This window comes from Centruroides vittatus, unplaced genomic scaffold (genome assembly GCF_030686945.1).
Source record: "Centruroides vittatus isolate TY-2023 unplaced genomic scaffold, ASM3068694v2 contig_883, whole genome shotgun sequence".
Taxonomy (NCBI): Eukaryota; Metazoa; Arthropoda; class Arachnida; order Scorpiones; family Buthidae; genus Centruroides; species Centruroides vittatus.
The window spans coordinates 867,778-1,427,655 of NW_027122575.1; the positions used below are offsets into that span (position 1 = coordinate 867,778).

The 559,878-nt window shown below is 31.3% G+C and overlaps 12 protein-coding genes, 1 non-coding gene and 2 pseudogenes across 24 annotated transcripts; 8 read left to right on the plus strand and 7 right to left on the minus strand.

Moving 5' to 3' along the window:
* Positions 1 to 12,724: 12,724 nt before the first annotated feature.
* LOC136983567 (tRNA wybutosine-synthesizing protein 5-like) lies at positions 12,725 to 45,794 on the minus strand. Its single transcript, XM_067280361.1, has 7 exons — positions 45,661 to 45,794; positions 42,723 to 42,877; positions 35,356 to 35,425; positions 31,783 to 31,965; positions 19,395 to 19,482; positions 18,972 to 19,088; positions 12,725 to 13,018 (listed from the first exon to the last, which is right to left on the minus strand). Exons 1-7 carry the CDS (start codon positions 45,751 to 45,753, stop codon positions 12,762 to 12,764), a joined length of 963 nt encoding a protein of 320 aa, XP_067136462.1. The 5' UTR covers positions 45,754 to 45,794; the 3' UTR covers positions 12,725 to 12,761.
* Positions 45,795 to 46,067: 273 nt separating this feature from the next.
* On the plus strand, positions 46,068 to 125,003 carry LOC136983558 (tectonin beta-propeller repeat-containing protein 2). Of its 2 annotated transcripts, XM_067280336.1 has the most exons (17): positions 46,068 to 46,204; positions 52,988 to 53,358; positions 58,196 to 58,318; positions 60,678 to 60,803; positions 67,013 to 67,176; positions 70,251 to 70,678; positions 76,397 to 76,693; positions 78,936 to 80,007; positions 82,433 to 82,645; positions 82,735 to 82,876; positions 91,334 to 91,550; positions 93,124 to 93,213; positions 102,320 to 102,550; positions 120,237 to 120,412; positions 121,916 to 121,978; positions 122,060 to 122,327; positions 124,496 to 125,003. In XM_067280336.1, the coding sequence occupies exons 2-17, from the start codon at positions 53,044 to 53,046 to the stop codon at positions 124,645 to 124,647; spliced, it is 4,077 nt and encodes a 1,358-aa protein (XP_067136437.1). In that variant the 5' UTR covers positions 46,068 to 46,204; positions 52,988 to 53,043; the 3' UTR covers positions 124,648 to 125,003. The 2 variants fall into 2 exon arrangements, with proteins under 2 accessions (XP_067136437.1, XP_067136438.1); XM_067280337.1 differs by lacking the exons at positions 46,068 to 46,204; positions 52,988 to 53,358 and having other exon boundaries at positions 60,724 to 60,803.
* A 4,056-nt stretch (positions 125,004 to 129,059) lies between these two features.
* On the minus strand, positions 129,060 to 138,105 carry LOC136983570 (maleylacetoacetate isomerase-like). The gene is made up of 6 exons (XM_067280363.1): positions 137,912 to 138,105; positions 137,733 to 137,784; positions 133,940 to 134,007; positions 132,035 to 132,115; positions 131,429 to 131,633; positions 129,060 to 129,429 (listed from the first exon to the last, which is right to left on the minus strand). Exons 1-6 carry the CDS (start codon positions 137,921 to 137,923, stop codon positions 129,209 to 129,211), a joined length of 639 nt encoding a protein of 212 aa, XP_067136464.1. The 5' UTR covers positions 137,924 to 138,105; the 3' UTR covers positions 129,060 to 129,208.
* A 180-nt stretch (positions 138,106 to 138,285) lies between these two features.
* On the plus strand, positions 138,286 to 173,848 carry tw (Protein O-mannosyl-transferase 2). Of its 2 annotated transcripts, XM_067280343.1 has the most exons (20): positions 138,289 to 138,596; positions 142,507 to 142,591; positions 142,677 to 142,781; positions 149,404 to 149,512; positions 150,214 to 150,322; positions 151,579 to 151,644; positions 154,511 to 154,604; positions 154,686 to 154,792; positions 155,152 to 155,234; positions 155,303 to 155,412; positions 163,461 to 163,597; positions 163,683 to 163,761; positions 163,869 to 164,020; positions 171,025 to 171,113; positions 171,195 to 171,271; positions 171,375 to 171,446; positions 171,518 to 171,674; positions 171,746 to 171,886; positions 173,459 to 173,570; positions 173,642 to 173,848. In XM_067280343.1, exons 1-20 carry the CDS (start codon positions 138,418 to 138,420, stop codon positions 173,745 to 173,747), a joined length of 2,169 nt encoding a protein of 722 aa, XP_067136444.1. In that variant the 5' UTR covers positions 138,289 to 138,417; the 3' UTR covers positions 173,748 to 173,848. The 2 variants fall into 2 exon arrangements, with proteins under 2 accessions (XP_067136445.1, XP_067136444.1); XM_067280344.1 differs by lacking the exon at positions 173,642 to 173,848 and having other exon boundaries at positions 138,286 to 138,596; positions 171,751 to 171,886.
* LOC136983553 (E3 SUMO-protein ligase ZBED1-like) lies at positions 164,946 to 170,360 on the minus strand. Of its 3 annotated transcripts, none has more exons than XM_067280323.1 (2): positions 170,071 to 170,360; positions 164,946 to 166,786 (listed from the first exon to the last, which is right to left on the minus strand). In XM_067280323.1, exons 1-2 carry the CDS (start codon positions 170,177 to 170,179, stop codon positions 165,093 to 165,095), a joined length of 1,803 nt encoding a protein of 600 aa, XP_067136424.1. In that variant the 5' UTR covers positions 170,180 to 170,360; the 3' UTR covers positions 164,946 to 165,092. The 3 variants fall into 3 exon arrangements, with proteins under 3 accessions (XP_067136424.1, XP_067136425.1, XP_067136423.1); XM_067280324.1 differs by lacking the exon at positions 170,071 to 170,360 and adding an exon at positions 168,111 to 168,250; XM_067280322.1 differs by having other exon boundaries at positions 164,948 to 166,786; positions 169,933 to 170,360.
* On the minus strand, positions 173,801 to 339,908 carry Ufd4 (ubiquitin fusion-degradation 4-like). Of its 8 annotated transcripts, none has more exons than XM_067280328.1 (46): positions 339,710 to 339,908; positions 316,490 to 316,724; positions 316,187 to 316,414; positions 309,932 to 310,201; positions 301,429 to 301,487; positions 300,310 to 300,527; positions 293,325 to 293,500; positions 291,057 to 291,180; positions 289,404 to 289,575; positions 286,040 to 286,181; positions 279,457 to 279,627; positions 276,668 to 276,896; positions 274,437 to 274,612; positions 274,322 to 274,345; positions 262,960 to 263,127; positions 259,228 to 259,368; positions 258,903 to 259,049; positions 255,732 to 255,835; positions 248,551 to 248,659; positions 247,150 to 247,284; positions 239,397 to 239,539; positions 239,184 to 239,327; positions 235,937 to 236,017; positions 230,622 to 230,884; positions 230,358 to 230,532; positions 219,912 to 220,178; positions 211,186 to 211,306; positions 202,306 to 202,822; positions 202,031 to 202,117; positions 201,276 to 201,583; positions 196,081 to 196,237; positions 195,906 to 195,994; positions 195,685 to 195,815; positions 193,650 to 193,695; positions 192,590 to 192,809; positions 186,059 to 186,141; positions 185,616 to 185,743; positions 185,336 to 185,534; positions 185,028 to 185,156; positions 184,708 to 184,958; positions 183,666 to 183,840; positions 181,730 to 181,911; positions 181,583 to 181,661; positions 181,402 to 181,495; positions 174,580 to 174,730; positions 173,801 to 174,512 (listed from the first exon to the last, which is right to left on the minus strand). In XM_067280328.1, exons 1-46 carry the CDS (start codon positions 339,847 to 339,849, stop codon positions 174,230 to 174,232), a joined length of 7,671 nt encoding a protein of 2,556 aa, XP_067136429.1. In that variant the 5' UTR covers positions 339,850 to 339,908; the 3' UTR covers positions 173,801 to 174,229. The 8 variants fall into 8 exon arrangements, with proteins under 8 accessions (XP_067136429.1, XP_067136428.1, XP_067136427.1 ...); XM_067280327.1 differs by having other exon boundaries at positions 184,708 to 184,946; positions 293,325 to 293,518; XM_067280326.1 differs by having other exon boundaries at positions 293,325 to 293,518.
* Positions 339,909 to 346,822: 6,914 nt separating this feature from the next.
* LOC136983546 (uncharacterized) lies at positions 346,823 to 347,950 on the plus strand. Its single transcript, XM_067280307.1, has one exon. The coding sequence runs from the start codon at positions 346,823 to 346,825 to the stop codon at positions 347,948 to 347,950; it is 1,128 nt and encodes a 375-aa protein (XP_067136408.1).
* A 15,784-nt stretch (positions 347,951 to 363,734) lies between these two features.
* LOC136983566 (cyclin-dependent kinase-like 4) lies at positions 363,735 to 402,676 on the minus strand. The gene is made up of 10 exons (XM_067280360.1): positions 402,512 to 402,676; positions 402,231 to 402,426; positions 400,230 to 400,351; positions 395,413 to 395,485; positions 377,642 to 377,732; positions 371,347 to 371,544; positions 371,028 to 371,110; positions 367,105 to 367,164; positions 364,061 to 364,183; positions 363,735 to 363,978 (listed from the first exon to the last, which is right to left on the minus strand). Exons 2-10 carry the CDS (start codon positions 402,396 to 402,398, stop codon positions 363,862 to 363,864), a joined length of 1,035 nt encoding a protein of 344 aa, XP_067136461.1. The 5' UTR covers positions 402,399 to 402,426; positions 402,512 to 402,676; the 3' UTR covers positions 363,735 to 363,861.
* Positions 402,677 to 423,860: 21,184 nt separating this feature from the next.
* LOC136983547 (uncharacterized) lies at positions 423,861 to 425,627 on the plus strand. The gene has a single exon (XM_067280308.1). It carries the CDS (start codon positions 423,861 to 423,863, stop codon positions 425,625 to 425,627), a length of 1,767 nt encoding a protein of 588 aa, XP_067136409.1.
* An 11,260-nt stretch (positions 425,628 to 436,887) lies between these two features.
* Positions 436,888 to 437,535, plus strand: LOC136983579 (cytochrome c oxidase subunit 2-like; annotated as a pseudogene).
* Positions 437,536 to 437,553: 18 nt separating this feature from the next.
* Positions 437,554 to 438,314, plus strand: LOC136983578 (ATP synthase subunit a-like; annotated as a pseudogene).
* A 755-nt stretch (positions 438,315 to 439,069) lies between these two features.
* Positions 439,070 to 440,503, plus strand: LOC136983576 (methylglutaconyl-CoA hydratase, mitochondrial). Its single transcript, XM_067280371.1, has 2 exons — positions 439,070 to 440,256; positions 440,371 to 440,503. Exon 1 carries the CDS (start codon positions 439,203 to 439,205, stop codon positions 440,085 to 440,087), a length of 885 nt encoding a protein of 294 aa, XP_067136472.1. The 5' UTR covers positions 439,070 to 439,202; the 3' UTR covers positions 440,088 to 440,256; positions 440,371 to 440,503.
* Positions 440,504 to 448,817: 8,314 nt separating this feature from the next.
* On the minus strand, positions 448,818 to 514,069 carry LOC136983582 (mitogen-activated protein kinase kinase kinase kinase 5-like). The gene is given in 29 exon segments (XM_067280376.1): positions 448,818 to 449,875; positions 451,457 to 451,583; positions 451,660 to 451,752; positions 457,646 to 457,812; positions 457,885 to 457,982; positions 458,053 to 458,215; positions 458,292 to 458,397; positions 458,470 to 458,530; positions 461,235 to 461,314; positions 461,801 to 461,885; positions 461,980 to 462,021; positions 464,275 to 464,396; positions 464,507 to 464,597; positions 464,764 to 464,797; positions 467,867 to 467,923; positions 474,878 to 474,917; positions 474,920 to 474,956; positions 477,089 to 477,147; positions 477,224 to 477,302; positions 478,622 to 478,729; positions 478,809 to 478,890; positions 480,142 to 480,336; positions 480,572 to 480,644; positions 485,282 to 485,428; positions 487,067 to 487,131; positions 489,999 to 490,089; positions 490,168 to 490,225; positions 513,771 to 513,886; positions 513,973 to 514,069. Coding segments are annotated over 29 exon segments (2,655 nt in total). The 5' UTR covers positions 514,064 to 514,069; the 3' UTR covers positions 448,818 to 449,787.
* Positions 514,070 to 524,401: 10,332 nt separating this feature from the next.
* On the minus strand, positions 524,402 to 524,473 carry TRNAE-UUC (transfer RNA glutamic acid (anticodon UUC)). Its single transcript has one exon. It is a non-coding gene; the product is annotated as a tRNA-Glu (tRNA).
* Positions 524,474 to 528,265: 3,792 nt separating this feature from the next.
* On the plus strand, positions 528,266 to 554,312 carry LOC136983581 (uncharacterized). Its single transcript, XM_067280375.1, has 9 exons — positions 528,266 to 528,563; positions 530,458 to 530,566; positions 541,004 to 541,071; positions 542,179 to 542,218; positions 542,300 to 542,403; positions 542,589 to 542,737; positions 548,486 to 548,607; positions 553,912 to 554,050; positions 554,228 to 554,312. The coding sequence occupies exons 2-9, from the start codon at positions 530,474 to 530,476 to the stop codon at positions 554,233 to 554,235; spliced, it is 723 nt and encodes a 240-aa protein (XP_067136476.1). The 5' UTR covers positions 528,266 to 528,563; positions 530,458 to 530,473; the 3' UTR covers positions 554,236 to 554,312.
* Positions 554,313 to 559,878: the final 5,566 nt, after the last annotated feature.

Sequence of the window (559,878 nt, forward strand, 5' to 3'; positions counted from 1 at the left end):
AATGTAAGACAGTAAATATCTCATATTTTAATTTTATCTTTTAAAAAATAAATTTTGAAATATTAAATTAATAACGATTTGTAAAAGTAGGTTAAAAATAAATTAAATTTTAATGAGATAGTAAAAAAAAGCTAAAAGTAAAAAAAGAAAAAAAAACAACGAACTTCTATTGATTATATTTTTATTTTATTCAAGCGAATAAAATTAATTTTAAAATATTACTTGGTATTCTTTGTTTTTCTATTAGTTAAAAAATAAAATCTTATACGGAAAGATCTTCCTAATGGATTATATTATTAAAAAAAAAAGGTGGTTTTAAAATTACATTTTAATTTTAATCTATTTTCTTCAAATACACAGAAATTTTATTAAATTTTGCATTTTTTAATGATATTTATTTTTATATCTGAAATTAAAAAATATCAAACTACAGTATTGAAAACACAGTTTTGTACTTTCACTGTTCATTTTATGTATAATTATTTGATCAATTTATTATATAATTTGATATATAAATCTTTTATTTTTCTTATATTATTAGTATTAGATACTTTATAAAGTTCATTCGATTTTGTTATATTACTAAAAGTTTTCCTTTTAGTAAAAACAGATTTATAAGTCTAATTTTAACAAAATATACACGACTTTATTGTTTTAAATTAATACAGTATTTCTGGCCGTATAATTAATTGACGTTCGATTTTTAGCATTTATTTTTAATTTGCGACTTCGGTATTTATGATTAAATTATTTATCATTATTATTGTTATTATTACATAAAATTTTGAATTTAAAATATGTAAAGATAGAGAATTATTTCTTCTTTTCGAGTTATATAATATTAATCAATAAAAATTTCAACTAATTAAAATTCTTTAAAGAAAATTTTACAGGATATAACATTAATTCATTAAATATTCTTTATCTTACTAATACGAATAAAAATAAACATTTATCATACACTATTTATTATACAATACTCACGATTATGTATTCTTTATTCGATATCACTGGCAATTTTTTCTACTTTTCTGCATTTTTGATTAAAAAAAATTTAATTTCCATCCAAGTGGAGGGGGGCCTTTCTCCAGTTGTGTGGAAATTAGAAATGCAATGAATAAAACACGGATCATTATATCGTTAATATGCGTAAATGACCATTCATAAATCATTAATGTTATTTGCTAATGTTAAATTATTAATGTTTGTGTTAATGGTTTGTTTTATATTGTTTCACTGTAATTAATTCTTTAAATACATCTATTAGTTTATCTATAATCATAAATTCATTATATTTAATAATAATGATTTTTTAAAAAATTATAAAAATGTTGAAATATTTTATTATCGTACAATTAAGCTGTCGTATACTTTATAAATTATTAATTAAATATTTTCCTTTAACAGATAAAGCAAGTTTACATTATAAATACAGTATAAGTAACTAACTTATGTATGATCGAGGCATTATATATTTTATGTTATATTATATTGCACACAATGGACCTTTCGGGTCGAAGTGCTTGTGGCTTTGCCCTCGCTTGTACAATCTATATTACATTAGCATCAGCTATAACCATAGAATATACATATATTATGCTTGTTACTGATCTATTAAAATTATTATACAGTAGACCTATATATATATATATATATATATATGTCTACTGTATAGGTCTATACTATATAGGTCTACTGTATAGGTCTAATGTATAGGTCTATATATATATATATATATATATATACTGTATAATAATTCCTAATAGACCAGTAACCAATATATCAAGTAAGAATCATATATACATATATATATAAATAATTCTTAAGTCCTTGACAGGTAATGGGTTTAATATTTGGTGAAAACTAAATATAGCACTTTTACCTTCAACAAAGGAAGCATTTAATTAAATGATTATTTTTTTAACAGTTTCTATTGCTTAATTTACTATTTTTACATTAGAAATTATTATTCATTTCAAAAATAAATTAATAATTTACTAAGAAAAAAATTATTTTAAAATAAGGTGTATTATAATTTCAGATAAACGATACTTTTTATTACTAAATCGTAAATATAATAAAAGTGATAAATTAATAAAATATTTAAGATTTATATTATTAATGATAATATTTTAAAATTACATTTCAAATGTCAATTTAAAAAAAAAATAAAATAAAGTTTTCCTGTCTTTAATCAATCATTAGAAAGCTCTCACAGTTCCGACGACAGATTCTTATCAATAAATGACTAAAATATCTTAAAAGTTTGAAAAAAAATACAAAGGTAATCAATTTTATATTATATTAAGATGATTAAAAATTATTCATTTAATAATATAGTCTGCATATTAATAAAAATTTCATATAAAGATTTCTATTATAGATTTTTTTTCAGTAAAGTTGAAATATTCGTTATTAACGTCATTCATTTTTTCATTCTTTTAAATAATTAACGTATTTGTAAATATGAAAAAAATTGATATACTGTATTTTCCATTTCTTACATATTAATAAATGTTAATATTATGTATAATGTGAATTTTATCATTTTGTATTAGAAAATTATCCATATCGATTCAGCTTTCTATATGTATATATATCAGATTTATTATGGATTTAGATTATATGTATATTATTTTAGATTTTAAGAATTTTCAAAAATAAATTATACCAGAGTTTAAATGATAGAATCTAAAATAATTTTTGGCAGAAATTAAAAATAATATAGAAGATTAAATCAATATGGATAATTTTATAATACATAACGATGAAATTTATATTAATAAGGCCGTTTATTAACACGTATAGAATAGAAAATATATAAAATTTTTCCATATTTACAAATACATAGTAAAATTCTAAAATATATAGACTATAATATTCTATAATATCTAGGATTTTACATGTTTAATTCAATTGTAGCATTAAACAAACCGTAAATATCTAGTTTTAGCTAGATCTATAACAAGTAATCCTGCACAATATAATATATAGTCAGTTTATCCTAGATCTGTGTGTCAAAAAGCGAATCACGCGGAATATGAATCAGTTAAAATAGGTCATATACGTGTGTTTACATATAAGTTTATGTAGCATCCTATCCGTCTGTTAATACGAGTAATATTGGGACAACCAGATCATCGAACTAATAATCTTCATTTGAAAGCTTCATTTAATGTTAACTAAACTAGACTTAAGCTTTATTTTCAGATTTATTTTGTTCCAAAAGATTCTAAAATGCTAAAAAGAAAAAAAAAATGTAAACAATATAGTTGTAAAAATTTTTATAAAGCATTAAATTTTAAAATTATCCTTATATACTTCGTGTTTTCATTATGTACTTTTTAAATACATAGTCTACGTGTTTAATAATTTAATTAAAATTAAGAGTATAAGTTTAATTAAAATAAATTTTATTTGAAAAATATATTCTAAAAAAAACATCATAAAAAGAAAATCAATTTCTTCTTTGAGGAAAATACATGTTATAGAATTGTATTTTCCTTACACTTTTTGTTGATCGCAGGATATAAAGCATTATTCAACTTGCTGAATATCAGGTATACGAATTTACACGACTAAACAATTAAATTTATTAATCTTACTTTTAATTTATTTAATTTAAAATATATGCTCTCCACCTCAAATTAGTAGTGGCTTGTCCCTGTACATCACACTTTTCCTATTAGCAATAAAGTTATGCCAGTCATCTATCTAACACCTTTTAGGGGAAAATTTTTGAATTGAAATAACATTACTTCCAGTTTGCGTCGAAAGTTCTTATATAGTTAATCGGGGTCTTCTGCCCATAAGGTTTTCATATCTGGTCTCAAATTTTATCTATCTAACTCTATTATTGAAATTAAGGAAAGACAGACGGGTGACAGTGGAAATTTATAGGTCTACAATTTTTTTCAAATTGCAGCTCAATTAAGTCCTATTGATTTCCACGAATATTTCATAATGATTTATCAATAATCACTGTTTCTTAAATTCTCTAAGAGATAAAATTTACTTTGCATATAAAGAAAACAAATGTAGTCATTTATGAAGTATACTTTAATGTTTTTTCAATTGTACATTTTTCTTGCATTATAACTTAATCGATTTGCATACAATTTTACTGAACAGTTTCGAAATTGTTTTTCCCTAAATATTGAATTAGGATCAAAAGAAAAGATTATCGCTGTTATAATATCATAATAACCTATGAACAGAAAATCACTTACAATTGATTTCAATTAACCTAAATTTTATATTATGGTAAATAAACATGCTTAAAATATTCATACTATTTCGACTAAAGCTACGTAAATAATGGCGTGAGCCAACAAGTTCGATTAAATATTACAGTTTATTATAAATCCATTCACAAAAGTCCGGATTCAGTTAGAGATAAAATAAATTATTTATATTATAAGAAATTTATATTAACATTTTAAGTATAAATTAGTCAATTTTAATTATTTACAATATATATACATTAAATGTTTATACATAATACAACTGTAGCCTATTATTTATGTATGATTAATGTTTTGAAATATTAAAAATTTTCATAATGGAATTATCATTAAAAATTGATTTTTACACATATTAAAAATAACAGTAATTAAACCAAGTTATCCTATTTATTGGTGCAATTATACTTTATGATTTTATATTGTGTTAATGAAGTTCTGTAAGATAGATCAGGGATGCCCATAAAAGCAAATACTCATCCTAAATCGAAAATTTTCTTCGAGTTTCTTCTACAGAATTTCATTTATAAACTTTTGAAAGATAATCAATTCGAAATAGAAATAAAATTTAGAATTAAACTTACTTATTTTTAAACTAAATATTGAGAATGATTTTTATAACTTTCAAATATTATTACTTTTTAAAACTTTCAACTTTTTACATTAATTAAAAATGGTCGCGAGTTTGTGCCTGACAAACGGACTGACCGCGTGGAGTTTTACGAGTTTTCTTCGCGTATCTAACACAGGGGCCAATTTCCCGTAGAAAGTCCTCTCGCAAGGTCATTTGGCAGATCTCTTTCGTATTGCATTACTTTTATCCCATAAAAAAAAAACACATTAAAATTGTTTATGTGACGTAACTAACTATCAATTTTGATAAACTCGAAAATTTTCTTCTAAAATATGCGATAAATTGAGTATAAATGATCAAAATACTTATCAATTAGAGAGCTGAATAAATTAATATATTTAATAAAAATGAAATATCTGTATTTAACTATTAATTTTTTCTATTGTTTCAACACCAGTAGTCAATTTTCAAAGTGATTCTGTGTAATTTCGAACCAAATTAAATTTCTACTTTCAATTTTTCATTTGTAAAAGTCATTAAAATATATTAATAATTTTTAATTAAGTGGAAATGATAAACCTATATATATATTTAATTAGACTGAGCTTGTGTAATTTAATGCTAATTATATACACTAGATCTATAATCATTCTGATAGAAACAAATCTCATATTTAAAACTGCTTTATATATATGTAAATTTAAATATATGTAACTCGTTAAATATATACTGTATTTTAAATCTGCTACGTAATATATGTATTACGTAACAGATTTAAAATTATAACAGTGCAACTCCATTTATAAATTTCATATTAAGGAGAGATAGGATTTACTCAAATTTTAGAAATGAGCATTTGATTTTCGATTAGATTAAAATACTTGGCAGTTTTCTTTCCAGCTTTAAATAAACTCTTCATGAAATTTTTGCTAATTTTTGAAGTTATATATTACTAAGAGAATAAAACTATGAAACGTGGTGGCGGGTTTGCATCCCTCCACGTGAATTTTTTTGAGTTTTCTTCACGTGTCTAACACCTAATTAGGAGTCAATTTCTAATAGAAAGTCCTCTTGGGAAGGACTCCTCCCTTGGCAGATCGAAAACGTGTTGCGTTGATTGGATAAAATCACCCCTACAATCCTATAGTTTTAAATATGATTGAAAATAAGGAAAAATGTGTTATATTTTCTTATTTTCAGTAAAATATATTATTTTCATAAACAGTTTTCAAAAAAATAATTTAAAAATTAATTTTCATTTTATCTTCAGAGAAATTTCACTTGAATTCAAACGAAAATTAGCTAAAAAATTGTTATTTACTACAGTAATTTAATTAATTTAAGAGCTACAGTGCTCTAATCATATTGAATGTGTTATATTTGACCACGTGTCCTCTTTTTCCCGGACACGTCTACATTTTAGTCTTGCATCTGGTATTTAAGAAGAATTTTCAAATTATCACCAATGCCTTACATTTTAAGAATTTCTGAGTTATCTTTTTCTTTTTTATAGATAATTAAAATTTACAATAAATGCGTTCATTTGCGGCGTAAACTATACAAGTATTTGCTAAAAACTTTGTTTTATTTACTGAAAGAAACACGCGTCCTACATTTTCTCTTCCTGTCCTATATTTTGGAGTAAAATGTCGCCTTTTTCATTGATGGCCTTCTGGTCATTTTTGTTATATGCAATAGTAAAACTTAATTTTATCGAAATAAAACCAAAAGAAACTTTTTCTCCGTCACTACAAACTAAACAGGTCAATCCGATCATTCGCGCATGAATACAGTAGAGTTTTTTTTTTGTATTTAATACTTATATTTTGTAATATATAAAAGGTATTATATATATTTACAAATTAATTAATTTTCGAAAATTTTTATTAATTATATATTACAGGCAGAAGCATGTTTGCTTTGCCTGTAATATATGTTTTTTTTCCAACCATGTTTTTTTTCCGACATTAATAACACAAATGGTACCAAATTTGGCTTCCCCAAAGCAAACATGCTTCTGCCTGCAAACATATTCCCATAAAATCACAACATATTCCCATAAAATCACAAGAAAAATGTAAATATGAATGTATTTTTATTCAAAAAAATTAAGTTTCATTAAAATAAAAATATTTTCCTTAATATTTGTGCAGATAAAAAATTGAATTTCATACGGTTCGAGGAGTTAATAGTTACGCAAGCAGTGACGCTACCGTGAACACTATTGTTATATAATTGACAGTCGTGACAGAATAACAACCTTTTAATAAATGCTTTTATATCTGAGACAATATAAATATTTTAACTGGAGTGTTCTTATAAACAAAAATTATAATAATTAAATAAAAACAACAAGAACAAATCAAACGAGACTTTAAAATGTTTGTAAGTACTGTACTGTACTGTATATATTTTCTTTTTTTAACACTAATAATCAACAGATGGCGCCACATATTGAAGAATATGTATTAAAAAAATATATTATTTTAAATCTTTACATTTCATTAGTAATAATTTTTTATTTAATCATTTCATTAATTTCGTATAGAAATTACAGAGGAAATTTTACCATCAAATAAAATTGGGATTAATTTAAGAGGAGCCCATGAAATCCATGTTATGCTATGTCTTCTTTTATTAATTTAAATTATTCTCTGTAAATGTTATCAGCGTACTGCACGAAATTTTATTTAAAAAAGTAAATAAAATAGCAATAAATAAATAAGATTTTAAAAAAAACTTGTTTTGTGGCAGCATAATTGGAGAATTGTGGTTCCATCGCTAAAATCCTGAAATCAAGGTAATCGTTAAATTAACATAAATCTTTAACACAGTCTTGAAATGACCTCGAGTATTATGTACACGCTTACACACTACTAAAAAATAAATAAATGTAAACATGTCATTCCACCGAATTTAAAAACATTAAAAATAAGATTGATAAAAATTAAACCTAGAAAATAAATTAGGTAAATTATACCGGTCTCTTATCGTAGACCGGTATAATTCCAAATGATAAGAGAAATTATGGGTTTTTTTTCCGACATTAATAACACAAATGGTACATCAAGAGGTGCCGTTTTGTTATTAATTAAGCCGACTTCCTATGCGGATGAACGCCATATAAAACGAGATTTTTTTTAAGTTCTTGCGTGTAGAGTCGAGCGTGCAGTACCACGACGTCGATTTGACGTCATTTTTCTGCACGCTAGATGCTACACGAATTTGAATCCAACTGAAATCTCGAGATTAAATCTAGGTTGCGACTTTCTCGTTTTATAATTAACGGCGATCGCCGGGACCTCGAGGAGGAAAGCTACGAGTATCGTCGTAAACTTCCGCGTTGGTAGGATGCCAGATGAATTGGTTCTCACCACTCATTTCCAGTTGACTCGATGGACGACCATTTCGGGCCGATCTACCACTTATTACTATACCCAGCAAATGACTCGCTTTTGACCGGAAAATCGATGTTTCATAAGTTGGAAAAATATGATTATTTCTCGTCATTAATAGATGTTCCGGATTTTTTAAAACCCTTTCCACTCTGCAGATACTAAGAGGACCTTTTTCATACCGTTCGACCAGATACACAATGAGGCGGCCCGACGGTGAGGGATGGGGCCCGACACATCCGGAACGAGCCTATGAAAAATTCCTGGGGTTTTTTGATCCCGGATCTCCCAGTGCTGGCTGATTACTTAACTGTCTCGGCTATCCGGCTGTCGAGCGAAGCAGAATATCCAAAATCACTTATAGAGTGATGACATCCATTGAACGAGATGAGTAATGAAAGGAATAGTCAGACGAATAGCAAAATGAAACATCTGGAGTTGTTGAAAAAATCCCAAATTACTTACAGGATACTTCCAAATAAAGCAGGGAATGACCTGTATGTCACAAAAATCGGAAATAATTTGTTCGGTTGTACCTATCATCTTTACATTTAGTATTACTTAAAAGTCAAGAATATGTTACAGTATTTTGGATACCGCGAGTACCAATAATGCGGTACCATTCTAATTAGGTGGAAAACACTTACAGAATCCAACAATGTACAGTATATGACGAAGAAACGATAATTTTCCAACCAGTTTTTATTAAGATAAATGTTTTAGATGATAATAACTGTTTTTAAACAATATATCAAGTGATTTTAATTCGCTACTTAACCGATTCCTTTGCAAGAATTTGCATTAACTTTAGATTGGAAAAAAATTGTTTTTCCTTGCAAAGGAATTAGTTAAGTAGCGAATTAAAATCACTTGATATATTGTATAAAAACCGTTATCATCGTCTGAAACATGTATCAAAATAAAAACTGGTTATTTGAATTTCGCAATATAATATCGCAGAACGGCATTCTAGATGAATGAATTTCATTTTATTGGTCGAAGATAGTTTGAACAGAGCTGAAATTTCTTAGGGTAATAATAGAATCATTTTTTGTATAGTCTCAGAACACATAGACTAATACGTATAGGTAATGTAGTAAGGAAAATTTCCAATTTTAAAACGTTGTCAATATCTCTTTTAAACCGAAAATCTCAAATCATATGTAGAATATCAATTAAATAACGAATTTGAATATATCATAAATGCCAATAATTTGGGTTCCAGAGCTCCTCCGTAAGGCTTCTACAAATAATATAGATGGCAGAATTTTTTCTAATCGGAAACGGTTGGCATCCTCTGCTTCAAGTAGATCAAATAGAGAATTTATATACATGGGATAAAGAATGCCAATTACGTGATCTCAAAACATTCTTAATAGAGGCAGTAAAATCTGTCGATATCTTTAGATCAACAAACTTTACTCATCTTATCGAACAGATCGAATTAACTTTTCTCCCAATTATACAGTAAATGTTTTTGAAAATAATATCTCAAATACAATAGTAGAGATAACAGATTTGTCACACTGCTACTTGTAACATCAAAATGACACTTCTATCATCAGAATGCTACTTTATTATTGGTATGCATTTCGGTACATAAGACCCTCATATACATACATAGGTATCTGTCGTAGAACAAATTCGCAGAGAAACTGACATTAATTACAATCTATAATTTAAAACATACCTGTTCAAGATTTATTTCCACCCACATTGTAGAGTAGCGTACCATGAGGATTACATTATGAACAGGCCTACAATATCTAGTGGAATCGCGACCGCTATTATCAAGAGTTTTTCTTTTTAGATATTGACCTTTTGACAAAAACATTATGCTAAATTTAAGGTATTTAGTTATACACAGAATCTTCATAGTACAAGTCGACTAATTATGATAACATTATTATTATTATTAAGCCAACGGATATTTTTTGACAGTTTCTTCAGCAATGTGAACAAATTTTCCAAGTGGAGTTTTAAAAGAACATGCACAAAACAGCAATTGTTGCAAATATAGTAAAATGAATTACTGAAACGATTTTGATTTCTACTACACGCGAAGAATTTAAAAGATTATTGATTCCTTTCTTTGTAAGAACACGTGTTTACTATACAATCAAGTTTTTAAACCGTGATTTAAGGGTTGGAAAAAATAACCAAAATTAAGCATCTGTCACCATTTGTCTGTAACTGAATTCTATTCTGAATGCATGAATTTACCTAATGCGGCAAAGCAGAACTTTTCCTTAAATCCGAGTTTATTTTTCTCTGGAATACGGTGAAATTTAAAAATGTAGTTACAATCCTCCAAAGGTGTTAAAAACGAACGAGGATACCGGGGATTCTCCCTAAAAATGTCTGAAGTCAACACTGTACATGGGGCCCTCTAATTCAAATTTGACTTGGTCCCATGAAACTATAGCCTAACGCGCCACTGATAATTTATATTAAATTTTTAATAAACTGCCTTCTAATTTTGTCAACAAATTTTCAAAGGTAAAGGAAATTATAGATACAGTACTTACATACAGTAAAACAGCAAAGGCCGGAACTCGACCGCACTATTTCGTTTTTCCGTGTCTTGTAGGCTTTCTGTCGTTGACAGGATATAGTCTTCCTACTTTTCTACTGCTATGTATTGCCCGTACAAATCTCCCGAAAATGTTTATCTCTTTCTTTTTATGAGATTGAGTGAAAAAATGTAATTTTTTACGATTCACATATGTTTATAGCCCACTGGTGGCCGAATGGATAAAACCACTAAACATAGATTGGTCGCGGGTTCGCGCCCCGCCACGTGGAGTTTTGCATGTTTTCTTCGTCTGTAATATCTAAATATGGACCACTTTCCCATAAAAGACCTCTTAGGAGACATTCCTCTCGGCAGATTGCTCATGTATCGCGATACCGTAGACAAATAAAGAATAAACCTAAACCTATATGTTTATTCAAACTGTGTTTTTTACAGATGTTTGCATATATTGGAAAGATTTTACGTATAAATAATTGGGCAAAGTTCACTTAATAAAACAATCCAACGTCATACTTTCGGGTTTTAATGAAATTATTCAAAAACGAATTTCTAAGTCCGTAGCCTTATAAAAAATCCTTGGGCTTCTTTAGCTTTTCCAAATTCCCCCGAAGCCTTTACGTAACTGAAGGCTTTATGTTTGATTTAAAGGCTCATGCTCTTCTATTAGCTGATCTTCCTCTTTAGTTTGCGAGTCCACAATTTCGTGAAGGTTTTTATCATCAATTTCTGTAGAAAAAATACACAAGCACAAACATAAAATCTCAAAATAACGATGCAAATAAAATGTAATACAGCCCCCTTTAGAGTGCATTAAAGCTCCAACGAAAAATAATTTATTTCCTGATAGATGACATTGACTGATGCGAATATACTGAACACACGAATTTCCTGTTTTTGCGTATATACTTCCCCATATTAGAGTTGCATTAGGACGATTTCTACTCATGGATTCCGGCTTTCAGAGAACATTTGTTAGATTAAATATTTTTAAGTAAAACGATTACATTAAACTTTCCACCTCTGAAAGGTTTCAGCTTTACTTCAGCTTCCGGCTTTCGCAGGTTTTACTGTACACGCTTATATCCTAATTGAAGAAAATGATTATATGATACAATCTACAAACCTGGCCCTGTCGAAAGCTTAATATGGGGCCCAGTGGATAGAGTAGGGTTCTTTTTATCCTTTTTTTTAGGAACAAAAGAAATACGTAGAATGTTTCTTTACTAATAAATAGCATTCTCAAAGATTTTATTTTTTGCTAGTAAAAATAACATTAATTCATAGGTGTAGGAACCAACCATTACGGGCCCTTAAATTTTCTCCTTGCTCTTTACAACTAATATCATTTGTAGATTAAACAGATGGGGCAAGAGCCCAAAACAACCTAAAAAGTCCATTTCATACATTTTGATTGAATTACTTATATAATTGATGTAAGCTAAAATTTATATCTTCAATGCTAAGATTTCTAATTTGCTAAAAAATGTTATACTGAAAACATTTTAAAAATAAATATAAGTATGAACACAATTTAACACAATAAATGAATTTTAAAATTATATTGAGACTTTATTTACATAGTGATTAATAGAGATAATATTTTAATTCTAACTTTATCCTTGATTGTATTTTAAGGGCATATTTACAATCTACAAGATCATTATATAAAATGTAGAAAACTGGAGAATAATTTATGCAGAAAAATATATGCCCAAGTACAAAATAAAAAACATATCAAAAAGCAATAAATATCTTTGTGATATTTTTTAATTCAAACAAAAATTTAAAGAATCATATATTTTCTTCTGAAATTTTCACATATAAAATCACCTGTAACAGTCTTTTATAAAAAAAAATTTTCAATAATTTTGATGATATATTTTAAATCTCTTTTCAATACTGAATTATTTATGATTTGATTTTCAGTGACAGACAACAGGTATTTTATATTGATATAAAAACAGAAAAGTAAAAACAATCATTTTTGAACAGAAAACTTTTATTTTCCTAGATTACTATGAATCGCCAGTTTCTTTAAGTGTTTCTTGAATCTTTGATATTAAGCGACATGCATAAAATTTTCTATAATCACTTGGCAAATCTTTAATGGATCTTAATGCTTTTTCTAAATGATCGAATGCATTGTTGGCTAATATTAAATCCTTATTTCCATATATGTCTTTCTTGTCATAATAAGTATCTTCTAGATTTTTCCAAAAAACATTAACAGCAATACTAAAGCTCAATGCTGTTACATTATGAAACCATAATGCTGAAAATATAAAATGTTATTTTATTATTATTCACTATATATATATATATATATTTTTATAGATTTTAAAGAACTAAATTTTTTATATATTAATAACTATTATTACAAAATAATTATATTTTTAATATTATTTTCAGATAATACAAACAGGCAGCATCATATTTAACCATATAAAAGTAAATAATTTCTGAAAATATATTTTGAAATATTTTATATAAGTTATAATACAATGAAACCTATTAATTGGCTAAAAGAAATGGCAGTTCAAAAAATTTAAAATAATCATAAATTGAAAACAACACTAGCAATGCTGCTGTGCAATTAAATTTAAAATAATTTCCATTATGATAGCATTTATGTTAGGTCGCTATCAAAGTTTTCCTTGTCAGAGTGTTTCATATTTCACTTTGTCTAGTAAAGTGAGCTAACTTTGTGTGTTCTCTGCTTATTTTTAAGTTCTTTTATGTGGATTTTTAATTTTTAGGTGAGATTCATTTCCTTCTTTCTTTTTCCAATAACTCACTGACCCCAATTAAAATTTGGTATGTCAAAAAAAGGGTACAAAGAGCAAAATCTTTGACAGAAGTGCAAACTTATCCACTTTTTGGAGAACCATAATGAGAGGCAAACAGCTGAGGAATTTTGAGTTAGTAAGATGACAGTAAATAACATCAAAAAGAGGAAACACAAGTATTTGGATAGGCTTCAAATTGAGTTTGAAGATATGAGCAGGAAGAGGGCAACTGAATTTGATGACATAAATTCCTTAACTTTGAAGTGGTTTACTAAAATGAGGGGATTAAATTTAAGATTGTCTGGTCCCATGCTTCAAGAAGCAGCTATAAATTTACCAGAAAATTGAATCAACCTAACTTCAAAGCTTTATCTGAATGGTTAGAAAGTTTTAAAATACAGAATAACATTTCATCAAAAGTTTTGATAGGTGATTCAAATGAAGTTGACCTCGAGTTGATTGGCAGATTCCAAGCAAACTTTTCTGATTTTGTGTGTGAGTGTTACTGGCAAAAAACTCCAACCTTTTGTAATTGGGAAATACATAAACCTGAGATGTTTTAAAAACATTAAGCCATACCAACTTCCAGTAATGTCGAGATCTCAGAGAAAAGCATGGATGAATACAGAGCTGTTCACTGAGTGACTAAATCATGTTAACACCTTAATGAGGAAACAAAAATGACACATTCTTATGATTGTGAATAATTGTCCTATGGAAAAATTGTCTAATATGATGCTGAAATTTATGCCTCCAAACTCAATGTCGATTCCATAGCCATGGGATCAAGGAGTCGTCAAAACTTCCAAGGCCTTTTACTAAAAGCTCTTGCTAAAAGAAGTTGTGAGGAGGTGTGACTAAAGCTTTCATGACTCTGCATCGAAAGCTTCCAAAATTAACGTTCTCAATGTGATCCTCTGAATATCAGATGTGTGGAATTCCGTAAAGACAATCACAGTTCAGAAGTGCTTTCAAAAGGTTGGTTTTCTCTTGGACAATGGAAATGATGGTAAAAACCCTACTGCAAAAGTTACTGTCTTGATTCCTAAATTGGAAAACACACAAATTTATTGACTGTGGATATTGTAAATTCATTGAGTCAAATGTTTATGGAAGTGTCCTAAAAGAATTTAATATGGGAAAGGATGAAAGTATTGAAGATGAAGGAGGCCTGTGTAATAATGAAGAGAAGCCCTTGCCTTTATTCCACAAGGAAGTTTGATATGCTGAAGAAAATAGCCTCTTGCTATATGACTACTAGCTGTCCTGTGGTTCTTATGCCAATATATCAAGCACAGAAGATTGTAGCTGATAAAAATGATAAAAAAACAAAGTTATAAAGCAATTCAGAATTGATGAATTTCTCACAAAAAGTTGAATTTGTTACATTGTTTTTTCTTCTCTGAGTTTTTGTTTAGAATACTGTATATTCAATTGCTTTGTACTTTTTTTTGTATTTTATATTAAATTTCCTACGTTTAGACTTTTTGCTTATTTCTACTTAAGTGATTTCATTCAAGAACACCTACATCTCTCATTTTGCATAAGGTGACCAAGCTGGTCTAAGGTTTAAGCTAGTCTCTTTGATGGTCATATTAGCAGATTTTACTGTATGTTTATTAATGATTTTTATTTATTATATTATAATAAAACCAAATTATTATTATTATTAGTATAATACTTTGATACAGCACAATTCTCAAGCACCAATGAATTCTTGTGAAGGGATCTTCCCCATAAATATTAAATAGCCTACTCTTCAATAGCTATAAATTACTAAATTTATGCTTTTGCATTGCCGACAACATTGTTATCATCAAATCAAGTGACTTTCAAACTCTTAAATTCAAAGTTGTGTATAAAACTCATTATTAGATATAATACTATGCTTATTGTAATCATGGAAATTATAACCAGTCATTCAATATTATAAAAATTAAATCAAAAAGATCCCAAGCATATAAATTAAAATACAGTTATAAAACTTCTTACTGTAAATCAAAATTTAGTTATTGTTATCATCATGGGAGTCCATAGAAAATTTTCCAGAGAGGGGCAAAGCTTGGAGAAAAATAATTACATCAATAAATTTTTATCTAATTATGTAATTTTTTGGGATTTTTTTTCACAAATAGGTTATAAAATACAGTATTGCATCAAAGCATCCTATGATTGAGGGTGTAAGGCTAATATCTCAGTCACTTATATTGTTATATATATTCTATTGTTAAAAGGTGGTAGCAGGCAAACAATACTGGACAAATTATAATTATGTATTAATTAACAATGGTAATTAATAAAACTTCAAGTTAAACAATTTTTTAAATTGTTTATCATGTCTTTATAATGTTAGAATCAATAAACCAGTGAATTTCCATTAATTATAGTGTTATTCACTTATTCTGCTTAATGTTATTAATCAGCTATTGTTAGATGGCTAAGCAGTCAAGGTGGTAGCCTACCACTCTGGGGGACCCAGGATTGAATACGGACTGGTATGTCAACCCCATCCCTCACCATCTGGCCACCTCATTGTGGGCTTGCCAAAAGAGGCCCTATTAGTGCCCACAGGACAGAGTTAAAAAAAAAGTCAGCTATTGACACTTGTCTATGCCAATAACAAAGTGATTACATTAAGCAGATTCTAATGTAATTCTTATCATTTAGAATTCTTCAGTTTAATGCCAAATTTCAGATGCAAACAAATGACAACACTAAATTAAGGTTTGACTTTACATCATAACTAATATATTATGTTAGTATCTTAACATATTTTTACGAAGAAATTAAATAAAATTTTCTAGAAAATATGAATATCTTTTTATCAGACAAGGATTTTAGCATTTACAAGTTATAATGAATAATTTTTGTGATAAAAGTGTTAAATTATTATTTTTATAAATCAGCTAGGTACAGTATAATGTTTTCCTAAAAAAATGATAAAAATTTTACAAAGCAATTACTTTTTAAAATTGAAGCATTTGGTATATTTATGAATTTATAATTTTTCATTGTTATATTGATAGTTATAATAAATACATCTACATTTTGACAAAATTAATTAATTTATATCTAAAATTTATTTAAAAGTATTTTTATTTATTGTAAGTACTGTACATAACATTTTCTACAGCAAATTTTATATACAGTGGTGCCTCATACTTCAAATTTAATTCAGGTTGATTGTCCAAATCAATTTTTCACATTAGAAATAATGAAAATGAATTAATCCATTCCCAGAACCTGAAAAATACCCATTTCAATAAACTTAATTCAAGCAATTACACATAATTCAAGGTAAAAATAACACAATTAAATGTCTTAATAATAAATTAAAACACAAAAGCAAGAAATAAAACATGTAAATACTGTATAATAAAATAAAAATTACATTTATTTGTGCACACTGTGACCTTTTGCATCTTCAAAGATGTGTGATTTAATTATAACAGTTGTGAAATTTAACATATTACAGGTAATGTGAGATTTTATTCTTTGTTTAGAATCTTACTTTAAACTCTTTACAACTTAATTTTATTCAAACAAGATGTGAAATGATGTCTTCAGATAAAAAGCATAATCTGGCATATTGTGCTTCATGAGTTTCAAAAAGAAAATAACACCATACAAATAGTAAAAAAAATTTGTAATGCATGTGGGAAAGAGACTCCTAAACTTTATAAAGCACATTTGAACATGTCAAATGTGCTTTATAAAGTTCCAGTCATAAAATTTTAAACTAAAGAATACAAAACATACAGGATGCCCAACAGCTGTCAACAAAGAAAAATTGCAGGAACAAATTGTTAAAAATCTATGAATAATATTGATGAATCTTCAAATATGTAATCACAATGTAATATATAACCAAAAAAAAAAAAATAAGGGGGAAAAAAACATTGAAAACATACAAGTGTAATGCATGAGCAAGAGTAAATTGGACACAACAGATTGTGTTTATTCTTGAGCACATTTTTTGACTGTGCGTGCAAATCAAACTTTGAAGATCATTTGAATTCTGAGGCAAACTTTTAATGAATTTTGCATTCAGAGTTTGAATGTAAAAAGTACAAGATACCACTGTAATTTGGCATAAAGTTAGAAACAGTAAGTCTACTAGTATTTAATGCAAAATTTGCAATTACAAAAAAAAAATTAATTTCAGATGGATTAATTTCACACTAAGTTTATAAATATTTTATATTTCAATTTAAATAACACCCTTTCTCATTATTATATCATCCATAAATGAAATTGTAAATCTGCAATTAATGATATTCTATGATCTACTAGTAGTGTCAAAAAGTTCCTGGAAATGCTCAAAATCATGCAGCATACCAATGAAATAAATAAAAATGAAAATGAAGCATGCAACAGCCTTCTTTACGAGATATTACTGCACAATCTCGTTACTGAATATGACCCATTGACAGATGGTAGAATGATCCACAGAGGGATTCATTGCTGCTTGTTGCAGATGGAGTTTAGCAGCAAAATGTCACTTCAAAAACAGTGCACTAACATCAAATTTTGTGTTTTACTGAACAATATATGAATGGAAATATTAAACATATTGAATGAAGCTTACAGTGAGTCAGCTATAGAAAAATCTGGAGTGAATGAATGGCATAAGCATTTTCTGTGAAGGTGAAAACATTCGGCCACAACAACTGCACTGTGCCGATTGGAAAATGATGGAGGCACTTCGAGATGTTGCAGGACACTGACAAAACTGTGTTGCTGCTCAAGGGCAATATTTTGATGAATATATTGTTTACATTTCCTTACATATAACCATTCCAGAAATAAAAATATTTTCAGAAACATTTTACATAATTGGTGTTAAAATAACTAAAAAGATGTTTAACTTTTCAGTAAAAGGATATTTGTTGTCTTGATAATAGAAAAATAATATACAGTCAAACCTGTTTTTATGTGGTCTTTTTTTGTGCGATTTTTTATTTGTGCGGTTTTTTTTGTGCGATTTTTTTATTTGTGCGGTATAGTTGGCGACTAGTCTCGTGCGATTTGTCATGTCTCACGTTGACTTATTATAGCTAAATAAACTTATTATAGCATAAATGAACTTATTATAGTAATATTATTGCACGAATATGCGAAAAATGAAATAATTTATTTTTTAAGTCAAAAAAACACCACCTGGACAAAAATATGTAAAACAGATGATAGACGAGACGATGCAGTCAAGTGCTGACATCTGTTGTCAATAAATTCTATTTCGTACGGTTTTGAATTATTTTCTACGTGAGACTTTTTTTATGTGGTCCCTATTGACCGCATAAAAAAATATTTTTTTAATTGTGTTGCGAAAACTATTTTTTATAGCCACTCGTAAAGTTTCGTGCGATTTCTTTTATGCGTTTTTTTTATGCAGTCCCTATCCACCGCATAAAAACAGGTTTGACTGTATATAAATACCTGGTATAAAAAGTATATCTCCTGGTTGAAGAATACATTCATGCCATATAACATTTTTAAAATTCGGATACTTTTTAATATCTGGATTATCTATATCTAACACTTCAGATTTATCACCTAAAAATAAAATTATGTTTTACATAAAATATACTTAAATTTTATTTACTTTGCATAAAAATTTAAATATTTATCCAAATATTTTAACATATGCTGAAGAAATATTAGAACTTTAGTATTATTTATCAGGTGGATTAAGATAATATGTATACTTCAAATTAATTACTAACATTATATTATCATGGATTATACTTGAATATTAAGAATTTTTTGTTCCTCCTTAAAAAGCATTTTTAAAACATATTTATAATTAAAATAAAAATAATAAATTTATTTCTCTAGTTATAACATAAAATTCAAGCATACCTTTTAAATATAAATTTAAAACATCAGATGGAGGGAACAAAACACAACGTTTGTGACCAGTAACTTGAATTAAAAAGTTATCCATAATCTAATAAAAATATAAATATATAGATTATTTCACAATACTTGGAACAAAAGGAAGGTAATTTTATGAGCGACTACAGTATAAAATAACATTTTTCAGATTTTTGCTCTGTTTTCAGAAAAATAGATGTAAAATTTTTTGTCAATTTTTTCAGAAAAAAGTGACAAGAAATTTTTACACTCTCAATACTAACTATTGACAGATCAATAGTCAGTAACTTCAAAAACAATTTTGCTAGCTGACAGAATAGAAAAAACTGAACAGTACAAAAATATAGTACACAACAGAATCATACTCAAAATAATAACATCTTCAAATTAAAAAATTTGACACAATACAGTAAGTGTAAATAATAATAATAAATGCAAAAGAACAAATCCACAATAAATACAATAATTGTAATAATTTGCTTTTCTTTTTTTTTATAAAACTTGTTTTGTGAGAATTAAACAAATAAAAAGAAAACAATTCAAGGATAACGGCTAGCAGCCCAGAACCAGTCCTGGATAGAAACATTGGAAGCATATACGTGTGTAGCTTCCACCAGCTAAACCATGTGAGGTTGGTGCTCTGTAAAGTGCATGCGCCAATGCATATAATCTGGCTGCTTGGAAGCTGACCTGGTTTCAACAATATAGCAGTGAAGATCCTTATTAATCCGTCACGATCTTTACGATGAATCATCTCGAGTTGGGTTTTGTGACTCGAGAATGTCCGTAAGATGGTTTGAGGAAAGCTACACCTCCACACTCAACAAGTAAATATATACAGTTTATTTACACAACAAATATTTACAAGATGTACAATGTTCGACACATTACATACGCTATGCTACAAAGATGTAGTACCTCACGTCAGCTTGTCTATTGGGGACTGTTAAACTTCGGGAAATTCTGGTCGCCTTTCCGGAGTTGGCTCAACTATATGGCCTGCCCAGTCTCCGCACTCACCCGTCCCTGAGATCGTTGTCAGAGGAGAACACTCTCTCTACGCTCAGCGAGCTGTCCAAGTGCCTGAGACTACCGTATTATCAGTCTCTTGCCCTTCTCCCCGTTTCTCCGCCACACTTAGCTTTTAAGGGATTCTACGGCGACAACTTGCGGCCAATCAGATTCTTCTTCTCCCCTGGGAGCTTCCAAAGACGTCCGCCCTATTTCCCGACGACGTAGCTTACGTTCGCGTCCGTCCCTTTGTTTACATTTTTCCCCAAGTGGGCCGGCACGTGGCAAACACATTGACCCTTAAACGGAGACGCTACTCCTTTGATCTTTCCGGCCGTTTATGGTCCCAACGCCAGGTGGGTCCAATTATCTCTGTCGCGTGGCTTTTCGACGTAGGACGCTAAAAGCAACCTTTACACCTCCCACCGACAAGGTTCAAACTGCGCTTCACAAAAGCCGGTTTGACCTAAATAATACCACCACGACATACAACAATCTCTACCGTACAAATTGTTTTGTTATGCTACATTTCCTCCTTTTCTATTACAAGGATCAAGTTACTACAGATAGTAAACTATACTAACAATACACAATATCTAATATTTTACAGAACAAGTATTTAGAAAGTCAATACAATTTTCGGCAAATTGTCCCGTCACATTGTATTCAGAATCGCCTGATAGATACTGATTACATCTATCCGAAGGACTTAATACCGAAATTAAACTGCCTTGTCTGTACGATCTGGAGGTTCCGGATTGCTCTTGACCTCCAGCCTGGATAACACGTCGATATCATTGCGATTTTTCCCTCTTCTGTGCGCGACCTTTACCTTATCATCCCGCGATACCAACGCCCTAGGGACCAATTGCTCTCTATGAGGCGTGCGGTCAACTAGCCGAAGGGGAACGCATGCCTGCCGACTATGACCCGCCTTGCAATATTTTCTAACATTGCCCTTTTTATTTATCGTAGGGCTTGTCCTATTTTCCCCGTTTACTTCCGCAACTGTAACATTCATGACTGGCCTCCGTTGCCTATTCGTTTTCGTCCGCCCGGCTCTCCTCAAAACGCAATAATCGGCTGCCGAAAGTAATGCATCTGTACCGCAGCTAAGCTCGTCAGTTAATGCGCAAGTTATCAAAGCTGGAGTGTAATCATTTTTCTTTTTACTCAACCTCCCTTCTAGCCTTACAGGTATTGTCGCTAACGCTGCTGATACCTGCTGCCCAAATGTGCTGATTAACTTAACCTTTCTCGCTGCCTGCGACACGTAACCGGGTACTACAGATTTTCTAATTACCGTCATATCTACCCCCGTGTCCACTATTGCAGAAAATTTATTACCTTTACAAGTGAGCAGGAGATTTTTGTTTATACTAATGGGTACGTTTTCACTGATTGTTTCCCTGTTCACCTTTACCCTGGCTATTAGCTGCTCGTCCGATTCTCCCGTTTCGTCTATTTTAACCGCTCGCGTTGCCTTAGACTTCGGTCCTTCCTCTTTGATATGTCTCCGAGGACAATCCCTTCTGAGATGTCCCGTTTGATCACAGATATAACATCTCATTCTTGATCCTCCGTTGTTCGCGCTCACACCCCAGTTCCAGTGACTGTTCTACCTCTTTCGGATTCAGATATACACCTAAGGTCTCCCCTTCCTACAGCCTCCGCATGCTTATCTGCGTATCTGGCTATCTCTTCCGGTGGGAACCAGCCCTTGCCTTCTTGCAACAAAACGTAACACTTAGTGTCTGCATCTAGCTTAGTCTTAAGATGATCCGAGACCACTAATTTTGTTAGTTGCCCAAAGGAATCTACGCCTCTACTATTCAGATAGTACCGATATAGGTCCTCCATCCTAGCTGCGAATTGGGGCCACGTTTCCTTACTTCTCTTTTCAGCGGAAGTGAACTCTTTCAGGTATTCAGCAGCAGACAGTCTTAGTTCGTCTAATATGAACTGTTTTAAAGTCTGGTAATCCCTAATCTCGACTGCCATAAGTCTATTCAACGCCGTTTTACATTTCTCAGATAGCACCGTTAAAACTAGCTGCCCCTGGAGTTCTTCCAGTACGTTGTACGTCTGTAGAACTACCTCTACGGCACGAAACCACGATGGCACTTCCGCCTCCTTGTCTGGCATTTTAGGTAAAGCCCATCTGAGTTTTCTAGCTAAGCTATCCAAGTTTATATAATCTCTCTATTCACCGGAACTTGTAATAATAAAAGTTACCCCCAGCTCAGAGTTATTACTAGTCCTAGATTCACTTCGTAGACGATCTCTTTCCAACTCTATTTCGGCTAGTCTAATTTGCATTTCCATTTCTTTTTCGCTCTTTCTAGAGTCTATTTCGGCTAGTCTGACCTGTAAGCGTAATTTCTCTAACTCGTCAGACTCATGCCCCTCTACTTTGTTCCGGTTATCCATAACCTCGACCTCGGAATCTAAAATTTCCCTTTCCGGCTCCGTATCCATTTCCTGGGATTGACTAAGATCAGCCCGACCTCCCTGATCCTCAGAACATGGCATCCCCCTTTTCGACCCTTGAGTCCTTTCGCGTCCCGGCATTCTGAATACAAATAATCAAGAACAACTTACCAATGTTGAGTTCTGTTCCGCCTTGATTTCCGGCTACTCTTCCTTCCGTAAGTATCCAAAGTTCTCAATTATCTCGAATGTGGGCTCAGTACTTTCCTGTCGTCTTGCGAGAATCTCCTGAAGATTTGCAAGAATATCCTGTCGTCGACTGCGCCAGTGAAGATCCTTATTAATCCGTCACGATCTTTACGATGAATCGTCTCGAGTTGGGTTTTGTGACTCGAGAATGTCCGTAAGATGGTTCGAGGAAAGCTACACCTCCACACTCAACAAGTAAATATATACAGTTTATTTACACAACAAATATTTACAAGATGTACAATGTTCGACACATTACATACGCTATGCTACAAAGATGTAGTATCTCACGTCAGCTTGTCTATTGGGGACTGTTAAACTTCGGGAAATTCTGGTCGCCTTTCCGGAGTTGGCTCAACTATACGGCCTGCCCAGTCTCCGCACTCACCCGTCCCTGAGATCGTTGTCAGAGGAGAACACTCTCTCTACGCTCAGCGAGCTGTCCAAGTGCCTGAGACTACCGTATTATCAGTCTCTTGCCCTTCTCCCCGTTTCTCCGCCACACTTAGCTTTTAAGGGATTCTACGGCGACAACTTGCGGCCAATCAGATTCTTCTTCTCCCCTGGGAGCTTCCAAAGACGTCCGCCCTATTTCTCGACGACGTAGCTTACGTTCGCGTCCGTCCCTTTGTTTACATTTTTCCCCAAGCCGGCCGGCACGTGGCAAACACATTGACCCTTAAACAGAGACGCTACTCCTTTGATCTTTCCGGCCGTTTATGGTCCCAACGCCAGGTGGGTCCAATTATCTCTGTCGCGTGGCTTTTCGACGTAGGACGCTAAAAGCGACCTTTACAATAGCGCTTCCATTCCGCCACTGATATTCAAATATACAATAGCAATCTTATCATTTATTTCACATGTAATATAGAAATTTGTAATAAGATACATAATGCAGTTATAATAAAATATTAATTTTACTTAACTCAAAGTATGTTAAAATATGAAAATTTATATTTTAGAAAATACAAGGGAAGCGGCACTTCCACCACTTCCAAGGATGACACGCCACTGATATATGCTGTATTCTACATGTTTAAATGACTGAACAACAGAATAAATAAAAGGATATGTGAAACTTTTTAAATTTTCATTCAATTCTCACATGGTGTCTTTCAACCTGTATTTAAGTGTGTGGGAAACGCTGGGAGGTAGGACGGAGTTGTACCTCCTTTTTGTCCGGCGTTCAGGTCAGTAAGACCCACCCCACTGTCAAGGATGGCTAATTTTGTACGATATCCCGACTTGTCGGGATCGGGTAATTAATTGTCAGGTCGAGTGGAGGAAGTGTGTGGGTTCGACGATAAGGTTAAGGCGATATTCGAATAAACGGACCCAGGATGAATACACATGACAATTTATTTAGACGGACAAACAAAATACAAAAATCTACTGCGTCCTGTCCCTAATCGTGGGAGAGAGAGAGAGAGTTCACAATGGTTAGGGGGTTCATACCTCTCGGATATCAACAATCGCAGAATGTTCTTCGGCTCTGGCGGTGGGCGGCAGGATCGGGCTCGTAGATGGAGGCTCCGGCGTCTTCAAATAGGCCTTCATATGGGACTCGTATGGGACTCGGTTTCGCTGGGACGTTCGTCTTCTTCGGACGTTCAGCCACCCACCGTTCTCAGATATCTCCCCCTATTTATACTCCCGATCGCGTCCACTAAGATCACCAATCGCGACGGAGGGCGATGATTCGGGCTCCGTGACGCAGAAGGCGATTCCGGAGAGGAGGGAAGCGAGTTTAACGGCGGAAGACTGTACATCCTTTGACTTGTGATTGTTATCTCTGATTTTGATTGTTATCTCCTGAGGGGATTTGAAACAAAGAAATTTTAAAATCGGACCGGCTTAATTCGGTCCTCACAAGTGCTTTATGTATTCAATAATATTTAATTAATCTTTCTTTAATATGAACATTTTAGAACATATGTTATCCTAAAGATGAATGCTCAAAGTAGTAGAAAACAATAGTTTTCATTAAATTTGGTGTTTGAGTATGTTATATTTACTTTTATATATTGTTATGTAAAATATACGAATAATTTACTATTACAGAAACACTTTTTAGTATTGATTCAGTAGCACAGCGAGGGGGGAGCAAGGGAGCAATATCATGCACTGGGCGCCACTCGCAGAGGGGCATCCAAATGGTCTCCAAGACAAACTATATCAGCCAATTGCAGAGACAGAGTTTACATTAAACAACGTTTAACAACAGAAGAGCCTATAGACGTTGGCTGGATGAACCGTGGTTTAAAATGCGTTGCAAAGACGACAAGCGTCTATTTCTGAATGCTGTCTAAAGGAACTTCGGCAAAACATTGGCTCTTAATTTCTACGCCATTACTCCCCTGTTTTAGGAGTCGTTCGGCCAATCAGGTTATTCGTTTGTGACGTCAGAATAGGTCACCAGCTATATTCCGAGAGCTTCTGGAAATAAAATCTTTAGACCGTCAACAACCATTGTTCGTCAATTAATGACAATCCTTTTCCATTTCGATATTTAATTTCATCGCCAATACAGTTTAAAATAAGAACAAATCCATATTTAGAAAATTTATACTGAATTCGAAATTCGTCTTCGGAATAGATTTTTAAGGAATTATTTCGACATCGTCTCCCTTCGTAACTGTCAAAATGTAATAGTAATAATAAAATATTCAAAATTATTCATTTTTTATTTCTATAAAAAGATTTCGGTAATTACTAAAACTGTCTCATTTGTATAACAGAATGTTCTGACTAGGTGATTAACTACAATGACTCCAAAATGCATTAACGTTTTATAACCAACACGACACTCGAATTGTAAATAAATGGATCTGATTTAAATTAATTGTAGTTTTAAGTCTTCACCCATTTGAATTGACAAAATTGGTACATTTAAAACAAATCTAAAATATTTAATTTTATTATTTTTGCTCCAAGCAATTAATTAATGAATAATTTTGTTGATTCATACCGTTTACAACATTTATCGAAGGAATGATATCCATTTTTATCTAAACTTTTCCACCAATAAAACTACCACTCGAATTAAAAAGCCCTCTAAACCTTATGTCGAGTGAGTCTAGAAAGCAGGTCAAATAACTTGTTTCTAATCGCTGTCTACATTGTGGCAAGCTCGAAACGCTGTCTTTGCAATGAAATTTTTCTGAACCACAATCTACCCGATCTGTAAACCGCCGACGGCCTCTAAATGTTGTCTCTGCAATCAGCTGTATGTGTTTCTGGAGGGGGGAGGGGGCGCCAATAAAGTGTCGTGCCCCATGCGCCAGTTATGTTCGCTAAGCCACTGTATTGATTGTTGAATTTCAATAACAATTCTTGGCAATAATGATAGAAACTTCAAATATGTTTTTCAAAAACAAGAATAAAAATTTGAAAATTTTCAAATTTTTATTTGATTTCTGAATTTTTCTCTTATTTTCTTTCATAAAATCATGTAACTTCAGTTTGTACTAAATATTTCCAATTATCCTTACATTGTATGAATAAATTTATTTTCAAATATAAAATAAAAATACAGTAGAGCGTCGTTTATCTGAAAGCCGATCAACTGAAACGTCGGTTAACCGAAAGCGTTCCAGTCGGACTGTGTCATGCTGAATCAAATGTTTTTGATACTAGATTAACTTCCAAAATATAATTTTTTTGTTTTTATATTTTTCAATATACAGCTGACCCTTGATAATCTGACACTTTTGTAATCCGACATGCTCAGTAGTCTGATGCACCTCTTGTCAAGGTCACTGTAGTCTCCGTCTTCAAAGTGTGAGCACAGTATGTACATACAGTAGAGCAGGGGTGGCCAACTTTTGTGTACATAAGATCTACTTTTTATGTTAAAAATGTGTCGCGATCGACTTGTTGTCGTAGGCATAGTCTAAGTGGCGAGGGGGGTGTGAAATACATACTATGTTTATACACTGTGCTTCAGTACGAGGTGCACTCCCGCGAGCTATGGGTAGATAAGGAAAATATATGTTCAAAACTATTTTTTATTTTTTAAATCACTTATTAAGTTTTCAAGATATAAGCTCATAAAAAAAATAAATTTCCAGACCCAACTTTTGATATTTGCAGTTACGAGTTCATTCCGTACAGGCGGCACCTAAAAAAATTGATTTTTCCACACTTTTAAGATAGATTTTTATTAACTTAAAATATAATTTAATTTTTTTTAATCAATTACAATGTATAAATTGTGGTACTATTTGTTCGTAAACTTGAAAAAGTTGTTATAAAACTGCACAGTACGGCTGATAATTTGATTATAAGATTTTACTTCCGCGATTTGTTTTTGGGCGAGGTAAATTTATCATGGAAGAATGATATAAGATTTTTAGACTTATTTTTTGATAATCTATCAATAGCTCGCGGGAGTGCTCTTTGTACTGAAACACCCTGTATATCTACCTACGTAAAAAACAACGTAATTATTTAACGGGCCAAAAAACTCGCGTCCAGGGGAATTAAAACAACACGAGTAATTATTAACAATATTTATTAATTCAAATTAGCTACTGATAAAGACAGATTTAAAATTTAGTTTATTACGTTACATTAATGAGAGGACTGAGTTTTCACGTCTCTTACCAAGGAAACATAATTAGGTGTATACCCTGACAAAGATAATAATAATGATTCTTCAGCATGGGAATCAGTCAGGACAGAATGTTTAGTCTTCGTTAACTTTAAGTATGAAAATGCCAATTCACACAGGTATGTAGTTCTGAAACAGGAATAAATATATTTGCTACATTTGGTGATACTGGGATATTTTTCTCAATTGACGTATTTCCAAAAATCCAAAAATATAGAGGTCTGTTGCCGAAAACGCTCACTTATCAAGTAAATAGATAGGTAAGAAAAGCCATAATTTAATTTAAAACATAAAGAACAGGTACTTACATTTTAAACAAATGAAAAATTGAAACTCAACGTTGTCACCCTGGATAAATAATATTGATTAATAATAATAATATTGTTAATACTAAAAAAAAGAGGCTACCGCATGACAGTATCAAATATTCAAGCTAAATAGCTGTGTTTTCTATGAGTCCAGTGATAACTGCATGCATATTGTTGCTTTTGCGCATTACGTTTATGAGTTGCGTTCAGTTACAAGTGTAACACATTAAGTCAAGACATCGCGAGCGATCGACCAAAATTGGCATCGTGATCGACCGGTCGATCGCGATCGACTTGTTGGCCACCCCTGCAGTAGAGCATCGATTATCCGACTGCGTTCTAGTCGGCAAATTCAAATGTCAAATGGCTACTTTAATATTATTTTTGTTAAATTTTTGCATGTTTTAGCTGGCAGCACTGGCTCGACCATGAAAGGGAGGCTAGTATTTGAACCAGGCCTAATACACTATACTAATAATGTATTTTTTCATACTTTTCGGTTATCTGACTTTTCAGTTATCCAACCAACCCCAGTCCCCAATTAAGTCAAATAATCGATGCTCTACTGTATTTACATATGTACATAATTAATCTACCTACGTTGTGGCATTCAGTTATAATGTTTATAAATTACTGTACGTACTGTATTATTTATGCCTATACATACTGTATGTACATTTACTGGCTTCCATATTTCTTTTAATAAACAGGTTTTAGTTAACTGAAATGGGTGTTTCATTTCCATTATCTTAGGCAGCATTTTACTCATAAAATGTAGGAATATTGTAGGCTACTGCTAGCAAAACAATGCCAAATATGTAATCACTTTCGGTAATCTGGATACTTTTGGTAATCCAACACCCCTTTGGTCCTATACCTGTCGGATTATCAAGGGTCAACTGTATTTATTTTGTTTGTACAAAATAAAGAAATAATTTTTAACGATACAATAGCCACAATTATTATTTTAAAAAATTTACATTAGGCTTAACATCAATGAAAATTCAATGCATAGCGACACGCAACAGAGAAAAATTTCAACATGGGATAGGTTAATATATTTTTTCATACATAATCAGTTATCCGAACAACCCCAGTCCCCAAATGATTCGGATAAACGATGCTCTACTGTAATACAATTATTGCCTGGGTGAAGCCAAGGCTTCCTGGGGGTAACTTCTGCACTTTCCTGTCTGACCTTTTTAAAAAAATTCCCACGTTAGATTTTGATGATTTTGGTGTCAAAATGCTCAGTGGAATCCTGGCATGTGCATAAATTACTTTTTGGAAATATAATTAACTCTGAGAAAAGATATATTCAAAAAACAAAAGTGTTGACTTTTGCCTCTTTGATGCTTAATAACAAAAAAGTATTTTGACATTTTTGGGTGCTTTTTTTTCAGAATATACAGCCACACAGTTGCTTTATATCTTTGCAGAGTTTGATGAATTTCAGTTGAACTATGGAAAAGTTATCCAAGTTCAAAGAAAAAGGAACCAGATTTAAATTCCTCATCCCCATTAGATGGCGCCACATTACCTAGCTCTTCGATTGCCTCTGCTGTAACTGACATGCCCAGGCCAGTATTGATTTAAGAGAAATGTCATTTCCTTTCGTCAATGTGCCAGCAGCTACACTCAACTCCTTCCTCTTATCCCATCGGAAATTTTCAACTTTTACATATTCTAATGTCTTCAACTTTTATGTAACTATTTCAAATATATGTTTTTCAGCCATGTCAAGCAACTCACTGACATTCTGTTTGAGAGACAGTTCCCTCAGGTCAGACTGAACAAAATCTCAAATGCAGATGGTTTTAATGTGCAACTCCAATTTATCCGAGATGTTTCCCACTTAAATGCTACCTCATTTTATTTTATTTTTACTTTAGTTTAGTTTATTTATTTACATTACTTTTAATTTAATTTCTTTATTACACTTTTCTTTTTTATCTGTATTTTTCATTATAATTTTTTCTTTTCTCAACTATAAATCACTTATAATCTTTGATTTGTAACATATTACTGCTCAAACTGCTTGCCTAGGCTAACTATGTTGATGTTTTGTGTTTCTCAATGTAACTTACTTTACTAGAAAATTAATTAATATTACATTTACTGTTTATTAATAAGAATAAAGGGTTATTTTATATCTTCATAACTGATGAAAATTTTTAAATACAAATTTTATGTCGAAATTAAATTACTATGAAAAATATTTTTAGTATATTTAATTGAAATATTAAGTTATTGCTGAAAATTATATAGCAAAGTAAGAAGAATGAATTTCCATTCATATATATGCTAAATATATATTAATTATTAAAATATTAAAGTTGAAACATTATTCCAAAACTATGCAAAATAAGATTATATAAATCACAATTGCATTGTATTTCTACTGTGTATTGTACTTATAAAAATTTATATTTTATCTCAGTTTACTTTTTATTTTGATGAAACAAATTTTGGTTAAAAATTTGTTTTATCAAAATCTGTTTCCTGCAAAATAAGTATTAACAATGAAAATTTAATTAAATTAAAAAAAAACCTATTTAACTTAATAAATTTTCATAAATTCACAAAACATTAATAACATTTCCAGTTTTAGAATCATCATGTTAACTGGCTTATTTTCAATTGAAAATTTGATAGATAATTACATCGATATTAAGTTCAAAATACTAATAACGCTATTTTGTTTTAATAATGAGTTTGCAGATTGCAATTTTTACTTTTCTTCATTATAACAATAATTATGATTCAATTTTTTAATTTATTCATCTACAAAAAAAATTAAAAGATCCAGTTTCTGTGTCATGTAGAAAATAATTATAGTAATATCTCCTGAAAATTAATGTTAAATGTAGAAAAAACTGTCTAAAGTAGGCATGTCAAAGACACGGCCCGCGAGACAATTAAATAATGCTATTTGTTTATATTTTATCATCTTAATACCATAAAAAATGTGATATTTTGTATTTAAACAAATTATACTTAATAAACAAAATTGCTGAACTCAATAATAATAATAATTATTATCATCGTTTTTATTTTTATTTATTCATATTACTTACAGTTATTTATTTTATTTGATTTATTTTTATGTTTAATTTTTTGTTTACATTATGTTTTCTCTATTTCATCTTTTGAATTTCAAATTAAAGTCCATCTTTGCAAGATCATTTATTACATAATTCTCACTATTTTGCATATAAAATGAGTGTTTTCAAAATATTAGTAAATTACAGTTTATGCTTGTACTTTGAGTATTGCAATCCTTGTTTTTGGATCAGTTTACAGACCTGCTTCAGGCCTGTAAATTGGCTGAAAATGTTTGTTCTGTGATTAAAGTTATTGCTGGAAAACTACAAATGGTGTTTTTTTTTATTTTATTGTGAAATCTCGGGTTATTAAAAAGGAATTTTTTGAGTCGGCTACTTTTGGGCTCCATTTTTTAGAAAATTTTTGGCTACAAAAGCTGAAAACATCTGGCCCGCTGTCATACTCGAGACAAAAAATTGGCACTTAAGCAGTTTGAGTTTGACACCCCTGGTCTAAAGCAAAATAGACTTTTAATATCATTTAAATGAAATATAGCATTTGCTTTTATAATATATTAATTTATTTAGATCTATTTGTATTAAATTTCTTCTCTAGTTGATGATTGTGGATATAGTTAATTATAAAATATTAATGATTTAAAAATGGTATTCCTAAATGTTTATAAACAGTAAATGGATAATTTGAATCAAATACTTACATCGTAATGTGTCCAAAGGCATAATTTAGGTGATGATATACGGAACACACTAGAAAAAAACTGCTGTTCTTGAAAAAAAGGTGGAAATTCAATATCATTTGCTATTTTAGGAAATTGCTTTTGAATATTTGCAGGATCTTTGCGAGGATTTTCACCAAGTGATCTTAAATAATACATTTCTGTCTACAGTAAAATAAAAATAAAATATATGATGTTAACAATTATTGTATATTTAAAATTTTTCAGAAGTAAATTCTTAATATGACAAAAATTAAGAATACACATTATGTTAGAAATAAATATGATTTCAAATTTCAGATCCTTTTATATTTATAAAAACTATAAATTGTTACTAGTTATAATTGGAAATATAGCTGTATAAAAAAAGAGTATAGATTGGGAATAAATTGTTCTGATAGCCATAACAATATACATGATTTGGCAATTAAGTTCTAGGATGCTCAAACTGTCTTCCTTTCAGGATTAATTTCACTTTGGAGAATTAGAATTGATTTGTGGGGAAAAAAGTGTATGTGAAGGGTTCAAATCTTCAAATCTATTTTTTTTTTGCCAAAAATTTGTTAATCCTCAATGCAGAATCAGACTAAATACTGTATTATCATCCAGTTGAAGCCAACTCTTTTTGTCTGAAATGAATACTTCAGACTCTTTACTACTCAGGCAATCCAAAAATTGTGTATAATGCAGTTTATTCACTATCTGGTGGAACAAATTTCTTGTAAATGTCTTTCAATCAAAGAATATTATCAACATTATTCAGGTTTTTGACTTTTGAAATAACAATTTCTTATATCTTAGAGATAGCCTGTTAATTGCCATTCTAATCTTTATTTTATAAATTAGACTGAAATCATTAATTTTCATTATGTTTTAAAATCAAATTTATCAGCAAAAATTACTACTAATTGAACTGAATAAGCTTTTGACATTTAAATCTGAAATGATTTTGTTTACACATCCAAATAACATGAAACAAACCTAAAACAAATCTTTCATTTTCCCAAATCTTAAATCAAAAATTTACTAACTATTTGATTATTATTGATATTACATCTGTTCTATCATCATCCAATTCATCATTTATAAATTTCAAAAATGAAAAAATTCAAACTGTTATTGATCAGTTTCCACTAATGTGATATGCAAAAATGATCAATAGTAATTTGAATGAGTTTGTAGAAGAAAAATTGATTGATCAGCTGTCACAAATGCAACAAATTTTCTAATATGCTTTTACCTGCTTCTTTAAATTCAGTTTCTGATAAACCCTGTATGCCATTTATGATCACTGAATATTAAAAATTTATGAAATTTAATATTGAATTTACAGCAGAATTTTTAAATTGATTTTAATGAACTTTATTGTGAATTATATTAATGGCATAATTGCCAGAGGATGTTTTTATCCATTTTGAATTTTATTGTGGAGTCATAGCCTCAAATAAAAGGCCACCTCCATAACTAAAAATTGTTTTTGAAAGTCACTGGTATTTGTAATGATGGAACAAGAAGACAATTTTGTAGCTTCATGTTAATTTTATTTATATATTTTAATGTAAATACCATTGGCCAAGATTTTATTGTTAATTATAGTTTCTTATTCACTGGATCACACATTCATACTGATATACTGTTTCATAAAAACTGTGTTTGTTAATGATATAAAATTTTCAAACTTTTATTTTTCTCGAGTAAAATTAGTTTCATCTATATCAAAACCCTCTCTTCTTTTGTTTATTTAAGATAACAAGATATTTAAAATTTACAGACTGATTGATCAATAACTTCATAAAAATTTAAAAAAAATAGATCTCATATATTTATATTTATAATTTATATCTCATATACAGTGGGTGATCAGTTAATGAACAAATCAGATAACAAACACTTTTGTGAAAGATTTTTATGTTTGGACAACAAACACCTCACAGAACAAACACAACACAAGAAGAAGTGATGTAAAATAATGAATACCGACTGGTCTTCCCTTGTCTTCAGGCAACAATTCGAAACTTTTCAGGGCGCGGGAGACGTCGACATCGACGCTCAACCCGGTATATACTGATCGGATAGTATTCCTCCAAACTTTGAAACTCTCCCTTGTAATTCCAGCCTTTTATTTTTCTGACAGAAACAATTCTTTTATAGTATTCATGAGACTATCAGATGGGCACTCATTAAGTTTTGCATTGGTTTTTATTTTCAAAAGGTGAGAGTATAATAGCAAAGGTAGAGAGTGGGCAGAAGATGTTTGATGTTCCTAGGCAGTATGGCTTGAATAGGTCTACAGTAGGCTGAAGTTCAGTCTTATTTAAGAAAGATACAGTATAATCAAGAAGATTCAATCGGCTAAATGAGTAACAAAAGTCACATCTAAGAAATAAAGAACATTGAAGAGCTCATAATAGACCTAAAACAGATCTGATGACAGAAGAGCACCAAAAAACTCGGCAAGATATGTTTTCTTCTGAAAAAGAGGATTAATGCTGATATCTACTTTTAAACATCTTTTGAAGAAGTGGGAGGATGTCAGAACGATGGACTTAGAATGGCATCCAAACTAGGTTGAGGTTAATAGGCTTAGGGATCTCTACAATTACAATGCTATTAATTACTTCTGAAAAATCCTGAAGAAGAAAGAAAAGCAATCGACATTAGACAGATTCTTTAACCCCTACAAATGGAAAAAACATGATTAATAAAAATGCAAGACTGTGTATATATGTATTTTTAAATTTTACATATAAATAAATGTAGTAAGAAAGTATATATTTTTTTTTATTTCTTGAGGTTTCCGGAACGAATTAATCAAATTCTCATGAAAACCTATGGTAAATTGATAATCGGTTAACGAATAATTTGGATAGCGAACAAAGTCTTGGAACGGATTATGTTCGTTAACCAATCACCCACTGTATTTATATCTCTCATTTATATCACTTAAATTTATGTAAAATATAAATGTAAAAAGAATACATTTGTAAAGATTATAATTCTTTAAATGTTATCACAATTCTAGACTATAATATATTTCTTTTGAAATTAAATCTATTTAAATATCATTTAAGATTAAATCTATTAGTAAATTAAATTAACTAAATAAATAATAAATTCTTATAGCCTAGAATTGTCTGTCTTTGCTATGTAGATATTAATTTGAAATAGATGAAAATAGAAAAATTGATTTTAAATTAAATATAATAAGAAGAATTATATTTGGTTAAAGTACAGCTTTTTTATTTGAAATTATTCTAATTTTAAATTTTATCATAACATTAAAATATTATTATTAGGATTATCATTGATTTTTCTATTTAATATTTGATTTTTTTCACTTGTATTTAATATTTGATAATTTTATGATGTTACTGATAATAAATTTTAGTTAATAATGGGTTAATACAAATATGAATACTAATAATCAGCATTCTTAGTATTTACTTTTAATAAATAAGATTATATTTTAATATAAAATATTTGAAACTGAATTTTAAGATATGAAATCATTTTTACATATAAAAACACATAATATAATATTTTGAAACAGCTCACCTCTGAGAGGAAAAAATCATTTTGATGTGATGATATAACTCGTTTAATTAATTCAGAAAATGACATTGTTCTAAAATTTAATTTAAAAAATAATATCACAATCTTGTTAAATTATTACAGAACAGAATAAAAAATAAATAAATAATGCTAAAAAGAGAGAAAAAATATACTAATAAACAAGTTTAATATTGTAGACTCTGGACACTCATTTGCAACATCACAAATCTCAAATTTATACAAATAACCCAGCAATATGCTAAAGCTATAAAATAATTAACTTTGCCTTATATGTTACACACACACACACACATACACACTATATATTTATATATTTTTTACTTTTCCTGCTGTTATATACCAGTATAACAGAGGGAAAGTATGGCAATCAGTCAAAAAATGACCCCCCCCAAGATTTTTATATTTTTGGACCCAGGGGACCTTGAAATGTCAAGAAATACAAAAAATATTGGGTGTTTTTCTGTATATACAGATGTGTATGGGGGCACAATTTTGTACTCTCTTTGAAGCTTAATAACTCCTGTGCTTTTTGTCAAAAATTTCTGAAATTTCACAGGAAGGTTTGTTTATTAGGGGGATTGATGCTATTAAAGTTTGGTAATTAAAGGTTGAGAAGTTGGGAAATAAAGGGGGCTTTTGCTGTCATTTTTGTCTCCTGCCCAGTCTGCATCTGAGAATGCAATCAGCTTTTCATCTGTGCAAACTAAATAGTTTAAAAAAAGTGTAAAAAAATAAAGGTGGAAAAAGCCATGCGATTGTTATTAACACAATTTTGTGTTCAACACTTCTAAGACAATACAACACGGTTTCATAACAAATCAATTAAATAGTTTAAGGTTAGGTCTTTTGTTTGTTTGCAATATCTCAGTATTCTCTTTCCTGCCATCCGAAGTGCTCCAGTGGGTTTATCAAGATGTCAACTCAAGTAGGAAAACAGCAAACACAATATCCGGACGAATAGTGTGTGCTATGTACAATAAGCTTCCTGCTAGTTCTCTAAATGGAACTCCCAAAGTTTCTTCTGAAAGATTAGCCTGAAATCCATGTTCCATTAGAGTTAAAGCACCTTTGCATTCCTTCATTTTGAATTTTATTAAGCATTTTTCAATAATACTTTCTTGTGATGATGATAATGTGTTTTTGTGCATAGTGATGTCTATTCCTAGAAACTTCTTTGGCTCTCCCATTAATTTTGCACTAAATTCTGTTCTTAAGTTGCTTATTAGCTTCTCCAAATAACAAAATATCATCTACAAAAAGAATCAAATGTATACTATCTCCAATATATAAACAAAAATCATAGTTCGAACGAGTTAATCCATTTTTGACAGCAAAGTTATTAAAACACTCATTCCAACATCGAGATGCTTCTCTCAATCCATATAATGCTCTTTTTAATTTTTAAAGTTTTACTGTTTGTTATTAGACCTTGTGGAGGTTTACTGTATACATCAACTTTCAGTTTACTGTTTAAGAATGCAGTTGCACATCAAGTTGGATTATCTTCCAGTTTTCATTAATTGCATTTGATAGGAGTAATCTAACTGTTGATATTCTTACTACTGGTGCATATGAGTTGTTAAATTCTTCTTCCTGATATCCTTTTGCAATGAGACGTGCTTTCTTTGTTCAATCTGATTTTGTTTGAAACACCCGTTTGGTTTCTATTGGATCTTTATCTTTTGGAAGTGTTGTTTCAGTCCAGGTGCCAAATTTTAGATGAGCTTCTAGTTCGTTTTCTATGGCATCTTTTCATTCTTTTCCCGACTCAACTGCCTCTTCATAGGTTTCTGGATCTTCAGAATATAAGCAGTATGCAATATGCATTTTGTAATCATTATATTTCTGTGTAATTTTATAGTTCTTTTCCTTATTTCTTTTTCTAGTGTTTCTTGTTCACTTTGATTTATCTTTCCATGATCACTATTAGTTTTGTTGTCCTCTTCTTTGTCCCTTGCACAGAAGTCATCATCACTTTGAGTTTTGTAGTATATTGGCATAGGAGTTTCGTTGAATTTTACATCTCTACCTATTAGGATCTCGTTTTCTTTTGGATCCCTGAGTCTGTATCCTGACCCATTGTATCCTACCACGTGATTCTAACTTTGTAGATTGTGGTAACTTATATAACCAGGCTTGACAATCGAATACTGTTAGTTTTGATAAATCAACCTTTCCATACCATATTCTTGAAGGAATATTTCCATTGAGTGCTGATGTAGGAGATCAATTTATCTGATAGGCTACTGTGCAAATTGCCTCTCCCCACAGATGTTTAGGTAGAACACTCTTCAAACATAGTTCTTGCTTTATCCAAGAGTGTCCTATTCATTTTTTCTGTCAACCCTCCTTGCTGAGGTGTGTAGGCTGTTGTGTATTCCATTCTTATTCCTTTGTTTTTACAGAAGTCTTTCAACATCCTTGAGGACAATTCACCTCCATTGTTCCATCTAATATGACTTATTCTTTTTTTAAAATTGAGCATGTATTTCTCTGATGTAATTCATTATATTGAGTGCTGCTTTAAGAGATATATTACAGTGAAATGTGAGAAATCATCTACTATTGTTTTGAAATATCTTTCACCATTTATAGTTTTTGGATTTATGGATCCACATATGTCTGTGTGCAATAGTTCTCCTATTCTGTGTGATCTGTGTTCAGTCCTTTTGAATGGTAATCTAGTAGCTTTGCCCTTCATGCATGGTCCACAGGGTTGGTTGGGACATGGCAGATTCATTAATTTCATATCACGGTAGTTTAGGTGGCCTAGTCTTCTATGCCATAAGTCATCTGCTTCCATTTTGAGGCATTGTATATTATTTCTTATGGTAAACTCTGCAATAAACAAGCTTCCTGTAAGCGGACAATACATGTGAAAATCTCTGTGCATTATAACAGCTCTTTTTCCTTCAAAAATAACCCTTTTTCCAGTGTCATTGATTTTCCTTACAGATAACAAGTTATGGGAAATCTTTAGTACAATGAGAGCAATCAGAACAATAATTTTATCTTGCCTCTTTTTTGTGCTAGAAGTTTTTCTCAGTTTGCTACATTTATGCTTATTGCTTTGGTTAGACTTTCTACATGGTACGATCCAAAAGTTCGGGGAATGCAGTAATCTATGACAACAAAAGCATGTATTTGAGGTTACAGCATATAAAATGGATTCTACCAAACCTTATCTATGTGTTCAGGATAATTTCGCCCATGTCACGTGATTAAACCGCGAGCGCTGCCGTTTTTTTCCGGGGATAGTTACCTTTGTTCGGCGACGTAATAAAAGTGGAGTTTCAAGAACAACCCCCAACATTAAATTTTGTCAGCGTTTAGGTAAAACACCTATGGAGACTTTAAAATTGCTAAGAAAGGTGTACGGTGATTCTACCATGGCAAAGTCAAAAATGTACGAATGGCATCGGCGTTTTAAAGAGGGCCGAGAATCCATTGCAGACGATCAACGCTCTGGCCGACCTTTGATTTAACAGAACGAGGAAAATGCTGAGTTGTCTCTCAATGCTCAAAGTGTTCGCAGGATAAACAAACCTGTGTACCATTAAATCGAAGGTCGGCCAGAGCGTTGATCGTCTGCAATGGATTCTCGGCCCTCTTTAAAACGCCGATGCCATTCATACATTTTCGACTTCGCCATGGTAGAATCACCGTACACCTTTCTTAGCAATTTTAAAATCTCCGTAGGTGTTTTACCTAAACGCTGACAAAATTTAATGTTGGGGGTTGTTCTTAAAACTCCACTTTTATTACGTTGCCGAACAAAGGTAACTATCCCCGGAAAAAAACGGCAGCGCTCGCGGTTTAATCACATGACATGGGCGAAATTATCCTGAACACGTAGATAAGGTTTGGTAGAATCCATTTTATATGCTGTAACCTCAAATACATGCTTTTGTTGTCATAGATTACTGCATTCCCTGAACTTTTGGATCGTACCACGTATATCCATCATATAAGTAGCAGTATTCTCTTGAGCTAGGTGTTCTGTTGCTCCTGAATCCAATACAAAACATATGATGCTTTCTTGTCCAATATTTGCATCATGTTCTATGTTGTTATATGCCATAAAGGATATTTCCTTTTCATGTGATGTAATATTTGCTTTCACTTCATAATTTTTCTAGTTATTTCCATTATTCTGATAATTGTTTCTGCAGTTCCTTCTACTTTTATTTCCACCACTTTTCCCTTTCTCTGGGACCATAACCTGAGTGAGTATTCTCTCCTCTTTTAGAACAATTATATTTCAAATGTTGACGATCTCCACAAATAAAACAACCTTTATTTCATACTCCTATAAAACAAGGGAGACTTTCAGTCTTCTCTCCATGTTCTGAATTTTTAAATTTAAGCTCGGTGTCTAATAGCCTACTTTTTACGAATTCCAAGGTTACACTAGTCGTCATTGTCTCAAGAGTCATAATTACAGTATCATATTTCTGAGGCATCATTAAAAGAAAATGGCTTACCTTGTCGCTATCTTCAATTATTGTGCTGGTTGACTTCAATTCCCTTATGAGTCCGTCAAATGTTATGAAGTGATTCTGCAAGTCATCATCTCCGCACTTAAGTGACAATAATTTTTCTTCTTACATATAGTTTAGAAAATGTACTTTTTTGTTCAAAGACGTTCATAAGAGATTAAAGATTTGAAAACAGCCCGAGAAATGATAATGTATTCTAACTGTCTGTCTGTTAGACACTATATGATTATGCTTCTGGCCTTGGAGTCTCTTTTGATGAATCTTTTCTTTTCTGCCTCAGTTATTCCATCAGTCTCTATTACTTGTTCACCAACAAGGTCCTTTACTCCTTTTTCTTCTAAAATAGTTTCTACTTGAAATCTCCAGTTAGAAAAGTTTCCATCCCGTAATTGTTGTAAGGTGGTCGCCATATTTTCCATTGTCTTAATGTATATTATTCGTATTTTTTTTTATTTATACTTTTTTCTTTAACTCATTTGATGACTAATTTGAAGCTATTAGTGCTTTTCTGGGCCCATAACCTGATAAAATCCAATTGGGGAGACGACTCATTCTCTAACATTAATGACTATTTTATTCACGAAACACACACATACCGAGTAAAAAGAAAGAAGAAAGAGCTTTGGAAAGCTCACCAATTGTATATATAGAGCTCATGTGCCCTCTGGTGGCTCAAACTTTCCAATCCTTAACATTGCCTCCACTCTTGGATTCAATGGCATCTCTATTTCCAATGAAGTGTAGTCTCCTTTCTTCAAGATTCTTTTTTCTGTATGGAGGTGTTTCATGTTTATTTAGGCCATATGTCATTTGTTTGTCTATGGAGAGAGAGAGTATAATTTTTAATTGTGTAAATGAATAGTTTTATGTCGTCCATATGAATGAGGTGGGATAATATGTATGCAAGGTCCAAAATGTCAAAGAAAATAAACCTTACAAAGTTTGTAAAATATCAAAAAACTTTATTAAACTGTAAATACCAGTATTGGATTTACTTTGACTACAAAACAAAAAAGTAATAATTTCAATAACAAATATTTTGTATAAAACTGAAATATTACAAATTTCAACTTCAATATTTACAACAATAAAATATTTTTTGTACTATTTACAAAATTATAATTATTCAAAATCTCAAACAATTAACCTGATCAGGGAAAAGACTAGCAGAAGAAAAACCTTTAATCAGCATCAAATCAATCAATCACTTGCAATTCCACAGCTACAAAGTGACCAGCAGAAGTGAAATCTAGCTTGCTATATCATTTTGAAAATGGTCTTTTATACAATGTTAATTTGCATATTAAATATGCTTACAGACAAATAAAATGTTTTCTAACTTGTGTTTCTACTACTGTTTAGTTACAAAATATAGTACAATATTATTTAACATTTTAATCATTTTTAAACCTTAAATCCGGAATACAGTTCCATTCATTATGAAAATATTAGTATGTGATTATGCAAATGAATTACTATTTGGGAAGTATTGAGTTAACAGTTGAGGTTTAACATAATAGAGAGGTTGCGGCCAAAGTTTTCAATGTGAAAACGTGTACGTCGGATGTTCAGCGCCGCCTTCCTGTAAGCCTAGAAGTTTGACAGTGGTGTTTGGATTGTCAGTGGAATCATGCTCAATGTTGCAAATGCCATTGTCGAACTTCTAGGCTTACAGGAAGGTGGCACCGAACATCCGATGTACACGTTTTTGCATTGAAAACGGTTGCAACCTCTCTAATGCAACTCCCAAAACAACTGAAACAAAATGGGAAATAAATAATGTAAATAAATGTAACTATAAATAAAAATCTTGCTTGCTACCTCATGTGTATTATGTTATTTTGTTTTGTTTGGTGTATCCATGTTTTGTATTGTTTAATTTATTAGTTAGTGTGTTTAAGACCAGATGGAACTAGAATGGACTTAAGGAACTTTCCTGGAAAATGCTTTAGCTTACGTGTGTTTTGTTTGTTTTAATGCATTATGAAGTCTGAGGTGTAATGCTATTCTCCAGTGTTGTTTTATGTTTTCTAAAATTGCATTAAGTGTTGGATGTATTTTGTATATGTATAGTATTATGTATAGTATGTGTAATAACCAAGAATGCAGGATGCTATTGAATGCTATCATGTAATCTACATATGCCACATATAGGCTTCTGTGTTTTTATGTGTCTATTACAGAAAAACTGAATCTAAAAATAGCTGTTCTTTGCCTATTGCTATTTTTATTTATAATGAAGTATGTACTGTATTTAATATCAGAAGCAGATTGATTTAGAAGTCTAAATAACATGTTTATTCAACTGTCATAACTACATTTTTGAACAGATATTCTTAAAGGTTAATTATTTTCATAATAACAGAATATAAATTAAAATAAGGTTTCCATATCTGGTCTCATCTTTCATCTATCTTACTCCATTCTCAAGATTAAGAAAAGATGGACGGACAACAGTGGAAATTTATAGGTCTACAGTTTTTTCAAGTTGCAGCCCATTATTCAAAAATATTTTAGCCATAAACCCACTGTCTAATAAATTAAACATTACTAAGCATGGATACACCAAACACAACAAAATCAGATTTTTATTTATAGTTATATTTACCTCTTACATTATTTATTTCCCATTTTGTTTCAGTTATTTTGGGAGTTGAGTTATGTTAAAACTCAACTGTCTAATTTATAAGTTTAAACTAAATGGAAATCTAATTTAGACTTATAAATTTATTTTTAACATTGTAATTTATTTAAAACAATGAAAATGACAAAATACAAATAGAAATTCTTTACAGAAGACATTTAATAGTTACAATATAATAAAATAACTTGCAATTGAAATATACTAACCTGTATATGAAATTTTTTTGAATAAAATCCATTTTTTCTTGTGTTGAAACATGAACTTTCACAATATGTTCTCCCAACTGCTTTGATAAATAATCTGGTGTCCATTTATTGATACATGAACCAATAGAAAACTTTCGAAGAATTACAGGAATTCGCTGAAATATACTCTTTCGTGTAAAAAATGTATAGAAATTTTAAAAAATTAATTAATTTTAAGTAAGAAATTTTAAATTTCATTAATTTATTACACACTGATAAATTTTATTGTTTTACTAATAGGTAATTTATTACAAATACTGTATACAGTGCTCCAGCCTTACCAGCACTCTGTATAAGAATTTTTGGTATGCCTTTCAAATTCTAATTTTATATAAATTTTAATAAGTAAAACTTATATGTATATTTGCCTACTTGTTAAAAATTATTGCAGAAAAAAAATTAAAGATTATAATCTAAATATATTTTAATTTGCAGATGATCTTGGGCTTCTTACTTTGGTGCTCTATACAGTCTTATGGCTTGATTGTTCCTAAAGCTCATCCTGCATATACAGTATATTCCAGGGGTGGGCAAGCAAGAGTTCAGTGGGAGCTGAAATGTAGGTTTTGCAAAATGCATGGGAGCCGCAGTTCTGTACTGTCGTGGCGGATAGTATGGTAAGATGCGCGATTTTATTATATAATATAAATATAATAGAAAACAGAAATTAACACTTTCAGCAAGAGCTGCATGTAACTCAAAAAGAGCCGCATTTACCCATGCCCGGTATATACTTTTGGTATTTGCATACACACATTATAATCAATGAAAAAAAATAATTTCAAAAGTACTGGAAAATAATTATTTAATCTTCTTCATTTACTATAAAATAAAAGTTTAATAATATAAAATTTTACACAAAATAAAATATTTTATATATAAAATCAATTTTGGCTGAAATGAAATCTTATGATTTTTTAAAAGTTAATTTAAATGTTGTTTGCTTTCCTAGTTATATACAATGGTTGACGGTTGCAAAAATTTGTCAATAACAGAATTGAAATATGATGATAAATAAAAACTTTCAAATTTATTTGTTTCCTTGATTCTTTGGCTGGATCAAACAGATATTTTTTGTATATTTTTCCAAACAAAAAATAAATTTGGCATTGAAAACTTTACAGTAATCTGTTACCAAATACAATATAAAGAAAGCAAAAACTGTTATAAAAATTAATTCTAAGTGTTTATAATTTTGAATATATATAAGATTATTTTGATTTGCTTTATTCTAATTAATTATTAAATTTGAGTTTGTTAGTCTAACTACAAAATACTGTATGACAATTCATTTATAATTAGCAATTATGGCATTCATTCATGGAAATTGGTCCACTTGCTCTGTTCATGTGCCAAACTTCCATTCATGCCATAGTTGCCTATATTATAAACTAATTGCATGATATACTTTTCAAAGCAGAAATATGTAATAAAGTGACATCAAATTTGATGTTAAAATGATATTAACAGAAAATTATTGACAATCTTATAATTAATATTTTCATATTTACAGAGTTCCTACTCAAATTTTTGTGTTAAATTCCATAACTTCCCCTGACCAACTTTGTACAAATTCCACGACCCTCACGTCCTAACAGTATAGCACATTAACAAAATAAAACATTACTTGACTTACTATGCACATAAGCTATTGCTTCTTCAAGTTTCTAACTGGTTATTTTTTCTAATTAACACTTATATATTTTTTATAATTGTTGAATTAGTAAAATTAAAAATAAAATAAGAAAGACAGAATTATGGCGTGTCTTCTCTACATAAAACTAAAATATTTTATTAAATAATAATTTATCCCGATATTAACTCGCAACTGTAAAACTTCACGGCTTTGAAAAAAAGCCATTAATTATTAAAAAATTAAGTATAATCCACGTACAAAAGTATTAATTTATTAAATTTGTCTTTTAATAAATTTTCCAAACTATAAAATATTAATAAATTGAGAAAAGGTTTCAGAAATCAGAAATTATTTTGTTATGCAATCAAAATTATTAAAATGAAAAATGATAAATAATACCATTTGCTGCTATCTGGAACCTATAACCAGTGCATAACACGTATACACCATATAAATACAGTGCGGTTGACAAACATTTTTGAGCTATCACTTCGCTCTTCCTCAGATCAACTGGAAGAGCTGAGGAAGAGCGAAGTGATAGCTCAAAAACATTTGTTAACCGCACTGTATTTATATGGTGTATATGTGTTACGCACCGGTTATAGGTTCCAGATAGCAGTAATTTCACCCTGGTGCTGCAATCAAAAGAATTTTTTGTTTAATTTTGTAATACCATTTGAATTAATATTAAGATATTTATCATTTTTGGTTCTTTGTTATCATTTTTTTCCATCAGTTCCTTAACATCTCGTAAAGGGTCGCCCGTACAGGCATGGTTCCTTTGACTTTTTTGTTCCTATCAGTAAGCTCTACAGCTCTGTTAAAGTCCCAACCACATCATTCAGTCCTAGAATTGTACCTTTATAATACTGCATAATTAATACAGCAATTTTAAAATTTAAAAATAACAATTGATATTGTTGTATGCTCGTATATTTTGTGTGCTATAATTTTGGGGGAAATTTTGAATCCTGAAAAGATTCTGCACTCCCTTTTCATAAGTTGCATTGTACCACAATACTTCGTGCTGCATGCAGACAGCTACACTTGGTCAGTCATGCTGTCAGCAAACAAAATCAACAAGGCAACCGAGGAAACAAATTCCCTGACTTTTTCAGAACACTAATGTAAATCCCTGACTGTCCAGGTGCGTAGGAACCCTGTATTTATTTATAAGTATGTTACAGATGATGCCATACAGAAACAAAAATAAAAGTTAGGCCTATTTCAAAAACTTTAACATATATAATAATATTTACGCACTCTTGGGTAAATTTCATTCGTAAAGTATTCAAATGCAGAATCTGTCGTTTCATTATTTATTATTAGAATTTCTCTTTTATTATTGTTTTCCATTGCAATATTCAGAATTTGATGAACACTGCATAAACATTACGTTTGACAACAATCACAGTAAACCACGTGTTTCTACATAAGAAATTGGCGCTGCTGTTATTTTTAAAATGTAACAATGTTACCATAATTTATGAAAATTATGATAATTATTAATATTTAATTCTCAAATAAATGAATAAAATTTATTTAAATTGTAAAATTGAAAAAAAATACAGTACTTAATTTTTAATGTCATTTGAACATATGTCGCCATCTGTTATCAATTTTATAAGAAAAGTTTATTTATTATGAAACGTTTCAGTAATAATAATATAATATTAATATCGGTGCGATTAAGATTTATTTTTAAATTATGATTTAAGATTTTTTTTAAAACATTTTAAAACCTTTATAAAAATTCAAATTAAACTTATCGACATTTAACAGGAATTGATAAGATAGAAATTCTGTGGTAAGAAAAATAAATATTTAATACTTTCGTATGTATTAACTAATTTAACATCAATAGTAATAATAACAAATAGTTTTTAATGTAATGTGAATTTAATGAATATCAACTTGGAAGAGTATGGTTATAAATAAGTAGGAGTTACTTTTAAATAAATGATGCGTATAACACGTATGAACAAATTAACTAAAAGTAACTTCTACCGAGAAGGGTAAATTTTTGTTTTAAATTTTGACTGTTTCTAAAGGAAATTGAAATAATAAATAAAATGTAACATTAAAATTGAATCATTATGAATAACAGTCGAAATATATAACATTTATTAGGATATTTTGAAATATTGGATTATAATAATAAAATACAAAGTAATCGATTACAAAATTATGTGAAATTTCATATATATATATATATATATATATTTTTTTTTACTATTATTTTTTGTTCTAAGCCGAAATGTGAGAAAATTATCTGTTTTTAATACTTCTTACTGACAAATTCTTGTGTTGTCATTTCTCGCTTCTCTTTCTTTTGTTATAATTAATTCTCAAGTTAATAAATAATTTATTACGTTGGTCCGAATTTAGTTTTAAATGAAAAGATGTTTTTGAAACAATTTCTTTCAATGTAAGAATTTAGGATTGGATTGATGGTGTAAGGTGGTTCCTAAAGTGGGTGCTACCATTCCAGGGGAGGTAAGTAAATCTAGGGTGGCAAAAAGAAGCAATGGGGAGTAGTGGATGCAGGACCGAATGGTGACCTTAGGCGAGGGTTTGGCTCACTGATAACCTTTCCCTTTTCTCTGTTAAAATGAATAAGAAGAAACGTTGCATTTAATGGTTTTTGGACGTTGATGATGATGTGCAGGAAGGATGCAAAGTGTGAGGTTTGTATAAGAGTTTTGCTAAGAATATTTCCAAGCCTTTCTCACACAAGGAAAATTGGGTCGGAGGTATTGGAGTATGGTCGGGGGTGTTGCGTATTGTCGCGACCTGTTGGTCGGAGTCGATTGTGGGATCGGTACGGCCAGTCCCCCCAGATTGGTTAGCTTTTGTGATGTCGATGTGAGCGACTCTTGAACTCCCTCTTCTCTTTCCTCGCCGTGAGATGAGCAAGGTTTACATGTTTTTACTCCTGTGTAGTTGTTCTCATGTCGAACAATAAAGCTTCATTATTGTTGATATCTTGTGTGATTTCCTTGGATGACATCAGTAGCAGTCTCGGATACGGTGTCGCTACAAGTATAAGTTTATGGAACCGAGGGGGCAGTGGCTCAAAAAAGTTTGGGAATCACAAGCAACACAACACATGAGCAATCTGCTGAGGAGGCATGCCTCCTGGGAGGAATTTTATGGGAAACTGGTCCCTGGAAACTACATCTTATATACATGAAGAAATGTGTATACATGTGACTACATGTGATCAGGCATAAGGCACAAACACACAGTCAACTACTAGTGTTCAGTGGTTATGAAAGTTAAGGTTATATTAATTAATTTTCATCCCTGGTGTCGGAGTGAAGTGTATTTAGTATTTCATCCCTGGTGTCGGAGTGAAGTGTAATTTTACTTAATTAATTTTCATTTGTGATTAAAAAAAAATGAAATAATAAAAAGCAAACTTTAAAAAAATATGAGACAAAGCTATATTACAGTCATATATTTGTGGTGGCTTTATATCTGCATCTCATTAGTTTTACCTTCTTCCTTGTCAAACTCAGAATGTTTCATGCACTCAGAAGAGAAATGCTTCTAACTCCTTATTTCAGATCTAAAACTTGGAATAATTGGTTAGATACTGTCTCAGCTGCTTTGCAAAATGCACAAGCTCACTGCTAATAAAATTAATGATTGCTTCTTGTGGCTACAAAGACCTTTGCATGCCCAACAAATCCTCCCTGTCAACACTGAAGGACTTTCTAACTTGGTCACTGTGGCAGACAAAAATCTGCAAGATAACAGATCTCTCAACATGTCCATCTGTACCATACAAGCCATTCCTGCAGATCACTTCTCAAACAAACTGTCACAGCTATCAACAGTCCTATGGCATCTCCAAGATCAGATTGCAGAGCTTTAATTGATGCTTAATGGGCACTCTTTCCCTGTGATCAGCCTGACCCAGAAACTGTCAACAGTTTGCCGCTTGCCTCTGCTCTTCACTGTTGTCAAGCTCTATACAGGGGTTTTGTTGGTATCATTGAGATGACTACAACATATTTTATTCTTTTAGATTTACTACTTTTGAGATATTGGGTTCTCAAGCATGGTCTCTAGAGATTTTTGACTTATCCTCTTCAGATAATTTTAAGCTTTTACAAAAGCATTCTTCAAACTATCATTTAATATTTGGTTGAGAGGACTCATCTTTATTATTTCAAAGGATCTCCCCACATATGAAGCAGATCCTATGGAAATAATGATGAGTCATCTCAACTAGAAATTGAATGATAGTTTAAAGAATGTTTTTGTAAAGACTCAGAATTATGAAGAGGATGAGCCAAAAATATTTTGTTCTTATTTCAGATAATTTAAATATTTTTAAAACAGTAACAGCAAAGAAAAGCAATATAAGAAAAATAGTTATTTGACCTTTAAATATTTGCATAGTGTTTTCTGAGGTGTCATCTATTATACTGCATAGGTAATATTAAAAGACAATAAATATTTATTTATTTTCAATGTATATATACATACTGTAAATAAATATGAAGTTAATGTAAAAAATATTTGTACAAGCATGTTTTTGAAAAAAATCAAGTATACATGTTAAATAAAGAAATGTGAATAAGAAAGTTAGTAATATACTATTCTCTCAAGCTCTTATGAAAACATTTTATTGGATATGACAAAAATAATGAGAATACTACAAGAATGACAGAAAATCCTAGAACAAATGAACATTTTATCTCACAAAAAGTACTGTGGCTACACGCCATATTTCCAATGTATATTTTGTATAAATTTATATTACTTTAAAATTGTATATTCCCTGTTTCCCTTCTTTCCTTCCTATTTGTCTATTCTTCCTGGAATATTCTTGTTTAACCCTCTTTCTTTGGTATGTGGACAACCACAATCCTTAGAACAAAAGAGTGGAATGCAACCCTGAGGGCGAGAAGGCGAACACATGGCTCATTCTGGAAGGGGAGGGAACCCGAGGAGGTTAGACAATGAAATTTGGTCTCTCCAGTGCGTTTTAGCCTCACTTGGTAGAGATGAGAACTTTGAAAAGAGAGAAAAGAATTGATTGTGAGGAATAGAAAATGTTATCAGCCTTTTGAACTGATTTTAAGAGAGTGATAGAAGTGAAAGCATTTGTCAGCCCAGTAAGAAATCTCATTCTGCGAGTGTATCATTGCAACTAGAATGTTGCACCAGGTTGTGGGTACCCTTTTTTCTGTCCCCTGTTCTTATTCTTCAATTTTTCTAATTAATCATCTTAGTTTACTAGTTATAATTAGTTGTAAGCACCTAGCTGTAAGTTATGTATAATTTTAGACGATTAGACGATTGATTCGGGTAGAGGTTGCCACACAGAATTTTTGTCGGGAATTGATCTTGTACCATTTTTCGTGTGATTACTTGTGCGTATTATTTGGTGGGAGAGGTGTTAGTTGGCATCCTCAAAGAATCTTATATTGCATTGAGTGAAATAATAAATTTCATTTTATTTTTATTCCTTTGTCTACATATCTCGCACATTCACTTCACATACTTGTACACATAATTGTAAGAGAAAACAGCAATTGAGTTCACAGCAAATTTGGTCAATTCCATGCAATGACATTTGAGTGCAATTATAGACTCAAATGTCATTGCATGGAATTGACCAAATTTGATGTGAACTCAATGGGGATATTATTCCATTCCACTTTTAAAGTGCTGATTTTGAATCATCTCTGCTTGAAATCTAGTGACTTCATATTTCCTTCTTAAGATAATTTCATGCATGCTTAATGAGGTTGATGTCAGGATTTTGCAGCGGTATTTTGAAATAATGGTGGGTGTTGTACAATAACTATGTTTGCATGTTTCAAGCCATATGCTTTGGATTATTGTCCTGCATGAAGACGTCCCATGTTCTGAATACTAATGGGCAAATTTTCTTTCAACACATTGATGTAAGTGTACTGAACCATTGTGCCATAGATGAAATGTAGAAAAATCACTCCTGCACTCATACACCTCCAAACATACACTGCTTCTCCATTATGTTTCACTTTGGAAAAAATGCTTTCTTTGTTCACTTCTGAATTTGATTTATGCCACACCAGACACCTTCCATCTGACTAAAACATGTTGAACTTACTTTCATTCATGAATGTCTTTATTCCAGACAATACAATAATTATATATATAGTTATTGACAATGCATGGAAGCTTCCACCCTCGGAGTGATATGTGTAGCATTTGCACCTGCAACTCCCCAGATCACCACACCCAGTTACTTACCAGTCCGGGAACAATGGTCAATATGAAGAAAAGACCACATGACGTGAGTGTCAATGTATGTTGAGGAGAAGAAAGGATATTTGTTATCAGCTCATGAAGAGTCTTGTACATACGGTCCTAGCAGTATACAACATTCTTTGTTAAATAAAACTTTCATTCAGTTACCTCTGCGTTGTTTGTCTTATCTGTGCCAACGGACACAAAATTCCAAGACAACCACAACATGTGGTTAAGCTATACCTCTCCAGGAGGATTGATGGAAAGTGTTTGCTACAATAAAACAAACTGTTGAGAAAGAAGAATGTAGTTTGTACGATTACATCAGCAGAAGCAAAGAAAAATTGCTGCAAGAATTAAAAAAAGAGAAACTACTCACAATATTATGTAGCAAGCAAGAGTACAAAAAACAAGTCATACAAGATAGAATTGAAAATTGGAGAAAGAAACCCTTCCATAGGCAGGGGAAGATCTACATAGGGACTAATAGGGCTTAAGCCCTGGGCCCCCAAGTGTCAAGGGCCCACAAAAATTGAATTATTATCATAAATTTTTAATACTCTTTTATTAACAATGAGCACTTATCATATAGTAAAAAGTAGTTAATATTAATAATATAATAATAATGATAATTTATAGTATTATTTGTATTAACAAAAAATGGGGCCCCATTGGACTTCAATAAGCCCTAGGCTTCGAAAAACGTACATCTGCCCCTGTCTATGGGTAACCCTTTTATCAAAGAAACTGAAGAAAAAGTTGGCAAAGTAAAAAACTGGCAATGGGTACAAATAGGAAGTGTGAAAAAAGAGCTAGAGGCAAAAATTTTTGCAGCTCAAGATCAGGCTGTAACAAAATATGTCATTAAAACAAAAAATACAGAAAGTAACAGATAATGCAAGATGCAGACTTTGTAAAGACAAGGATGAAACAATTGATCATCTGATCAGTGTATTTAGCAAAAATCACACAAACTGAATACAAAAAAAGAGGCACAATAAGATTTTCCAAATGATACATGATCACTGTGCAAAAAAGTACATTAAAATAGCGAGTTACTGGTAAGAACACAATGTAGAGAAAGTGATTGAAAATGAATAAGTCAAGATACTTTGGGATTTTAGACTACAAACTGACAAACATGGATCATACATCTGATCTCACAGTATCTGAAAAAGAAAAGGTTTATTTAATTGATATTGCAATCCCAAGAGATCCAAGGATTGTTGAAAAACCAAGAAAAACTGAACACATACTGAGATTTAATAATTGAGATAACACAACTGGAACAAAAGCACCAAAATTGTACCAATTGTGATAGGGGCCTTGGGCTGACAAAATATCTAGAGCAGCGGTTCCCAACCAGTGGTCCGCAAGAGCTAAAATAGGGTCCTCGAAAGATTTAAGACTTTTATTCATTTTAAATTACTATTCCCACATTGATACAAACTGAATTTAATTTTTACTAAAAATGTTATGTTTTCTATTATAATAGTACTGTTAAAGCATGTTACTCTTGAGTTTAATGATTACTTATGTTAAAAGTTTTGATTAAAGTTTATTTTTAGATTGACAGTTTATTTTTCTTAAACCTTGTAGTCCCCGGTCAAAAAAAGGTTGGGAACTGCTGATCTAGAGGAACTTCATATAATGGACTTTTTGATGTTTGATTTACAAAAACTGATATTTTTGGAACTTCTACATACTACTAAAATATCTGAGAGATGACTAGGGACTAATAGGGGACTAATTAGGCCCTGACATGGGATTCAGGTTACTTCAGTCAGTACGTCTATGGCAGGTGATAACCCTACCAGTCACACTATAGACTGAGGCTTACAGCTTAGAATTTATTGTTATAATTATTGTATTATAGGCCTATATACATTTAGTTTTAAATTAACTGTTAATGATTTTTAATTTAATTTTTATCAGGTAAATTAAAAATTTTAATTTATTAATAACAAATACTGTAGTTTCATAAAATAATGTAAAAACATGGTATGGAAGTCATACCAACAGACTTGCTTGAGAGAAAAAAGAGTGAATCAACAGAAAATGGCATTAAGTTGCCTGATGATGATATTTATATGAATATCGAAAGCACTAGCAAAGGAATTAAAAAACCCCTTTAATGCCGTTTTCTGTTGATTTACTCTTTTTCTCTCAAACAAATAGTTTATAGTGATTCATAAAATATTTATAACAAATGTTTTATGAATCATTTTTACTGGAATATTTATTCCAGTAAGAATGAATAAAAATTGAGTTATGCTTATAATATGTTAAGGCTTAATATTAATAATAATGTTACAATAAAGTTTTGTTTCTCATTTAGGAATATACATCATTAGTATTTATGGAAATTCATTTTCATTTATCACTATTTAAAAAATGTCTGAACTCACTGCATTAGAAGAATCTGTTGAGAAAGAGTCATCTTCAAATAAAGATTCTGGTAAAGAATGTATGTTAGATAATAATTCAGCAAAGTCATTCCACAATATGGAATTAAATCTTAAAGAATATTCATCTATGAACTATTTGCTAAAACTTATTCCACAGAAAGGACAAAAAGGATTAAACATTTTTGATATAGAACTAACATGTGTTACATCTTGCTTGGAGTTTATTGTTTTAGGATCAAATGTTGGAATTGTATATCTTTTTACCAGAAAAAATCATAACTTAATTCGTTTAAGATGTGAGGTATGTATTTAATTTAATTTTATGAAATCTAAAGTATTTGTAAAATAAAATTCAGAAATAATTATTCTTTTCAAAACTTCTTGCAGTTAACAGAAAAATCTGAAAATCTTAAATATGTATACTATAAAATGGATGTTCACTATAAAATTTATCCAGGTGCAAAAGTGATCTTTCTATCATTGCATGAGTTAGGCATAAGGTGCATTAGTATCACTCAGGAATCTACTGATCTATCAGGAATTCAGGAATATTTTGAGAGGCCTCCTTCTATTGACCTTTGTCTATTACAGTGATATATCCCTTCTAAGTTCCAGCACTTTTAAGCAACAATGATAAAACTTTAAAAAACCATTTGAAGTTTTAATTTATAATTACCACTAGTGACCAAGCTGTTGATGCAGAAGGACTCAGAATGGCAGCACATTATCTGTCAAAAACCAGAACAATTGCTGCAATAACATGGAAGTTTTACATGCAGCAAACTTAACATCTCCAAGTCATCAACAGTAATGTAAACCATATTTTTTAAGAGTTAAACAAAACTTTTATGTGATATTTATAGCTTGATTGTTTTACAAATCCTTTCTGTTTGATATTTAAATTTATTCTAAGTAAAATTTTGTTTTGATGTAACAAAACCAATCAGTACACGATAAATGAAAGGCAAGTTTAATTACTTCAGTGAGCAAGAGGAGATATGGTGTATCTGCAGTCTGGACATACAGTACCTTTAAATGCAGATAATGTGGGATGGGGAGGGGGTTAAAATATAGAAGTTATGGACATCCTTGTTCTTAAGAATATCAAAACTACTAATTTTGAAAATACATAACCTACAAGGCTACATCCCTCCTAGGGGTTTCATCATGATTGCAAGAGGGCCATGGCATTAAGATGTCAATCAATAGGGGACCCAGGATCAAATCTGGGCAAGCAACCTCAGGAATTTTTCATGGGCAATCTGTCAAGTCTCATCTCTCACCACTTAGTCACCCTATTGAGGCCATGGCTGAATCCATGATGAATACTGGAAAAACCCTCTTAGTTCCCACAGAGTGAAAAAAAAACATACAGACACTTTTACATGCTACTTTCAACACCAATGTTTAATAAACATTAGATAAATGGAAGAAAACAGATGTTTCTGGCTCCTCTTGGATTACAAGAACTTTTTTATACTCTTTAAAATGAGCTTGTACATATGTTTTGTATAGATCTACATTATAACGATGGTTGGACTTCACGCTGATCATTGGATAAGCAAGAAACAAGAAAATTATCATACAGGCATTAAACAATGTACAAATATTGCTATAATTACTAGCGCTTTCAACGAAACTATTTCTGTCTTTGTCAGGCAGATAAAAACGGTTAAAATTTTTTTCGAACAAAATTTTTTTGAATTATTCTAATGGCATTAGAGCTTTGGAACAAAACCAATGATGGAACTGAACGTAAAGAATTTAAACATACGTGCATGGTGACAAAGTGCATGCACTATAATATAGTGAGAAGTGGAGCTAGAGGCATTGCCTTAATCTGTTATATAAGTTGACCCACATAGCAGACAAATCAAGTGTGGGAGTGTTGCACGGATTTAGTGCATCGGTAAGGAGGGCCTCCCAAATATACATAATGCTCCTGTTATCACAATGCCTGAGCATCACCACCTGGTCCCACAGCGGGGTGTGTTGGTGCTGCAACACCATTCTTGCTAGCTCGGTATCACACTTGCCTGCCCTGATAGAATGCTGGTGTTCAGAAATGTGACAAGCCAACATTCTGGTTGTTGCTCCAATGTATTGGGTGTGAATACCAGATATTGTATTTTCTAATGGGATAGAGTAAACCCCAGACCTCTCTAGTAAGGAAGCAGCATCCCTGTCATTGCACAGTAGCCTCCTAAGATTTGGCCACGGAAAGACTGGTAGAAAAAGCACGTGTTGCCTAAAAATTCAGCAAACACAGATAGTGACTCAGCCACAGAATGGTAATGCAGGATGGACTATCGTGCATTCCGCAGACTTACATAGACAAACAAAGCATACTGTATCTTAGAGGCTGTCCATAAATTACATTCACATTTTTCTTGAAATTTTTACTCCCCCTCCTCCATTATCCCAGTTTGTTCAAGTTTCCATAACCCCCTCCCCTCTTCAGACGTCCAACAAAACTCAACCTCCCTCAAAATCTCTATCATTTTATGAATAATTAAATGTATAAACTGTGTAAAATTTAATGAAATAAAATGGATGTCATTGAAGTTTAAAAGAAAAAATAAATAAAAATAAAAAATAAAAAGAATGAGATGTGCATTGGGAAAGTTTTATGGCCACCCAATAAGAATTGTACTTGGTACTTGATTGGGATTTGAATCTACATTCTAGTAACTGTGAGTAGTCAGTCCATATTCATCCTAGTGACTCAAGATGAGTCACTAGGATGAATATGGGCTGACTGCATTAAGGCAGATGAATGGTTCAATAACTTGCTGTTAGAGTAACTACAGCAGATTTGATATCAACATGATGACATGCCACTTATTTCCAAGCAGATGTGCCTCAGTGATTCACAAAGCAGTTTGATAATTGATGGACAGGACAATATGGTCCTGTTCTACGGCCATCCTGTTCCTAGATTTGACCTTGCTTAATTTCTTCTGTGGAATCACCTAAAATTATCAATATATGATGCATGTCCAGCAGCATTGCATGATTTTGGAGAGCTGCAGAAACAAATGTGAGAGCATTTTAGGATGATATTGTTGTGACTAATATATACTAAGGTATATTATGTCTATATGAGGGGTAGAAAAATTAGGACTTCACAAGATAATCATTAGGAAATTGGCAACACATTTATTTATATACACCACAGGAATCAGTTACTCAACACTATGAAGTACAAGGATTAGAAACCACGCTTAATTGATTAACAAATTTTAAGGTCCCTCTGACAATCAAACTGATATAAGACATGAAAGTGAATATAGAAATCTACACTATTTACAGGATCAAACGACATGTGTATCTCAGTCCTCCTGGCTCAGAACAGGAGACCTTTCTAGTTATCAATCTTCTCTTTCTTAGAATGTCGTATATAGCCACTACGTGCTCTTAAACAAAACCCAATTATATTAAAATAACAGTTTTTGTAATTCCCATTCATGTATATTTTTTAACTATCTCGGCTTTACCGTTGATACTCCATGATTAGTATTCAATGGATTTGGATTACCTTTACGAAGAGCAAACCGACTAGTTTGATTATTCAACTGATGATAACTCGAATTCACTTAAAGTCTGTCCGAACATGCTAAAGCGCAAGAGAAAAAGATGTCTTTTCAGGTCGTACATTCACCTTTTATAATTCCCCCATCCGGGGAGTTTTTTAGTCACGATATAAAGTTAGCCAATCGGCAATGTGTAGCCACATGACCCGATATATGATGAAATGTGACAAAACAAAACACACGCGTGATACAAACAAAAACCCAACATGGATAATGGAACACAAATACATATAAAATCACAAAACAGGATAAAAATTATTTACAAATAGTCACATAGCACTACAATATGCTACATATCACCTATAATGCCACTGAAGACAGTTGTTTTGAATATGTACTATAACAAAATAAAGCTACAGAGTAACTGTTTTTGTATTCACATAAGGAATGTTGGTTTTTATACTTTACAGTCAGATAATCTTTGTAGGTTATGCTAAATCTTAAAAAATGATTCCTTTCTATTATCCTTGCACTTGTGAGAGATGGGAAAATTTATGTATTGCTTTGGAACTACCATGCAATTTACACACATTTATTTTTTGAATGAGTTGGCTTTTTTCATGTAAACATTTCAGTGGAACTAATGCACCATGATTATACTTATGAAATACTGGAAAGATCTCTTTTGTGCCTAGATAAGTGTTAAACTGTATAGGGTTAAAGTTTACCCTGTATAGTTTAACATGTACAGTTAACTCTGTATAATTATTAACAAAATATTTAAATTTTACAAACTGATAAAATATTAATATTTCATTATTTAGTTTTATTAGTCATTGATCATTTACTTCCATTAAATTTGTTAAATGATGTTTCTTATTAACTTTCAAATTCATACATCAACATTACATAAATTTGGAATTTATTTGCTAATTTTTTCTTAATAATTTATAAATAATATACAAGCTTACATATTATATTGCAATATTAAAAACCATGATAAATCTGTTTATACTGGAATAAAATATAAACATTCAACAGATATGATACATATATTAACTTAATCAAATTTATTAAATTATGTACAAATATAACTGTGAAAATTATCAAAATAATTTACTGAGTTAGAAAATGATTCTGAATAGTTAGAATAAGATGTCCTAATCATTATTACATAAAATAATTGGAATTGAAATGTATCACTTCATTCTACTACATTTCAATCAGCATTTTATAGGAGGAATTATATATAATTAAAATAAAAATACTAAGAATATGAAATTTTGTTAAACTATGTGACTGATTGAAAGACTAAGAAATAATTCAGGCAATAAATAAAATTTGAAATTTTCATTTCATAAGAATGATTGAAGAGGAAAACAATTCTTAATTTTCTGATTCTTTAACAGATTATGCATAACATGTTTAAGAATAATGATAACAGAAATTTATAAATATTGAAATTTCACAAATTTAAGAATTATTTAATTATTTTTAAATAATAATAAATTAAAGTTATAATTTATAAAGTTTAAATATAAATAACTTTACAGTTATAATAAATATACAATAATTTAAAGTTTTAAACAATTATTTTTTATATAGGGATATTTAGGACCTATAACATGTGTTGAAATAGCTAAATTAGAAGATTTTATTGTTGCATCAGGAACAAAGGATGGTCGTATCTTTTGTCATAAAATAGGAACAGATCATTCAATACAAAAGGTATTAAAATTTTTTTATGTAGTATTTTATTTATCAAAAAAGAAACAAAACAGATTATTATACAGTGATAATATATTTATTTTAAATATAAGACTACATAAAAATTGACAACTTTTCAATTCTTCTTATGTTTCTTAAATTACTTTAGTTTAAATAGTTATTATTTTCAGGAAAATTTTGCCAATTACATTTACTTTCTGCTAGATTAATATAATTGTTTAAAAAGTGTTAATCAAAATTAATATTGTTTTTCTTTTCTTAAAACTACTTGAAATTGAGTGTAGACACTTTGAATGTCTGAACAATTTAAAGACAAGAAAATTGGAAAACTTAAGACTTTAATATAAATTATTTCAGAAAATAGAAAAGAGATTTTTAATAATACTTATCTGTGAATTAGTATTATTAGATATGTTTTATTGTACATATACCCTAATACAATAAAGTTTATTTGATTGATTGATTGATTATTGTACATGTATATTCATTTCAGATTTGCTCAATTGTAATTTAGAAAACTATACATTTAAATAAAATATTACAAATAAAGATAATCACAAAATAATTGTAATTTTTTTATTGTCCTTTATAATATATATCTGTAGCTGCAAATTACATAAAGAAGGCTGTTTGTTTTGTGATTATTTTCATTTGTAATATTTTGAAAAATATTTAATCCTGGATTATTAAAAATTTTGAATTTTTAAAGTATGTTTAAATAATGCAGTTTTAAAGCAGTATGGAATTATCACAACTGTCATTCAGTTTCAAATATAACATTTAATAAAAAAAATATAAGCAGAAGTGTTTCAGTCTTCAACTATCACATTAATTTATATTACTTCATTTTAAAGTAGTGAAGGAAAAATATTTGGATGCATTAGAAATACTAATATCTACATAACCAATAATTTAATTTAGAAAATATTGGCATCATTTATATTTATATAAGAATAGTGAATATCTTTATAACTAATATGCAAGAAATTTTGATGAAAGTAAAATAACCATCATGCAAAGTAAATAAGAGACTAGTTACATTTATTGAAAGAATGCAAATATCAATTCAAGATTATTGGTATGTTTCTAGTTAACTGTGTTCAGTGTAAATGTAATGGTGATGACAAATAATCATCCAATGAAATTGAAGAATACAAAAATATCAACATGACAATATAGATATCTTAGACAAATCTGTAAAAGAATGAGAATGCAAACAAATTGTATTCTTTTTCTTTTTGTATAACCATATGATTACAAAGTATAATGAACAGTGAATATGTATCAAATTTTGTTTTTTTATTAAACAAAACAGTTTCTAACCTATGAAATGTTTAAGGAAACATTCAACAATGAAGCTATGGATAGATTTAAATATTTCATTTCTCTGTTCAAAAAACCAGATAAACTTAAGTTGAAGATAATTGTGGTGATTTCCTATAACCGTGAACGAGTCAAAAACAGGGCGAGGCAAAGGCAACAAGAACATTTATTAACTCACATACATCCGACTTGGATCTTACACAAAAAGGACGCCTCCTATCGTGAACAATTGACAAACGGAAGTGTACATTGACCAGACAATAAACAAAGACTTAGCTTGTATATACATAACTCGATCCCGAGCGGTTCTTTGACGGTCGGACACACAAAATAAGCGGATAGCGACTGACTAAGGCGTGGTTTACAATGACTAATATGATTAACCTTAACAATAATGTTATCTATTATCAAACATTTGAATAGAAGAAACTGTTGAAAAAATAGTTATTTTTTCAGGCCATTTACAAAAATTAATCTTTTTTACAGAATTTCTAGATATAGTTTAGTTAAAATACATCAATAGGAATTAAAGATTTGATCATGCAATGAAGTGTAACAAAGTTTTTATTCTGATTGCATAATAATAATCAAACATTCAAGTAGATTAGTATGTCAGGATTATGTTATTGATGGTTTTAATAAGGATAAAAACTGGATTTATGGTTTTCAATAATCTTGCATTTAAAAAGCATTTAAACAATTTGAAAAATTAAGTTTGAAACTTAGATTATCCAGATTTCCAAATTATGAAACTTATCTTAGTGCTATATCTTAATCTAGTCATAATACATTTAGAAATTTAGTATATTTAGTAAAGTCATAATCATAATTTTTTTTTTTCATAATTTTAGTAAAGTTTATAATCTTAGACTAAATTTCCAAAAAGTTAAGCAATTTCATAGTCATAATGAAATTAACAATACTGGTAATTTAAGATACAACTTTTCTATTATAAAATTTTACTAAACCTTTATTTTATTGTATATCTAATGAATTTTTTCCTGTTTTTTATATTAAAAAATAGTAATTTTTTTAGACTTTTGTTGTTAGAGGTATTCATAAAGAATCCATTAATACTCTAGTGTGGAGTCAAAATGCAGAGAAATTGTTTAGTGGTGATAATGGTGGATGTGTTGTTTGCACTTTAATGAACTATGATGAGGTAAGAGCTTTTAATAGAATATCAATGAAATTTTCATTTCATAATTTAATATTAATTCATAAAATATAGGTGGTGATTAATTTTCAAAATGTTTTTCCATTGTATAGATTATCTATAATTAAAGTATACCACTTTAGACCATTCTAGAGACAAAACTATTAGAGATGAATCAGTAAAATTTTTTATGCATATTTATCTTGACATTAGAAAACTATGAACAGAGTTTAAAAAATAGTTACAATTTTTGCCACTACAGGTCTCTCTAACAGTGTCACTGTTGCAGCTGTTTTAAAGAAACTGTTCAACATGCTTTGAATCATTCTCAGTCACTTATTGCAATTGAATTATCATATTAACAACAGCTAAGTGCATCATGTCAGGACTAATGAGACTCATTTCCCTTTCAACCTGTTTTTTTTCTTTGATAAATCTACAATTCCATGTTTATAAACCACGCTTTTCAAATATTTTCATAACCAGAAATCACAAGATGTGATGTCTGGTGAATGAGTAGGACATTGTATTGGAAAAGACTGACTGATCACTCTTTCATTGCCAAATGCATCAGATAGTATGTCTTTCACAGTGATTGTGATTTGGGATCTTGCATCATCTTGCATAAACATGATGTTAGTTGAACATCCTCTCTGTTGTAGTTTAGGGATGAAAAAAGTTTGGCTGACTGTGAGTGGATAGATCAATGTTGTTATGTGATGCTGCTGGTTGATAGTGGTACCATTACAGGTCCCTTCCTAGCAGCAAAAATTGTAACTGTGTTTTGAAACTCTGTTCATAATTTTTTCATGTTGAGATAAATATGCATAAAAAATTTTTTTGATCTGTCTCTAATGTGGTATCCACAAGTTTCCAGAACATGTTTTTGACTTCTGCCACATAAGGCATATGTCTTGACTGCCATTAAGTTACTGCTAGTTGTTAGTGTAGGCCTGCAACTTTTAGTTTTTCATTGGCGACATGCCTTATAAAACCAGTTCAGGTAGATATTGTGGCAATGATTGGCTGCCATTATAGCCAGAGAGTTCTTTATAAATGGCTTGAAGCTGTATGCGATGTACTGTACATGAAAACATGATTCATCAAGATTGTTCGTGTATTTAACTGTTCCTATTACATTCATTTCCACATGATGAAAATTTAAGAACAGAATGGGTAATGAAACTGCATGGACAATCCAGATAGATAAATAAATTTGCCATCATTAGATGCACAAGTCCATACAGAATGATTATTTACAGATAGGGTTTGTTAAGGTTCTACATTTGTATTAAGGACACAAATGTTTTATGATAATTTATTAATTAAAATCTCACCTACTTTATCACTTGAAAAATAATTACAGTATAACCTCCAAATAGCAGACACTCTTGGGACCAAGAAGTTTGTCTGCTATTTAGAGGTGTCCACTTTTAGAAGGTACAATACATGCTGGTGGCTATATTGTATTTTAACACAATCATCATATAGTGAAGAACACAGTGGATTACAAAAACATCAAATTTGCAGTAGAAATGTGAATATACCAAAAAGTATAAATAGGATGTATAATTAAAATGTATATACTGTATATTATTTATCTTTTCAGATGTAAAAATCTCATTTTAATTGAATTCTAGATAGCGAACAGATTGGACAGGACACTTTAAATGGAATGTAAAAATTATGACAAAACATAAATTATTAATTCATCAAAAATGATGTGGTCGAAGTAACAAAAAAGAAAAATGAAACTTGTTTTGAACAGAAAGGTGGACAAAGGTCAGTTTAGCTGGTGAGAGTTTGAATGTCAAGTGATAAAGGCGATTTGCTAGCCATTTCAAGGGGTGGTAAAAGTATTTGGTATTCTTACACTTATAATGTTATTGTGATCTGAGTAAATTGATATAGTGATTTGTGTACTTTGTAGTTATCAAGTAGTATTTTTTTGAACATTTTTGCTTTTTGCAATAAATGATTTATTAAAAATTACATCTTAGCCACCACAAAGTTGTTAAGATCATAAATGATGTCATAAATGCAAGAATATCTAATATCTTCCCATACTTTAAAGTGGCCGGTAAATTGTCTTTGTAATACAACCTTTAAACTTTCATCACATAAATCCTTTTGTCATAATCATTTTAAGTTTCTTTTCATTCTTTTGGTTCTTGTTGAATGAATGAATAATTTAGGAAAAGTTTTTGGTTTCTTGGTATCGTAAGCTTAATTCCAACAATAACACCAAGTTTAATAAGATTAATATGTATGACAATAAGCGATGATTGACAACTTAACCAGATTAGCCTTCTCTAACAGATAAAGAATATTGTTTAGTTTTTTACAACCTGCTCTTTTTCCCTATTACTATTTTCAGTCAATCTTTATTCAACATCTACAGTCAAAATTTGTCGTTTGAAAGAGTATTTGAACCGATTCTTTGTTTTCATTTTAAAATATTTTGTATGTGATTAATTGTTTCAGAATATTGAAGGCAGTACATTACATTTTTGTAAGGTTGGTTGTGGATGCAGCATCTGTTATTTAGAAGTAAATATGTGAGGCCCTGGGCTGGGATGAAAAACATTCTTTTAACCAAAAATTGAAACAAAAAATGAATCTTAATTAATTTAATTAATTAATTAGATTAATTAATTAAAATTAAGGGATTTAAATTATAAAGGAAAAGGGAAAAAATAAAATTATTTTAATATTAAAACCATGTGAAAAAAGGAGAAAAATTAGTAAATTAAATTATTTATAAGACAAGATGAACAAAAAGGGGAATGTTAGTTAAGGTACAAGGTTCGTTCAACACCAAATGAAAGACAGTGTCGAATTGTATTAATAAACAATCGTCTTCTTTGGGAACTGATCTGGTCCAATTTCACCTGATAACAGAGAAAGACCAATCCGGGACCAAGAAACGGGATTAATAACCAATAAAGTGATGATTTGCAAGACGAAAAGATATTTAAGCCCAGGCTACAAGGACGCTTCATTCTTTACTGTGGCATCCCTTGTTGGGGTGCTTCCCACAAGGTTCTATCTTCGTCCTTTAATGATGTATCCTCCAAAAGTTATAGACCTTTGTCGAGAGAAACTTTGGACATTCCAATCTGCATTCATTGGACATTGTTTCCTGTTTGACAACTAGAATTAGAATGCAACATCTGGTCAGCAAATGGAAACCAGATTTTCCTTTTCTTTGAAAACTATGTGCCAAAGTATACAAGGACTTAAACCTGTTGTGACTATGAACTTTTTGTACATTAAATTGTCTAATAAACAGGTTGTGTTGTTTGTAAATGAGGCATTGATCTCTGACTCAACCGCTCCCACATGATGTTGACTGTTACTGCTCGGCAGTCCAGACGGCATGGAGACAATAATGATATATCTCATATGTCATTAGTTTGTTGTTTTGAAATCTTCTCCCTCTTGGTCCTCTCACAAATATGATAGATGTTTTATTTGAAGGGTCTGGGGATTGTAAAAGTGTCTATTAAATAGAGGTGTCTGCTATTTGGGAGTGTCTATTAATGGAGGTTTCACTGTATAATAGTCAAGACCCCTGTAATTAAGCATTTCTTGGTAATCATAGGTTTTATTTTTAAGTATTAAATTAAGTATTCAATATTTAAAATTTATTTTGTATACTAGTACATTCTATATATTAACAGGACTTATTATACTGGAAAATTATGGATGCAGATATTTAGTCTTACAGATCAGAAATAATGTTCTTTATTTAGTTCACCTGAACACATACACTTTACACTACACACATACACAGGTGAACTAAATAAAGAACATTATTTCTGATCTGTAAGACTAAATATCTGCATCCATAATTTTCCAGTATAATAAGTCCTGTTAATATATAGAATGTACTAGTATACAAAATAAATTTTAAATAGAGTTAGAAAGGACAAAAAGGCATAATAATTAAGTATTCAATAGTATAAAGCTGCATATTCCAAAAGTGACCATTCTCTTATGTCATTATTCCACAGTTTTATAGTAGTAATTGGTGAAAATGACTGTCCATATTAAAATAAATTAGAAAATACAAGTTTGTAGAAACTATGCAAAAATCTGAAAATTTTGCAAAGAATTGCATTTGCAATTCTATGATATTCCGTGAATATTTTGGACTACTTTATAAATTAAATGGCAATATAAATATTTCCTGATAGACAATAACAGTGAATTTAGAAATAAAATTTTAGAAGTGAATTTTGCCAATTATTAGAGAGGTTGCAGCCAATGTTTTCAATGGCTGTCTGAATGTCTGACATTCAGCGCTGCCTTCCTGTAAGTCTAGAAGTTTGACAATGCTGCTTGGAAAGTCAGTGGAATCATGCTTGACATTCCAAATGCCATTATCAAACTTCTAGACTTACAGGAAGGCGGCGCTGAACATCTGAGGTACATTTTTTGCATTGAAAATGTTGGCCACAACCTTTCTATTATCTAGGAAAAAATAGGATTTAAGTTTTCATAATTTTTCTTTAAATTTTAATTAATTTTAAAAGATATTTTCTCACTATGTATTTAGCACATTTTTTCTTTACATTAGAGAAAATTTAAACTTGTGTAAAAACATTTCAAAATCAGTACTTTCTTTATGATTTTAAAATATAATAACCCTTACATTTTACTAATAAAGTGGGTGTTATAAATGAATTTGTATTAGTCATTTCAAAATCAATTATATTGTCAATTCTATAGTTTTGCAGTACCTTAATTAATGGCAGCATGATAGTGGGTCTGCAGTATGGAAAAATACATGAACCTTCTCTGGAAACTTGTGGATACTTTAATTACAGAACCCTATATTTAGTTAAAATGTTCACTAATGAATGAATCTTAATATATTTTGGAATGAAATATACTGAATTCAAGAATGATGTTATATTTATTCTTGCATTCTTGCATAGTTTTTTGATTTAAATTATTACCATATTTTTGCAGAATGATTGGCATGCTGAAAACCTGGGGTTACTGGCATGCTGCAACTAAAATATAAAATTAATCAGATCAAACAAAACTAGTTGTTAATTAAATGTTAAAGAAAACATTCTTCCGAATACAATAAAATAATAACATTGTAAGTTGACTGACTTAAAATCAGGAAGAAGAGTTTTCATTTACAAGACAATAAAACAATTAATGACTTGTTGACATTATTATTAGTAGTAGTAGTTAGTCAGTGTGGGCTACACTGACTAGTTACCCTAACCTTAAAAATAAACCTTCCTTTCAAATTTCACAGAAAGCTGATGTTAATTGATGTAAGCTGAGATAATTTAAAACAAATTTCTTAAATTTAATGTTTATTTTTGCATTTTTGAACCAAATAACAATAAAATACACATAAAAAAGCACTTTTGGAATTACAAGAGTATTTTACATCATTAAAAATTAGACAAAATGAAAAAATTAAACATATAATTGTAGTTTTTGATGTAATACTGACAGTTTTGCTAAAATGAATAAAAACACTTTTGTTTTTATGTGACATAACTCAGTCGATTTTTTAATTAATGCACTCTTTAGAGAGGAATCTATAACCTCACTTAAACTGGCATGTTGGCATTCCCCCAGGATAAACCATACAAGCATGCTAGCTTTTACCATATGTAAATATTTGATTTCTTGGTTCCCAGATAGACTGGCATGCCAGTCATTCTGCAAAAATACAGTACAAGTTGAAACTTACTATGTATTCTATTTTTAAATTTGATTTCAATAGAACACTTTAAATTTAAAAATATAATTAAAACAATGGTTTGTGTTAGCTAATTAATTTTAACATATTTTATTAATCTGTATAATAAAGTAAAGTAAAAACTATTTCAAAATATGATGCATAATTGATTTTCTTCTCTGTCAGAATCTTTTTTATGAAATGACATTAAAACTGTATCAGTAACTGGGATAAATATAATGATGAAGTAAGGCATAACTATTGTGTAAAATAGAGTATCTTTCTTGTTTCTGGAATAAACAGTTTTGAACAAGTTATATTTAAATTTATTTTATATGTTGTGCATCATTATATTTTTTATTCATAAGACACTAGTTTTTAATTATTAAATTATTGATTTCTTTGATTAGATTATTAGTGGGAAAATTTCAGATTTATACTGTAATATTGTAATACTACAATATTATAAATATCATTTTATAAGAAATAAAATATTTTATAGGTTGATATATCATCATCATATTTGCTAATTGAAGAGAATTATTCAGTAATTCAACTTGCATATTCCTACTGCAGGCTTTTAATAGGAACCACTGAACGATGCTTATTTTTTAATCCAGCTTCAAATAATGAAATTCAACAAATTGGAAAGCAAAATCGTAAAAGGTATAAAGTATCTATTATTATTATTATTAGGAACTTTGCATAGGATGATTTTCAAGTAGAGAGTTTTGATTTCTAAAAGCTGGCAACTGTGAATAATTCACAGAAAAATTAAAAGATTAGTGCTGCAATTTCTGAAAACTTTAGACAATATTTAAACTGTTATTTGTTTTTAAGGATTGTGAAGGTGACTGCTGTTTCTGCATAGGTGCCTCTCTAGTGAATTTGTTCATTCTCATAGACGATGATTGTGTTCTGAACTGCCTTTCTAATTTTCTTTTCATTACTTCTAATTGTTAAGAGATTTGATTTATTTTAGCATTGAGTGCAGATTCCTTAGAAGAATGGGTATGTTCTGATCTTGTCAAGTAATCCTCAGACACTTCCTCTGTACTGGTGACAGAATTTTGCATTTTACCAACTAACTGTTCAATTATTTCTTCTTCTTCTGATACCTATTTTGAATGCCTGTGAAAATGTTTTTGGGTCAGGTTACATCACATTTTGTTTTATTCACTCATTTAGACCATGTAAAAACTGAACACAAAGCTTCTCATCTAGCTGTTTCTGCTGACACCAGTTTATATGCATGTGTTTTTGTTCAGATTTTTCTGTATGCTCAGTTGTCATTGTGCTAGCTAGAGTCTGTAGTCTGACTGCAAACTCTTGAACCTGTTCTTCCTGTTTCTGCACATATGTGAAATTTTTGAATGTAGATTTCTATCAGACATCTGATAGTTTTGATAAAAATATTCAATTCAATTCAATTCTTTATTGTATGAACCTTAGTTCATTACAATGGGGTTATAGTATTACATAAAAACTGAAGTTAGTACAATTTAACAAATCAATATAATAGCTTAGTTCTACATAATAAAACACAATAATAATCTTTTTTTTTCATATTATGTAAATCTGAAATTAATGAAATTTAACAAATTAATTAAATAGCTTAGTACAGGATAATGCAAAATAAAATACACTAAAATAATCATTTTTAGAAAAACACGATAAATTAATTATATCTTTTCCAGGATTTAAATCTTGTCAAATTCTTTTTCCTATTTGTTTCAAATTTGATGCAGTGAAGGAACACGTTTCCAAGTTTCATACATTTGCAAACTACAGTTACTGTAAATTCTCTCAGGGCCTATTATTAATATAGTGTTATACATCATAATATAATTTTGACTACATCTCAGCTGTAGAATTAATTGCTTTACATGATAATTTATGTCCATAGACAAATAATCCTCACACATATAAGTTGTTTTAAAAATACAATATAATTAAAATGCTTGTTCTTTTCCAACAAAGACCAATCTTCTTGTATGTTCTGTTTGCAATACACTTATAATTGTTTGATAACTTTTGATCAAATGAGGATCTTGGTACAACCATAGAAATGAGAAACCATGTCGATCTAACAGATTTTTCAGTACCAATGTCCAGTTATATATATATAATTATTCATCATTAAAAATAATTTATACAGTTTGTTATATGCTACTTTAACATAACTGTTATCATGTAGTTTCGATAGTCTAATCCAAAAAGAAACTATTGCTTTTAATGTTAATACCAATATTCTATATTTAATATTAATACCAATTTTTGGGGTCATACACATTGCCTTTTTTATTTATTGGAATAATTGAAGATTTAATCCATTTTGCCATGAAAGTAGAATTGCTTTTAATAGAGTTAAAAACTTTCAATGTTGTAAGAAGAAAATTTTCTAAAAAACACTTTAAATATTCTGTTCTAATAAAATCAATTCCAGGTGAGGTGATAGAAATATAAAGAACTATTACTAATATAAAAGCCGTTCTCTGTTTGAATTCCTTATAACTCTGGCAATTTTTGTCCAATCCAGATGAAATTTTGGTTATATTCTTTTTATGTTCTCATGGAAAGTATATGCTACTTTTTTTGCAAAAATATTAGCTACAGAATAAATGTTTTATTGATTTTGGATCAGTAATTGCACTTACAATGCAGTGACATCTGTGACAACGTGCTGTGATGTTCATGCTTGACGAGGGAATTTCCCTTAAATTGCATTTTAAAATATTTTGGCAAATGGTATTTTAAACATACTTCATTAAATTTAAAATTTAAAAAAAGATAGCCTCATCATGTCACTTCACAACAAACTTTTAAAAATCTTTTCATAGTGACTACGTGACATTGTTACTTTCAATTGGATAATAGAATCTAATAAGCAATAACATTTAGAAAGTGTTATTGCTCATCTAACTAACATATATACAATTTATCTTTGTTTTATCAACATGGAATTAAGAAATAGCTTTATCAAGGGCTGCAGAAACAGCATCACAATGTCAATTATCAAACAATATTAAGGTGTCTGTTACTAAAGGAAGACAGCAAGGAAATATTTTAAAAAACAACAGTGTGTTTACTCAATGTAGTGTATAAAGTAATTTTATTAAGAAAGATTTTAATATTATTTTAAAGGCCTAAATCTGTGTGTGTGTGTGTAAGTGAATTTTCTATAACTCCTATTTTTTTTATCCACTTTAGTTGAAATTTTGTTTTGTTGCTTTTTATGATACAACAGATAGTATAAACTACTAAATTTGCAGAAATATTAACAACCCTTGAATTTCTTGAAATCTTTACTCTTCTCAATTCTTCAATCTCTACTTTCTCATAAAAAGTATTCTGTCATTCTTGACTGGGGAATTTCTAATAAAATTTGAAAATATTCCAGTTAAGTAAATAAATATGTACTGTACATACATTGACTTCAAATAATGTTTCAAAAAAATATTGTGATAATGATAATGATCTTAATAGTTTTGTGGTATTATTTGATATATGAAAAATAGAATGAAAAATTTTTAGTGTTTGGGAATAATATATGAATTATTCCTAATTTATTTCTTTTTGTCTTTTATAATTTTTATATTAGTTTGTTTTTAATTAATTAGTTTTCTATGTTTTTCAAAAATATATTTCATGTCATCTGTTAAATTCATATTAAAGAGGTAATTTATTAATAAAAATGATTATATAAAAATTATTAAAATTTATTTTATTTATTTTTCTAGCTTGGGAAAATATGGAATCACATTTTTTCCAACATGTTTAAGTTATGATTATGTTATATATTCTGCTCGACCTAATCTTCATTTGTGGAAATGTGGCTTTGATGGAAACGTGATTGAAACAGTTATTCTTAAGGAACTAATGAAGAAAAATGTACCTTTTATACAAGTACAGAAATCTCAACCTACTTTACCACCAAACAATGTGCAACTAGGTCTACTAAAATTATATTGCGATCGATATTTGATTTCTTGGAATGAAACATCATTGATTATTATCGATCCTATTGAAAAAAAAATTATTGGTTGCTGTTGGAATTTTGACAATATTATAGATTTAACTACTTGTAAAGATGAAATATTTCTTCTTCTAAGGGACAGAAATTTAATTAGAATAGCAAACTATCCAGAAAATGTTGAAGTTAATATAGGTATTAAAAATTATCTTTTTAAAACTACTTTTTAATAGTAACAAACTATTAATAATTGTTGCTAATTATAATCTTTACTAGAATGTTCATTGAACTGTTAATTTTTACTGTTAATTTATTCTAAGAATTAATTTTGTAAGATTTAATTTAATTTTCAGAATTATTGCATCACACTTCAGAATTTGGAATTTTGCTTCTTCATATAGGATTTATAAAACTATTGTATTTTTTATCTATATAACCAATACCAATATTCAATTCAGGAGAAGGTATATAGCAGGTATATAAGTTCGCCGACTTCTAGGGGGAATCGTTAATCTCACAACAGGATGGTCTAGAGTCGTTCGCGTGTGGGTGTGGGGGAGGAGACAAGGATGACAAGTGTCTCACAAAAAACTCGTTTATTTAAACACAAAACAACTCACACTATGCACAGTTCTTTACACAGTTTGAATGTTCGGATGTTTTAGTGTTGATAGTGTTTCCTATCGTTGCTTGAAATTAGGCCCCGGGGCAGTGGCAGGTGAAGCGGCTCGTCGGTTGGCGTTGGTGGACTTTACGATGGACACCTTGGCGTACACCTCTTGTCTCTCTTGAAGCCTCTTGAAAAGTTCTCTGTGGTGTCCTTCAAAATTGGCCTCCTCAATCTCCGTTTTCTCCCCTTTTTCTATCTGATTGGTTCTATGTCCTTCTTTCTCACTCCCTGATTGGTCCCTCATCTGTTCCTAAGTGAAAAACAACCCCTGTTTGAGTCACAAGAAAGATCCGCTTTGAAGAATCTACTTGACACCATCCGTTAACTCTGGATGGAAAGTGTTGATGGAACTTTGGACCTCACGCTCATATTTTCCCCATTGTTGTCTAGTCCATGACGTTTTATAAATTTTAATGACCCGACGCGATGTTCCTTTTTGTCATCAACCTTTCCTCTTTTCAACATTTCTATGTTTTCATTATTTGTATATGAGCACCTTGTCTAAGATCCATCACTACTGGAGGACGCTTGTTTACAATTATTAATCATTTACAATTATTGTGTTCTGTTTTACATCAATAGCATTTTTTTTCTCGTTGTGGTTTCATATGACTAGCACAACTAATCCAATCGTTGGTTGGTTTTTAATAATGGAAGTTTGTTTTTTTCTAGTTTTGTTTTAACAATTTTCTAATATAAATGTTTAATGTCAATCTGTTTTTGGGACCTCACAGGTATATAGCAGAAGCCAGAATTATTGCATTGCCTTTGAGAATCTGCAGTATTTCCTCTTCACACTGATAAATTGGTTTATAGTAAACAAATATTATGTATTAAAAAGGAAAGAAAATTCAAAAAAATACAAATAATAATCACATAGATAACCTTTGCTTTATTCTAGCAGTACATTACAAACGACAAATGTTTTTGAACAGCTTGACTGTCCCTGCTTCAGGTCAGTTATACATGTATATATATTCAGGTCAGTTATACTATAAAATGAGAATTCTAAATGGAACACATATATAACTGACCTAAAGCAGGGCAGTCCAGCTGTTCAAAAACATTTGTCGTTTGTAATGTACTGCTAGAATAAAGCAAAGGTTATTTATGTGATTATTTTTTCAAATATTATGTGATATAATTTGGTTATGGCATTAGACTGTTATGTAGCAAAATAACTGTTAATAAGCAAAATATAAATTTTAGCCAATTCTGAATAAAGTTTGTTTATGGTAGATGAAGGGACAAGCCCAAAAATAGGTAAGGCGTAGTCTATTATAGACTGTATATTGGTGAAAAATAATATTCTGAGTATGTGTTTACTAGAAGTTATTGTAAAATTTTGCCGTACCATTCTCCTATGAATTGAGACTTGTTTGATTAAATTTCCTATATGTTGTTTGAATGAGAGTTTTGAATCAAATTTAACACTTAGGTTCTGGACTCTATTAATGATTTCCAGTCTTTGATTACTAGTAAAAATGGTATTACAAGTTGGTGCTCTCACCAGGCTATACATCATTATTTTAGTCTTGCTAGAGTTTATTTGTAAATTTAACTTCTTAAGTAAGATATTAAGTTTATTAATATCACTTTGTAACATATGATGACATTGGCAAATTGACAAATTTGGTATTGGCAAATTTAATATCATCAGCATATGCATTTATGAATGAAGAAATAATACTAGTGTCTTTTTATATAGACTATGAACAGTAAGTTGCTAAGAATAGAACCCTGAAGTATACCTATCAATGGTGAAAAATGTGAAAAGAAAAAATTGCAAATTTTAATCTGACATGAATGTAATAGGAAGAAATTGTTAAGCCAGGTCAAAATAATGTCATTGATTTCAAAGAAGAATAGAAAAAGAGAAGAAATAGCTAGAAATAAAATCTAATTGATTAACATTTGTATTTCTTACACTTAGTGGTTTATACTGTGTTTCAAGGAGTAAATTGAAGATGACTGTCTCAAAAGCATTTTGTTTTTTGAATAATATAGTTTCTAGAAAGTGTGTTAAAGGCTTGAAAGCTTTCTGGCTTTCCTACATGTAGGGGAAGTAAGATATTTGTTATTGACAGAATTTATTTCTTCCTCATTTTCATCACTTGTTTTTTGAACTTGGTTCTTTACTTCAGAATGTCATCTTCAAATAAGTGTCTGCAGATAGCTAGATTATTGTCAATATTAACAAAATTATTGAATGACACTTTCACTGTTATGAGAGTCTTCTTTGATACAGTTGATGGATTCTGACAGAAAATTTAATTTATTCAAAGTATTAACAAATTTTTGAATGAAACTTGCTTTTGTAAAGCAATTTGCAATGGTACTTTGCAGAACTTAATTCCAAGCTTTGTTGTTGCATCTAGCAGATTCACTCCAAACTTGTGATTCATCTTCAATAACATACAAAGTCTTTGATAAGCATTTGTATCATAATTTAAACTTTTGAATGATTTCCTGATTTTCTAAAGATTGCAATCTAAAATTGTCTTTGGTAGTAAAAATTGAACTGTTATATTAATAGCTTTCAGAGTGGGAATCATTGAATGTGCATATTTCTCTCTCTCTCTCTGCATGCCATATCAGAAATCCTGATGTCGGAAAGCACCTGGCACAGGTTAATAAGTGGTTAGTAAGGTGCCAAGGTGTATCCTGGGGGAAGTTACAACCAGAGTGGTTTCCCGTTGCCTTCTCTGGTGTGCGATGTTATGTCAGGGGAAATACTTTCTGGGAGGTCTTGTAAGGGAAAAACTGGTCCCTATTCAGGTGTTACAAATGTAGAGAAAACCCGGAAAACTCCACATGGCCAGCCTGTCTGAGCGTGGTGCGAACCTGCGACTGAACTCCCAGTGTTTAGCAACAGAACCGCTTGGCCACTGGTAGGGGCTATGTGCATATCAGTTGTTGATAAAAAGAATAATTTTTCTGTTTTTGGCAATCATGTGAGTCTCTTAACCTCAACAGCCAGTTAGAAAAAGTTCTGACTTCTTTCATTACTTCTTATTTGCTGCATACAGTATAGATATCTTGGCATTTTAGCATCTTGGCAGATATAGTATATCTTGGCATTTTGAAAACATTGACACTTGAACAATTTTTCAATTAATAACAATGGCAGTTTTTCATTATCTGTCATGTTTGCTCCCAAAGGAAGTTACTTGTTCTTTACTTTTTTATCTTTCTGACATGAATCACTTTTGATCATCATTGTTTTTTCTGGCAGACATTTTAAAAGTAAGCCCATTTTGTCTGCATTGAAAATGTTATCCAGGCAATAGTTTTGTATAGTTTCTGGTAAAATTTTCAACTGTTTTGCACATTCCTCCTCTTGTACTTCTGCACTTTTACCATAGATTTTACTGAAAACTATTCCATGCTTCTTACATTTATTCATTCACTGCTTTTTGCATTGAATTTGATGTCTCAATTGTTGTTTGAATTATTAATCTTTTTCTGTAAGATTTCCATCAACAGGAATATTTTTAATTATTATGCCTTTGTGTCCTGTTTTAACTTAATTTAAAATTTATTTTGTATACTAGTACTTTCTATATATTAACAGGACTTATTATGCTGGAAAATATGGATGCAGATATTTAGTCTTACAGATCAAAAATAATGTTCTTTATTTAGTTCACCTGAAACTAAATAAAGAACTAAATACAGGTGAACTAAACAGGTGAACTAAATAAAGAACATTATTTTTGATCTGTAAGACTAAATATCTGCATCCATAATTTCCAGTATAATAAGTCCTGTTAATATATAGAAAGTACTAGTATACAAAATAAATTTTAAATTAAGGAATATTTTTGTCTGTACACTCAGCATGCACTTTTCAGCATCTAGATCCAACAATGGCCAAACCTTGTCACAATGGTAGCAATATATCACCTATCAAAAATATGAGAGCTGCATTCTCTATTTTATATAAGTTACATATATATTAAATTATGTGGGAGATGCAGTAATGGTCTAAAAGAGCCATGCTTGGCCATGATGGATCTAGATACATACATTTACACTTTATTTTCTGTTCTGTCTGATTCTGTTGTTCATTGATGCTTTCCAAAATCCTCTTACTGTTTCTGAAGTATGTAGAAAGAATACACAATGGAATGCCAAATTCTTTTGATATTTCTGATTTTTCTTTTAGCTTTCTTCCAATCTTTATGACAGATATCTTTTCTGCTATCAACAAATTCTGTAGCTTTCTCTTTTTGCCATTGCTGTCTACTGTACTTTGGAGTGAAAATAGTTAATACACTGATTTACTGATCATTTATCAGTAATGAAAATGTCATTGTGAAAGTCAAACTGTAAAGTTTGACTTTCACAATATCCATAGCAACTCAATACCTTGCTCTTCTACATCTCCTAGTCCTGCTGTATCGATTAGGTTGACAGTTTGGTCAACCTAATGATACAGCCATAACTTCTTCCACGCTCCGTTCATGCATTTATTAATTAATTCTTACCAAGCAAAGTTGATATTTCCTATTGGATCCATGATGTTCTAAAATTGCACAAAACAAACATAGATTTAAGGGAAGTACAGTGCTACGAGGAATTCCACCTTTTGCTGATTGGTTCATGTTCATAAATAATTGTATTATATACAAATAAATGAAATGCCACAATCATATGAATCAGCGTAAATTTTGAGCTTTTTTTAGGCTTTGAATATACTGCGTTATATCAAATCAGCATTAATCGAGGCAGCATTAAGCAGAGTCTTACTGTAATTCCAATCTTCAACTTGTGATGATATCATCTATCTTTTTAAAAACAAAAAAAAAGTGCACAAAATTAGATATGAAATAGTCTCTGGATTTTAAAGTTTGAGTAGCAAAATATGATTTTAAAACTAATTTGACTCATAGAAGCATAGAATACATTGAATGTTTGGGAGTTAAGTTGGAACATAAATAAAACTCATTTTAAGGAAGTTTGACTTATCAAGAGTCTACTGTATATAGTTTTTATAATTAATTTTGTAGTATGGTATTATTACTTTCTTAATATAAACTTTATTATTTATCTATATTTATTGTTCATGACTTTATATTTATATTATTTTTTGAAGAAAAAGGATTATGCTGAAAGAATTCTGATTTTAATATAATTTTCTCAAATAAAATTTTTAATAATATACAATATATATGCAATTTTATTTAATTATTTATAATAAAAAGCTCTTTATTCACTTTAATAGATTTTGTTGTTATTAGATACACAAGAAGAATCATTAATAGCATCCATAAAAAATCCATTTAAGCAGTTTGAAGATTCTTGGAAGAAATTATCAGTGTTTCCTATTAGAAAAGAAAAATTTTTTCTTCAGTCAAATCAATTGTTTCAATGGTATCCAAAAAGTAAAAATTTCCCAAGAAATGTTGCCGAAAATATAAAAAGTATTGAATCAACTGAAGCAATAAATGAAAAATATGACAGAAAGTTTAACATGGAAGAGAATGATAAGCTGCAAAATGAAATGATTAGTTCTGCAGAAAATATATATGAAACAGGTAATAAATTTTATTTTTTTAATAGCATTTTTGAAGTTTACTTGATACAGTAAATGTTGCATGAGTCTGGATTTTGCAGTCAAGAAAATCTGAATGTGAGATGGCATATTCTCTAATGGTTAGCACAAAATATTAAATGACAAAAAAAATTTTCTATTCTTATTACAGACATAATTATAAAACTATGAGGAATATTTTCGGCAGAGAAGCCTTTTGCTTCCTTTTTATATTTTAATGCCCATGCAAGTTAATTTTTTTATTTTCATGATTATTTTAGAAAGATGATCTGAATCTTGTCTTTTCAAATTATCACATAAGTTCTTGAATGTTTTAGTGATGATCAAATATTTTCAAAAATATTTTCTGACAGTTTTAAAGAAAAATTATCAATACATTCATAGTAAAAAGTTGTATTTCTTGATCACGAACACAATAAATCCAGTTATCTCAGTTTTCATAAGACCACAGATCGTAATAAAATATCTCCTTCTGGAGTAAAATGGCATAATTTATATTAAGTTAATAGTGGTGGGATATTTTAAATCGTTAAATGTAAATATTATTTCTAAATTTTTTATATCATTTTTAATATATTTTATTAGGATATAAAATTTTTCATATATTATAAATATATGAAAAATTTTAAATATATTTTAACATAAATCATTGTGAAATTTATAAAATATTCTATTAAAATTAAAAGTAATAACATTAGCTAAATTTTTATGAAAAAAAAATTATATTTGAGTCTGTAGTCAGTCAAAACATAAATATTCAGAAAAAAAATTTGGAAACTGATGACAGATATTTTAAAAAATAACCATTGAAATAAATATGCATCTTGTGTACTTGAAAAAAATGAACAAAATGCAAATATTTCTTTTTACACAATCAGAAACTATATAATTACTGTTTATAAGTAAATTTTTTCTTTTTATCAAATTGTAAAAAAATTAAAAATTGACTTTGTCAGCTTTAATTCTAAGATTCTATAAATTTGTAAAGTATAAAGCACAAGTTACACTTCTGACAAAATAATTCTGGGTCTTACACCTAATGTGTCCCCCTGGTTATGATGGAATATCTGGCATGGATGTTAAGCCCCTGGGGAAAAAAGGAAGTGAAGGGGTTGATGGAAAGGGGGTTCTTTGTGGAGTTGATGCATGGAAGTATGGTTGGTGGTTTTTGTGTGTGGAAGCCATCACTGAGTAGCTGAACAAGAGGAAGTGGAAAAATGATCATAGTGAATTATAAACAAAGGTGCAAGAGAGTACTTTAAATAGTGAAACAAAGGTCTCTAATGAAATTTCAAGTCTGTGAGGAAAAGTGGTGAGGTTTCAAATTCGAACTCTTTGTCTCTACTGTGTAAATCTCTAATGAAAAGGCTCTTAAGATTATTGTTGGGATTCTAATGTACCACGCGAGAAACCTTTGACACACTGTATGTCCTTCCAGATAAAAATTGTTGGCAAATTAAATTATTGTTCTGTTACATTTTGGGTTTGTGTTCATTGCCTTTGTCTTGTTTCACCCGAGAGCAGTGGATCAACTTCCACAAGTGTCTGATTTATTCTGTTCACTTGTTCCTTTTATTGGCCCATTGTAGAAAATAACAAGTTTTTTATTTCTTTTTTTTTTTTTGTCGATTTGTTCTATTCCTAATCTCACAATTCCTTAATGATGAAAGTATACTAAGTTGCAGCAGACTTTTTCTTGTAACTTAGGTAACAAATAGAACCCATAATTTCAGAAATAATTTGAAGTCTTAATCGATTATACACTTAACCTTCTTGTAACAATTTGCGTAATCATTATTAAATTCATTATCAAACTTTTTGTCAAATTATATTTTAATCTGAAATGTTTAACAATTAAATTAATTAATCTCTTTATATATATATATATATATATATATATAGTAGATTTCACTTTGATACTCACCTATTGTAAATTGATAACATTAGTCAGAGTAAGTAAACGAGACCACAAATGAAAATTTGCCTATGGAAGCAGATTATGATTTGTCATGATAGTTTATGGCTGAGTTATTGCGGGTGGCCTTGTAAATAGATGATGCTCATTTAACACGGGTGAAAATATTCTCACTTTGTTTATAATTTTCTTGCTGGTTTGTTAGGTTTTTGCAGTGTTTATTATGAAGTTTTTAAGTAATAAGAAAATACAAATAATTTAAAAATAATAACTTTATTAATAAATTTTAATGTTCTCTTGTTTTTAATAGGCAATGAAAATTCTTCCTTAAAAACTGATAAGATAAATGAAGAAAGTGATTTGAAATCTCTTCCGGACTCATCAAGTGGTGTGAAAACTCCAGATGTAAATGTTAAAGACAAATTTTTGGAAAACATACAAAATAATCAAATTACTTCAACAGAAAAAACAGATGAAAATTTAAATAATAACAATAAGCTTTCTGATGAAAGCAATAATTCAGATCAATCAAAATCTCAGGTTAAAAAAAATTTAGATTTGGTAAACGATCGTGAACCTCTATCCTTAGAAGAAATACTTTTTCGATATAAAAATTATCACAAAGAAAACAGACACACATCAGATCTTTGTGAAACATCAGTCATTTCTAATTCAAATATTACAGATAATATTTCTACAGAAAAAGAAAATGAAATAAAAGACAAGAGTTTAAATATAAACAAAGCAAATAATTGTTTAAGTTTTACAGAAACTGGAGAAATAATAACTCAGGAAGAAAATGAAAACAAAAAGCAAGAACAATTAACATCTATGAATGAAGAAATTTCAATAAATACTGATTTCAAAAGTAACTTGGAATTAAAAATTGAAAATTGTGAATTTAATCGTAAAATTCAAAATTTCGAAAATGATTCTTGTATTAAAAAATCTGATGAAGAATCAAAGCACTGTAACAATTCTGATTCTGTTGAGATGTTACATTTGAGTGACAATGAAAAAGATTTAAAATCAAATGTAGTTACTAACAGAATCTTACTGGATTACAAAGATATTTGGATTCAAGATAAAACTCCAGAACTATTAGTAAGCTTAGCTGCTTGCAATCAATATTTATATTGTATTGATATTAACAGAAAAGTATGGTATTCTTCACTTTCTCAATTTAGTTTTTCATGGATAAAAACAACAAAAGAAGCAAACCAAATAGCTGTTCCTTTAAATGGAAATGTTGTTTCAATATTAAACAAAGGAACTGCTTACATAGCTTTATTTTCTCCAAAAGAAAGAAACTTGTCCTCTGCTAATTGGAGAATTGTTGCTGAAAACATCAGTTATATTGCTATTGATGACAATTCTATTTGGTAAGTAAACAATAAAAAATTAATTTTAAAAATTCAGAAATTATACATTAATATCCCAAGTTACGTAAGTAATGCGGACTGTAAACCTTTACATAAGTTGAATTTTATGTAAGTTGAATTTGTAAATTGCTTAAGTGTAACTATGTAATTAATAACTCAATACCGTATTTATTATTATATGTGTACTGTACATATATTATTTATTACTTTATGTATAAAAGAACAATAGAAATACAAAGTACATATATAAATGAAACAAAGAAAGAAACAAAAATAATCTGAAATATATTAAATCAATTCATTTCCCCATCTATTATTGTTATTGTATTCCTGTCTTCATATATAGGAATTATTTTTAATTTTTTTTCTCAGGTAATTGCAGATCTTTGTTTTTTTGGTTTATTACCAACAAATTTGGTTTGCAAATTCTTATTAACTTAAAAACTATTTTAGAAACCATTTTAAATATATTCATTCTTCATTTATTGAAATGACAGTTTAATTAATGTCATTTAGGTATTGTGTCAGATAATTTTAGCATTTTCTTTGTATGATATATTAGCAGTTATAAGTGCATCAGTTTTGTTTTCTTAAAGTAGTTAATTTGTTGCAGTCCAATTTTCCTTTTAATAGTCACTATACAATAACAGTTTTTTAAGACTTTCTTCTTGCATTACTTAAAATTCATAATTTTTGTATTTTTCTTAAGCTAATGCAACTATGAAATAAACTTTTATTTTTCTTGTTATTCATGAAAAGTAGTTTAAAAAAGGCAAAAATTGATAATACAATCAACTTTTTATCTCTCTTTTTTCAGTTTTTTATATAATAATTAACAAATTCAAATTCTGTGATATATTTGAAACAAGATACAGAAAGAATTTTCTTTATTTTTTTTAAATTAATTACTAGAGATGTAATGAAAGATTGAAATTATAAAACAACATAATATGTGTAAAAATACGAAGGTTATTTTTTTTTAAGGTCCGTTTTTTCATAAGAAGAAAATTACTGTAAATATCATTAAAATATATTTTTTCCCATATTCTACATACTTTTATCTACTTTTCTACATAATTTCCATTTTTGTTCAAACTTTTGTCATACCGTTCAAAAATTTTTTAAGTTCCGACTTCAAAGAAATCTGCCGCCTGCTGCCAGAAGACATTAGGCTACGCCGCTTGTCTTGTATGGCACATCAGAGTTTTCTCATGGTCACACAATAAGCATCAGAATTGATTGTTGTGCCTCTTGGCATAAAATCCACTAACAAAGTCCCTTTCCTGTCCCAAAAGACAGTTACCATGATCTTTCGTGCTGAAATCGAATAACAGATCGTATCTTACAGTCGGCAGGCAACTCAATTTTCTTAAACATTATAAACTTTTACAGCTCAGCACACAGACAGACAATACAGCTGAAAATGGCATCTAAACATGTGCAAAGCATGCTGAAAGCAGATGCTCATGCACACTGCTGCAATTGAGCGTCATTCTCATTCTCCTTCACAAACGGACCTTATTTAAAAAATAGCCCTCGATATATAATAGAAAAAGAAACAAACATATAAGATCAGTGAAGTAAAAAATTTGTAAGATGATATAACTCAAAAAAAAAAAAAAAAAAATACAATTGATACAATCAATATAAGAGGATATAAAATTGATATAAATATAGGATAATATTCAGATGTTGGATCTAATTTAAATCCTAAAAAACAAGGTTTCATCATCTGCTTGAGGGGAGAATTTTTTTCCTAAGGGAGCCATCTTAGTCAAATGACATCTTTTAATGATGCCTAGAATTTTGATAAGATGAAATGTAAAAGAAAACATTGCTGTCTTAATTCAATTGGACATTGCATTATAGGAAATGTTGTATTTCCTGTAAATAGGATTCTATGAAAGAGAAAAGGATAATTTATAGAAAGACATGTCAGAAATCCTTCTAGGAATCTATATTGTTTGTCAAAATTAATGTCAAAGATAGGACATGTGATAGTGTAGGAATAACGGTCAATTTGGTATCTAAATTTTGTTGCAATTGGAGTTTTGGATACTCAGAAAGCTAAATCATGGATTGACAGAATATTTATGATGAAAGATGTGCAATTTCACTGTTTATTATTAATTATAAGTAGTTATAGTAATATATTATAAATGAAATTGTTTGGATAGAACTATGTACTAATTTAGATTACATTGAAGAGATGCATCTCTGATGAAATATATTTTTGAAGGAAGTGAAAAAGGCTTTCACTCAGACAAATATTTAGAAATTTTATTGGAAAAGTTCACAATACTACTAGACAAAACTATTTTGTTTTTGATTTATCTACAGTCAGTGAGCATACCATAAATTAAAAACTCATTAAATTAAATACTAAATATTTTTTATTTCACTCTATTGTTTTCTAATTTCATAGGTATATTAATAATAATGGTGAATTATATGTTCAGCAATATGCACTACTTTATCAATCAAATTTTAAATCAACACACATATCATGTGAATATTGTCTTGCTCAAGTTACATCTCAATCTGGTAATGTTTGTGTTCTGACAGCTACAGGAAAAATTTTGTATAGAACTGGAATAACTGTATATAAAACTGAAGGATCTGGATGGAAAGAAATAAGGTAAAAAAATGATTACAATTAAAAATAATATTTTAAATCTTATGCTTTATTGTTAAACATAATTTTATTATTATGATATATTTTAATAGGTTAATGGAAAATATGATAGTTAAAACTTGTGTTCTTGGTAGTAAGGATTTATTATGGATTACTGATAATCATTGTAAAGTTTGGTTTCACCCTAATATTTCAAAAGTTGTCACATCTGAAACAAATTGTAAATGGTGGCAAGTAAGTGTGTTTTATTAAATTACAGGCTGCCCTCATTTTACACCAGTGATGCATTTCTGGAAGAGGTAACATAAACAGAATTGACACAAAATGAATCCATTTTATTATGGAATAAATATGGATGATTCCAGGCATCCACAAATGAATATACTGTATATTTTTCAATAGAAGCATGTTTAATTTTTGCAAAATTTTTACTAATATAAAATAATACAGAAAATATAACATTTATTTAGAGTTGAAATTGACAGTGCAATTTTTATACCACTGCTGTGTTGGTTTCCTTTGGCAGTGCTACTAGATGCAACATCATCTCTGTAATGATGGCCCTGGTTGAGAGTCATCCATCAATGACCCTCAACCAGGACAGACTAGCTGAAGATTATGTACTTTCATAAAATATTAATCCAAAGTTGCTTGCTGACCTTTTCTTTATCTCTCTGAGAATTTCATAATAAGGCTTCATTTAAACTCCTTACAAAATCATTTCACTCTCAGTCAGGATCTATCTCAAAATACTCTTCAATCAATGAGTTGGTATAGCAAAAATTACATAAGGATGTCAGTATATCTTTAAAACACATTCTTGTTCATCATCATTTATCTCTCCTTTATTTGTGTGCCTAAATGTTCTACCAAATTTGTTAATTCTTCTATATAATATTTGCATTTAGCATTTGAGAAATATATTCTATCCACTGTGGGAAAAATTTTTAAGAACTTTTTGTGAAAAAAATTGAAACCAATGTTGTTATTGTGGCTTTATTAAACCTTATTTATTTTCTTTTCTTTACTTTCCTTATACTATCTTCCTGTAGTAACAATTTTACTTCCGTTTTCTATTTACTTAACCACGCGGTAGTTAGTCGACACATGTGGCCTGGACGGTAATAAAAACAAAAAGGGTGTGACACCGAGGGGTCGAGGGGTTACGTCAGAGGAGATAGGAGGACAGGAGCGAGAGGAAGGAAGATTTTTCGGAGAGAGAGAAAAACGGGACGAACAGAAACAAAGAAAGTTATTAAGGAACGGATCCGAGGTTTTTTTTTTCTTATTTATTACCGCCAGTCACCCCTTCGAACCAATTTTCAGTCTTATCATCTCTGTTTAATTCTCTTCCACCTTATCTTTCTCTAGGGCCCTGTACTTAGTTAAGCTAGATATAAGTTAGAATAAGTTCTTTGTCTTGTCGGCACGCGGGGACTAATTGATGACATTGTTACGCGCAGTCCCAAATGTATTTGTATTAGTAATTAGTAAGTGTGTGTAATCGTTTCTTTGTAAATTATTTATGTTCGCTGAAATTAATAAACCTCTTTTTTTTAATTCTATCAAAGCCGAGCGACTCTCAGGGTCTTGTTATTTCATATACTCGGCTAACAATGGCGTCCGCGACAGGATTCTGTTAGTAACGGGATACGGTTTTTATTGTATAGAACGTAGCATTGTATTATCGTGCCTGTAGATTTAAGGCCCTACAATTTGTAATCAATTGTATTATTTTTATATCATTAATTATGGATGATTGTAACCAGAACAATCTTGCTACATCCTCAGGAGGCGAGGGTGAGGGGATCCCTCCGGTAGTCACAGGGTTTCTAGGAATGGTTCCCATTTTTTCTAATAGTGGCAGTGATTTGGTTAATGTCCGCCAATTCTTCAAGACCATAGATAATATATCTCGCCTGGCTGGGTGGAACAGTGAAGTGAAATTGGCTGTCTTACAAGCTCGGTTAAAAGGGGGGCCATTATCGACGTTCTTCAGCTTGGCTGACCAAGATCCTTGTACTTTTGAGGGAATTAGGCAAAAATTAATTCAATGTTACGAAAAGCGAGAACTTAAGGAAAAGAATGCACTCGACCAACTCTTAAGTATTAAGCAGAACCATGATGAGACGGTATGTGACTATGTCATCCGCATGAATACACTGTTGTCGAAGGCCGCTTCCAATAACGAAAAAATTGGTGCCTTGAGGGATGACATTATTAGAGAGAGATTTATAAAGGGCCTAAGGCCCCAGCTAAAGGGATACGTATTAAGGAGAGAACCCCAGACCTTAGATCAGGCAATTAAGGAAGCGGAGAGGGAAGAACGGGTCGAACTCGAGTGTAACGTTAGTAGAGAAAATAAATTTGTACACACCATTGAAATAAAGAACCCAACCGCTAATGAGGATCCGAATGGTGTGATGAATATTGTGAAAACAAAGGAAGACGATAGACTTGAAAGGTTGGAAAAAATGGTGGGGTCGTTATGTAGTACTGTTAATGGTTTGGTCGAAAGACTGGGTGGAAATCTAGATAAAAATAAGGATAGCCCGAACCGATCTGTCCTAAAAAGGTGTTACATTTGTGGGAATCCTCGCCACCTGGCCCGCCAGTGCCCTCAACGGAATATAAATGATTTAAACTAATTACGGGGCGTGATGATAGCCAGTATCACGTCCCATGCATCGAGCTAACCCTGGCCCCTAATGTGTTCTTCTCTAAAAAGGGCCTTCCCCTCATTCTTGGTGATGCTTATGGTACCAGTATCAAGTTTCTGGTCGATACGGGTGCGGAAAGGTCCGTGCTAAGCCTGAAGATCGCTCAGAGCGAGATATGGAGTAGGGGACCGAACGGTGCACTTCACAGGAGTTGGAAACGACTACGAGGAATCGGTGGGGAGGTTATCGAATGCGAATGGGAGTCTAATATCAAGATCGAAAGAGGAGGGAGAACTCAAAATGTTCAAATGACTTGCATGCACTTGCCATCCGAAGTCGAATACGAAGGAGTATTGGGTATGGATGTGTTAAACAGGTTCCCGGAAGTATTAATTGAAACAGGTGAGAATGTAACATCTTGGAATAGAACCGAAATTGATGACTTTTATCAGTGTTGTGGATTCAGAAGGGAGGAATCCGATAATACGATGGAGGTTAATTTATCCCATTTGAAAGACTACGAAAAAAAGGAAGTGGAGCGTATCTTTAATGAACACCCCGGATGTTTCGCACGGAAAATAGAAGATTTGACCGGTACTAAGGAATTTCTTCATACACCTATCATTAAAAGTAACCAAATAATTAATACAAAACAATATAGAATACCGCAATGTTATTTGAGTGAACTAAAGAAAATGATAGTTTCATATCTGAAGGCGGGGATTTGCGAGGAGAGTACTTCTGAATGGAATTCCCCCCTTCACATTGTCCCGAAGGAGTCCGGCGAGTTAAGGGTTACTCTCGATCTACGAAGAATTAACGAAGTAACCCAGTCCCAGGAGTTCCCTCTAGCCCGTGTGGATGAGATCTTAACGAAGTTTCAGGGAAGCAAATTCTTCTCGGTAATCGACCTAAAGTCTGGATATTTCCAGATACCCATACATGAATCAACACGTCATTTCTTTGCTTTCTCTACTCCTTGGGGAAAATTCCAGATGTGCCGCCTCCCGCAAGGTGGAAAGAATAGCGGGAGGTATTTTCAATACGCCATGTCTAGGCTGTTGGGGAGATTCATAGATATCAATTGTTTCGTCTTTCAAGACGATATTGTGTTGTTCTCCCAATCCTTTGAAGATCACGTGAAACTCCTAAGGGAGGTAATCTCTATATTAGACAAAGCCAACTTGAAATTGCACCCAAAAAAATCGAAATTCATGGTGAAAGAAGTGCGGTATCTGGGACACATCATCGATAGTAAGGGGATACGACCTGATCCCTGCAACGTGGATGCGATTAAAGAAGTCCAACCCCCGCGTAATGTGAAAGACGTCAGGAGTTTCCTCGGAATGGTGGGATTCTTCCGCAACTTTATCCCAAACTTTGCCGAGATTGCTCTTCCTCTTACATATCTGACTAAAAAATATGTAAAGTTCTTATGGGACGACCAGTGCCAATCAAGCTTCGAAAAATTTAAAGAACTATTATCTAAACCCCCTGTGCTATCTCATCCCGACTTTAAAATACCTTTTTTCATGCACTCGGACGCTTCAGATACCTGGGCTGGTGCGGTCTTAGAACAGGAAAGCGAAGGGAAACTCATTCCCATTGGCTACTTTAGTAGGAAGTTCCGTGGGCCCGAACTAAAATATTCCACTATCGAGAAGGAATGCTACTCAATAATCTTAGCCCTCCGCCACTTTAAACATCTTATTCTTGGTCAGAAGGTCACTGTGCTTTCCGACCACAAACCTTTAACCTTTGTGAAAAATATGAAAAATCACAATAACCGCCTCATGAGATGGGCCGTAGAATTATCTAATTTTGATTTGGTCATTACGCATGTTCAAGGGAAGAGTAACCCAGTGGCTGATTTATTGTCTCGACCACATGGTAGTAGAGAAGAAGCCCCCTCAAACAGCGATGTCATTAATTGCATCAGTGAAGAGTTGTGGAAAAAGGTAAAGAAGTCCCAGATTGGGGACAGAATTTTTGGTCCAATGAGAAATCATTTAATTAAATTCCCACCCTCTTACAATGATTACCCGAGTAGTGGCATACTTCCTGAGTATCAAGTAGATGGTGATGTATTAGTCCACGTACGACCGGGACGGTTTGGAATACGTCAATGGAGGCGTGTTTGTGTAGGGGAAACAGCAATTAATGACGTAATTAAAGCATTCCATGAATCACCATTAGCCGGACACTACGGCAAAGAAAAAACGTGTGACCTGATCAACCGTTACTACTACTTCAAGAAGATGAAAAAACTCGTCGATAGATTCGTGAAGTTCTGCAAAGTTTGCCAACAACATAACTTACATCAAGGAAGAGCCCCCTTTCAAGAAACGGAAGTCGCTAATTATCCGTTTCAAAAGGTGTCAATCGACATAATTGGCCCTTTAAATCAAACACATAAGGGTAATCGTTATATTCTCACCATAATTGACATGTTTACTCGATACACAGAAGCCGTCCCTTTAAGGGACCAATCTGCGGCCTCTGTAGCCAATGTGTTTTTCGAAAGGATAGTCTGCAGATATGGCAGTCCCGAGATCATCATCTCTGACCGGGGCACGAATTTTACGTCCTCCATCTTTAATGAAATGTGCAACATCCTTACCGTCAAGCACAATGTTACGACATCATATCGCCCTTGTTCGAACTCAGTTTGTGAACGTGTGAACAAATCCATCAGTAACCTTTTGGCCAGAATATCAGGCGGCAGCAACAACAATTGGGATACCTTCTTACAGACTGCTGTGTTCGCTTATAATAATGCTACACACTCCTCTACTAGTGAGTCACCTTCATTTCTTCTTTACGGATTTGATCCTAAATTCCCTCATGCGTTCCCTGTTGAACAGACAAATGACTACCCGGGTATTCGGGAGTATCGTGATTTCCTTATGGATAAGCTACGATGCATCCGTGAATCGGCATACGAATTAAGTCGCAACCGTAACAAACTTAACCGTAACCGCATCAACACAGGGAGGAAGGTGAGGAGCTTTGAGGTAGGGCAGAAAGTTTGGATGTTAAGGAAAGGGAAGAAGCAAGGCAAGTTTTCTCCAAAATATTTAGGTCCTTTCCGTGTCTCTCGCCTCCTGGGGCCTGTTAACGCGGAAATCGAAAATTGTAATAAAAAGGAAAAACTTGTTGTACACATAGACAGACTAAAACCGTGCTTCTCAAACTTCCGTGAGCCTAGACGGAAGCGTAACATCCCAATTGGACACGAAGGATCACAATCCGGAGAGATCGAGGAGATTGAAGAGGAAGAAGACATCCCTCACCTACCCACTGCGCAACGGGCGAGCTACAATAGGTATAATCAACATAACCAGCAGCATCAAGGAGACCGCAAGGATTCGGGTAATGAGACCATGCTGGAACAGAGGGGTAATATCTCCCACCCGTATAACTTACGGGGGCAGAAAGTGGACTATCGCCGGCTTCACTTTGGAAGATGAACTGTAGTTCATCATCCATTAATGGTTGTGTATCTCCATATTAATGTTTCTGTTAATTGTTAATATGTCTTTTGGTGGGGACGTATGTGGCTTTATTAAACCTTATTTATTTTCTTTTCTTTACTTTCCTTATACTATCTTCCTGTAGTAACAATTTTACTTCCGTTTTCTATTTACTTAACCACGCGGTAGTTAGTCGACACATGTGGCCTGGACGGTAATAAAAACAAAAAGGGTGTGACACCGAGGGGTCGAGGGGTTACGTCAGAGGAGATAGGAGGACAGGAGCGAGAGGAAGGAAGATTTTTCGGAGAGAAAGAAAAACGGGACGAACAGAAACAAAGAAAGTTATTAAGGAACGGATCCGAGGTTTTTTTTTTTCTTATTTATTACCGCCAGTCACCCCTTCGAACCAATTTTCAGTCTTATCATCTCTGTTTAATTCTCTTCCACCTTATCTTTCTCTAGGGCCCTGTACTTAGTTAAGCTAGATATAAGTTAGAATAAGTTCTTTGTCTTGTCGGCACGCGGGGACTAATTGATGACATTGTTACGCGCAGTCCCAAATGTATTTGTATTAGTAATTAGTAAGTGTGTGTAATCGTTTCTTTGTAAATTATTTATGTTCGCTGAAATTAATAAACCTCTTTTTTTTAATTCTATCAAAGCCAAGCGACTCTCAGGGTCTTGTTATTTCATATACTCGGCCAACATTATGAATCAGCATAAATCAAACCAGTGTAAAATGAAGACAGCCTGTGTTATAAATTAAAATATCAATAAATTTTTTAATAAATAAACATTCATATAGAATTTTAAACATTAATTTATAAATAATTAATCATTATTTTAAAAAATTGATACTAAATTAGATTTATTATAAAAATATGTATTAATTTTGATTTTTTTTAATTGTAACTTTATCAAGAGGTTACATGAATACATATGATACAAAATTTTCTTAATCATTAATGAATTTATTATCTTTATTCTTTCTAAATTATTTATTACCTATAAATTCTGGCAATATATATTAATACATTTGATTGTAATTTTACACATACAACGTGCATAGCTGAACTATTTTAATTTAAAGTGATAATTATATATTGTTATTAACCTTTTACTTTAGCAAGTTGAATTTTTTAGTGTACAGTCAAACCTTGGTTTACGAATTTAATTCATTCTTAAAAGTTGTTCGAAAACTGATTTGTTCTCAAACCAAAACAAATTTTCCCGTAAGAAACAATGTAAAATGGATTAATCTGTTCCCAACCCCCAAAACAAAACCCCCCTTTTTTTTTTTTACTTTTTTAACAGCATTTCATGCATAAAAATGCCTACAAGTGCAATATAATATTATCTATATTTATATCCATCTTATATATATATTAAAAGCAAAATGTTTCATCACTGCCAATTGAAACCGAAACTAACACTTTACAAAAAGTGCTATAGAGACTTGACTCTGCCTGGATGAAATATGACCAAATCAATCAAGATAGATAATAAGTACTTTATCCACACTTTCTGAAATATTACGTTTCAATTGTTTTGATTTGAATTTTAATTAATTAATTAATTGATTTTGATTTGAATTTTAGTTTCGGTGTAAAAACCAAAGTTTTAATTATTATTTTGTTATTTTTAATTTTAATTAACTGGCTATCTAGTATTAATAAATGTTACATTAAACATTAATACAATCACTATAATATTACTGTTATACAATTAAATAAATAAGCAATTACCTATAAATGGATGAAAATATTTGTTTAAAAGACAATTAATTGCTGGTTTATAGGTAATTGCTTATTTATTTAAACATTAATATTATAATATATAATATATTAATAAATTTTTGTTGTTTAATTTGAGTTAAACATCTTTAAATACAAATTATTGGTTGTAATTTATATTATGTGTATGTCAATTAACACAGTTTTTATTAATTAGATTTAAATTGAATTGTGATGCATATTGAAAACTGGAAGTAGTATCTTACCTGCATATTCATTAAAATCTAATTTGAATAACATTATCATCGATGATTCGTGTCGTGACATCTAAAGACACGAAGCTAATCTCTACTGAATTGGTGGTGCTGTTGTCGATTGGCCGGGCCATTGACTTTCTTTAACATAGAAAGTATAGGAAGTTGATCATTGGTGGCCAACTTTGCTGAGTAGCTTGTTCAGAAGTCAAGTTATTTTACGTAAACTAGAGCAAATATGGCATTCAAAATTTTGTTTGTAAACCAAACTTACGAACACCCCGTAAACAGGGGTGTTCATAACCTAAGGTTTGTCTGTACTATTGATTTTTATAACTTTTTGACAATTCTACTGAACAAAATTAGATTTCTCATTTAGAGGTAATTTTTGGAATAGAATTTTTTAATGTTGTTTTTCTCCCTTCAAATATATTTTTATAAAATTGTTAATTTTTTAAGCATTTTGAAAACTAGCTTCTTTATAGAAATGTCAAAATATAAAATTTTAATTTAAAATATCTTACATTTAAAAGCATTATATTATATTTAAAATTATTTTAATTTTTAGATTGATATGAGTGATTTATTGTTTCAAGATGATAATCAAATGAGGATGATAAAAGATTTAGCATCATCAAGCATGTTATGCATGTTATCGAGTTCAAACATACCATGGAATGGTAAAACTTCAAATTTACATTCCTATATTACCACCAATGAAAAAGGTGTTTGGTATTGTGAATTACCTAGTAAAACTATTTTTTCAAATAGGAAGGAGATAATTGGTAAGAATATTTATAAAATATTTCCATTTATAAATTTTAAATTTTTATTATAGGAGAACATTTTTTAAATCTATCTAATCAAAGTTTACAGATATTTCCAATACTAAGTAAAAATTAGAAGTCTATATTCCTTAAGTAAGATATGTAGATTTTATAGTATGTATAGTACATTATAAAATTTCAAATATTTTTTAAATATAAAATTTATTAATCTTATTTCATAATAATATCATTCTGTGACAATAAGCAAATAGTTTTTAATGCTATAAAATGATAGTGTAAGGTTTTCCATGCTGTGTTTATAAGTTAGTCATTTCATGATGACGTCAAGTGAGCTTTGGCTTGATCAGTGGCCAGTTGGTGAATTTTGTGTTAATTTTCCCAATGTACCTTTTTGAAAGTCATGAAGCTGAAACATGGGTACAGATGGAGTGGATACACTTGGCAAATAATTTGACAATAAAATGAAAACTTTTATTGATCATCCATGGAAGAATTAATAATACACCTTATGAATTTCATGCAAATTGTAATTTTGGCCAACTCATAGGGAGGGAGAGAGAGAGAGAGAGAGAGGAGGGTAGGCCCTATTACAACTGCTTATTACCATAAGTATTGGATCAGTTTAAGCATGTTTGGCAGCATTGATATAGCTCTTCTTTTTCACTAGAAGTCCAGGTTGCCTTCGTCCATCCCAGTCTGTTCCTATTGGTTTTTCCCCCATTCTTTGTCCAAGATTCTTTGGGTGATTCAGCTGTTGCATCAGTATCCAAAATTTTCCACTAAGTATTACTCCTTCATCAGAGTCCAGCAAGAACTCTTGGTTAATCCACTAGGAACATTTGGTTTCCTACTTCAGTCTTTTGTAGACTCTGGGATTATCAATTTTAGCCAATCTGGTTTTTCTTCAATGAATTATCTGGGTTATTTAGACAATCTACCTTCTCACAGGAATTCTGTGTTTTTATTTGATTCATTAGGCTGTTGATAGTTTTGATGTGCCCATTTTTGGCAGAATTATAGCTCTCTGATAGGGTTAAAATCAGGACTTAATAATGATAAAACAATATTTGTTTTAATTTGTCCAGTAATAATAATAAAATTAACTCAGAAAAAAATTTATTATTGATATTATTTTCTGTGTAATTTTGTTTAAAATATTTATGACCTTTTAAACATGATTTTTGTCAGTAGTTTCACTTACTTTAATATTTTAATTTTGTAATGCATCCTCAACTTTTTTAGAACTTTGACATGAGCCAATGATTTTAATATTTATTTGAACCATTAATGTCCCTTTCTTTTAATTTTTGATTGGAATTTAAAATTAGCTTATAATCTACCCCATCACATATTCAACATTCCTTTTCAAATTATCTTTCAAACACATAACCTGCAGGTTATCCATATGAAATTACAATATTATATGATAAACTGTGCTTTTAAATTTGTGTTGCTCAGGAATTGACTATTATATTTTAAATATGTATTTTAATATAATATTGTCATATAAAACATTTTTATAACATTTCTGATTAATTGAATTGATAAATTAATTTTTTGAAACAAATAGGACATCATTGGAAAAAAATTCATTTAGGAACAACAGAGATTTCATATAATTTGAAATATATTTCTGCAGAAAGTTCAACTTCCGAAAAAGGTATTTTTTTAATCAATTTATAAACTTTGACTTTATTTTTAATTTTTTATTAAATATTTTAATTTTTTAAAGTAAACTTTTCTATGTTAAAACCATTCAGATTTATTTGAAAATGTGCCACATGTTTAACAAATTAATTTGTATGTGTCATTCTAAATATAATCAATAATATCAGCCAAATTAACTAGATAACTAGATTATACAATCAATCAATCAATCAATCAATCAATCAATCAATTTTATTTGCTGCACAAAAAAGTACAACACCGGTACCGCAAAAAGCACAACTGGTAAGCTAGATTATACAGTAAGACCCCACTTAACGCTGCCTCGATTAATGCTGATTCGATATAACGCAGTCTGCTCAAAGCCTAAAAAACGCTCAAACTTTACGCTGATTCAAATTATCATGACATTTCATTGATTTGTATATAATACAATTATTTATGAACACGAACTGATCAGCAAAAGGTGGTAATTCCTCGTAGTGCTGTACTTCCCGTAAATCTATGTTTGTTTTGTGCAATTTTAGAACATCATGGAACATAGAAAATATCAACTTTGATTGGTAAGAATTAATTGATAAATGCATGAACAAAGTGTGGAAGAAGTTATGGCTTAAGGTATCCAAGAATTTTCAATGAGAAGATCCTATCGCTATATCATTAGGTTGACCAAATTGTCAACCTAATCAATACAGCAGGACTAGGAGATGTAGACAAGTAGGATATTGAGTTGCTACTGCAGATTTCTGATGAGAGCCTTACCAACGACAACCTTCAAGAACTGGCAGAACAAGGAATTCATGTAGAACTGGAAAATAGTGATTCTAAAAACAAAGAACCCAAAGAATTTCTCTACAGATTTCCTTAGTAAAAGTTTGATAACGTTAACTGAAATCATTGATCAAATTGTAGAGAATGATCCAGATTTTGAAAAGAGTGCAAAAGCAAGACAAGTTGTTTTGGATGTGATCTTCTGCTACTGACATTTGCTTAAGGAAAGAAAAAATAGTGACAAATGAAACTATATGATTTTATTGTAAAAAACAAAAATTTCAGAAAAGCCAGGACTTTCATCACAAAAAATGAACTTTACATTTCTGTGTGCATATGTTTGTGTTATTTAACATATATTATTATGCAAATTAATATAAAAATAACTTTAATTTTAAGTTAAATCTGTTTATTTTTGGTCACATGTTTCCCTTTCCCTATTTACTCTGTTATGTTAAAATGACCTGTTTCGTTTAGCACTTTGTTGTCTTGGAACACATCCCCACATTAAGCAGGGTCTTACTGTATTCGTAATCTTGTTATTCAGATGTCATTTATTATGTAAGGTAATTGTTTTAAAACAAAATGACAGCATATTTAATTCTGCTAATGTACAATTGAAAAAATGAAGAATTATGATGATAGTTGAAATCCAAATTATTGTAGCTAAACATAATTGAAGTGTATAGTTTCAAAAAAAAAAAAAGCCAGCTCCACTTTTTCTGGATCTGGAACATAAAGGCTGTGAATATGGCTGATCAAGTGCTAAGATCAAGTGCTTAGCTAAGTTTTTTAAAAGATGGACTTAGCTGTTTTTGAAACTATATTCCTCAATTTTCCTTTCAAATGTAGTCTCCGCAAGCACGTGGTTTGCGGGTATGAAAGGAAGTGGAAATGAATAGTCGGTAGAAGCGTATAGATAAACAAACAAAGGTTTATTAATTACACACACAAAAAGGGGGAAATGATCGCCTGATTTAAACAGGCAAACAGCGTTCTTAACAAAATTAAGGATGACAATAACACTAGGATTACAACAGTAATTAATCGCGAGACTAAAACTAATACGCGATTAAACCTTAAAAAAACTATACAAACATTTACAAGATGGTAGATACCGTCGCCGTATTTCGTGGGACACGTAGTTACGAAATGAGATTCTTCTCGCTGGTTCTTGTCCTTTTTTTTTTCTTCCTGATCGGCTGCTCTGCTTCGAATCCTTTCTCTCGTATCTTCACCGCTCCAGATCCCCGATCCACGAAACAGAAGAATGAAAAATGCCTCGACACGTGGAAGTCATCCCTTTATATCTCCCACCATCCGGGAGCTTTTTCTTTTCCTCCCACGTGACCCTCCAAATAGCCAATCAAAAACCACGGCACAGCAATGACGACAACAGACGGTACGGTACACAACAAAATGGCCGTGCGTTACATCTAAAACCCGATACAACAACATATACGCGACGCGACATAAACGAAAAAACAAACATATAAATAGAACAATCGAACAAAAAAAAAATACATAAATATATACATATAATTAATAGCGGCGAAGCGCTACATATCTCCCCTCGGAGACGATTAACTACCGTAGTGTAGCCTACGGAAGTCAATCTCACGATGCCTTAGGTTGTACGGTCGCTTGCTTATGCCTTCGTCAGCGCTATTCCCCTGCGGAACGTCGTTACCAACACCCTTTACCCTAACATCACTGCTCCTCAATCTCCTGTTCCATCTCCCATCTTGACCCTCCTCTTCATCCTCTATTTCATGATCGCTAGGTTGCCTTTTTCCTCCCCTTTTTCTCTCCCCACGCCTAGTTTTTTCTACCGGTTCTCCGTAGCACATCTTTATACGGTCAACATGGACAGTCTCCCTGTCTTTGAAGTTACACCCTTCTACGCAATACGTAGTCGGGTTCACGACTCTAATGATGCGGAAGGGTCCTTTGTATTTATCCGCGAATTTATTTTTCTTCCCCCCCTTCTTTCTCACCCAGACCTTTTGTCCTACTAAAAACTTCTCCAATTTTCGCCCCTTACTCCCGTATTCTCTTCTTTTCTCGTTAAATTTGGTAGCGCGTTTCCCTGCCGACTCCCTTAGAGCACGAAGTTTTGTGATGAGAAACGTCCTACGCTCGTCAGTCGTGCTTTCATCGACGTGTTGTTCGAAATTTGGAATGCGGGGATCTATTCCATATAACAGGAATGCAGGCGACTCGCCAATTGCCAAGTGGTGCGAATTATTATAAGCGAAGCAGGCCGGATAAATCATCTCATCCCATTCCGCCCCTCCTCTCTCCGAGGACTTTGATATCATCTCTATTAGCGACTTGTTAACTCTTTCACATAACCCGTTTGAACACGGTCTGTAGGCTGTAGTAATGTTTCTCTTGATCCCAAGCCACTTACAACAATCGGAGAACAGGGACGAAAGAAAATTCGTCCCCCTATCCGAGATAATAGTTTCGGGTGCACCATAACGACAGATTATTGAGTTAAAGATAGCATTGCTAACCGACCACGCAGTTTGATCTCTTAAGGGGTGAATCTCTACAAATCTCGTGAAAATATCGATCATCACAAGGATAAAGCTATTCCCTTGACTCGTCGTATTAAGGGGACCTATGATGTCGACGGCGATCTTCTGAAAAGGGGCATTAGCCACCTCATTCTCCTGAAATGGGGCCTTTCCCTTATGAATATTGTGCCTCTGACACTTTTCACAGGTCCTAACCACTTCCTCTACTTTATCCTTTAGGTTTCTGACATAATAATGCTTTTCGATGCTCATCATCGTCTTCCGTACTCCCCAATGCCCCGACAGATTATTATTATGAATAGCCTTGATTAACTCCTTGGAAATGTCTTCCCCCACGCAGACCTGGTTGTGATACTGATCGCGCGCCCTGAAATAACTTTGCCTATATAGGCATTCGTCCACTACTATATACTGTGGCATCTTACTCCTTATGCCGTTACCATCAGGAGTTCTCATTAAATCCCGTTTAATAGGTCCAAAAAATTCGTCTCTGTCTTGCGACAAACGTATATCGTACCTATCAGGGATAACAAATTTCGTGGCCCCTACCTCAACGTGATATACCCCATTAACGTTCCTTGACAAAAAGTCCGCCACATTATTATTCACGCCCTTAACGTGCTGCACCTCGATGTCATAATCCATGAGCTCCATCACCCATCTGATTAAGCGATTGCTTCCGTTTTTGATGTTACTAAGAAAGACCAACGGCTTGTGATCGGAGAGAATTATTGTCCTTTGCCCCAAGATTAAAAACTTAAAATGCCTCAGGGCCATGATTATGGCCAAACACTCCTTTTCTATGGTCGAGTAATTAAGTTCAGCCCCCTGAAACCTCTTACTGAAGTAGCCGATCGGTACTAAGCCCCCTTCTCTGCGTTGCTCTAGCACTGCAGCAGCCGCTATCTTAGAAGCATCGGTGTGTAAGAAAAAGGGTTCATTAAAATTAGGGTGTGCTAATAATGGCGGTGTGGCGATGGCTTCCTTCAACTTTTCGAACCCTTGCTGGCACTCCAGACCCCACACAAATTTTTTTCCCTTCTTTGTTAACTCGGTAAGCGGTGCGGCCAGGTCAGCAAAGGACGGTATAAAATTTCGAAAAAACCCTACCGCGCCAAGGAAACTGCGGACACCTTTCACGCTCTGGGGCGCCCTCACCATTCTTATGGATTCGATGTTACTCGGGTCCGGACGTACTCCCTCCCTACTAATTATGTGCCCTAGATAACTAACTTCTTCCGCTAATATCTGGCATTTTTTTGGGTTAAGTTTAAGGCCTTCGCTATTCAGGGTGCTGATGACGCGATCGAACAAATCAAGGTGGTCCTCTAATGTTTGGGAAAACAAAACGATGTCGTCTTGAAAGACGAAGCAAGAGTTCCCTACGAACTTAGCCAAGATTTTCGTCATGACATATTGAAAAAATCTCCCACTGTTCTTACCCCCTTGAGGCATCCGGCAAAGTTGGTATTTGCCCCAAGGTGTGGAGAACGCGAAAACATGCCTTACCCTGGGATCCAAGGGGATCTGAAAATAACCCGCCTTAAGGTCTAGAACCGAAAAATATTTATTCCCATTAAGCTGAGACAATATGTCATCGATCCTAGCCATCGGAAAAACCTGCGTTTTCGTTATTTCGTTTACCTTCCTCAGATCCAGAGTGACGCGGAGCTCGCCAGAGTCCTTCGGAACGACGTGTATCGGGGAGTTCCACTCTGACGTGCTCTCCTCGCAAATTCCCGCCTTCAGGAGATCATTAATTTGTCTTTTGAGGGCAGGCAAGTAGCTGTATGGGATACGGTATTGCTTAACTTTTATCGGACACTCAGACGTCAATTCAAGGGAGTGCACGTGATCTTTGGTCCCCGATAACTCTGAAACTTCGTTAGCCACAGCGTTTGGATACCTTTTTAACACATCAATCACCCTTTCCTTAACCTTCTCCTCAAGGTGATCCAACTTCCATAACTCCGTCTTATCACCTAGCTCAGTGTTTATATTAATGGAGAAATCCCCACTTCCCCTCAGGTTCGTACTATTCACAACTACTCTGATGCCAGTCAGCAGCTCTGGGTGTTGGCAAATAACATCCATGCCGAAAATTAAGTCATAGTCCGTCCCCTTTGGAAAACTCAAACTAGGAGCCTTAACACATACCCTACACCCGTTCTCGAATCTACAATCGATAATTACAGCCTCATCACTTCTCAGGAGAGCACCTGACATTCCGCTTATACAGGAATCATTAAACACAACCCAGTTTCTATTCTGTTTTCTTATATTTTCAGCTAGCTCGTCTCTAATAACGGTCCTTTCCGCGCCCGTGTCGACTAGGCAAGTAACCATGGTACCTAATATTAGACCTTCGATTGTCGGTAACCCGCGTCTGGATAATTGGATCCTCGTGGTCAGTTCCAATCTCACGCTCTGGCCATCTGTCTGACCTCCCAAATGGCCCTCCATTAGTTTAAATGCCTACGCTTATTGCACTGTCTAGCCAGGTGCCCCTTCTCCCCGCAAGCATAGCATCTTCTCTCATTGCTCCACTTTCTATCGGGATTCCCATTTCCCTTCATACATTCTGTTAACGATGCGACCGACTCCGTCAATGCCCGTATTTGACCCTCGAGCTCTGCAATACGGCTGTTCACGCCATCCTCTTTCTCAGAGGACGAAACCTTATGTTCTGAATTCGTGCACACCTCGCTCATTATTTTCCCTTTTCCGCAAGCCGCCTCAATCTCTTCCTCTTCCTCTGCCCTACATATCGCTTGGTCCAAGGTGTCCGGATGTTTTTGCATTACCTGCCTCCGGATGTCAGTGGCCAAACCTCTCAAAAAACACTCTTTCACAGCGTTATCCCGGAGCGTGGCCAAGTTGCTGTTATGAGCCACGGCGCGCGAGAACAAAGACCTTATGCGGATTCCGTACTCACAGACTTTCTCTCCTCTCTTTTGGGCTATTTTTAGGACTTGACTGAAAGGATCTTGTTCTTTGTCCCTCCGATCGAAGCATTTAATGAGACCCCTCTTTATTTCGTCGTAACTCGTGATGCCTTGGTCCCTTAGGTCAAAAAACACCGACAGCGGTTCACCCTTAAGCCTGGCCTGAACCACGGTTACTTTGACTTGCTCCTCCCAACCTGCGAGAGACGCCACGTTTTCCACCGTTTGAAAGAAGCGACATATATCCAAAACATCGCCTGGCGAATTCGTAAAGCATGGGATCATCCCCATGAACCCGGTAACAATAGGGACATTACTGATCCCCTCCATTGCCAATCCGGATGATACTACAGTATGGCTTTCCATAAGGAAAAGAAAAAATTTTCAAACCCGAAGATGTGCAGCGCAGCGACGAATACGTTACACAAATAGTAGGGCCTGGAATGTGCGACGGACTGAACGAAAATGAAATGAGGGGATGTACGCTAAACCGACTATTCACTATCCTGTCGCGGACGCCAATGTAGTCTCCGCAAGCACGTGGTTTGCGGGTATGAAAGGAAGTGGAAATGAATAGTCGGTAGAAGCGTATAGATAAACAAACAAAGGTTTATTAATTACACACACAAAAAGGGGGAAATGATCGCCTGATTTAAACAGGCAAACAGCGTTCTTAACAAAATTAAGGATGACAATAACACTAGGATTACAACAGTAATTAATCGCGAGACTAAAACTAATACGCGATTAAACCTTAAAAAAACTATACAAACATTTACAAGATGGTAGATACCGTCGCCGTATTTCGTGGGACACGTAGTTACGAAATGAGATTCTTCTCGCTGGTTCTTGTCCTTTTTTTTTTCTTCCTGATCGGCTGCTCTGCTTCGAATCCTTTCTCTCGTATCTTCACCGCTCCAGATCCCCGATCCACGAAACAGAAGAATGAAATATGCCTCGACACGTGGAAGTCATCCCTTTATATCTCCCACCATCCGGGAGCTTTTTCTTTTCCTCCCACGTGACCCTCCAAATAGCCAATCAAAAACCACGGCACAGCAATGACGACAACAGACGGTACGGTACACAACAAAATGGCCGTGCGTTACATCTAAAACCCGATACAACAACATATACGCGACGCGACATAAACGAAAAAACAAACATATAAATAGAACAATCGAACAAAAAAAAATACATAAATATATACATATAATTAATAGCGGCGAAGCGCTACACAAATTAAATAAGAGTTAAAACTTCCTTAATTTGTATGATTGTAAAATTGTCATTTACTATATTTGAGAAATGGATCACCAAATAATTGTTTTAAGTGAATAAAATGTGTTAAAGGTGTATAAATTACAGATGCATAATTAGAAATTTTTTCAGTTATTATTATTTCAAATTATGATGGACTTAAAATATTACAAATCAAGCAAATAAAATTTTGAAAATTTTTTCGTAAACTGTTAAACTTTCATTGGATTAAAAGTGTGCTATTTGTTTTCTGGTTTTATACAGTTTTCTTTATTATTAATTAAAGCATTTCCTGTTAAAAAAATTTTCATATAAAACCAGCATGTCTATTGCATGGTTAGAGTATTGAGCCAGGTTATAACATAGACATCATCCATCAAAATAATGTTTTCAATAATAAAAAATTGATTGAAATATCTGTAGAGAAAATTATTTTTGAAGTTATTTTTAATACAGTATGTATACATGTTTGTGTAGTGAATTAATTTATAAATATATGAAAACATATCCAATTGTGTACATTAATGAAAATATTTATTAGTTACCAAAGATTATTTGCATTTATTTTATTATATACTGTTTAAAATTTTTTAATATCAGCTATTTTCTCACTTTTCCTCTTATATTAATATGTCTTCTTTCATAACATTACTGCATGCCATTCCTTGTTCTTCATAACTTTTTGAAGTAGAAAATATCTAGCTGAAATTTCAAATATATGTGAGAGATTCTAAATTAAATTTCTGAAATTATTAAAATTTTGTATTATTTGTATAAAATATTTTAAAAAATAATTTATGATAATAGGTGATGATTAACTGTTAAGTGATTTTTTATGATATTCCAGTTTTAAAGAATGTTCTTATCAGCAATCTTTCATAACTAACTGATTATTAGCATTTTATCTAAAGCATTACAAATAAAACTTAAACTGGTTAAACAAAATTTTTATTTTAATTTCCAATTGGGAAGAACCACACTGTTAGTGATTCTTTATTTATTCTTCTGAGATAGAAGGCAGAACCAATGCATGAGCATGACCTGATGCAATGACTTGCAAAATTACTGTAAAATCTTAATAAAGTCATTACATCAGTTCATGTTGGTTCTGTCTTCTAATTCAAAGTATAAATAATAAAATGGTTAAACATATTCATTTGGCTGAATTATTAATAAACAAATAACATTCTAAATAAAAATTATTCATTAAAAAGATAAACAGTAAAAATTGTTTTACATTGAATGCACTTATCATATTCATCAGATTCATGTTCTACTTAACAAATAAAATAACTTGTGAGGCTTTGCAATAGTATTCTTTGAAATCAGTTTAGTTGGATTTAATATTTAATAATTTTAAAATATATCTAGGTTAATCTTCATTTATTATTATGACTCCAATTATTATGGTAGTGCATACCATCTTCTTGATACATGAAGGAATAGTTTTCATAGTCCTGATTCTAAGATCAGTGGCTGATACTTTCAAGAGATATTCTTCATCCGCATTACCAACATCCCCAAATTATAGTTATCATTCCTTAAATTAACTATATTTTAAATATTTATTTTTATCTTTCAGGTGGTATTTGGGGACTCTTAAAAAATAATGATATATTACATTTTTCTAATAAAACTGAAAAACCATTGATACTTCAGCCACCTGATTTGCATGATAAAATTAATTGTTTAACATCAGCTCCAGAAGTATTATGGACATTAACATCACTAGGAAAAATTTTTATAATAAATGAAATTTCTTGTACCAATCTGGAAGAAATTAATTGGAAAAAATTAGATTTATCACAGTTGGGTAAGTATATTTTATATTAAGTAAAGTTAATAGTTTTACAGTGTAATTTTTTGATTTTTTTTTAATCAACCATTTTAATGATGTATTCACAGTAAATGTTTTATTTATAGATTTAAATTTTGAATTGTCATAATCATTTCTTTTTTAAGGAAGAACTATTCTTAGTTTGAAAGTTTGGTTAACAATTTGTTTAATTAATTATTAATTATACCAGTAGAAAATACAGAATAGCCTTTTTTAAACTTTATTATACTTTGGGAATACATACTATAAATCTAGAATGCAATATTAAATTGCATACAAGATTTGTATTTGCAAAAATTAATTATAAAAATTTTACTATAGAAATAGTAGTAAATAGAAAGAATTAAATTAAATAGAAAGTAAATAAAGTAATTATTTAAATAGAAGAAATTATTTAGAAATAGAAGTAATTATTTTAAATAATTATATATAGAAGTAATTAAATAGAAGTAATAATAGAAGAATAGAAGTTTAAATAGAAGTAATTATTTTATATATTACTAGAAATAAATCATATACAATGACATTTACAAAAGACATTATGCAAGAAAACAAAGTAAAATAGAAATACAACATACTAGGCTTTCATATCACACTAAATAAATGATGAAAATGCATAAAATAAATTTGATAAGATGTATAAATTTTTTAATTACTTACTTGCTAGAGTTAATATTTCTGTAGTGATTCATGATTATCATCCACAGAAAATTTGACCATAATTCACTGTACTTTGATATTGACCACTGATCAATTATCTAAGTGTTTTTTGTTACTCATATTGAAAAATTCTAAAGTAATATTCTAAATTAAAAAAACAAATTATAAATTCAAATTAAAACAAATATAATAATTTGATGAAACATTCATAAACAAATATATTTATTTATATTTAATATCAAACGTTATTATTTGAAATTTAAAACATCAAATATTTTAAGTGATTATTTTGCAAGAAATTAAATAAGATTATTTTTCAGTTAATAATAAGTTTATCTTAAAATGCCTATGGCTGATTGCAACTTATTAAGTTATGCATACAATCTTCAGCAGATGGCAATAAAAGTGTAATGGCAGTAAAAAGTGAAAAGGATTTTCCCATAGAAAAATTTATGGGAAATCCTTTTCCAAAACTTCTTGAAAATGAAAGCAGATAGAACAAAACAGTTTTCTGCATTAGAATTCTATTTAATTCTTCTATTAATATAGAGTTTTGAAAATCAAATTTGTTAATTTTCTATGATTTTAAAAATTCATAGAAAATTAATGAATTCAACTTTCAAAATTCTGAACTGTACATTAGTAGAAGAATTAAATAGAATTCTAATACAGAAAACTGTTTTGTTCTATCTGCTTCTATTTTCAAGAATTTTGCATTTTCTCATTGAAAAGCAGTACACTTTTACTGCCATCTGCTGGAGATCACATGTGTAATCAAAGAGGTTACAATTAGCTTTAAAATAGCATCAGTTTGCTTTAGGGAATGAAATTGATTTTTGGATTATTTATCCATTGTCAACACAACATATTATATAGAAGAAACTTTATTAGATTATTATAGTATCATTTTCAAATTTAAATAATACCTAATTTTTAGCTATAATTTTACGATAGATTTTTGTGAAATATAAAAAAGAATCTGAAGACTATTTTAAGATTTTCATCTTAATTATCTAACACATTGTTACTTTAAAAATATTACACTGGATATAAGAGATTAAAAGTATTTTGTACATATGTTTCTATCCAAAGTCTATTTATCTATTAGTTTTGCCCAATAATATTTTGTACATTAGCTTTTCTGTTCACTACATGCTTGTATCTAGCATAATAATTTATTCAATGATTAATAATTTCAAAGAACAAATCACATCGAGACTATTTCTATAGACATATGATCGACGACTGGTGAAAACAAAATTTTTACTTCTGGAAAATCGCTTTTGGTATTATGTTTTTGATGAGTATAAAAATCCATTTTCAAAAAAAAAAATCATTTATTTAATAAAATGAAACTTAAACCAGAGGACTGTATTGCTTATTATTGTTCACAAACAGGTGGAATTATTAATCCTGATCCTTTATTTGGACAGAGATTTTTACCATCGGATCCTATATATTAACAACTCCATTTTTTCCAATCGGGGAGAGGTCAATATTTTAAAAGTCGCCTGATCCAAAGAGGATATGGGTTTTTTGGAGACGTGTTTAGACAAGCAATATCAATCTTAAAAGATGCTGGAAAATATATTGGAAAGAAAGCATTAAATATGGCAAAAGACATTGGAACGGATTACTCAGTGGGAAATTGTTAAAAGACGTTGCACTATCATGGATTAAATCAATGGGAAAAGACATAAAAGATGACGTCATTCAAAAAGTTCAAAGCAGATTGGGTAAAAAACGAAGACATTGAAGAAAACGTGTAAAATGAAAGAATATTAAGAGGAGGAAAGAAGTCGATATTTTCTCGTAATGGATGAATTTTCATGTCCTTGTCTGAAATCCGAATTGGATTTCTTTAAAAACTATTCCAACACAGTTAGCCATAGAGAATACCACACCTAGTATTCTTTACCCTATCACCACTATCACCGATCAAAACTCTCCTATAGAATTTCTAATCCCTGGTTCGGGTGAAAGCTTAATAGATTTGAGCAGTATTTTGATTAATGCTCAATTATCTATTACTAAACAAAATGGAACATCTACATTGGATATAGATCTCATTACTCTGGTAAATAATTTATTGCATAGTATGTTTTCACAGTGCACTGTATGGTTTAACGAAAAACAAGTATCATCACATGTAAACTATGAATATAAAGCAATAATTGAAACTCTGTTATTTTCATCTGAAGAAGTGCAAAAAACTTTTTTAACAAGTTCTTTTTTCTACAAAGATACTGCTGGATTTTTAAATGAAACCGATCCGATTAAAGATGCCAAGAATGAAGGATTAAACACTAGGTTTATGAAAGGTAGTAAAAGCCAAGTATTGGATTTAAATGGAAGATTTCATTTCAATTTTATTAATCAACCTAAATTATTGATAAATGGAATTGATGTTAGAATCAAATTGGAACGGTCAAAAGACGCTTTTGCTCTAATGGCAGCCAGCAATAATTATCAGATTCGATTAAAGAATATTACATTAAAAGTAAACAAAGTAGAAGTTAGTCCTAGCATTTTAATTGGAATGGAAAAAGCCTTAGAAAATTCTGTAATTTAAAATGCCTTATCAACGAGTTAATATTAAGGTATTTACTTTAAGTAAAGGTATTTTAAGTTCAAATATTTCAAATGCAATAATTGATCAAATCCCAAAAAGAATTATAATCGGATTAGTTCGTAATAATGCATTTAATGGAAAGCTCGATTTAAATCTTTCCAATTTTGAAAATTTTGATTTAAATTATATTTCTGTTATAAAGGATTCAATTTTAATTCCTTCTACGCCATATACTCCTGATTTTGATAAAAAAAGTTATGCTCAAAGTTATGCAACATTATTCGAAGAGATGGGTGGAATTCCCTATGGAAAATATGCTAATATATCGTATTCCAATTACGCCCAAGGATATATGTTTCACATGTTTGATTTAACCCCTGATAAAGTGGCGTCAGAAAATCACGCAAGTGTTTTAACACAGGGAAACGTTAGTATTGATTTAAAATTCAAAAGATCTTTACCTGAGACAGTTAACGTTGTGTGCTTTTTAGAATATCGTAATACAATAGAAATCGATCGATCTCGGAATATTTACGTTAACTACTAAGAAAATGGATACAATTACTTTATGGAAACTAGCATTAGGAGATCCGGAAATTAGCAAAACATTTGGAGGAGTCTATCCATCGGATTTATTACCTCAAAAAATCGGAAAGAAGCGTGGATTTATAGTTAACACCGAGAACAGTCGAAAGCCGGGACAACATTGGATTGCAATTTATTTTAAGAATTTTACCTGTTGTTACTTTGATTTCTAAAGACTATCTTCGAGCATTCCTTCAATTATAAGATTTATTTGTCAAAATAGCGATCGTTTATACTGGAATCACAGAGGTTTACAGGGACCGTATAGTCCTGTCTGCGGCTACTTTTGTCTATTTTTTCTCTATAAAATATCAAGAAATCAAGATTTAAGAGAATTACATCCTTTCACAAAATTGTTCAACCATGTTACGTTAGATCTTTTGTGGTGATTTCCTATAACCGCGAACGAATCAAAAACAGGGCGAGGCAAAGGCAACAAGAACATTTATTAACTCACATACATCCGACTTGGATCTTACACGAAAAGGACGCCTCCTATCGTGAACAATTGACAAACGGAAGTGTACATTGACCAGACAATAAACAAAAACTTAGCTTGTATATACGTAACTTGATCCCGAATGGTTCTTTGACGGTCGGACACACAAAATAAGCGGATAGCGACTGACTAAAGCACGGTTTACAATGACTAATATGATTAACCTTAACACTCCTCCTTAATCATATTACAGCGTAACTTTTCGAATATTACACGATTCAAAGGTTTTGTTAATATGTCAGCAAGCTGATCGACGCTTTTAATATGTTGCAGTTCAACAGTTGTGCCAATATGCTGCTGAATAAATTTTCTCTGAATCTCAATATGCTTTTTACCCTTAGTTATCTTTCCTTGGTGAGCATTTTTAAGCATGTGAATTGCCGACTGATTGTCGACAAATAACGGGGTGGGTTTATCATTCTTTAATAATCTCAGTTCAATTCCTATTCTTCGTACCCAGCAGATATCGTCGATAGATGAAACTGCTGCACGGTACTCGGCCTCAGCTGTTGAGTTCGCCACGAGACGCTGCTTTCTTGAATACCATACAATTGGACCTCCTCTCATGATAAGAACTCCACTTGTGGAATGTAGACTACTGGCGTCTCCTCCGTAATCCGCATCTGTATATGCTATCAATTTCGGATCTCAGTTAAAAAATATTCCAAAATGTGTAGTTCCTCTTAAATACTGAAAAATTCTTTTAATCATCTTCCAGTGACTTTTCATGGGTCGATTACTGAATCTGCTCAGATAATTGACGGCGTAGCTTATATCTGGGCGGGAAATTGTTGCTAAATAAAGTAAGCTTCCGACGGCTTCGAGGTAACGATTTTGTTTTTCTAGTGTCTGGTCATTGACAAGATTTTCAGAATTCGTTTTCATTCCTGGCTCTATCGGTGTATTCACGGTGTTCACTTGATCATACCCAAATCGTTTTAATATTTGTTCTGTGTAATCAGGTTGACTCACAAAAATTCCCTCAGACGACACTTTGATCTTCATACCTAAGTATGTCATGTGTGATTGTAAAGTCCTTTTATAAGTAATTTCAAACTTGTCATTCAGTAACTTCAGAATCTTGAAAATGTCCTTCTCATTTTGGGCGGCAATGAACCCATCGTCTACAACTAATATTATTATCACACTTCTGTCGTTGTTATAATAAACGCACGGATCGTCGTCGGTATTAGCGAATCCTATCGTGAGAAAAAAGTCGGAAATTTCGTCGTTCCAGTCTTTGGCGGCTTGCTTTAAACCGTACAGACTCTTTTCAAGCTTGCAAACTTTTTCTGTCCCATCAGAGAATCCTTCCGGCTGGTTCATATATATCTCTTCTTTGAGATTGGCATGTAGGTAAGCTGTCTTGACATCAAAAACTGTTACTTTCATTTTACTGGATGCTGCGTGACTGAGCAAGAGTCTGATAGATGCATGTCTGGCTACGGGACTGAAGGTGTCTGAGTAATCGATGCCTTGTCTTTGCTCGAATCCCCTCACAACAAGTCTGGCTTTCATCCTGCCGTCCTGCTTACGACGTAACACCCATCTGCATGTAAGAGGTTTTGCATATTTTGGAGGTTCCACCAAGCTCCAAGTCTTCAGTTTGATCAGGCTGTCGTACTCGTTCTGCATAGCCTTATACCATTCTCTGTCCTTCAAAGCCTCCTTAACTGAAATATCCTCGGTTTCTCCTATCATGGCATAGTTGTGAATGAGTCCCATCTCATAATCGTTGAATCTGGTTGGAGCCTTTAGTTTTCGGCGATCTCGTAAACTTCGTTGAGTTTCCTCTGGCGGTTCTGGTCTTTCATCGGTTTCTTCTAGAGTGATGTATCGTGAATGATTCTGTGAACATCTATCATCCGAATCCTCCACGGTTTCGTCCTCAGTTTCAGGCTCTTCTATCTTCTCTCCTGTTCCTTTTTCTTTCATGCAGGTCTCGACTTCGGCAGTGCTTCCTTTAGTTTCAGACTTTTCATTGAAAATCACATTGTCAGAGCAGACGATCTCCTTTTCATCTGGTAAGTAGATTCTATAACAGGGTGAATCGAGATCATATCCGACGAAGATTCCTTTCATAGACTTTCTCTCCATCTTTCTCCTTTTATGATCTTCAATCAACACATAACATTCACAGCCAAAGCTTTTTAATTTTGAGATGTTTACCATACGTCCAAACCAAAGTTCGGCAGGACTTTTGTCATCTACAGAGCTCTTTCCTGTTTGATTAATGGTGAATACAGCGTAGTTAATAGCTTCAGCCCAAAGATTCTCGCTTAAATTTCTGGCATGTAAAACAGATCGAGCTGACTCTACTATGGTGCGCATCTCCCTTTCTATTCGTCCATTCTGCTGCGGTGTATATGTGTTTGTTCTGGTATGTAAAACTCCAAGCTCCTCCAATAACTCTCTGGTAGTCGAATTTTTGATTTCTGTCCCGTTGTCAGACCTTAGGCTTTTCACTTTTCTTCCAAATTGATTTTCAACTAGTTTCATGTATTTATCCAATGCTGCAGGGGCTTCGTCCTTGGTTCGTAAAAAATAAACAGTTCTAAAATGAGAAAAGTCGTCCTTGAATAAGAGAAAATATCTTGCCTTTCCCAGAGATAAGGTATCCATTTCACCTAAGTCAACATGTATCAGATCCAATACTTCCTTCGCTACCTTGTTATTTCTTGGGTGAGAGATATGATGTTGTTTGCCGTAGACACAGCCAATACAAACGTTGTTGTCCCAGTCATCAATATATCTTATATTGTTTCTGTCCAAAATACTCTTGCAATACTTCACATTCTGATGTGCCAGTCTTTCGTGCCATACTTTGATTTAGTTGGCCATCATGCACATTCCTGTGACCTCTCTGCGGAACATCATTTGATATAATCCTTCGACTCGTTGTGCTACTGCTATTTGCTCCTTTCCATCGGCCGTTTCGATAACTGATGTGTTGGCATTGGCAGTCTGAATAAACCCTTTATCCAACATTTGGGTAACCGAAAATAGATTGAATGAGATATTAGGAACATATAAAACGTCTTTCACAGTTGCTGGATACCATTCCCTTCCATTAAAGGCCTTGAGTTCGACGTCACCTACTCCGATTCCATTGATTTCTGTGTTGTTCCTGAGTATCACTTTCGTATGCTCCTCCAGTGCTTTGTAATTTGTCAGCCATTCCTTCCTGAAGGTCATGTGCTGTGTGGCAGCACTATCTTGATACCAAATATCCTGTCAGTTTCGTCTTGAGTTCTTGTCATTTATTTTCGTAGACGTCAATCCTACAGTGACAAGAGCTCGTCGTTGTCCTTTGGTCTTATCTCCTTTGTCTGATTCGTCTGACTTCTCATTTTTACATTCCCTTGCAAAATGGCCCTTTTGATTGCAGTTGTTACAATTGTAGGTTTTCCTGCAGTATTCAAAATATTTCTGACACGGCTTATTCTTGCAATATTTCTTTATATGTCCCTTTTGTCCACATCTAAAACATTCGACTCCTGAATTTTTCTGCTGGCTTCTGTCCTTGTTACCTTGCGTTTTCTGTTTTGAAATGAGGGCATTCTGTGCGATTGGTTCCTTCTTGTCGTCTTCCTTCAGTCTGTCTTCTTCCAGTCGAAGTCGCTCAATTAAAGTGTCGATGTTCTTGTCCGTAGGATTAGCATTATCCCATGACGTCCTGAAGTGATGTAGTTTCGGCGGCAGTTTTCCGAGCATTCTTGTTATAATCCAGCTTTCCTTAATTGTTTCTCCTTCAGCTTTTAAGTCTTCTGCATATTGTTGAACTGATAAGCAATTCTCCACTACAGACTTACTTGAATCATACTTATAATTAAAAAAATTTCTCTGTAGTCCTTCAATTGTGAGATCGGACCTTTTACCATACAAAGTTTCTAATTTGTGTATCATACTATACGCAGAGGTGCAATTTGCAATTTTCTTTGTGATATTACTGCTCACATTTAAACCTATACAAGTTTGAGCGTCTAAATCCTTTTTAATCCACGCTGCGACATCTACCGCATTATTCGCATCTTCAGGTTTAAGAATGATTCCGTTCGCAACGTCGTACAAGTCCTTCGATCTCAACGTAAGATTTAGCTTAAACTTCCATGAGATATAATTAATATTTCCCTGCGAGTCTTCTGACAAAGTTTCCATTTGAGATTTCACGATATCCATATTGACAGAGAGCACTGACGAGGTTGACCGACGAATGAAGCTCGTCAAAGATGGCGATTGCGGACGATGAACGAAGATGTGGCTGACACATGTCTCGACGCAACTTGCGGTTCTCAATTTATGAAATTTCCTTTCTTTCAGACAAATTCGACTGTTGAGATTCGTTCACGGGACCTGGGCCCATAACCTGTGGTGATTTCCTATAACCGCGAACGAATCAAAAACAGGGCGAGGCAAAGGCAACAAGAACATTTATTAACTCGCATACATCCGACTTGGATCTTACACGAAAAGGACACCTCCTATCGTGAACAATTGACAAACGGAAGTGTACATTGACCAGACAATAAACAAAAACTTAGCTTGTATATACGTAACTCGATCCCAAATGGTTCTTTGACGGTCGGACACACAAAATAAGCGGATAGCGACTGACTAAAGCGCGGTTTACAATGACTAATATGATTAACCTTAACATCTTTTGTAATGAATAATTTCCGTTTTGGTCAATTACCGTCTAATATAAAAATTAAATGTAATCAATGTAATATTGGATTTAAAAAAATTAAATGTAATGAATGTAGCTCTAGTTTAATAAAAGATTATTTTTAAAATTTAAAAAAGATGTTTTATTGAAACTAAAAAACAATTACATTTTTAAAATTTAAAAACAGATGTTTTATTAACTCTGAAAAAAAACTAGTATTAAATTTATTGGTCTATGTATGAAAAAAAAGAAATATTTTTCTTACTCTTTTTATACCTCAGATTCTGGAAGAAAAAAATGTTATTAAGTCTTTTTAAGAAAACTAAAAAAATATTTAAAAAATATTATTCAAAATTTGAAAAAGATACTCACCTTCACTAAATAGTATGATAAAATCACCAAAGTTATTAACTATTATATAATTTTCTTTTTGACGTAAAATTGTTGCTGGTGCATCACAATAATAACACTGATTGATGAATTTTTGAAATACTTTGTCATTAATTATTATCTGATATTTAGTTAAATCCCAAATTTTTAAGTCAACATAAATATAACAATTAAATGGTCCATATTTATCTACTTTATTATTATTATATATCCAATCTGGATCAGGATGTTCTGGAAATTATTAACTAAATCAATTTACTAAAATAGAAAAAAGATAGTTACCTTGTTTTCTTAACGTTATCCATTTCTCATTTTCAGTTTTAAAAATTACTTTGTTTTCATCATCATCTATTATTGGGATTTTAACCAGAATCCATTTTTCTTCTATCATTTCCAATCTATTATAAATTTTGTTGTTAATTTATATTTAATATAATCATTTTTTTCCATTATTCCGTTTATCATGCTTAAACTTTTATTAAAAAACTTAGAAGTTGAATAGCATCATATGTAGAAATGAATGCTTTTATATTACATGTTTTCAAGTATTCGGATGATTTTCCTGAAGGTCAAATTTTTTTTCTAATGGCTATTAAAATTTACAATACTGCTTTATAATTGACATGAACTTCATTGAAGGTCAATTTTTTTTCTGATCGCTATTAAAAATTACAATAGCGCTTTATAATTGACATCAGAAAAAGATATGCTAAAGCGAACAATCCTTACTTATCGCAAACTTACAATAATTTGAAACCCCATAGTTATATAGTGATAATTAATAGCAATAATCTATATGGATTAAGTATGGTTCAATATCTCCCATATTCAGAGTTTCGTTGGTTACGACAATCCGAAATTGACGAATTTAATATTAAAAATGTTTCTTCAGAATCCGAAATAGGATACATACTTGAACTAGATTTAGAGTATCCAGTTTTGCTTCATAATCTTCATAATGATTTTCCTTTAGCTGTAAACCATGAAAAAGTAGAATTCGAAGATTTATCTACCTATCAAAAATCGCTTTTATCTTCTTTAAATCTAAATTTTAACAATAATATCAAAAAATTAGTTCCCACTTTAAAAGATAAATCGCACTATATTACATATTATGAAAACTTAAAATTTTATCTAGAGAAAGGTTTAATTTTAAAAACAATCCATAGAATTCATTCTTTTAAACAAGCACCATACTTAAGTCCATATATTTTTTTTAATAATGAAAAAAGAAAAGCTAGCAAAAGTGAATTTGACAAAAATTTTTTTAAATTAATGAATAATAGTTTCTATGGAAAATGTATGCAAAATGTCTGTAAACAAATTAATTTAAAGGCTGGATTGAATAAAGGTCAATGCAAAAAATATCTGGACGATCCAGCACTAGAAAATTTTCAAATAATCAACAAAGATTGTGCCATTTTCAGATTAAAAAGATCAAGTTTACTGCTTGATAAACTGCTATATATAGGTTTTTGTGTGTTAGAATCAAGTAAGCTACACATGTATAAAACATATTACAATGTTTTTAAAAATTACTATAAAAATAATTTTAATCTGTTGTACACAGATACTGATTCGTTAATTTTAGAGATTTATACCAATGATATTTATCTCGATTTTAAAAACAATCATCCTGACATATTTGATTTTAGCAACTATCCTCTAGACCAGGGATGGCGAACCTGTGGCACGTAAGAGAAATCATCTGGCACGTAATGTATCATATGATTTCTGTCTTTTTCAACCATCCTTTCTGTTTATCACCTGATCATCTTTTTTTTTCAATCAGATTTTTTACATTTATTCGAATTAAAGCGTATTTGTTTAATTTCTTTAAATATCATTATTCAAAGTCTAAGATATTGGCACGCATTAACATCTTTAAAGCTAAGTATGCTTACAATATGGCACGCAGACTCAAAAAGGTTCGCCATCCCTGCTTTAGACCATCCATTATACAGTGAAAAAAATAAAAACAAATTAGGATTTTTCAAAGATGAAGCTAAATCAAAAGTAATATCAGAATTTGTAGGTTTAAAAGCTAAAATGTATTTGATTTCTGGAGAATGCTATGAGAAAAAAACAGCAAAAGGTATAAATAAATCAGTTATTAAATCAACTTTTTATCATGACCTATATAAGTCAACTTTATTAAAAAAACAGCAACATCATCAGAGTCAAACATAAATAATTAGTAAAAATCACATGATCACGACCCAATTTCAAAATAAAATCTCACTTTCTGCTTTTTATAATAATAAATATATTTTAAGTAATGGAATAGATACTTTATCTTACGGTCATTATTCTATTTCTTCATAGACATTTTTAATACTTTTTTCATTGATATTTTTAATATTATTTGTGTAAATGTAGAAATGTAATCGTTTCATTATTATTTGTAACGCTTATTTTTTAAATGAAGAAATGTAATCATTTTATTGTAATGCTTATTTTTAAATCTTAAGTGAAAATGTAACCATTTTTATTATCATTATTGTAGTCCCTATTTTACATGTTCTATATTCCAATAAAAAAAGAGTGAGAAAGTTGTTGTGATTATTTAATTATTTACACTTGCAATGTTATCGAAAAAAGTATTTAAAACTTCTTTAGAAAAATAGATACTAACTCAATCTTAGTCATAAATAACGCTGATTTTTCCAAGAGAAAGAGTAATATCTTACCTTTGTCGAACAATCTGTAGCTTGCTCAATTATAAATTTATCTGTTGCATCATATCGTTTATTTAATCATCATTGCGACATTCCAATAAAAGAGAGCCTTGTTCTTTATTCCAATTTAAAAAAAAACCATCACCATATAAAAACGGTACAATTCTAGGTCCGAATGACGCGGTTAGGACTTTAACAGAGCTGTAGAGCATACTGATAGGAACAAAAAAAGTCTAATGAACCATGGGTCTTAATTATTGATGTGAATATAATTTTCAGAAAAAATGCAATTATTAAAACATTAATAAAATATTAGTTCTCTTTTATATGTAATTAAAACTGTAATGATCGCTTTATTTATTTATTTATTTAATATTTTGGAATCTAAGAATTGTTTTTCGAAGATTGCATCTGTATCTTAAACCATTTACAATACCTTTAGTCTTTCATATTACTTTCACCAAAGTATATTTCATTTAAAGTGTTTCTGATTTTAAATATTATTCATGTAAATGTCATTTTAATTCTTAAATGATTAGATCCTTATATTAAAAGTTATATAAAAAATATTATTGGTTTATGAAAGGTTTCTATATTTTCTAATTAATATAGGTTTCTAATTAATAGTTTTCTTATATATAGAACAGTTAGAAAATGTTAAAATATTTCAAAAACTCTGCGTTTAAATCATGCGGAAAAGTATAACCGAAGGGGCATCAAAAATGGGTGTGGTTTTGATGGGTAGGAGAATTTTTGGGATACTAATTATTTCAAAAACGCTCGAGTGATTATACGATTTTGGCCGATTTTTGCCCCTGGTCGCCGTCTTTCCCTCGAAATGATGAGAGATACTGCGATAAAAGTTATAAAGTGTGAAACTTTTACAAAATTATCCCAGAGTCTATCATATATATATACTACTAATAGTTAATCAGAAAGCAAAATAAAAATCAAATGTAATGTGAAAATCTACAAAAAAAAAGATTAAAAAATGAATTTTATATTTAACCAAACAATTACCGTAATTAATCGGGCTATAAATTTTCTATTATTAATGATTAAAAATTAAGTAATTTGGTATTAGAGGTAGACGTTAGGTGCCATCTCTTATCTAAATTAAAAATAATCATTTTTTAAATAATTTATTAAATAATTTAGAACTGTTTGGAAGAAAAGAACTAGTCTTGCTCTGAGTTAGTTCTTTTCTTTCAAATGGTTCTAAATTATTTAATAAATTATTGAATAACCAGTTTTTATAAATGATGAAAGAAATGCAATCATGGTATGGTTTTTCTTTTGACCAGCAGCACCATCACTGGAAAGATACAAAGTTTTGACATTTTATCTATTTTTTCATTAATATACTTGATCAGGAACATATTACTTCATTGACTCCTTTCTTTGCCTCTGTTTCAGTCCACTAAAACATAGTTAACTTTGTTGATTTACCACTGTAAATACAAAAAACATACAAATAAAGTTGTCTTAAGTAAAACATTTTCGCTACAGTTTGTTTGTTCACATCGATTGTATTATCACACAGTGTTAGTTTTTATAAAATTTCTTGTTGGACTCCAATATTGACCAAGTCTGATGGGTTGGGTCTGTCTTCTAGTCCATGGAATATCTGGATCTTTATTTTACATGTAAAGGTGTGGAGCTGAGCCACTATTTTCTTTCCACAGATGCATGCATAGCAGTGGCGTGCCGTCATTGGAAGCGATGGAAGCGCCGATTCCACCTTCCAATGACCTTCCCTTGTATTTTATAAAATATAAATTTTCATATTTTAACGTACTTTGAATTAATTAAAATTAATATTTTATTATAACTGCATTATGTATCTTTTACAAATTTCTATACTACATGTGAAAAAAAACGATAAGATTGCTATTGTATATTCGAATAATTCGGTGGCGGAAGGAATGTCGAAACCGGGTCAGTTTCTAATCAGCCAGATTATATAGGCATTAGCACATGCAGTTTTCAGAGCACCAACCTCACCCGGTTTAGCTGGTAGAAGCGACACGCGTACGGAGTCCAACTTTATAACCCGGACCGGTTCTGAGCTGTTAGCCGCCTGCCTGTCAGTTTCCAAGCAGCCAGATTATAGGCATTGGCGCATGCGCTTTACAGAGCACCAACGTCACGGTTTAGCTGGTAGAAGCGACACACGCGTAAAGAGTACGCGACTTTATATCCCGGAGCGGTTGTGGGCTGTTAGCCGCCTGCTAGATATTCGGCCACCCTCGCCCGATTATGTGAATCATGAGCAGACTAGATCAACGGCGGGCAACCCGTGGGCCAGCTACGGCTGGCGAAAAGTTTCTATCCGGCTTGCGAGATCTTTAATAGATTATTAAATTGGAAAAATAACTAATTAATAGTTATTTTTCCAATTCTTTGTAATTTTCGAAAACGATAAGAGAAATAAATGTAGTAATTAACTTTTTTATTTATTTCATATTTGCAGACTAAAAAAATTACGAGTCACAAGAAGGCGTCAATTAACTACTACGGCGCGGAAAAAAACGTAAAATTTATTCTGGCCCATGTTATAAAAACGGTTGCCCACCCTAGACTAGATTTATAACAACCCAACCGATAGGAGTTTACTGGCACGTTTTTATGATAGTTCTGTATAGTTGACAGGAGTTTTAAAAAACTCCATTAAAATATTTGATATATTTATTCCGCGTTTATTCTGCTCTCCCATCTTATATTACCGGTTTCAATGTTAAACCGGTGATACTACGATTTAGTATGTCCCATCTGTAAGGGGATGCAGAAAAAACGTATACAATTCTAGTACAGTGTTAAAAATTAACTGTTACTTTGGCAGCATCATTTACAACCAAATTTAATGAATGAGACGCACAAGGTACAAAAAAGCTCTAGAATTTATTTTCCTTAAATTTACGATCTAAGTATCCATTGTCATAAAAATTTATCTTTCCAATGTTTTCCCAAGACCACAGATATTCAAGTACAAAGTAACTGGTTTCGACTTATTTCTACTTAAGAAGTAATTAAATAATTAAGAGATCAGGGAATGGGGACATAAATAAAACCCTGTTGAAAGAGCCAGAATTTTACTTAAACAAAAGCTTGACCGAACCAATCACTCGCTCAGTACAGTGGGGAACTGATTTCCATGCACACCTGGTATTAAAACGAATTAGTTAGAAAACGAATGACTATTAAGTTTAACATAGTTAGATTTTTACAGCTACGGTGAGAAACGTTTAAAATTTACAACAGCCCTGTGGCGTCCTTTGAGATATACTAGTGATGCGACAAAAGAGGCAATTGACATTGACCGGTATCGGCACCCTCGGGATTTGGCACGCACACACTCACTACACACCTACCTGGACCGTCACTAGTTCCATCCATTAGCTACTCGTATCAAGATATTTGACTAAGTAGATTGTTTTAAGATTTAAAAAGTAAAGACTATTTTATGTTATTTTTATGTACGTTTCTTTACAAAGCTATATTTTAATTATAATTTACATTGTACCAGGTATGTATATCCACCGCACATTTTATTTCACCGAGTAAGTTTTTATAATTTATTTTTAATTTTAGCCCTTATATCGTGGCTAGCGATTCAGAATGTAATTGTGATATTAAAAATACATTTAGAGAAGTCTACAGTTTTTACTGGCTTATCGAACAAATGAATGCGAATGGACCCTAGACCAGTGATTCTTAATAGGGGGACCGCGGCCCCTGGGGGTCCATAAGAAGTTTGCCGGGGGCCGCAAAATTATGCAAAATTTCCTTCAGAATATAATAAAAAGAAAATTGATGTATAATCCGAATATCGTATTGAAAAGTGAAATAAGAAAGATAAAGTTTTCCTATTTAGTTTTTATTTATTTATTTTGTATTTCTTCCTACATACAACTTTGTTAGTACAGAAGAAATAAATGTAAATATGCTACTTACACCGCAGTATTTACTTCTTTTATTCCAAAGCAATTTTAAGAAACTATTAATGCTTGGAATTTTAAAAATAATTAGGAAAAATAGTAGGCTTTGAAAATTTAAATATTTTTGCAAAAGTTATGCAAAATCCTTACGACAAGTGGGCGTTTTAGTTTTAGTTTAGTTTTAGCATCGACATTGGATCGATTTATCGACATGTTTCTTATTTTATTTTCTGTTAAAAATTAATGAGTTTTCATGTTTAATTGTGAAGTTTGAATATAACATTAATAATGATAATAAATAGATAATGAAATAATAAAGTTATGATTTACATTTATTATATAAAAAATAAAGCAATAATAAAAAAATCAATTTATTATAGATGAATTATCAAATATAAATTATTATTAAAAAATGGGGGTCACAAAAAAATTATGAAATATTTGGTGGGCGGCGAGTATAAAAAGGTTAAGAACCACTGCCCTAGACCATCACTGACGCGCAATTAACTGATTACCCCTGGAAGTCGGCTTCTTACAGAAACACAGCTTCCCTGTCATCAAATGTCACGGCACGCCACTGATGCATAGAATAGTGTTTTTGAACATGAAAATGTAAAATGCTACAATATGGGAGTTGGGCCCCTCATGGAATACATGATTCAATTATAACATCACAAAATAGTAAGCAATTGCTATTTTGTTACAAAACCTTAAAAACTAAAGCAAATAACAATCAAGTGGACGAGAAGATGGAAATTTTTAAAACTGGAGGTCTGGTGGTGATATAATTGTTTATAAATTTATGGTTTTCAGATCTGAGTTTGCATTTTGTGACTCTTTTTACTCCCAAAATAAGCTAGAAAATGTACGTAAAGGGACAGTAGTGACAAATTTCACCTAGAGACTGAATTTTAAAGTAAAATTTTTTTCCTCAAAATTCAAAACTGCACACTCAGGACAACATGTATACTAAATTTGGTTGAGATTCATTCAATAATTGTTTCCACAGAGAACTCTGAACACCTACTCTTTAAACATGGTCATTATATTTTGAGTCACATACATAGAATGAAATACTTTAGAGGAAATATAAATAGACCTAAATAACATAGATTAAATGGATTAAATAAACAGTAGAAAAGGCAAAGTCATCTTTTGAGTTTGATGGAAGAAATATAACTGAATGAAATGTTTGTTTCCTATCTCAATATGTTTAAAATATAAAATATCTAAATACAAAAATATTGTTGCTTATTATATTTCATTATTTATATTTTTATACTTTTGCTATGCTTGTAGTCATCAGTTTTATATAAATTGTATTTCTTTTTTGCTTTCTGTCAAAAGATGTCCGCCATTTTTGTAGTCTGTTTTTATCATTAATGAATTTTGTTATCTTTGAATACATTTCAGTTTATTAATAAATATAAACACTAAATAGAAAACTTTATAGTTGTTTAACAAGACAGAAAATATATAAATTTATTGGATAATTAATATTAAATTTGTAATATTGTATAATTAAACAAATAGAATTTAGATAAAATAGTGGCAATTTTTTAAATTCTTTATTTCATTATAAATTTCAAAAATTATAGGAATAATAATTGTTTTTATTATTGTGTTTTATCTTGATAAAATTAATTTATAAATATAATTTTTGTTTGTAAATAGCAAATATTCACTTAGTTCACATAACTTGTGGGAAAAATGCAGTTTGGGCTTGTGATAATGAAGGAATTTGTTATTTTCGTGCTGGACCTCTTACTTTATCTTCTGTTCGGACACTTAATCAGGCATGGATTCCTGTTGATTTAAATGCTGAACATGAAATGAAAGCTTTTGTACAGGTATAACTGAATATGTTATGTTTATATATATTTCATAGATATAAATTGTTTGCATTTGTTTATATTGTATAATTAAGTCAAAATATTTGCCTTATTAATTTGTTGTAGGTATAGATAAATATTAAAATATTTATTATTCTATTATCTGACAAGATAGATTAATGAAAGTAAATCTATTTCTATGTGACTGGAAGCAGAATCATGCAAAGAAAATATATAACTAATTTTGAAACTTAAATTAAATAAAATAATGATAAATATTTTTGAAACAGAAAAATAGTATATAAATAATGAAACAACTGACTGTTTGCAGAATATTGTTGTTCTGCAACTAGCCAGTTGGCTCAAAACATTGTGGTTTTGAAATTTTATCTTCAGGCTTAAGAAGTAATTTAAAATAGCAGTATTAAAAATTCAAATGAAATTTATCTATCCTTGGAGAATGACACTAAAATATGATCCAGTCCTGTTATTTTTTTATTATGTGAACTTAGTAAAATAAAAGTTTATTGATCACAAGGTTTTATTCCTTTCTCATTTTAAATAGAAAAATGAGTAAAATATTTCAGTCATAACAATGATAATAAGTGTGGTTGATCTTTCATTTGATGATAAATTTTAAAAAATTTGATAAGATTACTTGAATATTTTTCATAATGTAGATTTTAAACTTAGAGAAAAATTTTTACTGGATATATTGAATCTTGAATATTCTATGATTTACATTTTGAATTTTATTATTTTAATTGAAAATCAAGTAGACATATTTTAAAGTCTTTTTCTTTAATCCTTTTTGCCATCCAACACAGAAGTAACAGTAAGTTGGCTTGAAGATATAATAAATTTTTCATAAAACAACATAAATAGATTATTGAAAAAATTAACACAAAGTTAAAATTGATGAAACGCTGACCTTTTATTTTAGGATCCGGCATTTTTTTACAATAAAACAATGATAAAAATTCTTCTTACAATAACTATCGTGTCCTGTAGCCATATCTAACTACTGCTTCGAGTTCTCTGGTGGTGCTTTCAGGTATTCACAATTTTTGCATAAATTGTTTGTGAATACCCAAAAGCACCAAAAACTCTGAAAAACTTAGTTTGGTGGGTGTACTACTTTGTTTTCTCTGTGGAAACAAAAGCCTCAAGTCAACCCAGAACATTCCTAGTATAATAATAGTTATTCTCAGTTAAATGTTCTTTTTATTGTTTCATATATAAACATGCTTATCATGTTTTCTAATTTATTCTGTCTAATGTAAGATTATTTAGTTTTTTAAAATATAGTTATTAAACTTAAGTAGTTTGGACATGAATCAATTTTTGGGTTATATTTCCAAACAATTTGCCAAACCTTAATGTAGACATATAAGTATATCATGATATAGACAAGATAAATTCTATAGTTATAAGAACAAAATAGTTACTAATGTATCTTGATTACACAATCTTGATTATAAATCTATAGGATAACATTATTCAATAATTTTTAAATGATAGGGCAACAGTTATCATCAAACAAGGACCACTTCCCATTCAGTTAAACAAATTTGTATTACAAAGGTGAGCAAATTTTTCTAAAATAATTTATAATTATTTTCTTTTTTAAGTTTTAATTATTATTATTTTTTATTCTTTAAATAGATATATGCTGGCCAAAATTATTTTATGATTTGGGCAATTGATAAAAAACATAATATATATGTTCGTGAAGGAATATTTCCAGACTTACCCATTGGAACTGGATGGGTTTATGTTAAAGGAATTCAAGCAAAACAGTTATGCATTACAAATAATTTTGTTTATGCTCTAACATTAAATAACAGTATTTACTGTAGAATTGGAATTACAGATAAAAACTACATAGGAGATTGTTGGAAAAAAATTCCAGGAAGTGCTGTTTCTTTATCAGGTATCTGCATATAATAACAGCTTAAAATAATGTAAATTAGTACATTAGAATATAAATTAGTGTTATATTACTATATAAATATAATACTATGTGAATGGATTGCAAATTTTTGGAGATTTCCCTACATTTGTCAAAACATTTACAATTATGCAATTAATAAATACCACTATTAAGCTTGTATCATAGCTTCAGATGTCATCCTGGTCACTACAAAAGACTCAGTGAAGGATTTCAAGTACTGTAAAACAATTATGAAAACCTCTATTTATCCATAACTGATTCTTTTAATTTTGATTTACAAGATTCTTTAAAGTTTATAAAAGTGATGAGAGTTACAGTGATGAGGAATAATCAAAAGAGTATCCATAAAGTATGATAGTCATTTGTAAAAACTGTTGTTTGACACAAATTATTTCAATTAAAAAATTTAGTGACTATATCTATCTACTATTATTTGTAAATATTTATTTGCAGTACCAATGATATGAATAGCAAATTTTAAAAAAATTATATGTGCAAAGAATCACAACTGATTCTTGTTTAGAGATTGTAAATCAATACACACAGTATTGTGTTGCAATCTCTTACTTATGTTTAGTATCTAGCTAGAAGCTTAACTATGGCAATGTTATTGATAAAGTGATAGCACAGAATAATTTGCACAGTAAATTATTATTTAATAACAATTTACTGTGCAATTATCCAAAGTAATAGTAATGTGGATTGAAAGTACTGTACTTTGAATAATCAAAAACTTGTACAACATGGAATGGATTGGTAAATTATTAAACAGACTGTATTCAGGTGCATTAACATATTCAATATACTCTATTTCTAGATTAAGACTCATGATTATAATTAAAACTTCTTTTTTTTAAATTTGTATTTTTATGAAATTTACCAGAGTAGGGTCTTAGTTACCAGGGTAGGGTTTATCACAGGTCCTCATTGTTTAGATACATCATTACTTTGGAAGGAAAAAATTGCTCTCTCTACACATTTTTATAAATTTTCCATTTGTTAGCATTTCCAGTGAGTGGACATTTTTTCTTCACTCTGGTAGTATCCTATGTAAAAAATGGGAGATTTTTATCTATTGGTAACAATGTAGCATTAAATTTAGATTTCAGAAGTTGGCTACCTAATCAATTATGTTAGCAATTGAGTAGCATTTCCATTTCCAATATTACATTTTTAGAATTAATTTTTGCTTTGTGTTTCTGATTTCAGTTCCAATCTTTATTAGTAGCATTAGCTTTTATTGTGTGTTTAATTATTTTTAATTGTCTATAGTTTTTCTGTCTATATCAGTGTTTTTTTATCTTTTTTATTTCACAGCACACTTGAATCTATAATTAAATTTCTATGGAAAAAAATCATGCGACTTAAAGTTGTGTTTGTAAACATTCCATTGCCATATTACTTGCCAATTTAATCTAATTTATCTTGTCTATATTTTTTTTGTGAATTAAATGAAACAGTATTGTTGTTCCTTAAAATAGGACAATAGTTATTCATATTAATAAATTTTATTCACATAAGAAAAACAATTAACATTAAGTCTTAATTTGCATTTAAAAGTGACACAATAATTGTCTTTAGAAACCTGCCCAATGTCCCACTATTTCTATGTCCCTTTTGCCTTGCTAAGATAAATGAAAAGAACTATACTGTACTACATGTTAGAACTGTTGATGTAACAAATGCAAAATGCTGTTTTTGATTTTTGTTGTAATATGCACTTTCAATGTCATTATGGTGTTTTAGTTTTTGATGCATCTTCTCTCTGTGTCTTTGTTCTTTGCCTTTGCTTTTTGTATGACATACATACACTTGAAGGAATAAAAGAATATTTGCTATTTATCCTCAGTGGAGTGAGTGTCAATTTTGGGCTAGTGCAATTCCAGATTTTGTTAAATTGTAACACTAAAAAAATTATAAGCAATGAAGCCAGCTATTAATAGTTTTCCATATTAGTCCAATACCAGTTCACTCTTAGCTAAACATTCTAAATAGCTAAAAATACATCTATTAATAAAACCTTTAGCTTTGAAAATCTTTAAAGAGAATATATCAGATTCCAGTTAAGCTATGTTTGTAATCAATCTAGATAATGTTCTAACATTATAAATACACTAAATAATTAAAATAATTATCTTTTGTTATAGCTAATTTTGATGAAAGATTATATGCTATTGGTTTGGATGGGGCACTCTATCAACATGAAATGCATGTAATAAAACAATCCTCTTCTGCCAAGTTCAAGTCTGTATCAACAGTTGTAGAGAAAGTTCAAGAAGAAGATTGGGAATTCATCTAAAAGTTATATAAATTTGTCTAATTTCAATTAATTTTCAACATGAATTATTTAAATAAATACCATTTATGTATAAGTTTCTTAAGAGAACAAATTATGTATAATATAGGTTGTATAAGAATTGTATTATTTTATTATTTTGATAATTTAACTGTTTACATAAATTTATAAGTAAATTAATGAATAATTACTGTTGAAATATATTTATTAAAATTATTAAAGAAATGTTATTTAACAGTATTATGATGCAATAATTGTTATATAAATATAAAAATATATTTAAATATTGAAATACAAGTGAAATAAATATCTAAGATGTAGAAATTTTAATATTTAGTATATTTTTTAACATAAATATACTTCATTCATAAGAATGAAATTTTAGGTAAAATTTCATTTGTGTGTGTGTGTTATGAAACTAAATGATGTGACTGATGCGACTATTGAGTTTTCATAGACATACTTCTAATATTTTTAGTTATTAAAAAATAAATATTAACAAATATGACTTCAAAAAAAAATACAAGAGCAATTTATTTTCATTAAATCAAGAAAATTATATAGGCCTAATATAAAAGAGAATTTAACACACTACATCTCATTCTATTCTTTCACTTGTATTGCTTATAAATTAGTATAATATAAAATGCATAAATAAATTTCTTTTTAATTTAAATGTAAATTTTATTACCAGTATTCAAATATATTTTTCCAAAAACATATTAGAAAAATATTTTTATAAAATGCATTTCTGATGTATATTTCAATGTAATATTTTGAGATTTTAAAACTCACCTCATTGATACACTTGATTTTATATCAAGAATGTAAATTTTAATACTAGTCTATTTCTAAACCAAATGAATGATTTTAAATTGAAATTAAATTTATAAATTTTTTAATAATTCTTAAAATTATCTGCAATTTCATGAATTCTGAGATAATATTTTTAGAACTGTGATATACAAGTATATTGTGAATGTATTGATAATATATATTTCTATTAATTGGCAATAAAATGTTATTTTTACTAATGAAAAAATGTTTTGCTTGCATCAATTTAGTTGAAAGACAGAAGATAATTCATTAAACGTGAGAAAACAGCTGCTTACTGATTTTTAAAAATATCTTTATATTAACTGTAAACATGTGAATTGAGCTGTTCACAGGTGAAATCAATTAACTCCATTTGTAAATCCTTAATATAATCGTTATTTTTTTTACATTTTTCGCATAACTAATTTTATATATCATTACATTAAAGCTATGCTTTAATATAACGGTATATGAAAATACATTCGACAATGTTTATTTAAATTTAAAGTTTAAAAGGAATTTTAAAAACTAATTTATATTATCAATTTTTATACTTTTTGTTTTGTGGAATTAATCGATTTGGCAAGTGAGTGGCTCAATTGATGAACACTTAAAAAGTGTTAAAACAACATGAATTTATTTACTGAACAGAGAATTCTCATAATGTAAAGTTACACAAAGAAAAAATTATCAAAAATTAAGGTGACAATATACACTCCTTAAAAGTGAAATTGCAACACAAAGGAATGCATGTAGTCACCTGCAAATTGCTGGACCAGTAGAGGTGATAGCGATATGCAAATGATTAAGTTTGCAAACACATTAGGTCATGTGGTACCCAGTTTTGTGCTCTAAAGACCAGCAGCTGGCTCAAGCTGCAAATGCTATCGGCAACAGTTTGCAGCAGCCAGACTTTATAGAAAATGCCTCAGAGATGACAGCAAGCCGAATACCACCAGTTAACAGCTGGGGAATGAGACTGTATCTTGTAGTGGATGTCCATTAAATAGCCAATTTCTGACTGTTTTTATAAGATGAGGAGTATCTGAAAGTATTTAAATTCTTCTGTAGTAATGTTTAGCATCTACAATACATCACCACAAAACTATGAAAAACAGCTTTGATAAACAAATTTTCATCAAATTTTTAAGCTTCTATATTTACTCCCAGAAATTTCCACATATTTCTGTTAGTAATATTCCATTCTTTAATAATAAAGTGGGATGCAAAATGTCTTTTGTAAACAAAATCTGTTGATTTCTAAAGTCTGTCTTCTCTAGGAATCCTTCACCACCACTTCAGTTATAATTCAGTATCTTTAGGTCCTTTAATTAAACTTACTTTCTCTGAATATGTGGCATATATACCATTGCATCCAGTCAAAAATACATTTCACCCATCTTTAAAAAGCACATAAAATAATTCACTGAGAAAGGCACTTTACCAGTAACAAATGAAACAAATATTGGTACCCAAATACTTTTTGTAAGTAGTCATAAATCAACTATTATTAATAAACAAAACAACTATTTTTTTCATGCATATAAATGTAATAGAACACATGGTTACATGTGAAAATTCTCACTATGATTATTGCACCCTCTGGTAGATAATATGTGAATAAATAAATAAGCAGTTTTGAAACAAAGCTCCCTCGCCTTTCCTTCTTACACCTTGATAATAGCATCAATTCCACATGTTAACAAAGAATATAACCATTTTCCCAAAGTGTCACTTCAAAATGCCACCATGTGAATATCGCTAATTAGAAAGTATCCACTTAATAGCCAATATCTTTCTAATTAAAATTTAACTACAAATAGAAATATTAACTATGTACTAATTGTGACTATTTCTATGTAAATGAATTTTCACTTACAATATCTTGCAATACATGTGTAATAATAAGACATTGTCTTAGGTAAATTTTTATATCTTTTGTCTCTTATGTCCTCACAGACTAGCAATGAGAAAGATATTTCAAAACCTGTGGAGATTTCGTTGTTATGTGTGATTAGGATCCATTCTTGGGCCCATTGTCATAGTTTGATGCTGAATCAAAGAGGAAATCAATGGAATAGCAGACACCTTCTTTGCGCTAGCCCCAAAAAAATCACCTGCAAAAATCAAAGGTCAAGACAAGTTGATTGCATTTTTAGACAAAGATGGAATCATTCATATGGAATTTGTACCTGCCAGTCAAAACATGACTGCTGCTTCTACCTGGAAGTTTGTTGCAGTAGATCTGGCATATACAGCCAGATGTACTACAGTCCCACATGACTGGAAAGTGTTTTTTTTCCTGCATTACATGCCAGTGCACTGATCCTTGTTTATCAGTTCTTGGTTCAGCATGGTGTAACTGTTTTGGATCACCCTGTGTATATTCCCCTGATCTTGCTCCTGCAGACTTTTCTTGATTCCTTACCTCAAAGAGGTCATTAAGGGACCATATTTTGCAGATGTTTGATTGCTGGCCAGTCAATTACACTGATGTTTGATGCAAAACACTGTTTGCATTGAATATCAATTATCATGTTGGAATTTTCATTTTCCTCTTCTGATGTTCTGCTAGCACTTTTTGATATGCTGTTGCATTTCATCTGCTGATTTAGAAAGACAGTTTCAGATTTTACTTTCCACCTAAAAGCTGCCCAAATCATTACCCACCCATGTTAGAATAAACTTGCTCTTTTTTTCTGTCGTGCCAATAATGTTGATATTCACTTGGCCATTCAAGTTGAACTTTTTTTAAATCACTGAAAATGATTTAATGTCACTCGTCCAAATTATCTTCATCTTTGCCCATTCAACTCTTGCTATCTTATAAAGATCTTTCAGGCAGGGTTGGGCATCTTTTTTTGAATATTTTACATGAGATGATGAGCAAAGCATTCTTCCAATGGTCCATTTTGAAGCAGGATTTGGTTTGCAGTAATGTTTCTATTGCTAACAGCTCAACAAATTGTTATTTTGTCAAGGCTAATTGTGACTATTTCTATGTAAATGAATTTTCACTTACAATATCTTGCAATACATGTGTAATAATAAGACATTGTCATTGTCAGAGTGAAGAAGGCCTTCCACTTTGTTTCTTACAATAATTCTCATGGCTGTCACAGTATTTTCTGATCACATCTCTAGGGCATTGAATGGTAGCAGATATTTCATTTATTGACTTGCCATTTGATTGTAAATCAAGATTTTGATCTTTTTCAAAGTCAGTCAGCACTTTTCCTCAAAGCATAGTTAAAAATGTGCTCGAAGTTTAAGTTGCAACTTACCCTTTGTTTTTAAGTAATGAAAAATGCAGCATCCACTTACCTACAGCATTATGCATCACAAATTTGTATACTACTGTATAGTAATCTATTTGTACACATATGGTGTGAAATTTTGCACCACTGTGAAATGACTGATTAATCCAAACATAAACTATGCAAAAACAATCAGGATGGTATTTGGTACGTGTCACTAGAAGATAATGTTAAAAAATTATAAAATTTTGACCATCTACTTACTCTAAATAACTCAGTGTAATTTAAAAAAAAATTCTTTTGATATATATGTATATACAGGGAAGGAACTGTAAAAAAATATTGTTAACTTCAGTCCTAAAGTTTATTTTCTTTTTAATACTATTTTCTTTGGGATATAATTACATAAAAATATTACATTTTTCATGAAAAATACAGTATAACAAATTCATTCATTTTTAAATGAAAAATTACAAAATCTGAAATAAAACTTAAATCTTGGGTGTATCAGGTTGACGAGATGGATGAGAAGTGATAAATGCCTCATGAGAAAGAAGTTTCCCATTGATACGAGATATAATAGGAAACTCTGACATCTCTACGCCATATCTTTCGGCATTATAAACTTGTGGAACAAGGCACAAATCTGCTAATGTCATTTGATCTCCATAGCAATAATCACCTGCAGTTTTAGCCAATATATTTTCTAAACCTATTAAAATAAAATACGTAATTAGCATATACTCCATATAAACACTTTATATAAATATTAGTTTTAGAAGAACAGCACCAAAACACATTCTAAAAACTACAGCCAGTCCCTGACTTAAGTCAGCTAAAACTAGTACAGGCATCCCTTGTACAACATGGTTTGATAATTGGGGATATCCCCCATACAACACAACTTCAGGTTTCACTCTAACAGTTTTGGAAATCCTCTGTACAAAGTTTCACAATTTTTAAGTGTAAACTTCATTATTCGATATTTTTTTTTTATTTAAGTAAGCAAGCATGTTGTCTCAAATTTACCCATGGATTTTAGAATATTGAAATTTTCAAATTATTTCGTGCTTTTCATCAGGTTTACTTTAATGAAGACCGACAGGACAAGGAAGAAAAAAAAATTGCTCTAACTTTCCTATCATCCAAGTGTCATCGTCATTGCTTTCAGACTTTAGCCCTTAAGACTGTCACTGTGTTTTCTTTTTATAGATTAATCTTTGTATTTACTAAAGTTTATTTAAACATTTTTAGATAAGTGTTATTAAACTTTTTTTTAAACTGTAGGCAAGCAATCGTTCATAAAATGACAAACAAAATATGGTAGTATCTCAGTATTCAAATAAATTCTGGAAAAAAGCTTCTTGGTACTTGAGTGAACAAATGAGACCCCCTACAACAAATTTTTGATTAATAACATTTTTATTTTGCCATCATAAGAATGCTTTATGATAAAAATAAAAAATATGAAAATGTTGCTGATACTTCCGATCAAGATCAACAAAAAAGTTGAGATGATGACGATAATTGTAAAAACTTTGTAAAAAGAAAATGCCCTCATTTAACTAAAATTAATATTAACATGTAATACAGTACTTTTAATTGTGCTTGTCAGTTAATTATTGATTGGAAATAAAGTATTAGTTGTTTTTAATAAATATATTTCTTTTAGCAAAAGTATACTATTCTTTTTCATTACTAACTTCTGGAACATAACCCCATATTTTGCATTAGTCCTTTGTTTCGTATAGCATGGATTTGCATAACATGGCATTTTTTTAGAACATAACTACCATATTATACAAGAGATACCTGTATATTAAAAATATATTTGAGTCCTAACTATGCTAATGGTACAATACTACAATTAAATGCTAAATGCTAAGTGTAACACTGTAATGGACAATAACTCTTATGTTTATTCAACTCGAGTTTATGCCATTAATGGTCAAAAGCAAAACTAACTTCCCAAGAAATTGCTCAGTCTAAGATTATTATTCTAATTTCAATTTTATTACTATTTCACTTTAACCTTATTACAAATTAAATAAGTAAAAATATTGTAATCTTCATGTGAAGTTGATTATATTTCAGTATGATTTTTGGAGCCTTTGCATGTGTCTTCCTGTGTGTTCCGGGTGTCTTAGTGTTAATAACTCAATATGGCTAGTAAATGTAAAAATGAGATTTATTTACAGCCTGGGGAAGTGCAACCATTGTTGTTATCTTTTTTTATGTTTGACTTATAACAGTGGTCCGAGAACTAAGCTTGGGGACTGTCTGTACTTGCAGGCTGAAGAAATTATAGTGATTTATTAACTGTAATAATAATAAAAAAGCATATAAAAACTATACAAATGAGATATTTGTTGTTTATCAAACATGGATATTCTGAGCTTTACACAGATTGTTAATACTATAGTTTTGTCACTTAGACTGTAAAAATTTGATCAACAGAAGCTAAGGTTGACAATTTTTTCATTGAAAGATTAAAGCTAATAAATATAGCAGTATTGAATGTATAGTTTTCATAGCGCACACAAAAAATAAAGTAACATAAACAATCATTAAATTTATAAATTTAAAATTAATTAAATTTCTTTTTGTTATTCAATAAAAATAAAGACTATGAAGTGGAAATCACCGTTTAACTAATTATAATTAAAAGTTCAGCATTTATAGTATACAATCATATGTTTCTGATAATTTACCTTTGAAACCTTCAGTTATCCAATATTTGGGCCAAGATGATTTTTTATCTTCATCTAAATATTGTAATACTGCTAAATTTTGTATCGGTTGAATTCCTGAGGCAATGCAATTTACAATTGTTCTAACTTTTGATCTTGCTGCAGCATCTGTTGGTAGTAATGGTGGTAATGGTCTTTTTTCTTCAAGATATTCTAAAATTGAGATCTATAAAATTTTCATTAAAGAAAAATTTAATTTAAATTATATAAAAATAGTTTGTTATATTTATTTCTGTTGAAATAAAAATGTTTATTTAAATTATTTATCAACTTTAGTAATAAATTAGATATTTTTGTTAAAAAATTGCAACCTAATTTTCTTGTGAATCATACTTTTTTACTATAAAAACTTCATTGTTTCAACAAGATACCCTTATTGATTTTAGAACAAAGTAATGAAAGTTATTGACAGTTTTGATAATCAATTTACAGACATTATATACCCTCTATACAGTCCAACTGAACATGAATCCAATGCTTATTAATTATAAAATGTCTAAAAATAACAATTTAATATAAGGAAAGTTTTTGACAATAGTATTAAGTTTTTTTTATAAAATAACTTACAGAATCAGTTAAGACATTTCCATCAATAACTAATGTAGGAACTTTCTGCTGAGGATTTAATTTCTTATATTCATCAGAATGCTGAAAAATAAAATTAATTAATTAAAAAAAAATAATAATTCTTTTATTTCAGATGTTTGAAAATTTTCAAATTAAGCTTACTGTAACAGAATGTAATTATAAATCATTATTTAACAAAAAATAAAACAAGCAGCTTGTTGCTGGATTTTTAAACTGTATAACTTTCCCATCAACATTTGATGGTGCCGTCTGTTATATTTTATTAAAAACTTTTTATTTTTTTAACTATTATAAAATGGCAAAAAGCTTAATTTTGAGGGTAGGGATTAGTTTTCGTAAAAAATTGTAAATGCTAATAACAAGTAAAATCGTCATTAAGTCCGACCCTACTCAAGATACACACAACCTGCTTTATCTCTCCACCCCTCAACCTTTTATCACCCAAATTTAATAGTACCAATCCCCTAATACACAAACTTCCCTGCAAAATTTCAGAAATTTTTCATGAAAAGTACAGGAGTTATTAAGCTTGAAAGAGGGTGAACAAAATTGTGCCCTGCATACACACACACTAACATCCATACATACAGAAAAACTCCCATTTTTTGCATTTTTCGACGTTTCGTGGTCCCAAGTCCAAAAAATGTAAAAAATCTTGGAGGGTCGTTTTTTGACCAATCACCACACTTTCCCTCTGTAATATAAAACAGCCAAAAAAGTAAAAATAAAAAGGAGGAAATACTTTCAGAACAGAATACAGATATAGGTTATAATTCATTTTGAGATTATATGATGGGAAGCAGTCTGATAATCTTAATAAATACCATCTATTCTTATGCTCAGAATGGTTCACCCATTCTGAAATACTGCATTAAGAAACTATAAATCAAATTTTCAAAAATTAATTATAAAATTCTTAAAGTGGATCAACCCTAATTTAGAAGACAGCTTATTAATATGAACATATAACAACAAAAAATAATAAATTTTTTCATAAAAGAGTTTTTAATTGTCACATATTAAATCTATCTTAAAATGATGCCATTTTCTGATAGAGAGTCATTCAAAACTATTTGGAATCAAAATTAACAATGATAGCAAATTATAAGGTTAGAAATATGCAGCAAACATTTGCCATCAGCTGAAGAAAATTGAAATGATAAACTGTGTTCATTGTTGGATTTTGCTGCATAATTTAAAATCTTTAATATTGTTTCTGTAGTTGCATCCATTTCTTAAAATAATTATCATTTTCATTATAACAGTTATTTTATTTTAAAAATTCTGTCATCATCTTAATAAATTTTTGATTTTTACATTTGGATGTGTACTTATAATACACATCCAATGTAAAACTTTAATAAATTTTAATATATATATCAAATGAAAAGTTTATTGATAATGAGACAAAGATTTTTATTATTAAATACTGCCTTTTATAGAAAGACACTGGAAGTTTTGTTTCCTTTTTTTCAATTTATTTTATTTTAGCTTTGTTAGTTTTAATAAAATTTTGAATATTAATATTGAGGCACCTACTATGTGCCTCTTTTTGGGATCAATCTAGTATTCTGATCAATCTGATTGCATCCATGCATAGTATCGTCATCGTGCTGGATAAACAATTCAGACAGGATGATATGTTTTCCGGACAGTTGCCGAATATTTATTTCCATGTCTATATTCCATCAAATTTACAATTGTATGTCGACCTCAAGACAATGTTTGAGGCGCAAGGTGAAAACACGACCAAGCAAAAGCAAGTTGACCAGAAGATTGAGGTTAGCCTTGGTCTGATGTCACATAGGTTGGAAACGGTGGTCAAGTGCCACATTGCCAACTGCCGCAATATCTATCTGAAAATTGAATTTATTATAAACCTACCTGTTCACCACCATCTTTGATGATATTCACGGCTTTATATTCATAATCGATTCCTTTTAATGCCAAGGCTAGAAAACATTAAATTTGATAACTTGTTATTTGATGATAATGTTATTTTTATATTTTTTTTCAATTACAAGTCATTTATTGTTAATAATATCAATAAAAATCAAGTTTTACATCTTACCAATATTGCATATATTATGTCTATATATAAAATGATAATTAATATCTGTATATATATAAAATTGATGTTGATTACAATACATACAGTGTTGTTTGCATTATATTATACTAATTTAGTTAAGATAAAAAAAATGAATTTGGACTTCTTTTATCTGAAAAAAATTAATTTTATAACAGACTTAGAAACAAAAATTTAAACAATTAAATTTTTACTTTCTAAGCCTGGATCCTTTCAGAAAGAAATATTAAAAATAAGTTTGTAGAATGAAAGTTAACCACACTGTTTGCAAATTCAATTTAAAACTAGCTGCATATACCCAGCATTGCTTGGGCTTTTGAGGGGGTGGGGATTGGTGAAGTTGAGTTGGGAGAGGGTGATAAAAACAATGTCTTAGTAACTAAAATATACATTTATTGACCTCAATATTTACAGTAACGAAGTAATAAACAGAGTCGGTTCTGATAGGTATGCAGTGTGTGCATGCACGCAGGCAGGCAAAATCCTAGGGTTGCCGATAGTGCACTTTAAAAAATAAAATTCAAATATAATTTGATATTTAATTAATAAAAATATAAATATGACTTTAACAAAGATAAAACTTTGCATCTTGTCCTTCTTTCTGCCGGTTTTATGTTTATGCTTAATTTTCATTGTGAATGGGCTTTTATTCCGGTACCATTTATCTTAAAGCGATACTTATACCGTTGTTTTAATTGCTGATGAAACTAAAAGGAAAAATTTAAATAAAAAAGAGATGCGATAAACATTATCAACTTAAATATTTAAATTTAAATTAATTTTTATACACACATACATATATATTGTATTTATATACTAAATAAGAAAAATTTCTTTAAATTAATTTCATTTTAATTTAGAAATTCTATTTTATGGTGGTGTTAAAACATAACTTTGAACAAAGGTGCCTGTTATCAATTGATTTGAATAAAATTAAAATAAATATACAGTGGTTGATTGGTTAATGAACAAATTGGATAACAAACACTTTCGTGAAAGATTTTTATGTTCGGACAACGAACACATGATCGAATAACAAACACTTCACAGAACAAACAGAAAAAGAAGGGACATAAAATAGTGAATACTGATTAGTCTTTCCTTCTCTTCAGGTGACAATTCGAAACTTTTTGGAGCTCTGGAGACGTCGACATCGACGCTCAACCCAATACTGATCGGATATTATTCCTCCGAATTTTGAAACTCTCTCTTATAATTCCAGCTTTTCTGACAAATAATTTTTTATAGTCTTCACGAGACTGTCAGGCAGGTACTTGTTAATTAAGTTTTGCATTGGCTTTCATTTATGAAAGGCGAGAGTTTAACTATCCCATCGGGTATTCATTAACATTTTAACACCAAACTTCGAATTTCATCCGGGCCTTGCATTTAAATAATTTTTTGTGCGCTAGTTGATTTCTTTTCTCTGAATTTTTGTAAGTGCTTTTCTGAACTTATTATTTTAAAAAGAAACTGATAATATTATGGAGCATAAAAAGAGTGGAGTGTCAAGAACTGTGCTCACCATAGAAACCAAGCAAGAGATATTAGCCAAAGGAGAGAGTGTGCAGAAGATGTCTGATGTTGCTAGGCAGTATGGCTTGAACAGGTCTACTGTAAACACAATTTCAGCTATGAAAGATATATCAAGAAGTTTCAAGCAATTAAATATCTTTTGAGGAAGTGGGAGGATGTCAGAACAATGGGCATCCAAACCAGAATAAGGTTAATAGGCTTGGAGATCTCTACAATTACAATGCTATTATTTACTTCCGAAAAATCCCAAAGAAGAGAGAAAAGCAATCGACATTGGACAGATACTTTAACTTCCACAAATGGAAAAAACATAATAAAAATGCAAAACTGTGTATATATGTATTTTTATTATTACATATATACTTTCTTACTACGTTTATTTATATTTTTTATTTTTTGGAGTCTCCAGAACAAATTAATCAAATTCCCATAAAACCCTGTGGTAAATTGATAATTGGTTAACGAACAATTAGGATAGCGAACAAAGTCTTGGAAAGGATTATGTTTGTTAACCGATCACCCACTGTATATCAAATATTTTTATGGATTTTTCAAAATCCTATATAAAGCTATCATAAAACATACCAGTAGACTCTCACGGGTTGGGGTAGGTTACGAATTTACCAGTGATCAGTATTGATAAGGGCGGCCAAATATCTGTAGCAAGCGGGCAGCTAACAATCCAAAACCAGCCCTGGTTTCATTACCAGGCTGGTTTTGAAACTGAAAAACACAAAAAATTGCTCAAGCTAAAGTTAATGGGGTAGGACCTCAACATACTTGTCCTATAGACTTAACATTGTACAGTACTTTGCCATTTCACCATGCCTGAACCATTGCACCTTTCTCAAATCTCACTTCAGCTGCATCATAGAGCTTTAATTTGATATCTGAACCATATTTTTAGTCCCAGCTATTTATTCAAACTAAGTTGGACTCTTTCAATCAATATATAGATTCCAGAATAATTTTAAAAAATGAGAGATAGATAAATATATATAATAATTTTAAAATAGTCAAGAGTCCACAATAACAGATTAGATAAAATCATTGAACATTGGTAACTTGTTATGAGTTTGAACAGACTAGACACGAGGAGTTTTTCTACAGCCTCTTATTTAGGAGTTAGACACTTTGAAGTCTTCCCAAGAGACTCCTCTTGGCAGATTGCTCAAGTGTTGAATTATCTTATTCCATCAATCCTATAACAAATGTTCAAAAGACCACAATAATACAAACAATTTGGTTTTTTTTTAATTGATTTCTGTTAGAATGATTAAACCAATAGATATAAACATAAATGTAAAAGTGATCATAAAGTGAAATTAATTTCTATCATTAGTGATAGATTTAATGAATTTTATAAGACTTGAATTCAATATTTTAACAAACTCAAATTTGAAATTAAATTCAAAAGATGGCTAAACTTTCATTCAATATTTTATTGGAAAACTAATTGGATTTCAATACTGTACAATAAATGACTTTTTAATTACCATAACCTCACATATCACTACTATGATAGCTTACGATATTTAAAAAGTTTTATTTTATAACTTATAAACTCTATAAACATACATAAACAGAGTAGATGTACCTAATTAAAATATTAATATTATATTTTAACTATATTCTGTGCATTTGCATCTGTTCACATGTTATAAGCTCAAGGACACATCTTTGACACCTGGAATTATAATGATTTTTGATAAACCTGTTAATAGTTTTATTTTATTTAATGACAGTGAAATTTAACCTTTTCATTGTTAAAAGATTAAATTTAATTTGGCAAAATTTAGATTATGTAACTTTAAATTTCCTTTTTTTTGCATGAAACGTTAACCAATAAAACTTTGTAAAATTAAAAAAATATATACGACATTTAACTTGAAAATATCTGAATTTTATAAAATAGTGGAATAAAATGTATCCATATTTAATTAATCATTCATAAATTAACATATTTATTTATAAGTAAGCTTAAATTATTAGTAAAACTATATTTTTATTATTTTAAAATATTTTATGCATTAATTGAAAGCATGAAACAACCTATTCTCACTCTCCAAGAACACGAACTTCTGTAGTACGAGTACAAGATTGGCTGAAAATAATAAAATAAATAATAAAGATTGAATAATCTATATTAACACTATATATATGTAATGTTTCTATATTATATGACGTGCTTTATTATAATATATATAATAAAACACGAATGCTACACTTACTTTAGTCGACATTTTCCCTTAAACTGCCCAGAGGTCAAAGGTAAAACGACTAAGGCAACCGAATAATCTTGGTCTACATCTTACAGCATGGCGTAACCATCGATGATAAGTGGATTTTTAACAAAATATTAACATTATTCACGCGTAAACATTTTATTTTCCTTATTTATCCCGAAAACTTCAACACGACACGTGTATCAGCTGTTTGAAATTGATTTTAAAAAATTCATACGTAATAAAATGTTTATTACGTTTAATTAAAAACTTTAAAGCGACGTATAATTATTTTATTTCAATGTAATTAATTTGAAATGAGATATTTTGTAGAAATAATGTGACAATTAATTGCATACGGGAGAAAATTAAGATGGCGGCCGACGCTACGAAGTAGTCGTGGGTTAAATTTTAAATGGGTCAAGAAACGAGTTTTTCGCGTAATACAATTATTCATTTCCGTCCGTGTATATTCGTTAAAATCTGATTACATTCCTCGCCGTTTTGTCTCGATGCCTTCGAAAGATATAACGCGATCGAAACAGAATGCCAAAAAGAAGGAAGCTAATGGAAAATTGGAAGAATGTACCAAAGGAAATACTAATTATATTTGGATTTTAACCTTTTCTTCTGTCGTACTGTTGACAACAGCTACAAGGTTATACAAGATTCACGAACCCGATCATGTTTGGTTAGTGTTTTACTCGTTTTTCTTTTAAAAATCACTCGATTACAATAGAGACGCGGCAATTGAAATGTTCGCGGTGTTTTTAATTGTTCTTTTTCATTTTCAAGAAGAGAAGTACGTCATGAGTTTTTATCAAAATTTTATCGTCGTATCAGTTGATTAATATCGTATACGAGCTGACAGATTTAGTCGATTTATTGATGATCATACACGTCACATTAAATAAAAGCTTTTAATAAAGGTCGCTCGTTTAATTGATATATTTAGATTGTTTATAGTTTGCACAATTGGCTCGATTCGAGCTCCGAATGAGATGGATGAGACCTTAACGGAGCCGTAGAGCGTACCCGTACGAGCAAAAAATCGAAGGAACCGTACCTCTACGTGTGATCCTTTCCAAGATATTGCCCCCCAAAATTTGTTTTTATTTTTAGAATATGGCTTTATTCTTATATAATTATACATTTGTACATATATATAAATGTTGAAATGTTGATTAGGTAATCTTATTGTAAATGAATTCACTAATAATTTCAAAGCTGTTGAAGGAAGGAATATGATGATATATTATACTAAAAATAATATATATATAAAAGGAAAGTTTAAATTTGAAAATCATATGCACATTTTCATCTGTCTGCTATACTATGCTAGGACAGAACAACATCTGTTATAAAACCGTTGTTTTTAAAATTCAAATAATTATGGAAATGCGTCTCGCAAGAAAAGGTTGCCAAATTAAACCCATTTTGTCCAAAGAATCTTAAAATATGTTGATGCAGGAAAATTCGGGTGCCTTGGCCAATGCGTTAAAGAGGTATTTCTCCGAGAAAATGCTGACGAACGTCGACTTTTGGCATCGTGATTACTGTTTACGACTGTCGTCTACTTTTGGTTCTGTGCACCGAGATTCAAATGTGGATATTTGTCAGAAAGGGCCAGATCATTCGAAACACCCTTAACATTTTGTTTCGATCGTGATCTTGCTGAAAAATATGAAGGAAACGAATTTGCTACTTTTGCATTTGTGAAGTGTTCTCACTGCAAAAGGTGTTTCTGTTTTGATCATTGCTTGTCCAAACACTTTCTATACATCAATAAAATCTTTTACATTTGAAATTTTTACAATATATTATTTTTACACATTAAGAACTTTTTGCCCATTCAGCAAAAGCATCTGAATTTATGTGCATCAACATATCTTTTTAAAGTCTTTGGATAAACTAGGTTTGGTTTTGTCCCCTTTGTCCCCAAACATTGTCCTTTTCTTGTTAGAAATTTAACTTTATACAATATTAAGGAGTAGGCTTGGTCTATGTTTTATGTATGTAATTAATTAAGAGAGCTTAAAAATATCAATATGATTTTACCTTTGCCATATACCATTTGCACACTGGATTGTAGGTCCCCATGTGAGCAAAAAAAAATGAAAACATCATGGGTTCAGGAGAAACTCTTCATGAGATGTATCTTTAAAACATGATTCCTTTGTTAATGAATAGAAAAACTTGAAAAAAATTTAAAATAAAATTTGGAACATTATCTTAAAACAATATTTAAAATTAATATTTTCCACTTTACAAAAATGAATTAAAAGTGCTTATGTGAATCATATTGCCAGCATGAGGTTATCAGTTGACATATACTTTGTATTTGACATATACTTTGTATTTATGCATGATACACCATAGCAAAATTAAACTAATTAAATATGTACAGTATACAAGGGTTATAAGATTCCTCCTAGCAAATAATGGAAGGGAATCTTTAAAATGAAGGACCTGTTTTAGTGGTGTATCGCTAAAGCAGAATGAATTAAATAGAACTTTTTGGAACAGAATATTTTGTTAAGGATTACTCCTGGACTTTCATAGTTTTTTTTCGTTTGCTTGTTGTTTGTATTCTTTGTTCTATTCTATTCTTGCTATTCTTTTGTTTTTTGCTTGTATATGTTCTAAAACTGTTTGGTCAGTCTCAGTGAGGCACATTGGACGCATTGTTTTTATGAGAAATGTACTGTATCCCATGCTGGTCAACTGGATAAATTGTGTCTTGAACATAGTGGAACAGTGTAATATCTGGCCTAAAAGTGTAATTCCCATTCAGATTGTGCTTGTTCAAGAATGGAACTAGGCTTTTCTTGATGTACTCTGTACTATATATTGTCATGTTAATATAAAGTTTAGATGATGCAGTGAAGGTCTGAGATTTCCTGCAAATTCTTATGTCTACTCAAATCAAAATCTTCTTCACAAACTTTGCATGCTATTTAAACTTTACTTCTGGCATAATGCCCTTTCCTTTCTTTTTACATTAAAAACTTTTATTTCCTATACATTCAGAACCATTCAGTGTGAAATAAGACTTGTCAATAACATCCTGGTTGTTTTTGGGCTACAGATATCCTTTGTTTAGTCATCAGAGTAGCCTTGTTTGATTTTCTAACTGCTTCACAGTGTACTTAGGTGAAGAAATTCTTTTCCTGATAACAATATTACTTTCTTTTAATATTTTATGCACATGTGTGAGGTATTTTGAACTTTTGACCTAGTTTATGGAGACACTGGTTGACTTTACCAACAGCAGAAATTAGCTGCTTACACTTTGCTTCAGTCATTTTAATCCTCTTTCTTCTACTTCCTGCAGTGCTAGATAGTGGTTTTTTTTTCCTCTTCCACTCTCTTAATTACAGTATGTCATATATTATGTTTTTTGGAATGCCCATATATTTTAAAATGTTCCACAGTTTGATGAAGGATAAATGTCCAACATTTATTCTTCATTAATATCCAAATTTCTAGTATAGAAATTTCCAATAATTTTTCTATGTTCATCTTTTAGTCCTTCCATTTCTAAAAGTTGAATGGTTTTTAAAAAAAAAGAACATTCAAAAGTGATGGAGCTATTATTTATGGTTACATAATCATAATGCTAGGCTGCAATTTTTCATTACAATGTTCTCAATTTTAGTAGTGTCTTGTCCCTGTACATCATACTTTCCCTGTTAACAAGTCATGCTGGTCCTCTGTCTAACTCTGTTCCAAAGAAAATTTTTGAATTGAGTGACTTCTAGTCAAAACCAGAAATTCATATGCAGTTAATCAAGACCTCCTACTACTAAGCTTTCCATATCTGATCTCAACTTTCACCTAACTAACTCTGTTCTTGAGATTAAGAAAGGACAGACAGACAGACAGACAGCAGATGGATGCCGGTGGGAATTTATAGGTCTACAATTTTTGAAAATTGCAGCCCAATAAGCAACTGTGCAACAGAAAATCTGCATATTCAATTTCTCTTTGCACTTGTATGTGCAGAAAAAAATAGAGGAAGTTATCCCATATTTTCAGTTTATGTGCCCATATATTTAAAACTATAAATAGTATAAATATTTTTTTAATATGAACTAAAGAATATATATGAATATAAATTAATATAAAACAAAATAACTGAAACAAAATTATAAACTGGCTGAGACAAGACTTAAAATGAACTTGTTTTACAAAATATATGGTAAATCTATATAGGCTATATCATCCAAACATCCGAAAATAATTTAAATTTTGAAATAAATATATAGTAATTAAAGCAATTATCATTAGATTGATATTATGAATATGGTGATACATTTAATATTCACTTAACAAATTTATGTTTAATTTTCATTTCATATTTTAATCTTTGATAATTTAAAAGATAGGTTTCAGTCATTTTAAATAAAAAGATATCTTAAATTGGTAACTACTCTACATTAAATTAATGAGAATAGTTACCAGTGCTGCAAACAAAATACTTTGTGTAATAAAATATGGACAACTATATAATGGTAGATAATATACTAAATAAAAGTATATTTAAGTTATTTGGATCAGTTGAAAAGCTCTTAAATAATGCATTTTGTATCAATTTTTAGTTGGGATGAAACTCATTTTGGTAAAATGGGAAGCTGGTATATAAATCATACGTTTTTCTTTGATGTTCATCCGCCATTGGGAAAGGTATTATTTCAAGTATTTCTTTTATTAATATTAAATAAGATTTTTATTTTATAATAAATTTGTATGTGAATATTTTTTAAAATAGATGTTGATTGGATTATCTGGTGTTTTAACTGGATATAATGGAACATTCCCTTTTAATAAACCTGGTGATAAATATGGTGATCATAATTATATTGGCATGCGTATTGTAAGTATTGACTAATTTCTTTTATACTGTTTATTTTTATATTCTTAAAATAAAACTTTTAAATAAGTAGTTTTATGAAACAGCTATTAATAATGAATTCCACTTAACAATTAAATTTTAAACATATGCTGAATTTATCCCAGTCTGTAATGACAAACACCAAAAACCTTTAAAATCCAGTAACACAAATAAAATGTTTAATAAAAATTAAACAAACACTTTCAACCTTAACTAAGGTCTGCTTCAAGTTTGTAAACCTACAGAATTTCAAAATTGGAATGCATAGAACCCAATGTTTTGAAAAATATTTTTAAACAATTTGGAACACATAATGCTTACAAAAATTATAAGTGCATGAATTCAAAATATAATACAACATATATGCACAATTTAATAAAAAGTAAAAATATATTACAGATGCACAAATTATGCACAATATTTTGCACAATATATGCACAAATTATTTTAGGAACAAGCCTAATAACAAGTAATAAAAGTCAGTTTGTATCAGTGCCTCCAGTTTTTCATACAAGTATTGCCAGACATACGATACAGTACTACTATCCTTAAAATTGATGCACTTACCTGTCAGCCCAGCCTTGTATATTTCTAAGACTTCCAGGACTCTAATTTGATCAGTTTGGGCTGACCACCTTATTAACCTGATGTTAGGGTGGTCAGCTTGCACTTCAGAGTCAGTGGCGTAGGTGGAAGGGGCAATGGTATGCCTTTTGTTCACAATGTTGTATTTGTGTTCCTGCACTCTTTTTTTTTGTACTGAGCATTTGGTGGAACCAATGTACACCAAATCACTTTGGACCTGTTGTCCCTTACTGGAACACTGTAAACACCTGGGACTTTAAGATCATCGGTTTTGTCATTTGCATTTCACAATAACTTATATATCATATGGAACCTTTTATATGCAAGCTTGGTACTGTACCTGTTAGGGCAGCTATTTCTTTATATAAGGCATGTAAATGTCATTTATATTCAACTGTAGTGTGCCTGGAGTTAGGGTTACTATTCTGACTTCTGTTGGAAGTTGGTTGAGTGTTAGAGGTGTTGCACAAGTTCTATTGGTTGGAGTAGACACATGCTAAACAATGTACAGTAGAGAGTCGTTAATCAGAACCCCGGTAATTGGAATCGCCGGTAATCGGAACAATTTTCAGTCGGACTGTGTCGTGCTGAATCGAATGCTTTTGATACTAGATTTACTTCTAAAGTATAATTTTCATGTTTTTATATTCTTCAATATATTTATTTTGTTTGTACAAAATGAAGAAATAATTTTTAACGATACGATAGCCTCGATTATTATTATAAAAATTTTCGTTAGGCTTAAAATTGACGAAAATTCAACATAATTGGTAATCAGAACAAATCACCAATCTGAACAACCCCAGTCCCCAATTGATTCCGATTAACGACTCTCTACTCTATTAAGTCCCTTTTGTATCCGTGCTTTACTGTAATGTTCTTGAGATGTTTTAGCTCCATTAGTGTGTCCTCCCAATAAGAATGGTGTGTAAACACCCATTTAGTCAGTGCATGGAATGCTGCAATTTTGTTTGAATACAAGTCAGCAGAATTTGCAGGAATGAACAATGGTAAGTAGCACAGTTTGTAGTAAATGCATGTTTCAACCCGGCCTTCATTTAGACGAATGTTGATATCTAAGAAGTGAGTGCTAATTCTACTTAACTGATCTAATTTAAGAGTTAGACCATACTGGTCTAACTCTTCATCATTCATGCAGTTTAAAAAATCATTAATATTCAGCTCAGTTTTCCAGAGGATGAACGAGTCATCAACTTATCAATCATTGTTATATAATATATAGGAAATATGAACTGGGTATGATCTTTCCCTTCAACTGATGCACAACCAATTCACACAGGTCACCCAAGAGGGGCCTGCCCATGGGTACTCCCCTCCTCTTTGTTTTTATTTATTTATTTATTTTGATTTTAGGATTTGAATATTGGAAGAATATTGGGTAAAATTTATCAGGTTAATTTTCTAGTTTGGGAATAGCAGTTTATTTATTATTGTATTCTTTAAAAATTTCCACTACATGTGTGGTGATTCCCACTTTTATAATCTGTTTGGTTCATGGAAAACTGTCATTAAAATGAGTTGTCATGTCATAAATTGAGAATATATTTGTGGAAATACAATTATAACTATATACAGTAAAACTCATGTAAATCATAATTGCACAGTATCAAATTATTTTTCTGTTTTGAACAGTTTTTAGTATTTTTTTCTTTTATTTTAATCTTTAAACTATACCAGATAAATGTCACACAGTCATGTTCATTTTTTGTAGTAAAATCACTTTAAAATATATAAAAAAAATATATTTTATTATTAGGCTTAATTCAAAATGATTCCATCTAAAGATAGAAATAATTATATATGCAAAAATTGAGAACTATTTGATTGCGAAAATTCTCATTGTTCTCAAAAACTTGTGCTATATATTTGAATACCTCACAAATGCAATCTTTAGGAGCTCAAATGTCAGTAAATAAAAGATGGCCAGGTGGCCAAGTGGTTAAAGAAGCAAGAACTAGTGTCTCACTCTGTCATAAGAAATTCTCATAATTGCAGTACAAATAATATAGAGACTGTTATTCTGTGATTTTGTGTCTTGAGGAATTTTAATTAATACTCTAATTAATTGCTTACTTCAATCCCTGTAATTAGCAAAGTGTTAATAAACTTGATTTTGAATACTTGGTACTAATTAAATACTAACTACAGTAGTGCATCGATTATCCGACTTAATTGGGGACTGGGGTTGGTTGGATAACTGAAAAGTCGGATAACCGAAAAGTATGAAAAAATACATTATTAGTATAGTGTATTAGACCTGTTTTAAATACTAGCCTCCCTTTTATGGTCGAGCCAGTGCTGCCAGCTAAAACATGCAAAAATTTAACAAAAATAATATTAAAGTAGCCAAGACATAACCAAATATTGTAGCGCCACATCACTAGCGGACATTTGAATTTGCCGACTAGAACGCGGTCGGTTAACCGATAAGTCGGTTAATCGGGGGTCGAATAATCGATGCTCTACTGTACTTCATACAAGGCAGCACTGTTGTTTTATGAATTATATTCATTTTGTTCTGGTGAACTTGATTCTCAGAAACTTGTTCCAATTCTTAAAAGTATTTGATTCTTTTCCTGGTTAATTCTAACAAAGACTAATATTAACAAAGGTGTGTCCCCTTGTCAGGTGACCTTCATTTCTGTGACAAGGTTCAAATTATTCTTGGATTAGTTTGTTCTATAGCAGTGTCTCAATTTTTTGGAATTATTGCTTCCTAAGTATTGGAACATAACATCACCCCTTCTCTGTAAAATTTATCAGTTATTACTTTGTTTTACATTTTATAAAAAATATCATACACATTTATTTATTTTAAAATATTTTCCAAAAATAGCATACAACTGAAATTGACATCTAAAGATAAATAATTCTTATTAAGATAATCCACCTATACACACCGGGGTGAAACCACTGTATCTTCTTGAAAACCTTTTAACCAGTGCTATATGCTCAAAGTTTATATGCAAACGTTTTCAGCTCCCTCACTGGGTCCTTTCTCAAGCTATACTCTCTTTTTTCGACCGTTATATCAAAGATTATATCGAAAGGTTTCGATAGATTCGGAATTCGATAATTTGAATTTTTATCCGGAAAGTGGATAATCTTCGATATAACGGTCGAAAAAAGAGAGTATAGCGTGAGAAAGGACCCAGTGAGGGAGCCGAAAACGTTCGCATACGAACTTTGAGCATATAGCACCAGTTAAAAAGTTTTCAAGAAGATACAACAATTCTTATTAATGTGATTGTTGAGGCTGATGAAGTTGAGCCAACTTATTTAAATTTTTAGTATTATAATTTTGTTCTAAACTAGCTAAAATAGTCTCAAGCCACTTTTCTGAGTTATTTGCATTCCTTTGTTTGGACAACAACTGAAGAAAGGCACTAAATCTTCTTTCTTGATATATGGAGTTGGAAATTGCATAATTAGTAGTTTGGTTTCGTTCAAAAGTATTTTAAACTCAATTCTATTTTTTACCCAAAATATTTCAATATCTTACATATACTGTATTTACTCATGTATAAGATGATCTCGCATATAGCACAAGGTGTGACTTTAAAGATCAAAATAAAGAAAATTAGATTTATTAGTACAATTCTAATTTTAGTTTGTTTAATCACAAATAAAATATCAAATGCACGTAAAGGCACACATTGCCCAGCAAAAATTACTGGCATTTTAAACTTTAAGGAAAAATCTTATAAAATCAACAACATACAGTTGAGTCTGCATAAGTTGTCACCCAGATAACTTGACACCGTAGGTTAATTAGTCAGTTTTCTGTGGTCCTAGCCGACTTACATAAGCATTAATGTTATTAATGTTAAAAAACTCGGTTTACTCGACATTGTTTAACTCGTCACCACTGGATAAATCAACATACTTTTTCTGTTTCACACTTTTTAGAATTCTGATAAGTCGACTCTCCCCCCCCCAAAAAATGAGTTCACAACACAGCTTATTGTACGGTGTAAACTCATTTTTTCAGGAGGGGAGTCGACTTATCAGACGTCTAAAAAGTGTGAAACAGAAAAAGTATGTTGATTTATCCAGTGGTGATGAGTTAAATGATGTCGAGTAAACCGAGTTTTTTAACATTAATAACATTAATGCCTATGTAAGTCGGCCGGGACCACAGAAAATGACTACGTAACCAACGAGTGTTGAGTTATCTGGGTGATGACTTATGCAGATTTGACTGTAATTTGTTTGTGTAAAGCTGGACAATTGGGAACTTTTTTTGCCATTCTTAACAGTCGAATCCACTCTCCGTTGATTACTCTTATGAGTTTCTCTGAATTTTGATTTCTGACTAACATCTGTTTTCACGTGGGAATGGATTAAAACTTGTATCGGGCTCCCATGTGATTTTGGAATTTCAATTTGGAATTCAATTCAAAAGCTCTGCTTTTCCTATTGCTATTCATCTTTACTCCTGAAAATACACAAGAATGATTCAAACAAACCAGATAAAATACTTTTGTTTTTAAACACCAGAAGGTGAGTATCCGGTAAAAAATGTAAATACACGGTTTCCAAAAATTATTGCAAAAATGCAAAAAATCCTTTGCTTGTGCATATAGGACAGCCTGGGTTTTTGAAGCAGTGAAAAATGAATAAAACCTCGTCTTATATGTGAGTAAATACGGTATATGAAATTTTAGCTTCAACATCGTTTTGAAGTCGATCAAATTTTCTTGCAAATGTATGGGCATCATATTTATATTTACATTAAAAATGTTAAAGAACATAGAATTCAATATAACTATAAAATGTTAAGAAAAATATGACTACACTCGCGAAGACTCAAATGAATCAATGGAGGTTTTCTTTGCCAAAATGAAAACCACTAAAGGAATGCAGCACCCTGAAGGACCTTCTACGATAATCATAATTACATTTTGCATATGATGTTGCATTGAGCTAGTGACAACTTATTTACTTTATTAGCCTAGTGAGTTATCACTAACAATTCACTGCATTAAATTCAGTACAAACTTGGTTAGCATTAGATATACGTAATTACAATTATATAGTGCAGTTTTTAGTCATTAGAGGCCTCCTTATAGCCAAGCCAGATTTCAAAAATAAAAAATATATTCATTCATTACTAAATTGTCTAACAAATTTTTAATTCACTCCCTAAAATGTAAATTAGAGCTTATTGCCCCTTAAAACACAATAAATGCCCACAGGGGATGATATCACCCAGGTTGAGAAATGCTGCTCTATAGTTATTGTTATATCTGGAGGCAATTTTACTTATTTATCTTCTAGTGGAATCTTCACTTTCCATCTTATTCAGGTTAAGTTATATTTTTTGGCACTCAAAAATCTCTTCTACTTCTATGTTGGAAGGTCTCTAGCTTATAGTAAAATTTAACATAGAAAATTGCTCTGTACCAAAGAATTTTTTCCATTTATACAGGTTTCTGTTTTAGATAGGTTTTACTGCAGTATATGGAGATGGTAAAAAAAAAACAAAAAAAATAAAGCATTTAAATATAAATATCATATCATATCAAAATATAAAAGCTGAAAAAAGTATGATTATAGTTTTTTTTATATATATCTGTATGGCTTGTTCTGTAATTTGTAATAATGAACATACTAAATATATATATTAAAAAACATATTTTTTCCTCTAAATATCTATAATGAGTAAATTAAATATTGATTTTTATTGAAATATGACAAATACAATTATGACAATCAAAATTGTAATGTTGGTATACAAATGAATTTCATTATTATATTCTTATAAGTTTACAATTTTACTTAAATGAAGGAATTTATTTTATAAAGAAAATTTAATGAATTTTTGCTGTTTTGTAATTATTTGTTAAACAAAGTCTATTTAAAAAATTTAAGCTATAGTCATTAATTTTGAATAATTCTATTATATATAATGGGAAAAATTAAAATTTATATATAAATATAATTTATTTTAATTATTAAATGAAACAATTAATATGTGAATAATCAAATATTTCAGTTCTGTGCAATATTAGGAGCTCTTGTTATACCGTTTTGCTTCGTCATCGTATGGGAATTAACTTATTCAATTTCTGCAGCAGGACTTGCAGCTTCATTTGTGATTTTTGGTAATGTACTTTATAATTTTCTTGGTTTGAATAATATGTGAAATAAATTATACAAATTTTATTTTAAACTTAATATAATAAAAAAGTTTGAATATTCTTTAACATACTGCTTTTTCTTTTCCTGAACATTTTAAATTTTATTTTTAACTTAAAAGTTAGTTAATTTCTTAATAAATCAGTTATTTTAATAAAAATTAAGATTGCTGTTTTCCTCCTAAGGTTTTTGGGTGGATGATCAAATGCAATAGCAAAGGCCTTTAAGCCAGTTGATAATTATTGAGATGACAAAAAAGCATTATCAGTCATATTCAAGAAGAGAGTAGAGAAGAGTTAGAAAAATTTGTAGCTAGATGAAGTTGGCTTGATAGATGTAAAAATGAGTTAAACTTTCATAGCATGTGAAGAGACTATGCAGATGTCAGGAAAAATTTTATTTATTATAGTTTATTCTTAGTTAGAACATAAATTAAAATGTAAATAAGTACTGTACTTTATAAACAAATAACAAAATCCCATTTTGTATTGAATTACTTAGAATTCCATTTTCAAGAATGCATCTTAATGTTAACCAGAGAATGAGTGTGTTGTTATTTTATAAAAATTGCCTCAAATTGTTAGAAAAAAGCCTTTATAAATATAATAATTTAGAATAATTTTAAAGATTTTTGCTTAAAATGAAATAATAATTAATTGTTTTACAGATGTTGGTGTTTTGACATTATCTCAATATATTTTGTTGGATCCTATTATGATGTTCTTTATTATAGGATCAGTATTGGGCATGGCTAAATTTCACAACATGAAGGAAAAGTAAGAAATTCATTCTACTAATATAAAATACTAATATAAAATTATTTATTTTTTTACATTAAAATTGTAAAATTAGCAAAAATTTTAATTATTTTTAAATCATCCAAAGATTGGAAGTATGGTGGAACCCTGTTAATCTGGATTATAAAACACAATTCCTGTCTCAGAAAGATAGACATACAGAAAACCTATAAATGTGAAAAATCAAAAAACTCCTAATTACATTCTTGCCTGAGTGTAACATGAATAGACTTGTTTCCTATGAATCAGCATATGATGTTCATTTGTTATACATTTCAAGGGAGTGTTCTTTGAATTTACATATTATCTTGTTGAACCTTTTCTAATTTTTTAAGATTTTCAATTTAAAAAAAAAAAATGCTTTGCTTCTCATGGCAGTCAACATGTTAATTAATTAGTTTATTGTTTGTAACTTCATGAGTTATTATTCACCCTTAACACCCTAAAGCCTCTATTATTTTGCTGCATTTTACTCATCTACAAAGATTTGTGAAATAAAGTAAACTCTGCAAAAATGACGTCTAAAGGAAAGAAATTGGTGTTATGTTGGAGAAGACTACAAAATATAAAATAAAAAGTCTATAAACTGTGTTATTTTTGTTGTTAACAATTTTTCTGGATTTTTGGTCATTCAAACCAGATCCGGTCTAGTTTGAGTCAGATAAATGGGATTCTACTGTATGCGATGGATTTAATTCATTCTAAATTTTAAAATTTTAGAATGAAAGTTAGATTTACAAGAGTTTTATTTTATCAGTCAGAGCACATTTATTATATTGCAGAATATTATAAGTGAAAATCATTTGTTTTATTATACAGTTTAAATAATTTTTCTATTAAATTAATTTTTAACAAAAATAATTATTATATTTGTATATATTTTTCTAATTATCTCATTAAAAAACTAATAATAATTAATAAGAAAAAAATAAAAAAAAAGTTGAAAATAATTTCTCTTAAAAAATATAATAATAATCAGATTTATTGAAGTTTGAAGGTAGTGCACTATGTTAGATTAGATATTGCAATAAAATTATTTATAAAGTATTGAACACTTTAAAAATATGCAATTGGCTTTAATAGTTATAAATATGATGAAATGAATATATTATTAAGTCAATTCTATAATATTAAAACTTTCAATTTATACAAAATTACCTGAAACTTCTTTTAAAATAGATATTAATTATGACAATGTTAAAAAAATTTATACTATTTTTAAAATTTCATTTTAGGTCATTTTCATTACAATGGTGGTTTTGGTTATGTTGGACAGGAATATTTTTGGCATGTGCTATCAGGTAAACAATAATTGAAATTGTAAAATATATATAATAATTTTCATATTATTTTACTTTTAATATTTTATACAATAAATATTAAAATGAAAACTGAATTGTTTTTGTTTTTTTGTTTGGAATAAGGCAACTTAACTTACTTGTTAGTGAAAGTTTAATGAATGGGATTATTTAATATTGTTTACTTGAACAACATTGCATATCTTAATAGATGTTCAACTGTATTGTATTAAGTAAAAACAGCTGCAAAGAAACACTTAATCTAAAATGTGGTTAAAAAAGACAGAATTGATTTTTGATAGGTCTTTACAAAGTCTTTTATATAGGAAAAAAGGATAATTAAAACCATTAAAATATTTCAAAATATTCCAATTTTTTTATTTAAATTGGAAAAACAAAACTTGCCTACTTCTGGGGAACTGATATAAAGTAAGTTACAAAATTTATTATTGAAAAAATAAAATATGCATATCTTATAATTAATTGTGTGTTCTTTGGAACTTAGCATAAAGTTGGTGTTGAGAACAAATCATACGGGAACATTCCTTTTGATGGAAAAAGTAGATTTTTATTTTTATGTAATTTACAACAGATACGCATTTTGGGCTCTATGTCTCTCTTCAGGACTGAAGCAAAGTTTTATCTTTGTTAAAAGTTGTAATTATATTTATTATATTATTATTAAACATAAATTACTGTTGGCTATGTTAAATTCATTTTTAATTTTATTTAACATGTAAAAGCTTTCACTCAGTGAATGTAAGCCTTTACACTTTTACACCTTTTCACTCAGTGAGTGAAAGCCTATACATTTTATACAAAATATTTTTATTTCTACAGTTTTACTTGTTCTATCTTACAGTTTTAATAATTAGTTATTCCAGTTGTCACTATAATTATTTTTAGTTTTACCAATATACATAATAAAATAAAGACTGAAGAGGGACATAGAGCCAAAATTCATATCTGTTGTAAATTACAGAAAATAAAAATCTACTTTTCCATCAAAAGGAGTATTCCTGTATGATTTCTTCTCAATAGCAACTTTATGCTAAGTTCCAAAAACCATACAACTAATTGAGAGAAAAGCAAGAATGCAGCATTTTCCCAAACAAGTAGACTATAATTGATTAAAGATTGATTACTGTTTTTTGTAAATGTACAAAATACTAGTTTTGAGGATATCATGCAACTACAATATATCATATCCTACCAAAATATGAAAAAAATGTCAGTTTTATCTTTGTTTAAAGAGGCCTTCTGTTTCAATAAGTTTGTTTACTTGTTTAATTGTTGTATTGGTATTTCTATAAAGAGTGTTCACATGTAGTATTGTAGCCATTTAATAAGATTTGTGTTATCACTAGTTATACCTATATAAATTGTATATTACATGCCATTATCATAACTATAACAACATTTTATCCAGTTACAGTATCTTCATTTCATTTCCTGGGCAATACCAGGTACTTAAGCTAGTTTAGCAATAAAGTCTAGATAAACAGTAATTACATACAAATAATTATTGTGTATATGCTTATATTTTATAATGCAGTTTTGTGACATAAGTTTAGATGTCTATAGATATATATAAATTTGTTGTTCACTACTTTTTCACTTAATTCTCTACGATTTTCTAAAAATAAAATTCTAAACAGCAGATTACCATCTGTTATATTAAAACATATATACAGGGTGTTTTTTTAAACTGACGATACTCGGAGACATCTGTAGAGCAATCTAACAGCCAGACTGTTGCCAAATTTGGGAGAGTGACTAAGGATGACGTGGGAAAGAGATTCCGTGAATGAAAAAAAGTAGTACCCAAATTCGCTGGTAGGGGTGGATTTGGCACTGTTGTAGCGAAACAGCTAAGAATTTGTTGAAGGTTCATAGGGGACCGTTGCTGGTAGTAGCAGCACCTGGGGAGTGGCACGACAATTGTAAATGACTCCTTCAACGGTATGGCAAGTTCTGCGAAAAGTTCTCAAGTTCTATCCGTACAAGATAAGCCACCTGCAAGAATTAAAACCAAACGACCATGCTACACAGTTGACATTTGCTCTGACATTTCTTGCCAGGATAGAGGTGGATGATGCTTGGCCGTGGATAATTCTCTGGGGAGATGAGGGCCATTTTTACCTGAATTTAGATAAAATGTCAGAGCAAATGTCAACCATGTAGCATGGTTGTTTGGTTTTAATTCTTGCAGGTGGCTTATCTTGTATGGATAGAACTTTAGAACTTTTTGCAGAACTTGCCATACCGTTGAAGGCATCATTTCCAATTGTTGTGCCACTTCCCAGGCACTACTACTACCAGCAACGGTCCTCTGTGAACCTTCAACAAGTGCAGTCTGTGAATCTTCAACAAATTCTTAGCTATTTCGCTACAACAGCGCCAAATCCACCCCTACCAGCAAATTTGGGTACTACTTTTTTCATTCACGGAATCTCTTTCCCATGTCGTCCTTAGTCATTCTCCCAAATTTGATGACAGTCCGGCTGTTAGATTGCTCTACAGATGTCTCTGAGTACCTACCATCAGTTTTAAAAAAAACACCCTGTATATAAAGAACAGAATTGATTTTCTGATAAATTGAAAATAAACTAAAAATAAGTTTTGAGTGCACAAATTTTTAAATTTTTTTGTTGCTAATGATACAAATGCTTATATTACTCAGTTATTGAATTTTTTTTAATATAAATCTACTTTTGCATATTGCATAGAAATCAAATCATTTCTATTAATGTAGTAATTTTTTTGAAGCTTATTGTATTTCTCTTATAATTTATGATACATAAAATTTTTCTGACAATGTAAAAAATTTTATTATTCATTGATTTAAAATTTTATTAAATAATTTCAGTGTAAAATTTGTTGGACTCTTTGTGATATTATTAGTAGGTATTAGGACTATAACTGATCTGTGGGATCTATTAGGTAATCTTGAAATACCAATGGTAAGTGTGATATCTATATTGCTATTTTATTATGTCATTCTTCAAACGTAATTGAAATAAATAATATATTTTTATTTTAAGCAAGAAGTAATCAAACACTTTTTGGCAAGAGTATTATGTCTAATATGTCTTCCTATTGTATTTTATATGACAATTTTTTACATTCATCTCAGGGTTTTATATAAAAGGTAATTTCAAATTGTAATGTATCTAATTATATTATTGTATAACTCAAGCTTGATGACAATTCAAATTTTTAACATAAAATATACTTCTAATTTTTTCCTACCATTAAAGCAGTATATGAACATTGAATAATTGATTTTGAACTTTTTTCTTGATTTTATTAATAAATTTTAGTAACATTCAATTCTTACTTTTACTCATAATAAATGAAAAATTGTAAATTTTTCCTTGGTTTGTTAAAATATACATTTTATTATGAACTGTTAAATGTTTCATTTTAATTAGATAGTAATTACAATAATTTTATTTTATGTTAATATTAATACTATGTTGAGAAATTATAAAATATTTATAATTTTAGTGGAACAGGTGATGGATTTTTTAGTTCTGCATTCCAATCACAATTGGAAGGAAATTCATTATATCATGCTAGCATGCCAAGACGTAAGTAAAGTTTTAGTATTTATTTTCCCTAAAACAATCTATGCAATTTATCATTATATATTTTAAAGAATTGGCTTATGGTGCTATCATCACTTTAAAAAATCATCGTACAGGAGGAGGATATTTACATTCACATTGGCATCTTTATCCTGAAGGTATTGGTGCTAGGCAACAACAGGTAAAATAATATTTACATACAGAACAGTAACTTGTTGGAAATAGACAATCATAAAATGATACTAATTTCGCTTCATTTTTTATAAATAAATTTATTTTGTCATATAAATAATAATAAAATAAACAATTATTTTATATTCTTGAAGAATTTAGATATAAATTTAACTTATTTTAAATTTCTGACAATTGATGCAAGAATGATCATGTTAACCTAAATATTAAAAATTAAAGAGCACATTTACTTAACAATTGGCTTAAATACATACAGTATTTGCTGTAAATAATAATAACAACAACAACAACAACAACTCTTTCACTAGTCACCACCTTGTTGAGGTGAGATGTAGCTCAGTAATTCCAATGAACTATAGAGCAATGCTTTGGAAATATATATAAGCTTTTAGTTGAGCCAAGCATATCATTTTATAAATAAACTTTAAGCAATTTGTTACATCTAGTATTTACTGCCAGCAGGGAAAACAAAAAGTTTATGTTAATTCCAATGATAAAACATGTAAATGAGAAAGGTGGCAACTTTAACATCACTATACTGAATGGGTATAAGTGGAAGGGAGCAGAGAGGAGGTGTATTCTAGCAACACTAGACAAGTTGATTTGTGATTAGAAGGAATTCATTCTTGGAGGGTGATTTTTGTTAGCATTTGTTATTGCTAATTTTCTTGTTTTTGTGTATATATTTCTTGTTGAATATTAATCATTGTTTACAAAAATTGTTATATTAACTATTGAATAGTAACCATTGTTTAAGAATTGTTGATGTATTAGCTATTAATCATAACCAAGCATTGTTGTTCAATGTTTCACTCATTTATTAAAAATTAATTGTTTAATATTTTTTCTTTTATTTGATGTATTTAACTATTTACTAGTAGTAATTTATCCTTGCACTTTTCTGAAAACTGCTTGTCATAAATCACAGTACGGCTACTCAAACCTTTAAAAATGCAGTATAATTTTAATTTTCAAACGTTTTCAATCATCTTAAATGACCTTCTTCAGGACTGGCAGAACAAATTTCAATTTAAAAAGAACAAAAACTGAAATTCCAGCTTTCTGAAAATTCTTAATCTGAATCCATTATTTGAAGTTCTGGCATTCACAGTTTGGGTTACTTTTGTAGTTCCATATATAAAAGAAATATTGATACCTTTCTTGGGCAGTTCTAATGCAGTATAGTTTGATCTAGATAGCCTATGGTAGGCAAAAATTCTAGGACTCTGAGAGATTGCAGACATATTTATGACATTGGAATTGGTCTACAAAAAAGACAACACTTCATTGATGTTGAAGTCAGAAGCTTCAGGTTTTGGCCAGTAATCTAGAAGAGTTTTCTCAATCTAAGTCTAGATTTGGGAATTTACTAAAGTGACATGCATAGGGAAATTGGGGTTGGACATGATTTTCCCATCCTCTTGAAGTGCAATTGCATTTTATCAAAGATATGGTCAAGATATAGTGGCAAGAACCAGGTAATTGGTATATTGGTAAGTGGGTCGGGTTCTAATAATGCTAGTTATTATATTTAGTCTCATTTAGCTGGTTGTCTATATTTTTTTACATGGCTGCTCTTACACCAGACAAGTGCATAATATTCAGCTATAGAGAAGACCAGAGTGAGATGTAATGTAATTCTAAGAATCTAAGAAAACTTACAACTGTTTACTTTAATTTAAATCTAATTTGTAATGAATGAAAGACTGTCTAACTTTATAAGTAAGTTGTTATATTAAAGCTATGCTTTAATATAACAAACTTCATCAGCTAACCCAATATACATTAAAGCGATTCACCAGCCAAAGCCGAATTATCAGGCTAGAAACAGCAATAATAATAATAATAACAACAACAACAACAACAACTCTCCCATGGTCACCACCTGGTTGTGATGGGAGAGCCCAGTAATTTTACTGATCCATAGGGCAATGCAGGTTGGAGCACAAGCTCCTGGTAGGGACACCCATGCCAGTAAGGTTTATGGGGAGAAATGAAGCTAAGAGTGACCACACCCACATTCTGTGGTGATATTTATTATGGTAATAACTAGATCAAAGTGTGATACCGGCTCGGACGTCGCCCGGGTTAACAAGGTCCGCGTTCGTGGGTTAGGCAGAGGCTCACGTTCGAAAAATAGGTCACAGTCTCCCTTGGTTACCGGTGGCGAAAGCAGCACCGGCCCAAGCATGGTTACTGCACTGCCCGCAACAGATGTGAGGAACCAACCCAGCTTTGGTGTTTTTGTGGCAATGCATCCACAGACCACAAAGGCTGGAAAACCACGCCAACGAATGAAATGAACGAGTTTATCATCCATACTTACTACACCATCACAAAACTCGAAACAAACATGACAGCATACAGACAACAACTACACCATAGATTCACACAACAGTATCCTCATCTCACTGCCACTGAACAAAGGGTTGTTGATCAAAAAAGAACAATTATACACAACAACCTTATTCCACAAACAACACTTGAACTTATCAAACAACAAGTTGCTGATCAAATACATCAACAGACAGAAACATCTAACATTAATGAAGATCATGTAACCTGTCAGGATAATCCAGCAACAAGCATTGATAATAACACACATACAACAATTACCACTAATGATACTACAGACACTTCCTCATCCACCACTGATAACGTAGACATAGATTTAGTTAATACGCTCTCACTTATATTTCAGGAAACATTCACTAAATATACAGGCACAGATCCCACACAAAGACCACAAATACCAAAAATCAACACGTCAAAGGTAGTAGGAAAAACACTAAATTATGTAAACACTCACTTACTACCACACTACATTCATTCAATTTCTACACTCGCAGACATTCATACATTAGTTTATGCTGGGGCAGTCACAGTAGTGACACACCATGGACTGAAAGTACAATCACAGACAAATACACAGAAAACACAATTCTATAACAAGCCTGCCTGGCAGAGAAGAATAGAAACACAAATAAATGACATTAGACAGCAATTAGGCAGGCTGACACAATACACTAAAAACAACATAACACCCAAATTAAAGAAACAACTCAAAAACATTTTCAAGAAAATTAAAACACACACAAAACACGAACATCACAACACACACATTACAGAATACATCAACACACTAAAACAAAAACTCACAGCCAAAGCACGTAGACTCAAACGATACAAAACATGTACACTACGAAAACAACAAAATAAATTATTTACAAACAATGAAAAACTCTTTTACAGACAAATTAATAACAAAGCAAACACTGATACACAGCACAGTGGCACACCAACAGAAGAAGAACTCACAACATATTGGTCTTCTCTTTGGTCCAGTGCTGTCACGCATAATGCTGATGCAGGCTGGATCGAGGAGGAGAACAGAAACTTGCATAACATACCAACTATGCCCTGTGCTGAAATAAACATACCTGATTTCCAATACGCTGTTAACAGAACACACAACTGGAAGACACCTGGTGTAGACAACATTCACAATTTCTGGTACAGAAAGTTTACATCACTGCACCAGGAACTAGTTAAACACCTAACACATATCATCATCAATCCACAAGACATGCCAAATTTTCTTACTCAGGGCATCACCTACATGAAACCTAAAAACACAATACCACAGACCTCACACAATACAGACCAATTACATGTCTTCCAACACTCTACAAATTATTGACATCCTGTATTGCAAACAAAATATACAAACATATTGAAGAACACGACATTCTTACGGAACAACAAAAAGGTTGCCGTAGAAATCACAGGGGATGCAAAGAACAGTTACTCATAGATTCAGTCATTCTACGGCAAGCACACAAACAACACAGAAACATACACATGGCATATATAGACTACAGAAAAGCATTCGACAGTGTTCCACACAGTTGGCTGCTACATATCCTACACATGTACAAAATACATCCATCACTCATTGCATTCTTTCAAAACACTATGCAGCACTGGAGAACAACACTACATCTCAGGGTTAGTAACACTTGCATACAAACAAACCAAATTTTTATTAGGCGAGGAATTTTTCAAGGAGATTCCTTGAGTCCTCTCTGGTTCTGCCTAGCCTTGAACCCATTAGCCAGTGTGTTAAACAACACACAATATGGCTACAATATCAGGCATGAAAAAACAACACAGTATACACTGTCACATCTCATGTACATGGATGACATAGAATTTTATGCATCCACACAAAAACAACTTCATCAACTCCTACAAATCACACATTCATACACCAAGGACATACAAATGGAATTTGGTGTAGATAAATGCAAAACACTTCACATAGAAAAAGGAATCCTGAAGAAAGAAGATTTTGCACTTGGAAATGGAGATGTTATTGAATCCATGAAAGAGGGCGAGTTCTACAAGTATTTAGGATTCCAACAGGCCAAACTAACAGAACATGCACAAATAAAGCAAAGATTAATTAAAGAATACCAAAGTAGGTTAAATGCTATTCTCAGAACAGAGTTAAATGCAAAACACACAGTGAAAGCAATAAACACATATGTCATCCCAGTACTCACTTATTCTTTTGGAGTTATACATTGGACTCACACAGATCTTGAGCAACTCCAAAGGAAAACAAGAACTACACTTACTAAGCATAAACATCATCATCTTAAATTTGCCACAGAAAGATTAACCCTTCCACGTAAAGATGGCGGACGTGGCCTGATTGACATAGTTAACCTTCACTACAAACAAATACAGTCACTGCGAGAGTTTTTCTACAAAAAACAAGAAACATCACAATTACATAAAGCAGTAACTCTAGCAGACTCAAATAACACACCATTAAACTTACACTCACAACATATGGAGATGATACAACATATAAAAAGCATAGACACCATTAAGCAATCGTGGGCTCGAAAGGCACTCCACGGCAGGCATCCTTATGATCTGGCCTAGGATTTTGTTGACAAAACTGTGTCAAACAACTGGTTAGCTCGGGGATGCCTCTTTGGGGAGACGGAAGGATTCATGATTGCCATACAGGATCAGGTCATAAATACTAAAAACTACAGAAAACACATACTCAAAGATGCAACACTCACAAATGACACATGCAGAAAATGTCACATCATGTCAGAAACTATACAACACATCACCTCTAGTTGCAAGCTCTTGGCATAGACTGATTATTTACACAGACATAATCAAGTAGCAAATATAATACACCAAGAGATTGCAAAGAAACACAAATTATTAGACATCCACGAGCCATACTACAAGTACATTCCACAGACAGTATTGGAAAACAACACGCACAAAATGTACTACGACAGAGCCATAATCACAGATAAAACAATTTACCACAACAGACCAGACATCACACTCATTGGCAAACACAATAAAATCACATATATTATAGACATATCCATTCCAAACACTCACAATATACAAAACGCATGCACTGAAAAAATTAGCAAGTACACAGAACTTGCCCAGGAAATAAGGCATCTGTGGAGGATGGATAGGGTGCTTATTGTACCTGTTGTTCTCTCCTCTACAGGTGTCATACCACACACACACTACACAAAAGCCTGGGCACATTACAATTGAATAGAAACACATACATCACACTACAGAAGGCCACTATATTGAATACATGTCATATTGTGAGAAAATTCCTGAATACAGACACACACACTGATACACTTCTTTCTGTTTTGGTTACTATGCCTTGACTTTGGTCCGGCATAGTACACAGCCACCAGTGTTAACCGAGTATATCTCACTTAACCCAACATAATAATAATAATAATTTATAAGATAATTTGGTATTAGAGTTAGGTGTTAGGTGCCATCTTTTGCTAAATTTAATAGTTATAAATTATTTAATTAAAATTATAATTAACTGGAAGAAAAGAATTGGCCCGAAGCGGGACTCGAACCCGCAACTTCTGCTATCCGTGCAGACACGTTACCAGTTACGCTACCTGGACCTTTGGTCCGATCTCCCCTTCCAGTTGATATAAGATTACTGTACAACCATCGACCATCATTACAATGCCGGCTGGGGACACATTAATTGCCCACATCCTCCCAAAGGCACTCAACCGGCCATCGCAACCCCAGCAAGGTGTATATATATAAATAAACAACAACTAACCCGTTATATATAAAGACCAACAACTGCCGAATTATCGGGCTAGCAAATGGCTATAGAAATATTAATAATTTAAGTAAATTTGTAAAAAGCAGAAGTTGCGGGTTTGAGTCCCGCTTCGGGCCGATTCTTTTCTTCCAGTTAGGCCTAAATTTATTTAATTATTTAATTAAAATTCTAATTATTAAATTTAGCAAGAGATGGCGCCTAACGCCTAACTCTAGTAACAAATTTACTTAAATTATTAATATTTCTATAGCCATTTGCTAGCCTGATAATTCGGCAGTTGTTGTGTTCAAGTTAATTTCACCCATGTCATGTGATTAAACCGCAAGTGCTGCTGTTTTTTTCCGGAGATAGTTACCTTTGTCCTGCGATGTAATCAAAGTGGAGTTTCAAGAAATAAAAAGGAAACGAAGAGATGACTCAGATGAGGTGAAGCTTAGATTCAAACAAGGTGGTGCTAAGAATCGAGTGATTGATGAAAGGTTTCCAAGATCCAGTTCCAGTAACAGTTTGGTGATGCATAGTCAAACTTGTAAGATTCATTGTATTTTTTCGATAGAATTGATTCCTCTTGTTGGTTGTATGGAGATAAATCAAATTAGAACTATCTTAATTCTAAGTTCCCAAATTGTCAGAAAGGTTTTGTACAATACATATTTGTTTTGGTTTTATAAAGTATCTAATGTTATTGAATTGTATATATACAAGCTTTACTAATAAATAGAATTTTTTATATTACATATAGTAATTCCTTCAACATTTGATCTTTAGTAACAATATTTTACTTTTGCTCATGCAAGTCCAGGCCTGGCACACTAACAACGAACCTTAATGCACTGTTAGCATATTTTTCTGGGCTTTTGCTTTACTTTCATATAATAAGACGTTACATGGGAAATATTTTCTTCAAGCTTCCACCACTGACGTGGGTGTGTCCCATTGTACATCCAGGCACAAAGGCTTCCTTGGGCAAACAGTGCACTCAAGCTCTTCCATCCACTTGGTGTAACAAAAATTGCAATTGTTAGAACCTTGTGACTGTCTTCCTGTCATTAATGGTGAAATGTCGATAATTGCATGCCAACTGCAGGTGTTTATGAGGATGAATGATGATGAGCATGGGCATATGAGTGGGCCAGTAGCTACAGTCCCCATATCCAATAATGTACAATGCACTTTGTGTACACACATTTGCTCCATCACCAAGATTGAAATTATAGTTGATGTCCTTCACAGTATATTTCCTGCCTTTGTGGACAAGATGAGTAAGCCTCTGCCAACATCTGGCAATGAGATGTGGCTGTCCCAAGCCTTGTCAATGGTTTGGGTCAATGGCTTTAGGTGTTACTTGTTTTGGACCATTTTTTGTATGTGCTAATTACTGCATAATGTGAACAGCCTACTGTTTCTGTGATGCTCTTACCTAGGCATCATGCTGTAGTGATCTGTCCTTTATCGAACTCTGATAAATCTCTTCTTTTCCCCATGTTGTTATGAAATGAAGCACTGACTGCAAGAGTACCAACCAAAGTTTTTTACTTATACTCTTCCTGACTGTCACATGCTGTACATTAGCTGCAGGTGCAGATATTGTATATCACAAAGGTAGTTTTAATGTTTTGGTTTGTTAGTGTATATATATTGTATGTGTGTGCATGTGTGCACTTAACAATAAAAAGAATTTATAATAAAAAAGTAAATATAGTTTAAAATTGTAACATCACATAGAAAAGTCTTTTTAGATGTATGCTTTTTTTTATGAACAGTGTGTATGTGTGTGTGTATATATATATATATATATATATATATATATATTTATTTATTTATTTTAATTTTCTTTTAATTTAACTTAAGAGTTACTAATTTTTTTCCCTTAGGTCACTGCATATTCTCATAAAGATGATAACAACAAGTGGATTGTAAAATGGTATGATAAACAACCAAATTTAGAAAGTAAAAATGAACCAATTGAGTTTGTACGCAATGGAGATTTAATTCGCTTGGAACATCTAGTGTAGGCAGTTTTATTAGTTGAAAAATTTTAAATAATTATATATTTAAATATTTATATAGGAAGTATTTTTTTTTTTTTAAATTAGAACCACACGAAATTTGCATAGTCATAAAGAAATTGCACCAATTACAAAACGTCATCATCAAGTATCATGTTATGGGGAAGTAAGTACTTAGTTTTATTAAAAAACTAATTAAAAATCAGTTATTTTTTATTAAATACTTAATCATTAAATTTAATTTGAACTAAAAGCTTATTCAAAATTCTACAGAATGGTACAGGTGATGCAAATGATGTTTGGAAAGTAGAAGTTGTTGGAGGAAAAGAACATGAAATTATTACTACAGTTACTAGTAAATTGAAATTTATACATTATTTGACTGGGTGTGCCTTACATTCACATTCTAAGCAATTACCAAAATGGTAAGTTATAATTAAATTGTTATTCTCTTATATTTTCATCTACCTCAAGTTTCATAAGAATAATAAAAATATCTGTCTTTAAAACATATGTTTAATTTAAATCAGTAAATAATTTTGCTAGAGTTGCAATATTTTTTGTTTTATTCATCACTTATATACTATATAAAACATTCCAGATAAATGGAATCTTTTTCAAGTATTGAATAACATGTCTGATATTTTTTAAAAATAAAACACTAAACCAATACAATGCTATAAGTTCATAAGCATGTAAAATATATTACTACACTTTATAAACAAAAATTGTAATGAATTTATTAGCATATAGTAGACTGAGATAAAAAAGTAGAAAAGAATGACCAAGTGAAGTTTATTGCATCATCACATGAAATCAAAATATCTAATATTTGATAATACTCAAGTTATGTAAATCAGTTTTGAAGATTACTCTCTTGATAAAAATACCATAGAAACAAAGTATTAATCAAGTTTTAAATTAAATTCAATTATGCCTATAAAAGTTGTGAAAGAATTTCTTACAATGACTTTTTCAGCAAAATTTAAAAAGAAACTTAATACAATAGTCTGAGATATTGGAATAGCTTCTGTTTCTCCATGAATTATATAAAAGTTGTTATGTACTGTTTCAAATAATACAAACATATATTTCAGAGGATAATTTGCAATGCTCTTGTCAACAAATTATTTGTAAATTAAATAATTATAAAGTCATAAATTATTTTAATTTAGTTTTATTATAAAGATCTGTTTTGGGGATGTGAATACAATAAAAAGGAATTACTTAAACAATATTTTAAATAAATCCATATAAAATTTATTTGATTAATAGATGAAATCAATTCATGAAGTGTTTTGAAGATTGAGATATTTCATTATTACTTATTTTTTCTCTCATTTTCATGCAAATTTTTGCAAAAAAATAAAATAATAATAAAATAAAAACGTTAGGTACAAATAGTTTTTACAAAACTAATTTTCTTTTTTAAATATTAAATATTATTGTAAATATATTTAATCATCAATTTAGTAAATAAATAATATTTATCTTCACTTAATTATTATTAAGATTATAATTAAGGCAAGACAATAAATTGACATTATTTGGATTCAGCAAGCATCTTTTGCAGTTTATAATAAAACCTTCATTAGTAAATAGTCTCTCAGAAGGTACACTTATTGCTGGAACACACAGGCTTATTTTGGCTAATACTGCCAACGTTGGAAAAATAGTCACATTTCTTTCCCAGTATTGCAATGCATCTGTTCCTAATGGTATACTAGCTGAAGCTATATACTGATTCAATTCATTTGAAATTTTGTCTTTACTTGTCTGATGCTCTTGATAATCTCCATAAAGTGAACATAATAATTTTAGTGATCCTTTTAGCTTTTTATTTGGAGGTTTCAATAATATATCATTTGAATTTCTTGACTCAGAAGACTCTTCTACTATTTGTATTTTTGCCATTTCTTCTTTCACTTCAGAAAATAATAGTTTCATTTTTTCATTGTCAAGAAATGGTAAACTTTTTAAACTTGGATCCAAAAATGAAGATCTTAATAAAAAACTTTGACATTTACCCTGATATTGTTCACTTAGATAATCGAGCATAGCGGCTTTAACTTTTTTTATCGTACAGTGTTCGTTTTCGACATTTGTCGTCAAATGTTGTCGTAGCTGATAGATTGTTGGCTTTAAAGTGGAAATATTCATATATTTTTGAAAAGTTGCATCTTCAATTATTGAAATAAAAGGTTCTAACAATTCTTTGATATGCTTTAGAACAATTAATTCATCTTTTGATAAAAGCAAATGTTCATTTAACTCAACAAGTGTGGCACAGATTGCTTGTTGTTGTTCTAATATTTGTTTAATTATGGAATAAATAGAATTAAAATTTATTTCAGTTTTTAAGGATAATTTATTCACAGGTAAATTTAGAAGATTTTGTTTTTGTTCTAAAATATTTTTAGCCTTTGAAGATTGATTGAAAAATTCAATTAGTTTTGTGCACTTTTTTAACACAGTGTCTACACCTGCATTGAGTCCTTTCTCTATTGCATGATTTAAAATGTGACCAAAACAAGGAATGTGAAGAAAGCCTAATTCAGTAATGGCTTTGTTACAGTTTTCGTTATTTTCTGACACAACAACATTAACTTTTTCTTGAAGTTCCCAGTCGACTAGAATATTGTTTAAAACTATTTGAAAGGAGTCTGAATTATGTGGTGACGGCACTTCTAACATATCTAGTAAATAGTTTTTCAATATCCAATCTTCATTAATGAAATGACATATTACTCCAAGGTATTGATCGTCTCCATTTTTCCACAGATCTATTGTTAAACAAACATTTTCTACTTTCTTTAATTCAAAAAAAATTTTTCTTTTAATATTATAATACATTGTAGGTATAACATTTGCCGTGAGTTCCTCACTTGTCGGTATATTAAATTTTGGATCCAACAATGTTACAAATTTGATAAATCCTGGTTCTTCAACAGTTTTTAATGGATGTATACCTTTGCACAAATATTGTACCAAACTGTCTACTAACTTGTTCTGTTGTGGATGTGTTTTTTCATATTTTATACTTGCACTTACTGATGACTGTATATATTGCTGCTGAGAATTTATTTTTTCAGGAGTTTTGAACTTCAATGATATATCTGACACTGATAAATTTATATTCTTCTCTGAAGGATCATTTGATTCACCACTAGATGATGGGAAAACTTGAGAAACTGCAAAAATATAAAATAATAAAATTAGTACTTTATATAGTAAACAGTTCATTACTTTAAAATGTAAATACTGGAATTAGAACTATTAATTACTCTTCAAAAATGTTAGGAAGACATCCAATAACATTTCGGTTGATATTTGGTGATCATTTTAGGGGTGTACTATAAATTACTCCCTATGGAATTTCAGGACTTTGATTATATATTTGAACTCAGGGGACCGAGACGAGTTCAACGATACCCTACTTTTGGACCAGAGACGAAAAATAAAAAAGTTATCATACTTTTTTCGGCGATCGCGTGATGATAGGGAGTTGCGTCGCTCTCCGCTAAGTCGGCCTCGCTATCGCAATCTGGAGTCCCGTCGCTTGCCGTTAAAATTGCCTTTAGTAGACGTTTCCCCCCCTTTTTTACTTCGTTCAAGAACTACCATGAATCGATCACTAGTTTAGCACATGGCGGCGTGTGGTGGCGCCCATACGAGAGGTCAGTCGGGCCGCCATGTTCGCTGCTAAGTAACCGAAATGGCAATCGCGCAATGATCGGAAGTCGCGTCGCTCTCTCCGCTCTCGTATCGCGTGTTTAACCCTACTGGAGATGACCGTAGTCCGACGTCATGGTTTGCAGACTTTACTGCAAGATGGCAGTACTAGCAACTATGGTGCCGTCTTCATGAGTGCATTAAAAAAGTATGGTAAGTGAAAAAGTATGATAACTTTTTTATTTTTCGTCTCCGGTCCAAAAATAGGGTACCGTTGAACTCGTCTCGGTCCCGAGTTTCAATATATAATCAAAGTTCTGAAATTCCATAGGGAGTAATCTATAGTACACCCCATTTTAGTCAATACAGCTTACATCAAATTACTAGTTTACCCATAACTTAAAGAAGTAAAATCAAAAGAATGCTTAATTAAAATAATTATATTTTTAATGAACAAACTTAAAAAGATTTCTCATCTTTAAGAAATCTTGACATGTGCACCATGTTTATGTGCATTACTCTCACAACATGGATCAGAGACCAAATATCATCTCAGAGTGTTACATAATGTGTGTCAAGTGACAGTTGCAACTGTGTTTTACATCATTCTAATCTATCAATTGAATTGTGAAATATTTTTGTCCAAGTGGCTAATTAAATAGATGTACTCTTTGAATATATAATTATAATCATGAAATGTTACAGTAAAAAAATAATACAAAGCTTTTTGTAGCACTTTGTTGATTTAATATACAGGGTTGAGCAAAAAAAATATACAGGGTTGTTTGGTTAGGTTAGTCAATGTCTGTCATCACCAAGTCAACTCTTTCAAACATTTCTTACAGTATAGCATGAATAACCCACGATGCACATTCTTTAAGGTCATTAATATTGTGAAGTTTCATTGCATATACACATTCCTTGCTATTCTCTGTAACCATAAGTCTCAGTTCTTAAGTCAGGCGATCTTCCAAACTTTTAGCAATATTTTGTCTGAAACAGAAACAAGTTGACTAAATAACCAGTATCCTTTTGCCCAACCCTGTATCAATATCAATATGAAAATTTGTTTACCTTATAAAATCATTATCAATATGAGTAAGTGTACTGGATATATTTCTGTTTGTTGTGTTTAATGTGATTTTTTACAAATGAAATGAGCTGCATCAAGTTCTGTTAAAAAGTTTTGTTGAAGCTTGCCCATGATTTAATTGATATTATTTATTTAGATAAACTTCATGATTATTTTCATATTTTTCATAACTTGAAAAATTTATCTAGTCAAAGATTCTTTTGTTTTCAACAAAAAAGTTGTTTATTTAAGGTTCATTATGACAACTTGACATAACAATGCAGATAATCTGACAAAATTTTTAGTCTCTTATAAAATTTTCTTAAAAATCATAAAGGACATCATGCATACAAAAGATAAAAGAAGTTGTATATTTTTAACCGAATGGATTTTTGAATCTTCAAACTATAACATTTATTCAGGTAAATTATTATTACCAGAGTTTACAAATAATATGAAAATAGTTCAGCACATATAGAGACTGTTAAATAAACAGTTTAAGTAATTTTTCAATATATTATCATCCTGTTAAACTAGTAAATGAAATAATCCTGGTAACTTATTCCATCCAACCTTGAAATATCAATTCAAAAATTTTTATAAATACAGCAGAATCCAAAAGATGCTTTTATTCAAATTGGAATTCGATTAGAGTCATCTATCGCATCATTTTTTAATCTGTAAAAAACAAGAAGGGAATGCAAGGCGATCTAACGATTTGGCATTCGTATGGGCTGATATCAAGAAAATAATTTGCAAGATGCGATTGCCTGTTTTCTCCCACAATAAAATGTGCACAATCAATCTCTCCCCCAGGGACTTTTTTGAAATATTAATTTAATACTGCAACTCAAATCTTACATAAAACTGGTCTTAATATTTAATGGATTATTATTGATGATTAAGAAAAAAATTTTAATCTGAGTATTTTTTTTTCATATTTTAAAGATTAATAGAAATTTTATGCATTCGTTCTCTGATTTATATTCTCTTTCTTCTTTTACTACTTTTAATTGTTTATCGACAAGTTACAAGTTGAAGAAAATTGAATAAGTAATAAATGGAGTGAGCAGAATCATCGATCCAGTCATAGCTGAAAAATCGAAAATTATCGATAAGAGTCTAATCGAAGTTGTAATTATCGACCAGTTCCTCTCGCCAGTTACGTTTGAAATGAATATTTTTACGGAGGAATCGAATCGAATCATTAAAATAAAATGTTCTACGTCGTTTCTTAGATCATCCCGCGAATCTCTCGATAAATCATCATCATCCTGCGATTACTGGGATATCGTCACCACCACCTTGGCACTATTTACAATTTTTAATATACTTCGATCGCTAGTTTTGGCCGGGCGTAAAAATCGATTGGAGCGTAAATCTTGCGCGTAAATCGATTTCGTCTACCGGAAATTAAGGAGCGGATGTGACGCCATCTTACAGGCGCGGCGCCATCTCGCGACGGCTATTTACTCCCGCTTTAATATCGATTAATCGATACGTGAACGAATTGGAAAATGAAAATGGCCGTAAAACGGGAATCTTTGGTTTTTCGATCACGTAATTAGACCTAAGGCAGGATAAAATACTTACCGTATCCGCAGTTTCGATCGGAAGAGACCATATCGTCGAATATTTCGCGATGTTTGCATTTTAGATGGTTGCGCAGATTAGTCGTATTGTTACAAAATTTTAAATTAGTTTCGCAGTGAATGCACTTGACGAAGTTACCTCCGGCTTCGATAAAGACGAAATGTTTCCACACCGACGCTTTCTTCTCTCGTTTGATTAATTTAATAAAATTGTCGACGATCACTTCGGGATTATCGCCCATCTCCATTTTCTATTTTCCGTTTCTGCTACTCGCTAATCGATTGTTCATCGTTAGAGCGAGTCGACGATTTGTCGCCGGTTGCGGATAACCACTGCGCACGCGTCGCAGACTATCGATTATACTCTAATCGAGTTTTGGAAGACGACGGTCGGCGGCGACGGCGGCCTTCGATAATCGATCGACACGCGACGCCACTCCTATTTAAATAATGATTTGCCTACAAAACGATTCCGCAGGATATCCGGAAATAATTGTTAATTCTTTAATACTAAGCGAATAAAATAAAAAAAGCAAATATTTTAATGGTTTCTGTCGCTCCAAAGTCAGTTTTTTCCTCTTACATCCAACGAAAGTCTCTGTTAATCGTCGTTCTTTAGAGACGTTTGAATTTAACCTTCCAAACAATCCAGCCGAATACAAAAGAAATGATTAAACCTACGCTTACCGAAGGACATTGGCATCCGATAAAAGTCTTGGTCATTCGGGCAATAAGGAAGACAAAAAATGGCAAAACCTGGAACAAAGCCAAATAGTATTATTATGCTATAAGATTACTTTTACACCTGTAGCCTACCATTCAAAAACTTTCACGAGATGACGATCGATGGTATTAAATATTCAGTAGAGGTTTCACTAAAACAAAACTGACATTATGGCGTCTCGAATTTCAAATGTGCAGTAGATAAATCAGTACAGAGTATTATAAAAACTTTTTTATTAAATCTGCAAACCGGCAGAACAGAAAAATTTGATTAGTAATTTATAGCGACTCGTTAATGACTACTTAAAGTAATAAGTATATCAAATTAATCATTCTCATCACTAATTTTTAACAAACGAATTTGTTTTAGGGGTTACGAACAAATGGAAGTTACGTGCAATCCGAACATAAGGGACAAGAATAATTTATGGAACGTAGAAGACAATTTTTTCCCGCGATGTAAGTTGTATTTTTTACTAACGAAATATTATTATTATTATAATGTACGCGTTTAAATGTGAGAAAATGCATATTTTCTAGTACCGAATGTTAGTTTTGAAGTGTACGCTCCGAGTTTCCTGGAACGTTTCTTGGAATCGCACGCGGTTATGTTACAGGTAAATCATGATTTAATTACTTAAATTTTGAATTTTTTTTAATTGGTTAATGTCATGAATGCAATTAAAGTTTTTATTATGATGCACGTTTTTTCTTCTTCAGGGTAATGCGGGTTTGAAGCCAAAAGAGGGAGAGGTAACGTCTCGCCCGTGGCAGTGGCCAATCAATTACAGGGTTCGTAAATTTAAATTTTTGAATAAGAGTTTAAATGTTATGCAAATTATTATTTATTATTATTATTACAGGGACAGTTTTTCTCTGGTCATCAGTACAGGATATATTTGCTTGGAAACCCGATTATTTGGTGGGGGAATCTCATCTGTTTGGCTATTTATTTACTGGTTCAAGGTTATATTTCGGTTCGATATCAAAGAGGTTATAAAGACTCGCAGTATATAGAAGGTTTGTTTGATTAATGTGTTTTAAAAGATTGTAAATGTAAATTCAAAATAAAAATAACACTGTACGTTTAGAACAGAGTGGCAGAATGAGTTATGCCTGTCGGTGGTTACTTCTGGGGTGGATCCTTCATTATTTACCTTTCTACGCCATGGGACGCGTCTTGTATTTTCATCATTATTTTCCAGCTCTGTTGTTTAATTCAATGCTGTCAGGTAATATCGTTCTTTTTACCCCTATACTGTACAGTACTCTCTCTTTACCACCAATAGCATATTGTAATCACAAATATTGTTCATTTTGATAACAACAACATTAAATACAAAACTTTTGCTTAAGTGTGTATCGTTATTTTTAGGCAAATAACATGAGAAAAAAGGGAGGTTAAATATTAGTCTTATTGGCATTTTTAAAGAAATTGTTAACATGCATGTGTTATTTTGTTCACAATACAATACTTTAATAGAGGTAAGAAACACTAACAATTTATACTCTTACCAGCCACAAGTCAGTGGTGACTAAGGTCCTAATATGTGGCCTTTGCGATGTAATTTTATTTTCCGTTTTATGCCATTTAATTTAACAAATAGTGCACGTGCCCTTGAGTTACCGAGAACAAATTGAATGAAATGTTTTTCGGTTGAAAGTAAGTTGAAATGGCATCACTTTCCATACAATTTCTAAAATAAAAGTCTGTCTCAAACATGCTGGCCCACCAGTGGCCAAGTGGTTCCGTTCCCTGAATATTGAGAGTTCCGTCAAGTGGAGTTTTCGGGGTTTTCTCCACGTCTAATGCCCAAGTAGGGACCAGTTACCCTTAAAAAGACCTCCCGGAAGGCATTCCCTAGGCAGATCGTCCAAGTGTTGTGCTGCCATAACTTAACCAAACAAACAAACAAACTCAAGCTTGCTAAATCATTGGATTATATAATTATAAAAATATCACTCTGTGGTTGTAAAATTATGATGTCCAGTTAAGTGTAGTGATGAGAATAAACTATAGTGCCTAAACTAGTAATATAAAGTAATACAGTAGAGAGTTGAAAATCGGAATCAATTGGGGACTGGGGTTGTTCCGATTACCCATTATGTACAAAAAAATACATTAACCTGTCTGATGTTCAAATTTTTCTCCGTTGCATGTCGCTTCGTGTTGAATTTTTCTTTGTTGCGTGTCGCTTCGTGTTGAATTTTCGTCGATTTTAAGCCTAACGAAAATTTTTATAATAATAATCGAGGCTATCGTATTGTTAAAAATTATTTCTGCATTTTGTACAAACAAAATAAATATATTGAAGAATATAAAAACATCTAAAGTATAATTTTCAAGTAAATTTAGTATCAAAAACGTTCGATTCAGCACGACACAGTCCGACTGAAAATTGTGCCGATTACCGGCGATTCCGATTACCAGTGTTCCGATTGACGACTCTCTACTGTATATCCCTATGATATGCAAACTATGGTGTATGTTGTTACTGTATAGGCTTTAAGCCTTAAGATAAATACATGCAGCCCACATCCAGAAAAGGTTGATCATCACTGCCTGCTATTTCATTGCGATACTAACAACAATGGATGAATTACTATTAATTAATAAATATTGATGTCAGTGTATCTTTTTTATATGTTTTTTTTTAATCAAGTTAAAGTCTACAATAACCAAATATCTATACCGATGATAATTGTATTCTTGAGTTCCAAAGTGATTACAATAAGCAGAGTCTATTTTATCACATTTCAAGAGAGCCAAAATTTGTGTTACTAATCAACTTATATTTTTTCAGGAGTCATTCTCAATTACTTGCTGTTTGTCTTACCAACTTTCTTCCCCTCTAATCTCGCTCATTCGTGCTATCATTGGCTTTTAGGGACATCGTTGGCTGTTCTTGCATATAGGTAAATATTCCAATTCTAGATTATTATTTATCTATTGATATTTAGAATATTAATATAAAATATCTTTTCAGTTTCTACTTGTTCCAGCCACTGAGTTACGGAATGGAAGGACCGGTAAGCAACAATCCTAATAGTACGATGTACGGTTTGAAGTGGCTGGAATCTTGGGAGTTTTAGAAAATATAAATCAAAAGTGCCTTTGTATATTGAATGACTGACAAAAGTCAATGTAGATTTTATGTATAATTTAATTTAGTAAATTCATATTTTTAATATAATCTGTATGCTTTTTACATCAGCAAAACCAAGTTGGCTGGTAATAAAACATGAATTAAATCCATTAATGGGGGAAAAAATATACACACACTCAAGCCCTACTCATTTTCTCCAACTAGAGCTCAATCGGACTAGGAAAGAAATGCGATACCATTTCTCACATCAAATTTGGAATTGCAGTTCGTGTGTCCGGTGGCCAGCACCAGTCTTTGATAGATTCTTTTGATACATTACAGATATATTTGTAAAATGTAACACCAAATTCTTAATAGTCATTATTCATGCACAACTGTTTACAAATTAAATAAATTGGGAAGGAGGGAGGTGAAACTTGCCACCCGTTAAATATGCCATTCCTAACTTGCACTAACAGGAAAGTGTCATCAGTTCAGATGAAAACCTTTCTCTCTTGTAGCATCTAAAAGTCGTTTCCTCATTATGTCTTCCGACGAATAGTCCGGTAATTTTAAATAGTGGGCACAGGTATTAACGGAAGGGTAGCTTTTATCTGTCGCATCTACTTTCCTCACGACAGTCAGTCGCGGATGCAGATTTCCCAAGCCTCCAGGAGGAAGTGAGGAGCAACCCGTTGCAAATTGTAGAAAAGCTTTTCTTTCTTCTCCAGTCATGTTAACAAGAACACTAATAAAGCACTGAAATCCAGGGCTATAAAAAAGTTCATTCAAAGTTAGTTTTCAATTCATTAAAATATTTTTAAGCGTAACTTATTTACCTGTCTTTGGTGTAACCTAATTTCGGTTCCGTATAGGCAAGAATGTCCTCTCGAGTCCAAGATGGACTCTGATCTCCACACAACATCAATCTTACTTCTTCTGGACTAAAGGCTCCAAGTTTTCCCATTGGAAACACTCTATTAAATCCATCTATTACAAAAGAAAAAAAAAAATACTTAATTTTCCAACTATCAACATTAATAATTCTTTAAGTTTAACAAATACACTTTCAAATAATTGTTGTTTTGTAATAAATAAAATTTATATTAAGAATAATGTGATATTATTAGCAATTACAACAGTTAGCTAGAAGATAAATTGGATTTTCATATTTATCATTTTGATTATCACTCAATACTAAAATATTAAAAATGTAGATGATACTTTTAGAAATTATTCTATTTTCAACCCAACAACGTTTATTTTGAACAAATCCTTTGAAATGTCATTTATATCAGAAAGTTTTATTTTTAAAAACCAAAAATCCTTCTGCTGGACATTCTGGTTTTTCTTATTCAATTGTTTTTAAACAAAGGAAGAGTAATTAAAATGTTAATCACATAAGCAAAATAAAATTTTATTTTTAAATTGAAGTTTATCTTACTATATTTCAGTCATTTATTCTGAAAAATCAAATTAATCTTTTTCTACAATTATAATTTATCAGTTTTAGCAGCTGTTCTACCATATGCCCAAGAACACAAAAATGAGAAAGCAATATCACAAAAAGTCAAATACAAAAAACTATTACCCTATTCCAATAAGGTAATAGTTTTTTGTATTTGACTTTTCTCATATAAAGTTGGTCATAGACCAAAACTCCTTTTATTTATCTCACATAATCCAAAAAAATGTAATTTAATTGCAAAATTTACAAGCATTATCTATTGATATTTTGAATGAACAGAAAATATGTTATTCATTACTGCAATCTCTCTAAATTAGCAGGCATATGGTGAAATCACACCACTAATACATGATATTGTCTGTATTAAATTCCTTTTGTCGTAACGGGGACTGTATTTGTTTTAATTAGTTAAATCAAGCACATAACTAGAGGGAGAATAGGGGAGGTTCAGCTATTACTAGAAAATTGAGCCACTCCCATCCATTGTTCCATATGGCAAAATTCTGCTTATAGATTTTTATCTAAAAATTGATTTTTTTTAAAATGTTAAATTTTGAGTATTTTTGTACCATTTTGTACTTACATTATTTATAGTCTTACATCAGGGCTTCCCAATGGTTACAAGTATTAGAGGTCAATGAACATTTGAAAGAAGAGTCAGATGAGCAAATTAAATATACCTGTATATTATACAATACATGTACAGTGGAACCTTGCTTAACAAGCATAATTTGTTCCAGAATCGTAATGCAAAACACTTGTTAAGCAAAACAGTTCCATATAAATTAATGTAAAATATGATAATGCATTCCATGCCAAAAAAAGAAATACTCAAATATTTTATGTATAATGTTTAGTCAAAGAAAATTATACAATATACATTGTTAAGGAGTGTGAATCATCATCATCTTTTTTTCTAGCTAGGAATGAACCAACCTGAAATGTGAATTTGATTTACAGAAAAGAAAAAATTCACAGATAATGTCTGATAAACATGCCAAACAATATGCCAAATTCTTGGGCTATGTAAATGCTATAATTAAATAATGTGACTAGAGGTAGGCAGTTATGCTGCCATCTCATATTAAATTTAATAATTATAAATGATTAATTTTTAATTTAGACATTTCTAAAATTTACTTTGGAATTGGCTATTAAATTTAATATACAAGATGGCAGCATAACTGCCCACTTCTAGTCAAATTAATTTATTTCTAATATTTAATTACAGCTTTTACATAGTCCAAGAATTTGGCATATCGTTTGGCGTGTTTATTATATAACGGGCTATGGTTGTTGATGTTTATAACTAACTAGTAGCCCGGGACACCCCCTAGTGGGCATTCTTTACAAATTCCCATGAAGCACATTTCATCCACTTAATATATGAAAGTTTTATATACTTAATTTTTAAAAGTTTGATGCGTATAATATATATAAATGTATACAATTCTTTATCCTAAAAACAAATCTTAATAAATCAATACACAAACAGAAAACAGGACATGACGCTAATTTAAAATAATTATTAAGTGTTATTAAACATTCTATAAATACTTTAAAATAGTTTAATTTGTTTATTTACCTTTGCTGGTAAACCTTGATGTTAAATGTATCTGTCATTTTTTCAACAAATTTCCCATGAGTCATTGCATGGTGTTCACTGAGTCATGGGATGTTGTGAATATGCAGCGCAAGGTTAATCAAGGCATATAATAAGACATGGTATAAATAATAAATTCATATCAACAATAAATTCCTATTACAAATAATAATTTATTGTTAACTTAAAATCATTGCTAGGGTGCCCCTAGTGGGCATTTTAGGCATACCATTACAAATTACAGATTACAGATATACAAATATATATATATATATATATATATATATATATAAGTAATTGATTGTGTATGTGTGTGTGTGTGTGTGTGTGAACTCAAGTTTGAAAAAATGAGTGTGTTCCACTAGCATCTTAGTGTCACTTGTGATCAGACTAATGGAGTATGCACAAAATCCGGGACTTCCCCTCTCCTGGTCACTCGTTACGCGAAACATCGCTTGTTAAACAAGTCAATTTTTTACAATTTGTTTTTGCTCGTTATGCGAAACACTCATTAAGCAAGATTCCACTGTATTCAGTAAATAATTAAACAATATTAACCTTTAATAGTGAAAATATTCTCAATACTGTTAATTATCAGTTTCAAAACTAAGTAAATAAGAAACTTCAAAAATTGTAAAAAAAATCTATGCCAGATATACAGTGGGTGATCGGTTAACAAACATAATCCGCTCTAAGACTTTGTTTGTTATTCAAATTGTTCGTTAACTGATTATCAATTTATCATAGGTTTTTATGGGAATTTGATTAATTTGTTCTGGAAACTCCAAAAAATAAAAAATATATACTTTCTTACTACATTTATATGTAATAATAAAAATACATATATACACAATTTTGCATTTTTATTAGTCTTGTTTTTTCCGTTTGTGGGGGTTAAAGAATCTGTCCAGTTTCGATTGCTTTTCTTTCTTCTTCAGGAGTTTTCAGAAGTAATTAATAGCATTATGATTGTAGATCCCTGAGCCTATTAACCTCCACCTGGTTTGGCTGCCATTCTAAGGCTGTTGTGAGGATTGAATTGAGCCGGTCAGATTTTAATTTTTCATTATTTCAAATCCCCTCGGGAGATAACGATCGAGATTCGCGATAACGATCAAGCTTCGAAGGATGTACAGTCTTCCGCCGTCAAAACCGCTTCCCTCCTTCTCCGGATCCCACCTGAGTCATGGAACTCAAGTCACCATCTTCCATCGCGATTGGTGATCGTTACGGAAGGGACCGGGGGTATATAAAGGGGGAAGATATCTAAGAAAGAGGTCGGAAGAAGGGGAACGACCCGCTGACCCGAGTCCTATACGAAGGCCATTCCAGACGCCGGAGCCTCCGCCTCGAAGCCGATCGTGCCGCTTACCGCCAGGGAAGACGCTAGAAGAACCTTCAGCCGACCCGAAGAACCTTCTCGATCATAAGCGATAACCGAGAGGTATGAATCCCCTAACAATTGTGAGCTCTCTCTCTCCCGCGATTAGGGACGGAATGCGTCGCATCGATGTACTCGATCCTCTGTTCTAATAAATCTTATCTATGTTGTCCTGCTACTATGGATATTGCCGTTTTTCTTATCGACGACCCCACACTTCCTTCACTCAACCTGACAATTAAATTACCGATCCCGATAAAACGGGATATCGCGATAAATTTAGCCATCCTTGACAGTGGGGTGGGTCTTGCCGACCTGTTCGCCGACAAAAAGGGGGTACGACTTCGTCTTCCCCCGGCGTTCCCACACCGTTGTTCTGACATCCTCTCACTTCTTTAATAGCAGATGTTGGCATTGATCCTTTTTCATCTTCCTCTTTTTCAGAATAAATAAAACACATCTTGCTGAGTTTCTTGGTGTTCTTCATTTAAGAGTTCTTGGAGTTCTTCTGTTGTCAGATCAGTTTTGGGTTCCATTATGAGCTCTTCAATGTTCTTTATTTCTTAGATGTAATTTTTGTTACTGCTTAAGCTGCTTGAGTCTTCTTGATAATACTGTATCTTTCTTGGATAAGATTGAACTTCAGCCTACTATAGACCTATTCAAGCCATACTGCCCAGGAACATCAAACATCTTCTGCCCACTCTCTACCTTTGCTATTATACTCTCACCTTTCGAAAATAAAAACCGATGCAAAACTTAACGAGTGCCCGCCTGACAGTTTCATGAATACTATAAAAGAATCATTTCTGTCAGAAAAATAAAAGGCTGAAATTACAAGGGAGAGTTTCAAAGTTCGGAGGAATACTATCCAATCAGTATATACCGGGTTGAGCATTGATATCAACGTCTCCCACACTCCGAAAAGTTTCAAATTGTTGCCTGAAGACAAGGGAAGACCAGTCGGTATTCATTATTTTACGTCACTTCTTCTTGTGTTATGTTTGTTCTGTGAGGTGTTTGTTGTCCAAACATAAAAATCTTTCACAAAAGTGTTTGTTATCTGATTTGTTCAGTAACCAATCATCCACTGTATTAGTTCAGCAGTTTTATGTAAAAAAAAGTAATGATATTGTATGAAATTGGTATTTGATAATGCTGAATGCATTACTTTTTTAAAAACACTAATGGTCACCAAATGGAATCTGATATACAGGGTGTTCGGAAATTCCCATTACAAACTTCTAGGACTTGTAGAGGGGAGTGAGTACATAATATTTTGATTAGGAACCCATGTCCAGAAACATACCATTTCCATTCTATGATGGTTTCAATTCAGATGTTTAACTTTTCCACTTCTGCTGAGGGAAAGAGAAAAGTCTCAGAGTTGCTTGTCCTGGTATGCAATAGGGTAGACAGGATGACGTGTACTACGTCAGATGGTCACCTGATGTCACTTAATGTCTGCCTTGCTGCAAGATTGCCTATGTCTCTCTGATACAGTAAACATGGTTCAGTACACATTTTCAGAATACACAGACACACTCCTTGTGTATGGCAAAGTTCAAGGTAACAGAAGAGCTGCTATTCGGCTGTATCACGAATGTTTTCTGCAACGTAGCACACCATTACTTTTACACAAACTTTTTGCCCAAGTTATGCAGCAGCTCCGAGAAACAGATACCTTCACTGTGAGGAGGCAGGACTGTGGTGCTCCACAGCAATGCCGCAGGCTCAAATTTGAAGATGATGTACTGCATCGCATCGAAGAGAACCCGTCAATGAGTACTCAAACAATTGCACATGCAATGGGTGTTAGTCACAGTATCGTCTGGGCGTTCTGCGTGAGCAACAATACATCCGTACCACTTACAAAGGGTACACACTATGGGTCCAGCTGATTTTCCACAATGCACTGCTTACTGCACATGGTTCCTGCACCGCTGCATCGACACACCTGTTTCCACGTCAAGTTCTGTTCACAGATGAATATAAGTTCACCAGGGACTGTGTTCTGAATTCGCAAAACAGCCATGTCTGGACAGACGAAAACCCTCATGCCACGCATGTTCATGGATTTCAGCACCGGTTTGGTACTAACGTGTGGGCAGGTATTCTGGACGGTCATGTGATTTGGACCATACCTCCTTCCACTCAAGCTAACTGGTCCAGCATACTTGATCTTCCTACAAAATGTACTGGACCTGTTCTTGGAAGCTGTGCTACTGAAGGTCCATCAAGAAATGTGGTTTCAGCTTGATGGTGCACCACCTCACTTCTCACGTGCGGTTCAGAGACATCTCAACAGACAATATGGTGAAAGATGGATAGGCCAAGGTAGTCCAACTGCGTGGCTGCCGCGATCGCCGGATTTAACTCCTATGGACTACTTCTTGTGGGGTCGTATGTAAAGTTTAATTTATGAGACTCCTGTAGAGAGAGAAAGATCTGCTGGCACGAGTTATGGTCACTGCACTAGAAATTGAAGAGATACCAGGTGGGATGGAGAGTGTGTACCAGAACATGCTTCATAGGTACAATGTGTGTAAGAACATTGGTGGTTGCCACATCGAGCTGCTGTTGTAATGCATCAGTACTGTTCTGTACGTACAGTATGCTGGGTTCTTTTTTGTTTTGGAATAATGTAAACACGTAAAGTTTAAGTGTTAATAAAAACAAATGTGCTTAAGTGATAAATGGATGTTTTGTTATGTTTCCTTTCAAATAGTTACCTAATAATTGTACTGCATCACGACTAGTTCAAATTTCTCAAGCAGAAGTGGAAGAATTAAACATCTGAATTGAAACCGTCGTATAACGGAAACGGTACGTTTCTGGTCATGGGTTCCTAATCAAAATATTATGTACTCACTCCCCTCTACAAGTCCTAGAAGTTTGTAATGGGAATTTCTGAACACCCTGTATATTGATAATTTCTGAATTTTGCATAAAAATCTTTGTAAATAATGTGTTAATATATATCTAATTTGATTTCAATGGATAATACAACTATTATATTGCAAGATAATCAATTCAAGCCTACAAGAGATTCCCAGGATTTGCCATTTATGTTCCACAGGTAATGTGAAAAAAAAAAAAAAAAAAAAAGGTAGGTTTCACTTAATTATAAAAAATATGTTAACACTTTTGCATAATAAATTGAATTTTTCTAATTCTTTATACTTTTTGATATAAATACAGCAATTTACCTCTAAATGCTTCCATTTGTCTACGAATTCCAGTATGTAAACAATAATCATTCATAAGTTCCACATATTCTTCAACATTATCTAAAGTAACTTCCTGAATAAACAAGTAAGAAAATTATTATTAAAACAAATCAATTTAAATTTCATTATTTAAAAAAAATATATAATTAATGATATTTACCTCATTCTCTCCATCTGGTTTCAGATTTACAGCAACAAAACCATACACTTTTGATGGTGGACAAAACTGGAATGTTAACCTATAGAAATAGCAATTAGTTTCACATAAAGAAGAAATTGATTAATTTTTATATATTATGAAACTAACCCTAAATCCTCAACTCTGACAGGAATTCCCAATTGACCATTTTCATCAGGAAACTGGATTGTTAAATTTCTTAACTGATTGGCTCTATCTTCTTTGCTTAATGATTTATCTGCTACTATGCGATGTTTTTGTCCTACTAAATCTTGAAGTTGCTTCAAAAATGTTGCCTGATGTGCATTAATCTAAAAGAAAACACAATAAATTGCTATAAATCCAATTTCAGTAAAAATCAATTGATATAGAACTTGTTTCTATACCTTAGAAAAATAAAAATTAATGCAACATTTTAAATAAATTAAGAATTGATTGATGGCATAATAACTGATAGTAGATGAGAAACTATCTGTAAAACTAATTATTGAGTAAACACAAGGCAGTAGGAAAGCCATATTCATTAGTCTAGCAATAGATGATACATAAATTGTATTTGAAACAGAAATTAAATATTACAATGCAAAAATTTGGAATTGTAAGAAAGTTTTATTTATAAATTCTATAATTTTAACAAGAAATACAAAGCACATTTAAAAAAATCTTACTATTTAATATAATTTTGTCAAAATATCAGATTCATAAGGCTCAATTCATTTATAATGATAATAATAATAATGAAAACAAGTCATGTTCCTTAATACATATTGATTTTTACTATAATTTTTTTTACCTTAATCAAAGCCATTAATATTAAATTAGTCTCAGTAAATATTTAAACACAGTTCTTAGTAATTGTTTTATTTAAAGCAGTGTATTGATATACATGGCTTCAGATTAACAAGATTTTATTCTTGGTTCAGATGAATCTTTCAAAATTCTGTTTCAGACTTAGCACATTTACAATGTGACTGTTAACTAACAAAATGTTTGAACATGAATTACTGTAAAGATGCTTTGTTCAATTTGTATAAAATACAATATGTTCTTCAAATATGTTTGCTGATTCTTTTATATAATTTTTAATAACTAATATATTTATAGAATTTTTGAAAATAATTTTCTATAAATACAGAGTCAGTGGAGAAAAACATTTAATATCATCTACTAGTTTAAAGTGTAATGTGAACCACTATGAAACAAAATAAAGAAAAATTAAATAGTAGCTGCAAACACACTGATTTATATTAGGAAGAAATAGAAATCAGTGATAAAAATCCCTAGTTCGTATAAAATTAATAGCAGAAAACATAAGTTTTACAATAGCAGAAAAGTTAAAAAAGAATGTCAGAAGAAATAGATTTACTTCACAACAGGGTTTTCAAGTCAACTAATTTTGTGGATGTTGCAGTGCAACCTTACAAGACCACTCTGTATAAACTAGTAAAACTCATCAAGAGTGTTTCTTACTTCAAGACTACCACCACTTTAGCCAGGAGAGAGAGAGAGAGGAAAAAAAAAACGATCTGTTGTTATTTTCTAAATATAAATAAACTTTAATCAGTGAAAAATAATTTAAAGTTTTTTTTTAATTTAAAAAAAAAAAAACATTTTTTGAACCTCTGGACTTTAACTTCAATGGGTACTAAGAATACCCAATTATTTTACTTATCATATTTTCATGCTTTATGTACTTTATTAAATTAAATTTCTAAAGAGGTTAAAATTGAAATTCTACAGAGTTTTCTAAAAGTTGAAGAAAATGGAATTTTCTTCTAATACAATGTTATTAATTTTAAATTATAAAATATGAAAAAGTCATTGTTCCTTACATGGAATTTTATTTACTTAATTTTAATTTCAAAATATTTACTATTAACAGTAAATGCTTGTTCCTATTTACAGATCAACTGAAGATCAATGATCAATGATTTGATACAATAAGTAATTTCACTCTTCTGTGAAAGTGACAATGGACACATATCACAAAATTTATAACATGATTTCATATTAATCATTTTATTCTCTTATTTTAAAAGTATATATATATAAAAGGGTAATTTACCTCTAGAAAATCTTCAAAATCTAATATTCCATGAAACCATGAAGGAGCAACTTGAGGTAAAGTTTTTTTCCATTTTCTAGTACGTTTTGTTTGCTCCTCACTGAGAACAGCATATAAATCATCTTCTGTTAATGAGTAAGCCATATTTGTAAGTGAATGATTGGTAAGTGACTCCCTGAAAGTGGAAAAAAATTCAGAAAAATATAAATATAATTTATAATAATAATTAATTTATTTTTATTAATGTAATAGTTATTTATGGTTTATTTTTAACAGTCAAATAATCATTTTAGTTATTGTTTTATATATTTAATTTTATGCTATAGTTCATGAGAAACTATTTATATATATTTAAATATTTACAATAAATGAATATATTCAACAATACAAAATATTTGTAAATGATTTGAAGAGTTAATTTAAAAAAATTATATATGCATGTAAAAGTTAAACTGCACCAATGCAAAAAAAAAAAAAAAAAAGCACTCTTCACATTTAGGTAATCAATTACTCAAGTGTAAATTGTTTTCATTTAGAATGTAAAAATGATGAGTTTTTTGAATTTGAGACTGTTCTAGAGAAATGTATGAAATATTTAAACTTTATAATTTTTTAATTTACTCCAATGAAAGCAATTAGAATTTTCTTTTTAGTAGAAATAAAACAGTGTTTGAACAATGCACTGTTTTGTAATCATCTGAGTTTTGAAAATAACTTTTTCCTGAATAATTTCTGTTATTTCTTATGTATATTAAATCTGAAAACTTTCTAACAAACATTTTTACTAATGCAACATAAAACATGATAAACTCAAGGTATGGTCATCTACATATAAAGCATTATAATTTTTTGCTTTTTGTCCTATATTTTAATTAACCTTCTTAATAGCTATTTTTAATACTTTCCAATTGAAAACTGTGGTCTGATAAGTCCTTAAAATTTATAGCAAATTAAAAATAGCTATTAAGAAGGTTAATATAAAACATTTATTTATAACAATTCATAAATAAATCAATTAATTGGACAGAGGCTAAAAACTTACTTGTCCCTAATTTTACTAGATACTTCGCCATGACACATCAATTTTAGAAAAGGACGAGATAAAGGAAGATCAACAAGACGGTTATCTTGTAATGCTTTTGCAAGAAAGATTCCCAGAAAATGAAAATATTGTTCCACCCTCTCCAAATCATCACTATCTTGTGGTAATTGTGCAGGAAATAAGCCAAAAGGTGAAAAAATATAATAACCAGGTGGTTTCAAGCCTTCTCCTGTTTCAACCTGAAAGATATTCTATAATATTATAGAAAATATCAATGTAGAATATAATCTTTATATAATTCTATTGAAAATAATTTTTACATTAGTATGATGAATTTCATCATCACAAAGCCATAAACCAAGATCTCTTCTTTGAAGATCAGCTGCCACTAGAGCATAAAATTCTAATGTTGGTCCCAAACCAGTTCCTTCCTCATCAATGAATTCAACCTAAATTTATAACATTTCAGTAGCATATTAAAAGATGTCAAAATATTAGATTATTAATAACTTATCAAACAACTTATACTCAAACATTTACTTATTTATTTACAGTACATGATTAAAGTTTACATATAACCTTATTGTAGAAAAAATATTTTATAATATTCATTAAAATTTAAACATACTTCTAAAATACTCTTTCTTTCTGCATGTACTTTCATTACTTGCATAGCCCAATCTAATAACTGATCTCCTCTTGGAACTTTAACTCTTTCATGTTTAAGTCGTCCCACACGAAATTCATGCGGATCATCACGTCTAGGAGAAGGTCCCCTATTTCTTTCCAACGCAGCATCACGTTGATTTTGCAACCAAACAATTGATCTAAATAAATAAATCATCTTTAATGATCTGGAAAAAAAATAAAAAATAAATAGATTTTTAAGGTAGCTAATGCAAAATAACCTTGATGCTCCAAATGCTGTACAAGTAAAATACAGTTGTCTAGTCTCAAATGGAAACAACATTGGACAGGAATAGGTGAGATGTTCACACCATTCAGGTTGTGCTCCAGATGCTAATACTAGGGGATCCTTCAGATTAAAAAAATTTACATTTTGATTAACATACGTTTTCATTATAAAATTAATAACAGCATCATAAACATTTATATCAATAAACTGCTTTTATCATTTAAATATATTTATTTGTTATATTTTAAATAAAAAAGACAACTAACTGCAAGTGGCAGTCTTCTCTCTCATAAAATACAAACACAGAACACACACAAAAACAATAATTTATGTTATATAGTATGCTTATAAAAATTTCGAAACAAATATATTGAAAAAAACTTTAAAATAATTGTATTAGAAATACAAATAACTTAGATAATAAAAATAGTTTACTTGAATTTGTTGAACCAATTTATTTGTAATTTTTCTACTTATGAAATCATCAGCAGGAACATTGAAAACTGAATCTTCCAAATCTGGAAATATACAAGTTAAGGTTAATATAAACAAATAGTAAGAAAAACTGACATTAAAAACAAATAAAAATTTAAAGTTCTAATTAAATTCCATTATTAAAATCAAGAACTTGAAGATTCTCATTTCTAAAAAGGCATGCATGTACAGTACATGGTAGGCACCAAAAGTTTCTGGCCTAACTATATTTTAGACCCGATAGGAATAAAATAATGATAGTATCAGATAGCACCAACTGTATGTGGATTAATAAAACAGTTTTTCCTGCCAATTTCCGTCAGTTGCTTAGAAACACATTTTAGTTAAACTTGTTGCATTAATTTGCATCATCTTTGCCTCTTGTGGGACAATGCGCCAGTGCACACTGCTGCCATTACCGAGGCTGCTGTGTGGGTTTGAAGAGTTGATCATCCCCACTCTACAATCAGGACCTGACTCCTAAGTGATTACTACCTGTTACTGAAACACAAATAAAGCTTTGAAAAAGTGAAGAGGAGTTGCAGGAGACAGTTTATGAGCATTTTGCAGAAAGACAAAACTGCAGACTATTTTTTCAAGAGTATTGAAATGCTAATTCCAAGATGTAATAAGTGTGTTGAACTACAAGACAACCATATCAAAAAAATGACATCATTGTTTTATACCCATAATATCTAAAACATAGGCTGGAAACTTTTGGCCCTATCTCGTACATATGTATATAACTATAAAAATTTTTCATTAAACTTTCATTTCAATTCATTAAATATTTTATATTCTATAAATATATTTTTAAATAACAGCACTTAAAACATACTTTTGTATTTAAAATATTTCAACAGTGTCAATGTAGAAAAATCTCATCTAGAATTGAAATATTTATAATACATTCATAGGTTTTCCTAAATATTTGTTTAAAATGTCTTTTATATATCAAATTTTTTAAAAAATTCAGTAAGTCTCAAAATAAATTTCTATAAATATATACAATACAATCCCACGAAGCTTTTATTGTAGTGCATAAGCTATCATATCATACACTATATTTATACATTCTACATGATAATGAAAGAGTAACGCGACGCTGCGAGTGACTTTTTGGTGAACCTTTCATTTGTGCTGCGAAATGATGAATCACTGTTCATTTGATTAATTTATTACTAAACAAGTTTAAACTAACAATATCTAAGTGAAGGTAAAGGAAAAAGCAATAATATAAAAATAATAATATGCAAAGAATCTCCAGTCAAGCGTGGAAGACTTCCACAGACCAGAACGAGAACAGAGAACAAACAAGCTCAACCAAGCACTTCAAACTTCAAACTCATTACGGATTATGGAACACAACCGAAAAGTGATTTACAAGAAGGAACAAAAGAATTATCAAATCAAAATATGGAACCTGGTCAGCAGAATTCATTAGGCTCAACAGGTGAGTCACCTAATATTAATTCAAGTCTTCTTACTAATTCGGCAAGTCAACTTGACACCTCATCCGCACTTCTATGGACTAAAATATCAGATTTAATAAATGTCTCAAATAATAAATTGTTGGAACAAATGGCCTATATAAAAGAAGACTTAGAAAGAATACGTCAAGATATACGTGAGACTAAGGAAAGACAGATAAAAATGGAGGAAGAAATTAAAAATTTAAAACAACAACTAGAAAATCAAAAAAGTGAAAATGAATTAACGCAATTTAAAATAGACTCCTTAAGTAATGATTATAATTATAAAAAAATAATTGTATACAAATATCCGAGTTCAAAATCCATATCTAAGTTAGAGGTATATAACTTTATAATGAATGTACTTAATATTCATGATATAGCCCAAACTGAGATTACAGAAACAAATTTAATCACAAAGCAACCTAATACAACAGTAAGAATAACATTCAGCAATAAGCAACTTCGTGATAAATTTTTTTATACCTTTATTCACAAGAAACAACAAAAAAACGTATCAAAAGAATGGGAAGATATGCAAATTTCCCCAGATTTGACTAAAAACTCAAGGATAAGAAGGAAAAATTTACTCCCAATACTTCATGAATTGCGAAAACAAAAAGACCAAGTGAAACTCCGTAATGATATATTAACGATAAACCAAGAAAAAATAACATATAGCCTAGGATTGAGCAGATTGGTTTATGTAAATAATTTTCGTCCTTATAGTAATCAAATAAATATTGACAGTTGATATCACGTTAAGCAATACAACAAAGTCATAAAGAATAATGAAAGGCTTCCATTGCTAACTGGAATGGCCAAGGAACAAAAAAATACAACGTCATTAATAAATAACTTTTGTGCTAAATACGAACCGGATTTCTTAGCAATTACTGAAACTTTGATTACTTCGAATTTGTATTATAAAACAAAATCTTTCAATAACTTCATAGTGGAATCGATCCAAGCTCAAAACCTACAGGTCCAGGCCGTCCAAGTGGAGAAGCCTACCTTGGTGAATAAAATGAATAATTTAATAATATTATTAATTGCTTATATTCCGTTGTTTAAAATACCATCTGTTCAATTTATAGGTTATATTCGGTAAATTTGAATGTAAAACGCCTTGTGGTACAACTTTGTTTAAATAAATATTCGTTGTAAACAACACTTATATAAGCTTATCAACAAAACGTTTCTTATGTAGCGCCGAAGATTTAACACCTTGTCATTTAATATTAAAATGTCCAAATTAAACGACATTCGTGAACATTATGATATAGCTCGAACTTATAAATGCAACTCGCTAATAGAACTGTTAAAAAACTTCAACAAAACAAGTAAAAAAGACTTATATAAAAGTTATAACTATTTTGGTAAAATAATTGACATTTACAAAAACAAACTAATCAACACTAAGGAAGTATTAAAATATGTTATTATTAATGAAAAAGAGTAATAAGATTGTAAGATGCAAATTAAAAATGTTTGGAATGTATCTGCGGAAAAACAGGTGTAAATTAATAAAATCAAAGAGTATTGTAAAGTAAAAAAAGCAAATAAACATTGTAAATGTAACCCCCTTGTAATAGGGAAGAAATTCCCATTAGACAATAAAGGATGATGATAATGAAAGAGTAATTAAAAGCTATCATCAGATATAATAATTCAAAATATTGCATTTTATTTATTTAATTAGCATTTTATTATCAAAATGACAATGCAAATCTCCCAACATTAACTTGACATCAGCAGCTATAGTGATAACTATATAAGAATAAAACAGATGATGAAGTATTTCATTTCTGATTAGTAAACTAGGAAAGTTGAGGCACAAATTTTCTTTTTTAAAAAAAAGGGGATTAAAAAGTGCCAAAAAGTGCTCCTAAAAATATTTTATTGTGCATAAAATATACATAGATCACACAAAACTCAAGAATATGATAGAAAATTTAAATCAGTCACTTTTAGAATCTGATCCATCCAGTTTCATAATTTACAAACGGAAAAGCAATGTACTTGCAAACACAGTTATTCTACATTCTTCATAGTCAGCTGCAGACAGTGAAAGAAAAGTAAATCTTTGGAATTTGAAAACAATCTCTCAACATCAACAAATCTCAGAGTAGCATATTTAGTTTTCAGTAAAAATTCCAGGTTTTGTAAGTGAACAGTCTCAGGAATTATATTTTGAATATCTAGACTTTTCCTCATGGAGTATTAAAGTTTCTCTAAAGTAAATCTATCCAACTGGATTTTGGTGTGTTTGAAAATCTTCCTCTGCTTCTCAGTAGACAGATCACTTTCCTCATGCTTAGAAACTGAACTGCACAGGAACTTATATGAATGAAGTGTAGAGTTCCTTTAATATGGATTTTTGTTTCAACAGCTTCTTGAGATACATTGTGGCCACTGAAAATTTTTTGTCTGATTTATTAATGAATGCTTCCATGGATTAAAAGTTTTCAATATAAAATAAGCTACTTGAATCCACATGTCCCACCTGGTTATTAAAGGTATTTTGAGAGTGGCAAGCCAGTTATCTCTTTATATAGATGTACATTTGCAGGACATTTAATCAGTGTTTTTTTATTTCTGAAGTAAAATCGTTGACCCAAGAAAATTCAATCCTAATTGCTTCACATACTCTGCTAAGGCAATGTGCAAGACAAGTGACATGTCTCAGATTCATATATGCCAACTTTACATTTGAGCATGCGCTTAGTGTCTGGCCTATTACATGTAACCAAACCTTTTCATACAAAATTGCAAAGTTTCACAGTCTGGTACATGCATCACTGAAGACCTACACAACAGTTGTAGAACTTGTCTTTTCTAATTTGTAAATTCTTAACAGTATGAGTTGTATTGGCTGGACCAATGAGAATGTTCAACATGCTGATTCATATGCAGGCTGCACATAGCTTTGCCTTAGAATGCTTTGGTCAAGGATGAGTGCTTGGTATACTTTTCCAGAAAGTTTTTGAATGCTGGATGATTTACGTAGTTAAGACCAATCCTTGACCATATTAAAGCTGTAACCAGTTCATGTGAAAATTCATTCTTCTTGCTTCCATTGTTCTTTACAGAATTTAATGATGGCAAAATAAATTTCTGCCTCTTTTTGTTTTTCTTTCTTTCCCTATTAGAATTGTGCTGCTTAACCTGTGAAGAGAGATGCTTTTCATCCAAATTTGTAGTAGTATCACACAGTTTACATCTCAAAATATTAACAGTTGTAATTCCTTTGTCTTTAAAATTATTTACTAACTCTTTCAGTTTTGAATGATATTTTTGGTATTTTTTAAACTGGTAAGAGTTGTGTCACCATCAGTCATCACATCCCTTCCTCACCTTCATGAACAATGGAATAGTTCTTATTATTTTATGTTAGTAATGTTCAATATCATAAAATCTGTAATTAAATGGTAATTGATGAGAATCTCCTGGTTAAATTATATTGCAACACCTTGTATATACATACTGTATGTATACAACTGATATCACTTTTCATAAATACTACATCTCTCCATGTAGCATACTTTATTAATGTACTGTAAGAAAATCTCACATACTTATTTTACATAATACATGGAGATATCTAAGATGTTCTTTTCTTTATAAAGAATCAAACTTTGTGTTTTTAATTATTATATAATGTAACTTTTCAACTTAGTTAAAAATTATTTAAAGTTAGACTTGTAATAATTAAAAAGATATTTGATTTGGTTTTTGAAGAAAAATTTGGTTTACAAGATGCGTTCTAATTTTCAGATAAATTTTAGTTACAAAAAAGTGCATCTTATAAGACAAAAAAAGGGGGAACTGAAGAGCTGAATAACAGATTCAATATATAATTTACAAAGTTTATAATTTAAAAGTTCAACAGTTCAAGTATCAGACTTGAACTGTTGAACTCTTCCATTTTTCAAATACTAACCCCTTTCAATAGTAGCTTTGTTGTTCATGTTTTTTCAGCCTTACATTATTGATGTTCTAACATTCATTCAGAATTTGTAATTTTTTTAATTTTTAAATTAGGATTAGTGCATTTTTTATTTAAATATACAGTAGAGTCCCGAAAACTCAGCCTAATGTGGACCAAAGGTTAGCAGAGTTTGTGAAAATGCCAGGTTATTGGGAGTGGGGTTAAAAAAGAATAAGTACGAGTGTTTCCTCAGAAAATACTGTACTGTACTTGTATGTATTATTTGCTTGAGAATACAACACAATAAACTGCCCAAATACCCTTAAACAAAGGAAAAGTACATACTTTATGAAGGCATAGCGCCTTTACTACATGGAAATGAAAATTAATGAATATGCAGTGCACAGTAATTTATCTGATAAGACAGACCTCACAAAAATACTATATGAGGCATAAAAATGAAAATTAACCAGCTGACTTTGCAAAAACTGGCTACTTTTTTAAAAAGAAATGCATAATGTCCTGTTGTCTTCCACACTGCACTCTGCATTTTGCTGCTTCATCACGAAGACGACAAAGGAACAGTAAGTCCATTACCGACACACCTTGTTGTTCAAAATACTGAAGGGCGGTTTCGACAGACTTTAGTTCCTCACTATGTGATATTTTAGGAGCTTGTACAGTGAAGTCCTCAACGTCAATGTCTTCATCATTTTCTAGCATTTTTTCATTAACTGTGACAGCAGCAATAATTTCTGCATCAGACATAATGTGCCAGACACATGGTGGCGGAGTGGGAGTGTGGCCAAGTTGTCTGGACTGCCAGGTTATCAAGTGCGGAGTTTTTGGGACTCTACTGTATTGATTCTGTAAATTATATTTTGAATTTTTGTAATATTCCTACATTCCTTGTGAAATACTGGCTTGAATTTTAGAACATCTAAGTTTAATTTTCAGTGTATTTGGAGTTTGGCTAATTTACATGTATATTTGAAAATCCAGATAAAGTCTGTATTTTTAATGCTCCACTGTATATATATATATATATATATTATATAAATAAATAATTATTTTACATTAGATTCTTACCATTGTCATATATACAATTTGGATTTTCTTTTGAAAGCACATAAAGTAATCGTAGTACTTGTAAGACTTCTTCAACTGTGCAACTAGTTGAATCTAAAGATATTGAAGGAAGAGTACAAGTTGCTGTATTATTTGGACTATTTACAGTGAAATCTTGATCTTTTAATGTAGAATCTTTAGGTAATGAAGATTTAACAATAGGAACAGAATCTGCCATATCCTTTATAAATAAAATAAAATAAAATTTTAAATCATTTTCACACTCAATAAAGTATGTAAATTTTTAAAATATTTTGAAAAATACTATGAATATTATGAACAACTTTAAACTCTAAATTGATAAATAATTTTTATAAATATAAAAAAAAATAATAAAACTAATAGAAAATAAAAAGAGGAAGTAAGTAAAACAAATGACATTATTTACAAATTTTGTAACATTAAAAATAAATAAAATCTTGAATTGTAAAATTATTTTACAGAAACTTAAATTATCTGAAAAACAATAAACATACTAATTCACTTCTATCATAAAAGTTTGTCCGTGAAATTTCAATTTTGCTAATAAGAACACTATACTAATAAAATACAAAAGCTCTGTTTTCTATTTTCCTTGTAAATCAGTTTGTTTCCATTTACTGTTAAGCTACAAGAACTAGTTCGATAAAAGATTCTAATACAAACATCTCTTCAAAATGAATTATCTCAGCTTTGTCGATACTGTAATTTCAAGATATTTTGTCATTATACTTGCCTAACCTTAACTTCTGTTTTCATTTTATCTCATATAATACTAAAAACTCGCTTTCATGTTTTCCAAATAATTCAGCTTCTTAAATTTATTTCAAGTTGTATAATGAACATTCAGAACAATTAAATATTCAAAGAAACATTTATACTACTTTATGACATCAAATTCATTACAATATTTTATTAATTCTATTCAATATTCTGGATGTCAGTTCATTAACTCTAATATGGTAGGAATTTAAAAAATTATTAAACTACATAAAAATTTTTTTTTAAATTTTAAACAATTCTTCAAATAATTATTTCTTACTTTCTTAGCTTTCTTTTCATCATCTTTAGCTTCTCTGTATGAGATACTAGAAAAATTTTATAATTATTATTAAAATAATATAACAAGCATTTTTAAATTCTGCAAAATATGCAATATAGAATAGTATTTTTAAAGAAAATATGTAAAACAACAAATTACAACTAAAAGTATATTGTCACAGGATGCGGAATATAATTTATTAAGTCTCGAATTAACAAAAGTTAACTAATTAATTTGAAAACAACAAAATGAGAACAAAACTTTGGTAACTTGTAATAAGAGAAAGTTCAATACAGTTGAACATCTAAAATCAAGCTATTTCTGGAGTGCATCTGACTGTTCAACAAAATTAATGTATTTTTAAAATTGGCATTGGTTGATGATCCATGTTACAAAAAACTATGGCAATATTTTTACAGTTGTTATATACTAATATTCTGTACATGACATAATTTAATATTTATATTTCTAACCACAAAGTAAGTTAACTGATAAAATACAGTCAATAAAATTTGTTATCTTTAATTACTTTGAATTTGAATTTCATTGGCTAAATGAATTTTAGAATTTAAATGCATAAAAAAAAATTCTGAAAATCATAAACTTAATACAAGTATTGATTTTAGATTATAAATGAAAAAATATAATTAGTTAAATTTAAATGCATGAAAATTTAATTAATTTTTTTTTGTATTTATAATATAAAATTAACAACTATTACCTTTCAACTATAAAAACAGTTTACAATAATTGGCAATTCATTGGTAATGGTGTTTTTGTTTTACATATCAAAAATAAAGTATCATTAATGTTCCTATTTCAAATACATGTATTGTTTATGAATACAATGGAACTTTTGTACAGGTGACCCTTGCTTAATGCAGGATTTGATTAATGTGCAAAATTAATTTCAGCAATCCCTTTATATGCACAGCAAAAGTTTTAATTAATGCAGCTTTAACAGCCGTCGTTACTTAACATAGATACATTCTTCTCAGCAAATAAGGTGTTGGTGAATTTGCTATTTTTGTGCTGAGGGTGATTTCTGATATAGATATTTAGTTTAATTACAACAGTTGTGAAATTTAACACATTACTGCTAATTGTGAGATTGTATTCTTTGTTTAGAAGCTTATTTTAAAACTGTACTTCACATTTTCTTTGCATAAAATCAAACAAAAGCATCTGTGTATTAAGTATATTAAGTATGCTTTTTAAGTTTCATAAAAGATATAATGCTATACAAACAGTAAAAGATATTTGTAGTGTATGAAGATGATGCTCCTAAATATTGAACATGTCAAATGTGGTTTTATAAGTTTTGTTTGAGAAATTTTAAACCAAAGGACAGAAAACATACAGGGTGTCCAAAAACTGTTCACAAAAGAGAAATTTCAGGAAGAAATTGTTAAAAATCAATGAATGGACTTGCAAAAAATCTTAGTGTGTCACTGACATGATGATTATGTTCTGCATGCATTAAGTGAAGAAATTAAATTGAATCAAGTATAATTTTGTATGATGAAGGTAGGCAGCTCTAAGGTTTTGTTTTATTTTTAAATTAGTTATTAATTTTTATCATATAAAACTTCTTATGGATGACAAAATTAAAAGAAAAATATTTGTTATTAAACAAAAATTTGTTCTAGTGGGTTGTGATTGTTCAGTCGAGTACCGAGATACCACTGTATTTGATTAATGTGATTTTGATATACACAGTAGCATTGAAGGATTTTAATTAACTGTGTTAATCAAGGGATACTGTATAATGAAGTAATTCATTTCCATGCATTTTTTTTTTTTGGTCAGATGCACTGAAACTAACTTTTAGTGATATATACTAAGAAAACTTGTTAGTGCTAAAATTTCAACAGGACAAAAAAAAAATCAATTTGTTTTGACTCATCCACATAATATCCAGCTTAAAGTTATAAATAAATACTAATTTATATGAATCATTTCTAAAATTCTGTACAGTTATTACAATCTAATATTAATATAATCTGAAATTATTTTTAATGATTAATATATTTACATGTAAGTTGGTTCCCACAATCGTCGTATTTTATCTTGCCTTGTACCAATTTCAGAAGCTTGAACAAGATGCTGTACTGCTCTAAAAATTGTCCAATCAGGATTTGATAGTTCCAATTCTAAATCAGGAACCTATAAATTAAGAGAGTACACAAATTTAAGAAAAAAATTTATTAACTTAAATAATTGCTGTTCAATTATCTAAATATTAAATTTATTTACCCCAGGTAAGTTAGGTCCTTTTAGTGTTAAAATCAATTGTGGTTGCAATGTTAATTCTCTTATTTCTTCAGATTTAGATTCATCTGAACCTAATTAGTAAATTCAAGTAACAGATGAAAATTCTAAATATACCTTAATTATATTTGTATTTTCTTACTTAAAATGAATTAAATACCTGGAGGAGGTATTTCTAAATCTGTTGTTTGATTAACATTTGTTCGTCCTGGACGAGGATCAAATGTAGGTATAAGAGCAGAAAACTGTCGTTTTAATGTAAAATCATCATCCCAACTTCTACGTTTTCCATTTCGAAGTTCACCTCTATCTTCCTCCTTTTCAGTAATACAGAAATTATACTTACTACAACAGAATATTATATAATAAAATATTTGAGTATTACTTATAATATTTAATATAAATATAATTAAGTATATATAATTATTTAAGTTATTTAAAATAAAATATTGATTATTATTTTCCAATAAATCCATTAATATCAATTAAATTTGAAACATACTTTCTGAAGATTTGTCCTAAGAACTTATTCTGAGCTATATATAGAAAAAAAACTGAAACAAATTAGAGTATATAAATACAAAAACTTTCAAAGAATGAAACACAGTTACTGAAATTTATCCATATTTGGATAACGTTCACAATAAATCATGCAATTCTATTAACAAGAAGCACGTACTTCTATTTTTCTTCCAATATTGGAAAAATAATAGACTCACAAAATAACAGAATAACTGAATTTTGATTAATTATCTTTTAATATTGTATTTTTCAAAACAATTACTATTAGACAAACAGAAGTTTATAACCATTATACAGACTACTTATATTTTAGATATATTTTGATTTAAAGTTTGTAAGAACTATTATTGATTTTTAAATCGCTACTTATAAAAACTCTTACAAAAAAATTCATCTTTAAAAGAAAAATCATTGAAAGTAGACAGAAAAACAAAACCGTAATATTTTTTAGAAGCCAAGATGGAAATATCTTTATTGGAAAACTTGTTTTTGAAAGTCAGATTGTAATATCAGATCCTCACAGATTAAAAAAAATATTAACAACTTAATTGTTAATGTAGGGACTTGAAGATATTAATGGAAAAAAAAATTGTTTTTCTGCAAAATTATAGAAAAACTGTACACTACATATTATCTTAAAACATCATAAATTGTCTGAAACTTTCACAGTTTGATATTAATTCAATACATCTGTAAATTTTTCATCCTTTTTATTCCTCCATAGTAAATAACATATAATTCATTAAAGATTCTGTGTCTAATACTTTCAGGATAACTAACTTATTTTCAGTCAACTAATATTTGTTATTAGAAATAATTTTTAGGCTTACAAATTTAAGTTTTATTATTTCTACTCTAGTCATACTTCTAGATTGTTTATATTATATAGATTTTCTCAATTCATAATTTTAGATATAAAATAATTGATTTTTTTAATCAGATTCTATTATATCTAAAATAAATTTAAAATTTAGATCATCAATTTCTTATTTTATTCAAAAATTTATGTATTTTTCAAATAAATCAGATAAGCAGATAATTTTTACAAATTAAAAAAAATCTTGAGAAAAAGCTGGCAAGGGTTCTTGCACAACTTTCCTGGCACTCAAACAGGAAGTCAAGAGAGAAAATTGTGTTTGAAACATATGTTACAAGATTCATTTATTAAAAATAATTTTTTATAATTATTATTATAAAAGACAAAAGCCTTATGGATGAGGCATGGATAAATTTTTTTAAAAATTGTAAATGCTAATAATGAACAAACTTTCCATTAAGAGTCCAATTTAAAAATTTTTCAACAAATAATATATCAGTTCAAGTAAAGTTGTTTGTATATTTAGCTATATGTAGCAAATTTTAAAAACCCTTAAGTAGCATTATAATTACACAAATCATTTTGTAAAAGCTCAGTATATATAAAAATGTGTTTGATTTCATCTCAAGATATGTGTTTGAAAGGTGTGTATATCTCAAGATATAAAAATGTGTCTGATCTCATCTCTCCTCTATCTCCCTTCTTGACTTATAATCTCCAAAATGTAATAGCATCAATGCCCCATATATAGAATTATTCCTGTCATATTTCAAAATTTTTGGTTCATAGAATCTTGAAATATAAAGCAAAATACAGGCCAAACACCCATACAAATACACTCAGAAGCATTCACATTTTTTGATGTTATTGGAATCAGGAGACCTTAAAACATTAAGAAATGCAAAAATTCTGGAGGATCAAAATTTGATTGATTACAATACTTTCCCCCTGTTATATAACAGCCAGAAAATAAAAAAATTATTGGATATCAGAGTGTAATAGATTGACAGACAGATTCAATCATTAATATATAGTAGACTCCTCATGAGTCGACACCCGGATAACTCGTCACCGTGGGTTAATTAGTCAGCTTTCTGTGGTCCCGGCTGACTTACATAGGCAATAATGTTATTAATGTTAAAAAACTCAGTTTACTCGACATCGTTTAACTCGTCACCACTGGATAAATCAACATACTTTTTCTGTTTCACACTTTTTTGACTTCTGATAAGTCAACTCCTCTCCTGAAAAAATGAGTTCACACCACATAGTTACTGTGTGGTGTGAACTCATTTTTTCAGGGGGGAGTTGACTTATCAGAATTCTAAAAAGTGTGAAACAGAAAAAGTATGTTGATTTATCCAGTGGTGACGAGTTAAACGATGTTGAGTAAACCGAGCTTTTTTAAGGTTAATAACATTAATGCCTATGTAAGTCAGCCGGGACCACAAAAAACTGAATACGTAACTGATGAGTGACGAGTTATCCGGGTGTCGACTCATGCGAAGTTGACTGTAATTTTAAAGTTAAGCATATTACCTTATTTCTGAATTTTGAATTAACCAAAGTATTTATTAGAACAAATATTTTTGAACTAATTTAGTCTAGAATTAGCTTTCCAAGTAAAACTTAAATTACAATTGAAAAAATAGAATATAAAATATCATAATTTTTTTCTTAATTAACCCTTTTAATATGACCCAGTCAATTGTACTTTACCCTTCAAAATGACAGTCCAAACTATAGTCACTCAAGGTCACTCGATGTATTTTATTTTAAAAATTCACCAAAAGTCAAATTTTTATCATAGAGATTAAAAAAAAATCACACATACTTATTTTTTAATGTAGTTTTCAGCACAATAGTATATTATCATTCAGAGTAAAAAATACAAAAAAAAAAAAAGTTAAATTATGTCCTAAATTTTTATTGTTATAAATTACGTTACTTTGACAAAAAAATAAAATTGTTCAATTTCATTATTTGCTTATGGCACTAAGCCAGCACTAAAGAGAATATTGTTTTCTACATGATGATATAAGATTTATGCATATTGATCTATTTTTCATGAACAACATCACTTTATATGAAACAGTATATATATATATATATATATAAAAACACATACACACTAGTTTTCTGTCTCTCTTCAATAAATTCTCTTAAGTTAGTAGGACGTTGTACTTTAATCATTAACACAAGTTATTTCAATTTTTATCATAGACAATAGAAAAAAAAAATCACATTCAATTTTATTAATATTAAATTTATATTAATTTAATTTTAATTATTAATATATTCAACTAATATATTGTACTTTGCAATTGCTAATAATATAAACTTTTAAAAAATTAATGCATTTCAGAAAGAATGTTCAAAAAATCATCATCATCCAGCTGAAATATAGAACAATAAAACACACTATACAAAGAAAATTGATTAGTAAACATGTTTCCTATGTTTGAAAACATAAATAAAATTAATAAGAAAAATAATTAATTAGTTAACAAAATACATTTATGAACAACAGTAAATAACAAAATTGTAAAACAGTAAAATTTTTGGCACCAAGCAAGCAAGCAAAATAAAAAAAAAAAAGACTGGTGCAGGTGTTTCTCTGTTTCCTTAGTTTGGAAATAAATAAAAATTAGGACGAAAAATTTTAAAAATTATAAATTAATAATTAATCAAATATATATATATATATATAAAACTTACATACATTAGAAGTACTGCAAGCTAAAACAGGAAAGTTTTGATTAAAATTAAACATTTTTAAAATGACGAAATATCATCAAGTCGTATGTACAGCTGAAGCTAAACTGACAATATTTCATCAGGTACTCGTAAAAGGTTAACTGATGAGTTGAAAACAATATTAACAGGTAATGATCTGAACAAGCTTGTTTGTTTAAATTCTGCTGAGTAGGACAAAGTTAAGAACAAACAACTCCAAGAGAAAAAAACTCAACATGGAAAAATCTTAGGCAAACACTGCATAATGCAAAATTCCTTGTAGACTTCTTTTACAAATACAACAGCAATCTGATTTGTACAATGAAATTTAAGGAAAGACCTGAAGATATTTTAACACCATACACAACTATGTTCCTTTAAAAGAGTCACATCAATACAAATACTCTCAGCGTGACCAAATCAGACTTTTAAGTCTTCAAAATCATGCTTCTTTAGCTTCTGACATTCCAAACAGAAAACTAAGTACAGAGAAGTTTTAAAACAATTTTATGTTTACAAAGATCTGTGATTTGAAAGTATGTTTTATACAGCATAACCTTTTATTTTTTATATATTTCAATTTGTAACCGTATACTTGTATTTTAGTTGGCTGAAGAGGGGCGTCAACAGCCCAAAACGTGTACAAGCACTTAATACACGTATCGACTGAATAAGAATTAGTGATGAAATTTGCCATGTGTCCAGTAAATACACTATATAGTTAGTGTTCAAGTTGCAAAACAGAAAACTACTAAATGCCACTCACTATGTTGAATACTCTGGTTTGCATGTATTTCTCTCAAATAGTGTGCTTGATACAATATAATAAAATTTTGTTCTGTATATTCAGATATAGAAAACTAAAATGTTATTTATTATAGTAAAAAGCAAAGTAAAATATTTTAAACACATTTAACATTTTTCTGTTAATTATAAATAGCTACACAAGTGTCTATGCAATCAACTAAGACTACTTGAGATGGAACATAAATTTATGTGGATTTCATTTTGCATGGTATTTACTAACATAATTACCATGCAAAACAAGACCACACAGTGGGTGTGCCTAGATGGCTAATAAAGCAAGCAAACTCTTCATTGGCTTGTTTAGTTAGCTGCTTACTACCTAGATGCACCCAATATATATTCACTAGCTAATGTGTTTTACTTCTATATATACAGATTAATTTTCATCAAAGAATCTAAAACTGTGTCCAAAGAAAACCTTTCTATAAAAATACTATTATGTAATAATATTTACTAATTAAATTGAGTATTACCATTACATCTTCATAATCATCATCATCATCGTCGTCATCATCTTCATTTTCATCATCATCTGGATCAGGCAGTTCCTCTTCATCTTCCAGATCTGCCAACAATGTAGTAGCACGACAACTTTCTAAGAAATCCTGTTCACTCTCACTTGATGTAGATGTCGTGAAGCTCATTGTGAGACCTTGTCCAAATGTCATTCCTGTAGCTGATGTGGCTGTGCTGGTGCTTACAGACTGGCTTCCAGAAAGTGTTGGTATAGTAGTTGTCCCTGTTAAACTAGGATAGCTCTGCGCAGTACTTAATGAACCTCCTGAAAAGCAAAAAATTATATAAACATACAAATATACAAAAGCAATTTAAATAAATTTAAAACAAGGGAGGGATTTATCCATTTCTGCATATGAAACATTCTTGCCCCACTTCCAGATCTTTGCAGTGTAATTATTAATAAATTCCCTTCAATAAAAAGTTTTAAAACAATTTGTTTATATTCAATCAAATTTGATTCAAAAATTTTTAGTTACGAAATTATAAAGAAATATCTATATATTGAAGTGCCATTCAATATTATACAATATTTATAGTTTTTTTTTTCTTTTCTTTTTAAAAAAAAGATCATTTAAATAGCATTTAGTCACGATCACTTCAAAGTGGGTAATTAATTTTAATTAATTTCAATTAGTATGGAAGGGGAGTGAGAGATGCAGTGTTCCTAAAGAAGGTAATGATGGCGATACACAGGTATAATGTAGCATACCTGGTGCAAGATGATTGGTAAGAGCAGATGAGTCTGTTGATGACTCATTACCAACCGGTAGCTCTCCTAGTAGGTCAGCAAGTATCTCTATGGATAAGAAACAGGTCACATGCAGTCAGGTTTTGTCTGTTACATGGTGACTTGACATATGAAACTAATAAACTGGTTTAAAATCACAAAACACACTGCAAATTTCAGTTAATAATTATATCCATCCCTTTATTAATGTTAATAATATTAGTGAAAACATAAAATAATAATTAAATTTCACTGACCTGGGAAATTCGACGAAAGAGCCAATCGCACAAGACTTCCGACATTATTAGAACCACGACTGAATATTGACGAATTGCTACTAATATTAGTTCCACTTTCTCCCCGATGGCGTGCAGTCGCAGCAAATGTTTCCAACAAACTGACATTACAGTCATTTGCATTAGTATTAATTGATAAATTTGGAACACTAACACTCATTGCATTTGTTGTATTAGAGCGTCCATTTTGAGATTGACATTCGACAATATTTGGATTTTTTGTAGAATATCTTTGAGAATTTTCTACTATTGCTGCTGACTGAATTTCTTGATTTTGCTCCGAATGACAAATTATATCTTCTGATTCTTCTCTTGTTGGAGACAGCCCTACAGCTATTCCTAAAGATGGTAATTCACTGGCATGTACAACAATTGCTTGGCCTGAAGTAATACAAGCAGAGTTAGGTTGTTCAGATGTTCTTGTTCGAATTACATTACCAGCATTTTTTCCATATTCTTCTGAATTTTCATCTTGTTGCTATGAGATATAATATACAGGTAATTATTTTGCAAATTTAAATGGATTTAGAATTAATAAACCAATATTAAACCAGAATTTACATCTTATTCAGTGTATTTTGTAAATTATCATCTTTTTTTAGATTAAATTTTGATGCTTAAAAAAAATGTTTTATGTCAAATAAAAATGATTTTATTTTTTGTAAAATTTGTTTTGTGTATTAAATACTCTATAATAGCTACTCTAAAATATTTAGAGCATTATGCTTTCTAAAGCCAGACTTGAATTTTTTGGGTGTTTCATTACAACAACAGATTAAATCTAGTATTTAATCAAATTTCTTACTTATTCATTTTATTCTATAAGAAAATCTATGTAACTCCTTACAAATCTGTTATTAGAGTAATTATAAATCTAGTTTCAAATTTAATCTTACATTATGATGTTGATCAAACATTAACATAAAAACAGATCTGACTGCTTTATTTAGCATCCAAATCTTCAAATATGTTTGTTAATGTAACTTAATAAATACAATTCAAATATTTTTGCAATTTAAAATTTAGTGCACTAAAATATAGAAACAACACTTTTAGATGATTAATATTTTTAATTTATATTATTATTTCAAAAACAAGTCATTTAATGTGTCTGTTGATTCTAGTTAAGAATAAACACAAACATTTTGGAAAGCATTACTATTTCTTCCAAATCAATTCTTTACAGTCTTTGTTTTACCAATTTCCATCTAAATTGATTACATCTTACCCTATTTGATTTTCTGAGGTCTATAAAAAAAAAAAAAAAATAAAGGTTTTAAAAAGTATATTTTTAATTAAATAAATTTTTTAACCTTATTTATACTGAATTTGTTGATGTTGATACCAACTAAGATTTCACAGATTTCTTCAAAAGAATCAAGTACTTTTGTTTATGTTACTTTTTAATTTATTTAATGTGGATGGTTTGTTTCCCAAATTCTGGCACATCTTACATGTAATAATTCACATATACAAGTACAAAACTATTGGCTAAACACTTCACAATAATCATATTATATTTCAGTCATTATTTTTTTTATGATCTCTTAAAAACAGATACCATCTGAATTTCCAGTATTTTAAATTATCATCTAAAAAATATGTTCTATATGAAACAATTTTATACTTTTGTACTTTATATATTTCCCTGGTTTAAATGTTTACAGGTGTCATGTTTTGTTACTATTAGACAAGGTGTAATAACTTATTGTAAGAGAATAAAAATTTGTTTTACTTTAATTTATTATTGATATAAGGTACCAATAATAAATAAAACAACAGTAAAACAAATTTTGCTTTATTTATAAGATGATATGTATACAAGTGGTATGCTTAATGAAATTTTAAGAGAAATATCTTCAATATTTAAGGAAATGCATTATTAAAAATATCTGAAATTACAGGGTTTCTAATTAAAATTGTTTGTACTGTATTTAACTTTAAATGAAGTTTATAGAGTATGATAGATTAAACAAGGCCTGTTTACTTCTTTGCTAAATATAGAATTTTTAAGAAATGGTAACAAGAAATACATATCTTTTAAAACAAAATATTTTTTAATGCAATATATCATAGTTGGATAAAAGAATGAAAATAAATAGTTAAATGTTAACGTCAAAACTACAATTTTTTAAATCTATAGATTTTTTCCCCTAATAATTTAATTATCTAAATACAATACTAACAGAATTATAAAACATTACTTTTTGGATTTTATTGTATTAAAATATAAAAACTGTAATTTTCAATTTTTAGAATTTTAAAATAAGTTTACATTTTATTAGAATATTTAATTATATTCTATAAAGTTTATAAAATTAGTTTATCAACATGTTCTTTTTTGAAATAATAATCAAAATATTTTTTAAATCTACAATATGCATAATATACTTGAAAATATTTTCCTTTATTTCAACTAGCTTAATTACATATTACAATAGAAGTTCATTTATCCAGCATCCACCAAAAAGTAGCTGATAATCCAAAATTGTCCAATAATAATTTGGCATGCTATTAAATATTCTGCAAATTGAAATTTTCTTGGAAATGTGGTGCAAATCAAAGCAGAGGAAGGAGATGTAGCAATGTGCACATCTTCCTCTGCTGGGAGATCACCTGTGAAAACAAGAGCAAAGTAACAGAACCTCAGATGGACCTCAAACTCCTATGCAGTGTAATTCAATAAACTATATACAGAGTGTATCAGTACAGTGGTTACAAACTTTTAGGAGAGATAGAGTACACCTAGATCAGTGGTTCCCAACCAGTGGTCCGCAAGAGCTAAAATATGGTCCGCGAAAGATTTAAAACTTTTATTAATTTTGAGTTATTATTCCCACATTGATACAAATTGAATTTAATTTTTACTAAAAATGATATGTTTTCTATTATAATAGTACTGTTAAAGCATGTTACTCTTGAGTTTAACGATTACTTATGTTAAGTTTTGATTAAAGTTATTTTTAGATTGACACAGTTTATTTTTCTTAAACCTTGTGGTCCCTGCTAGCAACAATGAAATCAAAGTGGTCCCTGGTCCAAAAAAGGTTGGGAACCGCTGACCTAGATGATGGGAAATCACATAGCAATGCATGGTCAGAAACGCTTTCCTGGCGCAGTAGTGACGTCACAAAACACAAGAAAGGGAGGACACGAACAAGGTGAGAAAACATGTTTATTATTCTTAGCACAGCAAAAATTCTGGGACATCTTTGGCTGGTGTAGAAACATCTATCACATACACCATCCAAAGACGACCCAGCATTTTTGCTGTGCTAAGAATAATAAACATGTTTTCTCACCTTGTTCGTGTCCTCCCTTTCTTGTGTTTTCTATCATCACTACTGCACTAGAAAAGCATTTCCGACCATGCATTGCTATTTGATTTCCCATCATCTAGGTGTACTCTCTCTCCTAAAAGTTTGTAACTGCTGTACTGATACACCCTGTATAGTCTACCTTGCATTGTGCTGAACAAATATTGTTTCATTAGAGGTAGCATATATTTTGTGTTCTGTAATATATGTAACTGTGTATAAATGTTGTATTTTCTTTTCTGTAGGTCAATGTAAGAACAGTGTGCCTAAAAGTAGGTTTCTCATACTCAGAATTTGTGTAGCTTTTTTTAATTGTATGTATAATAAATACATCTATGAAAAATTATTTATTTGTACATGAATAATTGTGAATATAAATTTTGTGCACTACTGTATTCATCAACATTTTTGCTGATATTTCAATCAACTTAACAAAATATAGTCATGGACCCATATCATCTTCAGACTTATTAATGAGCATTTGTAAACAAATTAAAAGCATATAGCAGCATGCCTTGATACAAAAGCTATAGCAATGTCTGCAATGTTCAATCAGTTTTTGTAAAAATATTAAAATAGCCAGTAATCCAGCAACACTCTGGCCCAATAAGTACCAGATTCCTTACAATCCTTCCACTGATTATTACAGTGGAACCTTGCTTAACAAGCACCTCTCATAACAAGCAAAGCAAATTGTAAAAAAATGATTCGCGTAATGAGCAGCATTTCACATCATGAGTGACAAGGAGAGGGGATGTTCCGGATTGTGCACATGCTACATCAGTCTGTGTTTAGTACTCCTTCGCTAGCATCCTAGTGTTGCTTATGATCATACATTTTTCCAAACTTGTGTTCAGACATATTACATATAAACATCAACAACCATAGCCTGTTATATAATAAACATGCCAAATGATATGCCAAATTCTTGGCCTACGTAATAGCTATAATTAAATATTAGAAATTACTGTATTTCTTTTTTTTTTTGTTTTCTGCAAATTGAATTTGCATTTCAGGTTGGTTCATTCCCATGCTAGAAGAAATGATGATGATGATTCATGCTCCTTAACAATGTATATTGTATAATTTTCTTTGAATAAGCATTATACATAAAATATTTTAGTATTTTTTTTTGGCATGGAATGCATTATCATATTTTATATTAATTTATATAGGAAAAATTGTTTCTCTTAACAAGTAACATTCTGAAACGAATTATGCTCATCAAGCGAGGTTCTACTGTATTTGTACATAATTTTACAAGAATCTGCATACAAAACGTGAGATATGTAACTGAAAATAAAAATGAACTAAAAGTAAAATACTCAAGCTAATAACCAATTGAATGCAGATCAAAGGAAAACCAGTCTAAATCGAGTAAGAAATCCATATCATAAGCAAAGTAAAAAGAAAACAGATACTGTACATATTTTTCCATATTTTTTTTCTTTTTCTTCTGAAAGAAATTTTTTATAAAATTTCCTTTGTTATTGCTGAGCTGTTCTTCTGTCACTGATCTGTTTGTTTACTTTTGGCTTTTTCCTCTTCCTTACATACTTTAATGATTTGTAGCATTGCTTGAGCAACTTTGGCTTCTTCAAACGATTTTTTTCTAAAGCTACTTTTAGCTCCTTATTTGCTTCAAGAAGTTTTTCATTTGTTCTTTTCTCTGCCTCCTATTTCTTTGCTTAATTTGGATTGTCTTAAAATTTATCAATAAATTGTTTTATTTTCTATGCCTCTTCCTTTTGTTTCTCTTCCATAAGCTTATGCTGTTCCTCTTCTTTTTGCTTTTGAGTCATTTTGCTTTCCATTCTTTTCTTCCCATATGAGAAAGCATAAACTAACCTTGTTAATGCCATCTGTTTGTAATTGATACATATTCTGGTTTATTACCACATTCCTTTAGTATATCTTGCACATTGGATCTGGCATTTAACACTTTAATCCATGTGTGTCTTGTTTTATCTATCAAAATTCTTCCAGATTGAGAAAAACCTCTTTCCACATCCACACTTCTATGAGATAAAGTTAAAGAAGCCTGAATGACTAGTGACACGAGGATATTTCAGATTTCCAGAGAGTGTTTTCAGAATAAGAAATGATTCCCAATAAACATCTATAGGGGTATTTTTATTCTGCTCGGTAACTTTTTCAGTTGCAAGAGTTTTCACTCATCTTGAAGTATGTTTATTGTGATGTCCGCGAAAAGGATATTTGTTAAGCTCACAATGTCTACACAGTTATAGTTTGAATATTTTTAAATTCCGATTTTAGAAATCCCCTGCTTTCTGAAACCAGAAGAAAAACTGTTTATGGAACACTGCTGATACTAGCAGTAATAGCAATGTCCTTTTGAGGAGCTTGCAGACTGAAATGAAGTTCATTACATACCATGACAAAAAACAAGTATCTCCTCCTCTTGGAGTCCATTCAAAATGCTTTGAATGTGCTAACTGAGAACAATTTCTTTGAGAGGCAAGAAATTGTTCTACTCAAAGCTTTTCGTTACCTCCTATATTGCTGTCTTATCCACAGTCTTCTTCACATCAGATTTGCAAATTCTTCCTATGACAACAAAGCATTCTTAATTCTTCATAAAGTTTGAATGAGAAGTTCCTGTCTATAAAATGTGTCACTGAATTTACCAGAGATCATCACTTGAAATAATAAAATGCAATTGGGGTAAAAAATGAAGCAATTGACTTATATAAGAAATCAATATTTTGCAGGTATGCCATTAAAAAAAATACTTCTCAAGAGACTGGCAGTGCTCAATCTAGTATAAGAATTGCAAAGACAGGGCTTAAAGGAGTCATGGCAGTGAATATAAGCGAGAAAAGAGAGTCCACACTGAAAAAAGCTAAAAAACTAAGAGTGTTAAAGTAAACTAAAAGAGGTGTTATTTAAAAAAAAAACACACACACATTTTGTATCAATAACATTGCATATGATATTAGATTGATTATTAAATGGACTGAAAAAATTAAATATGAAAATAGTTAGGTTGAGTTTATACTCCAGAAAAGTGACCAGTAAGACTGCATTAAGACAGAATGGCCCACAAAGTTTTCATGTGCTCTGCACTTCCCACCGTTATATAGCAAAGGAAATGAAAGAGTAACATAACTACCAGAATGTGTCTCCATATAACGTGCCAAATTTCAAATGCCATTTATTTTAAGGTACATTTTTTGATTTCTTGTTAAAAAAATTTGTAATGAAAAAAGATTTTCTTTTGTTTAAGTCATGCTGCAGTTTCTGCACTTCTCTTGTTTTCTCCTCTTCATCACACTGAATTTTCTTCACACCTTCCAATAGCCCTTGGGCAAGACGTATCACTTCAATGTTGTTTTTCTCAACAGCATTTTGTAGTCTATCATGGCTTCTTTGATCATTCCTGACCTCATTTCCCTTTGCATTTCTTATTCCTTTTTTTCTTTAGCTCAACTTCAGGAGTATCAATTTTCTTTCTCTCCTGTTCAAGTGCTTTTATCCTCCTCTTCTTTTCTCTCCCTTCCTTCTTGTTCTTTTTTCTGTTTTTCTTTTAGTTTACTTTGCTTGTCCAAAAAAACTTTGTAAGTAGAATATGCATTGTGGGCCAACCCAAGTAACTTAGCCTTAGAGCAGTGTGATTGTATCAAAGCACCGCAGAAATCAGTATTTCACAAGGATACAAGCAAGGAGAACCCACACGCAAATTCCTACAGCATGTGCAGAGTAGCAAGCCTTGGGAAGTTCCTCGTTATGTTAGCCTATATACATGTACTGTACATACAGTACATGTATATAGCCTAACATAACGAGTGCCTTATCATATCACGCATGGTCACATGATAAGCCGTATGGGGCATGCTGGTTGCTATTTTGCTCCTGACCACACTTACAAAAAAAAATTCCACGTGGGAAGTGAAAAAAGTGAGAAAAGCGAGTTTGCCTTGAAAAAAGCTAAAAAGGTGAAAAAAGAAAGTCACTTTAAGCTCTGCAAAGATAATTTTGTCCAATTCACTAAGACTAGAATCCAAAACAAGCTGCAATGTTCTTCCTTTAGTATCACTGGCTCAGGAAACATACCCATTAAAAGTCTAATTCAGATAAGTTGCCCATTCCTATAAAATCATGGTATAACACCATCAGCATCAATCCATATATATATATATATATTAGGATATCAGGTAATAAATTTTTCTTACTTAAGGTGTACCTGATGTGTAGAGTGTACTTGTTTCTACTCCTAATTTTTGTAATATGGTATAAAATAAAAACATATATATCTTGGGAAGAGAACAAATTTACTGGTACAAAAATGTCGGAGAATATGTCCTCCTCCTCTTCCTCCTCGAATCAAAACCCATGTATCACAGCAAGAGTAACTTAAACATATCTATAGCAATTTGTATTTAGAAAGTTCAAGTACAGGATACAATACTATGTTTCTAGACTTCACAGCACAAATGACATCTATTGAAATGGAAGTGCTTTCAAGAAGAATGACACCACTATAAATGGTAGTGTTTCCTATGAATGTTTAAGTGTCTGATGTTTTTTCTTCTATTTCAATAATAACATATATTTTAATCTACATTCTCATAATGAATGTGTTTTTAATTGTTGAAAGACAAATAGTAACAAAAAGTAACATAATATTGAAAATAGGAAAACAAATAGTAACTGGAAAAAAGAAACCCACTTGCAGCACTATCAATTTTGATGGTCATTCACAGAATGTTTCTTATCTAGAAACATAAAATCATCAAATCAAAGTTTTTCAGACAAGTTTTAGTAGGTTTTTCTGACAGGTAAACTTCTCTGTAAACGTTAGTAATATTCTAAAGCAGGCCTGGCCAACCCGTGGCCTGCTAAGCGATATTATATATTTATTAAAACTTTTGTTCGCCATTATGTGTATACCAAAACAATTAAATAAATGAAAATTTGCCTATGTCATTGTTATAATGCACAAGTGCAAGTACAAACTCTTGGTATAACAATAAAATCTTATTCATTTTGTATTTGTTTTACTTTTTAAAAAGCATGTTTGCCTAAATTGTGGCCCACCGTAATGTTATGCATGATCAAAGTGGCCCGCAAAACAATTTGGGTTGGCCAGGCCTGTTCTAAAGGCATTATAAGCAGTTTCCTACTTTCTTAAACACTTTTAGTTTGATCTTATTGAATGCATTTTATCAGTTCCTACCTTCCAGTAAATGTTTTCCTTTTCCACAAAAATTTAAATTTTTTCTCATCTAAAAAATAGATCATTATAACAGCTATTACTGTTAAAATATGTAAATATAATTCCCAAATATGAGATACAACAACTGCTTATGACATTCATTATCTTGTACGAACTGGAATGATTACTAATAAAATTCCACAAATATCTATACAAAAGCTTATTTAATTGTGTTGATGAATTAATAATGTAATACATTATGAAAAAATATAGAAATAAAACATTTATATCCAACACTAAATACATTTAGATTTAATATCTTGCTTGTAAAAATTTATATATACTTACTCTAATTGTCAAAAATTCAGTTGATGTAGCTTGACCCATACTTGATACAAAGGTTTTGCTGTTTTCTGAGGTAGCTTCTAGTAAGCTTGAGGTAGAACTACTTTTACGACTTGTTAAAACACTATAAAAATTTTTTGAACACAATCACATATTTAATAATGCTGTTAATATTATCTTTATATTCTCTATATAATCATTATAACTTTTATATTAAACATCTATTTTATTACTGAAAATTAAAAACAAATTACATATCAAACTTCAACATTGAAATTAATTACTAAAATATAAAATTACACTTGAAATATTTTAGTAATTTTATTATCAATGCAATATGTTTTAAACCTATTAAAAATATTATGAAAACTAAGAATTATAATACTATAAATGACTAATATTGAATGCAAGCATATTCACAGGATTGTACTATATTGTATGTATTAAATGGTATATGTATTAACAATCAATCTATATAAATTGAAATCTTATTCATTTGTTCTATACAAAAGCAAACTTTTATTTTCTATAAATAAGATATTTGATTAATAATTTTTTATTCTCTACTCTATTCTAAACATTTAATTTAAATTAGAAGTATGTCTCCAAACAGAGTAGCAATCTGAAAAAATTGCTACTTTGTTTTTAATCTTCCTTAAGCCGACCACTCCTTTACCTGACCAATGATCACCTGGACTCATAATTATGACTACTCTCAATCTCTTTGTGTAAAATATCCTGAGGCAACCAAGGTTTTGACTCCATCATCCCAAACAGGATGATGGAGTCAAAACCTTGGGTAAGTATAATATACAATGTTTGGGCATGTTGCATTGTTGTGCTAAATGAAAAAATTTGAGACAAACATTTACAACTTCAATGTCTCTATTTTCTCCTATTCAGTCCTATTGTGGGAAATATACATAATTTGCTGTTAATATCACAAAAACAAGTTAATATAAACTTTATTCTTATTACAGTAAGTAATATAAAAATCAAATTAATTCAAACTTTCCACTAATAGGAATATATAAAATGGTAATCAATGATGACAAATTTGAGTTTTTTTAAAAATCTAATGTCAAATAATCTAATGTCTCTAGTGCCAAATAAAAAGAAATATTGAAGGTATCATCTTATCAAAAAATTAAAACAGAAAGTTAATCCTTTTCAGATTATTTTAAATTAAACATTTAAGATTGAATGCATCATTTTCAAGTATGGTTCAAAGGATTACATGTGATATATTAATAAATATATTTTCTTGTAGCAATATAGTGTTAATTAATGCATGGTATTTTTAAATAATTTTTTTCTGTATTGCCTACTCAATAGCCTGTATAGTGTGACACTAAAATACTACATATTCTGTATAGTATTACAGTACACAGTATTATATAAAATACTCTATCTATTATATTATTTATTTATATCTATTATTACTGTACATAGTATCTTATAAAATACTCTATTATATTTTTGTCACCCCTTTCACCCCTTTAAAAAGACCATCCTTGAGATGACTGATTTTCCTCAGTTTTAAGTTGATCATCTTAAAGAAGTTTTACTGTAAAAAACCATAAAACAATAAAAAATAAAAACTGTTTTATATTCAGAGTGACTTATGCAAATTTTTTCATCAAGTGAAGTTGTTTCATTGTTTCAATAAACTTGGTTAGAAAGTGGCAGATGAATATAATGTCATATTAGTTATATTGAAATAATGAAACTAGCTTACAACTTCACTTAATAAAAAAAAAGTTTAACTGTATTTATATAATTAATTTACAGACAAATATTCTATTATTGTTCAATACAAAATGTAAATTCCTTTACTTCTCAAAAATTATTAAAAATATATTTATCAGTAATTATTATTATTATTATTATATGAATAAATACATATTTAGTTATCAACCAATATACTGTATTTTTCACCATATGAGAGACACCATTATATTGAATGTATCACAATTTTCATGCTGATCATTGGGAGAAAAATATTCTTTACAGTATAAGGCACATTTGGATTATAGGATGCATACTAATTTTCAGATAAATTTTTACATACAAAAAGAAAAAAATATTTTATAAAACAAAAAATACAGTAATTAAAATAGCAGTAAAAACATCTTTAAGTAGCAAGTTTTGGTCTTTTTATTTTTTTAATAGAAATTTCTTTCACATGTTCTGAAGTGTCAACATACTACATTCGGTTGCATTTAAACTGCTAAATCTGTCTACAGTGTTGAATACAGACACTTTAATTATGATCACCTGGTATAGCCTCCCCATACATATATACTGTAATACAGAAAATCTGCTTACTATAATCAGTTCTGGATTTGCCTACAATGATGATAACAACTGACTTAACATTAAGCAGAGAAGTAAATACTACTACAATTAATGGAAATTTGATTTCATTGATTCTTACAATAAAATGACATGTAAAAACAATTAATCATCATATAACTAAGATTTATTAATAATAATAATTATTATTAATTAATAGTAATTCATTCTGTTTATAATTGAAGTAAAAAATGCCAACAATTTATACTACTGTACTGAAAACAAGTGATAAAATAATTAACATTTACTCTATCCTGCTCCAGGCGAATTTTTCCTTACAGTAGTTCTAAATTATTTAAATTTAATAATTATAATTTTTAATTAATTAAGTTATTAAGAGATGGCACCTAACACCTCCCTCTAGTGCCAAGTTGGTTGCATAATTTATTTAGTAATTAGCCGTATCTAGCCCGATAGAATTCGGCATTTGTTGAAGTCTAAAATTTATTTTTTAAAGGTTAAGACTGACTAGGTATTTTCTAAGAAAACAAAACTGAGCTCCAGCATATAAAACTAAAACTGTGGGAGGAGAATAAAAAAGTTTAAAACTGATCTAAATCTAAAATAAAAAACAAGTAAAATGGCAAAATCATTCTTGGGACGAGATTATGTCTCGGAGAACGCAAGCAACGCATGCACAAATCTTGCACTTGTGCCCATTTGTAGAAACATTTTGTATTTTATTTTGACTTGGTTCTCGGTCTCCTGACTACCTACAAGTCTGGTTTCTTTTATGTGCACATGATTTGGGCACAAAATACTCTGTGCCAAATTGCAACTCCTTCATACCTCTAAGGTGTCCAGCTGTTGACTGCAGTGTGATTCTAGAGACAAGACATAGTCTCATCAATTATCATAGGAATCAATGTAAACTGACAGCATTAAGAAACACAACTGATGTATAGCAGGCTAGTTTACAACCAGTAATTGGCCCACTATGACTTAATATCTTAGCCCATACATAAGAATTTCAAAATTCCAGATTCATCACAATGTAAGTCTTGCCAAGTTGTACAAAAAATCTTGTTTAGTGGTTGTGTGGTTGCTTTAAGCTTCAATCACAAACAAAACACTTTCTGACTTATGAGGAGCTCTGCTCAATAAGTCATAACAATTGTGTTATTAGCCAAATGTTGAGACTGGTAGTAGAAAAGACAGCTTAAAAATGTCCATTTACCTAAAGATTATGATAATTATATCAAAAATCATAATTACAATAAAACAATTTTGTTTTAACTTACATGTTTCAGTAGGACACTACTTGTATCCAGTAGGACAGAATTTGCTTAGTGAAATTATGCTATCTATCTATTAAGTATAATCAATTCTAAAACTTTCTGAACAGATTTAACTGCCCTTCAAAAACTGACTCCATCTGTTGATTATCACTATGTAGTTGTTATAATCAAAGTTTGAAGTCAGTACAACTTACAATACAAATTATTGTAGTTTATTAACAATCTTGTGAGTTGTTTCATAATACTTTATCAACATAAAATTAATATCAAATTCAGATTTAAATTTGAAAAGTCTGCTGCAAAGACATATGCGATGCTAAAATAAATATATGGCAATGATATTTTAACTCAATGAAATGTTTTTACATAATTTAATCAATTTAAAAATGGAAAAGAAAAATCCAAATGATAATAAATACACTGACGCTGATCAGCCAAGTACTAGTTGCACAAAAGAACAAGTCAAGAAAGTAATCTAAAATCTCGAAATCTAATTATTATGTATTCCTATGACATACACTGTGTTAATGAGTTATGTTATTACATAACTCATTAATACAGTAATCTGGACCTACCTTAATACCCTGTTTGTACTGAGCATTTCAATCTAGATTGTGACCAAGGTTGGTGACTATGCCTTGGTGTGACCATCGTCGACCGTTTCAATCTTGACTGAAACGGGGTTCAATCGCGATTGACTCGAGAGAGTTCTTGAAACTAGATCCAGTGATAAGAGAGATCCCACAATCCCACGTGCGCGAGAAAATACAAGATGGCTGCGGAACACATGTCCGGCTATTGACAGAAAAATAAAGATATTTGGAGAGATGTTGACATCGGTCTATTATTAGATATATGGCAAGAAAAAGTATTTATTTCTAACCAAAACTTACATTTTGTTTGTTGGTGTTCGTGACTTACCGCGTAGTTATGTCAGTTTTATTATCGCGTGTAATAGCCGGGTTCTTCTCAAGCGGACTGCCTGTGCAAACAGCACGACGTTCGACTGGCAACAGTCACAATCCAGACTGTAGGTAAATCGAGATTGAAGTGAGTCGTGGAGTGCGCGCGAACGTAGTATAACACTCAACAAGGCTTTGATGACATCTAAGGGATAAATATCTAAAGTTGCAAGGAGAGTAGGGTATGCAACCCACATTGTATAGTAATGGTTGGGGCTTGTGTTTTCTCCAAAACTGGCTAAGAAGCCAACCCAATTTATGTATTTTCACCATTCCAAATAGTCTGGGTGCTAAAGCTATACTAAGGGGTTCACAGACCAAAAATTTATTATTGTTATCAGTTAGTGCGTTTACTTTATTTAACAAAGTAGTAATAGGATCAAAATTTAGCAGAATAGAACTTGTCTGTTGTAAGTAATCTTCCATTTTGATCCTGTGTAATTGAGAGGTAGGTAATCTGCTTCAGAAAAATTATTAAATTATTTTGTTCATACACACACAATATTTTTGGCTTTGCACCCAGGCTTTGCAGGCTCTTTTCAAAGAGTGGCTGTTTGAAGTTTGTGCTCCAAGCATCAAGGATTACCTTCAGACCAATGAATTACCATTAAAATAATTGTTGCTATTGGACAATGCACCAGGACACCCAAAAGACCTTGAAGATAATTTGCTGGAAGACTTTCCCTGGCTGACAGTTCAGTTTCCTCCTCTGAATACCACTTCATTGATTCAACCAATGAATTAAGAGATTATTGCAGGTTTCAAGAAATTGTTCATTTGAGTACTGTTTCGTTGGTGTTTTGAAGTATGCCAGTTCCATTTCTCCTCAATGATGACATTAAAAATGTTTTGAAAAGAAAAATTTGATATTCTTGAAGCTATACAGCTCATTCAAAAAGCATGGTCAGAAGTCAATCAACAACAGTTGAATTCTGCCTGGCGAAAGCTGTCCCTCCTTCATTCAAGATGACGGAGATGATGTCCCTGAAATTATGGATGAAATTGTAACAACTGCTAGAGATCTGGAATTGGAGGTGAATAAAGATGACATTGGAGAGCTCATAATGAAATCTGAAACTGATCTGATGACAGAAGAACTCCATGAAACTCAGTGAAATGTGTTTTCTTCTGAAAAAGAGGAAGACAAAAGAGAATCAATGCCAACATCTGCTATTAAAGATCTTGTGAAGAAGTGGGAGGATGTCAGAACAATGGTCTTAGAATGGCATCCAAACCTGGTTGAAGTTAATAGACTTGGGGATCTCTATGATGACAATGCTATTAATTACTTCTGAAAAATCCTAAAGGAGAGAGAAAGGTGATCGACATTGGACAGATTCTTTAATGTCCCACAAACAGAAAAACAACATGGCTGATAAAAATGCAAGACTGTGTATATATTTATTTTTATTATTGCATATATATAAACATATGCAGATAGTATATAATTTTTTATTTATTTTTTGGGGTCTCCAGAACAAATTAATCAAATTCCTATAAAAATCTATGGTAAATTGATAATCGGTTAATGATTAATGGTTAATGATCACCCACTGTACTTCACACACTTTTTTCAGCATATGTTATTTTGTATTTTATGGAAAGGTTTGGTAAAGCTGAGTCTTTAATATATTGTGATTTTGTTTTATTTCTCGATGAATGTGATGTCTGGTCTGTTATGATGGCTTGTTTACTCTGTGATTATCACATGGTTTTACAGGAAATCCTCATTAGTTCGAAATTCAAGGAAGAAAATAATCATGACTTTAAATTATCTGAGCATTTGGCATGTTGTACAATATGCCAAATGCTATATAACTGATTTATTAAGCAAATGGAATATGGCTAAGTGCACAGAATGCTATTTTCATTAATTAATATTAATAATATAAATAAACTGCAGGCAAACTGCACAGGTACAATGAGATTCTCACAAGTTGCCAGATAGATTTTATAAAAAGTAAAGCAGAATTCTCAAAATGTAGTATGAATTATTTTTAAAATGGTAAGTTGCCCAAATCTAGTAGCCTAGAGCCCTACAAATATCTCAAGCTGCTGCCTGTAGCCTAATCTTGCAATCCCAAAACCCAGCCATATTTTATGAGATAAGAGAAAAAAGGATATTCTATGGGTAAGATGACACACAAAAATGTGTTACTGTAAAAGTAAGGCCTTATTGACGATTAGAGTTGTTCTTGGTCTATTGTTCTTTTATAGTATGGAGGCACTTTCATCTAAACGAATGAGTTAGCGTGTGCACATCAGTTTGGACAGAATTTTCACTTTGAATTTCAAAATAGATGGATTTCAAATCATCTGAATTCCTTAATATGTAAATCTCTATATCTCCAGCTGGGACAAATAGTACAGTTATAAACTAAAATAGATTTCCTGTAGTGTATTTTGTGAGTGTTGTTTTCTAAAGTCTCTGAAGTATTTATAATGTAGTTGTTGAGTGTAATAGATTGTGTTTGGGTACAAGCTTTTCATATATTGTTTGTTACTTGGTTATGTTGATGTTAAACAGTCAGAATGTGTTAAAAGCTTCCAACTTAATGTGATGTGTGTTGTGATGTATACTTTCATGTATGATGTAACATTTCCTACAAATGTCATCTAGAAATTTTTTTTTAATGTATTTCATGCAGTTTTTAGTATTTTTGACCCAGTCTTGTTCAGTGATCATGAACCCTTGTGTTCAATGAAATAGCCACAAAGTCATCCATTAGTTTGGCACAGTTTTATCAATGTAATCTTGGCCAATGTCATTAGGACGCTTACCACGCAGTTCCTTCTGGATCCAGAAGTGCCTGATGCTGTGTCTCTTGTGTACTATGTTAGATCCATGTCAGTGTTGTGTAGGTTTAATGATATACTGTTTTTGACTTCCAGTGTTACTGCTTTGTCTAATTGTGATGTTTCTTAAATTTTGTAGAAAACCTTGCAGTGCCTGTATTTGTTTGTAGTGAAGATTAATATCTGTGAGGTCTTGTCCTCTCTTTACAAAGAAGAGACAGACTTTCTATGAATGACTTAGGACAATGTTTGTTGTTTTGTTAACATTTTTTGTTTTTCTTTGGAGTTGTTCAAGTTGTATGTGTGTCCAATGTATAATTTCAAATGAATATGTGAATAGGAAATGACATATGTTGCTTACTTTAATGTGTCTTGCATTCAGCTGTGTTGGAAGTATTGAGTTTAATCTGTTGTATTCTTTTGTTAGTCTTTGTTTTGTTTATCTATATTGTTTAGGGTCTCTGGTATTGTCATTTTTGAGTTTCATAGATGCCCTGAAATTTTGGCATATCTTGTGGATTACTGATTGTATGTTTAAAATGTTTGGCTAGTTCCTGGGGAAGAGAGATAAATTTTTTGTCTCAGAAATTGTAAATGTCTGCACTAAATGTGTTCCAATTATGTATTCACACTGAGTTTTGAATGATATGTATATTTACTTTTACACAAGGCATAATTAATGTAGTGTGCATATTTTCTACCTCCTTAATCCAGCTTGCTTCATCTTTGTATATAACTGAACTGAACTAAAGAGCAAACCAATCATACTGTAAATGTATAACAACCATTCTTGTTTCCTCCACAGAAGTGGATGTGCTTATGAACCTAAACACAGGTGTTTATAATTAGCTGACCAATGTGAGAAACAGATAATGTTTAGCAGCCACATACTCTGAACAATATGTTGCTTGTGAGTCACTCTTTGATTCATTTCTCTCCATACACCTTACTGTCATGAGAGTTTTTACTGAAAGCTTATGTCCCACCAGCTTATCTTTATAATTCATTTAACTACCGAGCTCTGTCATTTCAACATGAAAATGACTAGCAACAGAATTATTATTATAAAAATAATTAACGTGTAATTATAACACTTGTGTTGGCATGGTATATAACAACTGTATTTGTAATTTATAAATGTGTTAAGTCAAATCTTTACAAAACAAAAATTTTACATATCCAAATCTCTTAAAGTATAATAGCATTAAATTTCTATGTATTAACATGCAATTTTGTAAAAAAACACTATAAACATACATACGTATATTGTAAATGTTTAAAGATTAATTAATAAACTATATTTTTAAGAATGCTAATATTTAATTAGTTGTATTGTAAATAAAATTACATTTTCATTCAAATTTCATTGCATGATTACCTGCTAGATACACTTCCTTTTGCAGAAGCACTATCAGTTGTTACAGTTTTAGCAGCTTTAATAGAACTACCTATTGATCCTACAGTTGTTGGAGTGCCAAGTATAGAAGTATTTGAATTCTGCATTTGTGTAGTGGAAGTATTAATGTTGCTTGATACTATATGAGTTTCAGGATCATATCCAGTAGCCAGTTTCAAATCATATTTTCCTTCTGCTCCCATACGATATGAATTTGAACCACCGTGATCCCACGTTACATCTATCCAGCCCTGAAAAATATTTTAAAATTATAATTTAATTTTAAAATAACTGGTTTTATTTAAATAAATAATTTATAAATTTAATTTAATAATTAAAATTTTAATAAATATATAAAATTTATTCATTGCAATAATGATAATTTTAATTATATTTTATTGGAAAACAAACAAACAAACAGAGATAATAAATCTCACAAAACAAAATCATAAGTATTAACAATTCACATTAATCTTAAGATCACAAAAATTTTGCTAATTTATACTTTAAAAAATTTTATAGTTTTCTTCTTTTTCTTAATCATACAAATTCCATTTTATGTGATTAAATAGTTACTGTGATATACTACTTTAATAAACTTGAAAGTTTATTATATAAGTCAAAATTAGTAAAATCAATCAACAAAAATTGTGATATTTACAAAATTTTTTAATGATTTATATTGTGAATGCTATGAAATTTTAATGTGAAACAAAATTTACATTTGAATCTGTTATAAGTTATTCAAATTTGTAAATCTGTTTCTTCTAAGCATTCAATCTAAAAATGAGATGTGAAATATCTCAAAAAACATTTAATCAAAATAAATTCATTTGACATCAAACTATTTTGTTTGTTTCTACAAAACTTATATTTCAAAATTAAAAAAAACAGCAATTAAATATAAATATCTGTACTCTATACTCTATCATTATTGAAAGATAAATGACAAAAGCTATGTAAAACAACCCAATAATAAAATTCAAGTGGACTTTTTATGCACAATATATACAAATGTAATGTGGAATGAATGTCCATGATATAGCAGTAATTAATGTCATTACATCTATACTATTTGTGATTTTATATATCATAGTCTATTTCAGCGTCAGATAATCATTATTTAATGTAAATTAGATTTTTATTCTGATTCTAGTTAACATGTATAATAAAAAATATAATACATTTTTACATAATTTTAAAGATTAAAAATTTTTAAAAATATCTATATAAGTAAAAGAAAATGTAACAATATAATGAATAAAATATTCCAAAGTAAAGTGAATTCAATGTTATTCAAAGACAAGAGATTATAAATATGAAATTTTATATTATAGTAAATATAAAGTTTTTGAAAATGAAGAGATAGTATGCAAAATCTGTCAGTATATATATTGTAATTAAAAATTAACATATACAAATACTATAATAAATTATTTAGTACAATATTTATATTTAATGTTAATTTTTAATTACAATATATGTACTGGCAGATCTTGACTTTCAAACATACAATTTTCATACAACTGATTCTTTCATATATGTTACTTTATACATATAGTTTTTTCATAGGCCAAATTTTTCTTTTGTAACATACATTTTTAGCTGACAGAAAAAGACTTCAAGCATCATCCAATGGCACTTTTTGCCAGTTTTTGTTTCAGTAACATCAATATCATTTGTGAAAGTTAACTTTCTGTTTAATCTGGTGTTTTAATGTTTTGTGTGTTCTAACATATCATAAAAAAAGTAAAATTTTCCTATTTTAAATGATTTTATGATTATTATTTTAGCTTTCTGAAAATGAAACTCCATTAGCATACAATTATATTGTTCAACTTTTGTAATTTTTTAAAGAATGTATCATGTCCAAAAGTTGGAAATGTCTGTATTTTTAGATCAACAAGGAAGTTTTGTAAACAGTTCAAAAACTTTAAATTTATAATTTAAAAAAAAAAAAAAGAAAAATCAATATTTTAAAATTTATTAATTTTTTTACGATGGACTAGATATGTCTGATTTATGCAATCATAAATTAAAAATCCAGCAATGCTTAACTAAACCACCAACATTTAAAACTGCATATAATGCCATCTGTTATAAAAATGAATTTTTAAATAAAATAACCTATTTTTAACTATTATAAAATGATAAAAAGCTTAATTTTGAGGATAGGGATTACTTTTCATAAAAAATTGTAAATGCTAATAATGAGTAAAATAGTCATTAAGTCTGACCCTACTCAAGATATACATGACACCATCTATCTCTCCATCCCCTTGACCTTTTATCACCCAAATTTAATAGTATTGATTCAATCCACCAATACACAAACCTCCTTGAAAAATTTCAGATATTTTTGACAAAAAGTACAGGAGTTATTAAGCTTCAAACAGAATGAACAAAATTGTATACCCCCCACACACACTAACATCCACAGACAAAAATGCTTGCTTTTTTTTTTTACATTTCTTGATGTTTCAAAGCTCCCAAGTCCAAAAATGTAAAAGTCTTGGGCATCATTTTTTGACTGACTGCCATACTTTCCATCTGTTATATATAACAGAACTAGAAAAGTAAAAATGAATGTAGCACAATATTTACTTACCAAATGCATTTCCATTAATAGCAACTGTATTTATAAAGCTGATTAACAAATATGGAAAGTCAATTATGCACATGTAAATGATGCATAATGTCTTTAGTGTTAACAATGATGCATATTACCAATGTAATCTTGGCAGAACTTATATAACAGCATGTTTGATCTGTTTTCAGAGATAAAATTATTGTTAAAAATAACAACAAGTTGGTGTTAAGAATTAAGAAATTTGAAAAAGAACATTTAAATCTAGAAACAAACAAAACTATCAGTATATACTATCTACGAGATTAAATAAACCTCACTTAATATTTTTTTGCCAAAATTCTTCATCCAAATATTCATTACTTCATACCATAAGAAAACCTTACAAAATAACTCCAAAGCATTGAAAAGTATAAATTATTTTCAATGGACTAAAAAACAAAAAAAAAGGAACTTCCTATGCTTTTATGCTCTAATACTCTTCTCCAGAAATTCATATGAAAGTTCTAAGGTCATGGAAGTAAAATAAATAAAACAGCTCTAAGAAGACATTGACATCAATGTTAAATTAGGTTACCATTAAAAAAATTGGAATCACAAAAGTTAATAATTTTCTAATCTATAAATCATATCAACAAGTGTTTATGTAATTTATTGATTAATAAGCACCTTTAGAAAAGGCTTAAATTCAAATATCATTAACCAATGAGACCGAGTCCTGATTCTATAAAAATGGCTTGCCCACTTACAAACCATATGTTGGCTAGAAAGCTGTATACAACTGCTCCTAGTATCCATTCTCAAATTACATTCATTAATGTAATTCATAATTACAAAATATTCATTTTCAGTATTTTATAAATTTAAATAATTATTTCAAAATTTTTATAATTTATTTATTTATTTATTTTTTTTTAATCTACAGGAAGGATTAAAACTCAGGACTTCAGCAACAGTCTACAAGTAAAGTCTATAGAGAATTGGTCAATTTTTGTCATTTTAGGAACTTTTTAATCTGCATATGAATTGGATTGCTTAGATTTTATTGTCACAAAGGATTTTTAGGATATACTACACCAAGCAATCTATCTAAATGTAAAATTGTTAAAGTTTTAGATTTTCAAAATTCAAAAATACAATTGAACAATTTTATTTATTCAACTCAAATAATATCTTTGATGGCAACATTTTTTCACAGATTGCAAATTTAAAACACTAGCAACTTCAAACTTGTAAGGCAATCTGCAACTAACAAACTCTAGATAAATATTTTTCTTGCATAAGTTTATCAAACAATTAATTTCTTCACATTGGTACATAACATTTTTCTCAAAGAATGAATGAACCGAAGAGTAATCAACTATCTAAATTAGAACAACATTCAAAATGTTCTTGGAGTGAATATGGGAGAAACTGCATTCTATTTTCCTATTCAGACATTGTTTCAGTATTCTACTGGTATTTCTTTTATAACATCTTACTTTATCAATCCAATTCTTTAACATGATATAGTAATCCAAGCCATATCAAGATGTCTGTAACACTCATTTCTCTTTCTCAAGAACTGAAGACAGTCAGGTTTCTTGTTACTATTATCTTATCACCACCTGGTGGTAGGTATTATGCAGTGTTAGGAAACTTTTGAATTTTATCCATATCATGTTCAAGTGTTCCATTGACTAACTGAAAGTAACTATCAGCAAAGGATTGATAATAGTCAATCCTTTGTGGTTAGTCAGTGATTTAAAAACTTTCTATGTAGTAATATATCAGTTTTAGACAAGATTTTCTTTTTCAACAAAACTTGGTTTCGTTTGAGTTGATAAGTAGATTCTTTTGAAGGCTGACAAGAGAAACTGTTAGTTACAACAGGATAATGCAACTTGACATTATGCTTGCTCTATGATAGCTTTCATTCAGAAGTTTTTCAAAAAAGGATAATTTCTAGGGGATTGTAGCAACTATAATCCCACAAACTTTCAAGTCTGAACTACTTCCTATGGGCTTCTAAAGGGAAACATTCACCACAACTAGATAAACTAAAAGCAAAAATTACTGCTACAATAAAAAAATTACACTTGAAATGTCAAAAAAAAATCCCAGAATATGGTTAAACATGTGGATAAATGTTTGGAATGTAATGATTATCATTTTCAGCATTTTTTGTAAGTGGGTCGCAGTCTACTATGTATGAGTAAATAGATAAAATTCATAATGTAAAATATTGTTGTACACTTAAATTAATCATTCAATATACGTAATTCAAATTGCATTTATGTATGTATAGAATTCACATGATGTAACTATTGGCATTTTGAAGAAATGCAATTGAACAAAGATTTCTGAAATGCATCTTCTGATCAGAGTCAAACAAATTACACAACTAATTTAGTAAACTTATTTTTGTAAACAAGACATGTTAGTGAAGTTCTTAATTATTTGGAAATAAAGTAAATCTAAGATATGACATGGTTCTAATTTGTTCAATAGCACTTTGGCAGTAATTTCCTTTACCACACAAGACAGAGTTAACATGCATTACAACACACCACAACACAATATGTACTAAAAGGACAAAACACAAAAGTAAGAAAATAGTATATAGATATATATATATTATAGCATAGTATAAATATTTAAAGATCAGATCTGGTATGCACATCCTCCTTCCTGCATAATATCTTCAATATGATTAATGCTAGATGTAAATGTTATCATTTAAAAGGTTGAAGATTAAAACAATTATTAGGAAAAAAAATTTAATAAAATAATATTAAGTTAATAAAGTTTAAAATTAAATAGAAAAAAAATTATAGTAAAGTTTTCTTAAAATACTGTAAAGATGTTGAAGGTTGGGAAATATTATGTAAATTTATTATAGTTTCAATTGCTTCAAATTTAATCAGAGATAGTTACAGACTATAGAAAATAAGTATGAATAGAAACAGTAAGATTATTTGAATTCTTGATTTTCATCTGATGACACCAATCAGTGATGCACATCAAATTTATAATGCATGCAACTGTGATATACAACTCATTGGTAATGCATATCACTGACAAATCTTCCATTTTCTTATTAAAAATTTGTTTTACTTTTAGTTATAGACACAATATTGAATTTTTACACATTATTTCCAATCTAAGCACTATTATTATTATTATTATTATTATTTTTTGGTAATAAATTTGCAGCCTAAATTTGGTAATTTTATAATCCAGTATGTTATGAAACATTATTGTGCCATGAACTTTCTTATAGGATACAATTCCTGTGAGAAATTTTAAAAAAAACTAATGTTTCGTCTTTTTAATTATTATTTGTATATCGTTTTTAATAAAAATAATACTGCATAAGTCACTAAGCAGCTATTGTAGAGATTCAATTGGGAAACTTCAGACAATCCAACTCATAGCCCTGACATTGCTCCAAGCAATTTCTATCTGTTTTTGTATTTAAAGAACCATCTAGCTAGTATGAAGTTTGGTGAAGATGAAGATGTGAGAAATGAAGTCACTAAATGAGTTTATAATTAGGAAACTGGGTTTTATATTAACAAATGTCTCAACAACAAATAATTTAGTTGAAAAGATAACTAAGTTTATTTGTTATTAAATTTTTCTCAAAATTTAAGAAAGTGAAGATACAAATACATTAAGATTTTGAATAAAATCTTAATGTATTTGCATTTTCACTTTCTAGATAGCCCTCATACTAATTTCATGATGTCCAATTTTTTTGAATTCTTCTACTACTAAAAACAGACTTGAGTCTTTGCTTTTAGTAATAGAAGGAACTCATTCATAAGTTTGTGAAATTCAATATTTTTGTCTTATATTTTTGGAAATTATTTATTTCAATGTTTTAATTTAAGATTATTCTAAACAAATTCATCAACAACAACAAAAAAAAAATTACAATAAATTGCTACTTTGTACAACCTAATGACAAAAATAATGCAAATTTACTAACTTATGTGGCAACTAAGTTATAGTCACCATAGACTTCAATGTCATTTCAAGCTGATGAAAAAATTACAGGCAGTCTGACTTTCAGACAACTTGCTCTTTTGTACATTATAATTTTATACTTCTAAATCACTTTCTGTATGCCAAATTTGGACTTTCATAATTTTCAATTGAGAAATTTCAAGCATTATGTAGTGGTGCTTTGTGACAGTTTTAATTTTAGCAACATAAAAACTATTGAGAAAATTAATGTTTATTATCAATTTTCTGTTTACTCCATGGATTTAATGTTCTAAATAATATTTTAAGCATTGAATTATATTCACTGTAAAAAAAGTAAAACTTTCCTACCATAATAAGATTCAGTAAATTTTTTCTTAAGCACTCTTGGAATACCTTTTATAATATATAACTCTATTGTTAGACTTGCAGGAATTCAACTTCTGTATGCATTGATAGGAATGCATCACATCCAAAAGTTGAAGATTGTCTATAATGCAAAATCTGAGATTCTAATGAAAATTAGAAAAGATGAAAATCATTAATAATAATAATAGCAAAGAATGGAAAATTTCTATTTCTTCATCAAAACTGCATTTCTAATGTAAATGCAAAAGTATTCAAATAACTACAATCATTATTAGTTTCCAACTTCTTAAATGTTTCTTGAAAGAGAAGGAGAGAAGAAAAAGAATTTATTTGACAGATTTTATTAAAAAAATAGAAATTACTATGGTGAAAAAAATATATAGTTTTATATCAAAAACATAATTCATTGCATTATAATTGTGAAAATGCTTTGAGTTCATGATATCATGTATCAACGGTATCAGCTTGCTTAAGAAGAAAGGGGTTAATATTCATCTTACTCTAAGTATTTGATCATATGTACACATACATATGATCAAATACTTAGAGTACTCAAATACTCAAAATCCACTAAACAGAAAGGATAATTTTTTCTGGAGTCATTCAAATCATTTGTAAAAATAGTATTTTCAAACTGCTCTCCTGAGAAAGCATAATTGAATGTGAAAGTGAATATTTTGATAAATAAAATTATTTTATTCATCAAAATAAAAAATGACATTCATTTATTTTATTACCTAATAGAATGCCCATTCCTAATGTTTCAGGAAACAATTTACAGAAAAACAGAAAATAAAGTAATTTTCTTAACATTAATATTAACAAAGCTAGTTTGCCAAGAAAAATTTAACAATGTTGTGCTGTTCATCAACATTATATGTTTCTAAAATAAAGTATCTATCTGCTATTTAACACACAGAAGAAACATAATTTTGAAACAAAACCAAATCAATCTGACATATTTTCCTGTATAGATGATATCCAATATATATTTTGTCTTCTGTAAGTGATCCAACTTCCATTACTATTTGGTAGTAAAACTAATTTCTAAATAAAACAGAAATTAAATCCTAACTTAATCAGATTTTTGGAATTTTGTCTATTTAAAAGTTTTATACTGTAATTAACTCAATTTAAAATGCTCAGTATTCTGTTCATTATAAAAACACATTTTTATTTAGTTTATACATTTTCTAGTAAAGTATAATTAAAGAAGACAAAATATACTGTTAAGTTAGTATTATTTCTAGTAGAACCTGGGTTTAGCAGACACAATCAAGCTGACACTTGGTCCATTTAGGACAATAATAGCAAAGAATCTGCTAAACTCAGATTTCATTATACAATAAAATAGAACTGAAATAAAACAAAAAAGGATAGAAAGAATTTATGTTATAATAAAGATGAGTTTTAATCTTAAATATTTTCAAATAAACTTATATTATCCATTAGAAAATTTTTTAAAGTTGTATTATTAAGTCAATTATTAGTATAAATTCATCAGCTAATTTAGATAAAAATATAAATAATAAAAAGAATTTTGATATTGCTATTTTTTATCCTGTTATATAACAATCAAATTATCAAAACAACAGTTTCTTACTATAAGTCTATACATTTTATTCATTAATATTTTCAAAAATTCCTGCTCTTCAACTTCAGAATCTTAAAACTTAAAAAGTGATAAAGAACTAAACAATGACATTATAATTAAAACAATAAATGACCATTTATTTATATAATGGAAACAGTAAAAAGTCTGTATAATATTTACGATGAAACCCGTCATAAAGACCACTTTTGCTCAGAAAACCTTTGCTATTGGTGGTCACAATGTTGGGATTTTACTGTATTTTTATATAAAATATAACAATAGTTATTTGTAATACATTATAAATAACTATTGTCTTATCAGAACAACAAATTTTCACAATTTAATTAAGATTCTATTCTTTATTTTTTGTTTTACTGCCTATCAGCTAATAAACATTTTTAGCCTCTGAAATAATCTTTTTAGCTACAATTTATTTTAGAAATATTAAAATTATTTATTTATAAATTTTGAATAATAAATTTGAACAAAATCAAAATATAATATTCTGTTTTAATTGTTCTAATTAAGATGATATTTGTAACTGAAAAAAATCCAGCAATGAATTGTGTAACTTTCCTGGCAACAGCATTCAAAATTGTATGTTGCATTGATGCTATTAAATTTTGGTGGTAAAAGGTCAAGAGGATGGAAAGATAGAGGGGGATCATTTATCTTGAGAGGGGTAGGACTTAATGAAGATTTTATTCGTTAACATTTACACTTTTTCATAAAACTCATCCCTACTCTCAAAATTAAGCTCTTTGCTATTTTATAGTAATTAAAAATATAAAAAAGTTTTATAACAAAATCTGATAACAGATGGCACTACAAACATTTTTATTTTTGCTTAATATTTTTTTTTTATGAACTTATAACAGCTAGGAAAGTTATGCAACTCTTGTTGCTGGATTTTTTTTTTTTTTTTGCAGACTGCTCTGCAGCTATTTGCCACTCCAATCACCAGATAAATAGAATTTTTGCAAATTGTGAATTTTATGACAGACAATGTGACCCCTGCATAGGTTAATTTATCATATAGTTACACTGCCATTATTCTTTATATTTGTATTTATAGAAAAATATTTATAGTAACTTCATGAAACTTCTTCTATAGAACATTAATGATTGATAATGGACAAATACTAATTTTGCTTCAAGAATTTTGTAATTTAATAATAATCTGTAAACTATAAGAATTCTGAAGTAAAGAGTGCAAAACCATTTAAGAGATAAAATCATTTAAGTTCTTAGAAATAAGCTAATCTTTACTAATTATTACAAAGAAATAATAATTTTCTCTGTAACTTTATTATTATATATATTAAAATTATAAATTATCTATAGATAGAAAGTCAATTGTCTAAATGGTGAGTAGAAGTTTATTTGAAAATATTTTAAAATATCTGGAACCATCTTTCATTTCATTGCTTTTATTCTTTGAGTTATATAAATAAAAATATTACATCAATTTTAAATTTAACATAGGAAGAGAATATTTTAAAAATTCTTAAAATTTTAAAATTATTTTACTTGTGTTATGTTATTTTTAATACTATTTGATATTGTTAAAATAATATTTAAAAAGCATATTTAATATTTTTCATATTCTAAGAACAGTCCTGATAGAGAAGGTACCAGAAACAAATAAAAATACAGCCAATTTACGTATTTATTTATTTTATCTGATTTTACGTTTAAATTAATATTTTTTCAAAAATAAAACGTAAAATCAAATTTTTTTAACTGCATTAATTTCAAAGCTATAATTTTTATATAAATAAAAAATAATTTTTGTTTTTTTTTTAAAATAAATATAAATGCCAATGATATATATTTACTTAGAAATTTAAGCTGACAGATTCCCAACCCTCATCTACATAAATTGACATTTTAAGCAGATACCTATATACCATTGTGTAATTCTCCAGTAATTGTTCCTTCACCTGCAGGGTTACCATCTTGATCCCGCCATTTCCAATCTGGTCCTCGGATAACTCTAGCCCCCACAATCATGTGTCTTATTTGTTGTTTAATTATTCTTCTTTGTCGCCTCAAATTCGCTTCTGCCTCTTTTGCCGTCTTACCTGAATATGTATTGTAAAATTACCCAATAATAATAATAAGAAAAACAGAGATTTTCATATATTTCTATAATTCAGATTTTCATTTTTACCTATATCATCACAAACACCAGTAATTGTGCCATAAATTTCAAAACCTGAGAGAGACATATAATGTGTCTGTCCACTTGCATTTTTCCCTGTTTGTTGTAAACGTATATGTCTCCAACCTTGGGTTTCTTCTGAAGGTGTTTCTAAAGGCCATGATGCTGTAGATCCAGGTTCATTCAAAGAACAATCATCAGTATGTGTATAAAGTGTTGTCCAATTTACGCCATCCTTTGAAACTTGAAATAACCAATTCCTAAGAGCTGATCTATGATAAATAAATTTAGAGCATGTAAATAATTTAATAGCAATAAAATTTAGTCATCTATTTAGACTTGAAAATTATTTCTTTAGTCTCTTTCTTTTAATAAGAATATGTTCTTAATAATAATAATAATAAATATAAATAAATACAAAAATTACCCATTTAAAAAATAAAATCTCGAATTTAAGTGCTTCTTAACATGAAATAACTTTTCCCAAAGATAATACAAAAAATAACACATTATTCTCAATATTGCTTATCATAAAATATATTTAGCAAAATTAATACTATTCAATTTCTTGCTAAAGGAAATATGAGAACAAAATGTATAGTAAGTATATCAAACTTTTATATAAGAATGTTAACATCAAAAAATAGAAAAATTTTTATTATAAAACAAAAATATAAAAGTGGAATCACATCTAATTATACAAGCAGAAATGCAAACTTTCAGTAAGCTGAAAATGGCTGGAAAAAAGTAATGTGAAAGTGAGCACAATGTGACTGAAAAAATATAAATTACAAGAGAGGATAGATAGACAATTATCTCACACTATATAGGGATTTAAATATAATCATTCTTATTGTAACAGTAATTATAAAAATTGCCGATGAAATTAGAAACAATACTAATCATTAAATTTTTAGATACTCACTTGAACTTATAATTTATTATTGTAGGACCATATGAGTACAATGATTTAAATCATCATCATATTATTATTATTTATATCTTAAATTTATTAGATATTAAGATTTAAGTTAAGATATATTATTATGCATATCAGCTAAGACATAGTAAGATATTACAATTAAATCAATAAACTTAATCCACTGACATCCATATATAGTAAATAAATTCACAAACTGGCATGATATTAACAAAAAACATGCATAACAAACAACCATTCAGAATCATCTATGTACTAAAGTAAATGATTCTAAAAACTGTTGTAATAATAATAATGGTTATCAAGTAATCTTAATGACTAGTTGTTCTCAACAAACTATTTGCTGTAAGAATTTTTGTTAAATTACAATAGAAAAAATAAAGAAACAAATAAATTTATTTATATAAAATTTATTAGCATGACATAATATTTCAGTATACAACAAAATTTTGTTCAAATGTCTACAAACTTCTTTTTTTCCTACATGTAAGAAATAGGTGTCATTTTATTTGAAACAAATGACATCAGTCCTTCTAGATTAAAATTTAATTTACAATGTCAACTTGAAACGTTATTTTTAGAAGCATTTTCATACTGGCCCTGTCCAGTATAAATGCCAGAATGGCAGGGAGGAGGGTCACTATTGCAAGAATGAAATTGAGCATATTTTCACTTCTAATTATCAGGCCTAGGAGTGCCATTTTCCCTCTGAAAACTGAGAAAAGTGAGTTGAAATACACAAACAGTGAGTAAAAAGTGAGTGCAATAGTGACAAAACAAAGTGAAAACATGGATGAAAAACTCAGCAAAATACCAGTAAAAGTTGTTTTCCCCCCCCTCCTTTTTATTCTGTTATGGCTAAATACATTTTAGAAATTTCTGTATATACTGTAATTCAGTAGCCACTAGTTATATTGTGGATTCGGATATATTGCGCTTTTTTGGTCCTCCAAATTTTAACAGCACTCGTATCAATAAATTTTAAATTACTAATTTGCCATTGAATTTCTATTTCCAACAAAATATGGTATTTTATTTCTACCATTGTCCTTGAAACTACCACTGAAGATGAAACAATAAATTTGTCAAGATCTAAATATTCAAAACAGGTAGACATATTAATTGTCATTTGTTTCCTTTTGATATTAAAAATTGTTTATTTATTAGTTTTAAGTACCTTCTCCTCATTTACAAGTTTTTGTGAATTAAAAATTTCACACCTTTATGTGAATTGACAATATTGCTTCAATTCACATAAACATATGAAATTTCGAATTCACCACATAATGTGTAAAAAAAAAAATTTCTTTAATTCTGAACTGAAAGTTTTCATACAGTAGTAACTTTATTTTGCTTTTTAGAGAATTTTTACTCTCTGTAATTTTATAAGTTTTGATGGTTCTATAATATGTTCCATATTTATTTTTCAAAATTTTCAATTACAGCATTTATAATTTTTATTGAAAAACATAAATTACACAAATTTTTAATAAGTGATTTATTGTGAAATATAGTACTGTATAATAAAATTGTAACTGATATTTTGTTTTTATATTAACGGTATTGTCTTTAAATGTCATTGTTAAAGAAACAATGCTAAATGGGCATTGGTGGCATTGATGCTTACGTAAACGTCAATTAATACGATATAACCAAGAATAAAGTTCAGTATTGAAAAACTAAGCTTATCTTATATCAAAAACACTTGCTGATGAAAGAATAGAGGATAGAGATTGCATAGCATTTATAATCTGTTTAGTAGAAGCCCAGAATTTTTAGTACTCGGTTATATCGCACTTTTTCTTTGTCTCCCGACAAGCGCAATATAACAAGGAGCTACTGTATTTCTAGTAAACCACGAATACTTAAAATCTTTGGCATCTGTAAATAATCAGTAACAAAAAATGATGTTCTTTCATTCTGATTATTCTGGATATTTTCAGCTTCTTTCTTTTTTGGCTCCTCTTGCTTATTAGTGTTAAAAGTGTTCAAAAGTATTACATGTGCTGCCCGTACTTTCATGTTCTTTGCTGTTAATGGCCTTCTCCAGTTTTTTTTGTTTTTTGTTTGCTGCTTTTAACAAAACTTGGCCTGTCACGTGTATTTCACTTTCTTCTGGTTTAAGCACTCTTTCCAATATTCACTCTCTATCAGGAGGAAGTGCACAGCATGAAATTGAAAATCCCCATTCCATATCAGCATTGCCAAACAGTATAAGTAAAATAACATTTTACTAATGATTTCATAGTTAACAAGGAACTTTTTCCTGCAGATATATAAAAAGTAACATCGTTACAATGTTGTTAAACTTTTGGGAAGTGTATGAAAATTTTTCCCACAAGCAGTAACGTGTTTTACTTTTTACAACACTTAAAATTTATCAAATAAATTAAAAGATTTGATGTGTAAATATGAATTAAACATTTTCATTTACTTTTTTAGTCTCTCAATTAACGCACAATTATAATCGGCATAAGAGAAGAGATTAATAAATGGATATTTCACAAATAAAGTAATCACATATTTTATGAAAATAATGCTTACTATATGGAATAATTATACTTTTAGTCAATTTAAACATATATCTAGGAATATATAGATGTGATTAAACATTAACAATATTCTATGAAATCATTAAAATAACTTTATTCTATTTAACTCACATTTATGGAAATTATTTAAAGATAAATAAAGTAAAAAAGCTCTTGTGAAATGACAATGCCATAGCCCAATTGTTAATTAAAACCAAATGATCTGCCAAAATATTGGGCTATAACAAGAACAATTAAATGGTCAGAAACAAAATAATTTGTCCAAAGGTAGGAGGTTACGCCACTATCTCTTGTTAGTTTTAATAATTATAATATATTTTAAATTTAGAAATGTCAACAGTGTTATCAGCTTGAGAGATTAATCCCTCAGCGTAATATTTTCCCCTACAAAAGGATTTTAGGGATTTTCTTAGAAAACAGCCAAAAATGCAGGGATGCTTAAAATACTTATTTTTAATCCCCATAAATAGAAATGCAACTATAAACTAGATTTTGGCTAATATGGCATGAGTACATAACCTTACTTAATATTAGCTTCTGAATTTGTAACGAGAGGGATTTTTTTAAGTGCATGACTTTTTATATACGTGAAAAAAAATTTTCTAAAATGAATTTCTTAAGGTAATACAAACAATGTTTGAGTCCTTATCCTTACATCCTTTATTCCAAAGTTGAAATAAAGGATGTAAGGATAAGGACTCAAACATTGTTTGTATTACCTTAAGAAATTCATTTTAGAATTTAATATTAATCCTGGGCTAAGATGTACAAGTATGTAAAAAAATTTTTGATTCCTTTAACACTAAGCGGAAGTTGCGGTTTTGAATTCCGCTTAGGGCCAAATATTTTTTCCAGGAAATTCTAGTCCGATAGTCCGATAATTCGGCAGATCATTTGGCTTTAAAATTATTTTTGATTAGTCCCACATCTTAATTAAGCACGTGGAAATGACCTGAAAGGTGAGAAAAGTGAGTGACTCCGAGGCCTGAATTATTTTAAATGAAATTAAACAGTAAAATAGATGCAATAGGGCTCATATACATTAAGCACCAAAATTGTGTATCAAACGTAAATGTAATTCATACTCAAGTACTTTAGCAAACTGGAAATAGATTTTGCCATAGTGTATTCTGTATATATAGATTTCTTAAGTTGCAAACATTTTTTTTACAAGTTCTATCCACCTTTATTTCCTATAATGATTTTAAATGAAATTTATAAAAATTGCTAATAATTAACTGTAATTACATTAATTTGTCATGCATAAACTTGATCCGTAATTTAAATCTTGGTTGTTTTGTAGCTTAAAATTTATTACATTAGCATTTATTTAAAGACATTCAGTATTAAATATAAGAATTATTTTATCTATCACAAAAATAACTTTTAGTTTGAAATGAAGCAACTCATGGAAAAAATTTTAAAAATTTTAACCAAATACCTATAATATTTATATCTAAAAAATTTACTTGTATTATCTACTGAATAGAAATAAAATTATCATTTATTTTTTTAAAATATATATAGAATTTCTATTTATATTTATTAATTATTTTTTGCAAAAATACAAACAAGAATTTATAAACTGATATTATCTCAATTTATCATCTTGTCAACTAATTTTTACATAAACTTTTTGTATTTTGCAATTGTTTTGTATGTGCATTAGTTTAAATCAATTTTTAAGTTGTAGCTAATATGAAAAAATTAAAAAATACTACCATACAATCCTAAAATCTGAACTTATGATGATTATTAAAGAAAAATTTTGAATGCAGCAAGTCAAATTGATAAAAAAATAAATAAATAAATAAATAAAATAAGTTGAATACCTTCCATATCCTCTAGCATGACGTAAAGTATAACAACTTGGTATCAGCCATAATCCCAAATCAATAGCAAACCAGGCTCTTCTGAAGTATATTGTAAGATATATTAGAATTGTTATTGGATAACATAATATATTAATGACTAAAATGAAATAATTATTTAAAATAATTTACTTATTAAATATGGATAATAAATTTTAAATATACTATTTAAAATTTATTATCTATAGTTATAAAATGTAAGTAATTTAATATTATATGTAAAACTTTTGTATTTTTCTAATCCATGTATTATTTATAACAGTTCAACAAAACACAAGTCAATTTATTTACATATTAATTAATTATGTAAGTAAATGTACAAAATAATTACAATTAATCTGGTGTATTGTGGAATAACAAATAATGATCTTTTTTATATCATAATATGGTAAGTTTAGATAGAGGGAGAAAAATAAACTATATAAATTCAACAAAGATTTTTCTAAAAATTAAACATACATTTAACTTAATAGAAATAGTTCACTTAACTTCACTTAAAATAATTCTATACTATTAAAATATAAGACAGTTTATGAAAGAATTTCAGAAAGATATTCCAATTATAGTTTAAATGGTTTTTCTTTCATCTGGTACTAATTATCGTATTTGAACTTAAACATGAAAATAGTAACAACAAACCAATTTTACAATCAGAAGAACTGCCAGACTTTTGTTTGATCATTGATACATTTTTTAACTTCTCATCACTAGTGGAAGTCTAGAGAGATTAAAAAGTTAACCTGAACTATTTCATGATTTATACACTTAAATTAAATTTTAATATTTTTTTGACCTTGTAATGTGCCAAAGTAAATGTTTGAAAGAACTCAGCCAAGTATATCCATTAACTTCGATAGGAAGATGGGAATATATTGCATCTGTTTAACAGTATGACTCAATACTTGCTAAATACCCATAAATCAGTTTATATTTTTATATATTGTTCTATTACTTTAATAAGATGTACGTGAATTTTATGGTGTTGATGCAGTCACCTCATTCTGCTAGTTTGTAAAATGCAAACTCGTGGTGTACAAGTGCCATAGCGTGTTTAATGGTACGTTTGAATTATATACATGTGTTTTAGATTATTTTTGTACAAATTACTTGTAAAATATAATATTTCAAATACTGTATATATTCTTTCTTGTTTAGTTGACTGATGAGGGGCCAAAAGCCTGAAACATGTAGAAGTACTGTATCAATTAAATAAAGATGGGAAGGAAGCCATGTGTTTAATTAATAACATGATCTTGTGTTTAATACTCAACAAATAGTACAGCACAGTTTCAGAAAACAAACAAAATTTTAATACTTAATTGCTTCTTGTTCTTTCTATGTTCAATGGAAGGAAAAGCATAAAATTGCTGTCAAACTTATCAAACACTTTTACCCTTTTTAATAGCATTTATTTTAATTATTCAATTTTAGTTCCACTTGTTTTCGTTCTTTCATATTTTGATTGTAATTCTACACCACTTATCCAGGAATCACAAATAAATATTGATTCAAGTAATTTTCATTTCTTTCTCTGGGTTTTGCATGTGTAATATAAATAAACATTAAACTTAATGTATTTTATTATGCAGAATTTATATTTGTACAAAAAAGAACTGACAAGGGGCAAATAGCCCAAAATGCATTTCTACTACTTTGTACAGAAATAATGTGTGTTAAATAATAAAATCTATTCTCTTTGCAACATGTGTTCCTGTATGATAAGTTCGACTAGGCAATTTTGTGCTTTCCCCCAATAAATAAAATTTTATTAATGAATCAAGTGCTTTTGTTAACTTAATCATTTAACATCTTCGTAAGTTCTAGAACATCAAATACATTTTTAGTAACCATATATATTATTGGTAATATTGAAATTAAAAATACTTATGAAAAAATAATTAGATTTAAAATAAAATCTTTTTTTCAAGGTAAAAATCCCAATAATATTTTCTAAGCCATGCTAATGAACTATTTTGTATACAGTTATAGTTACAGTACAGTTTTGCACAATAGACAATTAATTTTTGACATAGAGTAAGACCCTGCTTAAAGCTGATTCAATATAACGCTGTCTGCTCGAAGCCTTAAAAAAAAGCCCCAAATTTAGGCTGATTCAAATTATCATGGCATTTCATCAATTTGTATATAATATAATACAATTATTCCCAAACATGAACCAATCAGCAAAAGGTAGCAATTCATTGTAGTGCTGTACTTCCCGTAAATCTCTGTATGTATGGTGCAATTTTGGAAAAAATATAACATTGTGGATGCCATAGGCAATATTGACTTTGCTTGGCAAGAACGAAGTGTGGAAGAAGTTATGTCTGGAGGTGTCCAAGAATTCTCAATGAGAAGAGCCTATCGCTGTATTGTTAGGTTGACCAAATTGTCAACCTAATCAGTACCGCAGGACTAGGAGATGTAGATGAGCAGGATACTGAGGAGTTACTGCAGGTTTCTGTTGAAAGCCTTACCAACAACCACCTTCAAGAACTAGCAGAACAAGGAATTCGTGTAGAACTGGAAAATAGAGATTCCAAACCCAAAGAATTTTTCTGCAGATTTCCTTAGTAAAAGTTTGGTAACGATTAAATACAATTTGATCGTTGATCAAATTGTAGAGAATGATCCAGAATTTGAAAGGAGTGCAAAAGCAGGACGAGGTATTTCGGGTATGATCTCCTGCTATTGACATTTACTTAAGAAAAAAAAGCAACAAATGAAACTACACAACTATCTCAAAAAATCAAGAATTTCAGAAGAGCCAGGACCTTCATCACAAAAAATGAACTTTACATTTCTGTGTGCACATGTTTACAAGTCATTTAACACACATTATTATGCAAATTAATATAAAAATAACTTAAAATTAAAGTAAAATCTGTTTATTTTTGGTCACGTGTTCCCCTTTTCCTATTTACTTTGTGTTACTGACCTTGTTTAATGCTGTTTCATTTAGCATTTTGTCGTCTACGAACGTATCCCCTGCATTATGCAGGGTCTTACTGTATTTTAATTAAATTTTAATATACAAATACCGTACTTTATACATAAAAACATTTTTCAGTTTAAAAAATAAATTCTCTCTTAACTTTTGACAACCAGTATATTTTCACATTCTTTTCAAATTAATTATAACAAATATTATCCGTAATGTATATTAATAAAATACAAATTTTAATTGCCTCAGTTAAAGATAACTTACTTATCATCATTTGTGTGACAATTCAGTGCCAAAGAATCTCTGTTTAATATATCTTCTAATCTACCGTAAGGTAAATTTTTTCCTTCTGATGACATGACAACTACTAGTCCAACTTGTGCAGGGTTAACCCATTCAGAAACAGTCCTTCAACAAAAATCATATTATTAAAAAATAAATAAATAATTTTTCCCTACTTAATAATTAAATTCAAACCTTCCATTTGTTCCAATCCAATACATAATTCCATTTTCATCAAAATCATGTTGATGAGTAAAAGTAAGATGAACATCAGTTTCTTTAAGTTTTTTTACGAATGCAAATGTCGATCTATCACAGTCATACCATTGCTTTGCAACCTAAATATTTGCAATAAAGGAAATTATTATTTCAAAAAAAATAAGAACATTAGAAGTTTAAAAACTATTACTTTTAAATAACAATATACAGGCTGTACTAAGACAGTTTTGTCAGCTGTTTTCTTCTATAATTTTAGTTTATGAATAAAAATAAAATTATCGTTTTATACAATATGATTAGTTTTTCCCTTATATTTTCAAAATTTCAATTGTGTTTAGAACTCTATTACACATTCAGAAAAAATTATCATCATCATCTATCAAATTTCTTATTAAAATTTTTACTACTGTGTAATACCCGAATTTTGATGGTAGCCTTGAACTCAGTCATTAGTGTCTATTGAACTCTAAACCATAAGCAGCATTCAAACTAATGAATATGATTTATCAGATTTCTCAGTCAAAGTAATTTTTACTTTAAAGCTAAGTATCTACATAGGCAATTTCATTGCACTAAGATAGCATAAACCATGTAACTTCTGTGCAAATTGCAATACTGATATCCACTACACTACATTCATATGCTATCTGCTGAAAAGAAAGGAAAATAAATCAAAGACAAAATTAGTGTGACAATTGAGCCTGATCCTGTTCTTTGTGAAAATAAAAAACAAGAACATTAATTAATTTATTATTGGGTTGTTCGGAAAGTTCGTAGCGATTTTTGATAGCTGACAGTTGAGACACCGATTGGCGCAAAAATGATTAGAATTGTACAAACCAATGAATATTACGATAAATGACCTTGAGACGTGTCCGTTACAAAAAACCGTTAAGATTATTCAAATAGCGTTTAATTTGTCTCATTGCAAAAAATGGATGCGAACAACATGCATTATCGACACTTGTTTCTTTTCTTTTTTCATAAAGGCAAAAATGCTGTACAAACAGCAAAAAAGATATGTGATGTTTATGGTGGGAGTGCTGTATCAGAATCAACTGTTCGAAAGTGGTATGCAAAATTTAAAACGGGTAATTTCAGCCTTGAGGATGCTCCTTGCTCAGAAAGACCTCCTGCTATTGAAGAGAACCAGATCAAAGCATTATTGGATGAAAACCCTCATTACACAACTCTAGAGATTGCAGACATAGTGAAGTCATCAAACAGTACTGTATTTCAACATCTAAAGAAGCTCGGATATGTGAATCGTTATGACATTTGGATATCTCACGACTTAACGGAAAAAAACTTACTGGATTGCATCTCCATTTGTGATTCTCTTGAAAGACGAAATGAAAATGACCCTTTTCTGAAGCGTTTAGTGACAGGTGATGAAAAGTGGATCATTTATAACATCATCAGCCGAAAATGATCATGAGGTAAGAAAAATGAATCACCATTAAAAATTCCAAAGGCTGGTCTTCATCCAAAGAAGGTCATGCTCACTGTCTGGTGGGATTGGAAAGGAATCCTGTACTACGAGCTGCTTCCACAGAATCAAACAATTGATTCTGATAAGTATTGTTCCCAATTGGATAAGCTGAACATGGCAATTAAAGAAAAACGTCCGAAACTGGCCAATAGAAAAGGCATTGTGTTTCACCAAGATAATGCCAAACCTCACACGTCTTTACGAACACGCCAAAAATTATTGGAACTAGGCTGGGATGTTTTACCCCACCCCCCTTACTCACCCAACCTTGCCCCGTCAAACTATCATTTGTTCCATTCTCTACAAAATTCCCTTCATGATAAAAACTTTGATACTTTGGAAGCTTGCAAAAACCACGTGAATCAGTTTTATGCGGGAAAAACTGGAAAGTTCTACGAAGAGGGTATCATGAAGCTGCCCTATAGATGGCAACATGTCATTAAAAACAATGGCACATACATAATGGAATAAAAGTATATTTTTAGTTTAAAACAATTTCTTTTATTTCTCTTAAAAATCGCTACAAACTTTCCAAACAACCCAATATTTTTTTAATATAATTTTCACCTTTATTTTTATCATATGTAGTATATAAAGTGTGATGGAGTCAAACAAAAAGTCTGACTATAGCAAATTTGCAATGTACTACTCCGACCTTACCCCCTTTTAAAAGGTCACACTGTGATTCCTTTTATAATAAAGATGACACTTGGTATCCAAATATTTTTATCTAAAATTTCTGTAAAAAAGTCATACTAAAATTGATGGTGAGAATCAAAAAATGAATATAATGAATTTATCTTAGAAAGACTTTCGAGTACATAAAGAAACACACTACATCTTAATAGCCACTTTTATTAACTAATTATGAAAAATGGATTTAAATTTAATTATTTGCAATAAAGAAATTAAATGCAATAAAACATAAAAAATAACAATTTGATGAATGATATAATAAATTGGTCCATAAAATAGTTTCTCCTGCTCTGGCTATTATGGAAATAATTTCCTGCCGATGGTTGACTAAACTTAAACCAGTAAATAATAGGCTGAAACAATCCTTAATTACACTTTGCAGTTTTCTCTTCCACTTTTAGTTTGTTGAAGTTAGATTCTAATCTTGGTTTTACTCTTTTCATTGTTTTTCTATTGACTGTTTTAAGATAAAATTATGTTATCGAAGCTGTAATAAATAGTTATATATAACTCAAAACTAGTAGGAGGACAGTCAAAAATTAGTAAAATTAGTAAAAACAATTGATATCTACAGTAAAACATCTCAGATGTAAAAAAAAATATTGCGCCAAGTAAAAATTATAGCATCCGAAATGAAAGTCATATTTTTTCTTGATAGCTTCTCTTTGGTAAAGATAAAGCTTGACCCTTCAAAGCAATACCATAAGCATTTACTTTCCAGGCACAATCCCACAACTAACTACAAGTGTTTGGGGGATTAATTCACTTGACCACTGGGGGGCCTTAAATCGATAAAAGCTGTTTTCTGAAAGTTCAGAGCATGTTGCATGAGATACACAACATTTTGCTATGAAATGGCCTTCATGGGTTAATATCATTTTGATGTCTAAATTTATTGAAGTGTCCATTTTCTAAGAAATTTCTTTAGATACTAATCAATTAAGAAGTATTTTTCTTACTTCAAATTTCTTTCAGGTCAGAGTCACCAGAGTCAAAAGAATTTTACCAACTCTGATCAAAACCATCCGACTCCACAACACTGAAGCATTTAAATCTCATTTTTAAAAAAATCACTTGTATGAATATCCAGATTAACTGAGGTCTGACCAAAAACAGTATAAAATATTACAATATCTCCATATAAAAAACATGTATTATGTTACATACATAACATAATAATGATTATATGTTTTCTCAACTAGTAAATGTCATTTCAATGTATATTTTTTTTTTCTACCAAGTAAAAATTTTAACATATAGTAAAAAGTTTATTAAACAAATTTATACACACCGAGGCTGTCCATAAATTACGCAACACAGATATAGGTAGGCAGGGGTTATATTCAGTGGGTTTGCACAGGTTCAGCCGAACCCGTTGTTAAAATTTTCGGTTTTCCAAACAGGTCGCCCGAACCCGTTGTTAAAACGTTCAGTTTTCCGAACCTTGTTAAACACACGGAACATTTCTCAGTGGTTTTGTTTCTTTTAAAAAATATATTAAAATATACGTATTATACTCTGTAACACTACTAAACTAGATCGCACTGTTCGCACCGAGCATTTCAATCTAGATTGTGAGCAAGGTCGGGGACTGTCTTGGTGCGATCTCTCTTGACTGAAACGAGGTTTAATCGCGATCAATTCAAGAGAGTTCTTGAAACTAGATCCAGTCATAAGAGAGATCCCACAATCCCACGCGTGCGAGATAATACAAGATGGCTGTTGAAGACGTGTTGGGCTATGGACAGCGAAATAAAAAGGATATTGTATTTTGAGAGATGATGTCTGTCTATTATCATCAGTGCCATTCGGGGTGACAAATTTCTCTGCCTGAAAAAAAAAAAGGTCAACAGCACTAATATACTATTGTTACCTGGTCTTCGCCCAGGGCTCGTTACGTTCCAAATACGCCACTGATTATTAGATATATCGCAAGAAAAGGTATTGTATTTATTTCTAGCCAAAACTTCCATTTCGTTTGTCGGTGATTGACAGGGAAAAATTTTCTGCTGACGAACCCTTTGTTAAATATTTCGAATATCACCAATGTAGGTAGGTATGCAAGTAATCATTACAATGTATTATAAGAAAGTAGAAGTATTTACAAAAATGTTACATAGTATTAAGGTCTCAATCTTTGAGTAACAGAATAATTCATTTTTGTTTCTGAATTTAATCATACTGTCTATATCACTGCTTTGCATGTTAAACATGTAATTATTAAACTAATAATGCAATGTTCAGTACCCTTTGATATGTATGCGATTAAGGGGGTTAAATCAAGGATGTGTGTTATGTAATTTTGGATGTGTGAGACATCATTATAGAACATTACAGGGAATGTGGAATTATAGGTGTAAAATAAAATAATATGTAATTTATGGACAACCCCATTTACAAAGTATAAAATATGTTGTAATTTATTCCGTGGAGCACTGTTTGTGTTTCATATTTATACATAATTTTATGTTGATCCCAAAACATTCCTATTCTGTGATAAAATAGGCCATTTATACATCTAAATTCATTAGAATGTTATCTATACACTGTTTTCTTTCTGAGTATCACAGATATCACAACATTCTTTTATAAAATATACTCAAATTCGTAGAGCACATTTTTATTCTATTCTCATATCCTTCTCCAGAAAATAGAAGCTGAGAAAGAAATTCAGACGACTCTGAAGAGAATATGTACAGATAATGTGTTAGGATTTTGTTCAAAAACCCAGAAAACTTTCTGCAAAGGACATGGAATTGTGTAAAAATGCACAATGACCAACCTAATCTCCATAGCAAATTGAAAGTAGCAAACAGAATAAACCTCACATTGTTAGCCTTTGTTTACAGTAAGTTTGTGAAAATAGATTACCAAAAACATTTCCAGAATTAAATAACATAAAACTGCCTCCATCATTTGTATGAATTTTTAAAGGGAGAATTACCTGAATTATTAGAAAAAAAAATATGAAGTGATCACAATATTGCAGAAGTTTACAGATTTGAGTATCCTGTAACATCAGAAATACAAGGCATATTTTTACCTGTTACAAGAGTATTTCATTTCAATCTTGAACAGACCAAAATCATTTTGGAATTTATTACTGTTTATTATGTTTACTTGACCATTGAAACTACAAAAAAAACATGTGCAATAGAAAGTATAGTAGAACGTCGTTTATCCGAAAGCCAATCAGCCAAAACGTCGGTTAACCGAAAGCGTTCCAGTCGGACTGTGTTGTGCTTAATTGAACATTTTTGATACAAGATTAACTTCTAAAGTATAATTTTTTTGTTTTTATATTTTTCAATACATTTATTTTGTTTGTACAAAATAAAGAAATAATTTTTAATGATTCAATAGCCACAATTATTATTATAAAAATTTTCGTTAGGCTTAAAATCGATGAAAATTAAACGCGAAGCGACACGCAACGGAGAAAAATTTCAACATGGGATAGGTTAATATATTTTTTCATACATAATCGGTTATCTGAAAAATAAGTTATCCGAACAACCCCAGTCCCCAATTGATTCAGATAAACGATGCTCTACTGTATTATGTTTTTACCATAATAAAAATATAAAATAAAAGGTAAATGTTGAAACATACATTAAAAGCTGTAATACTATGAGTGTGTTTTAAAATCTATTAGTTTTGCTTTTTTGTGTTGCATGTGGACTTAAATTCTGATTATATGTCTTTCTGGTTAAAGGTTGTTTCGATTTGGTCTTTTGAGAGATGTATAAATAGTGCTCTACTGTATATATATGAGGTCTGACACAGAAAAAAATGAGAATGTGCCCGTATCTCTTTTTATTTACCAAATTGAGAAAATCAATTATGATCTCCTTCAAAATAGTTCTGAGTTGACATACAGCTGCATATGATGCTGCCAATATTCAAAGAAAGCAATTCTGCAGATCGAGGCTATTGAAGATCTTGATTGTCTTTGCTTTCACATCATCTACCAAGAAAGAATGGGTTACTTTGAACACCAACTTGATCTTTGGAAAGAGATAGAAGATAGAAGTCACACAAAACAACCTAAGGCAAATAAGGTGGAAATCAAGCACAGTGATGTCTCAATTAGCTAAAAACTGTTTCACAGAAAAGCACTGTGAACTGATCTATTGTCTTGGTGCAAAATCAAACTGTTTCTCCACAATTCTGATTGTTTTATTCTCATGTGTTCACACAATTTCATCAAGACTTCAAGGTAATACTGACTAGCCATTGGGAGCCCACTCTGCCATTACAATACCCTGAATATCAAAGATAAAAATCAACATAGCCTATGCTTTCTTTGCCTTCCAAAAATCATTTGTGCCATTCAAAACCACATGCATGAGACATGCACTCATCACTATAAGCTACGTACAATAATTGAAAAATATGTCATGGATTTCTTCAGTTTCACAAGAAACTTGATGTGAACTCACTGTTCATTCTTGCACTTCATTGCCCATTCGATTCCCGAGCTATATGTTAGTCTTTCTTTTTCTTTTTAGTTTGTTTTTGCATGTGTGTTGGACCTTGTATATATTTTTACATTTTGTACATTATTTTTCCACAAAACTTATCAACTTGTTTTTTTAACCTTTGTTTACTTGTTTTTGACTTATAAGTAATTTTGAAGAAAAATAAAAAAAACATTCATTTCTAATATTAATATCACTAGTAAAAATATAAATTTTCAAAGGCTCAGATAAGTTTAAAATATTTTAACACCTTTTGAGTCATCATCAGGGTATATTTCCATAGAAGAAAATTTAAAATACTATTTAGAATACTAATAACCTTTTAACTTAAACATATTCTAAAATCTTTCTATCTGCCAGACTAACTCCATTGGAACGGAATTTCCTTAAGCCCCCATATAAGAAATGAACAAACTTCTAGCTATTTGCTACTTGCAAAATAATCTTGAAACAATTTCAAATGTTTTCTATCTTTCTAAAATCCTCACCTTCCTGCACTGATTGATCAGCTTCATTATTCTAAAAGTAATACTAATTTTTTATCATCAAATTTAATTAAATTCTGTTTTATTGGAAAGCTCAAACAGTTACATTCAATGTTCTAAATAGTATTTTAAATTTTCTTCTGGGGATGTACACTCCTGATCATGAACTGTGGAAAATAAAATGTATTCACAACTTAATTTAATTAAGCTCTCCAATAAAGCAGAGTATGGTTAAAAAACTTATTTACTGAACTAAAATGAGTTCAAACAGTCAATAAATAAATAATTACAAATCATCTACCACAAAGAAAACTGGATGGATGAATGGAAACATATGTTTTCTACTCTGAGGGACCAAACCTAGAACCAGACAAATCATTGAATTTTCATGAATGATCTGATTCAGATATGTCAGGTTTCATATCTCATTCATCAAACTAGTATACTAATCCATAATAAGCAAGAATGAACTCTTATTAATTAATCTAGGCTAAGCAGAAATTAAGGGTAGGAAAAAAAAATTAGAAAAAGTATGTAATTCTATTTACAATTTAACAATTTAGATTAATACTGACCATCTTTGCTAAATATTTCTCCAATTGACCAACAGTTGTTAGAAGTTCCATTTTTAGACTTCGTCCTGTTCTGTCAATTAAAGTCTGTTCACCTGAAGCCCTTTCAAGACGAAATCGTAATCTTCTTGTCAAAATCTAAAAATAAAAAAGTGTTTATATTTTTATTCTTTATCTTTACTTAAAAGAATACCTTGTAAACATTTAAGAATGAAACTTGCTTCCAGTAATATTAAAAAAATTATAGTAAAAGTATAAGTAATTGTTTCTTTGAATTAATAATCTATTATAAAGTTGATTTTAATTTTTAAAAAGTGGAAATTAATTAGCATGAATAAAGAATTATAAATGATCTTGTTATATATAAACAGTAAGTTAATTTTAGTGGTAATATTATAAAACAGTTTGTTTAATTTCTGAAACATTTAATTTCAATTGCCTTTTTTAATATAACAATATAAATGAAATTGAATTCAAATATAAAATTTTTAACTAAAGGAAGTTCAAAATTTTTCATTGCCATCGTGTCAGAAGATATGCAAAACACCACCACTACTACAATACTATATAGTAAAACATTAAAGTAATTCAAACTTTTGTAAAAATTTAATACAATAATGTATCAAAAGCACAAATTATTCTGCAGGTACTAATAATGCATTGTAATAATCTCTTCTTATATATCCACATATGAAACATTCATTTTTGTTCCATAAATTTTCCAACCAAAGACAAAATAGTCTCCAGAATCAAATAAAAAGATATATGTTAATAATCTAATTGTTACTGATTATTATGTTACTGTTTATATTGTAAGCTCAGACCTAAAACATGACTCTCAAGTTTAATTATTCAAAAATACTTGCTTTTAAAATCATTTTCCTTATTTAATAGTAGTAATGTCAATAATTTTTGTCTAATTCTCATATTGATTATACAACGTAGTTCTTATGTTTTAAAAAATATATATAAAATTTGTTAATAATAAACTATAAACAAAAAAATCTTGTATCATCACGTAGATATAACTACTGATTACCATTTAGTAACATTATTCCAATTCATCATTAAAATCATTTAGTTTATAATTTGATCAAATATAAATTTTTAGTATTTCAACTTAATTTTCAGATGAAAAGATGAAATAGTTGAGCAGATTTCTAAATCAATGAAGAAAGACAGAAACACTCAATTTTACCCACTTTCACATGTTATTAATTTCCCCCAAATCAGATTTCTTCTTAATTAATGAGATGAAATTTATAAATAAAATTTTTGAATTGCATTAGAAAGGTATTTTAACATACATATAAACTTAATATTCACATCAGTGTTATTGAAGAATGTATTTTCACATTTCAAAAATCTATGAAACAAAAACATACAAAAAATATTATCTCTTACTTGTAACCCAGAACTGGAACCTGGAGTATCATAAAGATATACTGGTAATTTCTCTATTGATTCCAAAACTGAAATTAACTTTTTTACAAGAGCAATTGAAGGAACAACACTGAAAATAAATAATATTATTATTATACAGAAATCATTTTAAAATTTTATATGAAAGGTTCTATGAATAATATATATATATATATTATTATGTTGGGTTAAGTGAGATATACTCGGTTAACACCGGTGGCTGTGTACTATGCCGGACCAAAGTCAAGGCATAGTAACCAAAACAGAAATTAAAGAAGTGTATCAGTGTCTGTGTCTGTATTCAGGAATTTTCTCACAATATGACATGTATTCAATATAGTGGCCTTCTGTAGAGTGATGTATGTGTTTCTATTCAATTCTAATGTGCCCAGGCTTTTGTGTAGTGTGTGTGGTATGACACCTGTAGAGGAGAGAACAACAGGTACAATAAGCACCCTATCCATCCTCCACAGATGCCTTATTTCCTGGGCGAGTTCTGTGTACTTGCTAATTTTTTCAGTGCATGCGTTTTGTATATTGTGAGTGTTTGGAATGGATATGTCTATAATGTATGTGATTTTATTGTGTTTGTCAATGAGTGTGATGTCTGGTCTGTTGTGGTAAATTGTTTTATCTGTGATTATGGCTCTGTCGTAGTACATTTTGTGCGTGTTGTTTTCCAATACTGTCTGTGGAATGTATTTGTAGTATGGTTCGTGGATGTCTACTAATTTGTGTTTCTTTGCAAGCTCTTGGTGTATTATATTTGCTACTTGATTATGTCTGTGTAAATAATCTGTCTGTGCCAAGAGCTTGCAACCAGAGGTGATGTGTTGTATAGTTTCTGGCATGACGTGACATTTTCTGCATGTGTCATTTGTGAGTGTTGCATCTTTGAGTATGTGTTTTCTGTAGTTTTTAGTATTTATGACCTGATCCTGTATGGCAATCATGAATCCTTCCGTCTCCCCAAAGAGGCATCCCCGAGCTAACCAGCTGTTTGACGCAGTTTTGTCAACAAAATCCTGGGCCAGATCGTAAGGATGCCTGCCATGGAGTGCCTTTCGAGCCCACGATTGCTTAATGGTGTCTATGCTTTTTATATGTTGTGTTGTGTCCATATTATGAGAGTGTAAGTTTAATGGTGTGTTATTCGAGTCTGCTAGAGTTACTGCTTTATGTAATTGTGATGTTTCTTGTTTTTTGTAGAAAAACTCTCGCAGTGACTGTATTTGTTTGTAGTGAAGGTTAACTATGTCAATCAGGCCACGTCCGCCATCTTTACGTGGAAGGATTAATCTTTCTGTGGCGGATTTAGGATGATGTTGTTTATGCTTAGTAAGTGTTGTTCTTGTTTTCCTTTGGAGTTGCTCAAGATCAGTGTGAGTCCAATGTATAACTCCAAAAGAATATGTGAGTACTGGGATGACATATGTGTTTATTGCTTTAACTGTGTGTTTTGCATTTAATTGTGTTCTGAGAATAGCATTTAACCTACTTTGGTATTCTTTAATTAATCTTTGCTTTATTTGTGTATGTTCTGTTAGTTTGGCCTGTTGGAATCCTAAATACTTGTAGAACTCGCCCTCTTCCATGGATTCAATTATGTCTCCATTTCCAAGCGCAAAATCTTCTTTCTTCAGGATTCCTTTTTCTATGTGAACTGTTTTGCATTTATCTAGGCCAAATTCCATTTGTATGTCCTTGGTGTATGAATGTGTGATTTGTAGGAGTTGATGAAGTTGTTTTTGTGTGGATGCATAAAGTTTTATGTCATCCATGTACATGAGATGTGACAGTGTATACTGTGTTGTTTTTTCATGCCTGATATTGTAGCCATATTGTGTGTTGTTTAACATGTTGGATAATGGATTCAAGGCTAGGCAGAACCAGAGAGGACTCAAGGAATCTCCTTGAAAAATTCCTCGCCTAATAAAGATTTGGTTTGTTTGTATGGAAGTGTTATGAACCCTGAGATGTAGTGTTGTTCTCCAGTGCTGCATAGTGTTTTGGAAGAATGTAATGAGTGATGGATGTATTTTGTACATGTGTAGAATATGTAGCAGCCAACTGTGTGGAACACTGTCGAATGCTTTTCTGTAGTCTATATATGCCATGTGTATGTTTCTGTGTTGTTTGTGTGCTTGCCGTAGAATGACTGAATCTATGAGTAACTGTTCTTTGCATCCCTTGTGATTTCTACGGCAACCTTTTTGTTGTTCTGTTAGAATGTCGTGTTCTTCAACATGTTTGTATATTTTGTTTGCAATACAGGATGTCAATAATTTGTACAGTGTTGGGAGACATGTAATTGGTCTGTATTGTGTGGGGTCTGTGGTATTGTTGTTTTTAGGTTTCATGTAGGTGATGCCCTGAGTAAGAAAATTTGGCATGTCTTGTGGATTGATGATGATGTGTGTTAGGTGTTTAGCTAGTTCCTGGTGCAGTGATGTGAACTTTTTGTACCAGAAATTGTGAATGTTGTCTACACCAGGTGTCTTCCAGTTGTGTGTTCTGTTAACAGTGTATTGGAAATCGTGTATGTTTATTTCAGCACAGGGCATAGTTGGTATGTTGTGCAAGTTTCTGTTCTCCTCCTCGATCCAGCCTGCATCAGCATTGTGCGTGACAGCACTGGACCAAAGAGAAGACCAATATGTTGTGAGTTCTTCTTCTGTTGGTGTGCCACTGTGCTGTGTATCAGTGTTTGCTTTGTTATTAATTTGTCTGTAAAAGAGTTTTTCATTGTTTGTAAATAATTTATTTTGTTGTTTTCGTAGTGTACATGTTTTGTATCGTTTGAGTCTACGTGCTTTGGCAGCAAGTTTTTGTTTTAGTGTATCAATGTATTCTGTAATGTGTGTGTTGTGACGTTCATGTTTTGTGTGTGTTTTTATTTTCTTGAAAATGTTTTTGAGTTGTTTCCTTAATTTGGGTGTTATGTTGTTTTTAGTGTATTGTGTCAGCCTGCCTAATTGCTGTCTAATGTCATTTATTTGTGTTTCTATTCTTCTCTGCCAGGCAGGTTTGTGATAGAATTGTGTTTTCTGTGTATTTGTCTGTGATTGTACTTTCAGTCCATGTTGTGTCACTACTGTGACTGCCCCAGCATAAACTAATGTATGAATGTCTGAGAGTGTAGAAATTGAATGAATGTAGTGTGGTATTAAGTGAGTGTTTACATAATTTAGTGTTTTTCCTATTTCCTTTGACGCGTTGATTTTTGGTATTCGTGGTCGTTGTGTGGGATCTGTGCCTGTATATTTAGTGAGTGTTTCCTGAAATATAAGTGAGAGCGTATTAACTAAATCCATGTCTATGTTATCAGTGATGGATGAGGAAGTGTCTGTAGTATCATTAGTGGTAATTGTTGTATGTGTGTTATTATCAATGCTTGTTCCTGGATTATCCTGACAGGTTACATGATCTTCATTAATGTTAGATGTTTCTGTCTGTTGATGTATTTGATCAGCAACCTGTTGTTTGATAAGTTCAAGTGTTGTTTGTGGAATAAGGTTGTTGTGTATAATTGTTCTTTTTTGATCAACAACCCTTTGTTCGGTGACAGTGAGATGAGGATACTGTTGTGTGAATCTATGGTGTAGTTGTTGTCTGTATGCTGTCATGTTTGTTTCGAGTTTTGTGATCGTGTAGTAAGTACGGATGATAAACTCGTTCATTTCTACTCGTCCATTTCATCCGTTGGCGTGGTTTTCCAGCCTTTGTGGTCTGTGGATGCATTGCCACAAAAACACCAAGGCTGGGTTGGTTCCTCACATCTGTTGCGGGCATTGCAGTAGCCATGCTTGGGCCGGTGCTGCTTTCGCCACCGGTAACCAAGGGAGACTGTGGCCTATTTTTCGAACGTGAGCCTCTGCCTAACTCACGAACGCGGACCTTGTTAACCCGGGCAACGTCCGAGCCGGTATCACATTTAGATCTGGTTACTACCATGATACATATCTCCACAGAATGTGGGTGTGTGGTCACTCTTAGCTTCATTTCTCCCCATAGACCTTACTGGCATGGGTGTCCCTACCAGGAGCTTGTGCTCCAGCCTGCATTGCCCTATGGATCAGTAAAATTACTGGGCTCTCCCACCACGACCAGGTGGTGACCATGGGAGAGTTGTTGTTATTATTATTATTATTATTATTATTATAGAACCTTTCATATATATAAAAATAATAATTCTTTAAATATCATCATCATCATTAAAATTGCATTCAGTAACAAAACTGACAAATTTATTTTTAATGAATTTCAGAATAGTTATACATTAATATATTCTTAAAATTTAATTTACATTAAATATAATTAAAGAAAATAAATATTTGAACAAAAATTTAGTTGTGAAATAGTTAATTATGGCTTGGAAATGATAATAAATTTAAGGATTTCATTTATTTTCTATTATTATAGTTTTTTTTTTTTTTTTTTAATCTTTATAACATATATTATCATTTACAAGAATTTGCTACAATAAACTGGATAAGAATTTTAGAGCAACTGCTACATGACAGAATTTCTTTTGGCAGCCCAAACTCTACTTGAAAACTTTCATTTTAATTACTGATATAGCAGAAATACTTTTTCCTAAGTATTACTGCTATATTATTATGATATTTGATCAGTATCATATTTATATCAAAAATAAATGTATCTGAATACCAAAAACTATCATATTTATATTCCTTAACCCGTATGTTACATCACAACAAAAAAAGTATGGGAGAGACAGAGAGAGATTGAATTTAAACTGCATTGCATAAATTCCTCCTCTCTTTTGACTATAGATTGGTTCCTAGAAAATCTAACTTAAAATTAACCAAAAGATTTCCTGGGAAATGAGCAATATTCTTTAATATACATTAAATATAAATACAACTTTTCACAAAGATAAAATCTTTGCTTCTGTTTCTCTTCTGTTGTTTCGCACCATCAGCAGTTCATAAAAATTCACAAAAATACGGAGATGGCCTTCTTTTTTAGGCTACTGCCTCTACAATAAAAAATGCAAAATATAGTAAAAGCATACTCTGGTGCTCCTGTCACTATCACAATAAGCACCAGAGTATGCTTTTACTATATTTTGCATTTTTTATTGTAGAGGCAGTAGCCTAAAAAAGAAGGCCATCTCCGTATTTTTGTGAATTTTTTTGAACTGCTGATGGTGCGAAATGACAAAAGAGAAACAGAAGCAAAGATTTTATCTTTGTGAAAAAGTTGTATTTATATTTATTGTATATTTATTAAATGTAAATAACTGTTGGCCATGTTTATTTTTTACTATTTTTACTTAGAAATATTCTTGTTTGTATTAAATGCCATAATATATAATTAAAATAAAGCAAAATGAGTACATTACAATAATTAAAATATATCAAACATTTCTCACTATGGTTGCAACGTAAAACATCACAACTGCAAATTTCACCATTACAAGTTGCAAGTCATTGGGCTAATAAAGTACTTTTGGATACTTTTTGTGCACTATTTTCTTAAAAAGTAAATTATTTAATCAATTTAATTCTTTTTTACAATATCAAAAACTACAAGAACCAGTAATTTCAATCTATGGAAATGTTTAGAACTTTTAGAAATTATATTGTAAAATTCAAAATTAATATCCTCCTTAAGTTTATAGAATGCTATGAAAGTGACTTTTGTATTTAATATCATTTATAGTCATGTTCTCAACAATGTTTTAAATTGAGTTTCATAATCTGAGATTTTGAGCTGATAACTCTAGATTAAGGGTTACTTTACTTTTCATATTTACCAACCCAGTCTAACACTGGATTACAGAATGCTTGAATTGAAATGAAGAGTTATGTTAAAAGCTCTCTGATTTTTCCTAGTGCATCAGGATGTATCTGTGCAAATTGTCATGTGTAAATTACAAACAAGATTTCTAAGTTTAATAGATGATTGATTCCAGTAGTGAAAGAAATTATGCTAACTTCAACATAAAAGTATTAAAATTAGTTGCAAAATATAGAAAAGATGTATTAGAAAATAAAATTGAATGTGATACAAATAAAGAGACAGAATATAACAGTTATCAGGGAATTATATCATCACAAAATTACAGTTGTTAATACAAAAAGTTAAAATATAGCTGAAGCATATAAAGATCAAATGGAAGAGAAAGAGTAAAATTTTTTAAACTGGAAATCCTGTCACATAATTTTTTACATAAATTGACTGTTTATTTCACCACCAATTTCACAATAAAATTGCACATGTTATTGTGAAATTGGTTTTTCACTTGTTTCCATTTACACGATGTTGTGGGGCCGTTGCCTCAAAAGAAAAGTTATCTCCACATATAAGAATTCTGTTCTGGACTGTTGCTGGTGTAAAAGACGGAATGAAAGCAAAGATATTCTCGACGTTTTTATATTTTTTTTTAAAATTAAATACCATCCGCCAAGATTTTAAATATTTACTTTATAAATAATACCATTTAAATTATTTATCATTTTTTGTATTTTGTAAACTTTTGTAAAAATCTTACGTATGCATGGGAGAAATTTTGGGTCTTGAAAATATTCTGCACCCCTTTTCATAAATTGTATTGTACCACATTACTTCTTTTTACCTGCAGACAGCTACACTTAGTCAGCATATTGTCAGCAAAAAAAAATCAACAAGACAGCCAAGGAAGCAAATTCCCTGACTTTTTGACAATTTTTAACAAATTCCCTGACATTCCATGACTTTTTCTGAACACTAATGAAAATCCCTGACTTTCCAGGTATGTAGGAACTCTGAAAATCACAATTTATTTATTTTTTGTGAAATTCAAAAAAATACAAATTGCTAATTAAAATGTGATTTTGTCTCAAGATAAACAAAATTTTACAAACTGCTAATTTCAATAAATGGCTTTAATTTTATTGTTTATCAACATTACTTAATATTACAATAGATTCAAAATGATTTCATATTTTATATGTGTTTCACCCTTTATGCTAAACATTTTATACATAAAACACAGAAATTTATGTATGTAATAAGTAAATTATATTATGCTTAGGAAATATATTTTATATATTTTTAAATTATGCATATCCAATACTATCTTAATCAATACTTTAACTTTTAGTGTACTTTTATACTTTTATATTTAATAAACTTAATACAAATATAGATCTTACCCATCTAATGTAGATTTTTTGGAAAAACATTTTCTAAATATTCTCACTCTTTTCTTCAATAATTTATTGGAATGACAAACAAGACTTGTACCTTCATCATAACTCTAATAATAATAAGAAATCATAATCATTGAAATTAATAGAATTTGATTTCAGAATTTTGAAAAGCATAAAATAGCATAGTATCAATGTAAATTTTTTGATAAATTATATCACTTTTTAAATATACTATCTTTATATTAGAATTGGAGAATGCACACTTGTACACTTTGTTGTTATAACAAAAGTATTTATAAAATTGAATATTTTAAATCATCTCATTTAATAATAAAGTTTAAAGAGGAAAAAACAAATGTGTGCACTACATATCAACAGTAAAACATCAGCATTATTTTTAAAAAATGAAATATTAATATATAGTTTTATTCTTTACATTTATATTTTTACAAAAAAGCAAAACTGATTTCTTAACGTGACGATCGGGATATTGTGAACTTTATCATTTATATATACCTTTATAATCTTTTAACTATATTTTATGCAAACTCTAGATTTTATACAAAACGGAACGAAGTAGACCAAAAAGGGTTGGTTAAACGGGAAATCGACTGATAAAACTTTCTGATAAGAGCGGTCTAAACTCGATTCCCACGTGTTGAGTTCCTTGTTAAGACGAGTCAAATTTCGGTGACACGACTACGTCACCAATAATTTTATTGGTCCAAGAAGATCATCTCTTTTGACGAAATCAAAGAAGGGCCTGCAAACTCCCTCCCCATATAAAAGGGGAGTACGATGAGCAAGACGGGGAAGTTGTTACTGATCGTGTGTTTGTGCGCTCAAAAGGATAGTTCTGTCGCCGCCGATCCTCCCTCATCATCTATATTCAAGCCGAACTGTCGTCGTTACACTTCCTATCTGAACAACTATTACCTGTTAGTGGACAGAGTCATTTTCGACGATCAACAAGATCATCGTCTATAAGGATATCATCGATTATTACATCGACATCCGACTACATATCTTAAGGTATTTATCCTACACGCGAATATTTGTAAGCTCTCTCTCTCTCTCTCTAATCTGCGTGGAATTTATGTTCGCGGATCGTGTGTCCTGTATCTTATCAGCTTCTGTAAAGTAATCGTTTGTACCTAATTAGTCCTATGGAAAAAATAAACGGGTATATTTTTATATATAAATCTCTGGGTGCGTTCTTTTCGTCATCCTCTCCACTCGCTTCATTCCGGGTCTAACCCATACGTAACCGCTCGCGCAATTGATTTTCTGTATCAATCTAAGGATACAGTGGTGTCATCCTGACGTGGTATCAAAAAGATACCGGCCCTATGGTCACATTAATGTTCACTGTTATCACAGAAGTAAAGAGAGAGATACAATTGTTAAAACTTTTTTCATATAATATATTAAAAATGTTATGTATCTAATGCATTTGTATTTAGTACACACTTGAATTAAGCATACAAAATGTGTTTTCTATTTCTGACTGATTTTGATTGGATATATCTAATTGGCTTCTAAGGTAAAGAAGATTATAGCTACTCTTTGCTAATTTAGTCAAGTTTTGAACATAAAAATTTTTATACTGCCTGTATTTTTTGTATCATGTACAATTTTCCTTCAATAATAGAAATATTTCAAATTATTTCCATATACGTCTTATGAAGAAGTAATTTAAGTAGAAAAGAAAATTCCAGAATATAATCTCATGTAGCTTTCTGTGCCAAAGTGTAAATGTTCAAAGAGAAAGATTCCATCCAAGGTGGAAAAAAAAGTTATAAAAAATTATTAAAAGCTTGATTCATTCAAGAATGTTACTATTTGAGGTAAAACAGTCTCAAACAATTTGTCAAAACATTAGATAAAAATAAACTGTTTCAAGTACTGTATTTTCCCTCCAAAAAAAAAAAAAAAAAATTAGGTGATTAACCTGCAATATTAACTGGCTGCTAATACAAATTTAAGATTAGTGGTATTAATTTAAAAATATCAGTTAATAACAATAAATCAATACTATACTATGACAATAACATACTAATTCATAGGCCAGTTATCTTTAAAAACTACAATAATAAAATAAAAAGCATTTTTAACTTGGTAAGAGAAAATATCTATCTAGTCAACTGACCAGTTAAAACAAGCTTGTAAAAAATATTACACTATAAAATCTACAGCCTATATTCATTCTTCAACAGCTTTAATTTATTTAAGAGAAACATCATAATTTTTCTTAAATCAACCTTCCCTTATCCAATTATCTTGTAAATTGGCAAGTTCATCATTTATAGATAACGTTTCCAAGAGAAACAAAATAATCTTTCAAATAATTAGAAATAAAGATGAGAAATGAATAGGAATTTACAAATCAAAAAATTTATGCAGATTTCAGATATTGCAAATTGAGGTTGCACATTAGAATATTTTAAAACTGTACTTCAATAACAACGTAATGTGAGATAGTATTGAAAGATTTTATTACTTATAAATAAATTTATGTTTTGAAAGTAACTATACTATTAATATACTAAAATAACAGATGTCATAATAATTGCTTTTGATAAAACTGGACACTGATTTTCTAGTTGTTTTACTTCTAGAAGATAATATCTAACAAGGAAACTCTTTCAGGTAATGCATTAGAGCCTGGACTTGACTGTCTTCCAACATTCTTCAAAAAAGCATCTAAAGATGTGCTAAACATTCTACTGGTGAACATGTGTAAAGTAAAATTGAACAAGGACATTGAAAAATAAATGTATATAATAATGTAATGCCTTTTATTAGTAAAAAGTGTAATAGTTTTCTGTTTCTCCATCCATGCAAATCTGAGAACTTATTGATCCAACAATATATTTTCAGGCTTCTTTTGCACTATATAGCCTGAGAAAATTCAGCTTTTAGATATTTGATTATAAAGACTCAAGCTTGGCTGATATTATTATAAACATGTAATATTTCAAGAAATCAAGCTCTTTTTAAATATTAATAAAAGACATTCTATGAAATGTATAAATTATGTATAGTATGAAATAGATACATTAGTATAAATGTAAGAAAAATATAATTATTTGAAATAAGTTTAAATTCTTTTAAAAATACAAAAATAATTATATTTGTAATTAAATTAAATCAATCATAAATATTAAAACTCACATGCTTTCCTAATAATTTCAATAATGCTTGAACTAATCCACTACTATGTAATTCATAAGCAGAAACAGCTCTTTCATCTTGTAAAAGAGAAGCTAGTTCTTCCAAAGCACCTTCTAGCATTTTTTGCCATTTCTGCCATTCATTAGGCTATATAAACAATAAAAAAAAAATTAAAACTGACTTTTAGTTTACCACTAATCTAATATAAATTCTAACCTTTTTCCAAAAATTTTACTTTATTTTTAAAATTTTGTATTAATTTAACTGTTTCTTAAATTCAGTTTAATTTCTGTTTTTAAATCACAGAAAAAATTTTGATACTTACATGTTGAAAGTTAGAAGATTGTTTGTGACAAGCCCATTCAATTTGTGCTACTATTGTACATAATTTAGCCACAATTCCTCGAGGTTGTGCTTGAGCAGATTTGAAGTTGTTATCATATATTTTTCTTGCCTGAATTTTTACCTATAAATTAAAAATAATAATAATAATAATAAATTTAATATAAAAAATTTATAAGAGTAAATCAAAAGGTAATAAGCCAAACATTAGAACTACTTTGTATTTAATACATAAACAACAGTCAGAGGAAACATTCAAGCATTTGTCCAATTGTGAAACAAGGCATTCAATGGTTATTGATTCCTTAGGAGTCAATGAAAGTTTGAGGGGTGAATTGATAAAACTTTGCAAATATAAAAAAAAATTTTTTTTTTTAAATATTTAAAATTTTACGCATTTTTTGCTCTTAAATAAATAAGAATATGTATTTTAAAAATTAACTAAAAAGTAACTTAAGAGACTATGGCATATATATTATAGTATTGTATAATATATAGTACATAATATTGAAGGGATGGGTTGAAAAGATTGGCTCTGCAAATGTTAATTGTGTTCCTGTGACTAAAGAATGTGACATCAATTTTTTGTATTTGTATTTAGTCTTCAATTTATAATACTTTATGTAATAAAGAAGATAGCTGTACTCCAAAATTGTAAACAATAGTCTACAATACTCTGAAAATTAGCAAATAATAGTGCTCTAAAAACTTTTCCAGTAGAAGCAGAATGATAACTTCTCCATAAAATTCTTCTTCAAATGACAAAAACCTTTTAGTCATTTTTGTCAAAATGTTTGAAAGCAACCTTTGAATCAAAAGTAAGCTTTGATTATTATTTATGGAGACCATAAAACAAATGAAATTGAAAATGAAAGAAAAACACATTGCAACAGACTTAATTAAATATATGTGAAAATTAAATGAAGATTAAAAAAAATGGCATAACCTAAATAAATTAAATTGAAAAACTTATCAAAATTAATAAATTTTAAAATTACCCATGTAAACTAAAATAATAAAATGCAAATCATAAATTACATAATCCATATAAGCTATAAAATAAACAGCTGAGAAACAAACCTTGCAGTATACTACAGGAAAAAGTCACAAAATGTAAAACCTCTAATTTTTATTTTACAAGTACATACGATAGTGGTTAAACCAAGAAACACTTGCTGGATGTACAGTATATCAAAATAATTTCCAATAATATCTAAGAGGTTAGAAGATTTTTTTTCTTAATGACTAAATTCAGGGTCCATACAGACTGGAAAGTTGGGGAATAAGATTTTTAGCAGAAAATTTAGGGAATGGCATCAAATGTCAGAGAAAGTCAGGGAATTAGCAAATACTGTGGAATCCGTCTGTTGCTCTTGTTCCTTTTTGACCTGAATATGTTTTTAAATTTGGTTTGGTATAGAGGGGGAGGGGGTCTATGAAAACTGGAACGAATGGCAAGATTTGTCGCTCTTATATCTTGTAAATTATAAATGAAAATCTAACAGTTAGAATTTTCCCTCATAATTGAAGTTTAGACTATTTACAAAAATTTATAATATTTTTGAGTCTATCTTAATTCTTTTACATCACCACAGAAGTAACAGTTAACGTGGTTTTTTAAAGACAATACTTCTTAAAAAACAAGGGTAAAAAACAGGTAAAAAATCCACAATGTTAAAAATGAAAATTTTGTTGGATAGAGAGTTTATGTTTGTATTTAAAATGGTGAGTAGTGGGGTGTGCAGCTGTTAGGAGGGGTTTGTAGTTGCCTGTGAGCACTGAAAATGGCAATGCCACATGGCATTTGGGCAGTGTATAACTTGGGATTGCAAAAAGATAAGATGTTGAAATTGGTGTTGATTTGTACAGAATGACAGGATCTGCAATATTATTTAACAATAATAACTGACAAAACAGAATATGTAAAGTTATAAGCCAATAAGTGTGCGAGTTGAAGAAAATTTTCTTAATGTAGAAAAAATTGCAAAGGAAATGTATATCATTGAAAATAAAAATTTAAAAGGAATCAGAAAAGTCCAAATGACTAATGCCAAATGATGCAGATTGTATAGAGAGCATAAGAAAACTGAGTACATCAACTATGACAATATTTCAAAGTTCTGCCACCTGAACCGATAGCTATTGACTTGGAATGTGATAACCACCAAGACTTCATTTGTTTACATTTTATCCTTCCTCTAATAACACAAAGGCAGATTCATGCCTTAAATGATTGTGACTGCATCCTATACACAACTTTCCCAATTTTTTTTTACCTGTTTTTTGACGACTTTTTATTCCTGAAGAAAATTCTGTGGCTGAATCAACAGTTGCTAGATCAGACGGTGTGTATGGAAAAGGGAAGATGTCTCTTTCGCATTCCATCGAGTGGGAAGAAGAAAATGGTTTCAAAACATTAAATCACTTGATGAGTGCCCATCCTTTGTGGCTAATGACAAATGATTTCAGCGAAAATAAAGAAGAGAAGTTGACCTTTGAATCTAATACCATTTCATTCTAAATTGGAACGCTTTCGGTTAACCGATGTTTTGATTGATCTGTGTTTAAATAATTGATGCTCTACTGTATTCCTATTCAACACTGTCTGGAGAAATACATAGCAGTCGAAACTCAACCAAGTTTTGTATGCTGACATTTCAAGAAATGAGGAACAGGTTTCTAAGGATGAAAAATTTAATTCCAAAACACTATGGGATTTGTGGCACTGCAAGTGACAAAAACAAATACATAGCATATGCATAATGCTTATATGTTATGGTCAACTGCTGGGTATAAAACTGTCTATGTTATGTGAAATACCATTTGTATTACTGCATATCAACAGTAATGGTCATTACTGTGCCTAAATGCACCTTTCCTGTAAGGAAAACAATGCCAGTGTTGCTATTGTGCTTTGAAAGTTCAACTTAAGAAATTGTGTCAAGGTATTTTTTGTTGCTCACAACACCCAAAGTCTTATAGTGGTAAACTTTGAAACTAAATTTTCTCCCATAGAAATCTTATCCACATGTCCAGAAATGTTAGAATACAAACTTTGGTTAAGTTTGGAATCTTCATATCCTTCCATATAGTATTGAATAGACGTACTTTAATTATAATCCCCATGTATCCCAATCCCCATCATTCAGTCAATTCCAAAAAATTGTTCATGTTATTGTAGAAACTGATGTCTTTGGATGTTAATTAACTAGTACTAGAGATATAATTGAATGTATAGTAATATAAATATAGTTGTATTGCTAAACATTCAAATATTGCTTATATACTGTGTAGCAAAGATAAGGAATGATTGCAATGATTAATTAAACTTTAGTGATGTTATAAATACAATGTTTGAAATGCAGATGAGTAAGTCATTATATATTAAAAAACTAATCAAATTTTTTTTAATTTTTAAAAATGAATTGTTTTAAATTATTTCATTTTGTCTGTTGTTTTGACAAATTAGATATGCAGTATATTATCATCAACTTTAAAATCACTATTATAATGCTACATAATTACAAAATTTCAATCATAATTATTATTAAATATAATTAAATTAGAATTCAAAAAAGCATTTATTCAAATAAAGATTATTGCCATATTAATCTGATATTTTCAGAAATCAGATGATAAAATCCCTACATAAATAATCATATATTCAAAAATATTTAAAATGTATCCGACTTCATTAAATCTAAAATAAATTTACCTTTTGCTTTAAAGCTTCCATTTTTGAACGATGTCTTCGTCCTCTTCTTCCTGTCCAACCAGCTGCAAACTCTGCTCCTAGTGATGTTTCTGCCGTAAAGGTATGTTTTGTTCCTCGATTAGATTCGAAAATAAAACCAGGCAAATCTTCTCTAAGAATTGTGGCTTGCTGTAAACAATTTGTTATAATTGTATTGATTTTTAAAATGTAAGTATATTTATATATACAGTGAAACCCCTCTATAATGGACATTTGAGAAGGGGAAACTCTCTGTTAAAAGAAGGTGGCTACCCAAGATAAATTTATGATGGATTTATGATCTTTTATACACATCACACATATCACTTATGATGGAGTGAAATTTTTCTACCTATCCACTCATTGATAGAGACAGTTGTATTTATTGATTGAATGTGTCATAAGCAAGAAGACTAACCTCTCTAAGCTAATGACCCTACTTTGGATTGTCGATGACCAATCCAAAATAAGGCCAGTAGCTTATGAAGAGATCCATCTTTTTGCTTATGATGTGATCACTCAATAAATGCAACTCTCTCTATTACTGATTGGCTATTTATAAAAATTCTTGTACAATAGAAAATAGTGCGAGATGTTAACAGTTGTCCACATCTTGCACTACTTTCAGTTGTTGACAGTTGTATTCTTAACCACTCAGCAGTGAGCAATGAATATATTTGTCAAGGGCGATCATGTGGCAATGGTGAGGGATGTATATATTTGCTAAATTCTTTTGGGGGTATCGCCAAAAACTACCATGAAAAAAAAATTCACATAAAAAATGAATTATGTAACAATAAAAAAGACTTTTCTTTACTAGACATAACTGTTTACAAAATCTTTTTCCGAAACAGTAATGAAAAAAAAAGCGTGAAAAAATACTTCAAAAATTTCCCACATTTCTTCCCCACAACTAAGTGGTAGTGTCACATCTGACTGTTCCACTGTTGAAAGGTTAATCTGTGGTGAATACAGAACATATACTTTTTCCATGTTAAAAAGAGAATCTGAATATTAATAAGACTCCACATAAATATCTGATGTTAAAAGAGAATGTGAAATTTCTGAATATCACAAACAGGATTGTTCTCTTGTGTTCTTTAGACACATTTCTTAACTCTGCTTCAGGCATGAATCGTGTTCTGGTAGCAATGTAGCAAAAGAACTAAAAATACTTTTGTTAAGTGCAAGTATGATTGGAGAACACAAGAAACCCTTGGTAAATTGGAAGCCTGCCAAACCAAGATGTTTTAAGGTGCCTGCAAAGCTAAGTTGTTTCAAGAATATAGACGTTACAAAATTTTAAATTGAATGGAAATGAAACAGAAAAGTATGGATGACAAATTATGACAAGTGACTGTCCTAAACAGGAAACTGTTTTTTGAAAATGCTGCATCACATCTGTACAGAGAATGTAAAAAGAGAGAGAAGGTAAAAATAACACAAGACAACACATATAATTGTGAGACTGAGTGAATGTTTGCAGAACTATTTTCAACCTCATCAATATGAAAAATGTTAGTGCATAGGAAAGCATTATTTCTACTAATTATGGGTGTAAAGTGCACATGCTTCCTACAAACTGATGTAAACAGACACACAAAGCAAACTCCCACAATAGCAAGTTAGTCAACATAAAAATTTTTACTATGTCATAATAAAACAGAGCAGTCAAATTGATTTTAAAAACTCAACATACAGTATTAAGTTTTTGGCATCAATTGACTGCAACTGCAAAAACTTCAAACAAAAAGTTAACTCAATGACAATCTATTATTTCCTTTAAGACAGAGCAACACATCAATCATAACACAAAAAAATGTCTTATGAAAAAATGTCTGCTTTAGAGAAGTTTCACTGTACATATTTACAAATCAAAAAATTATCTAAATATCAGTTAAGTTAAATTAATTATTTTAGTTAATTAATTGAATAAATTATTTTTCTAATGTCTATAGAAGAGCATTTTCTTAAAATTTGAGGAATGTGTTCAAGAAATATGACAAAATCTAAATTTGCAATTGATAAACTATTAACATCTACGGAAAAAAAATGGTTTTCACAAAATTTACTAGATCGTCATATATATACACACACACATTAGTAAATTAGAAGTAATTTATAATAATAATTATTATTATATAAATATATACATTAAATGATTATTCTTATTCTTTGGGACATGAGTATTAAAATATATATATATTTATTTATTTCACATTCATGTCCAAAAATAAAAACAATCATCTGATCTTAACATAAAGAAAAAATAAACAAACTAAACAGCAATAAATTTTTATGAACATTTCCAGATAATAAATACCTATTACTAAGCCCTACTATTACTATTACCTAAAAATAAAATACAGTTGAATGTTCCAATTAAAAAGCACAAGTTTATTCAAAGTATGCAGTTTCCACAAATACAGAAATAGCATGGCATCGTTTCTGTTAAGGTTTAACCACTGACAATGGTTACTGTTTTACTGTATGACATTAACAGATAAAGACACCATATAAATGTGAGGATCCAGAGGGTGTTTTTTTCTTTTTTTTAAAAAAAAAGCAGCTTTAGAAACTTTCCCCTTTTTTCCTTCCAATTCCCACAGAATAAGAACAGGAGAATATCAAATATTAACATAACTGTCAACAAGTCATATCGACCCACAAAATTAGCACAAATATGTTCTAACGATCAACTGTCAAATGTGAGAAAGTTAATCATTAACTTAGTTTAAAGAAGGAAATCTATAAACAATTGCTAACTAACAATCGTGTCATCACTAACAAACAATTGTGTCAGCACTAACAAACAATTGTGTCAGCACTACCAAACAAACGATTACCTGATCAGATTCCCACACTGAATACTCATATAATGACTGTTGGGGAGATCAATCCCTGAGTAGTAGACTTGACTTGGTGAATTGTGACTTTTCGTCTTTTTTTACACTACCATCCAGATATGGGCCACCTGGAAATTACCTTGACTAGATCCATGATCCTCTTACCAACATCGAATGAACAAGATCCGGAACCATCGAGTCTCGAGGTATTATACTCTCAATTGTAAACTCTCTCTCTCGATCATTCAGCATTCGAGTTAGGGCCAGTAGTAATAATTATAAACACCTATAGTCCAGGTCATTGACCTGTAGCATAGTAATGCATAGCTATAATTGTATCTGTCGCTTGTATAGTGTATCTTATGCTTTATTTTTCTATTAAACTGGTTGAATTTTAAAATGGTTGCTCTCGCTCATGTATTGCCAACACTCTATCGACTTACTCAACGTGACCTCCCCACTTGACTTTTTTCCCTCCTAGCCATCCAGTGACAATGTGAGTAGTCTTCACCAGACCATCGCTGTTAACCCCTTAACGACCATTGACGTGCATAGACGTCCAAATCCGAGATAACTCGGACAAAATTTTATAGCGTTACAAAAAAACGGTACTTTGGGACCCGAAAAAAAATTTTTTGATCTTTGGAATGTTTTCTAAGTCTCCAAATTTTTTGAAAAATTTTTACCCGCGCGAAAAAATTTTATTGCGATTTTAATTAACCTTTAATGACCGTAATTAACGCTTAATTGTTTTTTTATGGGATTTTTTTATGGAACTTCATTCATCCTTCTAAACTTCTAGTGCGTCGATTTTACTTCGGTAAAGTTATTTAAAGCTATTTTCTGATGTCAAAAACAACATCCAATAGTTTTTTAATTTTTTTAATTAATAGATTTTTTTATAATTACGTTTAATTAAGTCGGGGGGGTCGGAAATATCAATTAAAATCGTAATTAAAAAAAAATATTTAGAAATATACCACCATCTAGTATTCACCCTACTTTTTACCCTTCTCCTCCCGAGAGTTTCATGAGAATGTCCCGCGAAAGACGACACCAGCTGTTCTCAAGGTCATCCAGCTGTGTAAACAATGACTCATCAGTGTCAGATTTCGCGGATAGGCGAGAAAAAGGAAATTGTACTTTGAAGCTTTTTCTTCAAAATTAACACATTTCTTTCGTTTTTTTTTCGTTTTTATTATTTTTTAATTATTTTTAATTATTCTTAATCATTAATTTCAATTTTAACGGGGAAAATAGGGGAATTAAGGAGTTAAAAGGAGGTCTCGAGTTTGACTCTCTACCCTCCAGTTTCTCACAGACAATTTTATGAAAGGAAGAATTATTGGAAGGCTAGAAGCAAGCCATTCAAGAACAGATGTACCCAAGACTCTGAATGTATTGCAGTGTCTTATTTAGACTTTGGGCCAGATTTCAAAGAGCAGCTGCTGAATGTTAACCAGGAAGTGAACGTCTAAGAGTTACTAGCTCTCAACAGGACCATTATTTAACATTAATAGCATGAAACAAAAGAATATCTGATAGACATGTCTATCATATATACCAGATAGTTACTACTATGGCAACTGATATTGGCAACAAACTGTCTACAGGAAGCTTCAAGCAAATGGTATTTTTGCCAAATGCCAAGTACATACATTGTGTTCTGTTGACTCCTGTGCACAGAAAAGCCGATTTAAAATGGTGCCAAAAACATTGACATTAAACTTTGAATGAATGGGGCAATATTCTCTTCCTGACAAGCCCAAGTACAGTCTACAAAACAATTGGCTAAGTCAGGGATCGGCAACCTTTTTTGCATAAAGAGCCATTTTCAGAATTATATTTACCAAAATAATACTTAGAGCTGCAAGTCAGCAACTTGAATTATGAAATATACATTTTTGAAAAGTGAGCCTAAAACATGTTTCTTTTTTGTTAAGATGAGTTTATTTGTGCTTTGCTTAAGGTGCCGTAATAAAATACACTGCAATTCAATTATTTATCATCAATTAATGTTACAATAGTCGTAATTATAATTATAAAATTTTTTACTTTAATTAATAATTATATAAGTGATTTTAAACATTCTTACATATAAATTAATATTTTTCTTTGGTCAAACAGTATGCTGGGATTTCAAATATTTTATAATATATTTAACTTGTATGAATAATAAAATTAAAACAGAAAACTTCATTAAAAAAAATAAGAACAATATATAGTTTCTAATGAAATTTTTGTTGATGAATTTCTCAAAAAAGTTTGTCAAAATTTGGTAAATATGATGTTACTTTCATTTTCAAACAAGACGGCAGACTCACACTGTTCGACTGATTTCTTAGTTTATTTTTAATAAAATTCATGTTCGAAAATCTCTGTCCGTCTCTGCAAAAATCAATCCAAAAATCGACAGAAGTCCAAACGCACAAGTTTTTAATTGAATGTAAGTATCAGGCAAACTGCTCCAAGTATCAAAAACAACTTGATCTTGCCTTTTAAGATTTTCTATCTCAGACTATTTATGTTGAGCAGCAAAAGTAATTTCTGTCTCTCTAAATTTTCTAACTCACTTTTAGGATTTACAAATTTTGACTCCACATTTCTTTGATTTTTAAATCTGCTAGTTCTAGTTGAAAAACTGCTTGATCAATATCACTAAAAAAGTGAAAAATTCAAATTGGTAGAATTAATTTCAAGTGGTTTCAATAAAAACAATAAGGTTGCCTTTTCCTTTCTAAACTCTTTAAATCTCTCACCAAATTCCAATTTCATATTTACCACTATTTGCACAAAATATGTTAAATCTATTGAAATATGATCCTGTTGATATTTCTTCAACATAGGAAAATGTATCAATGTGCCTTTCTCTAGGTCTGTGATAAACAATTTTTGTTCAAAAGCAAGTACTTCTAAAAGCAAAATAGTTGTATTTCCCTTCCTTTGTAGTTTCTTGCTTAGTGTGTTTAAATGTGAGATCATGTCCACAATAATATAAAATTTTTTAACCAATCGTGATTATTGAGCTCAGCGTATTCAAGATCTTTTTGGTTTAAAAATAACTTTATTTCTTCAATGCAAGCAGCAAATTGCATTAACATTGCCCCTCTGGAAAGCCACCTTACTTTATTGTGTAAAAGTCAATCAGAATATTGGCTATTGACTTCGTTAAGAAATTCACAAAACTGCTGATGATATAGTGGTCTTACCATTATTTTGTTCACAATTTGTACAACCAGGTCCATAACTAATGTTATTTCCTTTGGAAAGGTTTGTGAACAAACTTTTCCAAACAAAATAACATTCACAAACCTTTCCAAAGGAAGTGCACCTCTTGATGGATTATGCACTGGAAAAAAATGTCATGCAAAATTTGTTTCTTAAACATAGAAACAAAACCTTTCTTTTCACTTTTCATACTTGGTGCTCCATCAGTTGCAATTGATACTATTTTATTAATATCAATACTTTTACTTTTCAAACAATTGGTAACAGCAGATTCTAAATCCTCACCTCGAGTTTGTCTTGTAAGTGACAATATATCAACTCGCTCTTCATGAGGTCCATCAGAGTTAACATATCTACAAATAAGCACAACCTGTGCAATATCATTCACATTGCAAGATTCATCACAGGCAACAGAAAATCTTGGTGTTGAATTTAAATCAATAACCTGCTGACTAGTTACATCTTTGACTGTATGAACAGTTCTGTCACTTACAGTCTTAGCAGACAATGGCATGTCTTTTATTTTAGAAATTATTTCTGTTTTATTTTTAAAATTGCAAAAAAGATATTCAAACATTTTAATAAAACAATCTTTCAAAAAAAAATCACCATCCATAAATGGCTTTTCACTATTTCTAGAGCGGCAACAAAACTAGCAGTAGTTGTATTATTACTTGATTTTATCCAATTTAAAAATACACCTTTACTTAAGTTCATTTTACGTTGATGTTCTTCTGCTGCCTTTCTTCTTTCTTCTCCCTCTTGATAAGTGTTTCCAAATACTTCATGTTTATTTAAAAAATACTTTTGTACATTTGATTTTTTGTTATTAGAAAACTTTTCTTGACATATTAAACACACTGGAAATCCTGTTAAATTTGTAACAACTGCATAGGATTCAGTCCATTCACTTCTAAATTCTTGAGTTTCTTCTTCTACTTTTCTCCTTTTTCCAGCCATATTAAAAATTACCCTCAATACTAGAAGCAGCTTTTATTCAATATTTTTCTTTTGCACACTATAATATTTAATGAACTAAACATGAGTAAATAAGAACAGTATGAAACTACCATACAACAAGATGACATAATTGTTCATGTCGCCATTTTTAAATTAAATCAGGCAGGAGAAACCGCATTGGAGTATTCGTGATGGTTCATGTCTCTGATTTTAAATTTGCCTTGCAGTCGTAAGATATCTCCACAGATTATATTTTTAGATGAAACCATGAGGGCCATGGATAAAACTGCTTGAAGATGCTCATGAAATATTACAATATAACTCCACCCCTTAAGTGCCATCTGCTAACTTGCTAAATTCTACCTTTGCTAGATTAGTTTGGCATGCTTTTCTCAAGTAAAGTTTATGAGTTATCTTTTTCTTTTACTTAAATTAAAAATTTTTATTTTCTTATATATATATTATTTACTAACTTAAAAAAAGCCAAAATTATGCATTAAAAGAGCCACAGATTGCCAACCCCTGGGCTAAGTACAGCAACACTTGCTTGGGTTCTTTGCAAAAACAGTATGCTGAGTTGCACTACACATGCAGCTGTTTGCATCACATATGGATTGCCAAACAGAATACACCCATTATTAAAGGCCATTTGTATCCAAAATATGCAATATGAATGTAATAGCTCAGAATTAAAGTTTTTAGTAAATTTAAATACAGTAGTGTCCATTTACAATGAACCTGTAAGAATTGGAACTGCTTCATTATATCAAAGAAGAAATAAAACATAGTCTAAATTTGAAAAACTAAAACTGAACTTTTTAATGTCTAAAAGATAAAATTTAACAAATTATTACATAGGAAGTTGCCTGTTAAAACATCAATATAAATGCACATAGTTACTTAAAAAATTCTGTTATTTTTGTTTATCAATTTTTGCTAGTCACATAGCATTCTATAATATACAGTTCCATCTCAGCAAAACTATTTAAAATATTTTGTGGAATATTATGCATTTTTAAAAACTGTCAAATAACAATGTTTTGCAAAACTTCAAAAATTGACATTTTTGGAATGTCAATATTGTCTGTGTATGTTGTATCATCATCTTCATCCTCACTAATTTCATTATTTTTGATAGACACTGAAGCTATGTCATCATCGGTCAAAAGTTCCCTACTAATAACACTGTCATTAACCATGACATATTCTTCAAAATCGTAGTCAGAAAATGCATCTGGTTTCTGCAGAGGGAGCATATCTTGAACATCTTTTATTTCATCATTTGTAAGTTAACTTTACAAAAATTTATTGATCAGAATGTTGTCATCTGAATTAAACTCATCTCCATTAGTTTGTAGAAAGCTAGCATGCCAAAAACAATTTGCTATTGTTTGCATTGATACATTTTTCCATGCCTTATGAATGAAGTTTATTGCATCAAGAAGATTTTATTATTCACTATTATCTATAGAAGTTACCATTTTCAAAAGAAGAATTTGCCAATAGCTGCTCTTTAAGCTGTGTATAACCCTTGATCTAAAGGCTGTAGTTTTAAACTTATATTGGGCAGCATAAACACCAGTGAAATGCAATCTAAATTCTTGATGTCGGGATGCGCTGAACAGTTGTCAATCAATAATAAAATTTTTCATTTCTTTTTTCTCAGTTCTTCATCTCATTCTCGAGGTTCACAGCAGAAAATGTCAAAGGTTATCCAAACTCTTCGGTTACATTTGTAGTTTATTGATAGCTGTTGGTTTTTGAAACATCTTGGATTTTTCAATTTATTGATTTACTAACAATTTTCTCTTTTCCATTCCCACAAGATTTGCTTGCTAGTAGAATAGTAATTCTTTCTTTGGATAATTTTCCTCCTGCACAGCTTTCTCCTTTGAATTTTTGTATCCTATTTGGTGTAAGCTTATACAAAAAGACTTGTTTCATCTGTAATAAAGATATCACAATCTTGGAAATTTTCTCTAATTTTGGACCACTTATTTTGCAACCAGTCTTCTATCACATCCATGTTTACTGCAGCTGCTTCTTCAACAATTTTTCGGCTTCCAATACTATGTCTTTTTTTAAATCTCTTGATCCAATTTCTATTGCATTTAAACTCTGTACTCTTTTCCAATTTGCTACCCTAACTTTCCGCTTTTGACTGCAATATAACATCACCAATAGTTGCATTTTTAAGTCTCTGTTGAAAAAACCATTTTAACAATAATTGTCCTAATTCATCATGTTTAGATTTTCTAAGCTTTTTAGCATTCAAATTATCACATTAGAAATGCATGAGTATTTTGTCTTTTTCCTTCCAAATGGTAGCAACTGTCAATTTAGTTATATTCATTTCTTTACATAATTTGCTTTGCTTTACACCACTTTCCAATTTTTTAATAATTTCATATTTAGTCTGTAACATAAATGACTTACATTTCGGTTTACACTGATTAGTAGTTAGGGTCATCATATTTCACAAGGACATGTGCAAAATACTTTGTAATTCTGTCGATAGGCCTCACAATAAGATTATGTGCAGTTTATTATTCTTTATAACCGATGTCAGTAAATGAAATTTTTATAACCAATAACAGCATAAATTTTGACTGTTTAATTTTGAAATTCAAATTTTAAATACTGTAGTTACAGGTGAAATCTTCTAGCCAACAAAAGCATACATTCAATTTCCAAAGTTAAATGGGCAAGAAATGGAACAAAATCATTTAACCGTTAATAATAGATCAAAAATAACATTTAAAATTTAAATTACAGAACTTACAAATGAAAATCCTCAACAGTGTAAATTTCTAGTTTATTGTTAATGGACCAGTATATGAACCTCAAACTAGCTTAGTAAAGAAGAAAACTGATAAAGTAAAAAAATTTTAAATTTGTGATGAAAAATTAGATAAATGTGTGCATTGAAATTAGTTAAGAGTGTTTCAATCATACTTTTAAAACTGGTTCGTTATAAGTGAACACTACTGTACTATTTTTGTTTAAAAAGCACTGAATATCAAAGTCAAAAATGATATAAATGTTGCTCCATTTTTTTTTACAAAGAAATTGTCTATAACAAATTTGATACTCTCAAAACTAACAGTTTCACATACTAATAAGAAAAATATGTATGTAAAATCAAAATTGTTCCCTGAAAACAGGGAAGATTTGCATTATGAAATTAATTATTAAAATTAAGCTTAGAAATATTTTCTAATCAAACTGCTTTGACAAAAACAGTTACACCATTCAAGTAGGCTCTGATTCCTAATTTTACAAATTCTGGTTGTTTTTTATTTTGTAAGCTATTTTGAAACAACAGTCTACTGTCTTAAATGTAAACTACAGAGAGAAATGCATCTTATCTTTTTCTTTATTTATTTATTTAAGGTTAAATTTAAATATTAAACTAATTTAATTCAAAAATATTTAATGAATTCATAATTTCTTAGCAAGTTTATTGCAATTTAGAATCATAAGAACAGTTTTTGAATTTACAAAAACTTATGAAAATTATGTAATATAATACATTCTAATATATTCTGCATAACCCAAAAAATAAGAAAATTTTAAAAACATGTAAAACAGATATTTTAACTTGTTACTCCAATAAAACAACTAAATGTCACTTTTCCTTATCAATAAATTTAAAATTAATGTTTGAAGCTTCATTATTAATGCTGATTGAAACATGCTTTTGAGACAATGCAGGACTTACAAAAGATCATAACAAATGTGCTGAAAGTGTTAAAAGAATAAGACTTAAGTTGATATCTCTAAAGCCAGAAGGATAAATGTCATAAATGTTAGAAAGGGATTACTACAGATGTGTTTAGACATAATTTTTATAGATTTAATTAATAATGTATTTATAACAAAATTCTTGTTATTTTATTGCCAAATTACATATAATAAAGTTTAAATAATTCTGAATGGTTTAATTAATTTATATTTTGATAATGATATGTAGTAGATTTCTTTTCATATAAATGCTTTTATATTTTTATAATTACTTTCTTATTCTAACATTAAAACATTTTCTCAGAATATATTAATATATAATATTAAAAAAAAACAACCTTTTGTTGAATATTCATAGTAAAATTTAATGTGATTTTAAAAACACTAATGGAAAGAATATTTCTATTAAAAATAATGAAATAATCACTGAAAATGTTTTAAAGTTCAATAAAATTTTTTAACTCCTATGAAACAAATAGAGATAAATTACTTTATCTCATATTTGATTCTTAAAGGAAACAGTTATTCCATATGGTTTTAATAAGAAAAAAATTGTAAATACTGACTTCATTCTTTATCTTTTCTTGTTCCTAAATCATTCAAAAATATAAAAAGTATACAAAAAAAACCCATAACTTAATAGGTATTAAAAGATTATATAATAAATTACAATAAATTTACCTGCTGTCCATCTGAGTTATGAATACATATTTCGCCTTCTCGCCGGCAAGAAAGTGACCAATTTCCAACTACTAAACGTGTTGTTCCAGGACATGATAATATTGGTTGACTAAGTGTAGTGGGTTTTACTTGACTTCTTGCTCGTTGAAGTTTTTCTAAAAATTCTCCACGGTTTTCTTTAATAAAAGATCAAAATAATTTTCAAATTTAAGCAGTTTTTTTTTTATTTCTATATATCTTAATACTATGTAAATTAATAATATTTTAGTATTATTATATCATCTCATAATAGTTATCTTAGTATAAATACAACATGTAGATGAAGTTGAAAAGCATAGCTAATTATTTTGAAATCACATTTCGTATTAGTAAAACTACATATGCAAATTTTTCTCTTTTAATAATTCAAAATTTTAAAATAACAACTAATTCCAAGATATTTTATTAAAAACATTATTATTAAACTCTTGTAAACACTTGATAGTTTCAAGTCAATAAAATATATATATTTCAGTATAATTTTATTAAAATGGATAGTAAATTGAATCTATTTGTAATATAATGCCTTCAGTTGAATTAATATGCTGCATCCAGATTTAATGACATTTATTGTAGATACTTATTATTAATGAACTTGTCATCCATAAAATTTTGTAATTTTAAACTGTGGGGAAAAATATACTTTTCTGTATAATATAGGTAAATCTTGATAAGTAAAACTAATAGAAAAGAATTTGAGTTAATGAAATTTCAAGTTATGGAAACTACTACTTTAATAAGATTGCAAATATTGTGATACAAACAATGCAGTTAATTTAAACATGGTATATTTATATTATCTCTTAGGCACATAAATGTATGTACAAAATACAATATTCATACGAGTAACAAAATAAGTCTGTTACAAAGTTTCACTGAAAACATTTTGCTTCAAGTGTGTCATGGCATTTAGAAAAATCCCTTTTAAAAATTTACTGTAAACACTTTCTAAAAGGTTTGATTAGCTTTTGTGTTTTTAAAGACTATACATTTGAAAACACAACAGAAACATACAAGATTAGATATTAATGTAATGTAATTACCTTACATTAATGATTTGTAAATTTAGATGCAGACAAATATATCATCATTTGTTAAATTTAATTAGTACATTTAATCTAATCTTTAATTAATATTTTGGTACATCTAAAACATTTAGTTAAAAATTATGAAAGTAACCAATAGACAATGATATATTTATTACATATTAAATTTAAGTAACATTAATAAGTTTTCTAAAATAGTTTTCAGTGTATTAATGTGATAATTGAAATTAAATACTTTGTTAACAGCAATGAGAACAACAATAATAAAAAATAAAATATTAAAATTAAAAAAGTAATTATATTTATCATATATCATCATCAATTAAATGGAAAATGAAATATTTAAATTATTCATCATTAATATCAGTACAGTAGAGTTCTACAAACTCAACTTAATGTGAACTGAGTTGACAAGTTACTGAAAATGACAAGTTTTACAGACTCCAGGCTGGGTTATTCACAACTCATAATACATTGCTGCAAATTAATCTAATAAAAATCTTTACTGTTAAGCTTTCATGATGTGTTAAGTGAAAGAAATAAGATGGTATTAAAATGCAGGTCAAACTTTTCCATCTTTTCATTGGTAGGAACATTTAGCAACTGTAGTGGAATTCTGTTAAATTAATAAATCTGTTTACTATACAGGAGCATAGCAATGATGCTAGTCTAAATAGTAGAATTTTCATAAAGGTATTATATGTACAAATTCATATACATATTAACTATGTGCACTGTACTAATAGCAACTATTTTTATTTGAACTTTAATTTTAATTTTAAAAAAGATTGTCTATTCAGTGGCTACTTTGAAGTTTGTGCCATTCATGTCAAGGGTTTTATAGTAGCCCCTTGAAAAAAAGGGTTATATTCTTTGTTGTATCACATGGAACTGATGGTATTATTAAGTGTCACCAGCAAAGAACAATAATTTATTTAATCCTGGTATTAAGTTACAAAGGTAAAGTTTAGATTATATATAACAGAACAAGTTTTATGGAATATCAAGTTATCAAGAGTCAAGTTTCCGACACTTTACAGTATTTTGTAGTTTCATAAAAAAATTTTTATTCATCATAATTAGTAAATAAAATAATTAATATGTTAATTTTTTTAATATAAGAAATATTAAAGTAAATTAACTAACCAGTACTATCTGATCCACCTTCAGGACTCCCACTTGAATACATAGTTGCAAGTTTACCATCTAAAATAAAACGAAACCAACCATTGCTGCCATTAGATAATTCTAAAGCAGCTGCATCACTCCATAAATACAAGCAATCACGCCCTCGAACAATGCTCCAATCTCGCCAGTGATATGGACGTCCAGATAATATCTCTTTTGCATCTTCCATTGGAATTTCCTCCTCTTTCTGAAAAACAATAAAAAGAAAAATAAGTAAAATTTTTAAAAATATATATTTCAGTTAATTGACTTTTGAGCCATTCCATGTTCATGTAAATTGGTATATATACCAGGTGTATAAGCTTAAATCTGCTGTTTGCTAATAGATGGTGTAAGTGAGTGTATTAAGCTACCTTAGAGATGCCATGCTTTTTTTTTAATGATTTTGACATCTGTCAACATTAATCAGTGCACATCATCAGCAATTTCAAACATCATCATACATTTTTCCTTTGGTAATCATGTCTAGTTTTGTGCCAGAAAAAGAGCATATGCAGCAAGTTCTGCTTTTCTGCTTCAATTTGAAGAAATCGGCTGTCAAAGCACATCAAATGCTTGTGGAGGCCTATGGTGACAGTGCTTTATCAGAAACCACATGCAGAGATTGGTTTCGTCAGTTCAAAGATCGCAGTTTTAACCTGAGTGACAAGAAGTGTGAAAATCAACCCAGGAAGGTTGAGGACCATCAATAGCAGGCTCTTTTGGACAAGGACGAATCCCAATCACAAAAAATGCTTGCAGAGCAACTGGGTGTTACTCAACCAGCCATTTCCATGCATCTATGTGCCATGGGAAAGATTCAAAAGATGAGAAAATGGGTGCTGCATGAATTGAACGATAGGCAGATGGCATGATGCCAAAACACATGCGAAATCTTGCTCTCTAGACAAAAAAGAAAGTTGTTTCTGCATCGGATTGTAACTGGCAATGAAAAGTGAATATATTTTGAGAATCCTAAATGCAAGAAATCATGGGTTGATCCAGGCAAACCATCAACATCTTCCCCCAAGACCAAATTTCTTTGGACAGAAGACAATGCTGTGCATTTGGTGGGATCCACAGGGTATCATCTATGAGCTGTTGAAACCTGGTGACACTGTCAATGCCCACCGCTATCACCAACAACTAATCAAATTGCACCATGCTCTGCATGAAAAAAGGCCGGATTATCACTGATTTTCCTCCACAACAATGCACCATTGCACATGTCAACATTGGTCCGAAACTTCTTGGAAACACTCAACTGGGAGGTGCTACCCCATCCCACTTATTTACCAGACCTGGCCCCTTCTGACTATCACCTGTTTTTGTCGATAAGCCATGCACTTGCTGAGCGGCTCTTTGATTCTTACAAAGACATCCGAAAATGGCTTGATGAGTGGTTTGCCTTGAAAGACAAGGAATTTTTTTTGGCTTGGTATCCACACATTGCCTGAGAGATGGAAAAAAATGTGTCACTAGTGAGGGAAAGTATTTTGAATAAATTCGTTTTTGCTTTCTATGAAAAAAGCATGTGTTTTTCTGACTAAAAAATAGCGGATTTAAGCTTATACACCTGGTAATGTATGTATTTATGTATATGTGTATGTATACATATACATTGGGCCCCAAAGACCATATTACATTCAGGGTTCCTACTCAAATTTTTGTTTTAAATTCCATGACTTTCCCTGACCAACTGTGTACAAATTCCCTGACCCTCACTTCCCTTACAGTATGCCACATTGACAAAATAAAACAGCATTTGAGTTACTATGCACATATGCAATTGCTTCTCTATCTTTTTAATTAGTTATTTTTTCTAATTAACAGTTATATATTTTTTATAATTGCCAAACTATTAAAACTAAAAATAGATTGTTTTAGTAAATTAAAGTAGTTTATTCTGTTATTAATCCACAACCATAAATCTACACGGCTTTGAAAAAAGCAATTATTTATTTATTATTCATTAACAAATCCTGTATAATCCATGTACAAAAGTATATATTTATTAAATTTATCCAATCATAAATTTCCTGAACTTTATAAAATAAAAACTAGGGAAAAAAAATCAGAAATTGTGTTGTTACACAATCAAAATTATTAAAATGAAAAATGATAAATAATACCATTTAAATTAAAATTACTTATTATTTTTTGTACTTTGTAAATTTTTGGGAAAATTTTGTGTATGCTTGGGAGAAATTTTGGGTCCTGAAAATATTCTGCACTCCTTTTCACAAGTGGTATTGCACCACTTTACTTCTTGCTGCCTGCAGATGGCTACACTTAGTCAAACATATTGTCAGCAAAAAAATCAACAAGGCAGCCAAAGTGGCAAATTCCCTGACTTTTTGACAATTTTCCTGACTTTTCAAAACTTTTCCCAAAGTTATTAAAATCCCTGATTTTTCAGGCACATAGGAACCCTGTATATTGAGTTACCAGTGAAATTGCTATTTAGATTGATATGAAAATATAATTTTTCAATTTAAATTAAATATATCTTTGTTACTGCAGTTTATATTTTAAATACTATATTTTTCAGTATGAAATAATTAGATAAAATTAACTAAGACACAAAGCTATAAATTTACACCTACATAAGTATTTTGATTGGAAATAACTATATAATACTTGATACATGAACATATTGCAATGAAGTATTTTTGTGTATTTGAAATAAAAACTTTTTCATTATAATTTATAGCTTATATCTTGTTATAGATACTAATCTAACAATGAACAATTAAGCTGAAACTTACAGATTCATCTTTATATTTTAATTTTTCATCTTCAGTTTCTGGAGGACCTGCTAATGCTAAAACTTTACTAAAAACTCCTAATCTTGCAAAATGTTCTAAAAATATATCAGAACCCTTTGTCATAACATCTTGAATTATATGAAGAGCAACCAAATAACCATCATCATATTCCTATTAAAATAAAAACACAAAAATAAACCCAATTTAATTTAAGTTATTAATGTTAAAATTTAAGATTAAAATTTGATCCTTAATCAATCACATTAAGATATTAACAGTTATACTAAAAACTTACTTTATGGAGAACTAACCTAAGAAAAAGTTCATTCATTAAAACCTAAGAAAAGAAAACCAAATAGAAAAAAATAGAAATACATTGATTAAAATAAATCATCCAAAATACAACACTTTGTAGAATCCTCTGCGCATGACAAATTTCAAGCACATACAGGTATACCTCATCTTACGTCTGTAATTGGTTCCAGGAGAGGCGACTTAAGTCAAATTTACTTGTCACTAGGCTAAATCACAAATAACCATTCCCAGTTCTGTATTTTATTTATAAATGCATTTTTAATAATATATGATTAATAAGAATCTATTTTAAGCTTACAAACAAATAAATTTTAGTTTTTAATATAGTACAGAAAAAAGTAATCTAAATTTACAAATACATGTACGTACTAGTACATACTTGTAAATGTACATGTTTACAATTTGGCAATGTTTACAGTATGGTACATCGCGGATTCTTTATTTGTGAATGTGGTTTCTCTAAGCCATTATATAAAAAGATGATTTTTTAAGATTAAATAACAAATACAGTTATTAAAATTATTTTGTGATAGTAGAAAATAAACTAATTTATGTTAAATTTACCAATATCAAGTGGCACTGACAACGATGCCAAACAGTAGATGGAACTACCGTGGAAAACGGCAATATTGGGCTTTTAAAGACTGCTAAATAAGACTCTGTTGTATTCATATTTTGTTCATTTGTTCATTTATATTTCAGATATTCACATTTCATGTGTTTTCATATTTCGTTCTCTAGGATTTATGATGATTATATTAACATTTACTGTAACTGTACATATTTTAATATGATTTTGTGCGCTTTTAATGCTTTTCTGGTGATATTACAACTTCAATATTTGTGGCAGACAGACGTAAAATCAAATAAAATGACAAACTTGATTTTTATTTTTCCATATATTTTTTTGACAAACGATGTATAATCAAGAATGATTTAACTCGAAACGATGTAACCTGAGGTATACCTGTACATTGTTTAGTTTATGAGATATTGTTTTGTTTATAGAACAATATCCTTGGCCAGAATCCCTTCAAACTTTGCAAACAAATTCAACTGGAAATAAAAGACAGGAGGGCTAAGATGTTTCTCAGAAGAACCAGAAAATTTTTATGTATTTTTCAGGCATTTTTCATCCATAAAAATCTTTAAATTTTTGAGTCATAGCACTCAATTTTATGCATTCAAGATCTTTTGCAGATCACACAACTATCCTTACATCATGTATAGTTGACAAAACATTCATGAGAGACTTTGTAACATTTTTGATGATGTCAGGTCACCAAAAATAATGTCAGAATGGAAAATTGCCACCTTATGCATACAACTGTGTGACAATGAAAAAAAATTGTACACAATCACATTCATAAAGTAGCAGTTTTCCACTAAAGATTTTGAGGGCCTATGATCAGTAAAAAAATTTTTCAACTGAAGTTTTTACAAAGTCAGATGTATAATGTGTAGTGATGTAACGAATATTTGGTAACTACCCAGTATTTGGCCTATTCAGCCTATTTTTCGCTATTTGGCCGAATACTGAATATTTAATCACTATTCGACCGAATACCGAATACCTAAAAACAGGAGTAAGAAATAACAAAAACACGGTAAATTAATCATTTTGGAAACTCTTATTAATGCTAAACATTAAATTATAATTATTAAAGTTAATAAGAAATAGCATCTAACTCTAGTAAATTATTTCATAATTAAAATAATATTATAGCCTTTATCTAGCCCGATATCTTATGGCATTGATGGCATGTAGGTTAGAACGTATCGGGCATTAGTGTTATTGTTTAGTTAATTATGTTATTAAAATATACAAGAATATGAATATATTTTTTACGATATTTTAAAATGATTTATGAAACGTTTTATTGAAACTTATCGTATTTAATGAAATAATTATTTATTTCTAGAAGATGAGTAACTACTATATAATTTATTTTATATATAAAGCAAAGAATGAGCATTTCTCATTATATGCAAAAGATAACATTTGAAATCATGTTAATTTTAAAAATATTGACAAAAACAATAGCAACAAAATATCACAAACTTCACAAATAGAAACCCCCCAATAATATATTTGAACTGTTTCACATCTGGGGAGAAACTAGACCATATGTCCCCACTAAACTATATATCCTTAGGGTACTATTCAGTCTACAAATACATAGTAAAAATAAAATTTTACTGCTTAATTAAAGAGTTAAAAAGATCGATTGCAAATAAAATAACTTATAAGTTATAACTTACATCTAAATACCAAGAACTGCCGAATCATATCGGGCTATTTACGGCTATTATATAAATTATAAACCAATTTGGCACTAGAGGTAGACGTTAGGCTCCATCTCATATTAACTTTAATAATTATAATTTAATTAATAAATTTAAATAATTTAGACCTACTGGAAGAAAAAATCGTAGTGACATCGGGCCAATAGAGAGCAGGGTGCGCAATCCTTGCATAATGAGGTTTGCGCACTAATTTTTATATGTACATTAATCAAGCCGAATAGTTTGGCTGAATATTCGGCCATTCGGCCACGCTCCTGGCCAAATATTTGGTATTCGGCTGAGGCCGAATATACTATTCATTACATCACTAATAATGTGTAATATGAGGATATCATGGGATGAACAGCTACATAAGTCAACTTGGTGAAAAATGGCCATGAAAAATAGTAGGTGTGGAAAGATCACTGCTTCTGCATACAATTGTGGGTTAATGAATGAACTGTTCTTCTCAGATTAGTTATCCAAAAAGTACTCTTTTAGCAATGGCAGGTGGTGACATTTGGTGATAGAAACGCTGTGCCTGCCCTGAATAGAATCATTGGAAGAGTTATATGATATTTTGGTGTGTATCATCCACCAGCTAAACCACCTGAGGTTGGTGCTCTGTAAAGCACATGTGCAAATGTGTATAATCTGGCTGCTTTACACGATTCAAATATTTTTGCTTGGAAGCTGTCCTGTATTTGACAATATGGCACTTTTATTGGAAATATGCTTATACAAATTTATATACAAATATACAATAGCAATCTTATCATTGTTTTTTACATGTACAGAAATTTGTAATAAACTACAACATAATGCAGTTATAATAAAATATTCATTTTAAGAAATTCAAAGTAAGTTAAATATAAATACTTCCGCAGCTTCCATGAACAGCATGCCACTGCCTTTTAGTTTAATATTTGAATTAGAGAACTGCATTATTACATTCAGTTATACAATAAAATTTGAATAAATGTTGCTCTTAATTGCACTTTTAAAAAATTTAGGCTTAAACTTTTTATCATCATCATTATTATTTAAATGTGGATAACCAATAAAAATACTTAAACTGATCTAGTAACATATATTTTTTTTAAATCCAGCCACAAGTTGCTTAACATTTCCAGCAACATTTGGTGACACTATATGTTATATTTTATTAAAAACTTTTTATATTTTTAATTATTATAAAATGTTTGTAAAATTATTACAAAAAGTTTAATTTTGAGGGTAGAAATGAATTTTATAAAAACACTGAATTCTAATAATGAGTAAAATTGTCATTAAGTTTGACCTTACTGGAGATACACATGATCCTCTTTATCTCCCCACTCCCTTGACCTATAATCACCAAAATTTAACGGCATCAATCTCCTAATACACAAACCTCTCTGCAAAATTTCAGAAATTTTCAACAAAAAGCACAAGAGTTATTAAGCTTTTTAAAAAGGTGAACAAAATCGTGCCCCCTACACATCAACATCTATACACACAGAAATTACCCCAAATTTGTTTGCATTTATCAATGTTTCAAGGTCTCAAATCCAAAAATGTAAAAATCTGAAGGGTTCATTTTTTGACCAATTGCCATATTTTCCCTCTGATATACAGGTATAGGACAAAATAATAGGAACACCTGTGAAAGAATGCAAAATAATTATTAGTAGGGAGTTGGGCCATCATTGGCCTGAATTACAGCTTGTATCCGACGTGGGATTGACAAATAAAGGTTGTGCAGAAAGTTTAAAGGAATTTGCAGCCATTCCTCCTACAGAGCGGTCTTGAGTTCAGGTAGTGTGCGTGGAGGAGGAAACCGAGCATGGACTTTGTTTTCTAAAAAACCCCACACTGGCTCAATGATGTTGAGATCAGGGGACTGAGGACACCATGTGAGATGTTCCACTTCATCATTATGCTCATCCAACCATGTTTGAACACAGCAAGCCGTGTGTACAGGGGCGTTGTCATCTTGGAATAGATGATGTTCTCCAGGAAACAGAGTATGACGCATAGGGTGTAAATGATCTGCAAGAATACTGCAATAATGCTCGCCTCTGACCTTCTCCCTCATGACTACGACTGGCCCCAAGCCACACCATGATATTGCTCCCCACAGCATCACAGAGCCCCCTCCGTGCTTCATGGTAGGAACCAGACAGTCAACATAAAATGCTTCTGCTGGTGTTCGCCAGATGAACTCACGTCCGGTGGTCTGAAATAATGTAAATGATGATTCGTCAGACCAGATGACCTGTTCCCATTGCTGTTGTGTCCAGTTTTGGTGGTCTCGGCACCACTGTTGTTGCTTCATAGCATTCTGCGGTGACACAAACGGCTTCGGGATGGCTACTCGGCCATGAATGCTTGCAGCATGCAGCTCCCATTGAATAGTTTTGGTGGATACGGGTTCTGGAGATGGGTGTTCATCTCGGAGGTTATCTGTGGCAGTGTAGTCTTACGTTTTCGGGCGACTATCCTCTTCAATGCTTGTCTATACCGGTCAGTCAACTTCAACTTTCGCCCACTGTTCTGCTTTGCAGAGGACACCTTTCCCAGTTTTGTGTAGGCTGTCATAACCCTTGACCCAGTGGACCTTGAAACACCCATAAGGTTGGCTGTTCTAGACACTGACACTCCAGTGAGGCGAGCTCCAATAATCATGCCTCTTTGCACATCGGACAGGTTAGACATAATGGCGCTTTGCTGGGAACAGAATTTTCTCATGCAACTGTCACATTGCCAAATGCTCGACTGATACCTTCCCTTTCACCCCCACTGGATGGCATAATGTTGCAAGACGTGGTGAGGCTGTACTGGATGGTCAAAGTACAACACATTTCAAAAGGGGTGTTCCTATTATTTTGTCCTATACCTGTACATAATAGACCTGGGAAAGTAATAAACAGCTAAATTTCTTTGAAATTTTATTTAAATTAAAAATATATATATTTAATATGGGTTAAATAAAATAAAATTTTAAAAAATAACTGTAAAAAACATTATTATGTTTACAAATTTTTTATTGTCTTTATAGTAATAAAATTAAAAATAATAAACAAATTTGAAGAAGATGACATTAGAGATAGACATTATGACTATCAAATTATGTTTTCTTTAATAAACATGAGAAATCAACAAATGTTATAAACACATTTAAAACACTAATATAGTAAATAAATAAGTTCTAAATATAATTACAACAATTTATACATTTTAAATGTATTCTTCATCAAATCTATTACACATGCAGTCATTACTTCCATATATATTAATTAATTCTACAGAAAACCTAAAATTAACATGTTTGCTTTTAAAATTACTGAGATTTTTTATTTACATAAATACAGGGTGTTTATAATTAAAGTTCCACTTTGAAATAGCCATAAAATGAAAACTACTGCACAGAATGTTATCAAACATGGTAATAGTAACATGACGTCATGAGATTTTATTTCCCCATGAAAAAAAAGTTCAAAAACTCACCACCAGCATGGAATGGCACTGTATGTAAACAAAATAAGACATGAAGACATCAATTAAAAATGAAAATGAACAATTTGGTAGAATTGAAAAATGCAATACACCAACATGTCCATAACATTCCTCCTGATATGCTAAGAGCTACTGTTGAGAACACAGTAATGCGATTTAACTTGCTTTCAGAAAATGGTGGATGCCACATTGAACATGCTTTGTAACACATTTTAAAAATGATTAAAAACATTTTCAACCAATGTCTTCATGTCTTATTTTGTTTAACAATATTGCATACAGTGCCATTCCATGCTGGTGGTGAGTTTTTGAACTATTTTTTTTTGTGGGAAATAAAATCCCATGACATCATGTTCACTATTACCATGTTTGATAACATTCTGTCCAGTAGTTTTCATTTTATGGCCATTTCAAAGTGGAACTTTAATTATAAACACCCTGTACATAAATTAGTTTAAAGAATATGACTTAATTCAAAACTTACCTCACTATCCAAAACACTAGATATAACTTCTACTAACTGTGAAGCAAAATTAGGAACACCAGTGTTAGGATTACACAATTCTTGTAATAAAGGAGGTTGAATATAATGAGTCATCTTGCATATTAAATTCAGACTAGATTTCCTAAAATAAAACAAAATTGTTAGAAAATTAACAAGACATTTCAACACATTTTATTAATGATTGTTCCTCTTAATATAATTACTTTTTTTTACCTTTCCACTTCTATTCCATTTTTCAAATATCAATATGTAACTGGTTCAAACACAGTTACTCTCTAAGACATCCACAGACTCCAAAAATATTAGCCAATCAACATTTTTATTTTACCCAGATGCATTTTGAAATTACAATATTTTGAGAATATTGTGGATGTGATAATTCCTACAGAATAATGGTGTTTAAACCAGTTATATATCAATAATTACTTTTGATTATTATTTTTTCTATAATTTTTTATTAATATACAATTTTGATTAATATTTATATATTATAATTTCTACAACAAACTTAGAACTTATGATAATTAGATTTTCTAATCAATAATGAATGTTTCTACAGCATAAAACTATTTTCAATCAAAAATTGTTGAATGGACAATTATTTATGTAAAGTTATCAAGCTCATTAGTTAGTAATATCAGAACTACATTTTCGGTTTAGAAGATTTAGCACTAAATGAGCATGCCACTTTTTAATTATTGTACTTATTAAAATAACAAAAAATTTTACTTTATCTAAATTGTCCATGTCAAAATGCAGATCGTGTTCTATCTCTTATCTTGAATTTATATCATAAAATTTATATGGTACAATATATATAATAATAATCAATACATATGTGTTGTTTGGAAATTTTAGCATTTCATTAATCTAAAATTATTTTATAAATTTGATTATACAATTTATTTAGAACCATAATCTAGTTTCTATTTTATAATGAGAGAAGAGAAAAATATATAGCATTTACAATATATTCCATTAAATCATTCCAATTATTGGCACTCAATTATATGATATAAAAACTGTCTTTTGATGCTTTGATATTATTATAAATGGTAAAATTAACAACAACGAAATAAAATTTAGTCAGTTTTTATTTTAAATATTTGTTTCAATCAAAATTTAACTATTAGAAAAACCTCAAAAATTGCAATCTCAAAATTTTTTATTAATGGCATTAAAATTCATGAATATCTAGTCAATCTCTTCTTTCATGTATTATTTTAATAGTATTGAACAATAATAAGATGAGGCTAAATTATCTAGATCAAATTTTCCATGAAAAAGTTTGGATGATCCTGTCTGATTTGAATCCTGGTCTTTCAGCAATGTAGAGAGATTTTTATCAATTCAGTTATTCAATTGAGAAATTAATTTCACCTATAGTCATAAACAAGTGAAACAGCAAGGCCAATTTTTGGGACAAGACTGTCTCAGACTCAGGGTTTGACATGATTGTTCAAACTTCACTGTCCTCAGCCATTACCACGACCACGAGGTCATCCAAGAGGCATTTTCGGTGAAATTAACATATCCGATGTCAAAATTTCTGTCCGTTGCATGTTGCCCCGGGTTGAATTTTTGTTGATGCCTAATGAAAATTCCTGTTTTTGAAAAAAATAATTGTGGCTATTGTATTGTCAAAAATTATTTTTTTATTTTGCACAAACAAAATAAATATATTAATAAATGTAAAAACAAAAACAAAATTATATTTTAGAAGTTACTTTTAATATAAAATTATAACGATTAGCACCATCTAGTTTCAAAAATGTTCCAATGCTGAAACGAGATATCTCGGGTCAACCAGTCAAGGTCAGCAGGTCATGACCAGAAAGGTAAATGGGTTTTTTTTCTATGATTCACTTGTCAAAATTCAATTTTGCAACATTTGCATTTCCAACTTCCCAATGATATACGCATGTGCAAATCACGCACTCTTGCCTGTTTGTAGAAAGATGTCGCCATTTTGTATTTTATTTTGACTCAGTTCTTGGTCCTGAGTACCTACAAGTCTGATTTTTTTTGTGCGCACATGATTTGGGCACCTAATCCTCTGTGCCAAATTGCAAACTCCTGACATAGCCCCCTTATACCTCTAAGGTGGGGACCAAATGGCACTGCGATTTTATAAACAAGACAGTCTTGTCGATAAATAATACAAAATAATTTTGTTTGACCTAAATCTTAAACAAAAGCAATAAATAGAATTTCCATTTTAAACTTGATATTTTCCCATTAGATAACAATTACAGTAATTAATTTCAGATGTAGAGAAATCTTTTAACCATTCCCAGAAGACAAAATTTTACTTATTTCTGTACTTACCTCTAAGTTTCCAGTAAATGAGTATATAACTTAAAAATAATGAATCAATTATTAAAAAAATCTTCCCGAACAATAAGTTGTATTGTTTAGTTTTATTAACATCAGAATAATCAAGATTATTATTATTATTGTTTGCTATATACCTATATATGACTAATATAAACCAATAAAATGAGAAAACCGAAACTTTAATGAAAATATTTTTTCATTTCATCACACCTATTTTGACAACTAGCATTTTGTCTATCTTTTACTACCTGAGAACATCTCGAGGTACACTTTCTCGACGGCAAAAGTGACACTTTCCCATGATCCATTGACCTCTCGACTGGGTGTTACCAATTTTTATGTTGTAATTAACGGGCGAATGAGTCAGTCGTCGTCAGCACCTCAAACGTGTGTCAGTTCAGGACCTCCTATGTCACATTAATGGATACCTTACCTATTCTCTGTACGAAGGCATCACCTATTTCAGGAATGGATATTATCTATTCCATGACAAGGATATCACCTATTCCACTAATGGATATTGCCAAAAATCCTTCCCAAAATATCACCTATTTCCGAACAGTTCCTATCATTGAACTGTTTGCACAACCATACTACCAAAGACAAACTCTCAGGTATTTATCTCAACATGCGATCCAACATGAACTCTCTCTCGCGACCAACTCTGTTAGATAGATCAGTTAATCTGATATTACGATATATGTATCCTGTAATCTTTTTTTGTGATTATTAAACAGTTATTTGTTGTTAACCCTAGAGTCTGGGTGCACTACTTCTGTTGCACTGTCTCTACACACTCCATCTGGAATCAGATTGCCCACACACACAGCTGTTTGCATGACCTACTTTCAAACTCAACAAACTCACCATCGTGGCTTCAATGTCAAACGAGACACAGCAGCATCAATCCTTACGAGGCATCAAAGAGGTGCCAACCCTCCAATCACAAATTATAATAATTAAAGCATTAAACCTATTAAATAGCATATTAAACTATTAAACATACCTGACTGAACAAATCATAGTATGCTGAAATGTCAAGCAAAAAACAGGCAAGAGACGTTTTAAATAAAGTGGTGCCATTTCTGGATCTCCTTTGGGTTCTGCATCTTCTTCTATTTCTGGAGCTTTTTTCTCTCCAGCACGTGAACTTTCTCCAACTGGACACATCCATTCTCCTATATTTAATAATTTTTGAAATAAATGAATTTTAAATTGTATATTATTATATTTTGAAAATAAAACATTTTTTAAAAAATTTTCAAAAGCATTCTAACAAATTTTAAAAAATTTTATTGGAAAGAAACTTTTTAGATATAAATATTTTTTCTATCAAAAACTAAAGAAACTTTGCAATGAAATGTAAAATGCAGCATAAAATTATTTCAATAATGGCAATTAAGTATTTATTTAAAATAGTTATTAAAAAAAATTTAAATAAATGGAACTGGTGTATTGTATAAATTAAAAGATAATATTTTAAAAAAGGTAAAAGTTAAGGGGAAAAAAAACCTTGGAAAAACTTCTCAAAAAAAGCAACTACAAGAAAATAGCGAGGTTGAGGCCGAAGTTTTCAATGCAAAAACATGAACGTTGGACATTCAGTACCACTTTCTTGTAAACCTAGAAGTTTGGCAATGGCATTTAGAAAGTCAGTGGAATCATGCTCGACATTCCAAAGACCATTGCCAAACTTCTAGGCCTACAGAAAAGTGGTGCTCAACATCTGATGTACACGTTTTCGCATTGAAACTTTTTTTTTTGTTTTTAACTAAAAAATTTTTATGTTAATTTATTGGATTAGTTTTGTGCAGCAAATTATACAATAGGCCTATTTAATTATTTGTATGATTTAATTTGAATTTTCCAAACTATATAGTTATAATTATTAATTTGTTCATAATTGTTTTGTTGTGTGTGGTAGAATGCAATAATTTTAGGGAAAATTTTGAGTCTTGAGCCCTTAACCCTTAAACAAGGTTAAAGATCCTTTATTTCAAAAAATATTTTGGTAGTTTATGCTGCTAAATTTTATGGTAACAGAATGTGATATCTGCTCTTCTTTGACTTTCAATACATCTGTCTATTATGAAATTGTGCTTATAATAGGTTTCTTATTATAAAATTTATGACAAGACAATTTTAAATTAAACATGATTACTTTTTCTAGAATTATTAATAAATATGATGCATTAACAACAAATTCAAATTCATATCAAAACAGACTTCTTGAAACTAACAGCACACAATATTAACAAAAATCATATCTTTAACTATATAAAATATCAAGTTATGTGCTGGTTATTTATTAGTAGGTAGAACTGATTATAACTAATTGATGTATTAGTAAAAAAGAAAATGGTGCATCTTTATTTAATTGATTTATAGCAGTATCATTTATTTATATTACAAATTACAAGAGACTATCAATATTTAAAAAAAATTATACTATTCCAAGTAATCATAAAAAATAATTAAATCCTTGAGAATAATGTAGTATTTCAGTTGACAATATGAATAATGTTGCATTCATATTATCAACAAAAAAAAGATTAAAAAAGGAATTAATAAATTTACATAACTCATATTTGCCTGTTTTTTTAGTTATTAATCTCAAATAAAATGCTATTTCATAATAAAAATTTATCTCAAAATATACCTGGTGATTGTAAAATAGCTGCTACTTCTCTGTGACCTTCATCATTTCTTTCTCTAGCTTTATCCAAAGGTGTTTTTCCATCTTCATCTCTTAAATCAGGATTGGCCCCATGCCTTAATAATACCTACATTTTAATTACAAGATATTTAATTTATCATCATGTGAAAACAAAATGAATTGTCTGTCAAGAGTATTACAGCATAATTATTTCTAAAACATACAACTGATAATAACTAATTGAAATGATATCACAACTTGTTAACATTTATAATATACTTAATGGTTGAATATATTAAATTATTTAATACTAGAAAAAAACTAATGCCAACTCAAATAAACACTAATGCCATATATGCTTCAACAAAATTTAAATGAACCAATATCTGGTTACCTGGTAAATAGTTTAATTTTGTCTGTTATCTATACATACTACATTTTAATTCAATTAAAGACATTTTTCTTGTAAATTATTTTTGCATTTATTTCTGATTTATTTCATTACTAGCTGATGTATTCAGTAATGTTTGCCTTATCTTAACCCTTTGCCCCCGAAGGTACTGATCGATCGTTACCCTGGCTTGTTTAGCAAAACTTCGAGGGTACCAATTCATTGTTACTTTGGTAAATATTGATTTTTGTAAAATTTAACAACAGATGTCAGCACTTGACAGCATCGTCTTGTCTATCATCTGTTTTACGTATTTTTGTCCAGGTGGTGTTTTGTTGACTTAAAAAATTTTAATTAATGCTTTTTTTCCTTAATTTATTGTTTTCTGGTAATTTTTTATTTCATTTTTAGCATATTCATGCAATAATATTACTATAATAAGTTCATTTATGCTATAATAAGTTTATTTAGCTATAATAAGTCAACATGTTATAAATATTCAAGTTGTGGTCTTCCGTTTTGATATTTTATATATTTTTTATTTTTATCAAAAATATCTGCAAATGTTACGTGTATTGCTACTGGTAATCATATGTTTATTACAAAAATATATAATTTCGTTTGATATGAAGTGAATAAAGTATATTAGTTCATTATATTAGCTGATAGCAGAATAAAATTTTGATTTCAAACACATGTTTGATATAATGTGCAATAATTTTACAACGAATAAATGTACATGCATAAATTTTATATCCAGTTGTACAAAATGATATTTTATGTCTTTCTGGCTCAGTGCCAGCAAACAACTATGTAACTAGACAATGTTAATTTTCACAAAATGTTACAAATTATCAAGTTTGTGTGTCAGTTCTGATATATATTATTTTTTTTCTTATAAATTTTTCTAATAAAATGTATTGAAAAATATGGTATTTAAAACTAAAGATATTAATAAATGTAAGTGATTTTTTTCATATAGATATAATGATAATTTGATTTTTGGTGAATTTTTAAAATATCATCACCTGACTGACCTATATTGCCTTAGGAGGAATCTCAAAAAAAAACATAAACAAGATGTCGGGGGAAAAGGGTTAATAAAAACATCAAATATATTTGAAAACTACACATGCTTTTGTTAGTTGATGACTATATATTAATACATTGAATATTTGATATTTTGTCAGTGTCAACATCTTTTTTTGATCGTCTCTTAATAAAATCCAATTTTGTTTTATTTATGTATTTTTTGTATAGATTTGTTCCATTATATTTTACAAAAATATTTATAAAGGTTAAAAAATTTTTCTCAAATGACAAAGAAAGTAATTCTTAGTAATCTGCAACAAAACAATCTAACATGATATATTTCAAAGATGGGAAATACAGAGAGTTTGAAAAAAATGACGGATTGTAAAAAGTATTATGTATTTAAGAAAAGCAGAACAACACACAGTTTTCATTAATCATTAGCAAAACTTTTCTGCATTATAAAAAGAAAGGGCACTACTGTTGATACAGTAGAACTTCTGAATGAAATTTTTTCTAACCAATGGATGAGGAGAGATTGACTAATTTGGCTTCCATCCACTCCAGACATAACCCCCATCAGACTTTTTTTGTGAGAATGTGTGAAGAAATTGATGTCAAACACATTAACAGATATTTAAACATTAAAAGTTAAAGAATAAAGTCACTCAAGAAGTCTTGCATTCAACATTGAGTGAACTTTAAAATTATTTAATGATGCAAAATTAAAACTACTGTCAAAACTAATTTCTGAACATAATATATTATCTATCTTGTTTTTGCAGTTGTATAGTAATAATTATTAATTTACACAATCAAATTATTATTAAATAATTTAAGTGGGTTACCTTGGCAACTCCAGGTCGACCAAAGCAAGCAGCATAATGAAGTGAAGATGATCGTTGTCCTTTATTTACATCAGCACCTCTATCACATAGAAATTCAACCATCTCTTGTGTCCCAAATGCAGATGCCCAATTAAGTAGAGTCTGTCCAACATCATCCATAAAATTAACTTCTATACCTGGAAAAATAACAAGATCTACAAAGTGATCTATAAATAAGCACTTTTCAAAAATATATATATAAATATTTATATAAATAAAATATTAAAAAATTTAATGAATTTAAATTATATGAAGTAATTTTATTTAAATTTAAAAAGTTCAATATTTTTATAAACATGTCATTAATAAAGATATCTTGCTATAGATAATAAAATATGTTCTATAAAATTATAATGTATTAAGTATATTTATAAAAAATATTAAACTTTAAATTCATTATTTTAATTTATTAATATAATATAAAGCTAAAATAATATAATACAAGTAATATTTTAGATAAGATCACCTTAAAAACTTGTTTAAAGATGTATGCAAATATCCAAATAAAGAAAATTACCTGATAAATTTATTATAGTGTTTCAATCTACATACTAACATATAAAGTGCAAATGTTTGTTTATTTGTTGGAGGTAATCTCAGAATCTACTGAACTGATTTTTAAAATTTTTTTGCTAATGGAAAGCTTATTCTTCCAGATAAACATAGGCTATATACTATTTTTAAATTAAAAAAGAAAAATGCACAAGAAAAACGTTTTTACCATGGAATTCAAAGTCAATCCCCTTCACCATCTGGTGGGGCTTTTTAAACTTAGTGGAACCTTGCTTAACGAGCACCTTGCATAACGAGCAAAATAAATTGTAAAAAAATGACTCACTTAACAAGAGAATTTTTGCATAACGAGTGGCCAAGAGAGGGGAAGTTCTGGATTGTACACTTCCTCAATCTAGTACTTGTTCAGCTAGCATCTTAGTGTTGCTTGTGATCACACATTTTTCCAAACTTTTTCCAACAAATATTACGTATAAACATCAACAACCATAGTCCGTTATATAATAAACCTGCCAAACAATATGCCAAATTCTTGGGCTACGTAAAGGCTACAATTTCATATTAGAAATTAATTAATTTGACTAGACGTAGGCAGTTATGTTCCCATCTCGTATTAAATTTAATGACTGATTCCAAATTAAATTCCAGAAATGTCTAAATTAAATTTAATACGAAATGGAAACATAACTGCCTACCTCTAGTCAAATTAATTAATTTCTAATATTTAATTATAGCCTTTGCATAGCCCTAGAATTTGGCATATCAGTTGGTGTGTTTATCGGACAAATTATCTGACTTTTTTTTTGGTTTTCTGCAAATTGAATTCACATTTAAGGTTGGTTCATTCCGAAGAAAAGATGATGATTCATGCTCATTAACAATGTTTATTGTATAATTTTCTTTGAATAAACATTATACATAAAATATTTGAGTATATTTTTCGGCATGGAATGCATTATCGTATTTTACATTAATTTCTATGGAAAAAATTGTTTCACTTAACGAGTGTTTCACATTACGAGTAAGACTCTGGAACGAATTATGCTCGTTAAGCAAGGTTCCACTGTATTTTCTTATCTATTCAGTTTTACGCAGTTCGAGTAGTTGTGTATATGCTTTGTTTTATATTCTATTGATCATCCATTTCTTATAACGATACTCTTATGTTATCAGATACAACTATGAGGAACAAATTTACTTCCAATAGATAAAACTAATCTTTTGCACATAGACCTATAGTATTTTTGTGTGTTCATTGTTTTAGTATTAATCCTACAGTACCATTATTTAAAAATAAGAATTAGTCTTATATTATGCAATATCTACCTACATAAATTGAGTTATTTTGGTTGCTTTTCAGGTATACACATGTGCAAGTGAGCCTTATTAATGATAAAATGCCTAAAAGAAAGTAACAGTCACAATTGTCATAAAATACATCCATGTCATAAATGTATATAATGAGAGAATGTTCATTTCTCTGTGTTTCTTCAAGGTAATTTCAGAATATACTAAACAGATTATTTTTTAATTCCTTCACCATTGGAAAGCTTATTACTTTCTGATGTACATAAACTACCTTAAACTCTGACACCTCACTCCTTCCTGATGAATTTATCTCCTACAAACTCCCAAATCCTTTGACCAACCTGAACTAAAATGCCACATAGTTACTCTCTGGTACCCCTACTGGAAACACAGGTTGTCAAGAAACTCAGACCCTTGCCTCCTCTCTGATTTCATCCCTCTACCCTGAAACTCCCAAACCTTTTGAGCAATCTGGACAAATCTTGCATAGTTACTCTCTACAATAAACTGCCAAAACTTGAAGTAACTGAAACAAAATTAAAAATAACATAGCTATAAATAAAAATCTCTCTTGCTACATCACACACTGGTGTTTAAACTTATTACTCAGCTAGAAGTTTGGTTACAACAATTTCAGTCAGTTATGAAGCATGTTCTTCAGTAACACTTCATGCTTCCTAATCAGAGAGGCTGAAGATGTTCCTGACCTTTTGACTGTTTTCAATAAAGCTACACTTCATTCTTCTAAGGTATGCAAGATGGTTAAGGATTATTGAAATACAAATCACTCAATCTCCCTTCAAAACACCTTTCTTTAAAAATTTTTATTTCATAACTTTGATCTAATCCTTTCAAAATTAATAATTTTAACTGTCATTTAGAAGTTCAGTGGTTTAAAAAATAAGATAAATTTAATTATAATAAGTATTTACTAATAACTTTTAAAAAAATTTTGCTTGATTACAATTTTTGCATACTATACAACTAATTCTTTAAATGAAATGAACAGGTATGGATAACCTGGATAACAGCTTTGGACCAGCACCCATAGTCCATTGATTACCACTTGTAAATCTTTGATAGCCAATTAAAATTTTCTGGTAATATCTGACAACCAAACTATCAAATTTTTCAAACCCTGTATAATATTAAAACACTATTTGCTTTCTTGTTAATTCTTATTATAAACTAACATCATCACATCAGTCATAAATATCAAATCCTCAATTATATAAAAAATAATTTTTAAAAAATAATTATGTAATACAAACAACACCTTAATGCTGAGAACCTTTAATTTTAATGATAAACAAACGTTTTCGGCTCATTCCATGAGCCATCGTCAGGCTAACTACATTCGAATACTATTTCGAACAAGCAGTTCAAATAAATAGAACTCACGTGTGTTGCTACGCAAACATAAATGATATAAATAACATAGATAATAAAATAAAATATGCTAATGGTACACGTATACATTGTAAAATCTATAGTTCCGTAGGCAATCCTTTTCTCCTAGTTAATGCCTTCTGTGAATTTTTTAATTAGAAACTTCCAAGCTGACGGCAAAATCGTCGCATCCTTGTAATTTATGCATTTGTTGGTTAAGCTGGACTTATAAATTTCACATTTTTCGGTTGTAGCTGCCAGTGTCGGCGAATGTATCGGTGTTATGATCCTGGCCGCCTCCCATTTAACAACGGACCCCTCAGCTTGCGCCATTTTTGCCAACGTTGTTGTGAATTTACTTTTTGCCACGTCATATCTGTGTTCCTTAATCCTTTTACTTAGGCTTCTCGTCGTGACCCCGATGTATTCTTTATCAATCCTTAATTGGTCGTTGCTGTACGGTATCGAGTACACGCCTGGTTGCTCATTACGTTTAATTCCATCCTTGTCATTCCTTAATAATTTATAAATCGAGGGAGCTCTTTTGTACACAACAGTGCTGTTCTTGCGGCCCGCAATACCCTCAATAACCAAGGATAGTCATTTCTTATAAGTGAATTTCGTGATACCGTTTGTCAGATCTCTTTTATTCTTGCTTTCTATAGGATTCTTGTAAGCGGCAATCAAACACTCAACCATTCTTGGACCAAATCCCAACATCCTAGCTACCTGCCTAATTCTATCCAGCTCACGCATCGTATCCATTATGTTAGAGCAATACTGAAACGCTCTTCTAATTAAAGCTCTAAACGCCGATAGCTTATAATTAATAGGATCATTCGATGTTGACGGTATATATAGCGGGTCGTGTGTTGGTTTGATATAAACTTTCGTGCTTATTGATCCGTTCTTAAATGTAATACCAATGTCCAAAAAATGCAATTCGTCACTACTGACTTGCTCTAAGTTTAGCTTCAGGCCATGATCGTTGGAATTCATGTCACTTAAGAATTGTTGTATTCTTGCGTGGTTCCTCCATATAACAAGCACATCGTCCACATACCTTTTGTACATGATTATGTCCTCTTTGAAGTTGATAAGCGTGATGCGCTCCATTTTTCTTACCACTAACTCGCACAGCAAACCCGACATTGGGCTGCCCATCGGAACACCTTTTAACTGCTTATAGACTTTACCTTTGAAAACGAAAAACGATTGAACGCATACCATACTTGCCATCATCTCTAGGTCCTTACTGTATGCTGCTGCTGATGGATGTAAGCCATATAATACTTCCACTAGTGCCTCAAAACATGAAGATGGTTTGATTGATGGATACATGTTCTCGAAGTCCATTACCGACCCAACTTCATTGTCCATTAACACCAATTCCTGCAGATCCTTTACAACATTCATCGGGTTCTTTGTAACAAAATGGTGATCCCCAATCAACTCCGATAAATACGAATGCATGCGCTTTTCCAGTTTATACATGGGGCCTTTACACTTCTCTACCACAGGTCTAATTTCCTTATTGGTTTTACGTGTCTTCGCGAAACCAAACAACCTGGGTACACCTGGGTTCATGACGTGCACTCCTTTCAGGAATGGGAAGATCGATGTCAAGGGAGATTTCTCCAACCTTTTTACCTTTCCGTCGATTTTTCTTACTATTTCATGCCCTACTCTTTCGCATTCCGTTTTTCTTATGTATTCTTCTAGGGCCTCAACATATCGTTGCTTTTTCATTACTACCAAATGCTTGCTTTTATCCGCCCTGGTGATTACCAAACCATTGTCTGTCAACCATTTCTTTGCGCTTTTAATATCAGTCCATTCTTTACTCTTCCCTGCACATTTCTCACTTCTGAATGCAGCTTTCCCTCTAAAATACACTTTTTCTATCTCATCCATACCCAAGAGCCCCCTTTCGATCTCTGCAATCATGCCTCTCCAGTTTCCATTACTATCAAAATTTACTATCCATTACTATCAAAGCATAATTAGGTCCTTTGTCAAAGAGGCATTTGACATTTTGGGGAATTTGGACCTGGTCCCGTAATATGTACGGGGTTGGCTTCACATTATTCGATTTTTTATTCGGTTGTTTTAAACATAACCACCGTAGCTTCTTCCTGTACTTCCTATTTAAACGTGTTTCTATCCGGTCTGTTAATTCCACTACTTTAAAATTGCTATTTGCCAAATCATTCGGGTCCTCCGTAAACATTAGTTCTTCCAGGTCTACTGGATCCTTAATTGCCTTCCTGTGAATTTTTTAATTAGAAACTTCCAAGCTGGAAACTTCCAAGCTTGGAAGTTTCTAATTAAAAAATTCACAGGAAGGCATTAACTAAGAGAAAAGGATTGCCTACGGAACTATAGATTTTACAATGTATACATGTACCATTGGCATATTTTATTTTATTATCTATGTTATTTATATCATTTATGTTTGCGTAGTTTAGCAACGCACGTGAGTTCTATTTATTTGAACTGCTTGATCGAAATAGTATTCGAATGTAGTTAGCCTGACGATGGCTCATGGAATGAGCCAAAAACGTTTGTTTATCATTAAAATTAAAGGTTCTCAGCATTAAGGTAATGTTTGTATTACAGTTTAATAGAGTCTGAGTGAAAGTAGAGAAAAAAATATTAGAAAAATAAATTTAAAAAAATAATAGTAAAAATTTTAATAATGTAACAAGCAATGTTTGTTACACCTCAATATTTTTGACAATATTCTTATATGCCAAGTTTCCAAACAACAAATGGATAGTCTAAATTTGTTTTGTACCAATCAAAAGAACATTTGCTGATTAATCAGAATCAGCAAAAAAGCATTAATTTTCTGTAAAGTTATTGATTTGATCCATATTTGCCTGAAGTTGCATTGAATAATATTACTTGCATTAAAGTTAGAAAATTTATTAAAATACCTGAAATCTATCACAAGTTTATTAATGACACTCGATCAAATTCTTATCTGATTCTAATCAGGAAGCTGGTCTGAACTGCGTAATTGCAAGTTTTCAATTTTTAAATGTAAAATTTTTATTCGCTACTACGTTATGATTCTTACAGAAAATAAACATTTTTATTATTGAATCTGATTTAGGAATAAATATTCTATTGAGTGATACAAAAAAAACTTTTTTCAATTTGTTACTCTAAAACTTGGCTCATTAGTTAAAGAAAGAAATTTTGTATCCACTTTTATATTATATCAGTTATACAGTTTTAAATGATTATATCAATACTGTAAATAAGCTAGAAAGTAACCTGTTCATATTCTTAATGAAATGTCTGTTAGGAAGTATTTAAACACAAAAATCATCATTAAGCTTATTAAATGTTCTGTTCAATTCATAACTTTTAAATCTTGTACTAAATGTTACATCAGTTACAGAGGATGAATGGTTCCACCATAATTGATGTAACACACACAAACAAATATATTCATATGCACATGTGTCTGCATGTGTGTTAGAAGTCCAATTATTATTGTATTTTATTTAACCAAAGCTATAATCAGCAGAATGCCACTGAGTCATGAGCATTATTTTCTTCTTAGCTGACTTGGAAAAACACAATTTAAAATAAATCTAAATTACTTTTGTAGAGGGAAAAAAGAAAACAATCTATTTCTGCATATTGATAATTATATTCATCCAAATTGAATAATAATAATAATTTATTATTAAATTTTTGAATTTATCATTATGAAAATTATTACCTCCAGAATCTATAGCATCTATCAAAGCATCTGTATCTTTGCTCCTAATACAGTCAATTAGCTGCCTATGTGTTCGTTCTCCTGCACTATCCACTCTTCTTAAAGAAGGCAAACGTGTTGTTGGAACTGAAGTAACACCAGATTTTGGTAATGCTTTTCTTCCTTCAAAAAGCAGAACTAAGAGAAGATCAACTAATCTCATAGAATCTAGAACACATCTGCAAAAAATAAAAATTTAATTAACTACTTATAAAATCAGTACTAAAAATTAAAAAGTCATAGAGTTTAGCTGTTGCTAGTTTTTTCTGCTAAAATACTACAAGAATTTAGATTTAGTGACAACTTTCTTGGCACATTTCACTAAAAACTTAACATTTTTGAAGTGGTTAAAGCATCGTCCCACCACTTTAAAACATCTTAAAAATTAAAGTGTTAAGTGTTTTAAAGATGTTTTAACTAGTAATAGAATTTTACTAGTTAAAACATCTTTAAAATACTTAACACTTTAATTTTTAAAATTTCTCTCAATTCCAATTCTTTTGAATACTTTCTGAAGTTTATTTTAGTTTAGAAAAATTAATAATTTACATTTCAAGCATGATACATTCATTAATTAATAAACATTAAGCTTAAAAAATAATGAGAAATAATACCAAAAGAAATGAAAGATCTAAAATTAATACAATAAACAGGTTACAGAAACTTAAACTGGCATGATAAACAACAGAAAAAACCATATTAATTCCAGTAATATTTAATATTTAAGGTCAAAAACATGTTTTTCCAATTAAATATTGTTGGAATATAATGTATAGTTTCTTCTTTTTAACTTTAACATGATATTACACAAAAGTTTTCAGTTAAGAGACTAATTTACCAAAAACATTAAATCCAATAAATTCTTACATTCTAAATACTTTTAACTGAAATATTAATTAAACATATTAACATTTGATACATAAAGTAATCATGTTCAGATTACAACTATGAACAAAAACTAGTACAATCTTAGGAAATATTGCATAAAACTACATTTTTATTCTTACTAAATGTGGATTACATTATGATAAAATAAGAAAAATGTAATAAATTACATCTATATTAAATTATTTTATTCACCTTTCATCTCCTTGGAGAGTGGCTTCAATAGCTTCAGGTAATTTTGATCTTAATAAATCCTTAAAAAACAAAAAAAAAATTTATTAAAGAAAATGAAATATGAAAAACTTTTATAAATAAATAAATAAATATATATATATATATATATATATATTATATATAATTTATATTAATTAAATATTGTATGATAAAATAATCTAATAGTTAATTTAGATAAAATTTGGAAAACAAAAACGTGTGTTTTAATAACCCTTGACAACCTTAGCTATATACAGGTATACCTCGAGTTACGTCATTTTGAGTTACATCGTTTGTCAAAAAAGTATATGGAGAAATAAAAATCAAGTTTAAGTCATTTTATTCGACTTTACATCTGTCTGCCACAAATATTAAAGTCGTAATATCACTAGAAAAGCACAAAATCATATTAAAATATGTACATTTACAGTAAATGTTAATATAATCATCATAAATCCTAGAGAACAAAACATGAAAACATCTGTGTTTCTGTGTTGTCTCTTATTTAGTGGTCTTTAAGTGCTCATTATTGGCGTTTTCCACAATAGTTCCAATATCTACTGTTTGGTGTTGTTGTCAGCGCCACTCGACATTGGTAAATTTAACATAAATTAGTTTATTTTCTACTATCGCAAAATAATTTTAATAACTGTATTTGTTATTTAATCTTAAAAAATCATCTTATTTTATAATGTCTTAGAGAAACCACATTCACAAATAAAGAATCCGCAATGTATCATACTGTAAACATTGCCAAATTGTAAACATATACATTTACAAGTATGTACTGGTACGTACATGTATTTGTAAATTTATATTACTTTTTTTCTGTGCTATATTAAAAACTAAAATTTGTTTGTAAGCTTAAAGTAGATTCTTATAAACCATATATTATTAAAAATGCAAAAAATTAAAAAACCATTCCCAGTTCTGTATTTTATTTATAAAATACAGAACTGGGAATGGTAATTTGTGGTTTAGCCTAGCGACAAGTAAATTCAACTTATGTCGCTTCTCCTGGAACCAATTACCGACATAAGGTGAGGTATACCTGTATATGGATATGGATGCTTCATGTTGGATGACTCAAGACTTTATTATAACAATTTTAACACAGATTGTACATATGCATTTCAGGCAGCTGTGACTTCACAGCTTCTCTTCAGTGATGTTTTAGAAAGAAAATAATTTAAAACTTCATTACACATTTGAGCTTTTCCATAAATACACACAAAAAGTTTTTTTTTATAATTATATTCAGTTTTATGTATCTACTGTTTTTTAACTTGTAAAACTGACTTGCAGTCACCATCATTTTTACAAGTTAAAAAACAGTAGATACATAAAATTGGATGTAATTATAAAAAAAATCTTATGTGTATTTATGGGAAAGCTCAAATGTGTAATGGGGTTTTAAATTATTTTCTCTCTAAAACATTACTGAAGAGGGGCTGTGAAGTCAACAGCCCAAAATGCATATGTACAATATGTGTTAAAATTGTTATAAAGTGAGTCATCCAGCTAAAGTTGCTGTGGGAAAACCATTACATCAACCATTACAGATTAAAGTGGTTTTATACACATCAATATATATTACTTTTTTTACATTCCTTTTAAGTGACATAATTGCATGTTGAAAATAAAAACAAATGTCTTTTTCTTTCCCTAAAAAAACATTTATAAGATTAAAACAAAGAAGCAAGATAAAAATTCAAGTTTTCCATGGTAAAAATGCCAAAGATTGTTTTAAGGAACTGCAGGAAGCATGTGGAAACAACCTTGCAAAACTGTTGCAAGATAAATAGAATTTCAAAATCATTATGATAATACATCTGAGCAACTGTAGGTTTGAAAATCAGTGAAAAATAAAGAATCTCAAATTGTCCTCTTTGTACTCGATTTTATAGACAGACAATCAATGAATCTTGTGAGAACTTTCTTTATGTTCACAAAAAAGTTGCAGTTATTAAAGAATGACTTAGAAATGCAGAAGATTGCATCTCACTGGGTTCCACATCATTTGATTGAAGTGAAAAACTGGCATTGATATGTTACTGCCAAATTCATTTGGAGCATTCAAAAAAGAAGGTGCTTTTCTTAAATGAATACCATAGACAAACTCACAGCCTGATAGTATGAAGTAAATAATAGTCAAATAAACAAAAACATTTTGATTCACTCCAATCCAAGAAGTTATGAAGTGAGTCTAGAAACATTAAGGTTATGATGATTGTTGCATATGATTGGTATGGTTATTTGATAATATTACACAGTATACCAAGTGGACGAACGGATTATCAAAAATTCTTAGAACATGACCTTTACCCGACTTTATACCAGTACAAGCAGCTTAATTAACTAGAAAACTGCAAATCACTCTGCACAATAATGCTCACTGTCATGTTTTCAGTAAATTTAAGGATATTCTTTGTACAAATAGCTGAGAAGTACTGAAACATCCTATTACTCACTTGATATGAACCTGTGATTCTGACTTATTTGCAAATATCAAAGGAATCCTATATGGAAATAATTTCGTGGCAGGGATTAGAGATCATTCATGCACTTGAGCAATCAGATTAATATGTACAGAAATATAACAATTAGCAATTTCCACATATTTGGCAAAATGTTTTAAACAACAGAGAAGAGTTTAGGAGTTCACACAGAACCGATTCATATAATAAAATTTCATTTTCTAGAAAAATTCTGTTCCCATGACTTAATTGACAGCCCTAGTTTAGTGCACAGAAAAATATATGAGGTATTCAAACAAAAGGAAAATTAAGAAATAGCACAAGGATTTTTCCAATGTGTGAGCTGACTGTGTTTGTTACTGCCCTGCCATTTATCACAAGAAACAACTAAATATTAAACATTTATTTATTACAGACTCAAGTAATAACATTTGAAACTCAAATAAACAAACAGAAATACAGAAATATTCATCATTATAAGAACAAAATGTTATTCTTTTCAGAGCTGAATGAACAGAATTTTAACATAATCCAGTTGAAATAAACACCTTAAAAATTTCATGAGATTTGCTTTTAATTGTTCTTAAATGTATTAAAGTTCTTCTCGACTAATTTTTTGCTTATGACAAATCATCTTTGGTCGTACACAGACTCTGTGGACTGCCATAAAACTTATTAAAAAGTTTTTATACAAATTTCTGAAGGAATAATGATTTGAAATATTTTACAATAAACCATACTTTTAGTAATGTTTATTTCAGTATGTAGGTATATAAAATAGGTATACAAATAAAATTGCTAATAAACACAACTAGACACCTATAATCACAAAAAAAAAAAAAAAAAAACAGACACAGTTGAACCTGTCTATATCAAACATGTTTATCTCAAAAATTTCTTTATCTTGAAATTTTATATTTATTTTATTTATTTTTTCCCCTGCACTTTCAGCCTAAATTCAATATATTTTTCATGTTTATCTCAAATAATTTTCTCCCAAAACCTCTATCTCAAATTACAGACTGAAGTGTCAATTACAAATTCAAAGTTTAGACTACATTTTGATAGCATAAATTGCAATACTTTTGCAATATAGTACATAGTTGCAATTAACACTGCTTTTCCCTGGATGACTACAAGTTTGGCTGACATCTTATTGGTTGAAGAAAGTTGGGCATCAGATACTATTGGCAAATTATTTCTGTTAAGGTACGTCAAAAATGTTTTATTTATACCTAATACAGATATGTACTGTAGTTGCTATTGTATTAGTAAAATACCTCCAATCAAACCTATTACTGTTTACTGTGTGGGGAATCTCTATCTCAATTTTTTTTTCTCATTCCCATGAGATTCAAGATAGACAGGTTCAACTGTACCTTAAATAAAATATTTGTTTTTTTACTTGATGATGCCCATTTAAAATGGAAGAAAATGTTTAGTTTCTTTAACATATGTTTTTTTTTGCTGGTTTTTTCGCTGGTGTTTTTTTGCTGGTTTTTTTGCATAGGTGTCTAGTTGTGTTTATTACTGATGTGTACCAATATACTAATAGTGACTGTACAATAAAATCACTTACTGGTGATAAATCATAAAACAATTTATTCCAAAACAAATCTTTGATATACATATTTACCATTCATTACCATTTATTAAAGATAAAAACAAATTTTTATACTAATGAGATAGATGTGGTAGTTTATTTTTATATAAAAAATTAAATCTTGGCTGCATATTTGATCCTACAGGATATAGAGCATCTTCAATGTCAGTCAAATCTTTCAGAGTTGACTGACATTTTGATTTTATAATTGTCAATGCTGAAAACACTGCTTCACAAATACATAGTACAAAATTTTTATTAGTGAACATAAACTGTAACTGTGAATTTTGAAGAAATTTTCAAAAACAAAATTTTTATTGTCATCAAAATTTTGCAACGCCCACATTCAATTATTTGAGCCCCTTTTGAGTCACAACACAGAAAATTAAGAATCTCTGACCCAATACAATGGAGATTCCAGGGTTATGCCCATGACTGAAATATGTATTTTGAATGAAAGAAATGTTAAACCCATGGACATTCATCATCAATTTGTGAGATCTACATTCAAGGTGTCATTAAAGATAGAATGGTAAGGAAATGAGTCAGACAGTTCAACAGATTGTGAGAACATGCATAATGAGATGCAAAGCAGCAGGCCATAGTGATGTGGTCAATGCAAAAGTTTGTGAAGACAAGTTTACAATTTTGTGATGTTCCTTGAATTTTCTACAAACTTCATGGACTATTCTTACAGAATTGTGAGATTGTCTGAGCTATCAAAAATTGTGCTTATGCCAAGTGCCAAAGACGCTCACTGGAAAAAGACAATAGTAAATGTGCTACCAGTACATTTATCTTTGTCTTCCTCAAAGTAGCAGTCCATGGAGTGAGGACACGCCTCATCACCCCAAAGGCAGAAATCCAAGCAGACAATTTCAACTCAGAAGATAATGTGCACAGTTTTTTGCGATAGGAAGAGTTTTGCTTTGTTGAAGTCTTCCCTAACTAGAAGTTCCCCTGTCAAGAATGACAGAATACTTTTTATGAGACAGTAGAGATTGAAGAATTGAGAAGAGTAGAGATTTCAAGAAATTCAAGGGTTGTTAATATTTCTGCAAATTTATTAGTTTATACTATCTGTTGTAACATAAAAAGCAACAAAACAAAATTTCACCTAAAGTGGATAAAAAAAAAAAAAAATAGGAGTTATAGAAAATTCACTTACACACACAGATTTAGGCCTTTAAAATAATATTAAAATCTTTCTTAATAAAATTACTTTATATACTACATTGAGTAAACACTCTGTTGTTTTTTAAAAGATTTCCTTGCTGTCTTTCTTTAGTAACAGACACCTTAATATTGTTTGATAATTGACATTGTGATGCTGTTTCTGCAGCCCCTGATAAAGCCATTTCTTAATTAATTCCACATTGGTAAAACAAAGATAAATTGTATGTATGTTAGTTAGATGAGCGATAACACTTTCTAAATAATGGGCTCGGTAGATTGTGACTTTCAATTGGCTAACAGAACATCACATGGTCACTATGAAAAGATTTTTTTAAAATTTGTTATAGAAGTGACATGATGAGGCTATCTTTTTAAAGTTACATTTAATGAAGTATGTTTAAAATATGTCATTTGCCAAAATATTTAAAAATGCAACTTAAGTGAACTTCTCTTGTCAAGCATGAATGTCACGTGGTCACTGACAATGTAAGTGCAACCACAATCCAAAATTGATAAAACATTTATTACATAGCTAATATTTTCACAAAATAAGTAGCCTATACAAAATCAGAACATAACAAATAACCAAAATTCATCTGGATTGGACAAAAATTGCAGGAGTTATAAGGAATTCACATGCACACAGATGATGGCTTTTATATTAGTAACGGCACAACAATAAATTCAGCAATCTATTGTGAAACTTCTGAAGAAACTGTATTGCACAATCCAAGACAAAAACATGGCAATGCTTACTTGTGGAGTTGTGTTGCATTGTGACAATGCATAGCTGCACACTGCTGCTCAAACTCAAGCTCTCATCATATCATTTGATTGGGAATAAATGGAACATCCCAGACTTAGTACTAAATGATTTTCATCTGTTCATGCATATGAAGAAGTTCTTTACTAGTCAGCCTTTCTTCAACAATGATGGCAAAAAAGCAATGTAGAAATGGCTGTCTTCAGAAGCAGTCCCATTCTACAAAGAGGGAACAGAAACTAGTGTCCCATTATGATAAATGCCTCAAGAATGTAAAAAAATATATGTAGAAATGTAGTTTAGAGTATGACAAATCTAATAAGATTTGTTAACGATAAATTGTGAGAATTTTTTAATAGCCTAACAGTATTTATTTTTTGAATGAACTGTTATAAATAAGTAATAAAAAAAATCATTCCTCAAGAAAAAACTTCTGAAAAATTTCATTTAAATTTATGGGAAAAACATTGAGTGCAATGTCAATACTAAATTTAAACTAATTTTTCTTACAAAATAAATTTTATTATGGTTTAAAAAGAATATTTATATATTATTGAAATTACCTAAAACGGTCCCTCAAAATCTGAATTATTACATATAATTTAGCATTATGCTAAATTATACAGTATTTCAAAAGTATAACCAGTTTTTTAACATTTTGAAACTTTAATTACAAAGTTATTAAAGATATTATTACAAACTATTTTAAATAGTTTTTACAAGTATTTCACATAGTGTCTTCAAATTTATTAATAACAAACAACAGGGAAAAAGTTTCAAATTTTCACATTTTGACTGTTTCAAAAGTATAGGCACAGAACTTAAATAATAGTTATAAATGTTTAAAATAGTTATAAAATAGTTTTAAAACAATGCTTTGTGGATCAACACTTTAGGAGCAAGAAATTTGAGAAATCTACTGCCTAAGTGGCACAAGGAAGTTTCTTAGACAAACAATGTCTGCTATTAATTGATCTGTTCATGCTACTTGTAATTTACTCTCTCTCGGTGAAAATTATGGGAAAAAATTAATAAGACATCTGAGAAGCTTAATATCTAGAAACAAAAGGCATATTTTTAAGCTTATGAATAATAGTAACATGTTAACAAGACAAACCGTGACCTATCTATCTATCAAAATATCTCACACAACAATTTGAAGACGTTTCAAGAATAAAAATGTGACATTTAAGAAAAAGATCAAACCTCCATTAAGTAAAGAGCATAAAACAGCTTATCTATACTGAGATAAGTAAAAAATGTCGTGGACTAAGAAATGGCATTAAGTTGTGTTTACAAATGAAAAAAATTTAACTTAGATGGCCCTAACACACATTTTTATTGGTATAACTTGAAGAAAAACAAGAGTCAGAATGAGCAGACAATTAGAATGTGGATATGTGATGATCTGGGAACATTTTCATTGAGAAGGAGAGAGAGATTTAGAATGTGTGGAAGAAAAAAAATAACTCTGGAAGGTACCAAGATATGTTGAACAAGAATGTGACTGTGTATGGGCCAAAAATTTATGAATATAAATGAAAGCTGCAGCAAGATAATGCCTCAGTGCACACAGTCTCCCATAACACGATTTCCCACAACGCAGTATTTTCAAGGAACGTATCTACCGCGTTGTAGGAGGCCTACCTGTACTTGTAAAAACTATTTAAAATAGTTGGTAATAATATACAATACTTTGTAATTAAAGTTTTAAAATGTTAAAAAACTGGGTTTGCCTATACTTTTGAAACAGACTGTATGTAATAATTCAGATTCCGATGAAAAGTTTTTAAATTAGCTGCCTTCTCTTCCAAAAATTCAAATCAATTAGAAACTTTAAACATCTAATTTCCAAAATTAGACAATTTAATAAAAATTTACCATAATTACAAAAAAATTATAAAATAAGCATTATTGCATATTTTAATTAAATATTTTAAAAATCAAATGAATCAAAATAAATATAACTAACCCAATAATTATATCAAATAAACAGCCAGATTCTTTTATCAGGTTATTAAGGCTAAATAATTATTAATTAATAATGAATGCAGTTAGATCTAAATTAGTTAGTTAATTAATTAGTCTCAAAGTAAAGATTGGATGAAGGTCAAAGTAGTGTAACTGGTAACATAATCACATCAGAAGCAGGAGTTGTGGGTTCAAGTCCAACTCCAGGCCAATCTTTTTCCCAAATATTCTAAAATTACATTAAATTTAATTTATTTATAATTATTAAATTTAACAAGAGATGGTGGCCTAACTGCCTATCAAATTACTTAGTAATTATTTAGCCTTAATAGCCTGATAAAGGAATCTGGCTGTTTAATATTTGAATCATAAAAACCACTTAGCATTAATTTAAAAATATCTTAAAGTAATATTTAGTTAAGTATAGAAACTTATTTATAATTATATTTCTTTTAAAGTAAATATTAACTGAATAATTTACATTTATAAACTTACATGAGTTATACTTGGAGAGCCTCGACACAATGTTGACAATAAGCTAATTGTTGTAGAAATACTAGGTGATGTATTAATTTCTGGAGTGGCTGTTGTTCCAGGAACTGGAGTACTTGTTACTGATATATTAAGATTAGTTGATGCTACACTAGACAAACGTGATAATAACTGATTTGTTAAGCCATGTTCCGCAAGAGGAGCTGGATCAATACCACGTCTAGTAAAACGATCAGCTAATGATGCAAAACATCGTAAAGCACCATCTGCTACCTAATAAAATAAAAACATTTTGTAAACATTTAAAATTTCAATTTTTATAACATCGTTTCTAAAAATTTCATAAATATACATCAGAATACTTTACAAAAATACTTTTTCTAGTTCATTGGAATCTTTGAATTCTTGATTGAATCAAACATCTGATACATATGGTTAATGTTACAGACATAGATAAAATTACCATATTTGATATTTTCTATAAAAACATTTAACGAGCAGATTGAAAATTGAAAAATGCATTTATCAAAACAAGGGCACAATATTTGGAGGATAATTAATTCTAATCTTCACTATTAATGGAAAAGTAGCATTATTGTTGCATCTATAAGGGATAATCAATAAGTTTCCATTCAAGGGCTGTAGGACCTAGTAATTTACTCCATTTAGAAAAAAAAATTGCCACTGGCATTAAGGCAATTATCTCATTAATAAACAAAGCTAAAGATGTCCATCTGGTATAAGTCTGCTGGATTGTAGTAATCTTAAATCATTTTTCTTTCTTCCATAATCTGAGAAGTTAAGGGGTGTTTAGAAATAAGAGAGTCACTTTTAATTGATACTGTTTTACCAGAACAAATGAAGGCAGAAAGATCAATTTTGTTCATGGGGTATCTTAGACAGTTCAGATTCACTTTTTATGAAGTAACAGTCCACAGAAACCACAAAGTCCTCCTATACATCTCAATTTTGCTCAAACACCATGCCAGACTTCTCAACTTTTTGAGCAATATTTTTCCAAATTTGTTTGAATGAATCCAAGTACTTTGTACCATAAGGCTGAGCGGTGTATTGCTGTTTACAGTGTCCAAAATCTTTCAAGGAGATGGGCTTGGAGTACATTACAGGCATTATTTTCATTTTCCATAAACTCAAGCCCAATACTTTGAAGGTAGTCAGTAACTTTGTGGGTGTAATAAGTCATTGCTAGATCTGGTCAGAACCCAACATCTTCCATACTGTATTTTTGGATGAAGGGAATCAAGTGCTTTTTACTATACTCTTTGAGTGTTGTATATACCAGTGTTCATAGATCCACAAAAAATGAAAAATTCTGACATGTATCTGCATTCATCAATTCCCTACCATATTAAGTAATTTTTTGGAAATTTGGTTTTTCCTATAAACCTGACTGTGATACATCTGACTTGTTAGTGGAATAGTAAAATTTTATTCCAGGTACAGTGATACCTTGGTTTTCATTGATAATCTGTCTGAAAACAATCGGTGAAATCCAAAACTGACGAAAACCAAGGCAATTATTTCTATATGAATTAATTTAAATCCAATTAATTCATTCTAGACACTCCAAAATACATACCAGAAACACATTTTATAGAGAATTAATATAGTGTTAAATACTAAAAGCAATAAGAAATTAACATAAAAGACTAATTAGCATAAAGATAAAAGCATTAAGATTAAAGATAAAATAATTAGCATTAAGATGAAAGCAATGGAATTGTTTGGCTAGACATGCAGGGGTAATGTCTTGTCTTGTAGAAGCCAGTTGGACATGAGCTTCTAGTCTATATTGCCCCATGGTAAAGTGTGACATAATTGTCATGTAATAGTAGTTGTATGCATTTATGATGGTTGTATCAAGGGGAATAATGCCTTTCAGGAAATCCGTTTAAGGGTAACTGGCCCCTATCCAGGCATTACAGATGTGGAGAAAACCCAGAAAACTTCACGTGGCCAGTCTGCCCTGGCAAAGCACAAACCCATGACCAAACTCCCAGTGTTCAGGGAACAGAACCGTTGGCCAGTGGTGGGCCATTGCGGGGTAATGTTCACACAAAGGGAAATAACACCACGCTGCACCAGAAAACGCATGGGTAGTCCTTTGTTTTCGCAAAATTAGCAGTGAGGTCACTTGAGCACACTGATAAAATCCAAGACAAATTTTTAGCAAAAAAAAAAAAAAATCGATGAAAACCGAAACAGACGATAACCAAAGTCAACGAAAACTGAGGTATTACTGTACTTGTTTTGGGTCTTCAGGACAGTATAGCTCATCATCTAGCAGCAATACTTTCTCTCCTTTGGCATGCAGCTGAACATTAAAATGTTTTTGGCAATTGGTTTTTCTGTACATTCCTGCTCCTGATTGTACTTTGGAGTTGGTTCCTTTCTGTGAGAAGTGATGCCTAACTTCACTTTTATGTCATAGGAAGATAAAGTTTTGCAGCCATTGATCTCAATGACGTTTCAAGGTCTTGTTTGAATGTTTGTTCCACTGCTTGCATAACTTTAGCAGTTCCTATGTTTGCAGGCCAACCAGTATATTCTCAATACTCTACAGTTTTACATTCCTCAAACCTGTCCAATATCTTATTGATAGTTGTTTGTCAGATATTTTTAAGCATAAAATGTTGCCTAGCCTTCTTTCAATCTCTTCCCGAAATGTTTTCATAGTAGTGGCATGTACACAGAGCAAGAGCCTCACTTCTTTTATTCTGCATGTTGACATTTCTCCTCTCCCGTCTAAAGTGATTTTTTGTCTGTAAGTATAAACCATTTTTGATATTTTCACAGAATAACCATCATGCCAGTCATTTTGCAAAAATACGGTATATGTCATGTCTGACAAGCATGCTTACAAATTTGTATCATAATTTGCATCAGACAACTATGTTAATACATTGCTTTCTTAAGTGATTCTTATTTCTGAGCACCCTTTATCTGAAATTACATACAACTGAATGGAAAAAATAATCAGAGACTGACAGAATGTAAACAATCCTTAGGAAATGAATAATAAAAAAACAACTTTAATTATATAGTATTTTCTCTTAGTCTTTTAAAAAAAGGCATATTCAAGTAAAAAAAGGCCGGATAAACCAGTTTCAAATGTTCAGATATAGGAATGTTTTCAATACAAGACATTAATGAAAGAAGTACAGAAAATAAAATTAACTTATTCAAAAGTCTCTCATCAATGTAAAGTAACAGTTTGTTAAGAAAGATTTGGCTTGTATAAGACAAAAGATATTCTTCAATTTGATCAGCATGATTTTAAATGTGCAATATCAATAATATATCTGATAATCTGATGGCCAAAGCAGTAAATGTATCAGCCTACTGCTCTGGGAGACCCAGGTTCAAGTCTGGGTAAGAAACCTATGAAAATTTTAAGGATTTGGATGTTCTATTCTGGATACATTGGGCCTTGTCCTTCACCCCCTGACCACCCTCATTGTTGATAAATGGTTCCCAAATTCACAATGAATCTGGGAAAAAATGCATTCTTAGTGCCCACATGACAGAGAGTTCAAAAAACAACAGTAAACTGACTATTCACTTATCAATTCAAGAAACTATACTTTAAAAAAAAATAATCCAGTCCATAACTGAATGCTAACATTCAGTAAAAATGTAAACCAACAAGTTATTTTCCAGGTCACTAAAAATATCCAAATAAAATTAAGTTTTATTATCACAATGTATAACAGAGGTTGTGGCCAAAGTTTTCATCTCTAAAATGTGAATGTCAAACATTGAGTGCCGCCATCCTGTAAGCCTAGAAGTTTGACAATGGCGTTTAAAATGTCATTGGAATCTTGCTCGACATTCCAAACGCCATTGTCAAACTTCTAAGCTTACAGGATGAAAGCGCTCAACATTTGATGTTCACTAATAGCTTCTAAATATGCAGTATAATTACTGAATTTCATTCAAAAATTCTGGTGTAATGTTTTCTTCTTCTCACAAAAATTTCAATAAAAAATTTATTTTTAGATTATTTGTATTATTTACTATACAAGAAATCTAAATTGAAACATTAAGAGAAATCTGATGTTTATGAGATAATCAACATTAAAAAGATAGATATTGGGTTATCATATCTATCATCCTACTAACATAATAGAAGTTTTAATAAAAGTTCAATTTATCACCATATATTATAAATATATGGTGACCCAAAACAGGGTAAGATCTATTAAGATTAATGCTTTATTACTACTAAATGATGAGATATACAAATCTTACTCAAACAGCATTCAAATCAAAATTTAGTTATTTATATTACAATATCTCAATATGCTTTCAACTTCAGTTTATTGAGAGATTGAAAGATACTAGACAATCTGGTTGACATTTTAGGAATTTCCCATGGTTTTGTACACACTATTCTTCATGATGACTTGAAAATGTATTCTATCTGTTATATTGTTTTGAGGGAGTTGACAGCTAAGCAATGTGAAGAATGTCACTCCATTGGGAGAGAACTAATAAATACAGTTGATAAAGACCCAGATATCCTAAACAGAGTGATCATCATCAATGAAGCCTAGTGTTTCTTGTATAATCTGTAGAGCAAAGATATCTCAACATAAAAATCATCTTTATCAATATGTAAAAAAAATTTTCTTTACAGATCCAAGAAAGAGATAATGTTTGTGGTGTTTTTTAATGTGAAAGACCTGATGTATTGGGTTGGCCCTAAGTTCTGGCGTGTTTTTTTTTAAGTGAAAATTTTGCAATGCGTTTTATGTTATTTGATAGAGAATTATGTTCTCTACAAAATAGTGTGTTTAGTTTTTTATGCTGATATACTTTTTGTTCTTTTCAGGTCAATAATGGAGTATAAAGTCAACAAAACAGAGCATTTTGACACCTTCCTAAGAGGCATGCTTCTTTGCTAGACACTTCACAAATCTCTCGAGCAGCTACTGCGGCTTTGGCACCCCGATTAAATGCAAAAGCAGAAGGTGTCGAAAATGCTCCTTTTTGTCAACTTGACACTCCACTTTAATGACCTGAAAAGAACAAAAAGTATATCAGCATAAAAAAACTAAACACACTATTTTGTAGAGCACATAATCCTCTTTCGAATAACATAAAATGCATTGCCAAAACATTTTATTTTTCATGCAAAATTTTCACTTAAAAAAAACTCCAGAACTTATGGGCCAACCCAATATTACAAGTTTGTTCTTGACAATAGATTTTTTAACAAAAGCCTAACATTAATGTAAAAATAGTTTCTTCTCTGGCAAGCAAACAGCTGGATTCTCCATCACAATACCCCTGCACATTACTCTCTTAGTAAGTGAATAGCTGGAAAAACACCAGATTTCCACAGTTTTCTTACTTACTAGATCTCTCTTTTGTAGATTTTCATCTTCATCAAAATAAAAGCTGTACTGAAGAGTCACAGATTCATACCAGAAGAGATAAAAAGAACTGTAACAATTAAACTCAAGGAAGTCATGCAGAATTAGCTGTGAGACTGTTTTAATAAATAGTACAAATATTGACAAAAGTGTGTAGCTGCAGATGATGCTTACTTTGAAGATGATGTCTGTAAATATTTGTCCTACTAACATAATAGAAGTTTTAATAAAAGTTCAATTTATTTTTGACTCTACTACATGTTTTCCAAGTTATTCATAAGATCAATCTTAAAACATTAACAAACTAAGAAAATATATATTTCTTACATTTGATTATACAATTTTTTGTGATTCAAAAATCAAAATGTTAAAATAATAGTCAATCAAACTGAATAGACTAAATATAGTCAAGTTCCAGTCTTATGATCTAATTAATTCTCAGAAAATAATCAAGACATCATAAGTCAAATTTTATTCCCACAATTTCAGTGTCATAAATTAAAATTATATTCCTGAAAATAAGCTTTGAATTTTATTGATATCAAATCAAAATGATAACCAAAAACTACACTGCTTAAATACAGAATTTTTTGTTGTTGTTATGCTATTGTCTCCATTACAAATGAAGATTTTTTTTTATACATAATTATAGAAAATGAATCATGAATGAGTATATCTTTTCTTTTTAAGCTTGAAAAGTGTAAAAGTAAACAAATGCAATTTAATTACATTGCTTATGTTATTTTAATTTAATTTGTTAAATTAAATTTACAATTATTTTTATATTATTGTAATAACAATAAATTTCAACTGACAATCAAGAAAATTCTGTACTCAAATTAACTAATAATGAACTCACATGACTATCTTCATGTTTCAATAACAGAGATAATGCTTCAACACATGAAGGCAATGAAGAATCTTGAGGTTCCATTTTACCACATAATCTTGAAACAACAGCCATAGCAGAATGTAGAGTATCTTTGTGAACAAGGCATCCATTATCTCGAATAAATGATAAAACATAATTTAAACCACCAGCTTCAAATACAGCTCCAGCTTCTCTTGTGCATATTAATTCTAAAACCTTGTGGAAAAAATTTTATTATATTTATAAAATGCTGATATGCAATAATTTTTAGAAAAACATCTGAAATCATACCTTAACACACTGTTCTGCTAAATCTTTACTAGCTCTTGAAGATACATCAGTTACAACTAAATGATTGCACATTGCTTTAATGGTCCCATCAACAGCAACAATCCTTCTAGTGCATTCAGCCGAAATATCTAAATAATAAGTAACAGCTCGAGCTGTTACTTCTAAAACATTATCAGGAGCTTGTTCATCTAAGAAAATGCGACATAAAGCTGGAAGGAAAGTTCGAGGGGGACAGCTGAAAAATACATATAAAAAACTTTTTAAATAAAGTTTCTTTTGAGTTTAATATATTTTTTAAGTTAATCTATGATTTCATAGCATCTAAACAATAAGAAATTAATAATTAATAAAAGAAATTTTATAAATATTTTTCCTTTAACTTACTCTCAAGTGATATGGAACCATATATGAAATTTCAGGACACTTACATAGGACTGGTCAAGTCAAATCTTTAAAAATAACTTTAGAATGGAAATTTTTAGGTTATGCAATGAAATGTAAGGCAGTTAGACTTTAAACTGTAAAATTATTAACACCATTTTGTAAAAATAGAAACCAATTCTGGTTTTTTCTGGTACCCAAATGTTTTATTATAAATCAAAAAGTTTTTGCTTTTTATATTCCTGACTGTTATGACAACACTTGAAAGTATTGTGATAATCTCAAATTTTTACTTATTACAGTCAAACCTGTTTTTATGCGGGGGATAGGGTTACAGTCCCAACTGTTATAATATAATATCATAATCATGTCACATTTGGGTTTTTGGAATCATGATATTTTGACACTTCCATACCCAATAAAGCCAAAAAACTTACCAATATATATATTTTGTGTGTGCACATACATGTGTTGGTATCTGTTTTGTTTAATATCTATGGATGGGGTAAAGATTAAGAAACAAAATTTGGCACAGAAACTTGTAAGAGGAATTGATGCTATTAAATTTTGGTGGGTAGAGGTCAAGGGGGTGAGGAAATAGAGGTGGGTCACACATCATATTTAAAGTTGAAAATTTTACTCATTATTAACGTTTACAGTTTTTTATGAAACTCACCCCTACCCTCAAAATCAAGTTTTTTGCCATTTCATAATAATAATAATAATATAAAAGTTATATTTTTAAAAGAATCTCATAACATCCAGGAAAGTTACACAACTTGTTGCTGAATTTTTTCTGTAACCAAATCTAGCCTAAACCAAAAATATTTTTATATGTAATAAAATATTTGGCTACCTAAAAAACACTATGTACTGTATGTATGTCTATTATTAGCACTTAAAAATGTAGTGTTTAAAAAAGAAAAAATTGTATGATTTAAAATGTACTGTGTATAGGTCACTGAAGATGAAAAGATAATACTTCTTTAAAATGTTTAGACAATTTAAAAGTTAGCTCCTTGAGTGAAGTTTTGTTTTCAGTGTGAAAATGAATATATAACATAAAGTTTCCTTGTATTGAAAATAAAGAAACAGGTAATTTATTAATTTTGATAATATACAACATAAATTTTATTAATTTTTAAATAAACTTAAATTTAGAAATGAGGTTGTTTAAACAAAGGAAATTTTAAATTTCTTTTTAATCTAAAAAGTTAAAAAAAACAGATCAAAAAGATAATACAGTAGAGAGTCGTTAATCGGAATTGCTGGTAATCGGCACTATTTTCAGTCGGACTGTGTCGTGCTGAATCGAACATTTTTGATACTAAATTTACTTCTAAAGTATAATTTTCATGTTTTTATATTCTTCAATATATTTATTTTGTTTGTACAAAATGCAGAAATAATTTTTAACGATACGATAGCCTCGATTATTATTATAAAAATTTTCGTTAGGCTTAAAATTGACGAAAATTCAACACGAAGCAACACGCAACGGAGAAAAATTTGAACATCGGACAGGTTAATGTATTTTTTCGTACATAATGGGTAATCGGAACAAATGACTAATCGGAACAACCCCAGTCCCCAATTGATTCAGATTTGACTCTCTACTGTATATTCATCTCAATTTTAAAAGTTGTCCATCCACTGCCTGTAACTAGAACAGGGATAGGCAACTTGCTGCCTGCAGTAGTATTTTTTGCGGCCTGTGTCACATGAAATATGAATAAATATATCAATTTTCCAGCTTAAGGAAGTATGCAGCATAAATTCAAATGTTATTTTCTATATCTCATGTATGTGAATAGTTTTTCCACAATGAATTTAGTAAAAATTAAAACAAGAGCTAACCAGCTAACAGACACATCGAAACTAATTTAAAACTAGCAGTGACAAATATTTAACCAAATATTTCAAATATATTACATTTACATCAGTTCCAGAAGCTCAATTAAGTATACCTATGCTATATATGAATAAATAATTGTGATTTACTGACATTCCCTCCTCTTTTCTCTTGTATGCAGCCCATGTCAGTTTAAAAGTTTTGAAATGCGACCCTTACATAGATAAAGGTTGCCCATCCCTGAACTAGACTGTGATTATCAATCATCAAAAAAAGCGAAATTATTTTCTTTTCAATTTTTTTTACTTATAATTATTTTATTATTCTTCAAATAGAAGTAATTTATTTCAGTTATTTCTGACAATTTTTTAAATAACATAAATATAAGAAAAAAGTAAGTCAACCCAGTAATGACATTCAGTTACATGAATACATTGGACATACAGACATACATATCTAGAACAACTTCAAAAAATGAACATTAACAAAACATAATCATCATCCTAGTCATCTACAGAAAGGTTGACTCTTCCTCAAAGAAAATGAACAAGGCCTCACAGATGTTGTAAACCTTCACTGCAAACAAATATAGATGCTTTTTGTAGAAAACTCTTATAGTAAGAAAAATTGCAATTACACAAAGCTGTAACTCTTGCAAACAAAAATAGTACCATTATACATAGCACTGACTTGGATCTAACACAGTACACAAAAACAACATATAGCATCAGATGGTCCTAAGCTCAAAAAAGTCTCCACAATAAGAATCCTAATGATGGAAAGACTGAATGATTCATGATTGCCATACATGCATACAGGAAGCAAAGACAACACATAGATGACACTTGTAGGAAATACCATGTCATGCATAAAGCTTCACATTGTCCTGCAAGCTTTTAACACAAACTGACTTACACTTACATAATTAAATAGCAAATATAATAGATCACAAGCTTGCACACAAAACTATTACATACCCAGCAACCATACTACAAATACATACCTCAACAGGTTATAGAAAACAACATACCTACAACATACAAAATATAACACATTAAAAATAATAGTATAAAATAAGCACAAAATAAAGCATCTGTGGAGAATGACTAAAATTTATTGTGACAGTACTTATTCTACCTGTGCAAAAAAAAGCAGCATAAGTACTGCCACAATAAATACCCTATCCATTCTCCACAGATGTTTTACATATACTATATGAAAGTCCAGAAACATTAGGTCTTCACAACAGCACATACACAACACTAAAGAAGGCAGCCATATATCCATAATTCTTAAATACAAATACATAAAAAAAATGTTTACATATTGTTCTAGTAGTTGTCTTGACTTTGGTCTGACAAAGCACTATGCACCAGCAGAGATATAGAATATTTTCAAGACTTAAAATTTCCCTAAAATTGTTGCACACAAAACAACAGTTTATGAATGAATTAATAATTATTCCTATGTAGTTCAGAAAATTCACATTAAATCATACAAATAATTAAATAGGTCAATCATATAATTTGCCTCACAATATTAAACATAAAAATTTTTAATCAAAAGAACACTAAGTGCATATCATCATCATAGGATAGCATAAGAAATTATAAACATGATGTAATGCAATCACATTAATAGAAATAAAATTGAAATCTCACAAAAACTGCAAATAACCTACTTTTTGGCACAGGACTTTTTGACACACAAAAAAAGAAAAATTTATTTCTGACAACATGATAGTGTATTTCTTAATTTTTCAGAAAAAAATTGTATGACTAACTTTTTGCAAAAGATAAATTTTTTAGAATTTTCAATTGACATTTCATCATTATTATTACTTATTTAATACCAAACAATCTACCTGATTGTATTGGGTTATATTACGGCTACATTTAATAATTAGATATCGAGTAATTTTGCCTATAGATAGACAATTAAGTTGCCATCTTGTAATAAATTATATTTAATAGGTAGCATAACTGGAAATGTATACAGGAGTTGCGGGTTTGAGTCCTTCTCTGAGCAGATTCTTTTCTTTCATAAGTTTTTAAATTAAATATTAATTTATTTATAATTATTAAATTCAGGGGGTCGTGCTGCATAGTGCCAAAATCACATTTGGCAATATTTTTATTAAAGTGGTGATAAAACCCCTAGTCTACTTGTTTCGACTGTGGCTGTATGCCATATTAGTGTATATGTTATAGACAGTGATTAATCGGGCATTATTCATAATGACCAAAAAGGGCACGCAGTGTGATAAATATTGATTAATTTATCAAATGACCGGCCATTATGAATACTGCTATCATCTAGTTGGGCAAAGTGATAATAATACGTTGAAGAGTGATCATACAACATACACTAGCCAATCGGCACTCTGAGTTGCCGACTGTATCGTGTTGAGCGCGTATCGCGTTTAGTACCAAGTTTTAAATTGTGTGACATTTTAATTTGATTAAAAAACTCCACTTATTTCATTTAGAAATATTTATTTTTTGTGAAGTATTTTAAGTATTTTAAAAAGGAAATAGTACTTAGTTTTGAAAGATTACATGAACTATATTAATTAAATGGTAAAATTTTACCTATGTGCACCATCATGGCAGTGGTCGCAACTGTTTGTGCTCCCGATGGATTCCTCTCAGAGGGGAGCCACCAGCAGGCCACCGATTGTTTAACATCACTAGATATTGACATGTGTGTTCAACTACTGATGTTAAACAATTGGTGGCCTGCCACATCTCCCCTCTGGGAGGAATCCATTGGGAGCACAAACAGTCGCAACCACCACCAAATTCAGTACTAAACACAATACGCACGCGCAACTCAGATGCGAGTGCTGATTGGCTAGCATATGTCAGATGATCACTCCTCAACGTATCATCATCACTTTGCCCAACTAGATGATAGCAGTATTCATAATGACAGGTCAATTTGATAAATTACTGAAATTTATTACAATGCCTGATTTTATTGGTTATTATTCATAATGCCCATATTAATCACTTTGTCTATAACATATACAGTAGAGACTCGTAAATCGGCACCCCGGTAATCAGAATCGCCGGTAATCGGCACGATTTTCAGTCGTGCTGTGTCGTGCTGAATCGAACGTTTTTGATACTAAATTTACTTCTAAAGTATAATTTTCATGTTTTTATATTCTTCAATATATTTATTTTGTTTGTACAAAATGCAGAAGTAATTTTTAACGATACGATAGCCTTGATTATTATTATAAAAATTTTCGTTAGGCTTAAAATCGACGAAAATTCAACACGAAGCGACACGCAACGGAGAAAAATTTGAACAATGGACAGGTTAATATATTTTTCGTACATAAACCGTAATCGGAACAAATCCCTAATCTGAACAATCCCAGTCCCCAATTGATTCCGATTTTCGGTTCACTACTGTATATTAATTTAGGTATAATTTTAGTCCTCTCCTTTATCTTTGTTTCTTCTTCGTTCCAGAACTTTCCTTTCTAACTCTTTTCCCTTGGGTGGAGTGACCAATTCTTAGAACCATGGAGAACAATGAAAGAAAAGAGGCCCTGGGGCTGATGGGATAAGGAAAAGACATTCTTTGGCTCAGACCCCAAGATGGACAGACATTGAATGTGGTGCTCCAGGTTGCAAAAGGCAATGACTAGAGAATTTGAAAGAGTTTGAGAAGAGAATTGGATGCTTATCGTAGTTACGATAAGAAATGGTGTAGTAACTAGGTGCGAGGAGAAACCTAGCAAAGATGACGATGACAGACTTTTCAGAAAAAGGTTTAATGTGGTATTCCACCCAAAATTGTGAAGTCCAAGCAATTGGGTATTTCCCTCCTTATTGTATCCTATTTTTCTAGATTCTCTACTCCCTATCATCTTTCTTTCCTTAGTTTTAAGTTAGCACATAGGAATTAGTCATAGTTTTTGGTCACCATTTATACTTGTCGCAAACAGTACATTTTGTAATTGTCTGCCAAAGCATTGTTCAATGCCGTATTGTAATAAAGTACTGTGGAGTTGGAATCCAAAAGAACCTGTTCATATATGCAAAATAAAATACTTTGTATGACTATACTGTCGCTTAGTTATTGTTACATCATTCCTTTGTCAATCTATGTTCATTTTGCATGAACATTGCATTACATTCAGTATGAAATTTAATCACAAATCACACTTCACAAAAAACAGCAGAATGTCTAGCTTTTGTGCAATGGGAGTCCCGTGCACCACACATCTAGCAATTTCCTGACGTCATGTGGCAAGTTAGAGCAGAGAAGTAGGAAGTGACGTTAAGAACCGAAGGCAGTTTTGTACAATGCCAGCCAGCATTTCAGGTTGGAAATTTTTTTTATTGACCAACAGAAAATTTGGGGAATTTTTTTGAGCGACTTTTTTCACTTTGATCTTTTTCAGAAGGCTAAAACAAAAAATTTTGACATGACAGAACCTGTGAAATACTGTTTAAACATTGTGATCAAATGTGTTATTTGGAATTATTCATTAAAAAAATTATTCAAACATGACTCCTATTACTAACAAGCAGAGGGCCAGACACTTAGGTCTCTGATTCAAAAGAAACTTGGTGAGTATGCACAACACAAACTTAGCCTTAAACACAATCAGCTTTTGTCCAAGTAATAGGATCCACTTCTCAAGTGTTTCCCAAAAATGCACCTCTGAAAATTTAGTATTTAGCTCATAAGTCTTTGAAAGGCAATAGTCAAGCAAATAAGACGCTCGACACTAGAGACAGACAATGTAGGTTCAAATTTTTGGAATTTTAGTTTAGTTTTTCCATGTGCAACATTATTATTTATTATTATTTTACTACAAGCAAATAAGCTTCAGACGTTACTGCACATGGATGAAAAAGGCAAGTGATATGAAAATAGGGTAGCATAGTCACAGTGTTTTATTTTTTTAATTGTCAATATTATAGACAATTTCCTCATGTGTTCACATTTGTTACACTTCAAATATCACAATACCACCATATATTAAATTAAATATGAAAAAATAAAAAGTTTATTTAACAAAATCAGAGTTTTTCTACGAAGACTTGTTTTCAGTAAAAAGAAAATGATGTTATAAAACAAGAGATTAAAAATTGTAAGTTTTAAACATGAGAAATAATAATGCTAATGATGTGGTAAAATAACAATGTTCCATATAAAAAAAACAAAGCTAAACTAAAATTCCAAGGTTTCAAACCTACATTGTCCAACTCCAGTGCCTTGCATTTTGCGACTCGACTATCAGAGCTTAGAGACGTGAAACTTTCAAAGACTTATAAGCAAAACACTAAATTTTCAGAGGCCCATTTTCAGAAAATGCTTGAAAAAGTAGGTCCTATTATTAAACAAGGAGCTGTTTGTGTTTAAGGCCGTGCACTCACCATATTTCATTCAAACCAGAGACCCGACTGTCTGATCCTCCTCCTTGTGACTGCTTAACGTGTTACTTTTGCTTTCCAGACATAAAACTGATAAAGCTACAAACACCTCCATTAATTAGTAATAAAACTGGTGGTGATAAATAATTTTAAGTAGCAAAAAAATTTAAAACTGGCAAATGATTGGCAATATTTTAAATTTTTCAGAGTGACCCCTGTAAATTTATTATGAGATGGCAACTTACTTGCTTATCTGTAGGCCAAATTTCTCAATATCTAATTATTAAATTCAGCCACAATATAATCCAATACAATCCAGCAGATCATTTAGTATTAACCAAGAATCAGATTATTTGATGTTTATTATTTATTTTTTTTTTTTTAAAGCATTACCATACTTTTATGATGTTTTAAAATATATTTTGACATTAATACAGTTGACTCACTTTAAAATGAAACTGATAAAGCAAATTTTGCCATTGTCATAACATTAATTTTTGTGCAATAAAGCAAACAAAAATTTTACCAGAATTCGTTAAACCAAACCGTAAATTACCTTCACAACCCCCAAGAACTAACCCTATTTTCAATAATGGTTACCTTTTACACTTTGACATAAACAATAAAAAATGGTATTGTTATGAATGTTCCATTTTGAGTAGAATAGATGCAACGACAAGTTTGACATCTGATTGTAGAGCAATTCAAACATCTGGTTTTAGCAGACCATTCTACTGTATTCAAAAAATAGGAGTTAAGTTTAAGAACACCTACTCCTTTATGCAGTACCATGCAAACATGTGCTAGTTTGCATATTGAGAAGTGCATACAGTGATGCCAAGTTTCATTACTTTGCATTAAATTTGGCTTCTTTTTTAAATGTAGGAAATATTTTTGGACATCAAAAGAGCCAAAAAATATTTACAGCTTTTTCAAACAATCTTCAACAGAGAAAAAATCATGGATTTCTTTTAGCTTTGTTTTGCTTAACTACTTTGATATACTGTTCCATACTTAAATGGCAAATACTGTCTCCTCCTCATTTTGTTTGATTTGAAAATCATTTAGAACAGGGCTGTCCAACTGGCGGCCCGCGGACCGTATACGGCCCGCCAAATTATTTTTACGGCCCGCAAGTACATTTTACTATGAATAAATTTATGTTACTAAATTATTATTATTAATATTAAAATTATTTTACTATATGAAAATTACGGCCACAATGTTCTCATTAATATATTACGAATATTTTAAAGTTTTCTTTTTAGTATAAATAAAATATTTTTTTAATTAACATAAACTGACTTTTCATTTATCAACCTTCTTGGCCCCCGAAATGTTTGGTGAAGAAAATATGGCCCGCGGGCTATGATCAGTTGGACAGCGCTGATTTAGAACATTAATTTGATTTTTGCAAATAAATTTAAATTTTATTTTATTTAACTTTATTTAGTAAATTAATTCAAAATATAATTTAGAAATTTTGATCACCTATTTAACCTTAATTCCCAACTTGACCTTGACCCTAAAAATTGTTAGTTTTCTTTATTTGAAAATTCATATTAACAACTGTTTCCCTAGAAATTTGTATTAATGTGAGTTGACTGTATTTATTATTTTATAATAAATCTATGAAAAAAATATGAAAAATAAAAAAATAATGTTTGTAAAATGATAAAACTTCTATTTAGCTGTCTAGTAACAATATCATTACATTCTATTTAGCTACTTAATCAAGAAAATTCAGAAAGCTTTAAACATAATTTATTAATTTGCAAATTTTCCACATAGAAAAGAAGTGAAATTTTTTTTAAAATTCAAGCTGACACAAAATTTCACCCATTAAATAACATTGAAGAGAGTTTTGAAATAAAAATAAATTTTATTTTTCAATTCTTTTTAAGGCTTTGCTTGTTTTTTGTAAAAATCAAATCTGCAGTTCAGTAAGCAACTTGTCCTTACTGCAAGCACAACCATGTAACCATGTAATTAATTAGCAGTGATGTAACAACTGACTGAACTGATCAAAAATAAAGATGTTTCAATTCTACTTTTAAAACACATCATTCACCTGAATTTTAGCAAGTATTCCCAATTAATACAAGTTTAGATAAGACAAATCCATTTTATTGTATTAGTAAATTATTTTATTATATTGTAAACTACTCTGTGTTTTGTGACTATTGCCATATTATTAATTTTCTACCACAAATTTTTTCAGGACTGCTTTAATTTCCCTCAAATATTGTTCACACAATCTGACATATTCTGTACCTCTGGGCACCAGTATATATGCTATGTAGGATATATTCCACCAACACCATAAAAATGTGAAATATTGAGGCTTGGTAATTGAAATTTCTCAACTGTGGTAAAAACTAGCAAAAGTTTACTAAACAATAAGGAGAGCTCTAGGAACCATCCCCACTGGACTTCACAAAAAACCTACAGGATTTAGGAATGGACTAAATTTCAATTGCTGATTTACAAGTGATGAAACTTTTGCATATGGCATACATTTTCAGATATTGCATAGACAGTGCTTAGACCATTGAATAGGGCATGCATTGTCTAGTAACACTAGCCTATGATGCATAGACAATCTGTACTTTCCATCCGAACTCGATCCTGGATCCCCAGAGTGGTAGGCTGCCACCTTGACCGCTCAGCCATCCAGCTGAAAGACAATCTGTATTATGGACTGTCATCTCAAAATATGAGGGAAAAAAAAGATCATCATTATTATATAGCCTGATTTGATTCCATATAGTCCAAAATAGCCCAGAAAGTTAGGCTTAATGATTTAATAATTATACTGAATAAATTTACCAATTCAATCATAATTTTCAAAAACATTTTTTTTACTGTTATTTTTTCCTGATTTTTTAAAAATATTTCAATTATATTTATGAATTGTATATAGTTATTTTTTCTAATGTAAAAAAGCAAAATGCTAATTTATTCAAATGTTTTTTCAAATTAAATTATAGCTTTTTATTAATAAATTAATCAATATTAGCAAAATAAATAAATATTTTATTTTTGCAGTAAAAATGTTTTGATTATTAACATTATTAACGTAAAATGAGCAATAAAGCCATTTCTCATTTGTTCATTTTAATAGAGATAATATTGATTATCATCATTTTTATAATCATTTTACTTCATCCTTTTTCAGAATTTAACTGCAAATTACAAAATTAAATGTCTGAAGTAAAAAGCTGAACTGAGTATTAAAATTTTAAATGCTTTGATAAATGTGTGACAAACTTCTAAAAATAAAAAAATCAAATATCCCCAATTTAATTCAGTCTTTTAAAGTTACTTATCCATTTCATTAGACTGTTATACACACAGCTTAATTCCAAAAATTTAATATTTATTTAATTGAAATGATGATTTTAAATTTCATTACAAAGTAATGAAAATAGCAATATCAGTTTTTTATTAATATATCAAATTCTTCATATTTATTTTTAAAACTTGATAATCAGATAATTATCTAATGATACTAAGTAATATTGATTATTAAAATTCAGCTGACAATCAGTATTTCTCTCAATATTATATTAAATAATTATGATATTTCAGTTAATTCTGAAATTGATAAATATAAATTTAAAAATTAATTATTAGCATTATTCACACATACAAAATCATTTGCCTTAAAAAATCAATTAAAGCTTTATTAAGCAATTATTTTATCTTTTATATAATATTCAATAAAAAATTATAAAACTTAAAACTTCACCTTAAACAACAATATAATTTAAAATTCAAACATTTTCAGCCTAGTTCCACCAGTGGTTCTTAACCAGTGTTCCACAAACCAACCGAGTGTTCAATGAAAGAAAAGATTTTAAAGTTTTTATTCAATTTTATTCCCATTGCTATATACTTAGATAATTCCATGTTTCTATTTTACTCAATATATTAAAGTTTATTGCTTCATTGTTTCCTGAGAATAGTAAACATGGAATTGCTTATCAATTTTTGAATGTATTGATGCTAATGGTGCATGTAATAAAAAGTATATGAATGGTCTTCCACGGCCTCAGAAAGGTTGAGAACCACTGTTAGACTATTGTCAAGATCTCTTTAATATCAAATTGTAGAAAATTTGATCATTATTTAAAAATTTGAAATAATGAAAAAAATTTGATCATTGAACAATTACTAATATGTTACAGATTATGATGACATCACAACTATATATATATAAAAAAACACTAAACAAAAACATCAAAATATATGACAATACAATAATACCAAGAAAAACTTTGTATGTAAAAAGGTGATGGATTTTTATTTACATATCTCCATGCCAGGGCTAGACATTTTGTGCCTTTAACATTGAGACACTCCACAAATCTTTTGTTAATATATCTGGATTAATTCAGTCATGGGTGTTTGGAGAGTGCAAAGAAACATTCCTTAATATCCTTACATCATCCCAGAGAATGCTTGCAAGTAGAAATTTTGCACAGAGGATCAAGTACACAAATACAATGCCAACAAAAATAGGAATAATATAGCATTAGCAGTTTGCTATTACGAAAGACAAACATCCTCTGGAATGTTGCAATTAATATTAAAGAATATTTCTTCACCTTTCCACATATTCATGACCAAATGAATCCAGATATATTAACAGAAGATTTACAGAGTGCCTGAATGCTCAAGACTGTCTAGTCCAAGAATGGAAATATGAAATAGGTAAAATTCCATAACTTTTATGTAAAAAATGTAAAAAGTTATTGTATTGTCAGGTATTTTGATGTTTGTGTTTATATATCTAGTTGTGATGTCATTGTAATATGTAACATATTAGTAATTGGTCAAGGATTCCAATTATTCCAAATTTTTAAATAATGGTTGAATGTTCTATAATTCAATATTAAATAACTCCTGATGATGGTTTATAAACCAGATTGAAAATATTTGAATTTTAATATTCTGTTTAAGGTGACTGTTTATAATTTTTTTTCATTTTATTTTAAATTTAATATAATATGATACTTTTCAAACTGTTTTCAAAAGTTGCTAGAAAAAATTTTTTAAATTCAACATTAGAATTTTGGCATCAAGTTCATGTACTCTTTTTTTTTTTTTTTTGGAGTGAAGCTTACACTATTCATTAACTCTCAACTAAATGCCTATCATCTAGAGTGGTCATCTAGGAGTCACCCTATATGCAATATAGGCATCTGAGAAAGAGATTAGCTAGGCTTGCCATATATGTCCATATTTGTAACAGATGATCCATTATTTGAAGAGTCCATCTGTAGTATGTTTGTATATTTTCCCTCTAAATTTGTAATTTTAAATGCCATTTTAGTATTAACTTATAAGTAACTGCAGGAAGACAATATCATTGCACTATAAATAAAGTTATATTTAAAAATGAAAAAATTTGTCACTTATTTATATAAAATAGTAAGGTATTAATAGAATTATTGTGTTTTAATATTACATAATTGTAATTTAAATTAATTTTACAGTTACTGAAACTCTTGACATATTTTTTTAATTACAAGCCTTAAAAATTTTATTAAACAACTTTCACAATTCTTTTTCAATTTATTTCATATAATGACTAGAAAACAATTTTCACTAGTATGATTTCCAGTCACCATGAGACAGGTAAATCAATTGAAAATATAAATATAAGTGTTTATAATCTGAAAGTAACAAATAAAGAATATACATTGGGATTAAGTCTGCAAATAAGAATCATACAAAGATGTTAATCATTATGCAGAAACTCATATGGATAATGTATTAAAATAAAGTAGCTCTTATTTTTACACTTTTACTAAATATTCTTTATAATTAAGTTTAAATTTTTAGTCAAGAAATATTCAAACATTGAATCAAACATTATATCTTCCCTGAGAACTTTAATTACCTAACCATTAAAAAAATTACATAGTAATATACAGTACTTCTAACAAATTATTAATATCTAATTTTTAAATAACTCCAAGATACATTTTCATGCAGAAATATAAAAGACCAAAACTGAATATTTTTATAGCAACAACTTCAAAAAATTAACCTCCATCTAACAGATAAAAATATATTTCTGTAAATCTTTAATATCCATAAATTACTTTGAAATCACTAATACTTTAAAAATCACATTTGTCTTTTTCACTATTTTACTTTTCAAATTATGTCTTTTAAAAAAATGATTTTTTCCAAGAATAAATAAAGTTAAATATAAAAAGATGCTTGTCTTTAGTTTTAAATATAGATTATAGTTATAATTATTTGCTTTTTAATTCTAACAAGCAATTTTTAATTTTGAATTACAATAACTGACATTAACATATATATCATGTCGTCTGTTTAAATGTAACAGACACTAAACAGTAAATCAAATGATTCTGAGTTCAGATCAAATGAATTACTGTTTAATGACTCACCATGTTACAACTATCATATTTAGTGGTTACATAGATTGAACTATACACAGTGGAAAGCAAAGCAACATACAATGCATTGAAAACTGGAAAATTATAGTACAAATTCACATACAATTTGCTTCCTATGCAAACTGCATGTGAATCAAGATTACATAAATCATACATTAAGACTGAAGTTTGTAGCATTAACCAAAAGATATTTTATCAAACTGTTATAAATGTATATGCTGTTTGATAAAACAAAGGACAAATTTGATAGTGGGCAAAAAGTAAATGAAATATAATACTGTAATACCAGAAATGGTAATATCCTATAAAAATGCCAAATAAGTAACATTCAGATTTATGTTACAAAAACCCATGAAATATGTATGTAAATATGTTATGAAAATCCTAAAATATGTAGAAAAAAGTTTGATATATGTTTCAGAAAAAGGATGATACTTTTAATTTGTAGTTGGCAGTGATTCATATATCCAGAGATGGGATACTTTGCTTCTCATTCTGATGTTCCACAGCACACAATTAAGGCTAGATTACGCTAGTGCAAGGCCTGTAGTCAGTAGTGGATTATGTTCCTTTGAGGCCCTAGGTGCAATTTTGTTACAAAGCCCTTTATGTAAAATTGTTTATATGAGGGTAATCCCAAAAGTAAGGTCTCCTATTTTTTTAAATACAAAGAAACGTTTATACAAAAATAAAGTTCATATCATTTTAAAGCTTGAACATTTATCTATTTCTCTACATAATCACCATTTTGATTGATGCATTTTTGTAGGTGCTGTAGCAGTTTTTGTATGCCCATGTCACACCTGCTCACCGCCACATTGCAGATCCCATCTTGCACATACGTTCTGATATTGCAACTTTTCCATTAAAATCCTATGAATTGTGCTTGGGGAAAGCCCAATAACCAAAATACAGAGATCATCCAGAGTGAGCTGCCAATCTTCACGCATGGTTTGCTCAACCTTCGCAAATGTCTCGTCGGAAATTGCCGGTCTTCCGCTTCTTTCGTCATGAATTTCAGTACAATCAGCTGCAAACTTCCTATACCACTTGAAGATGTTTTTGACATCTACACACGACTCGCCACACACTTCCGTCAATTGGCAATGAATTTCAATCAGTTTAACACGACATAGTGGTGAGCTGGTATGACATGGACATACAAAAATGCATCGATTGAAATGGTGATTATGTAGAAAAATAGATAAATGTTCAAGCTTTAAAATGATATGAACTTTATTTTTGTATAGGGTAGATGTACCAGTTTTGGCCAGAAAACAAATTTAACTTAAAAATATAATCACCACATATTCAAATCTGTCCAATGAAACAAACTTTTATTGTTAACTGTGTGAACAGTTAACAATAAAAGTTTGTTTCATTTGTGATTATATTTTTAAGTTAAATTTGTTTTCTGGCCAGAACTGGTATATCTACCCTAAATGTTTCTTTGTATTTAAAAAATTAAGAGACCTTACTTTTGGGATTACCCTCATATATATATATATTAAAAAGACAATAAAATCTTTAAATAACAACAATTTTTTTTCTTTATAATATACAATTTTTAAACATTCAATAAATTTTTAGAGGCATATTATATTTCTGCTGTGTAATTATTGAGGCTCCTCTAGACAAAAAGGCCCTACAAATAAATCTTCACATTTCAATTATCCTGTATTTAGATATGAATAAGTTCATAATCCTAATCCAGAACAAAGAAAAAGGAGGAGGCTATCCAGACACTATGATTTATTCATATACACGCACCTAGTGTATCTATTGGGTAATCCATTGCTTGTAGTATATGTTATAAAAGAACTTTAAATTTAAGAATTATACATAAATATTTACCACATGCATGCCATTCTCTCATATCACACGATGCTTTTACATAATACTCATCAGTAGACTTATACCTAACTCAGAAAGGTTACATTTGAATAAAATTATTTATTCATATCATGTTAGTAATGATTACATACTATGCAGCTCTCCTGATATATAAAGAACAGAACTGCAAAATTGTGAGATGATGATTTCATCAAATGTCTTGCAAGTATTTGTTCAGAGCTCGCACATTATATTTGCTACTAGATTAATCCAGCAGTGCACACATTACACCTGAAAACCTTAAAAATAGTTTCTGTTCTTTATTTTTAAGAATGTTTGCATAAGAACACACTTGATTACTATTCTTTCCTACAAATAAATCTTCACATTTCAATTATCCTGTATTTAGATACGAATAAGTTCATAATCCTAATCCAGAACCAAGAAAAAAGAGGAGGCTATCCAGACACTGTGATCTATTCATATTCTTATGCTACTTGGTCAATCAGACATTCATTTTTGAATTATCAAAGATTAATGATTCTTATCAATAAATTATTGTTTAATTTCAAGCTTTCTTCAATAGCTAAATTGACAGATAAATGATAAGTATATTTAATTAACTTAATTTTTTGGGAATGGCTGAGAGAAAATTACTTTTCCATCTGTAGTAAAAGTTCCATCTTGGAATTCTCTTGTCCATAAATACAACTTACACAAAAAGAATCTTTCAGAGTTACATTCAAATCAGCAGGGCACTGAATAAAATTACCTGAACTGCATATTAAATATAAAGTAAAACAGCTGCTATATTTAAATTTATTAATTTAAAAAATTTTGAATAAATCCAGGCATTAAAAAACAGCTGCAAAATAGCCATTTAAAAATTCAAATGTAAAGGAATACAAACTCTGGTAATTCAACTTTTAAATGTCCAACAATAACTGTTGGAATTATGGCTACATGTCATAAAGCAGTATGTTTGCTGACTTAGGTATATTGATGTGCTTTCAACCTTTCACATAGACCACCCTTCAGATGTACTGTACAGTACATTATTGCACTTAGGAATTGCCCATTAATTATACATAGGTTTTTGAGCCACTTTTGGCCACTTGTGAACAATGATATACTTTTGACAAACCTCTTCCCTTTAACCATTTCGTGTGTCCTACAGATTCTACTTAAAAATAATGTAAAATTACTTGTATATTTTAGTAAAAACTAAAAGTTTTTACTCTTTCAAATAAAGATCTTCCTATTGGCAAGACATTCTTTTTGTTGCTCTTTCTTAAATTTATAAACAGACCACTTACACTAACAGTAACTACTGATCAGTCTCCCTAATGCTGTTGACATGCCAGAAAAACAAGAAATATGATAAATATGAAGTAACCAATAAAATATACACAAATGAAATACATAAAATTAGATTAATTTGGCTCAGAAATTGATGGGAAAGTCAAATATTAAAGTTTGACTTCTCTACATAACATCAAGAGAAACATATTGTAACATATAAATCTGAAGGTTACTAATAAGCAATTACAGAAATTATCATTCTTATTAACTACAAGATTTTGGTTTATTTGCCATCAAAGAAATATTGACCTTTTTTATATATTTAACTAGCAGACCCGGCCACGTGTTGTTGTGGCTCAAAATGTATTTATTATAAATGTATAAAACTTCCCCCGTGGGGGGAATTTTAAAAAATTCCTTCTTAGTGTACATTCTCTTGACGAACCCTATTAATACGCAATCAAAACCGCAAAAACCACATCTAAAATAGTATAAATAGAAGCAGAGTTCTTTATAGTAAGTCTTATTCCTGTCCCTCTCCCCGCGGGGGAATATCGGAAAATACCTTCTTAGTGTATATTCTGTTGACGTACCCTATTAAAACGCAAAAAAAACCGCATCTAAAACAGTATAATAGAAGCAGAGTTCTTTACGGTAAGCCTTAATTCCGTCCATCTCCCCTGGTGGGTGGGGAATTTCAACACGTATATTATACAAAAACACATGCGTATTTGAATGCAATGTTGCGTCAAAATTTCAAAGGAATTGGTAGGAACAAACGAATGTTATATTTTATTTATATAGATAGATGGACTAAAGCAGATCATTTTCTATTCTCACAGAAAGGCATAATGCCTCGCAGAAAAGCAAACTTAGGTTGTCAGAGTTAGCGCCATCTGTTGGACATAAAAGCCTTAATCCTAGATGATATCTTTTAATTTATATAAATGTTTAACAGAATAATATATAGCCTATGTCCACCCTGAAGGTCCATTCTAAATATTGGTGAAAGAATTTTTGAAATCGGATGAGTAGATTCGGAGATTACCTGTTACAACGAAACTTAGTTACCTCTTTATATATTAGTATAGATAACTAATAACTAATTAACTTTTTATTCTCTTAATTATTAAACATTTATCTTAATCAGAGGTTGCATTGTATAGTGCCAAAATTGCTACTTGGCAATATTTTTATTAAAGTGGTGATAAAAATATAATACTGGCAATAAAAATCTGTTTATTTAAACATTAAGCATGAAATTGAATCACAAAGTATGCTTCAGGAAAAAAACAGAATGTCAAGTTCCTATGCACCACATACCTAGCAATGTCATGAAGCCATGCAGCAAGTTCAAACAGGAAGATACTGAGAACAGAAAGTAGTTTTCATGCAATGCCATCCAGTGTTTCCAGATTGGGAATTTTTTTATTGACTGACAGAAAATTTGGGGAATTTTTTGGGGTGACAGTTTTCACTTCGGTCTTTTTTCAATAAACTAAAGCAGGGATCACCAAACTTTTTTCACAGCGAGCCAGATAACTGAGAGAATGACGAGTGCAGGCCACATAACCATTTTCTTCAATACAGTACAGTGAATACACAAAAAATAAAGACAACAATATATTTATTTACCAATACACAAACACGATCACTGCAGCAAGCTCATCATCTCTTTTCTTAGAAACTTCATTGTAGGTACTTACACAAAAAGCGCTCTGATATCCAAAGTTGCAAAAAGTCGGCAAATTTTTTATTTCACTGATTTTCTTAAAAATTATATTACTGTCAGATGCAAAACTGAGATTGGATCACTTCTGGCATTTTTACTTACTATGTAGAAAAAATAAAAATAAGTGCAAGTTCATCTACAATCTATGATATTTCCATATAAATAATTACATTTTACCTCATTTGTGGCACAGTGTGGCAGTGGGCCAAATGAACTGACCTTGTAGGCCATAACTTGGTGACCCCTGGACTAAAAGATAAAAATTTTGACATGACAGAACACTTGAATACTGTTTAAGCAATGCGATCATGTGTGTTATTTGAAATTATTCATTAGAAAATTATTCCAAAATAATTGCTTTTCTAAGTGACAGCTTAACATGTTACTTTTGGTTTCTAGATTCCAAACTGTTAAAGGTAACCAGCACCTGCATTAATTAGTAAGTAAAACTGGTGGCAATAAATAATTTGAAATTGCAAAAAAAATTTTAAACTGGCAAATGGCTAGTGATTTTTTAAAATTTTCCAGAGCAACACCTGCTAAATATGATATGATGTATATGTTGATATCTGAGTTAAGAATCTGATATCTGATATAATACTTGAATTATGATATAATACTTGAATTATGATGAACTCTTAAGAAATAAAATCATTTTAATGACATGTGTACATAAAAAGCAATTCTTCCAAAAACAACTGAAAGTTTTATATTTATATATATGTTACAGTCAAAACGCATTTTAACTAGTTGAAACTAGTTTATACTGGACGTCTTTGTTAAAACCCGTTTTGTCTAGTTAATTTACTGCTGTACACGTTTTGATTTTAGATAAAACTAGTTTTAACTTTTAACATTAGTTAAAACTAATTTTAGCTTCATAAATATGTTTGGGGGAAATAAAGTTATGTATAGTGATTTGGGGAAGATGCCTAACATTATGCATATGAAGAAAATTAGAGAGATAATTTGGGTTTTGGAGGCCTCTAACGAAAATATTATGTTCTTGAGCATGTTTTTCAAATAAAACTTTGGAGTATATGAAAAATAATTGTATATTCTGTTTGCAAATGATGACTTTTTACTGTCTGGCATTTTAGGCATCTCACCCTAAATATCCGGGTGAGATGCCAAATGCCATTAGGGTAAGAACAAATATAATTGCATAAAATTAATTTTCGAATATCTTAACCAAATTTAATTTATTGCATATGTAGTACAAAGTACTTCATAGTAAGTATAACAGCACAGTATAAATGTTGTTAAGTTTCTGCCCGTTCTAATGTGCTCTATAGCTAGCTGAAAGCTTTTTTCAGTCCAAAAACCTTTTTGAGAAGTCCTTATATAATTTCTATGCATACCCTGCAATAAAACGAGAAAACAAAAATTTATTAAAAATAGGCATATTGGAATTCAATTAACAAAAAATAGGCATGTTACCCCATGAAAAATGTGGCATCTTTTCCATTTGTCAGGGTAAGATGCCTACATTGTACGTGTCGTAGCATGTCTGATCAGGATCGGCAGTAGCTCACAATGGAAACTTTAGAACCTTAACTACATCACACATTAATTGTTTTTCACAATTTTTAATAAATTCTATTTTAACTTTTAGTTTTAAAATGATTCTAGAAACATTTCACAACAAAAACTTTGTTCTTATCTTGCTTTTATTCTTCTCAGATGTAGAAAATGAGGTAACGGTAGCCAACTACAGCTTTCCGCACTCAATATTGGCCCAACGATTCATCATACAAACATGATATCTGACGTCACTGTTTGAAAATATCAAAAAGTAGGCATCTTCCCCCGAATCACTCTACAATTATGTTGCAATCAAAACCAGTTTTTAGTTAGGATGCATTTTAACTAGTTTATACTGGATGTCTTTGTTAAAACTCATTTTGTCTAGTTAAAACTAGAATTTACTGCTAGTCAAAAATGAATTTGAGTTAAAACTAGTTTTAACTAGACAAAATGGGTTTTAACACAGACATCCAGTATAAACTAGTTTCAACTAGTTAAAACGCGTTCTAACTAAAAACGGATTTTGACTGTAACATATACATATTTTAGCAAAGTGAAAACAAAGTGTTCTCGTATTTTTTCCCTTAAGGTCCTAATCATCAGAAATACTGGAGTGAGAAATGAACTGTCACAAACAAAACCTTTTTTACCAGTATTGAACTAAACAAAATTTTCTAGACTAACTTCCTAGACTTTCCTTAAACTTCCAAAATTTCCAGGAAGTTTTGTTTAGTTCAATGTTGGTAAAAAAGGTTTTGTTTGTGACAGTTCCTAATCATCATTTCTATTTAACTATCATCTCATACTCCTGTCATATCTAATTTTTATAGTTTGTGTTTACCATTTATCATCATCATTTATTTTTCATATAAAATAATAATAATACTGTTTTCAGTACTGATAGCAAAAACAAAAATAGATACATTATGGAAGGAAGTAAAACAATTAAATGATCTGTTAAAAGATTTTCACAACAGTAGAAAACTTAAAAATCAACGAACATAATTTGGAAATGATGATTTAAAAAAAAAAAAAAAAAAAAATGCAGAGCTGTTGCCAAATGCATAGAAATGGTTATATATAAAAATATAAATAAAATGAATATAAATTAAGGTGGTTGTAAAATTCTGGACAGACAAGATTGTTATACATATAATACAATATTAATAGCAATTTTCTGCATTTAAGATTAATCATAATATTAATTAAACTGAAATGTAACTACTTTTTTTTCTTATTGATACAATTAGAATGTAAGTTAGCATGTTCATATAAAGAAATGACATCATATCAGATTATCAATGTAATAGTTTGAAAATATATCATAAAAAGATATAAATTTTACACAAAATTAATATTGAAGATATTATTGAAATTTATAAAATTTAAGTGAAGATTTTCTGAATGTTTATATTTATAGTTACTATAGTAACCATAAATATAATCTAATGGAAATTTTTTACATGTTCAGTCTTGAGAATAGATGAATAGTCAAAAAATATTTATTTTGAAATAAACTGTACTTCATTAAAAGCATTTAAATGTTTCTTTTACACGTTAACAAATATCTGTTAATCTAATAAAGTACATCTAAAAGAACATTAGGCCGAAAACTAAATACCAAAAATAGCTAGATCGAAATATACATCCAAAATCTGAATCTACAATTACTTTGGAGTTTTCTTTATTATCGATACATCACAGCTCTGTTAGTGTCTGCCACATCCAGCAGAAAATTGCATCATATGTTCTTCAAGTGCATTTTATGGAATTTAGCCGATTGAATTATAAAATTACATATTATTTCAACATTTAATTCAATAACCAATATTTTTAATAACCCAAATCTTTAAAATATCATTTATTTAATACCAAAAACTAAATTTTCTTTCTTTTTTTTTCAGTTCAAATCTGTGGTGTTCACCTTGTCTATCCTAATTATATATTACACTATACAAAATTTTATGAAGATTTTAAAATTAACATTAACCACATCAACACATTACATATACTGCTATAGAAAAATATCTGATGATAAAATATAATCAAATTCAATTCAGATTAAATATAAATGATTTATACATGAACCGGTAATTAACATTAACATTTTTGTTCTATTTAGTTAAAGATCAATAAATTTAGCAGTTATTTATTTTAACATTAAAAATTTTAACTGCAAAATTAACATATTAATCATCCAAAACAAGAAATGTGTTAATAGTTTATATACAGTAAATAATACATAAATCGGATAACAATTATATAAGACACTACATATTGCTAATGTAGAATAAGTTGAGTTAATAAGGGAGATTACAAGCTTGTTCGTCAGTAATTACGCAGATTTGTAAAAATAAATACCATGTTCTCAGTCGAATTTATTAATACAACTTAAGAATTTGCATATTAAATGAAGAAAAATAACTTGCGATCGATATTATATTTTGAAATTTATTTAAATGTAAGTCTCTTTAAATTCAAGGACGATTCAGTGTAATGACGTTATATTACTAACTCTTTCCATTTGATAAAATTTTAAATGCATGTAACGTCTTTCGACATCGATGCGAAATTTTCCCCCTTTGTCAATCGATTCTATGTTTAAATTCCATTAAGGGTTTATGGTTAGGGTAAAAGATTTTTCGAGCGTTCTTCCCTAACAAATGGTGCAGTAAGAAAATTTGTTTGTTTTCTCTATGTTACACATCGAAACCTCACAAATATTTCAAAACATGTACGAAATACAAGCAAACTTACCTTTCAAAGCATTTGTCAACATTATCCGACATCAATAAAAGCATACACAATTGTTCTAAAGCGATCATTTGCATTTCTCTTTCTTCCCCTTGTCCCATTGAAAGCCATTCTAATAGCGTTTCTGGATCAATCTCCGCCATTTTCGATGGTTAACGAACTTCGTCAGAAGATATCGCAAATTATATCGAATGAGTACCAGGGGGCGCTAATAAATTTTTAGAAAAATTTTATTATAAAATCGTGATTCATTAAAAATAAAAATATATATATAATGCGTTTTAAAATATAAACTTTAACCATTTTAATAAATTGTATATTAAAAAAAAAATTTTATTGTTCCATTCTTCTTCACCCCTTCTTATATAGTAAGTGTACCAATTTTGGTTTCATTTGGGTACTCTTTCAAGCTCCAAATAGAAATACGTATTTACACACAGTATATTTGAATGAATTTAAATATTAAAATAATTTGTTTTTGTTTTGCAAAATACAACTGTCTATCTCGAAGACCTCTTTATCTGGAAATTAATTCTTTCCCCTTCATTCAATATATTTTCCATGTTTCTCAAATAATTTTCTCCCAAAACCTCTATACCTCGAATTATAGACTGAAGTGTCAGTTACAAATTCAAAGTTCGGACTACATTTTGATAGCATGAATTGTAATTGAGAAACGTTCTTCCGACAAATCCGAACGGACCACCCCCCCCCCAAAAAAAACCTTCGTGGGACTTTTTTCTGTTTTTTTTTCGCTTTCAATTCTTCAAGGCAGGGACCGCTTTTTTTTTTTAACTCTTTCCGCCCTATGGGCACTAAGAGGGCCTCTTTTAGAAGGCCCATTATGGGTTCGGCCAGGCCCACAATGGGGCGACCGGGTGGTGAGGGACGGGGCTCGACATATCCGAACGGACCACCCCCCGAAAAATTCCTGGGGATTTTTGACCCGTTCGGATTCGATCCCGGGTCCCCCAGAGCGGTAGGCTGCCACCTTGACCGCTCGGCCATCCGGCTGTCAGGCAGGGACCGCTTGTGAGGATGAGTTTTCCTCTCTGTCACTTTCTCCTTCTGCAGACCTGAGTCAGGAATTGGCATATCATCTTCTGGAGACACGGACACAGGCACGAAAATATGATGTCCCACTAGTCACTTTGCACGGTGAAAAGGGCTGATGCAGGAGTGGTCAAGGTTAGCGGCTGCCAAGGAAAGAAGATTGCTAGGGGCGGCAAAATTGGCCAAAGAAAATAAAAATAATAAAACATTCTTAATTTCAGATAATTAATTTTTTAATTTTTGAAAATAATTAAGTAATTAAATGTGTGAAATCCGAGCCCTCGGATCTTTCGATTAAAATTACACTATGTTTATATTTAAAATGGTGGCAAATAACTATCTTGCTCAGGGCGGCATAATTTGTAGGTAGGCCCTTGCCGGTGTCTAGAGGGACTTCATTTATTTTCGGGGACAGCTAGTATTTTTATGGTACCATTTCGAACACTTTAGAATGCTTGAAGCATGGATAACCCCAACTACTATTATCAGGCCGTTTTTCTCATGTATATACGTTACGTACCTTTTTTTAACTCCTTCCGCTCTGTGGCGACACTAAGAGGGTCTCTTCTAGCAAGGCCATTATGGGGTTGGCCAGGCCCACAATGGAGCGGCTGGGTGGTGAGGAATGGGAACCGACATATCCGGTCGGACCACTCCCGGAAAATTTCTGGGATGTTTCGACCGTTTCGGATTTGATCCCTAGAGAGGTAGACTGCAACCTAGATCTATCGGCCATCCGGCCGTCTGTATATACCAGTATGTACCAATATTAGCTACTCAAGCATCTGCAGAGAAAATGAAACTATTGAAATAGTCCTTTAGGCACTAACTTATGTAATTATCGATATTGGTACACCAATTTCACCAAACATCTAATTTTCGCTAAACATAAATTCTTTTATTTTGTAACTATGTTTTTCAAATATTTTACATTTTTAAATTCAAAAATGTAAAATATTCGAAAAACGGCACGTTCCATTTTAGAACATTTATAATCTTAGGCCCGACGATGACTTATATTAAATAGGTTGAAAACGTTAGTAAAAATAAAAGAATTTATGGTCAGCGAAAATTAGGTGTTTGGTGAAATTGGTGTGATTTATTTGCTGAGAAAGCGGTGGATAATGATATTGATACAGTACATTTGTCACAAAATAAATTTCAACTTATGCATCAATAAAATCTGTATTTGAGCTGAGCATTTGCTTGTGATAGCCTCGTTAATAAGCAGGAACAAAATAGAAACAAAACGGGGTAGTGGAAAATTTTTCAGTTTGCCTCTTTCCAGTCTGCCCCATGAGCAACATACGCACTAAAATGCCACATGCTCAGACAAAGACAGCGTATGATAAGTTATAGGTAAAAATTTCAAGCTATTATACTTAGTTATCGGAAAATAACACTCGCATTTAAATTTATAAAAGAACGTAGTTAATACAGCTTGCTTGCTTACCTCAAAACTTACAACAAACAGCTAAAAAGATTACTTTTATCTGCACCTTTATTGTACTAGCAGTGGTGATATTCGAAATAGTTAACAAAGGGTTTGCTAGCAGAAAATTTTTCCCTGACAATCACCGACAAACGAAATGGAAGTTTTGGCTATAAATAAATACGGGTGTACTATAGATTACTCCCTATGGAATTTCAGGACTTTGATTATATATTTGAACTCAGGGGACCGAAACGAGTTCAACGGTACCCTATTTTTGGACCGGAGACGAAAAATAAAAAAGTTATCATACTTTTTCCCGGCGATCGCGCGATGATAGGGAGTCGCGTCGCTCTCCGCTAAGTGGCCTCGCTATCGCGATCGGGAGTCGCGTACTTGCCGTTAAAATTGCCTTTAGTAGACGTTTCCCCCCTTTTTTTACTTTGTTCAAGAACTACCGTGAATTGATCACTAGTTTAGCACATGGTGGCGTGTGGTGGCTCCCATACGAGAGGTCAGTCGGGAGCACGAACAGTGGAACGGCCGCCATGTTCGCGATCGCGCGATGATCGGAAGTCGCGTCGCTCTCTCCGCTCTCGTATCGCGTGTTTACCCTCCGGAAGATGACCGTAGTCCGACGTCATGATTTGCAGACTTTACCGCAAGATGGCAATACTAGCAACTACGGTGCCGTCTGCATGAGAGCATTAAAAAAGTATGGTAAGTGAAAAAGTATGATAACTTTTTTATTTTTCGTCTCCGGTCCAAAAATAGGATACCGTTGAACTCGTTTCGGTCCCCTGAGTTCAAATATATAATCAAAGTCCTGAAATTCCATAGGGAGTAATCTATAGTACACCCATAAATGCAATACCTTTTCTTGCGATATATCTAATAATCAGTGGCGTATTTGGAACGTAACGAGCCCTGGGCAAAGACCAGGTAACAATAGTATATTAGTGCTGTCGACCTTTTTTTCTTTTTTAGGCAGAGAAATTTTTCACCCCAAATGGCACTACTGATAATAGACAGATGTCATCATCTCTCGAAATACAATATCCTTTTTATTTCGCTGTCCATAGCCCGACACGTGTTCCACAGCCATCTTGTACTATCTCGCGTGCGTGAGATTGTGGGATCTCCCTTATGACTGGATCTAGTTTCAAGAACTCTCTTGAATCGATCGCGATTAAACCTCGTTTCGGTCGAGATTGAAACGGTCGAGAGAGATCGCACCAAGACATAGCCCCCGACCTCGCTCATAATCTAGATTGAAATACTCGGTGCGAACGGGATATAAGGCTCTAGTTTAGTAGTATTACAGAGTATAAGGGCTGTTTCACACTGTCACCGACTGGTCCGACCGGTCCGATCCGACCGATCCTATAATCGGACCGACTAGTAGTAAAAGAATTCACACTGAGTACGATTATGTCGGTGGCCGACTCGTAAGGACCAATCGGAACGCGTCTTACAGATCAGAACACTAGCCAATCGTGGTAAGTTTTTCAATTTAAACAGAAAACATGGCCGTCTTTATAAGGTTGTCGTGTGTTCGCGGGCTAACGACACCATTTTAGCATTTTTAATGTCGCTTTCTCTTGTAAATGAAATGTATTATGGTGAATTAAAGTAATTCGTTTTGTTAATATCGATGAGTGCCTGCGTATTTCTTAATAAAGTTGTTCTTAAACGAAGCAAATAGACGGAAATAAAAAATCGTTCGTAACTTTTAAACGGTTGATCGTAAGTAATATTTTTTTAATACCAATCGATTCAGCGTATCAAATTACATTTAGATGTGTCTACGTCTATTCGTTAATATGAAGTTTAAGACTATTTTTTAGCTGGATACCTTTCGCTTTACTCTAACCAATTATTTTTTTCAATGCCGCCTTTATAATCGGCTCGCCGAATATCATAAAGCCATGGATATTTTCTGACTTCGTTTATTAAAGCTTCCGAGAAAACTTTACCTTCCGCCATTTTCTAACTTCGGATAAATCTAAACTCTGATTGGTTATAGCTTCGAAGCTCTCATTGGCTGTAGCTCACCGACTGCTCCGACGCGACTACAAATATTTAACTTTTTAAATCTGTCCGACTGGAACGACCAGTCTGTCGACCGACTGCTGTTGCCATGGCAATACGACTAGGAGTCGGACCGGTCGGCCCAGTCGGTCATAGTGTGAAACAGCCCTAATACGTATACAGTAGAGAGTCGTTAATCCGAATCAATTGGGGACTGGGGTTGTTCGGATGAGTGATTTGTTCGGATAACCGATTACGTGCAGTACGAAAAAATATATACAGGTATACCTCGAGTTACGTCGCTCTCGAGTTACGTCGTTTGTCAAGAAAGTATATGGAAAAATAAAAATCAAGTTTAAATCAGTTTATTCGACTTTAAATCCGTCCGCCACAAACATTGAAGTCGTAATATCACTAGAAAAGCATCAAAAGCACATAAAATCATATTAAAATATGTATATTTACAGTAAATGCTAATATAATCATCATAAATCTTAGAGAACGAAACATGAAAACATCTGTGTTTATGCGTTGTCGTCTTATTTAGCGGTCTTTAAGTGCTCATTATTGGCGTTTAGTTACGACGTAAGTCGAAACTACGACTTACATCGTAACTACACAAGTAAATTCGACTTACGTCGCCTCTCCTGGAACCAATTACCGACGTAAGACGAGGTATACCTGTATTAACCTGTCCGATGTTCAAATTTTTCTCCGTTGCGTGTCGCTTTGAGATGAATTTTCGTCGATTTTAAGCCTAACGAAAATTTTTATAATAATAATCGAGGCTCTTGTATCGTTAAAAATTATTTCTGCATTTTGTACAAACAAAATAAATATATTGAAGAATATAAAAACATGAAAATTATACTTTAGAAGTAAATCTAGTATCAAAAAACGTTCGATTCAGCACGACACAGTCCGACTGAAAATCGTTCGGATAACCGAGGTTCGGATTAACGACTCTCTACTGTATTTTAATATATATATATATATATATATATTTTAAAAAAATAACAAAACCACTGAGAAATGTTCCGTGTGTTTAACAAGGTTCGGAAAACTGAAAATTTTAACAACGGGTTCGGCCGAACCTGTGCGAACCCGCTGAATGTCACCACTGTGTACTAGTGTTTCATTGGCTAGTTAGCCATTAGCCATATGCAAATATACCGTTGCTGTGATCTTCGACACTCATGTACAGTACCTGTACTTAATGTACATAACAAACGAGTCGGATTATCCAATCAAAACATATATTTATTTTCACGAGTTTTCACTTCTCCCCTTCATTCGTCTTTGACCCAACTTTCCCTAAATGATCGCAATTAACGGTGCTTTTCTCTGATTGGCTACGAGTTTGGCTTGAGTCTTATTGGTTAAAGAAAGTCAGGCATCAGAAACTATTGACAAATTATTTTTATTAAGATATGTCAGAAATGTTCTATTTATCCCTAATACAAGTATGTACAGTACAGTACCTGTACTTACTATTGCGATGAGTCAAAAAAATGGTCCCTCCAAGATTTTTACATTTTTGGACTCAGGAGATCTTGAAACGTCGAGAAATGCAAAAAAATTGGGAGAGGGGAGGTTTCTGAATGTATGGATGTATGGTGTGGGGGGCATGATTTTGTTTACCTAATTTTGAGCTTGATAACTTCTGTGTGTTTTGTCAAAAATTTCTGAAAATTTGCTGGGATGTTTGTATATTAGAGGGATTGGTTTGTATATTCCCTGACTCTTGGAAACACGCGCGCATTGTGCCTGTACCTAAACCTGCAACTACAGACGACTGCCGGCCAATTTCACTCTTACCGGTACTTGGTAAAATATTAGAACGATTAATAGCCAACAGATTACATTGGCACCTCGAGACCGATCAATACTTACATAGCTGTCAGTTTGGGTTCCGACCACAACGCTCGGCCCCAGCTGCTATTGAGAGTGTAATCAAATGTATTAACTCATTACTTGAAGATAACCGATACGTTTTAGCAATTAGCCTTGATATTGCCAAGGCCTTTGACAGCGCTTGGTGGCCGTCGATACTGAATAGCCTAAGGAGCCGACAATGCCCTAGAAACTTATATCGTTTATTAACTGACTACTTAGATCACAGATACGCAGATCTTTGTTGCGGGGCACACACCATTCACAGGAAAGTCGAACGTGGATGCCCGCAAGGGTCGGTATGCGGCCCAATCTTATGGAATGTAGTGTTTGATAACTTTCTGAGACAAGATTTTGGACAACATCATATTATTGCTTATGCGGATGACGCGCTTGTTTTGTATGGGGGACGCTCAAGATCTGCACTTGAACAAAATGGCAATCATATCTTACAAAACATTTTACTCTGGGGGAAAGAGTATAAACTCAGTTTTAACGCCAAGAAAACTAAATGCATAATTTTCAATAAGCCACGACACCAGCACCTATATAGGAGGGTTCCGACTATAAAAATGGGCGGAAACACTGTGAAGGTTGAAAAAACCATCAGATACCTTGGGGTAATACTAGAACACCGACTGCTCTGGCAGGAACATGTGTCATATCTCAATGAACGCACTGGCAGAATCTTCAATACCTTCGCTAGCATGGCGAAAAGAAGATGGGGCTTAGCCTCAGAGGCAGTCAGTACTATATATAAACAGATTTTCATACCTATCGTCACCTACGCATGTGGTAGCTGGGGTCACGACATTCACAAGGTACACATTTACAATAAACTTATTGCTGCTCAACGGAGAGCTCTTATTCAAATTACAAAAGCGTATCGCACTTCACCGAATGCCTCCATTCAGGTCTTGGCTAGAACACCTCCGATCACGAATGTGGTAGAATATTATACAAAACTTTGGTACATCAGATGGGGACGGAATATTAACATCAACGACCAAATCGTATATGCAGCAGATTTTGAAAGACCCGTTCTGTTCTCTCGCTCTAGTCACCCTGCTATGATAAACAACATCCAATTTGATTCTAACGATAATATGGATATTGAAATATTTACTGATGGATCTAAGTCAGAAGCATTGGTAGGATGCAGCTTCGTGGCTTTCCGTGAAGGCACGGAAATTGAACATCAACAATTCAGACTAGGTGAGAGTTGCTCTAGCTTTCAGGCTGAGCTATATGCAATACGCATGGCTGCATACTGGTGTAGAGATCATTTTTCGCAGCAAAAAATTAACATTATAACTGACTGTGCCTCTGCTATAGCTTCTCTTAAGACAAGAAGCTTTCATCCACTTGTGAATGAAATCCAAAATATCATGAATTCTTCGACCTGCCAATACTTCATAAATTGGATTAGAAGTCATCAGGGTCATTTTGGTAATGAGCGGGCTGATAATCTTGCACGTCTGGCTTCGACTAACACTGATCTTCCAATTGCGTACAAAAACATTAGCATACAAACAATCAAATCTAGATTATGGATGGAAGTGATCGACAAGTGGCAATTAAAATGGGAGGATAATAATTCAATTACCAATCATTTTATTCCTGATATTCCAAAATTTCTCGCTATTAAATGGTATTACCCAAATCACAATCTGACACAAATGTTAACTAACCATGGTAGATTTTTTACATACCAATCTCGATTTTGGGCACCACCTCTACCATGTGCACTATTTGCGAGTGCCTGGATGGAAGCAAACACTACATTCTACAATGCCCCATGCTTGAGCCTGAGAGATTTGTGCTTAAAACTCTAGCTGCAGCGCATAACCTTGCTTGGCCACCCCTAACTTGGAAAGTTTATTTATCTTTAAAGACACATACGACGCATTTATCCGGCTTGTCAACATGTACTTCAAAAGAACTACTGTCCCAGCCTACATCAGCAGATAACTCAGAATACAAGCAAGAAGAAGAAGAAATTTTGGCTTCGCACCTCGTCTGTACCGATCATCTTTGCAACTCTACAAGGCAACATCAAGGGACCGTGCTGGCTTGTCTGCACATTAGTGCTGATTCCAACTTCAATACCGTTTCATTGACAGCACTGCAGATTGGTTTGAGTGAACAAGATACACGCTTTAGTTTGTTCACGGACTGTACAGATTTCTTGTACAAAGAACAACTTGGACTGCACAGATTGACATGTGCTGACTCACTCATACAGGAACTCTTCAGACTCCGACAGATGATGATCCATCATTATGCAACTTTAGAACTGTTCAGATCTACGTGAACACAGAACCTACTACTCAATTTGGACGGCGCAGTTGCACACTGGCTGTTCTTTTCTGCTTTACAACCTTCCACAGAATTCTACCTGTGCCGACCCATCTTTACTGAAGAGTGGTGGACTGTACAGCTTAACTTGTACAAAAAGTTGATCACTTGTTACATTTAGGTGTTATTTTAAGTTTTGTTATTTAAATTCAGGTTACTATATTATATATATATGTGTTATTATTTGCTGTTAATATTTTATTTGATGATAGTTAATATGTTTGTTGTTACTTATACATGATATTTATTTATATTTTATTTCTTTATGTTATGATGTTCGATGTCATGAATGTGCTGTTGCTCTAAATGTCTATATAATGCCGAATTGTTAATGTCTTTATTATTGATGTATTTTATGTATTTTATAATATTTAAACCTATTAATACCACTATAGATAATTCTTGTTCTTCAGAAAACTGCTTAATGTATCTCATGTTCTCACCCGGTTTTGTACTTAATGGCACCGGGCATGTACCTTATGTATATTCATCAACAAATAAATAATAATAAATAATAATAATAATAATTAGAGGGATTGATGCTATGATATTATGATGGTAAAAGGTCGAAGGAGTAGGGAGATAAAGGGGATCGTGTTTCCTATCTCGATTAGGGTTGGACTTAATGATGATTTTACTAGTCATTATCATTTACAGTTTTTGTTTTATAAAACCCATCCCTAACCTCAAGTTAAGTTTTTGTCATTTTATAATAATGAAATATAAAGTTTTTAATAATAAAATATGATAACAGATGGCGTCACACGAAGTTTTAAATGTTGCCGGAAAACTTAAGCAACTCGTTGTTGGATTTTTTATGAAAACGTAAAGCCTAGTGTTACTACAGTATTATCGAGAATATTTACCTTAATTCTGGATAGCAGCTACATTTCTGTTTAGTGTTATTAGTCTACAATACATGCAATTCCAAAAGACGATCCTGAATCTTATAGATCAGTGCATTTCGACCTTTTTCCTATCGCGGACCGGTAAAATTACGGATAATTTTACATGGATCAAGTAATTATAAGCGACTGAATTATGCTTATTTATTAAATTTATATATGTTTATTTAGAGTTTCCATAGGTAACAAAGTAAGTACAGTAACTAGATTACTATTTAAATGTCACATGTAATCAACTTCAGCTTCTTGTACGATAAAATATTTTTTTGCAGATCGATGAAATTTTTCGCAGACCGACGGTCGAAAAACCCTGTTATAGGCCAATCTCCAATTCTCCTGCAATATTTACTGTTTGAAAATTGTTCAGTTTCAAACACTTTATCAAATCGTTGTCTGCTTGTCTGTCCTTCCTTAATCTCGCGAACAGAGTTAGATAGATAAAAAATCAAGACCAGATATGGAAAGTTTGGGCAGGAGGCCCCGATTAACTGTATACAAACGTACAGTTTGCACCGGAGGTCACGTTATTTCAATTCAAAAATTTTCCCCAAAAGGTGTTATATAGATGACCAGCACGACCCTATTATTAAAGGAAAAGTAAGATGTATAGGGGCAAGACACTACTGATTTTAGGTGGAGAGCATGCAATTTAAATTAAATAAATTAAAAATATGATTAAAAATTGTAGCCCGGCATTGTTACGATGTCACAATAAATAATTGCCCGTATTCACCCTGTATTTGTAACCTGGTATAATAATTATTTTTTCCGGCAGTTGATGTAGCTTTATTATCTTTATTATAATATAATGTACAGTAATACCCCGAACTTACGCGATAGGTGGGACCGAGCGATAACCGCGTAAGTCGCATATAAATACTGTACCTGTACATACAAATTATTTTTAATTGGGGCCAGAGACTAAAGAAAACAATAATTTAGAAAAAAATGTTTAATAAGATCTTAGATAATACATATGTATAACAAATTATATTATTAAAATCGTAAACCGAAATTATTTTGATGTAGAAGGCTTCATAAAATTAACAAATTCGTCTGACGGCTCAAACATTTTTTTCTCCTGCAAAAGTTCCTCGTAGCATGCTAATAATTTTTTTATTTCTCGTTTTGTAGAATAAATGCGCTCTTCGTTGGAGTCTATTTTCTAAAATTTGTAACCCCTTTTCAATTGAACTGAGGCCTTCTGTCAAGTTTTCACAGCTTCGAGAATTTTTTCTTTACCTTTTATAATTGTTCTGACCGTCGATTCCGATAGATCAAACTCCTTTGCCAATTCACAAATTTTCATTTTTGTATCGAAGTTTTTAATAATGTTAACTTTACATTCCAAAGATAAAGTTTTTCTTTTCTTGTTTGATGCAGAGGAATCAGTTCTACTTCGTTTGGATGACATAGTAGAGTCTCTCAAGGCTCCGTAGATATAACAAACACAGAAATAAGTAACACAAAATAAACTGTAGCTATTCGTTGATTCCGCGCGACATGTCCGAACATGTAAGCTGACCGATAGTATGGGGAGAGTGAGTAATCAAGAGTTGCATGGCGCTCAAACAAAAGACGAATCGACGAGATTTGGAAATTATGTAACTCCGGGTTCGCGTAAGTCGGGGTAGCGTAAGTCGAGGTATTACTGTATCAGGTTTCGTAAGATGTTTATATTATTTTTTCCTTCGTACATTTAAATGTGAGGCTCCGAAAATGTTTCGGGCCCACTAAATTCGTTAATATTTAATATATTTTTCCATAAAAGGTAAAAAAATAATAATAATGAAAAAAAAACTTGTTCTCAGAAGCATGATAAAGGAAAACTAGACAATGTATGCTTTAAGATCAACTATCTGCTGTTGGAATCGAATTAAATGTCGATTTTGACTCATCCCGCGATCTAAGTTCAGATCTCGTTACACTTAGTAATAACTGATCGACCATTTAGAAAGTGAGAACGAGGAAAAGCGACCAATCTGAATGGGCAATCAGGGACAGAAAATGTAAAAACCCCGAATTCCAAGGACTAGAGAGCTTCTTTTAGTGTCGGACTTTTCTTGGTTGATTCTTTAATTTCACTTTCGACTCTCTCTCTCTCCAGATCGATCACTTCCTCTCAGGACCGTCGATAATATCGCCCCGAGGCCGCCGAACAACAGAAGGATCCTTCTCTCTTGGACAGATCCTCTTCTCTTAGAACTCTCTTCCAAGGAAAACAAAAGACTCGACGGACCTTTCTCCTCACTTGCAGAGAACACCAAGAGCACTGGTTTCTGTAATCCTTTTTAGTATAAATAAATCGAGACGATTTTTTTTTATCACATCCACCTCTGCCGTTCTGACTTGGGTTCACAATTCGGCAACCTCAAATAAAATAAAAATAGGCGATTTAATTTTTCTCTGAATTTGTACCAATTTGTGGAAGTCGACGGGGTGTGGCTGTACGCCTTTATTTATGTATAGTTTTTAGTTTAATTTATATTCTATTTCTATAACTCTATCCTTCTTTCCAATTTTCTTTGTCTCATTGTCTCGAACTTCCGAGAACTCGGACTTACCCGTAGCCCACAGGAGGTAGGGGAAAACAATAGACGGCGACGAGCCTGGAGGGAAAAGGAGCGTTCCACTGAACATTCTTTGGCCGGACACGAACGTGGAAAGACGTGTGGCTGCGAACCTCGAGAGTGAGAAACTGGCGAGCTCTACGGAACAGGGCCAAAAGGAACAGATTGAGAAGAGAATCCGATCACTGGAAGAAACCGTCATTGTACGAGCATACGAGCATTATAGGTCGAGACAAGGATCTGCGTTCAACAACAGCCAAGGAATTGGGTACCCATCTATCCTATAATCCTTCTTACTTCCCTTTTTTTCTTCTATCCCTTCCTATTAGTTTAAGTCCGATTAAAATTCGCGCGCGTTAGTTAAGTAAGATTGTCGGGCGGCATTTGTAACGTACTGTACTACGCGGATTACGGTTACGATACGAACACCGAGGAACAACGGGAATCCATAAAGAAATTGTACCATCTATTTTTAACGCGAAATTAAATTTATTTTAATTGATCAACACGTGTACGTGTTTTTCTTTCGCGTCGTACTTTTAACAGGGGTTCATATTTGAGTATCTCATTTTTCATTTCATATATCGATAATAATTCACAAAGTAATTTTTTCTGTGTTACGTATGCGCGAATGACGATAAAATTATCAGCCATGAACCAAAGATTCTTCACTAAGATATTAATACCGTTACTGCAGTATTTACCTAAAACTGTTGTAAAGTTTAAATGTATTTTTACATATACGTGTTACGTTTATACGTGTTTTTTCGCTCTTACGAAAACTTTCATATATTCTAGCTCGTTGCTTCAAACTCTATTTAGCGTAAACAATTCGGTTGTGAAGTATGTGGATAAAATTTTAAATCTGGGAATTATTTTTTATAGTAAGATGATTTTTTCTGATTATATTAGGCCTAATATTGGTAAAAATTTGGCTGTTTACAAAGCTATTCTTTGGAGAGACTGTCGATTTATCTATATATATAATCGAGACAAGTTGATAATAATAATAATAATAAATAAAGACTACTGAAAAGCATTCGACAGTGTTCCACACAGTTGGCTGCTACATATTCTACACATGTACAAAATACATCCATCACTCATTGCATTCTTCCAAAACACTATGCAGCACTGGAGAACAACACTACATCTCAGGGTTCATAACACTTCCATACAAACAAACCAAATTTTTATTAGACGAATTTTTCAAGGAGATTCCTTGAGTCCTCTCTGGTTTTGCCTAGCCGTGAACCCATTATCCAACATGTTAAACAACACACAATATGGCTACAATATCAGGCATGAGAAAACAACACAGTTTACACTGTCACATCTCATGTACATGGATGACATAAAACTTTATGCATCCACACAAAAACAACTTCATCAACTCCTACAAATCACACATTCATAGGACATACCACACCAAGGACATACAAATGGAATTTGGCCTAGATAAATGCAAAACACTTCACATAGAAAAATGAATCCTGAAAAAAGAAGATTTTGTACAGTCAAATCTGTTTTTGTGCGGGGGATAGGGACCGCATAAAAGAAAATGCATTAAAAAAATCGCGTGAAACTTCACGAGCGGCTATAAAAAATAGTTTTCGCAACACAATTAAAAAAATATTTTTTATGCGGTGAATAGGGACCGCATAAAAAAAGTCTCACGTAGAAAATAACTCGAAACCGTACGAAATAACTAGGAATTGCTTTTTTAACTCCTTGGGCCTTTTTCTGCAACACCTAATGGGGAAAAAATCCTCTAAGAATTTTAATTTTTATATTAATTAATTATTTCCACTTAAATACGAATCTAACATTAAAAAGTTAAAAATAATCGTTAAATAATGATTTTATTTGATAAATATAGCTGCAGGAAGTGTTATTTCATTTAACAAGGCGTGAAATTTCACACCTGCAGTCCAAAGCTGGAGGGGAGCTAACTTACCCCATCTGTTCAAATATAACATAATACAGTCAAACCTGTTTTTATGCGGGGGATAGGGACCGCATTAAAAAAACGCATAAAAAAATCGCACGAAACTTCACGAATGGCTGTAAAAAATAGTTTTCGCAACACAGTTAAAAAAATATTTTTTTTATGCGGTCAACAGGGACCGCATAAAAAAAAGTCTCACATAGAAAATAACTCAAAACCGTACGAAATAGAATTTATTGACAACAGATGTCAGCACTTGACTGCATTGTCTGGTCTATCGTCTGTTTTACATATTTTTGTCCAGGTGGTGTTTTGTTGACTTAAAAAATAAATTATTTCATTTTTCGCATATTCATGCAATAATATTACTATAATAAGTGCATTTATGCTATTATAAGTTTATTTAGCTATAATAAGTCAACGTGAGACACGACGAATCGCACGAGACTAGTCGCCAACTATACCGCACAAATAAAAAATCGCACAAAAAAACCGCACAAATTAAAAATTCGCATTAAAAAAATCGCACAAATAAAAATCGCACATAAAAAGAGCGCATAAAAACAGGTTTGACTGTATTTATGGTTTTTATGCTATTAAAATAAGAGGGGACCGAAATAAACGTATGAGAAAAAAATTTTACTGAATAAAAAATGAAAAAACCTGCTGATGTCATAGAAAACAACCAATAGAGTTTTTAAAAATTTTACAGGAGTCAATTATGTTCCAATTTGATTGAAATTTTCATATACCGCACAAATAAAAATCGCACAGAAAAAGACCGCACAAAAACAGGTTTGTCTGTACTTGGAAATGGAGACGTTATTGAATCCATGGAAGAGGGCGAGTTTCACAAGTATTTAGGATTCCAACAGGCCAAACTAACAGAACATACACAAATAAAGCAAAGATTAATTAAAGAATACCAAAGTAGGTTAAATGCTATTCTCAGAACACAATTAAATGCAAAACATACAGTTAAAGCAATAAACACATATGTCATTCCAGTACTTATGTGAAAATTCGAACCCGCCGGAACCAAACGCTGGCAATAAAAATTTTATTGCTTGTTTCCCACGGAGAAAAAAAAATGAATCATGAGGAACAAAAACCCGAATAGTGCTGGTTGGTGGAGGAGAGGAACGTGACCGAGAAGATAAAAGGGCGACGAAAGAGGGAAAGGGGGTCGGTTACGGAGTGACCGTTAAACAGTGTGTCCGTCCCGAGGGAAACCGATGTCGTACGAAAGGAACCCGAGCCGAGGATACCTCGAACTTGTTACAAGAACTACTCGGACCAAGAGGTAGGACCTTCCCAATTCGTGTGAACTCTCCCTCCGGGTACCCTAAACTTAGGCGACGGTATTTCGCTCATATTTGTAGCTGTAGCTTTTAGTCTTAATAAATTGTTGTATTTTCCATTGATGTCATTTATTCGAGTATCGCCGCCGCTCTATCGTCGGACCCATCCACTTCCTCACTCTCACTCGCGTAACGCGTAACAAATCCGAACCGCCATCTTGACCGTGAGCAGGTCTCACCGACCTGTTAGCCGAGAAAAAGGAGGTGCGACTCCGTCCACCTCCCGGCGCACCCACACTTACATATTCTTTTGGAGTTATACATTGGACTCACAAGATCTTGAGCAACTCCAAAGGAAAACAAGAACAACACTTACTAAGCATAAACAACATCATCCTAAATCCGCCACAGAAAGATTAACCCTTCCACGTAAAGATGGCGGACGTGGCCTGATTGACATAGTTAACCTTCATTACAAACAAATACAGTCACTGCGAGAGTTTTTCTACAAAAAACATGAAACATCACAGTTACATAAAGCAGTAACTCTAGCAAACTCAAATAACACGCCATTAAACTTACACTCATGTCGTACGGACACAACACAACATATAAAAAGCATAGACACCATTAAGCAGTCGTGGGCTCGAAAGGCACTCCATGGCAGGCATCCTTATGATCTGGCCTAGGATTTTGTTGACAAAACTGCGTCAAACAGCTGGTTAGCACGGGGATGCCTCTTTGGGGAGACGGAAGGATTCACGATCGCCATATAGGATCAGGTCATAAATACTAAAAACTACAGAAAACACATACTCAAAGATGCAACACTCACAAATGACACATGCAGAAAATGTCACATCATGCCAGAAACTATACAACACATCACCTTTGGTTGCAAGCTCTTGGCACAGACAGATTATTTACACAGACATAATCAAGTAGCAAATATAATACACCAAGAGCTTGCAAGGAAACACAAATTAGTAGACATCCACGAACCATATTACAAATACATTCCACAGACAGTATTGGAAAACAACACGCACAAAATGTACTACGACAGAGCCATAATCACAGATAAAACAATTTACCACAACAGACCAGTCATCACACTCATTGACAAACACAATAAAATCACATACATTATGGACATATCCATTCCAAACACTCACAATATACAAAACGCATGCACTGGAAAAATTAGCAAGTACACAGAACTCGCCCAGGAAATAAGGCATCTGTGGAAGATGGATAGGGTGCTTATTGTACCTGTTGTTCTCTCCTCTACAGGTGTGATACCACACACACTACACAAAAGCCTGGGCACATTACAATTGAACAGAAACACATACATCACACTACAGAAGGCCACTATATTGAATACGTCATATTGTGAGAAAATTCCTGAATACAGACACACACACTGATACACTTCTTTAATTTCTGTTTTGGTTACTATGCCTTGACTTTGATACGGCATAGTACACAGCCACCGGTGTTAACCGAGTATATCTCACTTAACCCAACATAATAATAATAATAATCAGCGCAGAGCCCAAACGGTTAGGACTTGAAAGTTGAAATTTGGTACACAGTTAGGGTACGTCACGAGAACGCACACTAAGAAGGGATTTTTCGAAATACCTCCCCACGGGGGAGAGGGACAGGAATAAGGCTTAACACTTCCATTAACAATGGAAGTGTTACGTAACAATGGAATTGTTAAGAGAAAGCGACGTGCAAGACGCAGATGCAGTTTTTTTCGTTTTTGCGGGAAATAGAACATATTTTTAGACCCATCTAAAAATTCTCTAATTAGTCTGGAAACAGGGGATCCCAATTCTTGCATTCTGTGAAAACGGGTAAGGTTGACTATTTAATGTAATAATCTTAATCTTCACTATCGTTAATTTTGCCCGAGCAACGCCGGGCCCACCCACTAGTTATTTATAAACTTGAAGTTTGTTCCAGTGGCGTAGCGTGAGTGTCAGCCGCCCGGGGCGGAAGAAAATTTCGCCACCCCCTTATTTAGGTACAGTAGAGCATCGATTATCCGACTCAATTGGGCACTGGGGTTGGTCGGATAACTGAAAAACGGATAACCGAAAAGTATGAAAAAATACATTATTAGTATAGTATATTAGTATATCCCGTGTAATTAGTATATCGCTATTAACCTACTTCGCGTTGAATTTTCATCGATGTTAAGCCTTACAATTTTTTTTTTTTTTTTAAATGCTGTACTATCGTCGCTATTGTATCGTTAAAAATTATTTCTTTATTTTGCACAAAATAAATACAGTACTGTACTGTATATTGAAAAATAGACAGTAAAACAAAAAAATATATATTCGGGTTACATATTTCACATAAAGTAGGCCTATACATTAGAAAAAAGAAGTCCAAAATTTTCTTCTGCTTCACAGCTGACACTCGTTTTTTTGCCGCTAAATCTCGCACACGTTTTAAAAACAGCAATTGCATAGCGTCGTTACATAAAATTATGCCTCGTTTAAACACTGGCCTCCCTTTCATGGTCCAGTCAATGTTACCAGCTAAAACACGCAAAAATTTAACAAAAATAATATTATTGTAGCTAAGACATAGTCAAATATTGTAGCGCCACATCACTAGCGGACATTTGAATTTGCCGACTAGAACGCGGTAGGATAACCGATGTGACGGTTGATCGGGGGTCGGATAATCGATGCTCTACTGTATTTCAATTTAAAAGACTAAAATATACAGTAATTCTAAAGCACTTTTCAACAAGAACAATCATCATTATTGTGTATTGTACAGGTTCAAATTTTTACAAGATATTATTATTATTTATTGTGAAATTTTGCCGCCCCTTAAAAGTGCCGCCCGGGGCGGGCCGCCCCTGCCGCCCCCACTACGCTACGCCACTGGTTTGTTCAATTGTTTACGTCAATCAGTGGTGGAATGGTTAAAACTACTGAGCTATTGCTATTTAGTCCTGGGTTCGCGTCTCTCCTCCCGAACGGGCTGGCCGCATGGAGTGCTAGTTTTCTGTAGAAAATCCTCCCGGGAGGCATTCGCCCGCTAGTTGTATTGCCATATAGTATATGGTAATACAAAGTAAAAGTTTATTTACTTTTATTTTAAATTAGCCAACTAAATGCAAGTGCAAAATATTTTGACAAAATCTTATTTTACAAACTTCTTAATGGATTTACTGACCAGAAATTTTTATACTTGCGTCTCCCAGAAAGAACCACGAGAAACAAATCACGTTAGACTAATTCACAAAATCGTTTAGTTGTAATTCAGCGATCTTTTTTTAAACGCACACACGTAATTTAAAAGAATTCGAGTATTTTTTGCATCTTAAATTTTAAAAAAATTTAATATCTATTTATATCGAATTTTTATTCACAAAACATACAACAACTCTCCCATAGCAGTGCTAGAGGGTGGCAAAATGGCCCAGCAGCTAAATATAGCTTGGGGACACGGGACCGAATTTGTACAGATCGAAAAATCCCAGGAATTTTTAGGTGGTGGTCCATCTTGCTATTTAAGTCGGGCCCCATCTCTTATCACCCATCCGCCCCATTGTGGGCCTAGCCAAACCTATAGGCTTGCTACAAAGAGGCTTGCCAACAGAACGGAAAGAATTAAAGGAAAAAAAGCAGTGCCAAATTGCATTTTTATTTTTAAAATCACCTGGAAAGTTTAACCCTCTTGCTCTCATGTAGCGGGGGTAGCTGTTTTACAAGCCTGCACTAAAAGACTCGGGGCAGGTTGAAGGTCATTTGAGTGAATGTACTTGTATTATTTAAAAAATTCGTATAAAATCAAATTTTTATATTAGAAGTATGAAAAAAATATTGCTAGTACGCAAATATCAGTAGTTTTGTTTGGTATACTTTACATCCGCTTGTATTTTTTACTTTTTTCAAAAAAAATCGTTTGTTTTGTTTACATTAACGACTTGTAAAATCGTGTCCAATCAAATTGCAGGAAAATCATTTAAACTCATATTTTCTGTTTGGCTATATGCTATTTAAATGAAGAATTTTGTTTTCTACATTTTCATATATATTATGTTTGTATAGTTATATATCTTCGCGAATTATAAGACATTATATGAAACAATCCCCTGACCTGTAAACACAGATTGTCAGAACAACCTTAAAATCGAATTTACTGTTTACGACTAACAGAGTAAGTTGTTTTAGGATTTTGTTTTTGACTTTCTAAATGTGTATGGTGTTAAAACAAGGCAGTTTTCTCAAGAGGGGAAGGATTTAGACTCTTATAAATAATGATAAAATATGCATTTTATATTAAAAAATATCCCGTTGTCGGTGGCGTGCGTTTTTATGGATCGTAGCCAGAAGTGCAACAGAAGAACGCTGATTGGTAAGTTAATGTAGAGAAATTGAATATCCACGATGCGGATTTTCTTCCCATGCCTACGCTGCCTAACAGTATATTTTGTAGAATAGAGAGTGAAATTAACTTATTTGTAATTCATTAATATCATTATACAGTATATTATCGGATTTATTTAAAATATTATCGCAGTTCTTTAGTAGATTTCAAACAGACTTACAAAAATAACCTCGCAAGGGCATATTAAGAATAATTTGATAAATTTCCTTTAATACAGTGGTGTCTTTATTTGTCTTTTTTACAAGTACAATAACAGTAGCGCTCATCAGTGGCCGAGTGGATAAAACCACTAAACACTGGTCGTGGGTTTGCGCATCGCCAACGGGCTGGTCACGTAGAGTTTACCGGGTTTTCTCCGCGTTTTTAGACACATAAAGAAACCCGTTGGCGAGGCGCGAAACGACTAACTACCAGCGTTTAGTGGTTTTATCCACTCCGCCATTGGTGGCCTTCTCAGAACTCGAACTGGAGATTAAAGGGACCAGGGTTCCAGGAGTCTGATAATTTTCAATTATACTACGATGTAAAATTTAAACCTGTCTATAACGGAACATTTATATAGCGAAAACCTATCATTAACGGAAAATTTCTTCGGTCCCTTAAATTGTTTGCAAAAAGTAATGTAAATTAACTTATATATCTTACAGTAAAAACCCGTTTTTAGTGAAAACGCGTTTTAACTAGTTGAAACTAGTTTTTACTGGATGCCATTGTTATAACCCGTTTTGTCTAGTTAAAACTAGAATTTACTGCTGTACATGTTTTGATTTTAGATAAAACTAAAATCAAACATTAACTTTTTAACTTTTAACATTAGTTAAAACTAATTTTAGCTACATAAATATGTTTGGGGGAAATAAATAAAGTGATGATTGAGATTAAAACATTTGTATTATTTAATACGATATTTATTGAAAATATTGGTCACACATCTGTGTTTTTTTTTTTTTTTTTTTTTTTTTTTTTGTAACTCTTTCCACCCAGTGGGCACTAAGAGGGCCTCTTATAGCAAGCCCATTATGGGTTCGGCCAGGCCCACAATGGGGCGGCCGGGTGGTGAGGGACGGGGACCGGCATATCTGGACGGACCAAATAAATAAGACAAAATAAATTGTAGCTATGCGTCGATTCCGCGCGGCACGTCCGAACCTGTAAGCTGAACAATAGTTTGGGGGGAGTAAGTAATCAAGGGTTACGTGGCGCTCAAACAAAAGACGAATCGTCGAGATTTGAAAATCGCGTAACTCCGGGTTCGCGTAAGTCGAGGTATTACTGTACAGGGTGTTTTTTTTTTTGAACTGACGTTACTCAGAGACATCTGTAGAGCAATCTAACAGCCGGACTGTCGCCAAATTTGGGAGAGTGACTAAGGACGACATGGGAAAGAGATTCCGCGAAGAAAATAGTAGTACCCAAATTTGCCGGTAGGGGTGGATTTGGCGCTGTTGCAGCGAAACAGCTAAGAATCTGCATAAAATCCAGCTGCAATTAACAAACACACGAATGAATAATCAGACAGAAGTTTCAGTGTAATAACGAAAGTTTAATTAATTAGCAAATAATCTTCTCCCTTCTTCAACGTGATCACCGTCCTGCTGGACAACTCATTGCATCCTGAACACCGTGTTCTCTATGGCCGAACGTAACATGTTCGCAGGAATGTTCATCATAGTTCGAGAAATGTTGTCTTTCAAAGTCATCAAGTTTGGGACACTACCAAGATAGACCTTGGACTTTAAGTAACCCCACAGGAAAAAGTAACATGGGGTTAGATCCGGGGAGCGAGGCGGCCATGCAAGTGGAAAAAAGCGACTGATGACCCTTTCTTCAGTGAAGTGCTGGTAGCTTTTTCGCTACAACAGCGCCAAATCCTCCTCTACTGGCGAATTTAGGTACTACTTTTTTTCTTCGCGGAATCTCTTTTCCATGTCATCCTTAGTCACTCTCCCAAATTTGGCGACAGTCCGGCTATTAGATTGCTCTACAGATGTTTCTGAGTACCGTCAGTTTAAAAAAACCACCCTGTATATATTTTTTTCCGCTATTTATTTTGTTTATTTATCTATATTTTGTCCGTTTGGACGTTTTCCGTTAATTTTTATATTTATTCCGAACACATTTTATGTTCTGTATTTAATGTTCTATTTTTTTTGTAACCGAGGAAGATCGTTAAAAACGATTGAAAACGTTTTTATTTTATTAAATTTTGCTGGATTGATAAAGGTGTAATTTATTTAACTTATTCTACTTCCAGTACATAGTTTTATATACTTATAAATAACTACAGACTAATATGTAGAGCCTATATATAAAAACTGGTAAGACTGATAGCCACTTAGCCACTGATTATCCGTCCTTACATTATTATAATATATTAATATAAATTAATCAGTAGAATTACCTTTGCTATTATTTAACTTAAAGATTACATTATAATTATAACCTAACTAAACATTTAAAGTTAATTATCTCTATCTCAAGTGTTAAACCGAACCAAAGTTAAGTTTACTACCTAAATGTGTAAGAAGTTTTAGTGATTTATAGTGACCAGTCTAAATAATAAAAGCTTCTTAAGAATTTTTTAAAAAATGTTTTATTTCATTAAAAAAAACATAAGGATAGATAGACAGACAGATAATACTATTGCACCAAAAATACATCCGCGCTGGATCCAGCTGGAATGATTTCAATCCAGAAAAAATCCAGCTGGATTCAAAACACTGCTGGATTGCAATCCCTAGTCATAATATTTTGCAACCATTTACCGTATATATAATTGATTAAAGTGATTTTTTCATATCATCTCTTTCCGATTAAATATAGTAAGTGCTCTAGTAAGAAACTATATATTGATAAACTTTTTATACTTTTTTATACACTATAAATTCTTTATACAAAGATTAACTAAATGGAAATTGATATTTGTATAGTCGTCTCGACGTGTGTCCCAAATTTCATCATATTTTAATAATCTTATCTCTTCTGCCAAGAGAAAATAGGCGATTAAAAACACCGATTTTTTTATTTTCAAAAGACTAAAGTCCATTACATCAAGAATTGCAAACTTCAGGAAATTATGTAACGAATTTTATGATTCATATCGTACACCAATGACTATCATTTGGTATATGATGAGTCACGAAATTTGTTACGTAATTCTTCTAATATAAAAAAAAATAAGTTAGATTATTCTGCATTTAAACAATATTAGGAATATCTGAATAGGAAAGTAGATGCTAGACAGTGGCGTAGCGAAAATAACTGGCGCCCGGGGCCAGGCCCGGATCCAATAAGTGCGGGGCCCGATTGGATTTTTTTTGCGGGGCCCTCTATATATTAAATATTTTAAAAAATGCATTTTATATATAGAATTTGCATATATATATAAATCAAATGTCATGGATCATAAGATAGGTACACTTCTACATACATTAAAAAATAAAAATGCACAAAATTCAAAAACAATTACATATTCTATATTATAATGTTCAATTACATATCTATATTATAATAAACAATAATAAATCTTATCTATCAATGCGAACTTAAAATAAATATATTTTTAATTATTTGAATAATTTATAATTTATCCTTTATCGTCAAAAGCAATTTGCTTTAAATTTCGAAAATAACTTTTTGGTAATTTTGGTGGTGATGCGGGGCCCCATCAAGTGCGGGGCCCGATTGGGCCCAATCGCCTCAAATCCGGGCCTGCCCAGGGCATAATTGGCGCCCAACACTTTATTGGCGCCCCGCTTCCCCCTCCAGAAGCACATATAGTTTGTCTTGGAAACCATTTGGGCGCCCCTCTCAGAGGGGCGCCCGGTGCATGATACACCCCCTTGCAGCCCCCTCGCTACGCTACTGATGCTAGACCATGAGAGCACTTAAATATAGCATAGTAAAGTATACACGAAGTTTTTAATTGAAGACAGTTAATATAAATAATTAATTGAGGAATGATATTATAATTAGTGTAAGAATTCATTTTTATTAGTGTGAAGATCGAATGAAATATTTAATTCGAACGTGTCTAACTTAAAAAAAGTCATGTCAAATATATGGCAATTTTTTTCTTTTTGAATAATTAAAGATTATATTTTTATTTGAAATAAAATGAAGAAACTCTCAGATACTTAAATATTTAAAAAATGTATTACATAACTAAATAAAATACATAGATTAACAACAAAAATTATTTTTAAACTAGACAGAAATAAATACTTCATTGTAAATATGTCAAATTGTCGGTAAGTGATCAAACTGACGACTTGAACGTGTTTGTATCTTTGAGTCTGGTGACATCGTGTTAAAGCTACCAGGCAAATGTGGTAAAATAGACTGGTATTGACCATGCTAAGTTAAAGAAAAAAATTTTTTAATAATAAATGTAATTTAACTACTCATAATTATTAATATATAAGAATAATAAAATTACTTTTAATCGTTCATGTCTAAGTCTGTTTTCGTCCAATTCTGGTATCTTAAAATTGTCAAAGTATGAATGTTTAAGAAGCTGTTCACAGTTATAACGCTTATCAGGATCTTTATCTAAACATTTCTAAGAAATTAGAATTATACATTGTTAAATACATTTATTTAATAATAAACTTTTTAAACTGAAAATGAATATATTCAAAATCATTTATTTTAAAATTTTGTTATTTAAAGATTAATGTATTAACAATTGCTTAATATATTAAAATTATTCAGCATTTTTAAATTCAGATTAAACTTACACACTTCTCAAAAGTTAAATCACAACACCAGGAACGAATGCACATAGCCACATGCAAACTGCAGGACTGGTAGAAATGACAGAGATATGCAAATGATTAAGTTTGCAAACACATCAGATCATATGGTATCTAATTTCAGGCTATAAAGACCGGCAGCTGGCTCAGGTTGTAAATGCTATCAGTGACTGATCTGTTGTCAGAGTATCAAAAATGTGCACCAGAGCTGTCTGCTGATCAAACATGATGCCTCCTCCCCAAACCATGATGCCTGGTGTGGGCTGATGTGATGCTCGGTGAAAAGGGCTGACATATAGTGTTCCCTGGGATAATGCCACACCTATCAATGGCCATCATTCCTCCACAGACAGAAGTGGGATTCATCCATAAACAATACCCAATGCCATTCAGTGGTCCAGTTGCAAAGACAAAGACACCATGCCAGACATCAGACCTGTCTTGAATGGTTAATGGCACCTTGTTGCTGGTTGCCTTGCATGCAGCCCAACTTCATGCAACCTGTTGTGAATGGTTTGCACCCTTTGACGATAACAGGTGACTTTGGATATCACTTGCTGTGGTGAACAGATCCTGATGGGCCATTTGGTAAATCTGCCAGTCTCTGTGGACCAATGCAATGCACTCCCTCTTCAGCACGTTCACAGATGTTCCTGTGTCCATCGTTTGCATTGTTTGTCTGGCAATTGTGGGGACTGGGGTTCAGCCATTGGTGCAGACTGACATGGTGTTCCAGCAAGATTATGTCCAACTGCACGTTGCATGGTGAACTCTCAACAGCCTAAATAGAATTCATATCCTTTCCTGGCCAGCAGCCTTTCCAGATCTCTCTCCCATCAAATATCTGTGGGATCTCATCTGACATGAGGTACTGTACATCAGGGCCCACTGCCACATACCATAGACAACATGCACACCACAGTAGCAAACTGTTAAGAAAACACAGGGGATTGTTGAACACGTGTGTAGAGGAAAGAGTATATGACATAAGATGAGAGGAAAGGGAGAGTTTATACTTCATAGAATGACTTCCAGGTAGTGGGAAAGGAGTCAACGTTGTGATAATTTATGGCTGAGTTATGGCGTATGGCCTTGTAAATTTCCACTGTTCCAGATGTTTAAGGGAATATTGCTTAGATTCAATATGTAAGAGGTGGAAATCTACGTGGATGCCTGTCAATATCTGGAACAGGTGGAAATTTACAAGGCCACCTGCCATAACTCAGCCATAAATTATCACTATGTTGATTCCTTCCTCACTGCCTGGAAGTCATTCTATGAAGTATAAACTCTCCCTTTTTTCTTCTCTTATGTCGTACACGCTACCCTTACACATGTGTTCAGCAATCCCGTGTTTTCTTAACAGTTTTCTGCCTGAGGATGCCCATTCAACATGGGTGAAAACATTTGCACTTTGTTTAAAATATTATTGCTGCATTTTAGGTTATTTGCAGTTTTTATTAATTTCTAGTTTTAACCAGTTGTAAAGTAGCAGTTGTTAACCTCATAATTAAGATGAAATTATGTATTATAAAGAATGCTTGGTTCAAAATGAATTTATATAATGCAATTGTATTTTGGTTCCAATCCTTTGAATTTCACTATTTTCTTTAAATTTTTTTTTTTTTTTAAATTTATTATCTTAAAATATCACTTTTTATTTGCCATCCATACTGCAACTTCCTGACTTGATATCACTGACACCAGAGACTACAATGATGACAATAATGTGGACACATGGATGAAGTGTTATGGTGTGGGGTATTTATTAAATTTAAACTCATGCTCTTGTTTCATACACATTATCAGAATCATGACCAGCTAGCAGTACATTGAAGAGATTTTGGAAGATGAAGTTCTAAATTACTTGCAGACATTCATGGTGTCATCTTTGAACAGTGCAATGCCTGATCACACATGATTAAGAAAGCTTTGCATCTGAATGCAAGACATCACTTTCTCCTTGGTCTGCAAGATCATTGGATTTATTATCCACTGAACATATCTAAAATATGATTATTTAGCAACTTGCTCATCATACTATGCCAGCATCTATCAAGAATGACCTTTGGGGTTTGAACAGAAGCAGCATGGCATGGTAGAAACAGCCATTTAGGTTCTCTTTCATTCAATACCACAACACATGCAACTGTTACTGCCACATAGGACAAGTGCATTCAGTACTGAATAGTTTTTTCCCTCTAAATCTAAAACTTTATATTTTTAATCATTTACATCTTTTATCATAGATAATCTACTTCATAAATTTCATTTTGTTATTTGGTGTCTTTCTTTATGTTGAATATCTATAAACAGTAGTATGTATTTAATAAAAAGTTTTTAGCCAGAACATAAGTATAAACTTTGAAAAATTTACAAATGAGGAAACCTTTTAACATTTTACATGTTGAGGTGGGGAAGTAGCCTTCAAATAAGGTCATCTCTGTTGTGAAATTGTTATTTCCTGATGGTATCTGAAGAGACAATGAAAGAGGACACTTTTACAGTTTGTCCAATGAAAATTTCATATGTAAATTTTTTCAAAGTTTAGATGTATATTAGATTAGTGAAACTTGTTAGAATACAAAGTCAAAGAAATCTAATTAATGTACTGTACATTTAGAGAAAAAGTCAATAAATGTAAATATAATTTTAATTCCTACAGTATGATACTTTTGTTTTATTTTAAAAAACTGATAAATAAAGCATTTTAATCTCTAAAATGTACCTGTAAAAAATCCATTCCATTGTTGTCAATATTTGAAGGTATTTTACTTTCAAGAGAATCCTAAATAAACAAAATTACAAATAAATATGATTACATTGTACATTAATAAAATTAATTTATTCTATACATTAACACAGTATTTTTTAATAAAATGAAAAGTTGTTATAAATTTCAGATAAAATTTAGTTGAAAAATGAACTTTTTAAAGTTAATTTTTATTTAGTATTTTTAGTAATTTATTCATATTAAAATAACTTCATAAAAATGTTTCACATAAATAAATATTTATATTTAAAAGAATTTTTGAAAATATACAAAATTAGCTTTCAAATTAAAAGACATTTACAGGCTCCAATTTTCAAGGTTTAAAAAATAAAAAAAATTTTTTCTTATAAAAGTATGCCTTCAATTTCTCTATACAAAAATATTTTTATTTTACAATATATAAATGATAAATAATATTAGATCATATCATATTATACTGACATTACAAGTAAGTATTGATAAATACCGTATTTACTTGGGTATAAGACGAGGTTTTTGTTCATTTTTCAGTGCGTCAAAAACCTAGACTGTCCTGTATGCATAAGCGAAGGATTCTTTGCGTTTTTGCAATAATTTTTGTGAACTGTGTATAGTTTATGCTGCCATTACAGGTCTACAGTCTATTTATCATAAGTTGGCACCTACTGTAAACAAACTAATATACACCTCCCTTTGTTTATTGGTTTGAACCTACATCCATCAATTAAAAACCATGTTGCATCTTATTTGTCCGCAGAAAACAGTTTCTCGTTACTTATAAAATCATTAATAAAATACTAGTCACTTAGCAATGATTATAAATTAGTTATTTCATATTTGTTAAGTTGCTATTTTTAATAAATGTTAGCACATTCTGAATGATTAAAAATAAGCTTTTTCTGGTCATGCACATTATAATGTTTTGGTTTTGTTTTCTATTCATCACATATTAAGGCAAACAACCATGTCTGCCTTAATACATGCATTTAATAATATTTTATTTGTGATTAAATGAAATATGATTAGAATTGTATTAATAAATCCAATTTTCTTTATTTTGATCTTTAAAGTCACACCTTGTCCTATATGCAAGATTGTCTTATATGCAAGTAAATATGGTATTAATATTCATCAACATTATCAACTCAAAAATTTCTGAAAATATCTCCATTGACCATAAAATGATCTTGAAAGTGCAATAAACTTTTCCTGGCAAAGACTTATTACAAACCATTTCATCCAGATATTTTTCTGCTGACTGAATATTCTTTGTCAACAAATGTAAACATTATGCTTGCGATTGCATTTTCATTTCAAATAAGTTTTCATTTTCAGTTACGCACTTATCAACGATATCTTAGTAATATATGTAGCCATATATCCCATGAAGTTTTTTGCATTTCAAGCAGAGTAGACACTTGCATTGCTGAGAACAGTGCTCAGTTTGAACATTTTGATGAAACAACAATTAAAATCAGTGCCAGAAGATTTTTGTTACTTCAGCCTCAATTATATATGATTATTGTGCCAACAATTTTATTATGTTTTGCCTAAACTGACATATTACGAAATATTTTTATTAATGTACTGTTATCTTCTTATGTTTACAGTAGAATTTTTCTCTGTTCATCACACTTTTAAGATAATTTTATGGTCAATGGAGGCATTTTCAGAAAAAAATGTGAGACAAAATGTTCTTATATTTTCAGGTTTAATTCAAATTAAAGCAACAACAAGTTATATGACTTTTCCAACAACAAGATTTAAAATTGCATGTGGCACCATCTGTTGATAATCAATTAAAAATCTTTTTATATAATTATTATAAAATGACCAAAAGCTTAATTTTCATGGTAGAAATGTATTGTAAATGCTAATCAGTAATAATCAGTAAAATCTTCATTAAGTCTGACCCTATTCAAGATATGACATATGACCCCCATCTATAACCCCACACCCTCAACCATTAACCACCAAAATTTAATAGCATCAATCCCACTAATACACAAACCTTTATGCAACATTTCAAAACTTCAGAAAATTTTGAAAAAATACACAGGAATTATTAAACTCCAAAGTAGGTGAACAAAATCATGCCCTCCATGTACACATCCATACATATAGAAAGAACCTTCAAATTTTTTTTTTCATTTCTCGACATTTCAATGTCCTGAGTCCAAAAATGTTAAATAAATCTTGGTGGGTTCATTTTTTGACCAATTGCCATACTTTCCCTTTGTTATATATAACAGCTGAAAAAAGTAAAAATACCACATTTCAATTTAAAAACTCAATTCTTTGTCTGGAAAGCCCATTTCCATAAGTTGAAAATATCACCATTTAATAAAGTATATCTGATTTAGGATTCAAAATCTGTATCAAAATTTTTAGGATTTTTTTTATGCAACTCACTTCTCTTCATTTTACAAGGGATATATAGGTGGTCTGTATATATATACACACACAATACATAATTAATCAAATTATTTATTCTGACATTGTCACAATGCCAGGCTGCAATTTAAAAGATATGCTCTCCACTTCATATTAGTAATATAGTGTTTTGCCCCCGTACATCATACTTTTCCATTCGCAATGGAGTCGTGCTGGTCATCTATTAACTGCTTTCAAGGAAAAAGTTTTGAATTGAAATAACATGACTTCTGGTTTGCATTGGAAGTTCATATACTATTACTCAGGGCCTCCTACCCCTAAGGTTTCCCTATATCTAGTCTCAGATTTCATCTAACTAACTCTGTTCTTGAGATTAAAGAAAGACAGATGGATGGACAGACAACTGATGTTGGAAATTTATAGGTTTACAGTTTTTTCAAATTGCAGCCCAATTAATAAACTGATAATTTTTAATGTATTGATGTTTTATATTTTATTTACTTAAATAAAAGAATATAAAATATAAAAAGAAAACCATTTCTGCTGAATAATTAAATAATGTAATTGTAATAGAATGTAAAATTTGTAAATAGTACAGTACAATGAAAATTGACTGTACATAAAATATATAGTAAAGTTTAAAATAAACAGTAAAATACAGGGTGAGCCAAAAGTCCTTTTCATTTCAAAAGTACTGAAGATATATTAATTTTGTTAATTTTCCTAAATGATTTAATACAGATTCTGCATAAAGCATAAAATTTATTTTAAATTTAAGACTTCATTCATTCATTTTTTTTCCAAATTTTCTCAAAAATTTTTGATAATATTTAAGAGTTAATCAAATTCATTTTATGAAATTTAACTTTTATTTTTTAAAAATCTAACAATGAAATACAGTAATACCTCGGTTTTCATTGACTTCGGTTATCATCGATTTCGGTTTTCGTCAATTTTTTTTTGCGAAAAATTTGTCTCATTTGTCGATTGCCTCGGATTTCATCAGCGTGCCCAGTGACCTCACTGCTAATTTTGCAAACAAAGGGCGACCCATGTGTTTTCCGACTCAGTGTGGCATTATTTCTCATTCTGTGAGCATTACCCCATGACGGCCCACCATTGGCCAACGTTTCCATAAAGACTAGAAGCTCATGTCCAACTAACTTCTACAAGACAAGACATTACCCTGCGTATCTAGCCAAACAATTCTATTGCTTTCCTTTAGATTAGTTTTTTTATATTAATTTCTTATTGCTTTTAGTATTTAACGCTATATTAATTCTCTATAAAATGTGTTTTTGTTATGTATTTTGGACTGTCTATAACAATTAATTGGATTTACATTGATTCATATGGAAATAATTGCCTCGGTTTTCATTGGTTTCGGATTTTGTTGATTGTTTTCGTACAAATTATCGATAAAAACCAAGGTATCACTGTAATTAGTATTATTATATTTAAATTTATTTTCATTCTTATATATTTCATAAAAATTATTTCCTTACTATATTTTCTGGTTCTGGAATTATCACTCCAATAAAATAATCATTTGCTTTAAAAATCTGCATATGTCTTGGCATCAGATCACCTTAAAAATATATATTCTATAATCAATTTTAACTATAAAAATTTTATTGTAGTATTTATGAAACTGTGCCGGTACTTATTCTGCAACTTGAACACTAACTATATAGTGTATTTACTCGGAAATTTGCCATGTGTCCGAGTAAATACACTATATAGTTAGTGTTCAAGTTGCAGTATAAAAATTTTATGAATTATAATTAAACAATCAAACAAAACAAAATTGGTGTGTAAAATTACCCAAAGTTTTACGAATCAGATATAATTGATCAACATCAGATTTTCCAGGCCATAATGCTTCTCCTCTCATTAATTCTGCTGTCACACAACCAATAGCCCAAATATCAACAGAAGGACCATACTGAGTATCACCAACCAATAATTCAGGTGATCGATACCATCTAGTAGCAACATAATCTGTATAATTTTCTGCTGGACCTGAAAGATAAAGAGAACTTTTAAAACTTTTTATCATCATTTAATATAGTGGTACCTCATACTTCAATCAACTAACTTTAAACATACCAGAGTTTAAATGCTAAATTCAAGAGAAATTCAATTTGGAGGTTCAAATGATTCTTCTAGATTTGAATTGTACTCGTGATGAAAAACTGCACTTTCTGAATAAATGTCATCTGTTGTGTGCCCAAGTCATCTTTTGCTCTCACTGTAAAAGCATCTCTTACATTACATTCTGTCTAGCACAGCAGATAAAGATGCTTTTGCCACGATGGAGGAAGATGTAACAAGGGGGAAAGGAGGAAGGAGCCCATTTAGGAGCTTGGCAAGCACCTTTTCAAGATGATAAGTAGGATGGGTCCTTTTGTTAACCAGTGGCCTCAGTGGCCAGCTTCCTTTACGTGTTTTGACCTTAAAGAAGAGCCTGGGGCATGCTACATTGGACGGAGGTTCCAAGCACCTGGGAAGAAGAGCAGATACACTCGGAAGTGATATTAAGTATATAAGTACAATTTTTACAAAATGGATATTGTTATTCTCTACATTACATTCATGTGTTTTTGGTGCTTTTTTGCTTTATTTTTGGTGTGTTTGTTATATAACTCCTATCTATTAGCCATGGTATCCAAGAAAAGTGTGCAAGCAACAAAGCCCAAGAGGAAGGTTATAGTTGTGGTGTTACAACACCATGTTGATTAGTATTATCATTTTTTTTTGTTTGTAATGGTTGTGTTCCACGGTAGGGGAAGCCACTGTGGAGGAGTATTTAAGGTGTCCCCCCTTTGTTCTTAGCACTTTTGGGTTGTGCAATTCGTCAGGAGAGAAGAAGTGGACAAGCAAGTCAGAACTACAAAAGGGAAGTGTGTAGAACTTTATATATTTTTTTATCCATTTGCATCGGCATTTTGGAGACGACTCTTCCGTACGAACTACATCAGGACTGTTATATTAGTTGGATTGTACCGGGTGAAGTAATTAGTTTTGTGCCAAAACCGGAAGATCGGTAAAATTTTGTAATAGTAAATTCACATGCTCATTATTGTAGTCTGGCCATTTTGATGTACAAATTACATCAGGAAAACTTTGTAATATTGCCTTCACACGCTTAATATTGTAGTCTGGCTGTTTTTCGTTATAAAATTAAATCGGATTCCCCTTAGTCTAGGACTACCGGGAATTACATAGTATTGCCAATGAAGTAAAAAAGGAAGCTTGTCATGAAGCTTGAAAGAAGTATGTGTGTGGTGGATCTGGCAGCCATGTTTAAGATGTTGAAGTCAACAGTGTGCACCATTCTTAAGAACAAGAAGGTAATAAAAGCAGTTATGTGGCTAAAGGTGTAACAATATTGACCTCCAGGAAAACATGGATCTGGAGATCAGTGTTGTTACACCTTTATCTGCCATTTGCCTACACTAAGAGAAGATGGAACAAAACTCCTCCTAGTGTAGATAAATGAGAAGCAACTAGCTGGTGGTGATACCATCTCTGAGATGATTATTTGTGGAAAAACTAAGCTGCATAATGATCTTAAGAAACCAACCATGTGGATCATCACCACTCCTCACTAAGGTACATAAAATATGTAAATACAGTATAATAAAATTACATTTATTTATTGTTTTAATTTATTAGTTAGGATAAAAAATAACAATTAAATTCCCTAAATTATGTTTATTTGTTATTTAAGTTTATCAAAACGGATAGTGTCTGGAGACAATTCACTTTCCATTATTTTGTAAAGTGGTCCCATAGAACTGTCTGCAGAACTACAAAAAAAACAAAAAAAAAAAAAAAAACAAAGGACAAGTCAGCTAACAAATAAGTTGATTATATGCTTCACAATATTCACAATACAAAAATTACTATCACACAGTTCACAATTCATTGACAATTTGAGACATATATAACAATAACCATATAGATTAACATGCAATTCTCACTCCGTTTCTTTCCTCCTCTCCCTACAAGGGGCTCCTCTGCACATGACAAACAAGAGGCACGTAAACAAAAAAAAAAAAAAAATCACCTACTCACAATACTGTGGCCGTCAGCCATATTATAATTTGTATATAGTTTATAATTTCTTTATTTCATTTCTATTTTCTTATTTTCTGTCTATTTTCTTTAAAAACTTTCTATATCAACTGTTACTGCTGGAGGGGGAGGATGACCCTTTCTAAGAACCAAGGGTTAAACAAAGAAGAGGGTATTAGGACTTCCATGAATTTGGGGAGAGAGACAAAAGAAAGGAAGGCTCGAGGTGAGAAGAGAAGAGAGTGGTGAACACTTTTTGGCTGGACCTCAAAAAAAATGGAGGTGCAAGGCAGTGATCCAGACTCAAAAGAGAAAAAGGAGACTGCAGGACCGTCGAGGCCAGAGAAATATAGGCTCAAGGGACTAGAGAACACTGACAGAATCGGAGAACGTCTAGGATGAACAGCCAAATAAGGAAAAAGGATAAAAGACCAGTATTGTGAAAGGGCACTTCTCAAGGATATCGGTCAATCAACGTGAACCCGGCTACTTTCTATCTATTTCTATATACTTTCTATCTTTCCTAAGTCTATCCATTTCCCTATTATATTAGTTTTAAGGTAGTTATAAGTTTAGTTTTTAAGTCGGTTATAAAGGTTTTATGTTATGCGCGTGTATTATTGCTTGTACGCAAATAAGTGGCAACCCCTTCCCCAGTGAAGATATTAACCTCTTAACAGTGAGGGATGATTATAATCGTCAAAGGCGATCGTGTGGCAGTGGTGAGGGACGACTATACTCGCTAAATTCTTTTGGGGGTATTGCCAAAAACTACCGCGAAAAAGAAATTCACATAAAAAATGAATTATGTAACAATAAAAAAAGACTTTTCTTTACTAGACAGAACTGTTTACAAAATCTTTTTCCGAAATGGTAATGAGAAAAAACGCTTGAAAATATACTTTAAAAATTTCCCACATTTCTCCACAACTAAGTGGGAGCCCCACACCTGACTGTTCCACTGTTGAAGGGTTAAGGTAAAACTCTGTCAAGTTGGGATCAATTATAAATAAAAAAGAAAATAACCGTGTTCCGAGAGCAATAAAGGAATATTCAATTGTATAAATAAGTCTTTGTGTTCCTATTTGTAACGTTTATTTGCGGACTTACAAATCTCTCAATACAAACAACCACAATACAATCTTTCAATTAGTAGAAACAATGAAATAGAAAACTAATATGTTTGGCAATGCTTTCTCCACTTCTCTTATTTCTGAGTATGTTCTTGCCCGATGTATGAACGCTCCTAGTTCGATGGGAATAGATTGCTATGTGCTGGCCCCTTCTCTCAATCCAGTCCTTTTTCATCGTTTTCCTTCTCAATCTTTTCAGTATATTTCGCAATCAGTACCCACAAAACAAAACAAGAGTGCTACCCCACATGGGTCCCAGCCTTTTATAACTCATCAAGCAGATATCCTCTCTTTCCATGTGACACCCACTGGCCAATCTGGATGCCACCCATTGTAAACCAAACATGAAAGGCGATATCATGGACAAAAACAAAGGGATGGATGGAAAACCCAAAATGGCACAATTCATAAGTCATGAAGCACTACAATTTCTTATGAGAAAAACTGATTCAGACTTCGAACAATTCAGAATTCAAATGGTCTCCTGAACAGATTAAATTTGAAGTATGAGACACTAATGTATTTGAAAAAATTATCATTAGAATTGAGGATTTTGAAAGTATTTATTTAATAATATCAGATTGTTATTATGATTATATTTACCTAATAGCAACAACCATCCTATTGCCAATAAATACTTTCAAAGCTATCACTTCTAATTACAAGTTTTGTCTTTATTGTTTAACATGCTGCAACATACAGTATTCTTGGTCTTATTTAATTAAAAATCTTAATCTAGAGAATTATCTAGATCCTAACCACTGATCTTACCACTAACAGTTGCTCATCTCACAATATATCTGTCTTCATTTTATAGTCTTTTCCTATCACATACATCATTACTATATCATTTGATTCCAGATAATGAAACTTCATTTTTATACTGATTTTTAATTAAATTTCTCCTTACTCTAAAAGTGATTAAAATCAATTACAGTCAACTTTCTGTATCTGCAGGTCTTGCATCAGCAGATTCAACCAACTGTGAATTGAAAATATTAGCAAAAAATCTTCTAAAAAGATTCAAGAAGAAAATACTTGTATTTAAAATAACAGTCTTCTAATCAGAAATACTGGAGTGAGAAATGAACTGTCACAAACAAAACCTTTTTACCAGTATTAAAGTAAACAAAACTTCCAAACGTTTTCAGCCTTCACTTGTATTTGCTTGTATTTTAAATATTCTGTGTTTTATTTTATGTATTTCTCTTTCAGGTCATTAAACAAAAGCAATTTGTAAGTGTTGAAAAAAATAAAATGTTATATTGTTACTGTATTGAAAATATTTCCAAATAAATTGCTGCCTCATCATAAAGATTTCTTACACTTGTCATGGTATAACATTCCTGTCTTAGATTATTTTAATTTTTACAAAAAGATATTTGCAACAAGTTTCTTATTACTTATGTGCATAAGCAATAAGAAATAATTTATTGTAATATTCAGTTAATAGAACCAATTACCTCAAATACCTTTTTCAAAAATTTAGATGATAATGAAAAATATGTTTTTTGTTGATTAATAAATTTATTTAAGAATATAATAATTCATTTTCAGTTAATCAATTGTGTGCTAATTTATAACTGTCAAAAATTAAGAACAAGCAAATGTGCACGCATGCATGTGTATTCTTACTTATTGATGCCATTAAATACAATAAAAGATACTAACATTAAAAAGATACCAAACTAAATTTTCTTAAATTTGTAATTTTATTTCTGATTTACATACATACTAAGTGATAGAAATAATAAATGAGTTTTATATTAACTTCAAAACATATGTAGCTGAGAGCAAATAACTGAGTCCGAAGAATCACTCGGTTTTGATAAATTAAAAGTTTAATATTTACAATTAATAGCGATAGTTTCTGAAGAAACAATTGTACACAACTTACAAACTAGGGAAATACAAAAATACTTGGAACCAACCTTGACAATACTACCGATTGAATCCCATGGGCCAACAAACAAAGGACTTAATCTAATTTATGTCTAGCTTAACTACATCTTAACTAATTTTACAAAATAAAGGGCTCTGGATCAAAATGGAGTTGAGATAAGTGTGGCAACAGCTTTGGTCACAAATCCAAAAGTCGCCACCAGGAGGACCCCTGAACTTAACAAACTGGCAACGCGACCCTTTGACCTCACTTTGGATTCGGACCTAGCTCTAGATGCTCGTGTTCTTACCTCTATGTTTGACTTGTACAATCACGCCATATCTCATGTACTGCACATAATAAATTTAAGTTTTTGTATGTAGCCTTGTTTTTTCTATTGTAATTAATTAAGTACAAAATAGCACTACATAAGAATTAGAAGATTTTGATTTAGACAGAAAAAGAAATGGGTCAAAAGGAGATGACTGGCAAAAATAAACCTAGAGTCCATTATTCTAGAAGGGTCTTCTTTCCATTACTCACTGACATATAGGTCCTCTCCTTCCCAGCTCCTCTCTCCAAAAAGTGATGATTTTCTCTGCTTTCCTCTCTCTATCCTCTCATGTCAGTCCCCTTTGACCAATCCAGTGTCACCCCCTTTTTCCTAGAGACCCATTGGACCATTGGATCAACCAATCATGGTGAGGTCAAGAGAACAAAAGCCAAAAGTGAAGTTTATGAAAGAAAAATGGTGAAAGAAAGAGAAACAAAAAGAAAAACAAGGCTCAACCAAGCCACACGTATCTTAATATTTTGATGACGATTAAGTACTTTGTATTAAATAACAAATTGACAAAAGTTGGAATACTTTTTTATTCAATTAATTAATATAAATGACATTTTATTAAAAGTAATAATAATAAAAGTAAAACTTGATAGATGATGATAATTTCACTTATTACTATTATTAACTTTTAAACAACAAAAATTATTTTTCATAAAATTTAATTACCATAATACTTACTTAAAGTTCTTGCAAATCCAAAATCACACAGTTTCACAATGCCTTCTTTAGTAAGCAAAATGTTTTCTGGTTTAACATCTCGATGTATACACTAAAATACAATTTTATCATCTTTAATATTATTTCATATTTAATTATTTTATAAATTTTACATTACATTAAAAAACATAAGTATAATTTAATAAAATAAAATTTATCTAAATTTCTTTTCACTGTAAACTTTCAGATAAGTTTGAGTATTTCAAAACTACACTTCTAACATTCAAAGGTTTCACTTGACAATGACTATTTGCTTAATTTTCTGTTACATATGCATTTTGGAATAATGTATACTTTCATTCCTTCTCAGTACTGTTTAGATTAAAAAGTAATAGTTAAGAACAATTTTTTAAAATTTATATACTTCCAGATGGTATATTTTAAAAAAACTCATTAAAAACAACTCCTTTATCTGTAATGTTAAATAAAATTTAACATTTATTATTTCATACTATAAATTCTTTTACAGATATTTCCAATACTTATAATCATATTTTACTATCTTATTACAATGATGCTTCATCTGGAAGTATACAAATTTTTAAAAATTGTTTGGAACTATTATTTTTTAATCTAAACAGCACTGAAGAGGGAATGAAAGAATACATTATTCCAAAATGAATATGTAACAGTAAATTAAGCTAATAAAGTCATCATTAAGGGAAACTTTTGGATGTTAGAAATGCTGTTTTGAAATTCTCAAACTCACCTGAAAGTTTACAGAAAAAAAAAAATTAGAATTTCAGCACCTCTTCTCCACACTGTAGTGTAAAAATGAATCTAAATCTTAATTTTAAAAACATTTATCGAATAATCAAAATTACTGAATTTAAGCAGAAAAAATTATTAATTTCATATGAATGCTAAAATTACATAACAATGTAAAACATTACAAAACATAATTTTATTCATACCCACTTCAACCATTACCGATATATTTCATATATAGTGGTGCCTTGTACTTTGAATTGAATTCATTCCAGGAGCCATTTAAAGTCTGAAGCAATTCCATCAAGATATATTGCAATAGAAAGTGAATTAATTCATTCCCAGGCCATAATAATATTCATTTCAATAAACTTAAAACAGCAAATATACATAATTTAAGGTAAAAATAATGCAATTAAAATGCCATAATAATAAATTAAAACACAAAAACAATAATGCAATAACAACTACAACTAGTGGAGTGCTTAATACAGAGGCACAGCCAGGATATTTTGGCACGTAATTTGGAGTCAAGGTATCCTAAGAAGCTGGAGTGGGTGCTGACTATGCAAAAACCGCGCCGGGAGGCCTCACAAGCTGTGCCGTTGATCTGCTGGAATGACATTTTGCCCCCTGACTTTCTAATTAGTGTAGTAAAACATGGTCCAAAGTTTGCACCGAGACCTCCTCACCTACGCCTGGAGACCATTATGCCTGACATCGAGAGGCTCATTGGCGGCTTGAGCGACACCCGCAAGGAGCAATACAGATGGAAGGCTGCATTCAAGATAGGCGCCAAGACCTGGTGTAATGATATGTGGGGCCTCATACGCAAGACCAAAAAATGGCTCGTAAATGAACGCATCATAGTCCTCTACGCAGATAAAAGCAGATCACTCGTGCTGTTAAAGGAAGTGACGTACAGATCCCTCATGCAACAGTATATTGTGGCCACAAACTGTGAGTCCACCAATGATGGCTACGTGGATAAACTTCATTCTCGTGTAGCAAGATTCACGCACACCTCCTTAGCCATGAAATGGAGGCTCAACAACGTGGTTGTAACCTCTCTGGACATGCCCAGGCTGTTTGCGTTTGCCAAAATGCACAAACCGACCCTGTCGCTTAGACCTATCCTTGATAAATCCAGATCTCCTATGTATCTGCTTGAGAAGGCCGTCCACAAGGTCATCGCTAGCCGTTTGAAAGGCTATAGTTTCTCGATCACCGATTCCACTACTTTCATGCAACTGTTACGGCAAGCCGAGGTGGGGCAGGATCCACACATCACGGTTTTATATTTTGTCTCCCTTTTCCCGTCGATTCAGCTACAACCTTGCTTCTACGCACTGAGGGACCTTCTCTTCAATGAAACGGATGGGCACAGGCATCGCAATCAGATTTTGGAGCTGGCACATCTCATGTGCTACACCTCGATTTTCTGGTTTAACACCTCATATTTGCAGGGTCGGGAAGTACCCATGGGCAGCCCCCTCTCAGGGGACCTATGCAAACTAGTTGTGCGGCAGTTAGAGGAAAAAGTGTTACCCAAATTCGTGCATAACATAAGCAGGTATGTTGATGACATCTTCATTCTATGGAAGACCAAACCAATTATGGATGATTTTCTGTCATGCATGAATGACAAGGCGTACGGCCTTTCACTTAACCTTGATCAGTTTAGCGACTCGCACGCCCATTTCCTCGATGTTAACATATGCCTCTGTGCTGGCAATATTGTAACGAGTGTATATCTCAAGCCGGACTACGTACAGTTATATATATCTGTGAGCTCATACGACCCCTTTGCTTACAAAATCGCGGCCTTCAAAGATTTAACCAGGAGGGCTTACACGCACCACACTTTCGAGTGTGACACTATAGCAGAGCTTAAGCGCTTGGAACATATCGTGGTGGCGCATGGCTACAGCAAAGGTTTGGTATGCAGCTTAGCCCGTGCCTATGCCAACTGTCCCACCCCGCGCCGCGTTCCCGACGCTCCGCCGGCGACTGATGGCACCCAGCATCACGTTACAGAGGGCTGGTGCCTCGTCATCCGTTACTGCCAGCAGCTGGACTCACTATACAGGGAGATAGCCAGACACCATCACATCAGTATCACTTACAGGAGATCCGGCACGATTTACGACCTGCTGCGTAATGCTAAGAATGCGATTGATCTGGACAGGGCCCCTGGGGTTTATTCCGTCCCCATCAGAGACGACAGGTTTGGCAGGGACTTGGTTTATGTTGGTGCAACCATTCGTTCTTTGCGGAAACGGTTACGGGAGCATCAGGCGGACCTCAAAAACACAGACACACCACGGCCCTTACAACGTTTGTTTCTGACCCGGAAATTTGGGCAGACTTCCCGGGCACGAAGTTAATTTGGCGGGCCACATACGGCATCTAGAGGCTTGGGAAATTTATAAAGCCAGCGTCAATGACACCTGCATCAACTACAAGGACGGGGACTCAGTCGCGCATCTGTGGAGGTTCCTGTTCAAAGAATTCGAACGGTGCCGGGAGGCGGAGTGAAACACAAAACATAGATTATTTATTTTATGGGCAACACCGTTCTGGCGGTCGTGGGAGGATAACCTTTTACTTTTAGTTCTCAGCCTGATGCAGGACTCAGTGGAGGCCGAAAACGTTCATTGATTCTTTATACAAGACTGTGAAAGGAGACTTTTACTGTGTTTTTAGACTGTCTCTCTGCACAAAAACAATAAATAAAATACATAAATACTGTATAATAAAATGAAAATTGCATTTACTGATCTCACACTGTTGACTTTGGCATATTAAACACAATTGCCAGATCTGCACGTGTACTACTTTCATGCTTCAGTAGTAAGTTCTTTTTTTCACCTCAATCATCAATATTATAACCATTGTCTTAGACTTTGTTGCTTCCACACACTTCTCAGATGCCAAGGTTAATAAGTAAAGATTACATTGAGTTGAACAGAAAGTTTTAGCATATTTTTAACAGTTGTTGTTATTTAGTGTAGATGTGTGATTTAATTATAAGTTTAAAACATTACTGCTAATGTGAGATTGTATTTTTTGTTTTATTATTTTAAACTTTTTACTTCACATTTTGTTTGAGTAAAACCAAGTTGAAATGTCTCAAGATAAAAAGCATATCAGGCATATGTTTGTACATCTTTTCCATACATATTACAAATCTTTTTTACTGTTTGTATGGCATTATTTCCATACAAACAGTAAAAAAAAATTCATAATGTGTAAGGGGACAATGCTACTAAACTTTGAACATGTTAAATGTGGTTTAAAAAGTTCTGTTCAAGATATTTTGAACTAAAGGATACAAAACATGAGGTGCCCAAAAGCTGTCAGCAAAAATAATTGCAGGAAGAAATTGTTAAAAATTGACAATAATACACAATATATATAACCAAACACACCAAAAATTAAGCAAAAAAACACTGAAAACATGAGCTTAACACAAGAGCAAGAGATGACTTGGGTACACAACAGATTAAGTTTATGCTTAGAGCACATTTTTTTCCACTGTGCATGGTTTAAACTTAAAGATTCATTTGAACTACAAAGCAAAATTGTTAAATTTAGCATTCAAACTCTGAAGTGTTCAAATTTACAGTTGTTCAAAGTACAACGTACAACTACATTTATATATACAACATCTGCCTCACGCATGGGTTCTTTCCCTGCCCCTGGAAAGTTGCTAGGCTTGTGCCAATTCCGAAGGACCCCACCAGGCCCTCAGCGAGGCCTGAGGACTTCCATAGTATCTCCCTACTGTCAATCATGGGAAGGTGCTCGAGACTCTGATCAACCAGAGGCTGAAATTCTTTCTGGAGGAAAATCACATGCTTCATCCGAGGCAGTATGGCTTTAGGCAATGCAGGGGTGAGATGAATGCAATTGTGAGATAAGCAGAGGGTCAGGGGTTAATCCTCGCTGACCACTGACACTGCACGAGTTGGCAAAACCCAATCTCTTTGTCGTTGGATGGCTAGGAGGGCAAAAAGTGAGTGGGGAGGTGCGTCGGTAAGTCGACAGGCGGTTTGGATTGTCAGGAGACAGGTTAACAAATAAAACATTTATTGAATAACTAGATTAACTACAAAATTGGTTACAAGGCTATGCATCTAAGACACTCTTAAAAAAAAATGCGATTATATACAATTAAATATAAGTTTACAATTCTAATAAGGACAGCTATGCCTAAAGCTTAATTCTGTCTTCGAGGAGAGAGAGTTTACAGAGTTCTAACAGTTACCTCTATGCGAGATCGAATGGTAACCTGAAGTATGGCAGTCGTATATCTTCTCCAACAGGATTCCGTTCCTTGATATGGAGATTGATGGGCACAAGTATAGGAATAACTTCCGTGTGCAGACACACGCTAAGTTTCCAGTGGCGTGAGCTTTTATAGCATTAGTGTAGGAAGCGGTTGGTTGTTGACAATGACTTGTGAATTCTTGACAGCTAAGTGTCAACTTTCCCACCTAACTATTGATAACTACCGGAGACCTCTGCTCCGTTTCTCCGCGAGGAGTTTTTTCTATCAGTGATTGTTTACAATAATTTTTGAACAAAAAAATGAAAGTTTCTTTCATTTACAAAAATTTTCCCGCTAAAATCTGTGGTCTCACTCAATACTAGACGTCACCAACCAAATCAGCCTTCTTCACCATTCCTTCTCTTATGTTCTGGGCATAAGCCTGGACATTCAGAATGCTTTTAGTACCACTTGGTGGCCCTTCCTTTTGGAGAGACTCGGAAACATGAACTTCCTCAGCAATATTTACATTATAGAGGATTACTTTCACAACAGGAAGGCAGTGTTATTTATTGGTAGGCAGGCCTGCTGGAGTGATATTGAGAGGGGCTGTCTGCAAGAGTTTATTCCTCTTGTGTTGGTCCAAGAGTTTATCTTCATAAACTCTTGGACCAACCCTATGGAATGTACTTTTTGACAACTTCTTGAGGCAGGACTTTGGGAAGAGTTCAAGACTGCTTATGCTGATGACGCCCTTCTACTTATTGATGGATACTCCAGGCATCACCTAGAAGAAAAGGCTAATGCCATCCTAGACAAGGTTTTCACCTGGGGAAGAAATAATAAACTTGTCTTCAACTCAGGTAGGCAGGAGGATAGCACGGAGGATGCAGACCCTTTACAAAATGTGCCCCACTATTAAAATGGGTTCTGTCAGCCTCAAGTGTACAAGCAGTTCAAGTACTTGAGGGTTGTCCTGGACTACAAGTTTTCTTGGGTCCCCACATGTTAAATATATCTTGGACAGGACCAGCCTCATCTTCTATGCCTTGGCAAGGCATGCTAAGACTACATGTGGCCTCAGCAAAGAGATAATCAACACTATTGTGGGAACGCTGGGAGGTAGGACGGAGTTGTACCTCCTTTTTTTTCGGCGAACAGGCCGGCAAAACCCACCCCACTGTCACGGATGGCTAAATTTTTATGATATCCCGACTTGTCAGGATTGGGTATTTATTTGTCAGGTCGAGTGGAAGAAGCGTGTGGGTTTGTCAATAAGTTAAGGTGATATTCGAAATAACGGAACCATGATGAAAACAAATACCGATTTATTTAGACAGATAAACAAAATACAGAAAATCTAATGCGTCCAGTTCCTAACTGCGGGGGAAAGAGAGAGTGTACAAATTTAGGGGTCATACCTCTTCCTAGGATATATCGGCTGTAATTGTAGGAATATCGCCTCGATAAGCAGGAGGATCGGTCGTTCTCCGGTCGTGGAGGCTCGTCGTCGGCAGGCTTGAGTCTTTGGGTTTCGGCCCTCGATTCTTGGGACGTGTGTCTTATGCGGACCTTCAGCGACCCCGTTATCAGCCTTTTCTCCCCTTATATACTCCAGGTCACGTTATCTTCAATCACCAATCGCGATAGTTGGTGAATCGCTGATGATTCGATCTCTGTGACTAAGAGTTTGGATCCGGAGAGAAAGAAAGTGCTTTCTGACGGCGGAAGGCTGCACATCCTTTGAATTTCGACCTTTTCTACAATTTCCCACGAGGAGATTTGAACAACAACAAAAAAATTTTGGGGCCGAGTTAACCCGATCCTCACACTATCTATGACAGCATATTTGACCCCATTCTTTCCTATGCTTCTGCCACATAGACCCAATCATCAACAAGGCACACATCAGCAGGAGGCTATTCAGTGCACAGAGGAGGGCACTTCTGGTTCTGGTAAGGCCATATAAGACAACTTCCACCAGTGCCCTTCAGGTGCTCATTGGAAAACAACCAATTACCCTTAGCATTAAATGACTTAACTGGGTGCACCTTCTGGCCTGGGGTAGGGGTGTCACTGAGTTATCCCCATTGTTGACCATCACAATTTGGAAGAAAGTTGCACCACCAGGGTGACCCATCCCCTTATCGTTAGTCCGTCTGCCTTTGCAAACCAACCTTTTGAGATGCCTGACTTGTGCATTTACACAGATGGTTCAAAGATTGATGGCAGGGTTGGATGTGCATTTGTTGCATATGCCAACCAGTCAGAGATCAAGCTTGAGCAACATCACCTGTGTACAGACTGGTCTGTTCTTCAGGCCAAGCTGTGTGCTATTTCCGCTGCAGCTGAGTAGTGCAACAAGAACTATCATAACTGTATCATCAATATCTTTACTGACTCCATGACCAGCATCTATATACTACAGAATGACAAGTCTCTTCACCCCCTTGCCAGAAGAGTGAATTGGTGCATGCTTAACTCCACCAACAAGTATGCTCTTCTTTAGATAAGGAGACATCATGTTATACAGGGCAATGAGAGTGTCAACATGCTGACTAAGGGGACAGCCATCAACTCTGGGCATTGGTATTTACTTTGCTGTGCCCTTAAGTTCCATCAAGAGACATAACCACCAGGAATGGCAGCATCATTGGAAAATGGGTAGTACTGGGACCATCACTCAGCTCTTCTTTCCCAATCTGAGAAGACTGAAACACATCTCCTTACATAACCTATCCCATCAGAAAATCCAATTTCTTACTGGCCATGGCTGCTTTGCCAGTTATCTGTCCATTTTAACATTAGGGACAATAGTTCTTGCTCCCTATTTAAGGAAGAAGATGGCCCACTACACTACATCTACAGGTGCCCAATTATTGACAAGCATCAGACAGATATTAAACTATTAGCAGACTTGCTTGGAACAGTTGGTTCCAAGCAAGTCTGCTAATAGTTTAATATCTGTCTGATGCTTGTCCATAATTGGCTGTGTGATCCACACATCCTTATCAATAATGAGGCACTCTTTAAGAGCTTCAGGAACTTAATCAGAACCTACTTTCACATCATCAGCAACACACTGAGAACCATGAGGAACATCTGCATAGTTTCCTGTACCGTACATATACATCTGAAAAACCATTGTATATATATATATTGTAGTGTTCAGTGCGACAAGTATAAGAAACAGGTATAACATAAAGAACAAAACTTTATTTTATACAGTATGAACACAAAAAAAATCAGGTTTCAACTCTGGTGCATTGTTAGTGAATACTTTCATACAACAGTATAGTACAATCAAGATCATTACACAAAAGGATCTTTTCAGCCACTGTTTGGGATTCACACACATGAGGTTCAAATGATGAAAGTATACACAAAGATCAGCTGCACTTAAAACTACTTTACAACCTATGTTTTTACTCTAATTAATACTAAAAGAGGGAAGAGATGTTAGATAGGGAGAGATACAGTAGATTTACGAAGGAAGAAATCTTAGTAAAGGGGTACCCGTTGCTTCACGTATCATGATGAAACTATCCAAATATACCTTTGCAGCTCTCCTGGATTTCACTGGTATATGTATTTTCTTTCTTAGTTGTCACTAGTTCTCTTTTCTTTTGGTTTTCCGAAAAAGATTTCCCATTTCAACTCTCAGGACTTACTGGCACTTTCTGTACTGACTGTATATCTTAGTGGTTGTATCCTGTCACTTCTCATGCTACTCAAAGCCCAGAGCTCATCCTCTGCACGTGTCTTCCTTGGAAACTTGACCAAAAAAAAAGTGCTGACTACACTCATGTTTGCCCTCAGGGCCTTCTCCACTCTATTGTCTAATGCTCACACCCATGGAAGCAGGGCAAGGGTGGATAGTTTTTGAACTCAGGAAACAAAGGAAAATCAAGAAGAAAAGGTAAATTGATAGGCTAGGAAAGGGAAGTGATAGAAAATAAAAATAATATAACTTAAAAACAATACATGAATAAATGGAATTATGCCACAATATCTTGTTATTTTTGTTCTGTATTTTGTATTGTATTTATGAAGTCATATAATTGTACTAATAGTTTCTAGTTGCAATGGTAATAATACTGTATTATACTGTTTTGTGCTGTCTGTAAGACATTATTTTGTAACTTTGTATTGTTCTATATTGATTGGATTCGTGCATTTAGTGTGTTCTCTTGATTTGTGTATTACATCTGCATCATACAATATTGTACGGTAAGGTATCATATTGTGTAACCTGGAGTAATTTGTACTACATGGAAACTTATTGTACTTTAATAATTGTAACTTTGGTATATGTTTCCCCTTTTCAAATTGTATGGTGTTATATCCTTTTCAAAAGTCATAAAGCATTGTGGCCGTTGGCTATGATCATTGTATATTTTGTATATATTAAAATATTTTCATTTAGTTTTAAGTCTTTTCCTGTCTCTTTGTTCTAAAATTCTTTCTAGAACGTTCTTTCTTAATCCTTCTCCTGTGGGGATAAGACTGTAGTGCTCTGCCACTTATTGGTTGTTCGGTTTTGTATGTGTATATATTATATATATCATTGTACATAACTTTGCGTTACTTTTACTGTATTGGGTTATTATTATCATGTTATTATTGTATCGTATTATTATTATTGCATTATTATGGTATTGGATTATTATTATTGCATTATTATTGTATCTGGCTTTCCTTTCTTTGTTTCGTTGTTCATTGATGACACGTGACCCCTATTCAAACCACCTTTGAGAGGTGCATGCAAAAGGGGCCCTTGGATTGGTTGCCAAAACATCATGTGGGAGAAGGCAACAGGACTGTATAAATAGAAGGTCCAGGCGTGGAAGGGGAGCTTTTTCCCCTATTTTTTGGAGGTCTAACTTCGTCCACCTCAGCTGGATCGGTGTCATCGAGTGACCTAAAGTGAGCACATGCGTGAGAATCGGAAAGTTTCTGGGAACAAAGGAGAAGAGGACGAGAATCGAACTCCATCGGAGTCATACGAGGAAACAACAAAGTGAAGAGAATTAATACAGAAGTAGGAAGGTCTGAGGTATTGTGCTCAAACAAATATTTTTTTCTCCACGCGGGATAATTGTCGGTTAGACGTCATTGTAGGTACGGAGTTACTGCAAGTTCAATGTTTCTAAGGAACCCTTCGTGTTAGTGTAGAGATTGTGTAAAAACCGTTATGTGTTAACGTAAGGACAAGGAGAGAGAAAGTGCTGTATGCGTGCTAATCGTACTCTAGACACATGAGGGTGCAAAGGAATTCGTGTACGAGTTATTCAGTTTCCGTGTTGGTGTTAAATATAAATAAATACGTATTCTGTAAGCCAACTCCTTTCTTTTTTTGTAGACCAGTAGACCTCGGCCTAGCTTTAGGGTCTTAACAAGACTACCAATTCTGAGAACATGTGAAAAACAAAAGAGGCTGTGAAGCCCTGAGGCAGAAACGGTGAGAGATTAGGGTATTCTGGTAGGAGATCCCATTAGAAGAGGTACAAGGAAGGCAGTGCTTGAGAGTGCGGAAAAGAAAGAAAGAAAAAAGAATACAATGAGAGACTGCAAGGTGCTGAGGGATCCGAGAAAGAAGTGACAGAACAGCGAAAATCTGAGTAGAATATCAAGACCAGTGAAAGATAAGGTCTACGGCAAGAAAGAAATCAAAAGAATATTAATATAAAAGGAGAATAGAATCAGAGAAGGTGTCTTACCCCATGATTCGTCAATTCGAAAACCCCCAGGTATTTTCTAATCTTCCTCTCTGCCCTTTATTCTTAATTTCCATTTTTTTCATTTTCTTTAGTTATAAGGTAGTTAAGTTTTAAGTTAGAGTAAGTTATATCATCCCACGTTTATTTGTTGTGTACTAGGAAGTTAATTTTTTTGTTGATTTAATTGGGAAAAAAATAAAATAAAATAATAATATATTCAATGCCTGTGTATCTGACCTAGGATAAGGTTGTAAAGTTGGGATCTAGTAAAAAGAACTGGTTCATTGTGAACAAATAAAATACTTTGTGTTATAAAAATTGTTATCAAAGTCTATTTGTTGTATCATCCTGCTCGTAGGATCCAGTACATCTCATAACGAACATCACAGCATAATGTGCCTGATATGCTTTTTATCCAAAGACATTACAACTTGATTTTATTCAATCAAAATGTGAAGTAAAGAGTTTAAAGTAAAATTCTAAAGAAAAGATATAATCTCACATTATCTATATGTTAAATTTCACAACTGTTATAATTAATCACACATCTATGTTCAGAAGTCGACTGTAAGCAACCCAATAAATGCAGTTTTCATTTTATTATACAATATTTACATATTTTATTTATGTTTTAATGTTCTAATTTATTATTAAGGCACTTGTGTTATTTTTACCTTGAATTATGTGTATTTGCTGTTTTAAGTTTATTGAAAGGGGTATTGTTTAGGATCTCGAAATGAATTAATTCACTTTCCATTATTTCTAATAGGAAAAATTTATTCAAACTTCAAATGACCTCTTGGAATAAACTGTACCAATCAATAGTTACTACTCATGCATCACTGATATATGTGTGTACTTAGTGTGTGTGGCTGCAGCCGTCTGTCATATGTATATATATATATATATATATTTTTATTTTTGTATTTTTTTTTTTTGGGCTATTTTCGGTTGTGGGGGTATGATGGTTGGCAACCCGTCGTGTACACGAAAAAGGGGTATTTAAGGCGGCACCAACCGGTTATTGGGCTTTTTGTCCTTCCTTGAGAAGACTGGTGAATCATACGGACCCGTGCGGTAAGCTTTTTCACGAGGACAGTTTTTACAGGCGAATAAGGGACAATTCGTAATCGTGATCCATCGACCATTCTACGCCTCGGACAAGTACGTGTGCTCCATATGTGTGTTATCCCCCCAAGTGTCGTGTGTCACTCAATATTTATAGACAAACGTTAATATATTGTGAAATATTCATCTTTACTGTGATTTCTTTGTTCCCAGGACGAACTGAGTTACGGCAGGTTGAACCATCTATACTATAACTTTGTAACGGTGTGACTTCAGGTGCTCGTGAAATCGTATTTTTGTAAACCTAACCATATATATATATATATCTTTAATTGTATCATCATCTCTAATATATATATATAAACTTATTGTCAACTTGTCTCTTTGTGTCTCTTCCCCACGTGGTAATTCACCTACACTCACAAATAGCGTGAACACTTGTTCCTGCAATTTTCCACATCTGGCGTCCGCGACAGGATTACCACGTGGTCTATAATGGAGACAAAGACTGTCGAGCACTTGAGTGATGGCACGCAACCTGAGTCGACCACGAACGTTACAGGAAACCACGACCCAGCAGCGGCAACCCCAGTAGTTACGGGATACCTGGGGATGATTCCAACATTCTCAGGCACTTCAGCAGATAATGTATCCATCAAGCAGTTTTTTGATATTCTGGAGGAGGTGTCAACAATCGCCGGGTGGACAAGCGGAACTCGCTTAGTGGTAGCCCAATCACGCCTGAAAGGGGAGCCATTCAGCCTGTTGTTGGACTTACGGGAAGTGTACCGAAATGACTACAACAGAATTAAGACATCCCTGCTAGGTAGCTTCCACAGACAGAAGTCAACTGAAGGAAGCACATTGAAGGACTTCATCAACATAAGACAAAGACGTAATGAGTCGGTAGGTGAGTACAAAGTTAGATTGTGTATATCGTTTGAAAAGATGGTCTGTGCAAACCCGCACATGGCCACGTTGAGAAATGAGATGTTAAGCAATCAATTTATCCAAGGGATAAACCCAGACTTAAGAATGAAACTGTTAGAGCGCGAACCAAAATCATTTGATGAGGCGGTCGAACTAGCCGAGAAATTAGCCAAGATCGAGCAAGCCTGCGGACTCAAGGAAGTTCAGGTAGGTGGTGTTGTTGTACCACCTCGCAAAGAATCAACTTCTCCCGATAAGAGTAACGTAACTGGATCGGAAGTTACGACTCGTTTAGCTAAGTTGGAAGAGACCGTACTACAGCTGTCTCAGGCTGTCATGGGATTAGCATGTGGGCCGGATAAATGCAACCCAAATAAACCTAAGGTCATACCTGGTCGGGTTAGGAGATGTTTCGCCTGCGGAAGTAGGGACCATCTATGTGCTAATTGCCCGAAAAATTTAAACTAGAATGGGACTATCGTGGCAGCCAGGACGGTGGTTCTGAAGTGAATATTCAACTGGCAAATGAACCGGGCATTAATAACCACAACCTCCCCTTCATTTCCGGTGAAATCAACGGCCATGCTGTGAACTTGTTATTAGACACCGGTGCGGAAAGGTCACTTATAAATCGTCATGAACTGGACTACTTAAAGGGTAATTCCCTTAATACCAGCACGGTCAATGTACGGGTGAAAGGGGTGTCAGGCGGTGTAATGAAAAGCAACATAGAATTATTAACTAATGTAGTGTTGAACGATAGGGCGTTCCCCGTGAAATTTATTGTGGTGGATTCGGTAATTTTGGTGGGTAATCAGGGCATCCTTGGTATGGATTTCCTGCGTGCTTACCCGGAAATGCTAGTTAAAGTAGCACGCCTCATGGATAGAGGGGACCCTCTGGCCGAACAAAATGCGGCCTTTGCAATTGCTTCTCTTCGTGAAGTACCCACACCACCAAGCGCCACTGCCCAAATTGACTTAACTCACCTTCCGCCAGAGCAGGCTGTAGAGGTACAGCAGATCATCAATGACTTCACTGATATCTTCAACGAAGCGGTCGAAGGGCTAACAGGTACAACTAAATACATCCATGACTTCGAACTGTGCACTAGCACCCCGATATATACTCGGCAATATCGCATTCCGCATGCCTTCCTATCGAAATTAAAGGAAAAAATCCAGCAGTATTTGGAAGCTGGCATCATTGAACCGTCAATTTCTGAGTGGAACTCCCCTATGCACATCGTCCCAAAGAGTAATGGAGACATCCGGATCACCCTGGACTTGCGGAAGGTCAACGAGGTCACTAAGGGACAAGACTTTCCCTTGATGAGAATAGATGACATTTTAGCACAGCTGAAAGGGGGCAGGGTGTTTTCTGTCCTGGATTTGAACTCCGGCTATTTTCAGATACCGGTGGCTCCCCATCTACGTGAGGTGTTTGCCTTCACGACCCCTTGGGGTAAATATCAATTGTGTCGGATGCCCCAAGGGGGGAAGAACTCGGGGCGCTATTTCCAGCGTGTAATGAACTCTATACTCTCCAAACATGTGGGTGTAAATTGCTTTGTGTTTCAAGACGATGTAGTCTTATTTTCTGAAAATATGCACGATCATATAGAATTGTTAAGGGAGGTACTCGACCTTATTAGGGAAGCCGAGTTAGTCTTGCGGCCCTCAAAGTGTAAGTTCGCCGTGACCTCGGTCCGGTATCTGGGTCACATGATTGACGAGGAAGGGGTGAGGCCGGATCCAGATAACGTAAGTGCCTTCTTAAAGATACCACAACCCAGGACTGTGAAAGAAGTGAGATCCTTCTTGGGAGCCTTAAGCTTCTACCGCCCTTTTATACAAAACTTCGCACACATAGCCTTGCCGCTCACCGAGCTAACAAAGAAAGGGCGTCGGTTCCAGTGGTCGAGCGAATGCGAGGATAGTTTTCTTAAGTTAAAAGAAACTATCACCACTCCTCCAACGCTGAAGCACCCGGATTTTTCCTCTGTGTTTCATCTTCACACCGATGCGTCTGAACTTGCCGTGGGAGCTGCTCTACATCAAGGGTATGGGGACCAACTCGCACCAGTTGGTTTCTTTAGCAAGAAACTCCACGGTGCGGAACTTAACTATTCCATCGTGGAGAAGGAGTGCCTCGCCTTACTAGCAGCTCTCCGTCATTTCCGGTTTCTGGTCCTAGGCAGACCAATAATCGTGTATTCAGACCATAAGCCACTTGTGTTCCTAAGGGACATGAATAATCATAATCGGCGTCTCATGCGGTGGGCTATTGAATTGACGGAGTACGATCTTAAGATGGTGCATATAAAAGGGAGTGAAAACAAGGTGGCGGATTTGCTATCCCGCGCTCGTAACAGTCGCAAAGATCAACCTGAGGAGGTGGGAGTAAGTATTAACGCTGTGTCACCACTGCCGAATAATAATGAGCAAAGTATAAGTGATTTGGTAATTGCATCTCAAGAAAGTGATGATCACATTTGTTCGACAAAGGGCAAGTTATTAAGTAGAGGGGCGATTGAAGCCCCCACCCACCTACATGACTTTAAGGTAAGGAACGGGATCCTAGTCAAGAGCGGGGTGAACCGACGGGGCGAACGTGTCAATTGCATTTGTGTAGGTGACGCTGCCCAGATCCCGGTGATAAAACACCACCATGAAATAGGGGGGCATATGGGGATCGAAAAAACACTAAGAAAACTTAGAGACAACTACTTTTTCCCTGATATGAGAACTAAAGTCAAGAACTATATAACATCATGTGGAACATGTCAGCGCTTTAACCGGGTCACCCATAAGGCCCCCGTCCAGGAGGTAACCCACCCCAATAATCCGATGCAGGTGCTTGCGGTTGATGTGGTTGGACCGGTGCCCGAGTCCCGGAAGGGGAACCGTTACATTCTTGTGTTCGTTGACATGTTCACAAGATTCGTCGAAGCTATCCCAGTACCTGAAATATCATCCAAGACAATAGCCGACTCGTTATTTGAGAACATTGTGTGTCGCTACGGTGGGGGGCAGACCCTCATCTCCGACCGTGGGACAAACTTGACTTCACAACTCATGACTGACGCATGCAGGTTACTTGGGATCGACCGTAAAACAACCACTGCATATAGACCCACATCTAACGGGACTTGTGAAAGAGCCAACAAGACAATTATCGAGATGATCGCAAAGATCTCGAATGGTGATAACGCCAACTGGGATGAGTACATCCCTGCCGCATTATTGGCATACCGGAATACCATCCATGGGTCAACAGGGGAAACCCCGGCTTTCTTAATGTACGGTTTCGATCCAGTTCTACCCGGAGAATTGAGGGTCGAAGATCCGAAAACAGGAAGTGGAGGGATCGTGGAATATCGAGAGAGGCTGATGAGCAAACTTAGGGTCTGCCGCAGGGCTGCTGACGAGTTTAATAAGGTGCAATTAAGAACCAAACGGGGGTACTGGAACAAGAACCGGAAGTTGAGAAGCTTTCAAGTGGGAGACTTGGTGCTGGTGAGAAGACCATCAAAAGTTCATCATAAAAAGTTCTCCCCGTGGTACTTGGGCCCTTTTCGTGTGCAGCGCATACTTAGTGACGTAGTAGTCCAAGTCAAAGGAATAAAAAAGAAGGATGAACAGACCATCCATATTGACCGTTTAAAACTGTTCTTTGGACCAAGAGACAAAGTTACACCATCTAGAAAGGAGAAAAGGTCAAGCAAATGGACTCAGGGTGATTGTGATGATGAGGATAATGAGGAAGTCGACCCTCGCCAAACCAGTCAACCAACTCGGTACTACTGCCCCTCTACAGGTGACCCACCTCAGACCTTGGAAGACCCGCACGACACATCGGAGAGTCGTGATCAAGTTCATGTGACGCAGCAACGGAATTATCCCTATAACTTAAGACGGCGACGGGTTGATTATGTCACCCTGAATCGAGGGTACTAGTGTTATAAAAAAAAAAAAAAAAAAAAAAAAAATTTATAAGGGTGTTTCCTTTTTTCTTTTTTTTTTCCTCTCTTTAAGGGGGGCATATGTGTGGCTGCAGCCGTCTGTCATATGTATATATATATATATATATTTTTATTTTTGTATTTTTTTTTTTGGGCTATTTTCGGTTGTGGGGGTATGATGGTTGGCAACCCGTCGTGTACACGAAAAAGGGGTATTTAAGGCGGCACCAACCGGTTATTGGGCTTTTTGTCCTTCCTTGAGAAGACTGGTGAATCATACGGACCCGTGCGGTAAGCTTTTTCACGAGGACAGTTTTTACAGGCGAATAAGGGACAATTCGTAATCGTGATCCATCGACCATTCTACGCCTCGGACAAGTACGTGTGCTCCATATGTGTGTTATTCCCCCAAGTGTCGTGTGTCACTCAATATTTATAGACAAACGTTAATATATTGTGAAATATTCATCTTTACTGTGATTTCTTTGTTCCCAGGACGAACTGAGTTACGGCAGGTTGAACCATCTATACTATAACTTTGTAACGGTGTGACTTCAGGTGCTCGTGAAATCGTATTTTTGTAAACCTAACCATATATATATATATATCTTTAATTGTATCATCATCTCTAATATATATATATAAACTTATTGTCAACTTGTCTCTTTGTGTCTCTTCCCCACGTGGTAATTCACCTACACTCACAAATAGCGTGAACACTTGTTCCTGCAATTTTCCACAAGTGTAAGAGATCAAATATCATTCATCTAACAGACTAAACAAACACTTTTATCTTGGTGTCTTATCAAACAGTATAAAAAAAAGAAATTCAATAAATTTCAGAACAATATATTCTCATTAGAAAATCTATTTACTTTTTATTATAGTTCTAATTAGATATAATTCCTAACAAGTAATACAAATTCTGACAAAGAAATTAGTTTTTCAAATTTTAGAATTTTTTAAGAATTTACAATTTTCAAATCATCTAGTTAATAATAGTAATACATTAAAAATTTAACATATATTTATAAAGTGTAAATTTAATAAATATTAACTTTTAACTTACATTATGTTGATGGCAAAAATTTATTCCTTGTAAAGTTTGCCAAATGATTTTCTTGGTAAGATAATCAGGTACACTAAATATTAAAACTTTATCTAAATTTTACTTATGAAATTACAAAAGTAATTTGTTGGGATCAGAAATCTTCAAAATAATAATAAAAAAGTAACAATAATAATAAATATATTGCTTAATCTATCTTCTAAAGATATATCTATGGTGAGGTGACCAATCGTCCTCCTTTCGTAAGTTCTGTCCTCCCTCGAAAAGTGTCCTCCTAAATGTCCTCCTTTTTGATATTTGAAGACTAATCTGTAAATCTCCATATTTGATTGATGCCAAGCCGATCCGTTGCATGTAATGTGATGTGATGTGTTTGTATTTGACATGACGGTTCATCAAGGCTCGGTACAGTGCAGCAAAATGCGATTATGAAACACATGTGCTCTGCACAGGAGACCTTGAGAGAGTGCGCTGCATGCAAGTAGCTTTGTTTACTTTTTACCGAAACACAACACGGCACATACGCATGCACAGAGGCGTACCGAGGGGGGACGTTGGGGTGGTCCGCCCTGGATGTCACCCATTTAGGGGTGACACCTGACTGTGAAAAAATTAGTTGCAAAATAAACCTTGACAATGCTTTAACATTAAGTCATGGAAAGATGGAAAGTTCAACCGACTTGACAACCCATGACTAAAAAAAAAAAAAGTCAACGGATTCACGCTAGTCAATATAAACTTATGAGATGATATCGCTTGTTCAAGTTTGCTCAAGTGCGGGCATATTACAATTCAATAATCCGATACTGTTTTATAAAACAGTTAAGAAGGGTGACACCCACGGTATCACTTGGGGTGGCACCATGATATCCATCCCGGGTGTCACCCATGCTAGCTACGCCACTGCGCATGCAGTAGAGATTATTATAGTGTATTATTATTGCAATGAATAAAATGTTTCTTTTATTTACAATATTTTTTCCTTCAATTTATGTGTCCTCCTTTTCATTATAAAAAAGTTGGTCACCTTATCTATGGTATCAGTCAACACCTCAAGAAAAAATAACTTTTTAAATGGTTACTGTGGAAAACCACTCCATAAAAATTACCTGACCAAATGGTGGTGGTAAAAAATCATCTGTTGCCCGATTCCCTTAAAATTTGGAAATACATTTCTTGAAACAGAAGGTTTCATGCTCAGTATTCAGGATACAGTTATTAAAACAAGAAATTTCAAACTTTATAATCAAAACTACTAATAATGGCCTTTGTAGATGCTCATCAACACAAATAACATGATCATGTTATTTGTGTTGCCCAACAATGTTTAAATGAAGTGGAATATCTTGAAAGACTGTAGCTGAAATTTATTTGGAAATTATTAAACAGTTAAATTTTTCATATCTCACTGACAGTGCCGTAACTAGTGCCCCCATCTGAAAGGGGGGCCCAAAATGCATGTATTTGTTTTATTATTTTCCCAAACCTAATTAATTAAAAGGCCCAAAATGCAAATTCTTGCACATGGCACAAAAATGGCTAGTTACGGCACTGCTCACTGACTCCCTATTATAAATTCCATCATCTGTCTGTGTTAGAAAATAGTCAACATATAATTTATTATGTGATCAGAACTTTGGATGGATACCTAAAAACTATTTAATTTATGACAGTTTCAATGATAAAAGTCTACTGATGCAGGCAAGGCTTAATAAGTTCCATATTTTAGTGAATGGCTATTATGTGAATATATCAAAAAATAGTGTGTAACCATATTGTAGAAGCAATACTCATTTGTTGCCTCTTGCTTAAAACTAACCCAATTAAAAAATAACAATTTATGTGTTAACTTTTCCAAAGAATGGCTAAAGCATAATGATATGTCAAAAATAATGTTATTTATCTTGTTTATGCAGCTTGGATACATAATTACTATCTATATAGAATTTTTAAAGCAAAAGTAAATGATTATTTTTGTTCAAACTTCTCTCCTTTTAATTAGAGTTCAACAAAGACTTCTATTAAGCACCATAATTTTTTGAAGCATATATAATATACCTACATAAAACTAAATCAATAATATAGTTTTTGCTATTGATTTAAAAATAATTAATAATGACCTACTTATTTTGCAATCTGTTTTAAATGACTATACTATTTAAAAGTTTGTGATATATCTAATTATTAATATAAATAAAACTGTTGCAATATGTTCTTTCTCTTATGTAATCAATCTATCTGCATTTGCTATATTGATGATAAAAATACATCATATTTCTAGACTTATCACACTGTCATCAGACACAAGACTGGCTTCAATATATCAATTTATTTTTAATAGTATGCATTTCAGATTTACAGTCCCTCCTCAGCTTTTTTACAAATTTTCCACAAAATTGACATATTTATAACTCCAAATCAATTTTGACATTTGGCAATAGTTGTTTACAATTTTATCCATAAGTATTCAATTGAAAGCGTTGGAACAATGTTTAAAACAATGAGAGACACAATTAAAACAATAAATGGAAAAGCTGGCCAATTACAGCTTATTAAAGACACTTAAAATATCAAAGTAATACACAGCACTCTCAAATTCAAGAGGCCATTATAGCACTCACCAATACATTTTAAACTAGACAAGAAGCATATTATAGTATATCATATGTTCATTCTATTAGTAATCTTGGAGTAATTTTTAATAACAAATTGACATTCAGAGACTATATTGATAGCATAACAGAAAGACATCTTTCAATATAGATTAAGATTATATGAAGATTTAGCTAGCTCTATATCTTATAAACCTACTCTTTATTCTCTTTACTCTTCTTTTTGCAAATTTTTCAGTCTCTGATTGATTACTATCTTCTGATAAGGTCAGTTGCTAATTCTAATTTATTCAATAAAATAAATGTTGAATAAAAAAAAACAAGCTTATTTAATAAATAATTTTCCAACCTCCTTTATACCTATTCTGTTTAAGTAATCTTTGAAGATTTGGTTTTTCAAGTTTTTATTATTTAATATAGCTCAATAAAACATTTATGAAATAAAATTCTAAAGATATTTTATGAACTTGTGGAGTTGACCTTCATGTCCCAAACAGATTAACTTAAAATACCTCCTCTGCTCCATATTAAGCTAATACACATTATTTAGATATTCAATAATAATCATTTTTATTTGGGGACTTCCATCTATGTGGAAACTTAAAAATTCGTTACATGAAAGTTGTTTTATTTTTTATAGTAGGAGTTGTTTGTTTGGAGGAGGTCCTCTCTTGCCTGAATGAGAATTATCATTAATTTTAGAGTAAATAGAAAAGATAAACTTATGTTTTAGGACATGCTAATTCTGATAACATTAAACAACCAATAACAGTATTTGCAATTACAATAAGCAGAATCATCTATTGTAAATACATGAGAGTTGAAAATAAACCACAATTTTAATGTAGCTTTTATTATATTAATAGTACAAATATTTACAGAAGACAATCTTTAAAGTAACTCCTTTTGGAGTTATACATTTCTGCCAACATCCATACTTGTCAAAGCAGTCTGAGAAGCCATTTTTTTATGAGATCTTTAAGTAGTGCAGCTTTCACATTCAGCTTCCGTCAGTCATTCTCAGTTAATGAATATCTGATCAAAAATGGCATAACAATGCTTCTGCAGCTTATATCCTCTGATATAATCCCTAAGGATTTTTATCTGTTCTCTAAAATGAAAGAGAAGTTGAAGATAGTGGGTTTCACTCAGTGGCAGAGGTGGAAACTGCAGCAATAGGAGTCCATAAAAAATTTAAAAAATAGCTTCCAGAACTGCTTAGACAAGTGGTATGGTTGCTGGGAGAAGTGTATGGCTACAGTTAGAGCTTATTTTGAAAGTGATGTAATGTAAGAGTTTCTATGTGTTGAGTAATAAAACTTATGCCAAAAATTCAATTTATTTTTGATGCTATGTATATAGACTTTAAAGTTATATTATATATAAATAGGCTTAGACAATCTACAATGAAAAATAAAAAACCATTTAAAAAACATGGACATCATAATCCTAAATCCAATATTGAATTGTTAATTCTGTCAGGAAAAAAAAGAGGATTTCTAAATATGCACACCAAGAAATATTTCTTTAATGAACAGCATTATTCATAAATACATAATTATTATTCTCATAGATTGAATTATATTCTATTCAATTTTTAATATAGAGATATTACTAAACTTTCTACACAATAAATATACAGTGAAGCATTAAAAATCTGAATGTCAAAAATTCAGATTTGGCCATGAAAAATGGATATTAATCCTTTTAATGATAATTTTGTATTGATATTCTTTTTGTCTGTCTTTTGGTCTTTCATTGTTAATGTTCTAACATTCATTCAAAATTTGTAATTTTTTAATTACAAAATTATGATTAGTGTATTTTTTGTTTAAATATAGTGATTCTGTAAATTATATTTTGAATCTTTGTAAATATCTATATATTCCTTGTGAAAAACTGGCCTGAACTAAGAATACCTAAACTTGAATTACAGTATATTTGAAGTTCACAGTAATTAAAATGCTAATTTACATATATATTTGAAAATCTGGATGGGGTCTGGTCCCAATTAGCCTGGACTTTTGGTGCTTCACTGCATATATATGAAGCATATAAACATGAATGAAATTATTTGCTTTTTCAAGTAAACTCAAATTATATGTAAATGAAACAGAAATAAACTAAAAAATTTTAAAAATCTAAATTAAACATTATATCATTTAAATAATTTATTTGTAAAAAGTAAAGTCTTAATAATCTTACCCATTTGGATGTTTATTTAAAATATCTAATACAGTATGTTCACAATATTCAAACACAAGATGAAGTTTTCTTTTTCGACGGAAGACTTCAATTAAATTAATTAAGTTTGGATGTTTCAATTGCTAGAATAATAAATGAAGGTTTCAAATTTATAATATAATTTAAAAATAAGAATTAATATGTACAGTATATATCATTTACATAATTTTACAATAGCATTTAATTTCAAACAATGCAAAACTAAATTTACAAATTAATTAAATACATTACACACTTGATTAATAGCATATTGATTACAACTTAATGATTTGATAAAGTTTTTGAGTTTTTAATTAAAGATATTCTGATATTCTGATTCAGTCCAGTTTTCAGACACACACACACACACACACACATATATATGTATATATATTTTGAAGTTAGAATAAAATAGTTGAAGTTAAATGTTAGCATTATAATCTCCAAAGTGCTCAGTAAATAAAAACAAATAAATAAACAAAACATCTTAATTTGTTGCTGAAAAAATATATTTCAAAAACAAACGTTTTCAGCCTGATTAACAGGCCATCTTCAGGTCAAAAACAAAAATAAAACAAATATGTTCCGTGTATAGAACACAAACATTCAAATAAAAAAAAATATAGAATTTAAAAAAATTAAACAAATATACAAGAGAATGTAAAATTAAAACAAAAAAATACGTTATTTTATTATTTTATTTTAAGTCTTCCTATATTAATATACTAATTTCTCAATATACTAATTTTTAGTCGGAGTCTTTAGTAAATTTTTTAACCATGTACTTCCACACTGACAGCAGACTCTCGGCATCTCTTGCATTCAAACAGCTGTCACATAGCCTGTTTTTCAAATATATTTTCTCAGCAACAAATTAAGGTGTTTTGTTTATTTATTTGTTAGCATTATAATTTTTACTCTGTTCCTTCAGCTTGGTGACAATTAATTGAGCCAAACTCTGCATAAGTCAGAAAGTGTTTTGTCTGTGATTAAAGTTTAAAGAAACCATTGAACATAATTTTTTTCAAAGCCAAAATTTTAAAATTCAATCTGTGGGCTGAGATCTTTGTGATCAAAGTTTGCAATGGGCTAGTTGTCGATTGTAAGCTAGTTGCAAGCTACATGTCAATCAAGTTTCCAATTGCTGTCAATTTACATTGATCTCTAAAACAATTTTTTATTTTAGATTTAGATCAGTTTTAAACCATTTTTTATGCATAGTTTTAGTTTTCTATATCACAAAGCTCAGTTTTATTTGCCTAGTGAATATTTTATTAAAATATAAAAAAGTTTTATTAACAAATTTACACAATTTTTGTGTATACTGCATATAAATTAAACATGAAAAATTATACACGCTAGATAACTATACTTCAATATTTAGAAATTTATTTAGCAATGTACAAGTAGTTTTTATTCCCAGAAAGGCTATTGACTTTTGGAGAGAAGGAATGGATCCTAAATAAAAAACGAGTTATCTAAGGGCTGTAGAAATAAATGGTCTTTGATGGAATCTATAGAGATCTCACCTTCAAAACTCAAAATAGGATTATTGCAGAGAAATGTCATTTATAGGAGATGAATTTAAATTGAAAGCTTTTCTTGTGATGCAAACATATCTATTAAATGATTGAGGAGAGATGGCCAAAGACAGTAGTGCCACCATCAAAAAATTACAGTGGGACTTCTTCAATTTAGCATCAGAGGAAGGTTGACAGCAGCAAAGAGAGTTGGAGGATTAGAAAAGAATGACAATAGAAAGGGAGATTATGAGACACCTATTAATGGAAATGCCTTTAAAACAAATCTATTCATTTCAATAATCATTTACTACTAATGTATAATATTACCACATTTTAAATATAATCTAATTAATTATTCAAATTCAATCTAATTAAAAATCAGATAAACAATTTACTACTCAAATGTTTCAACTCAGTATTTTATCCTCCAGGTAATATATCCAATCAAAATGCAAAATACCTTTAACATCCTTATTTCCCTGAGAGCTATTTTCTTGATTAAAGGCTCGTCTTCAGTCTCTACAAATTTCTTAATAGCAACTAATTGGCCATTTTCTCGATTACGGCATTTAAACACTATCCCGTAGGAACCTTCTCCAATTTTTGCAATCTTTTCATATTTCTCCATAATCGTGGAATAATAATGTTTATACCTCCTAAAATAGCCATTTTAAAAAAACATAAAAATTCCATATTTTAAAATCATTATCCAATATTTAAATTAATAAATTCTAAGCTTACTTGTCAATTATTTTAATATATAAGTTATAACACGTTTAATTTATTATTTCAACAAAATTAAGGTAATTGTATATTATTCCCGCAATGCACGTTTTTTCTTTAAAAAGCATGACAAGAACGTGAAATACGATCAATTACTACCGCGGCCTACGTTATACTGGAGGACAAGAGTCTAGCTTCCCGGTAAGCGTTAGTTCTATATTATACCGCTAGGGCGAACAGCGTCAATGGCGGGAACTGGATTTGTATCAAAATATTTTGCTAATATACAGTGGATTGTTCGTCGTATAAAATGGAATGCGGCGAGTGTAATTTGAAATATAATCATAAGAAAAGACATATTAAAGCGAAGCATATAAAGGAGTATAACAGGAATGATAAAGATATTAAATTATCGGGTAAATATCATTAAAAAAAATATTGTTACACTTCAGCGAGATACGTGATATTACATATGTGAAAACTTTTCCCTGAGAAGCTAATGAATAATGATAAATGTATACCTAAGTTGTTAATTTCTGTAATTTATATACTTGGAATTTGATGGTATTAAAATTTAATTATTTGTACTTATTATTCGATTTGGTATTTTCTTATATACAGGGTGTATCAGTACAGCGGTTACAAACTTTCAGGAAAGATAGAGTACGCCTAGACGATAGGAAATCACATAGCAATGGGCCCCCGCCCATTACAGCAGTGACGTGCGTCTCCACCTGAATGCAACGTATGACCAAAAGTGGATCGGGCGGGGTGGCCCGGTCATCAAAAATTCAAGAAAATATATTAATAGTATCACACCAAGAAAGAATTAATGCGACGCAATTCCGCAATCACTTGCCTTAACTACTTCCTCTGGGGGTACGTCAAGGCACTGGTGTACGAAACTCCCGTTAACAGTGCTGAGGAACTTGTTGCACGCATCGTTGCAGCTGCTGGGAAGTCTGGGACACGCCCGGTATTTTCGACAACATTAGATCTTCAATGCGCCGGAGATGTGAGGCCTGCATCACGGCCCGGGGTCGTAATTTCGAACACCTTTGATTTTTGCTGTACTAAGAATAATAAACATGTTTTCTCACTCTGTTTGTGTCGTTACTACCGCGCCAGGAAAGTGTTTCTGACCATGCATTGCTATGTGATTTCCAATAGTCTAGGTGTACTCTATCTCTCCTGAAAGTTTGTAACCGCTGTACTGATACACCCTGTACTTAACAAATTATTACAAAGAATCTATTTTTGTAGTAATTTGTTTTCTGCTATCATTTTATCTTCGATCTCGAATATTACTTAAATGGAAATTAATGAAAATTAAATTATGAATATAAACGCTAAATGACATTAACCTCTATAGCATTATAATATAGTATTGGTATTGTACTAGTTTTTCAACATTGATGTTCCTAATATTAGTATATTGTTCTGTAAGGGACAGATCTAGATAGGAACAATAGGGACGATGTTCATACCACTTGACATTTTATCTATATATATAAAAATGAATGTATGTCTGTGTGTGTGTGTGTGTGTGTGTGTGTTTGTCCTTCATGCACTACCACACCATTTATCCGATTGCCACGAAACTTTGGGAAGTTGTTTAATACACTCCCGCGAAGGTTTCTGGCACATGTAAAGACCACCATTTCCCCCCTTTCAAAAATATATTTATATATGGATTAAGGCTTTTATGTCCAACAGATGGCGCTAACTTCCGACGACCTAAGTTTGCTTTTCTGTGAGGCATTATGCTTCTCTGTGAGAATTAACTAAAGCAGATCATTTTCTATCTATCTATATAAATAAAATATAACGTTTGTTTGTTCCTACCGATTCCTTTGAAATTTTGACACAACGTTCATTCAAATACACACGTGTTTTTATATAATATACATGTCGAAATCCCCCCTGGGGGGTGAGATGGACAGGATCATGGCTTACTGTGAAGAACTTGGCTTCTGTTATACTATTTTAGATGCGGTTTTTTGGGTTTTTAATTGCGTTTTAATAGGGTACGTCAATAGAATATACACTAAAAAGGAATTTTTCGATATTCCCCAGCAGGGAGAGGGACGGGATTAAGGCTTACTGTGAAGAACTCAGCTTCTATTTATACTATTTTACATGTGGTTTTTTGCATTTTAATTGCGTTTTAATACGGTACGTCAACAGAATATACACTAAAAAGGAATTTTTCGATATTCCCAGCGGGGAGAGGGACAGGATTAAGGCTTACTGTGAAGAACTCTGCTTTTATTATACTATTTTAAACGCGTTTTTGATTGTGTTTTAATAGGGTATGTCAAGAGAATGTACTGTACAGTTTCAGTTCAGTTCAGTTTTATTAAAAGGTACAAATTAATGTACATCCTGGCTCCGAATGTACTGTACACTAAGAAGGGATTTTTTGAAATTCCCCCCACGGGGAAGTGTTACACATTTATAAAAGATACATTTTGAGCCACAACAACGCGTGGCCGGGTCAGCTAGTTTATTATAAAAATTACATCTTGAGATTTGGTCCTATCTGCCCTTATGTTCTGATGGGATGGAAGAGTGTTAAAAGAATTTCGAATGTTTACAGCTGATTCTCTCTATGTTTAAGCCAAATTTACGCCGCGAAGCGATTGCAGCGCTCGAAGTGGCAGAAATATTTATTACGCCAGTATCGTAGCATTGAGCTTGAGCTACCAATAGCTTAAGCTATTGGCAGCTCAAGGACCAGTATATCTATAGACTCTGGTAGAACGTAGGCCCCGTTAGTATTTTCCAACGTTTTCTAATTTTCTACCAGAGCGTCATTCAAATTTATTTTTAAAATAAAATTAAAATTAACGAAAACTATATAAATATCATTATTATTCCGATAGATATATATAACGCTATATTAATTTTAAAATTTCAAATAAATTGAAACGTTTTCTCGTTTGTTATGATTGATGCGCATGAGCGACAAAATTAAGACGATGATGTCGACTTAATCTTAAATTTGCTGCTTGTGTGAATCGATCCTGGAACATGCAATTCTATATTTATTATCGTTAAAACTTAAGGTTATTTTTGTGTCACGATAGTTTTCGTTTAATCGAGACGATTTCTTTTTTGCGTTTTCACCTCTCATTTTATTATGCTTTTTCGTTTCTTACTTCAATTTGGTATTATATTTCAATGAAGTTTAACTTATTCATTGTAAAACTTTGTTTTTTTTTATTCTTTTCGCCCTGTGGAACTCTTTTAGCAAGCCCATTAAGGGATCGGTCAAGTCCCCAATGGTGCGACCGGGTGGTGAGTGATGGGGCCTGACATATTATATCCAGACAGACCACCCCCCCAAAAATTCCTGGGGATTTGTCAACCCGTCCGGCTTCGATTCCGGGTCCCCAGAGCGGTGGACTGCCACTTTGACCACTCGGCCATCCAGCCTTATCGTAAAACTGAAGAGATAATGTCAAATTGATGATAAGCGTACACTTTCTGGGCGAAACGAGCAAATTCGTTTGACGGTCGGACGGCCGAGCGGTTAAGGTGTCGGCCTGCCGCTCTGCGATCAAATCCGGAGGGGTCGAAAAGTCCCCAGGAATTTTTCGAAGGTGGTCCGACGGGATATGTCGGCCCCTATCCCTCGGCACCCGATTGCCCCATTGTGGATCTAGTCGAACCCATAATGAGCTTGATAAAAAAATCCACAAGGCGGAAAGAGTAAAAGAAAAAAGCAAACTCGTCTAGTCGTTTAGCATCTTAAAGAAATTCATAGATCGTTTGCTAACAAATAAATTATCTCTCGCATAACATCATAATCAGGAAGAAATGACATAAAATTTAGCTGAATTATCAGTACTTGATTGGCTGTACGAAATATGTCTATAAATTTGTTTAGCATATAGTATATCTACGGTTCTCACAAGTCCCTGTATTTTAGCTTCAGATAATGCAACTGTTTGTTTTAAATTTTCTGAATTAGTAAATCAACTTCTACAATCAATTTCTCTTCTACTTTACTATTTCATCATTAAAACGAAATGTCGATGTAATATTAATTAACAAGGCATCATTCTACAGCACTGGGAAACCCAGAATTGAATCCAGGTAAACATCCCCAAGAATTTTTCATGGGTGACCTGTCCCGGAAATGTCCGGCCCGTTTCGTCGCCATCCACCTTACCCATTTTTGGCCTTGGTTAAACCCGCGATGGATATAGATAAAGGATCTCTTAAAATAGATAATCACTTTAATTTTTGGAATTACATATCATTTTATATAATAACTTACCGTAAAGGAGAGAAAATCGGAGAGTAAATGACACCTGATTTCTGTCCTAATGCGGACAAATCAGATAGATTTTCTTCAGATGAATGACGATTTTCCATCTGCAAATCCGAAATTACAATTTGTAATAAAATTATACATTCCTGAAACATAATTGTAAAATTTTTACATCCATTATACAGATATACCTCGTCTTACGTCGGTAATTGGTTCCGGGAGAGGCGACGCAAGTCGAAAAACGACGTAAGTCGAATTTACTTGTGTAGTTACGACGTAAGTCGTAGTTTCGACTTACGTCGTAACTAAACGCCAATAATGGAGGGAACGCCAATAATGAGCACTTAAAGACCGCTAAATAAGACGACAACACAGAAACACAGATGTTTTCATGTTTCGTTCTCTAGGATTTATGATGATTATATTAACATTTACTGTAAATATACATATTTTAATATGATTTTATGTGCTTTTAACGCTTTTCTAGTCATATTACGACTTCAATATTTGTGGCGGACGGATGTAAAGTGGAATAAAATGACTTAAACTTGATTTTTATTTCTCCATATACTTTTTTGACAAACGACGTATAATCGAGAACGACGTAACTCGAGGTATACCTGTAATTCTTTTGAAACATTTACATGTATAGTATAATACGAGGACAGCCGGATGCCCAGACAGATAAGGCGTCAGTCATTGCTCTGGGTGACCTGAGATCGAACCTGAGTGGTCGAAAATCCTCAGGAATTTTTTGGGAGTGGTCTGTGCCCAAAAAGTTGGTCCTGGTAGCATATCGTGTTCATCCCCACATCCGGCTGACCTCATTGTGAAACCTATTCAAACCCATGATAGTTATAGGAAAAAATCCTTGTTGGTGCCTGCAGGGATGAAAAAAATCATAAATAATAAAACACCCAATGATCTGTTTACAGGGAAATTACTTCAGAACTGTTGAATTTAACTTCGTTCATTATTAACCAAAACCGTGGAAATTTGCTCTTAGAACGAGCAATTATTTATTACAATGCCGGGCTGCAATATTTAATCATATTTTAAATTTATTTTATTTAAAATATTTGCTCTCCACCTCAAATTAGTACTATAATGTTTTGCCCCTGTACATCATACTTTTATCGTTAGCAATGGAGTCGTGCCGGTCAGCTATAAACTGCTTTCAGGGGAAACGATTTAAATTGAAATAACGTAATTTTCGGTATGCATCGGAATTTCGTATATAGTTAATCGAGGCCTCCTGCCCCTGAGATTTTCATATCTAATCTTGGATTTCATCTATCTTATTCCATTCTCGAGATTAAGGAAAGACAGACGGACGACAATGGGAATTTATAGGTCTACATTTTTTTCAAATTACAGCGACAATTACCATAATAGCTAGAATACTAGCATTTCGTTCCCTGGTCACCCAGAGCAATGACTGACGCCTTATGGATAAGAAGGGACCCGGAAACGAATCCGATTCGGTCGAAAAACCCCAGAAATTTTTCAGGGGGTGATTCGTTCCTCATCATTTGGCCACACTATTGCAGGCCTGGCCGAATCTGTAAGGCGCTTGCCAGCTTAATGTCCACAGGGCAGAGAGAAGTATAAAAAGTATAAGTTTCTTTTGATTTCTTCAAATCACCTATAAACAAGGGCGTCGCCAAGGGGGAGCAGTAGGGAAGCTGCCCTCCCCTAGAAATTCGAAAAAAAATTATTTAAACGCTAAGTTTTAATTAAAATAATCTTCTTAGGCTTCCTGTAAGTTAAAAAAATTGTTTTAATTAAGATATTTCTTTTCCGGTACATAGTAAATGATTAAAACTTTATGAATCGTTTTTATTTTACCTACATACAATTCATATCCTCTATCAATTTACATCATCTTGCCTCCTCTGGCCCATTGGCTGGCGTCGTCTTTGCCTATGAATCTTATACTTTTTCATATATTGATGGCTCCTAACTGTGATTTCATGTCGTTGAGAGTCAATAAAACATCCCCTTTACAATTTCATTCCAAACAGAATTTTCGAATATATTTTATAAAAGGTACTCATACTTATTCCTAATAGGACAGCGTTATCTTCAGGACTATTTTTATCCTGGTACACTATTAACGTAATTTTTATTGAAGCCTATTACTTTTCGTCTATAGGCAGTGGCGTAGCGAGGGGGGTGCAGGGGGGTGTATCATGCACCGGGCGCCCAAATGGTCTCCAAGACAAACTATGTGTTTCTGGAGGGGGAGGGTGGCGCCAATAAAGTGTCGTGCCCCGGGCGCCAGTTATGTTCGCTACGCCACTGTCTATAGGTAACGATTGATTCAAAATCTTGCGATCATTATTTTATCAGTCTGGCTCATTTGAATTTTTGAGTCTATATTCTTGTACTTACAGTATCATCGAGTGTTCTCTCTTTCATTTGAAATCTAAAATGCTGTATGATAACACACAGAACTCTTTAAGCAAAATCAAGAAACACAAAAAGTAAAGAACGTAACGAAAGCTAGCAAAATTTTGGTGTAGGCCTATAATTCAATTTTAATTTACGCAATTCGTCTTCTCTGTAACATAAGGTTTTATAATTTGTGAAAAGTTGTGATTTTATCGAGAATTCTTTTTATTCATTATTCGCAATGAGTTTACTCGTTCTTCGATTTCGTTTTTCAACCTTGCAACCAATGAAATAAATTTTACAATCCTCATTATATCTTTAATTTGCAAATAATTTGCAAAGTAGCCTACTTCTATAATTTGCTATGAACAGTTTCCTTTGCTTTAATCTTCTGCTGAATTCTGCAACGGAGTGTAAATGGATTTTATAAACGTGGAAATTAAATACCATGGATCTAACAAAATTTGTCATTTTAACCAAAAAAATGAAACATTTTGTACATTTGATGTAAAATAAGTTAATAGAAATGGAATGGGCTTTAGAAACTTTGCCGCTCCATGCAACACCATACCTTGCATCTTCTGCCTAACCTCAAATTGACGTTTGAAATTTTAAAAACCATTATGTTACGCAAGTTTTTTGCCTTCTCAAGCTTGTCGCCTAGTGAAAATGCGTGTATTGCACCGTCGGATGAGCCGGCCATAGATTGTATTGATGGTATTAGGCAACGCAATGCGTGGGAGATCTGTCACATAAAGTAATATGCATAGAATATTTGTTCATGAATGTAAAAATAAAATAAAAACAAATAATATAAAAATCAAAAAATATAGCAACGAGTTACTTAACTTTCTCGGCGACATTTGTTGGCGCCATCTGTTATAATATTTTATTTTATATTTTTAACTATTATAAAATGGTAAAAAACTTTATTTTGAGGATAGGGATGGGTTTTATAAAAAATGTAAATGCTAATAACGAGTGAAATCGTCATTAAGTCCGAATCTACTCGAGATACACGCGATCCTCTTTATCTCCCCACTCCTTGACCTTTTATCACCAAAATTTAATAGTATCAATCCCCCTAATAAACAAACCTCCCTACAAAATTTCATAAATTTTCGACAAAAAGCACGGGAGTTATTAAGCTTCAAAAAAGATGAACAAAACTGTGCCCCCCACACACTAACATCCATTTATACAGAAAACCCCCACATTTTTTGTATTTCAAGATCCCAGTCCAAAAGTGTAAAAGTCTCGGGGGTCATTTTTTGACCGATCTCCATACCTTCACCCTGTTTATATAACAGCCGGAAAAGTAAAAAGTCATACTTTGTGAGAAGTGACAATTGCAACAGTTAATAGAATATCACAAAAAAATCGATTTACAGCCATCAAAACGTTTATCCTGCCAAAACCTATTCGATAGAATGTCACATCAAATATATATATAGGTATATTTCCCCCTATTTTTTCCAACTTATAAGAAAACTTATTATATAGAAAAGCTTTTCTTTTACTATATTTTAATACATTGCAAAAGGAAAGAAATAAGAGAAGGGTGGACTAAAGAAAAACATCGGAAGCAATTTAGAGTTTTCTAGATAATATTACAATAATAGTTTAGTTCCATACGACAAATCTGATCATTAAACAGATTTAATGGTTTATGTATAGGTTCACACTATTAGCAATACTAACAAATCAAGAATGATATAATAATATTTTTCTTTACAAAGAACGCAACAATTAAGTAAAATATTTGAGAATCGAATCTTGTTGAAAATGGACAAGGATTTAATCAAATGTCTGATCACGAAATTGGAAGAAAAAGCAGAAGATAGTCCCGGATTCGAAAAAAGATGTTTAAATCTATTCGAAAAGTATTCGTCGACTTCGCATCCCAATATTATCGATTTGGAAGGATTGAATCGTTTACTTAATGATTTAAGAATTCTGGAAAGATACAAAGTTATAAATAGACTCATCACTTGTTGCGACATTAAATTACAGAAGAAATACCTGTCTCAAAATGAATGGGTGACAGAAATATGGTTTTTGAAGGAAAAGATTTCGTGCAATTTGGAATCCTTGGCTTCTTGTTCAAATACTTATGGTTCATCTGCAGAATTGGACGCCTGAAACTTTCATGTACAACAGTTAATGGAGAACGAAAACATCGTGGAACTGCTTCGAATCATATACAACGAATGTTTAATATTGAAAAGATTTTATAAATACTTAAGCAATAAGGAGCCATACAATCAACCTTTCGAGTCCGAATCGGATAAACCCTTTAACTATGCATTGAAAATATTCTGGGAATGGTTTAGTAAAAGATACTGATTGAGTCTGTTCATCAAAGTAGGCTATAGGGCATCCAATATGGCGTACAGGTTTTGGCGCGACTTTCGAATTGTCAGAAGATTCGAGTGCTAGACTTGTGCTTTTTGGTTTCTCTCATATTTTGGTTTTTGGGAGTGTAAAGTTTTTTGGTGGCTTTTCGACTGTTCGGTTTTTGCTCATTCCCAGGCAGAGATTACTTCCTGGTGGCTGGTGCCCCGAGTGGCTACTTCAGCATCGAAAAAGGATTTCCGGAATTAAAGTATTTCCCAGCTTTCTCCCAGGTAGGAGCGCGATTCACGGGCCTATCCGGTGTGGACTGCTCCATGGCTTCGGAGGCGTCCTCGCCCCCGCGCATTCGCCCCCGGTCCCCGGAGTCGGGCCCGGGGGGCCCCGATCCCTCGGGACTGCGGTATTTGGCTCCTTTCGCGGAGGCGGATAAACTCCGCTCTATTCGGCCGTCCCTCCCATCGGACTTCTTGTTCACGATCTTCCTGGAGGGCCAGGGCCCCCTTCGTCGTTTACGTCCGGCCGAGCTACACGCCGCACTCCGGACGCGATTCCCACGCCCGGAGCTCATCGAGGACGTTCGTTATTCCAGAAGTGGGCTTCTTCTGTTGAAAACAAGGGACTTCTCCACCGCCCAAACGGCTCTCGCCCTGACGTCTCTTGGGGATTTGTCGGTGTGGGGCAGGTTGGCCCCGGAATGCTCCCAAACGGCGTATCTCTTGAGAGGAGTGGATGTCTCGCTAACCGCGTCCGAGATTTACGAAATGCTCACGGAGGCCATGTTGCCTGTTGTCGAGGTGCGCCGCTTCACGCGGAAACTCAACGACCGGGCAGAGGTGACCCCTAGTACGACGGTTTACTTCTCCATTGCCAGTGCGGACCCGATCGAGTCGGTGAAACTGTACTATCAACGGTTTCGCTGCGAGCGCTTCTATCCTAAGCCCAGATTCTGTGGGCGCTGCCTTACTTTCGGCCACGCTCCGGCTTCTTGCCGTGGGCGCCGTCGTTGCCTAAACTGCGGGGAGGACCACGACTCCACGGGGTGCTCGCGCCCGGCGGAGAAGTGCGTTCGCTGCAGGGGCCCTCACCGAGCGGACTCGCCCAACTGCCCGGCATACCTCTCGGAAGCGCGGCTACTCAAATTGAGTGTTATCCACCGCTGTTCGCATGCGGAGGCTAAGCGTCTCCGGCCTGCGGAGCAATCATCCTATGCCCAGGTGGCGGCAAAGCCTAAACCTCTCCAGGTTCCGGAGGCCAAGAGTGGTCCCAGCGGTAGGGTAGAGTCTACCCATCAGGCCGACTCAGCACGGGGCCCGGACCACCAATCCTTGACCCGGCGAATCGCCCGGCTGGAAGCGGCTATTGACTCGCTACGGGCAGAACTCCGACAAATTAGATCTGAATTTCGGTCTACCCCTCCCACCAGGGAATCGGAACTCCTTCTCCCCGAAAACATCTCGTCGCAACCCCAACAATTACCTACCTCCCAGGCTCAAAAACGTCCGCCGCAGCGGGAGGAACGCCCTACGCTCTCTGGCCCGCCTAGAAAGAAAAAAGGAAATAAACAGAGGAAGGCGGCCCCAAAGGCTACTTCCGACTCAGACGGTCCAGCATCGGACATGGACCTTTCCTTCCCGCCTGGCCCAACCCGGACAGTATCGTTGGAAGACTTTGGCTCTGCCAACCCGGCGGAAAAGGTAAAACTTCGTCACCGTCAGTCAGCGCAATCGGCACATAATGCCTAGTCCGGCCCAATTCAACTCGGCCCTTCGCATCGTTCACTGGAACGCCCAAGGCTTACGCGCTAAAAAGGACCTTCTTTTGGCGGAACCATGGCTCCGCGGGGTAGACGTCCTTTTAATCCAGGAGACTTGGCTTGTCCCGTCAGCCTCCTTCTCCCTCCCTGGGTTCACCATTTTCCGGTGTGACCGTCCCAATTCCCGCGGCGGCGGTCTTTTAGCGGCGGTGGCTACGGCCATTCCCGCGCGCCTCCTTCCGGCCGCCCCAGGAATCGCGGGCCTGGAGACCCAGGAGCTCAGGATCTTTCTCCCGGGGGGCCCTTTTTCCCTCGTGAACATCTACGCCCCTCAAGGTGTTCAGCCGGATATGGATCTTGACGCTGGTGTGAGAATTCGGACCCACCGGAATTTGGCCGGTAATGATACATCCCTTTCCGCGCGAGTAGAAGGAAAAGGGATATGAGTCAAAAGATAGAAAAAATGAATCAGGAGGAACAAGAGTCGAAAAACGCGGGTTGGCGAACCTGGAACTCGTGACCGAGAGAATAAAAGGGCGACGACGGAGAAAAGGGGGGTCGGTTACGTCTATCTCTTAGCCTGTGCGCGTGCGGCCAAAAAGTCGAGGGGAACCGCCGGAAATCCACGAAATCGTATCGACTGTGAAGATCGACCCGGATCCCGAGGTATGACCCGAAGTTTTGTAAACTCTCCCTCCGCGAATACGAACTCAGGCGACCGACGCTCGCCGTATCTGTAATTGTCAAGTTAGCTTTAATAAATCTTTGTTATTGTTTTATCCGTTGTAATGTCCTTTATTCGAATGTCATCATCCGCCGCTCTACCGTCGAACCCATTCACTTCCTCCACTCGCATCCACTCGCGTAACGCGTAACTCCTCCGAACCGCCATCTTGACGTGGGCAGGTCTCACGGACCTGTTAGCCGACAAAAAGGAGGAACGAGAAATCGGCCGCCTCCCGGCACCCACAAATTGGTTTTTCAGGAGTGGGGTTCGACTCCTTCGAAATATCGATAGAGCGGAAAGGATCATATTCGAATAAAAGGGACCATTCCAGTCGAAGTAGGGACCTAAGTCATAGAACTACTTCCGATACTGTTCCTAGTCTGTCTTCCTAAGCTAATTAAACCTATCGCAAAAAAATGGAGGGCAATCCACAACCCGCGGTAGGGCCAGCTCAAGCGAATCCGAATCCAAACCCCCTCACCCTAGGAGGGTTGGGCGGAATCATTCCACTCCTGCCCGTATTTTCCGGAGAAACGGGAGGTCTCCGAGTTACGGATTTTTTTGACTCGTTAGCGGACGTAACGAAAGTCGCGGCATGGTCAAAGGCCCAAATGCTGGCCGTAGCCAAGCTCAAACTCACCGGGATAGCTCGGGAATTCGTACGGAAGGATAGAAGAATTAAAGAGGTCGACGAATTTGACGAGTTCAAGCGCTTAATGATCGCGCGGTTCGAAAGGGAACCATATTCGTTTAGGCTTAGTAAATTTTATACCTGCGTCCAAAAACGGGACGAGGACGTACAAACGTACGCCGCCCGACTTCAAGCGCTCGCGATGGAAATCGAGATCACGCCGGAGCCCGGAGCCGACGCCGCAGAAGCCGCTATTATTCAGCGCATTCAAAGAAAGGAGTTAGATGAACGGTTAAAGGCGCAATTTCTTAACGGAATAGATATAAAGATCCGTAGACGAGTAATGAGTCGCGAGGCTGAGACCTTCGATGAGGCACTCAAAGCCGCGATCAGTGAGGAGACGATCGAACAGCTCACCTCCCATCCGCGGGGAATATTACGAACAGTCCGGGACAGCGAGCGAGTGACCGACCCCCCCTCACAGGATCAGATAGCTCAATTGACGTCGGCTATGCAAGAACTGCAAGCCAGAGTGGAAGGGTTAACCCGAACCTCCGCGACCGGTAATGTTAGAATCCCTCCAGAGAGGCGAAATAATTGGGGAGATAATCGAGGTAATCGGAATAATCCGCCTTCCCAACGAGGAGGCTACCGCGCCGGTAACACTAGTCGTATGTCCAATCGACCGAATAATCAACCCTATCGGAACCGGAATCCCTCCGATCGCCGAGAGAACAATCCTAGCGATGCTCCTATGCGTACGCGAAGCGACGTCGAGCATGCGGAGGCCCCAAGAAGGCGCGAGAGCTATCGGGGTCGTGCTAGAGAGGAGAAACCCAACAGGTGGAGAGGAAAAGTACGAAGCGTCCAGGGCCAGCGATCCCCGTATAATAACCGGCGACGACCCTCTCGTGCCGAATACACTCCCGAAAAGGACAAAAAGCGAAACCCGCACACCGGGAAACCCCAGGCTCAAGCGGTCACTGCTATTACGTATCCCGATATTCGAAGCGAAGCTACCTTTGAATGTTATATAGGAGGAAGCCCGGCCATTGTGCAGATAGACACTGGAGCTAAGGTATCCCTCTTGTCTAAAGCTTTTGCCAAAACAATGAAGGAAAGGATACACATCGATCACCATAAAGAGACCGATTTACGAAGCGCTACCGGTCATATCATTCAAACTTACGGTATTGCGAACCCTACCTTCGAAATCGGCGACCTGCAGTTCCCCTTTGCGTGTTGTCTAGTGGATATAGACGTTACATATCCTTGCGACGGCATTATTGGAAGGGATATGATCGCTGATAAGGGCTTTCTTATCAACTTAAAGAAAGGAGAATTGATTATACCTCCTGTTACGGTAGTAACGTTATTAAACTCCACGATGTCCGGAGACGAGTCGGGGACGGAACTACCCGACGAAACGACAACGCGTAACCGACAGGTCCAGGGAAGTCGGAATAAATCGAGGGAAAAGGCCCAGGTAACTGCGGCTATAAGATCTAAAAAGGGATCACAAGGACAGGTAAACGGAGAAGGAAAGGAGGTAGTCTTAATAGAACCGTGCCGACTTCCCCCCATGACGGATAATATCGTAAGCGCGACCATCCGAGGACGTCGCACAAGTAATAAAATGGGAGTAATTGAGACACTTCCCCTTGCCCAGGAAGGAATATTCGGAGCCGATGTATTGGTCACACCCAACAAAAAGGGACAAGTACCCATCCGTCTCCGCAATTCGACCCACCAGACGATAACGTTAAAGAAAGGAGAAAAAGTAGGCACGTATTTCGAGGCGGTCCAGGAAATAGACCCGGTCGGGACTATCCGAGAAGGAGAAACGGCACAATTATCAGAGGCCGAATTTAACCAATTATTTGATTGGACTGATATCCCGGAAGATGAACACCAAGAGCTTTTAACCTTATTATATAAATATCGACACGTTTTCGCCGTTAATGATTACGATTTGGGGTATTGTGATATTGTGCAACATAAAATTGATACCGGCGATGCGGCGCCCGTTTACTCCCCCCCGTATCGAATTCCATATGCGCAACGGCAGCAATTAAATGAAATAATCGATGGACTTTTAGCGAATAACATCATCGAACATTCTACATCACCCTGGAGTTCAGCAGCGCTTCTCGTTAAGAAAAAACTAGGCGGTTTGAGATTAGTTATAGATTACCGCAAGTTAAACAAAATCACTAAAGTAGATCCATATCCACTGCCCTTAGTGCAGGAATCCCTTAGCTTGATGGGCCAAGCAAAATATTTCTCCACCATGGACACAGTCTCAGGATTTTGGCAATTGAGTGTATGTGATAAGGAGAAAACAGCCTTCTCCACACCTGATGGGCACTATCAATGGAACAGGTGCCCCATGGGGCTCCGTAACTCACCTGCAGCCTTTGAAAGAACCATGGACTTCGTCCTGCATGGTCTGAAGGGAAAGACATGCCTCGTCTACATGGACGACATCTTGACTTTCAGTCCCGACTTCCCTACTCACCTCAAACGCTTGGAACAAATATTCCAACGATTAGGCGAAGCCGGAATTAAGCTAAAACCAAAAAAATGTCATTTCCTGCAGAGGCAAATAAAATTTTTAGGCCATGAAATTTCTGAACAGGGTATAAAACCAGATAGCGATAAGGTAAAGTGCGTCTTAGACTTCCCTAGGCCCGAAAATGAGCGAGAAATTCGATCCTTTTTAGGATTAACTGGTTATTATCGTCGACATGTGGACAAGTATGCAAAAATTGCGAAACCCTTAACGGATTTATTGAAGAAAGATGCCTCTTTCGAATGGGGCCCGGCTCAACAAGAAAGTTTCGAGACGCTAAAGCAAATTCTAACCTCCACTCCATTATTAAAATCACCGGACTTTTCGAAGCCTTTTATCCTTGCTACAGATGCTTCAAATGTTGCCTTAGGAGCCATATTATCCCAAGAGGAAAATGGCACCGAGAAACCGATTGCTTATGCAAGTCGATTACTGAGAAAACCCGAACTTAATTACAGCACGACTGAGAAGGAGTGTTTAGCTACGGTTTGGGCTGTGAGATATTTCAAACCTTACTTATATGGACGAAAATTTACGATACTCACAGATCATCGACCTCTGCGTTGGTTATTAGACTGTAAGGACTCAACTACCAATTCGCGGCTATCACGATGGATTATCTTCCTCCAAGAATTCGATTTTGACGTGGTTCACAAAGCTGGAGAGTCGCATAAAAATGCAGATGCTCTTAGCCGTATCCCTATTCGGCAAATCCAGGAGGTAGAACCTATATTTTCCCTGACGCAAATCGCGAAGGCGCAACAAGGAGATACGCGGTGGAAACCCCTTATCCAACAATTGCAAAGCGGAGCAATCTCAGGAAATTGGAACGGCCTTACCTTAGATGAATTCTATCTCAATGAAGAAGGCGCCCTATGCCACAAAGGCACCAATAAAGGACAGTCCGACTGGTGGGAACAAATTGTTGTCCCAGCCGCTCTTAAGGATTATCTCCTATATACCTTCCATGATAATCCCATCGCTGGACATTTGGGAGAACTTAAGATGCGTTCTAAAATAGCTAAGTCGTTTTATTGGCCGGAAATGACCAAGGAGATACGAAATTATTGTCAAAGCTGTCTAAGCTGCGCGAAACATCGTCGGCGCGGACGCAGAGCCCAAGCCGAATTACAATTATTTGCTCCCCTTTCACACGTCTTTGAACGTACCGCTATGGATATTGTTGGACCACTCCCGCGCACCACTACGGGGAATAAATATATCTTAGTCTTCGTCGATCACTTTACCCGGTATGCTGAGGCTATTCCACTACCGGATGTTAGTAGTAAGACGATCGCGAAAGCCTTCGTTACCAATATTATATTACGTCACTCGACGCCGACGCACTTACTGACGGACCGAGCTCCGAATCTGATTTCGAAAATGTTTACCGAAGTATGCAAGCTTCTGAACATAAACAGGCTCCTCACCACCGCCTATCATCCCGCCAGTAATGGCGTTGTGGAAAGATTTAACAAAACATTAATTGATATTTTAGCACATTATGTAGCCAGAGATCAACACGATTGGGATGAGTGGATACCTTACGCTCTCTTCGCGTACAACACCTCGGTTCACGCTTCTATGAATGAGAGCCCATTCTTCCTTTTGTATGGTAGAGACCCTACCTATCCGTTTGATATAGTTACTAAGCCGGTGGAAGTGCGTTATGATATAGATGACAATTTTGCCTCAGAATTACAACAACGGATGAAATTAGCACATCAAACCGCTCAACAGGTGGCCGAACAGGCCGCCGAAGCTCGACAAGAACGACACCGGCGACAAAATAAACCTCCCTGTTATAAGGTGGGAGACAGGGTTCTATTAAAGGAAGTCGTTACGCCAAGAGGGTTAAAGCAGAAATTAGCACCGCGATGGTCTGGACCCTATCGAATTATCGAAGCTCTCGGTCCGGTAAACTTTAAAATTGAACATTTAGAAACCAAACGTAAGATGCATGTCCACGCGGATCGAATCAAACCAACAACCGCCCGCGAGGAAGTCCACCTGCGGCAAACGCAAAATAATGATCAGCTCACAACCTTGACCGCACCCACTGAGCTTGATCCATCCCCGTATCTCGACCCGTGGGACGAATTTATCTTAACCTCTATCCCTACTCAACCCCCTTCGGGAGAAATAGTAGAAAGGGAAAGTGAAGAGGACACCGAGCACGAGGACTCAGAACGCGAACAATCGGAAACTGAGGAACCAGAGAGTACGCCTCCATACGCGCTACGTAGCCGCGGCCCTGTCCCCGAACAGCCATGGGTGATGCCGCGGCCCAGTCGAAATCGTAGTCGCATCCCTCGGTTCGTTTCACCGACGACTAGTCTACCGTCATCCCCTGAGCGCAGGGAATGAAGGCTAGCCATCCCCAGTCAGCGGCCCCAGCGGAACCAAACACTGGCTCGTCCTCTTCTCGCCGCCGCCCTACCGACAGAAACCGAAGCCGAACGGCCACTTAAGAAGCACTCCCGTTTGTTTGGATACTTCCGGATCCTACATTGTAGTCAGAAGACATTGTCTCTGTACATTATATTATTTTACATTACTTTGCTTATAGTACATTATTTACATTATATAGTATGAGTATTTATCTGTACACATAGTGCTCAATAAATTGTGCCTTATATTAATCCACCCCTTCGTTCCGTGTTCGTTATTTATCCGGTTGTATTCGGGGTCGCTTAGTCTTTCGGGGTTGTATTCGGGGTCGCCCCTAACTGGAATAATTAGTTAAAGGTTTCGTAACCTACTATGATTTGGTTTTCCTGTTCTTTGCAGAAACCAACCTAAAAGGGTATAATGCTGTTCCTGCCACTAGGCCTTCTTATCTTAAGTAGCAGCTATACGGCGCTGCATTCTCCCTCCGACCCAAAGACCTTTACCAAAGGCGTCCTTTTCTTACATCGGGGCAACTTCCTCATCACGGCAAGTCACTGGACCCTCGTCACCGATATCACATTTGAACCGTTGGAGCGACAATTGCAATTTGTCTCCGAATCGGTAGCTTATCTGAAAGCCTGGATTCAACAACAAGAACAGCAAGCACCAAATCAAACCGGAACCGAATGGAAACTTCCCACGCAAGGCCTCGAATTAATACAGGCCTCCTTCCGGAACTATCAACGAGAATATCAAGAACTCCTTTGTTGCGAATGACATGCAACCCCCGAGCCAGCCTCCTACATGCACCCATCCACTATACTTGCTAGTTGCCTTGGTGCTGCCATAATTCTGATTGGCCTCATCCGTATTTTCCGATCGGTTATACGCCGCCGACTACAATCTCCGGCGGACGATAATATTCGAATGGAAGACATAAGCAACCGACAACAATCGCAAGATAATCGACCCGAAGAAATCCGTCTTCAAGAAAGGGAAACTAACCCGCTTCCGGGAAGAGACACACCCTTACAGGAAGCACCCCGGAGCGATCCCACCCGCCTTCACCAACGGGCCATTGTTCAAACCTATTAACACCGCCATTTTTAGATCCTTTGTTCAACTTCTTCTTTCGAAGTTTTGTCCTTATTATAATCCATTATAATATATCACCATATATCGCATCTTAACCTATATTATTACTTACTATTAGTCAAATATTATATTACTTATATTTCGTTATACTAATATCGTTCGAATTTTATCCATGTTAACCACCGTTTTGAATTGGACCAACGTGTTAGCTTATCTCATTTAGATTTAAGTTAGAATTTTATTATCCTAGCGACCTGAGGGAGAGTAACCCCATTTATAACTTTTTGTAATGTGTACCTCGATCCAAGAACAAATCATCTTTTCATTTCAAATAACTGTTTATAATTAACTTTTGTGAGTACCAATAGGACGACATCCTCGCCGCAACGGACTAAGACTATGACGACCCTCCACCAAAATTAATCACCGCTCCGAGTTTCATACCCGACGACACCGCCACACTACAACAAACGATATCAAGACACCACTCACCGGAATCCTCCAGCCCTCAAGTTCCTGTTTAACTTCGACATTTGTGCCAGACATAGAACTATTACCAACACTGCCGACTACCAGTAGATACACTACTTGTTGCTGTAGCCCGAGGCGAACCCAAAGTTTTCACATAACGTGCGAGAACAACGAACACTCAAGACCGTGAACTTTACTCTCGTGCCCAAGTGACGAAAGGAAACTACGTCTGCACCACGTGCCAGAGAGGAAACAACCCTACTTCCGGGAACACCGTTGTTGTTTACCAAACCCACAGTGGTTGGTTTAACATAACAACTTATTGTAACGCGCGCCCGATTAATCTTTGATTGTCGCGAAATCAATAGATTGTTAATGTCGCCAGGTAAATCGTGTAAAAATTCGCCATATAAATCAGTGTCGCGACTAATTAACGTCGCCTGTAAGTCACCAATCAGGGAGAGACAGCGCGCTTAAAATAGCCATCCTCCCCGAAAGAAAAAAATCGAACCTGCCCTTCAGGGACAGCTTCGATTTTAGAAAGCCCAAGGTGGTGTGAGAATTCGGACCCACCGGAATTTGGCCGGTAATGATACATCCCTTTCCGCGCGAGTAGAAGGAAAAGGGATATGAGTCAAAAGATAGAAAAAATGAATCAGGAGGAACAAGAGTCGAAAAACGCGGGTTGGCGAACCTGGAACTCGTGACCGAGAGAATAAAAGGGCGACGACGGAGAAAAGGGGGGTCGGTTACGTTTATCTCTTAGCCTGTGCGCGTGCGGCCAAAAAGTCGAGGGGAACCGCCGGAAATCCACGAAATCGTATCGGCTGTGAAGATCGACCCGGATCCCGAGGTATGACCCGAAGTTTTGTAAACTCTCCCTCCGCGAATACGAACTCAGGCGACCGACGCTCGCCGTATCTGTAATTGTCAAGTTAGCTTTAATAAATCTATGTTATTGTTTTATCCGTTGTAATGTCCTTTATTCGAATGTCACCATCCGCCGCTCTACCGTCGAACCCATTCACTTCCTCCACTCGCATCCACTCACGTAACGCGTAACCCCTCCGAACCGCCATCTTGACGTGGGCAGGTCTCACGGACCTGTTAGCCGACAAAAAGGAGGAACGAGAAATCGGCCGCCTCCCGGCACCCACACTTTGCTTCGGGACGGTTTTCGCCCTCGGATCATCTGCGGCGATTGGAACGCGCATCATCCTTACTGGGATGATGGCTGCACCCACCCCGACACGGCGGGACGCGCACTCTTCGATTGGTTTTCCACAGCAGACCTTTGTTGCCTGAACTCGGGGGTTCCTACCCGGTTCAGTGCCTCTAGTGCTTCAGCCCTCGACTTATCATTTTGCTCTCCGGACTTGCTCGGCTCGACTACTTGGAACGTCCTCTCAGACACTCTATCAAGCGATCATGCCCCAGTCTCCCTTTCCATTACTGCTCTAGCACCCCGGCAGGGGCCTCGGGTACGCTTTCGCTGTAGTACTGACTGGTCCGACTTCCCCACCCGGTTCGAGAACTCCATCTCTTCACTGGCCCACCGCCCCCCTTCGTACTCCCAGTTCGCCGGCCTGCTTCGGCAGGCGGTAGAGGACTGTTCGGTGTGGCGCGCCCCTCCTCCCCCTGGGTCCCCACCTTGGTGGACTCCGGCTTGTAGCCTCCTTCGGGCTAAGAAACGAAGGGCCTTTCGTAAAGCCCGCCAATCTGCCTCCTTGGCTCTTTGGACTCGCTACAAACGACTCAGCGCCCTTCTCCGCCGGCAATCCCGACAAGCGCGTCGGGAGTGGTGGGGCCGACTCTGCTCCTCCCCTCCTTCTCCGTCCACGATCTATAGGATTTTTCGCCGCCTCCGCACGCCCGCGGACGCGCCAACGTCTCACCTCATTCTGCGTACGACGGAAGATATCACTTCGCCAGCCCAGCAAGCCGAGGCGCTGGCCGCCTATTTTGGTCGGAACCGCCCTTCGGGCGCTTTCGCCCCAATCACAGCGAACCACAACGATCAGCTAACCCTAGAGGACGGCCCGTTCCGTCCAGCGGAGTTGCTTCGGGCCCTTCGGGGCCTTCGCCCAACCACTCCGGGCCCGGACCGCATCCAGGCCCAGGCCATTCGTGCACTCCCTCCGTCGGGCCTTGCAGCCCTCCTGGCCGCCTTGAACAGAGCATGGTTGGCGGGGACATGCCCCCAGGAGTGGAAGTTAGCCCATATTATTCCTATTCGTAAACCGGGTCGCCCGGCGACTAATTGCGCCTCCTACCGGCCAATTTCTCTCACTTCCCACATGGCCAAACTATTCGAACGAATGGTTCTGCACCGTTTCCATATTTCTGCGGCTAATTCCACCTTCTTCCACCCACACCACTTTGGGTTCCTGCCCTATCGGGGCGCCGAGGAAGCTTTGCTCCTCCTTCACCATCAGGTCGCAGTGGCTCGGGCCCAACGGAAGTGGGTCTTTTTGTTGGCTCTCGACTTGGAGGGGGCCTACGACTCGGTCAACCAGCAGGGCCTCCTGGCCAAGATCCGGACTTATGGCATTGGGGGCAGGTTTCTTTCTTGGCTTAGATCGTTTCTGCTAGACCGCCAATTCCAGGTTCGCTGGCGTGGAATCCTCTCCCATCCCCACCCGTTCCGGCAAGGCATCCCTCAGGGGAGTGTACTGGCCCCCCTCCTGTTTACCTTATATATGGCCGATCTCTGGAGGGCTATTCCACCGGATGTTTCGGTGATAGTATATGCCGATGACATCTTTCTTCTCTCAGCTAGCTTGAGCCCTACCAAGGCCCACGCCCGCGCCCAACAAGCTCTAGACCACTTGGAACATTGGGCGTCGGGGTGGAGCATGTCCTTTTCTGCAACCAAGAGCGCATCCATCGATTTTTCGGCCAAAACCAATCGCTCACCTTTATCTTTCACCCTCAGTTCGGGGACCATCCCCCAGCAAAGGGTAGTCCGAGTTTTGGGCCTCCAACTCTCACATACTTTCACTTGGGACAACCATGCCCAATTTCTCCGGACCAAACTAACGCGGTCCTGCTCCTACTTAAAATACTTTGCCTCCCGCCGAAATGGGGCTCGGACCGCCGACCTCTTGCACCTTGTCTACTCGGTGCTTCGCCCAATGGCGGAATTTGGCGCCCCGCTCCTGGAGGGGGCTCCGCCCTCCAGCATTAGCCGTATGGAGCGCCCTTTACACGAGGCCCTTCGTACCGCGCTGGGGGTCCCCAAATCGACTCCCCTGATCTCTCTCTATACGGAATCCGGGTATATCCCGCTTCAGCTTCGTCTTCGCCACAGAGCGATAATGCATGCGGTAACACACTTATCTCGGGGTCCATCAAGCCCTCTGTTCCACCTTTTCCAGGCGGCTCCCAGTCTGGCCTCTCACCATTGGCGCCGCTTTCAGTCTCCTTACGTCGCCCGGGTCTTTACCCATTTCGCTAAGGAGAGTCTCCCGGTCGCCAGCCTTTACCGCCAGAATTTCCTCCCTCCGTGTGCAGATCAGATCCGGCCCAAGGTCCACCTCAATGAGTGGTCCGTAGCGGGTGCGGATCACGCCGAGGGCTTGAAAAGCCTTTACTCTGAGCTCCACGCTAAACTTTGGTACGACAGGTTCTGCATCGGTACTGATGCATCGAAAACTACTCTCAGGACACAGATCGGCATCGTCATTCCTAGCGAGGGTATCCGGGAGACTTGGCGTCTCCACGACGCCTGCAGCGTTTTCACGGCAGAGGCTATCGGGATTCAGCGAGCGCTGATGATCGCCTCTCAATATAATCGTCCGACCGTAATTTTTTCAGACAGCCGCTCTGTCCTGCAGGCAATCACGAACGTCTCTTTCTCATCGACGGCCATTATCTCAGACATTGCATCTATTGTCAGCAGGTTCCCCGCCCCCCTGGACCTCGTTTGGATCCCAGGACATTCGGGCATTCAGATTAACGAAGCGGCCGATAGGGCAGCCAGTCACACCGATCTTACTGGTTCCTGGCGCCATTCCCTTACCCCGAGAGACCTACGTCGGTTCAACAGGGACAAGATCGTGCTCGCCCTCACCGACAATTGGTCGGCTGCTCTCCGGCACAAGGGGAGGGAGCACCTCCGGCCGTTCTCTCCTTGGCCTTACCATCTGGCCTCCTCGCGCCGTGCGGAATCGCTTTTGGCGAGGTTACGTACTAATACGGCGCCTCTTCAATCTTTCCTTTTTTCTCGTCACCTTAGCCGCTCACCGGACTGCCAGCACTGCGGGCAGGAGGAATCCCCCGATCATTTTTGGCTGGTGTGTCCGGCGTACAACGAGGCCCGTCGGGAGTTGGGCCAAGCCCTTTCTTTGGACCTGAACCAGACTCGCCACCTCAGCCAACTTTACTGGCCACACGCGGGTTTAGACCCGAGCCACCACATCTCAGCCCTTGAGCGGTACATATATAAGACCGGCCGCTTCGCCTAACCACCAGGCGGCGCATCGGAAGAAAAGCCGACAACGGCCATACCTTCCAACATAAACCCATGAACAAGAACAAGAACAAGAACAAAGTAGGCTATAATCGAAGTTTGAGAAAAAATTTTTAAAAAATTTTATAAAATAACAGAATTTCTTTTCTGCATACAAAGGGGAGAAAACAGAAAAACTCTTATTTTCAACTATTTTTTTTTTATTAAAATGTAAAAACAATTTACGATTGTAGGCCTCATTTTCTCTACTATATAATGAATCTCTATACAGGGTGAACATAAAGTCTCTATACATTTCTGTGAAAACGCAAATTTATTAAACATCTACCATATACACTGCAACATGTATCACATTAGGACCACAAATCAGTACATCTCTATGTGATTGCCCTCCAAGTCTAAGCACAGCCGCCAGCGTTCTTCCACAGACTGAAACACGCTGTTCAACATAGCTGGTGAAATTTTTTCGCCACTGCGTCTGTAATTCGTTGTTTCAACTGCGGTATGCTGTTAATCTTCACCTGGTACACTTGCGACTTGATAAACCCCCACGCAAAGAAATCTAAGGGAGTCAGGTCTAATGAGCGAGGGGCCCACAGCCTTTGTGAACCATGACCAATCCATCTACAGGGGAATGTTTTATTCAGGTAATCACGGACATCCAATGCAAAATGGGGTGGTGCCCCATCCTGCTGGAAAACAACTGAGTCCTTAATCCCATCTTGTACCAACTGTGGCTCCAAAAATTGTTCCAACATGTCGCGGTATGTGTGTCCGGTAACTGTTGTCTCTGCAAACATAAACGGTCCATAGACCCTGATCTTCATGATTCCTAACCACACATTCACTTTTGGGGTACACTTTTGGGGTCTGTGGAAGAACGCTGGCGGCTGTGCTTAGACTTGGAGGGCAATCACATAGAGATGTACTGATTTGTGGTCCTAATGTGATACATGTTGCAGTGTATATGGTAGATGTTTAATAAATTTGCGTTTTCACAGAAATGTATAGAGACTTTATGTTCACCCTGTACTTATTTGGCTTTATTGCTCTTTATGTAAATTTATTATGAACCGTGTATAAATCTATAGTGAAGAGTATCAATAAATAAATAAAAATTTAATTTATTTAAACTTAATATATTTATGCTTAATAATATTTAATATTTTAAATTTATAAGATGTAGAACACTTACTAAAACATTAAAGATACATATTTTTCAATATATGCGACTAAAATTAATAGTCCGAAAATATATAGGCCCTATCAGAACTGACTAACTTATAAATAAACACCTTAACTTAAAAAATATATATAAATATTTAAAAATTAATGTACTGTATACATGTATAATATCATAACACATAATATTATAATATATAAAAACAGATATGAAAAGCTCAGGGCAAGAGCTATAAACGAACTTCTGGTTTGGACCGGAAGTTACATTATTTCAATTCAAAAGTTTTCTCCAGAACACGAAGTTAGACAGAGGATTGGCATGATTCTTTTGTTAACAGGAAAAGTATGATGTACAGTACAGGGACAAGAGTACTAAAATTGAGAGCAGTATGACGAAAAATTGCAGCATGGCAAAAAATCCATCAACGAGTTGCATAACTTCCCCGCTGTTATGAGATTTTATTTAAAAACATAACGTTAATGATAATAAATAAAATTGTATGTGACGCCATCCGTTATGAGATTTTGTTATAAAAAGTTTTTATATTATTAATTATTATAAAATGATAAAGCTTAATTTTGAACATAGGAATGAGTTTTATAAAAGGCTTTATAAATGTTAATAACAAGCAAAATATTCAGTCCGACCCCTCTGGAGATCAGTGGCGTAGCGTAGTGGGGGCGGCAGGGGCGGCCCGCCCCGGGCGGCACTTTTAAGGGGCGGCAAAATTTCACAATAAATAATAATAATATCTTGTAAAAATTTGAACCTGTACAATACACAATAATGATGATTGTTCTTGTTGAAAAGTGCTTTAGAATTACTGTATATTTTAGTCTTTTAAATTGAAATACAGTAGAGCATCGATTATCCGACCCCCGATCAACCGTCACATCGGTTATCCTACCGCGTTCTAGTCGGCAAATTCAAATGTCCGCTAGTGATGTGGCGCTACAATATTTGACTATGTCTTGGCTACAATAATATTATTTTTGTTAAATTTTTGCGTGTTTTAGCTGGTAACATTGACTGGACCATGAAAGGGAGGCCAGTGTTTAAACGAGGCATAATTTTATGTAACGACGCTATGCAATTGCTGTTTTTAAAACGTGTGCGAGATTTAGCGGCAAAAAAACGAGTATCAGCTGTGAAGCAAAAGAAAATTTTGGACTTCTTTTTTCTAATGTATAGGCCTACTTTATGTAAAATATGTAACCCGAATATATATTTTTTTGTTTTACTGTATATTTTTCAATATACAGTACAGTACTGTATTTATTTTGTGCAAAATAAAGAAATAATTTTTAACGATACAATAGCGACGATAGTACAGCATTAAAAAAAAAAAAAAAAATTGTTAGGCTTAACATCGATGAAAATTCAACGCGAAGTAGGTTAATAGCGATATACTAATATACTAATTACACAGGATATACTAATATACTATACTTTTTTTTTTTTTTTTTTAACTCTTTCTGCCCTGTGGGCACTAAGAGGGCCTCTTTTAGAAGGACCATTATGGGTTCGGCCAGGCCCACAATGGGGCGACCGGGTGGTGAGGGACGGGGCCCAACATATCCGAACGGACCACCCCCCGAAAAATTCCTGGGGATTATTCGACCCGTTCGGATTCAATCCCGGGTCCCAGAGCAGTAGGCTGCCACCTTGACCACTCGGCCATCCGGCCGTCTATATACTATACTAATAATGTATTTTTTCATACTTTTCGGTTATCCGTTTTTCAGTTATCCGACCAACCCCAGTCCCCAATTGAGTCGGATAAGCGATGCTCTACTGTACTTAAATAAGGGGGCGGCGAAATTTTCTTCCGCCCCGGGCGGCTGACACTCACGCTACGCCACTGCTGGAGATATGACACATGACCACTCTCTATCTCTTTACTCTCTCGATCTTTAACCACCAAAATTTAATAACATCAATGCCCCTTATGTACAGGCCACCGTGCTAAATTTCGTTTCTTAATCATTACCCAATCCTGAAATATTAAAGAAAATAGACGCCAACACACACCTACGCCTTTCTGAAGGTTATTAAATAATGAGTATTTATTTAATTCACGAAAAATAGAAATGTTTACAAGCACAACTTTAAATCACGTGATTTTTCTGTGGAAATTTAATTATAGGTTCAAGTGTGCGGTAAGATAAAAAAAAAACACTGAGATAGAGGGCAATAACGTGTCGTATTTTCGAATGGAGTCGGACTTAATGAATATTTTACATTTTTTTTAGCATTCAGCTCTATATTTTTAAACTCATAACAAATGGAGCCACAAACAATTTTATTTATTTATTATGCTTAATAATATAAGTTATTTTTTAAATAAAATCTCACAACAGTCAGGAAAGTTAAAAACCCGTTGCTGTATTTTTTCTTTTATGTTTATGACCCATTTTCAATAAACTAATTATTCAAATTGATTAATGAAAGCAACTTTTGGATACATAATGCATGTGCTTATTGTAATAATATCTATTTTTGTTTTCCAGCAAATGTGCGCTTCAAATTTTTATGTTCTTATTTTGACGTGTTCAGAACCCACTTCTCTAAGTTATTCATTATCGTATGAAGATTACTTCGATATTTTTAAAGAGCAAACTTCACGAAGAACAATTTTAATAGTTATCAAGATAAGACTACTATCAAAGCGTTGCTTATGGGGTCTGCTGGACTTATGTTGAACTTGCAATATATATATATATATATTATATATATATATTATCGCCTGCAGGATGAGAAAAATTAAAATAATAATAATAATAATAGTCACCATAACTCAGTGGTTAGAGCACTGTTCTTGTAAGGCAGCGGTTGTGAATTCTATTCTCACTGGTGGCTAATTACATTTCTTTTCCTTTTTAAGTTTTAAAAAAGATAAATTTTTATCACGAAAACAGGTTTGTCAGTAATAGACATTCATAATTAATATCTATCAAAATAGGGTCTATAAAATATCGCAAAGCTAGGAAAATGCTAACAAATAATGTTATAAATGATAAAATTGAACGAAACCAATTTTTTCTAATTTTTTAAAATTTGATGCAAATTACGACGGGTCTGAAAAAGTAGAATTTAACTTAAAGTGATTATTACAATTAACTAATCTGAGCCTAATGAACAGAAAGTTTACTGGAGTGTGGATCTCATCCATTGAACAACTTGTACTGAAATATCTGGCGTTACTTTCAACTATCGCGGCGCATCAGAGATATTTTCTGCGTGTAGTCGCTTATTGTTATCAACTTGAATAAATTTCTCGCAATAAAAGGATTGAATAAAAGGAATGAAACGAAAAATATCTTTAAATATCTCAGGTCTAAAATTCTTTATTACTTTGTTTATTCAAGAACTGCTTCATTACATTCATTCAATGTATAATAATTTGTTAATATTTTTTTTTTATTAATGTTTAATGTTTGTTAATTTTTAGTATAAATTAGGATTAATTGTGATTTGAAATTTAAGATTAAAGTAAGTTTAGAAATTAATCGATATTAAACCTTTTAATCGTTCAACAGCCCTAATTAAAATGCATATCATACTGATCTAGTTTAACCAAAAAAAATAATAATAATAAAATAAAACAAGAATAAGAAACAAATTCGTTTAGACTAAAACATTTTAATTTAATTTATATCTCAATATTTAAAAAAAAAATTAGTGTAAAATGTATCATTAAAAAAATTCAAGAAAATATATTAATAGTATCACATCAAGAAAGAATTAATGCGACGCAATTCCGCAATATGCAGCTATTAAATCTAGGTAAAATTTTTTTTTATTTTGCATTAAAATTATAGTCCAAAAGTTAAAATCACGCAACTATCATCATCTTACAAAGCTGTCATTATATTATTAAACATTTATGAAAGAAGTCATTCAATAATTCCTGAATAACATTATTTTTGTGGATATAAACTTAATTTCTTAAAAAGGAAACAACTTAGTTGAAACTCAAAATAAATTATACACTTGTAATTTTTAAATACTTAATTTCATTTAATTTAACAATTGAATTATTGAAATAACTATTTAAAATGTCTGGGCAATTTTAATTACTTTAGACTAGGAAATATTTTGTAAGAGACTATTCCGAATGACAGGACCGCCCAGAAAGTAACAGGAACCTGGTGAAAATACATATTGAGGACCTATAGAAACTAGATTATTACATTAAAGGATGTAAACAAGAAAAACCGTACAGGACCCCTAATTCTTCTGGCAATCTGCTCTTTTTGCCACCTTCCGGGTGTCTCTGCCTGATGAATAATAATATAAAAGTTATAAAATAATACACTTAAGGTTATAAAATCATATAAAATAAAAAGATAATTACTGTTTTCATTGATAGAGGAATGTTTCTAATTGTAACTGCCTCGAAAATTCTAAATTCGTGACTAAAATATTACACCTTCATCCAAAAATATAATTATCGTCAATATATGTTAAATTCTTCATGTTAATAAATTGTATTTACGATATAAATAATTTTTATTAATATGTAAAAAAGTAAGTTTATTAACGTTAAATAAAAAATAAATAATGTTATATAATTTACTTACTTGTTTCTTTTTTATTATTATTATTATAAGAAGTCCAAAAAATAGTCGATGTTGGCGATTTTCATTATGCACACCCTGCACTTTTCATGGCGTGTAAACTCTAGCAAATAATACTATATTTAACTGAAGTGAATTTTAGAACACGTTGCACGTTGCTTAGTATCGTTACTAGATTACAATCCAACTATCGATTAAAGTCTCCTTATATCAGAATTCTTTTATTGATCCATAATATCAGATAAATAACTTTCATTACTGCTTTAATAACAAAAATTTTGGATTTTAAGCGAGGAATAAAATCTTTAATAAATAAAATATATAATAATTAAATATTTATTAATATATATATTATATATTTATAAATTCCAGTAATAAACAGTTAAATCATTCAAATATTTTGAATTAATTAGGTTATACAGTATATAGGCTTGTGCATTTTAATGATTTGTTTGCAATTAAAACATTTTAAAGTTGTATGTTATCTTTCATAAAATTTGTAAAATACATGAAAAACTTTTGAATTAAATTTATAAAATTGTAGGTAATTTTTTTGAAAAACTTTAAAGAAAAATATAAATATCTTTTCGTAATATTTGATTTGTTTATGTCCATGCTCCTAAAGAAAAAAGAATATTTTCAGGTTAGGTCAATGACCTAAGAATCAATCGATTCAACCATTTCTTTGAAAACTGAGTTGTTTTATAACAATGTTGGAAATATTTTGTACAGATTCAATCAACATAATTCCTTTATTAAAAATATCTTTATTTATTCTTAACATTAAATCTGCATAATTATTACTTTTTCTCTTTCACGCCGTCCTACGAACAAAATACTATTTGTAAAGGCAAAATGTTAGGTGAAGCAGAAAAATTTTCCTTTTAAACAAATTTAAGGGATACTAAACGTTAATACGACAATGAATAGATTCTATATAACATATCGTTTAATTCCTAAATTGTATTTTCATTCAAATTTGAATCATAACAATATTAATTTTGAGATGAATGATTTGTTGAAAAAACTTACTGTTTGTTTATGGATCACTTATTTAAGGATATTAATTAATCTGTAAAATCAAAAATGTCCCTACGAAACGAAATTTATAGAAAATTGTAATTCAATTTTAAATATTAGAATTTTTGAAGCAACAACATTTTTACTCTTTTACTTTCTCGGATCTGTTGTATATAACAGAGGGAAAGTATGGCGATAGGTAAAAAAATAACAGATTTACGTGGTAAACAAGGGTGGATCTACATAAGGACAAATAGGGCATAAGCCCTGGGCCCCCAAGTGTCAAGGGCCCACAAAAATTGAATTATTATCATAAATTTTTAATACTTTTTCATTAACAATGAGCACTTATTGGATAGTAAAAAATAGTTAATATTAATAATATAATAATAATGATAATTTATAGTATTATTTGTTTATTGTAATAATTCTTAATCTAAGAAAAAATGAGACTCCATTGGACTTCAATAAGTCCTAGGCCCCAAAAAACCTAGATCAGCCCCTGGTTGTTCCTATAATGAAATCGAAAAAAGTGCTTGAAACGAACGATTTAATTTTCTTTTTATAATCAAAAAATCCAGCAACCAGTTGCGTAACTTTCTCGGCTGTTGTTAGATTTTATTTAGAAAATAACTTTTATGTTTTTAATCACAATATAATAAATAGAATTGTGTGTGGCGCCATCTGTTAGGTGATTTTGTTATAAAAATTTCTATATTTTTAATTATTATAGAATGGCAAAAAACTTAATTTTCAGAGCAATAATCGGTTTCGTAAATAATTGTAGATGCTAATAACGTATAACAACTTCATTAAATACAGTTACTTTACGTTAGGGTTTATCACACCAGTGAACATGAAGACAAAATTTCTTAATATATATTTAAGTTTTCAAAAAGAGATTTCACAATAATTAAAACTAATATGTATAAATTGTATAAAATAGATCCGAAATGCATTTCGGACTTTAAAATAGTCCCTTTTCAGTTGGTGTTTCAATTAAAACATGTAAGATAAAATATATAAAAGTTATATTAAAAAGCCGAAAGAAGAATGAAGAAACTGGCGTTATCTCACAGGTCCCTTACAATAACTTCTATCTTTTTCATGTTTTCCATAACCAAGCCAGCCGTAGAGTTAATTGATGCCTCTGAAGAATTGACTGAAACACATGTTTCATGTTTCAGTCAATCCTTCAGTCAATTGGTCGAATGGCCTAGGCGTGCATAGCGAGCAAACAAACAAACATCCTCGTTTATATATGCAGATATGCGGGAAGTGAATTTGGAAAACGTTAGCTTCTTCAAATAAATAAACAAGTGTGGTGGAGTGCGGGAGAAGAGGAGGAGCAAGAAGTTTGGTGTCAATGGTATGTCGTAATCACAGTACGTTGGGACCGTTCTGTAAAAACAGAATTGAGTGTTTATCATCAGTTATCATTTTAAAGCCATCGAGGAAGAAATATTTCTTAATTTCTGGATTTTAATCGAATAATTTAACACTTTCGACCAGAATAGAACTCTCTTCGAAAGTCCTGTTAAATATAGGATAATCATTCGACAATAATTCGAATATTTAATAATTGATATTTTCTTTTCAAACTTTTATTTGTGTAAATTATAATCACTTGTCAAAGAATGAAGTATTTTAGCAAATAATACAAATAAAACTATAAACAATAGCAATAATACACAACAATAAAATTTGCTATCGGAACGAAGTTGATTTTCTAAAATAAAAATAAGAAAAACTGAAATCATTTTAACGACTTCGAATATCTCTTAAATTTAGATCCGAAATATTCAGAATATATATCTCTCTCTGTTTATAAATGATAAATGAAAATAGAAAGCCAGAGACTTTACTGGAGATATTGAAGGAGGAATTATTGATAAAAGTTTTATTCTGTTTCGCTATCTTTAGGATAAAGATCTGTTTTTAAAGTACTACATGCAGCACATGGTCAAGCGATTACTTTTCAATAGAATATCTGACGACTCCGAACAAGAAATCGGCTTAAAGATGGAATGCGGTAGTAAATACACTTTTAAATTAGAGAAAATGATTAAAGATGTGATAATTTCACATGGAACCATCGAAGATTTTAACAATAACACACAAATTTCTAGACATTTCCCAAATAAAATGAATTGAATATTAAAGTTCTGACTTCGGCCAATACAAAAATCTATCGTAAATTGCTGTTTACCAGAATACCCGAGGAAAATCTTGAATGCTTTTATGAAATTTTATTTGAAGAGACATTGCGGACGTAAATTAATGTTGCAGCCTCAATTTGGTTGGCGGATATTTTTGCCGAATTCTGCGGAGAAATGTTGCAAGAGAATTCTGGTCATGGGGATTGTACTAAGCTCATCTCTAAAAATTCTTTAATTAATGGCAATCCTAGAAATTATATTCTTCAATTGTCCACTTATCAAATGTGTATTTTAATGTTGTTTAATTCCAGAAAGTGTGTGTCGTTTGACGATATGTTAGTTGAAACAGATATACCAGAGAAAGATTTAAAAAGATCATTAGAGACTTTAATCTTAGATAAACCATGGCAGAGAATCTTACTTAAACATCCCAAAGGAACTCCCTTTCAGTCTAGCGACACGTTCACTGTCAACGAAACCTTTCTTCGAGATTTTATCGCGTAAAAGTCCAACCTTACAAGAACAGAGATTCGACAAGATCCGGTAAAGTTATCGAGGACAATATAAATGAAGATGGAAAATATGAAGTAGAAGAAGCCATTGTAAAAACGACGAAGGCCTCGAATGTACTTCATTCACAAGGACTTAAATTTCCAGCGTGATGTTACTGTTAAAGCATCGATTCCAACCCTGTATTCTATCGATTAAGACACGAATAGAAAGTTTGATCGAAAGAGAATATTTAACTAGAAAAGATGACGACAAAGAAATATACCTTTATATTCAGCAATGATTTCATTACTGATTTTAATGAATATAAATTAGTTTGATAAGCTCAAAATTATTCTGTATCTCGTATGTTGGAATAATTGTTGCTATAGTGATAAATAAGGTTATATTAATATACTAATTAGAATATTTTATAAGCCAACATGCACAGTTATAAATACGGTACATAACAATACTGAGAGATAAAGCTAATTTAAATGTAATTTTTTAAAATTGTCGTTAAGTCCACTCCCACTCGAGATATGACACACGATCCCATCTATTTTCCTACCCACTCAACCTTTAACCACCAAAACTTAATTGCATCAATCCCCATAATACACAAACCTCCCTGCAAAATTTCAGAAATTTTCAACAAAAGACAACAAAAGCTTCAAATTGGGTGAACAAAATCGTGCCTACCACCTTTACCACTAGGGACAGATCTAGGTTTTTCGGGGCCTAGGGCTTATTGAAGCCCAATGGGGCCCCATTTTTTCTTAGATTAAGAATTATTACAATGAACAAATAATACTATAAATTAATATTAATGATAACTATTTTTTACTATCCAATAAGTGTTCATTGTTAATGAAAAAGTATTAAAATTTATGATAATTTAATTTTTGTTGGCCTTTGACACTTGGAGGCCCAGGGCTTAAGCCCTATTGGTCCTTATGTAAATCCTCCCCTGCGTGCGTATCATCGTTACTGAGTGTAGCATCATAATCGTAGCAGTCTGTGGCTGAGGCTTGAAAATAATTTGACTCCCAAATTTATATCTCAGCAAATGCTCCTCCTTTATGGACATAACATTAATTTATAGGGGTAGCAACTACTACGGACCTTTAAATTTTCTCCTTGCCCAGGAAAAATGCCAGTTCCTCCCTCCAGACCAGTGGTTCCCAACTTTTGGTTTTGGCCATGCTCCACCTAAGCATCTCTGAAATCCTGATGCCCCTGTGACATATAATTTTTATTAATCAAAAAGTAAACTCCTATTTACGTGGAAGAAGCCTAAAAAGCCATTAACTTGGTTTAAACAAAATTAAGAAATAATCAATTTATAAATAATAATATTTAATAATGAAATAAATGTTACAAACTTTAATATTAAAAATAAAATACTTGTTAAAATTAACTATTATTTAATAGATCAATTTAAATGCGGACTATAAAATTATTAACAAGCTTTCTTCGAATGAATGAAACAAACAAATTATTGAATTCAGTGTATCAAATATATATAAGAAAATTAATATAAGTACATACATTTAGTATCAAGACCCTTCAATAATAACAACTGTGTACGCACACTAAATAGTATACTTTTTTACTTTATTCTAAGATTGCCACACTTATCGATGTACAATGGAGTCTCAAGTCATCTAACATGCTTCAAGTAACAATGGAGAGGCTCGAGACAGTTAAAGTGTCAGTTATCCGCTCTGGGATCAAATTCGGATGACGAACCTGTAGAATTCGGATATGCCCTTAACTACTCGTCCTTTCCCCATTGTGAAACTGGCCGGGACTGACTTGGGGATGCTTTCTTTTCAGGATAGTGTTTCTCCTTTAATAGAGCAGTTGATGTTTTTTCATGATCATTCTATGGTGGTTTTGATTATAATTACAGTGTTGGTTTTTTATTTTGTTTCGGGTATTTTAGCTAATACTTATTTGAATCGGTTTATTGTGGAGGGACAGGAAATTGAAGTTTTTTGAACTTTTATTCCGGCAGTTCTTTTAATTTTTATTGCTTTTCCTTCTCTTCGTGTTTTGTATTTGGTTGAGGAGGTTCATTGTCCTGATTTGACTTTGAAAACTGTTGGGCATCAGTGGTATTGAAGTTATGAATATTCTGATTTTGTTGATATTGAGTTTGATTCTTTTATACTTCCTTTAGAGGAAGATAGTTTTCGATTGTTGGATGTGGATAATCGTACTGTTTTGCCTTGAGGTGTATTTACTCGAATTTTAATTACATCTTCTGATGTAATTCATTCTTGAGCTTGTGCTGGGCTAGGAGTTAAGATGGATGCAGTTCCAGGCCGAGTTAATCAGGTTTGTTTTTTGATTAACCGGCCTGGGTTATATTATGGTCAGTGTTCTGAGATTTGTGGGGCTAATCATAGTTTTATACCTATTGTTATTGAGAGTGTTTCTGTGGATTCTTTTTTGAATTGAGTGAGGTTTGATTTATTTATTTTATTTGGTGTTTTTTTATTTTTTTTATATTGTTTCTTTTAAGGTGATAGAACGGGGGGAGACATTTGGGTTGGTTTGATTTTGAGAATGATAGTTAATTTGTTTGTTGTTTTTGATCCTGCTTCTGTTATGGGCTTAGGCTTGAATTGGGTTAGTCTTTTTGTTGGGGGCTTGTTTCTCCCTTTATTGTTTTGGGTAGTGCCTTCTCGTTATTTGGTGGTTTGGGAGATAATTACTAGGGGGTTAGCTAGGGAGGTTGGTTTTCTTTTTTCTAGTTATTGAGGTGGGGTTAGTTTGATATTGTGTTCTTTGTTTTGATTTATTGTGATGAATAATTTTTTAGGTTTGTTTCCTTTTGTTTTTACAGCCACTAGTCATTTGTTAGTGACTCTTGTTCTTGCTTTGCCTTTTTGGCTCTCTTTGATGATTTTTGGTTGGATTAATAAGACTCGTCATATGTTTGCTCATTTGGTTCCATTGGGAACTCCTTTTGTGTTGATGGGTTTTATGGTGTTGATTGAGACGGTTAGAAATTTGATTCGTCCTATTACTCTTTCTGTACGATTGGCGGCTAATATAATTGCAGGTCATCTTTTGATTGTTCTTTTAGGTTCGGCAATTACTTTGAGTGGTGGGGTTATAGTTTGTGGGGTATCTGCTTTAAGTCTTTTATTGGTATTTGAATTGGCTGTTGCTTTTATTCAATCTTATGTTTTTATGGTTTTGGTTGGGCTTTATTCTGCTGAGATTTAGTTTATGGAAAATTTTCATCCTTATCATTTGATCCATGTGAGCCCTTGGCCTTTAACTGGTTTATTTTTGGTGAGCGGGTTGGTTCGTTGTTTTTATGGGATAGGGGGGAGTCTTTTGTTTTTTGGTGGTTTGGTCTTGGTATTGACTAGAGTTCAATGGTGGCGGGATGTTGTGCGGGAAGGGTGTTTGAATGGGGATCATAGTTTGTTTGTTGTTAAGGGGCTTAAGGTGGGGATGATTTTGTTTATTGTTTCGGAGGTTTTCTTTTTTGTTTCTTTTTTTTGGGCTTTTTTTTTATAGTAGTTTGGCTCCAGCCCCAGGAGCATAAAAAAAATGCCTTCGGTGCTCACAGAGAGGAAAGAAGTTTCTTAATGTATTGTAATAAAAAAATTGTAAACTGTATATTAGCTCACTTATGGCCGAATTCACACTCAAGAATCAAGAATTAGAAGTACACCATAGCTTAGTAGTGAATGCTTATTATTTAACTTCTAATTCTAACTCTTGATCATTGATTATTATGGTTGTGAATACGGGAATCAAAGATTGCATATTATATTGTAAGCGTTTACATGTGTTTAAAATGAAATAAGACAAAATACAGTATTAAATATTTTTATTAACTTTTGTGTATCGATAATAATTTTAAAATTTTCTGATTTATCCGTAAAAGTTAATAATAATGTTACGTTGCTTTATAAATTCCATCCCAAATTTGGCGATATTTGGGCTAATTCTAATCAAACGACAGACCTCAGCTGGTGTTTATTATTATTATTTGTAAATAAGATGGGGAAATGTCACGTGTTTCGAGATTGTTTCAGATAATGTTAGAAGCATCTTTTTTGTGATAAGATTAAGTTCAATTTAGCAATAGTCTAAGGAAACTTTCAATCAAGATGCAGAATTTAGTAAAAAATGTATTTAAATTTACAAGATTTAGGGGCTGTGTAAGTAGTTATCGCATGTCGACAGCTCCTTCCAGTGATGAGTTTATATTTGAAAAGTTGACTGGAGATCGAGATGGAATCGCCATAATTGGATTCAATAGACCTAAAGCGAGGAATGCTTTTAGTAAGAATCTAGTCGGTTCTATTGCTAGTACCATTGACTTGTTGAAATTTGAGAAAAATATTCGTTGCCTCATAATACGAAGCTACGTGCCTGGAATATTCTGTGCGGGAGCCGATTTAAAAGAACGTGCAGTTATGCCGCAAGAAGAAGTGGGTCCTTTTGTTGCTAAATTGAGAAAAATGGTGGTCGAAGTACAAGATTTACCGATGCCGACAATTGCCGTATTAGATGGAGCAGCTTTAGGAGGTGGTTTAGAATTGGCTTTGGCTTGTGATTTAAGAGTTGCCGCTTCGTCCGCAAAAATGGGTTTAGTTGAAACTAAACTTGGCATTATACCCGGAGGAGGTGGAACGCAAAGGCTCGCCCGTCTGATCGGTCCCGGTTTTGCTAAAGAATTGATATTCACCGGCCGAGTAATAGATGGTACGGAAGCGTACCGATTTGGTATAGTGAATCAAGTTACCGAACAAAATAAGGAAGGCGATGCCGCTTTTCACAAAGCCATGAAATTGGCTGAAGAAATCCGAACGCAGGGCCCGGTTGCGTTAAGAATGGCAAAATTAGCAATTAATAATGGTCTGGAAGTTGATATAACGAGCGGTTTAGCGTACGAACAAGCGTATTATGCCCAAGTAATTCCAACTAAAGATAGATTAGAGGGAATACAAGCTTTTATTGAAAAAAGACCTCCAAAATTTATTGGAGAATAAATTGGAAAATAAATAATATTTGAGTAATTTTTGGATAACTTTAATGCAGTTTTTAACACTAAAATGAGGAAATTTTGTATTTTTAATTAGCAGTTATATGTAGTAATAATAGAAAATTATATGATTTGATGAGCAAATGCATAGTGATTCTCAACATTCATTAAGTGTGGTAAGTGAAAATATTTTTATTTACATGTTAAACTGTGCATTTGATTTGTCTTATATTAATACTTTGCCTGATTCTGGAATATATTTTTCAAATGATATTTTACACATTTTTCAGAACTGAAAATTTTTGAAATATGGACTCAAACATAAAATTACTGTACTACTGATCAATTAAAAACTCAAAAAACATGTAATTATTGATTAGCAAAGTGTCATATACAGTATAATAAAGAGATCTGTTTGTAATATTTACTGTTAAGTGATAAATTAATTTAAACTTTAGAATTTTTCAGACTCGCATAATATATTTTTTAAATATTGCCAACGTGTTTAATGTTATAAATTTGATGAAAGTAAAATATTTTGCTATTAGATTCTTATATAATTTCAAAAATTGATGTTATATTGAATCTTGTAACAAAATTCATATTTTAAAAGTTTTACGATAAATGCACAAATCTTCATTCTGATTTTTCAGGTGCATATAATATATCAAAAATTGAAATTAATTCAATCTATGGCAAACCTTTCTTTTCTGAAATGTTTTAGCCAAACAAGAAGTTTATATCAGAATCAACAAGTATTTTTATTCTAGAACTTATATACAGTGATTTTAGTGTGAGAAGTAAATTCATCATATCCAAAGACATTACAATTTATCTATAATATATACAAATAAATTTTAATAAACTATCAATATGTGATAATTTTCACACACATAAATTGATAATATTTTTATTTATTCCTGTGTACCTTAATTATTACTTCCTATAGAAATAATTTGGAGTCAACATTGAGATTGTGAATATTACGAGAGTACCAAAAACAAGTTTGTTTTTTCATCTTCATTGTAGTAACTGAGTAATCATGAAAAAGTTGTGCTCATATATAAATTTATAAATAATTAATTATTTTAATATGTCTATAAGTGTATTAAAATAAAAAGTGTATTGTTGAGTAACTTTAACTTTTATCTTATTAGAATGTGAACAAATATAAAGAATAACTTTCTACCAAAAAAATTTTTTAAATGAAGATTTTTGACATTGATATGAATGCATGTACACACTATATATACATAATCAATTTTCTATATATAGAAAAATCTATATCAATTTTCTATGGATCTATATAGATCCATTAAAAATTGATATAGGTTATATTACTTAAAAGTAAACCCAAATTTCTTTCTAGAGATTAATAATAATACTATATTAAAAATTTCCAACAGTTTTTGCTAATACATAAAAAGTGATGTATTATACTACTGCTGAATATTGGGTTAATTAAAAACTCTAAAAACCTATAATCCAGCACTTCTTTAATAGGTGCAAATGTTTTGTGCCTGATGACACAGGCAAAAATGTTTGCATGTATTGAAAAAAATTGCTGGATTATAGGTTTTTAAGTGATGTATTATTTCATCTGATAAAATTAACTTTTTATTCATATATAAGTTATACAAAAATATAATTTATATTAAAACCCATAAAAGAAGTTTACATTAACTTATTGTTTTTCATGTCATTTTGAAAGTACAGTAGAATCTCATTTTAATGGATCGCAGAACAATGGATTTCTTGGGATAACAGATTTTTTTCAAGTCCCGTTAAATCAATGTAATTTTGCCTCCTTTTAGCAGATCCATAACTTGGAAGAATGGATTTTTTTCTAGCCCCATCTATTGTAAATTTTGTGTTTTTTTGAGATTTAGTTAATATTTGGGTGTTTCTGGCAATTTGTAGAATTCAATGATGCACTTGTTACATCTGGGATATGTACAGTACAATTGAAGAATTGTACAAAGAAAGTCAGCAGGTTGATATGATCGAGGAGGATCCACCTAGTGAACATTCTGACTCTAGTCTAAGCGTAGTGCCGAAATTTAGTGAGGTCGTAGATTCTTTGCAAGTCATGAAGGCCTTCCTGATGAGTATCAGAATAAACAAACAAGTTGTACATGACATTGCTAATATCAAGAAATTGTATTTAATAGGCAGAAAAACAGCATCAAAACAAACAAAGATAGATTAGTTTTTTAACAAATCATGAAGTCGAGTGAAGTACTAATGAGCATATGTAATTTGCCACTTTTTATGTTTACAGTATATATACAGTTTCTGTCAGCTTTGTCGTACACATGTACAGAATAATATGATATTGTAACATACATATTTCTATAGAATAAAGAACAAAAATCTCAAGAGACTGAATAATTTCAAGTACTGGCATTTCTTGTGTGTAGAGGATTAAAACATGGAAATTTTTTCAAACAACTCTATTTTCCTGGGTGTACAGGAAGTCCATTGTTTGCAATATAACGGATTCTTCGAACAATGGATAAATTTTGGCAGCCCAAGTGATCCATTAAAATGAGATTCTACTGTATCCTGTTTTTGTAACAGTTTTAGCAAATATTTATTAGCATAATCCAAATAAATAGAATCTGAAGATAAAGTTGAATAAAATTTCATTGTTTAAGAAAAATAATTACTAATTTTATGGATTATAGTTGGTCTTGTCTATAATATATTAATATTCAGCATATGAACAATTACAAATCTAAACTGTAATCAATGTAAATCTGAATAAGATGATTTAATAATCTTGCTTTATACTTATCTTACAATTTAAAAAATTTTATACTGATAAGCATATAAAGTTAGTCTGTGTATTTACAGTACACTTGAAATTGCTTATGTTTATTATATGTGAAGAAATTGCATAAATGAGAAAAATGAAGCCATTAAAGGAATTTTTATTATGAAGAAACAATTTAAAGAAGTTATTAGAACATATTTATTATGATTGGAAAATCATGTAAATAATGTTTTTGAAAATATTTGCTATTTTATTAAATGCTGTATTGAAAAGCATTGATAAAGTTTTACTTAAAAATTCTGTGGTTATTAGTTCATAAAAATGATAAAACTCTGTAATCCAAGATTAAATCTTATTTAAAGCATTTTAATTTGAATTATCATCTTTAACAAACTGATATTTAGATATCTTGATAAAATCTATCAGTGAACAATTGAAAGTTCAATTATACAAAAACAACAAAAAAATGTTGTCTTATTGAATTTGTAAATAGAAATAAATAAAAGATAGTTCCTCAGAAAATAAAATATAAAACTTTTGTCAGATTGATTGTTGAAGATGTGTTGTTATCTATTGTTCTAATACTTGTTCTATAGGAAATTTGCATGTTTGGTAACATTTATACAGGTATACCTCGAGTTACGTTGTTTCGAGTTATGTCGTTTGTCAAAAAAGTATATGGAGAAATAAAAATCAAGTTTAAGTCATTTTATTCGACTTTACATCCGATCCGCCACAAATATTGAAGTTGTAATATCATTAGAAAAGTGTTAAAAGCACATAAAATCATATTAAAATGTGTACATTTACAGTAAATGTTAATATAATCATCATAAATCCTAGAGAACGAAACATGAAAACATCTGTGTTTCTGTGTTGTTGTCTTATTTAGTGGTTTTTAAGTGCTCATTATTGGCATTTTTCACCATAGTTTCGACTTCGACTTACATCGAAACTACACATGTAAATTCAACTTACATCGTTTTTCGACTTACGTCGCCTCTCCTGGAACCAATTACCGACGTAAGGCGAGGTATACCTGTACGTATTTCAGATTATCCTGCATTGTGTGGTTGACATATTATAGTTTTTTGCCACATGTTTATTTGTAAATCACTGACAGTTCTTATTGGTTTTATAACTTAAAATCAACATGTGTGTAGGGTATGGAATCGCCTAGGCGAGCGATTCCCGCCCTGGTCCAAGATAACGAACTTTCGTGACTGAAGAACCGTTAGAAAGGTCCGTTGGAAAGATCCGTTGTGTTTCAAATCGACGATAGACGGACAATTGGCTGTCGGAAAGTGACCGTTGGCCGGACGTTGTGGAAACATTCGAATTTGATTGGTGGAGGATTCGAACGCCAGCCACTATTTAAGTAGTAGTTTCGGCGGGAAAGGATCGGATCGGAATCGTTTTCTATCGAAGTTCTAACTATCTCTCTCGTTGGACGTTACGGAAATCTGGTGAAAGTGAACTCCAGTGGTCTACTACGAACTGTTCCTGACTCAGAAGTGTTGCTAATTCTAAGTCTGTAACCTGAGATCGTAAGGTGTTTTTCCGACGAAACTTGTACGGATAATAGTTGGTGGTCACTTGGATTAGTGTTCTGTGCATAATTAGTTGTAACGTTATTTTGTATTATTTTGTATATTTGTCTTGTAAATATAAACTTTGTGTTTTGTTCAACCGACTGGGTGTTATTTTGAACATTACTATGTGGTTTATTTTCATATCACTTTGGTTCTCTTAATGATATGCAGTTGAAAAGCTGAACAGTCAGGCTGCAGCATCCAACTTCATTATAAAATAAAACTAACAACAGTAAAACAATTTAAAATAAAATACACATTTATAAATTTTAATTTGATGAAAATTTTAACTTTTTATATATAGGCAAATATTAAAATCATTTACTGATTTTTAATGGTTAAAAAAAGTTCTACTGAAGTCAAATTTATCTTCTAGCTGTATTTTTCATGATGCTAGGTATCAAAACAATCAATTGCTAATATTTATTGATGAAACTATTTGTCATAAAATATTAATTCTACTTTTTTTTTTATTTTAAAAGATTTGATAAATATTTTTAATACTATATATTATATCATTGTACACTGATAAATACTAATTTTATTTTATAACTAATATTAGCAACACTCCAATATTATTTCCATCAAGAAACCTTACTTAAGCCTTTTGTCAATAAAGCATACAAATAAAATGCTTTATTGGAAGTGAAAAATGTTTCCTTTGATAACAGCAACCATCTATATATATATATATATATATATATATATATATATTAGGATGTTTGTTCGCTCACTATCTCACTATACATTCCTAAGCCGTTCAACCAATTGCAATGAAACTTGGCAGTTATGTTTACATACTTCTGACTTAGATAATGTGGTATATCACCCCCCAAAATATCTATTGGATTTTATAAATCAATTAATCCCTATCTACATTCTATTTGCTGATTTGCACATAGGGGCATCTATTGGCAAAAATTTAACAAAATATTAACCTAAATGTAATTCTTATGAAAAAGGTTATAATTTTAAGAAATATATATTATATTCATGTAATTACTGCGACAATTATATAGTGTGAAATACACTCACTACTATATCATTACTGAGACGGGTAGCACATAGCACTTGCCTGCATGGAATCAAAAGTGTTACCCTGTGAAAAGTCTATAATTATTTAATTTTTCACATCTAATGACTCGGGTTTTTCGTTTCTGAACGGTACTTTCTTAATTATAATAAGCGGCCTCCAGTAGCCGAGTGGATAAAATCATTGAATGCTGGTAGTTAGTTAGATGTGGGTTTGGGCTTGCCAAAAGGAGTTTTTGGGGTTTTCTTCATGTTAGTAACACCAGCTTCCCATAAAAGTCTTTTCGGGATGCATCCCCCTCAGTAGATCGCTCTGTGTCAAGTTGCCATAACCAACTAAGCCAAACTAATTCTATTGAGCAATTATTTATCGTGACATGGTCACAATGCTGGACTGCAATTTTTCGTCACAATGTTCTCAGTTCTTTTAGTGGTAGTCTTGCCCCTGTACATTGTACTTTTCCTGTTAGCAATAGAGTCATGTAACTCCTTTTTCAAGATTAAGGAAGGACAGATATAAATTCCCTATTGTCATCCCATTGTCTAAGTCTATAATTTTTTCAAATTGCAGCTTAATAATTTTTCTATAAATGCAATATTTACAAGAACATACTTCACCCATAGTTCGTACAATCTGTTACCAAAATTTAAACACTATCATCACATAAAAGCAATTATTCTAGCACTTTTACAAGATTTTTTTATTTAAACAAATTTCGTATGAAGTCTTTCAGACATTAAGGTTAACAACTTTCATCACATGCAGAGTCATCACAACCTGTCTAACATGGATCACTTTTCAAATATTAATAATAAACCAGTATTAATTAGTTGTTGTTGATCATCCTCTCAACTACTTTCATTGGAATTACTTCAACCCTCTTCCACAACAGTCCCTTCTTTCTATCAAATAGGCGGATGGTGGCATTCGAATACAAAAATTACATAATACAAGGTTACCAGCCTGTACAAAATGTTTTAAACATGAAATGCCAGATAATGGTTATGCAAGATTTAAAAAATTGTTAATTTATATTTGATAATAAAATAAATAAATGATTTACTTTTATTCCTTTGTTTTATCATTAAAATCATAAATATTGATATCATTATTGGGCCAAATTGATATTAAAATAGCTTTTTAATTTATTCTTTTACTATAATATAAGCATAAATTCAAAGGGGAAAAAATCAACACAATGCTTATGTAGAGAGGTGAGTCAAAAAATAATTAAAATTTAGATGTCTTCACAGTACTGTTCTTAAAAATCTACATCATACATATATATCATTCTGTTATCTGCTTAAGTTTTAAAGTATAGAATTTCAATATAATGCATTACTAAATTCGCAAAAAGAACAGTAGCAGTGTTAAAATAAAAATTAGTGGTAGAGAATTAAGGGAAATGGACAAGTTCAAATACTTAAGCAGCATTAAAGAAAAGAGGAGGAAATATAAAAAAAAGTGACTAAAAGACATCAGAAGAAGGCAAATTTATTTTTATCAATGTGTTAAGATAAAAAAAAAAGCACCCTGTATATCTGAGACAATGAAATATCTTAATTGGATCTCATTATTTCAGAAAAAGGTTTAGACAAAAGTTGTAGGGTTTTGAAAGGGCAATCAATTAGTGACCTTGACCTTCAAGGTCATTTGCAGGTCAAGTCTGTTTTTTCCAATGGGAATATATATTTTTGACTCAGGCAATGGAGAGTGTGGAAAATTTCACAATCAGCCATAACTTTGAGTACCCCAAATTTGTACTCTGAAGGTCATCTCAAGCACGATCATTTGAAACATGGCTCAACAAATGCATTGAAGTGGAAGGGCATCATTTTGAACATTTGTTATAAAGTTCTTTTCCAAAACCAATATCTCAAGCAACGGTAAGAAGTAAAGTGAATCACCGAAAACAAGCATCCCAATAGTGAGAGACAAGGGGACTTACTGAAAACAAGCATCTCAAAGGGAGCAGAAAATTACTACATCCACATTGTACTTTTGGGTAGTGCTAAAAGTAGTGAATGCTTTTAAAGTTCAAAGTAATAAGGTGTTGAAAAAAATGTAAATTTTACCTCCCTGTCTATTCTGGTAATAAAAGGTATGGTTTCCCATCAGAAAAAGCTTTTAATTTTAACTGTAAAATAATCTTGACCTTTGACCTAGAGTCAAGAATATATCTGATTGTGAAATTTCCTGCTCTTTCCATTGCTGGGGTAAAAAATATGTATTCCCATTGAAAAAAACAGACTTGATCTTCAAATGACCTTGAAGGTCAAGGTCACCAATTGATCGCCCCTTTGAAACCCTACAACTTCTATCTAAACCTTTTTCCGAAATAATGAGATACAATTAAGATATTTTGTTGTCTCAAGATAAAAAAACTCACCCTGTATACTATAGAGAAGGGAAGCAATAGCCTCTGGAACCTGTTATTACTTTTCATACAATATCATCTTGTGTATGTAGTATTTATGACAACACATTGTGCAGAGAGAATTGGCAAAAGTTATAGAGATGAAGCTTTTAAGACATGCATAATATGGATGATATATAGAGAGAAAACAGAAATAAGAGATACAGAAGAAAATGAGATTGAGCAAAGTAGAAAATATTATCAAAGACAAATAGATAAAGTACTTTGAATCATATTAAAAGGATGAAGAAGGAAAGAATACTTGTATGGTCATAGAAAGATGCATGAAGAAAGATTAAGAGAATGGCCAAGGAGAAATACAGGAAGCAAGACGTGTAGACAGGAGATGAAAAAAACCAAACAAAATGGACAGGCTTTACAAAGGAAGCTCTGATGGTGGTGATGAATTTGTATTAAAAATTTATTCCATAAGTTTAGAGAGATATTTCTGTTATGTCTAATTATTTTCAAATTTTGATGACATGGATTTTAATGTAGTATCAATTTTCTCTATAAAAATTAATGAAAATATGGATTTTGTTCATACACTACATTGTTTAACTGTCATTTCTGCATATCATCATTTTTGACAAAAAACAAATTACTAGTATTGTTAATTGTTATATGTCAAATTATTAATCTAAGTGTTATTTTGTTTGATTTGGAATGGAGAAGTGTTATTTTGTTTGATTTGGAATTTTTCTCATAAAAATTAATGAAAATAATGGTGTTATTTCATAGAATATCATCTAAATGAAGAAGAATTACAAGGAATAAATTACGAACTATTACATTGGAAATGGAATGAACAAATTGCTACTAAAATGTAAAATTATGTTTAAGACAGTAAAAATATGTTTAATTAAAATACTTATGAGGATCTTTTCATAAAAATAAATGAATTAAACAATAATGACAGGTCATAATAATTATATATTTATTAGTTAGAATCTGTTATGTTTTACAGTTTTGTTTTTTCTTTTAAACATAGGGAAATTGAAATTAAAATATATTAAATACAATAAGAAAATAATTATGTAAAAATTAATTTTTAAATCCATGAAAATTATTCAACCAATTTCTATGGATTTAAAAATATATACCATTTTATATATATATATATATATTCAAAACAATGATCAAATTCAAACATTACAAAATTTTATTTATTGTTTGCTAATAATAACTTATAAACTGTTAATAATTAATAAATTAATTTACATATATTTTTATGTTCTGAGATTCTATTGTTATTGAATTTTTATTACAATAATTACAACTTAAAATATCCCTGCCTTATGAAAATTTACAGGTTTCTATTTAAATTTAATACTGGGGGAGATCAATTTTGTTCTTTTTAACAATCCTGGAACTTTCAATAATAGAAAAACTTACAAAAAGTGGAATTTCGTATAAAACGACATCCATGGAATTAAGAGATAATTGTTAACATTCCATGGATAATTTTTCCTTTTTTAAAAACAGTACAATTTATACAAAGATATGAAAGGATGAGATTTCTAAAAATTTCATTTACAAATGTATGATTATTTGTGACTATATACAGGATGCAATATAATTTGTAAAAATACTAAAAATCTGTTAAGTTATTATAACTTATAATTTTTATAGCTATTTTAATATCCGGCAGATATGTCTAATATGACAAATTATTTAAAATTTATTTTAACAAATATATCGCTCTTATCAAAAAAATAATAGTAATATGATATCGAAGTGGATATGCATGGTATCACTTGACATAAATGTCTCAAAGTATATAATAAAAAAAAAGGGGGAGAAAAATCTAAACATGGCACAAGTTAACTTATAATTGAAGTTATTTTAAATTTTTACAAAATATTGCTAACAAAAATTAATTTGGTATATCTAGTAACTGTTTTCATGTCCTGCAAGAACATAGAGGTTTGATGGACTGCACAGGTCACCTGTTGGTTTGCTTTCTAATACCACCACTCTGAAATAATACATTAAAAAGAAACATTAATTTAATATGTTTGAGAAAAATTATTTTATGATAATTATGATAAAAATCCTGAAGTTCATATGACTTAATGTTATAACTGAAAAAATTATCTTTTAGCCAGTAATTATGACAATGTTATAGATGTAAAAAAGTCATGACCTTCCACTCACATTTCTATGCTTAAATTATTAAAATGTATTCTTTTCAATTTTTAAATAATGGCATTGGAAGTTTTGGTAATTCCATTGTAACTACTGACTTATTTATCAATACAACTATAATTACACATAACTAGTTTTTAAACTTATCTTTCCAATAAATGAGGTATGTATTTTTAAAAAATTGGAAAAAGCCTTTTATTTCTTCCAATTTTTCACAGTTTATGTTTAGTTACTTAATTTTCTTTAAACAAATACTGTCAGAAGTAAAGGAAACACTGTCATTGGTCAAAATAAGAAAAAAATAGAATTGCATAACCATCACATTTCATATTACATGATAAATGGAGAAAGTTAAGGATAATGGTTTTAATGGTTCTATGAAAAATAGGCATGTAAAAATCCCACTATTGTATATATGCACATGCAGAAAATTGCCTTTGCAGAAAAATAGAGACAGTAATTTTTACATAAAGGTGACAATGTACCAATACACACAATTTCAAGTACCATAGATATTTTTAATTATAGATAACCATTCACCTCCATTTATGAGAATAAATAGATTCTACCTATATTTTAAACAGTGATGAGAATAATCAAAGACGACTTTAAAATGGCAAAAATCAGTGCTCACTGGATGCAGAGAATGTTTGATGACAAAAAGTTCATCCAATTTCTCAAACTTGTGTTAGTTTAGCATTAAATCAATTCTATTTGTTTCACAAATAGTAAGCTAACATTATAAATATATATTTTATAAATAAACCATGGAGAATACAGAATGTTTCATTAACAACTGCATTATTATAATTATGGAAGCAAAACCTACATTATTATTTCTGAATTTGTAACTTCCTATTTAAAAAAAAATTCCCCCAAAGAAATTACTGAAAAATGCCATTATAGCAACATATACTACAGTAAACTTCCAAAAGCAAGTATTCAATTTTCATTGCTCATTAGATCATATTGCCATTGGTTGCTCAATTTTTTTAATGATCAGGAAGTTTGTTACATATCTGTCAAACATATAAGCATACTAGTCAAGCACTAATATATAACATCTTAAATTACCAACAGCAAATGAACAATACACTGTATCTTTTGTCATATTTTCAAATTTTGTAAGATTAAAATTAAAAAATGTGGTTATAAAAAGGTGAATAGATACTTTGTGCATTATTAATAAAAATATAAAATATTAATAAAGAAATTATATATGCATTGACATGATATATAATTAAATAAACTTTAAAAATTTGAAGACTACTGAAGTAAATACTTTATTAAGTCTTAGAAAATTTTAATAATCACCTAAAATCTTATTTTAAAATAAAGTTAATTTAATAATTATTAATAAATTATATTACATATAAGTAAAATATACGAAATAACTAACTAAAAATATTACCTATCTGAGCCTAACATGCGAAAAATTCGACTCTGATCATTAATTTCTTGAACCACTTCATTGTTTTTAAAACTTCTTCCTTGCATGCCATGCTTATGAAAAGCTAACACACTATCCGTCAGACAAACTAAATAAAATAAAAATGATTTTTAAAATGCAAATTAAAATATTTGTTGTTATAGGTTGATAAATCCTTAACATACCAATGGATTCTACAGGAAAATCAAAATGCAGTTCAGCAGGCTGTTGATGCCTTGATTTGAGTTTCCCATAAAGGTTTACTAACTTAACTAAATCTAAAAAAAAAAATTTTGATTTTTTAATATATTGCATGATGATTATTATGTTATAAATATGTTGAAAAATATTATAACTCATCAATCTTTCTATATAAAAAAATAAATAAAAACTAGTCTCTCTTTCAACATACAAATGATCATCATCAAACACATGATCCAGGTAATCATGAAAATCAATTTATTGTGAAGGTTATCAGCTTTATTCATTTGTTAGTTTTTTAAGTACTCTTTGTTACTAATCAAATTTCTGTGTTTCTTCTATTATTTACTTACTTAAATACAACCATATTTTTTCACAATTAGCTTTATTGTGTTGATTGGAAATTAATATCTCACTTCTACACACAAGAAAATTGAATATGTTGAACTGAGATCTCTCTAATAAACTTTGCAAAGATATATCTGCAACCAAAACTTTGTCAAAATAAAATCAGATGATTTTGCAGGCCATAAATACAGAAAATGTTAGACTGATCATTTGTGCCTTAGTGAAGGTCTCTTGGAAAAGTTAGAAGAACCATTCTAAATGATTAACAATGTTAAATCATATCTTTGAACCACAAGACAGTAACTTCATTTGTCTTCATAAGAAAATGTATAAATGTATTGAGAGTACTGCATACTATGATTAAGATTGTCACTGCAGATCTGCAATTCTTTGAATTACTTCATAATATGTTAATGGAATTAATATCTGGACTTTGAAATTAGATAAACATAGTCAGAATGCCTATATTTAGAGGAAAACTATGAGGAGGATGTAAAACATGATATCACATTTATCCATGTAGTACTTATTCCAAAATCAAATATATAATTTACTTCATAACTTAGCATTTTGAAAAATTAATATAGAAAGATTAAATTTTAACTTTAATTTCCTGTATTTTTCCACAAATTAAATCTGATCACACTATAGTTTTGTTACATTAATAATTTTACATGAAATACTAATTTATATTAATTTTTAAAAAATTATAATTATGTTTATTTATATGCATATTGTTTTTCATTTTTTATATTACACTGTTAATTTCATTGTTTTTATTTATTTTATCATGATGTAGAAGTGAGAGCATTATGTTCATATTTTTTAATATTTAGTTTTAATCAAAAATGAATCATCCTCTAATTTGTAAAATATATATGATATCCAGCCTAAGAGGCTTTTGAGAGACTATAGTTTCATTTACAGAGAAACTAACCTCATCTCTAAATGAAACTATGTATTTTCATGTAGTTGGGGTATATAACAATGTTTCGATAACTGTTAATGTTCCAAAGTGAGGACATTTGTATGATTAATTATATTGTTGTTTTATTTATGTTTTTTTTTGTTTTAATTATTATGTAGTTTTAGTTTTGAGCATCAATATTTCAGTTACTATTTAGTAATAGTTTCAGCTCAATTTAAAAGCTTTTGTTAACTGAAATAATTAGAAGAAAACAGTAATTTCAGTCATTATTACTTATTAATTTATTTATTATTTGCTTAATCAAGTACTCAGCTCAGTACTGGACTTCATAAAAAAATCTGTACCAAAATCTTTAATATTCATTTTATTTACTGTAAACTTTTTATGAGGAATTACCACATTTTTGACTTTATATAGGTTTTGTGTGAATTTCATTCATAAAAATTTAGTCAAAATAATCTGCAAATCGTCAAAATACTTTTAAAAATAAAATTTCACTGCTTTATTGGAGAGAAATTAAAAAATAAAACATTTATGCTTGTTTGTTTGTTAATTTATGGCAATGCAACACTTGGGCCATCTGCCTAGGAGGGATGCCTTCCAGGAGGTCTTTTTAAAGGTAACTGGCCCTTTTGGTCCCTATTTAGGTGTTACAGGTGTGGAGCAAACTCAGAAATCTCCATGTGGCCAGCCCGTCCGAGCACAGTGCAAACCCACGACTGAACTCCCAGTGTTCAGGGATGGAAACCACTTGGCCATTGGTGGGCCTGATAAAACATTTACAAAATCTTGAGTTCTTCCAAATCTTTCAATTCATCATCATCAGGGAAATTTTAGATGAAATCTTAACAAAACACAATGTTCAAACAAATTTTTGTAAAATTAGCATCCTAAAACTTTCCCTGATGATGAACCAATATGTTTTCATATATTTAAAATTTTGCAAACATTTATATTTTATTGTCTTCCAAAATAACAGTCAAATTACTTTTTACAAATTAGGCCCACTTCAATTTTAAAAAAATTGAAAACCAACCTATTTACAAAAGTAATTTGACTGTATTTTGTGATTTAACCTAAAATTTAATACAGGAAACTATAGTATTTAGAATAGCAATTGTTTTTATCTACCATACAATTTAAACTAGGGTTTCTCATTTCCTGGTTTTTTGCTTGTCCCGGGATTCCAGGATAAAAAAGAACTGTTTCCTGGGATAGAATTAATTATTTTTAAGATATACAAAATATCTTGAAATCAAATGATATAATTATTTTTCATTTTTTAAAGTAATTCAATACCTTCTGCAATCTCCAAAATCTTATTAATAATGTTGTGTGAGATATATATTAAAAATTACCTTTGAATTACATAGAAATTTTCACAAATAGAAAAAAATTTATTAAAGTTTGCTGGAAACTGCATACAACAACAACAAAATGCTTTGAATTGAGTTGAAAATTAAAAAAAGAAAAAAAAGAACTTAGATCAAACTTCTATCTTAAAAGATAATTTTTGTTTTTTAAATAAAACATAATACAAAATATTATTGTAAATTTTTATAATAAGATTTTAAAAAGCAAAGATAGTCAATACTCCAATCACTAAATCTGATTTTTCTTTTAGTAATGAAAAGTCCTGCTTCTGAGAATGCCCTTTCCGATTCAATTGATGTGAATGGAATTGTGTTTAATGCATTTAAGAGAAGACAGATGTTATGTGTCTTTTCACCTGTAACCTGGAAGATTTCTAGTTCATTTTCAAGATTGTAGTACTTCTTTTGCTCTCTAGTATTTGTCTACCTCTTCATTTGTCTACCTCAGCTGCTTTAATAGTGGCATCAAGCTTAGTGCCTGATAATTCGGCAATTTGTTTAATAATCAGATTTATGAAGAAAAACTTAATACTCGTTTGTATCCTTGCCCAATTTGCACAACCTGGCGTTAAGCAGTTATTGAAGCTACTGGGCATGGTTAAAAATTAAGACAGCATAAGCACAATTATCCTAGATATTACAGGTTGTAACAAGTAAAGAATTTTCAGAGTCCTGCCACAAATAAGCTACAGATTGATTATTGTCCATTTGTAACATGCCATAATGAGCAAAAATTTAAAAAAACTAATAAGTAGGTTTAAAATTAATAAATACAAATGTATTCTGACAGTTTATGAGTTAATTATACTTTCTATTTGTAAAATTTCCTTGACTTTAACACAAAATAAGAAAAAGTGAACTTTTAAGAAATTTGTGGGATTTTCCGGGTTAAAAAAAAAACAACCAGGATTCCGTTTGAGAAACCCTAATTTAAACTATAGCGATTCCATTCCCATTCCTGAGGGAATTTACTTGAATTCATTACATTTTCTGCTCTTAAACAAATATATCTGATGCATTATTTGATGTGGCAGGAAAAATACTACATATAACACCAACACTATAAAATGTGTTTAAATACTTTCAATGAAAATAATCAAAACATAACATTCATATGCTGTACATAAATATAATTTTTATACTTTTTATCTAAGTTATATCACAAGAGTACTTTAACTGACAATTCAAATTGTTTAACATTTCAGCTTATCCATTCATAACAATTGGCTTTTCCATGCACTGATGATATCAGTTTTTCAAATTTACTCCTTTCAAAATTAAAAATGCATAAAAATATTAAAGATTTCTTATCTATTTATTTACTTTTCATCATATTTCAATTATCGAAAATTAATTTTATACAAGAATGGAACAAAAAAAATCTATTACTTCTGGCAAATCTCTGTTTAAAATTGATTGTTATACCAAAACTGTTGTAAAAGTTGTTAGTTCAAATCTATGTATGTTAGTTAAAATTCAATAATTCATAAAGTTATCATTTTAAATGAAAATCTAAATAGAAAGAAGTAAAACACTCATTAATTAGTAATTAAAATGAAAATATGCCTTCTCGCTAATAAATAACAACGTAAACACAAACATAAAAATAATAATAAACTGTAAAGAAAATAATTTTAAATTAAAAATGATCAAATTTTTACAATATATGATATTTAAAATGGCTACATTTAGAAATTAACAGTTTCTTATATATTATGTGAAAAAATCTTACAGAATCAGAAATTAAAATCTATATTATTCTTTAAGTAAAATAAATTTGAAAGTAAGCATACATTATTTGATTAATAAAGACTTAAGTTTGAAATGTATTTTAAAAAAGAAAATCCAAGGAAAAAAAATATTTATTTAATGTAACCAAAACTGGATTTCATTGGAAATATTTTTGGCCTATGGTTTGGCCAACATCAGTCAACTCTACACATGACTAAAATGAAGAGCACTCTTACAACAGATTAGACACACTAGCTTGATGATGATGATGATGATGATGATGATGATGATGATGATGAGACTGATTACTCACAAATTCAGAGAAATTGTTTGTTTATACTTTTGCTCACTCTCCAAAGATTATATCATAAAATGCTAAGCAAAAAGAAACTGCATAAGTGCTAAACAAACCACTAAAATATAAGTATAATATATAAGTACCAAATTGGGAATGATAATAGTAACAAAAGACTAGTAAAAGCCATGGAAGGAGAAAATAAAACAACCTTGTGACTAATAATGAGAGTAACCAGTTGCAGAATCTAGAAATAATGGAATGAAAACTGGAATTAACAAAATATTCAACTGCAATATTATTAGAGTTTAGTAGTAACCTTGTTGTAAGAAATACTGAAATAAAAAACATATTTCTTTGAAATTTATTCATTGTGAAATATGATAAGTTTTAGTATTTAGGAAAATATAATACATGTCTATTTAATAACAGCATAAATCACATTATTTTGTAAATTACATATCAAATTTATGTAAACTGAGCATCAACATGCATTAATTATCATGATATAACAGAAAATACAGAAACTTATGTATACAGGGTGTCCCAAAAGTCCCCATACAGTGACACAAACCAAGCCCACCAGTGGCTGAATAAATAAAACCATAGAACACTGGCAGTTGGTCATTGGTTCGTGCCTGACCAATGGATTGGCTACCATGCAGTGTTCTGGGTTTTCTTTATGTGTCTAACACCTGAACAGAATCCAGTTTCTACATAGGAAGTCCTGCTAGAAGTTACCCCATTGGCAGATCACCCATGTGTTCTATTGCCTTACTCCATCAATCCACTGACAAATCTTAATGCTGACATTTTAATGTTTTGTGAATAAAGTTATATTTTATCTTTGTATGTATGGAAACTTTTGGGACACCATGTATTTTAAGGTTATAAAAAAAAATTTTTAAGTAAAATGATGTAAATGTACATTTATTTCTGTTAGTTTTTAAGTGTAAAATCATTCGAGAGATAAATAAAAGAAAAAAATTATGCAGATAAGAACCTATTGTATTTAATATCAAAATCATCTTATTTGAGAAGTTAAACTAAATGTCAAGAGACACTTCAACTGATGTTTGAATTGTAAAAGATAATTTCTGCATTGATTAAAAAAAATCATATTTTAAATTTTTATTAAAACATTTATATTTAAAAGTAAATGTTGCAATAAGCATTATATTTTGGTAAAGTAAAAAAATAAATAAATAAAAAATATTTATTAATTATCAAAATTTGAAAATTTATGAAGTTAAAAAATTTTTTGCTTTGTTAGCAAAAGAAATATTAAAACTTACTTTCATAACAAATTAATATAGTATCTTTTTCCAGTTGAGTCACATTAATAATCTTCATATGTTCATTACGAGGTACAACTGTTTCTGTTCCATCTTTTTCCTCACCAAACCAATTAGCAGATGAATTTAAATTAATCATGTCCAATTTCATATTACCCCATTCTTTCCTAGATTAACCATTCATTATTGATTTTCAGTAAAACAAATTAATAAATTATGAAGTAAAATTAATTTTTTACCCTTTTCTAACTCCAACACAAATCAATGGATATTCCATATCTGGAGTGATGATCATTTCAAAAACTGATAAATTTGAAGGAATCCAACATTCAAATTGCTTTAATATATAATTAAAATAAACAATTAAAATAATGACAAATGTGTTTAAAGATAAATTTAAAAATTACCTTGAGAAGCATAAATTTATTTAGTGGGTTATACCACTGCATGAGGAAGAGTCCATTGGGCATTGCACCACAAAGATATTTGTAACCATTATAAGGATTTCTTCCAACACAACATTTTAAACAACCTTTAGTATCTGGTACTTTAATTGTTGCAGCAAATCGTCTATATATAACAAATTAATTTCTAACTTACTTTTTATTAAACATCAACGAAAAAGAACAAAAATTTGATAAATTACCTTGGTACAAATCTTTCTGGAATTTTGTTCATTGTTAATGAAAATCTATTGGAATTTTTGGCATGCAAGAGTAACAAATCATGGCGATACAACTGAGGAGTTTTACCTTAAAACAAAATGTATTTATTAAAACAGATATGTTACTTCATTTTTAAAGTAATTTCATTTAAATATTCACCTGAGAGTGTCATGAGCACATTTTGTATTGAAAACATCCAAACTGTCCTCCTTGGACACAACTACAAACGATATTTAATATTTTATTAAAATAATTTGAAAATTTAAAATTAATCAAGTTAAAATTTTTATGTAAAAATTCATTAATGCTTTATTTTTCATTTATAATCTCATATGCTTTTTTAGTTGTATTGTAATACAAATTTCAATTAAGCATGGATTTAGAAGTTCAAAAATTTATGATTAGAATTACAAAAATGGCATTAACTGCTTTCTTATTTCAAATACAGCAAGTCCTCATTTAACATCTTTTCATTATAACTTTGTTGATGAAAGATACATGTACATTTGTAATTACAGTGAAACCTGTATATAGCATAAACCTGTCTTTAACAGAAAATTTCTTTTTCGAAGTTAAGACAATGAAGAAAATATACACATTTTCAAGTCTATGTTTAATCCATTTTCACCAACCACAGAAGTAACAGCTAAAAACACAGAGGGCCAGACCAATTATAAATATGTTAAGGACCTGATGGTATGGTAAGAAGATTATACTTCCGTTTTTAATGTGAAAACGTCAGATCCTCCATAGAAAGGCTGACATTGATATCGTTTTAACCATGTGAATTTTCTACTTACTGTTTGTCTTTTCGTGAAGTTTTTCTTCATGTGTTTTTAGCTGTTACTTCTATGGTTGGTGAAAATGGATTAAACATAGACTTGAAAATGTGTATATTTTCTTCATTGTCTTAACTTCGAAATAAAAGATATCCAGAGTTATGTAACCTGTCTAATGTGGAAACAGAAAGGAAAATCGAACCATGTAACAGAAAAATCAGCATCTTTATCCAATTTAACACAAATTCAACAATTAGTTTACAAGCCAAGCAATCATAAAAAAGTAAAAAAATACACATACCCAATACAGAATAGCAAAATTACTGTAATACCACTACTGTATTACAATTATTTTATTGGGATTTGAATGGAAAGTTTTTGCGTATTTCTATTAACAGCTGTTTTACTTAACATAAATATGTAATGTAATTATATGTTGTGAAATTTAACACATTATTCCTAATGCAAGATTGTATTATTTGTTTTGAAGCTTATTTTAAACTTTTTTACATCACATTTCGTTTGAATAAAATCAAGTTGAAATGTCTACAAATAAAATGCACATTGGGCATATTATGCATGCTTTTTAAGGATACTTCGTAAAGGATATCACTCTATACAAACAGTAAAAGATACTCTTAGTGTGTATGGGAAAGATGTTTCTAAACTCCAAATGTGTCAAATGTGGTTTTGAAAGTTTCATTCAGGAAATTTTGAACTAAAGGATACAAAACATACAGGACCCCAAAAGCTGTTGAAGAGAAATTGGGAGAAGAAATTGTTAAAGATTGACAAATAACTCGTAAACTTGCAACAAATTTTAGTGTGTCACAGACACGTATTGTTGAAACACTTCATCTACCTGAAATGGTTGTAAAACAAGCTGAGGATTGTGTTTTGCATGCAGTTTGTTTTTCCCACTTATAAAAAAAACAAACTGAATGGAGTATACAGCTGTAAGGTTTTATTTTATTTTTAAACTGGTTACTCATTTTTATCTTAGAGAACTTTTTTACAGATGAATGAAAAAAGTCAAGTTAAAATAAAAATATTTGTTATTAACTGAAAATTTGTTCTAGTGGATGATGATTGTTCAGTCGAGTACAGAGATGCCACTGTATTTGATTAACGCGATTTTGATATATTTGGTACATATCAAGAAATTAATTGCATTAATCAAGGGATACCTATAGTAGGGTAACCTGTATATGGCAGAAACCTGTCTACTACAGAAGAGTTGTGCAGTCCCTTGGGGTTACATAATAGACAAGTTTGACTTTATTTATAATTATTTTTGTTGAATTTTCTTTATTAATTAATAGTAAAATTGATTCTACAAGGTAGGAGATAAATGCTAGAGGTTGCAACACAATCCAACAATAATAATATTAACTAAATTCTTTTCTTGAAAGCTGATTTAATATAATTTGCATTCGTTATACTTTCAGTTTTTCTCAAATAATGTGAATATCTATCCACACAAAGAACATGCAAGACATCATTTAATGTCAAAGTAAATCAGACAAACTTGTCCCATTTGCATTTGCCATTTTAAGTTTAAACAATGCCCTCTACAGTTCACTGGAATTGCTAATTATTTTTCAACTGCATAGTGGGAGGATGTGTTTCTTACAATTTTTTCTTTACAAACATTTATTCTTTATTACTCATATTTATCACCACAATGATGATTATAAATCATGATAATTTAACCTTTCTCACAATACCATCCATCACTATTACAATCACAGTCACTCATTGATTCCCAAAATTGGGTAAATAATTATGATCTAACTTGTTTCCAATAATATTTCTTAAATATGACAAGTATTCAAATTTTTATATTATTAACAACTGAATTCAAATTTATCTGAGAGATTCTATAGAATGATGATGTCGTCATATGATATATTTACATAAACAATATAAATTTAAACAATTAACTGAAGACATTATTTGGATCAAATTAATAAAGTTAGGATTATTAACCATTGGGTTTGATCAATGCAAATTTGTCTTTTCTTAATGTTACTAATATTTTTCAAATATCAAATAAATAACAACAACACCTAATGTCTGTTATTGGTAAGAATTAAGACTTAAGAATAAAATTGATAAAATACACAAATATGGTTTTATTCTTACCTGATCCATACATGAATCATGTAATTGATTCAAATTGAGTGTGTAAATACCTTCCTCACATCCAATTAATATATGCTGATCTAAAAATAAAGCAATATATTAATTTAAAGACTGACCTAATTTGTAATGTCAGACATTGAATAATTACTATAATTACAAAACATTTCACAATTGAAACTTTAATTAATTGCACATCATATATTGATTACCAACACTTAGCTAATAACTAATCTATGTTTATAATTGGTATATTTCTAATAAAAATATAGGTAACAATACTCAGTTCATAAAAAAAATATTTACATGTTATATTCACATGGTCATTTGTTTACAATTATAAAGTAATCAAGAATAAATATGCATTAAAAATGTTGAGTTATAAAATATTTTTAATAACTAATATCTATTATTTGTTATTATGTCTCAACTTTATAGGATAAATAGAGGATATGACTCTTGTTAAAATTTTCCAGTCTGACTACATCATACACAATAAGAATTTAAGTTTTTATGGATTTATTGATAGAAATTTTAAAACAAATTCAAAAATTTAATTTCTCAAATACCTCGTGTTTCAGGATGTATCCAACTGGCAGTACAATAAATATGGAGTGGACAACCATCAAAAACTTTTGAAAAACATGCACCCATCTAAAAATGAAGTTTAAAACCTTTTAAACATAGAAGAATAATCTTCAGAAATTATTCTATAAAATAATAATAATAGACAAAAATTGGTACTAACATGAACTTTAGGAGTTGGCGGTAAACCATTACTAACAGGTTTCTATGGAAAAAATTAATTTAATTACAAATAACATCTAATAATCAATATAATGTAATTAATAATACACTTAATTACACAATAATTAGCATACATGCTTGGAAAAGTGTGTTTCTTATTGTTATTGTCATAATTTTATTTATTGAATGTGGGGGAAACAAAGTTTAGAATGACAAACACGAACCACAATCAATCATCATACCACATCTAAAGTTGAAAGATCAAACTATAACTTTTATTTTATTTTTTTCATTTTAGACACTAAGAGGGTCTTTTCTCCAGGAACATTATGGTTTTGGCCAGGCCTATAATGGGGCAGTCAGGTGGTGAGGGTTGATACACAATATATCTGAGACCATGAAAAATTTATGCCCAGATTCAATCCTGGATTCCCAAGAGCAGTGGGCTGATGTCTTAACTGCTTCAGACCAATTGTCTGAAGCAGTTAAGACATTTCAATCATATGACAGCATTTCCCTACTTCAAATTAAAATATATTACATATCTCAAATACTTTTAAATAAAAAAAATTCTTTAACTATAATTAAATATAAATTTTATGTACAAAGTGCATTAGTAGTAGTATAACAATGTTTAAAGCACTGAAATTAAAAGTATTAGTTTTGTTGCAAATGCAGAACTTTATTTATATAAATTAGATATCAACTAATCACTTCTTGAATGATTATGGTCAACTTGTGCTTCACCAATATTGGTGCATGCTTGAAGTGCTCTATAGCATTCCTACTTCTAATGCATCCTCTATCTATTGGGTTGTTCAGAAAGTAATTTCGTTTTTTCCATAGAAAAATAAACGTAATATTCTTATAATAAATAAATATTTTATTGAATTATATATTGACCATTTTGGTCAAATACCTGTTGTCATTGTTTCTGGTAGTAGCATGATTTCACATTCATAAAAATTTTGATCGTTGTTTACAAAAAACTGATCCAAGTGACTTTTGACATTGTCATTTCAAGTAAATGTCTTACAGTTAAAAAAAATTTGTATATACCGGAACAAGTAATAATCTGTGCGCGCCTGATCTGGCAAATATGGTTGGTGTGATAACACATCCCATCTAAGCTATAACAGTTTCTGACGAGTTACCAAACTTGTGTGAAATTTGGAATTATCATGGTAAAACACTACACTTTGTTTGTTGATCAATTCTGGCCTTTTCTGTTTGATGATATTACTCAATTTGTTTACTCGATGGCAGTACACTTTCGAATCAATTGTTAAATTGTCTGGTAAAAGCTCAAAAAAAAAATTTCTTTAAAATCCCACCATAGAGAGCATCTCTCATTAATAACATGTGGAACCCATATCAAGCTTTGAAATGAAACCAGTTCGTTTTAAGTAATAATAAATAGTTCAATTTAACAGATTTAATCTCTTAGTGATTTCACATGTTGTTATATGGCAGATTGCTTCAATCAGTACCTTTATTTTGTTTTCATTGGCTTCAAATGGCCATCCAGTATGTGTTGTATCTTCGATATTAAAATTGCCAAAACGCAATTTTGTAAACCAGTTTTGGCACTGTCTTTCTCTCATCACATCTTCTCGAAGCATGTACCACAATTTTTTTCTTGTTTGAATAGCATTTTGATTTTTTAGTTATAAAAAAGCAAAATATGCCGAAAACAATTCTTTCGATTTTCCATATTTGATGGGTCACCAAAAAAAAAAAAAAAAACAATTGTACAGAATCAAACAAAATTTTTTACAAATAAGCCTTAAAATGTCAGCTGTCAAAGTATATAATGAAAATGTGGTTTAAAATAAAATTGGCTGGAAAAAATACATCTAATTCCTCTAGTAATAAAAATACGAAATTACTTTCCAAACAACCCAATACATCTCAAAACTATTGTTCTTTACATTGTGAGTGATAATTTTATGAAGAAAATGCATCCATTTTGTCCCACATATCTTAACAGCTGAGCAAAAAGAAGATTGAATCATGTCTTGTCAGGACATAGCTTATATTTGTATGAGAAATCAACTAAATGTGATGTACTGTACATGTTGATAGCAATGGCATAATTAATGTTTCCTGTGAGTCAAAGAAAGGTTTCCATAAGCATATATCATATATCAATATTTTTTATTTGGTTATATTATAATGAATATACTTTTCATTTCAAATTTGAGTTAAGAATTAATTATGGATTAAAACAAAAACAATTATACAGCAATGAGAAATATCTTCAGAAAAGTTTTTGAATTCAGTTTATTTTACTTACAGGAGATGCTTGTTTTTTTTTGTAATTTCCATCTTCACTATTTTCATCATCAGCATTTTCTTTTTCATCTTCTTCACTCAATTGATTACTTTGATCAGAATCATCAACTTTTTTGTATTCTTCTACAAAAATATTAAATTTATGAATAATTTATAATTCTTTATTTAAAAATTTCTAGAAATACTTGCATATCTATATAATATTTCAATTTATTATTTATATCTTAACATACCCTCAGAAAGTTGTTCTTCACTGCTTGCTATTCTATCAATAAATGATATCTTAGATAATTCTTCAGTACCTTCAGTTTCTGTTGAGGTATTCTATTCAAAATTAAATATATAAAAATATTTTATCAAAATTTAATTTAAATTATTAGAACTATTACAAATATATACATAATAAAATTCAAAATGGCCATATGAAGAAATTATAAAGTAATTCAAATAATACTTAAGCCTATTAGAAAAATTGGTTTGCAAATCTTACTTTTTCTCTATTATCCTTCATTGGCAGTGTGCATCTGTAACATTTTATGAAAAATATTATATCAGATATGTCTTAAAATTTATAAAAATGTATTATATTTTAAATGTAGCAGCATTTTAGAAGAGTTATTTTCAATATTTGATTACTAGAACTGTGTAATGAAAATATTGACTTGTATCTTACTGATAATTTGATAAGCTAACTTAAACAAATTTCTAAATATTGAAGTTATTATTATAAACTACTTTTATCATCATTTCATAAAATATATTTATATAGATAGATAATAAAGTAAGTCAATAAGACAGCTGCATTTACATCTCTAATGTTTTGAAACCATCATCAAAATACATTTACAATGAATATTAAATCTGTTTGTAAAAGTTGTTCAAACACTCATTTTAACATCATTCATAACAATAACATTTATCTTTACATTTAAAAACTATTATACATTATCCATCTGTCAATCATATCCCAAAAATGATGTCGAGGAACTTTAAAATGCTTTTTATTGTTCTAAACCAGGCCTGGCCAACCCGCGGGCCGCTTGCGGCCCATCACGTTAAATTGTGTGGCCCCCTAAGTGATATTATATATCTATTAAAACTTTTGTTTCCTGTTATGTGTATACCAAAACAAGTAAATAAATGAAAATTTGCATGTGTCATTGTTATAATGTGCAAGTGCAAACTCTTGGTATAACAATAAAATCTTATTAATTTTGTATTTGTTCTACTTTTTTAAAAGCATGTTTGCCTAAATTGTGACCCACCGTAATGTTACACGTGATCAAAGTAGCCCGCAAAACAATTTGGGTTGGCCAGGCCTGTTCTAAACAGCAGAAAATCAGAAATTATTCTGAGATTTTAAAGTTCATTTTTTCCTACATCAACATCTCTTATTTCCCATGTATCAGGTACATCCAAATTATTGATATTTAAATTAAAATTTACATATTTTCTTTCTATGGCAATTTTAAAAAGATTAAAGAACAAGAAAACATTGAAAAATCAAACTATTAGAAAAATTGACAATCAAAAATTAATGTTATTGTGTAAATAATTTATTTTAGAATAAATTCAGAAAATAATTTTTATTATATGAAATTGCTTTCAAATGCAAAGTCATGCTATTAAATTGTTTATGCAATTAAAAAGAAATTTTCTATTCATTCTTTATTTCACAACTGGGTGCATAGGTAGACACTAGGCATCTTTAACATCACTCTTTATTCAGGAATATCTCACAGCATCTGGTGGAAACCAACATCACCAGTGAAGGCTAAGTGCTGTTCAGTGCACTGTTGGAAAATTTTAATTGTAAATATATGTATTTTAAAAAAATACATGTATTAATTAGCACTAGCACCTCTTTACTAAATGTCTTAAAGAAAAAGCCGACAGAAGAGGGGTGTATGCCCAAAATGCTTATCAGTGTGTAAGATATTCCTGAATAAAGAGTGATGTTAAAGATGTCCAGTGTCTAACTATGCACCCAGTTGTGAAGTAAAGAATAATTAAAAGATAACACAGTTCCAGAATAAGTCAAAGAAATTTTCTATTTCAATTGTTTTCTTTTTACCACATTCTTTTCAATTCAAACATATTTTTGAAAAAGAATAAAATAAAAATAGGAAATTAAGACAATCCTTAAACAGTAAACTAGTCAAAATTTTAATTACAGTGGGTAATCGGTTAATGAGCAATTCGGTTAATGAACAAATTGGATAACGAACACTTTCGCAAAAGATTTTTATGTTCAGACAATGAACACACAAAGAAGCAACATAAAATAATGAATATCGAATGGTCTTCCCTTGTCTTCAGGCAACAATTCAAAACTTTTCGGAGGGTGGGAGATGTCGACATCGATGGTCAATCCAGTATATACTGAATGGATAGTATTTCTCTGAACTTTGAAACTCGCCCTTGTAATTCCAGACTGTTATTTTTCTGACAGAAACAATTCTTTTACAGTATTCGTGAGACTGTCAGGCGAGCACTTGTTAAGTTTTGCGTTAGTTTTTATTTTCAAAAGGTGGGAGTATAATAGCATAGGTAGAGAGTGGGCAGATGTTGCTGAGCAGTATGGCTTGAACAGTCTACAGTAGGCAGCAGTTCAATCTTATCTAAGAAAGATACTGTATTATCAAGAAGACTCAGACAGCTTAAGGAGTAACAAAAATCACATCGGAGAAATAAAGAACATTGAAGAGCTCATAATGGAACCTGCAACTGATCTGACAACAGAAGAAAGACAAGAACTCTTGAATGAAGAACACCAAGAAACTTGGCAAGATATGCTTTCTTCTGAAAAAGAGGATTAATGCTGATATCTGCTATTAAACATATTTTGAAAAAGTGGAAGGATGTCAAAACAATGGTCTTAGAATGGCATCCAAACCAAGTTGAAGTTAATAGGGTTGGGGATCTCTACAATTACAATGCTATTAATTACTTCTGAAAAATCCTGAAGAAGAGAGAAAGGCAATCGACATTGGACAGATTCTTTAATGTCCCACAAACGGAAAAAACATGACTAATAAAAATGCAAGATTGTGTATATATGTATTTTTATTATTACATATAAATAAATGTAGTAAGAAAGTATATAATTTTTTATTTTTTGAGGTCTCCAGAACAAATTAATGAAATTCCCATGATAAATCAATAATCGGTTAACGAACAAAGTCTTGGAACGAATTATGTTCATTAACTGATCAGCCACTGTATATATAATCAACAAAATAATTCAAACTAAGATTTTAAATTTTAAATACAGTATCTATTTATTAAAAATTAATGAATGATTCTAAAATGTTCTATAAAATAATTAGAATATGATTAACTTCTTTATATAGGCTACAAATTAATAATAATGTCTGATAATTTTATAAACAAATTAATACTTTATTTTAAAAATCAGTAAAAACATTTCATGTTTATAACAAGAAAAAGTAAAAATTATTCAATATTAGAAATACTAAAATTTGTGTAAAAAACTAAAATAAATAAATAAAAAATAATGAAGGTTGAAATAGGAAATAGAAAATTCAAGCTTAAAAATATCAGAAATAAAATAATGAAAAAAAAAATCTTACTGCTCTGAAAATTTAAGATCTTCTTCTAATTCAGCCAAGAACTTATTATGTACTCTCCTGAAATTTTAGTAGATTAGCGTAATATTAGTAACATTTAGTATCTATATCTTTAGTTTTGTCATAAAATGTTGACTAAATTGTTATTTTATTTAAAATGCATTATTTTTATAATTATTATTATTTCATAAAATGGATATTTCTATTATTTTTATAAAAAGAAATTAAAAAATCATCATCAGATTACCTGGAAAATTTTATTGTATTTCATTACTTTGTTTAATGCTTATTTTTATATCTGATATTTCTGATCAGTTAAATAATTTCCTTTATCTCCAATTTTTTTTCTATTTTTTAAACTCAATTCTGTTTATCTTTATTTTGTAAAAGGTTTGATCTTTATTCAAAAAAAAAACTTATCAAATGCATCCTATATAAACAATATCCATAAAAAATGTTTCATAGAAATAATGAAAGTTAAATAATCCAATATAAAAAGTGTATGATAGATGTGATGAATATTTTCAACAAAACTTTTTTCCCTCTTTGACAATTTTCATAATCATATAGCAGATGAATGTCTTTATCTGCATAATGCTTGGAATTTATTAAAAATCATTTGGTTTAATTACTTGATTTTTCTGAAAATAGCATGCAGTCAGAATGCATGCAAGAACATTAGATGAGCTGTTTTCCTAAAAGAGCATGTTGGTATATTTATTCATGTGTAGTATAAAAAAACAAAATTAATAAACCATCTCACATAAAGCACCTGCCAGAGGGCTACCCATGGCTACACCCTTCTGTTGAATGTATGTGCTGAAATATGCAACACAAAATTAATGGAAAGTAATTTGGACATATCAAAAATTCAAATTTCACTGTCATAGGATTTTATGAAGGATTTATTCATTTTATTTTATACATTCCATAAATACAGTTCATTTATCTAGCATTAAATTTATATGTATTATTAATTTTAAAACAGTGGATATGAGATTTTTATTCATAATCTGTAAACAAATAAATAATATTGTTATGTAAGGTCTTATGCATTCAAGTTACTTTACTTGAAAGGAAATTATTTCCAGTAACTGGATCATTTTTCCTATTTGTTGAAATGATGATGAATTTAAGTTACTTTGAATAAATACATAAAAATAATTATCTAACTTTATTTATTCTTACAGTTACAAAATAAGAAAAAAATTTTAAATAAGTAAAATGATAGATTTGTTTTTATATTAATACTTTTATATTAATTAATATTTAAATTTATTGTTTGCATAATAACCTCATTTTGCTAGACTTTAAAAAATTTACTTAGATAAAACAGAAGATAATGCTATTGAGTTATGAAAAGCTATGAATGATTTTCCAGATGTGAATCTAGGTTTATACTACCAAAGAATTTTTTGTGGTTGATCAAGAAGAATTTGAAGAAATAACAACTTGACAACTTAAGAACCTGTGGAATTAACACAAAAAAAAATGATGTTTCACTTGAGAGTGAAGTTGATGATAAAACAGAAGTTTGTATAGTGAAAGCTAAAGAAACTAAAATATGTCTTCCCAAAATTTATAGTATCTTGAGAAGAATTAAGATGACAGAGATGTTATGTATGCTCTTAACATTTATAAAAAAATAATGACGACAACCAAGAAAAAATTCAAAACTATTGATAGATAATGTAAAAATATTTTTTCAAAAAGTTTTTTTAATTATTTTCATTGTATTCTTGCAATAAATTATTGTTGTTTATTTTTCTTTACCATTGATAGTACAAAAGCTTCAAAAGCAAAAATAAAGCATTCTAAAGCATGGAGAATGTGTTATGATTTTTATAAAATTTCTTACTGTAGATTTATGCTAAATGTCACGTAATATTAGTGAAATTTGAGTTAAATCTTCAAAGTTATATAAGTTATTTTTTTTTTTTTTAGAGATATATAGTTTCAAATTCTAACACAAATATAAGAACATGTTAATCTGTAAATATTCTAGTCTAAATTATAGAACGACACACAGTTTCATCAAACAAATCAATGTAAATATTCTTTTCATAAAATACAAACTATTTTGAGTTTTACTTTCTTAATATACCTTCATTATCAAATTTTAACTTTTGATTCATATCTAAATTTTTCATAACAAAAACTCTTGTAAAACTGCTCCACTATCTAGACCTCAATAATAAATATTGATATATACAGTAATATATTGATAAATATTGGTGTTTTATACTTGTGATATATCACACATTGATAGCAATAACTAAATAATTATCAATACTAATTTTAAAAACAAACTTAAATGTTTTAAGTTTCCAGACTATAAGAAATAATTAAGAGAAAATTCAATAGCAATTCTTTAAAATTTTTTTTCATATTAGATTACAAGTGATAGAATCAATAATAGAAAAATTTTAATTCTAAGATTATTGTAGGGAATGTTTTATTTTACATAAAATTTCTTAATGCAGCAAATTTTTCAAAAGATATTTATATTGACTATATCTTTAATGACTATCTAAGTTCTGATCAAAAACTGAAAATATCAAGAATAATTGGAGACATTATAAAGACAATGCTATGGACTCAAACTTATTTTGCTAACAAATGTTCTTGAATTTTCAAAGAAATTTTGAATAAAAATATTTACTATACACTGTCTTACTTAGTAGTAACTAAATTGATGAAACCAAAGAGATGGAGGAGAGATGATTCAAGCAAGTACTGTTTATAAGACATGCTATTAAATAATGACTTGATTATGAATATTGAGTGAGTTAAAACTTTTAATTATTAGTTACATAGTATCATGAATACTTTAATTAGATATTGACATACCAAGTATTGGAAAATTATTGATATCCTTTCAAAATATAAATACCGTATTTACTCACATATAAGACGATCTCACATATAGGACAAGGTGTGACTTTAAAGATCAAAATAAAGAAAATTACATTTATTAATACAATTCTAATTTTATTTCGTTTAATCACAAATAAAATATTTTCAAATGCATGTAAATGCACACATTGCCCTGCAAAAATTACTGGCATTTTAAACTTTAAGGAAAAATATTGTAAAATCAACAACATAATTTGTTCATGCAAAGCTGGACAGTCAGGAATGTTTTTGCCAATTCTTAACAAATCCACTCTCTGTCGAATCCACACTTATGAGTTTCTGAATAATCATCTGTTTTCATGTGGGAATGGATTAAAACTTATATCGAGCTCCCATGTGATTTTGGAATTTCAATTCAGAATTCAATTCAAAAGCTTTGTTTTTCCTATTGCTATTCATCTTTACTCCTGACAATACAGAAAACGATTCAAACAATCTAGATAAAATACTTTTGTTTTTAAACACCAAAGAGTGAGCATCCAGTAAAAAATAAATACACGATTCACAAAAATTATTGCAAAAATGCAATGAATCCTTCACTCACTTGTATAGGACGTTCTAGGTTTTTGAAGCAGTGAAATATGAATAAAAACCTTCTTTATATGCAAGTAAATACGGTAAATGAAGTTAATAAGAAAAAGTGCAGTTAAGGGAAATATATATTTTTCAATAATTTTTGATGAAAAAGTTTAGATATGAAATTCACTGATTCATTTTTTGGCATATGAAATTGTTCTCCAGTGTTAAAAAAAATCATTCAAATAATGTAGAATGTCTAAACTAAACTGTTTTCATATTATTTGCCATCATAACTTCTTTTTTTTTATCAGATCATGTAACTCACACTCATTTACAGCCCATTCTATACACAAATCTTATTATTTACCATTCTTCAATTAGTGACAATTTCAAAAGTAAACACAAATGGTGGAATTAAATTGAAGTTTGACTGTATTTCAATAACATTCAATATTAAGATCACATGTCAAAACAATTTAATAATTTAAATTGGGTATAATAAAACTTTTTATTGGGTTGTTCCGAAAGTAATTTCGTTTTTTATTACTAGAGGAATTAGATGTATTTTTATCAGCCAATTTCATTTTAAACCACATTTTCATTATATAATTTGACAGCTGACATTTTAAGGCTTATTTGTAAAAAATTTTGTTTGATTCTGTACAATTGTTTTTTTTTTCGGTGTCCCATCAAATATGGAAAATTGAAAACATCATTTTCGATTTTCCATATTTGATTTTCGGCATATTTTGCTTTTTTATAACTAAAAAATCAAAATGCTATTCAAACAAGAAAATAATTGTGGTACATGCTTCAAGAAGATGTGTTGAGAGAAAGACAGTGCCAAAACTGGTTTACAAAATTGCGTTCTGGCAATTTTAATATCGAAGATACACCACATTCTGGATGGCCATTTGAAGCCAATGAAAACAAAATAAAGGTACTGATTGAAGCAATCTGCCATATAACAACACGTGAAATCACTAAGAGATTAAATCTGTTAAATTGAACCATTTATTATTACTTAAAATGAATTGGTTTCGTTTCAAAGTTCGATATATGGATTCCACATGATATTAAAGAGAGATGCGCTCTATGGTGGAATTTTAAAGAAATTTTTTTTTGAGCTTTTACAGACAATTGATTCGAAAGTGTACTGCCATCGAGTAAACAAATTGAGTAATATCATCAAACAGAAAAGGCCAGAATTGATCAACAAACAAAGTGTAGTGTTTTACCATGATAATTCCAAATTTCACACAAGTTTGGTAACTCGTCAGAAACTGTTATAGCTTAGATGGGATGTGTTATCACACCAACCATATTTGCCAGATCAGGCGCGCACAGATTATTACTTGTTCCGGTATATACAAATTTTTTTTAACTGTAAGACATTTACTTGAAATGACAATGTCAAAAATCACTTGGATCAGTTTTTTGAAAACAATGATCAAAACTTTTATGAATGTGAAATCATGCTACTACCAGAAACAATGACAACAGGTATTTGACCAAAATGGTCAATATATAATTCAATAAAATATTTATTTATTATAAGAATATTGCGTTTATTTTTCTATGGAAAAAACGAAATTATTTTCCGAACAACCCAATACATTTCAAAAATATTATAATAGTTAAAATATATATCAAGCTAAAACTAACTTCAAAGACATTTTGTATCTTGAATTTTGTTGTAATTTTTTTTTAATTTTTTGTGCTTACTCTGAAATTATAAATATAAAAAAGTGCTCATTTACAGAAAATGTTATGAACATCTCTATAGATTACTAATAGCTTTGTTTTTAATTGTCCTAAATCTGTAATATATGCAGTATATACCAAAATGATCAATTTCTAAAATATCTGAAAAAAATAAATGTACTGTTTCCATCTTAACCTAACAAATATATATATATATATTATTAAAAAAAGCATTCATTTCATTCAAAATAAACATCACTATCATCAAAATCTAAAAATGACAAAATACAAGCTAAGTTCACACCTGCTATTAATAGACATTACAATATACATAAATGATAACAGTATATAAGAAAATAGCACCTATTTTATAAAACAATCACTCTTAACAATATTGCAAATGAAATTCGATGATATAAATATGATTGCAATAATGAAAAAAGCAAAAAATAGTACTTTTTAAAAGTTAAAATTCTAGAAGATATTGAAAACTTTAACATTATACAAGGGTTTTTGTTTTTTCAACCTCCACTAACGCATGAAAAAAAATTGGAAGCATGTGAGACAGGGACAGGGTGCACACCTAGTGGGTAGTATATTCCCTCACTGCTTAGCATTGTGCCAAGTTATTTTAGACAATTGCTACTCTTTAGTAAACATAATGCTGCCAATCCAGTCTCCCGCCAACTGTGAAGTATGAGCAGTAATTTGATTTCTACAGGCCGAACGGCTGAATGGAGGTGAAATCCATCAAAGGATGTGTAATGTGTATGGTGAAAACCTCGTGAGCTATGGATGCATGCGTGAATGGTGCAGGAAATTCAAACAAGGACGTGACAATGTTCATGATGAGGGCGATCAAAGGAGGAAGAAGTGTGTGATGACTGACAATTTGGTGGACAAAGTGGATCAATTGGTGCAAGAAAGGCATTGGTTCCCGATTTTTGAGTTCAGTGAGAAGTTTCCTCAAATTTCAAAGTCCACACTGTATACTGCTGACTGACAGTGTTAAAGGTTAGCTGAATGGCCTGGTGACAACGTTCTTCGACATGGGTATACAAAAGCTGGTGTCATGGTATGATGTCTGTCTGAATCGAGAAGGCAATTATGTGGAAAAATAGGTGAAGACTATAACTACTTTCTACAAATAAAGTGGTTTTGTTCTTCCTTCCTGGATTTTTATTCTGGGTCAGTGGAGATTGAAAAAAAAATAACCCTCGTAATTCAGAATAGCAGTTTTTAGACAATAATTTTCTCAAAATTTTATGATTAGTAGTTGTATACAGATGATTTAAAAATAAAAACATTTTTCACTTAAATTATTAATTTTTCCATATTTCTATCATTTTTCTGCCTTACAGATAATTAAAATAAAATTTTTTCTAATTGCATTTTGCAATTTACTCATTATTTTACAATATCTACTATTAAGAGAGATTGAAATTGGTTGTAATTAGATTGAAATTAATTACAAATTGAAAAATTGTCCTTCTTTACTTCCCATTTTGCAAATCATAAATAATTCATGCAGATGTTAATGATCAGATTCTGTCAAATTTTAACTGCTGAAATTTTTCAGATATATTGTTTACTACAATTTTTATTTTAGATCACTAAGTTAGAAAAAATCTATTATTACAAATGTATGAATTCTAAGTACTTTTGAAAATTTTTTAAAATTTATTGAATGCAATTATTAAATCTGTATATTGTATTATTTTAGAACTATAAAGATCTTTGTAAATGTGAATTCTTATACAGATGTAAAATATTTAATATAAAAATCTTCCTCATATATAATTGTAAATAAAATTTTGATTCTATTATCCTCCAACTTATATCATTCTAATTATTACTTTACCTAAAAACACCTACTTGTGAATAACTTCTGATGACTCTGAATCGTGTTCCATCATGCAGATGCTAGATCATAACCGTTTTCTGTTTCTGGTATCTATAATTTAATATATGTGAATTTAAGTACTCAAAGTTTATAAAAATTATAATACAAAGCACTTTTTTATTATTGAAAAATTTGTAAAGATGCAAAATATCAGTTATACTGTTTGTCAGAACAATAAATAGAAATATTTTCTCACATTCATTCTTAGAACCTAGCATTAATATATTTGATATTTTTATAATTATATATATTGCATTTTATAAATATATATAATCAAGCAAAAATTTTTAACTTTAGAGAAGTAAACAATAAATATGCTAACTTTACAGAAATAAACAAATATCATATTGAGAAAGCCATACAATTTTTCATCATTCATACTTTCTCAAAATTTCAGTGTGTTTAGTATATATACAGTATGTAACATCACACATTGTTATATCATATATAAGTAATGATTCTTAGAGAATATTTTTCCTCACCACACAATTTGAGTTTTGCTTAATTATAAGTTCACTTTAAGATAGTAAGTTTTAAGTCCAATATATTTTGTTTTATTACACGATTTAATTAACATTATAAACATCTAATTATTGAAAATTGTATAATTTTAGTTATATAAATTTAATAAATTGTAGAATAAATAAGAAGTTCCTGAAATGACAAAATAGCCTTAATTCTAACAGATTTTTCTTTTTAAGTTACTGCAGATCTCCATCTACAATTTATTACATAAATTTGAAAAATGACAAATTTACAATTTTTAATTGTTTACAATTAATTACAAATTTTTCGTGGATGCTCTGTCTGAGGTAGCTATGTGGTATGTTAGGACAGAATCCATTCTATTCCTTTTCACCTGGCTATCCCTGTTGTGGGTCTGATCAAACTTAGAAGTGGTATAATTAGAAAATTGTTGTTTAATATCCTCAAAATGTAGCATCAAAAATGCAAAGAAAAAATACCACCATTTAGTTTTTTATAATTTTTTTCTTGTTTTTTCATTAATGATCAGAATAATTACAATAAATACTACAAATGTAATTACTGAATTATAAACTTTAGATGACAAGATTGCTTAATCATCATGTTTGTCTTTTAGAACTTTTATTTACATTTGAGTGAGGAAGAGAAACAGCACTTTTTTCAACTATCATAATAACTATCTTTGTTATAAACATAGAAAAAAGTCATTTAGATCCTCAGAAAAAAAAATAATTAATTTATTTAAAGATGCAAAAAAAAAAAAAATCAACTCATAAAAATTTCTTTAATTTGCATTTATTAGTTAAAATTATCTTTTACTTGTTTATTATGATAAATATTTTACATGACTACTTTATATATAAAGTATTTTAGATATTAATTACAAAATATTATGTAATTTATATATTTAATTCTAACATGTTTATGGGATAGTCCCATATAAACTATATATAAACAATATTTTTTATTCATTGATTAAAATACTGTTTTGTAAAATTTTGAAGTTAAAAAAAATTAAATATATAATTAATAGAATGTGGAATAATTTTAAGAATAAGCAACTCAAGTTAAAATACATTGTAAAGTAAAAACTTGTATTGTTCAGATTCTAAATGTTAAGAAAAGATTACAGTTTGATAACCAAATTCTCTAATACAAACAATTCTGATCAGTAATGAAAAAACAAGAAAAGAATAAATGGTATTATTTTTTCTTTTCATTTTTGATGCTACATTTTGAAGACATTAAACAACACTTTTCTAATTATGCCACTTCTAAGTTTGATCAGACCCACAACAGGGATAGCCAGGTGGAAAAGTATTATTTTCCACCTGGCTATCCCTGTTGTGGGTGTCCAATAGAATGGACTCTGTTACATTTGAGTGAGTGAGAGAAACAGCACTTTTTCCAACTATCATAATAACTATCTTTGTTATAAACATAGAAAAAAGTCATTTAGATCCTCAGAAAAAAAATCCTGATTTACCACATGGCTACTCCAGACAGAGCATTCCATGAAAAACTAAGGTTTCCAACCCAGATTTGAGTGGCAAGTTGTCTTTTACTGTCTTGGCCATCCAGCCACTAACTGTTAAAGTTTTATAGATCATCCATGAATAAAAGAATTAATAGTGTTGTCATCATCATTAAATTGAAAAGTTTTCAATTATCAAATACATGTACAGTACAGTACTTACTTTTTCTGAACTTGATGATAAGTTGGTAACAAGAGGAGAATTAAACTGTATACTTTCCACTAGAAAAAATTAATTAATTATTTTTAAAAATTAGAATTAAATATTCTTGTCTTTAAAATAAGTAATAGTTCTTACTATGAAGTTCTGACTGAGTTTTCAAAGGACATCTTGCAGATCGTTTGGATGAAATTCTCCTTGGTACATTTGATAATATCTAAGTTCAAAAAATAAATGTATGTAAATTGCTATAAGTTATTTAAAAATTATAATTTTTAAATGTTTCTATTAATTAAACACAGCACAATATTATTATTTACAAATGGTTAATTAAGTTTTTATCAATAGAGATACAAAAGCACTATTATTACAATAAATCTTTAATTATTATTCTTATAACACACTAATTTAATTGTAATTAATAATTAACAAATTGAATCTATATAATTTATTTGTAAAATTAAAAATAATTTTTTTTATTAAATTCCAATAATTTAATTATAAAAGATTTCAAAATGTCAAGCAATAACAAATATTACTATTTTTACTATAAACTACATATGCAATTTTCTTTAAATTCATAAGAATTCTTACAACTCCTTGTATCTATGATAAAAAAACATTGACACTGTTAAGTTATATATTATGCTAATGGTACTATTGCTTAAGTTATTGCTTCATTCAAATAATGTTTACTTTATTTGTAGAAAAACTTTAATGCCTGCAGTTATTTGCAGTAGAGATTTATCATGTAAACGTGGTCTTTGTTTCTTATTTATGAGAAAAAATCAATTTTTTTGTAGCAGATTTTGGGTGCCTTTGTTGTTTATATTTTCATATGGAATTTTTCTAGTTTACTATTATATAACTCCAAATGAATAAATAAATATTGGAATGATAAAGATATTTACTGCTTTAAAGAAATAAATATCTTTATACAATCTGCTTTCAAATATATTATTATATTAAATTTAACCTGTCTAAATATTATAGACTTTATTCTTATCTATGGATTCTATTACAGTTCCAGTTCCAAGTGCAAAGTCCTCCTCCTCCAAATTTTTTCCTACATAAAAGGTTTTGCATTTGTCTAGGCTGAACCCAATTTGTATATCATTAGAATGCATGAATGTAATTTTTTGATGATAATTGATTTGTGTTTATATGGATACATACATTTTATATTATTCATGTGCAGTATATGAGATAATGTGCATACTTTGTATTAGTTTGTATTAAATATCTTTAACACAGTATAATTTATTAAATAGCATTTGTATATCATATATAAAATAATTTTTTAAACTGAATGTTTACTTATCTAAAAAGAGATTTGGAAATATAGAGATTGTAAAGCTTTATTTGAAGCAATGATTGTACACAGTATTGTTATTTTAAAATAAATTTACTTATCTTATACAGATAACCTCTAAAATTTCAAAAGCTTATTCTTTAACAAGTTAATTAATTTTTATTATATGATAATTAAAAATATGAAATATTTTTTGAAAAATATAAAAAAAAATAAAATTTTACCCCATCTTCATTTTGATCAAGTTCACTATATGCATGATGAGGGTTGTTTATTCGTTCTATCAAGTCTCTAGTTAATTTCTTTGTTAAATTACCTTCTAAAAATGGATGCTAAAATAAATTTTAAAAATAAATGAAATTTCTTAGATTCAGAAAATATTTCAAAGAAATAATAACAATTAAATATTACTTGTAGTAATCTGTCAGCAGAAGGCCTTTTTTTAGAATTTTTAGTAAGGGCTACTTTGACAAAATGATGAAATGTTGGTGACCTAAAAATAAGATCTCTCTTTAGAATATAAAAAATTTAGTTTTTTAAAATATTTAGAAATTTTTAAAATTAATTTAAAGAAACAGATTTTATTTTTTCAAAACACTGAAAAATTATTCATTTTAATTTTTCTATTTACAGTAGATGTAACTTTTATGAACAGTTTTGTTGGATTGGAAGAATCAAAAATGATTTTTAAGCTAAAAAGATTGAAACTAAATTTCTGATTCAACTCTATATTAATAATAATAAAAATCAGCAATTAAATATGCATGATTCTTTGAGAAAAGCTATGAAAGATTTAGCTAAATTAGATACTTTCATACAAAAACACTCATTTTTTTTAAATTTTAAGTTATTATATAAAAATTATAATAAAACTATAAAATAATTAAAATTTGATAATGAGTAAAATAATTTAAATTAATTTATTTAAAAATTGTTCAAGAATTAATTTAAATAAATTTTTCAATAATCCCATCAAGTATTTTTTTTAAATTTTAAAGTGATCATTTGTATTAGTTTAAATTAAGTTTACAAATAAAGTTATAGTAATTTTTGGGATCAATCTATAAAGATTATTAAATTCATTGTATTTAGGAAAATTCTGTTTTATCATTTTCGTATAATAATTTAAAGTTTTAAAGCAAATACAAAATAATAAATTAAGCATTCAGGTTATTGGTAAATCCAGATGCACACTTCTTTAAAGCAGATGATCCAGTAATACCTACTTAAAGATAGATGATAATATCTCAATATGTTCTATTTATTAGTCTACTCTCTTTATCAAAGTAACAAAAATGTAAAAACTTTGTCTCTTCCATCAATACCAAATGGTAAAATTAAAAAAAAAATCTAAAACTTCAAAAGTAATAGATTAACTTATTTCAGAATTTTGAATAATCCAGATTCAAAATATAAACCAGACGTAATAAGAAAATATATTCTTAATAGGTCTGGCTTATATTTTGTAGACCTGTTACATAATAAATAAATTAATTTATAAAATTTATTCAATTTTAGATTGATAGAGCATCTTACAATCAATGACATCTTAGAATCGAAGATATACAGTATTGTGAAAAATGTCTTATTTATCAAATTAGAAACTTGAATGATTGACATCTGGCATTACCCAGTTGATGAGAAGTTTACATTTTATTTTATATTTAATAGTTTTGATGTAAGATATATATCACCTCCTATATATATTATATATTGTTTAAAAGAATTATGATATATCTATTACCATTTAAATTTATCTCTCAGTTGTGGTGGCTTAAAGTTTGATTTTGACATAAGAAAAAGGACTCTCATTGGATGTAAATCAAACATTGGTGGTTGAAGTTCTGCTAACTCTATTGCTGTAATTCCAACAGCCCAGATATCACATTGCTGATTATAACCACCCTTCCTTTCAACTGCAGCAACTTCTGGTGCCATCCTAGAAATATAAAATTTAGTTTTTTTTCTCAATTTTCAAACTTTATTATAAAAGCTTGTATCAAAAGTTATATTGTATAATTTTTACAGATAAATAAATAAATAGTTAGTATAATATTAAATAATAATATATATATATATATGTATATAACTAAATATTTACATAAATCAAACTATTTTGTATAATTATAAATACTTCTTTATTCTCTATAATGGAATAGTAAAATTTTACTAACCAATACGGAGTACCAATAAATGATTTTCTTTTATTGATAGTAGCAGTTATTTGGGCTGAAACTCCAAAGTCAGCTGTAAATATAATGCATTATCAGAAACAGATTATAATAAATGTAATTTATTTGTTAACATTATATTTTATGATCATGGAATAAACTCTCAAAATAAATATAAGTTTACAACATTAAAAATCAAAATTTCAATGTTTATTAATTATATAACTGCATTATGATAATGTATCCTGATATTATCTCTATTATATTTATATGAATTTTCATTTTTCCCTTTTCTTTCTTCCTTCTTTGTTTGGTTATACTCCAGTTAACTTATTACATTAAAACAACTTTTATTCTAGAAGTCTTACAGTTTTGTAATTGCTTTCTTCAAAATTTAGCTTTGCACTTTTACGAATGAAAAAGTGTTCCCATCAAAATATTTCATGGTAAAAATCTTTTTGTTTATTATAGTCATGTTCCTCAAACACTATTATTAACAAAGACCAATTGATCAATGTATACCAATATACAGTGGTGCCTCGTATAACGTACGCCTCGAATAACAGACACTGCGAACAACGGACTTTCTGTTTGGCCATTACGTGACTCGAGCAACGGACTGGCTGCGAACAACGAACTTTCCGGCATAATTGGTGATTGCTCCATGGGTGCGTTCTTTAATAGCGGTCGCTCTGCGTCTCCGCTACTACGGGAGTGTGCTGCTGTTTGTAGGCATTTAGGAACGACGGTGAAAGAAAGAAAGATGGCGGCGCCCGCACTATCGATAGTAGGCCTATCGTGATGGAGGAATCTATAATTCTAAAATATGAGCTTTAAAAGGCAAAAGAAGAGTCCCAATTGTGAAATTTAACCATAAAATGGATTATTTGTTGAAAGAGCATTCAAAATAGCCCCGAAAAAAAATTTGTAAAGACACTTACATCAAAATGAACTCACTCAGCAATATGTAAATCAGAAAAAACCAAACACCTTATGTTGCTGAGAAATAATTTAATAAAAAATCATAAATAAATAAAATTTTTTATTAAATTTTTTTTTCTCAGCAACATAAGGTGTTTGGTTTTTTCTGACACTTACATCACTGCGTGCGCTAACTTGCGCTTTCACAGTTTCTAAATTCTCATTCATAAAACCACATAATGGGCCCGGAAACGAAACTATCTGAGCCATGGAGGACGCCATGTTGCTTTCCACCGTAAACTACTGCTACAAGCGGGCCGTTTTTGCCGTTCGACGGCGTGCACTCCCACCGGAATTTAGGAACGCGTTCCGCAGGAATTTTTAAATGGATGTCGCTCGCGCAGAGTTACACGGAGGAATAAAAGAACGCACCCCCATGTTCATTTTTTTATGCTGCAGAACGAATTAGATGTTTTAACATGTATTTCTACGGGAAAATGCGTTTCGTATAATGGACGTTTCACTTAACGGACGTGCACCTGGAACAGATTAAGTACGTTATATGAGGCACCACTGTATTTTGAACAACATATTTATATTGAATTTAAAAAAGAAATTAGTATTCAACAATTATACTTACTGATAGAAAAAAAAATATATATTTCAAAAATTAATAGAATGCAAAATGATTTACTTTATATTTCTTACTAGGGCCTTCATGACCTCCTTTCCAGATATATTTTGTACGGATGATAAAATAGTATCTCATTACTTCATTTCCTGAATCAAACTTAATCCTATATCTTTTATTGAAATTAATAAGCAGAAAAGGAAGAGAGGGATAAAGTTCTACAGTTTATATTTGCTTTTTTGCAATCCTGTCAGTTCTCTTCCTTCTGTTTCTAAGAATGCTTAAGAGAGATGTACCCAAGACTGCCTTTACTCTTGGATATATCTCTCTCAATGTCTTTTCAGATGGAATGCTTTAACATATCTGTAGATATTAGAAGGAATTCAATGAACACACTTGATTAAAAAGGCAATAAGGGCATTTTACAAGATTAAATGAAATGAGCAATTCAGTAAAGCTTCAAAATTTAATTTAATCATTTAATACAGTAAATATTAAATAAAGTTATATATTTTTTCATCTTGTAAAAATTAAATTTATCCCATGTATTATCAATTTCAGGAATTTCTAGAATTAAACTGACTAAATTATGACTAATAAATTTCTACTTGTATGATTATGATTTGTATATACAATTATAGTAGAATATTTTCTTAATCATTTCACCTTAAAATAAAATAAAAACAAGCTGCAATTACATTTTATGTCTTTCAATTATTTAGTTTTACAACTTAAGTGCTAACTTTTAAATAATAGAAAAATTAGGAAAAAGACTTCTTAAAATGTATTTCTAATTTATTATTAAAACTTTTATTAGTTTAGTTATCTTTTTAAAGCATATAAAATAATTTAAAAGGTAAGAAAAAATTAAATTATCTAAAAAACTAAATCCATATCATCTGAATAAAGCATAAGTAAATGCCGAAAGTTAAGAATTCAATAAATGTGTATTAAACATTTAAGCAAATTATATGACATTATGTCCATAAGATGTGATAAGAAAGTATAATGCTATAATTGATTAAGGAGTCCAAGATTTATTCAGATATAAGTGTTTTTGGGATTACACATCTCATCATTCAAATCTACATACACTGGAACAAAACTGTCAAAGACACATTTGAGCATTTAAAAGTTTGATCATGTAATGGAGTATAAACAAAATGGAGTATAAACTTGAAAAAATAATAAAACAAACATGTATAATACAGTAGTGAACCGAAAATCGGAATCAATTGGGGACTGAGGTTGTTCAGATTAGGGATTTGTTCCGATTACCGATTATATACGAATAAATATATTAACCTGTCCGATGTTCAAATTTTTCTCCGTTGCGTGTCGCTTCGTGTTAAATTTTCGTCGATTTTAAGCCTAACGAAAATTTTTATAATAATAATTGAGGCTATCGTATCGTTAAAAATTATTTCTGCATTTTGTACAAACAAAATAAATATATTGAAGAATATAAAAACATGAAAATTATACTTTAGAAGTAAATCTAGTATCAAAAACGTTCAATTCAGCACGACACAGTCTGACTGAAAATCATGCCGATTACCGGGGTTCCAATTTACAAGTCTCTACTGTATATGTAAAATATACCAAACAAAAATTAATAATAATAAAGTAAATATTGAACAAGCAATTATTTATTGTGACATCATCACAATGCCAGGCTGCAATTCTTAATCATATTGTTAATGTATTTAATTAAAAATATGTGCTTTCAACCTCAAATTAGTAGTGACTTGCTCCTGTACATCATACATTTGCTTTAACAATAGAGTTATGCCAGTCACCTATCCAATACCTTATGGGAGAAAATTTTTGAATTGAAAATAACATGACTTCCAGTTTGCATCAGAAATTCTTATATAGTTAATCAGGGCCTCCTCTCTGTAAGGTTTCTGTATCTGGTCTCATCTTTCATCTATCTAACTTCATTCTTGAGATTAAAGAAAGACGAATGGATGGACAAGCTGATGATAGTGGGAATTTATAGGTCTACAATTGCAGCCCAAACATCAGGATATGACTACAGTAAAATATGAAAAATAAAAATATAAAGATTGGGCAGCACAGGAAAGTACATCATAACTGACTGCTGTTTTCTGTCAGCTCTTATGTAAGGTGACATAACAGCTGACACAAATCATCATCTACCAGTTATACAACTATTCTAGTAATGCTTTATAGTTTATTATCAATGGATCCTGATCCAATTTCTCTTTCCTTTTATTTAGGATGGGCTTTGCAATTATTGTAATTGTAAGTTTTTGCCATTCTGATGAGTACTGTAATCTCTATGTCTTGTCAAACAGCAACTCCTTTGACAAGTCAGTGAACATTGAAGAGTACTGATATACTTAGCAAAGGAGAGAACAGAGAGCTTAATTGATAATGTTACACCTTGTATTCAAAAGAGTTGCAGGACTTGAAATATAAGATGATATGGCTGTAGCTTCCTGTATACAACAGTTTTGATAGAAGACTCCCCAATTCTTACTGATATATCCAGAATGAAAATCTTCCTAGACATTTCTTTAAGTGTATATGTGGATGATTCTTGATGCAGTTGATCCAGGAAAGTCCTACATTCTTCTGGTTAATGTTGTGAACAAACTCTTGGTAAATGTCTTAGGCATTTCATATTATAAGAAGATTGTCAATGTACTAGAAAATAGCTGTTATATATCTGTTGAATGCACATACCACTAGAGTTTCTACAAAGATCAGATGTGTTTCTGCATATTACCCTGTGAATTCTGGAGAATACAGTACACATCCCCTAAACATTAGAATGGCCAAAGCTTGTTTATAGTTTGTTATGAAATCAAACTTTTAAATGAAAGTTCAAAACTTTCAAATACTCAAAGACTTTAGAACTTGTCTTTGATGTTTTCATTCCAATTTATGTAGATTCTGATGAAATACACAGTCCTGAAAAACATTTAAATCTGAGTAAATCTTGGACTCCTTAATTGATTACAGCATTATACTTTCTTCTCTCACACATGTTAAAATTTTAATTTATAAAGAAATTTAATAATCTGTCTTTAAAGACATAAAATAGAATAGAATAAATTTTAGTCTATCTAAATATATCATAAGAAAACAAAACTAATACATATGAATGAAATATATATTGTTTAAAAAAATACCTAATTTAACATCACCATCTTCAGTCAATAATATATTTGCTCCTTTGATATCTCTGTGCATTTTACCCATTGAATGAAGATATGATAATCCTTTAAGTGTCTCTCTACAAACAAATGCAATTTGCAATTCTTGTAAAGGTCCACTCACTGTATAAATAAAAGTACAATTATATATTAAATATTAAATAATAATTTGTAAATACAAATTACAAATTCAATTTTTTCTATATTATGTATAAATTACAAAAAAATCAACAATTAATCTGTTTAAGATTACTAAACAATGTAAGTTTTACAATTACTATAATTTCACATAAATAACTCATGGGTTATCTGTGTTTAAAAGTCTATTTAAAAGCATATGTGAGGTTATGCAATAATGTGGGTAATCTACTTTAACTTACAATTTCAAATTTAAAAAACAGCTTTACCTTTGTCTAATAAACTTACCAAGACTGTCTTTAGAAAACATGAAAAATCTTTTACATGCTGTAGACATATTAATCTGCTATTGCAACTTTTGTTCAAACCACCAAACACACATACATATACCTATTCTTCACATTTAGTTGAAGGCTGATAAGTTTTGGATAAATTACCCCCCTCTCTATATATTAACTCTCAGAGAACTGCAGTAAAACTTCCCATTTGTGACCATTCTTGAAGAAGACAAAACTGGTAACATAATGGGAGATGGGAACAAACAGACTCATTTATAACTATAAGGTAGCAAGAAAAATTATTATACAGTAAGACCCTGCTTAACATTGCTTCAATTAACACTAATTCGATATAATGCGGTCTGCTCAAAGCCTAAAGAAAAAAAAAGCTCAAAATTTTCACCGATTCAAATTATCGTGGCATTTCATTGATTTGTATATAATACGATTATTTACGAAACAAACCAATCAGCAAAAGGTGGCAATTTGTCATAGTGCTGTACTTCCCTTAAATCTATGTTTGTTTTGTGCAATTTTGGAAAAAATATAACATCATGGCCTCCCATAGGAAATATCAACTTCACTTTGCAAGAATTAACTGATAAATGCATGAATGAAGTGTAAAAGAAGTTATTGCAAGAATTCTCAATGAGAAGATCCTATCACTGTATTGTTAGGTTGATGAATTTGTCAACCTAATCAATACAGCAGGACTAGATGTAGATGAGCATGATATTGAGGAGTTATTGCAGGGTTCTAGTGAGGACATTACCAACAACAACCTTCAAGAACTGGCAGAACTAGAAATTCATGTAGAATTGGAAAATAGTGACTCTGAAAACGAAGAACCCAAAGAATTTCTCTACAGATTTCCTTAGTAAAAGTTTGGTGATGATAACCAAAATCGTTGATCAAATTGTAGCAAATGATCCAGATTTTGAAAGGAGTGCAAAAGCAAGACAAGGTGTTTTGGACGTGATCACCTGCTACCGATATTTCCTCAAGGAAAGAAAAAAAGCAGCAAATGAAACTACATGAATGACTTTATTGCAAAAAACAAGAATTTCAGAAAAGTCAGGACCTTCATCACAAAAAATAAACTTTCCATTTCTGTGTGTATATGTTTGTGTGTTACTTAACATCTATTATTATGCAAATTAATATAAAAATAACTTAAACTTAAAGTAAAAATCTGTTTATGTTTGGGCTTGTGTTCCCCTTTCCTTATTTACTGTATGTTAAAATGACCTTGTTTAACGCTGTTTCATTTAGTGCTTTGTCATCTAGGAATGCATCCTCCACGTTAAGTGGGGTCTTACTGTAGTTAATTTATATTTAAACTTACTATGGTATATGTCTTGTAAAGAACCACCACCACAATATTCCATACATATCCAAAGCTTTTCTCTCCTATAAAAAGAATTTGAATTTAAATTCAAAATATTTTTTAAAATTATATTTCAATTTTAAACAATACTGTAATGCTTATAAATATATTAATCAAAATATTGCAAGTGACAACTATATTTGTCATTTCATTAATGATTTACTATAATCTTAATGTTAATTTGAATAACATGTTTAGTTTCAATTCAAATTTTTTATCAGCTAAGAAATGTAAGGCCTGCAATCCAAAAATGGCAGTAAGTTGATTATTTTGCAATAGCTATAGCTAAACCTATCCATTAAGGGAGCATTGTAACTTTTGTCTTGAATTTATTTAATTTATTATTAGTTCACTTTAACCTTATAAAATTGAAATTAGAATGATTATCCAGATTGAGTAGCTCTGAATAAAATTAGTTTTGTCAAACAATTGATGTCTTTTGAAGTACTGTGAATTCAAGTTACTTTTTTCTTTTAATTTTTTATTTTTTCTGTCCTAAAGGCACTAAGAGTGTCTTTTTAATCATAGGCTCATCAGACTCAAAATGGGCAGATGGGTATGAGGGGCAGGCTAGACTTTCCAGGAAAAGTCCCTGAAAAGTTACTCATCTGAATTCAATTCCTGGCTCCAGGGCACAGGCCAATGCCTTAACTGTCTTGGGAGCTATGAATCTGAGTAACAGTGAAGTATAAATAAATTTACCAGTTATTGTTATGTACTATGTATTTATTGTTCATTACAGTATTAAATTTAGCATTTAGTAATTATACCATACCACAGTGGCGTAGCGTGGGTGTCAGCCACCCGGGGCGGAGGAAAATTTTGCCGCCCCCTTATTTAGGTATCTCAATTTAAAAGACTAAAATATACAGTAATTCTAAAGAACTTTTCGGCAAGAACAATCATCATTATTGTGTATTGTACAGGTTACAAATAAAAAAGTCATGGATATATGTTTTACAATATAATAATCATATTTATTACAAACATTTTTACAAGATATTATTATTTATTGTGAAATTTTGCCGCCCCCTAAAAGTGCCGCCCGGGGCGGGCCACCCCCACTACGCTACGCCACGCCACTGCCATACCATTAGCAAGTGCAACAGATTATTTGGACTCAAATAATTTTTTTTATCACACTAATTATGGCCATTGTCCAAGCATAGTGTTCGTAAGTCAAGGTTGAGTGTTTCTACTAGTCCTCCCACACCCAATTCCTACCCTCTTGTGCATCTTTTTGAAAAATAAACATTGATAAATATCAAAAAGTTATCTAATGTAGTGGGAATTTAACATTTCCTTGTAAGCAATCACCATTTCCTTTATGTTTGGTATGTTGATCTATATGAAATGCATCCATTCTTGTTTTCTGTTGGCTATTAACTAACTTTTGTCATAAACTGAAATGGTAAAAGTATTTTTTAACTTGATATTCTAGAATCTTTCTTTGCTGCAGAAGCAGATAATATTTCTGATTTTTGCTTCTGTATTACTTTTCTACAAATGGAAACAGAGCTTTACAGTTTATAAGAATTATTATTATAAGATGTCAATTCACCAGATTAATAGGCTCCACAGTCAGTAAAATCAAATGGACAGAGTGCCCATCTAAAAAGGCCTGGAGAAGATCATCACTAATAGCAATAATTTTGGACTAAATTAATTAAGGTGAATATTTTTTAAGAGTTGTCATTGAATATTAGTCTTATAAACCATTTCAATGTTGACATTAGTTATATGTTATCCTCATTTACATGGAATGTGCATATAATTTTTAGAGAAATTTCTGATGCTAAAATAAATAATCATTTCATTATTTTGTGTACATATTGCTATAAATTGTTATTTTAATTATGAAATTGTTATGAGTAATATTTTATCTAGATAGAATATTTTAACATTTTCCAAGTTGTTTCTTGCTTGCATATTATTATTATTATTATTACTATTACTTTACTTTTTTTTAATTTAATTTTTACATAATATATCTGAATATATTTATTTCTTATGAAATGAAAAAATCATAAAAATGAAATGATTAAATTTTGTCTAATGCCATAAAGTTAAGTTATAGATTTTGAATTCTTATCAACTCTATTTAAAAAATTTGAAATTAAACCAAACATACTTTTCAAATTAACATTAGCATTACAATAAATCATTACTCAAATGACAAATATATTTGTCACCTATAATATTTTGATTAATATATTTAAAAGCATTACTATATGAATGAATAGTTTATTTTTATTCAATATATTGATCAATTTGTTTGAGAATTTTTATATCATCATAATATCATATATCATATCAATTATTTCCAATTCACTGAATTTTTTGAATTCATACAAAAGTATTTTAATTAATCAAATATTTTAATATAAAGCTAAAATTAGAAATATTTGCCAGATATAATCAGTTACTTTTACAGTATAATCACTTAAAAGGGTTTTTCTTTTTGGACAAATAAACCGAAATGTTATGTCCTTCAAATCCAACGGTCACCCAAGTTCAAGAATTACTCAGAAGATTATTAATTCTCAGATATTTTATTTAAATGCATTTTGGATCAGAATTCTTTCCAATCCCTCTTCAGTAAAGGTACAATCTGTAACGGATCTTACACTGATATTTCTGACTCTTCAAAATCAATCACCTATTTGATTGATTTCAAAGAGTCAGAAATATCAGTGAGAATTCCAATCCAAAATGTATTTAAATAAAATATCTGAGAATTAATCATCTTCTGAGTAATTATTGAACTCGGGTGAGTATTGAATTTGAAGGACATAACATTTCATTTTATTCGTCCCTCCAAAAAACCTTTTTAAGTGGTTATAAAAGTGATGAATATTTTAAAATTATTACATATATAAAAAATATTTACCTCAAATAACTTCCATAATAAGCAACTATATTTGGATGAACACAATCCTTCATCATTAATATCTCTTGCTGTATAATACTGATATCATCACCTATTTAAAATAAAACTCATATATCATTCAGAAAAATGAGAGCAATAATTATAATTTATACATATAATTTTCAATTACCTGGTTCCAGCTTGATAATTTTAATAGCAGCATGATCATTGTTATTATGTCTACGAGCCTATTAAAAATGATTTTATGAATTAATTATAGGATAATAATGATTATATTTCTTATAGAAATTTGTTAATTATATACAAATTTTTAAATTAAATATGTAAAAAATATAGATATTTAAAAATACTGTAACCTTTCATTAAAACTCATATATCAAAATTATGAAGAAGAAATGAAAAGCTGATAGGAAAAGAAAAATGGATTCATAAAATTTATATACTAACAAATTAAATACAAGTTTATAATAAATATATTTATGTATGTGTGTTTAGACGTTTTGTCTGTAAATCTATTCAATTGTTTTTTATATTTTGTAAGAGGAAAAGTATTTTAATTGTAGATATACTGATTAGTAGATCTTATAAAAAGAATTATAAATACCACATTTTAATTCCAAACACTCAATTTGTACACAAATAATTTTAAATAACTTTTCTGATAATTTTCAGATGAAAGAATAACAGGCATACATGTAACAATCCAATTCATCTACAAATCAGAAACAAAATATTTATAGAAATTGACCAAATCTAAATCTGAACAATCATTTATTTACTTATAAAAACATTATTTACATTACAATTAAAAAACAAACTTTAATAGATTGGGAAAAATTTTTTTTTAAATTGTAATAAAATTACTAAAGAACAAATTTTCTATATTATACTGATAAACTCATATTGAACTCGGTTGATCTTCAAAACATTTTCTACAAAATCAAATTATATCGATAAAAAGCTAGACATTATTATAAAATAGTTTAGATGTAAAGATTTTTAAAATGTGTCCGCTCCCGAAAGCGTGACAAGCACGTGAGGAACTGTTCCTTCGCCATCTGGTTACTATAACAACAGTCATAACAAAGTGAAAAGTGAATTAACTTCAACTTTCAGCAATCAATGACGTCAAATACGATAACGGCCATTTAGCAGCTGCCTACGATAAAACGGAAAAAACTTTCCTTCCTGCTTCATCTAGTTTAATTTAACGAAATGAAATTAGATTAAAAATAATTAATTAATTATATATTTATGTATTATTTTTATTTATTACACACGCGGGCGCACACAAATTGTATTGCAAGTTTAAAAAAAAAACTTAGCAAAACTGCTACGTTTATTAAACCAATCAAAAATATTTTAAGATAATCTCAAATCTTATACAATAAACATTAGTTTTTGGCCGGGGACCAAGAGACGAGTCAAAATCTATGTAGATGACACTAAACTGATGCCTTGGATGAACGACAAACTTACTTTCGAGAAATATAAATAGTTCTTCAATAAATAAATTTTTAAAAATGAAGCTTTCTGTAACTAAATGAACATTTAAACAGAATAAACCTTTATTCAAATTATTACATTGAAAATGATAACAGATTTTTGTTAATCCGATGCAATTTTTGTCTACGACTATCAAATTTCAACACATTTACACATTCTTATATTGACTAATACCTATTATTGGAAATTACTAATATATAATTTATCGCTATTTAATTTAAAAATTAAATATATTATGTAATACCATTTGTAAGATTATATAACAATGCAAATAATTTTGTAGTTTGTTTCAAACATTACGATAATATGATAACGATAATATATACTGTATACATATATATAGCCTACATATATTATCATTATCGTACTGTAATGTTTGAAAATAAATTTATCGCTATCCAATAACTAAAATAAATATTTGATTTCTTTACTTTAAAAACAGCCATTTTTCTCAGTTTATAAATCAAATGTTTAAAATCGTTTTTAAACGTTACCAATCGATAATTTTAGAAACAATCCTAAAAATATTTTGTTAAATACACGTTACTGTGTTTTAACGTGTATCCTCGTACTCCACTCAATTTACATACAGAAAAATTATTTATATTATTATTAATTTGGAGTTGGAATTTCTTTACGAACAGAAATCATTCTCTTTTCAAATAATTTTCAGATTAAAATTGTTTTATAGAGCAAGATATAAATCAACATATTAGGAATCTATGTCAAACATCGACGAAAGCACATTGTGCAATATAAGATGTTACATAAAAAGCAAATAGCTCATACAGATTTTCGTTTCATATAATCAATTTTCATTAAGTTCCACTCATTTTTTTTTTTTTTTACCTTTTATCCCGGGGAGATTCTCATTTTTAAAAGATCTGTGTAGCTGCTGTAAATCACTCGTTATACTGTATTATATTTACACAGTATACTATTGTTACATATTATTTTTTGATAAACTGAATAAGGTGGAAAAATTACTTTTAAAACGCAAAGTTAAAAAAAAAAAAAAAAAAAAAAAAAAAAGTAAAATCGCTAAAGAATAAACATCATCGCCAAATTGTGTAGAAATAGCCGATTTGGAAAAGAAATCGCCATTTTGTGGCTGGGTTCCTAAAACGTCACGTGCATGCCTTGTCATCGTGTAGTCCTAAACTCCAGAAAAGTTGGGCACGGAACAAGGTTTTTAGACCCGTACCGTTCCTATTTACCACGGGTAACTCTTATATGCCTTTTTACCCCATGCAGTTTGTTCACTTGTATTCTCGTACAATTTCCGTTCCCATTCTCCATAATTAAAAAGAACACAGCCATGGACACAGCAAAACAAACTTTGAACCAGCACTTAACAAAGAAAATATTTTAATAAAATGCTAACTTATTTCTTAAACAACAACACAAACTGAAAAGACGAAAGCAGTTGTAATGTAAGAAAAATGAACTTATAAATTAATTATAATTAAACGAACAGAATTTATAAATATATAAAAACAACTTGAACACTTTTAAAGATTAAAATAAATCTTTAAGATTATAATTTTAAGTTTTTTCATCTTTTTGTTTTTTGAAATTAAAAACGTCTTTAAGCTTTGGAAAAACAACAATACAAATGAAATGAAAAAAAAAAATCGCATTTAATTCATTTCTAAGATATACTATGGCTTCGTAGTCTTATAACAACACAATATTAATTAGTTCAATGAGTGTTGAAAGAGGTGTTCCGTAATTCCTTGAGACGTGTACGGAAGATAAGTCACTCCTTTTTTATATCCATTCCTAATCCCCTACAAATGGTTAAAAAGTGGTTTCGTCTGTTTAGAGGAGTGCCAAGTTATGTTGGAAGAACTATACTGTACTGCAATCAAAAATTTGCGTTTCTGTGAATTCTATTCCCGTTTCATTCGCATTCCCGTATTGCATGTACTAATTTCGGTTCCGTACCGTCCACTCCCACGGGAATTTCGAGGAAAACGGTATCCTCGCGCAGAGGGCACATCTTTAAAAACTTTCCGCAGTCTTTCTCAAAAACTAGCCCAATTCGACGTGAAATCCGCCCAACTGGCAACAACGTCGATTTTAAATGCATCGATGCTTCAATTGAATCGAAGAGTTGATGCATCCAGAGCAAAAAACATCGATGCATAAAGCAGCAATAATCTACACTCTCATATAAATTCTAGTCTAAAGCATTCATTTATTATGCTGATACATAATTTTAATTATGACATTATCTGTTTAATATATATGTATACTTTAATATATACATATAAAAATTAGACAAAATTGATATATTAAAAAAAACTTAATTCTATTAAATTATATATAAAATACATTTAAAAGCGAATGACATTAATGAACATTCAACAAACTAATAAACTCAGCATAATTTTCAGCCAATTCCAAATTAAACTGGTATAATAATAAAAAATGAATTCCGTATATTGAGACTAATTATTTAATATAACATATATTAGTTTAATAAATCTCTTAGTGAACTTTCCAACTGAAAACTGTGGTCTGATAAGTCCTTTTAAATAACAGCAAATTCAAAAGTAGCTATTAAGAATATTAATTATAAAATAAGAATAAGCAAATAATAATAACACATTGTTAATTTTCTCAGTTAATTATTTTGTTTAAAATTTTATAATTTTAAAAAGCAACAAGAACTGTATTTTATAATCATATCACTAATATTCATTATTAATTATAAAAAAAAATTATTATGTGAATGTCTGATATGAATTTAAAAAAATTAAACTTCTACTAAATAATGAGATAAATATTAAAGGAAGAGAAATGTTAACAAGTTTATTGTTTAAAATAACGGAAAGATTTCATTTGCAACACTGAATCAAACGGCCAGAATAGAAGTGACTCATATATAGTATCACTAGTGAATTTGAAACACCTGCCACATTGTTCAGAAGTTAGCATTTTATTTTATTTTTCCTTTCCTTTTAATGTAATGTAAACTACTATAACGGATATGGATTTGAAAACGAAACACACTTTTGGATACTTCTATAAGTATGATTAAATGCAGTTTTATTGTAACTTGAGTTAACAAACAATGAAAATTCCTTTAGTTGACAAAGACAAGGCGCAGTTCGTTTTCGGTCCGAACACGAACTAAGAATTAAGTCGAAGCGTTGGCAAGTCAATAATATTGTTTGGGGAGCCATCTACGAGGATCACTTACCGCTACCGCATCAGTGACCTCGCCGCTGGCATAAAAAACAAACAAATTTGCGCGCGACCTCGGACAATGTCACTTTGACCCCACTCTATCTCGAAAAAGAAATAGTAGACCCCGATTTTTATTAAATTTTTAATTTTCTCGTCTCATATCATGTAAAATGACAAAGTTTAATTAAAATCGATCTAACAAATTTTGAGAACGAACTCAATTCTATAAGCCACATGGAAGACACTTCGCTAACGCTCCGCCTCAATTAATTGCATTAAAATCACATTAACGTGACTCCAACAGAAAATGACTTACGAATTCAAACTGATTTTAAGTTTTAAGATCGCAGGTAAAGAATCAATGATTCTTTAACTTTTCTAATTTTTCCGATATTGCACAGAATAATAGAATTTACTATTATATCGTCTAGGTCCATCGCATCCAAAAATCTTGCTATTTTATAAATAAAATATATTTTACGAGGGGGAAAACAATGTTTATAATTCTAGTATAATTTAAGTGAATTCATTGACGATTAAAAATTTTCTACAAACGGAACTCTCCTTGATATTATATATATATAATTCAAAGGCAAATATATATATCTTCACATACATATAAGGAATGTATATATATACACATGTACGAAACAATTATATAGAAAAGAATATATGAAAAAACAGTTATTAATAAACATTAATTAAATCTTATCATCTTGCTTTATATTAGTAGTAAAAATAATCTAAAATATAACACAATTTCTAAGAGTGTGTCTAATAAAGCATATAAATTCTGTATTATCATCAATAATTTATTAGCTCTTCATATTCACACATTAAATATGCTTTTGAAATGCAGTTAATACATTACATTCAAGCATCCTTTTAAAAAACGCAAATAATACGCATGATAAAAAAGTACACAAAAAATTTCGTTATTACTTGTCTTTGAACTGAAATATTTTACTTTAACAGAATTATTAGTTTAACATAAGTACACTGCGATTCCTCAAAGATAAAATACAACCGATACACAACCACAATTTATAACATCAAAACTGTTAATATCCAATCTCAATTGATTGTTTTCTCTTTAAACACTACTTTCTTTGATAGTTATTCACATAATTGTTTGTTTCCTTCACTTGTTTTCCGTAAAAATTATTTTATTTTGAATAATAAATTACAAAAAATTAATTTTAACTAAATTTAAATTTAGCTGACCTTTACCCTAACAAATTTTCCGATCGAAATAAAGTAGAACTCGCATTACTGTCTTGTAGAAAATAATGGGTAGGGGGAAACTCATTTCTAATTAGTATTTCAACAAATTTTTAGAAATCCGGTTTTAAATTAATAATATTGTTAAACTAGCTTACATTATTGTATAACGACACTGAATACAATGAAATTCCATCTCTCACAATTTCCTTATACATGGTATCAAACTTCGCTAATATGCCTGAAAATAATAGTTACGGCAATTATATTAAACAAAAATACTGAAAATTATTATACGAACCTACTACCAACTTCAATAATAAAAAGTTGAAATAAAAGAAAATAAATGACTTTATAATCTCAATTTATGGTAATAAAAATGAATCATTTTTGCTTACCATACTACAAGTTATAAATATATTATAGATTTCCAGTCTTATTTATATTCGTAATGTAATAAATAATTTTATTCTACGATATATTCGTAATATAAATCTAAAGAAACCTTCGCTTTACCAAATAGAAAACTCTTAATTATAGAAAAAGCTTTGGGAAAACAAGATTCGTGCAAATTAAGATCAATTATTCTATGAAAATATATTTAAATCGAAGGAATGCGTTTCCAGAATGCATAAATTATTATCATAATTTGCTAGCTTATTTTATATGAATATGTTATTTTAAGAATTTTTATAAAATTACTTTCAAGATATATTTTAAGAAACTTTCAAAATATTTTTACTACGTGAAAAGTTTTTCTAAAGAATTTAGCTGAAAATTATCTGTAAAGTATAGTTTAAAAACATAATTTCTAAACATTACTACGATTTAGTTTCATTCTTTTGATTTGAAGAAATCAAAAGAATATAAGTTAATGGTTAATTTTGAAATTTTTAATCCTGGATGAACATATAAAAAGCTATTTTAATTTATGTTATAAGGTCATTTCAAAAATTGCTTGTGCAAAAGACGGTGTAAATCATGATCGCACAGCGCACAAAATGAGTGAAAGCCGATTTTATTAATTCATAATCGATTACATTTAGAGAAAAATGTCTGAAATACAAAAAAGAAATTTATTTAAATTTTCTGAACTTCGAATAATCTATATAAGGTATCATTTTATGCGTTATATACTTTTTAACTTTACACACACTTTATATAAAGCCATTATGTCGTTAGATTGTTTTGATTTTTTCGTACTACTATGAAAAATATCAACAAACAGTACAATAAACGAAAAAATACAAATCTATAGAAATAAAAATCTGTTGTTAAGGTAAACGTAAAGGTAAGGTAAACCACGTATATAGTAAAAACGATCATCAAAATGCTAATAGTATAAATATTTTAATAAAGCAAATTACTAAAAGAAAATATTTTCGTTTATCTTAAACTAAATCATATATAAAAATGTGAATAAATATAAGCTTAAATATTTTTAATGCAAACTCTTAACAAATAAATCACTAAGAAATTTTTCTCTTTTTCACTCGTGGTAATAATCTGTCACAACAGAAGCAGAGATATAAATTTTAAAAAATCTAACAAGTTTATTTTTGCACTAATGTAATAATATCCTTTTTTAAAATTAAAAATAGACTAATAAAATCAAAATAGACAAGAACATAAACGAAATATTTTATGACAGCTGTCTAGTCCACAAATCACACGTTTTAATCGTTTCGATTGATAAAAATTTAAGTACGGTGCAAATCTATGAAACTCTACAGGATTTCTCTAACACATTCCTTTAAAAATGATATATTTTGTATCTCAGAAAATGAATAGGACGTGAAATACTTTCTTTCAAATAATTTTTATATAAACGATTTTGTATCGTAGACATTAAATACTCCTTTTAAAAATTTTATTTCTTTCTAACGATTTTTTCTTTAATGAACAATTATTGTGACATCGCTACAATGCCGGGCTGCAATTTTAATCATATTTTTAATAACTTTTTAATTTAAAATATATTCTCTCCACCTCAAATTAGTGGTGGTTTGCCCCTGTACATCATACTTTTAACAATAGAGTCATCTATCTGACTCCTTTCGGGAGAACATTTTTAAATTGAAATAACGTGACTTCCTGTTCGCATCGGAAGTTCTCATATAGTTAATCGGGGCCTCCTGTCCCTAAGGCTTCCATATCTGGTCTCGTCTTTCATCTATCTAATTCCATTCTCGAGATTAAGAAAAGACAGATGGACAGACAGGCAAATGGATGGACGACAGTAGGAATTTATGTCTGCAATTTTTTCAAATTGCAGCCCAACAAACTGGTCAGATGGCCGCACATTAAGGTATTAGTCTACTGACGTGGGAGATGCGAATGTTATAATTTATCACGAGTAGTACGAATCGGGACATTGTTCTCCATCCTTCATTCGTGCTGCCCAGCCCTTTTGTTAGTCAAAACGCCCGTAATGGACAAAATTGTGACAGATTATATAGCTTTAATGGGATAGTATCTCGTGTCGACAATCAAATCAATAATCTTTAATGAACTGTTCGAAACTTTAACCACATTCCTCTTTACAGATTAGTTTGCGATATTAGCTACTGGATTTCCTCATTAGTCAAACGTTACACAGCATTAAGTCAAATAACCTAGTTATTTAAAAAACTGCAATATTTGCGACAATAAAAAAAGAAATTAATAAATATGTTTGAATGGGTAAATGCGTTTAAATTATTAATTCATATTATTTAGTCTACCAGATCTTTTTATGTGTAATACTAAAATATTAACGTTTATAATCGGAAACACACATTTGTAATAACCGAGCAGTTTTGCTAGCAAAAAAATGCTCGGTTATTACAATTCTGACACACAATAACTTTGCTTTAAAATGTTTATTCTTAATAATTCATAGCGCAGTTGGAAAATGTTTTTATCTTAGGAACCCGGCATTTTGTTAACCGGGTAATACTTGGTTATAATACGATTACTTCACTTGATTTTTCAAAAATTCTTATTTATCATATTTAAATATGAGTCTTTTTTTCTTCTTTTTAATTATTTAAGATGAAGTGTTGACGTTCATCAATTAAAAATATACAAAACAACATTTAAAAACGTTATACTTTAAAATTTAAAACCTGATATCAATCTTTAACAATTCAACAACTTAAAAATGACCTTTTTTTACTTTCCCGGACGTTATAGAATATGACATAGGGAAAACATGTTGTTCAGTCAAATTTTAACCCCCCCTTTTTGCATTTCTCGATGTTTTTACACTCAAGGAGCCCAAATAAATCCTTACAAATTCTATATTATGTATGTGGCCATCTACTTTGCATTATATCTCAAGACTGAATAAATCAAAAACTTTGAATCTTTGCAGGATTGTTTCTGTACACGGGGCATTGATGCTATTAAATTTTGGTGGGTAAAGGTCAAGGGGACAGGGAGATAGCGGGGATCACGTGTCGCATCTCGAGTGGGGTCAGACTTAATGGACATTTTACTCGTTATTGGCATTTACAATTTTATTCGAAACTCATCTCTACAGTCAAAATTAAGTATTTGCCTTTTTTAAATAATTAATAATATAAAAATTATTTTGTAATAAAAAAATCTCAAAACAGATTGCTCCGCACACAGTTTTAGCTTTGTGCTAATGTATCTTAGTGTTTTTAAATTTAAATATTCTTTTAAACAGAGAAATTTCTGACAACTCAGAAAAATGTTAAAGAAGTAATTCTGCTATTATAATTTTATATCGAAGTATAAATGAAAATTATAGGACTTTCTTCTCGGTCTTCTTAACCTCCAGCTCAAGTGCCGGGAAAGTCGAGCAAGAGCTCTTGCCAACTTTTTTTTTTTAATTTAAAAAATTTCCATAAAACTGATCCTTCAAAAAATTAACGATTTGTTTGAAAAAAATACTAGCTAGATTAAAATATCTATATTAAGTAAATTATAAAATAATAATTTATTAATCTTTTATAATAAATTTTTAATGTTTTAATATACAGTAGAATCCGTATATTGTAATCACTTTAGTACTCTCCTATATTTGGTATGATGATGATATCCCGCGCTTAATGTTATCAGTTAGTTAAATAAATAAAACTACAATGAGTAGGAATTCTGGTTTTAACTGACATCTAAACATAAATTTTTAAAATTATTTTAATAATTAATTAATCTTCAAGTTGTTATTAATTAACAATAATTCAACCAGAGTATAATTGAAATAACAAATACCAGCAATTTAAACTTTTGTACTGCAAGTAAATAATCATTAAAACACTGGTTAAGGCAGATAACGATAGTTGATGATGGTGATGATGATGACTGCGCGTTATCAGCCACGTGTTGAAGCTGATAGCGCGAAAAGACAACTTAAAAATTTCTATTTACCTAAAATAACAATTATAATCTCTGATTACAATAAGCAAAGTTTTATAAAAAATATATTTGAATTTATAAGCTAACTGTGATAACATTAAACGATAAACAATATCCGTGATTATAATAAGCGGATTCTATTGTATATCATTTTTAGATTTTTACATTAGAAGAATTGTGGTTTTTAAACGTGTACTTGCCAAACTAAGTACCCGATTATCAAGATAGCGGCTGTATTACTCGTTACTCGGGTGTATTCCCGAGAAATACCTAAGTACGCAGTTAAACGAGATAATAGCGAGGTTGCGGCCGAAGTTTTCATCTCTAAAACGTGAACGTCGAACGCCGCTATATTGTAAGCGGCGCTCGACGTTCACGTTTTACAGATGAAAACTTCGGCCGCAACCTCGCTATGTACCGTACGTCGATTATTTATTATTTATTAATTATGGAAAATATTTTATATAAATTTTAAAAGCAAAATAAGACTACACTTATAACTGAAATAAACGGCCTTATAAAATAAAAATATGTTTCTCAATATTGTTTATTCATCGATATGCCAGGCAATATCAACAAAGCTAATAAAATGTAATAGATTTCTAACCGAAAATAAAAACAACGGACTTTAATCTGCACTCTAATCTACAGTAGAATTATCTAGGCAAAGTAATTCTGTCATAAATAAAACCGCCTTGCATGACAAAGCTAAACATTCCGTTTCGGTTGACATCAGATTACTCAAGTTAATCAGACATTAAATCACCGCTATACATTGCATGACTACTCGGCATAATTTTTAAAGTTTTAGAATCTTTTAAGGCCTTGGATCTTTTCCTCTGATAAAATCCAAGGCCTTTAAGAACCATTTTTATTAAAAAAGAACGAGAGATCATACTTTTCATTCAAACTTTTCCAGTAATTCTGAAATTATTTGAAAGGTTTGAATGAAAAACAGGAAGACTGATTTCACCAGAATTCTTGGGGGGAAGAAGTTATCTAATGATAAAATTATCAAACAGTTATTAATATAAATAATTTTATTTCTTTACATCAAAATTTGTGTGTTTAATGTGTTAATTTGAAATGAAAAAAAAGAAGTCTGTTTCTACAATTTCAAACATCTGATAATTTTCTACAATTTGTTCAAAATTTTAAAGCATATAAATATACAATATGCATTGTTTGTTACATCATAAATGCCTTTACAAAACATTGTTTTGAAACATCGGATATTCAGTAATTGAAAATACTAAGAGAGAGAGAGAGAGAGAGAGAGAGAGAGATAAATTAAATCTGATATAAACTTTCACAATATCATCATAATTTAAAATTTTATTTATTATCTATGTAAAAGAAAAAATTTCAAAACCAAAATACTTTTTATAGGACAGATCGATAAATTATTATTTTTTTAATTCGCTGATTTCATAAAATTGATTTTTCATGTCTATAATTAATATATGACAATGCAGAATAAAAATTGTAAACATTTTGAATTGCTTTCAAATAGTATTTTTAAAAATCAATATAAAAAGATTTACGTAAAGCTAAATCAGAGATCACATTCCACGGAAAAAAAAAATGCAACATATAAATCAGTAGTAAACAACGATATGTATGTAGAAAGTTCGCCTACTATATAATTTCAAAAATTTATATCTTACATATCTAAGTAGTCACTAGTTGTGCCATTTACTGTTAAAATCATATAAATAATAATGATTCCAAATTCAGAATCTTGTAAAAAAAATTTTAAATAATAATAGGAAAATAACTATTAGTGAGACTATCATGTGCGTTTTTACTGCATGATTTAATTATAGAAATTTGAATTATTAACACATTTCCTGACGATTTTCTCAGGAAAAAAGAAGACTACTGAAAAGTCAGTGTCATTGCAATACTTTTGTTCTTATGTAATAAAGATGTCTTCAGAAAAATCTCGAACATAAAATAAAATATAAACGAATAGAATTGTATACTTCTCTCAGAATTTTTTCTTCTGAAATTTAGATAGTAGGCTATTTAAAATTTCTGAAATTAAATGAAGATACAAATAAGAAGATAATTAGAAGAATAACGATAAACCCTGAAAACTTTACATACAGAAATTTTAATTAAAATTATGACGATAATTTGAAACAAATTGCCATTCAACAATTCGCCAGTCCTTAGAGTATATTCAAATTGCACACTTCTTTGGAGTTGTGTGATGGTGGAGAGCTGGTCTGTACAAGAGCTAGTTGTTACGGTAGAAGCGTTCATAAAAACCAACTCTGTCACAACTACAGAACGACTGTTTCGGCGTCATTTTAACACACGACATGCCCCTGAAGAAACACTGTGTTGCGAGTTAGGAAGTGGCGGGAAGAAGGTTCAGTGCGGGATCTATGACATTCCACAGGACATTCCCCACGGGGTTATGGGTTCTCTTCTAACCAGAGTGGAACAATGTTTTGAAATCTAAATGACCATCTCGTGGACATTATTTTCAAGACCTAACTGAGGCATTGTCTTAAACACAGTTCAATTTGGCATCTTTTTGTGGCAATAAAATCTGTGATGACACACACAGGTGCAAAGATTTTCTAAAATCAGTCAGTTGTTTATGCTCTTTATTTGAAAGGTAAAATATTTCAGCAAAATTTCCTATTGAATTTAAAAAAAACGAGCTATTATTTAGTGACGTCACAATACCGGGCTGCAACTTTTAATAACTTTTTAATTTAAAATATATGCTCTCCACCTCAAATAAGTAGTGTCTTGCTCCTGTACACTACATCATACTTTTCCGTTAGCAATAGAGTCGTGTCGTTCATCTATCCAACACCTTTCAGGGAAAAATTTTGAATTGAAGTAACTTGTCTTCCAGTTTGCATCGGAAGTTCTCATATAGTTGATCGGGGTCTCCTGCCCCCAAGGTTTCCATATCTGGTCTCTTCTTTCATCTAACTCTCTTCTCAAGATTAAGGAAAGAGAGAGGGACGGACGGACAACAGTAGGTGTTTTTTTTTTTGGGGGCTGCAATTTGAAAAAATTGTAAACCTATAAATTCAAGAACAAAGCAATTAAAGCAAAGAAATTGCTTTGTTATTGTGTTTTGTTCGTTTTTCGCGTCTATTTTCCGTTAGGCGCACGTTATACTGTTTTTATTTTTGACGTCTATGCCTAAATTCGTTAGGTGCGCTCGTCGCATCAGAAAGCATGGACATTGTCACTTTAATATCTTTGTGTATTGAAAACGAAGTCATGGATTCCTATTTTTACTTTCCCGGCTCTGTTACAGATAAGAGGGATAGCATAGCGATCGGACAAAAAATGACCCACCAAAATTTGTACATTTTTGGACTTAGGGAACCTTGAAACGTCGAGAAATGCAAAAACGTTCAGTTTTTTTTTTTTCCTCTATGTATGGATGTTAATGTGTTTGTGCGTGGCACGATTTTGTTTACCCTTTTTGAAGCTTAATTCCAGTGCTTTCTGCAATTTTGCAGAAAGGTTTGTTTATCAGAAAGATTCGTGCCATTAAATTTTGGTGGTTTAAGGTCGACGGATGAGATGAAGGGTGGTCCTGTGCTATATCTCGAGTAGGGTCGGACTTAATGACGATTTTAGCATTTACAATTTTTTATAACACCTCTCAAAATTAAGCTTTCTGCCATTTTATAATAATTAAAAATGTAAACAGTTTTTTAATGAAATATCGTAACAGAAAGCGCCACCAGAATTTTAAATGTTGCCGGAAAAGTAAAGCGATTCGTTGCTGGATTTCTTACATTTAAATAGATCCACATTACATTTCTGAATTCCTCGTCTCAATTAATGGAAAATGGCAAAGTTTTATCAAAATCGATCCATTAAATTTTGAGAACGAATTCGATTCTATAAGTCCATACAAGACGATCTAACGACCGTGAAACATCGCACGACAAAGTGTGCGCTCGTGAAACGGCCTTATATATAGAAAACGGAATCATGGATTCCCATTTTTTATTGCATTTTTGGATTCCGCATCGCAATTAAATGGAAAATGGCAAAGTTTAATCAAAATCTATCGAACGGATTTTGAGAACGAACACAATTCTGTAAGCATCATAGAAGAAAGCTCTACTTCAAATATTTTTTGTAGCTCAATCATAAAATATGAATGAAGGATACAGAATATATAAAATTACACTAATTCAAAATAGAGATGGTACCATTTTAAAATGTTATTTATTTCTCAATTTAAGCAATTAATTGCAAAATTTAAAAATATACACACTATTCCAGAAAAAAAAATTTTGAATGTAACATAAGGATTCTTTGAGAATGTTTAATTTTAAAAACTAATTTTTTAAAACACAAAATTAAATAAGATCACCAGTTCATGATTCAATTAGTTTATAAAATCAATGTTTAATTTTTCATTGAAGTTGTTAATCATTTATAATGAAAAATAAATGCTTATTACATATCTCAAAAAAGAGATTAATTCACTTAAAAAGGAATAAAAGCAAATTATATATAAAAAAAACTAAATTTGCTGTTACATATTAATTTTAGACATTGATTGTATAATGACAAGATCTAACAGTTATTGAGAAATAATTATAAAATTATTTTGATTAAAATTAAGTTTACTAAATTTGAAGATTAGATACTTTGTAATGTCTTTCAAAACTTACTAGCAACTTAAAAAATGAACACTTTAAAATCAGTTGGACTCTGTATTCCTTAGAATAATTTTTACATAAGTCAATAAACTGCACATACTATGTTGTGATTATGCATTCAAATTTATAGTTTGTCATGTACCATATGTCTGTTTTTAAAAGACAAATAGTTCTTTATCAAAAGGTTAGAATCTTAAAGGAACAATAAATATTCTTTTTGATATACTCAAAATTCATTCTTTATATAAATCAATTTTGAATTTTTCTGTATTTTTTTTACACAGCTTTATCATTATTTTTCAAGTTTTGCACTATCTTTACAATCATCATGTGATATATTAAAATTATTAATATGAAATAATAATATATGATTTTTATTTTTTATAGAAATGAAATAAAATTATAACAGGTGATCATTTGTTACAATAATTTAAACATTATACAATGTTTAAATTAGTTAATTTTATTGTCATTATATCATGTATAAGTGAGATGTCAATTTTTTTAGAACAAAAAACAATACACTATCTCTACAAATATCTGTAAGAAGTTTAAGAGAAACAAATTAATAAGGTGAAGATACTGTTTGATTAATAAAACAATTTCAAAACCATTTTGTCAAACAAACAAACAAAAATAAAGAAAGATAATGAGTTTGTTTTTTTTTAAATATATCATTGTTCATCTTTAAAAAATTTTAACAATCCAAACTGTTTATTGCTCAAAAATACAAAGAATTACTTTCAAAAGTTGTCTATAAATGCAATATGTACAGTACAATTATAAGTATCAATTTTCTTAATATTATAAACATTTGTATAATATAGTCATCAAATTATGTTTTAAAAATAGTTTTATCACAATCTTGTTGAATCTCATCAACTACAAAATTTATTCAAATGATTCAGCTTGCCATTATTGCTTTTTTATGGTCCAATAAAAATCCACCATATATAAACTTCAGAACTTTAAAAAGGCTTCCTTTCTATAGTGATCAAAAGCAATAAAAAAAAATCACTTGACTATCAAATTATTGGACTGCTTGGCTTGGCTTATTCATGTTCTAAAATCTGCTTTATCTTTTAGAATTTGTTTTAATCATTTTTAGCAAGTCATCAATCTGATAACATTCTCAACTAATTACAAGTAGCAAAAAAATTAGTTTATAAACTGCTAATTCTTTTGCTGCTGTCAAGAATATCTCAAGTTCTTCAAAGATTAAGACAGTATTCTATATTCAAACATGGATTAAGTTGCAATTTCTTTTTCTATCATATTTATTACTATAATATAATTTAAAATAAATATAAACACTTTCTAATATCATTTAAATCAATTTCAGTTAAACTGATTCATGTTAACAAAACATAATTTAATTTTTATATTAAAATATGCAAATACCACTACTTTAAAGTTGCTTGAATCAAGTGGGTATTGAAATTTGAAATAAAGCATGAATCAAATCAAATCAATCAATTACCATTTACATTTGTCATATTATTAAAGTTTCAAAGAATTAAATAACTTTAAATATACAAATTTTAAAATCTTTTAAGTATAATTTTAATTTAACAAATGAGTAAAACAGATGTATAATATATCATCACAGAAAAAACTGAAAAACACTACAAACTAATGATGATCTACAAAAGTAAAAGCCCCTAAATAATTACATAAAAAATAAAATTAATGAACAAGTGCATCAGATAAAACTATCATCTTTTATACTTTTTTAACATGAGGAAAAATAAGTTCAAAACAATACTAAAGCTCTTGCTTTTTCCACAAAAAAATTTATCTGCTGTTTTCATCAACCATGCTTTCTGAAAATGATCAATAACAAAATAATTTTACAATATAAGCATTCCTGTTATGAATGATATCAAATTTATAGATACTTTTTACAGTTTTATCTGAGTTCAAGTCTGGGTCAATCTGAATTTTTCAAGAATGAAACTGACTCAAAAATATCAAGTCATGATTAAAACACATTAAAAAAAAAAGGGCATGATTAAAAAACACTCTTAGTGTCCACAAGGCAAAAAGTCAAAAAATAAAAAGTTACAATTACTAAGCCACTCTCGCCATAATTAATCAGGCTATAATAGCCTGATTAATTATGGTGAACGTTTGGATTAGTATCAATATATCAGGCTTCGTGATATTGTTATATAAAGTTACAATTGTAAATTTTGATTCATTTTGATTATAGAATTTTTTAAAAGTGCATAAAATTTTCTCTATCTGGTACTAGAAAAACTACAATTTCAATCATTCTTACTTCTATAAGTTTTTCATTATTTAATAACTTTTTCAACATTCTGGTATTTTGACTATATCTCAATGTAATGAAATTTTACTATAAAGAATGTATTTTGTTATCCCAACATTTTACTGTATCAATGTAAATCTCTTGATAGAATTACAATAGCCTTAATACATACATATATATATATATTATATATCACTTAAATATATAAAGTAAATCAAATATCCGTCATAAAGACAAACATATATTAAGAGTAATGTACTGTACAGTATATGTGCACGTGAATTGCATACAGGGCTTTCAAGAATAAAAAATTTAATATTTTAAGGCACTGTTGTGTTCATTACCAGGTCAAAGAAATTTTTTTTGTTTCTCATATTGTTGAATGATTTCAATTGGTTAGTCACATGAAATTTTAATTGAAACTTTTTTAGTTGTAGTTTAAAGAGAGAAAAGAGTAACAATTTTGTAAATAACTTGCATACGACCTATGTTTAAAAATCAATTTGAAAACACGTACAGATTGTGCAATGATTTGGGTTAGCTTCAAATTTTTTCTCACAAATATGAACTCATGAAACAGTTTTTACTTTGTTCTGAACTTAACAAGAACATCTTTTAAAACGAGCAATTATTTTATTGTGACATTAAAAATTGCAGTCTGGCATTGTGACAATCATATTTTTTAATTTATTAAATTTAAAATATGTGCTTTCCACCTCAAATTAGCAGTGTCTTGCCCCTGTACATCATACTTTTCCTTTAGCAAGCGAGTTGTGCCAGTCATCTAACTCCTTTCAGGGGAAGTTTTTGAATTAAAATGTGATTTCCAGTTTGCATCAAGAGTTCATATATAGTTAATTGGAGCCTCCTGCCATACGGTTTCCATATCTAGTTTTGTCTTTCATCTATCTAATTCTGTTCTCAAGATTAAGGAAAGACAGATGGACAGACAAACAACAGTGGGAATTTATAGGTCTACAATTTTTTTCAAATTGAAGCCCAAAAAATATGAAAAATCCTTTTCATGCTAAAGACATTCATATGCCATGAATTTTGTAATTTTTCTTGAAACCACCAATGTCTTCAGGGTTTTCAGAAAATGCATCAACTTTAATCCTCTCATTCATTCTATGTCAATCTGTACTTTAACTGATATTATTACACACTCCTATTTGAATTTGTATCTTCCTGGTAGATCTATGGTAATTTCCCTTCTCTCTTGATAATGTCTTTAATAATTTTTTTAGCATGTGTTATGAACTACAATGGATTATCATATAAAATTACAGTAATAAGTTAGTGTCATACATAGGTTTTGTTTTAAACTTTCCAAGTTTGACTTTGTTAATGTATAAAATTCATTTAATATCCGTTACTTTTTATATGTTAAAAACTATATATTTTAAAATTAAATTCAATATTAATTCAACAAATCAAAAATTTTAGTGTTAAATTTTAAGATTCACATTAGATTGAAGCACTTCTCTCTTCAAAATTCAAATATTCATAAGTTCTGAAAACAGATTTTATTTCTTAAAAGTGAAAATAATTTCTTTATGCTGTTTTTGTATAGTTGTATAACTTGTTCATTATCATCTAAGTTCATTTGATCTAATCGAGAATATACAATGAGATTGTTATATTGTTGAGATTATTAAGTAAATATTGATTGATCAAATTAATGAAGTACACAAAATTACAGAATGTTTATTCCTTTTATATAAATATAAACACAGTTTAGAGATAAATAGTAAGAAAAATTTTGAGTATGGTAAACTGTATAAAACAGCATATAATTAGTTTAATTTATTATATTAAAGTTCATTTAATCTCAATGGGATGTGTTAACATTGGACTAATTATTCTGTATGAATCAATTATCCAAAAGGAAATAAGAGATAATTTGCAAATCAAAAAAGAAAAGATAATCAATTCAAATTAATTCATAATTAATTGTTTTAAAAAACATCACTGCTCGAACATTATTTCAAAATTTATTCTTATTTTTCAGAAATGAATAAATATTAATCTTTCACAAAAAATGTAAAATATGTAGTGAACTTTTTCTAAACAAACTACTGTTGGCATGCCTATATAGTGACTAAAAATAAAGTTCTGTTTTAGAAAAAAAAAATGCAACAATAACTAAAAACAGTATTTAATACAACTAATTATTTAGTTTTAATACTATAAATGTACACATTTACAGTATTTTCCAAACTTTTGTACATCACCATCTAAACCTTCTTTCTTTCTTATTTCTTGTTTTGTATTTAATATCAGTTGCTAAATGCTGCCCTTCCAAGTAACCAAGTTTTTCCAAAATATTACCATTGGTGGTTTTCCCTATCTAATTTCTTGACAAGAAATTGGTGACAATTAACAGACAGTATTGAACATTCATTCAAAGAGGGCCTCTGACAAAGAGGAGGAGTCCTCAACCCATTTGCTTTCAGGTCTGCTCCAATTGGCCCACTGCATTTGTTGTGGCTGATAGGATGACCCAGTTTGTTTCATTTGTTTTTACTGTGCCAGTCACCAGACTTCTCACTTGAACATATAGAATCTCCTTACTGATAAACTAACTGTACTACCTACTGGTGCATTCTAGCTGAAAAGTAGCCATGAAAATATGTAAGGAATGCTGATAACTACTCAGCATTTTAAGGCAAAATGTCTTAATTTTGAATGTGAAGAAATCATTTTCTATTATTATTTGTTGGTGGTGAAAGACAAAATACTGTAGTTAGGAAATTCGAAATGTAAAAATTTCTACAAATGACAATTACATTAACTAGTAATAATAAAACTTTTAAATAGAAATTCATATTTGTCCTTTTTCCCTAATCTTCCTTCTTTATTAAAGATAATTTCTGAATAAGAAATCACTACAATAACCAAAAATCCAGGAAAAAAAAAGAGGAATGAACACATTAATAAAACTAAAGTTTTCAACCAACTTTATTGGCCATCAACAAGTTTACAAGAAAAATTAACACCATACATAAAATAGAATTTACAAAAGAGTCTATCCCATTCCTTTATTGGCTAATAGAGTTGGTAGCAAATTAAAGAAAAATGGGGCCAGAGTATGCTCCTTGAAAGCACATTTAAAAGAACATGAAAAGCTGTTATGGAAAGACCTTTCCACAACAGCTTTAGCAGCATACACTACCAACAATCAGGTGCAAGTCTACCTAGACAGAGCACATCACCATCACACCAGGACAAAGCCCAACCTAAACCCTTGAAAAGAATTGAAATTTACAAGGCCAGTAGAAATTCTTCAGCTGTAAGTTATAAAGTTAACAGATTCCATGATACACAAGTGATGACAAAGCAATAACATCCAATCAAATATATGTTCTTTTAGTTCAAATTTTGTGAATTCTATTTTACGTTTGTCATTAATTTCATTTTAAACCAGACAATGGCCAATAAAGTTGGTTGAAAATGTTAGTTTTAGCAAAAAAGGAACAAACAGTTTAATATAAAATGTTCATCCATTTTTTTTTTGCTGGATTTTTGGTTATTGTAGTAATTTCTTACTTGTTCATCCAGTTCCTTTGATTGTTTTTTACAGGTAATTGCTGAAATTATTAAATACAAAACATAATTTTTTGATTATTAAAGTTCTTTGTAATATTTTGATTAACAATATACAACTTGATTAAGAGACTAATTTATTATATATAGATTATTTGAGTTTGTATATAATTGGAATTAGTTTACAGAGAAAACTAAACTACAGAAGAACCCTGATTATCCAAAGTAACGTGGACTAATACTACCTCGAATAACCAAAAATTCATATAAAACAGAAACCATTTCAGATTAAAAATTATGAATACAAAAGATTTATAGGATACATCACTTTTAAGCCTCTTTTTATACCTTAGTGAATTTAATCATATATAAGAACAATTTTTACATCATTTATTATACAGCATGAACCATAAGAATAAAAATGTGTATACTGTAGTCACATTTTAATATGAATGGTGTCTCACACATTAAAAATGATAAAATGTAGCAGAAACAAATCATTTTGTAATGTGTATTATTATTTTAAACTATCTTTTATGAATTACCATATAAAAAAAGTGTATTCATTACAGGTTTACCTTGTAATGCAGAACATTGGTTAATCAGGACTGAATAATTGAGGTTCTACTGTATTTGATGAGTTATAATTTTTGTAAAAATGATTGAACTATTGAAATATAGAAAATTAATTATTATTAGATAAAGTAGTTTTCTACTACTAGTAGTACACTCAAGATTTAATCTTGAGGGAGCCGAGATAAACAGAAAAACTTTTTAATGCAAATTCAATAAAATTCCAACCATACGTAACCACTAATTTACAAGTAACATAGAAATAGAACATACAACACAATATGAATTTTAAAAAATGCTTTTTAATTAAAAAATAATTTTTGGAAAATTTACTAGTGTTTCTTTTCCTTTTACTTTGAGGTGCCAGGGCCCCTTGGCCACTCTCCTGGGTGCACCACTGTCTACTACAGCAGAGCAACAACGTTATGTAGGTGAGACTACCAAAGTATAGTACACAGCTAGGTTAAACTCATGTGATCAATGGTGGAATGGACCAAGGTTTCTTTACGATGACGAACTAACTTGGAAGGTAAATACAATCAATTATTGTGATTTTGACGAAGAAAGAAAGACAGCGGTCACTTTCACAGGCAAAACTGATACTGAAGGTCCTTTGAATATAAGAAAGTCATCTTCATGGTTAAAACTTCAATGCATCCTTGCTTATTGCAGAAGATTTATCAACAACTGTAAGAAAGAAAAGAAATATAGACAAATAGGACAGTTAACTCCAACAGAAACAAAACATTCTGCGATCTGCATTGTTCGACATGTACAGCAGGTTTGCTTTAGAGATGTTTTTGAAGCAATTAAAACAAATAACTCAAAACACAGATTACGTGCACTCGTACCGTTTGTTGATGAGCAGTGCTGTCTTCGAGTTGGAGGCAGATTGCATAATGCAAATATTAGTTTTGATGCAAGACATCCACTACTGTTACCAGAGAAACACCACCTCACAAAAATCATCGTGCAATATTAAATTTACAAAACATAAATGTGAGAAAATAACAAAAAAACACAATATCCGCGGGGTGGCGACATCCATCACCGCACCATCCATCTGTACATATTATTCAGTATAATAACAAATCTGAAAAGTTAAATTTTTAATAAAAATGAAAATACACAACAAAATTTACCCATAAAATTTTATTTACAAAAGAATATTTCTTAATATGTTTTAATTATGGTTAATCCAGTAGATGATCTGATTAAGACTAGAAAAAAAAATAAAATATTCTAATAATTTTAAAGAATATTTAGACCAATTAATTATACTCCCGCTCGGCATTTTATAACGGAATTTTATACAGAGAAATAGACTTAATCCCGAAATTAATCAGTTTAAATTAGTAACTAAATTTTAAATGAAAAATTTGAAGTAAATTCTTTGGAAAAACAATTGAAAGAAACAGCAATATGTTATAAAGAAATTAAATATAAAATATTATATTTTTAATTTGATCTATTATTTTCAAATTCTTAATCAGTACGTCATTGCTCGTTTTTGATAGATCTCACGACTTTTGGAGATTTTACCTATTAGTCAAACCGTAAACTAATATAAAAGATTAAATTAATACAAAGTATTAGCATTATATTTCACAATATAAAAAATATCGATTTATTTAACCTTAAATACGACTCGTAAAGTCAAGAAAGTTGAAAGCTTTAATTACTACAGTAAAATTTGGTTTCTCTATCAATCACTTTAAAATATATATACCGAAAGAATACAACATGTCAAAATTGTGAATTATTTCATAGTAATCTTTTCATAGCATTAATAAATTAATTTATAAAATACACAGTATTAATTTGTAAAGACATATTACAACATAAGAATTGTCACAAATGGATTATGTTTATCATTTAATTTTCTTTCCGTAAATGCCGGAAGAAAATCTTAAATCTATAACTGATAATTATTAAGTAAGCCAAACATTTTCTGATATTACTTAAAACATTTTTTCATTATCTAAACTATTACTCTTATTTTTAAATGTTTTGTAATATTGGCTCAATAGTTCCTTACTACATAAATGATGACGACACAACAGATCTTTTTTAAAAAGTTCTTTCTTGTTATCTACATCCTTTTCTTTGTATATTACTCATTAATTATCACTTAAATTATTAAATCCACTTCCATATATTCAAGACGATATGTGTTAAGCGTAGGTCATATAATATTTTAATCGTATATTATTATAAAAATGTCATAAGCCGATTGACAATCAAGAAGATAAAATTATAGCATAAAATATAATGGTATTCGATTAGATTGGAACACGAATTTCAATATAAACCAAGTCTATTTTAGAACCGTTTTTTTTTTGTTTATAATTTAGCGAGCGGATCCAAAATAAACTTCGTTTCTTAACAGATACAGTTAATCGCTATTTAATTATAATAAAAGATAAAAAGAATTACTTTATAAACGTCTCCATACGTTCCACTGCCGATCCTTTGAATCAAATCGTATTCGTCTTGAGGATTTCTTCTCGATATATCTATCATTGCCATGTTTCTGTTCATTTCCGACTCATCTGAAATATTTGCCCATGACTTTGATAATTGCGCCTCGAATAATATCAAAAAAAAAAAAAAAAAACTTTCTTAAACCACCACAAACAGTTCATCCATCTTTCTTGGATACAAACAGCAGCAAATCTGTAAGGAAGGATAGATGGCGCTTTTAGACGCTTATCGACTACGTCTGACATATCAAACATTGCACCATTTGACCGTGTTTATTTATTTTAAACTGGTATTTTGATTGTTAATAAAGAATATAAAAGTGTATTGATAAATATATTTATAAATAATATCGGTAAAAAATTATTAAAGGTAAATAGGGACGACAATGATAAATTGAAAAATGAAGAATGAAATCAAGGTGTGCTTTAAAATAGAGAAGAAAAACATAGAGAAGAAGTACAATAGAGAGAGAGAGAGATCCTAATTATCAGTGGTGAAGCCAATTCTTATGAAATAGGTAGGATGAAATGCTAAGTAAAGTGGGTCGTCAGTTAGAACATTTTTGCGATAACTTGGATAAAAGATAAGGCAATTGTATTTATGTTTACCTTATGAGTGTTGAGTTTTAAATTGTTTTTATTGAACGTGTTACAGTTAGAGGAACACCTGTAAAGCTCTATAAACCCGGAGATATCTTAGGCACGTGTCTACCATCAACGCGCTAGCTAAGCCCGAATATAGGAACGGAGATTTGAAAATGTATTAGAAAAAACCTGGTGCACCTAGCAGAGGCAGTAATGACAATTTAACAAATTCCAATACATTACACTCAACTTGTTTTGTGTATTTATATGTTATATCCTCGGGAGTATTGTATAAGTACATGCAAGGGAAAGACGACTACCGCGAAGAGTAATAGTATGCTCAAAAATTTGACTATTTTATTCAGTAACACTTTAAATCAGTGCAACCCAGAAAAATAATCGTAACACTCGGAGTTCGGAGATGAGAGGTGGCATCCTAGTTAAAGTGTTGTAACAGTACTTTTTCAGCCACATCAAATCTGAACTAGATTTAACTTTTCAAGAGCAAAATATAGTGAATTCGATTGATTTCTCCATGAATGTGAACGGGAATAGTTTGTTAGACACGAACATTTGCTATTCAAAATATTGCATTATATAGACGGTCGGGTGGCCAAACGATTAAGTTGGCAGCCTTCCACGCTGGAGAAACAGAGTTCGAATCCGAATTGGTTGAAAAACACCAGGAATTTTTCGGGTTGTAGTCCATCGAGATATACAGTCCCTCACCACCCAACCACCCCATAGTGGGCCGAACTCAATGGACTGCTAAAAAAATCCTCTTATTTTCCACAGGGTGGAAAGAATTAAAATATATACTGTGTGAATACGTATTGTATTCTGAAGCACACTGTTTCCTATATTAAATATGGAAATAAATAACAAGGCACAGTCATTTTTTATAACCAAATTCCACACGTCTCTCAATTTCCCTACTGTTATCAATGACGTAAGTACTATTTGTGCAACCTGTGCAGTTAGGACCTCCGACTTCTCATCTTGCCAATATAACTGTTTCATTACACAAGAGAATTATTCTGGAGATGATGTAGGATTAACCAAATTCTAGAAATGAAACGTCTTGAAGAAGGGAGAGAACTGCGCCAATGGTCAACTCAAAGAACTTTAACAGAAAAGAAGGTGCATTTATACTGGTTGCTGTAGTTTGGTTTTAGTTTTATTCAGTGGCGTGACGAGAATGGACTAAGAAACTAGGCTAGTTTCCTAAATTCCTTGAAGTACCGCCTAAACATTATTTTTAATGCATTTGCATTTGAAATCTTTTACACAAAAAACACTGTATGTATTTTTTCGTGTATTTATCCCATCCGTCCTCCCCTCCTTTACGCTGAGTTCAATTCTTCTCTTAGGCTCCTTTAGTTGACTTGTCGACAGGACTAGCTTGCAGACACGTGTTCCTATCATACTGTTATGTTTTGTGCGCGTCCAGGCGTTTCTGTAATAAGAGATTCTGTTTCTCGTATTTATTGAAACAAAATTGCATTAGTAATTTTTGTATTTCTGTTATCATAAAACACTTAAAAGTTTCATCTAAATTGTGAGTTTACTTAAAAGACGATACATGTGATTAGAAAGCTTTGAATTCAACATGGAATGGGATTCGTTAGGAGAAGCGGGTCCCTCGCATCGAAACAGCGCAGTTTGAATCTGTGAATAACGCAGCTGATCTAGGTGAATTGTCACAGCAGAGTGAATATAATCAACAATTTCCACGCTGTATTCTATTTTATTTCATTTTTTTAAATATTTTTAATTATTACGAGCGATTATTTATTGTGACATATCACAATGCTGGGCTGCAATTTTTAATCATATTTTTAATTTATTTAATTTAAAATATATGCTCTCCATTTCAAATTAGTAGTGGCTTACCCCTGTACATCATACTTTTCCCTTAACCGTAGAGTCCTGCTTGTCATCTTTGTAACAGGGATGAATTTTTGAATTGAAATAACATGACTTCTGGTGCCCCTAATGTTTCCATATCTGGTCTCGACATTCAATTATCTAATTCTGTTATCACGATTAAGGACAGACAACGGACAGACAGACAACAGTGGGAATTTATAGGTCTACAATTTTTTTCAAATTGCAGCTCAGTAAAATAGCAAAAAGCGTAATTTTAAAAGTAGAGATGGGTTTTATAAAAATAATTGTAAATGCCAATAACGAATAAAATTGTCATTAAGTCCCGCCTACTCGAGATATGACAAGACCCCCTGTATTTCCTCCACCCCGTCGAACTTTATCCATCGAAATTTAATAGCACCAATTCTCTTAATACATAAACCTCTCCGCAAAATTTCAGTAATTTTCGACAAAAGACACATGAGTTATTGAGCTTCAAACAGGATAAATAAATTTTTGCCCCCCCACACACTAACCCGAAATATTTTTACATTTCTCGGCGTTTCGAGAACCGCTGAATCCAAAAATGTAAAAGTCTTTGGGAGGGTCATTTTTTGACCGATTATCATATTTTCCCTTTGTTATATATAACAGAGCTGGAAAAAGTAAAACTAATGTGTCAATAGCGTGCGAATAAAATGAATTTTTTTCAGGTGTTTAAATCAGGGTGCCGGAATGCCGCGGCTAAAGGGTGGCAGTGCCCCTTACCGCTCTTTTGGGGGACCCGGGATCGAATCCGAACGGGTCGAATAATCCCCAGGAATTTTTTCGGGGGGTGGTCCGTTCGGAATATGTCGGGCCCCGTCCCTCACCACCCGGTCGCCCCATTGTGGGCCTGGCCGAACCCATAATGGGCCTACTAATAAGAGGCCCTCTTAGTGCCCACAGGGCGGAAAGAGTTAAAAAAAAAAAAAAAAAAAAAAAAAAAAAAAAAAAAGGTGTTTTAAATCAGGGATGTCCAATCCGCGGCTCGCGGGTCGCACTGTGGCCCACTTAATATTTTTATGCGGCCCACGACCTACTACACCCTACACATTTTTAAGATACACTTTCATTTATTTTGGTAAAGTATGTCGTAAAAATTATTCTTATTTCACTGGATACACTTTGATGTCGTAATGAGGTAATTGGTTCTAGAAAACTGTTTTATCTAGAAAAGTGGGGTAGTACAGTACATACTGTTGTGAACAATTGTTTTCGTATATGAAAAATATCAAAACTGCTGAAAGAAATAAGTTGAGTGATTCTCATTTAACTAACATTTTAAGATTCTTTGTCTCTCATCATTACATTTGCATTGTCTGAACAATATCGTGCTATTTGACTTTCGTTTATCTGATATGCTTGCAAAACTTTTTAAAATAAAGAATATAAGTCTTTTGCTGTACCACTATCAGAATCAACACGGACAATATCTAAAAAAATTTGTTTTTGCCTATACATGTGACAATATTTGACAAGAATACATAGTAAACGTTGGTTGGAAATACCTGTGCTTTCGTCTAACAAAACGGATATTTTTTATTTTGCAAATTATTTTTTAAATTTTTTCTTATAGTGGCACCAAAAACGTTTTCAATTAAACTCGTACATTTTTTCTGTTTTAATTTCATTTGCTTTGCTGTGTCAGAATCATCAAAACAAATTTTATCAACTTCGACAATATGATCAATAGATCCGAAACTGAAATTATATGAAGCAACTAATAAAGAGTACCGTAATTCTGAAATACAGTAGAGAGTCGTTAATCGGAACCCCCGGTAAATTCGGAATCGCCGGTAATCGGAACGATTTTCAGTCGGACTGTGTCGTGGCTGAATCGAACGTTTTTGATACTAGATTTACTTCTAAAGTATAATTTTCATGTTTTTATATTCTTCAATATATTTATTTTGTTTGTACAAAAATGAAAAAATAATTTTTAAACGATACGATAGCATCGATTATTATAATAAAAATTTTCGTTAGGCTTAAAATCGACGAAAAATTCAACACGAAGCGACACGCAACGGAGAAAAAATTTGAACAGCGGACAGGTTAATATATTTTTTCGTACATAATCGGTAATCGGAACAAAATCACTAATCTGAACAACCCCAGTCCCCAATTAATTCCGATTTTCGACTCTCTACTGTAATAACTTTTTTCGAAGATTTAGATTTAAAAAATGACTGAGAAATATCTGCGCTTTGAGCAATAGCGGATGCATTTTGTTGGTGCTTATTACTTTTACAATGTTTCACTAAATCAGATTTTTTTGAATTTAGAATTACATTACAAAATTTACATTTATATTTATCATCTGATTCTGCTAGCCATTTAGAAAATTGTGCGTCTTCCATCCACTTTTTTCGTGAATTTCTGCTTTCTGTACTTACTTGTTGTCTGCTCAGAAGTTCCCAATTTAGCCTTTTTAGTCTGTTGACTAAGTTCCTCATCCGATGAAGTGTCAGGCCCACCAGTGGCCGAGCGGTCTTCGTCCCCGCACTTGAGTGGACTAGACCCTGAACACTGGGAATTCGGTCGTGGGTTCGCGCCTCGGTCGGACTGACTGGCAGCATGGAGTTTTTCGGGTTGTCTTCATGTCGATGACGCCTGAATAGGGGCCAGCTTCCCCCAACAGTCCTCCCGGAAGGCATTCTATCGCCGCGCGCGCGTTCAGGCCGTTTCTATAAGGCTGGCTTTTCGGTTGCATAGCGATCAATAAATGTCTATCAAAGAAAGAGCACATAAACCTCATAAAGCAAACTCTTGCCCTGCCCCGCCTAATGGCACCACAGGGTTAGAAGAGACTATGCCTTAATCATAGGCTTGGTCTCGTACCGTAAGGTAGTCTTGAACTCTTTTAGTTAGGCCACCGGGTACATCTTTCGGGCTCCCATCCGTTCCCTTAGGCCCAACGCACTAACTTTGGCATAACTTTTGTATATATGCAGTCTATGATGCATTTAAAATTCTTGCTATGTCATATAGCCAGTGGTGATGTTCGCACAGGTTCGGCCGAACCCGTTGTTAAAATTTTCAGTTTTCCGAGCGGGTTCGCCCGAACCCGTTGTTAAAGTTTTCCGAACGGGTTCGGGCGAACCCGATGTTAAAATTTTCAGTTTCCCGAACCTTGTTAAACACACGGAACATTTATCAGTGGGTTTGTTTTTTTTTTTTTTTTTAAATATAATAAAATATGCGTATTATACTCTGTAATACTACTAAACTAGGGCCTTATACCCCGTTTGCACCGAGCATTTCAATCTAGATTGTGAGCAAGGTCAGGGAGTATGTCTTGGTGCGATCTCTCTCGACCGTTTCAATCGAGGTTTAATCGCAATCGATTCAAGAGTGTTCTTGAAAGTAGATCCAGTCATAAGAGAGATCCCAGAATGCCACGCGCGCGAGACAATACAAGATGGCTGTGGAACACGTGTCGGGCTATGGACAGCGAAAGAAAAAGTATAATGTATCTCGAGAGATGACATGTGTGTATTTGTAGAAGCGCCATATTGCGGTAAAGAATTTCTCTGCCTTGAGGAAAAAAAAAAAAAAAAAGGTCGACAGCTCTAAAATACTATTGTTACCTGGCCTTCTCCCATGGCTCGTTACGTTCTAAATACGCCACTGATTGTTAGATATATGGTTGCAAGAAAAGATATTGTATTTATTTCTAGCCAAAACTTCCATTTCGTTTGTCGGTGATTGTCAGGGAAAAATTTTTTGCTAGCGAACCCCTTGTTAAATATTTCGAATATCACCACTGCATATAGCTCACATAAACTTTTTAAACGTTCAGACATCAGAAACTGGGTACTCCTCCCTACAAGAAGGAGACACCCTGCCCAGTGCGTCCACTGAGCTTAAAGATCAAATAGATCCGTAACTTTAACCATCAAATCCTTTAGTCTCTTTAAGTTTCTTTTACTTGCTGCTAGCGTTCGAAGTACTTGTTCAGGCGGCTTAAACCAGTCGACTTGGCCAGCCCCTCGGCGGAAATCCTCTGTAAAAGGACAGTCAAGCACATAGTGTCTCGCGTCGCCGCGAGGACACCCACAGGAGCAGCAACCATCTCCTCGTCGGAATTTGGACTGGAAATGGGGAAACTTCCCGTGTCCGGTCAGTATCTGCGTCGCTAACCTACAACAGCTCACTGGGGTAAGGCCAACGTCAGGCACGAAGGCGTAGGTTGACCTACTTACCGTACTTAGAGTCCAGCTCTCTTGCCAACTTTTCATCGATCGCTGCAGTAGCTGCAGTAGAGTACCTTTTATGTATGTTGCCGAGGGTGGGAATGGTACCAGTTCGTCCCTATGGTACCCGTCGCTCAGTGCCTGAAGCGACGATTGTCTGTCAGAGTAAACCGTGACCGACTCTGGACCCGGATGTAATAGGATCCGCTGGGACGCCCCCTCAAGGGCCACCAGTTTTGCCTGGAACACGGACGCCTCCTCATTCAATCTGACCGACTGATAGTACACTTGCAGTACCCCACCGGAATAGACACAATACGCGGCACCTACTAAGCTACCGTCTTTAGAGCCATCGGTGTATATTTCAACGCCGATTCCTGTCGGTTCACCGACATCCCAGTCTAGTCCGATCCTATGGGCCGGATGGACTTTCAAAACGTCTGCCAAACATCTAGGTCTCGCTGGGTACATCTGATTACAATGCTTTGCCTCGATGCCCTCCACAGTTGTCCTGTAGAAGGCCGCCTCTTGGCTGACTACCAAGGGCAACGGAAGCAGCCTGGCCAAAACCAGGGCCGCCTCCGTAGACACAGTTCCGTATGCTCTGGTGATTTGCAGGGCGGCAGGTCTGAATCGTGAACAGCGTCCTGCTCTGCTTGACGTTGGCGGAGTCCTTCCACCAAATTCCACAGGCGTAATAGACAACGCGCTCTACACTCATCTTATAGATGGATCTAAGCGCGTGCCCGCTGAGGCCATAATCCTGTCTAGCTAGTCTCGATAGTGCTGCTATCGTGAGGTTTGTTCTTTCCCGAACATTCCTCAGATATGGCGTCCAACATAGTTTCTGGTCGATGATAACACCGAGGTACTTCAGCTCGTTCACCCTTCGGATGGGGTTACCCCGAATCCGGTATATCGGTCGGCGAGCCAACACACCGGTCCGGGCCACCGTCAGGGCCTCCGATTTTTCGGGGATGAAGGATAGCTTGTGCAGCTCTCCCCAGCGAACGAGTCGTTCTATTGCTTCGTTGCCGCGAGTCTCCATCTCGCTACGGCTGTAACCAGCAACTACTAACAACAGATCGTCAGCATAAGTCTGCAGCTGGACGTCGTCCGGAAGGACTAGTCGCAGCGCCGTGTCCGCTAGAACGTTCCAGAGTAGTGGTCCGATACAGGATCCTTGGGGGCAACCCCTCTCCAGTACCTTCTCGAAACTCCTACTGGGTGTATGGTAAACTACCGTGCGGTCGCTCAGGAAACTCCTGGAAAGCCATACAAGGTTGGTCGGCAGGTTCGCCTTCCGCAGTTCACCCACGATGAATGGCCACCAGACATTGTCAAAAGCCCCCGCGACGTCCATCGAAACGAGCGACGTGTGGAGGCCCTGCTGGCGGTTCTGGCAAACCAGGTTGACCGCCCGATGTAATGCCCTGCAGGTTGACAAGTCCGGCCGGAACCCATATTGTTGTGGGTGCAACAGCCCTTTCTGCTTAAGGTGGTAGTACATCCTGTTACTAAGGGTTCTATCAAGAACCTTCCCTAGGACTGGTAAAAGGCTTATAGGCCTATACGATTTTGGTTCGTTCTTCGGGCGCCTACTCTTATGAATAAACACAAGAATCTCCATATAAACCATTAATTAACAAGAAAAAAAAAAAAGATGAAGTGTCACTTCACTCTTTTTCTGTATCATTTTTTGCACTGCTAGAGCCAGGTTGCGGTTCTGAACTAACGTTTTTCGATAAAAATGTCAATAACGTTGACTTTTTATTGGGTTTGTCCATTTGAACTGAAGTAATAATGAATATGTTTTATTCAACAGTTTAACGATCATTTACAAAATGAAAATCACTTTTTTAAACTTGATGTTGTTAATTCAGCAGAATTATAACAAATAATAATAATAATAATAATAACACTTTTGAAAAAATAATAGAAAATATCACACAAGTATACCAGCGGTGGATCAAATCAAGTGGGAGCCCCAAGCGGTAAAAATTTCGGGGCCTCGAACTTAAGTTAGAAAAAAAGTTTCAAAATAACTCTCATTAAGTTATTAACATAAAAGAAAAGTAATCAAAATTTCATACCTTACACATTGAATAAATTTATTAAAAAACATATGTTTTAAGTCAATTGCCGTCTTGTTTTACGGCCCACCAGTGGCTGTAGTTCGGTCATGGGTTCACGCCTCGCCAGGATGAGCTGGTCATGTGCAATTTTCTAGGTTTTCTTCTCGTCTGTAACCAGAGTAGAAGCCAGTTACCATTAAAAAGACCCCGGAAAAAGCATTCCCCTAGGCAGATCGCCCAAGTGTTGAGTTGCTGTAACTTAATATGAACCGCAAATTAAGATAAGATTTATGACATTGGTATTAATGTCGTAAAATATATACTGTATTTAAAGTTTAAACATAAAGCTACACTCGCTAAATTAAAGATCCTCCACTCGAAAGATCGCTCAAGGGTTGTGTTGCTTTTTTTTTTAGTTTTCAAATCCAAGTCAGTTTCATATCTGATCTTTCATTCAATAGATTTTCATTTATTGAATATTTTAATGCCTATTTTCTAATTTGTTTCGAGGCTTTTTTTATTTTTCTCTATGCGCAAAGTATTAATCTTTTATGAACTCAAAGTAGTGCTTACTAATTAAAGTTTTGTAATATTTTTTCCTGTTTTTATTTTGTTGGAAAGTTGATTTTCATACAATATGTTCAACGACCCGATGGCCGAACGGTTAGGTTGTGGCCGTTGGCCATATTACTATTTTTTTTTTTTATTAATAAAATTCTTTAATTTAAGTTAGGCTTAAGGTTTCCTTTGTTTCTTTCTCCCCTTTGTCTCTTTCTCTATCTTTAACCTGTTGACTAAGAAAAACAACGCTGTAAAAGAACAAAATAATAAAATAAAGGGAGAAACAGAAGGTAGGAGCGGGGATCGAAGGTTCCCCTCTTAACTGCTTTATCACCTGATGGGGAGTGATGTCTCCGACTAGAAAGACAACATTTAAAAACAAGATTGTTAAAGAAGGGTAATAAAAGAAAATATAAAAGACAAAGAGAGAAGGACCTCAGCTCTCCACGAGGAAGGTTGAGAAAAAAGGAGCTCCAGATCGGAACGAGGTGGTAGACGAAGTGTAACTCAACGAAAAAGGTTGAGTAGAGGAAGCCATCCGACTCGTTAAAAGAGATCAAGAACTTCCCATAGAACTAGTGATCGTATCGGACGGACTCGACGCCGATGATACCGAGGAAAGCGAGTTATCAACGAGATAAATAGGACAGATATATATATATATATATATATATATATATATATATATATTAAAAGTAAAAGAAGAAGTAACCGAATAAAGTGTCGGTGACAAAGGTAGAAGAGTCAACAGTAGCCCTGCCCAGTACTACGGAGCATCAAAGGAAAAGCCCGGGTATTTCTTCTTTCCTCTCGTTCTATAAGGGGAAATGAAGTGAAGAATATAAGATTCTTCACTTTAGGATACCTGGCTCTCACCCAGGTGGCCCGGGTTCGATTCCCGGCATGGGAACTTGCTTATGTTCTGTAAATTTTTTCGTCCGGTGGAGATTATTATTACCAAAATTGAAGACAAAGTCTGCCCGAAAGGAACCATCATTTCTGTACGAAACACAAGAAATAAATGGTGGTCCCTTTCGAGCAGACTTTGTCTTCAATTTTGGTAGTTGCTTTTTTTCGTTTTTCCGCATCTTGGCGCTGCCTATTGTTATTTTTTTACTCCCACTCAAACATGCAAATCCGTCTGCCAAAATTTCCACGGGAAATCAGGTCTCGAACGTAAGTTTGTAGGATTGCTTCGAAAAAGAAAAACCAACATCCGAAAAATCGACGACTTAGAAACGCAAGAGCGAAAAAATTTCCCACACCGGGAATCGAACCCGGGCCTCCTGGGTGAAAGCCAGGTATCCTAACCACTAGACCACGTGGGAAGTTGTTCATACCACCTCCGCCAACCCCGATATAATTACACGTTATCCATCGAGCATTAATTGTCTCGACTCGTTCCAATCTAACTCCTGCTCTATTTCATTTATCTCTTCACTTTGCTCTAGTCGATCTGCTGTTGTCCGTCGAAAAATATTCGTAACCTCCGTTTCGAGTTCGCAACGAAACTCTCCGAGCTGCGTCGTTGTCCGCTTCCGTTATGAATAAAAGACTCGTTGACGTGCGAACGGCTACGACGAAACAAACTCTGGTTTCCTGCGAAAGTCGTACGCATTGACCGAAACACCTGTTCTGAAGACTGCACTGCGTTGGTGCGTGTTTAAATGAATAGCCTCCAGTTCAACTGATGAAAGATTTATCGTTACGTTGAGATGCAAAGAAAAATAAAAACCAAAGTCTGCAGTGAAGTCTGTTTACGACGTTCGGAATTTGCAAAATAAAACGACTGCTTCGTGTGGGGTCGAACCCATTGCCTTCACGTTATTAGCATGACGCTCTAACCGACTGAGCTAACGAGTCGCGAATGCTAGGTGATTCTTCAAGAATATTCTAAAAGCAAGATCGACGTTCCGTTACGACGCATGCAACCACGAAAACAGATAACCGAACAATCTACTTTAAATTGGTATTTCCACGAAACTTTTACGCTACTCAATTGCCGAAATGAACTGATTTCAACAAGAACGTTTTGCAGAAAATTAAAATACATGTCGCTCGATTCAGCAAACTGCAAATGCACTTTCCGATATCTTGCTTCCATTACTCTCCACTTGGGTGGCATTTAAAACCTCGATACAACGCAATGACAGTAAATAATCGCGTGCGAAAATCTCCGAAACGGTAGCATTGCTAGCGGGATATTCAGAAGGCAAGCGTGTGTCACGAACACATCTGAACATCGCTGTTTGGCTGAGTATATTCGGCGCTTTCTCCTGAGGTGACTGCGTAAAAACAGCAAAGATCCCGCTAGCAAACGCACGGAAATCTCACCTCAATTATCTTTCGACTTCTGAATCGTACGATTTCAACAATGGAATTCGAACAATAAAATTCACCAATACTATTTATTGTTGCGTTGTATTAAAATTGGAAAAGTTTCTAAAACTTTTCGTAATTTTTTTCAAATCAAAATATTTGTTGATTAATTACACTAAATTGTGTTTAAGAAACAAAAAAATATTTATATTTTATTTTTATCCTATAATATGAAATTAAATTATATTTTAAGATAATAGAAACCAAATGAAAATAGTATCTTATTTATAGTGATAAATTGTTATTAACTAAACAAACCGTCTTGCTTTATTTTTTGCAAATTCGTCAATAATTTCGGCAGTATCAATTCGATTAAAAGTTTCCTGCTCTATATACAGAATGGTCATATTATTTAATCTTTTGTGTCCCATAGTACAGTACTCCTTAAATAATTTTTACTCGCTTTAAAATAGAAACCGGCTTTTCTCCTGATGAGGGAATTGCTTTAAAAGTTTTCAATAATATTTCAACATTCGGAAATGTGCAAGACATTTCTTTGGTTCAGACAATGCAACTGAAGTATACACCACATATGCGTAGGACTATAAAGCAGAAAATGATATCATAGCACGCCTTTTATAACCTCGGGACTAAGATTTTATTCGCGAGTTACCACGTTTTCAATTTAGCAATTTGAAAAATTTTCCGGGCAGATTTATTTTTATTACAAAATGTTACTTTCACAGATTTTTAGCTCTGTACACTGTAGAAAAATCTAGAATTACAATTTTGTCTATCGTAATAATATTAGTTGTTGCCAGAGAACGCTATAAAATTAGAGAAAAGTCTGTAAATTTGAAAACTATAAAAATAAATTTATATTTCTCAAAAATAAAAAAAATTTCAAAACTCGCTACTTTTCGCTGATTTGTTTGTAGTCGCCGCTACGTCGCTTTAAAAGTCGCTATTGTGGCGACAAGTCGCTACGGTTGGGAACACTGGACATAATAACGAGGTTGAGGCCGAAGTTTTAAACACGAAAACGTGTACGTCGGACGTTCGGTGCCACTTTCCTGTAAGTCTATAAGTTTGACAATGACGTTTGGAATGTCGAGCACGATTCCACTGACTATCCAAACACCATTGTCAAACTTCTAGGCTTACAAGAAAGCGGCGTCGAACGTCCGACGTACACGTTTTCGCGTATAAAACTTCGGCCTCAACCTCGCTAATAGCCATCGTAGTTGACGCCTAACCATCCCGCCAGGGGGCGAGCAAGCAATTAGGTAACAGGGATATAGAATACCAGCTTTTGTGATTTAACGCGCAATGTCGTAGTTTGTTATTATTATTATTATTATTATTATAGCGCATAAGGAATTTTATAGACTCAGATTAATGCTCATATTTTTGTTTATGTAAAACAGTGTGTCAGCTATAAATTTCGATTATTGACGAATTCAACGGTGATTTTTTTAAAATTCTATTTGTGTGTGATACCACGTGACATTTCGACCGGAATAAATGATATCGACTAATCTGGCAAAATAATAGTTTTATCTTTATCGAAGATTGTTATTAACTTGACAACAAATTAGTCATTTGCAGTTATAAATAATATATTTGGAAATTGTTTCGTACCATTGTTTTTTAAAACGATACACGCAATAAAATTTAGTAGAAGTTACATTTAGGTATTGCTATGGCTTAGATGAATTTAAATTAGGGTGTTCTGTGTACTGTACAGTGTTGATTTCAGACATTTTTCTTCGGGGGAATTTTTGGGAGGAAATGTTTTCTTATAAAAGATAGGTTTGGGACTACCTGTTAGTGGGGGCTCCCAGGCAATTGCCCTTTTTGCCCATAGGAAACGTGCCACTGTACTGTACATATTTATAAACAAATTACTTAAAGGTAACTTCTACCTAAACTAAAGATACAAATGAGTATTACTTAAATGTTGTTTAAATGTTTGAAAATACAGTATTTTCAGACAAGAATATTAATAAATGTCAATTCCATTTTACTAAAACGTTAAAAATTATTGAATGGAAGAAAATAGATAATTCTAAGAGTTCAAATATCTTTTATAACATTTTTTAATATAGTTTGTATAGAATATAAATTTTGAAGATATGGTAGAAATTCTTGAAAACATGAAATAATGACTAGTAAATTGAATTTTTTTAATAATGTATTCATAGTGTTTTCAATATTTTAAAAATTTCTGTTAAAGCTTTTTTACTATCTTTAAACAAAGTGTTACACTGAATTAATTAATGCATTTTTGACAGTGGGCGAAGCTAAAAGAACACTAATGTTTTTTATCCGGTTAATGGAAATTGACCATCCTTGGATGTGGACAATTGAAAGAGGAATGAATGATTATGAATATTCTGGATTCCACTTTTGACTAACCATGCCTGAGGATGGCCCATTAACTGATAAAAAAAAAAAACATTCTTTTATCCACTGTTAAAGGTGCATTAATTAATTCAGCCGAATTACTACAGTGGCTAGTTCATCATCTTCATTAAGGTATTATGCTGTATTCTATTGCATATTTTTGTTTTATAGAATTGTAATCTTAAGTAGAAATATATTTAGATTTTATCATGTTATATAGTCATTGTGTTATGTTACATGTCTTATATTGTGTAGACATTTTTAATAATGAATAAAAAATTAAGGTTGAATAATATTTTCTTTTGCCAAAAAATAATAATGTATTATTTTAATTGTATAAAACTTAAATTATGTAGTCGACTATATATTAAATTATATAAAATTTTTTCGGCACATCCTGGATACAGTGTTGTGTTTTGGTTTTGTATTTGATGACTTTTTTCAGATTTTTGTCTCTGAATCATTACATTTAGCTAATGCTATAGCTTTAGTTGCAGGATGTGATGTATGCTGCAGCTTTACTTCTTTATATAGGCAGGCAAAATTGAGATTTTTTAAGGTTTTAATATCAGTTATTGTTTGTTCTAGTTTCTTAAAGTATTGTTATAGGATAATAACTTATAATTTTTCCTATGCTAATACTGTAATATCAGGTTCTTTTCAATGTCAAGAGTATACAACTAAATTATTAAAGTAAGTAGTTTGAACTTAAATAAGTACACCGAAACTTTAATTATATATAAGAGAATATTATATACTAGTCTATATACATGTACAGATTTATATAAAAGAATGAAATGTTTGTGTAATTTATGTATTACTTAATTTTATTCAAAATAACATCAGATACTAATGCAAAATTGCATGAATTTTGCATAATTATTACTTTCATATAAGATTTTATAATATGTTTTCTTTAAAAAAGAAATTAACTATGAAAATCAGAGTTAAGTAGATAAATCTATACACACCAATAGCATAACAATTTCCATTTTTAGGGAAGGGCTCAAAAGTACCATTTGTTAGATAATGGAAACATTATTTTTTGGCATTTCTGTTACTTATTACTTATTTTTTAAACATCTAATACAAAATCTTGCAATCCTGAAAAGTCTCACTTGATGCATATACTATAGTTTGAGAGCCCACTTTTCTTGTATCTACAGAATAATATAGTAACTATTTTCTATTTTTCTCCCATTCTCTAAAAAAATTATCATTATTTTTTTCTGTTTAACTTAGAGAGAATGGCATATTCAAAACCAGTTTTTAAAGTAAACAAAGCAAATTTTCTAAGCCATGCTTTCTGTTTCTCATGGGGAGGGCTCAAACCTGAATTATTCCCATTCCTATGCATTTGATATGCTACACAGGTACTGTACATAGACAGTTCAATTTTAATTGTATTGTCTGCATACTTGTACAGTGTGTATAGCATTGCTTAACATTGCATGTAGACTGTTAACTGCTTTACATAAGAAACATAAGAACATGTTGTTGTGAATGCCTTAACTTAAAACTACTATTAACAGATTTTTGGATTTAATTTAATAGATATTTAATAAAATTCACACAGACATTAACAGAGCATGCATAATGAAGATGCTAATGGATAGTATGCTGCTCTTAAGTTAGTCCTGCATGTTTGGTTAGAATTAGGATCATTGCAAATGTTGGATATTTCTGAGGATTATTTATTTACATATCTGATGTTTGGTGAAGAGAATCTATTGTGGGTTTGTTGATTTGCTGTAAGAAAAATTGAGAATTTAGGAAAATATTTCCTAAATTGTTTTTGTTTTTCTTCAATAAAATAAAGGATTGCACCTGTCATTCTTTGACACAAAATCTTTTTTCCATGTTAATATATATATTTTTATTTTTATAACTGTATAAATTATTATAATATTTTCAATCAGAAATATATGTTCTGAGATATTTAAATATGGTTTATTATAATTTTGAAATAAGATGATAGAACAGTGGATAATTGCATGAAGGATGGTTTAAATCTATTATTGATAGTTATCTTTTGCTATCTTCACCTGTTTCGAATTTTGATTTAATTTTATTAATGATCTTTTCTATTTTAAATGAGTATTTTATTTTATATATTGTATTTTTGTGTATATAACACAGAAAATTACAAGAACAAAAAGTAAAACCTTTGCATAACCCATATCACCGTATAACCAGATGCCTATGGAAGTAGCCATTACTGTACAGGTGTAAAGTTCAAATTGCAATTTAAATTTGGTGTATAATTTACTCAATTGCATAACCTTTACCTTTCAAATTGTCTTTTAAACATAGATACCCTGTTGGTTATAAGCACAAAAGTATGGTAATACAATATAATGTAAGCAAAATTTTATCTGTTGATCCATTTGTCTATACTTAACTACCTAATTATAGATAGATCTGTTCCTGCTATAAGGTAGACTTATATTTATGTTTTCTTTAATAATATATTCTTTTGATTTGTCCTGTATAAATTGATAGAATCAATTAATTAAAATAATTGTACATATATAAGTATTATAATTTAACATGTTTTGTATATTAAATTACAGTAGTTTACTTTCAGTCAAACAGGCTTCATCATGAAATCAGCTCAGTCATCCAAGCCAAGAAACATTAGCAGCTATCATGAAAAATGCATTCCAAAAAATATTTGTTTGCAAGAACAAAATGGGGCAAGTTATTTTAAATTGCATATATATGTATGCATTTAACATTTAATCAAGAAATTTTAATTTTAAAAATTTATTTTGATATTTTTAGGGCTGTATCCTGTTTATTAAGAACATTAATAAACTTTAATATCAATAACAGTGCATCTTATAAATACAGTTTATTGCATGTAGTATTTGGCTGATCGATGACTGTTAATTATGCATGATTCCTTGAAAGAATATTAATTTCTGATTCAGTTACCAATTAAATCTGATTGAATGTGAAGTCAATTACACTTATTTTTAGCACTAATAATAATCAGGTAATTTATTTTTAAAGAAAATTATTATTACTATTTTTATAACTTAATACTCCTATATGAACTGCACAACTACAAATACTAACTCAAACCATTTAATGCAGTAAAACTTTTTGTTCAAATGTTTTCAATCATCGTAAACAATCTTCTTTAGAAAAATTATGTTCTAGATCAGGGCTTCTTAAACTATGGGTTGCGACCCCATTTGGGGTCGTTTAGCGAAATCTTGGGGTCACGAGATTTTAATGCAAAATATTGAAAATAATTTGTGTTTGAAAATAGCATGCTTTGTGTCGTAGGTTTCGTGAGTTGCACTTTGTATCACTTCTGGTGCAGTGAGACAACAATTCAGCAACACTGATTGTAGTGTGAACTAGTGTAGAGTTGTTGCTTTTCAGTGTATTCAGTTGTCTCTGTTCCATTGTAACACAAGAGTGAACTGTGGTAGTACACCATTATTGCTTTTGCAAATTTGTATTTATCTTCAATATATATGTATATTGCAAAATATTTATATATCTTTATTTTTTTGGGAGGGGGGGGGGGTCGCGAAAAAAAATCACAATCATAAATGGGGTCGTGAATAAAAAAGTTTAAGAAGCCCTGTTCTAGAAGAATGAACACCTATTTGAATTATGGAATGTAATTCATGTAGGTGTTTGTCCTTGTAGAATGTAATTTTTCCTGAAGAAGATTATTTGCTCAAATGTTTTCAATCGTCATAAACAAAGTTTTGCTGCATTAAATGATTTTAGAGTTGGTACCATGTTTTAGTATATTAAATTTAAATACTGTTTTTATATAACTCATCAAGATTCTATATCTTGTTGGGCTAAATAGATAAAAATTTTATGATTAAAGAAATTGCAATGAAATAAATTTTTATACATGGATTTTGACAATTCATTATATAAAGATTTCTATATAAAAACATATAGAAATTTGATTGAAATTTCTTTATTTACAGTAAATTTAAATATTTGGCATAATCCTTTTTTTATTTATATGGCTTTTCTATCTATTTTCATTTCCAGTGTGATTATAATTCAGTGTCAGTTTATCTTGATTAAGATAAATTAACACTGAATTACAATCATGTTACTCAAATATTACAGACAATATTACAAATAGTACACACACACACACACACACACTCTAAGACACCCATTTTGCTTGTTTGAAATAGACAAGCAAACTGAGTTAACATCTCAGAACAATTGATGATGTCTTGAATTTACAGTTTGAAATAACAATCACAAGTCATTGTTACTTAGGATTACTAGCATTTCTGGACTCACTGGAAGATTCCTCGAATTTGGCAAAAATTTTTAATTTATCTGACTCCTAAATTTTCTTCCCATATTTAATCAACAATATGATTTAACTTTAACAATATGATATATTAAAACCAACTAAAGAAGCAATAACAATGTTTTAATATTGCTGTGAGTGAAAAATGTCAAATCTCCCCTAATTATTTTACTTCTGGAATCAACCCTTTGGAAGTTGGCAAGTTTATTGTTAATAGACAATATAATGAATTATGTGATCAATAATAAATTTTTTAAGGTATACTGCTTAATAGTCATAGTTCAAATGAAATTTATTGGTAGAGCATTTAATTTAAACACTTTTTTTTTAAAATAATGTGCTTTGGAGTTGATATTATGATGCTGCATTAAAAGTTATTGTATATGCAGAAGAGTGTAGAAATAGAGCTGCTAAATATTACCTGCTTTTTGCTAACTTAGCTATTAAATTTTATTAACTTTCATAAAGTTATAATTTAAAAACTTTTTTCTCGATTAAAAAAAAATCTTAAAATTCAATTCCAAACTCATGGAGAATACAGTATATTAAATGCCTAAAATAAAAATAAATTGAAAAATAATTTATCTTATTCTATTCAGTTGTAGCTGGATTACTGTTGTAATCCACAAAATTAACCATATCAAATTTATATAAAATCACACTTTTAATAATTTATGTAAATTAAAATGAAAAATTATTTATATAGGTATTTCTCATATAACACAGTTTTACTTTAACAAGGTTTTAGAAACTCTCTTTACAAAATTTGACAATTTTTAAGTGTAAACTTTGTTATTCAATATTTTTTTTATTCAAGTAAGCATATGTGTTGCAAATTTGTCCATGGATAGAATATTGAAATTTTCAAATTATTTTGTACTTTTCATAGGTTTACTTTAATGAAAACTGATAGGAAAGTTAGTGCAATTTTTTTCTTCCCTGTCCTATCAACAAAGTGTTGTCATCATTGCTTTCAGACTTTGACCCTTAAGACTGTCACTGTGTTTTCTTTTTATAGGTTAATCTTTGTATTTAGTAAAGGTTATTTAAACATTTTTAGATAAGTGCTATTAAACTTTTTTTTAACTGTAGGTAAGCAATCATTCACAAGATGACAAACAAAAACATGGTATCTCGGTATTCAAACAATTTGGTATTCGAACACAAATTCTGGAAAAAAGTCACTCAGTACTCAACTGAACAAGCATGACCCACTAGAACAAATTTTTTATTAATAACATATTTTTATTTCATCATCCATAAAAAATTTTTTATAATAAAAATATGAAATGTTGTTGGTACTTCTGATCATGATCAACAAGAAAGCTAAGATGACAATGATACGTTGTAAAAAGAAAATGCCCTCGTTTAAAATTAATATTAACATGTAATACAGTACTTTTAATTGAGATTGTTAATTAATTATTGATTAGAAATAAATTATCGATTGCTTTAATAAACGTATTTTTCCCAGTAACAAAATCTTTTTTGTTACTAGGAAAAATACATATATATTTTGCTAACATCTGGAATGAAACCCAATGTTTTCCATCTGTTGTTTGTTTCGTATAGCACAGATTTGCATAACACGGCACTTCGGAACGTAACTACCATGTTATATGAAGGATACCAGTACTTTAAATTATTTAAGATATATAATATAATATGATATATATATATAAGATACTAGCTGACCCGGCCACACGTTGTTGTGGTTCAAAATGTATCTATTATAAATGTATAACACTTCCCCCGTGGGGGGAATTTAAAAAAATCCCTTCTCAGTGTACATTCTGTTGACGTACCCTATTAAAACGCAATCAAAAACGCATCTAAAATAGTATAATAAAAGCAGAGTTCTTCACAGTAAGCCTTAATCCCGTCACTTTTCCCTCTGGGGAATATCGAAAAATCCCTTTTTAGTGTATATTCTGTTGACGTAACCTATTAAAACGCAATTAAAAACGCAAAAAACCGCATGTAAAATAGTATAATAGAAGCCGAGTTCTTCACGGTAAGCCTTAATCCCGTCCATCTCCCCCCACTGGGGGGAATTTCGACATGTATATAATATATAAAAACACGTGCGTATTCGAATGCAACGTTGTGTCAAAATTTCAAAGGAATCGGTAGGAACGAACGAAAGTTATATTTTATTTATATAGATAGATAGAAAATGATCTGCTTCAGTCCATTCTCACAGAAAAGCATAATGCCTGACAGAAAAGCAAACTTAATTCGTCGGAAGGTAGCGCCATCTGTTCTACATAAAAGCCTTAATCCATATATAAATATATTTTTGAAAGGGGGAAATGGTGTAGGGGTATGAAAAATAGATAGTAGCCGATTCTCAGACCTACTGAATATGCATATGAAATTTGGTAGAAATCGGTAAAGCCGTTTCGGAGGAGTACGGTAACAAAAATTGTGACAGGAGAATTTTATATATAAGATATACTGTATATGTATATATATATAATTTTTGTTTTTTGATTTTATAAATTGCTAAATTATCAAAATGTAGATGAAAAGCAGATAAAAACTATTGAAAGAATTGGGGGTAATGATATATATTTATATTTCAATATCATTTAATTAAATAAAAACTAAAAAAATATATTTTAATTTTTTTCAACTTTATATTAATATGCATTAAGATATTATACAAATATAATTTTATTTCGATTTAAGAAGCTATTTCTATATATAATTTTTACAGTTTTATGATGTTTATTAATAATTTATCATTTAAATAGTATTTTCATGTTGTTACAGGTATGAAATTTATTACTTAAAATACTCATTATGAATTTAGAGTTTACTTTTATTTCATTGTATAATTACACCATACTTAAAAACAATTATGAAATACGAATGAGATAAAAAAGTTAACATTTTATTAATTAATAAAATTGTAATCTGATATATAAAATGAAATACTATTCATTGGAATTTTCTTCTTTAAACTGAAAAGAAACTTCAGATAACGATGATTGCTGTCTGCAGAAAAACTATATGATCATACATAGCCTATTTTAAATTATATAATTAAATTATCAAATTCTTTTGATAATTTAATTTGAGTTCATTGAAACAAAATTGTTTTTAAGGCTTCTACATTTATAATTTCTTACCATAACAACTTTAAGAACAGTTTGGTTTTGATTAATATTAAAGCAGTTTGTTTTAAATTGTTATAGTACTTACCTTTAAATTTTATTAATACAATGAATCTAACTTTATATCATCAATGATAAAAGTAATCAAATAAATAGTTACCAATATCTTAAACAACCAAATATGAAATATTTTTTTTCTAAACCTATTTTAATATTGGTGGAAAAATTATTCTTACTTTAAAATTTTATTATCTTTTCTCAACATTATGACAATTTGATCAGTCTTTTCTTTGTTTTTTCCATTTTATTAATCTGCTCTTTCTGTAAAACTAACGTCTATATCTGAGGTGATCAGAATTTGAAATGTTGAGGAGAGCATTTTTGTCTTTTGATGAAGCAAAAAAAATCTTACAGAAATATATGTTTATTATGTAACAATTGTGCAATTTTCTTAACATATAATAGGCTCCACATTCATACATAATTTATACATTTTATGTATTTCTAACACTTTTTCATATTTTTAAAGCTAAAATTTGTTAAATGTCATAGGATTAACAAAAACAATGAAACAACAGATAAAGATATAATGATTTTTTAATGTTTTTAATCTTGAACATATTCTAATGTAATTTCTGTTGTTGACTGTTAGATTACAGTAGTGCAGAGTTCTGCAAACCTTTCAAGAGGAAGGCCACATTACTAATCCTGACAACAGAAGCAGGCTGGAGTACTTTTAATACCACAGACACACACACACACATATATATATATATATATATGTAAATTAAAAAAATAATAAATATACCAATATTAAAATAAATAACAAATAATAACCAATATTAAAAAGTAAGAAAATACATTGAACACAAATAAAATATATTACAAATATCAAAAGTAAAATATTTTTTTAAATCAAGATTATTTGTCTATACATATAGACATTAGATACAAATTTTTGTCTTGCTGCTGTATTTGGAGCAACAAGACAAAAATTTATATCTCTAGAAGTGATGGAATGAAGTTTGTTCATTGCCTAACCAGTGAAAACCTGATGCTTCATGTTGGCTGGGTGCACTACGGCCACCATGAAGCATCCTGTGATTGTAATGACGTCGGCTTGCATAGCCAGATATGGTATTGATATCTTGCTGTCATAGATGGCAAAATTGATGCAAAAAACATACCAGAAAACAAAGTTCAAAACTGCTTCTCATTATCAAGGATTTGTTTGATGGCAACCGTCAGCAATGCATCTTTCAGCAGGATGGAGCACCATCTCATGAGCCAGACATTGCCTAAAGTGTTTAGGGACCAAAATATTGTTGTCCTGACCTAAATCCAATAGAAAATCTGTAGTCCAGGCTGAAGGTGTTGGTGTCACACCAAAATTCCAGTAACAAAATGGAGTTGATAGAAGCCATCATCCAAACTTGGTTCAAGGTGATTACACCACAAGATCTCAGGTGTCTGGTAGATTCAATACCTCAAAGAATCGAGGCAGCAATAAAAGGAAAAAGGGTGCTTGACAAAAATATAAAAAATAAATTATTTTACTTCATGGTATGTATTTTATATGAAATCTTATTTAAAAAAAAAGCATTCTTGTAATAATGTTGTTTTACTAAATAATTTTACTAAAGCTTTCCAAAATTATGTTGTCAAATTCAATAGAAAACATTGTAATACATTATCTAGTTAGAATATTAAATACTGTATGAAATTCATGAGTGTAAGGAAAATTTAAAAAATCTTCTGAAAGTGTCCAGAATTAATACCAGTACTTTACATAATTACATTCCACTATTTCTTAGAAATTATATGTTGTTTCTGTAGATATTCATAACTTAAAATTTTTATAAAAGATTAACAATACTTAATTCCGATTCCCAAAGGTTTTACTGTATATTAAATACCTGTGTGAATTGGAATCACACTGTACAGAATATTTTTGCAGTTTGGCAAGTTTCTGTTTTGAACAGTTTTTTGGGCTGCAATTTGAAAAAATTGTAGACCTATAAATTTCCACTGTCCACCCATTTGTCTGTTTGTCCATCTGTCTTTCCTTAATCTCAAGAATGGAGTTAGATAGATGAAATCTGAGACCAGATATGGAAACCTTAGGAGTAGGAGGTCCCGAATAACTGTGAGAACTTCCAATGCAAACTGGAAGTCATGTTATTTTAATTCAAAACTTTTCTCCTGAAAGCAGTTAATAGATGACTGGCATGGCTCTATTATTACAGGAAAAGTATGATTTACAGGGAGCAAGACACTACAGTACTAATTTGAGGTAGAGAGCATATATTTTAAATTAAATAAATAAAAAAAATATGATTAAAATTTGCAGCCTGGCATTGTGACAATGTCACAATAAATAATTACTCATTTAACATAGAAAATCACTCTGTTCTGAAAAATTGTTTTTCCTTCTGGTCAGGTTTCACTGTACAATAATTTTTAAATTAATTACACTATCTGCTGATAAATTATAATTTGTATTTTGTTTTCAATAATTTTAAATACATATATGTATAGGATGTTATAAGATCTTTATAGTCAGATTGCTTTTTTCTTTTGAAGTATTGTTTTTCATTACTTATTTAATACAAAAACAATAACATTTTAATTTAAAATTATATCATAATGCAATTTTAAGTTCAAAATATAATAGCGAGGTTGAGACTGAAGTTTTAAACGTGAAAATGTGTACATTGGATGTTCAGCACCATTTTCCTGTATGCCTAGAAGTTTGGCAATGGCATTTAGAAAGTCAGTGGAATCATGCCTGACATTCCAAACACCATTTTCAAACTTCTAGGCTTACAGGAAAGCAGCACTGAACATCCGATGTACATGTTTTCACGTTTAAAACTTCAGTCTCAACCTTGCTAATATATTGCCCATCTGATAGTATCTGCAAAATAGACTTTAATAGACTTCAAAATAAAACGCATGTTGATAGACTGATTTCTGTGGTTTGTTTTGTGTGTTTCAATAGAATGTTCACATTTTTCAAAATGATTGACAAACAAAGTATGTTAATTGATATTTGCATGCTTTAGTAATGGCTATATATTAATAAAAACAGTAATTAGTAGCAAAACCAATGTGCTAATTGCAAGTCTGAAAAGCAGTTTTGAATAAAACTATTATCTGTTTTAATATAAAATCAGAAACAATGTATAACATTTTAATAGGAAAATAAAAATTGTAAGAATGTCAAAACATTGCAACATCATATTTTAAAACTAAAGCTTTTAAATAGGAAATTTCTGAAAGACATTATTTATCAAGTTAAAAGTTGTGAGAAAACACCTGATTAAAATATTTTGTAGCATCCTAAATATTACAGAATATGATAGTTGCTATTTTATCTGTATTTATATGAATCATAAGTAAACTTAACATGAAGAAAAACTTTTAAAAAAAATGTATTATAACAATATAAATAAGAATTAAAAATAATATGAAAATTAAATGTATTACGATGAGCATTTAAACATTTGAAAATTCTAAATTATATTTAATGCTGAATGCCATCTAGTTACTTATATAGAATTATTAAAGTAAAGGATTATTCATTTAACAAAATTATTGTGTAGATATGTTCTACTGTTGACTCTTGATATAACAAACATATAACAATATGGCAAAGCAATGATCCAATAATGATGATTGTCTATAATAGCCATGGTCAACTACAAAATGAACTTTATATGAGATATGATAAATTGAGAGACACACACAGCTCATATTGTGATAAATATGAAGGAAACAAACACTACATTTCCAAACAGGAACATAAACAATAGTTCCACCTGTGGCCTAATAAACATGTCATGTACTAACAGTTAGTCTGATATTCTCAAATACACTCAAACCTGTTTTTGTGCGGTCCTTTTTGTGCGATTTTTTATACGTGCAATGTGTTTTGTGCAATTATTTTTGTGCAGTATACCAATTTGATTGAAATTCATATACCGCACACAAAAAATCACACAAAACAAATCGCACAAATAAAAAATCGCACAAAAATAGACCGCACAAAAACAGGTTTGAGTGTACTGTTTCCTCTCCAACAGATGCATTGGAACAAGTGGATTTGTTCCATTGTTTTCACAGTCTATAAAACTGAGGGTCAGCAATATTTAAGCAATTTAAAATACAGTTGGAAATTCAATATTTCATTTAATCTTGAAAATATTATACTTTATTGTACAGTGCAATCATAAAGTCCCTCTGCAGTGGGCAGGAAAATGGGAGATGCTTCCAGGAATGAAGTAATGACATCACAGGATGACTGTGCATTGAAAGAGTTAAAGTAAGTTATGATGTCATCACTCAGTCAAGCCACATGGGTATGGCTCACTGCAGAGGGACTTTATGATCACACTGTATAATGAAAAAAATTATATGTTATTTATTACATTCTTGAAATGTAAGAAATTTTAAAATTATTTAAAAATTTTTTTTCACTCATCTATTCTTCCTTTGTAAATATTATTAAAATAAATTTTAAACAATAAAATATACAATAAAATTGAAGCATTGTGTATGTAAATCCTTTTGATATACAAGTTTCTTCAAAGGCTTAAACAGTTTATCTTTATCTCTCTATTGTAAAATAAAATGAACAATTATAGTTACCTTTTCATAATGAAAATACACTTACCAGTTTTAATATTTAAACAACTGATGATTGTTTTAAAACTGACAGAAATAAAATGATAAATTGTTTAAATTTCTCAGACAAGTTGTGTATTAAATATATCTAGGTATATGTAATTTTTTTGTTTCTTTCATATGGTTCCTGTAAAATCATTTAAAAATTTATTTTCTTCATTTTTTTATTTTAATTATGAAATACTATATCAGTAACCACAGTAGCTACAGTGTGCACCTGTAAACAATAATCCCAATTAAATTAAAAAGAGCTTCATAGGGGCAATCCATTACTTAAGTGTAAAACTTATGAGCCATTTTTGACCCCTCTACCTTCCCGTTACATACAATGATGCATTTCGGTCAAACTCCTTCCCCTTTAATTAAATGTACAATAGTTTACAGAACTCCTAACATTGAAGAAATGACTTTATAAAGTTCTGCAAATATTTTTAAACTGATGATTTTTCAAATGACTAGTAAGTAGTATAAGAACAAATTCAAACCACTAATAACACTAAAAAGTTAACAAAGGCATTGCCTCAACTCCTTCCCTCTTTTTTATGTACAGTGATGCAATACACAATCCCCACAAAGCACCTTAACTTGCTGAGATTATTTATTTTTATACAAACTAACGTTTTCAACCTATTCAATAAGCCATCTTAAAGTTTTACATAACTTTTGGAATGATAGTTACCGAACATGATAGTTATCGAAAGTTTAAACTGAAAAAAATAATGGAAAAATATAAACGCAAAAAAAAATACCACAATGCATTTGTACAATGATGCATTTTTTGTAATCTTACTTTCTCCTTTAACTGTACACATAATTAAGGGACATCTCCATACTTGAAATAGAATTTGAACCCACAGTTTGATGAATTATTAATAGAAATATTATTTTAGTATACACTGCTTTCAGATCATCATTTTAATAATTGCTATCAAAAGATGTGTTTTCTTCATGTAAAGTTTATTTTTTTATATATTCTGATGTATTAAATCATTTCATATTCATGTTAATTTTCATATTTATAGAGTTTAAATAAAAAATGGAATTCAAGTAAAAGTAATCCAAAAGGAAACTTAAAAAGTAATAATATAAGGTAGATAATTCATATAATTTAATTTTCAGTCTAATAAACATAAACAGTAATCCTGTATAACACAGTATTTCTATAGCATGTGTTTGCTCTAACAGAGTTACAGAATTGTAGTAGTTTTTGCATAACACATTACTCAAATAATATGATTAGAGAGTTGATAATATAACTATCAAAAACATTCAAGAATTGCTGAAAGAAAAAGAGACTAATTGAGTTTATTTTGATGGAAATTGCATTTAAAGGTAAATCAAATTAATTTAAAGAATGACAGCATAGATGAAAATTTTGAAATTCCAAATTTTACATTATAAAGCATTAGGTAAGGTTTAAACTTAGCCAAATGATTAGAATCTTAATTTTTGTATGGATATCCTTTGACTGAAGAGAGCACAAATTTTAAAAGAGGGTGCCAAAAATACTTTTCCTATGAAATTTAAAAGATTATCAGACAAAAGCAAATATAGATTAGTTTTTTAAAGAGGGAAGAAGATACACAAAATCTAGAAGCTGCAAAAGTAAATTCAGAAGATGAGGCTATTCTGCAACAGAGAAAATGCTCTCATTTGATTTTCCTATCAGTAATGAACAGAAAGAAAAATTAAATATGAACATACATTATCTGACATTTATATATCACATTTTGAGATGTTTGCTCAGTTATTGCTATTTTTAACACAGATTAAGTTTCTAATTGTTATACAAATAAAATGAGTGTATTTTTGTTAGCTTTTACAACATAATCTTCCTTTTAGTACTGATTCTTACATCTATATAACATGATTCCACACTATACAAGATTTACCTAAAAACTGTGTTATATAAGGATTACTACTTTTTACATTATGGGATAAATTTATCCAGGTAACTTGGAACAAAAAGACTTCTTACATATTAGACAGTTTTTGATTTGGATTCCTTAGTATAAAATTTTAGACAATATGAACCAAATTCCTAATTATATTCCAGATATGTAAATATTTGAAATATAGTTATGCTAAAAAATTGCATAATTCTATAAATAATATAATAAAGAATATGCAAAATATCTATAAGTATATCTTGGACAAATTATAGAACTTTTTAAAGTTGTTTGATTTATTTTTTTAGAAGGCCAGTGTCACAATCTACTAATAAATATGGAATCAAAGTATGTTTGATTGCTTATAATTATATATATTTAACGTAAATATATTTTACAGATATTGCAAATTTATTTTATATTTTACAGTTACCCCCACTGAATACAAAAGAATTATCACAAACTCAAATTAAATTGAAACCAATCAAGCAAAATCCAAAATTAAGAGTGATATGCAACAACAATTGGGATTGGTAGGTTTGTTAATTCATTTTATAATTTGTTTGTCAAATTTAATTAATTAGTGAAAAATAATAATTTTAAGATTTATATGAAAAACAAACCTTATAAATTTTGAAATATTTCCAATTATTATTTTAGATGTTAAAATATAAATAATGATAGTTATTAATCAGTTCAATTTGTTATTTATTTTCAGGAGAATGCAACAAGAATTTATTCAAACATCGATTCATCAACATAACATACAACCAAATAACAGTATAAAAGCTCCTACATCGTATTCCACAATACCAGTAATTAATAATGCCATATTAAATCATTCATTTCTGGAACAGAAAAAGAAAAGTAAATGTCTTTATAAATATTATAGAACCTAAGATCATAATTAAAATGAATTTTTGGGAAGTCTTAAAATTAATTATCAAATAAATTCTTTTATTTTTTTATATACAGTCAAATAGTGATATAGTGATATTTAGCAGAGAAAGAAAAACTATTGTTGTAGAGAGATTTGTTATAGTGAAAGTTTTTCTTTTCAAAAGTATCCCCTTCTTTGTTTAGCATTGTCAGACTACAAATGAGGTTATTTGTACAAAGTTAGACAATGTTAGAACAGAAAAACATATACATTGGAACCTCCATTTCCCTGAGTTGACCTAATTTTCATAGACTGGACATACACCATATGTACACATATGGTGTATGCTAACCTCATTACGCAGCATTAATTTACTCTCTAAAACTTGAGCAGTTGAGTCCAGTCTGCACCAAGGGCAAGAAAAAGAAATGCAGAAATGGTAGCAACAAATTTCTTCAAGAAGAATATCAAAGAGTACAATAGTTTTACTTTGATTTGGCAATTTAACAATGATAATTATGGATTCATTTTTTAACCCAGTGGGGAATATCAATTAGGCTTAGCTGTGAACTTGCCGCAGGTGATCATCCTGTTTATAGATGGTCACTTAAGCATAATTCACAAATGTGTCACATAAAAACAAAAATAAAATTTAATTTATCAGATAGCACAAAACTAACTATTATATTGTAGAGAGAGCATTTATCCAACTCAAATAAAAAAAAACCTGTCACTTGACTGATTTCCGAGTGTGAGAATGATTTTTAAAAATGGTGATAAAAAAGTAAGCTGTCTGTTTACTTTTACAGTGGAATGTGAAAGGGGAGTTAGTTTTGTGGGAGTGTGTTAATGGCCTATTTGTAAGCTGACCTTGATAGAAGTGTTTTTCTGTAATTAGAAAAAACGGAGCCATTTTACTTGTCTTGCAGTTGCTGTCAAAGCAAGTTGCCAAGCAGTTGTACAATGAAGAACTAGGCTTTATTTCTTTGTCTTTTCTCTATTCAAGTTGACTGGAAAATTTTGTTGTTAATTGAGTTATGATGGTGAAAAGGAAAGAACTGAAAAAGCTGACATTGAAGGAGAAGGTTGATCCTTTGTTTTCTAGAAAATAGTAACCAAAGAAAGATGGCAGAACATGTTGGTGTAAGCAATATCCAAAAACATAAGGACAAGTACTTGGAGAGATACAATAAAATAGAGATTTACAATGGAAAAAGAAAAAACTTTGCTAGATGAACTCACATTATGCTGGTTCAAACAAATTAGGGCAGTTAATGCCCAAATCTCTTGTGCAATGATCCAAGAAATTGTTAAAATGTTTGCAAAGGAGTTGGGGTATTGGATTTCCAAGCATCAAGTGACTGGCTTGAGAAATTTAAACTGTCACAGAATCTCCTAGAAAGTGTTGTATGATGAATCTAATGAAATTCCAGTAGTTGTTGTTGCAAAGTTCATTGAAAAATTTCTGGACTAAACCAGTGGCTTCAAAGATGACAACATCTTTAATGCTGATGAGTATGGGCTCTTTTTCAATGCAATGCCTGACAGGAGCCTGATTATGAAGGGTGACAAATGTAAGAGTAAAAAACTTTCTAAAGAATGTTTTACAGTTCTGCAGTGTGCTATCTTAACTGGAGAGAAGCTAAAACCTTTGGTGATTGATAAATTGGCAAAACTGCAGCACAAAGACCTGGAAATCTAATAAATCTGCATTGATGACTGTCCCCTGTTTGAGAAGTGGATACTGTAAGAGGTATCAACCAAGAAATGAAGAAGAAGAAACAGTCCATTCTCCTGGTAGTGGACAATTGTCCTAGCCAAACTCCAGTGAATCATCTTACAAATGTAAAACCAAAAATTTGGCCTCCAAACAATACACCAAAAATTCAATCTCTTGATCAAGACACAATCAAAACATTTAAAATGCACTATTGAGACCAGCTTCTGTATTGGGTCATTGCTAAAATGCAAACCTATGGCCTATCTGCACAAGCAAATTCATCCACTGCATGCATTACTGCTTTGGATTAGTTCTGCTTGGAATAAAGTTCAGCCCAAAATGATTCAGAAGTGTATCAAGAAAGCTGGATTTGTTACAACCCAAGAACAAGATTTTGCAGCCCCACTAGACAGCCACCTTCTGTGGCAAAATTCAAGGGAGTAGATTTTGAAGATTTTGTTACAATGGATGATGTGGCAATCTGCAATGAACCTGACCCAGAGGCAATTTTCCAATCAGTATTAACCAAAGTACAACCCAGCTGAAAAGTGCTGGAAGCAAATGATGAAGCAGAAGAATTAAGGAGGACAGAAATTTCAGATATTTCAAAAGAAGAGAATATCAATCATTTGATAATGCAGTTAGTCATTTTCCATGAAAAAACACAGATATGCTAAGTAGTGTAGCCAATATTGAGACTTCTTTCTCCACTTACCTTCATATAAAGAATAAGAAACAGACTGAAATTGACTCTTTTTTCAGAATGACCAAACCTTGAGAAAACAATAAATATGTGAATGTATTGACTTTGTATGATACAGTATTGTATGAATGATTTTCCCATATATATGTTACCGGCAAAACCCGATTTTACGCCAAACTAGTTTTGCGTAGGCCAAACTAGTTTAGAATTATTATTCAAGTATATTAATGGTTACTTTAAGTTCATCATAAAACACAAATAAGTTCATTTTTAATTTTAGTTTGACTCTAAAAGTTATTTTTATTATTTCGTTTGAATTTTTGAAAATATTTTCGAAAGTTAATTACTTTTAAAAGTGCATGGCTTAATAAAAAAAATACAAATTGATAAGTACTGATTAGCTTATTTTTATTTTATAGTTTTGTACAAATGTTGTGTCACTTCTAATCAACACTGTTTTTGGTTAATTTTACCCTAGGTATCAAAGATGGTGGCTCGTCTTCGATTCCAGCGATCAGAAGACGGAACAGTGGGGACGCACATTCTAACTTAACCTAACCTATTCTAATAATTTGGTTGCTAATAATTATGGTAATTTATTAGAATAGGTTAGGTTAGAACGTGTGTCCCCACTGTTTCCTGTCTTCTGATTGCTGAAATCAGAGACGAGCTGCCACCTTCGATATCTAGAGTAACATCAACCCCGTTTTTTATAATTAAGTAGACTATGAATAAATATTGTTCATCTAATTGATTGCCTTTTAATTTTATTTTAACTATTAATATATTTAACCATTAATATACTTGAATAATAATTCTAAACTAGTTTGGCCTGACACACTTATGCCAAACTAGTTTGGCGTAAAATCAGGTTTTGCCGGTAACATATACACTGATTGTTTCTGATGACATTCTCTAATAAAAGCTGTACAATAAAATGAAGCACATCTACATGTCAGTACACCAGTTTCCTTCAGTCCCTTGGGTGGTCAACATATGGTTTCAGAGGCCTGTAGTATTATTCATCTCCTCTAGTACAAGATTTAAGTGATTTTTATTACATATTATTTTACAGTACATATTAAACATCAAAATACTAAATCAGTCAGAACCTGAATCTTCATAGGCAAAAATAAACAAAGTAAAATTAAAAAATTATATTTTAGAATTAGTTTAGTTTTAAGGAGAATGCTTTTTGTAATTATTTAATAAGTGTAATTTGCAACACTAAGACATCCCTGTACACTTTCTAAAAGAACTTTATTATGTTAAATGAGTTTAACATAACAAAGTTCCTCAGAAATTATATTGGGATATCTCTGTATTGCCAATTACATTAATTCTAAAGGTAAAAGAGGCTTTGTTACAATTACTTTAACCTAGTAAGATCAGGTTCTGGTGGATTTCAGGTTTTGACTGTAATGTACTGATTTATCATAATTTATAATTTTCTGAAAAAACTGGAAATGTCAGTTTATTTCCAGTTTATTTCAATATTCCCTTTATTGGTAGTGAAACACACAGCAATCTTATCATATTGAAAGCCACTAAATTTTCTGATACATCAGGGAACTGGAAAGGAATTGTTGAAGTGATTTATAAGTTGATAAGCCTCTTCTGTAAATAATACAATTTGGGATAATTGTTTCCTCCTGCTTCTCATCTTCTTCCTCATCATTATGCTTTTTCTTAATTCTAGAGATCATATGTCAAGAAAAACCAAAATATTATCATCAACCAAAGCAATAGTAGTACTTTTTCCCATTTGATTACTTTAAGTTTCTAAAATTGCAGTCAAGATGTTGATTTGCTTCTTGTCTGGGTCATTTCACTTACTTTTTGCTTCACATGATGAGAAGCCAGCTTTCATCCAGTAGTTCTGGATTGTTGCTTATATATTTGATTAACTGTTAGCAATCATTTCACAAGTTTGTTTAATATTAACTGTATGTAGACTGAAAAAAATTCTTGATATTAATTGTAATTCTCTTAATAACCTTGGTTCTTTCATAACCATTTAGACATTTAATGGTACCTTTGGACGTACATGTAGATACCATGGAAGTGTTCTCAAAACTGGCAAATTGTGGACTGTACAGCAACGAGAAGTGCAACTTTCTTTTTCTTGCATTGCATTTCATTTCCTTATCCATTCTTTGGAGTCACTGGGAGAAAATTGTTTCCATCATTGAAATTTACTCTATTAGCTGTGTATTCAACTGAAATATCATTAAAAAATGTCACAATCAGAACTGTATTAATGAGTTGTTTTATGTTCATATGGCTAGACAATAACTATCTAGAGTTGCCTGATGAAATTTCATATTTTCACAGATATGAGTCCAAAAAGTGCCAAAAAATAAAACTGATTTCCTTCGTTGTTTTGTGTTAAATGTTATCAAAACATTTCTCTTAAAAGCTAATGTTTCAGCTAAAAAAAAAGAAAACAATGATAATTAATTTTGGACAAAAAATTAGACAATAAAATACCAAAAACATTAAATCTGACAACCTTGCTCTCATTTGTATTGATGCCATTTACGTTTGTGGTGTTGGTGTGGTAGTAGTTGGATCTAAATTAAAAGTGCTGGAAGATAAGCATTGAATACAAAAAAAAAAATCAAAAGGAATCACTGTATTAAGAGATTTTAATTTCAAAAATGAACAATAACTGCATTATTATTATTGTAGAAAAAGGAAAATACTATGTATTTTATGAGTACAGTGTAAAAAATGCATCACTGAACAGAGATCTGTCACAGTAGAAGACATCATTCACTTAAGAGAAGTTTTATGTCAAGAAATAGTTCCCTAAGCCAGCGATTCTCAACTTTCTTAGCTCTGCGACCCCCCAAATAGTTTATATAAATAAAATTAATATTTTGCAACCCCCCACCCAAAGGAATAATAACAGTAAGCCTTACTATTACTACTTGAAGTTTGACTGTAATTATAAATGTAAATTTCTTTAAATATATAATCACATTGCACTAATTTTATACATTAAGAAAATACCGATAAAATAATAGAAATAGTTGTATTACATATTTTATACTATGTTGCTGAGTTTATAGCGACAGGTATGAACATGCATGTATGATGTGTACATAAGTGAGCAATTTACAAGTTCCAACTTGGGGGCTAGGGGGGTAGTGACCCCCAGGTTGTGAAACTCTGCCCTCAGCAATTAATATTAGCTTATCATTATGGAGGGATTTATCATTATATCAGTGATTACTGTAATGAGATTTGACTGTATTCTATTAACTCTTAAAAATTTAATAAAATAAGTAGGTTTTTTTTTGTTTTCAGACTTTGGAGAATTTACACATTTTCCTAAATTATACAATATTACACTTCCAAAAACAACTGTTTTCTTCTCAAATGTTGCTGTTTTATATCCAACTGCAATTAATTCAAATGTAATTAAAAAGGTAAACATTTATAAATATATAATCTATAAAATATGAAAAAATGTTGTTATTATTATTCTAAATAATCTTTTCCATAGTAAAAGCTCCATTTGTGTATGTTTCTTGTGTAGTAATATTTTTTGTAAAAGAAGTTTGCTATAAACTAACCTCTTTATATTTCATTTTGAGATCAGAAGAAAAAATTCTGTACAGTTATCCCTCGTATAACATGGTACTTCTACAGCATGGTTTTGCTGTAACACTGAAAATTGGGGATGTCTCCATACAACACGGTTTTTTGTTTTAGTCTAATACTGTTTGAGAATTTGGAAAAGTCTCCATATGAAAATTTCACAATTTTTAAGTACAGATTCCATTATTCAATATTTTTTCTTCAAGTAAGCATGCATGTTGTCTCAAATTTGTCCATGAATTTTAGAATGTTGAAATTTTAAATTTATTTTGTGCCTTTTATCAGGTTTTCTTTAATGAAAACTGATTGTGTAATTTTTTCCTTGTCCTAGGTTTTTTATCAACCAGGTGTTGCCATTGCTTTCAGACTTAAGACTGTCACTGTTTTGTTTTTATAGATTAATTTTGTATTTAGTAAAGTTTATTTAAACATGTTTAGGTCAAGTGTTGTTAAACTTATTTTTAGTTGTAGATGAATAATCATTTGTAAAAATGATGAATGAAATACAGTAGTATCTCGGTACTTGAACAATTTGGTATTAGACACGCATTCTGGAAAAAAAAATCACTCTATCCTTAATTGAACAAATGCAAACTGCTAAAACAAATTTTCAATTCATGACATATTTTGTCTTACATAGAAAATTTTCACAGTAAAAAAAAAAGGACAATGTTGCTGATATTTCTGATCAAGATCAACAGAAAACCTCAGATGATGATGATACTTTGTAAACAGAAAATGTCCTGGTTTAACTAAAATAACGCATTAATTGCGATTGTTAGTTAATTATCAATTGCTTTAATAAACATATTTCTCTTAGTAACAAAAAAGAATAATATAGATCTGGTTAACTCTTATATTTAAAAATATTAACTTATTATTATAAAATAGCATGAGTTGTGGAAATTTTTATGATAATCCAAACTTAAACATTAATTTAAATTCTAAAATATATGACAATTTTTAAGCATTATTATTAATTTATTAATACAGTGAAGACAATTCTACATGTTTAACATTTATATATCATTTTTCATTGTCCCAAAATATTCCTATTCCTTTCAGTGGTGAAATATTTCATTTATATGTCATATTCTTTCAGAAAGCATTCTCAGAATTTCAAACACACTTTGTTTTTTATTCTCTGTTTTCTCTTCACATTCCTGGAATAGCATAAAATTTTCCCCACTTGTATTTTTTTCTAGAGAGGGAGGTTTAGCAATAGGTATGAAACAGTCATGATAGAATGGAAGTTTGTTTGTAACATCCTATAACAGTAAAGAAGTTTATAAACATAAGATACACATGGATTAAACACCTCAAGAATTGGTATATATTTAGAAACACACCAGTGCACCAAAAATATTTAATATAATGAATTTTTCATCTATAAACAAACTCCTGTAAACACCGGGTTGTAAACATAACTCTATCAGAAACGAAAAAAAAAAATTAATAAAAAGTACATGGCTGGCGTTATTTACATTTAATAAATATATAAAAATATAAATACGACTGTACAAAGATAAAACTTTGCTTCTGTCTTTCCTTCTCGCTGTTCACTCCATCGGCAGTCCTTAGACGATTCACAAACTCTCGGAGACGACCTTTCTTTTGAGGCTACTGCCTCCGCAGAAGAAATGTAAAATCAGGTAAAAGCGTCATCTGGTGTTATTGCCACATTCATAATATCACATTTTAAAGTAAAAAATTAATAAAAAGTAGTGGAGTGAACGGCGAGAAGGAAAGACAAAAGCAAAGTTTTATCTTTGTACAGTCGTATTTATATTTTTACATATTTATTAAATTTATCAGAAACCTTATAACCAGTGAAAGTCTAATTTAATTTTCTACAGCAAACATGTTCAGACTCCACTCTGGGTTCATTCTCAAGCCTAAATTCTCTTCAAAACGGTTTTCGACCAATCGAATACTTATTACTCCAAATCGCGTGCCATTCGAAAATTCAAAAATGTTCCATTAGCTTCTGTAGAAACTTACCCAAAAAAACGTTTTCCTTGTTCACTTTATAAATCTTAAAAAGTTCAAAACTCTTTAATAAAAGACCCACCTAAGAGAAGAACATGGCCCAATACCAAGACAACAAATACCAACAAAGGATAAAAGGTGAGATAGATAAGATATTGACAGACCTACGTTACCTCAAAACCCACCTTAAAGAGAATACACCTTTAAGAACACTCTCTCTTCCACGGTCCATCACAGAAAATATTCCAACAAGAGACAAAAAATACATCAACCTCAAAATACTAAGATCAGCGATAAAATTTAAACACATTAAAATTAGAAGACTAAAACGAGATTTACAAAAATACAATAAAAAGGAAAGAAGAGCACCAACCGAATAAAAAGGATGAAAAATTCGCCCAGTGTTTAAGTTTACGTCACTACATTGTGTCTTCGAAAGAAAAGAAAAGAAACGAAAATACAAAACACGGTTTCCTCAAGATAGAAAAGACCACAAGTTTCTTTCCTTTCCTTTACTCCGTATTCTCTTTTTGCAGTAGGGCCTGCCATGCTAGCGATAACTTCACTTCGTCTTTTGCATTGATCGGCTGGGATGATTGGAAGGCCTTATAAATTTCAATCTGCTCTAACCATCAAATTTGATCTGCCTGCTTTGTGGTAGCCAGTAGTTTCGCGGCCTTGAAGTCTGGGATGATTTCTGGATCTGATGCATGTACCGCCAGTGAGGTGTTAGCTCTGCCATGTACAATGCCCTTCTGATGTTCTTTCCACCTTACTTCCACCACTCTTTTGGTGGCTCCAGTGTACACTAATTCCCTATTGCATCTATTATTTGTTACTGGGATGGCGTACACCCCTGGAAGTTTGTCCCTATTTGGTTTATTTTTATCATTCCGTAGTAGTTGAAGCATAGACGGGCATCGCCTGTATGCTATGTCAAACCTATGTCTTTTGGCAATTTTACTATACAAAGGTGCTAAGAGTGGGTTGTACGAAAGGGGTACGATATTTTGCGCTGCTTTCTTGTTATTTCCATTACTTGGTAGATCAGGATGACTGCCATTTTCATAATTTCTTTCTAGTCGCTGTACCAATCTGCTGTAACCGTGCTCTTTTGCCACTTCCTGCAAGTATTTAATTTCCTGCTGTAGTGCTTCCTGTGTGGCACTCGCCCACACAGGAGTAAAATTGCCAAAAGACAAGGGATTAATATAGCGTACAGGCAATGTCCATCTATGCTTCAACTCCTGCGGAACGATAAAGGTAAACCAAATAGGGACAAACTTCCAGGGGTGTACGCCATCCCAGTAATGGATAATAGATGCAATAGGGAATTGGTGTACATTGGAGCCACCAAAAGAGCGGTGGAAGTAAGGTGGAAAGAACATCAGAAGGGCATTGTACATGGCAGAGCTAACACCTCACTGGCGGTACATGCATCAGATCCAGAAATCATCCCAGACTTCAAGGCCGCGAAACTACTGGCTACCACAAAGCAGACAGATCAAATTTGATGGTTAGAGCAGATTGAAATTTATAAGGCCTTCCAATCATCCCAGCCGATCAATGCAAAAGACGAAGTGAAGTTATCGCTAGCATGGCAGGCCCTACTGCAAAAAGAGAATACGGAGTAAAGGAAAGGAAAGAAACTTGTGGTCTTTTATTAAAGAGTTTTGAACTTTTTAAGATTTATAAAGTGAACAAGGAAAACGTTTTTTTGGGTGAAGTTTCTACAGAAGCTAATGGAACATTTTTGAATTTTCAAATGGCACGCGATTCGGAGTAATAAGTATTCGATTGGTCGAAAACCATTTTGAAGAGAATTTAGGCTTGAGAATGGACCCAGAGTGGAGTCCAAACATGTTCGCCGTAGAAAATTAAATTAGAGTTTCACCGGTTATAAGGTTTCTGATAGTTATTTTTCATCTATATCAATCAGATATCTTTAGGTTACATAAGTCTATTAAAGAACAGAATACCAAATTGAATTTTTAAATGGCCGAGGTTTGGGCGTGTGCCCTACGCAAAGAATGTATATCATAAAGAAAAAATGTTATATAATTAATAAAATAATTAATAAAATAAGAATATTTTGATTAATAAACTTGAGAGCATACACAATTTACTATATTTATATGATACCAATGCTTCAGTGGCTATTTTGGCTGTCAATTACAAAAATGCTTAAAAATCATCATCATAAGAAGCTTATGTGGCTATATTGTCATCAGTATAGCAGCAAATTTCTAGGAAGATAGCCTAAGGGTCTAATCTGTTGGAACAGGATTTACCCTCCTCTCCATTTTATCAATGCATTCCTGTGAGTATCTATTGGTAAAATAGATATACACACCATACACAACAACTTATAGGATTATCCCTGACATTGAAAAGCTTCTTGAATGACTCAACTTCACTACTAAACAATATTTTCAGTGGAAAACTATGCTCATGCATTGCCGTGCAGGAACATCATTCCATCACTGATGGAATGATGTTCCTGTTTGGATGTTTTGATTCAATGTTCTGTATGGGGTTTGGAGTCTCTCTCAGTAACTTGCACATTGATAGCAGATTCTTCTGGAAGAATTTTAATTAAAAGTGGTCCCTGGTAATCAAAAAAGAACATTAACATAACCTTCTGTTTACTTTGTTGAAAGGCTTTTAGAATTTTCTGTGAAGGGTTTGCAGCTTGGTTACAGATTCATAAAGGAAGTGTCAAGATTCACCTTTGACAATCCTGGGTAAGAACTGCTCACCTTCTGCACAATAACACAGCAATGTTGCAGTGACAGCTCCATATTCACACTTTTTAAACAATCATACAGGGTGTCCCAGAGCTTTTTGACTACATTTATTAATAACACAAATGGATTTGGCATATATATATATATATATATATAGGATATTATGTTTTTAATTACAAACGTATGAGAAATATAGGATGTTCTATATCTTAAAAATTAAACATCACTTACCGAGTAACATTCTAATTTTGAGCATTGTGAAATTGAAACTAGTCTGTAAAACCTGACATGGGCTTTTTGACTAAATCATTGTTATTTTGTAATTAATAAATACTATTTTTAATATTGCGTAAATTAATTTTCAATTATCAGAATTTTGTTTTGTCCATTTAATAGATACAAACTGTTAATACAGTAGAAATAAAAAAGAAAGCCAATGAAAAGATGAGATATCCACCATTAAATCAAAGTGTCAGAATCATATTGAAGAATGTTGACAATGAAGGTTTCAAGAAAACAAAAGTTGAAAAAAATGGTTTGACTTATTTTGATTTTAATTAATTATTAATTAATCTCTTGCAATATAAATTTTTAAATTTTTGACATAACAGAAAACAATTATTGCTAAAATAGTTTGTTTAATATTCTTCTTTTTTCACATTGATAAAAATGCATTAAAACAGAAATAATTTTATTTTAATTATTATTACAGGAGACTGAATATTGGAAAAGAAAAATATGCTCATTTACATAATTATACAGAAAATGTAAATGAAATAAAAAAGGAATAAATTTAATACATTTTTGTTGATTGAATGATTTAATAATTTTTTTTTTCTATACAATTTTAACTAAGAAATTATAACTATTTTAAAGTGATGAAAAAATTTATACCAGATAATCAAAAAATACAAACAAAAAATCTGAGAAGTAAAAAAATTACAGGAAGTAAAAAATTATGACAATTTAGATGACAATTAGTGGTCTAAATTGTCATAATTTTTTTACTTTTTTCACATATTGAATGTGCTATTAAATCAAGGCCTAAGAAGTTGTACAGTTCAGTTAGCATTTGGCAAAGAAAGCATTCGTTTGACAGAATGCCAGATGAATGCTTTTGATGCACTTTTGGTAAAATTGTTATTAAAATTTTTAATTGGCATAAATTTGAGCTTTCATTATTCTGGATAAAATTTTGAATAAAAATTATTTGTTTTGATGCAATTTTAAGCTTACAAGTACAGTAAGTCCTCTACTTACGAACTTAATCCGTTCGTAGCGGTCGTTCGCAAGTCGAAAAGTTCATAACTCGATTTTTTTTAATTCCACATTAGATTTGATGGTTTTGGTGTAAAAATGCTCGTAGAACCCTGACATGTGCATAAATTACTATTTGGAAAATAAAATTGACTTAGAAAATAAGAGATATTCAAAAAACGAAAGTGTCGCATTTCGCCTCTGACACTTAATAACAAAAAGATATTTTGGCATTTTTTGGTGCTGTTTTTGTAATATAAAGCCACATATTTGCTTCCTATTTTTGTAAAGTTTGGTGAATTTCGGTTGAACTACGAAAAAGTTATCCGAGTTCAAATAAAAGCAACTAGATTTACGTCCTACATCCCCAATAGATGGCGCCACATTACCTAGCTCTCGATCAAGGTCTATATAAGCTATTTTGCTTTTATCACTTAATTGTATACAGGCAGTCCTCTACTTACGAACTTTCGAAGTTACGAACAAAGCCGACAGATGGCGGGTTAAAGTGCAGTTGGTTATTTTTTTATGTATAGTCAAGTTTATTTTTGAAGTTTTACGTTAAAACATTTACAGTACATACATATGTACTGTACTCACAAAAGTGCAAAAGTTACTGCAGAAACCTGGGCTTCACCCAGGCAGGGGTGGATCTACATGGGGACTAATAGGGCTTAAGCCCTGGCCCCCAAGTGTCAAAGCCCACAAAAATTGAATTATCACCATAAATTTTTAATATTTTTTCATTAACAATGAGCACTTATCGTATTGTAAAAAATAGTTAATACTAATAATATAATAATAATAATAATAATTTATAGTATTATTTCTTTATTGTAATAATACTTAATCTAACAAAAAAATGGAGTCCCATTGGACTTCAATAAGCCCTATGCCCTGAAAAACCTAGATCAGCCCCTGGTTGTTTCTATCCTGAAATCGAGAAAAGTGCTTGTAACGAACGATTTAATTTTATTTTTATAATAAAAATATCCGGCAACAAGTTGCGTAACTTTTCCGGCTGTTGAGATTTTATTTAGAAAATAACTTTTGTTTTTAATTACAATATAATAAATAGAATTATGTGTGGCGCCATCTGTTAGGTGATTTTGTTACAAAAACTTTCTGTATTTTTAATTATTATAGAATGGCAAAAAAAACTTAATTTTCAGGGTGATGAACTGTTTCGAAAATAATTGTAAATACTAATAACGTATAACATCATTAATACAGTTACTCTACGTTAGGGCTTATCACACCAGTGAACACTAAGACAAAATTTCTTAAATTTAATATATATTTGAGTTTTCAAAAAAAAGATTTTACAATAATTAAAACTAATATGTATAAATTATATAAAATAGACCCGAAATGCATTTCGGATTTTAATATAGTCCCTTTTCAGTTGGTGTTTCAATTCAAACATATAAAAGTTATATTAAAAAGTCGAAAGAAGAATGAAGAAACTGGCGTTATCTCACAGGTCCCTTAAGCATTGGTCACACTATGCGATTTCCAGCCGCGCAGGCGACTGCAATCGCAACAAGCGCTAGTCGCGCGCGTCTTCTCGTGGTCACACATTGTTCGTTGACGTTGCAACTCGGAACACGTGACCCTATAATAAACCAATAAAATTACAGTAGCTTGTTTTTGTCTACTTTCGTGAGTTTACCGCGATTTTACGTTCTACTGCAGAGTATTTACGAAATTTTAGCTACTTTTCTTATTAAAATAGCAAGCAGTCCCTTTTCTGGAATGAATAAAAGAAAAAAAGGCGATAATTTTGCTAGAGCTGGCGAGAATATACGAAGAGAAAAATAAGAAAAAACGTTCATGCTGGGTTAAAACTTGGCGAAATGAAAATCAACGGGCTAAACAATCGTGTTTTCACCAGATGATGAGTGAATTAAAGCTTTCGGATGCCGAAGATTATAGGGGATAATCCGTATGAATACGGATACTTATATATAATTTAGGCGAAACGTTTCGTAGTTTGGCATATCAATTTAGAGTGGCCCATAATTCGATATCAGTCATTATCCCAGAAGTTTTGGATGCTATTTATCAATCTTATAAAAGTGAATATTTAAGAGTTGAAGTGGTTTAGAGGAAAGCTTAAATGATTTAATTCATTTATAATCGATATATTTTTTTCTTTTATATCAGCATTTATTTTATTCAATTTGTATTATTAAAAGTAATCAAACTTTTTTAAATAAATCTAACAAGAACTTTTATAAATTCAGATTTGATTTATATCAAATATAGCATTTAAATGTACTGAAACTGAGTTAATACAAATGTTATAATCAAGATATGTTGACAAATATACAACACAAAGTATGACGCAGCACAAGACGTTTTCTGATTGGATGCGCGTTTGCAACCATCGCGAGTAGAACAAACTTTTTGTTTCTAGTTGCGGTTGCAGTCGCGCCGGTTTTCGAGGGGGATTACTAGTTAACGAGAACAGCCGTCGCGGTCGCGGTCGCCTGCACAGCTGGAAATCGCATAGCATGACAAGGGCTTCACAATAACTTGGATAGGAGCAAGAAGTTTGGTGTCAATGGTATGTCGCAATCACAATACGTTGGGACCGTTCTGTAAAAACAGAATTGAGTGTTTATCATCAGTTATCGTTTTAAAGCCATCGAGGAATAAATATTTCTTAATTTCTGGATTTTAATCGAATAATTTAACACTTTCGACCAGAATAGAACTCTCTTCGAAAGTCCTGTTAAATATAGGATAATCACTCGCCAATAATTCGAATATTTAATAATTAGGCTAAAGTTTATAATTGATATTTTCTTTTCAAATTTTTATTTGTGTAAATTAGAATCACTTGTCAAAGAATGAAGTATTTTAGCAAATAATACAAATAAAACTAGAAACAATAGCAATAATACACAACAATAAAGTATCTCGATAATGTTTACGTCAGAATAAACAATTTAAATAATGTGTACGATCTCGAATTGATTCTGTTCCGCGATAAAATTATAAGATATGAGAATATTTCCTTTTATCTGCGTTCCACCTTCTCCGAATGATGGCGAGAGAAAAGAAGGGCGAAAATGAAGATAGAACCGACATTAAAAATGCATGCGTTATGCTTGTTTCGCTAGGTATAGGTTCCGATTCTTTTTATATAGAAGAGTTCGAAACTCCGTTTTTATAACTGACAAATGAATTTTATACAAAAGAAAGTTATCATTTCTTATCGGAGAAGGATGCCGTGTCTTACGTAAGAAAAGCTAAAACACAACTGGAGGAAGAATCTACCAAAGCCAAATTCTGTTTTGGAGAAACGACGGAGAAAAAGTAATGGAAATTTTAGAGGAACAACTGCTCAGAAAGCATGTCAAAATTATTATGGAAATGGAAATTCTGGAATATTTCATATGCTAAAGAATGAAGAAATGGAAGAATTAGCTTCTATGTACCAGGTCTTTTCAAGAACAGATTGATTACGCATAATGGCTGAATACGTAAGCAAATATCTTAGGAACTTGGGGAGAAAAATGACAGAAAAAGAAAAAAACTCTCTTAAATTTAGATCCCAAATACTCAGAATATCTCTCTCTGTTTATAAATGGTAAATTAGAAAAGAAAGCCAGAGACTTTACTGGAGATATTGATAAAAGTTTTATTCGGTTTCGCTATCTTCGCGATAAAGATCTGTTTCTAAAGTACTACATAGCCAAGCGATTACTTTTCAATAGAAGAATATCTGTGACGTTAGCCGACCGAGGTGAGTCTTTCCGATGACGTTTCACGGTCTGCCCTTCCGTGTGGGCGAGGCAAGCACACTGAGATCGGTTCCCATTTACATGCGTTTAATAATAGCGGAGATATGATTACATACAACTTACAAAGAGGGGTCGCGGTGGAACACTGTGAGTTCTTATCGATGGAGTTATCCGCCGTTCGGGTACTGTTTCGATCGTTGTTCCTTCCGGTACCGTATATCCTCGCCTTGCGGGTGAAAGTCCTCCGTCGGATGTGTTGTTCACTGAGGCTCGATCGTCGGGACGTAACCCTACAAGCCGATAATTCAGTCACTGTCCAACAGTCTTCCTTCTTCTCGCAGTATTGAAACGTACGTCGTTTCTCGCACCTCACCACCACTGCTGGGAGCCCTGCCTGTTGCTAGCACACCACACCCAGGTCTGTCCTCTTAACTTTCCTAACCCTTTTTATCTCCTTGCCAAACTCTTGCCGCATCCTCGAAACGTTACCTTATTGGTTTTACATCGTCACCTGGGATGATCGGAAACTCACCGGAGGACACGAGAAGGTCGGCTGCCAGCTCGAATTAGATCCCTTCTCGCCAGCTCGGCTTCGTCTGTGGATCTATTATTTCCTTAACTTTCTCAGCTTACACTTCTATAACGGAAACACCTCTATTGTTCCGTCGCGCGATCTATTTTCTTGGTCGCCCCTGCGACTGGAACTTTGACGCCTTTCGCTTTCGCACCCCCCACCGGGTGACGATTCGGACTTCGGGTCCTCACATATCTGACGACACCGAACAAGAAATCGTCTTAAAGACGGAATGCGGTAGTCAATACATTTTTAAATTAGAGAAAATGATTAAAGATGTGATAATTTCACATGGAACCATCAAAGATTTTAATAACAACACACAATTTTCTAGAATTTCCCAAGTAAAATGATTGAATTGAATATTAAAGTTCTGACTTCGGCCAATACAAAAATCTATCGTAAATTGCTGTTTACCAGAATACCCGAGGAAAATCTTGAATGCTTTTATGAAATTTTATCTGAAGAGACATTGCGGACATAAATTAATGTTGCAGCCTCAATTTGGTTGGCGGATATTTTTGGCGAATTCTGCGGAGAAACGTTGCAAGAGAATTCTGGTCATGGAGATTTTACTAAGCTCATCTCTAAAAATTCTTTAATTAATGGCAATCCTAGAAATTATATTCTTCAATTGTCCACTTATCAAATGTGTATTTTAATGTTATTTAATTCCAGAAAGTGTGTGTCGTTTGAAGATATGTTAGTTGAAACAGATATACCATATAAAGATTTAAAAAAATCATTAGAGACTTTAATCTTAGATAAACCATGGCAGAG

What these genes read in the sequence shown, in the direction of transcription:
- LOC136983546 (XM_067280307.1), top strand. Translation starts at nt 346,823, where the DNA reads ATGGCGAAAAGAAGATGGGGCTTAGCCTCAGAGGCAGTCAGTACTATA.
- LOC136983570 (XM_067280363.1), bottom strand. An exon ending in TCAAAGATGGTGGTGAACAG is followed by an intron (nt 132,116 to 133,939) that starts GTAGGTTTATAA and finishes TTTATTTTTCAG; the next exon opens with CATTCTGATGAATATAAGAA. An exon ending in GATAACTGAAGGTTTCAAAG is followed by an intron (nt 129,430 to 131,428) that starts GTAAATTATCAG and finishes TTATTTTAATAG; the next exon opens with GTTTAGAAAATATATTGGCT.
- LOC136983547 (XM_067280308.1), top strand. Translation starts at nt 423,861, where the DNA reads ATGGCCGATCTCTGGAGGGCTATTCCACCGGATGTTTCGGTGATAGTA.
- LOC136983558 (XM_067280336.1), top strand. Translation starts at nt 53,044, where the DNA reads ATGTCTGAACTCACTGCATTAGAAGAATCTGTTGAGAAAGAGTCATCT. An exon ending in CAAATTGTAAATGGTGGCAA is followed by an intron (nt 82,877 to 91,333) that starts GTAAGTGTGTTT and finishes TTTAATTTTTAG; the next exon opens with ATTGATATGAGTGATTTATT. An exon ending in AAGTTCAACTTCCGAAAAAG is followed by an intron (nt 93,214 to 102,319) that starts GTATTTTTTTAA and finishes TTTATCTTTCAG; the next exon opens with GTGGTATTTGGGGACTCTTA.
- LOC136983566 (XM_067280360.1), bottom strand. Translation starts at nt 402,398, where the DNA reads ATGGAGAAATATGAAAAGATTGCAAAAATTGGAGAAGGTTCCTACGGG. An exon ending in TTAAATAAACATCCAAATGG is followed by an intron (nt 395,486 to 400,229) that starts GTAAGATTATTA and finishes TTTAATATTTAG; the next exon opens with TGTACCTGATTATCTTACCA. An exon ending in TGGATTTGCAAGAACTTTAA is followed by an intron (nt 371,545 to 377,641) that starts GTAAGTATTATG and finishes TTTATCTTTCAG; the next exon opens with GTCCAGCAGAAAATTATACA.
- LOC136983576 (XM_067280371.1), top strand. Translation starts at nt 439,203, where the DNA reads ATGCAGAATTTAGTAAAAAATGTATTTAAATTTACAAGATTTAGGGGC.
- Ufd4 (XM_067280326.1), bottom strand. Translation starts at nt 339,849, where the DNA reads ATGGCGGAGATTGATCCAGAAACGCTATTAGAATGGCTTTCAATGGGA. An exon ending in TGAAACATGAAGATAGTCAT is followed by an intron (nt 310,202 to 316,186) that starts GTGAGTTCATTA and finishes TTATTTTATTAG; the next exon opens with GTAGCAGATGGTGCTTTACG. An exon ending in TCTAGTAAAATTAGGGACAA is followed by an intron (nt 183,841 to 184,707) that starts GTAAGTTTTTAG and finishes TTCCACTTTCAG; the next exon opens with GGAGTCACTTACCAATCATT.
- tw (XM_067280343.1), top strand. Translation starts at nt 138,418, where the DNA reads ATGCCTTCGAAAGATATAACGCGATCGAAACAGAATGCCAAAAAGAAG. An exon ending in AGCTTCATTTGTGATTTTTG is followed by an intron (nt 149,513 to 150,213) that starts GTAATGTACTTT and finishes ATTGTTTTACAG; the next exon opens with ATGTTGGTGTTTTGACATTA. An exon ending in TCATGCTAGCATGCCAAGAC is followed by an intron (nt 155,235 to 155,302) that starts GTAAGTAAAGTT and finishes TATATTTTAAAG; the next exon opens with AATTGGCTTATGGTGCTATC.
- LOC136983567 (XM_067280361.1), bottom strand. Translation starts at nt 45,753, where the DNA reads ATGGAAAACAATAATAAAAGAGAAATTCTAATAATAAATAATGAAACG. An exon ending in CGAATGAAATTTACCCAAGA is followed by an intron (nt 42,878 to 45,660) that starts GTGCGTAAATAT and finishes AGTATATTTCAG; the next exon opens with CGAATTCCTGTAATTCTTCG. An exon ending in CAAAAAAATTTCATATACAG is followed by an intron (nt 35,426 to 42,722) that starts GTTAGTATATTT and finishes ATTAAATTTTAG; the next exon opens with AACAATGTCATTTTCTGAAT.
- LOC136983553 (XM_067280322.1), bottom strand. Translation starts at nt 170,179, where the DNA reads ATGGAGATGGGCGATAATCCCGAAGTGATCGTCGACAATTTTATTAAA. An exon ending in CGATCGAAACTGCGGATACG is followed by an intron (nt 166,787 to 169,932) that starts GTAAGTATTTTA and finishes ATATTTTTGCAG; the next exon opens with TTTCTCAAGTTTTCCCATCA.
- LOC136983581 (XM_067280375.1), top strand. Translation starts at nt 530,474, where the DNA reads ATGAAATCAGCTCAGTCATCCAAGCCAAGAAACATTAGCAGCTATCAT. An exon ending in GTTTGCAAGAACAAAATGGG is followed by an intron (nt 530,567 to 541,003) that starts GCAAGTTATTTT and finishes TCATATTTATAG; the next exon opens with AGTTTAAATAAAAAATGGAA. An exon ending in TTAAAAAGTAATAATATAAG is followed by an intron (nt 541,072 to 542,178) that starts GTAGATAATTCA and finishes TTATTTTTTTAG; the next exon opens with AAGGCCAGTGTCACAATCTA.